General features: G+C 47.3%; 7 protein-coding genes, 5 long non-coding RNA genes, 1 other non-coding gene and 1 pseudogene across 82 annotated transcripts, besides 35 other annotated features; 9 read left to right on the top strand and 5 right to left on the bottom strand.

Moving 5' to 3' along the window:
- On the top strand, positions 19,924–65,888 carry ANAPC5 (anaphase promoting complex subunit 5). Of its 3 annotated transcripts, none has more exons than NM_001137559.1 (17): positions 19,924–20,030; positions 26,252–26,331; positions 27,128–27,237; positions 28,102–28,294; positions 32,064–32,130; positions 36,741–36,842; positions 38,410–38,600; positions 42,705–42,786; positions 43,461–43,550; positions 45,675–45,817; positions 46,902–47,037; positions 53,674–53,748; positions 54,315–54,436; positions 55,525–55,632; positions 55,709–55,856; positions 64,270–64,432; positions 65,442–65,888. In NM_001137559.1, exons 3-17 carry the CDS (start codon positions 27,138–27,140, stop codon positions 65,651–65,653), a joined length of 1,932 nt encoding a protein of 643 aa, NP_001131031.1. In that variant the 5' UTR covers positions 19,924–20,030; positions 26,252–26,331; positions 27,128–27,137; the 3' UTR covers positions 65,654–65,888. The 3 variants fall into 3 exon arrangements, with proteins under 3 accessions (NP_001131031.1, NP_001317418.1, NP_057321.2); NM_001330489.2 differs by lacking the exon at positions 19,924–20,030 and adding an exon at positions 21,722–21,999; NM_016237.5 differs by lacking the exon at positions 19,924–20,030 and adding an exon at positions 21,722–21,999 and having other exon boundaries at positions 45,636–45,817.
- Positions 19,946–20,619: an enhancer, noted in NCBI's record as "H3K4me1 hESC enhancer chr12:121791317-121791990 (GRCh37/hg19 assembly coordinates)". NCBI's record gives its function as "activates a minimal SCP1, AML or CMV promoter by ChIP-STARR-seq in naive and primed H9 embryonic stem cells {active_cell/tissue: H9 hESC(naive and primed)}" and the evidence as "EXISTENCE:reporter gene assay evidence [ECO:0000049][PMID:30033119]".
- Positions 20,620–21,295: an enhancer, noted in NCBI's record as "H3K27ac-H3K4me1 hESC enhancer chr12:121790641-121791316 (GRCh37/hg19 assembly coordinates)". NCBI's record gives its function as "activates a minimal SCP1, AML or CMV promoter by ChIP-STARR-seq in naive and primed H9 embryonic stem cells {active_cell/tissue: H9 hESC(naive and primed)}" and the evidence as "EXISTENCE:reporter gene assay evidence [ECO:0000049][PMID:30033119]".
- Positions 21,720–21,979: an enhancer, noted in NCBI's record as "active region_7162". NCBI's record gives its function as "activates an Ori minimal core promoter by ATAC-STARR-seq in GM12878 lymphoblastoid cells {active_cell/tissue: GM12878}" and the evidence as "EXISTENCE:reporter gene assay evidence [ECO:0000049][PMID:35858748]".
- Positions 21,972–22,647: an enhancer, noted in NCBI's record as "H3K27ac hESC enhancer chr12:121789289-121789964 (GRCh37/hg19 assembly coordinates)". NCBI's record gives its function as "activates a minimal SCP1, AML or CMV promoter by ChIP-STARR-seq in primed H9 embryonic stem cells {active_cell/tissue: H9 hESC(primed)}" and the evidence as "EXISTENCE:reporter gene assay evidence [ECO:0000049][PMID:30033119]".
- Positions 38,537–38,728: a silencer, noted in NCBI's record as "fragment chr12:121773208-121773399 (GRCh37/hg19 assembly coordinates)". NCBI's record gives its function as "represses an EF-1alpha promoter that drives an FKBP-Casp9 reporter gene in an ReSE screen in K562 erythroleukemia cells {active_cell/tissue: K562}" and the evidence as "EXISTENCE:reporter gene assay evidence [ECO:0000049][PMID:32094911]".
- CAMKK2 (calcium/calmodulin dependent protein kinase kinase 2) lies at positions 76,314–136,441 on the top strand. Of its 24 annotated transcripts, none has more exons than XM_047428102.1 (18): positions 77,424–77,495; positions 80,859–80,981; positions 99,548–100,077; positions 103,188–103,235; positions 104,552–104,605; positions 105,444–105,495; positions 110,194–110,327; positions 113,778–113,814; positions 118,329–118,350; positions 118,495–118,583; positions 120,661–120,860; positions 121,419–121,472; positions 124,099–124,172; positions 124,259–124,346; positions 125,399–125,527; positions 128,893–128,993; positions 129,518–129,560; positions 133,591–136,441. In XM_047428102.1, the coding sequence occupies exons 3-18, from the start codon at positions 99,607–99,609 to the stop codon at positions 133,663–133,665; spliced, it is 1,671 nt and encodes a 556-aa protein (XP_047284058.1). In that variant the 5' UTR covers positions 77,424–77,495; positions 80,859–80,981; positions 99,548–99,606; the 3' UTR covers positions 133,666–136,441. The 24 variants fall into 24 exon arrangements, with proteins under 24 accessions (XP_016874191.1, NP_006540.3, NP_757363.1 ...); XM_047428101.1 differs by having other exon boundaries at positions 133,264–136,441; XM_047428104.1 differs by lacking the exon at positions 133,591–136,441 and adding an exon at positions 130,004–130,545.
- Positions 76,739–77,888: a silencer, noted in NCBI's record as "silent region_4972". NCBI's record gives its function as "represses an Ori minimal core promoter by ATAC-STARR-seq in GM12878 lymphoblastoid cells {active_cell/tissue: GM12878}" and the evidence as "EXISTENCE:reporter gene assay evidence [ECO:0000049][PMID:35858748]".
- Positions 90,450–91,057: an enhancer, noted in NCBI's record as "H3K4me1 hESC enhancer chr12:121720879-121721486 (GRCh37/hg19 assembly coordinates)". NCBI's record gives its function as "activates a minimal SCP1, AML or CMV promoter by ChIP-STARR-seq in naive H9 embryonic stem cells {active_cell/tissue: H9 hESC(naive)}" and the evidence as "EXISTENCE:reporter gene assay evidence [ECO:0000049][PMID:30033119]".
- Positions 91,058–91,665: an enhancer, noted in NCBI's record as "H3K4me1 hESC enhancer chr12:121720271-121720878 (GRCh37/hg19 assembly coordinates)". NCBI's record gives its function as "activates a minimal SCP1, AML or CMV promoter by ChIP-STARR-seq in naive H9 embryonic stem cells {active_cell/tissue: H9 hESC(naive)}" and the evidence as "EXISTENCE:reporter gene assay evidence [ECO:0000049][PMID:30033119]".
- Positions 118,040–118,540: an enhancer, noted in NCBI's record as "H3K4me1 hESC enhancer chr12:121693396-121693896 (GRCh37/hg19 assembly coordinates)". NCBI's record gives its function as "activates a minimal SCP1, AML or CMV promoter by ChIP-STARR-seq in naive H9 embryonic stem cells {active_cell/tissue: H9 hESC(naive)}" and the evidence as "EXISTENCE:reporter gene assay evidence [ECO:0000049][PMID:30033119]".
- Positions 125,113–125,192: an enhancer, noted in NCBI's record as "active region_7161". NCBI's record gives its function as "activates an Ori minimal core promoter by ATAC-STARR-seq in GM12878 lymphoblastoid cells {active_cell/tissue: GM12878}" and the evidence as "EXISTENCE:reporter gene assay evidence [ECO:0000049][PMID:35858748]".
- Positions 128,136–128,349: a silencer, noted in NCBI's record as "fragment chr12:121683587-121683800 (GRCh37/hg19 assembly coordinates)". NCBI's record gives its function as "represses an EF-1alpha promoter that drives an FKBP-Casp9 reporter gene in an ReSE screen in K562 erythroleukemia cells {active_cell/tissue: K562}" and the evidence as "EXISTENCE:reporter gene assay evidence [ECO:0000049][PMID:32094911]".
- Positions 133,288–133,367: a silencer, noted in NCBI's record as "silent region_4971". NCBI's record gives its function as "represses an Ori minimal core promoter by ATAC-STARR-seq in GM12878 lymphoblastoid cells {active_cell/tissue: GM12878}" and the evidence as "EXISTENCE:reporter gene assay evidence [ECO:0000049][PMID:35858748]".
- Positions 139,764–140,391: an enhancer, noted in NCBI's record as "H3K4me1 hESC enhancer chr12:121671545-121672172 (GRCh37/hg19 assembly coordinates)". NCBI's record gives its function as "activates a minimal SCP1, AML or CMV promoter by ChIP-STARR-seq in naive H9 embryonic stem cells {active_cell/tissue: H9 hESC(naive)}" and the evidence as "EXISTENCE:reporter gene assay evidence [ECO:0000049][PMID:30033119]".
- On the bottom strand, positions 140,027–164,004 carry P2RX4 (purinergic receptor P2X 4). 9 transcript variants are annotated; one of them, NR_046372.2, is made up of 13 exons: positions 163,835–164,004; positions 156,852–156,999; positions 152,149–152,220; positions 151,967–152,039; positions 151,366–151,403; positions 151,090–151,186; positions 145,520–145,600; positions 145,267–145,408; positions 145,034–145,170; positions 141,626–141,719; positions 141,457–141,522; positions 141,041–141,136; positions 140,027–140,610 (listed from the first exon to the last, which is right to left on the bottom strand). NR_046372.2 is itself a non-coding variant. In NM_001256796.2 (13 exons), exons 1-13 carry the CDS (start codon positions 163,966–163,968, stop codon positions 140,584–140,586), a joined length of 1,215 nt encoding a protein of 404 aa, NP_001243725.1. In that variant the 5' UTR covers positions 163,969–164,004; the 3' UTR covers positions 140,027–140,583. The 9 variants fall into 9 exon arrangements, 7 of the variants coding, with proteins under 7 accessions (NP_001243725.1, NP_002551.2, NP_001248326.1 ...); NM_001256796.2 differs by lacking the exon at positions 151,366–151,403 and adding an exon at positions 157,131–157,178; NM_002560.3 differs by lacking the exon at positions 151,366–151,403.
- Positions 143,573–143,867: a silencer, noted in NCBI's record as "tiled region #10951; HepG2 Repressive DNase matched - State 8:EnhW". NCBI's record gives its function as "represses a minimal TATA promoter and a strong SV40 promoter by Sharpr-MPRA in HepG2 cells {active_cell/tissue: HepG2}" and the evidence as "EXISTENCE:reporter gene assay evidence [ECO:0000049][PMID:27701403]".
- Positions 143,577–143,626: an enhancer, noted in NCBI's record as "active region_7160". NCBI's record gives its function as "activates an Ori minimal core promoter by ATAC-STARR-seq in GM12878 lymphoblastoid cells {active_cell/tissue: GM12878}" and the evidence as "EXISTENCE:reporter gene assay evidence [ECO:0000049][PMID:35858748]".
- Positions 146,765–146,814: an enhancer, noted in NCBI's record as "active region_7159". NCBI's record gives its function as "activates an Ori minimal core promoter by ATAC-STARR-seq in GM12878 lymphoblastoid cells {active_cell/tissue: GM12878}" and the evidence as "EXISTENCE:reporter gene assay evidence [ECO:0000049][PMID:35858748]".
- Positions 150,236–150,736: an enhancer, noted in NCBI's record as "H3K4me1 hESC enhancer chr12:121661200-121661700 (GRCh37/hg19 assembly coordinates)". NCBI's record gives its function as "activates a minimal SCP1, AML or CMV promoter by ChIP-STARR-seq in primed H9 embryonic stem cells {active_cell/tissue: H9 hESC(primed)}" and the evidence as "EXISTENCE:reporter gene assay evidence [ECO:0000049][PMID:30033119]".
- Positions 163,179–163,228: an enhancer, noted in NCBI's record as "active region_7158". NCBI's record gives its function as "activates an Ori minimal core promoter by ATAC-STARR-seq in GM12878 lymphoblastoid cells {active_cell/tissue: GM12878}" and the evidence as "EXISTENCE:reporter gene assay evidence [ECO:0000049][PMID:35858748]".
- Positions 163,559–164,298: a silencer, noted in NCBI's record as "silent region_4970". NCBI's record gives its function as "represses an Ori minimal core promoter by ATAC-STARR-seq in GM12878 lymphoblastoid cells {active_cell/tissue: GM12878}" and the evidence as "EXISTENCE:reporter gene assay evidence [ECO:0000049][PMID:35858748]".
- LOC105370032 (uncharacterized) lies at positions 164,061–248,701 on the top strand. Of its 4 annotated transcripts, XR_001749352.3 has the most exons (4): positions 164,061–164,284; positions 170,533–170,635; positions 247,292–247,373; positions 248,481–248,701. It is a non-coding gene; the product is annotated as an uncharacterized LOC105370032 (long non-coding RNA). The 4 variants fall into 4 exon arrangements; XR_945459.4 differs by lacking the exons at positions 247,292–247,373; positions 248,481–248,701 and adding an exon at positions 211,716–211,930 and having other exon boundaries at positions 164,084–164,284; XR_945460.4 differs by lacking the exons at positions 164,061–164,284; positions 247,292–247,373; positions 248,481–248,701 and adding exons at positions 165,353–165,547; positions 211,716–211,930.
- Positions 183,705–184,205: an enhancer, noted in NCBI's record as "H3K4me1 hESC enhancer chr12:121627731-121628231 (GRCh37/hg19 assembly coordinates)". NCBI's record gives its function as "activates a minimal SCP1, AML or CMV promoter by ChIP-STARR-seq in primed H9 embryonic stem cells {active_cell/tissue: H9 hESC(primed)}" and the evidence as "EXISTENCE:reporter gene assay evidence [ECO:0000049][PMID:30033119]".
- Positions 186,101–241,257, bottom strand: P2RX7 (purinergic receptor P2X 7). 13 transcript variants are annotated; one of them, NR_033949.2, is made up of 14 exons: positions 241,038–241,257; positions 219,180–219,348; positions 218,759–218,897; positions 217,986–218,054; positions 213,159–213,231; positions 211,613–211,709; positions 208,696–208,776; positions 207,946–208,075; positions 206,509–206,645; positions 198,655–198,745; positions 196,921–196,986; positions 196,687–196,836; positions 193,678–193,779; positions 186,101–189,828 (listed from the first exon to the last, which is right to left on the bottom strand). NR_033949.2 is itself a non-coding variant. In NM_002562.6 (13 exons), exons 1-13 carry the CDS (start codon positions 241,160–241,162, stop codon positions 189,331–189,333), a joined length of 1,788 nt encoding a protein of 595 aa, NP_002553.3. In that variant the 5' UTR covers positions 241,163–241,257; the 3' UTR covers positions 186,101–189,330. The 13 variants fall into 13 exon arrangements, 4 of the variants coding, with proteins under 4 accessions (NP_002553.3, XP_011536721.1, XP_047284868.1 ...); NR_033948.2 differs by having other exon boundaries at positions 196,687–196,986; NM_002562.6 differs by lacking the exon at positions 218,759–218,897.
- Positions 217,840–218,341: an enhancer, noted in NCBI's record as "NANOG hESC enhancer chr12:121593595-121594096 (GRCh37/hg19 assembly coordinates)". NCBI's record gives its function as "activates a minimal SCP1, AML or CMV promoter by ChIP-STARR-seq in naive H9 embryonic stem cells {active_cell/tissue: H9 hESC(naive)}" and the evidence as "EXISTENCE:reporter gene assay evidence [ECO:0000049][PMID:30033119]".
- Positions 230,137–230,286: an enhancer, noted in NCBI's record as "active region_7157". NCBI's record gives its function as "activates an Ori minimal core promoter by ATAC-STARR-seq in GM12878 lymphoblastoid cells {active_cell/tissue: GM12878}" and the evidence as "EXISTENCE:reporter gene assay evidence [ECO:0000049][PMID:35858748]".
- Positions 244,853–245,147: an enhancer, noted in NCBI's record as "tiled region #4268; K562 Activating DNase matched - State 5:Enh, and HepG2 Activating non-DNase unmatched - State 8:EnhW". NCBI's record gives its function as "activates a minimal TATA promoter and a strong SV40 promoter by Sharpr-MPRA in K562 cells, with weak activation in HepG2 cells {active_cell/tissue: HepG2 | K562}" and the evidence as "EXISTENCE:reporter gene assay evidence [ECO:0000049][PMID:27701403]".
- Positions 248,702–254,426: 5,725 nt separating the features above from the next.
- Positions 254,427–263,222, bottom strand: LOC105370030 (uncharacterized). 3 transcript variants are annotated; one of them, XR_007063494.1, is made up of 3 exons: positions 262,079–262,178; positions 257,251–257,360; positions 254,427–254,684 (listed from the first exon to the last, which is right to left on the bottom strand). It is a non-coding gene; the product is annotated as an uncharacterized LOC105370030 (long non-coding RNA). The 3 variants fall into 3 exon arrangements; XR_007063493.1 differs by lacking the exons at positions 254,427–254,684; positions 262,079–262,178 and adding exons at positions 256,999–257,060; positions 263,135–263,222 and having other exon boundaries at positions 257,163–257,360; XR_945453.3 differs by lacking the exon at positions 254,427–254,684 and adding an exon at positions 256,999–257,060 and having other exon boundaries at positions 257,163–257,360.
- Positions 263,223–265,210: 1,988 nt separating this feature from the next.
- Positions 265,211–273,443, top strand: LOC105370031 (uncharacterized). 2 transcript variants are annotated; one of them, XR_945458.2, is made up of 4 exons: positions 265,211–266,561; positions 267,367–267,529; positions 269,112–269,219; positions 273,404–273,443. It is a non-coding gene; the product is annotated as an uncharacterized LOC105370031 (long non-coding RNA). The 2 variants fall into 2 exon arrangements; XR_945457.2 differs by having other exon boundaries at positions 265,211–267,529.
- LOC124900320 (small nucleolar RNA SNORA70) lies at positions 266,959–267,090 on the bottom strand. The gene has a single exon (XR_007063624.1). It is a non-coding gene; the product is annotated as a small nucleolar RNA SNORA70 (small nucleolar RNA).
- Positions 280,548–281,049: an enhancer, noted in NCBI's record as "H3K4me1 hESC enhancer chr12:121530887-121531388 (GRCh37/hg19 assembly coordinates)". NCBI's record gives its function as "activates a minimal SCP1, AML or CMV promoter by ChIP-STARR-seq in naive H9 embryonic stem cells {active_cell/tissue: H9 hESC(naive)}" and the evidence as "EXISTENCE:reporter gene assay evidence [ECO:0000049][PMID:30033119]".
- Positions 281,138–314,843, top strand: LOC105378258 (uncharacterized). Of its 2 annotated transcripts, XR_007063492.1 has the most exons (4): positions 281,138–288,129; positions 301,117–301,329; positions 304,642–304,796; positions 314,377–314,843. It is a non-coding gene; the product is annotated as an uncharacterized LOC105378258 (long non-coding RNA). The 2 variants fall into 2 exon arrangements; XR_945451.4 differs by lacking the exon at positions 314,377–314,843 and having other exon boundaries at positions 304,642–305,274.
- Positions 313,552–313,731: an enhancer, noted in NCBI's record as "active region_7156". NCBI's record gives its function as "activates an Ori minimal core promoter by ATAC-STARR-seq in GM12878 lymphoblastoid cells {active_cell/tissue: GM12878}" and the evidence as "EXISTENCE:reporter gene assay evidence [ECO:0000049][PMID:35858748]".
- Positions 313,752–313,921: an enhancer, noted in NCBI's record as "active region_7155". NCBI's record gives its function as "activates an Ori minimal core promoter by ATAC-STARR-seq in GM12878 lymphoblastoid cells {active_cell/tissue: GM12878}" and the evidence as "EXISTENCE:reporter gene assay evidence [ECO:0000049][PMID:35858748]".
- Positions 314,042–314,131: an enhancer, noted in NCBI's record as "active region_7154". NCBI's record gives its function as "activates an Ori minimal core promoter by ATAC-STARR-seq in GM12878 lymphoblastoid cells {active_cell/tissue: GM12878}" and the evidence as "EXISTENCE:reporter gene assay evidence [ECO:0000049][PMID:35858748]".
- Positions 314,463–320,401, top strand: OASL2P (2'-5' oligoadenylate synthetase like 2, pseudogene; annotated as a pseudogene).
- Positions 327,233–327,527: an enhancer, noted in NCBI's record as "tiled region #13012; HepG2 Activating non-DNase unmatched - State 22:ReprW, and K562 Activating DNase matched - State 8:EnhW". NCBI's record gives its function as "activates a minimal TATA promoter and a strong SV40 promoter by Sharpr-MPRA in HepG2 and K562 cells {active_cell/tissue: HepG2 | K562}" and the evidence as "EXISTENCE:reporter gene assay evidence [ECO:0000049][PMID:27701403]".
- Positions 334,722–335,221: an enhancer, noted in NCBI's record as "H3K4me1 hESC enhancer chr12:121476715-121477214 (GRCh37/hg19 assembly coordinates)". NCBI's record gives its function as "activates a minimal SCP1, AML or CMV promoter by ChIP-STARR-seq in primed H9 embryonic stem cells {active_cell/tissue: H9 hESC(primed)}" and the evidence as "EXISTENCE:reporter gene assay evidence [ECO:0000049][PMID:30033119]".
- Positions 334,723–335,142: an enhancer, noted in NCBI's record as "active region_7153". NCBI's record gives its function as "activates an Ori minimal core promoter by ATAC-STARR-seq in GM12878 lymphoblastoid cells {active_cell/tissue: GM12878}" and the evidence as "EXISTENCE:reporter gene assay evidence [ECO:0000049][PMID:35858748]".
- On the top strand, positions 334,887–356,372 carry OASL (2'-5'-oligoadenylate synthetase like). 6 transcript variants are annotated; one of them, NM_001395419.1, is made up of 6 exons: positions 334,887–335,359; positions 340,390–340,672; positions 342,516–342,691; positions 346,316–346,557; positions 349,996–350,143; positions 355,103–356,372. In NM_001395419.1, exons 1-6 carry the CDS (start codon positions 335,162–335,164, stop codon positions 355,154–355,156), a joined length of 1,101 nt encoding a protein of 366 aa, NP_001382348.1. In that variant the 5' UTR covers positions 334,887–335,161; the 3' UTR covers positions 355,157–356,372. The 6 variants fall into 6 exon arrangements, with proteins under 6 accessions (NP_001382348.1, NP_003724.1, NP_001382347.1 ...); NM_003733.4 differs by lacking the exon at positions 355,103–356,372 and adding an exon at positions 353,075–355,022; NM_001395418.1 differs by lacking the exon at positions 346,316–346,557.
- Positions 335,222–335,723: an enhancer, noted in NCBI's record as "H3K4me1 hESC enhancer chr12:121476213-121476714 (GRCh37/hg19 assembly coordinates)". NCBI's record gives its function as "activates a minimal SCP1, AML or CMV promoter by ChIP-STARR-seq in primed H9 embryonic stem cells {active_cell/tissue: H9 hESC(primed)}" and the evidence as "EXISTENCE:reporter gene assay evidence [ECO:0000049][PMID:30033119]".
- Positions 357,471–357,980: an enhancer, noted in NCBI's record as "active region_7152". NCBI's record gives its function as "activates an Ori minimal core promoter by ATAC-STARR-seq in GM12878 lymphoblastoid cells {active_cell/tissue: GM12878}" and the evidence as "EXISTENCE:reporter gene assay evidence [ECO:0000049][PMID:35858748]".
- Positions 357,550–357,743: a silencer, noted in NCBI's record as "fragment chr12:121454193-121454386 (GRCh37/hg19 assembly coordinates)". NCBI's record gives its function as "represses an EF-1alpha promoter that drives an FKBP-Casp9 reporter gene in an ReSE screen in K562 erythroleukemia cells {active_cell/tissue: K562}" and the evidence as "EXISTENCE:reporter gene assay evidence [ECO:0000049][PMID:32094911]".
- Positions 357,646–373,647, top strand: C12orf43 (chromosome 12 open reading frame 43). Of its 10 annotated transcripts, NM_001286198.2 has the most exons (7): positions 357,646–357,803; positions 361,447–361,703; positions 362,987–363,029; positions 363,207–363,305; positions 367,739–367,812; positions 369,040–369,130; positions 369,641–371,711. In NM_001286198.2, exons 2-7 carry the CDS (start codon positions 361,685–361,687, stop codon positions 369,978–369,980), a joined length of 666 nt encoding a protein of 221 aa, NP_001273127.1. In that variant the 5' UTR covers positions 357,646–357,803; positions 361,447–361,684; the 3' UTR covers positions 369,981–371,711. The 10 variants fall into 10 exon arrangements, 9 of the variants coding, with proteins under 9 accessions (NP_001273127.1, NP_001273125.1, NP_075046.1 ...); NR_104409.2 differs by lacking the exon at positions 361,447–361,703 and having other exon boundaries at positions 363,207–363,315; NM_001286196.2 differs by lacking the exon at positions 361,447–361,703 and having other exon boundaries at positions 369,073–369,130; positions 369,644–373,647.
- Positions 357,952–358,467: an enhancer, noted in NCBI's record as "H3K27ac hESC enhancer chr12:121453469-121453984 (GRCh37/hg19 assembly coordinates)". NCBI's record gives its function as "activates a minimal SCP1, AML or CMV promoter by ChIP-STARR-seq in primed H9 embryonic stem cells {active_cell/tissue: H9 hESC(primed)}" and the evidence as "EXISTENCE:reporter gene assay evidence [ECO:0000049][PMID:30033119]".
- Positions 371,621–395,590, bottom strand: HNF1A (HNF1 homeobox A). 4 transcript variants are annotated; one of them, NM_001306179.2, is made up of 10 exons: positions 395,039–395,590; positions 385,101–385,300; positions 380,427–380,613; positions 379,728–379,969; positions 377,720–377,871; positions 377,391–377,592; positions 376,468–376,659; positions 374,744–374,865; positions 374,506–374,671; positions 371,621–373,068 (listed from the first exon to the last, which is right to left on the bottom strand). In NM_001306179.2, exons 1-10 carry the CDS (start codon positions 395,362–395,364, stop codon positions 372,941–372,943), a joined length of 1,917 nt encoding a protein of 638 aa, NP_001293108.2. In that variant the 5' UTR covers positions 395,365–395,590; the 3' UTR covers positions 371,621–372,940. The 4 variants fall into 4 exon arrangements, with proteins under 4 accessions (NP_001293108.2, NP_000536.6, XP_024304936.1 ...); NM_000545.8 differs by having other exon boundaries at positions 374,506–374,650; XM_024449168.2 differs by having other exon boundaries at positions 374,506–374,865.
- Positions 400,721–401,248: an enhancer, noted in NCBI's record as "NANOG-H3K27ac hESC enhancer chr12:121410688-121411215 (GRCh37/hg19 assembly coordinates)". NCBI's record gives its function as "activates a minimal SCP1, AML or CMV promoter by ChIP-STARR-seq in primed H9 embryonic stem cells {active_cell/tissue: H9 hESC(primed)}" and the evidence as "EXISTENCE:reporter gene assay evidence [ECO:0000049][PMID:30033119]".
- Positions 401,841–404,295, top strand: HNF1A-AS1 (HNF1A antisense RNA 1). The gene has a single exon (NR_024345.1). It is a non-coding gene; the product is annotated as an HNF1A antisense RNA 1 (long non-coding RNA).
- Positions 404,296–435,348: the final 31,053 nt, after the last annotated feature.

The following is a 435,348-nucleotide window of genomic DNA, read 5'->3' as shown; positions in this document are numbered from 1 at the left end:
TGGCATGAACCTGGGAGGCAGAGCTTGCAGTGAGAGGAGATGGCGCCACTGCACTCCAGCCTGGGCGACAAAGCACAACTCCATCTCAAAAAAAAAAAAAAAATCGGTGTCAGTTTGAAGGATAAGGTGATAAATTTCTTTAGTTTTACCGGAAATGTGGTTAAGTCTCAAGTGTCGGCAGGACAAGCCATGCCGACAACTGTTAAAGCAGGCTGGAGACACTTGATGGGTCACATTACATCAGCATCTCCTCCAGAGACTGAGATTTACTCTAGTTGAAACCTTCCCTGACCATCATCCCTGATGGATGATTTTTTCCCTCCCATCACATCAGCATTCACTCCTTTCTTTTTTTTTTTTTTTTGAGATGGAGTCTCACTCTGTCGCCCAGGCTGGAGTGCAGTGGCGTGATCTCAGCTCACTGCAACCTCTGTCTCCTAGGCTCAAGCGATCATCCCACCTCAGCCTCCAAAGTAGCTAGGACTACAGGCGTGTGCCACTGCACCCAGCTAATTTTTTTTTTTTTGAAACGGAGTTTCGCTCTTGTCGCCTAGACTGGAGTGCAATGGTGCAATCTTAGCTCACTGCAACCTCCGCCTCCCAGGTTCAAGCGATTCTCCTGCCTCAGCCTCCAGAGTAGCTGGGATTACAGGCGCTCGCCATCACCCCCGTCTAATTTTTTGTATTTTTAATAGAGATGGGGTTTCACCATGTTGGTCAGGCTGGTCTTGAACATCCTGACCTCAGGTGATCCACCTGCCTCGGCCTCCCAAAGTGCTGGGATTACAGGCATGAGACACCGCGCCCGGCCCCGGGCTAGTTTTTGTATCTTTTGTAGAGACAATGTAGCCATGTTGCCCAGGCTGGTCTTGAGCTCCTGGGCTGAAGCGATCCACCTTCCTTGGCCTCCCAAAATGCTAGGATTACAGGCATGAGGTATTGTGCCTGGCCTGTTCCAGAATCTTTGACCTAAGAAGATAATTGCTGTTACTACCACCTCCTTCCTTCCAGATTTTATTTTTCTTTCTCATTCATCAACTGCCTTTCTAGTCTTGGCCCTTGCCCGCTCATGCTTTCCTCTTTTCCCCAAAATACAGTTTTGCTTAACATATTTTCCCTGATTAAATTCGCCCTAGTCTGCCTACTCTTGAGGCTTTTTTTTGTCTGAATTCTTTCAGCATGAGGTTGGAAGAGACTTTAGAAATCTTCTTGCTCAAATGCCTGCAAGTGTATCAATCCACACTTGTATCATTTTTTTTTTTAATAGATAGAGTCTTGCTCTGTCACCCAGGCTAGAGTGCAGTGGTGCAATCTCAGCTCACTGCAACCTCTGCCTCCTGGGTTTAAGCGATTCTCCTGCCTCAGCCTCCCGAGGAGCTGAGACTACAGGCACATGTCACCACACCCAGCTAATTTTTATATTTTTAGTAGTGAGGGGGTTTCACCATATTGGCCAGGCTGGTCTCGAATTCCTGACCTCAAGTGATCCGCCCACCTCAGCCTCCCAAAGTGCTGGGATTACAGGCGTGAGCCACCGTGCCCGGCCTGTATCTTTTGATAAAAAAGTAAATCTCAACAATTTGTGTGGGTTGGGAAAATGTCTGTCTGAATTAGTGAAAAGTCTGAATTATAAAAATTTTGAAAGTGATGTGATTGTAGCACATTTAAGTGTGTGCGATAACTCTGAATAGACCAAATACAATTTAGGAAAATTGAAATTCTTAGAAATTTGCTTTTACACGGCTGGGTGCGGTGGCTCATGCCTGTAATTCCAGCACTTTGGGAGGCCAAGGCGGGCGGATCATGAGGTTGGGAATTCGAGACCAGCCTGGCCAATATGGTGAAACCACGTCTCTACTAAAAATACAAAAATTAGTCGGTCATGGTGGCGTGGGCCTGTGGTCCCAGCTACTCGGGAGGCTGAGGCAGCAGAATCAGTTGAACCCGGGAGGCAGAGGTTGCAGTGAGCTGAGATCGCATCACTGCACTCCAGCCTGGACGACAGAGTGAGACTCTGTCTCAAAAAAGAAAAAAGAAATTTGCTTTTACAAATAGATAATTATGATTTACCCTGCATTCAATAAGAAATTTATGTTTGTACAATGCTTTATAGTTTTCAAACACTTTTTTTATTATTTATTTTGAAGTAGAGAAGGCAAGTGTTATATTTCCAATTTCAGAGGCAATAAGAAAGCTAGTGACATGGCCAGGCATGGTGACTTGCACCTGTAATCCCAGTAGTTTGGGAGGCCAAAGTGGGCAGATGATTCCAGCCTAGGAGTTTTAGACTAGCCTGGGCAACATGGTGAAACCTGGTCTCTACCGGAAAAAAAAAAAAAAAGAAAAGAGAAAAAAAAAATAACTTGATGCAAGAGCAATTGCGGCTTTTGCCATTACTGTCAATGGTAAAAAACCGCAATTGCTTTTGCACCAACCTAAAATACAAAAATTAGCTCGGGATGGTGGTGCACCCCTGTAATCCCAGCTGCTTGAGAGTCTGAGATGGGAGGATCACCTAAGGCCAGGAGGTCAAGGCCACAGTGAGCTGTAACTGTGTCACTGCACTACTGTACTCCAGCCTGGGCAACAGAGAGAGAGAGAGGAAGGAAGGGAGGGAGGGAGGGAGTGGGGAGGTGGGGGGCCCGTCCTGTTGGCTCACACAAGTAATCCCAGCACTTTGGGAGGCCAAGGCGGGCAGATCACGAGGTCAAGAGATCAAGACCATCCTGGCCAACATGTTGAAACCCTGTCTCTAATAAAAATACAAAAATTAGCTGGGCATGCACTCCTGTAGTCCCAGCTACTCGGGAGGGTGAAGCAGGAGAATCGCTTTACCCTGGGAGGCGGAGGTTGCAGCGAGCCGAGATCGCTCTACTGCACTCCAGCCTGGCAAAAGGCAAGACTCCATCTCAAAAAAACCCAAAAAACCAAAAACAAAGAGAGAAAGAAAGAAGGAGAGAGAGAGAAAGGAAGGAAGGAAGGAAGAGAGAGAGAGAAAGAAAGAAAAAACAGAGGCCAGGCACGGTGGCTCATGCCTGTAATCCCAGCACTTTGGGAGGCCGTGGCGGGCGGATCATTTGAGGCCAGGAGTTCGAGACCACCCTGGCCAACATGGTGAAACCCCGTCTCTACTAAAAAATCCAAAAATTAGCTGGGCATGGTGGTGCACATCTGTGATCCCAGCTATTCGGGACGCTGAGGCAGGAGAGTCACTTGAACCTGGGAGGTGGAGGCTGCAGCAGGCTGAGATTGCACCACTGTGCTCCAGCCTGTGTGACAGAGCAAGACTCTGTCTCAAAAAAAAAAAAGAAAAAAAAAGAAATCTGGTTTCTATTCTGCCATGAAAGGGATGGGTGACCCCCAAGGCCTCAGTTTCCTTATCCTAAAGAACTCAAATTATTTTTGAGAAGGTCACCAGCCAAGTAGCTTTTGTTATAAAATGCAGATGTTCATATTTTTTTCTAGTGTGGTAAAATTCCCTTAACATAAAATTCACCATTTTAACCTTTTTTTTTTTTTTTTTTTTTTTTTTGAGACAGTCTCACTCTGTCGCCCAGGCTGGAGTGCAATGGCACGATCTTGGCTCACTGCAGCCTCTGCCTCCTGAATTCAAGTGATTCTCCTGCCTCAGCCTCCCAAGTAGCCTGGATTACAGGCACACACCACCACACCTGGCTAATTTTTGTATTTTTAGTAGAGATGGGGTTTCGCCATGTTGGCCGGGCTGGTCTTGAACTCCTGACCTCGTGATCCACCCCCCTCAGCCTCCCAAAGTGCTGGGATTACAGGCGTGAGCCACCACGCCCGGCCTTAACCATTTTAAATGGTACAATTCAGTGGCATTTAGTACCTTCACATGCAACCATCACCGCTATCTGTTCCAGAACATTATCATCTGCATATGGATTATCCGGAAGAGTTAAATCCATAGAGACAGGAAGATTGGTGGTTGCCAGGGGCTGGGGAGAGGGGAAAGTGGGCAGTGATTGCTTAATGGGTACAGAGTGTCTTTTAGGGGTGATGAAAATGTTTTGGAACTAGATGGAGATGATAGTTGCCCAACATTGTAAATGCACTAAATGGGACTGAATTGCTCACTTTAAAATGGTTAATTTTACCTCAATTTAAAAAGAGAAAGGGGAAAAAGATAGCTTTGTTTATTAATTAATTAAGCACTTCAGCTGTAGAGAGAGAGAATTTAGATTAATGGGCTAACTCAATGAGACCCAGCCTAATGCCCCCATTACATCTACAGAACTGTGCCCTGAGATTTTAATAGTAGAGACCAGTTAGGCTATCATGAGCTTTCACGTCTCAATGTATAGTTAGAGGACTCGTATTCTCAACATCACCTGGGAGCCTGTTAGACATTCACAACCCCAGGCTGCCCCAGACCAACTGAACGAGAATTTGTACTTTTTAATTTTATTTTATTTTTGAGACTGAGGGAGTCTCCCTCTGTCGCCCAGGCTGGAGTGCAGTGGTGCAATCTCAATTCACTGCAACCTCCGCCTCGTGAGCTCAAGCGGTTCTCCTGCCCCAGCCTTCCAAGTAGCTGGGATTACAATGCATGCCACCACACCTGTCTAATGTTTGTATTTTTAGTAGAGACGGCGTTTTGCCATGTTGGCCAGGCTGATCTCAAACTCCTGGCCTCAAGTGATCTGCCCGCCTCAGCCTCTGAAAGTGCTGAGATTACAGGCGTGAGACATCGCGCCCGACACAGAATCTGTATTTATTTAACAAGCTTTCCAGGTGATTCACTTGCACGTTGAAGTGTGGAAAATCACAGTTATAGGAACGCTGAAGTGGTACAAGCTTACCCCACTCTAGGCAACCAAATATATATTAACATAATTTCAGTTTTGTTTTTGTTTTTTTTGAGATGGAGTCTCACTCTGTCACTCAGGTTGGAGTGCAGTGGCACGATCTCAGTTGACTGCAACCTCCGCCTCCTGGGTTCAAGCAATTCTCCTGCCTCAGCTTCCCGAGTAATTGGGATTACAGGTGCATGCCACCACGATCGGCTAATTTTTTTTGTATTTTTTTTTAGTAGAGATGGGGTTTCCCCATGTTGGCCAGGGTGGTCTCAAACTCCTGACCTAAAGTGATCCGCCGGCCTTGGCCTCCCAGAGTGCTAGGATTACAGGCCTGAGCCACTGCGCCCGGACATAATTTCAGTTTTTTACAGAGGATGCATTGCGGTATGACTGCTTGCTTAACAGGCTCCCATTAGTCTTTAATTTCCAATCTCCCTTAAGGCACTGGAAAATTTAACCACCATCAAAAGATTTAGCAGTGATTTTCAAGGAACTCAGCTTCTGAGTAGATGAAAGTCTTTACAATACAAAACACACACCAGCGGCCAGAAAATGTTAATATAAGCTTCCAAGTCAGCCAGGGAAATTGCCTTCTTATGTGAGATGTGGCAGAATTTATTTAAGGAGTGACGTGCCTGTAATTCCAGCACTTTGGGAGGCCGAGGCGAGAGGATAACTTGAGCCCAGGAGTTTGAGAGTAGCCTGGGTAAGATAGGAAGACCCATCGCTACAGAAAATTTTAAAAACATTAGCTGGGTGTGGTGACACGTGGCTGTGGTCCCAGCTACCTGGGAGGCTGAGGCGAGAGGATCACTTGAGCCTGGGAGGTCAAGGCTGCAGTGAGACTGGATCAATTATGCTACTGCACTCCAGCCTGGGTGATAGAGTGAGACTCTGTCTCTGAAAAAATAAGCTAAAGAAAAAAGAGGCCGGGCACGGTGGCTCACGCCTGAAATCCCAGCATTTTGGGAGGCCGAGGCAGGAGGATCACCTGAGGTCAGGAGTTTGAGACTAGCCTGGCCAACTCGGTGAAATCCCATCTCTACTAAAAAGACAAAAATTAGTTGGGCACGGTGGCGCATGCCTGTAATCTCAGCTGCTCAGGAGGCTTGAGGCAAGAGAATTTCTTGAACCCGGGAGGCAGAGGTTGCAGTGAGCTGAGATTCCACCACTGCACTCCACCCTGGGCGACAGAGCGAGACTCTGTCTCAAAAAAAAAAAAAAAAAGAAATTAAATGTTTTAGAGTACACCTCTGAATAGGATTTTTTTTTTTTTTTTTTTTGTGACAAGGTCTCACTCTGTTGCCCCCGCCTCCTGGGTTCTACCCATTCTCCTGCCTCAGCCTCCCAAGTAGCTGGGATTATAGGCGCTCACCACAATACAGGGCTTATTTTTGAATTTTTAGTAGAGATGGAGTTTCACCATGTTGGCCAGGCTGGTCTCGAACTCCTGACCTCAAGTGATCCGCCTGCCTCAGCCTCCCAGTGTGCTGGGATTACAGGTGTGAGCCACCGTGCCAGCAGGATTCTTTTTTTTCTTTCTTTGTTTCTTTTTTTGAGACGGGGTCTTCCTTTGTCACCCAGGCTGGAGTGCAGTGGTGCGATCATGGCTCACTGCAGCCTCAAACTCCTGGGCTCAAGTGATCTTCCTACCTCAGCCTCCTGAATAGGTGGGACTACAGACATGCACCACCATGCCTATCTAATTTTTTTTTTTTTTTAAGTAGAGAAGCAGTATCGCTTTCTTGCCCAGGCTGGTCTTGAACTCTCAGGCTCAGGTGATCCACCCACCTCACCCTCCCAAATTGCTGGGATTACAGATATGAGCCACTGTGCCTGGCAGTGAACAAGATTCTCAATGGGTGATTTTAAAGAGGCTGTTCCCTTCAGCCTAGGGTACCCCACCTTTTCCCTGTGCTTTGTTCCTGTCTTTAGTACTTCCTCAGTATCCCAAACTTGAAAATCAAAAGATACAAAGCTAACACGATGATACCCATATTCTACCTAATTTTATGGTAAAATTTGCTTGGTTTAACTTTCTTTTTTTTTTTTTCTTTTTTAAGATGGAGTTTCACTCTTGTTGCCCAGGCTGGAGTCAATGGCACAGTCTCAACTCACTGCACCCTCCGCCTCCCAGGTTCAAATGAGTCTCCTGTCTCAGCCTCCTGAGTAGCTGGGATTACAGGTGCGTGCCACCACGCCCGGCTAACTTTTTTTTTTGTATTTTTAGTAGAGACGGGGTTTTATCTTATTGGTCAGGCTGGTCTTGAACTTCTGACCTCAGGAGTGATAGGATCATGGTTTGCTGTAGCCTCCACCTCCCAGGTTCAAGTGATCCTCCCACCTCAGCCTCCTGAGTAGCTAGGACTACAGTTGCACACCACCATGCCCAGCTAATTTAGTTTATTTTTTGCAAAGACAGGTCTCCCTATGTCTCCGCCCGCCTTGGCCTCCCAAAGTGCTGGGATTACAGGCGTGAGCCACCACACTGGCAGTTTAACTTCTTTTACCAAAATTTAAAAACAAATACATTTAACAAATATTTATTGCATGCCAATTACATACTAGACGCTGCTGCATGTATGGAGATTTAGCAATGACCAAAGAAAAGGGAAATATATCAAAATGACATAGAAGTTATCACTGGGTTGTGGAATGATAGTTTTCCTATTTCTGATTTATCTTGTTCTCCTTTTCTATATTTTTGATGTTTTCTGCAAACAGTATGTATCACTTTTTATAATACCTGAGAAAATATGGATCGGCTTAGTGGCTCATGCCTATAGTCCCAGCACTTTGGGAGGTAGAGGCTGGAGGATCGCTTGATTCCAGGAGTTCGAGACCAGCCTGGACAACATAGGGAGACCTGTCTCTACAAAAAATAAACAAAATTAGCTGGGCATGGTGGTGTGCAACTGTAGTCCTAGTTACTCAGGAGGCTTTGGATGAAACAAGTGGTCCAGAGACAACAATGAGAATTCCTTTCCCCAGGGAGGGAGGTCAATTCAGTTCGTGAGCCTTGAGAAGCTGAAATGCTACCTTGGATCTGGAAATACTTAGTGATGCTTATCAGGCTAGCGATCGAGTTTCCCCAGCAGCTCAGTTAATTACCCAGAACTTTCTGTATTGAGTGAGTCCTAAGACTCTGCGTGACTTTCTCAAAGTCAGGCCTCATTTTATTCAATAGGAGACATTTTTCCCCCTTTCAGCTGGATTTTCTTGGATTATCAAAAGAGAGTGTTTATGCATGCACACAGGAGAACCGGTTCACACATTACATTTTCCTTGCCCAGAGGAATCAGAGCAATTATCCATTCCCTCTAACATCATGTCTCAGAATTGTAGGGTTAGGGTTTGTCATTTTCAGAAGTTTTAGATCTGAGCAGCAGCAGGTCCAGCATGCGTGCGGTGACACTGCTGGCTTTCCCATCCGGGGTGGATGCTGGGAATGATGTGTCAGCACTTAGCTGCTGGTGAACTTCTGTCTAATGAACAATGGAGAAAATTGGCTCTAGCTGGCACAATTCTACTCGGGGTGTACAGTGTTCAGAGATACATGAAATCAGGAATATAATCATCCATTACTCAGAATAACTTTAAAATCTTTGATAATTATTTAGTTCTTTCAAAATCATCACATTGCTGAACATGATTCATGGTTAAATAGCAAGCTGGGTTTCTCATGCTCATTGAAATGTAGAGTCATTGCTGGTGGATGTAAAATGGTGCAGCCACTTTGGAAAACAGTCTGGCAGTTCCTCAAGAAGTTAAATGTAGAGTTAGCATACAACCCAGAAATTCCACTCCTAGGTATGTAACCCAAAGAACTGAAAACCTATGTTCATCCAAAAACATATATGTGAATGTTCATACCATCACTATTCACAATAGCCAAAAGGTGGGAAACAGCCCAAGTGTCCATGAACTGTTGAGTGGATAAACAAAACGTGGTCTATCCATACAATGGAATATTAGGCATAAAAAGGGATAAAGTCCTGATCCATGCTACGGTGTGGATGAACCTCAGAAACATGAAGCTAAATGAAAAGAAGCCAGACACAAAAGACCACATACTGTATAAATCCATCAGAATGGAATTTCCAGAATAGGTCCATCTACAGAGACAGAAAGTAGGTTCGTGCTTGCCAGGAGTTGGGGGAGGGAGAATAGGGAGTGACTGCTACTGGGTATGGCGTTTCTTTTTAGGGAGATGGAAATGTTCTGGAATTAGATAGTGGTGGTCACAGGCTTCTTTTCCTGGCTCCTGAGTCACCCTGATGGGTTGAACTAATAGGATACCCCACAGGGAGATTGGAGGACAAGGGAAAAGGAGAAGCTTCAGAATTTCTTGCCCTTTCTCTCTGCCTCAGGCAACATCCTCCAACAGTGGCTGTATTTTACTTGGCATCACCAACTCCTTCTCAGTGGCTCTAGCTGCTCACCACTTCCTTTGTCCATTTCGACTTGGGAGTGGCACGATCTTGTTACTCATTCTCTCTCTCTCTTTCTTCTTCTTCGTCTTCATCTTCTTCTTCTTCTTTTTCTTCATCTTCGTCTTCCTCTTCCTCTTTTTCTTCTTCCTCTCTGTCTCTCTCTCTCCCTCTCTGTCTCTCTCACTCTCCCTCTCTCTCTCTCTGAGACAGGGTCTTGCTCTGTTGCCCAGGCTGGAGTGCAGTGGCAAAATTGTGGCTCACTGCAGCCTTGACCTCCTGGGATCCCGAGATTCTCCCTGCTCAGCCTCCCAAGTATTTGGGAATACAAGTGTGTGTCACCACACCCAGCAATTTTTTTTTTTTTTTTGAGACAGAGTCTTGCTCTGTCACCCAGGCTGGAGTACAGTGGCGGGATCTCCAGCTTACTGCAACCTTTGCCTCCTGGGTTCAAGCACTTCTCCTGTCTCAGCCTCCTGAGTAGCTGGGATTACAGGCGTACGGCAGCATGCCTGGCTAATTTTTGTATTTTTAGTAGACAGGGTTTTGCCATGTTGGTCAGGCCAGTCTCGAACTCCTGACCTCATGTGATCCGCCCGCCTTGGCCTCCCAGAGTGCTGGGATTACAGGCATGAGCCACCATGCCCAGCCCACATCCAGCAATTTTTAAACTTTTTTTGTAGAGACAAGGTCTTGCTATGTTGCCCAGGCTGGTCTTGAACTCCTGGGCTCAAGCAATTCTTCCTCCTTGATCTCCCAAAGTGCTGGAGTTATAGGTGTGAGTCACTGCACCCAGCTTTATTGCTAATCTCTGTCCCATTTGGGTTCTTAGATCTTTCATTACTTGTGGAACCAATTCTCTGTATTCATCTTTTTGTTTGTAGCTTCTGTTTCCTGCCTGCTCTCTGATGGATAAACCCTTCTAAGGGCTCTATCAATTCATATTCCTTCCAGTACTGTGTGAAACTGTCAGTTTCCTCCAAACCTTACTGCATTTTATCATTGTGGGAAATTGTGTCCCCCGCTTCTACCTGCCCAAATTTATATGTTAAAGCCCTAACCCTGAATAACTCAGAAGGTAACCTTATTTGGAAATAGGGCCATTGCAGATGTAGATTAGTTAAAATATGGGATCCTATGAATCAGGGTGGGTCTCTAATTCAATATGACTGGTATCCTTATAAAAGGGTGAAATATGGACTGGACGCGGTGGCTCACGCCTGTAATCTCAGCACTTTGGGAGGCCGAGGCGGGTGGATTACCTGAGGTCAGGAGTTCGACACCAGCCTGGCCAACATGGTGAAACCTCGTCTCTGCTAAAAATACAAAAATTAGCCAGGTGTGGTGGCGGGCACCTGTAATCCCAGCTACTTGGGAGGCTGAGGCAGGAGAATCACTTGAACCCGGGAGGCGGAGGTTGCAGTGAGCTGAGATTGCGCCACTACACTCCAGCCTGGGCAACAGAGTGAGACTCCGTCTCAAAAAAAAAAAAAAAAAAAAAAAAGCGGGGGTGGAAATACGAACACAGGTATGTGTACAGGCTATGTGAAAATGACCATCTCCAAGCCAAGGAGAGAGGCCTGGAACACATCCTTCATTCATACCCTTCAGAAAGAATTGATCCTGCACACACCTTGATCTTGGACTTCTAGCCTCCAGAGTTGTGAGGCAACACATTTCTGTTGATTAAGCCACCCAGTGTGTGGTGCTTTGTTATGGCAGCCATAGCAAATAAATACTGTTTTTTCATTAGGCATTTTTAAAAACACTCATGCGCAAAAAAGAATTGATGTTTTAAACCGGGCACAGTAGCACCTGCGTGTAGTCCTAGCTTCTAGGGAGGTCGAGGCAGGAGGATCACTTGAGCCCAGGAGTTCAAATCCAGCCTGGGAAACATAGCAAGACTACATTTGTAAAATAAATAAATAAATAAATAAAATAAAAAATAAAGACAAAAAGGGATGTGTTATGACAGATCAAGGATATAACAGGCAGATACAGGTGCTGGAGTCTATGGGGAAGAAAGCAAGAAAGAGGACTGAAGTGGTGGGGAGTCTTTAACAAAGAGGAGGTTGGGCGCGGTGGCTCATGCCTGTAATCCCAGCACTTTGGGAGGCTGAGACGGGTAGATTACCTGAGGTCAGGAGTTCGAGACCAGCCTGGCCAACATGGTGAAACCTTGTCTCTACTAAAAATACAAAAAATTGCTGGGCATGGTGGCATATGCCTGTAATCCCAGCTACTTGGGAGGGTGAGACATGAGAATTGTGGGAACCCAGGAGGCAGAGGTTGCAGTGAGCCAAGATCGCGCTGCTGCACACTCCAGCCTGGGTGACAGAGCGAGACCGCATCTCAAAAAAAAAAAAAAAAAAAAGGCCGGGCGCGGTGGCTCACGCCTGTAATCCCAGCACTTTGGGAGGCCGAGGCGGGCGGATCACGAGGTCAGGAGATCGAGACCATCCCGGCTAAAACGGTGAAACCCCGTCTCTACTAAAAATACAAAAAATTAGCCAGGCGTAGTGGCGGGCGCCTGTAGTCCCAGCTACTTGGGAGGCTGAGGCAGGAGAATGGCGTGAACCCGGGAGGCGGAGCTTGCAGTGAGCCGAGATCCCGCCACTGCACTCCAGCCTGGGCGACAGAGCGAGACTCCATCTCAAAAAAAAAAAAAAAAACAGGCAAAGATAGAGGTAAGCAAATAAAAGCTAATTAGGTGGCAGCCTGTAATGTCCTTCCATTTAACTAACATGTATTGAAGGCCGGGAGTGGTGGCTCACCCTGGTAAACCCAGGACTTTGGGAGGCCGAGGCAGGAGGGTCGCTTGAGCTCAGGAGTTTGAGACCAGCCTGGGCAACATAGTGAGACCCTGTCTCTACTAAAAATCAAGAAAATTAGCCGGGCATTATGGCATGTGGCTGTAGTTCCAGCTACTTGGGAGACTGAGGTAGGAGGATCACTTGAGCCTGGGAGATGGAGGCTGCAGTGAACTGTGATTGTACCACTACACTGCAGCCTGGATGACAGAGTGAGACCACCATCTCAAAAAACAAAAAAAACCCCAAAACAACCCAAAACCATGGACTGATTGTCATGCCAGAAGCAGGGTGGTCTGAGGGGCACCCAGAGGTCCCTGCCCAAGCTTGCTGAAATTCAGCCACTCAAATGTTATTTTTATTTTTATTTTTTGAGATAGGGTCTGGCTCTGTTGCTGAGCCTGGAGTGCAGTGGCACGATCTCAGCTCACTGCAGCCTCCACCTTTGGAGCTCAAGTGATCCTCTCACCTCAGCCTCCCGAGTAGCTGGGACTAGAGACGCTCACCACCATGCCCAACTTTTTTGTTTGTTTGCTTTTTGTATATTTTGTAAAGATGGGGTTTCGCCATGTTGGCCTAGCTCATCTCGAACCCCTGGCCTTAAGTGATTCATCTGCCTTAGCCTCCCAAAGTGCTGGGATTAAAGGCGTGGGCTACCACGCCCAGTCTCACAAGTTTTTTTTTTGAGGTGGAGTTTCGCTTTTGTTACCCAGGCTGGAGTGCAATGTGCGATCTCAGCTCACCGTAACCTCCGACTCCCGGGTTCAAGCAATTCTCCTGCCTCAGCCTCCTGAGTAGCTGGGATTACAGGCATGCACCACCACGCCCAGCTAATTTTGTATTTTTAGTAGAGATGAGGTTTTCTCCATGTTGGCCAGGCTGGTCTTGAACTCCCGACCTCAGGTGATTCACCCGCTTCGGCCTCCCAAAGTGCTGGGATTACAGGCGTGAGCCATTGCACCCGGCCTAAGTTATTTTTTGTTAAGCACTATTTTATTCTGTGGCCCTGTGAGAAGATTAAATACTCTGAAATTTGTAGACACAGGTTCATTGCAGCATTACTCACAATAGCCAAAATGTGGAAACCACCCAAATGTCCATCCATGGGCAAATGGGTAAACAAAATGTGATCTCTCCATACAATGGAATATGATTCAGTCATTAAAAGGAATGGAGTGGCCGGGTACGGTGGCTCACGCCTGTAATCCCAGCACTTTGGGAGGCTGAGGCGGGCCGATCACAAGGTCAGGAGATTGAGACAATCCTGGCTAACACATGAAACCTTGTCTCTACTAAAAATACAAAAAAAAAAAAAATTAGACGGGCGTTGTGGCGGGCACCTGTAATCCCAGCTACTCTGGAGCCTGAGGCAGGAGAATGGCTTGAACCCCGGAGGCGGAGGGTGCAGTGAGCCGAGATCGCGCCACTGCACTCCAGCCTGGGAAACAGAGCGAGACTCCATCTCAAAAAAAAAAAAAAAAAAAGGAATGGAGTACTGACACGCTGCAACATGCATGAACCTTGAAACAACGTTATGCTAAGTGAAAGAAATCAGATCCCAAAGGCTGCATATTGTATGATTCTATTTATAGTAAATATCCTGAAAAGGCAAATCCATAGAGACAAGAAGCAGCCTAGTGATTTCCGGAGGCTGGGGAGAAGGGATGGGAGAATGGGGAGTCACTGCTAAAGTGCGTGTGTTTTCTTTTTGGGGATGATGAAAAAGTTCTGGTACCGAATAATAGTGAAGGTTGCATATCACAGTGAATGTACTAAATGACACTGAATTGTGTATGTGATTAAAATGGTAGGGTTTTTTTGTTGTTGTTTTGTTTTTTTTTTTGAGATAGAGTCTCCTCTGTCACCCAGTCCGGAGTGGAGTGGTCCGATCTCGGCTCATTGCAACCTCTGCCTCCTGGGTTCAAGCGATTATCGTGCCTCAGCCTCCTGAGTAGCTGGGATTACAGGTGCGTGCCACCACGCCTGGCTAATTTTTGTGTTTTTAGTAGAGATAGGGGTTTTGCTGTGTTGGCCAGGCTGGTCTCGAACTCCTGATCTCAAGTGATTCGCCCGCCTCACCCTCCCAAAGTGCTGGGATTACAGGCATGAGTCACTGCGCCTGGCCTAAAATGGTAATTATTTTTTTTTTGAAAGACATGGTCTCACTGTGTTGCCTAAGTTGCTCTCAAACTCTTGGGTTCAAGCAATCCTCCTACTTTGTCCTCCCAAAGTGCTGAGATTATAGGTGTGAGCCGCTGCTCCTGGCCCTAAAATAGTAATGTTTACGTTTGACCTTTAAATTGTTATTATTACTGTAATTATTAGAGACAGGGTCTCCTTCTGTTATCCAGGCTGGGGTGCAATGGTATGATCATAGCTCACTGCAGCTTCAAATTTCTGGGCTCAAGCCATCCTCCTGCCGCAGCCTTCCATGTAGCTAAGACTACAGGTGTACGCCACCATGCCCAGCTAATTTTTGTACTTATTTTTGTAGAGATGGGGGTCTCACTATGTTGCCCAGGCTGGTCTCGAACTCCTAGCTTAAAGTGATCCTCTTGCCTTGGCCTCCCAAAGTGTTAGGATTACTGGTATGAGCCACTGTGCTTGGCTAACGTTAATTTTATTTTATTTTTTTTTGAGATGAGGTCTCAGTCTGTCACCCAGGCTGTGGAGTGCAGTGGTGCGATCTTGGCTCCCCGCAACTTCCGCCTCCCGGGCTCAAGTAATCCTCCCACCTCAGCCTCCTGAGTAGCTGGGACTACAGGCATGCACCACCATGCCTAACTAATTTTAGTAGAGATGGGGTCTCACCATGTAACCCAGGCTGGTCTCTAACTCCTGAGCTCAAGTGATCTACCTGACTCGGCCTCCCAAATTGTTGGGATTACAGGCGTGAGCCACCGCATCCAGCCGCTGGCTGACTTTTTATTTTTAAAACATTTTTTTGTTTGTTTGTTTGTTTTTGAGATGGAGCCTCTCTCTGTCACCCAGTCCAGAGTGGAGTGGTCCGATCTCGGCTCATTGCAACCTCTGCCTCCCGGGTTCAAGTGGTTCTCATGCCTCAGCCTCCCGAGTAGCTGGGATTACAGGCTACTGGGATTACGCCTGGAATCCCAGCACTTTGGGACGCCGAGGCAGGCGGATCACGAGGTCAGGAGATCGAGACCATCCTGGATAACACAGTGAAACCCCGTCTCTACTAAAAATACAAAAAGAAATTAGCTGGGCATGGTGGCGGGCACCTGTAGTTCCAGCTACTCTGGAGGCTGAGGCAGGAGAATGGCGTGAACCCGGGAAGCGGAGATTGCAGTGAACCGAGATCGCGCCACTGCACTCCAGCCTGGCGACAGAGCGAGACTCCGTCTCAAAACAAACAAACAAACAAAAAATTTTTAAATAAAAATAAAGAGTAACAAGTCAGAATTTTAGCACTGCAGATGACTTAACACATCATCTAGTACAGACCTTTCATTGCGAAGGCGATTAACCCGAGATAAAAAACTGGGTTGTCGCTTGAATTACAGAGCTGGTTTCGAGGCCAACACTAGAACCTGGGGGTTCTGATTCCCAGGGTAGCTCTTTTGTCTCATCGATCACAAATATTCTTGAATCATGGTTTTTCTCATTATGCTTGATTCTATTTCTCTTTGCAGATTGGCCTTCTTCTCTTTCTCTACAGGCAGCAAAGAATATGCCATCTACAGCCTTGCTTAGCAACCTCAGGAGAAAGGGAGCTCTTCTTTCTCTAGAGTCCATAGTGCAATCCCAGAGAAGCGTTGATTAGCTGTGCTAGGGCTCCATGCCCATCCCTGTATCCAGAGGGACATGTTCTACAACTTCGTGCAAATTAAAAACAACACATTTTTGAGGAGGACAGTAGAGTATGCTGGGCAAACTAAATAAATAAAAATAAATAAACCAAAGTCCACTGCAGGTTACAAAGCCGTGCTTCCTTTATTACCTTGGAGTGCTGCTTTGAAATGTTGGTGTAAGGAACAGCATTTATAGCAGCCAATGACCCATCTATAATGGCAGGTCCTCCTTAGTCTCCTGGAGACAGAGACTGGTGCATCAAAGGGACTTCTGGCTAGTTTCTTTCTTTTCTTTCTTCCTTTCCTTCCTTTCATTCTCTCTTTGTTTTCTTTTTCTTTTTCTTTTTTTTTTTTTTGAGATGGAGTCTCACTCTCTTGCCCAGGCTGGAGTGCAGTGGAGTGATTTTGGCTCACTGCAACCTCTGCCTCCTGGGTTCAAGCAGTTCTCCTGCCTCAGCCTCCTGAGTAGCTGGGATTACAGGCATGCGCCACCACACCCAGCTCATTTTTTGTATTTTTAGTAGAGATAGGGTTTCATTGTGTTGGCCAGGCTGGTCTCGAACTCCTAACCTCAGGTGATCCACCCGCCTTGGCATCCCAAAGTGTAGGGATTACAGGCATGAGCCACCGTGCCCAGGCCTCTTTCTTTTCCTCCCTCCCTCCCTCCATTCTTTCTGTCTCTCTCTCTCCTTCCTTCCCTCCCTCCCTCTCTCTTTCTCTTTCTCTCTCTCTTTCTTTCTCTTTCTTCTCTCTCTTTCTTTCCCCTCCCTCCCTCCGTTCTTTCTCTCTCTCTTTCCTTCCTTCCCTCCCTCCCTTTCTTTCTCTTTCTCTTTTTTTCTCTTTCTTCTCTCTTTCTCTCTCTTTCTTTCTTTCTTTCTTTCTTTTCCCTCCTTCCTTCCCTCCCTTCCTTCCCTCCTTCTCTCTCTTTCTCTCTCTCTCTCCCTTTCTTTCATTTTGATACAATGTCTCACTGTCACCCAGGCTGGAGTATAGTGGCATGCTCACAGCTCACTGCAGCCTTGACCTCCTGGACTCAAGTGATTCTCCCACCTCAGCCTCCTAGTAACTGGGAATACAAGCACACACCACCATGCCTGGCTATTTATTTATTTTTTTAATTTCTTGTAGACACAGGGTCTTATCATGTTGTCCAGGCTGGTCTTAAACTCCTGGGCTCAAGCAATCCTCCCACCCTCGGCCTCCCAAGTGCTGGGACTACAGGCATAAGCCACTGTGCCCAGCCTTGGGTAGTTTCTTATGACAATTGTTTTCCTCCACGAGGTCAAACACCTAGTTTGTATATTCACTGCTGTACTCGCATGGACTTAGCACAATGTCTGGCATATAGTACGTACTCAAAAATATTTGTTGAGTGAATGTAAGGATTTGCAGCACAGTTGACTCAAAGGCATATTGACAATAACTGAGCATATACTAAATGTGTCAGAAACTAAGGATGCAAAGATTTTTTTAAAAAAGCAAACCTGCTCCCTGCCTATGACAGCCCACCAGAGGAGGCAGTTACTTAAGTAAGTCATTGATATAAAATCATACACATAATAAATGAAGCTTGAACAAAGTGCTACAAAAATGGTCACATGATCTCTAAGATGATGGAGTAAGTCCAAAAGAGTTCAAATGTTTTCAGGGTTTTGATATTTAGCCATGTTCTTTTTTTTTTTTTTTTTTTGAGAAGGAGTTTCACTCTTGTTGCCTAGGCTGGAGTGCAATGGAATGATCTTGGTTCACTGTATCCTCTGCCTACTGGGTTCAAACGATTCTCCTGCCTCAGCCTCCCAAATAGCTGGGATTACAGGCATGCGCCACCATGGCCGGCTAATTTTTTATTTTTAGTAGAAAAGGTTTCACCATGTTGGTCAGGATGGTCTTGAACTCCTGACCTCAGGTGATCCACCTGACTCAGCCTCCCAAAGTGCTGTGATTACAGGCGTGAACCATGGCGCCTGGCCTAGCAACATTCTTAAAATCAGATATATACATATAGAAAAGTCTAGGCCGGGTGTGATGGCTGACACCTGTAATCCCAGCATCTTGGGAGACTGAGGTGGGAGGATTTTGTGAGCCCAGGACTTACAGACCAGCCTGAGCAACACAGTGAGACTCTATCTCTACAAAAAAATTAAAAATTAGCCACATGTGGTGGTGCATTCCTGTGGTCCCAGCTATTCGGGAGGCTGAGGTGGGAGGATCGCTTGAGCACAGGAGGTGGAGGCTACAGTAAGCTGTGATCATGCCACCGCACTCCAGCCTGGGCCACAGAGTGAGACCCTGGCTCCAAAAAACAAAACAGAACAAAACAAAAAACCCAATAACGATTGATGAGGATTGTAGTGAGTTGGAAACGGCATGCCCTAAATAAAGGTGGCTTATTTATTTATTTATGAGACAGAGTCTCACTCTGTCGTCCAGGCTAGAGTGCAGTGGTAATCATAGGTCACTGCAGCCTTGAACTCCTGGGCTCAAGGTATCCTCCGGCCTCAGCCTCCCAAGTAGCTGGGATTACAGGTGCATCCCAGCACACCTGGCTAATTTTTGTATTTTTAGTAGAGACAGGGTTTCACCATGTTGGCCAGGCATGTGTCAAACTCCTGGCCTCAAAGTGATCCACCCACCTCTGCCTCCCAAGGTGCTGGGATTATAGGCATGAGCCGCCACCTCCAGCCTATTTATTTATTTATTTTTGAGATGGAGTTTTTGCTCTGTTGCCCAGGCTGGAGTGCAGTGGCATGACCTCGGCTCACTACAACCTCTGCCTCCTGGGTTCAACCGATCCTCCTGCCTCAGCCCCCCGAGTAGCTGGGATTACAGGCACCCCCCACCATGCCTGGCTAATTTTTATATTTTTAATAGAGACAGGGTTTCACCATGTTGCCCAGGCTGGTCTCGAGCTCCTGACCTCAAGTGATCTGCCTGCCTTGGCCTCCCAAAATGTTGGGATTACAGGCATGAGCCATTGCACCTGGCCAAAGGCAGCTTATGCTGTGCATATCCAGTCAGTTGTTACCATCTAGGAATAAATCATGTTACCAAATTTTCAAATTTTTCAAGTGAAGCTGGAAATGTAGTTCTTTGTTGGCAGAAATATCCTAATTTTTAAGTGTTGGCAAACACCATGCAAAGCAAATAAAATATATCTAATGAGCCGCATTTAGTTTAGATTGCAACTTCAGTTTGCAACTTCTGGCTTAGAAATTCATCCCTTTTGGTCCCCAGCACCTAGAACAGTGCCTTAAATATAGCAGGAGCTTAGCACAGTGTTACTGAATAAATGAATCAATGGCTTGAAAGTCTTACCAATTTACAGTAAAATTGTTATTTAGGATTTTGTAAAATTACTTTCCTCTTTCCATTCATTAAGTGTTCCTACTCAGGATTTTAAGGTTGAATACTAGTTTATTCCACACAGACCCTTTGTCAAACCTTATTTATGGTATACACATATGCAAAAATATCCTAAAGAGCTGGGAGATTGTAAGTATGCTTTTTCATTAATAGAGTGAGGCATAAAAATAAACCGAGGCAAAGAAAGAGGTTAAGTGAGTATTAAATTCCTGGCAAAAGCCAGCTTCTCCTTTCACAAATAAAAGATAGTTATATAATAATTATGTATGGTAACTAAAACATACAGAGTTCTCAAGATAGGAAAGCTTGTATTACAAGATATCAATGTCTTCTTTTTTGATAGCATCATTTAGCTTATACATATCTGCCTTCTTTTTTGTTTTTGTGAACTAATAATGCATATTCATTCATTATTCATTAAACAAATAGCGATTGAGAAAACAAAAACCAGGCATGAGGCTGCATGCAGTGGCCCATGCCTTTAATCGTAGCAATTTGGGAGGCTGAGGCAGGAGGATCACTTGAGTCCAGGAGTTCGAGACCAGCCTGGACAACATCGCAAGACCTCGTGTCTACAAAAAATAAAAAAATTAGCCATGCATCCAGGCACAGTGGCTCAGGCCTGTAATCCCAGCACTTTTGGAGGCGGAGATGGGCGGGTCACCTGAGGTCAGGAGTTCAACCAGTTCAAGACCAGCCGGGCCAACATGGTGAAACCCCATCTCTACAAACAATACAAAAATTAGCCGGGCGTGGTGGTGCGTGCCTGTAGTTCCAGCTACTCGGGAGGCTGAGGCAGGAGAATTGCTTGAACCCGGGAGGTAGAGATTGTAGTGAGCCGAAATCGAGCGACTGTACTCCAGACTGGGCGACAGAGCAAGACTCCGTATCGGGAAAAAAAAAAAAAAAAAATTAGCCATGCATGGTGGCACAAGCCTGTAGTCTCAACTACTCGTGAGGCTGAGGTGGGAGGATTGCTTGAGCCTGGCATTCCTGAGGGCGAGGGGGTCTCCTGCCCTGCTCATGTCTAATTACCTACTTTAACTGGAGGCTGAGGTTGCAGTGAGCCGTGAGCGTGCCACTGCAGTCCAGCCTCGGTAGCAGAATGAGAGAGAGAGAAAGTATAATTTAAACAAACATAAAAATGGGCACAAGGCAGGCCGGGCGCGGTGGCTCACGCCTGTAATCCCAGCACTTTGGGAGGCCGAGGCGGGAGGATCACGAGGTCAGGAGATTGAGACCATCCTGGCTAACACGGTGACACCCCGTCTCTACTAAAAATACAAAAAATTAGCCGGGCGTGGTGGCCGATGCCTGTAGTCCCAGCTACTCGGTAGGCTGAAGCAGGAGAATGGCGTGAACCAGGGAGGTAGAGCTTGCAGTGAGCAGAGATCGCGCCACTGCACTCCAGCCTGGGCGACAGAGGAGACTCCGTCTCAAAACAAAACAAAACAAAACAAAAGGCACAAGGCACAGTGTGTGCATGTGGATAGCCAAAGTTGAATGGTATGTGGTTTTTCTTTCAAGGGACATAAAGACTAATAGGGATACCAGATCATTAATAATAATTCAGGGTATAGAGAACTAAGTGTCTTGGGAGAGGTACAGATGAACGGAAGGGGAATTGTGAAAAATCAGGTTCAAAATGTTGGCTGGGGATTGCTTTTGGAGGGCTTTGAAATGCAGAGTATAGATTTTGTAGTTTATTAGGTAGGAAACTGACTCAGCACATGGAGGTGATGTTGCTAATGTTCTATTTCACGTAAGGATACACGACCACTGGCAACCTGATCTGGCTGTCTGCAAATGGCATTTGTGAAACGCTGAAGAAAAATCTCATGTTCCTATCTTTAAAAAGACAGAGTTAAACTCCTAAACATTTGAGTTTAAAAGTAACATAATAAATACATACTTTAAGGGTGCAAATTTAATTTCGGTACTTTTAAACACAATCATTTAAACATTCTATTTGAACTATTTTCAAATTACATGAACAAGCCAGGCGCGCTGCCTGTAGTCCCAGCTTCTCGGGAAGGCGGGAGGATCGCTCGAGCCCAGGATTTGGGAGGGTGCAGTGCTCTTTGAGGGCGTCTACGAATAACCACTGCCCTCCAGTCTTGGTAACATAGCGAGATATCGTCTCAAACAACAACAACGACAACCACCACCACCACCACCAACAACAACAACCAACAACAAAAAAACCACTTTGGGAGCTCCTCAGTCCCTTCAGCCCCGACCCCAAGCATCGACTTCCCCTCCCATCCGGTCCCTGTCCACGTAGCCTGGGAACCTGCTCCCACTCGGCAAAAGTTTCTGTAGGGAGTCAGTCTTTTGGTGCACCCCTCCCCGCACTCTTGTACATTCTGACTGGCTGTCGCTCTCCCATGTGCTCTGACAGACTGCTCTGATTGGTTAACAAATGCCGCGAGCACGCGGATGTCTGTTTCCTGGGATATTGTGAGGGCGGGCGGAGATGTAGACCCGGTAGTGTTGTGCCTTGTGGTGACAACTGGCGGCAGCGCGCCGCGGGCCCGAGACTTAGTCTCGGGCCGCCATGGCCAGCGTCCACGAGAGCCTCTACTTCAATCCCATGATGACCAATGGGGTTGTGCACGCCAATGTGTTCGGCATCAAGGACTGGGTGACGCCGTACAAGATCGCGGTGCTGGTGCTGCTGAACGAGATGAGCCGCACAGGCGAGGGCGCCGTCAGCCTCATGGAGCGGCGGAGGCTCAACCAGCTGCTCCTGCCCCTGCTGCAGGTGAGAGGCGCCCGCTGGCTCCTGCTCGTGCAGCAAACTTTTACTGAGCATCTGCTCTGTGCGGAACCCTGGGCTTGGGGACACTCGTGTCCATCAGATACTCTCCCTGCCTGGAGGAACGTGAAGAAATAAAGATAGCTACTACCGGTAGCTAACACGTACTGAGCGTTTACGGTGGGCCAGGCGCTTTACATGCATTTTTTTTTTTTGCAAGTTCATGTCTGGCTCCAGTATTTATTAGCTGAGAGTTAGAGTCTCAGATCCTGTATCTTCTTTAAAATGGGGCTATACAATAGAGCGTTGGAGACACAGGGATAAGTCATACAGGCTCCCTATCCTAGAGGACCGTAATAAACAGTAAAAATGCCATAAAACCGGGCCGGGCGCAGTGGCTCACGCCTATAATCTCCGCACTTTGGGAGGGTAAGGCGGGTGGATCACGAGGTCAGGAGTTCGAGACCAGCCTGACCAACGTAGTGAAACCCCGTCTCTACTAAAAACACAAAAAATTAGCTGGACGTGGTGGCGGGCACCTGTAATTTCAGCTACTCGGGAGGCTGAGGCAGGAGAATCGCTAGAACCTGGGAAGCGGAGGTTGCAGTGAGCCGAGATCGCGCCACTGCACTCCAGCTTGGGCGACAGTGCAAGACTCCGTTTCAAAAAAAAAAAAGGCATAAAGCCAAGGACGAGCACTGATTGAATACTTAACTGTGTGCTAAGCACTTTACTTAAAATTTGTTTTAAATTATTATTATTTTTTTGAGACAGGGTCTCGCTTTGTCGCCCAGGCTGGAGTGCAGTAGTGTGATCGCGGCTCACTGCAGCCTCGACCTCTCAGGCTCAGGTGATCCTCCCACCTCAGCCTCCCAAGTAGCTGGGAGTACAGGCGCGGGTCACTACGCCCAGCTAATTTTTTTGCATTTTTTGTAGAGACGGGATTTTGCCATGTTACCCAGGCTGGCCGGGAACTCCTGGACTCAAGCAATCCTCCCGTCTGGTCTCCCAGAGTATTGGGATTACAGGAGTGAGCCACTGCGCCCGGCCGTCATGTGTTATTTCATTTTGCAGACACAGGTTTAGCTCAGATAATTAAGTTCCTTAATTCATTTGGGTCTCAGTTTTCTCTCTGTAAAATGGGAACAATAGTAGAAACTGTTACTAGCATGTAGTAAATGCTCAATATTACTAGAATTTTCATTTTAGTGTGTTCACATATGGCATATACCTTCCCCTATATCAGTTGTGGTTTTTCCATTTATATTCATGGTTACGTGAGTGATGGCCTTCTCTCCCATTAGACGGTAACCTCCACCAGCTCAGTACTTAGTCCTGTTTTTGTTTACTGGTACATCCCCAAAGCCTCCTAGAATGCCTGAGTAGTTTTTTGTAAAATGAATGAAATGCGATAGAGGTGGATGAGTGCACTCATGGAGAGGATTTTTTTTTTTTTTTTGAGACGGAGTCTCGCTCCGTCGCTCAGGCCAGAGTGCAGTGGCACGATCACGGCTCACTGCAGGCTCCGCCTCCCGGGTTCACGCCATTCTCCTGCCTCAGCCTCCGGAGTAGCTGGGACTATAGGCTCCCGCCACCACGCCCGGCTAATTTTTTGTATTTTTAGTAGAGACGGGGTTTCACCGTGTTAGCCGGGATGGTCTCGATCTCCAGACCTCGTGATCTGTCCGCCTCGGCCTCCCAAAGTGCTGGGATTACAGGCATGAGCCACCGCGCCCGGCCCGAGGATTTCTTACAGAAAGTGTGAAGCTGTGCCTTGATGGATAAGCATTGTCTGTTGAGTAACAGTGATGGCAGAAACAGATCTGGGTCCCTGGGCCTCTATATTATGGGATCTTAAAAGATAAACCTAATAAAATTAGTGTCTAGAGTTGCATTTATATTCCTTAGTATAGTTTATAAAGGCTTTTTTAAAAAATTTATCACTTGTATTTGTGGGTGAGGGGCATGGGAAGAGGGGAGAACTGAGGACACCATGGTCAAGAGACCTACCCAGTTAAATAAAAGGGATGTCTTTATAACTTGTGGCTCCCAGGGCTAGCCACGTCTGCTATTACTATAAATGCATTTCCCTCCATTATTAAAGTTATAATACTAAAATTTTGGTAAATAAAAGGCCGGGTGGGATCACACCTGTAACCCCGGCACTTTGGGAGGCTGAGGTGGGTGGATCACTTGAGGTCAGGAGTTCGAGACCAGCCTGGCCAACACAGTGAAACCCCATCTCTACTAAAAATACAAAAAAAAATTAGCCGGGCATTGTGATGTGCGCCTGTAGTCCCAGCTACTCGGGAGGCTGAGGCAGGAAATCATTTGAACCCAGGAGGTGGAGGTTGCAGTGAGCTGAGATCACATCACTGCACTCCAGCCTGGGCATCCGTCTCCAAAAAAAAAAAAAAAATAGAAACAGTGATTCTGGTCTCTTAACTCTCACCTTCCTGCTCATGTTGTTTTTTGCTGTTTGGAATTCTTTCTGGTTTTTAACCTGGCTAACTACTATATAGTTATTTTATTTAATTTTTTATTTTTAAATTTATTTTTTTTTTAATTTTTTTAGAGTGGTGGGATCTCACTCCCTCAGTCACCTGGGCTGGAGTGCCGTGGTGCGATCCTAGCTTACCATAGCCTCCACCTCCCAGGCTCAAGCTGTCCTCCTACCTCAGTCTTCTAAGTAGCTAGGACTACAGGCACCTGCCACCATGCCTGGCTAATTTTTAAATTTTGGTAGAGATGTAGTCTCCCTATGTTGCTCAGGCTAGTCTTGAACTCCTGGGCTCAAGGGATCCACCTGCCTCAGCTTCCCAAAGTGCTGGCATTACAGGCATGAGCCACCACACCTGGCCCCCTACTGTATAGTTTTAATCAAAATGTATGTAGAGTTCATCTAGTAGCATCCCAGCCAGACCTCAACTCCTTTACTAACTGTTTGATTTCTTAAATTAGTTAATTTTTGGCTTGGTGCCTAGACTTTGGGAGGCCAACGTGGGAGGATCACTTGAGCCTAGGAGTTCAAGAGCAGCCTGGGCATGGGATTTCACCATGTTGTCCAGGCTGGTCTCGAACTCCTGACCTCAAGTAATCTGCCTGCTTCAGCCTCCCAAGGCGCTGGTATTACAGGCGTGAGCCACTGCGCCAGGCCCCAAATGGTCTTTTTAATGGCTGCATTATATTTCACAGTAAGAAAAGCAACATAATTCAACTCTGTATTATAAATTAAGTCTTTATTGGACTTACAGGCTCCTTTCAGTTTTTCTTCATTTCAAACAATGTATGCCAAAATAACTTCCCTAGAAGTGCAATTGCTGGGTTATCCACATCTAAAGTTGGCATATATGCAGTCATCTTATTCTCTGAAAAAGAGTCTAAATTTAGTTTTAAATCTCAACTAGACTGTAATCTTCTTGGTAGCTGAGGTTGCATACTCTTTATTCCTTGTGGTACTCTTTTTTTTTTATTGGAGACGGAGTCTTGCTCTGTCGCCCAGGCTGGAGTGCAATGGCGTGATCTTGGCTCACTGCAACCTCCACCTGCCAGGTTCAAGCCATTCTCCCGCCTCAGCCTCCCAAGTAGCTGGGACTACAGGTGTGTGCCACCATGCCTGGCTAATTTTTGTGTTTTTAGTAGAGACGGGGTTTTGCCATGTTGGCCAGGCTGGTCTTGAACTCCTGGCTTCAGGTGATCTGCCCACCTTGGCCTCCCAAAATGTTGGGATTATAGGCATGAGCCACTGTGCCCGGCCTCTCGTCATACTCTTTATAGACTTCAGCACATAGTATGTCTGCCTACCTTACAAGGTTTGGGAGAAGATCAAATGAGATTGTGTTTGTGAAAAATAGTATTTGTATAGTGTTTTCCAGTTTACAAAGCACTTTGTATTATCTTATTTAATCTTTGCCAAAAACAAGGGAGATATTATTATCTCCATTTTACTGATGAAGGAAACTAGAACTCAGAGGTCACAATTTTGCAATGATTACAAAGCTAAGAAGGAAGGAACAGTGGATCCTCAGACTATAAATCCTATGCTTTTTTTCTATTTTAGACCATTCCACTGACTAGACAAAAATGGTATGCAAATGTGAAGTATTACTTTAGTGTTTTAGGTAGATAGAAAAATCCTTATTTGCATGTTTGGAGTGATTATTAAAGCAGAGGGGTTGATAAATGAATTTATGTTTGCAATTCTTTATCAGTCTCCAGCTCTTTAAAATCCATACCTCCCTATCTCTCCTTTACACAGGGCCCAGATATTACACTGTCAAAACTTTACAAGTTAATTGAAGAGTCTTGTCCACAGCTGGCAAATTCAGTGCAGATCAGGTAAACTTCATTTTCTTCTTTATATATGAAAAGGTGTGAAGGTAGATGAAAATCACAAAAGGGTATGTGGTAGTTAATTCTTTTAAAAAGATACCTTTATTACCCTAGGTTGTTTTCCCAAGAGCCTTTACTTAATTCTGTTTTGTTGAAAAATGGATAGCTTTTTCTTTGGAGACAGGGTCTCATTCTGTTGCCCAGGCTGGAGTACAATGGTGCAATCAGGGCTCAACGCAGCCTGGACTTCCTGAGCTCAGGTGATCTTCCCACCTCAGACTCCCAAGTAGCTGGGACTACAAGCATACACCACCAAACCTGGCTAATTTTTTGTATTTTTAGTAGAGATGGGATTTTGCTTTGTTGCCTAGGCTGGTCTTGAACTCCTGGGCTCAAGCAATCCCTCCGCTTCCACCTCGCAAAGTGCTGGGATTACAAGTGTGAGCAACCGCACCTGGCTGAAAAATGGGTAACATTAAGCATACTGTTTTATAGCTTTTTTCCCCAAATTTTATTATTCCTTATGGATCCATCTTACTCTTTTTAGTCATTGCAGATAATTGAATGTTTATTGGTTGATGTGATAGTTTGACAAATTTTATGATCAAGAAAACAACAATGATACTTTTCAGAAATACGGGAGTAACATTTTGAATTATGAAGTTTGTTTTATGAGCCACCATTTTATACAAATCTCTGAATTGCCTGTAAAATACATTATTTGAGGTAATTGAGGAATATGAAACATGAGAAATTATTCAAAGGGCCTTTCTAAAATATGCACCTCGATTTTCTCATTCAGAATCAAACTGATGGCTGAAGGCGAGTTGAAGGATATGGAACAGTTTTTTGATGACCTTTCAGATTCTTTCTCTGGAACTGAACCAGAGGTTCACAAAACAAGTGTAGTAGGTATGAAACTCTTCTAAGAAGAGCAGAGAGTATTTTCATTGAAGTGAGCAGCTTTCTAAGTCATGTCTATCATTGTTCTGCTATATCTGTGAACAGACACAGTGGGGATGTTGGAGGTGTTGCAGTTTGTATTTATTGCCTTACTGTTTTGATCTATATTTAAATCATTAACTGTGGAAAAGCACCTTCTGTTTTGTCTACAATAGTAAGAGTCAGAGCCTGGTCCTGGGGTTTTTAGGGGTTCCCAGCTCTTTCTCACAGTCCTCTGGATCACTTGCCTGCATGGTCCATCTGTAAGTGAGGGTCACCAGCCCAGACTTATGAAGAGAGGTAAGTAAAAATACATTATTGATATAGTATGCAAAGTGAGGGCATACGTGGTGTTTCTTTGATGCTTTTCTATTAGCTTTATCCCATGCTCTATCCCTCTGGCTTTTTTGCATGGTAATTTTTATGTTATTCAGCGTGAGCTATTTCTCTCTCTCTTCCTATGTGCCAGGCTCTGGACGTGTAAGATAGACATGGAATTTCCTCTTATGGAGATTACCTCTGGTTGGGGGAGCCAGTTGGTAAAAGTAAACACATAAATATCATTTCAGATAGTGTAACAGCCATGAAGAAAGTAAAATGGAAGCCTTCAGGTGGAGGTGGGGTGGGTAGATTGTGCCCTGTATAAGAAGAAACCAGCTTTGTAAAGGACTGGGGAAGAACATTCCAGGAGGAGGGAATGGCAACTGCAAGTGTCTCTTTCTTACTCTTCTGAAGGAAGAATTCCAGCAGACAGTCATTGCCATTGTGGAGTTGCCATTGCGTAGCCTGGATGTCAGTTAATGCTTTCCCCTTGTCTCTCGTCTTATTTTGTAGGTTTGTTTCTGCGTCACATGATCTTGGCCTACAGTAAGCTTTCTTTCAGCCAAGTGTTTAAACTGTACACTGCCCTTCAGCAGTACTTCCAGAATGGTGAGAAAAAGACAGTGGAGGATGCTGATATGGAACTGACCAGTAGAGATGAGGGTGAAAGAAAAATGGAAAAAGAAGAACTTGATGTATCTGTAAGGTAATTTGGCTTTTCTGACAGGGATCCTTTTCCTGTGAAATAGTATAATTTCAAGTGCAATAAGTCCTTGTTCATTTAGAATTCACGTGCTGGCTTATGCCCTTTTTACCCTTCCAGATCTGGGAAGTTAACTGATAAGGGCTGCACCAGTGGGTCCCTTGCCCTCTGACTTGTGATTGGCCAATGGGAGGCACTGGCAGGAAATCCCAAGGGCCAGGGAGAATGACGTGGAGTGTGGATTCATTGGCTCCCTTTCTTGGGGGTCCTGGGGGGCTGGCTGTAGGGTCACAGCTTCTGTCAGGTCGCTCTTTCTGCACTCCTTCAGGGGGTTCGGTGACTAGGAGCAAGTGTTTGCAGGCCCCAGGTGAAAGGTACCCCACTGTTATCAGTCCTGGGGACTGTATTGTGTCTTATGACTTCTCTGTCCTTTCCCCTACTTTTGTCAATTGATCCTTTGTTAAACTCTTCTCAGACTACTCAATTTGAATGTGTTCTTTGTTTTCTGCTGGGTCCCTGACTGGTATTGTTCATCACATCAGAGTGAAGTAACACTTGATTAATTCAGTGAAAATTTATTGAATGCCTTCTAAGGTCTAGCCTCTAAGGAAGCTGTTGTAAGGAAGTTACTCACTTAGTTGGTCAAGCCCAAAATGCAGTAGTATCCTTGATTCCTCCCTGTCCTTCACCCCAGTCCCTCAGCAGATCCAGTCAGTCCTTCCTCCCTGCTATGTTTGGAACTTGTTCACTTATCTCATAGCCACTGCTACCCCTGGAGTCTAAGCACCCAATCTCTACCAAATCTACTCACCAAATCTGCACTAGCATCACTTTTCTCCTTGACTTAACTCCTGTCTCCCTACATCTGTTCTTCAGGCAGCATCTGGGGAAGCCCCTAAGAATATTAATCAGATCCCAGCACTTTTCTGCCTAAACCCTTTGGAACTTAGAGAGGAGTTTGAGCTTACCATGGCCTCAGTGCCTGTATAACCTGGCCCAATGAACTTCCCTGACCTCTTTCTCTTTATTTTCTCCTTCACTCTCAGCATAGTGACTGCTCTGACTTTATCCTTCAGTTTCTTGACTACTCCAATCAGTTTCTACCTCAGGTTGCCTAGAATGCTCTTCCCTGGCTTTTCACCTCATGTGCTCCCTTTCACCTTTCAGATCACAGCTCAACTTTCCTCAGACGGGCCTCCCTGACCACGAGGTAGCGCCTATCCCAAATACTTTCTTTTTCTTTCTTTTTTTTTTTTTTTTGAGATCAAGTCTCACTGTCACCCAGCCTGGAGTGCAATGGCACAATCTTGACTCACTGCAACCTCCACCTCCTGGGTTCAAGTGATTCTCCTGCCTCCACCTCCCAACCAAGTAGCTGGGATTACAGGTGCCCACCAGCACACCCGCTAATATTTTTGTATTTTTAGTAGAGATGGGGTTTCACTGTGTTGGCCAGGCTGGTCTCAAATTCCTGACCTCAGGTGATCCACCCGCCTTGGCCTCCCAAAGTGCTGGGATTACAGGCGTGAGCCACCGCACTCGGCCCCAAATACTTTCTATTTCTTTATTCCTCCATACCTCTCATTACTAAGTAACCTTCTTAATTTACTTGCTTGCTTGCTTATCTGTTTCCCCTGCCTCTTCACCCCTTGAGAACTGAGACCCTTCTCTGTCTTGTTTGATCACATTTCCCCAGTGTTTAGTAGAGTGCCTGACTCATAGAATGTGTTCTGTACCTGAATGTTGGATGAATCAATATATAGTCCATCACCCATACTGGTAACTGGCCCAGTAACACACTTTGTATTAACTGTCCTTCCTTTTGCTGTTTTACTTCTCCTTCCCTAACTACTGTTATCTGAGATTGCTTCCAAATAAACTACTTGTACTTGCAGGCAAAAAGATATGTATGTATTTCATATTCCCTGATGTCAAAGAGCCTGTGATCTGGTGAGGAAGGCTGACAAGTAAACAGATACACTGTCCAGAGCTCTGAGAGAATTAAGCCCCACCTGCCCTAAGGAGGTGGTCAAGGGACCTTATCATTTCCTGGGAGCTTATTATTTACTGCATTGCAGGCTGTTAGGCTACTGTAATCCCCAGGGTGGCAGGGGGTGACATTGTTTATAAATGGGGAATGCTTATCGCACTTTCTATGAGTAGTTTTTGTACTGTTAAATGATTTGTTCAGCACATATTGAGAGCAAGAGGATAATAGTACCATTAACTGCTCCCCAAAACTCATTTCCTTACAAATGCTTCTTGTCTGGTGGAAAGACAACATAGTGTGGAGTTAAGAGTCTGGCTCTGCAGTCAGATCCCCAGGTTGGCCTGCTGCTCCTCTGCCTTTGGTCTCTGAGACCTTGGGCAAGTTATTCACCCTTTCTGTGCTTTGAGCTCTTTATCTGCAAAATGGGGCTCATACCCCTTCCCCAGAGGGTTGTCAGAATTAAATGATAAATTCATATAAAGTATTCAGAACTGTGCCTAGAAATGTTAACTATTATTATTCTCTACTTTCTCTTTTAGTTAGTTGCCCTCAGAAATGCTTCTAGGCTACAGTGTAATCCTTTTTCTAGCTACTTTATATGCTTAAAGTAGCAAAGTGTCACTTCTGCAGAAATGTTAAAATTCAGACTTTTCTTATTTGGGTTGGTTTTCTCTTAACTTGATTTATTTAGGTCTAACTCCATCTTTTTGTTTTTATCTTATTCTAAGAAGTCATTTATGTATAATCCAATATATTTTCTATAAAGGTATATGGTTTCAGAAAATCATGCATATTTAGTAAACTGAATTTCATCGTGAAAATTGAAGAAATGTATTCTTTATATTTAAATCTAACTAATGATTATAATTCTTTGTCTAAAAGAAATTACTTTGTTAGAGAACCTTTTTATTTTATAGGATGTACTTACATGTATTTCTTAGTTCTTTTTTAAAGGAAAATTTCAATTGTTTTCTTTTTGTGATCTTTTCTTTTTGAGATGAAGTCTCGCTCTGCCGCCAGGCTGGAGTGCAGTGGCGTGATCTTGGCTCGCTGCAACCTCCACCTCCCGGGATCAAACAATTTTTCTGCCTCAGCCTCCTGAGTAGCTGGGACTACAGGCACGCACTACCACACTTGGCTAATTTTTTGTATTTTAGTAGAGACAGGTTTTCACCATGTTGGTCAGGATGGTCTTGATCTCTTGACCTTGTGATCCACCTGCCTTGGCCTCCCAAAGTGCTGGGATTACAGGTGTGAGCCACCGCGCTTGGCCTCCTCGATGTTTTCTTCTAAGAGTTTTTAATTTTTTTTATTTAAAAATGTATTATTTATTTTTTATTACTAGCAGGTGGAAGGAAGATCTTCTAAGAGTTTTACGGTTTTTGGCCTCACATTGAGGTCTTTGAGTCCTTGGCCTCACATTGAGGTCTTTGAGTCCTTGTGAGTTAATTTTTGAATATGGTGTTAGATAAGGATCCACCTTCATGCTTTTGCATGTGGATGTGCAGTTTTCCCAGCATCATTGGTTGGAAAGGCTGTCCTTTCCCTATCAAATGGTCTTGGCACTGTTGCCAAAAACCATTTGACCATGCATGCCAGGGCTTCTTTATGGGCTCTGTGCATTGATCTCAACATCACTTTTTATGTTTTTCTTTCCTAGTTCTGAGGAGAGAGTTAAATTTTTTGAACTCTTTCGATACAAGAATCCATCTGATTTTATAAATGTTATCATTTTTACTTTTGTGTAATTCTTTACTATTTTTGTTTTTTTATTTTTTCCAGAGAAGAGGAGGTATCTTGCAGTGGGCCTCTGTCCCAAAAACAAGCAGAATTTTTTCTTTCTCAACAGGTATGTGAATTCTGTAATTTATCATGAACTTCTGTTCTAGTCCTGTGATGTGTCTAGTCCTGTGATGTGTGTTGTGGCATAGGCCCGTTATGTGCATAGGTTTGTTGGTCAGTCTGTGTCAGCCTTTACTCTTGGTCCCCTCTGCCTCACTAACGAAGCACTTGTAGCTCTGTGCCCCTTCCTATTTTGTGTGTGATTTTATTTTTCTATTAAAGTTATAATCCAGGTTTCATTTAGTAATGGTATGTGACTAACAGCCTAAAACCCTGTGATTTAACCCTTCTCTCAACATTTTATTATAGACATTTGCAAACATAAAGAGAGCCTGAAAAGCAGTGTATGGTAATTACCCATACCTATTACCTCGATTCTACAATTAATATTTTTGTTCTATTTATTACTTATCTAACCACTCTCTATTCAGCCACCATTTCATCTTATTTTTTGATATATATTTCCAGTTGCAGATATTAATACACTTTGCTCCAAACACTTCTCTCTTTTTTTGTTGTTTTTGAGACAGAGTCTTACTCTGTTGCCCAGGCTAGAGCATTGCCCAGGCTGGAGTGCAGTGGCATGATCTCGGGTCCCTGCTACCTCTGCCTCCTGGGTTAAAGCTATTCTTATGCATCAGACTCCCAAATAGCTGGGATTACAGGCGTGCACCACCACACTTGGCTAATTTTTGTATCTTTAGTAGAGATGGGGTTTCACCACATTGGCCAGGCTGGTCTTGAACTCTCGATCTAAGGTGATCCACCTGCCTTGGCTTCCCAAAGTGCTGGGATTACAGACATGAACCAGCGTGCCCCAAACATTTCTTTTTTGTTTCTTTTTTTTGAGACGGAGTCTCACTCTGTCACTGAGGCTGGAGTGCAGTGGCATAATCTCAGCTCACCGACACCTCTGCCTCCCGAAGTGCTGGGATTACAGGTGTGAGCCACCACGCCCAGCCCAAACATTTCTTATGGATGCTTTTCAGCCATATTTTTTCATTTTCTTGGAAACATAATCTGAACATTTTTCTGTGTTATTTTCAGCATAGAATTTTTAGTTTTTGCTCTATTTTTCTACTTTTCCCTAATTTTGTTATGAGCTTTCTGCAGAAAGATGTAATGTTTATATCTAGACAAAAGTGATGGAGGCTGGGCATGGTGGCTCACGCCTGTAATCCCAGCACTTTGGGAGGCTGAGGCAGGCGGATCACAAGGTCAGGTGTTTGAGAGCAGCCTGACCAACATGGTGAAACCCTGTTTCTGCTAAAAAAAACACACACACAAAAATTAGCCGGGTGTGGTGATGCCCGTCTGTAATCCCAGCTACTCGGGAGGCTGAGGCAGGAGAATCGCTTGAACCCGGGAGGTGGAGGTTGCGGTGAGCGGAGGTTGCAGTGAGCCAAGATTGCGCTACTGCACTCTGGCCTGGGTGACAAAGTGAGACTCCGTCTCAAAAAAAAAAAAAAAAATTTACGGAATTACCTCTGCAGATGAATTTCAAACAGATTAGAAAAACCTGTCTATGTGATTGGTTAACTGTAAGGAAAAAGTACAGCTGGATCCTTCCTTACCTTACCTTGTACCTCAGTATATTACAGATGGATTACAGGGTTAAATGTAAATATTTACAGCTTTAGTTAGATAATTAGGCTAGAATGAGCTACACATTGTTGGTTTTTTTTTTTTTTTTGAGATGGAGTTTTGCTTTTGTTGCCCAGGCTGGAGTGCGGTGGTGATCTCAGCTCACTGCAACCTCTGCCTCCCGGGTTCAAGCGATTCTCCTGCCTCAGCCTCCTAAGTAGCTGGGATTAGAGGTGCCTGCCACCACAGCTGCCTAATTTTTTGTGTTTTTAGTAGAGACGGGATTTTGCCATGTTGGGCAGGCTGGTCTCAAACACCTGACCTCAGGTGATCTGCCCACCTCGGCGTCCCAAAGTGCTGGGATTACAGGCGTGAGCCACTGCGCCTGGCCAGAGCTTTCTAACATAAAAGCTATGGAATACTTCAGAGGCTGAGGCAGGAGAATCGCTTGAACCTGGGGAGTGGAGGTTACAGTGAGCCGAGATCACACCACTGCACTCCAGCCTGGGCCACAAGAACGACACTCCATCTGGGAAAAAAAAAAAAAAAAAAAAAAACTGGAAGAAAACATGTAGGAGAAGATAATTTGATTTTCAGAATAAAAATTGAAAGCATCTCCATGTCAGGACTTGTTTTAACATAATTAACAGGCAAACAGGATGGGCGTGGCAGCTCATGCCTGTAATCCCAGCAATCTGGAAGGCCAAGGCGGGTGGATCATTTGAGGTCAGGAGTTCGAGACCAGCCTGACCAACATGGTGAAACCCCGTCTCTATTAAAACACAAAAACTAGCTGATGTGGTGGCATGTGCCTGTCGTCCCAGCTACTTGGGAGGCTGAAGCAGAAGAATCGCTTGAACCCATGAGGCGGAGTTTGCAGTGAGCCAAGATTTCGCCACTGTACTTCAGCTTGTGCGACAGAGCGAGACTCCTTCTCAAAAAGAAATAAAATTAAAAAATTAAAAGGCAAATAACAAAGGTGTTCTTGGGCTCCAATACTTTGGGAAAAAGTATTTACAATAAATATGACAGTGAAAGTTTAGATTTTGGTTTTGGTTTAGAAATCACATTTTCAGGCCGGGCACAGTGGCTCATGCCTATAATCCCAGCACTTTGGGAGGCAGAGGCAGGTGGATCACCTGAGGTCAGGAGTTTGAGACCACCCTGGCCAACATGGAGAAGCACTGTCTCTACTGAAAATACAAAAAATTAGCCAGATGTGATGGTGGATGCTTGTAATCCCAGCTACTTGGGATTCAAGAAGAATCACTTGAACCTGAGAGGTGGAGGTTGCAGTGAGCCAAGATTGTGCCACTGCACTCCAGCCTTGGCGACAGAGCAAGACTCTGTCTCAAAAAAAAAAAAAAAAAAGAAAAAAAAGTCATATTTGATGATGAGACAAAGTTTACAATATAAAATGAAAAGAACAGGAAATAAAGTTACATATCATATTCTGATTTTGTTAAAAATATAATGTGTATATACACATTATATAAATTTGGAATACACCCTGTATTATAAACATATATTGTGATTTTGTTAAAAATGTAATGTATACACAATATATGTTTACAATACAGGGTATATTGTAAATTTATATAATATGTATACACATATTTTTAACAAAATCAGAATATGATATGTAACATATATACACACATACAGAACAAAGACTAGGATAATATACACTAAAGTATTAATAGCGTTATTTCTGGGTAGTGAGATTGCAGAAGATTTTTGTTTTCTTCTGTAGGTTTTCTATATTTTTGGAATAATTTTTCCCCATACTACACCTACATAATAATTTGTTTTTTGTTTTGTTTTGTTTTGTTTTTTTGAGACTGAGTCTTGCCCTGTCACCCAGGCTGGAGTGCAGTGGCGTGATTTCGGCTCACTGTAATCTCTGCCTCCCGAGTTCAAGTGATTCTCCTGCCTCAGCCTCCCGAGTAGCTAGGATTACAGGTGTGCGCCACCACACCCGGCTAATGTTTTGTATCTTTAGTAGAGACAGGGTTTCACTATGTTGGCCAGGCTGGTCTCCAACTCCTGACCTCATGATCTGCCCTCCTCGGCCTCCCAAAGTGCTGGGATTACAGGTGTGAGCCACCACGCCTGGCCAATAATTTTCTATAATGACATAAATTAACAATGGAATTAGAAATTATTTTTACTTTAAAAAAATTTTTTTTAAAGAAATTATTATTTTTAAATAGAGATGAGGTCTCAGTATATTGCCCAGGTTGTTCTTGAACTCCTGGGCTCAAGCGATACTCATGCCTCAGCCTCTGCCTCCCAAAGTGCTGGGATTACAGGCATCAACCACCACACCCTGCCCTTAGAAATTATTTTACTTATAGAAAAACTCATCTAGGTAAAATTGGAGTTAAGTGTCTATAACCCAGTTAAATGTAAACATTTAATTTGTAGCTAACTTTCTACATATTTTATATAATTGTTGCTGATATCGTCCATATGAAACAAATAAGTAGAGCTGGGGCAAGCCACCTGGCTCCCATAAGGCCCCATACAGGCACTGGAAATACAAGAAGCAAACACATTACCTGCCTGGAAGGAGCTTACAGTCTGGGGTGGGGTCAGATTGGCAATTTTACTATAGTTTGATAGTGCCACAGGGGGGGTAAGTGCAGAGGGCTTATGGGAGCATGGAGGGGCTTATAGGATCTCACCTTCATCTAGAAGGTGACAGAAGCAGGTGGCCCAGAGGATGAGCTAGGCATGGGCGTCGGTTTGCTCAGCTTTGGGTAGTATATGGCTGGGGAGCGATGGGTGGGAGGCTTGGTGTTTCTGGAAGAGGAAACAGTGTTGTAGATGGTCAAGAGGAGAGCATGTGGCAGGGTCCACCTTCAGTGTTACCTAGAGTGAGGGAAGGCCAGCCAAGGCTGGCGAGATGAGGGGCCAGAGCCTGAAGGGACCCCTGTAGAAAAGAAAATAATCAGGTGATGCTAGTTAGTATATCTTTTCATATGTTTATTGACCCTTTCTTTCTACTGAGTTACCATTTTTAAATTTCAGGCTTCTTTGCTAAAGAATGATGAGACTAAGGCCCTCACTCCAGCTTCCTTGCAGAAGGAATTAAACAATTTGTTGAAATTTAATCCTGATTTTGCTGAAGCGGTAAGTCTTTCCCAGAATTTGTTGCTGTGTTGGAAAGGAATGACAAGGCAACTTTTTTTGTTTGTTTGTTTTTGGAAACAGAGTCTTACTCTGTTGCCAGGCTGGAGTGCAGTGGCACGACCTTGGCTCACTGCAACCTCCGACTCCCTGGTTCAAGTGATTCTCCTGCCTCAGCCTCCCAGGTAGCTGGGATTACAGGCACGTGCCACCACGCCCAGCTAATTTTTGTATTTTTAGTAGAGATGGGGTTTCACCATGTTGGCCAGGATGGTCTTGATCTCCTGACCTCATGATCTGCCCGCGTCGGCCTCCCAAAGTGTTGGGATTACAGGCGTGAGCCACTGCGCCTGGCCAAGGCTACTTTTTATATTGAGTAGCTGTGCAAATGAGAATCAGCCCATTGGCCCAGGTTCTTGAAGGAAATCGTGTTCTTGGTAGGCAAACAACTCGGTATAGGTTGCAAAGCTCCTCCCTCCCTCCTCGGGCCATAGGCGATTTCTTCTTACTCTTGATGTTCTCTTTCAGTCATCATCCTCCTGATGTTGTAAAGTTTGGACTGGAGATAATATACTAGACTGATGCAAAAAACAGTGTTTGTTTGTTTGTTTTGGAGACTGAGTTTCGCTCTTGTTGCCCAGGCTGGCGTGCAGTGGTGCGATCTTGGCTCACTGCAACCTCTGCCTCCCGGGTTCTCAGTGATTCTCCTGCCTCAGCCTCTCGAGTAGCTGGGAGTACAGGCACACGCCACAATGCTCAGCTAATTTTTTGTATTTTTAGTAGAGACGGGGTTTCACCATGTTGGCCAGGCTGGTCTCGAACTCCTGACCTCAGGTGATCCACCCTCCTCGGCCTCCCAAAGTGCTGGGATTACAGGCATGAGCCATCACGCCCAGCCTAAATGACAGTTTTGAGGCTGAAAAACTCTTTTCCTTTCTCTTCTTTTGTCAGTGTTTATTTTTAAAGTTCTAATAATTCCATTCCTTAATGGATTTTTTACTCGGAAAATTTTCTTAAATAGTATTTGGATTTTCCATCTGACTTTGGGTGCAGAAATATATCTATTTTGCTTCCTAGTAACTGAGATCTGCCTGTTAGGGAAGTTTCAGTGATTAAAAAAAAAATGAAAATAATTAACTTAGTAAACTAGTAAGTCTCAGTGTGTTTTAACTTGTACATTAATAAAACTTAATTTTATAATTTGTATATGAATTCAGGTTTTAGGATCTTTAATTCTGAACACTCAGTTTTCCTCAATATTTGAACTAGGTAAGGCCCAGTATTCTCATCTATCACTCATGTAACCAGTGGCATAGTGGAGTATATTTGAGATAAAACTGACACAAATACTAATGGAACTCCCATTTTTAATTTGTGGACTCCCTCTAGGGGGAATGTGTCTTGAAGCTGTTTTATTCTGCCTCTAGGGAGAAGATTAAGCTAAACTATGACCATCTTATTAGAAGGGTATGGGATACACTAGTGTTTGTAGACAGTGGAACTCTCTGCAGTTGTCTTACACCAGAGATATTTACAGCGTTTAAAATACATTGATTATTTCTTGTTTTAGCATTATCTCAGCTACTTAAACAACCTCCGTGTCCAAGATGTTTTCAGTTCAACACACAGTCTCCTCCATTATTTTGATCGTCTGATTCTTACCGGAGCCGAAAGCAAAAGTAATGGGGAAGAGGGCTATGGCCGGAGCTTGAGATACGCCGCTCTGAATCTTGCCGCCCTGCACTGCCGCTTCGGTCACTAGTAAGTTTATAGACCTTTGTCCTTGCGCAAATTGAAGGAACCGATGACAATAAAAAGTCTGCTGTTTGGCCTGGTGCGGTGGCTCACGCCTATAGTCCCAGCACTTTGGGAGGCCAAGGCGGGTGGATCACGTGAGGTCAGGAGTTCAAGACCAGCCTGGCCAAAATGGTGAAACCCCATCTCTACTAAAAATACAAAAATTAGCCAGGTGTGGTGGCAGGCACCTGTAGTCCCAGCTACTCAGGAGACTGAGGCAGGAGAATCGCTTGAACCCGGGAGGTGGAGGTTGCAGTGAGCCGAGAGCACGCCATTGCACTCCAGCCTGGGCAACAAGAGTGAAACTCCGTCTCAAAAAAAAAGAAAAAATAAATAAAGATTTGCTATTTTGGGAGAAAAGAAAAGGGAAAAGAAATGGAAGAAATGAATTCTCAAATGTTAATTGTGATGCATTTTTAAAAAATGTATTTTTTAAAAAGAAGATAGGAAAGCAGCTCATCAACCTGGACTAGTCAGTAACTTCCATAGAGGGAACCTTATTGGCACTGGAACAGTTTATGAAAACCTTCTGCCTAAATAGTCTGCCCCCTAGTGTCACTATGTAACATTGCCGTCTTAGTGCCTAGCCTCTTTCATTACTTCTAAGAACAACAGGCCGTTCAGTGAAAAAGAAATTAGGTCATTAGGCCAGAGAGTCCCTAAAGGATTTTTTGGAGGTAAAAATGGGGATGCAGAAGCTATTTTTAGTATTTCAAAAAGCCAGAAGGCAGTTGTACCTTTACTGGATGAAAGACTACATAGGCTTACTGAAAGTCAGGTTTGCTTTCAGGTAGAATTCAGGCTGCTCAGTCAGGTGACACTGGTTTATACTGTTGCCTCAGTGTGCCTCTGTTTTTAATGAATAGAAATAGGAAAATCGATCAATTATGTTTTAGTAAATAGAATTAAGTAGATAAAACAACTTTCAAAACATGGAGGCTATCTTGGAAATAATGAAATAATGTAAATAATGGTGAAAGGTGGGAAATTACTAATTCAAAGATCCCTTCACCCCCCCACCTGCCCTGTGGCTTTTTACCAGTTGAGAGAAGTGTGGTCTTTGCTACAGGCATCCTTCTATACAGACTATAGCGTGTATTAATGGGAGCATAGTGTTCACAGTTCAATAATGGAGACATCTATCCCTTTCTCTGTGTCAGGCAGCACCTAGGGAATTCTTTTTATCTCTGGTTGTCAGGTTTTTGTTTTTGTTTTTAAGAGACAAGGTCTCACTCAGTCACCCAGGCTGGAGTGCAGTAGTATGATCATAGCTAACTGTAACCTCAAACTCATGGGCTCAAGCAAGCAGTCCATCTCAGCCTCCTAGCTGTGACTACAGGCATGCACCACAATGCCCAGCTAATTTTTTTAAAAATTATTTTTTGTAGAGGTAGGATCTTGCTTTGTTACCCAGGCTGGTTTCAAACTCCTGGCTTCCAGCAATCCTCCCACCTTGGCCTTCCAAAGTGCTGGGATTACAAGCATGAGCCACTGGGCCAACCCAGTTGTGAGGCTTTAAAAGGGATGTAGACAAGCTGAAGCTTGTGTGGGGAGGGAACAGTCTCAGGGTGTTGAGACATTCAAAGCCATATCATATAAGTAATGTGGGAGGGATGTGAGACATGTTTAGCCTGGAAAAAAATGACTTATCCAAGCATGTGTTTGACATCTTCATGTAGTGAAAAGTCATGTGAAAAGAGCTTAGATTGATTGAGGGTATGGCTACGGGAGAAGATTGAGAGCTGGTAAGTAAGTGTAGGTTAAAGGACAAAATATTTCTGCTCATTATAAGGAAACAGTTTCCCCTTATTGAACCCTCTGAGGAAGGTGTCAGTGAGGTGCTGAGGCCTAGACCAAAGATGTTATTAAGGGTATTCAAACATCAGATTGATAGTTGTACCCAAAAATATTTAAGGCTCCTCAAAACTCCATGATTTTTGCAACATTCCATGATATCTTGTAATAACTAACTTCTTTTGGTCTTCCCACATTTAATAACCTCTCGATCAGAGCCTTTCTTTTTTTATGTACTCAAAAATAATAGAAATGCCATTTTTAATATTTACCAATAACCTATTTAACTTAGTAAGGAACTGCTTCCCCTGGGGGTTAGAAATTTGTACACAGCCTTCTGGATACAAATAATCTTTATTTAATTAATTAATTTATTTGTTTTTTGAGATGGAGTCTTGCTCTGTTGCCCAGGCTGGAGTGCAGTGGCTCGATCTCGACTCACTGCCATCTCGCCACCTGGGTTCAGGTAAAAAATTCTCCTGTCTCAGCTTCCCGAGTAGCTGGGACTACAGGTGCATGCCACCATGCCCAACTAATTTTTGTATTTTTAGTAGAGATGGGATTTCACCATATCGGTCAGGATGGTCTCGAACTCCTGACCTCAGGTGATCCACCTGCCTCGGCCTCCCAAAGTGCTGGGATTACAGGCGTGAGCCACTGCGCCCGGCCACAAATAATATTTTGATGAACAGAATTTCTTCTTTTTATTTTTAAAAATATAGAGACAAGGTTTTGCTATGTTGCCCAGGTTGTTCTTGAACGCCTGGTCTCAAGTGATCCTCCCACCTTGGCCTCCCAAAGTGCTGGGATTATAGGCATAAGCTACTGCACCCATCTCAGAATTTGTCTATGTTTACAATATTATCAATGGGTAGACAGCTAATTGCACAGAATATAAATGAGGAGAGGTAGATTTTTATTAATGTGTACATTTTCCTTAATTCCTGATTTACTCAGGCCCAGGCTTCTTTGTTTCTGGTCTTGGATCTATGGGCCTGTGTAAATCTTTGTCACTTAGCTAAAAGGATTTCTTGAAAATCCTTGTAGTTGTTTATTGAGCATTTACTGTGTACTAGGCACTATTGTAGGTACTAGGGATACAGCAGTGAAAAAGAAAAAAAAAAACTTGTTATAGAGCTTATATCAGGGGAAATAGGGAATAAACAACGCTAAGCATAGTTGTAATATCTCAGATAGTGATAGACCAGGATAAGAGGTTAGAAAGTGAAGGTGAAGTGCTCTTGTTTTCCTGAGTAACACTCTTACTCCAGATACATATACAGGTCACTCAACTCCTTCAATTTGTAAATCTCTGGTTAAATAGAAAGGTAGCAGATCAGCCCTCCTTGATCTCTGCCAACTTAATATTTGAACAGAGATTTAAAGGAAAAAATATTACAGAAGTGGGAATCCTCAAAATACTTTCTAAAACTAGCTTTGGGCTGGGCACCATAGCTCATGCCTATAATCCCAGCACTTTGGGAGGCCAAAGAAGGAGGATCGCTTGAGGCCAGGAGTTGGAGACCAGCCTGGGGAACACAGTGAGACTTTATCTCCTTAAAAAAATTAGCTGGGCATGGTGGTATGAGCCTGTAGTCCCAGTTACTTGGGAGGCTGAGGCAGGAGGATCGCCTGAGGCCAGAAGTTTACCAGCCTGGGGAACATAGTGAGACTCTATATCTATTTTTAAAAAAATTAGCCGACCAAGCATGGTGGTGAGTGCCTTAGTCCCAGCTACTCAGGAGGCTGAGGTCCATCGCCTGAGTCCAGGAATTCAAGGCTGCAGTGAGCTAGGATTGTGCCACTGTACTCCAACCTGGGTGACAGAGGGAGACCCTGTCTCTAAAAAACAAACAAACAAACATAAAAGTGATTTTGAAAAAATGATAAAAGTAACAAATGCACATAGTAAGAAAAAAGGTCAAATAATGTAGGAGAGAATGCCATGAAAAGTAAAATATTATATCCTCTCCTTGCCCTTCCCCTCAGCAGTGGACCTTTAAAATAAACATCTTAGAAGCGGAGATAAAAGCCTTTGCTTTATGCCCTTTTCGTAGCAATTCCCCTTAGAAGAGACATGTCCTATATTTCCACTGTCAGTGTTTTCTGCTGCTAGGGTTGGGGCACGCCTCTGAGAGAATAAGCCCAGAAATAGTTACAGCTTCCAACCCAGAGACCTGCATTTGGATGACTGTGTACAGATGACTTCCTGCTATGGTTGCTTATGCATGTTTGTGATTATTAATGGGATATTAATGTTTAGTCTGTCATTAGTCAACAGGCAGAGCTCGCCCTGCAGGAGGCAATTAGGATTGCCCAGGAGTCCAACGATCACGTGTGTCTCCAGCACTGTTTGGTGAGGCCATCCTCTGGTCTTGGGAGTTTTGTTCACGGGTTGAATTGGCCTTCACAAGGCCCCGTTGAATTGGGTTGTTTTGCAGTTGGAGCAGAGATCTTCAGCAGCAAAAGGAAACAAGTTAGGTGGTCATGGGAATTCAGAAAGGGCAACTTATCTTTACTTACCTTTCTTAATTCATGACATCTGTTTTGCTTTTGGCATATATCTGCTCTACAAAGTTTAATGCAACTTGCCATGAAAGAAGAGAAACCTTTATCACATTTAGCACTGGCATTAACAAAAGATGTATACTACACTTAGTAACTGGGTGAGATGTTGTCCTGTAATAGCAAAATCACCAGGGCAGTGGAACACAGAAGCTACTTGACAAGCACCTGAGAATCTTATTTCTCAATTGAAGGCCATATGGGAGCTTCATGCTTTTTTTCTGAAACACCTGCCACTCAGTGGCTGTCAGGTGAAGCAGAACAATGACTCATTTATTTCAGCCTGGTTTTAATGATGTTGATATGTTTGACAGGTCTCATTGAGATTCTTGATATTTCTTGAAAGAGTATTTGAGAGGATTCATTTTGTCCCTTTTAAATTCTTTCTTATGACCACATTGATATTTCACTAGAACATCAGCCATTGCCACTGTTATGATATATTTTGATGATTTCTCTTGCCAGAGCTGGCTTTATGTGCTGGGGCAGAAGAGATCCGATAGCTATGTTCTGCTGGAGCATTCTGTGAAGAAGGCAGTACATTTTGGGTTACCGGTAAGGCTCATCTTTCTGTGAGATTGTTTCCATAAATGGTCGAGCCTTTGTCTCTTTTTCTGCCCACCTCTGTCATTAACCAGCGATAGATTTAGAATGGGTTTCAAAGTGTGGTTTTATTCTTGGCAGTTTCATATGACTTTAATTATTAATCAGACCACTAAATTCTGTGTGGTAGGTTTCTCTCTGTTCCCTGTATCCTAATAACATCTGTGGAAATTCCCTTTACCAATTTGATAAGAGATCATTGTTTAGTTTATTGAGCAACATTAATTTAGCACATAGTCACTTAGAAAAATTTTAGCAAAGGCTTATTTTTAAACCAGGGATTGGTGAACTTTCCCGCCCTTGGGCCAAATCTGGCTTTCTGCCTACTTAGGGGCTTCAGGCTGAGTGGATTTTACATTTTTAAGTGATTGCAGAAAAAAAAAATCAACAACAGAGAAGAAATACGTGACAGAAACCAAGTGTGGCCTGAAAAATCGAAATTATTTACTCTCTGGCCCTTTACACAACAAGTTTGCTGATCCTTGTTTTAAACAATAAACAAAGCCAGGAACCAGTAAACCTGACAGGCAGATTTGTCCTTTCTCGTTTTGAGTGATAGGGAAGGCCGTGAATTATAGTCCTCAATGACATACACAGAGGGGCATTGAAAAGGCTTATCTGGCTGGGCGTGGTGGCTCACACCTGTAATCCCAGCACTTTGGGAGGCCGGGGTGGGTGGATCACCTGAGGTCAGGAGTTCGTGACTAGCCTGGCCAACATGGTGAAACCCTCTCTCTACTAAAAATACAAAATTAGCTGGGTGTGGTGGGACATGCCTGTGATCCCAGCTACTTAGGAGGCTGAGGCAGGAGAGTCGCTTGAACCTGGGAGGTGGAGATTGCAGTGAGCCGAGATTGTGCCATTGCACTCCAGCCTGGGCAACAAGAATGAAATTCCATCTCAAAAAAAAAAAAAAAGGAAGCACAAGCTTGGAGAACCTTATTCTCTCTCAGAAACACCCATTGAAAACTAGACCATAGGCAGTGGGATTGCTTAAGCATTCTGTCTTATGAAGTTTGTGACAGACTTCAGTAAAATGGAAAGTAATTACAGGTAGTAATTTAATGTATACACTTTAAAATCGGCCTGGCGTGGTGGCTCACACCTATAATCCCAGCACTTTGGGAGGCCAAGGCGGGTGGATCGTGAGGTCAGGAGTTTGAGACCAGCCTGACCGTTATGGTAAAAGCTCGTCTCTACTAAAAATACAAACATTAGCCGGGCGTGGTGGTGGGCGCCTGTAGTCCCAGCTACTCTGGAGGCTGAGGCAGAAGAATTGCTTGAACCTGGGAGGCGGAGTTTGCAGTGAGCCGAGATTGCTGCACTGCACTCCAGCCTGGGCGACAGAGCAAGACTCCGTCTCAAAAACAACCCTAAAACCAAAAAACAAATCTGTAGCTTGTCCATTGATTCACACCTGGGAAAGAAACTCATACGTACAGAATTGATTATAATGACAAAAGTGGCTCCTTGAAGTAAGCGCAGGCTTAACTACAATTTTTGCCATGAATTTAAGCTGGCATTTTTTAGTTGAGCTTTCATCCTTGAAGATGACACCAAAAGCTAATGACAAGATAATTTTGTTGCTCATGATAGGCATCCTTTTTTGATCTCCTATTACATATGTGCGCAGCACTGTTTGACATCTATTATTTCATTGTAATCCTTACGATAATTCTTTATGATAGGTTTGATGCCCATTTTACAGATGAGGAAGCTGAGGCTTAGCTAAGAAGCTAAGTGACTGGCCCTAAGTCACACAGTAAGTAGCAGAGGCAGTGTTTAAGTCCAGGTCCATCTAATGCTAAAGCCCTGCTGGCTCTTTCCCGTGTACCCTCTGCCTCTCTCCCAGACCCAGTTTTTCAGGAACACATCTCGTATGGCTCAGGGTTAAGGCCAGGTTATAGGTACTTTCCTTTTAAATAGTGCTGTCACTGTGCATGTGCTGAAATGTGAAATCCACCACATTTCTGAAGAGCAAAACAAATTCTGTCATGTAATCTCTATCTTGGGTCGTGGGTATATCTGTCCCCTTAGTACCTCGCCTCCCTGGGAATACAGTCCCTTGTTCAACAGAGAGCTTTTGCTGGGAAGACGGCAAACAAGCTGATGGATGCCCTAAAGGACTCCGACCTCCTGCACTGGAAACACAGCCTGTCAGAGCTCATCGATATCAGCATCGCACAGAAAACGGCCATCTGGAGGCTGTATGGCCGCAGGTAGGTCTCCCAAGGCCCTGGGGGTGTGAATTCTTTAGAGAGAAGCAGGAGCTAGCAAGCTGGTTCTGTGAAAGGCCATACATACAAGATTTACCTGCCTTGGATAGATGTTGTTCCTGCAGGGGACTATGTTTTAGACTATAAAACATTTTGTATTTTGCACAGACTGAAAACTTTTTTCCCATGCATGTTCCTTCTTACTCCTCCCAACCACTTTGTGAGGTAATGGGTGGGTGATCTCCATGCTGGGAGAGTAAACCAGGGTTCACACATCTGATCTACCCGCGATCGCAAACGCAGTTAACAAGTGACAGAGAAAGGACTCAAACCCACGTCATCTGACTCCAAGCACCGGGCTCCTCTGCTCTGTGACAGGAACCTTCCTGTTTATAGGAGGCATGATCCATGGTTGCTCTAGTTGAGTGTCACCTGAACCCCAAAACTATTGTGTAAAAGAAAGTTGCTTTTCTGTTAACTGAGGTGTTTTCTGTGGAATATTTTCATCTTATTGTGTACTTTCACATTTAGCCACTTTTAGCCTGGAAGTAAACTTTGTTGCCGCATTTTAATCCTGGAGTTCTGTCGCTACCTCACCCCTCACTTAGACAGTCTGTTTCTAGGAATTCAGTAATGAAAGGAAGTGCCTTTTTTACCAGTCTTGTTTTTGTATTTCAGATAATTTTTTGGCACGGTGTGCTCTGAAACAGCTGCAGACACTGGCCACTGCTTACATTGCCAGAGCAGTCTGTGCCAGGATGGCATCGGGTCTGAATTCACCCGTGAAAACTAATTAACATACTATGACTGCAGGGAACATGGGGTGGGGGCGGGGGGATCTGGGAGCGTGTACTCCCAGCTGTGCCCTAACCACTACGTGTCTCCTCGCGCTGCACATCCAGGATGCTTTTCTGCCTTTCTTATCCTGAGGGCAAGGTTGCTGGCACTGGGAGGCATCTGCTCCCAAGAAAGCCAGAGCCTGTGAGGTGTATGACTTTACGCCTCCACTCAAGATAGCTGACGGGCATGGCCAAAGCGCAGCCAGGTCTGCTGCTGAAAGGAAATCCTGTTCCCTCTCCCCACCCAGCACCATGGCACTGCAACAGGCCCAGATGTTGCTGAGCATGAACAGCCTGGAGGCGGTGAATGCGGGCGTGCAGCAGAACAACACAGAGTCCTTTGCTGTCGCACTCTGCCACCTCGCAGAGCTACACGCGGAGCAGGTAGGCAGGTGGCCGGGCCCACGTGCTTCTGGAGCAATGGAGGCTCTACCATTTCTTTCCTCTAATGCTTGAGGAAAGCACTGGACACGTGTTGGACAGTTCTGCTCGACACTGTGGCTGAAAGAGTGAAATCCCACCAGTGGAAGGGGACCAAGGGTGGAGTCTGCAAAGTTGGTTGAATTTGAGGTCTTTTTTTGGCATCAATGAAGGGAATTCTAAGAGGTCAGCCAGTTTCATGTAACTAAGGAAATAAATAGGATTCTTTGACATTTAAGGTAGCAGAGGTTTGTGTGTTTTAGGAGAGAGGAGAGTATAATAGAAGTATATCTGAAATCATAATAACTAATGTTGGTTGTAAATTTGTTCTGTGCCAGTCCCTGTGCCTATTTTATGGGTACTGTCTCATAGAATCCACTTCATGGGCTCAGGTTTGTTGTTATCCCTATTTCACAGAACTAAAGACTGAGGTCCTGGGAGCTAAATCCTGTATCCAACACCTGTAAATGTCAGAGGCAGGTCTCCAACCGAAACCTGGTTGACTCCAAAGAAGAGCAGTGGGAATGGGACATAATCTTGATGACTTACAGCTCAAGTAATTTGACGAGATTCTCTTTATAAGGGATCAATTAAAGTATCTCTTCTGCTACTGTAGGCTTTATCTTCCCTTTATTCAAAATATCTTCTTTCATGGGAAAGAGTCAGGGAAAACTATTTTATCTAAAGCCCTCCATCTCAGTAAACACTGCTGTGGCAATCCAGATGTTTCCTTGATCATATTTTTCTCTTCCTCTTTGTGATACCTGTTACTGTTAGATTGCATCATAACACTCAACATTCCCTAATTGCAGCCTAAAGATTTTTGGGTGGTTTCCACTCCTTTCAGAAGTCTAGACATACTTCCCTATAGCAAACATGTTAGCATTTTACAGTCTCTTACATGGCTGTGTAAACTGAGGGGTGGATGGGCCCTGACTGATGGGTTCCACGGCGCCTTTGCCAGCTGGTTTCTTCCCATGTCTGGGAAGCACTGCCCATGTTTTCTGAGGTCGAAAGGGCTAGCTGGTTGCTTCCCCTGGGAATGTTGCAAGTCTGTCTCTCGCTTGTTTCTTCCCTCTTCGTGGCACTGGCACCTCCTTAACATCACTTCTCTTCCTTTCCTGGTGCCTTGGATAAGAGAAGCATCTGGTAATGAATGAGTCGGTGAACATATTGAAGTATTTAGTTTTTTTGAAACGGAGTGTCGCTCTGTCGCCCAGTCTGGAGTGCAGTGGCACGATCTCAGCTCACTGCAACCTCTGCCTCTGGGGTTCAAGCAATTCTTGTTTCTCAGCCTCCCGAATAGCTGGGACTATAGGTGTCCACCACCATGCCCAGCTAATTTTTGTATTTTTAGTAGAGATGAGGTTTCACCATGTTGGCCAGGATAGTCTTGAACTCCTGGCCTCAGGTGATCCGCCTGCCTCAGCCTCCCAAAGTGCTAGGATTATAGATGTGAGCCACCATGCCTGGCGAAATTATTTTTTTTTACTATTAGAATAGAAAACTACTTTTCAAAAACCTTAGTCTTGGTTCAATTCTTTTTTTTTTTTAATTTTTAATTTTTAATTTATTTTTAATTTAATTTTATTTTTTTGAGAGGGAGTCTCACTCTGTCACCCAGGCTGGAGTGCAATGGTGTGATCTCAGCTCACTGCAACCTCTGCCTCCTGGGTTCAAGCGATTCTCCTACCTCAGCCTCCCAGGTAGCTGGGATTACAGGTGTGTGCCACTACTCCCAGCTAATTTTTATGTTTTTTGTAGAGATGGGGTCTTACCATGTTGGCCAAGCTGGTCTGAAACTCCTGACCTCAAATGATCCACCTGCCTTGGCCTCCCAGAGTGTTGGGATTATAGGCGTTAGCCACCGCGCCCAGCCAGTTTTTAATTTTTTTTGAGACAGGGTCTCGCTGTATCACCAGGGCTGGAATGTAGTGGTGCAATCACAGCAAACTGCAGCCTCAACCTTCTGGGCTCAAGTGATCCTCCCACCTCAGCCTCCTGAGTAGCTGAGACTATAGGAGCGTGCTACCACACAGCTAATTAAAATATCTTTTTGTAGAGATGGAATCTCACTCTGTTGCCCAGGCTAGTCTCAAATTTCTGGGCTCAAGCAGTCCTCCCACTTCAGTGTCACAGTGTTGGGATTACCACACCCAGCGTATTTTTTATTTTTTTAAGAGATGGGGTCTCACTGTTGCCCAGGATGGAGTGCGGTGGCACAATCATAGCTCACTGCAGCCTTGAACTCCACCTCAACCTGCCTAGTAGCTGGGACTACAGGTGCACACCACCTCATCCAGCTAATTATTTTAATTCTTGTTTCTTAGAGATGGAATCTTTCTATGTTGTGTTGCCCAGGCTGATCTTGAACTCCTGGCCTCAAGTGATCTTCCTGCCTTGGCCTCCCAAAGTGTTGGAATTACAGGTGTGAGTCACAGTGCCTTGTGGCTCAATTCTTTAGCCTTGTAACTTTGTTCAAGGCCATTTGTTAGAATTTTGTGTCTTTTTTTTCTGGGAGTAAGACCCTAAAAAGTAACCATGCTCTTTGGGTCTATATTAATAATTCCATCTTCATCTCCCTTTCACCTCTGGGCTTATGTGAAAAACCTGCTGACCCAATCATTGTTTGGCTTCAACAGCCAGGCTGTGTTAGGAAGCCTTTTAGTACACAACTAGAAGGTAGCTGCCTTTTTTTTTTAAGTCAGTCCTTTACCCCTTTCTTCATCTTGCCTTAGATCTTTCTAGTTTTAGAACATCAACCGTGTGGATATATATATACTTACTGGGCTGATGACTGTCACATTTTTAATTAGACAAGTTAGACTCATACTTGTGAAATTAAGTTTGGCCAGCTGCAGAGAAGGCAGCTTTATCATGAGTCTCCAGTTACTCTTTTCTTTCTCTTGTATCTGCTTCTGAAACTTTCCTTCAAGTAAATTGGATGGTGCACGTTGTTTTGTGGTATGAGAGTGATTGGGGTTTCGGTAAGCCCATAAATAAGTTATGGGGCTCAGAACTGCTTTCTGAGCTTCCTCTTGCAACCCAGAGGAGGTAGAGTGAATTCTTTTTCTAATATAACCATTCTCCTTTGCTCTTTCCATGTAATTCTAGCTCATCTTATATCACTCCTCTCTCAGTCTCAGGAATTGCAGGCCACGATGGGAATATTTTTGGGGGATACTGCAGGATCTATATCCCCATGCCCGACTCCCTGTGGCGGTCATGAAAATAATTGGTGAGACTGGCCAGTTAAAATCACAGGAATAATGATCTTTTATTGTAATTCTATGTAATTTCTGCTTATTCACTTCAAATAAAAGTCCACATGTGGCCTGAGCGTCTATGTAGACAAAAAGTGCATTACCTCATGAAAGGATTGAGACAAATTGAAAGTATTTCGGGATCAATAAGATAAACCTCCCAGTTGGGTGCTGTTTATCTTTATACTTGTAATCCCAGCACTTTGGGAGGCTGAAGCAGGCGTATCACTTGAGCTCAGGAGTTTGAGACCAGCCTATGCAACATGGTGAAACCCCGTCTCTACAAAATATACAAAAATTAGCTGGGTGTGGTGTGTGGTGGCACATGCCTGTAGTTCCAGCTACTAGGGAGGCTGAGGTGGGAGGATTGCTTGAACCTAGGAGGTAGAGGTTGCAATGAGCTGAGATTGCACCACTACACTCCAGCCTGGGCAGTAGAGCAAAACCTTGTCTCAAAAAAAAAAGATAAACATCCCGACAATATAAGAGTATAAAAAAGTCATGAATGTACATTCACAGAAAGCATGGCCCAAAAACATGAAAACATTTCAATCTAGTCATTGAAATTAAATTTAAAGCAGTTAAGGTACTACTTTCACCAATTATATAAGCAAAGATACTTCAGTGTTAGAGGAAGAAAAGCACAGAGTTCTGGTATGAAAGTACTTGGTACATTTATATAGGGTAATTTAGTAATATATCTCAAAGAACTTAAAAGTGCCTGTCATTTCCACTTCTAAGGTTTTTTGTTTGTTTGTTTGTTTTTGTTTTTGAGATGGAGTTTTGCTCTGGGGCCAAGGCTGGAGTGCAGTGGTGTGATCTCAGCTCACTGCAACCTCTGCCTCCTGGGTTCAAGCGATTCTCCTGCCTTTGCCTCCTGAGTAGCTGGGATTACAGGCACCTGCCACTGCGCCCGGCTTATTTTTTTGTACTTTTAGTCGAGATGGGGTTTCACCATGTTGGCCAGGCTGGTCTCAAACTTCTAGCCTCAAGTGATCTGCCCTCCTTGGCCTCCCAGAGTGCTGGGATTACAGGCGTGAGCTACCGCACCCAGCCTACTTCTAAGGTTTTATGCTAAGGAAATAATTGGACCAGTATGCAAAGCTCTATGCACCAAGATATTCATTGTAGCATTTTTTAAATGGAAAATATTAGAAATAACCAAAATATCAAAAACCAGATTATTTTCATGTACCATAATTGATTTTCCCGATAAAATACTACGATGATATAAATTTGTATTTATTGACATTGAAAGATTTATTCATTCAACAAATATTCATTGGATGCCTACCATGTGGTAAACAGTGTTATAAGTAATTTATAAAAATATATGTAAGCTGGACACGGTGGCTCATGCCTGTAATCCCAGCAATTTGGGGGGCTGAGGTGGGCAGATCACCTGAGGTCAGGAGTTGGAGACCAGACTGACCAACATGGTGAAACCCTGTCTCTACTAAAAATACAAAAACTAGCTGGGTGTGGTGGTGTCTGCCTGTAATCCCAGCTACTTGGGAGGCTGAGGCAAGAGAATTGCTTGAACCTGGGAGGTGGAGGTTGCAGTGAGCCTAGACCACACCACTGCACTCCAGCCTGGGTGACACAGTGAGACTCCCTCTCAAAAAAAAAAACAGGCCAGGTGCGGTGGCTCACGCCTGTAATCCCAGCACTTTGGGAGACCGAGGCAGGCGGATCACGAGGTCATGAGATCGAGAGCAGCCTGACCAACATGGTGAAACCCTGTCTCTCCTAAAAATACAAATATTAGCTGGGCGTGGTGGCATGCACCTGTAATCCCAGCTACTCAGGAGGCTGAGGCAGGAGAATCGCTTGAACGCGGGAGGCAGAGGTTGCAGTGAGCTGAGATCATGCCACTGCACTCCAGCCTGGTGACAGAGTGAGACTCTGTCTCAGAAAAAAAAAAGCAACAACAACAGCAAAACCCAAAAGTAATTTGTCAGCCGGGCACATTGGCTCATGCCTGTAATCCCAGCACTTGAGGAGGTTGAGGTGGGTGGATTGCTTGAGGCCAGGAGTTTGAGACCAGCCTGGCCAACATGGCAAAACACTGCCTCTACTAAAAATACAAAAATTAGCTGAGCATGGTGGCGCGCACCTGTAATTCCAGCTACTCGGGAGGTGGGGGCTAAGACATCAGAATTGCTAGAACCCAGGAGGAGGAGGTTGCAGTGAGTCAAGATCATGCCACTGCACTCCAGCCTGGGTGACAGAGCAAGACTCTGTCTCAAAAAAAAAAAAAAAAAGGATTTTGTATAGCCAGGTGTGTGGTGGCATGCACCTGTATTCCCTGCTACTCGGGAGGCTGAGATGAGAGGATTGATTGAGCCTAGGAAGTTGAGGCTGCATTGAGCTGAGATCAAACCATTGCTGCATTCCAGCCTGGGAAACAGAGCAAGACCCTGTCTCATAAAAAAAAAAAAAAAAAAAAAAAAGTAATTTGTTTGTTCTTGTTTACATGTATTTTGTAAGTGTTTTTCTAGAATGGATATGTCTTACGTGTGTAATTAAAAAAAAATTTTTTTTTTTGAGACGGAATTTTGTTCTTGTTGCCTAGGCTGGAGTGCAATGGCACGATCTCAGTGCACCACAACCTCTGCCTCCTGGGTTCAAGCGATTCTCCTGCCTCAGCCTCCCAAGTAGCTGGGATTACAGGCATGAGCCACCACGCCCAGCTAATTTTGTATTATTAGCAAAGATGGGGTTTCTCCATGTTGGTCAGGCTGGTCTCGAACTCCCAACCTCAGGTGATCCACCCGTCTTGGCCTCCCAAAGTGCTGGGATTACAGGCGTTAGCCACCATGCCTGGTCTTAAAATATTTTTAAAATAAATTGTATTAGCCTTTAAATAATGGCCCTTAGAAATTTGAGTCTCTGGCCAGGCATGGTGGCTCACGCCTGTAATTCCAGCACTTTGGGAGGCTGAGGCGGGCAGATCACGAGGTCAGGAGATCGAGACCATCCTGGCTAACACAGTGAAACCCCGTCTCTACTAAAAATACAAAAAAATTAGCCGGACATGGTGGCAGGCACCTGTGGTCCCAGCTACTCAGGAGGCTGAGGCAGGAGAATGGCGTGAACCCGGGAAGCGGAGCTTGCAATGAGCCGAGATCGCGCCACTGCACTCCAGCAGGGCTACAGAGCGAGACTCTGTCCCAAAAAAAAAAAAGAAAGAAAAGAAATTTGAGTCTCTGACCAGTATCTCTCAGGTTGCTGCATCAAGAACGGGAACAGGTGAATCTGTCACCATCTGTGCATGGTACAGCAGGTGTGGATTCAACACAGGTTATGCTGATCAAATTGTGTGTTTCTACTTTAGGGCTGTTTTGCTGCAGCTTCTGAAGTGTTAAAGCACTTGAAGGAACGATTTCCGCCTAATAGTCAGCACGCCCAGGTAATCTGCCTTTTGCATGGCAATAGATTTATTTCTGATAAAAATAGCTTTTATTATAATATAAAGTGGGACATAATCTCCCCTCAGAAAAATAATATTGAGCTAAAAAGGAACTTGTCAAAGGATGCTTACAAGTATGATATTATTTATATAAAGTTTAAAAACACAGGCTCATACTCTATGTTGTTTAGAGACAAGGGTATATGTTGTAAAAGTATAAAAAACCTGAATGAGAATGATAAATACCAAATTGAGTGCCTACTTTGAAAAAAGAGAAAGAGACGTAGAATTTGCAAAGGACTTCATTGGTATCTAATAGTATATGAAGCAGATAAAGCAAAATGTGAGTTGACAAAGTTGATGATTGGCACACATGTATCTGCTATTTTATTCTCTGTGCTTTTTCACATACTTGAGATATTTTAAAAAAATTTTAAATCCCCCCAAAAAAGAATATGTGTGAATTATTGTAAGGATATTTGCTAAGCAATCCAAAATACTTTCATATACTCATTAAGATGAACATTCGCCATTTTGTACTTAATTGTGTTTTTTTTTCTTACTAGTTATGGATGCTATGTGATCAAAAAATACAGTTTGACAGAGCAATGAATGATGGCAAATATCATTTGGCTGATTCACTTGTTACAGGAATCACAGCTCTCAATAGCATAGAGGGTGTTTATAGGTAAGAAACCTTGAAAACTCTAACCCCAGAATAAAATAATTGTTAAATGGTTTTGTTTTTGTTTTATATGTGCATTAATTTATTTTAGCTTAGAAAAAAACTTTATTTTCTTAATAAATAAGAAAATACAGGTAAGCAGCTGGGCATGGTGACTTACACCTGTAACTGGGCATGGTGACTTACACCTGTAATCCCAGCACTTTGGGAGGCTGAGGCGGGCGCATCACTTGAAGTCAGGAGTTTGAGACCAGCCTGGCCAACATGGTGAAACCCTCTCTCTACTAAAAGTACAAAAAATTAGCCAGGCATGGTGGTGGGTGCCTGTAATCCCAGCTACTTGGGAGGCTGAGGGAGGAGAATTGCTTGAACCCATGAGGCGGAGGTTGCAGTGAGCCAAGATCGCACCATTGCCTCCAGCCCAGGCAACAGAGTGAGACTCCATCTCCAAAAAAAAAAAAAGAAAATACAGATAAGCAAAATGAAGAAAATAAGTATCTCCCAGAGATAATCATTAACATGCTGTTATCTATAATTCCAGAATTTTTCCTGCATGCGTGTGTGTGTGTGTGTGTGTGTGTGTGTTTGTGTATACACAGCATGCTCACATACATGCTCACACACACATTCATACACACATACAATTTATTCTTTCAACAACAAAAACATTTTTTTTTTTTGAGGCAGAGTCTCACTCTGTCGCCCAGGCTGGAGTGCAGTGGCACGATCTCAGCTCACTGCAATCTCTGCCTCCTGGGTTCAAGCGATTCTCCTGCCTCAGCCTTCTGAGTAGCTGGGATTACAGGTGCCCACCACTACGCCCAGCTAATTTTTTGTATTTTTAGTAGAGGCAGGGTTTCCCCATGTTGGCCAGGCTGGTCTCGAGCTCCTAACCTTGTGATTCGCCCGCCTCGGCCTCCCAAAGTGCTGGGATTACAGGTGTGAGCCACCGCGCTCAGCCTCTTTCAACAAAAATTAAATCAGGCACAGTTTTTTCCCTTGGGAGGTTTATAGCGCAATTGAATAAATTGAGATTCTTACCCTCAAAGTGACTAGTTAAAACACTTGTGTTCATTTTGATTCTGTTTCAGGAAAGCGGTTGTATTACAAGCTCAGAACCAAATGTCAGAGGCACATAAGCTTTTACAAAAATTGTTGGTTCATTGTCAGAAACTGAAGAACACAGAAATGGTGATCAGGTAAGGGGTCTCTTGTACATCTCACGGAGATGTGGTGGTGGATCTTCTCATCCTGTGTTTTCCTCTTTACGGTCAGTGTCCTACTGTCCGTGGCAGAGCTGTACTGGCGATCTTCCTCCCCTACCATCGCGCTGCCCATGCTCCTGCAGGCTCTGGCCCTCTCCAAGGAGTACCGGTTACAGTACTTGGCCTCTGAAACAGTGCTGAACTTGGCTTTTGCGCAGGTAAGCCGATCTCTGTTTTTATAGCACATATTTGTGCTCAAGAGCTGGTGAGTCTGTGACTACGTTTGAGTATTGAAAGGATAATAATGAGTTTTCATTTGTTCATATTGACGTCTGGAAAGGTAGTCTTCCTGTGCAAGCCCTCCAAGGAGGCCTGTGGAGGTGTGAACCTGGTGACAAACTGACACTTTCCAGTGGCACTGGCTTTCCTGAGCTGTGTATTCAGTAAGGAGGACTCGCCTCTTCAGTGAGAACACCTGCATCATATTAATGATTAGCTGACACAGAGTGATGCTTGATTTAGCAACAAGGGGATGTGAATAAAGAAATGAGGAACACAGATGTTCATTGAAAGCTTTTGGAAATCAAATTGTATTTTATGTTTGTTTTCTTTCTCCCCCAGTAAAGGCCATGAAGGAATTGACTCTTCATTTTCATCTATATTCCCTAGTACCTTATAGGCCCTACACATAGAAGGCTTTCAATAAATATTAATCAATGAATGAGTGAAGGTCAAATGCACTGGAAGAATTTATTAATTAAAGTGGAGGTTCTCCAAACTGGCTGTACATTAGAATTATTGCGGAGATTTAAAAAATATCTTCGTACCTGAGGCCTTGCCTCAGACCTACGGAGTCAGAATCTCTAGGGGTGGAGCTAAGGAATCTGTTTCTTACTACCTTCCTCAGTGATTCTTTTTTTTTTTCTTGAGATAAAATGTACATGGCCAGGTGTGGTGGCTCATGCCTATAATCCCAGCACTTTGGGAGGCTGAGGTGGGCAGATCACAAGGTCAGGAGTTCAAGACCAGCCTGGCCAGCATGGTGAAACCCCATCTCTATTAAAAATACAAAAATTAGCCGGGCGTGGTGGCACGTGCCTGTAATCCCAGCCACTCGGGAGGCTGAGGCAGGAGAATCGCTTGACCCTGGGAGGCGGAGGTTGCAGTGAGCCAGGATCGTGACACCGTACTCCCAGCCTGGGCAACAGAGCGAGACTCCATCTCAAAAAAAAAAAAAAAAAGTATGTAACACAAGATTTACCACTTTAACCATTTTAAAGTGTACATTTCAGTGGTTTTGAGAATATTGACAACATTGTGCAACCATTACTGCTATCTAATTTCAGAGTATTTTCATTACATAGAAAAGGAAACTGTACCCATTAAGCAGTCATTCCCCAGTCCTCCCTTCCCCCAGCCTCTGGTAACCTCTCACCGGTTTCTGTCTCTATGAGTTTGCCTATTCTGAACAGTTTGCATAACTGGACTCATATAAATGTGGCCTTTTTTGATTGGCTTCTTTTACTTAGCTTGATGTTTTCAGGTTTTATCCATGTAGCAATAGGTATCAGTGCTTCATTGTTTTTCATGGCTGAAGAATATTTCACTGTATGGTTAGATCACATTTTGCTTATCCATTCATCAGCTGATGGGCATTTGAGTCGTTTCCACCTTTTGGCTGTTATGAATAGCGGCTCTTTACATTTCTGTACAGCTTTTGTTTGAACACCTGTTTTCTTTTTTTTTTTTTTTTTTTTTTTTTGAGACAGAGTCTCGCTCTGTCACCCAGGCTGGAGTGCAGTGGTGCAATCTCGGCTCACTGCAAGCTCCGCCTCCCGGGTTCATGCCATTCTCCTGCCTCAGCCTTCCGAGTAGGTGGGACTACAGGCGCCCGCCACCACGCCCAGCTATTTTTTTGTATTTTTAGTAGAGATGGGGTTTCACTGTGTTAGCCAGGGTGGTCTCGATCTCCTGACCTCGTGATCCGCCCACCTCGGCCTCCCAAAGTGCTGGGATTACAGGCGTGAGCCACCGCGCCCGGGGTTGAATACCTGTTTTCATTTGATGCCTACGAACGGAATTGCTGAGTCATGATAATTTTGTGTTTAACTTCTTAAGGAAATGCCACAGTGGCTGCACCATTTTGTTTCAACCTGCAATGTATGAGGGTTCCAATTTCTCCACAATCTTGCCCACCCTTGTTATTTTCCATTTTTAATTATTACATCCTTCCTAGTGGGTATGAAGGGGTGTCTCATTGTGGTTTTGATATGCACTTCTCTAATGACTAATGATGTTGAGTATCTTTTCATGTGCTTATTGGCCATTTGCATATGTTCTTTGGAGAAACGTCTATTCCGATCCTTTACCTGTTTTTTAACTAAGTTGTTTATCTTTTTGATGTTCACTTGTAAAAATTATTTATATATTGTGGATACTAGACCCTTATCAGATATATAATTTACAAATATTTTCTCCTGTTCTGTGTTTGGTCTTTTCACTTTCTTGTTAGTGTCTTTTGATATACAAAAGTTTAAAATTTTTATGAAGTCCAATTTATTTTTCTTTTGTTGCTTGTGCTTTTAGTATCATGTCTAAGATACTGACAAATCTAATGTCATGAAGATTTTCTTCTATGTTTTCTTCTCACAGTATTATAGTTTTAATGCTTATGTTTAAGTCTGAATAATTTTGAGTTAATTTTTGTATATACTATGAGATAGGGCTCCACTCTTATTCTTCTGCATACGGATATAGGTTATTCTAGCACCATTTGTTGAAGACTCCTCTTTCCCCATTTAATGGTTTTGGTACCCCTGTTAAAAACCAGTTGATCAAAGAAAAAAAAGAAAACAACTGATCGTAGATATATAGGTTTATTTTCGGACTCTCAATTCTATTCCCTTGATCTATATGTTACCCTTATGCCAGTACTACTTTGTTTTGATTACTATAGCTTTGTAGTAAGTTTTGAAATCAGGAAGTGGGAGTCTTTGTTCTTTTTCAGGATTGTTTTGGCTATTCAGCATCCCTTGCAATTATATGTTGATTTTAGAATTAGCTTGTTCATTTCTGCAAAAACAGTAGTTGTAATTTTGATAGGGATTGTATTTGAATCTGTAGGTCAGTTTGGAGAACATTGCCATCTTAATGCTATTCTCTTCCAACCCATGAACACAGGATGTCTTTCCTTTTATTTGGATCTTTAACTTACTTCAACAATGTTTTGTAGCTTTCTGTATATAAATCTTTCACTTCTTTGGTTAAATTTATCCCTAAGTATTTTATTCTTTTTGATGGTAATTTAAATGAAATTTTTTTAAACATTTATTTTTGGGTTGCTAGTTTATATTGATCTTATATCCTGCAACTTTGCCAAACTTATTACCTGTAACAGGTTTTGGGGATTTTTTTTTTATGGTTTTGTATGTATAAGATCATGTCATCTGCAAATAGAGATAGTTTTACCTCTTCCATTCCCACTTAGATGCCCTGTATTTCTTTTTCTTGCTTAAATGCTTTGAGTAAAACTTCCAATACATGTTGAATAAATGTGACAAAAGTGTGTGTCTTGGCTCGGTGTCTCACACCTGTAATCCCAGCACTTTTTGAGGCCAAGGCAGATTACTTAAGGCCAGGAGTTCGAGACCAGCCTGGACAACATGGTGAAACCCCGTCTCTACTAAAAATAGAAAAATTAGCTGAGTGTAGTGGTGGTGGTGCATGCCTGTAATCCCAGCTACTAGGTAGGCTGAGGACTGAGAATCACTTGAACTCAGTCCTCAGGAGCTGGAGGTTGTAGTGAACCGAGATCATGCCACTGCACTACAGGTTGGGCAACAGCAAGACTCCCTCTCAAAAAAAAAAAAAGTGTATGTCCTTATTTTGTTCCTGTAGGGGGAAAGCGTTCAGTCTTTCATCATCAAATATCATGCTAGCTGTGGGTTTTTTATAGAGGTTGAGGAAGTTCCCTCTATTCCTAGTTTATTTAGTGTTTTTTTCATGAAAAGGTATTGGATTTTGTCAAATTTTTTTTTTCTGCATTGATTGATTTGATCATATGGGTTTTTGTTTGTTTGTTTTTGAGATAGAGTGTCACTCTGTTGCCCAGGCTGGAATGCAGTGGTGCAGTCTTGGCTCACTGCAACTTCTGTCTCCCAGGCTGTCTCCCAGGTTCAAGCAGTTCTTGTGCCTCAGCTTCCCAAGTAGCTGGGATCACAGGTGTGCACCACCATGCCCAAGTAATTTTTGTATTTTAGTAGAGACAGGGTTTTGCCATGTTGGTCAGGCTGGTCTCTAACTCCTGGCCTCATGATCCACCCACCTCTGCCTCCCAAGGTACTGGGATTACAGGCGTGAGCCACTGCGCCCAGCCCCGATTTTTTCTTTCATTTTATTTATATATTTGTGTATTGAACTACCTTGCATTCCTGGAGTAAATTTCACATGGTCATAGTGTATGTTCCTTTTAACGTGCTATTGGATTTGGTTTGCAAGTATTTTGTTGAGAATTTTTGCATCTGTATTCATAAAGGATGTTGATCTGTGGTTTTCTTGTGATATCTTTCTTTGGCTTTAGTATTAGGGTAATAGTGGCCCCACAAAATGAGTTAGAAAGTATTCTCTCTTCTCCTTTTTCTGGGAAGAATTTGAGAAGGATTGGTGTTAATTGTTTTAAAGTTTGGTAAAATTCACCAGTGAAGCAGTCTGGCCCTGGGCTTTTCTTTGTTGGAAGTTTTTTTGGTTACTAATTCAGTCTCTTTAGTTGTTATAGGTCTATTCAGATTTCCTGTTTCTTGAGTCAATTTTAGTAGTTTGGTCTTTCTAGGAATTTGTTCATTTTACCTTTTATCTAATTTCTTGCATAGAATTGTTCATGGTATTCTTGTATAATCCATTTTACTTTTGTAAGGTTGTTAGTAAAGTCCCCAGTGTCATCCCTGACTTCGGTTATTTGAGTCTTGTCTCTTTTTTCTTGGTCAGTCTAACAGTTTATCAATTTTGTCGATCTCTTCAAAGAACCAACTTTTGGTTTTATTGATTCTCTCTGTTGTTCTCTTAGTCTCCATTTTGTTTATCTCCACTTTAATCCTTATTTTTTCCTTGGTTCTGTTAGTTAGCTTTAGGTCTAGTTTGCTTTTCGTTTTCTAGTTTCTTTCTTTTTTTTTGAGATGGAGTTTAGCTCTTGTCACCGAGGCTGGAGTGCAATGGTGCAATCTTGGCTCTCTGCAACCTCCGCCTCCCAGGTTCAAGCAATTCTCCTACCTCAGCCTCCCGAGTAGCTGGGATTACAGGCGCATGCTACCACGCCTGGCTAATTTTTGTAATTTTAATAGAGACGGGGTTTCGCCATGTTGGCCAGGCTGGCCTCGAACGCCTGACCTCAGGTGATTCATCCGCCTTGGCCTCCCAAAGTGCTGGGATTACAGGCGTGAACCACCGCGCCCGGCCTCTTTTCTAGTTTCTTAAGGTGGAAGATTCGCTTATTGATTTGAGATCTTCTTTCTTTTGTAATGTAGGCCTTTACAGTTATAAATTTCCTTGAGAACTATATTTCATAAATTTGTAGTTTATCCCACAAATTTCATAAATGAGAGTCTGTGTATTTTTTTTTTGAGACAGAGCCTTGCTCTGTCACCCAGGTTGGAGTGCAGTGGCACAGTCTTGGCTCACTGCAACCTCCGCCTCCTGGGTTCAAACAATTCTCCTGCCTCAGCCTCCCAAGTAGCTGGGATTACAGACGTGCACCACCACACTAGGGTAATTTTTTTTTTTTTTTTTTTTTTTTGTGACAGAGTCTCGCTCTGTCGCCTAGGCTGGAGTGCGGTGGTGCGATCTCAGCTCACTGCATCCTCTGCCTCCCAGGCTCAAGTGATTCTTCTGCCTCAGCCTCCTTAGTAGCTGGAACTACAGGCATGTGCCACCACACCAGGCTAATTTTTTTTTTTGTATTTTTAGTAGAGCTGGGGTTTCATCGTGTTAGGATGGTCTCGATCTCCTGACCTCATGATCTGCCTGCCTCGGCCTCCCAAAGTGCTGGGATTACAGGTGTGAGCCGCTGTGCCTGGCTACCTGGGTAATATTTGTATTTTTAGTAGAGATGGGGTTTCATCATGTTGGCCAGGCTGGTCTCGAACTCCTGCCCTCAGGTGATCCACCCGCCTCAGCCTCACAGAGTGCTGGGATTACAGGCATGAGCCACTGCGCCCAGCCAGAGTCTGTGGTATTTTTATACACCTCATTGCATTTTCTAATTTCCCTTGTGATTTATTCTTTGACACATTGGTTACTTAAGAGTATGTTAATTTCCACATATTTGTGAATTTTCTGGTTTCCTTCTGTTACTGATTTTTGATTTAATGTGATCAGAGGAGATTCTTTGTATGATTTCATTCCTCTTAAATTTATTGAGTGTTATTTTGTGGCCCAAACACAGTCTATCCTGGAAAGTGTTCCATATGCACTTGAGAATAATTTGTATTCTGATGTATCATTGGGTGGCATGCTTTATATATATATGTTAGGGCCAGTTCATTTGTAGTGTCATTCAAGTCTTCTCTTTCCTTGCTGATCTTCTGTCTAATTTTTCTATCTGCGATTGAAAGGTGGGATATTGAGCTCCCCAACTATTATTGTGGTTTTTGTTTTGTTTTATTTTGTCTGAGACAGAGTCTCACTCTGTTGCCCAGGCTAGAATACCATGGCACAATCATGGCTCACTGCACCCTCAACTGCCTGAGCTCAAGTGATCCTCCCACCTCACTTTTCTGAGCATCTGGGATTACTGGTGTGCCTTACCATAACCAGCTAATTTTTTATATTTTTGTAGAGATGGGTTTTTGCCATGTTACCCAGGCTGGTCTCAAACTCCTGGTCTCAAGAGATCCACCTGCCTCAGCTTCCCAAAGTGCAGGGATTACAGGCATGAGATACTGTGCCTGGCCTATTATTGTTGAATTGTCTATTTCTCCCTTCAAATCTGTCAGTTTTTGCTTCATATGCTTTGGAACACTGTTGTTTGGCTTGTTTATAATTGTTATATCTTGATGAATCGACTGTTTCATGAGTATATAATGTCCTCCTTTTTCCTTGTCTCTTGTAACGGTTTTTAACTTAAACTCTATATTGTATGATACTCATATAGGCACTCCAGCTTTCTTTTGGTTATTGTTTGCATGGAATATTTTTCTATCCTTTTACTTTCAGCTGATTTGTGTCTTTATTTTATTTTTTTAGAGACAGGGTCTCACTCAGTCGTCCAGGCTGGAGTGCATTGCTGCAATCGTAGCTCACTGTAACCTTGAACTCCTGGGCTGATGGGATCCTCCCAACTCAGTCTCCCAAGTAGCTAGGACTACAGGAGAGCACCATCATGCCTGACTAATTTTTAAAGTACTATTTGTGTCTTTTAATCTACAGTGAGTCTCTTGTAGACAGCATACAGTGGATACTTTAAAAAAAAAAAGTTTGTTCTCACAATTTCTGCCTTTTAATTAGAGAGTTTAACTCATTTACCTTTAATGTCATTATTTCTAATTTGATTTTTTTTTTTTTTTTTTTTGAGATGGAGTCTCACTCTGTCACCCAGGCTGGAGTGCAGTGGTGTGATCTCTGCTCACTGCATCCATTACCTCCTGGGTTCAAGTGATTCTCCTGTCTCAGCCACCAAAGTAACTGAGATTACAGGTGCGTGCCACTATGCCCAGCTAATTTTTGTATTTTTAGGAAAGACAGGGTTTCACCATGTTGGCCAGGCTGGTCTCGAACCCCTGACCTCAAGTGATCTGCCCGCCTGCACCTCCCAAAGTGCTGGGATTACAGATGTGAGCCACTGCGCCTGCCTTGTTTTCTATATGTCATATCTTTTTTGTCCCTCAGTTCCTCCATTACTGCTTTCTTGTGTGTTAAGTAGATGTTTTCTAGTTTTATTTTGAGACAAAGTCTTGCTCTGTTGCCCAGGCTGGAGTGCAGTGGCACGATTGTGGCTCACTGCAACCTTGACCTCCTGGGCTCAAGTGATTCTCCTGCCTCAGCCTCCTGAGTAACTGGGACTGCAGGCATGTGCAACCATGCTCAGCTAATTGTTTTAAATTTGTTTTTTGAGACAGGGTCTTGCTGTGTTGCCCAGGCTGGTCTTGAACTCATGGCCTCAAGTGATCTTCCTGCCTCATGCTCCCAAAGTGTTGGGATTATAGGCATGAGCCACTGTGCCCAGCTCTAGTGTACCATTTTAATTCTCTCTTTTTTTTTTAAACATACTAACACCAACCGGAATCTCTTGTTTCTTTTGCTTTATTCTTTTGAGTTATTTTCTGGATTGTTACCTTTCTCCCACCTAGTTCAACCCCTCAGAATCACCAAGCTAAAGGATATTAATGCTGGATCTTTTTGTAAAGACAAGAACCTTTTCATAGTGTGAATAACCGCCCCCTGCTATATTTGTCATAGTCTGAAATCAGATTGTCACATGTTGTGTTTTCTAGGAATGTGGTTCCTGTTTTAACGTAGTACATGTCAGGTAAAAGGTAAGCCAGAGATAGCCATTCAGGAGAGAACTGCCAGAAATGAAACGCTTCCTGGTGAAGGGCAGTGGGTTTGGGTATGTACAGTGCCATGATGTTTCTTTTTCAGCTCATTCTTGGAATCCCAGAACAGGCCTTAAGTCTTCTCCACATGGCCATCGAGCCCATCTTGGCTGACGGGGCTATCCTGGACAAAGGTCGTGCCATGTTCTTAGTGGCCAAGTGCCAGGTGGCTTCAGCAGCTTCCTACGATCAGCCGAAGAAAGCAGAAGGTAGGAAGCTGTACGAAGACTGTTAGGCAATGCTATTCCAGAAAGCATTGAAAGTTTAGGACCCAGAAGAAGAAAAGACATTAAATTTGGGACAGCATTTAAGTTCTGAGTGTTCACAAATATATATTAAAATTTCATGCAGCATTTAAAGTGCTTTCACATGCATGCTTGGCAGAAAGATTGAGGACAAGTGAATGGCTATTTTAACCCTATAGAGCCAAGTACCAGGCTAGAAGTCAGGAGTTAAAGACTTTTTTTTTTTTGAGACAAAGTCTCACTCTGTAGCTCAGGCTGGAGTGCAGTGGCGTGATCTCGGCTCACTGCAACCTCCGCCTTCCAGGTTCAAGCAATTCTCCTGCCTCAGCCTCCTGAATATGTAAAGGCGCACACCACCAAGACTGGCTAATTTTTGTATTTTTAGTAGGGCTTTCTCCATGTTGGTCAGGCTGATCTTGAACTCCTGACCTTGTGATCTGCCCACCTCAGCCTCCCAAAGTGCTGGGATTATAGGTGTGAGCCACTGCGCCCGGCCTTTTTTTTTTTTTTTTTTTTTTGAGATGGAGTCACTCTGTCGCCCAGGCTGGAGTGCAGCGGCGTGATCTCAGCTCACTGCAACCTCTGCCTCCCGGGTTCAAGTGACTCTCCTGCCTCAGCCTCCCAAGTAGCTGGGATTACAGGTGCCTGCCACCACACCTGGCTAATTTTTGTATTTTTAGTAGAGACAAGGTTTCACCATGTTGGCCAGGCTGGCGTCGAACTCCTGACCTCAGGTGATCCACCCGCCTCGGCCTCCCAAAGTGCTAGGATTACAGGCATGAGCCACTTCGCCCAGTCTTAAAGACCTTTTTGAAAACCTCACCCTAGTGGTTTGTTTTTTCTCTCTCAAAGAATGGAGAATATAAAAGAATCTTCTGGTAGTTGTTGAACAAATAAAACTAAATACCACGTTTTGAAAACTATACGTGAAGGGTTGAGTTAAATGTGTGTGTTATTTTCCCCTTTCCGTCAGCTCTGGAGGCTGCCATCGAGAACCTCAATGAAGCCAAGAACTATTTTGCAAAGGTTGACTGCAAAGAGCGCATCAGGGACGTCGTTTACTTCCAGGCCAGACTCTACCATACCCTGGGGAAGACCCAGGAGAGGAACCGGTGTGCGATGCTCTTCCGGCAGCTGCATCAGGAGCTGCCCTCTCATGGGGTACCCTTGATAAACCATCTCTAGAGAGGACATCCCTGCTGGGCTGCTGTGCAGAGTATAAGATTTTGGACTTGTTCATGTCCCCTCTCTCCCTATAAATGATGTATTTGTGACACCCTATCTTGTCAATAAACAGCATTCTGATTAGTTTGTCTTATTTTGTTGCTAGTAACTACGTATTTGTTTTATTCCCCTTTTCTTCCCTTTTGGTAGCAAAGGACACCAACTTTTTCTTAATAAATGGGTATTTTGCTAACAAGTTAGTGCAAGCATCTCAGATTATGTTCTCTCTGGGCAAAATTGCCAATATCTTGATTAGAAATTGTACACACTCCATCATTATGTAAATTCATTTAGCACCTATTCTCAGACAAGAGCTCTTCCTGGAATTGGTAGATCTCTCCAGGGTGGTCAGTGCAGGTCTGTATGAGGCTTGGACTTTCTTCTGAGGCCTCCCTGCCTTGTTGGACTGAACCAGCGCTTGTGGTTCCTGTGGCTGCTCACGAGGACTTGTTGGTCCCTGACTGGAGATTAAGAAGGAAAAGATTTTTTCATAATTTTTGGACCAATGACCAGGAGCATTTTTCAGTCCCTTTCTAGATGTTGGCTTTCTTATATATTCTGCATGGGCACTTTTTTTTTCTATATTTAACTCTATAAATGAGGGATGATGATAAATTACGTCCAGGAATTCATCATGAGTAAGGTGATTATAAATTAAGGGGGCCGGCTGCGGTGGCTCACGCCTGTAATCCCAGCAGTTTGGGAGGCTGAGGCGGGTGGATCATGAGGTCAGGAGATGGAGACCAGCCTGGCCAACATGGTGAAACCCCATCTCTACTAAAAAAAAAAATACAAAAATTAGCTGGGCATAGTGGTGCATGCCTGTAATCCCAGCTACTCGGGAGGCTGGGGCAGGAGAATCACTTGAACCCGGGAGGTGGAGGTTGCAGTGAGCCAAGATCGCACTACTGCACTCCAGCCTGGCGACAGAGCAAGACTCTGTCTCAGAAACATAATAATAAAAATAAATAAGAAAGGGTCCAAAGCTCAGAGGTGTGAGATGCTATCACCAAATATATAGTGTATTATAGTTTACATTTCTTAACCCTGCAAGTAAGCAGGAGCCAGTTATTGCTTTTTCTGTTCATGAATTTCTTATCCTTGAGTGTTCACAGAAAAATGCCATTGTTTCAAGTCCAAAGCAGCAGCTATATCCAAATAGTTGTGTTTTTTTGTTTTTGTTTTTTTAGATGGAGCCTTGCTCTGTTGCCCAGGCTGGAGTGCAGTGGCGTGATCTTCGCTCACTGCAACATCCACCTGGGTTCAAGGGAGTCTCCTGTCTCAGCCTCCCAAGTAGCTGGGACTACAGGCATGCACCACCACGCCTGGCTAATTTTTGGATTTTTAGTAGAGATGGGGTTTCACCATGTTGACCAGGTTGGTCTCAAACTCCTGACCTCAGGTGATTCACCTGCCTCAGCCTCCCAAAGTGCTGGAATCACAGGCGTGAGCCACCGTGCCTGCCCCAAATAGTCTTTATAAAGCAACAGGGAACCAACTAAATTGTGCAGCTCCTATTATTGGTTCTTTCTCTGTTAAATTTCCCATCAGAAAGTTTTTCTGATGGGGAGTAATTTCTCTTCAGGGCTCTTTGAAGCAGTGTAAAACAGTTGTATCCATTACGGTACATTTGCTGGCCAAAGACAGCTGCTCTGGAAACAAGAGACTTGGTGGAGAGATAGAGACTAATTGGTATGTTGACTGAAAATCTTAAATTCATTTGAAAGGTTATATATAGAGATGGTAAACATTGAATAATATTAAAGGCTATGTAGTAAAAAGTAATTCTTCAGCCTGTAATCCCAGCACTTTGGGAGGCTGAGATGAGTGGATCACCTGAGATTAGGAGCTTGAGACCAGCCTGTCTAACATGGTGAAACCCCGTCGCTACTAAAAATAAAAAAATTAGCTGGGCGTGGTGGCGGGCGCCTGTAGTCCCAACTACTCGGGAGGCTGAGGCAGGAGAATCGCTTGAACCTAGGAGGCAGAGTTTGCAGTGAGCCGAGATCACGCCATTGCACTGCAGCCTGGGTGACAAGAGCTAAACTCTATCTCAAGAAAAAAAAAAAAGTACTACTTCCTCTTAGGAGGTAACTTATCAGTTCCTTTTTATTCTTTCAAGTATATTTTTTCATCTGATGTCATTTTTGATTAATGTATTTAAAGTAAGAGCCTTTCAATTTAAGAAGTGGCCTTAGCTACTCTGCCTCAGCAGAAGGTTGAATAAATGGGGTCAGGTTGTTCAGGTGACCCCACAGATACCAACATAAAAGCTTGATGTCATCACGCCTGACCAGGACCAGCTATGCAACTCATGGAATCCAGTGCAAACTAAAAATGTGAGGCCTCTATTAAAAAGTAAAAATTTAAAAGGCTGGGTGTGGTGGCTCACACCTGTAATCCCAGCACTTTGGGAGGCTGAGGTGGGCAGATCTCCTGAGGTCAGGGGTTCAAGACCAGCCTTTGCAACATGGTAAAACCCCATCTCTACTAAAAATACAAATATTAGCCAGGCATGGTGGTGGGCGCCTGTAATCCCAGCTACGTGGGAGGCTGAGGCAGGAGAACCGCTTGAACCCAGGAGGCGGAGGTTGCAGTAAGCTGAGATCGCACCACTGCACTCCAGCCTGGGGCGACACAGTGAGACCCTGTCTCAAAAAAAAAAAACATAAAATAATTTCAAACAGCAACGGCAGAGCCTTAAACCAATATAGGGCCCTTCTGAGCCCACAGCCCTGCACAGTTTGCACACCTGAAAAGCCAGCCTGCCCAAAGCGCCTCTCAGCTGATGGCAGCTTCACCCTAGCAGGGAGACAGGGCCTAAATCCAAAGCTAATAGAAGGGGTCTGGGGTCTCCTGCTATCTGTGACTTAGATTTGTTGATTGAGGGGCTTGTCTCCTCCCTGATAGCAGAGTGGGTTGAATGAAAAGTAGAGACATTTGTGACCCCAAAACTCAGAACTGTCGGGGTGACAGCTAACTGGCTTTTCTCCTGATAGAGCATTTGGTGGGGGGAAAAAAAGGAGTCAATAATTTCATAATGATGTGATGATGAGTGGTTTAAGGGTATAAGAATTGATCGTCTGGTTAAATGGGGAAAAGGTTAAATGAGGAGGGAATTGAAACTTTTTCTTTTTTTTTTTTTTTCTTGAGATGGAGTCTCGCTCTATTGCCCAGGCTGGAGTGCAATGGCGCAATCTCGGCTCACCGCAACCTCTGCCTCCCAGGTTCAAGCGATTCTCCTGCCTCAGCCTCCCAAGTAGCTGGGATTACAGGAACCCGCCACCATGCCCAGCTAATTTTTGTATTTTTAGTAGAGATAGGGGTTCACCATATTGGCCAGGCTGGTCTCGAACTCCTGACCTCATGATCCACCCGCCTCGGCCTCCCAAAGTGCTGGGATTACAGGCATGACCCACCGCACCTGGCCGGAATTGAAGCTTTTTAAGCAGCAGGCATTCGGGTCTATACCCGAGATCTTCAGGATGTATCCTCTAAGGGAGAGAAGGAAAAAGGTGTTCTGACCTGGTGGCACAGTGGGAACTCTACCCAGCAGCCGTGTGCCCTGTTTTAAGTTCTTAGCTATATTAACACGTTTAATCTTCACAGTAATTCCAAGAGTTAGCAATAGCATGAATTCCATTGAACAGGATAGGATGGAGGCATAAGGGGGTTAAGTTACTTGCTCAAGGCCACGCTGCTGATAGGTTCCAGGGCTGGGCCTACCCTTAGAATTTTCAAAAGTACTGTCCTGTTTTTGTGAACATTGTTTTTCAGTTTGTTGAACACATAAACGATAATATTAGTTGTTATTTACGTAGTGCCCAATGTGGGCCAGACACTGCTATGTACTTCCACACATACCATCTCTAATGCTTGTGAGCTAAACATCATCCCTGTTTTACAGGCAGGAAAGCGGGCCCTGGAGGTTGGGCCTGACCCAGCCCCGACCTTGGTGAGGACCAGAATCAGGATTCAGCCCCAGAAGTGATGGGCTCCACAGCCTAGGCTCTTTCTCACATCACCAGGCTGCCTTTGTATTCACCTCCATACTCTGAATATTTCTACTTGTTCAAAGTGTTTTAAATTTGGTCCTAATATTTTTGGGTGGTTACACTGGCTTTTTTTTTTCCTGTTTCTTTTTCTTTCTTTCTTTTTTTTTTTTTTGAGACCGAGTTTTGCTCTTGTTGGCCAGGCTGGAGTGCAGTGGCGTGATCTTGGTTCACTGCAACCTCTGCCTCCCGGGTTCAAGCGATTCTCCTGCCTCAGTCTCCCTGCCTCAGCCTAGGATTACAGGCATGCACCACCATGCCTGGCTAATTTTGTAGTTTTAGTAGAGACGGGGTTTTTCCATGTTGGTCAGGCTGGTCTAGAACTCCTGACCTCAGGTGATCTGCCCGCCTTGGCCTCCCAAAGTGCTGGGATTACAGGTGTGAGCCACCGCGCCCGGCCAGTTTTTTTCCTCGAAGATGTATGCTGAGACAAATGAAAAGCCTCCTCATCTGTGCCCCCATCACTTCTTCTATGATGTTGTTTATGTTTGGGACTAGTAATCTCACTGCCTGTTGAAGTGAAACTTCTCAAGATCTTCTTTCTGACAGCATTTTTCTTTTCTTTTTTAGAGATAGTTTCACTATGTTGCCCAGGCTGGCCTTGAAATCTGAGGCTCAAGTGATCCTCTTGCCTCAGCCTCCCAAGTAGCTGGGACTGCATGCGCGTGCCTCTGAGCCTGACTTGACAGCATTTTTTTCCTTTTCTTTCTTTCTTTTTTTTTTTTTCTGAGACGGAGTCTCGCTCTGTTGCCCAGGCTGGAGTGCAGTGACACGATCTCAGCTCACTGCAACCTCCTCCTCCCAGGTCCAAGCGATTCTCGTGCCTCAGCTTCCTGAGTAGCTGGGATAACAGGCACGTGCTAACATACCTGGCTAATTTTTGAATTTTTTAGCAGAGACAGGGTTTCACCATGTTGGCCAGGCTGGTCTCGGACTCCTGACCTCAAGTGATCCCCTGCCTTGGCCTCCCAAAGTGCTGGGATTACAGGCATGAGCCACCGTGCCCAGCCCCACAGCATTTTTCTTTCCTTTTTTTGAGACAGAGTCTGGCTCTGTCCCTCAGGCTAGAGTGCAGCGGCCCGATCTCGGCTCATTGCAACCTATGCCTCCTGGGTTCAAGTGATTCTCCTGACTCAGCCTCCTAAGTAGCTGGGATTACAGGTGCCTGCCACCACGCCTAGCTAGCGACAGCGTTTTTCTACTGTCCTGGTGAATGGGAAAAAAAAAAATTCAACAAGTGCTGTAAATCAAAGAAAATGACCCAGGCAAGTCTCAATCATTTTAGGAGGCTTACTTGCCAAAGTTAAGGAACTACCTGGGAGACAGGTGTATGCCTTTCTCCGAAAATGATTTTGAAGGCTTCAGTATTTAAAGGGGAAAGGGCAGGATATTGAGAAATACACAATTTTCATGTGAGAGTGGGTAGGGGAAAAATAGTCATTCATCCCTTTGCCTGGCTTGGTGAATCTGAAATTTTTTTTTTTTTTTTTTTTTTTTTTTTTTTTTGAGTCTCGCTGTCGCCCAGGCTGCAGTGCAGTGGCGCGATCTCGGGTCACTGCAGGCTCCGCCCCCTGGGGTTCACGCCATTCTCCTGCCTCAGCCTCCGGCGTAGCTGGGACTACAGGCGCCCGCCACCTCGCCCGGCTAATTTTTTGTATTTTTAGTAGAGATGGGGTCTCACTGTGTTAGCCAGGATGGTCTCGATCTCCTGATCTTGTGATCCGCCCACCTCGGCCTCCCAAAGTGCTGGGATTACAGGCGTGAGCCACCGCGCCGGGCCGAATCTGAATTTTTATATAAGATAACATAGAAGATAGGGCCAAGGAAGCAATCAGATACGCATTTGTCTCAGGTGAGTAGAGGGATGACTTTGAGTTCTGTCCTATGTCCCCCGCACCTGTGAAGATAAGCTATCCATTTACATTGCCTTGGAGAACTTCAACAGAACTGCTTTAGGGTAAAGATCTTGGGGGCCGCCAGGAATTTCCTTGTGGGCAAAATGTGAGGGAGGTGTGTCGCTTTTCATCTTTGTAGCCACCTTATTTAGGAACCAAAATGGGAGGCGGGTTTGCATGACCCAATTCCCAGCTTGACTTTTCCCTTTGGCTTAGTGAGTTTGGGGTCCCCAGATTTCTTTTCCTTTCCCAGTACATTGGTGTGATGAATCCTGCTGTCTGCATCTGGATGTTCAAGGTTTGGGAGGTGGAACATTCCAGTGAGCAACATGAGCGGCACACGGTTCAGAAAGGAAGGATGAAACCTCCGCAGGAAATTACAGTGCTGTCCTTGGGGGTGAGGTAATTTTACACTCTTGCTTCCAGCCCCTCCCTTGTACTGTTCAAGTTTTCTGTAAAAATATGATTCAGATGCTTTGTTTACTTATTTTCTTGGCAATCTGTTGTCAGGACAACAAGATCTGTTTGCCTAGAATAGAATTTTCTGGTGTTCTTGGAGGAGAAAAATCCAAAAAACAAAGCAAATTCTTACTTTCATATTTCTAAGAAGAAAACGGTTGCCTTAAGTGGGATTTTTTTTTTTTTGAGACAGAGTTTAGCTCTTGTCGTCCAGGCTGGAGTGCAATGGCGCGATCTCCGCTCACTGCAACCCCTGCCTCCTAGGTTCAAGCGATTCTCCTGCCTCAGCCTCCCAAGTAGCTGGGATTACAGGCATGCGCCACCATGCCTGGCTAATTTTGTATTTTTAGGAGAGACGGGGTTTCTCCATGTTGGTCAGGCTGGTCTCAAACTCCTGACCTCAGGTGATCCGCCCACCTCAGCCTCCCAAAGTGCTGGGATCACAGGCGTGAGCCACCGCGCCCGGCAGTGGGATGATTCTTAGAAGAATTGCAACTGTGAGACCAGGCAGCAAGAGCAAAACTCCGTCTCAAAAAAAAAAAAAAAAGAATTGCAACTGTGAGACCAGGCAGCAAGAGCAAAACTCCGTCTCAAAAAAAAAAAAAAAAAAGAATTGCAACTGTGAGACCAGGCAGCAAGAGCAAAACTCCGTCTCAAAAAAAAAAAAAAAGAATTGCAACTGTGAGACCAGGCAGCAAGAGCAAAACTCCGTCTCAAAAAAAAAAAAAAAAAGAATTGCAACTGTGAGACCAGGCAGCAAGAGCAAAACTCCGTCTCAAAAAAAAAAAAAAAGAATTGCAACTGTGAGACCAGGCAGCAAGAGCAAAACTCCGTCTCAAAAAAAAAAAAAAAAAAAGAATTGCAACTGTGAGACCAGGCAGCAAGAGCAAAACTCCGTCTCAAAAAAAAAAAAAAAAAGGAATTGCAACTGTGAGACCAGGCAGCAAGAGCAAACCTCCGTCTCAAAAAAAAAAAAAAAAAAAGAATTGCAACTGTGAGACCAGGCAGCAAGAGCAAAACTCCGTCTCAAAAAAAAAAAAAAAAAGAATTGCAACTGTGATGTTTCTGTCCTGTTCTAATTAACTTTAATAAGGAAAGCACATATATTGATGGGGGTTTTAGCTTTGTGCTAATTTTAATTAGTTAGCATCATTGAAGACTTATGTACCAAGCACAGAGCTAGTATCTTTACATACATACATCGTTAGATTTAAACCTCATGGGAAACCTGTGAGCTAGATACTATTATTATCCCCATTTGACAGCTGACGAAACCAAATTGGGAGAGATCAAGTCATTTGCCCAAGGCCACAGAGCTGGTAACTAGTGAAACTGGGATGTGAACAAAATCTATCTGACTTCAGGGTCATTGCTGTCACCCACAATGCGGAGAGTATACAAAGGTTTCAGATGTGGTACCTGCCTAGATGCCAGGAAGATATAGGTCTATTGGCAAGTCAAAACACAGAGTGAAAAAGGAAGGAATAAAGAAGGAAGGGAGGTGGCTGAGCATCAAATAAATGGTACAGTCCTTGCTTTAAGACATCAGAGAGAGGAGCGGGCAGGGAGGGCCTGGCTCACAGCATTTCAGGAAACTATCAGGAAAAGCAACTCTTGAGCTAGGGTTTGGATTTGTAGGGGCACTTCCCAACCTTTCTTACTTAATTGGCTTTTAAGTTTACACAGCTGTGTGTATATCTAAGTTTCTGCCTGTGTGAGCTACAGTGTTCTAATAAAACACAGGCAATTTAGTAACATGATGTAAACATACAGAATTGTTTAACAAGTACCAGGAAAAGACATCCAGTAACAGGAAAGGACACCCAAATCTATTTTGGTTACCTTAGTAAAGCAGGGTTGCCAAACTATTTATTGCCCATAAGCTAAATCTGTCATGCCACCTGTTTTTTATGGCCTGCTAAGAATGGTTTTTACGTTTTTCTTTTTTCTTTTTGTCAAGATGGGTCTTGCCATGTTGTCCAGGCTGGTCTCAAACTTCTAGGCTCAAGTGATCCTGCCCCCTCGGCCTCCCAGAGTGCTAAGATTGTAATCACGCGTGTAGGTGTAAGCCACCACACCTGGCCTTTCACATTTTTCAATGGTTAAATAAAAACCAAAACAGTAATATTTTGTGACTTATGAAAATCATATGAAATTCAGTTTTCAGTGTCTGTAAATAAAGTTTTATTGGAACACTGCCGCATGCATTCATTTACTATTTCCTGTGGCTGCTAGGATGGCAGGGTTGAGTAGCTGCATTACAGAGCCTATGGCTTGCAAAGCCTAAAATATTTACTATCTGGCCCTTTACAAAGTTTGCTGACCCTGCCTTAAAGTGCCCCAGATAATCTCCACCAGGCCTGATACATATTTTTTTTGGGGGGGGGGGGGGAAATATGAGAATATAGAAAAATACGGGACTATGCATCCCCCATTCAGAATTGACTATTGCTAACAGTTTGCCATTTGCCTCACAGCCATTTATAAGTACTAAAAGGAATAAAACTTTACAACATTCCTTATGCTCCCTGTCCCGTTCTGTGCTTTTTTCCTTCTTTGTGGCACACTGTCATGAATTTAATGTATATTCTTCTCTTTGACTTTAAAAATCTTGTATGTAAGCATGTGTCCATGAACAGTATCTACTGCATGGGATTTTAAGGTACACACAAATTGTACATCATGTTGTATTCTGCAACTTGCTGTTTTACTCAACATTATGTTTTTGGGATTTCCTTATGTCAGTACAGATCCAGTGCACCCCTTTTATCTATTAGATGGTATTCCATCAAACAACTATAATGAGTTTCATTTATCCATTCCTTTGATGAACATATAGGAAGTTGTTCCCAGGTGGTTTTTTTTTTGTGTTTTTGTTTTGTTTTGTTTTGTTTTTGAGATGGAGTCTTGCTCTGTCACCCAGGCTGGAGTGCAGTGGCATGATCTCGGCTCACTGCAACCTCTGCCTCCCGGGTTTCAAGCGATTCTCCTGCCTCAGCCTCCTGAGTAGTTGGGATTACAGGCGCGCGCCACCATGCCTGGCTAATTTTTGCATTTTTTTTTTAAGTAGAGACGGGGTTTCACCATGCTGGTCAGGCTGGACTTGAACTCCTGACTTCGTGATCTGCCCACCTTGGCCTCCCAAAGTGCTGGGATTACAGGCGTGAGCCACTGTGCCCAGACTTTTTTTTTTTTTTTTGAAACAGTCTTGGTCTGTCGTCCAGGCTGGAGGGTAGTGGTGCGATCTCTCTGCCTCCCGGTTCAAGTGGTTCTCGTGCTTCAGCCTCCTGAGTAGCTGGGATTACGGGCACCGCCACCACACCGGGCTAATTTTTGTATTTTTGATAGAGATGGGGTTTCACCATGCTGGCCAGGCTAGTCTCGAACTTCTGGCCTCAAGTGATCTCTCCGCCCGGGCCTCCCAAAGTGCTGGGATCATAGGCGTGAGCCACCATGCCCGGCCTCAGGTTTTTGCCATTTCCAGCAAATGCATGCACGTTGAGTAACATCAGAAGAGGTGGATGGCCGAGCATGTTGGCTCATGCCTATAATCCCAGCACTTTGGGAGGCAGAGGCAGGAGGATCACTTGAGCCCAGGAGTTTGAGACCAGCCTGGGCAACATAGGGAGAACTCTGTCTCTACAAAAAATAGAAAAAATTAGCCAGGTGTGGTGGTGTGTGCCTGTAGTCCCAGCTACTCAGGAGGCTGAGGCTGGAGGATCACCTGAGCCTGGGGAGGTCGAGGGTGCAGCGAGCCGTGATCGTGCTACTGCACTCCAGCCTGGGCAACACAGAGAGACCCTGTCTCAAAACAAACAAACAAACAAACAAACAAACAAACAAAAAAAACAAAGAAAAAAAAATGGGAGTGGGCCGGGCGCGGTGACTCACACCTGTAATCCCAGCACTTTCGGAGGCCAAGGCGGGTGGATCACGAGGTCAGGAATTCAAGATTAGCCTGGACAACATGGTGAAACCCCATCTCTACGAAAAATACAAAAATTAGCCAAGTATGGTGGCCGGCGCCTGTAATCCCAGCTACTCGGGAGACTGAGGCAGAGAACTGCTTGAACCTGGGAGGCAGAGGTTGCAGTGATCCGAGATCGCGTCACTGCACTCCAGCGTGGGCGACAGAGCGAGACTCCGTTTCAGAAAAGAAAAAAAAAAAAAAAAAAAAGGGAGTCGGGGTGGAGCTCTCATTGGCTCGTTGCATGTGAGTGTCCCTACGGCCTAGAAATACAAGAGAAGCACATCGGAACGGGCTGGAAATCCACCCAGTTAACTAGAGGGCTTTGAACCTTTTATTAACTTGGAGGTTGACTCTCCTGTCAACTCGATTCCCTTTTGGCTGTTTGGCAGGGTCAGTGAGACATCCCCTGGGTCGCTCGACCCCGTAGGACGGTTCAGGGAGCCCTCCAGGTCTTCGTTTCTCCTCTTCCCCGCACAGTGCTGTTATCCAGCTGGGGGATCCAACGCACACTTAAGGCTCCAGCAAAGTAAGTGCCAAAAAGGGGAGAATGGGAAGAATATGCTGTATTTCACAAAAAGCATCTAAGTAGCCATCTGGAAAAGCCAGAATGAACTTCAATGGTGCATCCAGGTGGGCTGGGGATGGGAGAGGAACGCCTTCCCCCAGCCTTTAGGGCCGGCCCTGAGCAAGTGGTCAGTCGGCAGGCAGCTGCGGAAGGGGGCTCCCCCGAGTCGGTGGTGGCCCAAAGTCCAGGCCGCATCCACCGCCCGGCGCCTAGCGCAGGGGCAGCAGCCGGGTCGCCACAGGAGGGGCCCCGGGTGTTCTTGCCGGCTTGGGGGAACTTTCCCAGGGTCAGCCCGGAGGCGCCCTGCAGCCCCGGCATTTGGCTAAACAAAGCAAGCGCTGCCGGCGCGGCCCGCCCGAGGGCGCCGCGGGAAGAACCTGGGCAGGTGCGCGCCGCGGGCGAGCGGGTACAAAGTTGCGGCGCCACCTCCTGCGCTCCGCGCCCCTCCAGGCTCTCCTCCCAGCCGCCTCCGATCCTCCCGGCCGGGCCTCTCTTCCCCCGTTCTTCGCCTCCTCCCTTTCTGCTCCTTGCCCTTCGCCTCTTCGCTACTTTCGTCTTTGCAGGCTCCCGCCTCCCCACCCCTCCCCGGCGCAGGGCCGAGCCGGCGGGGGCGCGCAGGGGGCGGTGCGCGGCGGGCGCGGGCGGTTCCGCTTTCGGGTTTCCCGCCGCCGTGGCCAATCCCCGCGCTGCCCGGGGCGGCGACGCGCCCAAGCCGAGCCGGGCGGCTCCTCCCGCCCCCGCCCCCCGCGCGCCCGCCGCCCGGGCGGAGGAGAGGAGCGCGCGGCCGCGCAGAGCAAGCTGAGCCGAGCCGAGCCGAGCTGGGGGCGCAGAGCGCGGGAGGCGGCGGCGGCGCGGAGCCCAGGTGAGCTGGCGGTAGCCGGGCCCGGGGCAAGGGACGCAGCCGCCGCGGCCCCGGGCGCCCGCTCCGTTTCCCTCTCGAGGCGGGGGACCGCCGCCGGCATGGCACACAAAGCCCGGAGGCTGGCCTGGGGCTCCCAACACGGAGGGACCCCACGTGCGCCTCCCCACGCCCCGCCACGTGGAGGGACACGGTCCCCGACAGCCCTTCCCCCGCGTCCTCTGGGCGCCCTGGGCCTCGGGATGGCCTCCTCGGCTGGGCCGCGCCCTGTCCGGGTGGCAGGGGCGGTCCTGGAGTTTGGAACCGGGGTCACCGGGGGCCGGGTCCGTCAGGGTTCGTGGAGGCGGCCTAGGCCCAGCCCCTCGCGTTTGACAGGTGGGGAAATCTGGAGCGTTCCGGGGAAGAGAGGACCAGCGGACTTGGAGCACCCCCACCCCGCAGCCTGCCTGTCTCGGGGCAAACCCAGGCCCTGGTGGCTTGGACACCAGGTGGCAGGACCCTAGGCCAGCAGTTGTGGGGACCTAGGGGACCTTTGGCTGTCTTCGGTCTGCCCTTTGACCACCCCCACCGCACCTCTTCTCTCAGCCGGAGCCTCACAGGCTTGGTCCTTCTGACCTAAATTCACCTCGGGGTTGCAGTATGCTGTGAATGCGGAGAGGCGTCCGCCTGACTCTCAGGGACACTGGACCCAGCCCCTCTCAGCATTGGGGCTCTGTGCCTGGGGTGCCACCCGACCCAGCCTTGAGCTTTTCCTGGCTTTCCCCCAGCCCCTGCACTGCCTAGCTGGGGAAGTGGGTGCTTTCACAGCTCTGCCAGCCTGCCCTCCTGGCCACTCTCACTTAGTGCTGGACAGGATGCAGCTCAGCCCCTCCGATCTCCCCGAGAAGGCTGAGCTTTGGGGAGGGCGTCTCAGTGCTATCAGCAAGAGAGGGATACCTGGCCTCCGGATGGGACCTGCAGCGTCCATCTCCCTACAGGCTACTTTTACCTTCCCCAGCCTGGTGTTTGGAGTCTCCACGCAGGGGATAGAAACTTCAGGTGCCCTAGAGCTGTGCTGCCATTTACCACTCCCCCTCCCCTAGCTCTGCCCCCAGAGGAGAGAGAAGAGGATGGCTTTATGTCCCCATAAGCTCCTTTGTTCCTTGGAGGAGGCGGGGGCTGCAACAAGGGGAGGGCTTTGGGGGAGTTAGCCACCCTCTTCCCTAATCACCCCACAAAAACATGCAGTTTCAGAATAAATAGTGTGCATGCCATGCAAATGCAGCTTTAGGGCAAGCCCCACATACCCCTTCCAGACTGCTGCTCATACACCCTTCCTATGGAGGAAGCAGGCATTGGTGACACACACCCTTCCTATGGAGGAAGCAGGCATTGGTGATGAGGACGCAAAACATATTTTTGTAATGAAGAGTAATAGCCATCATTTGATGAGCCCCTAACTTGGATAATAATAAGAATACTTATTTATTTATTTTGAGACGGAGTCTCTGTTGCCCAGGGTGGAGTGCAGTGGCACAATCTTGGCTCACTGCAACCTCCGCCTCCCGGGTTCAAGCGATTCTCATGCCTCAGCCTCTCCAGTAGCTGGGATTACAGGCGCCCACCACCATGCCTGGCTAATTTCTGTATTTTTAGTAGAGAAGGGGTTTCACCATGTTGGTCAGGCTGGTCTTGAACTCCTTACCTCAAGTGATCCGCCTACGTCAGTCTCCCAAGTGCTAGGATTACAGGCATGAGCTGCCACCTGGCCCTGGACAATAATAATAATAACAGTATTAAAAACTAACATCTATTGAGTTCTTGCTGCCTGCCAGATTCTGTGCTATGTGTTACATGCATTATCTCATTTAATGCCTACCAAATCCTACAACGTAGGGAATTTTAACCCCATAGTAGAGATTAGGAGACTGAGGTTTACAGAAATCCTGCAGTGTTGCTAGGATTTAGCCCCATTTTATAGAAGGGCTCAGAGAAGTTAAGTAACTTGCTCAGGGTCACACAGCCAGTGCAGGCATGTCAGGCCTTAGAACCTTTGTGCACCTGTTCAAGAGCAGAGACCCTGGCAAGGCTGCCCTGAGCTTCTTGAGGAGCCCAGGAGTTTGTTTTGTTTTGTTTATTCACTACATCAGTGTTTGCCGATGCAGCTCTATGCAGGGTCTGTAGTACTGCCCATCCTTAGATATGGCTAGTGGGCTGGTAGCTAAATATAGTCACTAATAACAATGCACTAGTTCTCATCCGGGGGTGGTCCCACCCTCCTGGCAGGGATTTGGGAAAGTGTGGGGGCGACTTTTGGTTGTCAAAATGATGCTAAGCACTCCTGGCTTTTAGTGGGCGGGAGTCAGGGATGCCTACTAAAGTGTCCTGTAGGCAGGCCAGGGCCACGACATAAAGAATCACCCTCCCCTGGCTGGGCGTGGTGGCTCACGCTTGTAATCCCAGCACTTTGGGAGGCCGAGGCAGGAGGATCACCTGAGGTCAGGAGTTCGAGACCAGCCTGGCCAACATGGTGAAACCCCATCTCTACTAAAAATACAAAAATTAGCTGGGCGTGGTGGCACACACCTGTAATCCCAGCTACTTGGGAGGCTGAGGCAGGAGAATCACTTGAACCTGGAAGGCGGAGGTTGCAGTGTGCTGAGATCGTGCCATTGCACTCCAGCGTGGGGCACAAGAAGGAGACTTCCTCTCAAAAAACAAACAAAAAACAAAAAAAAATCACCCTCCCCCAAATGCCAGCAGTGCCACTGTTGAGAAACACCACAAGGAATGAGTGCTGTTGTGATCGAAGGAGCACAGGGCACTGAGGGTTCTGGAGAAATCTCCTCAGACTGGTGTGAATCTGGGAGGCTCCCTGAAGGAGGTGTCATTTGTGCAGAGCCTTGAAGGATGGGCCAGAAATGGGAGATGGGATGGGAGTAGGAGGGGAAGGGGATAGGGTGGGGTGACCTAGCAGGGAACTTTGTGCAGTAGCCGGGGGTTTCCTCTTTGAGAACCTCATCCTAGATGGAAGATGAGTGGCCAGACACCACTCTCAGGGGAGAGGACCAGGCCAAGTGGGGCAGGCCAAGCCTGTTTTCAAGGCATTTTGGCTCAAATTTTAACATGGGCCACAGAATCACCATTATTCTATCAACTCATTTTATGGAAGCCTCTTTATATGAAGGGCTCAGAGAGGCTGAGTAATTTGCTCAGGGTCACCTGTGATCTTCTTCCCGCCCCAGCATACTTTCTTCTGGTGGTTATGGGAAACATTTCATTTCCTGATCCTGGGGATTTGGGGCAAATGCTATTTCAGATTTTCCTTTAAATCAGAGGGTCTTATATTGCTTATTGCTTTGCTTTGTTTCTTTTCTTTTCTTTGAGATGGAGTTTCCCTCTTGTTGCCCGAGCCAGAGTACAGTGGTGTGATCTCGGTTCACTGCAACCTCTGCCTCCCAGGTTCAAGCGATTCTCCTGCCTCAGCCTCCCGAGTGGCTGGGATTACAGGTACACACCACCAGGCCTGGCTAATTTTTTGTATTTTTAGTAGAAACGGGGTTTCACCATGTTAGCCAGGCTGGTCTCGAACTCCTGACCTCAGATGATCCGCCTGCCTCGGCCTCCCAAAGTGCTGGGATTACAGGCGTGAGCCACGGCGCCCAGCTTTTTTTTTCTTTTTTTTTTTCTTTTGAGATGGGATCCCACTTTGTTGCTCAGGGTGGAGGGCAGTGGTGCTATCATAGCTCACTGTAGTCTCCAACTCCTGGGCTCAAGTGATCCTTCTACCTCAACCACCAGAGCAGATGAGACTACAGGTGCATGCCACCATGCCTGGCTAAAATTTTAATTTCTTTATAGAAACAGGGTCTTACTATTTTGCCCAGGCTGGTCTCGAACTCCTGGACTCAAGTGATCCTCTAGGCTCAGGCTCCCAAAGTGCTGGGATTGGATTATAGCCATTGTGTCTGGCCTACTGCTATTTTTCTTCCATGTTTTGCTTTCCCACTCACTTCTTCTCTTTGGATGGGGTTAGAGAACCTGGATATGGGGTTCAGGCCGGCTGGCTGCATGGTGCTGCTGCAGCCTCAGCCTTGCGTCTGTGTCTCTTTCCTAACAGTTGAGGAAATTGCATTTCCCTTTTGAAACCGATCTTCTTTCAGGCTGTGCTTGTTGCCTTACTGACCTGTTAGTAGAGATTCGTAAGGGCTTCTTTTTAAAAAAATTGAGGAGGGCTGGGCACGGTGGCTCACGCCTGTAATCCCAGCACTTTGGGAGGCCGAGGCGGGTAGATCACTTGAGGTTAGGAGTTCAAGATCAGGCTGGCCAACATAGCGAAACCCCGTCCCCACTAAAAATACAATAAAAATTAGTTGAGCCTGGTAGCTTGTGCCTGTAATCCCAGCCACTCGGGAGACTGAGACAGGAGAATCGCTTGAACCCGGGAGGTGGATGTTGCATTGAGCCAAGATCGTGCCACTGCACTCCTGCCTGGGCGACAAAGCAAGACTCCTTCTCAAAAGAAAAAAAAAATTGAGGTGAAATTCACATAATATAAGCTTAACCATTTTATTTTATTTTGTTTTATTTTATTTATTTATTTTTTTGAGACAGAGTCTCACTCTGTCGCCAGGCTGGAGTGCAGTGGCGTGATCTCGGCTCACTGCAACCTCCAGCTCCTGGGTTCAAGCGATTCTCCTGCCTCAGCCTCCCAAGGAGCTGGGATTACAGGCATGTGACACCATGCCCAGCTAATTTTTGTATTTTTAGTAGAGACGGGGTTTCACCATGTTGGCTAGGATGGTCTTGATCTCTTGACCTCATGATCTGCCCGCCTCGGCCTCCCAAAGTGCTGGGATTACAGGCGTGAGCCACCATGCCCAGCCCAAACTTAACCATTTTAAAGTGAACAATTCAGTGGCATTTAGTACATTTATAATGTTGTACAACCACTACTTCTGTCTAGTTCCAGAGCATTTTCATCACCCCCAGAGGAAACCTTGTACCCATTAAACTGTCACTCTCTCTTCCCAGTGCCCCTCCCTGCAGCCCCTGGCAACCACCAGCCTACTTTCTGTCTCTCTGGATTTGCTTGTTTTGGACATTTCATATAAATAGAATCATGTAATATATGACTTTTGTGTCTGGCTTCTTTCATTCAGCATCATGCTTTCAAGACTGATCCATGCCATAGTGGCTGTCAGTGCTTCATTCGCTTCTGCGGCCCAGTACTATTCCATTGTGTGGATGGACCGCATTTTGTGTATACATTCATCCATTGATAGACATTTGGGTTGTTTCCACCATAAAGGCGTCTTAAGGCTACTTTGTCCATTCCCGTGTCTCTGTAGCCCCTCAGTTAATGAACTTCTTGGCATAAGACATTTTTTTGTCACTCTGTTTGGAGGGAGCAGGTGATGGAAGAAAGGTTTCTTGAAATCACTCAGGAACCAGTTTCCCAACCCAAGGTTTTCGGGATTCCCTTCATGCACCCTTACCTACCCCTTGCAAGAATCGTGGCTCCCCATTTAAACCCATTGCTGGCCAGGCACAGTGGCTTACGCCTGTAATCCCAGCACTTTGGGAGGCCAAGGCGGGTGGATCACTTAAGGTCAGGAGTTCAAGACCAGTCTGGCCAACGTGGTGAAACCCCATCTCTACTAAAAATTCAAAAATTAGCCGGGTGTGTTGACACGCGCCTGTAATCCCAGCTGCTCTGGAGGCTGAGGCAGGAGAATCGCTTGAACCCGGGAGGCAGAGGCTGCAGTGAGCCGAGGTCAGTGTGACTGCACTCCAGCCTGGGTGACAGAGCGAGACTCCGTGTCAAAAAGAAAAAACCACAAAACAATAACAACAAAACAAACCCATTGCCTCCTGGATCAATTCATGGTCATTTCATTACAATTTTCAGGGACAGTCTTGGTTTTATTCAGTTCCATTCTTTTCAGTTACGATGATTTTTTGTGTGTTTTGAGATGGGATCTCACTCACTCGCCCAGGCTGGAGTGCAGTGTTGCCATCATGGCCCACCGTAGCCTCAACCTCCCAGGCTCAAGAGATCCTCCTGCCTCAGCCTCCTGAGTAGCTGGGCCTACAGCCCTGCGCCACCACGCCTGGCTAATATTTTTAATTTTTTTGTAGAGACAGGGTCTTGCTTTGTTGCCCAGGCTAGTCTGAAACTCTTGGGCTCAAGTGATCCTCCTGCCTTGGCCTCCAAAAGTGCTGGGATTACAGTTGTCAGCCATTACAACCAGCCCTGTTTTGTTAAATGAAGGTCCCCATGTGATTTTATTAGTATATATTTTGTGAGACTTTTTTCCAGGTAAGTAAATCCACAAAGTAGAGAAAAGCAGAGAGATAGTGCCACGGCCCTGTGGCCGTGAGTGGAGTCAGCCCATTCTGTCCTGATAGCTTTGCCAGGAATACCCGCCCAGAAAGCAGAAATGGAAAGCTGGCCTGAGAGGAAGGCCAGCAGAGATCAGCTCCTGAACCCTTCCATGTTCCAGACAAGGGAAGCGGAGTACAGAAAGGAAGGGAGGACGTGATCTTTGCGGAACAATTAGCTTGAGCCACGCTGTGTACTAGGGACTGCCATAGAGAAGATCAACTCTATAGCCACCCTCTTAGGTAGGTCTGGCACCATTTCACAGATGAGAAAATCAAGGCTCAAGGTCCTCTGGGATCTGTATCCTTTCCTGATGTACCTTCTCTTCCTGAGGTCTTAGGCCTCCCTTGGCTCCCCGCCCCGCCTTTTTTTTTTTTTTTTTTAAAGACAGGGTCTTGCTCTGTCTCTCAGGCTGGAGTGCAGTAGCATGATCTCAGCTCACCGCAACCTCTGCCTCCTGGGTTCAGGCGATTGTCGTGCCTCAACCTTCCAAGTAGCTGGAATTACAGGCACGTCCCATCACGCCTGGCTAATTTTTGTATTTTTAGTGGAGACGAGGTTTCACCATGTAGGCCAGGCTGGTCTCGAACTCCTGACCTCAGGTGATCCGCCCGCCTCAGTCTCCGAAAGTGCTGGGATTACAGGCATGAGCCATCGCTCCCAACTTTGGCTCCTTGTACTGGCAAATTATGCTCGTTTTCTGATGGAGTGGAGTCCACCTTCCCTGGCAGGTTATGGGATGGAAAGCATTTCCGAATAGTTTTGGGCTCTGAGAAATAAGATTTAGAATTATTATTTGTTTTCTTCCCTGATTGGACCCCTTTCTCAACAAAACCAAGATAATAATAATAAAAAAGACATCTTTAAAATGATGTGAGTTCTGTTAGATTTTGTAGGGAAGACCCCTGGCTGCTGCTTTCCCCGTTGGGGACGTTAGTGATCCAAATGGGAAAGGGATTATTTTAGCTGCCAGTGTTTCGGTTTCAGTCATGTTTGTAGTATTGCCACTGAAGTTTTTTTTTTTCAATTATGAAACATTTTAAGCATAGAGAAAAGCCAAAGTTTTGCTTTGTTTTTTTAAACTGGCTCGCTTTTTGGAAAGCTGGAAGGAGGCCCAGGAGGTGACGGAAACGGGGCAGAGTGGGGCGCCCTGGCTCTGCAGGCTCGACCCTTCACCCAGCCCGCTCTTTTGGTTGGGGTGGGGTGGGGGGATTGGTGCTGGTGACAGGCTATACCCTGGGGAACTGAGAAATACTGGGACTTGGTTCCTGTCCCAGGTGAGTGGTCTCAGAGCCTTTTGGAAAAGATGAACAATTCTGACATCCTTTCCCTTTTGAAAAGGAATGAAAGAAAATGAGAAGATTCTGTAGTGCCCCCACCCCCACCCCACCCCATCCTGAAAGCTGCTGAGCAACTATTTTTATGTTGCCTCTTTTTATCCTGGTGGCTTCTGTAAATAGTTGAGAGATGGCAGTTGCAGAGATAAAAATGCTAATCCCAACCTGGAAAAGAGAGGGATGGTGGTCCTCGGAGGAAAGGGGGGTGGGAGTCAGTGGGGAGGCCAAGGTGTTGCCCCTCTGCCCACGTGGCTTAGGCATGAGGCAGGAACCCAGCGGGTGGGGTAGGAGCATTGTGGGTGGTGCCTGAGAGAAGCTTCTGTTAGAGAAGTTTAAATGGGGAACCAGTGTTTTGCGGGGGCCAGGGTGCAGAAGGGAGAGCACACTCCCTTTTTCATTTTTGAAATGTGCTTTGGGGTATTGCCTTCAAGGCTTCTGGCAGAGAAATATTTTATTCGGTTCATCCTGGACAGTTCTGCCCTCTAGGTCCAGGTGTGGGGACGTTGGGCCCCGCAGAGCTGCAGAGCTGGCTCCCTGCACTCTTCTTGTCCCTCAGCTGAGGAGGCTTGCAGCTAGATTTAGCATGATGTCCAAAAGGTGGGGAGGAGGGAGGGAGAGGGGCCGTGGGTAGCCCAGGCACCGATGCCTGTGGGTTTCGAGCTGGCCCTCTCCATCTCTGATTTGCCAAGAGCATGCTGGGTAGAAGTCTTTTTCTTGTTCATTACAAACTGAAATTCCAGTTGTTTTCCAACCTCTTCCTTTGGTTCAGTGAAAGATTGAGAGGGATGCAGTGGGGGAAGAGGAAGGAAGGAAGATGGTTTCTACACTTTATTTCCAAATACCTCCCTCCTCTAAACACATACCCAAACTCACCCACACATTCGTAAGCTCCTCACACTTCAAGGCTGGGGCCACCCATGCACACCTGGTTTTATTTTTATTTATATTTTTTAAATTTAAAAATTTTCGAGACAGAGCCTTTCTCTGTTGCACAGGCTGGAATGCAATGGTGCAATCATAGCTCAGTACAGCCCCAACCTCCTGGCCTCAAGGGATCCTCTCACCTCAGCCTCTGACGGAGCTGGGACCACAGGTGTGCAGCACCACACTTGGCTAATGTAAACATTTTTTTGTGTGGTGATGGGGTCTTGCTGTGTTGCCCAAGCTGGTCTCGAATCCTGGCCTCAAGCGATCTTCCTGCTTCGGCCTCCCAAAGCACTAGCATTATAGGCGTGAGCCACCACTGTACCTGGCCCACAGCTGGCTTTAGATGTCTGACTGCGTGACTGGGGCCATTCTTTCAGTGATATTTCATTACTGACTAAGTAATAGCTGCCTAAGAATTCTTAAGACAGTTGGCCCTGGCAAGCAGCAAGACAGGGGAACTGCTTACTCTGTGAGTATCCAGGGCCTCAAGGGTCACTGGGCTGCAGGGCAGGCCACCTGGATCTCCTCCTGGCCCAACTGCGAGCCTGCTGGGCTGCCTGGATGAGGTCATCTCAACTTCTCTGAGTCTCGGTGACTCCATCTGCAGCCTCTGTTGCGCTGATTGCAAAAGCCATGTGAGAATGTGCTCTTATGACACATGGAAGCAAGGATGTGAAATGATATGCATACGCTATTTTTAATTTTGTAAAATGTGATGCATATGGACAAGGGCTAGAGGGGAAGATGAAGAGTTAGCACGGCAGGATTAGAGATTTAAGAGATTTCGTTTTAAAATAAATTGAAACCAGCTAGGCACAGTGGCTCATGCCTATAATCCCAGCACTTTGGGAGGCTGAGGCAGGTGGATCACTTGAGCCCAGGAGTTTGAGAACAGCCTGGGCAACATGGCAAAACCCCATCTCTACCAAAAATACAAAAAATTAGCCAAGTGTGGTGGTGTATGCCTGTAGTCCCAGATACTTGGGAGGTAAGGTGGGAGGATCACCTGAGCCCAGGAGTTCGAGGCTGCAGTGAACTATGATTGCACCACTGCATTCCAGCCTGGGCAATAGAGTGAGACCCTGTCCCCAACCGCCCCGCCCCCCAAAAAAAGGAAGCCAACTGAGGGTCGTGAATTCAGTAACTGCCAAAGTTCTTTCTTGGCAATAGCTTCTATATAGTGAGCATTCACACTTGTGCCCTCCTGAAGCACTCAGAAGCTGGATGATTGTGAGCAAGTCAGCCAGGCTCTCTGTGCCTCAGTTTCCCCACTGGTGGAACAGGGATAATAGCAGGACCTATTTAGCCAGGCGTAGTGGTGCGCACCTGTAGTTGCAGCTACTTGGGGGGCTGAGGTGGGAGGAATGCTTGAGCCCGGGAGATCAAGGCTGCAGTGAGCCAAGATTGTGCCACTGTACTCCAGCCTGGGTGACAGAGTGAGACCCTGCCTCAACCAAACCAAATCAAACCAAACCAAACCAAACAAAACAGTATCTATAACTCATAAGGTGGTTGTGACAGTTAAATGAGATGATGCAGGATTAGAAGAGTGCCAAGCACTCAAGAAGGCTAACCATTAGTATCACTGCATCTGCAGCAATGCGATTCTTGTGTTGAAAATGCCAGTTTCTTCTCCTCTCCCTGTTCATCAGCCCTTCCCTGCCCCATCCTTGATGTTTTAAGATTAAAAGAAAGAGAAAAGCAGTGTTGGAAGTCAAGTTGCCTGTCAAGGTGAAGGCTGTCCAGGTTGCCAGAGGCCTTGTAGCTGCCTGGCAGTTTGGCCTGGATGAGAGCCCTGGGGTGTAGGGAGACAGCAGCTTCCCTGTCAGTCAGCTCTGTCATTTGTAAGTCAGGGCCCTTGACTGTAAATGATGGAAAACTAATCACGAAATAGCTTAAGCAAAAATGGAAATATGTTGGCTCATGTAGTTAAAAATTGAGGTACATGAGCTTCAGGCATGGCTGAATCCAGGTGCCTAAACAGTGTCTTCAACCTCAGCTCTTTTCCATCCATTACCTCTCTTCTCTCTTCTTAGACTTCATTCTGAGGCAGGGTTCTCTCCAGCCCCTGGTAGCTTTAGGAATATATCCTCTGAGCTCTAGGTTCAACAGAAAGGACATTCTTTCTTTTCAACACTTCCACAAAATCACAGAATAAGACCCAATAGACTGACTTGGGTCACACATCTACTCTCTTTTTTGAGACAGGGTCTCGCTCTGTCACCCAGGCTAGAGTGCGGTGGCATGATCACGGCTCACTGCTGCATCAACCTCCCCAGCTCAAGCGATCCTCCCACCTCAGCCTCCCTAGTAGCTGGGACTACAGGTGTACGCCACCATGCCCAGCTAGGTTTTTTTTGTATTTTTGTAGCGATGAGGTCTCGCCATGTTGCCCAGGCTGGTCTCAAACTCCTGGGCTCAAGGGATCTGCCCACCTCAGACTTCCACAGTGCTAGGAGCACAGGCGTGAGCCACCATGCCTGGCCCACACATCTACTCTGTTTCTTTTTTAGATAAGGTCCTGCTCTGTTGCCCAGGCTGGAGTGCAGTGGTGCAATCTTGGCTCACTGCAACCTCCCCCTCCCGGGTTCAAGTGATTCTCGTGCCTCAGCCTCCTGAGTAGCTGGGATAACAGGCATGCGCCACCATACCTGGCTAATTTCTGTATTTATAGTAGAGGTGGAGTTTCACCATGTTGGCTAGGCTGGTCTCGAACTCCTGGCCTCAAGTGATCTGTCCGCCTTGGCCTCCCAAAGTGCTGGGATTACAGGCGTGAACCACTGCGCCCGGCCTCATATCTATTCTTGAGTTACCCACTTGACCAGAGCAATTGATAGCCAGCTGGCCAGGCTTGAGTCACATGCAAATCTCTGAAGCTGATGGTGGGGTCAGCCCTGTAGGGCCACCTCTCATATGGAGGGATGGCTTCCCAGACATAAATTGGGCTGCTGTTATCAGACTAAAGAAACTTCAACTCTAGGCCAGCTAAAGAAAGCTTCTGACCTTCTGAGTGGCCTTGGGACAGAAGAAATAAACAACAACTTCTAGTCAGTATTTACTGAGTGCGAGCAGTGTCCTAGAAAGTTCTAGGCCCGGGAATTCAGCTGTAAACAAGGAGGCCAAAGCCACAGCTCTCATGAGTTAGTCATGTCCATGTCCCTGTGCCCAAATCCTGTGCATTTCTCCTCCAAGCACTTTGAGACCCTGTGCTTTCGCTCTCATCTCTCTCAAACACAGGTCGAGGTCCCAGCAAGGCAGAGGAATGGGCTGCCTGCCCAAATCCCTTGTTAGAGATTTTGGTCCAGCCTGGACTTTATTCAGGACGCAATATGTGGACATGGCAGGGCTATGCCTGTAATTGTTGGCCCCTTCCTGAAAAACTCAGCCCGGCCGGGTGCGGTGACTCATGCCTGTAATCCCAGCACTTTGGGAGGCCAAGGCAGGTGGATCACTTGAAGTCAGAAGTTCGAGACCAGCCTGGGCAACATGGTGAAACCCTGTCTCCACCAAAAAACACAAAAATTAGCTGGGCATGGTGGCGTGCCTGTAATCCCCAGCTACTTGGGAAGCTGAAGCAGGAGAATTGCTTAAACCTGGGAGGCAGAGGTTGCGCTGAGCCGAGATCACACCACTGCATTCTAGCCTGGGCAACAGAGCGAGACTCCATCTCAAAAATAAGTAAATAAATAAAAATAAAAATAAACAAGAACAACAAAACTCAGCCCAATTGTCGCCCTGCCTAGAACCACTGCGTGACTTTGGGCAAATCAGTAAATCCTTCTGAACCTTCATTTTCCTCATTGGTGGAATGAAATGGTCAGAGCAGGTGACCACTGATGTGCACCTGTCTTTGCACTGACATTCAGTGACTTGAAAGCAGGGGCTGCAGACTCAGACACCTGTAGCGGAGAGGCAGGGCATGAGATGTGGGCCGAGGGGAGGGCGTGGGCCGTGGCAGGCAGCCTGTCCTCAGCTTTGGAGAGGCACTGGGAAGTGGTGAGGACTGTGGCGTGCTGGTGAGTGTGTCCCCTGCCCAGAGCTGCAGCGAGTGGTTGCCAGGATAGAACACAGGCCCAGTGCTATCAGTGTGCAGTTCTTCAAGAAAATCTGTAAATTTGCACTTTTATCTGAAATCTCCTGGCTCTGAAATGTTGGCATCTCATTCAAATGGTTATTTATTTATTTATTTATTTATTTAGCGAAAGGATCTCATTCTGCCACCCAGGCTGGAGTGCAGTGGTGCAATCATAGTTCACTGCAGCCTCCAACTCCTGGGCTCAAGCCATCCTCCCGCCTCAGCCTCCTGAGTAGCTGGGACTACAGGTGTGAGTACCATGCCCAACTAATTTAAAAAATTTTTTTTGTAGAGATGGGGTCTCACTATGTTGCCCAGGCTGATCTTGAATTCAGCATCAAGTCATCCTCCCACCTCGGTCTCCCAGAGTGCTGGGATTACGGCCATGAGCCACCACTTCTTCAGATAGCTTTGAACCTGGTGTAAGGCCAGTATATCGGTGGCCAGATGTCACACAGGAGTCATCATTTGCAACGTTTTTGTTCTAGGGACTATGATGAGGATGGGGTCTCTGAGGCCTGAGATATCTCTATTGCCATCTGACAAGGGAGGGCCTTTGTTTTTGCGGACTCAGTTGTTTCAGTGGCCCCAAATTAAAGAGCGCTGAAGGAGAGAGCCAGTTGTAACAGTTGGTGTCACTGGATCTGATAACCCTGCTTAGCTGGGCTAGGGCCCTGGGTCTGAAATATTCCAGCACCGCCTCCGTGGATGCAGCCGAGCCTCTCAGGTCTCCCGCTAGAGCTTTGGGAAATGCCTCAGAGTCTGTGGCCTCCAAGGCAGCCGGCTTCTCCGAACCCCACTGGTTGGGTGGGGTGCTGTATTATCTTCCTAGAGAAGCCGTGACCAAGTCTCACACTGGGCGGCTTAAAGAACAGAGATATTAGGCAGGGCGTGGTGGCTCATGCCTGTAATCTCAGCACTTTGGGAGGCTGAGGCGGGTGGATCATCTGAGGTCAGTAGTTTGAGACCAGCCTGACCAACATGGTGAAACCCTGTCTCCACTAAAAATACAAAAATTAGCCGGGCATGGTGGTGGGTGCCTGTAATCCCAACTACTCAGGAGGCTGAGGCAGGAGAAGCACTTGAACTTGGGAGGCGGAGGTTGCAGTAAGCCGAAATTGCGCCATTGCACTCCAGCCCGGGGGACAGAGCAAGACTCTGTCAAAAAGAAAAGAAAAGAAAAGAAAAAAAAGAACAGAGATATATTCTGTCATTTCTGGAGGCCAGAAGTCTGGGATCAAGCCTTGGCAGGGTTCGTCCCTTCTGAAGGCTCCGAGGGGAGTCTGTTCCAGGCCTCTCCTGGCTGCTGGTGGTTGTTGATAATCTCTGATGCTCCTTGGCCTCTAGAAGGAGCATCGTCTCCGCCTCCATCTCCGTGTGGCCTTCCCCCTCCGTGCTGGCTGGCTGTGTGTCTACCTTTCCCATTTATTGGACTAGGCCTGTTGGACTGGGGCCCACCCTAATGACCTCATTTTAACTTCATAATCTCTGTAAAGACCTGTCTCCAAATAAGGCCACATTCTGAGGTCCTGAGGGTTAGAACTGCCACATAACATTTTTGGGGGACACAGTTCAACTCACAGCAGGGTCTGAGCCCAGTCCCTGTAGCATTGCCCTGGGCTGCCCTCTCGTCATCATCATCCACTTCCCACAAAGCTGTAGCCCTTCCAGCCCCTCCTTCCCCACTTTGTTCCTGCTCCCGGGCTCCAGACCCAGGAAACTTGTTTCTGTTGCCTCCACTCTCCCGCCTCTTTTCCACAGAGGGCCTTCTCAGAAGCTGTTTCCTCTGCTGGGAACAAGTTCCTGCTCCTTTAGTATCTACTCACCCTGTAGGTCTCAGCCTAATAGACGTTCACCAAGAGGGGCCTTCTTTCACCCACCGCCTCCCTTCAAATCTAAAGTGGTCCCCTCTGGTATTCTCTTTGATCATATCCTGGTCTTCTGCCCCAGTCTGTGCTTATAGATTCACTTGGGACCTACTTTTTCTTTTTCAAGATGGACTCTCGCTTTGTCACCCAGGCTAGAGTGCAATGGCCCAATCTTGGCTCACCACAACCTCTGCCTCCCAGGCTCAAGCGATTCTCCTGCCTCAGCCTCCCAAGTAGCTGAGATTACAGGCGCCCGCCACCACACCTGGCTATTTTTGTATTTTTAGTAGAGACGGGGTTTCACCATTTGGCCAGGCTAGTCTTGAACTCCTGACCTCAGGTGATCCACCCGTCTCGGCCTCCCAAAGTGCTGGGATTCCAGGCATGAGCCACCGCACCCGGCCTTGTGCACCTACTTTTAAATGTTGGTCCCCCTCATTGGACTGTCAGTCCCCTCGAGGGCAAAAACCACATCTGTTTTGTTTATCCAGCACGTGATCATTGCTTTATAATTACTACATGTAAGAACAAATGAATGAATGAATGAATGAACGCATTTCCTTGAGGACCTCTGTGGGCCTCAGTTTCCCCATGTGAGACAGGGTGTGGCTGAGCCCATTTTCCCAAGGAGGACATTGATGTCCCGGGCAGGACATCATCCGTAGCCTTGGCAGGATCCTCGGAGCTGTTTTGGGCCTTTTTGTTGTGCCCGGGATGAGGCAACCTCAGGGGAGCCTGCACAGGTGTGTCCGGGCTTGGGAGCACCTCTTTGGCACCCACTGGCAGCTTGCTGCGCGGGAGGTAGCGGATGCAGGTTGGAAACAGCCCCTAGGAAATGAGAATGTGTTTCCTGGAGGCCCGCGTCTAGCGGGGGACCTGCCCCGATAATCACATAGGTTCTTTTCTATTTTCCTAAGCGTCGGCTGGCTTGAGAAATAAAGGGACAGAGTACAAAAGAGAGAAATTTTAAAGCTGGGCGTCCGGGGGAGACATCACATGTCGGTAGGTTCCGTGATGCCCCACAAGCCACAAAAACCAGCAAGTTTTTATTAGGGATTTTCAAAAGGGGAGGGAGTGTGCGAATAGGTGTGGGTGACAGACATCAAGTACTTAACAGGGTAATAGAATATCACAAGGCAAGTGGAGGCAGGGTGAGATCACAGGACCACAGGACCCAGGTGAAATTAAAATTGCTAATGAAGTTTCGGGCAACATTGTCATTGATAACATCTTATCAGGAGACAGGGTTTTGAGATCAACCGGTCTGACCAAAATTTATCAGGTGGGAATTTCCCCTTCCTAATAAGCCTGGGAGCGCTATGGGAGATGGGAGCGCTATGGGAGACTGGAGTCTATCTCACCTCTGCAATCTCGACCATAAGAGACAGGTACGCCCCGGGGGGTGCCAGTTCAGAGACCTACCCCTAGGTACGCATTCTCTTTCTCAGGGACGTTCCATGCTGAGAAAAAGAATTCAGCGATATTTCTCCCATTTGCTTTTGAAAGAAGAGAAATATGGCTCTGTTCTGCCCGGCTCACCGGCGATCAGAGTTTAAGGTTATCTCTCTTATTCCCTGAACGATTGCTGTTATCCTGTTCTTTTTTCAAGGTGCTCAGATTTCATATTGCACAAACACACATGCTGTACAATTTGTGCAGTTAATGCAATTATCACAGGGTCCTGAGACGATATACATCCTCCTCAACTGACAGGATTAAGAGATTAAATAAGACAGGCATAAGAAATCACGAGGGTATTGACTGGGGAAGTGATAAGTGTCCATGAAATCTTTACAATTTATGTTTAGAGATTGCAGTAAAGACAGGCATAAGAAATTACAAAAGTATTAATTTGGGGAACTAATAAATGTCCATAAAATCTTCACAATCCATGTTCTTCTGCCATGGCTTTAGCCGGTCCCTCCGTTTGGGGTCCCTGACTTTGGCTGGCTGAGCCCATTTTCCCAAGGAGGACATTGATGTCCCGGGCAGGACATCGTCCGTGGCCTTGGCAGGATCCTCGGAGCTGTTTTGGGCCTTTTTGTTGTGCCCAGGATGAGGCAACCTCGGGGGAGCCTGCACAGGTGTGTCCGGGCTCGGGAGCACCTCTTTGGCACCCACTGGCAGCTTGCTGCGCGGGAGGTAGCGGATGCAGGTTGGAAACAGCCCCTAGGAAATGAGAAGGTGTTTCCTGGAGGCCTGCGCCACTCAGCTTCCTGGCAGAGGAAGGAGCGTTTCCCTCATCCTGGCCCGGGTCCCGGGTCCATCTGCTCCAGGAAGGCTCTGGTGGCTCGTGATGAGCTGCCCTGTGAGAGGGAACAGGGTAGAGGCAAGGCCTTGGGGGATGGCCTCTGCCTGGATTTCATGGGGAAGGATGCAGGGCCAGGGCTGACATTTTGTCAAATCCAAGCAACTTTGCAAAAAAGTCCTCCTCTCACGCTCCGCCCTCTGGAATCGAATGCTTCACTGTCCTTCCCTGGCAGAGGGCCTGGTCCTGTGAGGGTTACATGGCCAGGCGGTTATCTCCGTGCTGGGTGCCTGATGAGAGCTCAGTTGAATGTTAGCCGTTGCTGTTTCCAGGCTAAACTATTGTCTTTTTGCATGATTTCTTCTGCACAGAGTGTTGGTAGCTTTCATCAGATCTTTGTAGGGTCTGTGACCCCCAAACCGTTCAGGACACTGGCCTAGACTCTAGGTGTCTGTGAGGCCAGAAGCCCCTGGATGCATCTCTTCCTGTCAGGGCCTGCGTCCCTGGGGCTCCTCTCTGCTGAGCTCTGGGGTTTCACGCTTGCCCTGCCAGCGCCGACGTCCCTGCCCGGGGTCTGAGCTGTCTCTCCTCTCCATCCTCCAACAGACCGCAGAGGCCGAGACTCCGTCAGAGCTGTGAGGGAGGCCCGGGCCAGATGCCAGCTTGCCAAGGAGGCCGATTAAAAGCAGCCTTGCTGGGGGCGGATGGCTCAGTGCCCTTGGCCTGGTGTAGAGTTCGATAAGCAATTGTTTTCCTGTTGGTGAGAAAAAAACAAATCTCCATTGACTTTCCCAGGCACTGCTCAGCCTCATTTTCTTCTCAGGAACTCTTGCAGCCCTATCAGAGGCAGCTCTAGGATAGGGGAGAGACTGACTGCCTGCCCTGGGGGACGCAGGCCACACAGCCAGGGCTGAGGGACACACTTAAGAGCAGGCCAGCTCGCTTGGACATTGGTCCTCGTGGGAACATTCCAGAGCATAGGCTACCTACCAGAGCAGGCCATGGGCATCTGTATTAGTCCGTTTTCACGCTGCTGATAAAGACATACCCGAGACTGGGCAATTTACAACAGAAAGGTTTAACTGGACTTATAGTTCCACTTGGCTGGGGAAGCCCCATAATCATGGCGGAAGTCAAGGAGGAGCAAGTCCGGTCTTACATGGACGGCAGCAGGCAGCGAGAATGAGGAAGATGCAAAAGCGGAACCCCCTGATAAAACCATCAGATCTCGTGAGGCTTACCACCATGAGAACAGTATGGGGGAACCCGCCCCCGTGATTCAATTATCTCCCACTGGGTCCCTCCCACAACACACGGGAATTATGGGAGTACAATTCAAGGTGAGATTTGGGAGAGGACACAGAGTCAAACCATAGCATCCAACAGGTGTTTGTTGAAGTAATAGTTTTTGAGTACTTAACCACTTGCAGGGCATGATTCTGAGTGCTTGGTTCATCTAATCCTATGACTATCAGATGGGCACCAACTTTACAGGATGTCAATGACCTTAAGCTGTTGAACTTCAGGGTATCTTGAGTTTCCTCTTCTGGGACATAAGGACCATGAGAAGGAGAAGTAAAGTAGCAGCAGCTAGGGCCATAGAGAAATATCAAACTTGAGTTGTATTCTCTCATTGATGGGGAAACTGAGACAGGGACAGAGTTGATGATTTCTTTCTGAGATACAGTAAGGGGGAATGGGGGACAGAGAAATAGGAGATAAGACCAACTGCTCCCCTCTCCTGACCTCCTGCCCCGTCTGATCCCGTAGCATCCTAGGCCTTATCATCATAACTCCGATCATGGTTACAGGTATTTTCTTTCCTTTAAAACACTTTTTATTTATTTATTTATTTTAGATGGAGTCTTGCTCTGTTACCCAGGCTGGAGTGCAGTGGCGCAATCTCGCCTCACTGCAACCTGTGCCTCCCGGGTTCAAGTGATTCTCCTGCTTCAGCCTCCTGAGTAGCTGGGATGACAGGTGCCCAACACCACGCCTGGCTAATTTTTGTATTTTTAGTAGAGATGGGGTTTCACCATATTGGCCGGGCTTATCTGGAACTCCTAACCTCAAGTGATCTGCCTGCCTTGGCCTCCCAAGGTGTTGGGATTACAGGTGCGAACCACTGCATCTGGCCTGAATTTGACTATTCTAGATACTTCATGTAACTGAAATCTTACAACACTTGTCCTTTAGTATCTGGCTTGCTTCACTTAGCGTATGTCTTCACGGTTCGTCTGTGTTGTAGTGTGAGTCAGAGTTTCCTTCTTTTTTGTGGCTGTATAGTATTCTGTTGTATGGCTCTGCCACATTTTGTTTATTCATTCGTCTGTTGATGGACACTTGGTTATACCTTTTGGCTATTGTGAATGATGTTGCTATGAACATTAGTGTACAAGTATCCGTTTGAATCCCTACCTTCAATTCTTTTGGGTCTATACCTAGGAGAGGAATTGCTGGTTATATGGCAACTCTACGTTTAACTTTTTGGGGAGCCACCAGGCTGCCTGATTGTAGTTTGAATTTGCAGTTCTCTTACTGTGAGGTTGAACATCTTGCCGCATGATTGGACTCTTTGGCGTTCTCTTACCACACACTCTGTGTGCATGAGTCAGGCCCGTGTCAGGGCTGGGGCGTTGGGTTTTCCCTTTTGCCTTTCCTGTTGGGCTTTCCCTGCCACGTGCCTGGCGTAGTAGCTATTTCATCAGTTCTTCTGGAAGGACCGTTCCGAGAGCGCTGAGGGCCATTTTCTGCCTCTCAGCCAGATCCTCCAGGGAGCTCTGGCTTTCCGCTGTCTGTACCTTCCTCTCTTTTACCCCACTACCTCCCAATGTCATCGGAGATACCATTTTATTCATTCATAAAATCTCTGCTGAGCCCTCACTGTTTTCCTGGGACATCTAGAGAGACCCCCCCCCCACCCCGCCCTTTTTTTTTGAGATGGAGTCTCCCTCTGTTGGCAGGCTGGTGTGCAGTGGTGCAACCTCAGCTCACTGCAACCTCCGCCTCCCAGGTTCAAGCAATTCTCCTGCCTCAGCCTCTCCAGTAGCTAGGATTATAGGCATGAGCCACTACACCTGGCTTATTGTTGTATTTTTAGTAGAGACGGGGTTTCACCATGTTGGCCAGGATGGTCCAGAGAGACCCTTTGTGATGTGGGTGATTAGCATGGAGTGGCCATCATCCACAGGTGTCTGTCCACAAATGTACTCCCTGAATTCCAGTGGTACCTGTGACATTTGTCCAGCAGAATTTGTCAAACACGTTAAGCAAAGGTTAATGTTCTGTCCCAGAGACGGTAAGAATTGACAGCCTAAGGGGATGTGTTAATCTTTTTTATTTTTATTTTTTGAGATGAGTCTTGTTCAGTCACCCAGGCTGCAGTGCAGTGGTGCGATCTCGGCTCAGTCATTGCAACCTTCACCTCCCGGATTCAAGTGATTCTCCTGCCTCAGCCTCCCGAGTAGCTGGGATTACAGGTGCCCACCACCATGCCCAGGTAATTTTTGTATTTTTAGTAGAGATGGGGTTTCACCAGGTTGGCCAGGCTGGTCTTGAACTCCTGACCTCAGGTGATCCACCTGCCTTGGCCTCCCAAAGTGCTGGGAGGATTACAGGTATGAACCACTGTGTCCGACTTCTCTCTCTTTTTTTTTTTTTTTGAGATGGAGTCTCACTCTGTCATCCAGGCTGAAGTGCAGTGGCGTGATCTCGGCTCATTGCAACCTCCGCCTCCCGGGTTCAAGTGATTCTCCTGCCTCAGCCTCCTGAGTAGCTGGGACTACAGGTGTACATCACCACACTTGGCTAATTTTTGTATTTTTAGTAGAGATGGGGTTTCACCATGTTGGTCAGGCTGGCCTTGAACTCCTGACCTCATGATCCACCCGCCCTGTCCTCCCAAAGTGCTGAGATTACAGGCGTGAGCTGCCGTGCCTGGCCTTTTTTAAAAAATTGAGATATAAGTTCATGTAACATAAGTTGGCCATTTTGAAGTGTATAGTTCAGTGGCATTTAGTACGTTCACAATGCTGTGCAACCATTACCTCTATCTAGTTTCAAAACGTTTTGATCACCCCAAAAGGAAAACCTGTGCCCATTAAGCAGCCATTCCCCACACCCACTAATGTCACCACCCCCATAGTCCTAGGCAACCATTAGTCTACTTTCTGTCTCTGTGGAGTTGCATATTTTAAAAATTTCATATAAATAGAATCATATATATGTGACCTTTTGTGACTGGCTTCCTTCAGTTAGCATAATATTTTAGAGGTTCATCCATATTGTGGCATATACTTGATTCCCCCCGACCTTTTTTTTTTTTTTTTTTTTGAGACAGTCTTGGTCTATTGCTGAGTTGCTGAGGCTGGAGTGCAGTGGCATGATCTCGGCTCACTGCAACCTCCGCCTCCTGGATTCCAGCGATTCTCCTGCCTCAGCCTCCTGAGTAGCTGGGATTACAGGCACACGCCACCATGCCCGGCTAATTTTTGTATTTTTAGTAGAGATGAGGTTTCACCATGTTGGCCAGGCTGATCTGGAATTCCTGGCTTCAAGTAATCTGCCTGCCTTGGCCTCCCAAAATGCTAGGATTACAGGTGTGAGCCACCGTGTCCAGCCCTGACCTGCATTGTTAATGCCCAGCATTTAAAAATAAAAAGTCAGGCAAACTTATTAACCTCCTTAGGGCTTCTCTTGGGAAAAACAAAGGGAAGACCAGCAATAGTAGGCCCAGATTCCTGCCGAGCAACAATTGGCTTGAGCTGGAAGCAGCTGTCAATTCTGTAGGGGATATGTGTGCTCTATTTGGGGGTTTTCTTATACTTGTTCCTATAGGAATTGAGTTAGGAATTATTGTCATGGTATGTGAGAAGTGGTTCCAGCTACTTGGGAGGCTGAGATGGGAGGATCACTTGAGCCTAGGAGTTCAAGGGTACAGTGAGCTATGATCGCACCACTGTACTCCAGCCTGGGCAACAGAGAGAGGGAGAGACCTTGTCTCAAAAAAAAAAAAAAGAAAAAAAAAGAAAAAATAATAAAAGAAAAAATATAAGAAGATGCAGACTCTGCTTTTCTGTATAGACTCAGAGATCAGATCACACCATGTTTTGCAAGATTTTTTTAGGATGTCAACTGGAGGCAGGAATTAGACAGCAGCCTGGGCCAGGAGGAGAGGGGATCCTTTCCTGTCCCTGCCCGTAGGAGCTGGGCCAGCTGACCCTTTCTCTTTCTGCAGGTGGCTCCGCTGCCGGATGGGAGTGCCCCAGTGTGCTGGATGAAGCTGGCGCATGCACCATGTCATCATGTGTCTCTAGCCAGCCCAGCAGCAACCGGGCCGCCCCCCAGGATGAGCTGGGGGGCAGGGGCAGCAGCAGCAGCGAAAGCCAGAAGCCCTGTGAGGCCCTGCGGGGCCTCTCATCCTTGAGCATCCACCTGGGCATGGAGTCCTTCATTGTGGTCACCGAGTGTGAGCCGGGCTGTGCTGTGGACCTCGGCTTGGCGCGGGACCGGCCCCTGGAGGCCGATGGCCAAGAGGTCCCCCTTGACACCTCCGGGTCCCAGGCCCGGCCCCACCTCTCCGGTCGCAAGCTGTCTCTGCAAGAGCGGTCCCAGGGTGGGCTGGCAGCCGGTGGCAGCCTGGACATGAACGGACGCTGCATCTGCCCGTCCCTGCCCTACTCACCCGTCAGCTCCCCGCAGTCCTCGCCTCGGCTGCCCCGGCGGCCGACAGTGGAGTCTCACCACGTCTCCATCACGGGTATGCAGGTGCGTGAGCCGGTGGTGAGCCAGGTCCTAGGGGTCCCTGGTGCCCTTCCCTGCCCCCAGCAGGGCCTCTGTGGAAGGTTGGGCTCCCCCAGAAGGATCTGAGTGCCACGGTTGACCTAGGAGTTGACTCCAGGGAACCTTGGGGGCGGCTGGGGCCAAAAAGGGGCCCTAGGGGGGTCGTGAATCAGCATGGGGAAGGGAAGGCAGTCAGCAAAGGGTGGGTCATGGAGCCGATTACCAGTGTGGAGTGTGGGCCGCTGGGGCTTTTTCCTTCCGTGGGACCCTGGGGAACAGCACAGAGCAGCAGCCTCAGTCATCCCACCAGGGGCAAGGGAGCTGGGGTATTTATACTCATGGGTGAGGGCTGCTGGGGCAGGTGTGTGTGACCCCCTGTGGGTGTGGACAGAGCAGTTGCAGGGCCGGAGGGAGCCTCCAGCAAAGAGACTGAGGTGTGGGCGAAGGTGTGATGGAATGAGGCGGGTCACTGAGAGCCTGGCGACGACCCGCCTGGCCGAGCGTGTGTTGGCACCAGGCACTGGGTTCAGCACTTGCTGTGCATTTCTCACAGGACCCTTACCGTAAACCCTGCGGGGATACAGAGAACTCAGATCCTCACCAGGGTTCACAGGGCCCTGTGTGGTCTGACCCTTTCCCATCCCTCCTGCCATTCTGCTGCCAGCTCCCTAAGCTCCCTCTGTTCCTGCCTTCACATTCCTCGGAATCCAAGCTCTTGCCTTGGGTCTGTACTCTCGCTGTTCCTTCTGCTTGGAACCACCTCCCCCACCACCCCATGCCAACTTTGTAAGGCCTATTCCGATAATGTCCAAGTCTCAACTCCAGTATCACCTCCTCCAAAAGGCTTCCCGGGCCACCATCCCTAAAGCACCCTCCAGCCTCTCTCTGCCCCATGGCCCTATTTGCTTTCCTTCATAACGTTAATCAGCATCTGATTATCTGTGCGTTGGTTTAGTTGTTTATTGCCTGTCTCCACCCAGCCAGAACGTAAGCTCCATAGGATCATTTCATCCACCTCCACACCCTATCCCATCCCCAGAGCCTAGCACAGTACCTGGTGCATAGTAGGAGCGCAAAAATATTTGTTGAAGGAACGAATGAATTTAATTGGAAGAAGACCCAACATCAGGATGCCTTTCTAAAGGGGCTTTTTTTTGTTGTTGTTGTTGAGACAGAGGGTTGCTGTGTTGCCCAGGCTGGAGTGCAGTTGCGTGATTTTGGCTCACTGCAACCTCCACCTCCCAGGTTCAAGCTATTCTCCTCCCTCAGCTCATGAGTAGCTGGGACTACAGGTGTGCACCACCATGCCCAGTTAATTTTTTTTTTTTTTTTTTTTTTTAAGTAGAGATGGGGTAATGCCATGTTGGCCAGGCTGGTCTCGAACTCCTGACCTCAGGTGATCCACCTGCCTCAGCCTCCCAAAGTGCTGGGATTACAGGCATGAGCCACTGTGCACTGCCAAAGGGGCTGATTTTGAAGGGGCTATAGGGACTACATTTTGAAGGCCAGGAAAAACTTTCATAATTGGAGATGAAAATTGGGCCCTGGAGAGTTGAGAGGAGGGAGAATTCACAGCATGAGCCAAAAACAGAGCTAGGACCTATGAGCAATGGCTCCTTTTTAGCTTAGCTTCTTTCACAGCATCATGATTTTGAGATTTATCCATGTTGTGGCGTATATCTGTAGTTCCTTTTTATTGCTGAATAATTTCAATTGTATGGACGTACCACAGTTTGTTTATTCATTTACCTGTTGAAGGACATTTGGATTGCTTCCAATTTTTTATTATTACAACTAAAGCTGTTATTAATATTTATATGCAAGTCTTTGTAAACACATTTTCACTTCTATTGGGTAGAGTGGCCTGTGGTACGGTAGATGTTTGTTAAGAAACTGTCAAGGCCTGGTACAATGGCTTATGCCTGTAATCCCAGCTACTTGGGAGACTGAGGCGGGAGGATCACTTAAGACCAGGAGTTTGAGACCAGCCTGGGCAACATAGGAAGACCCATCTCTACAAAAAACAAAATAGGCTAGGCCCAGTAGCTCACGCCTGTAATCCCAGCATTTTGGGAGGCCAAGGCGGGAGGATAACCTGAGGTCAGGAGTTAGAGACCAGCCTGGCCAACATGGAGAAACCCCATCTCTACTAAAAATACAAAGAATTTAGCTGGGCGTGGTGGTGGGTGCCTGTAATCCCAGCTACTTGGGAGGCTGAGGCAGGAGAATTGCTTGAATCTGGGAGGCGGAGGTTGCGGTGAGCTGAGATTGTGCCATTGCACTCCAGCCTGGGCAACAAGAGCAAAACTCCATCTCAAAAAGAAAAAAAAGCCAAAGTTTTAATTTTGGTGAAGTCCAATTTATCATTTGTTTCTTTTGTCTGTACCTTTTTTGTATTATCTAAGAAACCCTTGTCTACCCCAAGGTTGCACAGACTTGCTTTTCTTGTATCACTTTATGTTTTTACAGGACAATGTAGCCAAGGATTACTTGTTTGATTTAAAATTTACTTTTTAAAAGTAGGAACAACCTTCTTTAAAAAATGGGTTTTACAAGAGTCCACAGTGTGTGGTTACATTTTGACAAAGTACAACAAGCAAAATCAGCGTTGTTAGAAGTCAAGAGAGTGGCCACCTGGGGGAGGGCAGAGGTGCGAGTGGCTTCTGGGAGCTGGGGATGTTCTCTTTCTTGATTTGGGTTCTGGTTACCTGTATGTGTTTAATTTGGAGAAATGTATCTAGTTGCAAACTTTTTTTTTTTTTTTTTTGAGACACAGTTTTACTCTTTTGCCCAGGCTGGAGTGCAATGGTGCAATCTCCGCTCAAGCAACCTCCACCTCCTGGGCTCACGCGATTCTCGTGCCTCAGCCTCCTGAGTAGCTGGGATTACAGGTGCCCACCACCACGCCTGGCTAATTTTTATATTATTAATAGAGATGGGATTTCACCATGTTGGCCAGGCTGGTCTGGAACTCCTGAACTCAAGTGATCCTCCCACCTTGGTCTCCTGAAGGGCTTGTAGGTGTGAGCCACCGTGCCTGGCCTCTAGTTGCAAACTTAAAATTCATTTTGCACGTGTCTCTCCTTACTCTCTAGGACTGTGTGCAGCTGAATCAGTATACCCTGAAGGATGAAATTGGAAAGGTAAATATCCCTGGGGCTAGGCTGGCTTTCTGCATTCACCAGGGGCGTTCAGATACTGTGGAGGGAACGGGGTAAAGCTGGGAGCAGGAGAGGAGTCTTTGAAGGCGAGGTTGGTGGAGAGGGTTTTGTCATTAATGATCTAGGTTTTTGGTTTAGTTTTGTTTTCTTGTATCTTAAAATTAAATATGTTTCTGCAGAAGCTCAGAAAGCTTCCAACGAAATTCCATATCGCCTTGGTGATAGTTACATCCCCAATACATTTGGGGTTTTGTTTCACCCCGAGGTACTCTGACATCTAGTTTTGCTTTTGTTTTAGCTAATGGGGGGTATCATCACCATGGTCAAAACTCCAAATGCCAGTAGAAAACAAGTAAGTAATATAAAGGAGTGAGGCATGCCAGCTGTAAGGTAGTAGGGAGTGGTAAGGACAGTGGCAAACCATTAACATATGGAAATGAGGGCTACATATAGCTAGATCTTTCCATTTTTTCAAAATAAACTAGGAATCTTGATTTTTTTTTTTTTTTTTAGACAGGGTGTTGCTCTATCACCAAGGCTGGAGCGCAGTGGCGCAATCTCGGCTCACTGCAACCTCTGCCTCCTAGGCTCAAGCGATTCTCCTGCCTCAGCCTCCCAAGTAGTTGGGAGTACAGGTGTGCACCACCACACCTGGCTAATTTTTGTAATTTTTGTAGAGACAGGGTTTCACTATGTTGCCCAGGCTGTTCTCAAACCTGACCTCAAGTGATCTGCCCGCCTCGGCCTCCCAAAGTGCTGGGATTACAGGTGTAAGCCACCTTGCCTGGCAAGGAATATAGATTTCTATATCAGACCTTTCTGTTTTTTTTTGAGACTGAATTTCACTGTGTCGCCCAGGCTGGAGTACAGTGCCGAAATCTTGGCTCACTGCAGCCTCTGCTTTCGGGTTTAAGTGATTCTCAAGCCTCAGCCCCCTGAGTAGCTGGGATTACAGGTGCCTGCTACCATGCCCCGGCTAATTTTTGTATTTTTAGTAGAGACGCGGTTTCATCATGTTGGCCAGGCTGGTCTCAAACTCCTTAACTCAAGTGATCCGCCTGCCTCGGCCTCCCAAAGTATTGGGATTACAGGTATGAGCCACTGCGCTCCGCCCAGATCTTTCTGTTTTTAAATCTTGGCAACTAATCCAAACTTTGTAAAAACCTGGGCTCCAACAAAATACAGTTGCGGGACAGATTTGACCAATGGGCTGCCGGTTTGCAACGTCTGTATTAGGGTTCTCATTTTGCAGATCTTAACTTCTGGATAGTATGTCATGGGCATCTCCCTTTATCCAGGGCTCCTATGGTGTCGTCAAGTTGGCCTACAATGAAAATGACAATACCTACTATGTGAGTATCCGCATTCTCCTCCCTGCCCCCATCCTTATCCACAGAAGAGCCTCCTTTCCAGCACTCAGCTTCCTGGAAAGTTTTCCTAGCTGTTGTCTCATTTTATTCTTAGGTCATGTTTATTTTGTGCCTTAGGAAGGAAGTGGTATGCCCATTTTACAGATAGGAAAATGGGGAGGTGAGGGGATTGGCCCAGAAAAAGTTACTCATTCAGCAAAAGGCTTTTATGCCCTTCCTCTGAGCTGTCATCTCTGCATCCTCCATAGTATTGAGAACAAGGCAGCAGTGAGACAGGTGTCTGTGTGGGTGGCTTTGGAGTCAGTCCAGCGTAGTTTTGAACCTGAATCTATCGTGTGCCAACCATGTGACCTTGACAAGTGATATTTCTCCATGTGTAAAACAGCTGAGCCTCAGTTTCCCCATGTGTAAAACAGCTGAGCCTCAGTTTCCCCATGTGTAAAACAGCTGAGCCTCAGTTTCCCCGTGTGTAAAACAACCAGTCCTGCCCCTCCTTTGCCCATTGCTCCAGCTCACTTGTGTTTTGATTCGATGGCAGCAAGTCCTGAGGCTCGTGGTTTCCCAGCTGAGAGAGGCGACCGTGAGCCTCAGGAACACCTCAGAGCTGGAGGCACCCCAGGAGTCCAGCCTCCCTACAACCCCATGGCTGCTTGACCCTCTCTGGTAATGAGGGGCTCACTCTGTTGACCTGAGCCTGCCAGGGGGCCAGGAGCTTGGGCCGGCTTTGGAGTAGAGGAACCCCGACTGCGCCCTCCTTCCCCTTTTCCTCCCTGCTTTAAACAGGACCTGGCTAAAGGTGCTGTCCTTCATTTTCCTGCAGGCAATGAAGGTGCTGTCCAAAAAGAAGCTGATCCGGCAGGCCGGCTTTCCACGTGAGTTTGGCGGGCCTTTGTTGTTAGGTACAGGGGCTGGGACAAGACAGGGCAGAGCCCCCTGAATGGGAACCATTGCACTGGGCATGGTGCCACATGCCTGTAGTTCCAGCTACTTGGGAGGCTGAGGCACAAGAATTGCTTGAACCTGGGAGGAGGAGTTTGCAGTGAGCCAAGATCGCACCACTGCACTCCAGCCTGGGTGACAGAGCAAGACTCTGTCTCAAAAAATAATAAAATAAAAATATTTATTAAAGTTATATAGGTATCAAGTCAAAAAATCCAATAGAGGAAAACACTGGCAATTCCTCAAAAAGTTAAACATGGTGTTACCGTATGACTCAGTAATTTCACTCCTACTTATATACCCAAGAGAACAGGACATCCGTGTTCACCTAGGAGCTTGTATGTGAATGTTCATAGCAGGTTTAGCCACAATAACTAAAAAGTGGAAACAGCACACACGGCTTCAGAGAATGAATAGAGTATATATGCATCCAGTGGAATATTCATCCATTAAAAGTAATATGAATAGAGTATATATATATATATATGCATCCAATGGAATATTATTCAGCCATGAAAAGTAATGAAGTACCAATTCATGCCCCAACACAGAGGGGTCTTGAAGACATTATGCTAAGTGAAAGAAGCCTAACACAAAAGCTCACATATTATGTGATTCTGTTTATGTGAAATACCCAGAATAGGCCAATCCATAGGAACAAAAGTAGATTTGTGATTGCTGGGGGCTCTGGGGAACAGGGGAAATGAGGGGTGAATGCTGATAGATATCAGATATGTATATAGATATTTAGGGAGGCATTGAAAATATTCTGCAGTTGGCCGGGCACGGTGGCTCACACCTGTAATCCCAGCACTCTGGGAGGCCGAGGCGAGTGGATCACTTGAGGTCAGGAGTTCAAGACCAGCCAGGCCCAACATGGTGAAGCCCTATCTTTACTAAAAATAGAAAAACTAGCTGAGCGTAGTGGTGTGTGCCTGTAATCCCAGCTACTCGGGAGGCTGAGGCAGGAGAATTGCATGAACCAAGGAGGTGGAGGTTGCAGTGAGCCGAGATCATGCCACTGCACTCCAGCCTGGGTGACAGAGCAAGACTCCATCTCAAAAAAAGAAAAAAAAATATGCAATAGATAATGGTGATGGTTGCACAACCTTGTCAGCACTAAAAACCATTAAAATACACATTTTAAAATGGTAAATTTAGCAGGGCACGGTGGCTCATGCCTATAATCCTAGCACTTTGGGAGGCCAAGGTGGGTGGATCACGAGGTCAGGAGTTTGAGATCATTCTGGCCAATATGGTGAAACCCTGCATCTACTAAAAAAATACAAAAATTAGCCAGGCATGGTGGCATGCATCTGTAAATCCCTGGCTACTCGAGAGGCTGAGGCAGGAGAATCGCTGGAACCCAGGAGGCGGAGGTTGGAGTGAGCTGAGATTGCGCCACTGCACTCCAGCCTGGACGACAGACTGAGACTCCATCTCTCAAAAAAAAAAAAAAAAAAAAAAGATAAATTAAAAAAATTTAAATACCACGAGGTATTTGAATTATATCTACCAAAAAAAAAAAAAAAAAAAAAAAAAAAAAAAGGCCAGAGCACAGGAGGGCTCATCATGGAGACCAGTTTCTTGCTGACCTCTTTCCTTCTCCTATAGGCAGCCTTGGCTTTTAGCACTTTTAGTTGCTGGTAGCTCCTGTGTGTGGTCAGATGATAGGCTGCAGGTGAGAGTATCAGAGGCTGCTTCAACATAAGCTCCCTGCCAGCATTGCTGGGCAAAATGTCAGCTTGGGCCAAAAAGAGAAATTAGATAAGAACAAACAGCCAGGCATGGTGGCTCATGCCTGTAATCCCAGCACTTTGGGAGGCCGAGGCGGGTGGATCACGAGGTCAGGAGTTCAAGATCAGCCTGGTCAAGATGGTGAAACCCTGTCTCTACTAAATATACAAAAAAGTAGCCAGGCATGGTGGGTGCCTGTAATCCCAGCTACTCGGGAGGCTGAGGCAGAGAATTGCTTGAACCTGGGAAGCAGAGGTTACACTGAGCCGAGATCGCGCCACTGCACTCCAGCCTAGGCGACAGAGCGAGACTCCATCTCAAAAAAAAAAAAAAACCCATCCTAACAGTAGGACCCTGGTTTATCCTGCTTATCCAAACGCTGCACCAGGTCATAATCCTCACGTCACTATTATCAATTTTTGACATCTGCTTCTGGCTTCTTCCAGTGACAATAGAGGATTTCGCTTGCTTAAACACTCCTTCTTACCTCTTGTCTTAACAAAATAACAAATGGTGTCCTGTAACAACGTACGAGAGACTGGGTGGCTTAACCTAACCGATATTTATTTCTCACACTTCTGGAGGCTGGTTCATAGTTAGCACCATCTCAGGCCGGGAGCGGTGGCTCACGCCAGCACTTTGGGAGGCAGTGGTGGGCAAATCACTTGAGCCCAGGAGTTTGAGACCAGTGTGGGCAATGTAGTGAGACCCCTGTCTCTACCAAAAATTTAAAAATTAGCTGGGCATGGTGGTGTGCACCTGTAGTCCTAGCTACTCGGGAGGCTGAGGCGGGAGGATCCCTTGAGCCTGGGAGTTCAAGGCTGCAGTGATTCTTGATTGCGCCACTGCACTCCAGTCTGGTAGACAGACCCTGTCTCAAAACAGACAAACAAACATAGGTAGTGCCTTCTGACCGCATCCTTACATGGCAGAGGGGCTAGACAGCTCTTTGGGGTCTTTTTTTTTTTTGAGACGGAGTCACAGAGTCTCACTCTGTCACCAGGCTGGAGTACAGTGGTGCTATCTTGGTTCACTGCAAACTTCACCTCCTGGGTTCAGGCAATTCTCCTGCCTCAGGCTCCCAAGTAGCTGGGGCTACAGGCGTGCACCACCACACCTGGCTAATTTTTGTATTTTTAGTAGAGACGGGGTTTGGCCAGGATGGTCTCGATCTCCTGACCTCATGATCCACCCACCTCGGCCTCCCAAAGTGCTTGGATTACAGGCCTGAGCCACTGCGCCCAGCCTGAGGTCTCTTTTATAACAGCACTAATCTCATTCATGAGAGCTGTATCCTCGTGACCTACTCTTCTCCCAAATGTCCCATCTCCTAATACCATCACGTTGGGGATTAGGTTTTGACATATGAATTTTGGAGGAGCACAAACATCCTGACCGTAGCACCTCCCTTTCCCCAGCAGGCAGTGGAACGCTCTCCTGATGGTCAGCTCCTCTGTGGACACACACTACCACTTTCCCCTCTCTCCAGCTATATGACGCGTGTCTCCCACCTCCCCACACCCTCCCTTTTCCTTTGGACTCAGCTTTCCTCCTTTCACATCCTCCCTCTGACACCTGTACTTCTGCCTTTGCTTTTCCAAGGCCGATCACATCCCTGTTCTATTCTGTTAGTCACACTCAGAGCCTTACTTACATGGGATGTGTGCCATCGTGAGGGTTTTCACTGTGGGTCTGTACATCCTTGTGACTGCCTATTGTTTACTGCAGGATCAAGCGGTGGCCTGAGTGCCTCTCCTTTCTAGATAGCCTTTTGTTTTTCTCTCCCGATGCTTGCTTCTTTTCTTCTCCCTGGCTTCATTTTACATCAGTGCTATTTAGTTTTTGTTTTTTTTGTTTTTTGTTTTGATAGGGTCTCGCTCTGTCACCCAGGCTGAGTGCAGTGGCATGATCACTTCTCACTGCAGGCTTGATCTTCCTGGGCGCAGGTGATCCTCCCACCCCAGCCTCTTGAGTAACTGGGACCACAGGCACGTGCCACCATACCTGACTAATTTTTTGTGATTATTATTATTATTATTATTATTATTATTATTATTTTTGAGACTGAGTCTTGCTGTGTCACCCAGGCTCGAGTGCAGTGGCGCTATCTTGGCTCACTGCAAGCTCCGCCTCCCAGGTTCACGCCATTCTCCTGCCTCAGCCTCCCCAGTAGCTGGGACTACAGGCGCCCACCACCACGCCCGGCTAATTTTTTGTATTTTTAGTCGAGACAGTGTTTCACTGTGTTAGTCAGGATGGTCTCAATCTCCTGACCTTGTGATCCACCCGTCTCGGCCTCCCAAAGTGCTGGGATTACAGGCATGAGGCACTGTGCCCGGCCCTAATTTTTTGTGATTTTTATAGAGTCAGGGTTTCGCCGTGTTGCCCAGGCTGGTCTTGAACTCCTGGGCTCAAGAAATCCACCCGCCTCAGCCTTCCAAAGTGCTGGGATCACAGGCATGAGCCATAGCGCCCAGCCAGCCATCTGTGCTATGAGTTAAGGAGATAAGAGTTAATGTTTATGTCCATTTTATGGACTGCAAAAACTGAGCCCAGAGAGGGGAAGTGATTGACTCACCCTGGGTGTTGAGATTGCTGAGCTAGACTGCAGTTGCCTCAGCACTCCTGCCTTTCACTGTGGACCAGGGCATGGACTGGGGATGTGACGGGAAGGAGGGAATTCACAGGACGGCCGAGGGCTCCGCCCTCACTCACTTCCAGCAGCAGAGGAGACAGAGGAGTAGAGGGTTAGTTAAAGCCCCTGGTGGCAGCAGCCACTCCAGCCCTGCAGAGTGGCTTTTTGGCATCCCACCTTTTGGCATCCCACCTGCAGCTGCCCTCTGCGGAGGAAAGTCTCTTTGCCCTGACCCTGGGTCTGTTTTTGTTTCCTTCAGGTCGCCCTCCACCCCGAGGCACCCGGCCAGCTCCTGGAGGCTGCATCCAGCCCAGGGGCCCCATTGAGCAGGTGTACCAGGAAATTGCCATCCTCAAGAAGCTGGACCACCCCAATGTGGTGAAGCTGGTGGAGGTAAAAGGGTGGAGGCGCCCAGGAGGGAGGGAGGCCCTGGCTTTGTTAATACCCAAACACCCCGCCACTGGTTTCCAGGGAGAGCCAGGTCACACCAGACCGCTCACTGCAGGGCTGAGTTGTATTTACTGCTCCCTAAGAGTATTTGTTACTCACATTAACTATTTTTTCTCTTCTTTCTTTTGCCTGCTTTGTTTTTCTGTCAGATATTTATTACTCTCATTTTACGGACAAAGGAATTGAGGCTCAGAGGGATCCCTTCACCCATTTCTGTCTCTTTGAAGCTGGTTCTCTTTCTACTTACACATATGGGTAGTCATAGCGCAAAAGCAGCCACACACATGATGTAAACAAATGGCATGGCTGTGTTCTAGTAAAACTTTATTTACAAAAACAAGTCCGGGTGCACTGGCTCGCGCTTATAATGACAGCACTCTGGGAGGCCAAGGTGGACAGATCACTTGAGATCAGGAGTTTGAGACCAGCCTGGCCAACATGGTGAAACCCTGTCTTTACTAAAAATACAAAACAAACAAACAAACAAACAAACCAGACAGAGGGCTGAATTTGGCCCACATGCTGTAGTTTGCCAGCCCCTGCTCTAGATCAGCCGTTCTCATACTTTTTGGTCTCAGGATGCCTTTGTACTCGATTAAAAATACAAAAAAATTAGCTGGGCGTGGTGGCGGGTGCCTGTAATCCCAGCCACTTCAGGAGGCTGAGGCAGGAGAATCGCTTGAACTGGGGAGGCAGAGGTTGCAGTGAGCTGAGATCACGCCATTGCATTCCAGCCTGGGCAACAAGAGTGAAACTCTGTCTCTAAAAAAAAAAACTTTTTTTGAAGACCCAAAAGCACTTTCACTTATATGAGTTATATTTATTAATATCTACCACATTATAATTTAAAACTGAGAAAATTTAAACTATTAATTATTTAAAAACAATAGGCTGGGCACGATGGCTCACGCCTATAATCCCAGCACTTTGGGAGGCTGAGGTGGGAGGATCACCTGAGGACAGCAGTTTGAGACCAGCCTGAGCAACATGGTGAAACCTTGTCTCTACAAAAAATTTAAAAAATTAGCCCGGTATGGTGGTGCACGCCTTTGGTCCCAGCTATTCCGAAGGCCGAGGTGGGAGAATCACTTCAGCCCAGGAGTTCGAGGCTACAGTGAGCCATGATTGTGCCACTGCACTCGAGCCTGGGAGACAGAGTGAGACCCTGTTTCTAAAAAAGAAAAGAAAACAATAAGCTTATTGCGTATTAACATGAGTAATACATTTTTTTTTTTTTGAGACGGAGTCTCACTCTGTTGCCCAGGCTGGAGTGCAGTGGCACAATCTCAGCTCACTGCAACCTCTGCCTGTTGGGTTGAAGTGATTCTCCTGCGTCAGCCTCCCAAGTAGCTGGGACTCCAGGTGCCCGCTACCACGCCTGGCTAATTTTTTGTATTTTTAATGGAGATGGGGTTTCACCGTGTTAGTCAGGATGGTCTTGATCTCCTGAACTCGTGATCCAGCCGCCTTGGCCTCCCAAAGTGCTGGGATTACAGGAGTGAGCCACTGCACCCGGCCGAGTAATACATTTTTATGAAAAATAAAAAGTAGAAGAGTGGCTTCATTTTTCATTTTTGCCTTTTTTTGGGTTACTGTTTGGTTTGATAGGAGACATTTGGATTCTCATCTCTGCTTTTGCATTCAATGTTTTGTGACATCACATATCATCAGGTTTCTGGAAAACCCTGTAGACTAGTGGAGAATGATAGTCAAAAAGGCAAATACTGTCTTCGTTTTAAAGTGAAAATAGTGAACCTTGTAAACTCCATGAAGCATCTTGGGGATCTGCAGACATCTCCAGATTGTGTTTGGAGCACCTCTGGTCTAGACGACAAGGACTTGTCACCGTGCTGGATGTTCAGAGTGCCATGGGAGTACAAAGCGGGGGCAGCCAGCTCACTGGGAGAAGCTGGGAGAGGCCTCTTAGAGGAAGTGATGTTTGAGATGGCCGTGGTGGTTCCTGGATGAGAAGTCACGGAAAGGCATTGCAGGGCAGGGAGCTGCATGTGGAAAGGGCTGGAAGCCTCTGTTTGGGGGAGTACATGGTGCCTTCGGGAGATGTGAGGGCTAGCTACCACTTTGCCTGGGACTCATCTGGTGCAGAACTCTAGGCGGACAAGGCCCTGGGTGTGCCTTCCCCACAGGGCATGGCTCAGGGCTTCAGGCTGCTAGCCCAGGCTCTGCCTAGGGTGCCTCCCTTTCTTGGGGCCTGTTGTCTTATTGATCTTGGGTGACTGGAGAAAGCGGACGTGATGAGGGAAGAATCAGGGGGACTAGTCTAGCCAGGGAGGCTGCATTTGTTTCTTCCCAAAGAAGAGAGATAGCAGTTGCAGGCCATCACCACCGGTCACACTAAGTGACACAATCTCGACTCACTGGTGCTAGAGTTGGCCATTTTCCAGGAAGCCCAAGGGCATTTGGTTAGCGAGGGGCCCTGGGTCCTGGCAGGGTGTCTTTTCTCTCCGCTGCCCTATGGCATTTGGCCTTTTCACCCAACAAGACTCTTTGCCAGCCCATCTGTTTGTTCATTCATCAGATATTCCCTGGGCACCTTCTGTATGCCGTGCCCTGTACAGGACGCCACCGAGGAAATCAAGGTGGATGTAGCCTGATGCCTGCCCTTTGGAGAGAGAGAAAGTGCTGTGGCTGTTCTGGGCAGGGAGACATCATTTCCTGTGGGGTTAGGGGCAATGGGGAGGCTTCGTGGAGTCACTTGAGCCCAGATAGGATTTGAATTTTCACCCTGAACACCGTTGTCTCCTAGGAGCTGGGTTGGATTCTTTTTTTTTTTTTTTTGAGACAGAGTCTTGCTCTGTCATCCAGGCTGAAGTGTAATGGCGTGATCGTGGCTCACTGCAACCTCTGCCTCCCAGGTTCAAGCGATTCTCCTGCCTCAGCCTCCTGAGTAGGTGGATTACTCAGGCATGCACCACCACACCGGACTAATTTTGTATTTTTAGTAGAGATGGGGTTTCTCCATGTTGGTCAGGCTGGTATTGAACTCCCGACCTCAGGTGATCCGCCCGCCTCGGCCTCCCAAAGTGCTGGGATTTCAGGCATGAGCCACTGCGCCCAGCCGGAGATAGGCTGGATTCTTATTCAAGCATGAGATATTTCCAGGGGAGTATTTTGGCCCCTCCCTTTTGCGACCTCCTGAGTGTTCAGATCCTCGAGGATCAGACAGAGAGGCATTTATTTTCCGAATAGCCATTAGGATCTCACACTCTGGGGGTTTTCCCTATCTTCCATCTTAACTGGGAAACACGCTGCCAAATGCAGCCCTCCTGTTGGCAAACGCAGCCACGTGGATGCTGCCTCCTCCCTGCTCATATCTATTCTCTCTTTTTCTCCCCCGCCATCCGTCTCCTGCCTATTCCATGTGGCTGTGCCAAGGTCCTGGATGACCCCAATGAGGACCATCTGTACATGGGTAAGGAAGCCCTTTTCTTCTGCCACCCTCACCCAGGCACCACACCTGCCAATGCCCAGGGGTCCTCTCGAGGCAGCCTGTGCCCTGGCACCTTCCACCAAAGACAGCTTTCCCTTTCCTGGTCCAGCTGGCCCCACCGGAGGCCACACCCCTGGTTGGGATCAGCAGGTGGAAGGGAGTTCTTGCTGGAACTTTATCTGATCCTATTCATTCATTTGCATGTATTTATTTTTTTTGAGTCAGGGTCTTGCTCCGTTGCCCAGGCTTACAGTTCAGTGGTGTGACCACAGCTCACTGCAGCCTTGATCTCCCAGGCTCAAGTGATCCTCCCACCTCAGCCTCCTGAGTAGCTGGATTATAGGCATGGGCCACCATACCCAGCTAATTTTTAAAATTTTTCTAGAGACAAAGTGTCACTATGTTGTCCAGCCTGGCCTCAAATGCCTGGGCCCAAGAGATCCTCCTGCATTGGCCTCCCAAAGCATGTATATATTGACAACCTCCTATATGGTGGGCACTGTTCTAGGTGGTACACAGAAAAAAGGTAGAAAAACAATTTTATATTTAATTTAACATTGTATAGGAAAAACTATAACCAGCACCCCAAACTCATAGTTTCATGGATATTATCATCTAGGACAAGGCTAAAAAATTAAAAACTGAGTCAATTTAAAGAAAAACATTCAATAAATAATTGATGTGGCATATAGGTATGGCCAGATTATAAACATAGTAGGCAAATAAATGAAGTTTGGGGAGATACAGCAGAAATCACAATATGCCAAAAGTCATTTTAGCCCAGAATGGCATTCTTAGCGTAATTCTCTCACTTGGGACCCCAGATCCAGGTCAGAATGGCTTTGAGCTCTTTCTGAGGCGTGCCTTTGTTCATTCAACAAATGTTACAATTTGTCAGACCCTGCTGTAGGTTCATCAGGGACAACATTCAAAAACCCCTGTCCTTGGGGAGCGCACCTGAGTGTGATGCGTGGGTTTTGAAAGCGACAACACCGTAACAAAACAAAAACCCCGAGCAGGACACGAGGGGCTGCTAGTTTTGGGTTGGGGGATGGAGAAATACAGTGGCTCCCCAGGGAATGTCTCACCAAGGTGACATTTGGGCAGAACAGCAGGGACCAGGTGGCAGAAGGTATTTTACAACATTGTAAAGAACTTGGATCGGGCACAGTGGCTCACCCCTGTAATCCCAGCGCTTTGGGAGTCCGAGCGGGTGGATCACCTGAGCTCAGGAGTTTGAGACCAGCCTGGGCAGCATAGCGAAACCCCGTCTCTACTAAAAATACAAAAATTAGCTGGGCATGGGGGTGTGCACCTATAATCTTGGCTACTCGGGAGGCTGAGGCACGAGAATCACTTGAACCTGAGAGGCGGAGGTTGCAGTGAGCCAAGATGGCGCCACTGCATTCCAGCCTGGGCAACAAAGTGAGACTGTCTCAAAAAAAAAAAAAAAAAAAATTGGCTTTGACTCTGAGAGTGATGGAAGCCATTGGGGGGTTTGAGCTGACGGGTGGAATGAGAATAAAGAGAACATGGTCCAAGCCTCAAAGAAGAGTTTCGTGATCTGCTTGAGCTGGGCAGCTGCAGGGATAGTTTTTCACAACTCGAGGTGGCAGTTGCAGAAAGCCATGCTAATTTGGGGTATGTGATTCCAGTGGTTTTGAAAATCCTGACACGGTTATATTTTACTTTCCAGCCACAGCCGTGTGAGACTGAGACAGACAGGGCAGTGCATGAGGCCGGGTAGTAGGTATCAGAAAGGGTCTGCAGCTACAGGCCTGACATGCAAAGGGCAGAAAACTCAGTCCAGGTGCGGTGGCTCATGCCTGTAACCCCAGCACTTGGGAGGCTGAGGTGGGAGGATTGCTTGAGGCCAGGAGTTTGAGGCTGCAGTGAGCTATGATTGTGCCACTGCACTCTAGCCTGGGCGACAGAGTAAGACCCTGTCTCAATAAAACAAAAAAAGGTGGAGGAGGGGGCTGGGTGTGGTGGCTCATGCCTGTAATCTCAGCACTTTGGGAGGCCAAGGCAGGTGGATCCCCTGAGGTCAGGAGTTCGAGACCAACCTAACCAACATGGTGAAACCATGTTTCTGCTAAAAATACAAAATTAGCCAGATGTGGTGGCACATGCCTGTAATCTCAGCTACTTGGGAGGGTGAAGCAGGAGAATCACTTCAACCTGGGAAGCGGAGGTTGCAGTGAACCGAGATCGTGCCATTGCACTCCAGTCTGGGTGACAGAGCTAGACTTTGTCTCAAAAAAAAAAAAAAAAAAAAGTAGAAAACTCGATCTCTATTTCTAGAGGTTAAAAAATTCCCACCCACTGCTCAGCCCCAAAAGTGGTTGAACTGTTAGCGACTGAAAATAGACCTGTTTCAACAGGCCACCCTCCCTCATGCCACCTGATTTATGGTGCTTGGGTGGGTGGGAGGATGGTGCAGAAATTCATGAAGCTTGCAAGTGAAGACTTAAATAACCAAGGCAGGAAAGGCCAGAGCTGAGGGGGCCAGCGCTGGGTTGTCTGTAGAAGCTGTACCTTAGCAGCATTGCCTTTGTTTTTAACTACAGCCTGAAGCAATAGCAAATCTGCCCTAACTCACACTGGTTGATGAAACTGAAGATGGGGAAGGCCTGGGAGAGTTCAGTTCTTTTCCTGATCAGAACCTTTAAGCCTTCTTTTTGTCTGAGTAGCTTCCCTGTTCCCCTTGGCCACCTCAGCCCTTGGAGAGCTTTGAAACAACCCTTTGGTTTCATTTTTAAAAAATTTTTTTGCCTGTAACCCCAGCACTTTGGGAGGCCGAGGTGGGTGGATCACCTGATGTCAGAAGTTCGAGACCAGCCTGACCAATACGGTGAAACCCCATCTTTACTAAAAATACAAAAAATTAGCCGGGTGTGGTGGCAGGTGCCTGTAGTCCCAGCTACTCGGGAGGCTGAGGCAGAAGAATCGCTTGAACCCAGGAGGCAGAGGTTGCAGTGAGCCAAGATCGTGCCACTGCACTCCAGCCTGGGCAACAGAGCAAGACTCCATTTCAAAAAAAAAAAAAAAGTTTTTTTAATTTTTGTGGGTACATGGTAGGTGGATATAGTCATAGGTTACATGAGATGTTTTAATACCGGCATGCAGTGCATAATAATCCCATCATGGAAAATGGGGTATCCCCTCTGGTTTCTATTACATGCTCATCTCATTGTGGGTGTATGATTCCAGAACAACAAGCAACCCCAGAGTCATCCTCCACTGGATTTTGAAATCGACTGTGCTCTTTTTTTTTTTAACTTCCTAAAGTACAGCCTTGTATTCCAATTTATGCTTGTCATAGCAGAATCAAATTAAATAACTATACCACGTGACCCAGAAATTCCACTCCTAGGTATATACCCAAAAGAACCAAAAACAGATATCCACACATGAACATATCCATGTACACGAACGTTCATTGCAGCACTTCCCAACAGCCAAAGAGTAGAAACAGTCCATATGCCCCTCAACAGATGAATGGACAAAGAAAATGTGGTCTATCCATACAATGGAATATTATTCAGCCATTAAAGGGAATGAAGCACTGATCCATGCACCAGTGTGGATGAACCTTAAAAACGTGCTAATGATGCTAAGTGAAAGAAGCCAGACACAAAAGGCCACATAGTGTACAATTCCATTTATATGAAATGTCCAGAACAGGCAAATCTATAGAGACAGGAAACAGATTGGTGGTGGCCAGGGGATTGAGGGAGGGAAGAATAGGGAGTGACTGCTAATGGGTATGAGGTTTTCTTTTGAGGTGATGAGAATGTTCTGGAACTAGATAGTTGTGATGATTGCCCAAAATTGTGAATATACTAAATGCCACTCAATTGCACGCTTTAAAATGGGTAATTTTATGTTACGTAAATTTCATCTCAAAGAAATTTTTTTTTTGGGACATTCTTGCTCTGTTGCCCAGGCTAGAGTGCAGGGGTGCAATCTTGGCTCACTGCAACCTCCGCTGTCCAGGTTCAAGTGATTCTTGTGCCTCAGCCTCCCAAGTAGCTGGGATTACAGGCACCTGCCACCACGCCCGGCTGATTTTTGTATTTTTAGTAGAGATAGGGTTTTGCCACGTTGGCCAGGCTGGTCTCGAGCTCTTGACCTCAGGTGATTCGCCCACCTCGGCCTCCCAGAGTGTTGGGATTACACTGGCGTGAGCCACCGTGCCCAGCCCCCTGCCGTGTTTTCTTTGACCAGTGGATCCTGGGCCAATTTGAGCACTAGAAGTCAAGCCAGACTGTGGGCCTGGGGACGTCAGAAATCCCTGGTTCTTTGCCTTCTGATGGAAATTTAGCAAAGCAGGACCTTGGCCAGCTTGGTTCAGTGGACTGTTCCTCTCCCCAGCTCTAATACTAGTTTCTGTCTTTCTTGGTGTTTCTGGAGGTGGTTGGGAGGTGGGGAGGACAGAGAGAGATGGATGTTCAGTTTCCCATGTAACAGTTTCACCCTTTTCTTCCCTACAGTGTTCGAACTGGTCAACCAAGGGTGAGTGTCCCAGCTCCCAGCAGGGGTGATGCAAGAAGCTTCTGTAGCTGCATAGCTGAGTGAGGTGCCACTGGGCTCTGCTCATGAGAGAGGGCAAGGGCTGGCGGGTCTGCTTTGTGTTTCACATGAGTGTCGACCTTTCAGGCCCGTGATGGAAGTGCCCACCCTCAAACCACTCTCTGAAGACCAGGCCCGTTTCTACTTCCAGGATCTGATCAAAGGCATCGAGTACTGTGAGCAGGGCCTGCGGGAGGGCTCTCACCCAGTGGGTAGTTAGCATTCTGAGCGTGGGTGCAAAGTGGAAAGTGTCTTATTTTCTTCCTGGAGCACAGGGAGGTGGGCGGGTGGATTGGGGTCCTCTAGAGGGACAGAACTAATAGGAGATACATATATATATATAAAATTATATATATAAAATTATATATATAATTATATATATAAAATTATATATAATTATATATATATAAAATTATATATAAAATTATATATATAATTATATATATAATTATATATATATAAAATTATATATATAATTATATATATATAAAATTATATATATATAAAATTATATATATAATTATATATATAAAGGGGAGTTTATTAAGTATTAACTTACACGATCACAAGGTCCCACAATATAGTCTGTCTGCAAGCTTGAGGAGCAAGGAGAGCCCATCTAACTCTCAAAACTAAAGAACGTGGAGTCTGACGTTTGAGGGCAGGAAGCATCCAGATAGGAAAAAAACATAGGCTGGGAGGCTAGGCCAGTCTCACCTTTCACGTTTTTCTGCCTGCTTTATATTCGCTGGCAGCTGATTAGATTGTGGGTCTGCCTTCCCCAGCCCACTGACTCAAATGTTAATCTCCTTTGGCAACACCCACACAGACACATCCAGGATTAATACTTTGTATCCTTCAGTCCAATCAAGTTGACACTCAGTATCAACCATCATAGTGGGAAACAGAATTGTGTGAAATGCAGAATCAGGGCCAGCTGCAGAGAGCCACCCTATGGCCATGGTCCAGGCGAGCCAAAACCCTTCTTCCTGCCACTTGGCAAAATGAAGAGCAGTAGCAATAGTGACTATTTAGCACTTTCTATGTGCACCAGGCACTGTTTGGGGCTCTATTTTTTTTGTCTCTTATTCCTCCCAGTGACCCTGGGATCAGGGTCCTGTTCACCTCCTGGAACCTTAGCTTCCTCATCTGTAAAATGGGGATAACATATCTCTCACCAGGGCTGAGATCAGCCAGTACACATCAGTGGTTTGATTGGCAGGTGTCCTTTCTGCTTCTGCTTGTTAAACATCTTAGCTCTTTTTTTCCTTTGAGATTCTTGCCCTGTTGCCTGGGCTGGAGTGCAGTGGCGCGATCTCAGGTCACTGCAACCTCTGCCTCCTGGGTTCAAGCAATTCTCATGCCTCAGCCTCCCAAGTAGCTGGGACTACAGGTGTACGCCACCATGCCCGGCTAATTTTTGTATTTTTTGTAGAGATGGGGTTTCGCTATGTTGGCCAGGCTGGTCTTGAACTCCTGACCTCAGGTGATCCCCCTGCCTTGCCTCCCAAAGTGCTGGGATGACAGGCGTGAGCCACCGTGCCCGGCCACCACGTTATCTCTTATCCCTGCCTGTCACATAGGATGGTTGTGAGGTTTAATTAAATGTAAAATGTGAATGTGAAACACAACGCAGGGCCGGGCCCCTCACTTGGTGCTCTGCTGCTGCTTTCACTGAAATCGTCTTCATCATCATCATCACCCCAGAAATGGCAGTTGGGTCTTCCAGGCCATAGAACTGTCCTGTACCATGGGCTGATATCCAGCCAGGAGGAGTTAGCCAAGCCCCGAGTTCTGTGTGTGGTTCACATTTCAAATCGGCCTGCTCAGGTCATTGTCGGTTTGGTAAATCAGTTGAGTATTGGCTGTTGGTAAATGAAACTATGTTTCACTGTCAGTTTCACAACTAGCTGTGAGCCAAGCCCAGCAAAAACTTTCCATGCACTGTCACTTGTGACTTAATAAATAACAGGCGATTACGAATTGCTATTGGCAGTGTTTTATGTGTCATTGTTGAGAAGGGGTGGGGTGATGGTGGGCTGGGACTTCCTTGAAGACACTTTTCCCCTCATCTTTTAGAGCATGTCAGTGCCCAGCGGGTTTGGGGAGTGGAAGGTTGGAAAAGGCCTGGGGCTGTGGGAGACAAGGCATCAGAGGGGTGCCATGCCTGTGTCTCCAGGCCATGTGGCCGCATAGAGGTGCTCACGAGGTTTTCCTGCCCCTATCTCCCACCTGCTGTCTACGCCTCCCCAGTACACTACCAGAAGATCATCCACCGTGACATCAAACCTTCCAACCTCCTGGTCGGAGAAGATGGGCACATCAAGATCGCTGACTTTGGTGTGAGCAATGAATTCAAGGGCAGTGACGCGCTCCTCTCCAACACCGTGGGCACGCCCGCCTTCATGGCACCCGAGTCGCTCTCTGAGACCCGCAAGATCTTCTCTGGGAAGGTAAGCTTGGGCCTGCCTCAGCCACAGAGTTCTGCCTGTGTTAGTGTCTTCTGGATTGTAAGCAGCAGAAACCCAACGCACACAGGCTTAAACAGTGAATCCCCTGGATCAAGATACTGAGGGGTAGGCTTCAGGCTTGGCTAGATCCAGGGACTCAAACAGAAACCATCTCCCGCCATCTTTCAGTTGTTTTTCTTATTTGGTTTCCTCCACAGGTGGGTCAGGCACCCAGGGACCAGGTTACTTTCTATCATTTGCCAACCTCAGTGGCAAGAGCATTCCTCATTCTGAATAGTGCCTGTGAAAACCCTGGGGTTGGCTCTGATTGGCCCAACATGGGTCATGTGCCCATGCTTGAACCAATCACTGTGGCTGGGGGTAGTGGTGCTCTCATTGGCCTGGCCTGGATCCTGTGCCTGCCCCAGAGCCTAGGAGACAAGATTGGTCCCGCCCCAACTCCAAGGGCTGAAAGTCAAGAGGTGGTTCCCCAAAGGAAAACTGGAGGATTGGAGGCTGGACCACCCCTTATGCCCTCACACTAAGCTCTTTTTCTTGCAGGCCTTGGATGTTTGGGCCATGGGTGTGACACTATACTGCTTTGTCTTTGGCCAGGTAAGAGGGCGGGGTGTCTGTCCCCTCAGTACTGCTGGGTGGCCCCTGGGTTAATAGTCACCCTTGCGGGGAGACAGTACTTACTTATTTAAGAGTTATTTTAGGCTGGGCATGGTGGCTCACGCCTGTAAACCCAGCACTTTGGGAGGCTGAGGCAGAGGTTAGGAGTTGGAGACCAGCTTGGCCAACATGGTGAAACCCCGTCTTTACTAAAAATACAAAAAATTAGCCAGGCGTGATGGCGCATGCCTATAGTCCCAGCTACTCTGGAGGCTGAAGCAGGAGAATCGCCTGAACCCAGGAGGCGGAGCTTGCAGTGAGCTGAGATTGCACCATTGTATTCCAGCCTGGGCAACAAGAGCGAGACTCCGTCTCAAAAAATAAAATAAGAGAAGAGTTATTTTATTTCTACACCTAGATCTCAATGTGAAAAAGGATGCCTTCCTAAATATACATGTGTATGTATGTCATGATCATATCTATGAAAAAATGATCTGTTAAAACAGAAGGATTGGCAGAGGCTCTAGAGTTTATAAATAGTTGATAAATTTAGGGCAAGGACAGCAGTTCTGCCACCTCTCCCATTTCTGAGCCCAAGGCAGACATCACTAATCAATAACTGTGCTCGTTCCTCCTGAGCCTGATACTGCTCTGATGTTCTTTCCGTCAGGGTATTCCTAGAAGCTTTTGTCAGAGGGGTAGCATTGGAATGGAAGTTAAAAGCTGTTTACCATTATTGATTTAGGGAGTGCTGTTTGGGCTTTTCTGTTGTTGTTATTTTGTTATTATTGATATCTGGGGGCTTCTCTCTCTATTTTTTTTTTTTTTTTTTTTGAGATGGAGTCTTGCTCTGTCACCCAGGCTGGAGTGTAGTGGTGCGATCTCGGCTCACTGCAACCTCCGCCTCCCGGGTTCAAGCCATTCTCCTGCCTCAGCCTCCTGAGTAGCTGGGACTACAGATGCCAGCCACCACACCCGGCTAATTTTTGTATTTTTGTAGAGATAGTGTTTTGCCATGTTGGCCAGACTGGTTTCAAACTCCTGACCTCAAATGATCTGCCAGCCTGGGCCTCCCAGAGTGCTGGGATTTGGGATTACAGGTGTGAGCCACCACGCCTGGCCTTCTCGTTTTAACTCTGAAGTTCAGTTTGATTATGTGAGCAATAAAAACGTAGATTTTTCCCTTTCCTGAGCTTGTGTTCTTATTGAGGAAAGCCTAAGAAACTGGTCCCATGAAGAAGTAAAGGAGTTTATACCGATTGCCTCTCAATATTTGATTAGAAAATTTTTCAATCATGTAGCAAAGCTGGAAGAAGTGTCCAGTGAACACCCACATACCCACCACCTGGATTCTACTATATTAACCTTTTCCTGTGCTTGTCTGTTCATTCCTTACCCATCCCTCAGTCCATCTGGTTTCTTAATGTATTTCAGAGTAAGTTACCACCATCTCCACTCTTCCTTCCAAATGCCTTAGAAGGCAGTGATTAGGTAGAGCTCAAGTCACTGCTCTTAATGAAATCGTTTTCCTTAGACGGGTGGTTCAGGTACCTCTCTGCCACCTTCTCCAACATTTTCAGTGTCCCGTGTAAGGATTCCTTTTCCAGCACACATGACCAAGCTGCTCTTGAGTCAGGCCCTCAGCTGGGTGAAAGCATCGATTTGTCACCCAGAAGGTGGTGCAAAAATAGGCTTCAGAGTCAGCTGAATCTAGGCTTAAATCCCTCTTCGTACTTCCTGGGACACATTATTTCTCTGAACTTCTGTTTTTCTCTTCTGTAAAATGAGAATACTACTTATTATTTCTGATGACTTCTGAGAGGATTGACAGAAATAATTCAAGTATCCATTAATTCAGCAGATATTTATTGAGCCCTTACTTTGTGCAGGAACGCTCCTAGGCACGGAGAGTCCGCAGTGAGCAAGACAGCCAGAAATCCCTGCCTTCTTGGAGCTAACGTTCCCGTGGGAGGGGTTAAACAATAAACAAATCTGTACGATAACGTCAGGGATAAGTGCTACGATGAGGAGTGATGTGGGCGGTGGCGGCATTGGGGGTTGTCTGTTTTAGACAGGGCTTCAGGAAGTCCTCCCTGAGAAGGTGAGCTTTAGTCAGACACCTGCATGGTGGGAGAGACCAAGCCACGTAGATGTTGGTGAGAAGAACATTCCAGGGACGGGGAACAGTGAATGAAAACCTCAGGGCAGGGCGTGGCGCGATCCAGGCTAAGCCCTTGAAAATCACTGCTGCTGCCACAAATAACACAAAGTCTTTTGTGTTATTCTTGTTGTTCCTGTTGTTCACCTGGCAAGTAGGTGACGAGCAGTGTTTGCTTTGGTGTAAGTAGGTAAACTGAGGCCCAGCTACAGAGGGAGCCTGCAGTGTGCTTGGGAAAGGCTCTAGCCCTTCGAGAGGGCCATTCCTGGCTCTGCCCTGCGTCGGCCAGGCCCCACACCCCTGTGTCTTGGCCATTCTCGGGGAGAATGGGAACTGCTTGCCCCCTAGCCTGGGCCGCAATTGTTGATTTCTCTGCTGTATCCTATGTGGAGTGGCACAGCACAGGTGGCCCTCGAAGGGCAGATGTGGCCGCCATTGACTGCCACTCTGTCCCTGGCCTCTTTGCAGTGCCCATTCATGGACGAGCGGATCATGTGTTTACACAGTAAGATCAAGAGTCAGGCCCTGGAATTTCCAGACCAGTGAGTATCTCCCGCCGTCCCGCATCTCTCCTGTCCGAGTTCTTGGCGGTCCCGTGTCTGCCACCCTGACGCCTCTCCATCCCCAGGCCCGACATAGCTGAGGACTTGAAGGACCTGATCACCCGTATGCTGGACAAGAACCCCGAGTCGAGGATCGTGGTGCCGGAAATCAAGGTACCCTTGGCTCAGCCTGTGCCCCGTGCTCGGAATTGTTTGGCTCAGCCATGCCTCAGCCAGACCCCACACCCTTGTGTCCACAGCACCACACCCTCCTTGGCACCGCTGTTCTCCTATGCCCCAGGGCCTCTGAGCTGCTGGGGGCTGTTGAGGGCTGGGTAGGAAGATTTGGGCATTGTGTGCACTGTGACTGTGGGAGTGGGATCTATGACCCGCCAGCCTGCACTTGCTCTGATTGGCGTGGGCTGATGGGATCCACCCTCTGCAGACCGGCATGGGGCCTCCGTGCTCCACACCCTATTCCCAGAGCTCAGGTCCTTTCCAAAGGCCCGTCCCTTTGAGAAACTGCAGTGAGGATGGGAGGAAATTAATGAGCAATTCGACCTCCCCAGCCTGCTGAATCCCACCCTCTTGCAGAAAGCACTTTTAGGAAAGTGTATTCCCCTACACATCTCCACTAATGCCACACACATATATCTGGCCCTCTAGGAAATCTAGAGATTTGCCCTGGGACTTCCTAGGCAGCTAGCTAACTGGCATTTGAAGGTCTTAACAGAAGGCAGCCCAAAAAATCATGGATTGGGGCTTGGACCCAAGGGGGCAGACCCCTGCCTGGGTCCTCTCCTGATCCTGTCCTGCCAGCTGGTCCCACCATGCCTCCAAGCCTCTCCTGCTGTGAGATGGGGAGAATGCTGCCTGCTGTGCACTGAGCCTCCCAGGTGTCAGGGATTGTGGCTGAGGAGTGATGGATGCTCCTTGGGCAGCCAGGCAAGGCAGATGCCAAATTCCCATCACTTCGGCCAAGACCCGGGGCCGGATGGAGAATCGCCCCACTTCCATTTCAGCCTTGTAGCTCCTCCCGTCCTGTCTCTCCGTCTTCATGTTTCCGCCCCTTTGCTCACCCCTGCCCTCTGCTCGCCAGCTGTTTTGCATGCCTGACCACAGGCCCTTGCCTCTCCGTCCTGCATGCCCTTGTGGCTCCGCTCGCTGGCAGGGCCCCCCGGTAGCCAGCCACACCTGCCCCTCACCCCTCCTGTCGTTCGTTGAAGCTGCACCCCTGGGTCACGAGGCATGGGGCGGAGCCGTTGCCGTCGGAGGATGAGAACTGCACGCTGGTCGAAGTGACTGAAGAGGAGGTCGAGAACTCAGTCAAACACATTCCCAGCTTGGCAACCGTGGTAAGGTGGATGGACCCCTGACCCAGAGCAGGGACCCAGGAGCCTGAGGTGGGGCCTGGCCAGGACAGGCCGGACACAGGCGGGTGCCCGGGAGTCAGATGTCCGGGGGCCACCCCTAATCCACAGCTGCTGGCCTCTGGGCCTTGGTCATGTATCAGGCCAGGTGACCCCTGCATCTTCTGAGCCAGGTTCCATGTTACCATAGGAAGGGGAAGATTATCCTTCTGGAATTCCTGCTTTCAGAGCTCATCAGGGGAGAGGAACTAGGAGAAGTTCCAGGCAGGGGCAAGGGTTGGGAGCCGGAGCCCAGGTCTCTAAGCCAGGATTCCCGCCTAGCTGGAATTTTAGGCTCCAGGGTGGATGGCGTAGCATATCTCACGTCTGCTGTGTGGGCAGCCACCAGGGGTAGGGGCAGGGACTTCCACGCACACACTCAGAAAGTTCTGCCCATCTCCTGAGAGTGAGAATTGCTTAGGAGCAAGTAGGTCCCCTTTTATGGCCTTGAATTTGGATCCTGACCCAGGAAGAAGGAGCCAGAATGTAGAGTCCTCAGGCCTAACCTTGGAGGCTCTGGGAATCGCCACTGACCAAGTCCCTGTCCAGGAGGGCAGTTAGCTCCAAGAGAGAGACCAAGAGTCCCAGGGATCCAGGTTCCAGGCAGCAGGCTTGGGGACAGAGACCAGCAGGTTGTCCCACCACAGCCACCTCGAAAGGCCTGGTTGCAGTTGGCCAGCACTAGTCCCAGTGGGCCGGCGGGCCCCTGGGCTCTGGGAGGGACCCTTGAGACTGGCTGGAAAGGCACAGAAGGTCCAGCTGTGAAGGATTGCCCCTGTAGGAGCCCAGATGCTGCTCCTGCTCCTCCAGCTTTGCACCTCTCTTCTCTGCTTCCCCACACACTTCCTCTCTCCTCCTCCCAAAGCTGAGCCCTGGCTGGGGCATCCATCCACATCTTCCTCCACTCTTTCCCCACCTGGGGCTGTGCAGGACCTTCACTGTTGAAGACCCACCCACACCCACTCACCCTTCCTCAACCACCCCTTGTGCCTGTAGACGAGGAGACAGCTGGCGTCGGACTCTGCACCCACCGTGGGTTACTGTGTTCCAGGCTCAGGAGGTTCTCAGTCCTGAATCAGTTGCCCTCCCTTTCCTTCCTGGGTCTCTGGGACGGGTTCTTGGGAGAAAGCGTCTGGCCCTGGAGGTCTGGAGTAGGCATTCATTATACGGGAAACACTTGTTGAACACCGAGTGGTTTCTCAGGCCTGTGCTGGGAGCAGGGGCTGGGTGGAGTGATGAACAAAACCCCCATGGCCTCTGCCATGCTTGAGAGGCAGATGCTGGTCAAACCAACAAATGTATGTACAGTGCAGTAGAGGGACCACAGGACATGCCCCTAATGGAGGCACACTTGGACCCACTGGGAAGAAGTGGATAGACACCGAGAGGATGGTAGGGTGTTAACTCCGCCGAGAGAGGGCGGACGGGCTAACACACTGGGTGGGGCCACTGAAGCAGGGCAAGGAAGGTGGAGGGAGGGTGTGGCGAGGTTTTACATGTTTACTCCAAGAGCATGGGTTTGAATCAGGGTTTGAACCAGGGCAGCTGGAGCAGGGATGGGCGGGTAGATACTGGGAAGTGGTCTGACTTGGGACAAGATGGCAAGGTCCAGGCCCCCTGCATGTGTTCATCATTTAGCAAACACGGAGCAGCCAGTGTGTGCCAGGCATAGGTGTCAAAGATGAGCTTAGCCCAGTGCCTGCTCTCAGGGGTAGGGGGCTGGGGGGCTGGGGGAGGGGCTCCTGGCCTTATAAGAAAGATGGACCTGGGAAGAATCAGCCTCCTGTGTGATCAGAGGCCAGTGCAGAGAGATGCAAGGGCTGGGGGCTTCACAGAGGAGGAGCTCCTGCTCTGGGTTGACAAGGCCACAGGGGAGGCGGCAGGGTGGGCTCACCTGGGGAGTGACATCTGCTCAGACACAGAGGAAAGAGGGGCTGGCATGTCCCAGTGACTGTAAGAACCTCAGTAGGGGAAGAGGCCTTCATTCTCTCTCTCTTTTTTTTTTGAGATGGAGTTTTGCTCTCGTTGCCCAGGCTGGAGTGCAGTGGTGTGGTCTTGGCTCACTGCAACCTCCGCCTCCCAGGTTCAAGCAATTCTTCTGCCTCAGCCTCCCATGTAGCTGGGATGACAGGTGCCTACCACCATGCCCAGCTAATTTTTGTATTTTTAGTGGAGACGCGGTTTCTCCATGCTGGCCAGGCTGGTCTCAAACTCCTGACCTCAGGTGATCCACCTGCCTCAGCCTCCCAAAGTGCTGGTATTACAAGCATGAGCCACCACGCCCGCCTCCCCCCCCCCGCTCCTTCTTTTAAATTGAGGTAGAATTCACATAACATAAAATTAAAGTGAACAATTCAGTGACATTTGGGACATTCACAGTGACATGCAATTATCTCCTCAATAGTTCTGAACATTTTCATTACTTCACACCCCCGCCCATCAGCAATGACTCTCCATTCACCTCCCCCCAGCCCTGGCACCCACTCACCTGCCCTCTGTGTCTATAGATTTGTGTATTCTGGTGGAATCCTACACTCTGAGGCCTTTCGGGCCTGGCTACTTTGACGTAGGAGAAGGTTTTCAGGGTCCGTTTGTGTTGTAGCATGGATCAGTGCTTCACTCCTTATGGCTGAATCATGTTCCATTGCACAGACAGACCGCTTTGAGTTTATCTTCTTCAGTTGATGGGCATTTGGGTGTTTGCATCTTTTGGTAAATCAGTGTTTCTTAAACACTTATTTTTCTTGTTAGCAGCAAATGCTTAAAAAGTCAGAAGCTCTGTGAATTCCCAAAACAGCTTGAAGGGGCACCGTGCCCTGGTTGGGGTGGGGTGAGGGGCCCAGTGACTCTTATGGGGCCCTCAGGCCATTCCCTTCATGGGAAATGGCAGCCAAGAGCATCACCAAGAATGACTGGTTCACGTCCTTGCTCCAGAACTTTCCGGGGCTCTCTGGCTGACCACAGGCCAAGTTCCAGACCCCTCTGGGTGGGGATGCTGAGTCAGGGAGTGAGGGGACCAGATCTGGGTTTTGGAAGGGATGGGAGGGAGGGAGGTGGAAAGCAGGGAGGCCTGGGAGAGACGCTGAGCAGTGGCTGAGGGTGTGGTGCAGGACAGCACCTTTTCCCAGAGGATTCTTTCGGCGGGGGTTGGTTGCGGGGTGGTGCTGCCCAGTTTCTCTCAAAGTCTGCCATCGGTCACCAGCCCTGGGAGCTGGCAGGGGCTGGGGAGAAGGAAGAGGGAGGATGTTGCCCAGAATCGCCCCCACATGGCCAAGCAGTTGCCTGCCACCTCCTCTTTTCTCCCTCTTCAGATCCTGGTGAAGACCATGATACGTAAACGCTCCTTTGGGAACCCATTCGAGGGCAGCCGGCGGGAGGAACGCTCACTGTCAGCGCCTGGAAACTTGCTCACGTGAGTGGCCGCCTGCCTTCTTGGGTGGGGGAGTGGTGGCTGGAGGCTAGGCTTGGGGCAGCCCTGCCCAGACCACTCTGCACAGGTCCTCCCTGAAGTGGTGCCATCTGGAGAGACTCAGATGAAACCCACCTGGTGCACTGGGACAGTCAGCACCCCAACCTGGGCTCAGCCCACCTCCTTTTGCTGACAGCTAATCCACCTGAAGTTTACCTTTCTCGGGAACTTGCACTGTAGCTGGGGGGCTCTTGGTCAGTCAGAAGAAAAGCACTTTTGTGGCCCGGGACCGTGAGTGCCTGATGGGGAGGTTTGAGGCTCTGTGCTGGGCGAGCAGTGTGGTCTCACTCAGGACCCTGTGTGTCCATGCAGAGAGGTGTCCACTCATCTGCTGTCAACGCCACCCTGGCTCCAGCTCTATGAAGCTGGTGTTTGGGGTCTGAGTGTCTCAGGGTGGGGGAACGGGCATCCCGTGGATCCCAAGGGTCCCTTCTCACTTCCCTTTTCCCTCCCTCTGGTGATTCCAGCAAAAAACCAACCAGGGAATGTGAGTCCCTGTCTGAGCTCAAGGTAACGCCCGCCTGCCTGTGCCGTAGCCTCTGCTGGGGCCTGAGGGGGGCGGGTGGGCAGCTGCAGAGCACGGGGGCATCCCCACCCGGGCAGATGCTCCTTCCAGCCTGGGCTGCTGTGGCCCGGCTCACCGCGGGCCTCCAGACCCAGTATTAGAATGAGGGGCCTCGGGGGCTTGGACCCAATGGTGGGTCATGCATGTGGGCTGGGGCTGCGGGTGCATGGCGCTCCAGCTGGAATGCCTGAGAATGCACCCAGGTCTGAAGATCCTGTGTGGCACCCATGTCTTCTCAGTGCACGTCAATGGTGTTGAAGCTCTGTCACAGGGCCCATGGGTGCCCCCCCGAGTCCGCATGGTCAGCACATAGGTCAGGCATGCTGCACTGTGTGGCTCTTCGCTAGGGGCTCTCCAGCCTCCACTTCTCTTTCTTTGATGTGTTTAGACCTAGAAAATAAGTCCCCTTCCTGCCTGTTGCAAAGTAACGTAAGAGTTCCCTCACCCGAGTGGATGCAGACCTTCTTGCTGTCAGCCACCCTTCCTTCATACACATAGCCAGCCCAGGTGACCAGAACCTCCCAGGACAGATGAGGCTTTGTGTCCTTATGAGACTGGGAGAACCTGCTGGGCACCCCTGCTGCAGGTGCTGTGGTGGGTGGGGACCCCACTGCCCTTCCCACTGAGCACATCATGGCTACCTGACTTGGTGGGAGCTCCAGGCAGTCACTTCTGTTTCTTAAACATAGCTTTACTGAGGTACAATTCACATACCATGTAATTCACCCACGGGAAGTGTATGATTCAGTGGTTTCTAATACAGACTTCTGCAGCCATTACCACCGTCAACTTTACGACATTTTCATCAGCCCAAGAAGACACCCTACACTCCTTAGCTGTCCCCATCCAACTCCCCCACCCCAGTAACCACTCAGAATAGGTATGGATTTGCCTATTCTGGACGTTTCGTATAAATGGCGTCATACACTACGTGGCCTTCTGTGTCTGGCTTCTTTCTCTCAGCATCATGTTTTCAAGGTTCATCCATGCTCTACATGTATTAGTGCTTCATTCCTTTTCATGGCCAAATAAGATTCCATTGTTTGGATGCACCTCACTTTGTTCATCCATTCCTCTGTGGATGGACTTGTCTCCACCTTTTGGCTATCGAATGAAGACTGATGCTATGAACATTTGTGTACAAAGTGTTAGGAGTTGGCTTACGAGATGAAATGGATTGACTAGCAGGCTGGATGCAGTGGCTCACGCCTGTAATCCCAGCACTTTGGGAGGCCGAGGCAGGTGGATCATGAGGTCAGGAGTTTGAGACCAGCCTGGCCAATATGGTGAAACCCCGTCTCTACTAAAAATACAAATATTAGCCGGGCATGGTGGCGCACACTTGTAGTCCCAGCTACTCGGGAGGTGAGGCAGGAGAATCACTTGAACCCAGGAGGTGGAGGTTGCGGTGAGCTGAGATCACGTCATTGCACTCCAGCCTGGGCAACAAGAGCAAAAATCTGTCTCAAAAAAAAAGGCTGGGCGCGGTGGCTCACGCCTGTAATCCCAGCGCTTTGGGAGGCCAAGGCAGGCGAATGACGAGGTCAGGAGATCGAGACCATCCTGGCTAACACAGTGAAACCCCGTCTCTACTAAAAATACAAAAAATTAGCCGGGCGCGGTGGCGGGCGCCTGTAGTCCCAGCTACTCGGGAGGCTGAGGCAGGAGAATGGCGTGAACCCGGGAGGCGGAGCTTGCAGTGAGCCGAGATTGCGCCACAGCACTCCAGCCTGGGCGACAGAGCGAGACTCCGTCTCAAAAAAAAAAGAAAAGAAAAAGAAATGGATTGGCCACCCATCCCGTGGGAGTCAGGGCTTATATGGTAATCTAGGAGGAACACCTGTTTGGGAATTATTTATGCTTTTGAGAGAAACCTTGCCCTCCAGCATAGAGCAGGGAAAATGGCAGTCCTTCAGAACCGGTCTTCAGCAGTCTCAGAAGGCAGACACAGTCCCCAGCTTGTGCCCAGACAGACGCCTGGGCAGCCCCGCCTTGGGTGTGAGCCTCACGGATGATGGAGTGGAAACCCAGCGGGCTGGCCTTTCCTCGGCCTTCCTCCTCTCAATCTCCATTTTAGGGTTTGCCAAACCGGGGCTGCCTCCTGTCTCTGAGCAAGTCTGCTGTTGGTTTCTTTCCTATTTTCTTTCTTTCTTTCTTTCTTTCTTTTTTTTTTTTGAGACAGGGTCTTGCACTGTTGCCCAGGTTGGAGTGTTGGAGTGTAGTGGTGTGATCTCGGCTCACTGCAACCTCTGCCTCCTAGGCTCAAGCGATTCTCCTGCCTCAGCTTCCTGAGTAGCTGGGTTTACAGACATGTGCCACCATGCCCAGCTAATTTTTGTATTTTTTTAGTAGAGATGGGGGTTTCACCATGTTGGCCAGGCTGGTCTTGAACTCCTGACCTCGGGTGATCTGCCTGCCTCAGCCTCCCAAAGTACTGGGATTACAGGCATGAGCCACTGTGCCCGGCCTTCGTTTCAATGAGATCAAAATTGCAAGACACCAGCAGATGGAGACTGGCCCCAAAGGGCTATGCTGCCCCTTCCTTTCTTCACCTGGGATCCCCTGCCCTCAGCCCCCAGCAGGTAGGATGCCTTGGTCATGGGAGCTCACAGAGCTGATTCAGGCACTGGGGGTCTTGGACTGGGGGCCTGCCTGCCGTCTGCAGTAAGACCCAACCCCTACCAACAGGCAACTGCGAGGGCAGAGACTGAGGGCCTGACCTAACGTCTAGTTACAGCGCCCCCCTCCCCAGGGACCTTACCCACATTCTCCATCAGAAACATAGCAAGCCAGACATCACGCTTCCTTTCCCTTGTGTAAGGACAGTCTCCCTCCTGGACAGGAGACACGGATTGTTGTGGGGGAAGGACAGACAGTAACCCATGTGGCATGCCCAGTGACCTCCCTAAGAACAGGGGAGCTGTGTGATGGTGGTGAGGGGATAGGCTCGGGGATTCCCCTCGCACCTGTCACGCCATCCACGCTGTCACACCGGCGGCTCCAGCCTGGGCTCTTCAGGGAAACAAGGGCTCTCCTCCTCCCACTTCCAAGAGGGAAGGGGCCTCCTCTTCTGTCTGAGGTGCTCCTCCCTCAGGGCTGGCTGCAGGAGGGCTGAGGCGGGAGGATCCCTGGAGCAGTTGTCATCTGCCCTTTCTTGAGGGCCAGCTGTGTGCCAGGCCAGGCAGGGGAGGCTCTGATCACCCCCACACACAAGGAACTCAACATCTGGTGACTGAGGACAAGCGTCACAGTCCCTTCCCTGTAAGGGCTCATAGCCTAAGTGGGGGATCGAAGTACCTAAAAACCTGGTATGACAGGCGCCGTGGGGTGGGGGGTGCCTTCTACTTGGGATTTGTGCAGTGAATTTTGGTGTTACATAGTTTTGGAACTGTTGTACGGGTCCTTGCTATTTTTGGCAAATGATGCTGGTCTTTCATTTACAGAGGGGCTGCGTGCAAAGTCTCCTTTGAAAAATTTATGTGAGCAAGGAAAAGGGGAGAGGATCTCAAAGACTGGGTTACGTAGATCACGTTCCAGGGGGTGCGCGACGGCCCACTTGGGCAGGGGGCCCAGATGTGGGAGCAGCTGGCTCAGGGCCTCGCTGGCATTTCTCAGAGTCTTAATGTTGGTTTTCTGTTCGGTGAGCAGGAAGCAAGGCAGCGAAGACAACCTCCAGGGCACCGACCCGCCCCCCGTGGGGGAGGAGGAAGTGCTCTTGTGAGAGGCAGTCCCTGCGTGGAAAGTTGCTGGGCCCCCGCCCCCGGCTCCCCCGCACGCATGCATCCACTGCGGCCGGAGGAGGCCATGGAGCCCGAGTAGCTGCCTGGATCGCTCGACCTCGCATGCGCGCCGCGTCGCCTCTGGGGGGCTGCTGCACCGCGTTTCCATAGCAGCATGTCCTACGGAAACCCAGCACGTGTGTAGAGCCTCGATCGTCATCTCTGGTTATTTGTTTTTTCCTTTGTTGTTTTAAAGGGGACAAAAAAAAAAAAAGGACTTGACTCCATGACGTCGACCGTGGCCGCTGGCTGGCTGGACAGGCGGGTGTGAGGAGTTGCAGACCCAAACCCACGTGCATTTTGGGACAATTGCTTTTTAAAACGTTTTTATGCCAAAAATCCTTCATTGTGATTTTCAGAACCACGTCAGATATACCAAGTGACTGTGTGTGGGGTTTGACAACTGTGGAAAGGCGAGCAGAAAACTCCGGCGGTCTGAGGCCATGGAGGTGGTTGCTGCATTTGAGAGGGAGTAGGGGGCTAGATGTGGCTCCTAGTGCAAACCGGAAACCATGGCACCTTCCAGAGCCGTGGTCTCAAGGAGTCAGAGCAGGGCTGGCCCTCAGTAGCTGCAGGGAGCTTTGATGCAACTTATTTGTAAGAAGGATTTTTAAATTTTTTATGGGTAGAATTGTAGTCAGGAAAACAGAAAGGGCTTGAAATTTAATAAGTGCTGCTGGAAGGGGATTTTCCAAGCCTGGAAGGGTATTCAGCAGCTGTGGTGGGGAAACATTTCTCCTGAAAGACTGAACGTGTTTCTTCATGACAGCTGCTCAAAGCAGGTTTCTGAGATAGCTGACCGAGCTCTGGTAAATCTCTTTGTCAAATTACGAAAACTTCAGGGTGAAATCCTATGCTTCCATGTACATTACATGGCTTAAGATTAAACAAAAACATTTTTCAAGTCTCTAACTAGAGTGAACTCTAGAGCACAGTAGTTCAGAAACTATTTAGAGCTTCCAGGATATATTTCACAGCTTCAGGCATGTGATCAGTTAGAGCCGATGAAACCTATGCCCGCCTGTATATATATTAGCAGCTTAGCTAGTTCATAACCTGTATATTCTAAAGACTGCTAAGGTTTTGTTTTCATTTTAAATCCTAGCTGATTGTTGTGGTCAATGAAATACCCAGTTTCTGGAGGGCCAGGTGGGAAATGCTTTCACTGGACCAACACACAAATGATCATCCTGAGGATCTGAGCTTCCCTAGACTCCACACAATAACCTTGGGGCACCCTTTTAGAGAAGACTGTTGAAACCCACAGCACTCGTTGGGGTATGAGGAAACCAGGGCTTGGCACAGGAAGTTCCCCTTTGTAGCTAAAAGTCCAGAAAGAAAGGGTTCATCTTTTTGACTTCCAACTGATATTGGGAAGTTTGGTTGAGGTTCAAGTGTGACTCCTTCCAGAGCCACAGGTAGGGGAGTGTGAAGTTGAGGGGGAGGAAAGCTGGAAGGACTCTGCCTTGGGAGATTCCCAGCTCTGCTTTCCAGCGCTTGGTGGAATCTGGGCTGGGGAAAGACGGCACCGGGAAACTCTGCTTCCCCATTGTTTCCATCTGATCAGCTGTGGTGTGAGGACTTCTCAGACAAAGGCAAGGCCTCGTGCCCCTGCCCAGCCCATTCATGGAGCCCTGGGCCTTCTTGGCTTCCATAGATCCTAAGCTCTTGACTGTAGTTTAGCCAGACTTGTTTTGCTATCTTATAAGCAGTTCAGAATTAGGGAATGCTGGTTTTGAAGAGCAAAGGACAGGTAGTCTAGAGAGGGTCGTCTGGCCTGCTTGCTGGGTCTTTGTAACCCAGCACTTCCTCTTGCCCTCCTGGCTTTATGTTTATGGGGAGAGGACTCAATAGCTCCACCCCTTCTGGCACCAGATGGGGCTTGGTTAGTTTGCAATAAGCACCTTGCAGAGGTTAAAGCCAGCGGGTCCCTAGTCTTAGGCCCAGCCTGCTTGTGTGGGCTCTGGCCTGGCCTGGTGGCTGGCCCAGGGGGCAGCAGTGCTTAGAGCTTCTGCAGGGCTTCTCTTGTTTACACAGCTGCATCAGACAATGCCATTTCTCCCCACCACGGAACCTTCCATCTAAGATTTCTTCCAGGGAATGCCAGCAATCAGGCAGCACCCAGCTGTGGGGGCAGTGGGGTGGGGGAGACCCACATTGATGACTTTTTTTTTTTCTTTTAATGAAGAAACACCAAAGAAAGCTGTGGAAAGGACCTGCCCCACATGAAAAGGATAAGCCAAGATGGCTGTAAACACAGAGCATTTGAGCTGCCACTCTTGGAGCACATTGATTTTTCAAAAGCCAGCTCTGTCAGGAAAGGAGGTGCTGTTATGAGCAGCTCTTCCAGTGGGCAAAGAGGACGCCCATAATTTCTTCCATTGCTAGCTCATCTGTGGGACCAATTTGGTGTAAGCAACCTGTGGCCTGCACTTGTGGCCTCGAAGGAAGCACAAACCCTCCATCCACTTCCCATTTCCTCTGCCCTTTTCCACCTCCCCCTTCCATCCCACCAGCTGCCAGTGGCTCCCAGAAAGCCTTATTGAGCCCCTTGTTGACACTTGGGGCTGCGGAGGCCTCTCCCTACTGGTCTGGCCTTTCCTGAGAGGCAGGTCTTCCGTCCTCAGAGCCTTTCTGGAACAAGGAGAATGCCTGTGCAGGTGGACACACAGGCCTGGCCTGTCGCTCTCACTTGTCTTCCAGCGGGGAGCTTCACGTTGCCGAGTGGAAGAACCATGACCTCCACTTGCTTCCAAGGTGCTAGGGAAGTTTCAGGGTACGCTGGTTCCCCTCTCCAGCTGGAGGCCGAGTTTCTGGGGACTGCAGATTTTTCTACTCTGTGATCGATTCAATGCCCGATGCTTCTGTTTCATTCCCGACCCTTTCTACTATGCATTTTCCTTTTATCAGGTGTATAAAGTTAAATACTGTGTATTTATCACTAAAAAGTACATGAACTTAAGAGACAACTAAGCCTTTCGTGTTTTTCCACAGGTGTTTAAGCTTCTCTGTACAGTTGAAATAAACAGACAGCAAAATGGTGCCAAGCCTGGGCCTCTTGGGGAGGTTTGTATTGGTGATTGTTTATTTAGGCCGCCTGCCCTGATGTCTGTATTCCTTCCTCAGGCTGACAGCGAGGTCAGATGCCCAAGTCAAGGCTAATGTATTCAGCAAATCTCTAATTTAGAGCATGTCCTAGGACCTTGCTACTCAGTGTGGCTCCCAGACCAGTAGCGCCAGTGTCACCTGTGAGTGGGTTAGAAACGCAGGTGCCGGCCGGGCACGGTGGCTCACACCTGCAATCCCAGCACTTTGGGAGGCCAAGGTGGGAGGATTGCTTGAGCCTAGGAGTTTGAGACCAGCCTGGACAACATGGCAAGACCCCATCTCTTAAAAAAAAAAAAAAAAATTAAAAAATTAATTGAGTGTGGTGGTGCATGCCTATGGTCCCACAGCTACTCAGGAGGCTGAGGTGGGGGGATTACGTGAACCCTGGAGGTCAAGGCTGCAGTGAGCTGTGATCATGCCACTGCACACCAGCCTGGGCAACAGGGCGAGACCCTGTTTCAAAAATTAAAAGAAAAAAATAAATGCAGATACCCAGGCTTGGCTTAAACCTGCTCCCCAGGTGACTCGTCCGTGTGCTGAAGTTTGAGCAGCACTGCTTTCGCAGGCAGGTAATTGCAAGATTCTGGTGGAGGCCAGACAGGTGGGCAGCCCCCGAGCAGTCTCAGTCACACTGAACTATGGCCTGGTATGCCACATGACACTTTACCCCACGAGGTAGGGATTAACCTCGTTTTATGGATCATCGTCTGTGAGGTGAGGCTCCAGAAAGTTAAGTCAGTTGTCCAAGGGTTAGAATTTGCCAGCAAAACCCTTCTGGTTTTCTTTTTTGAGACAGGGTCTCGTTCTGTCACCCAGCCTGGAGTGCAGTGGCAGTCTCGGCTCACTGCAATCTCCACCTCTCAGGCTTAAGTGATCCATCCACTTTGGGTTCCAAAGTAGCTGGGACCACAGGGGCCCACCACCACACCAGCCCCCACACCCAGATAATTCTTAAATTTTTTATAGAGACAGAATCTCACTATATTACCCAGGCCTGGTCTCAAACTCCTGGACTCAAGCAGTCCTCCCACCTCAGCCTCCCGAGTTGCTGGGACTACAGATGTGCACCACCATGCCTGGCTAATTTTTAAATTATTTGTAGGGATGAGGTCTCACTACCTGTTGCCCAGGCTGGTCTCAAACTCTTGGACCAAGTAATCCTCCTGCCTCAGCCTCCCAAAGTGCTGGGATGACAGGCGCGCATCACCACACCCAGCCTCCTGCTGGTGTTCATGGCATCTAGAAACACACCCGCCCCTCACCCCAACACTGGCTTGCTTTCACATTTGTTTTAGAAAAGAGGCTAAACAGCATCTCCCCCACTTCGGAAGACAGCCAGTGACCATCACTCCTTGACGAGCAAGATCATAAACACACCCATTGCCCTTAAGTCTGTTTTGTGCTGCTGTTACAGGGACCTAAGACTGGGTAATTTATAAAGAACAATAATTGATTTCTCACATTTCTGGAGGCCAGGAAGTTCAAGATCAAGGTGCTGGCAGGTTTGGTATCTGGTGAGGGCTGCTCTCTGCTTCCAAGAGGGTGCCTTGGTGCCGCATCCTTTGGAGGGAGGAACACTTGTCCTCGCGTGGCAGACAGTGGCAAGGCAGACGGGGGATGAGCTCCCTCTCTAGCCCTCGTATAGGGCACCAACCCCATTCATGAGGGCAGCGCAATCCTGACTCAGTCACCTCCCCAAGGCTTCACCTCCCAATAAGGTTGCCTTGGGGATGAAGTTTCCAAAATGTGAATTTTGGTAGACACATTCAGCCCATATCACCATTCCTAAACATTCCAGCTTCATTTGACCCATGTGCCTAAGCAAGCACTTTTTATTTTTTCAGACAGGGTCTCACTTTGGTGCCCAGGCTGGAGTACAGTGGCACCATCATAGCTCACTGCAGCCTCAACCTCCTGGGCTCAAGTGATCCTCCGGCCTCAGCCACCCAAGTAGCTGGGACTACAGATATATACCGCCACACCCGGCTAATTTAATTTTTTGTAGAGATAGGGTCTCACCATGTTGACTGGGCTGGTCTTGAATGCCTACGCTTAAGTGATCCACCTTGGCCTCCCAAAGTCCTGGGATTACAGGCAACAAGCATTTTTTTTTAAAAGGCAGCATGAACCAGAGCTTCAATAAAGGGAGTTGGTAAACTTTTTTTTTTTTTTCCAAAAGCAAGAAAAGCCCAGGTTGGCCATTTATCCAGCAGAAGCAGAGTATTTGTAAAATAATGGTTCCTCTCAGTACTTGGAAGTGAATTCATGGCAGAGGCGAAGGGCAAACTGCTTCCTCTAGGGGGATTCTGAATACCTGATGCAGAATTCAGCTGGTGTGTGGCTGGGTGCAGTGGCTCACGCCTGTAATCCCAGCACTTTGGGAGGCTGAGGCGGTGGATCATGAGGTCAGGAGTTCCAGACCAGCCTGGCCAACATGGTGAACCTCTGTCTCTACTAAAAATACAAAAATTAGCTGGGTGTGGTGGCAGATGCCTGTAATCCCAGCTACTTGGGAGGCTGAGGCAGGAGAATTGCTTGAACCCAGGAGGCAGAGGTTGCAGTGAGCCGAGATCATGCCACTGCACTCCAGCCTGGGCAATAGGGCAAGACTCTGTCTCAAAAACAAAAAAACACAAACATTTAGTTGGTGTGAAGCTGCAGCTGGAAATAGCTTCATGAACATTTCGAACCTGTGCGGAGCTAGGTATGCGTGCTGCTGCTTTTGGTTGGAGACTTTTGGGAAGCAAACAGGGAAGGGAGAGGAAGCCACTTCCATGTTACCAAAAATTGTGTTACCCACAGCATAGAATTGTAATTTTATGTCAAAATGGAGGCACAGGTAAGATGTCACTAGAGAAAAAGTGTCCTGTGAACTGTGCAGGAAGACAAGCTAATGACAAATTATTAGGCTTTAAAAAGTAGGCAGCTGGGTGCAGTGGCTCATGCTTGTAATCCCAGCACTATGGGAGGCTGAGGTAGGAGGATCGCTTAAGCCCAGGAGGTGGAGACTGCAGTGAGCAGTGATTGCGCCACTGCACTCCAGCCTGGGTAATAAAAAAAATAAATAGGCCAGGTGTGGTGGCGCACACCTGTAATCCAATCACTTTGAGAGGCTAAGGCAGATGGATCATTTGAGGTCAGGAGTTCGAGACCAGCCTGGCTGGCCAATGTGGTGAAACCCTGTCTCTACTAAAAATACAAAAATTAGCCGGGCATGGTGGCATGCACCTGTAATCCCAGCTACTCGGGAGGCTGAGGCAGGAGAATCGCTTGAACCCGGGAGGCAGAGGTTGCAATGAGCCGAGATTGCACCACTGCGCTCCAGCCTGGGCGACAGAGTGAGACTCTGCCTCAAAAATAAAATAAATAAATAAAGAAGTAGGGGAAAATGTGCATAAGTGCCAGAAACAGACCATCCCATGGACCTTTTCTGAGCACAGTGAGCCGGAATAGTGGATTTACTGGTTGTCGTAAAAGGGTAGGAAGGAAAGTTCTAGCACATGCTATGAGACAACAGACAGGGATTAAGAAAATCACGCTTTAATGTCTGGTCCTCGATCACCTTAGCACAGCGCTTCTCTGAGGAGAAATGCCAGCTCTGCCGCATGGCTGCAGGGAATGGTCGGGGGGAAGCCTGCAGCCCAGGCCTGCTACAAGTCTAGTGACTGCAGCCAGGCGGCCTCCCCTGCCGCATAAAGTGCTTGAACAGAGCCGCCGTGCCTCAGAGGACTGGGCCTGTCCTGGAGAGAGCTGGAGACAGGAGGCTTCTGAGCAAAGCCAGCTCCAGCCCTGAAAGCCACAGCAGTGCCACTGCGTCGGGCCAGCGCTCCCCCGACAACCCCAGGTTGCGGGAAAAGCAGAGTTGACCCAGCCAAGAACAGACTGCTGACCTCCTGGGCCGAGTGGGCAAACAGATCCTGCACACAACACACAGGAGCTGCTGGGGAACCCTGAGTGCTTGTGGAGTGGAGACTCAATCAGATTCCAGAAATTTCTCTGGGGTGATGTGGTGGCCATTTCTCCCTCCTCCTCCTCTCTGTTCTTTGATGGGGCTGTGGAGAGCCCAGGTGTGGGGTAGGCCTCACTGGTCCAGCTCACTAGCAAGACCCTGCAAAGAAGGACACAAGCAGATCAAGGTGCCCCTGGGACCCCTTGTGGCAGGCGGGAGGGAGGTGCGCTCCTGGGACTTCACCGCCAGGGGTTCTCAAGTTGGTCCCAGGCCTGGAACCCAACCCTTCCTGTTCCGCAAGGTGCACTGAAGTAGTGTGTGCCCACAGGCATTCTCAGAGCATGCATTATCATCACCAACCTGAGATGTCGCTCATTGAAACGAGGCTGGGTTTAAAGAGTCAATCTAGTACAGGGGCCTAGGGATGGAGCAGCTGCTGAGAGTGGCAGGACTGCCCGGGTTAACGGGGACACCACGCCACACTGGTGCCAGCCTCTGCAGAAGGGCCTCCCCAGACAGGCCCACGCCCAGGGCTCCCACACCCAAGAGATGAGAGGCCTGTGCCTGCTGGGGGCCAGGAGGGGCCTACCTGCTCGTAATCTTCCACATATTTATATTTCTTCTCCCGATAGTAGAGTCTTTTCTTCATGCAGTAGAGGACTATGATGTCACACAGCACGGTCGCCTGAGTTTAGCATAGGGTGAGAGTGAGCCAGGATGCTTGCAACCCATCAACCCATCTTATTCTTTGCGTGCCCCTTCCTGAGAAGCCTGGAATCTTTACCGGAATGGAAAGGCACTCCCATCTCTTGGGAGAAGGCTGGGACCTGAGGGGGGTGGTCTTGGAGAAGGGAAGGTGGGAGGAGGGCTGGGGGCCAAGGGAAAGAAGGTAGGAGGGTCAAGTTTAGAAACACATCTGAGGTCTAGGGCCTAGGGCCAGGACCAGGACCCCAGCCCAGGGTCTCACCTCACCGTGAGGGTGAAGGCAGGGCCTAAACCACTCACCATGCCTAGCAGTGCCAGGCCAGAGCCGATGTTGATCATAGTGGGGATGATGTCAAATTTCCCTGCCTGCCAAGACACCGAAAAAGAAAAAAAGTGTTTCTGCAGGGGCAGGGAGAGGCCCCTTGTCCCTGCAGGGAGTGACGGAGGGGAGCCAGTGGCGGCGAGCTACCTTCCCAAACACAATGATGTCGAAGCGGATGCCATAGGCCTTGATGAGCGTGCGCTGCTCGTTGCCAGCCAGGTCTCTGTAGTACTTGGCAAACCTGAGGGGAAGGAGGATGGATCAGGGGGAGATGGCTGGGGCAGGACCTTGGGCCCTGTGAGAGAACGTTAGAGTGGAGCTGGCACAGGTGAATGGTCCACTCTGCCGGCTGAATGGACGCTGGAGCGGCTCGGGGCCTCTCCTGGCTGAGGCGGGCTGTGCAAGCAGGAGGATGCGGGGCCCACGAGGTACAGGGGCACAGGGAGACCTCCTCCTCCAGCACCAGTGTCCTCTCCTGAACCTGAACAGTTTGCTCTCAACATCCCACCTGGTACATCCTGCCTGCCTCCCTCAAGGGACCCTGACCTCCAACATCTAACAGTAAGAATGTGACCAGCCAGCATTGCAGGAGGGGACTAAGCCAGCCCCAACACAGCATCAGTGCAGGGACTTTTTTTTTTTTTTTTTTTGAGATGGAGTCTCCCTCTGTTGCCAGGCTGGAGTGTAGGGGCACCAATCTTGGCTCACTGCAACCTCCACCTCCCCAGTTCAAGCAATTCTTCTGCCTCAGCCTCCCGAGTAGCTGGGACTACAGGCGCACACCACCATGCCCAGCTAATTTTTGGATTTTTTAGTAGAGACGGGGTTTCACCAAGTTGGCCATGATGGTCTCAATCTCTTGACCTAGGGCTTTTTAAATTTATTTATTTTTTCAAAGAAACATTGATTCTGTGCACACAGTCTTCAACAACAACAACAACAACAAAAAGAACCACTCGTTCGTCACACAGATAAAGAGATGAACAAAACGTCGTCTGTCAACACAGCAGAATATGATTTGGCCATAAAAAGAGACGAGGTACTGACACAGGCTACGACATGGATGAAGCTTGAAAACATCAGGCTAAGGGGAAGGAGCCAGACGCAAAAGGCCACATATTGATTATATGAAATGCTCAGAAGAGGCACATCTGCAGAGACAGAAAGTAGACCACTGTTGCCAGGGGCCGGGGGATGACAGAAGGGTGCAGGGTTTCTTTTTGAGATGACGGAAATGTTCTAAAATCGACTGTGGTGAAGCCTGCACTTATCTGTGAATATAGTGAAAACTATGAATTCTGCACTTCAAATGTGTGAACGGTATGGCATGTGAATTGCATCTCAGTAAGACCATTTAAAAATATATGGCTGGGTGCGGTGGCTCACACCTGTAATTCCGGCACTTTGGGAGGCCGAGGCAGGTGGATCACTTGAGGTGAGGAGCTCGAGACCACCCTGGCCAATGTGGAGAAACCCCGTCTCTAATAAAAATACAAAAAATTAGCTGGGTGTGGTGGCGGGCGCCTGTAATCCCAGCTACTCAGGCGGCTGAGGCAGGAGAATGTCTTGAACCCGGGAGGCAAAGGCTGCAGTGAGCTGAAATCGCACCACTGCACTCCAACCTGGGTGACAGAGCAAGTCACTCCCTTAAAAAAGAAGAAAAAAAAAAAAATATATATATATAATGGCTATATATATAATGGCTATATATATATATACACATATATACATATACATATATGAGAGAGAGAGAGAGCGAGCACGCGAGAGAGCGCACACGCATGAGCAGGGGATGGATGGTTGGTGAAGAACCGTCAAGACATACCATCTGCTGCCCCATGTTCTCCAGGGATCCATCAGGAGCCTCGGCCCGCACCCTAGCTCCATGCTCTATCTGGCCCACAACTTCCACGCCATGGGCCAGGCCTGGGAGACACAGGCAGGGCCTGGTGCTGCCCGAGGTTGGGGGATAGGCGTCCTGAGTTCTTTCCGTTTTAGGGCTCTGACCTAAGCTTGAGGTTTCCACAAGAAGTGTGTGACAGTAGAGATGGAATAACACAAATCTAACTGCTAGAAAAGAAAAATTCAAATATCTGCTTTACTCAGTGAGCCAGAAGGTTCAAAAGGACAGCAGATCCCACAATTACAGAGGTCTTAGGATCCCGTATGGATCGGATTCCACACGTCACCACTAGGGGGAGGCAAGTGCAGCCCAAAGCACCGCTGACCGCGCCCAGGGATGGTCCTTGCAGGGCCTCTTTTTTTTCCCCCTGAGACGGAGACTTGCTTTGTCGCCCAGGCTGGAGTGCAGCAGTGCGATCTCGGCTCACTGCAACCTCTGCCTCCCTGGCTCAAGCGATTCTCCTGCCTCAGCCTCCCAAGTTGCTGGGATTACAGGCATGCGCCACCATGCCCAGCTAATTTTTGTATTTTTTTTAGTAGAGATGGGGTTTCGCCATGCTGGCCTCAGGTGATCTGCCCGCCTTGGCCTCCCAAAGTGCTAGGATTACAGGTGTGAGTCACTGCGCCCGGCCTGGAGCGCTTCCTTTTTAAGGACTGTGAAAAATGCAACAAAGGGTACGTGGAAATTTACCTGGCTATAGATTCTGATCATGAGATCATCAGCTGTAGTGGGTTGAACAGTGTGTCCCCAAAAATTCACATCTACCTGAAGCTTGGGAGTGTGACCTTATTTGGAAATGGGATATTGGCAGACGTAATTTGTTAAGATGAGGTCATACTAGAGTAGGGTGGGCCCTAAATTCAGTGACTGATATCCTTACAAGAAGAAAAGACACAGAGACACATACAAGGCAGAAGGCCTCATGACAGGAGAGGCAGAGACTGGAGTGATGCATCCACAAGCCAAGGAACACCGTGGGCTACCAGAAGCCAGGAGAGACAAGTAAGGACTCTCTCCAGAGCCTTCAGAGCGAGCACAGCCCTGCTGATGCCTGGATTTTAGGTTGTGGCCTCTAGAACTGTGAGAACTGTGAGAGAATCAAGTCCTGTAGTTGCAAGCCACTGTTTGTGGGACTCGCTTACATCTGCCCCAGGACACCGAGATGCCAGCATTTGCAGCAGGGAACCCAGCAAGGCCTTTCAGGGGCCTCAGACCTGTGTCCCCTGCACTCTGGAGATTCTGGCACAGGTTCAACCTTTGAGAAACCAATTCCTGGGCCAGGCCCCAGAGGCCTTTGGACTGGAGGATCACAAGATCATCCGCTCCTTGAGGCAGTGAATGGAGGTCATGGCTGAGGCAGGTGCTGGAAAGCTTAAGCCCCCAGCTTCTCCTGGCTGCTCTAAGAACCATCTCAACATGTTTCTTGCGGCAGGAAAGGGCAAGGAGGGGTCTCGGGGGCCGGGATGGCCCCGGAGCAGGACACCACTAAGGGCATTTTCCCAGCATGGCCTTCCCGCCGCCTTGGACGGGGGACCGGCAGCCTGCCCTTGGGGTGCTGCCTGAGTGCTGGTCTTCAGTGGGCGGCCCACTGGCACGTACGCAGCCACCAGCACCCCCTACAACATGAGCGAGGGGCCCAAGCTCACGCCCACCTGAAATTGTAGCCAGGAGATACGTTGTGCTCAACGTCCCGTGTATCGAGGCGGCGGAAGGAGTACCTGGGCAAGCAGAGGGAGGCGGCTCTGTCCAGGTTGCAGTCCCAGTTGACCTGGATGCCCATGATGCCTCCCTGGGGATGAGCAGCAGAGACACGGCAAGGCTTTCCTCAGCACCTGGCACGAGACGCCTCCAGGGCTGGGTCAGGAGAGCCAGGGCCCGCACCCACCTCCACGGCCATGTCCTGGAAACTGTGTCCTGCGTTCTCCACTATTTTGCCAAGACGGAATATGGGGCAGAAGGGATCTGTTTTAGCATCATAAATGCACGACTTGAGGTAAGTAGTGGTGATGTTGGGAAGGATATTCCTCCTAAAGTCGAGAGGAAGCAGAAAATCAGAGCGACGAAAACCTCAGAGAAGAGAGAAGAGCCAGAAGTTTCTCCAAGACCCTGGTGAACTCACACACCTGGCCACCACTTACTTGCTGAAATTAAATTTGGGATACCAGATGTTGTTCTTAACCAAAAGAGTGAAGTTTTCTGCAGCCTTTAAAAAAGCAGGTCTGAAAAACAATGATAACATTACTGTTAATAAAATACATACAAATACTCACATAACCATGTTATATATATATATATACACACATATATATATGTATTGTGTGTGTGTGTCTGTGTGTGTGTGTGTGTATATATATATATATATATATTTTTTTTTTTTTTTTTTTGAGATGGAGTCACTCTGTCACCTCGAGTGCAGGCTTGAGTGCAATGGCGCGATCTCAGCTCACTGCCACCTCAGCCTCCCGTGTAGCTGGGATTACACAGGTGTGAGCCACTATGCCTGGTTAACTTTTTTTGTATTTTTAGTAGAGACAGGGTTCCACCATGTTGGTCAGGCTGGTCTCCAACTCCTGGCCTCAAGTGATCCGCCTGCTTCAGCCTCCCAAAGTGCTGGGATTACAGGCATAAGCCATCACGCCCAGCCTATATATATTTTTGAGACAGGGTCTTGCTCTGTTGCCCAGGCTGGAGTACAGTTGCATGAACACAGCTTCTTGTAGCCTCGACCTCCCAGGCTCAGGGGGTTCTCCCACCTCAGCCTCTCAAGTAGCTGGAACTATAGGCATGCATCACCATGCCTGGCTAATGAAATTTTTTTTTTTTTTTTTTGTAGACATGAAGTCTTCCTACATTGCCCAGGCTGGTCTTGAACTCCTGACCTCAAGCAATCTTCCTACCTCCGCCTCCCTGTGCTGGACTACAGGAGTGGGCCACCATGTTCAGCCCCTATGTAATATTTTTAAAAACATATACACACATCTTACAATGTCATTTTGTCAAGAAGATGAAACACGTCTAGCATTTTCTACACCCTTCTGCATGCACACTCTTCTCTTCCAAGAGAAGACACTGAGCCGAGCCTTCCAGGTTCTTCCCCTCAAGGAAGGGCAGGCCCTCTCCCCCAAGGCGGTGAAAACTGAATTGCTAACCAGGGAGGGGATTTGTGGCCTCACTGGAAATCAGTAGGCCTGGCTTTGGGGCCGCAGGCGTTCTCCAGGGAGAGAATGAAGGCTGGGCAGATCCGGTTTTACAGGTCAAAGCAAAAGTAAATTTGCCTACAGGCTGGATCCTGACCTGTCTGAAAAGTGCACAAAGCACCCGCCAGCAGGTGCGCCGGCCTCTTCTCAGAAGTGCCACGTCAGCTCCTGGCTGACAATACAAGTTGAATCTGTCCCCAAGGGGACTCCATTTCTTTGGTGAATTTCTCCTGGAGAATCTGGCACTGTATGGCTAACCCTTCTGTGGGGGATGTTCCCCTGATCCAGGTGGGATCTTTGGAATGACAACATCAACAGTCTTCCCAGCCCTGAGACAGGAGCAAGGTCAGTGACAGGGCTGCACTCGGAGGAGAGCTGAGCCTGTCACCACTGCTGTCAGAGAAAGGCTGGGACCAAGGGGCTTCTCTCAGGTTTTTTTTTTTTTTGAGATGGAGTCTTGCTCCTGTTGCTCAGGCTGGAGTGCAATGCCGCGATCTCGGCTCACTGCAACCTCTGGGTTCAAGTGATTCTCCTGCCTCAGCCTCCCGAGTAGCTGGGGTTACAGGCGTGCACCACCACGCCTGGCTAATTTTTTCATATTTTTAGTAGAGATGGGGTTTCACCATGTTGGTCAGGCTGGTCTCAAACTCCTGACCTCAGATGATCCACCCACCTCGGTCTCCCAAAGTGCTGGGATTACAGGCATGGGCCACTGTGCCTGGACTTCTCTCAGGTCTTCAAAGTCCCCACTCCCTCAAGAGGGATGGCTTACAACAGGGGTGTTCAAGTTTTTGTCATTTCCTGTACCGTAACACCCACACACACACCTGTGTACCTCACATGTAATACTTTAAGATCAACTCACCTTTTTAGAGAAATTGAGATGAAATTCACATAACATAAAATTAACCATTTTAAACTGGACAATTCTGTGGCATTTAGTACATTCATAATGTTGTGCAATCATCACCTCTGTCTAGTTCCAAAACGTTTTAGTCTTTGTTCTGTTTTTGAGACAGGGTCTTATTCTGTCACCCGGGCTGGAGCGCAGTGGCATGATCTTGGCTCACTGCAACTTCTATCTCCCGGGTTCAAGCAATTCTCGTGCCTCAGCCTCCTGAGTAGTGGGATTACAGGTGCGCACCACCACGCCTGGCTAATTTTTATATTTTTAGTAGAGAGGGGGTTTCACCATGTTGGCCAGGCTGGTTTTGAACTCCTGGCCTCAAGTGATCCACCCGTCTCTGCCTCCCAAAGTGCTGGGATTATAGGCATGAGCCACTGTGCCTGGCCAATGTTATTTCTTATATCAGTGTGCACTTAAAAATCATTTTACACCGCATTAGATCTGCAACAGTGATGTCCAATAAAAGTATATTGTGAGGCCAGGTGTGGTGGCTCACGCTGTAATCCCAGCACTTTGGGAGGCTAAGGCAGGTGGGTTGCTTGAGCCCAGGAGTTCAAGACCAGCCTGGGCAACATGGTGAGACCCTGTCTCTACAAAAAATAAGTTGGCTGGGCATGGTGGTGCGCCCCTGTGGTCCCAGCTACACAGGAGGATGAGGCGGGAAGATCACTTGAGTCCAGGAGTTCGAAGCTGCAGTGAGCCATGATCGTTATCACTGCACTGGGTGACAGAGCAAGATCCTGTGTCAAAAAAAAAGTATCTTATGAGACACAACTACAAGCCACACTCCAACTTAAAGTTTCCTAATAGCCACACTACAAAGTAAAAGAAACAAGTAAAATTTTATACAGTAACCCAAAATATTACTTCAACATGTAACCAACATACAAAAATCAATGAGATATTATACATTCTTTTTTTCATAATAAATATTCAGGGCCGGGCGTGGTGACTCACGCGTGCAATCCCAGCACTTTGGGAGGCCAAGGCAGGTGGATCACGAGGTCAGGAGATCGAGACCATCCTGGCTAACACAGTGAAACCCCCTCTCTACTAAAAATACAAAAAAATTAGCTGGGTGTGGTGGTGGGCGCCTGTAGTCCCAGCTACTGGGGAGGCTGAGGCAGGAGAATGGCGTGAGCGCAGGAGGCGGAGCTTGCAGTGAACAGAGATGGCGCCACTGCACTCCAGCCTGGGCGACAGAGCGAGACTCCATCTCAAATAAATAAATAAATACAAATAAATAAAAAATAAATAAATAATAAACAGAATCGGGCTGGGTGCAGTGGCTCACACCTATAATCCCAGCACTTTGGGAGGCTGAGGCAGGTGGATAACCTGAGGTCAGGAGTTCGAGACCAGCCTGGCCAACATGGTGAAACCTGCATCTCTACTAAAAATACAAAAATTAGCAAGGTGTGGTGGGGGGTGCCTATAATCCCAGCTACTCAGGAGGCTGAGGCAGGAGAATCACTTGAACCCGGGAGGCAGAGGTTGTGGTGAGCCAAGATCACGCCACTGTACTCCAGCCTGGGCGACAGAGCGAGACTTCGTCTCAAAAAAAAAAAAAAAAAATCCAATTTGATGATAAGTGCACTTCCTATGGACAGCCCATCTCCTTTCGGACCCAGCCATATTTCAATTTTCAATAGCCACGCGTGGCCAGAGTCTCCTGTGTTGGAGAGCACAGCTCTGTGAGATCCTCTCCAGCTCTAAGATGCTAGGATTCCTTTTCTTTTTCTATCTCCTTCCTTTGCCTTAGCAATCTCTAAATCTGCAGTTCTCAGCCTTTCCTTCTGTCTCAACACACCCAGGATGAGGTTCAGTGGCTTCCTGCTCCCCGGGGCTCATGGAGACCTCGGTCTGAGCTCTCGGTGAGAAAGGCCCTAGGCTGCACGCACTTCTCAGAGCGCTGCCCGGACTCCACCCCATGAAGCACAGCCAATTACAACCACGAAGAATGTTATTCTAGAGCAACCTTGAACCTGGCTAGTTTAGTTGATTTTTAAATTTTTATTTATTTATTTTTTTAAATTTTTATTTTTTGAGACAGAGTCTCTCTCTGTCGCCCAAGCTAGAGTGCAGAAGAGCGATCTCAGCTCACTGCAACCTCCACTTCCCGGGTTCAAGCAATTCTCCTACCTCAGCCTCCCAAGTAGCTGGGATTACAGACAAGCGCCACCCTAACCCTAATTTTTGTATTTTTAGTGGAGACGGGGTTTCTCCATGTTGGCCAGGCTGGTCTTGAACTCCTGGCCTCAGATGATCCGACTGCCTCAGCCTCCCAAAGTGTTAGGATTACAGCATGAGCCACCGCGCCAGGATGAACCTGTCTAGTTTAGTTTAAAATACACTGTAGCAAACATCCGTTGTTTTCTTCCCAGCATCTGCTCCCAGCTTTTCTGGTAACAGAACCCCAAATGTCCTTTGGAAGCCATATCTCCCCAATGCTTGCCTATGTCACTTGGGTGGGTCTGACTCTAGCCCCAGCTGCAGAGGTGGGCATGTGACCCAGGCCCAAGCTGATAAGCAAAACCCATTCCCCAGCCACAGAGATGGGTTGAGAGATATGGCCATTGATACGATGATGGACAGGTCTAGAATCTCCAGGGACAGCTGGAAAGGGAGACTCAGACTTGGGGGGCTGTAAGTGCAGCGCTGCCTCCCGGGCTATGCTGTGGGTCCTGCGAGTGAAGCTGGCACGGCGGGATGCAGAGCCAGGAAGGGAGACTAGGGTGTTGTCCTTTGTCTCTCACTCTGTCGCCCAGGCAGGAGTGCAGTGGCCTCTGTCGCCCAGGAGGGAGTGCAGTGGCACCATCTCAGCTCAGCAACCTCCTCCTCCCAGGTTCAAGAGATTCTTCTGCCTCAGCCTGGCACGAGATTCTCCTGGCCACGCTGGATCTTTTTGGTCAGCCGGACAATACACTGCCCCCCCGCTGTGCACGCATGTGTATGTGTGTATGTGTTTGTGCACATGTGCTTAAGGCACTGAGAACTGTTTCCTGTCAGTTATTTGCAACTGACAGAGTCCTAACATACAAGGAAGTCAGTCACCTGCACCCTTCTCGTGAGTGACAGACTACTTGTGGCCCATCTTGCCACTGATGGTCGCTGCCTTGTGGTTGAGAGCAGCCATCCTAGGGCAGCCTGACTTCATACAGACACCAGAAACACACAAAAAGCCACAACACACAGGTGTAACTCCTTGACCACCTCTGTTCAAGGCTGACACGCAGAGTTGAAGGTGCTTCCGGCTGGGTGTGGTGGCTTCTGGCTGGGTGTGGTGGCTCCCGCCTGTAATCCTAGCACTTTGGGAGGCCAAGGCAGGTGGATCACTTGAGGTCAGGAGTTGGAGACCAGCGTGGCCAACATGGCAAAACCCCGTCTCTACTAAAAATACAAAAAATTAGTTGGGCGTGGTGGTGGGTGCCTATAATCTCAGCTACTCGGGAGGCTGAGGCACAGAAAATCACTTGAACACGGGAGGTGGAGGTTGTGGTGAGCCAAGATCGCACCACTGCACTCCAACCTGGGATACAGAGTGAAACTGTGTCTAAAACAAAACAAAACAAAAAGGCACTTCCTTCCCTAGGGCTGGACTCACTGTGGCACGTGTGTGTCATCCTCCACCGGGCACCAGGCCGCCACCTCACACGTCTTGACAGACCCGTTGAAAGCTACGCACCTGCCTGTTGAGACTCCTACAAGCACAAGGGTGGCAGGGGGGTCCCATGTCCACAGGGGTCTCCTATTTTCTACCTTTTTGGAGTAGGGAGTGAGAGCCCCATCCAGCCTCCCATGCAGCCAGTCTTGAGCTGTGCAAATCTGGGATTTAGACAGTGTCACTGTCCAGGAGTTAGAATCGGAGGAAGACAGTTACCTGTGTGCCAGCCACATCTCAGCCAGGGTGATGCCAAGCTAAAGAATGGGACAAGAGGCCAGGCACAGTGGGTCATGCCTGTAATCCTAGCACTTTGGGAGGCTGAGGCGGGTGGATCACCTGAGGTCAGGAGTTCGAGACCAGCCTGGCCAACATGGTAAAACCCATCTCTACCAAAAGTACAAAAATTAGCTGGGCGTGGTGGTGCATGCCTGTAATCCCAGCTACTCGGGAGGCTGAGGCAGGAGAATTGTTTGAAACTGGGAGGTGGAGGTTGCAGTGAGCCGAGATCATGCCATTGCACTCCAGTTTGGGTGACAGAGCGAGACTCTGGCTCAAAAAAACAAAAAAACAAAACAAAAAAAAAAACAAGAAAAAACAACAACAACAACAAAAAAAAAAACAGTAGGGCAAGAGCTGGGATGGCTTGTGGGGCTCCAATGACAGCAGTGAATGTAGAGGGGCTCCAGGACCCCAGCCTCGGCACCTGGCTCACCCAGGGTCATGTGAAGGAATTGGGAAGATTTCTCTATCAGAGACGCTCCACAGTGGGGGCGATCTGCTCAGGGGCCGCCCTCCCCAGGAGGCCACAAGCTCGTACCGTTGCTGTGGGTGCCGGCAGAGCCGGCAGTACAGCTGGCATCTGATTTACACACAGTGGTCGCATCTGGAATCTGGAAAAAGAAGGAGCGAAAAGAAAGTCCACGTGGCCCGGCCCCACACACAGGTGGACAGGCGTGGAGAGGGGTGTGGGGCCTGGGGCTCTTCCCGGGGGCCTCCTACCTCGGGGCACAGGCCCTGTGTCTGGTTCATGGTGAGGATCACGTTGGTCATGACGAAGAGGGAGTTTTCCTCCTGCAGAGGGGAGACAGCACGGGCAAGCCACGCTCAGAGGACTCACGGAGAGCCAAGAAAGGCAGACGCTGACTGAAGAGGACAACTCAAACACTGACCGCGTGCTCTCCCGCTCTCTCCCATCAAAGTTTATAACCCAATGGAAAACAGTGACTCAAACAAGTCCTTGTACATAAATATTCAGAGCAACACTTTTCACAAGAGCCAAAAGGTGGAAACAGGTCGGGCGCGGTGGCTCAAGCCTGTAATCCCAGCACTTTGGGAGGCTGAGGCGGGCGGATCACGAGGTCAGGAGTTCAAGACCAGCCTGGTCAACACAGTGAAACCCCCGTCTCTACTAAAAATACAAAAATTAGCCGGGTGTGATGGCGGGCACCTGTAGTCCCAGCTACTTGGGAGGCTGAGGCAGGAGAATTGCTTGAACCCGGGAGTCGGAGGTTGCAGCGAGCCGACATCGCGCCACTGCACTCCAGCCTGGATGACACGAGACTCTGTCTCAAAAAAAAAAAAAAAATGGTGGAAACAGCCCAAATGTCTGTCCTAGTCTAGTCACATGATGGAATGTGATTCAGCCATGAATAAAAAGGAATGAAGGGTCCAGGCATGGTGGCTCACACCTGTAATTCCAGCACTTTGGGAGGCTGAGGCAGGAGGATCACCTGAGGTCAAGAATTCCAGATTAGCCTGGCCAACATGGTGAAACTTTGTACTAAAAACACACACACACACACACACACACACACACAAACACACACAGACACACGCACACACAAAAGGAGCCGGGTGTGGTGGCGGGCACCTGTAATCCCAGCTACTCAGGGGGCTGAGCCAGGAGAATCACTGGAACCTGGGAGGTGGAGGTTGCAGTGAGCCGAGATCACGCCAGTGCACTCCAGCCTGGGTGACAGAGTGAGATTTCATCTCAAAAAATAAAATAAAGGAATAAAGCACTGATACAGGCTACAACATGGATGAACCCCAAAAACATGATGCTGAGTGAAAGAAGCCAGACACAAAGGCCACACAGGATACCATTACATTGATGTGAAATTTCCAGAACAGTCAAGTCCATAGAGACAAAGCACTTACGGGTTGCCAGGGAGTGAGAGAAGTGGGGAATGGGGAGTGGTTGTGTAACATACGAGGCTTCCCTTTGGGGTGATGGAAATGTTTTGAACTAGATAGAGGTGATGCTTGCATAACACTGTGAATGCACTAAATGTGCTGAATTTTTCATTTTAAAATGGTTAATTTCTTTCTTATTTATTTATTTATTTGAGACAGAGCCTTGCTCTGTCGCCCAGGCTGCAGGGCAGTGGCACGATCTTGGCTTACTGCAATCTCCGCCTCCTGGGTTCAAGCGATTCTCCAGCCTCACCCTCCTGAGTAGCTGGGACTACAGGTGTACATCACCACACCTGGCTAATTTTTGTATCTTTAGTAGAGATAGGATTTCACCATGTTGGCTAGGCTGGTCTCCAACTCCTGGCCTCAAGTGATCTACCTGCCTCAGCCTCCCAAAGTGCTGGGATTACAAGCATGAGCCACTGTGCCCGACTTAAAATGGTTAGTTTCTATAAGTGAATTTGACTGCAGTTAAAAAAAGGGGGGGGTCTGCAAACTGAAACAATGGTTTCTCAATCAAACTTGACTTACTGAGGGAAAGAGCCAACAAGTGCTAAAAACATTCCCTGCCAACCAGATTATCTCAGAGGAATAAAAACATGAGGCCTCATGGGGCTCAAATCTGGCTGGTTTTCTTTCCTAACTGAAATTATAAATCAAACATTCTAGAGAAGACTCGGTCAGGGTCAGCAAGTGACATTTCTCTTTGAAAAGGTTCTGTTTCCTCCTTATATGTATAAAGGTGCCAAATAATTGATTTAGAGTTTCTGGAAAGCAATTTGCTAGGGATGAGACTGAAGAATTGCTGATAATGACCTCCTCATATAAGGAATAAAAGGCAAAGACCCCAAAAGATTCTAGTTGGATCCTCCTCTCATTGGGGGCTGGTGTCCATCCATCTAATCTAATCTATCTATTATCTGTCTATCTATCTATCTATCTATCTATCTATCTATCTAATCTATCCTATATCTATCATCTGTTTTCTATTTATCGATTATCTATCACCTATCTAATCTATCCTATCATCTGTCATCTATCCTATCCCTTTTCTTTCTTTTCTCTTCTCTTTTCTTTCTTTCCCTTTCTTTCTCCTATCCTATCATTTATCTATTCTTTCTTTCTTTCCATCTATCTATCTATCTATCTATCTATCTATCTATCTATCTATCCATCCATCCATCCATCCATCCATCCATCCATCCATCCACCACCCATCCAATCAAGATGGGGTCTCACTATATTGCCCAGGCTGGTCTTGAATCCTGAGCTCAAGTGATCCTCCTGCCTTGGCCTCCAAAAGTGCTGGGACTACAGGCGTAAGCCACTGCGCCTGGCTGGGCCCAGGCATTTTAAAAGGAGATGCCCAAAGCTTTTAGCATTTCACACTCCTGAGGATAACAGTCAGTAGTGGGAGCCATCTTGGGGATCAGGGCAACTCAGAAACCAACCAGTCTGTAGACATCCCCAACCCCACGGTCTGACAAGTGGTGGAAGCTCTAGAAATAGCTGGCGTCCTCCAAAGGCCTAGGGCAAACTATGTTGGGAGACAAGGAGAAGGCCACAGGAGGAGGCGTGAGGATGTGGCATGAGCTGCAGCCTCTCTCCCGCCACCTGTCACGTTCCCAGGTGTTCAATGTACAAACACACTCTGCATTTGGTGTTAGAGAAGGCCGCTCCTACGACTCTCCTGAGTTATACTTGGAACAATCCAGTATGGTCTACTTTTCGTTTCCTATCTCTCCTTCTTTCTCTCTCTTTTAGAGTTGGGGTCTTGCTCTGTTGCCCTAGCTGGAGTGCAGTGGCGTGATCACAGTTCACTTCAGCCTCAAACTCCTGGGCTCAAGTGATCCTTCTGCCTCGGCCTCCAAAAGTGTTGAGATTACAGGCATGAACCACCACATCTGGCCTGTTTCCTATCACTTATCTACTTCAAATTAAGGGTAATTTCAGTCTGGAGATGAGCCAAGGGGCTGCAAATAGATGACTGTGTTCCATCTACAAAGAACACAGACGTCGTGAAAGCTCATGAGGAAAGCCCTGGGGAACTCACACGGCCCCCGCCCAGATCCACCACGGAAGGCTGAGTTGTGGGGTGCTCCTTTCCACCAAGGGACAAAAGCGGGGCTTGTGCCCTTCCTCATCTGCCCAGTAAACACACCGAGCATGACATTCCCAGAGCTCACCGGGACAAGGCTATGCCTGCACAGGAGGCAACCGTCTCTCTGCTGAGACAGGTACATGCTAACAGGACTGCCCCCTCCAGCCAACTGCAAATCCCCTGTTCCACTTGATCTTTTTTTTTGAGACGGAGTCTTGCTCTGTCACCAGGCTGGAGTGCAGTGGCACTATCTCGGCTCACTACAACCTCCGCCTCCCAGGTTCAAGAGATTCTCCTGCCTCAGCCTCCCTAGTAGCTGGGACTACAGGCACCCACCACCACACCCCACTAATTTTTGTATTTTTAGTAGACAGGGTTTCACCATGTTAGCCAGGATGGTCTCAATCTCTTGACCTCATGATACACCGACCTCGGCCTCCCAAAGTGCTGGGATTACAGGCATGAGCCACCGCACCTGGCCCTTCCTCCTGACTTTTATGGCTCATTAGCTCGGTCTCCTCTCTGGGGACCCCACAAGACCCTTCTCTTGAGAAGGCAGGGGGAAGAACACACCTGAAGAAAGAGTTTCTGGAGTTCTTGTTTTCCCTGGCAAGAGCTCTGAGCCAAGAGTTGGCAGCTTATCTCTACTGGTCGCCCTCGGTCCCTTAGCACATAGGCCATCTGGAGGGCTATGTCGGGTTTGACTGTGTGGTGCAGAGCTGTTACCAGGACTAAAGAGTCAATGTTTAACTTGGAGCTTTGCAGATTAACAGCCTGAAGACTAGTATGCAGCAGTAAACAATGTCTTCCCTTCCTTTCGCTCCCGATGGAGTCCTGTGCTGCTGTCTCTGTTTCCTTCTTGTTTGGGTTTTGGTCTCTAATGGTCTCTAATTCTTTTCTTTTTTTTTCTTTTTTTTTTTTTTTATAGAGATGGGGTTTCACCACATTGCCCAGGCTGGTCTCAAACTCCTGGGCTCAAGGTATCTGCCCGCCCCAGCCTCCCAAAGTGCTGGGATTACACACGTGAGCTACTGTGCCCGGCCTAAAGTTTTTACACTGTCTGAAAAGATTTACCTCGTGTATTTGGGACAATAATGCAAACCCAAAATGTGGAAAGGTGATATTTCCACTTGAATTTCTATCAGGATTTAAGACATTTGTTTTCTCATCTTTCAGGGCTTTCAGCCTGCCATGCTTTCAAGCTGAGGAACCACAGCTGCCTGGATACACTCTGTTAGATCCTAAGCTGAAAAGAGATCTGGCTGCACCGTTTTCTTGGACTAAAACAATCATTCTGGGCATTGGTGATGTCAGGACTCAGGCCACGTCAATCATTAATCAAGTGTGCAAAGTCAGTAAAGAGCAAGGTGTCAGTGTTAGACAGAAGACACAGTGGGAGACACACCTGAGCTGGTATCACATAATCCGCCACATCCCAGATCCGGAATCCAAGTTTAGAAGTGTTGGTCACAGCCACGCCCTTGACCTTGGTCGTAACGGAGCTGACCACGGAGTCAGTTTCCTGGTAGCCCTTTTCCCACACAAACACCCACCTATAAAATAAAACAGGCCTCTTAAATTGCCATTAGGATTCAATGGATTTGAATTGATGGGGAAGCTTCTGCTGGCCAGTGGCTGGAAGTACGATGTTGACTAATTACATGACTTTCTACAAGCTACGTACCTTCTAGGGGACTCCATTTCCACTTCTGCCAAATGGGGATGGTAGCACCTAAACCACAGGAGGGTTTGCGGGAAATAAATGAGATGGTGCAGGTAAAGCACTCAGCACACTGATGGCACAGAGAAAACGCTCGATGAATACTGTCTTTATTACATTTGAGCATTTTCTCTTTTTTTTTTTTTGAGACGATGTTTCGCTCTTGTTGCCTAAGCTGGAGTGCAATGGTGTGATCTTGGCTCACTGCAACCTCCGCCTCCCGGGTTCAGGCAATTCTCCTGCCTCAGCTTCCCAAGTAGCTGGGATTACAGGCATGCGCCAACACGCCTGGCTAATTTTGTATTTTTAGTAGAGACGGGGTTTCACCATGTTGGCCAGGCTGGTCTCGAACTCCTGACCTCAGGTGATCCACCCACCTCGACCTCCCAAAGTGCTGGGATTACAGGCGTGAGCCACTGCACCTGGCCCTTTGAGCACTTTCAATGCCTGTGACCTATGGGAATCACCAAGAGATAATACAAATTATAACAGTTACCACTGGAGTGTTTATAGGCACCAGGCACTGATCTAAGCTCTTTATATGTATTAACTCATTTAATCCTGACCACTTTATGAGACAGGTATCATTATTATTATTTCCATTTTACAGAGGAGGAAATGGAAACACAGAGAGGTTAAGTCACTTGCCAAAGGTCACACAGCTAGTGAGTGGCAGAGTCAGGATTTGAACTCAAGCCAGAAGCATCTGAAGCCTCTTCTCTCACCCACTATGCTCTACTCTAAGCTTGTCTAACCCATAGCACACAGGCCGCATGCGGCCCAGGATGGCTTTGAATGAGGCCCAACACAAATTCGTAAACTTTCTTAAAACGTTATGAGATTTTTTTTTGTGTGATCAAAAAAAGTTTGTTTTTTAGCTCATCAGCTATTGTTAGTGTTAGCATATTTAATGTGTGGCCCAAGATAATTTCTCCTTCCAGTGTGGCCCACGAAAGCCAAAAGATTGGACAACCCTAGGCTACTCTTTCTAGAAAAGAGAATTCTACCCTTTAAGGAACTTTTAAGAGTAGTTTCTTACTTTTCCCCCAAGAATTCTGGTCACATATATGGTTCTCTCCTCTGAAGTGGGACTATGACTACCAGTTTGAACAATTAAAAATCCAAAGGGGCTGGGTACAGTGGCTCACGCCTGTAATCCCAGAACTTTGGGAGGTCAAGGGGGGAAGATCATTTGTGCCCAAGAGCTCGAGACAAGCCTGGGCAACATAGGGATCTCTACAAAAAATAAAAAATTAGCCGGGCATGGTCAGTTTTGATTATAGCAAGATGGACAAAAGCAAAGCATTTACTGCTTTAAAGATTCTCGTGACTGAGACAGTGAATACGTCATAAGGAATCCTACAGAGCTGTGCTGTCCAATAAAAATCCCGGCTATTTGGGAGGCTGAGGTGGGAGGATCACTTGAGCCTGGGAGACGGAGGCTGCAGTGAGCTGTGATGCCACCGCACTCCAGCCTGGGCGACAGGGCAAGGCTCTGTCTCAAAAAAAAAAAAAAAAAAAAAACCATCTACAGGCATTAGCTTATAGGGGTTAGGACAGACTGGAGGCAGAGGTCTTGGTTCATGGCTCAGCTCCACCATTCACGAGGCATAACTTTGGCCAAGGTGCTTAACCTCATTGTGCCTCAGTTTTTCCCATCTATAATCTGGGAATGATAGTAGATCTTCACAGGATTCTTGTGAGGGTAAAAGAATTAATGTAGGTCAAATGTTTACAACAATGTTTGTGAGTCATCGTTGGTCACAGAGCAAGTACTGACACCGTGGAAATTGGCCAGTACTACAAATCAGAACCCCTCCCCTTCGAACTGCTGTTAAACATCTACTAGAGACTATCAGTGTTGTTATTTATAGAATCAGGAAATGCTAGGCTTCTCCTTCTTCTAAGTCCTAGATGCTGAGACTTCAGAAATTCACTGGTTTTGTTGAGGTCAGGAGTCCAAGACCAGCCTGGCCAACATTGTGAAACCCCGACTCTACTAAAAATACACAAAATTAGCTGGGTGTGGTGGTGGGTGCCTGTAGTCCCACATACTCGGGAGGCTGAGGCAGGAGAATCACTTGAACCCGGGAGGTGGAGATTGCAGTGGGCTGAGATCATGCCACTGCACTCCAGCCTGGGCAAGAGTGAGACTCTGTCCCTCCACCAAAAAAAAGAAAAGAAATTAATGGTTTTGTTACTTATGAGTGTGTGTGATCGAGCAGTCTCCAAGTTCATTGCCCAGCCTAGAGATGGGCTTTCCCCCCATGGGCTTTTCCCCTGACAAGTCCAGGGCTTCTAGGAATTCAGCTGCAGTGTAAGCTTCCATTTAATTCCAGTCTGACACACAAAAGCTTGGGGCAGGAAGACTGATGTACTCATCAAGTACAGTGAGTTGCTTAATTTAGAGACACAGGGTTTCATGCCACTCATTATCATGTGATTATTTCCTCCTCATATGATTGTTAACAGAGTTAGATAGATGAGAATTGCGTGTTCGGTCTTTTTTTGAGGGAGGGTTGCTGTAGGAGGAGACCACAATTTCACTAAGATGAGTTGCATCAAAAAGTTAAGAGATGAGGTTAAAAAAAAAAAGAGCCTTAATGCAGGTCCTGAGTCAGTTTTGATTATAGCAAGACGGACAAAAGCAAAGCATTTACTGCTTTAAAGATTCTCATGACCGAGATAGTGAATGCGTCATAAGGAATCCTACAGAGCTGCGCTGTCCCATAAAAACATAACGCGAGCCACATATTTTTTTTTTTGAGACAGGCTCTCGCTCTGTCGCCCAGGCTGAAGTGCAGTGGCACAATCTTGGCTCACTGCAACCTCCGCCTCCCAGGCTACAGCAATCCTCCCACCTCAGCCTCCCAAGTAGCTGGGTCCACAGGTGTGCGCCACTATGCCAAGCTAATTTTTCGTATTTTTGGTAGAGATGGGGTTTCACTACGTTGCCCAGGCTGGTCTCAAAATTCCTAAGCTCAAGGGATCCACTTGCCTCAGCCTCCCAAAGTATTGGGATTACAGGCGTGAGCTACCACAGGGCAAGACCCTGTAATTTAAAAGTTTCTAGTAGCCATGTCAAAAAGTAAAAAGAAATAGAAAGGGCTGGGCACGGTGGCTCATGCCTGTAATCCCAGCACTTTGGGAGGCCGAGGCAGACAGATTGCTAGAGCTCAGGAGTTCGAGACCAGCCTGGGCAACATGGAAACCTCATGATTGTAGAGATGAGATTTCTCATCTGTACAAACAAACAAACAAAAACACAATAATTAGCCAGTCATGGTGGTGTGCACCTGTAGTCCCATAATTCCAGAGGCTGAGATGGTAGAATCACTTGAGCCTGGGAGGCAGAGGTTGCAGTGCATTGCACTCCAGTCTGGGTGACAAAGCAAGGCGCCGTTTAAAAAGAAAAAAAGAAAAAAGAGACAGGAAAAATTAATTGTAATGATATATTCTGTGTAACCCAATATATCCAAAATATTTTAACATGTCATCAATAAAAAATGTTTTCATGTGATAGTGGTACTCTTTGTTTTTTTGAGACAGTGTCTTGCTCTGTTGCCCAGGCTGGAGGGTGGTGTGATCACAGCTCTCTGTGGCCTCAACCTCCCAGGTTCAAGCAGTCCTTCTGCCTCAACCTCCCAAATAGGTAGGCCTATAGGCGTGTGCCACCATGCCAGGCTAATTTTTGTATTTTTTTGTAGAGGCAAGGTCTCGCTATGTTGCCCAGGTTTGTCTCAAACTCTTGAGCTCAAGCGATCTTCCCACCTCAGCCTCCCAAAGTACTGTGATTTCAGGCATGAGCCACTGTGCCCAGCCTCTTTTTCTGTACTATGTCTTTGAAATCCAGTGTGTATTTTAAGGTTATAGCACATCTCAGTGTAGAGTAGGAACGGTTAAGTGTTCAACAGGTGCAAGTTACTAGTGGCTACCATACAGTGCAACACCACTATGGATATTTTCCGCAGTTGTAATTTTACAGGTACCCTAAGGTAGATGTGCACTGATCCTCCCACTAGCAGCAAACGCCAAAAGCAAAAAGCTGCAGGGGAGCTCCTGCCCCCAAATGCTTCAGGTCCAACCAGGGATGTGAGTTCAGTTAACTGGCTAGCAGTGAGTCTCCAAAAAAAAAAAAAAAATATATATATATATATATATATATATATATATATTTGAGATGGAGTTTTGCTCTTGTTGCCCAGGCTGGAGTGCAGTGGCGCAATCTGGGCTCACTGCAACCTCCGCCTCCTGGATTCAAACGATTCTCCTGCCTCAGCCTCCCATGTAGCCGGGATTACAGGCATTAGCCACTAGGCCTGGCTAATTTTTTGTACTTTTAGTAGAGACGGGGTTTTACCATGTTGGCCAGGCTGGTCTCGAACTCCTGACCTCAGGTGATCCACCCGCCTCGGCCTCCCAAAGTGCTGAGATTATAGGCATGAGCCACCGTGTTCAGAAAAAAAAAAAAAAAAAATTCTTTTTTTTGCACTGCTCCATCAGTACAATTTACCATTTTAAACTTTATTTTTCTCTTAGAGATGGGGTCTCGCTATGTTGTCCAGGCTGGTCTTGTGTCCAGGCTGGTCTTGAGCTCCTGGCCTCAAGCAATCCTCCCACCTTGGCTTCCCAAAGCACTGGGACTACAGGTGTGAGCCAATGAGTCCAAATCTGGGTGTGGGCCAGGTGGTTCTGATGTTGAGTCTGCACCTGGAAAGCCATCCTCTTGAATACTGTCTGTATCTACTGCTGCTGCTGACAGATATTGGAAGCCAAACCTGCTTGGGCTTCCCTTGGGCAGTGTTAAGATTCCAAACCTCACCCCAAAGACGGGGGGATCTGTTACTTTTAAACAATTCCTCAGATGAGTCTTCCATGATCAGGTAAACTTGGGAAACACAGTTCATTGGTTCCGAAACGTTGCTGAACATGAGAATCACCTGGGCAGCCGATCATACTCTGCAGCAATTAAATCAGAAGGTCTGGGGATGCGTCTGGGCGCGGTGGCTCACGCCTGTAATCCCAGCACTCTGGGAGGCTGCGGCGGGTGGATCACCTGAGGCCAGGAGTTCGAGACCAGCCTGGCCAACATGGCGAAACCCTGTCCCTACTAAAAATACAAAAATTAGCCGGGCATGGTGGTGGGTGCCTGTAATCCCAGCTACTCAGGAGGCTGAGGCAGGAGAATCGCTTGAACCAGGGAGGTGGAGGTTGCAGCGAGCCAAGATTGCACCACTGCACTCCAGCCTGGGCGACAGAGGGAGACTCCATCAAAAAAATAAAAAAGGGTCTGGGGATGGGAGCCAAAGATTTCCAGATGGTTCCAATGTGCAGTTTGGAGACCACTGCACTAGGCAATACGTGTCAGCCCAGCAGCTGTAGACACCAGAACACCCCAGGTAAGCCTTTAAAGTGGCCCCAGGTGGCAAGGTAATTATCATCTTCTCTCTCGCGTTGTATTCAATTGTAACAGGTGCCAGCCCCGCGTGGGGGCTCACGCCTGTAATCCCAGCATTTTGGGAGGCTGAGGTGGGCGGATCACCTGAGGTCAGTTCAGGACCAGCCTGAAACCCCGTCTCTACTAAAAAATACAAAAATTGGCCGGGCGTGGTGGCGGGCACTTGTAATCCCAGCCACTCAGGAGACTGAGACAGGAGAATTGCTTGAACCCGGGAGGCAGAGGTTGCAGTGAGCCGAGATCGTGCCATTGCACTCCAGCCCGGGCGACAAGAGAGAAATTCCGTCTCAAAAAAATAAAAAAATTAAAAAAGTAACAGGTGCCTTCAAGTACAATGGCACATTCAGCGAGGCCTGAGGGCGGTAGGGCATCTCTAGCCTAAGGGGGCAGCATGGGGAATGACTGACTAGGCTAGGGCAGGTACCACAAAAAGCCCCACAAGCCCAGAAAACAAAGGAAGCAAACTTTAAACACTCGCTACAGTCTGACCTCGCTACTACCACATAGTGACACCGCATAGTGATCAAAAGAAATGACCAAAAGCCACCCACCCAGAAGGAACCAAGCGGAAATTCCAAGCTTTGGTTTTGTCAGCAAATCAGCAGGATGGGAAGTGGAGAGCGAAGATTGAGACGTTCAGGGCGAAGCCCCTACAGCCAAGGGGCACTATGGGGGGTCAGGCAGGAGAGGGTAACAGCCTAGCCAGGCTTTGCCTTTATTTATTTTGTAAACAGACGGGTCTCGGACTGTCTCCCAGGCTCGAGTTAAGTGGTGTGATCATAGCTCACTGCAGCCTCAGCCTCTTGGGCTCAAGCGATCCTCCCACCTCAGCCTCCTGAGTAGCTGGGACCCCAGGCGCGCGCCACCAGGCCCGGATGATTTTTAATTTTTTGCAGAGACGGGGTCCCACGATGTTGCCCAAATTGGTTTCGAACTCCTGGGCTCAGGCGATGGTCCCGCCTCGGGCTCCCAAAGTGCTCGGATTACAGGCTTGCGCCACCGCGCCTGGCCCAGGCTGTGGTTTTAAAACAGCAGCAAGCAGCCTCCCGCCCCCGGGGCCCCGGCGCGGCGGCTGGGGCCCAGGGAAGGTGTCACCGCCTCGGCTCGCCGCTCCCGGACTCGCCCAGGTGACCGAGGCCAGGATGAGCCGCCGCACGGCGCGGACGCGAGGGCAGCACCCGCCGCGCCCCCCGCGCGGCCCCACGCTCACCCGATGACGTAGGCCAGGATGAGCAGTTGCACGGCGCGGTTCATGAGCCCCACTTTGCGGCTGCGGATGAGCACGATGCGCGGCGTGTCGTACTCGAACAGGAAGGCCGCCAGCGCGGCGCAGCAGCCCGCCATGGCCGCGCCGCCCGCTCCCAGTCCCCTAGTCGGTCTGGGTCCCAGTCCCCGCTCGGAGCCCCGCCCAGTCCGCCTGGCCTGCTGGCGGCGCCGTCATCGCGGAGGAGGGCCCGGAAGGAGGCAGCACGGGCGGTCGGGGCCCGGGGCCCGGGGGAGGGCGCCACCTCCCCGTCGGGAACGATGACCCTCTAGGGGGCATGGAACTCGCGGGGGGGGAGTGGCCTCGCCCTTGAGGACGAAAGGCTCCTTCAAAAGGCGGGCGAGGGGCCGGGGGCGGTGGCTCACACCTGTCATCCCAGCACTTGCGGAGGCCGAGGTGAGAGGAATCTTGAGTTAGAGACCAGCCTGGACAACATAGCGAGACCTCGTCTCTATCAAAAATACAAAAAAAAAAAAAAAAAAAAAAAAAAAGCGGGCGTAGTGGCGCTCGCCTGTAGTCCCAGGGAGGCTGAGGTGAGAGGATCGCTTGAGCCCAGGAGGTAGAGGCTGCCGTGTGAGCTGTGATCGCGCCACTGCACTCCAGTCTGGGAGATGAAGCGAGACCCTGCCTCAATAAACCAGAAACCAAAAAACAACAAAAAAGGCGAGTTGGGGAGTAATGACCTTCTCAGGAGGGCCAGAGAGAACAAGAGACCCTTTCGGGGAAGATGGGGTCCGCGAAGAGAGAGTGACCTCCCATTTGGGACAGAGTTCAAGTGAGGGGTAACGAGCGACCTCCCTTAGGGGTACTGATAGGTGCCAGGGATTTCCGTAGAGGACCCCGGGGCTGTGCGGAGTAGCCATCGCTCACGAGTGCGGGCTCCTAAACTTGGGCAGCTGTGGTTGGGGGAGCTGGGGCCGCGCTGTCCTTAGCCTCTTGGGGAACAGCCTAAATATCAGGTGTCCTGTGAGCCCTGGGTGAGAGCCACACGCCCTGTAAAATACCCCTCCTGGATTTGAAGCCTGGTCGCATTCTCACTCCAAATACTTCCTTAGTTGCAGCCCAGGGGAGATAATTCTGTGGTCATCCTTTCCACTGAGAAAATGCTATCACAACTTTAGGAGAGAAAATAGTGAAAGGGGGGGAAACAGCCACCGTTCTACCCCATGAATACAATTTTCCGCATGTGTATTTGTTCATTCCCTTCAGATACGTTTTTTCTTTTTCTTTTTCTTTTTTTTTTTGAGACGGAGTTTCACTCTTGTCCAGTCTGGAGTGCAGTGGCGCGATCTCGGCTCACTGTAACCTCCGCCTCCCAGGTTCAAGCAATTCTCCTGCCTCAGCCTCTTGAGTAGCTGGGATTACAAGTGCCCGCCACCACGCCCAGCTAATTTTTGTATTTTTATTAGAGACAGGTTTTCACCATGTTGGCCAGGCTGATCTCCAGCTCCTGACCTCCCATGATCCACCCGCCTCGGGCTCCCAAAGTGTTGGGATTACAGGCGTGAGCCACTGCGCCTGGCCCAGATGTGTTTTCACAGGTGAATGTTATATTTAGTTTCCCAGAAAATATTCATAAGCACATCCTTTATGCCAAGTACTGTCCAGTGAACAGGACAAGCAAAATATCCTGCCTTCATGCAGCATAAATTCCAACAGGTAATTGGTATAAAGTTTTGGTTTGTAATCATAGTCAATGGCTGTGCTTTTCATTTTCTGATTCGCACTACGTGGTTTCTGTGTTACTGCAGACTCATCATAATGACAATTTTTAATCCATGGACCATTTCTTCCGGAAAATATACCACGATGTCTCTAACCGCTCTCATCTGCTTGCTTCTTAGTTTGTGGATCCTATGCATAATCTTTGATACAACATTTTTAGCTCATTTCCTGGATATGAGATTCCTAAGTAAGCCACACCAACTTGTTTTTCCAAATATAGAAAGGTGAATAATAAAATTTGCAGAAAACAGGCAGCATCTGCCTCTAAGAGATGGAATTCTTAAGTTAGAGGGAGGAACAGAGATGCCCATGCCAGCCTTGGTCCAAAATGGTCTCAGGAAAAGGTGGTGGTATTTTATTCATTCATTTGACAGAAATTTACTGAGTGCCTGTTGTGTGCTTGGCACTTTTCTTGATGCTAGGGCTATGGAGTGGACAGGTGAGGTATCTGCCCAAATGGAGTTTGGTGCAATTGGGAAGCCTCAAATTATCTGTAGAAGAAGAAAACTCCATTGCTAAATCCTCATTGGAAGGGGACTTAAAAATCATTTCCTTAAGAATCAAAACATGGCTGGGCACGGTGGCTCACACCTATAACTGCAGCACTTTGGGAGGCCGAGGCAGGCGGATGATCATGTGAGGTCAGGAGCTGGAGACCAGCCTGGCCAACATGGTGAAACCTCATCTCTACTGAAAATATAAAAAACTTAGCTGGGCCTTATGGCAGGTGCCTGTAATCCCAGCTACTCGGGAGGCTGAGGCAGGAAGAATTGCTTGAACCTGGGAGGCGGAGGTTGCAGTGAGCTGAAATTGTGCCACTGCACTCCAGCCTGGGTGACAGACTCCATCTCAAAACAAACAAACAAACCCCAAAAAACACCAGGCACGTGGCTTACACCTTTAATCCCAGCACTTTGGCAGGCCAAGGTGGGTGGATCACCTGACATTGGGAGTTCGAGACCAGCCTGACCAACAATGGAGAAACCCCGTCTCTACTAAAAATACAAAAATTAGCTGGGCGTGGTGGCGCATGCCTGTAATCTCAGCTACTCAGGAGGCTGAGGCAGGAGAATTGCTTGAACCGGGGAGGTGGAGGTTGCCATGAGCTGATCACGCCATTGCACTCCAGCCTGGGCGACAAGAGTGAAACTCCATCTCAGAAAAAATAAAAATAAAAAATAATGGCAGCAATCAAAACACATTTCCAGCCTTCATTCATACTTACCCTATAGTAATGAGTTAGTCCCAACCTCACAAATCTTGAATTTAGATGGTTTGCTTGTGTTTTGGAATGGGGTCAGTTAAGAAAAATGTAGAAATGCAAGTTTTTATAAATTACTAGTTGGTAACATCATTAGGCCTGACCAAAGAAGCTGATCCTAAAAAATGATTTGGAAAAGTTATTTTGTTTACACTGTTGCTCTTGGATTATCTCTTTTTAAAAAATAACTTTATTGACCAGACATGGTGGCCCATTCCTGTAATCCCAGCACTTTGAGAGACTAAGTTGGGAGGATTGCTAGAGCCCAGGAGTTTGAGACCAGCCTGGACAACATAGGGAGACCCCCATCTCTATAAATACTTTAAAAATTAGCCAGCCATGCTGGTGCATGCCTGTGGTCCCAGCTACTTGGGAGGCTGAGGCAGGAGGATCACTTGAGTTTAGGAGGTCAAGGTTGTAGTGAGCTGCAATTGTGCCACTGCACTCCAGCCTGGGTGACAGAGTGAGACCCTGTCTCAAAAATAAATAAGAAGGCGGGATGCGGTGGCTCACACCTGTAATCCCAGCACTTTGGGGGGCCGAGGTGGGTGGCTCACTTGAGCTCAGGAGTTCCAGACCAGCCTGGGCAACATGGTGAAACCCCATCTCTACAAAAAGTACAAAAATTAGCTGGGCATGGTAGCACGCACCTGTAGTTGTAGTCCCAGCTACATAAAATTTTTAAAAAAATAAATTGGCCAGGTGTGGCTCACACCTGTAATCCCAGCACTTTGAGAGGTTGAGGTAGGTGGATCACTTGAGGTCGGGAGTTTGAGACCAGCCTGACCAACATGGTGAAGCCCCATCTCTACTAAAAATACAAAAGTTAGCCGGGTGTGGTAGTGCATGCCTGTAATCCCAGCTACTTGGGAGGTTGAGGTAGGAGAATTGCTTGAGCCCAGCAGGCGGAGGCTGCAGTGAGCTGATATTGTGCCACTGCCCTCCAGCCTGGGTGACACAGTGAGACTCTGTCTTAAAAAAAATAATATAATAAAAATAATAAGGAAAGAGAGAAAATTAAAAATGGATCAAAGACATACATATAAGAGCTAAAATTATAAATCTCTCTGATGAAAACATAGGGGCAAATCTTTGTGACCTCGGATTAGACAGTGGTTTTTTAGATTTAGATTTTGTTGCCTAAAGCAAGGCAACAAAAGAAAAAAATAGATAAATTGGACTACTTTGTCAAAACTGAAAAGTTCGTGCTTCAAAGTTACCATCAAGAAAGGGAAAAACCCACAGAATGATAAAATATTCACATATCCTATATCTGTTAAGGATCTAGTATTTCAGATATCGTAAGAACTCTTAAAACTCACCAATAACATGACAACCCTATTTAAAAATGGGCAAACATATCTGAATAGACATTTCTCCAAAGAAGATATACACATGAGATCAATAAACACAAGAAGATGCTCGATATCATTATCGTTAGGGAAATACAAATCAAAGCCACAGTGAGATACCATTTCCTCCCCACTAGCATGGTTATAATTAAAAAGATGGACAATCAAAAAGCTGGCAAGGATGTGGAGAAACTGGAACCCTCACACATTACTCATGGGAATGTAAAATGGTCCAGCTGCTTTTTACTCGTGGGAATGTAAAATGGGCCAGCTGCTTTGGAAAACAGCAGTTCCTCAAAATGTTAAACATAGAAATTACCGTAGGACCAAGATATTCCTTTTCTAGGATTTCCCCAGAGAATTAAAAAGATATGTTCTGGGCGGGGCTCCGTGGTTCACGCCTGTCATCCCAGCACTTTGGGAGGCCGAGGCAGGTGGATCACTTGAGGCCAGGAGTTCGAAACCAGGCTGGGCAACATGGAGAAACCCCATCTCTACTCAAAATACAAAAATTAGCCAGGCATGGTGGTGCATGCCTGTAATCCCTGTAATCAGCTACTCAGGAGGCTGAGGCAAGAGAATCACTTGAACCTGGGAGGTTGCAGTGAGCCGAGATCGCACCATTGCACTCCAGCCTGGGTGACAGAGCGAGACTCCGTATCAAGAAAAAAAAAAAAGAAAAGAAAAGCTATGTTTGGCATCTGACCTTGTCTCTTTAACCTTCCCATGCCCACTTGGGCCTCTTCCAAGCACAGCTTCCTTTCCCATCCTAAGGCATTTCAAATAAACTTCCACCCCTCCTCTGAAAAAGAAAAATGTTCATGCAAAAACTTGTACATGAGTATTCATAGCAGCATTCATAATGGCCAAAAAGTGGAAACAATCTAAATGTCCATCAACTAATGAACACATAAACACAATGTGGTCCATCCATACAATGGAACATGATTCAGCCACAGGAAGGAAGCACTGACACGCGCCACACCACGGATGACCCTTGAAAACACCACGCTGAGTGAGAGGAGCCAGATGCCACAGGGCACTTATCGTATGATTCTGTGTATAGGAAATGTCTGGAATAGGCAAATCCATAGAAACTGAAAGTAGAGGCCGGGTGTGGTGGCTCACGCCTGTAATCCCAGCACTTTGGGAGGCTGAGGCGTGCATATCACCTGAGGTCAGGAGTTTGAGACCAGCCTGACCAACATAGAGAAACCCCATCTCTACTAAAAATACAAAATTAGCTGGGCATGGTGGTGCACGCCTGTAATCCCAGCTACTCAGGAGGCTGAGGCAGGAAAATCGCTTGAACCTGGGAGGCGGAGGTTGCGGTGAGCTGAGATCGCGCCATTGGACTCCAGCCTGGGCGACAAGGGCAAAACTCCGTCTCAAAACAAAACAAAACAAAACAAAACTGATAGTAGATTAGTGGTTGCCAGGGGCTGGGGGAAAGAAAGGATGGAAAGTGGCTGCTGGTGAGTACAAGGTTTCCATTTAGGGTGATGAAAATGTGCTGGAAAAGAAAGTGGTGATAGTTGCGGAACCTGTGAATATACTAAAAGCCGCTGAATTGTACATTTAAAAAGAGTAAATTTTATGGTATGTGAGTTATGTCTCAGTAATAATTCCAGTAAACAGGGAGTAAACAACCAAGGTCTCAAGAAAAGCAAAGTATATACCACGAATCCATGGGGCCAGACGTCATATTCCTTCTTCACAGGGGAGCATCTCAGGCCCTCACACCAAGCTTACCTTTTTTTTTTCCTTTTTGAGACAGGGTCTCCCTGTGTCACCTGGACTGGAATGCAGTGGCATGATCTCGGCTCAGTGCAACCTCCGCCTCCTGGGTTCGAGCAATCCTCCCACCTCAGCCTCCCAAGTAGCTAAGACTACATGCACACGCCACCATGCCCAGCTAATTTTTTGTATTTTTGGTAGAGATGGGGTTTCACCAGGTTGCCCAGGCTGGTCTTGAACTCCTGAGTTCAAGCGATCCATCTGCCTCGGCCTCCCAAAGCGTGGGGTTACAGTCGTGAGCCACCGCGCCCGGCCTCTTTTTAGTTCAGATGCGATTGGAGCAGTTTCGATTTTCTGGTTCCTTTGTTGCTGGTGAAGCCAGTTCATCAGTACCTGCTTTCTCTAGGCTGTCATTTCTCGCAGAGGTGGTGCAGCAGCTGTTTTTATACTATGTGACCTTATCTTCCTGGCCACAGCTGACTGGACCACAGGTGGGAAACTGACCCAGCCGGGCCAGTCTCTCCTCTGGCTTTGGCATTGGGATAGTGACAACTCTTTCTTCTCTGCAGGTGACTGGAACTGATTTGACATAACCATCGTATGCATGGAGAAGCTGAGAACAGTAATCTGCAGAAGCAAAAGTATGAAACAGCCGGGCAAAGATGCACAGAGGTGAGAGAGACGAAGGGAACGGCCTCTGGTTTCTGTTGAGCTTCCACTTCTTGGTTCTGCCTCCTCCCCCCGTTCACCTTTACCTTTGAGATACCCCCATAATCTCATAATAAGTGTTCATTTTTTACTTAACCTAGTAGCCTTCTGAAACTTGGAATTGAAAAGACTATGTCTATAGCCCTAGGATCTAACAGATAAAAAATGTATTATGTCACCAGTAACGTAGGTGGTAAAACAAACATTTGTTTGAATGCAGCAAATTAGAAGGAGGTGGGACGCGTTGCCCCAGGCCACCAATACTAAGAGCAGCGATACACAAATAGCCCATAAAAAAGAAATGTTTCTATAAAAAGCAGAGCCAAGAACTCCGAAAAGCTCATCAGTCTGGGGCCATTTAGTTTAGAGACCTCAGTGTGCCTTAGGGTGTCATTTGGTTATGGTTATGTAAGACTGACATTTGTTACAATGGCCTTGAGCCGCAAAAGGCCAGTCAGAAGAGACAGTGTCATTTGTTTAGGAGAATCTACAATGAAAAAATGTTTAAATTAAATGTTTAGGCATTTAAAGATGTAAGACTCGCTTATCTGGCACATAGACATTGTGAAATACGTCATTGTATAACAGAATGACAGATACGTGTGGCACACAGTATAATTATATATACTTCCAGAAACAGAACGTCTAAATAAAGAACAAGTTGATAGCAGAAGTGAGGAATAAATTATTTTATAATTTTGCTGTTGCTTTCCCTGGGTAGTGCTTGAGACTGAATCTATTGTGGAACAACAACAACAAAAAAAACAAAAAGCAAAAAAACAGAACAGAAAAACCCTGACTCTTATCTAACAGGCCATATGTTGATCACAGATAATCCTCTCAACCCCATCAGACCCAACGTCCTTTTCGTTTTTTTGACACAGGGTCTCTCTCTGTTGCCCAGGCTGGTGTGCAGTGGCGGGATGTCAGCTCACTGCAACCTCCGCCTCCCAGGTTCAAGCAATTCTCCTGCCTCAGCCTCCCAAGTAGTAGCTGGGATTACAGGCACCCACCACCATGCCCTGCTAATTTTTGTATTTTTAGTAAAGACAGGGTTTCACCCTGTTGATCAGGCTGGTCTCAAACTCCTGACCTCAGATGATCCACCCACCTTGGCCTCCCAAATTGCTGGGATTACAGGCGTGAGCCACCATGCCGGCCACTTGTATTATGGTTTTAAAGTGTAAGACTTCTTTATATATTCTAGATACAAATTCCATATCAGATATATGATCTATAGATGTTTTCTCCCATTCAGTGGGTGGGAGGAATTACAGGTTGTTGAAATGGAGGAGATGGGGAAGGATGATATTCCTGCAGATGAGCTGGACATATTCTAATACCTGGATCTTGACATCTTAGCACATTTGACATTCGGTCTTTAGGCTGTAAAAGACCTCAGAGATCACACCCTTTGATAGGCAGCGTAGAATAAAAGGTGGATGGGGAATAACCTGTGACTGCAAGAGGCAGTGTGGGGGAATTGTCTGATACTGCTGAAAACAAGAGGCAGCCCCAAATTCATCAATCCTGTATGTGATTTTCACAACAAATTTTTGTTTGTTTCTTTTTAAATTTCACAATGAAATTTCATGTCACTGTGCCACGAAGAAAAAATTGTAATATATAGAATGGAAATAATGTAAAATCTATATATTTTATTTCGTTTTACTTGGTTGAAAATGTGTAACATTTATGATTTTTTTTTTAGTTTTTAACTTTTTTTATTTTTATTTTTATTTTTTGAGACGGAATTTCGCTCTTGTTGCCCAGGCTGGAGTGCAATGGTGCGATCTTGGCTCACCGCAACCTCTGCCTCCCAGGTTCAGGCAATCCTCCTGCCTCAGCCTCCCAAGTAGCTGGGATTACAGGCATGCACCACCACGCTTGGCTAATTTTGTATTTTTAGTAGAGATGGGGTTTCTCCATGTTGGTCAGGCTGGTCTCGAACTCCCGACCTCAGGTGATCTGCCCACCTGGGCCTCCCAAAGTGCTAGGATTACAGGCGTGAGCCACTGTGCCCCGCCCGTTTTTTAAAATTCTTAAAAAAAAAAAAAAAAAGAAAGAAATGGGGTCTCACTATGTTGCCCAGGCTGATGTCAAACTCCTGGCCTGAAGCAATTCTCCCAGCTCTGCTTCCCAAAGTGCTGGGATTACAGACATAACCCAGTGAGTCCAGCAAGGCAAAACTATTGAAAAGCTTTTTTATTTTTTATTTATTTATTTTTTTAGAGACAGAGTGTTGCTCTGTCCCCCAGGCTGGAGTGCAATGGCGTGATCTTGGCTCACTGCAACCTCCATCTCCTGGGTTCAAGCAATTCTCCTGCCTCAGCCTCCCAAGTAGCTGGGATTATAGGCGCCCACCACCACACCTGGCTAATTTTTTGTATTTTTAGTAGAGACGGGGTTTCCCCATGTTGGCCAGGCTGGTCTCGAACTCCTGACCTCAGGTGAACCACCCGCCTTGGCCTCCCAAAGTGCTGGGTTTATAGGTGTGAGCCACTGCGCCCGGCTGAATGAGGCTCCATCTCAAGATAAAATAAAATAAAATAATGATAGTATGCTGTGGAAAGATATTTGAGATAATTAAATGGAAAAATATAACAGGGCAATATGTGTACTGGGTCTTCAAATTTTTGTGTTTATAGAAAAAAGTGTGGCAGATCATAAATTAAAATCTTAACTGGTTTTTCTGGGAAGGGTGAAACTATAGATGATTTTTGCTCTGCATACTTATCTGCATTTTTAAAAATGTCTACTCTGAAGTTGATTACTTTTCTTAAGAGAAGGCCGGGCACGGTGGCTCACACCTGTAATCCCAGCACTTTGGGAGGCCAAGGTGGGCCGATCACGAGGTCAAGAGATCGAGACCAGCCTGGCCAACATGGTGAAACCCCGCCTCTACTAAAAATACAAAAATTAGCTGGGTGTGGTGGCGGGTGCCTCTAGTACCAGCTACTTTGGAGGCTGAGGCAGGAGACTCGCTTGAACCCGGGAGGCGGAGGTTGCAGTGAGCCGAGATTGTGCCGCTGCACTCCAGCCTGGGTGATAGAGCGAAACTCCATTTCAGAAAAAAAGAAAAGAAAAGAAAAGAAAAACAATTTTAAAGCTACTCCTAAAAATGTTTATGAAGTATATTTAATTATATGGAGGAAATGCTTATGCTGTAATGTTAAGTGAGGAAAAAGGCAAGGCAAGATACAAAACAGCGTGTGTTAGAATCTAAATTATACACATCAAAAGAAGAGAAGCATCTTGCTTCATCCAGGGAGAATGATCTTTTTTTTTTTTTTGATAGAGATGGAGTCTCACTGTTTTACCCAGCCTGGTCTTGATTCCTGGGCTCAAGCAAACCTCCTGCCTTGGCCTTCCAAAGTGTTGGGATTACAGGTGTGAGCCACCGCGCCTGACCAGAATGATTCTTTGAATCAATCTCTTTTCTTCCCTAGTATTTGTCTTTAAAGTGCTAGATTAGGCCAGGCGCGGTGGCTCACGCCTGTAATCTCAGCACTTTGGGAGGCCAAGGTGGGCAGATCATGAGGTCAGGAGTTCAAGACCAGCCTGGCCAACATAGGGAAACCCTATCTCTACTAAAAATAGAAAAATTAGCCAGGCATGGTGGCATGCACCTGTAGTCCCAGCTACTCAGGAGGCTGAGGCAGGAGAATCGCTTGAACCCGTGAGGCAGAGGTTGCGATGAGCCAAGATCGCACCACTAAACCAACAGAGGGAGACTTCGGCTCCAAAAAAAAAAAAAAAAAAAAAAAAAAAGACTGTAATCTCAGCACTTTGGGAGGCCGAGGTGGGTGGATTATGAGGTCAGGAGATTGAGACCATCCTGGCTATTGAGACCATCCTGGCTAACACAGTGAAACCCCATCTGTACTAAAAATACAAAAAATTAGCCGGGCGTGGTGGCACGTACCTGTAGTTCCAGCTACTTGGGAGACTGAGGCAGGAGAATTGCTTGAACCCGGGAGGCGGAGGTTGCAGTGAGCCGAGATTGCGCCACTGTACTCCAGCCTGGGTGATAGAGCGAGACTCTGTCTCAAAAAAAATAAATACATAAAAATAAAAAGCTTACAGTGATCTGAATCCCACTCAAGCTGTGTATTTGTATCTGTTACAGACGGAAGCAAGGAAGGTAAGTCCTTGGCTGATCAGCCCTCTGATTTACCTGGGACTGAGAGGTTTCCTGGACAAGGGACTTTCTGTGCTAAAACCGGGAAGGTCGAGGCCAAACAGGATGAGTCGGTCACCTTCAGAAGGATTAAGTCAATGGACTTCAGGAAGGCTGATGACAGGCTGTATTAGGCCAGAACTCTATAAGCCATTGACACCCTCTCCTCCTTCCCTTGTCCACACCAGGCTTCACTCTGGAGAGAATGGCTAAACCTGTACTAGTTAAACTCAAACTTTCCTTGAAAGACAGTTTTACAGGGCAGTGGGGCGGCGGGGGTGGGGGGTCGGGGAACCAAGGAAACAAAGAACCCTGAAACAGATCTGTTAGAAAAGAAGGGGCTATTACAAGAAGCAGGGAGGCTTTCCAGGAAATGTGCCTTCCAAAACCCTATTTCTGGCCGGACGCAGTGGCTCATATCTGTAATCCCAGCACTTTGGGAGGCCGAGGCAGGCAGATCCCTTGAGTCCAAGAGTTCAAGACCAGCCTGGGCAACATGGCAAGACCCCATCTCTACAAAAAGTACAAAAAATTAGCCAGGCGTGGTGGCACATGTCTGTAGTTCCAGCTACTCAGGAGTCTGAGGTGGGAGGATCCCTTGAGCCCAGGAGGTGGAGAGCTAAGATCATACAACTGCACTCCAGCCTGGGTGACAGAGCAAGACCCTGTTTCAAAAAAACCCAAACCAGCCGGGCACAGTGGCTCACACCTGTAATCCCAGCATTTTGGGAGGCTAAGGTGGGTGGATCACCTGAGGTCAGGAGTTTGACACCAGCCTGACCAATATGGTGAAACCCCATCTCTACTAAAAATACAAAAATTAGCCAGGCATGGTGGTGGGCACCTGTAATCCCAGCTACGTGGGAGGCTGAGACAGGAGAATTGCTTGAACCCGGGAGACAGAGGTTTCAGTGAGCCGAGATCGCGCTACTGCACTTGCTGTGGGTGACAGAGTGAGACTGTGTCTCAAAAACAAAACAAAACAAAAACCGTGGGGAATTTTTTTTTAAAGTGTGAAAAAAAATAGAAAACTACATTTCTTGTGATCTTGTATCAGACACCTTCAAGCTTACCTGAAAGTTTGAATCAAAACAAAATAACAAAGTGTGCCTTTTATATAACTTGTCTCGTTGTGAAGACCCATCTGCTTTTTTCTCTGGTGAAGACAGGTTTTCTGAAACACACAGTGTTGAGTCTTTCCCATCCCTCAACAATTACTGGATTATTAGCTAAATAAGCATTCTCCAGCAGATCTAAATCTGACACAACAAGAATGCACGTTTCTTTGGCTCTGAACAGCATTTTATCTTTTGAAAACCACCTTCACGTGAGTGATACTCAGAATCCCATTTTACAGTTGAGTAAAAGCTCAAACTCATTTGTTTCTGATAAAACATTCTGGAGGTCTCCTTGCAAATTTTTCTGGTTCATTATGCCTCCCTTTATCCTCCATAAGATAATAGTTCATAGCCTATAGTCCCAGCTACTCAGGAGGCTTGAGCCCAGGAGTTCAAAGCCAGTCTGGGCAACATGGTGAGACTATGTCTCTAAAAAATAATTTAAAAAAAGATAGCCAGGCAGGGTGGCTCATGCCTGTAATCCCAGAACTTTGGGAGGCTGAGGTGGGCAGATCACGAGGTCAGGAGTTCGAGACCAGCCTGACCAACATGGTGAAACCCTGTCTCTACTAAAAATACAAAAATTAGCTGGGAATGGTGGTGGGTGCCTGTAATCCCAGCTACTCAGGAGGCTGAGGCAGGATAATTGCTTGAACCCGGGAGGCGGAGGTTGCAGTGAGCCGAGATTGTGCTGCTGCACTGCAGCCTGGGCAACAGAGCGAGACTCCATCTAAAAAAATAAAATAAAATAAAGAGATAATAATTGGTCGCTAAGAGGGAAGGAAGGAAAGCAGGACTCCTCAGACTCCAAAACTATCAACGTGTTATAACATTTTGCATTTTCAGTTGTTTTAGAGGTGGATAAGAATAACCTTTAAGTCCACATAAGAATCACAAAATGTTCTGTTGAGATTTCCCCAATTATTTATTTATTTATTTATTTTTGAGATGGATTTTCGCTCTTGTTGTCTAAGGCGTTAGGTGTGTGAGCTACACACCGAATCATGAGATACATGGCATGCAGTGATGTCAGCACAGCCAACAGGAAGTGTTTGTGGAGAGTAGCGCCCTATCCCTTTCTTCACTTGCTTCCCTTTTTCTCGTTTTTCTATCTCATGAGTTCCATTCTCTGGGCAATAGGAAATTGAGAGGGAAGTGGGGTGACTCAGTACAGTTAGTTTCTTTTGGCTTTCTTTGAAGCCGCCCTGCTTCTTGCAATAGCCCCTTCTTTTCTAACAGATCTGGGTCAAGTTTAACTAGCACAGGTTTAGCTACTGTCTCCAGAGTGAAGCTTGGGATGGACAAGGGGAGGGGGAATGGGCATCAAAGTAGGAAATTGAGTGGGAAGTGGGGGACAAAGTACAGTCAATTTCTTTGGGTCAGTGGAGGATAAAAGTTGCTTCTTTCCTGCCCTAAGAAATATCCAGAATGCTTATCTCTTGCCTTTAGTCATTTTACCCTAACCCAATTAGGGTTAGCATTAGGGCTAAGGTTAGGGTTAGCCTTAGGGTCAGCCTTAGCCTTCCATTTGGACAAAATCTGCCATTTGGCCGGGCGCAGTGGCTCATGCCGGTAGTCCCAGCACTTTGGGAGGTGAGGAGGGCAGATTTCTTGAGGCCAGGAGTTCGAGAACAGACTGGCCAACATGGCGAAACCCCATCTCTACGAAAATACAAAAATTATCTGCGTGTGGTGGTGCACACCTGTAATCCCAGTTACTTGGGAGGCTGAGGCAGGAGAATCACTTGAACCTGGTAGGCGGAGTTTGCAGTGAGCCAAGATCACGCCACTGTACTCCAGTCTGCACGACAGAGTGAGACTACAGCTCAAATAATAATAATAATGATAATAATAATAATAATAATAATAATAATAAAAATAGTGTGAACCCGGGAGGTGGAGCTTGCAGTCAGCCAAGATCGTGCCACTGCACTCCAGCCTGGGCAACAGAGTGAGACTCCGTCTCAAAAATAAATAAATAAATAAAATAAAAATAAAAATAAAAATAAAAATAATATAAATATGAAAATAAAGTTCTGCTTTAGCTGTGTGCCACCGATTTTGACATATATTACATTCATTATCCAGTTCTATTGAGTCATTTAGCAATATTTCTTACAATATTTCAATCAGCTTCCAAATATTTTAAAAATCTACCTCTTAAAAATTAATTTCTGGCTGGCGTGGTGGCTCACGCTTATAATCCCAACACTTTGGGAAGCTGAGGCAGGCAGATCACCTAAGGTCAAGAGTTCGAGTCCAGCCTGGCCAACATGGCGAAACCCTGTCTCTACTAAAAATACAAAAATTAGCCGGGCATGGTGGCAGGCGTCTGTAATCCCAGCTACTCGGGAGGCTGAGGTAGGGAGAATTGCTTGAACCCAGGAGGTGGAGGTTTCAGCGAGCCGAGATTGCACCACTGCACTCCAGCCCTGGCGACAGAGCGAGACTCTGTCTCAAATGAAAAAAAAAAAAAAAGAAAAAAAAGAAAATGAATTTCTAATTTCCTTGAAATGTGGTTAGAGAACCTGGTCTGTATCATATTGCTGTTGGGAATGTATTGAGGAAAATACATGATCTAATGCATATCTGTTGTTATAACCCTTCCTTGTGCATCCTAAAAAAGAATGTATGGGCCAGGCACGGTGGCTCATGCCTGTAATCCCAGCACTTTGGGAGGCCAAGGCAGGCAGATCACCTGAGGTCAGGAGTTCGAGACCAGCCTGGCCAACATGGTGAAACCCCGTCTCTACTAAAAATACAAAAATTAGCCGGACACAGTGGCGGGCGCCTGTAATCCCAGCTATTTGGGAGGCTGAGGCAGGAGAATTGCTTAAACCCGGGAGGCAGAGGTTGCAGTAAGCCGAGATTGTGCCACTGCACTCCAGCCTGGGCGAAAGAGTGAGACTCCATCTCAAAAAAAAAAAAAAAAAAAAAAAAGAATGTACCTTCTATATCTGATAGCTTGATAGCTTGAGTGAGGCCCTTTCTGAGAAAGTCCATCTGAGCTGAGATCTGGATGTCAGGAAGGAGCTAGCTCTCTGAATACTTTTCCTAGGAGAAAGTATTCTAGGCAAAGGGAATAGCAGGTGCAGAGTCCCTGAGGTAGGAATGAGCTTGATATGTTCCAGGAACAGAAGGAAAGTCAATATGAATGGAGCATAGTGGGCAAGGAGGAGAGTGATGTGAGCTAACCCCTTGAGAGACAGTCAGAGGCCAGATCGAGTAGGGCCTTCGAGGCCAGAGTATGGACTTCAGCCTTAGCTAATGCAGTACATTCACTGACACCTACGGGTGGTTTGCCAAGCACTTGTCAGGTACAAATTGGTCTCATCTTATACAATGGAGAGAGCATTTTGAGATTATTATCATTATCACTTTTTTTTTTTTTTGAGACAGTCTGGCTCTGTCACCTAGGCTGGCGTGATCTTGGTTCACTGCAACCTCAGCCTCCCAGGTTCAGGCAATTCTCCTTGCCTCAGCCTCCAGAGTTGCTGGGATTACAGGCGCCCGCCTCCATGCCCGGCTCATTTTTGTATTTTTAGTAGAAATGGGGTTTCACCATGTTGGTCAGGCTGGTCTTGAACTCCTGACCTCGTGATCCACCCAGCTCGGCCTCCCAAGGTGCTGGGATTACAAGTGTGAGCCACCGTGCCCATCCCATCCTCACATTTTGAGATTAAAAGTACCTTACAGGCTGGGTGTGGTGGCTCACGCCTGTAATCCCAGCACTTTGGGAGGCCAAGTCAGGAGGATTATTTGAGCCTGGGAGTTTGAGACCAGCCTGTGCAACATGGTGAGACCTCGTCTCTACAAAACATAAAAAATTAGCCAGGCATGGTGGCATGTGCCTGTAGTCCCAGCTACTTGGGAGGCTGAGGCAGGAGGATCAGTCGAGCCCAGAAGATTGAGGCTACAGTGAACTGTGTTCATGCCACTGCACTCCAGCCTGGGTGACAGAGTGAGACCTTGTCTCCAAAAAAATCAAATAAATCAAATAAATAAAAAATTTAAAAGTACCTTAGAGAGCATGCTTAGCCTAATCCTTTTCTTTTGCAAATAAGGAAACGAAGAAGAGTTCTAAAGTGTTCTCACAGCCAGGGTCTGCGCATCCCTGTGCCTCTTCCATAGACAAGCTCCTGAAAAGGAGGACTCAGTTCTTACAATTTCATTCAGATGTTCTTGAAGGAATCTTATCTTCTTATGAACTCCTTTGTAAAGAAAAATTACTCTCGCCCCTCCCATTTACTTTTTTTGTAAATGTAGATTTTTATCAATCGGATTTTCCTTCTTTTTTTTTTTGAGATGGAGTCCTGCTGTGTCGCCCAGGCTGGTGTGCAGTGAGTGGCATGATCTCGGCTCACTGCAACCTCTGCCTCCCGACTTCAAGTGATTCTCCTGCCTGAGCCTCCTGAGCAGCTGGGACTACAGGCGCGTACCACCACACCCAGCTGGTTTTTGTATTTTTAGTAGAGACGGGGTTTCACCACATGGCCAGGCTGGTTTCGAATTCCTGACCTCGTGATCCACCCGCCTCGGCCTCCCAAAGTACTGGGATTACAGGTGTGAGCCACCGTGCCTGGCCCATTAACTATCTTGCTATGGCATCATTTAAAATAGCTGCATACCCTCCTGTTATATGACTGTGCCATAATTTACTTAACCAATCTCCTCCTGTTGGACTCAGAGGAATTTTTAAAAATTCATTTAGCCAGGCTGGGGGTGATGGCTCACACCTATAATCCCAGAGCTTTGAGAGGCCCAGGCGGGAGGATTGCTTGAGGCCAGGAGTTTAAGGCCAGCCTGGGCAACATAGGGAGACCGTATCTCTACAAAACAAAAACAAAAACAACAACAACCAAAAAACAACAACAACAACAAAACCCCCCATATATATATATCTCTCTTCCTTTTCTTTCTATCACCACCACCAATTCAGTAGCACAGGTGGCTTACTGAGTCACTCCTATATAATCCCAGCTGACTTCTAAATGATGTCACTTCCCCAGGCTTCCCCTCCCATCCCACGTCCTCATGTCGGTCTGAGGGATTTTTTTTTTTTTTTTAATTTTTGAGAAGGAGTCTCGCTCTGTCACCCAGGCTGGAGTGCAGTGGAGCGATCTTGGCTCACTGCAACCTCTGCCTCCCAGGTTCAAGCGATTCTCCTGCCTCAGCCTCCCGAGAAGCTGGGACTATAGGTGCATGCCACCACCCCTGGCTAATTTTTTGTATTTTTAGTAGAGACGGAGTTTCACCGTGTAAGCCAGGATGGTCTCCACTTGCTGATCTCATGATCCGCCCGCCTTGGCCTCCCAAAGTGCTGAGATTACAGGCGTGAGCCACTGCACCCGGCTGGGATTTCTTAAGTCACTGCTTTTCTCATGTCCTCTGTCAGCCCCAAGAACGGCTCCATCTTAACTTTGCAACTGGTTCAAACATCTCAGCCTTTTTTTCTTTTTGAAGGTTTCCCCAAATCAGTCCCATTTAATCTCCCTCCACTATGATAGTCATTTGTTTCTGGGCCTGGCTTGTGCTGCTGGTCCTGTTGGGAATGCCTCCTCTCATCCCACTGTTTCCAGCCCCTTCCTCCAGTGAGGGCCCGCTTACATCTCACCAGCTTCATAACCCTCCCAAGGCTGTGCTTGCCTGTGAATTTCGCCTTTCTTTGAGCGTCTGTTTCAGTGAGATGGAACCACCCAGTTTAGGAGGCAGTAAGAAAACAAGCAAGACTGTGTCTCTCACCGCATAGTTGCACTGGCCATCTGACAGGTCCTGGAGCACACTCATTTCTTTTCTTTTCTTTTTTTTTCTTTTTGAGATAGATTATTACTATGTTACCCAGGCTGGCCTCAAACTCCTGGGCTTAAGGGATGATCTCTCGTCGCTGGGACTACATGTGTGTGCTCCTGCACCAGGCTCTGGAACACTCTTATTTCTCTCTCACCCCTCAGCTTTATGTTTTCCATCCCTCTTCCTGGAATGCCCTTCTTTCAACTCATTACAGCTGGCTCCTTCTTGATATTCAGATCTAGTGTAAATGTCACTTCCTTGGAGACACTATCCCTGCCCCTTGTCAGAAGTAACTCCCTTGCTCCTATCACAGCATCCTGCTTGTTTCTTTCAAACTCTGTATCCCAAGCTGTCCTCACTGCATTTCTTTTCACCGTGATTGCCTGTCTGCCCCACTGCACCTAACCTCCCAAAGAGCCTCTCTTATTCACCTGTTCATCCCTAGCTCCTGTACAGTGCTGGGGTGCTCAGTAAGTGTTTGCTGAATGAACAGATGAGATTGGACAGAACGGGGAAGGAGAAGGGAGACATCAAGGTATCCTTTGAATTTCTGGCTTGGGAAGTTGAACTGATGGCAGGTGGTGCTACTGGCTGATCTTGGGAGCTCTGGAAGTCACATGTGGGTGGGGTGAACTGAGATCATGATTTGTCTTTTGTAGCTGTTTGAATTGCCTCTAAACCATTTAAGTATAGAATATCTGGAGGTGGTTAAATATATGGGCCTGGAGCTCGAGAGCAATGCTTGGGCACCATCCAAATCATAAGAATAGCTACCATGGCTAGACATGAGAAGCTGCCCAAAGCCATGTATTAGTCTGTTCTCACACTGCTAATAAAGACATACCAAAGACTGGATAATTTATATAGGAAAGGTTTAATTGACTCACAGTTCCAATGTGTCACCTGGGGAGGGCTGGGGAGGCCTCACAATCATGACAAAGGCAAGGAGGAGCAAAGCCACATCTTACATGGTGGCAGGCAAAACAAGAATGAGAGCCAAGCAAGAGGAGAAACCCCTTATAAAACCCTCAGATCTCGTGAGACATATTCACTACCACGAGAACAATATGGGGGAAACCGCCCCCATGATTCAATTCTCTCCCACCAGGTCCCTCCCACAACACATGGGAATTATGGGAGCTAACAATTCAAGATGAGATTTGGGTGGGGACACAGCCAAACCATATCAGGCCACTTGGCCAATAAGTGACCAAGCCAGGATTTGAACCAGGTGGTTTGTTTCCAGTGCCCATCATACCACTGGACTGAGATAGGTGTGTAAGGGACAAAAACCAAGATGAGTTCCTTGCCTCTGAGGGTCTTATTGTTTTTGGGGGGAAATAAAACATAAATACTCATAACTTACCAGACTGGAAGGGCTTGCATAAGAGCCCTGTTAGTTTTATTTGACCCTTATCCAAGCTTAAGTGCAGTGATTGTTTGGTTAAAATGGTAAGTCAGTGTCAGCCACTTCCTCCGATTCCTGAAGCCTTAGGATCATGTGACCATGATAATTCATTAAAATTAGCTAAGGATGTTGGAAATGCAAAATCCTCTCCATAGATCATCATTTATTTTGGAAATATGATTCATAGCCCTCAGGAATGGAAAACAGGAAGCTGAAAAGTCACAGTAAAAGTGAAAGAAGATAGGAATTTCTAATCTATTCAAAAAAGAGAAGTTGAATCAGGGGATCCTCAGGGATTCCTGAATGATGACTGCATGGGATTAGAACATGGGTTGAGAAACATACAAGCAGCAGAGGGTGAAACCCCACTCGGTGCATTCCAGTGGGTAATTTGAATAAATGGGGGTGGTGGTCATGGTTCCTTATTGCCTCTAGTAGGCAGGGCTTTGTGTAGACCATGACTTTTGGTAGAAGCCAAACGAAGATTAATTTTTTAGGGCTGCTGGTTGGCCTGGAATTAGGGTGTTTTTTTTTTTTGAGACAGCGTTTCGCTCTTGTTGCCCAGGCTGGAGTGCAATGGTGTGATCGTGGCTCACTGCAACCTCTGCCTCCCGGGTTCAAGCAATTCTCCTGCTTCAGCCTCCCAAGTAGCTGGGATTACAGGTGCCCGCCACCACGCCTGGCTAATTTTTTGTATTTTTAGTAGAAACAGGGTTTCACCATGTCGGCCAGGCTGGTCTCAAACTCCTGACCTCAGGTGATCACCCACCTCAGCCTCCCAAAGTGCTGGGATTACAGGCGTGAGTCACCGCACCCAGCTGAAGTAGGGATGTTTTAATAACCTCTTTACCTCAGTGGTGAGGGAGGGATTCCCAGTTCCCACCCCAGGGTTATGGCGGTAGCTGAACACATGACACCCAACACTGGGCAAATGAGATTGGCAGCAGTTTTTGGTCACACACACTCACAGCTCGGGGAGGAAGACCCCACTTGCCGTGCAGGGCCACACAGAAACAGAGTGAACAACCAGGGCCAGTGCGGGGCAGGCTTTGTAGCACCAAGAGGGTGAGGAGGCCCTGGTTCCCCGGAGGATGTGACTGGCTCATTTGGACAACTCCGTGGGTTGGCAGGAGACTCACACCTGCCGCTCAGGGATTAGCAGGAACTGCATCTGGTCTTTTTGATAAGGAAGGCTGTTTCACTGGGCGCCCTTTGCCAAGGGAGGACTGGGAGAGAAACTTGGGGTGAGGCACTCCTGATTTCACCTGATGTCAAAGCAGCACCTCATATTAGAGCTTAATTTTAGGCCTTACACTGCACGGTGGGTACCCAGTGGGTCCTGCTGACTGCCCTTCATCTCCTGATTTGGTGCACTCCTTCCTGTGATCTGAAGCTCAACACACAGCCTCATCCCTGCCAGCTTGGGACAGGGGCCATTCCAAAATTCAAGGCCACCAGAGCTTTTCGTCCTTTTCTCTTGCTGCTGATTTGTTTTCTTTTTTTCTTTTTTTTTTTTTTTGGTGACTTCCCAAGAGGAAGAGGAGGGGAGAAAAGAGAAACATTCCATTTGGCCGCATATATAGCGCAAATGTTTCATGGAGTAGGGAAAGACTGAAACAAAAACAAAAACTGTATCCACCACCACTCCCAGCTCATTTTCCACACAGCGATCATAGTGATCTTTAAAAATTAATTTGGTGGCTGGGCGCTGTGGCGTACTCCTGTAATCCCAGCACTTTGGGAGGCCGAGGCTGGTGAATCACTTGAGGTCAGGCATTCGGCACCAGTTTGACCAACATGGAGAAACTCCGTCTCTACTAAAAATACAAAAATTAGCCAGGCGTGATGGTGGCACACATGTAATCCTGGCTACTCAGGAGGCTGAGGCAGGAGAATTGATTGAACCCAGGAGGTGGAGGTTGCAGTGAGCTGAGATAGTGGCATTGCACTCCAGCCTAGGCAACAAGAGTGAAACTCTGTCTCAAAATAAATAAAATAAAATAAAATAAAATAAATTAATATGGCTGGGTGTGGTGGCTTACACTTGTAATCCCAGCACTGTGGGAGGCTGAGGCCGGTGGATCACTTGAGGTCAGGCATTCGAGACCAGCTTAGCCAACATGGAGAAACCCTGTCTCTACTAAAAATACAAAAATTAGCTGGGTGTGGTGGCAGGCGCCTGTAATCCCAGATACTTGGGAGGCTGAGACAGGAGAATCGCTTGAACCCAGGAGGCAGAGGTTGCAGTGAGCTGAGGTTGAGCCACTGCACTCCAGCCTGGGCAACAAAGCAAGACTCCATCTCAAAAATAAAAATAAAAATAAAAAAATTAAAATTAAATGTGATCTTACCAGGTTCCTGCTTAGAACCCTTATGTGGCTTAGGTCTTAGGATACAGACAAACTCTACCATGGCCCACAGGCTCCAGGCAGCCTAGCCCCTGCCTGCTTGTCCAACCGTAACTCATGCCTTACTTCTCTGTACTTTTTATGGCACAGTCATACAGTTCTCCTTTAAGTTCTATAAACCTGCTCTGCTTTTCCTGCCCCAGGACCTTTGCACATACTGTTCTCTGCCTAGAATGCTCTTTCCTCCCGCATTCACTAGTTAAGTAATACTCATCCTTCAGATTTTAGCTAAAACATTCCTTCCTCAGGTAGGCTGATCTCCCCAAATAGGCCAAATTTCCCTACTATAAGCTCTCATGCCATCATTTGCCTTTTCACCATTATACTCAGCACAAGTTGCAAGATGCCATTTGCTTGAATTATTTGATTAATTTCCATCTCCTCATATCTCTATGAGACTGGCTACCTTATTTATCCTTGGTCTCTAGAGAGTGCCTCATTGAATAGTTGTTGAGTGAATGCGTCAATGAATGAGTTAACTGTGATTTGGGGACCTTCTGAAAAGAAAGGAAATGAAGATTTAAATAAATTATATACCTTTTTTTAATTATCAAAACAGTCACATTAAGGACACTTACATTGCCAGGCTAAAATCAGGAAGGGTTTAAAAAGTTACTCCCCTTTAGAAAGAGAAATGCATGTCTATTACCAATGCTATGTGAAATCAGCCAAGAGAAAGCAGATCCCTTCTCTTCTGACACAGAAAGGAAGCCATGAATACTGGCAATTACCGTAGCAGAAGTCTGTCTTTAAGTATAAGAAAACAGATCCTACAAAACGTGACTCTCATCACCTTTGGCGGTGACATTATTTTCTACAGTAAACTAAAAATAATACAAATATGACGCCTGTTATTGTAGGACGTGTCTGACATATTACACACAGTTGAAGTGACACATCACTCTCTCGCCCAGAGCATCAGTGGGGAAGGTGATGGAAAACAGTAGATGGATCCAGTGATTATTTGTAATTTCACATTCTGACTCCATCTGCGGCCTCATTAAGGTGATAGAAACATACTAGGAATAAGGCACCAAAAACAAAGGTACAAAGGCCCAGAAGCCATCAGAATGGAAACTTGTAACAGTGACATAGAATTCGTGAAGTAAAGAAATGTAAGCTCCAAAGAAATCATATGTAGTAATCCACTTTTTAAAATATCTTTGAAAAGGTAGTAAAAATCAAAGTTCAATCTGGCATAATTAACTTGGTTCCTGAGTTTAAAGCCAAATAAAACCCTGTATCAAAAAATGGTTTTATTCATGCTGTCTTACATGAATATAGTAGAAAGCTGCTGGTTTTTAAAAGGTATCAAAATGGTAACTCTTAGAACATATATAAAAAAATTCACAGATCCTTCATCAGTCACAATATTTAATAGTGGTCTCTAAACTATTCGATAAAATAGCTATTGTTTAGAAACAGATAAATAGCCAACTCTAGTGACCAAACCAGGAAAAGGAAATCCTGAAGCAGGATCCTAAAACCTGTCACTGTGCATTTTCATATTCTCAGCAGTTGATGTATGGAAATGGTAAAAGTGTGGTGTGGGTTGCTTTTGAAGCAGCTAGCACCCAGACTGCGTCAGTTCTGATTGGCTGCAAAGTACAGAGTGTTAATGGCATAAAGCCAGCTTTTTAGTCACTTTCAGTCATAGAATTGTTTTGTTGTTGTTGTTGTTGTTTTTTGAGACAGAGTCTTGCTCTGTTATCTAGGCTGGAGTGCAGTGGCACTATCTCGGCTTATTGCAACCTCCACCTTCCAGGTTCAAGAGATTCTCCTGCCTCAGCCTCCCAAGTAGCTGGGATTACAGGCGCCCACCGCCACACCCACCTAATTTTTGTATTCTTAGTAGAGACAGGGTCTCACCATGTTGGCCAGGCTGGTCTCGAACTCCTGACCTCAGGTGATCCACCCGCCTCAGCCTCCCAAAGTGCTGGGATTACAGGCGTGAGCCACCACGCCCGGCCTTCAGTCAAAGAATTGTGATGAGGATCGGAATGCATTGGGTAGCTCAGCAGTTAGATTTGATAGATTCCAAGGCTGGTCTGGTGAGTTACCTGATTTGGTCTATAGCCCTTCTAGAACTGTCCAGTGGAAACCTAAGTTCCTGAGGCTCCCAGGGTTGGTCCGGGCTCCCTGAGAACATTAGAACCAGGGAAGGTATGGGCTGAGTCTGTGTGCCCATTCATCAGGCTTGCCCTCTGTTCCAGTTACCTGTTGCTGTGGAACAAATAAGCCCCAAACTTAGGGACTTAAGATAGCAATGTGGTTTTCTGGATTTATGGGGCAGTTCTCACTTGGGATGTATCATGCGGTATCAGTCATATGTTAGTGGAGTCCAGAATCACCTGAAGGCTTCTTCTCTCTCATGTTTGGTGACTGGGCTTGGATGGCTTGAAAGCTGGGGCTGGTCAGGCACTGTCCACGTGACTGCTTGGGCTTCCTCACAGCAGGGCAGTCTCAGGATAGGCAGACATTTTTTTTTTCTTTTTTTTTTTTTTGAGATGGAGTCTCGCTCTGTCACCCAGCCTGGAGTGCAGTGGCACGATCTCAGCTCAATGCAACCTCCACCTCCCAGGTTCAAGTGTTTCTCCTGTCTCAGCCTCTTGATAGCTAGGACTACAGGTGCCCGCACCATGCCCAGCTAATTTTTGTATTTTTATTAGAGATACGGTTTCACCATGTTGGCGAGTCTGGTCTTGGACTCCTGACTTTAAGTGATCCGCCCGCCTTGGTCTCCCAAAGTGCTGGGATTACAGGTGTGAGCCACCACACCTGGCCAGGATAGGCAGACTTTTAAATGGCGTCTGGCTTCCCCGATAGCAAGAGTTCCAAGGGACAGCAAGTAGAAGCTGTCAGCCTCTTAAGATCAGGATCTGAAACTGACACAATGTCACTTCCACTTTTGGATAAAGCAATCAGAGCCACCCATATTCAAGGGGAGGAGATAAAACCCTTAGGTCTTGGGGGACTTGAGTGTCAAAGAATTTGTGGCCACCTTTAGTTCTCCACATTCTCCAGCCAGGATGAAAAGGGTTTGTTTTTAGTTGGACATTATCCTAGTCTGACCTCATAATGAAATGTTTTGCATTCATGTAGATCTTTACACATTAAAAGACAGTTCATGTGCACTGTCTCAATTTGTCCTCACAATATCTCTGAGATAGTAGTTGGGCAACAAGGAGACAGAGGCACAGAGGTGAGAGGCCTAGGGTCACACAACTTCCTGGGGACAGAGTTGAGACTTACATCTCAATCTCTTTTCTCTGAGTCCATGTAGAGGGATTCTGGTTTGTTTAACCAGGTCACTTTGCTCTCAGACACAGAGAGCAACAGAAGATGAAAGCATATTTCCCTTTGGCTGAAAATGTGGCCACAGAGCTTTGCAGGTGAAGTTCAAGTTGCTGGTAAATGTCATGTTAACATGGCTACTGCAGCCCCTGCTATTGGTAAGGACTCTTTTTTTTTTTTGGGGGACAGTTTGCTGTGCCTCCCAGGCTGGAGAGCAGTGGCACAATCTGGGCTCACTACAACCTCTGCCTCCCGGGTTCAAGTGATTCTTGTGCCTCAGCCTCCCGAGTAGCTGGGATTGCAGGTGCATGCCACCATGTCTGGCTGATTTTTGTATTTTTAGTACAGACAGGATTTCGCCTTGTTAGCCAGGCGGGTCTCCAACTCCCGACCTCAGGTGATCTGCCTGCCTCGGCCTCCCAAAGCGCTGGGATTACAGACGTGAGCCACGGTGCCTGGCTTCAGTAAGGACTCTTGAAGCCACTGTACTGCCCTTCACTCTTCGGAAACTCTTTCCGGATCCTCCAGCGGCAGCAGCTGGGCAGGATGGCAAAGTCAGCCATGTCCTGGGAGCCGAAGCGCCAGGTGGCGTAGCACCTGTAGGCACAGTGCCGCAGCCGGCTGTTGGTGGAATCCACATCCAGCGCCAGCAAGGGCTCCTGGTAGAGCAGGAGGAACTGCAGGACGTGTCTGGACAGGACCAGCTTCCTGAACAGCTCTGAGGTGGTGATGCAGGCCCCCGGCTTTTTCCGGCAGCACAGCTCCTCCAGGCACCTGTGGCTCTCAGGGAGTTGAGATGGGAGGCAGCTTCCACACTGGCACCAGACGGGGCTATCCCTGGATCTAGGAGTCGCCTCCTTTCTAAGCAGCTGTATCTCCTCTGGTTGTCCAGGAATCGGGGGTGTGTCATGGAGGGCCAGGGGCAGCCTGGACAAATCTGTGAAGTCCATCGCAGGTCTCTGAAAAAGCAAGTTTCCAAACCTATTAGCCATGACAAGCCCTCAGGTTCTAGGTTCTTTAATTTTATTAACTTATAAAGTTACGTTTAATATTACATGATTTATAGTAGCCGTCATTTATTAGGTGTAGATATCAGGACCATGCATGTGTTCTGTAAGCATTGCCTCATTCAGGCCTTTGAAGACGCTTGTGAGATAATGTATCCTTGTCTTTATTTTACAGATTTTTTTTTTTTTTTTGAGAGAGGGTCTCACTCTGTCGCACAGGCTGGAGCACAGTGGTGTGATCTTGGCTCACTGCAACTTTCACCTCCCAGGTTCAGACAATTTTCATGCCTTAACCTCCTAAGTAGCTGGTATTACAGGTGCATGCCACCATGCCCAGCTAATTCTTTCGTATTTCTAGTAGAAACAGGATTTCAACATGTTGGCCAGGCTGGTTTGGAACTCCTGACCTCAGGTGATCCACCTGCCTCAGCCTCTCAAAGTGCTGGGATTACAGGCATGAGCCACTGCACCTGGCCTATTTTACAGATTTTGGAAAATGAAATTCAGAAAAGCCAGGCCTCTGTTGAGATGTCACCTCTTGTCCTGACCACCCTATCTAGCAGCTTTTCTCCCACATGATTCCCTTATCACACTGTGGTATTCCACATTCTTCATAGGACTTAGCACTATTGGAAATGGTTTTTGTGTGTGTGTGTGTGTGTGTGTATTTGTTGTTTTTTTTTTTTGAGATGGAGTCTTGCTCTGTCTCCCAGGCTGGAGTGCAGTGGCATGATCTTGGCTTACTGCAACCTCCGCCTCCTGGGTTCAAGCGATTCTTCTGCCTCAGCCTCCTGAGTAGCTGGGACTACAGGCGCGCACCACCACACCCGGCTAATTTTTATATTTTTAGTAGAGACAGAGTTTCACCATATTGGCCAGGCTGGTGTTGAACTCCTGACCTCGAGTGATCCACCCACCTCAGCCTCCCAAAGTACTGAGATTACAAGCGTGAGCCACTGCACCCGGCCATGACTTAGTTTTTAACAAAAATATTTAAAAAGTAAAAATAAAAATAAAAAATGTTAAAAATAGAAAAAAGTATATAGAATAAGGATATAGAGAAAGAATTTTTTTTTTTTTGAGATGGAGTCTTGCTCTGTCGCCCAGGCTGGAGTGCAGTGGTGTGATCTTGGCTCACTGCAAGCTCTGCCTCCTGGGTTCACGCCATTCTCCTGCCTCAGCCTCCCGAGTAGCTGGGACTACAGGCGCCTGCCACCATGCCTGGCTATTTTTTTGTATTTTTAGTAGAGATGGGGTTTCACCATGTTGGCCAGGATGGTCTCAATCTCCTGATCTTGTGATCCGCCTGCCTCGGCCTCCCAAAGTGATGGGATTACAGGCATGAGCCACCACTCCCGGTGAGAAAGAAAATATTTTTATACCACTGTACAGAGTTTAAAAAATTTAAAAATTTATAAAGTAAAACAGTCACAGTAAGCTAAGATTAATTTATTATTGAAGAAAGATAAATATTTTGAAGTAAATTTAGTGTAGCCTAAGTGTACAGTGTTTATGAAGTCTACTGTAGTGCACGGTAACAACCTAGGCTTTCACATTCACTCACTACTCACTGACTCACCCAGAGCAACTTTCAGTCCTACAAGCTCCATTCATGGTAAGTGCCCTATGCAGATGTACCATTTTTAAGCTTTTATATCATATTTTCACTGTACCTTTTCTATATTTAGATATACAAATCTTACCATTCTGTTACAGTTGCTTACCGTATTCAGTACAGTAACATGCTGTACAGGTTTGCAGCCTAGGAGCAATAGACTACACCATATAACCTAAGTATAATAGGCTATTCTATTTAGGTTTGTGTAAATAGAGTCCATGATATTCAGACAACCACAGAATCAGCTACTGATGCGTTTTTCAGAACATATCCCCATCATTAAGTGATGCATGACTGTAGTTCACTTCATACACAAATCCAACAAGAACATTACAAGAATGGAAACACTTTGGTCAGTCTTTCTCAAGAAGAGATGTAAAAATCCTAAATATTAGTGAATGGAATTCAGCAATAAATACAAAGAATAGTACAACACATTCAAATTGAGTTTACTTCAGGAATGCAAGTTTGGCTTAATATTTGAAAATCAATCAGTACAATTCAACTAACAGAAAAAAAGAAGAAAACTCACTGATATTTCAAAAGGAGCAGAAAAGACTTTTTTTTTTTTTTTTTTAGATGGAGCTTGTTCTGTTGCCCAGGCTAGAGTGCAGAGGTGTGATCTCAGCTAACCGCAGCCTCTGCCTCCCAGGTTCAAGCAATTCTCCCACCTCAGCGTCCTGAGTAGCTGGGATTACAGGTGTGCACCACCACGCCTGGCTAATTTTTGTATTTTTAATAGAGACAGGGTTTCGCCATGTTGGCCAGGCTGTTCCTGAACTCCTGACCTCAGGTGATCCGCCCACCTTGGCCTCTCAAAGTGGTGCAATCTTGGCTCACTGCAAGCTCTGCCTCCCAGGTTCATGCCATTCTCCTGCCTCAGCCTCCTGAGTGGCTGGGACTACAGTCGCCCGCCACCATGCCTGGCTATTTTTTTGTATTTTTAGTAGAGATGGGGTTTCTCCATGTTGGTCAGGCTGGTCTCAAACTCCTGACCTCAGGTGATCTGCCTGCCTCAGCCTCCCAAAGTGCTGAGATTACAGGCATGAGCCACCATGCCTGGCCATTTCTGTTGTTTTAAGCCACTTAGTTTGTGGTAATTCAGCCCTAGGAAATTGAAGATGCCCAGCAACCAGAACTGCTGGGGAGAGTGCAAATGTGAACAACCATTTTTCAGCACCGTTTGTTAGTATCTCCTAAAACCGAACATATGTCTGCCTTATGACTCAGCAATTCCACTCTTAGGTAACTGTCCAGTAGAGTGCCATATGTTGAGCATAGCAGCGTTATTGGCATTAGCCCCAAACTGGACACTACCCAAATGTCCATCAACAGTAGGATGGCTGAATAAGTTGGATATTTATAAAACAGAATTATACAATGAGAATGAACTATACATGGCATCATGAACAACTCTCACAAAAATAATGTTGAGTAAAGGAAGCCAGACACTCAACCGCGTATATACCGCTTACATACTACGTGATTCAGTTTTTAGAAAATTCTAGCCAAAGTAAAATTAATCTTTGGAAACAGGATAATGACTACTTTTAAGAGAGGGCAGTTGGTGGGCTTGGTACAGCTGAGGTGGGAGGACTGCTTGAGACCAGCCTGGACAACATAGTGAGACCTCGTTTGTAATTTAAGAATATACATTTTTTTCTTTTTTTTTTTTGAGATGGAGTCTTGCTCTGTCACCCAGGCTGGAGTGCAATGGCACAATCTCGGCTCACTGCAACCTCCACCTCCTGGGTTCAAGCAGTTCTCCTGCCTCAGCCTTCTGAGTAGCTGGGATTACATGTGTGCCACCACACCACCCGGCTAATTTTTGTATTTTTAGTAGAGACGAGGTTTCACCATGTTGGCTAGGTTGGTCTCGAACTCCTGACCTCAAGTGATCCACCCACCTTGGCCTCCCAAAGTGCTGGGATTGCAGGTGTGAGCCACCGTGCCCAGCCAAATTTTAAAAATTAAAAAAGGAGAAAGAGAGGGTAGTGATTGGAGGGGGGCATAAAAGGGACTCCTGCTAGTAATTTTCAATTGTTTAATCTGAGTGCCGGTTATATGAGTATGTTTACTTTGTTAAAATCCATCAGTTTTGATTTGTACAAGTTTCTAGATGTGTTTATATTTAACAGTAAATTTTCTTAAAAAAAAAAAAAAGACAAAATGATTTAACTTACTGGGACTTCTTGGCCCTTGACATCTTGCAGACTTCTCCCTAGTAGCTGCTGGTTCACCATCCTAATGTGGGATTCATCCACAAAGGACACATACTTTAATGTCTAGGAAAAGATGGTTTGAAAGTTTACCCATTTTTGTACAGAATTATCAAGAATTGCCTATCTAAAGGCAACTGTAATTCCTATTTGCCAAATGATAGACTATTGAACAAGCTGGCTCAAAACTCTCATTAACCAAGAATTAATGATTTCTGAGTCTAAAGATAAATCAGAAATGGAACCCCATGCTTTTTTTTTTTTTTTTTTTTGAGTTGGAGTTCACTCTTGTTGCCAGGCTGGAGTGCAATGGCATGATCTTGGCTCACTGCAACCTCCGCCTCCCAGGTTCAAATGATTCTCCTGCCTCAGCCTCCTGAGTAGCTGGGATTACAGGCATGCACCATCATGCCCAGCTAATTTTGTATTTTTAGTAGAGACGGGGTTTCTCCATGTTGGTCAGGCTGGTCTTGAACTCCTGACCTCAGTTGATCCGCCCGCCTTGGCCTACCAAAGTGCTGGGATTACAGGAGTGAGCCACCACGCCAGGCGGAACCCCATGCATCTTAACTTGTAAATTCAACACAGCCACAGCTTACTGCTTAATGTTTTTACATTGGACCCCCCAGTTGCTGCATAAAATTTCTTTGTTGTATTCTGTCAATTTCAGTAACTCTAGATTCAGTATCTCCAGAAATTTGTACTATTGCAACTTAAATTATTTACATGTTTGTTAAATTTCATCTCATCTTGGGCCATGAAGTGGTGATTAGTTTTAGCTGCAAAGATGAACTTTTATTTCAAATTGTGAATGCATATACAATGGACAGTGAATTATGCATCAGCTGCTGGAACAGGACAATCATGTTCTTGGATGAGGGAAAGACAAAGAAATCGTCTTTGTTTTTTTTTTTTTTTTGAGACGGAGTTTCGCTCTTGTTGCCCAGGCTGGAGTGCAATGGCGCAATCCTGGCTCACCACAACCTCCACCTCCTGGGTTCAAGCGATTCTCCTGCCTCAGCCTCTAGAGAAGCTGGGATTACAGGCATGCGCCACCATGCCTGGCTAATTTTTTGTATTTTTAGTAGAGACGGGGTTTCTCCATGTTGGCCAGGCTGGTTTTGAACTCCTGACCTCAGGTGATCCACCCTCCTTGGCCTCCCAAAGTACTGGGACTACAGGCGTGAGCCACCACGTCTAGCCAATCGTCTTTGTTTTTAGGTACCAGAGATTTATCTTTGGGGAAAATCATGGAGTTGAACGCAGAGGACCTGCTTGATAAAGTCTGAATTAATCAAATCAAAACAATACAGATGACGCTAAAATCTCTTTGACTACTCCTACTCCCCCACCCTAAGCTCCTTTCCAGAAGCAGCCACTGGTACAATTTTGTGTACATATATACACCCACACATATGTATATGTATGTGTGTGTGTGTGTACACTTGTGTATATATAGAATATACATGCAGAAAATATACAGATTAGCTTCTGTGTCTAGTGATTTTTTTTTAACCTATATATCATATAACATATATTGTTCTACAGTTTGCTTTTTTTCTTTTAACAAAATGTCTTGGAGATCTGCTCTTGTCAAGTCCTATAATTTTTTTTTTTTTTTTTTTTTTGAGACAGAGTTTCCCTCTGTCACTCAGGCTGGAGTGCAATGGCATGATCTCAGCTCACTGCAACCTCTGCCTACCAGGTTCAAGCAATTCTCCTGCCTCAGCCTCCCAAGTAGCTGGGACTTCAGGCATGCACCACCACGCCTGGCTAATTTTTGTATTTTTAGTAGAGATGGGGTTTCACCATGTTGGCCAGGCTGGTCTCGAACTCTTGACCTCAAGTGATCTGCCTGCCTCGGCCTCCCAAAGTGTTGGGATTATAGGCGTGAGCCACTGTGCCCAGCCTTGGGCCAATTATTTAACCTTTCTGTGGCTCAATTTCCTCATATATAGAAAGAGATAATAGTAGCATCTGTCTACATCAGGTTGTTGTGAAGATTGAGTTAATAGATAAAGCATTTAGAAGTGCTGTGTAAATGTTTGCCATTATTATTATCTATCTCATTTTTTTAAGCTGGTGCCTGGTATTCCTTTCTATGGATTTACCATAGTTTCACCATTCACCTGTTGGATATTTGGTTAGATGCTATTTCTTCACTGTTAATAATCATATATTATTGATAATTTAATAAACAATCCTGCTTTGAACATCTTGTACTCATGTACTGCGGGTACTCATGTGAGTGTTTCTCTAGGGCAGGTATGGAGAACTGAAAATGCCAGGCTGTAAAGTATGTCCCATTTAAACATTAGTCACTGCCAAATTGTTCTCCAAAGTTGTTATTTTTCTTTTCTTTTTTCTTTTTTGGCTATACCAATTTAATAAATGACAAAACAGGCTGGGCTCAGTGGCTCACACTTATAATCCCAGCACTGTGGGAGGCCGAGTGGGTGGATCATTTGAAGTCAGGAGTTTGAGACCAGCCTGGCCAACATAGCTAAACACCATCTCTACTAAAAATACAAAAATTAGCCAGGTGTGGTGGTGTGCCCCTGTAGTCCCAGCTACTTGGGAGGTTGAGGCAGGAGAATCACTTAAACCTGGGAGGCAGAGGCTGCAGTGAGCCGAGATCATGCCTCTGCACTCCAGCCTGGGTGATAGAGCAAGACTCCATCTGAAAATAAATAAATAAATAAATAAATAAATAAATAAATAAATAAATAAATGACAAAATTGGCAAGTCCTAGACATAAAAATTTGCCTTCCCTCTATCTTGCCCCTCCATTTTTGTTTCCATTCTTCTCTAAGACCAAAAAATTTATCTGAGAGTTGGTTGATCGGGGTAGAACCCAGCGACGTATCCACTACAGGATGAAGCCTGTGATTTGGGCCTAATTTTCGTGCATTTCTGAGTGATTTCATGGAATCTCTCCATGTCTTGGTGTCCTGTGAACACAGCGGCCTCACCGGCTTTGGCTCCACAATGGACTCGCACTTCTTCCTGTAGTAGTATTCGTTGACCACACAGGGCTGACAGCACTTGCACCAGGGATAAATATGGGAGCGACAGCAGTTACTGGAGTAAGTGTCGATGAGGAAGTCGATGAACACAGCGGCCTGGGGAGAATGCAGACAAGCGCTGCGTTAGTCACTTCCTTCTCCAAACCATTTTCCTAAAGCATGGAAAAGAGAATCTCTTACCAGACCGAAGTAGGAGAGGGTTGAGCCGATGTACACAACCAGCTGGATAATGTCAAATTTTCCTCCCTAAAAACAGAGTGGGAGAGTTTACTCAGGTGAAATTCAGAGCAACGCTCTTTTGCTTCAACGTGCAATTGTTGGTTCTATCAGGGAGCGGAGCCTCATGCTGTGACTTGGATAGATGCGTTCAAGTGCTGGCTGAGGCAGAGACTACGCAGACTGAAACTGACTCTCAGGCATCCTGCTTCAGCCGTGCAGGGTGTGCTTGGACCCATAAAGGTTTTACATGAGCAAGCACTGGGGCCCACACATTAAGGGGAGACCCACTGAAGGGCTATCATTTCTCCATACAAGGTGAGGGTTTCAGACAAGCTTCTCCTCCAAAAGGTTTGACATTACTTCAGAAGCAGAGGGAAGGAATGTCTGGGTGGCCTCGTGGGTTTTTTTTTTTTTTTTTTTTTGAGACAGAGTCTCGCACTCTTGCCCAGGCTGGAGTGCAGTGGCGCAATCTCGGCTCACTGCAAGCTCCGCCTCCTGGGTTCAAGAGATACTCCTGCCTCAGCCTCCCAAGTAGCTGGGATTACAAGTACCCACCGCCACGCCCAGCTAATTTTTTGCATTTTTAGTAGAGACAGGGTTTCACCATGTTGGCCAGGCTGGTCTTGAGCTCCTGACCTCATGATCCACCTGCCTCAGCCTCCCAAAGAGCTGGGATTACAGGCATGAGCCACCGTGCCCGGCCCAGCCTTGTGGTTTTTATTCCCAGCGGTCTTTGCATTCTCTCAGCTATATCTTATTGCTTCTAGTCCTGCTTATCACTGTCTTACATAGATAACATGCTCTTGGACAGGATGTCGTGGGATATGTTGATTTTTGCATAGCTGGCATCTTTTCCTTCCATCTTCAGAAGGCAACACTCCAATTTTCTTTTCAGTCCATGTAGTGTGTGTGTGTGTGTGTGTGTGTGTGTGTGTGTGTGTGTGTTGAAGGGGCTGGGGTGTTGGCCTCTCTGCTGGCCCCTGGGCTAGGTTAGGGCTGGTTCGACACTAACCACTGGGAGTATGGCATGACCCTGGTCACAGTGATTAGTTCAGCAGTGGGCATGTCATCCATAGTGGGCCAATCAGAGCCAATGACATTTGTCTGAGACCTTTGCTGAACCTTCTGGCAAAGAGGTGTTTTCTTTTCACTGAGGTTGCTAAACTGGTCAGATCGAAGGTGCTGCCTGATACCTTCATAGAGAGATGGCTGCCAAGACCAAGGAGGACGTATATAAGACACGGAAGGTGGCAAGTTCTTGATGATGATGTTGTTGTTTGAACACCTGGATCCAACCATGCTTGTAGCTTAAAAATAACCCCTGGATTTTTTCAGTTACGTGAACCCAAAAAAGCCCACTCAAAACTTTTTTTTTCCCCTTAAGCCAATTTGAATTGGATTCTGTTACTTACAAACTATTTTACAGAGAGATTTCTTTCTCTCTCTTGTTAAGTATCAGAGTATTTTTAAAGCCGAATGTTAGAATTGCTTTCCAGGCCCACTCCTGTACTCGTCAGATGACTCATTCAGGGACAGCAGCCCGAGAACATCTTCTTCCTCTTTTATCCCATGTGCGAAATGCCCAGTGCTAGCTGAAGGCTGAGACCAAAACCCTTCCCTCCATGGAGGCCCCACAGCAGTAATTAGGACACAGTCATAGGATGCCGGTGCCCGGAGCTGGGAAACGAGACTTACGGTGCCAAAAACCAGGATGTCAAAACGGATCCCGAAGACTTTTATCAGAGTCCGTTTCTCAACATTGTTTTCCTTGTAGTACTTGGCGTATCTGTAGGAAGAAAAGGATCTGTATTTGTAAGATCCCTTTGAAAGTGCTGGGTTTTGGGTTTTTTTTTTTTTTTTTTTGAGACAGGGTCTCACGCTGTCACCCAGGCTGGAGTGCAGTAGCAGGATTACCACTCACTGCAGCCTTGACTTGCTAGGCTCAGATGATTCTCCCACCTCAGTCTCCCAGGTAGCTGGGACTACAGGCATGCACCACCGTGCTCGGCTAATTTTTTGTATTTTTTGTAGAGACGGGCTTTTGCCATGTTGCCCAGGCTGGTCTCGAACTCCTGAGCTCAAGTGATTTGCCTGCCTCAGGCTCCCAAAGTTCTGGGGTTACAGGCATGAGCCACTGCATCTGGCAAAAAATGCTGGTATTTTATGGAAGGAAAAGCCAAAACAGTGGCCTGTCTAGTCCTCCTGGTCTGTCCCCTGGCTCTGTGACAGGTGGCAGGGGAAGGAACACAATCCAAAGCCCTGGGTCTCTCTCCAACCACCTGGAACCAAAGAGCAGTCCCCCCTCCCCATGTCACCACCTGTACCTGCATCATCTCAGAGTGACGGAAAATCAGCTTGTCGCTTAAGATTAAAATGCACATTTTAAACCAACACAGGATTAACAACAAGCAGAGAAATTAAAAAAAAAAAACTTCAAGCAATATGACTATTCCTTAAGGGGGAAGAAGAGGTTTGGCATCTAGAACAAAGTGGGAGTGGGCGGTGGTAAATCTTGCATACTAATTACTGGACTGGAGACAGGCACACCTCAGCAAACTGTATTTTCTTAGATTCTGTGTATGCCTATTTGGCAATCATTAATCACAGGGCCAAACTAAAGGCTGAAGTTGTGTTTTTTGTTTTGTTTTGTTTTGAGGTGGGGTCTTGTTCTGTCACCCAGGTTGGAGAGCACTGGCATGATCAGAGCTCACTGCAGCCTCCACCTCCTGGGCCCAAGTGATACTCCCACCTCAGCCTCCCAAGTAGCTGGGTGGGACTACAAGCGTGCACCACTACAGGTGGCTAATTTTTATTTTTAAATTTTTTGGTCGGGCACCGTGGCTCACACCTGTAATCCCAGCACTTTGGGAGGCCGAGGCGGGTGGATCACTTGAGGTCAGGAGTTCAAGACCAGCCCGGACAACATGGTGAAACCCCATCTCTACTAAAAATACAAAAATTAGCCGTGCATGGTGGCAGGCACCTGTAATCCCAGCTACTCAGGACGCTGAGGCACGAGAATCACTTGAACCCAGGAGATGGAGGTCACAGTGAGCCGAGATCGTATCACTGCGCTCTAGCCTGGGTGACAGAGCAAGACTGTCTCAAAAAAAAAAAAAAAAAAAGAAAAGAAAAGAAAAAATAAAAAAGTTTTTTTCAAAAATGTTTTGTAGAATCAGGATCTCATTCCTTCAACCAGGCTGGAGTGCAGTGGTGTAATCATAGCTTGTTGCAGCCTTGAACTCCTGGCTTCAAGCCATCCTTTCATCTTGGCCTCCCAAGGCTGAAGTTGTTTACATCTCCTCTGCAATCCAGCTTTTGTGAGGGTGTGAAAATCATATTACAAACCCTCCAACCAATCCCTCAACCACCTCCTTTTCTAACTCTCCAGTATTTCTCCTTAGGGACAGGTAGGGTGAGGGCCAGACATTTAGAGACCATTCCTGTAACTCAGAACCTACTGGCATTATTCAAAGTAGTTAACCCTAAGCTGTTTCCCTAGTCCTGCCTTGCCCTTCCACTGAGTAACACAATAAAGCTCTGGACCATTCTTTACCCTTTATTCTGCCTCTTGAGCGGATCTGGTACTTCCTCCTGTGGCCCTGTCTAGCATGGCATGGCCTGGTATGGCCTGGTATGGTGTGGTGTGGCCCCATCTCTTGGGAAAAGTATGTAATAAATTCTTCTTGGCCAGGTGCAATGGCTCACGCCTGTAATCCCAGCACTTTGGGAGGCCAAGGTAGGCAGATCACCTCAGGTCAGGAGTTTGAGACCAACCTGGCCAACATGATGAAACCCCATCTCTACTAAAAATACAAAAATTAGCTGGATGTGGTGGCAGACGCCTGTAATCCCAGCTACTCAGGAAGCTGAGGCAGGAGAATCACTTGAACCCAGGAGGCAGAGGTTGCAGTGAGCCGATATCACACCACTGCACTCCGGCCTGAGTGAGAGAGTAAGACTGCCTCTCAAACAAACAAACAAACAAACAAACAAAATATTCTTTGAGTGGCATTGACCTCTCTCTGTCATCACTCAGTACTAACTTTAAAAATTAAGCGCCAGGCACAAATCATCACAGTCACCCGTGATATGCAACCCTCACCAGTGCTGCAGTCAGGAAAAGTGGTGTGTTTTGTTTTTCAAGAATAATTAAGGAGGCTTAAAATGAACGCTTCATAAAACTTTTAAATCTGCCCCTTCTTCTCACCACACTTTGATGATTCTTTTTAGATAAAGTTACATATACATGTTTATTTTTTCTGAGTTATTAATTCACCGTCTAGTTACAAGATGTAGGGAGAGAAGAAAGCAGATGGCAGATGTTCTGCCAAAAAATAGTAAGAAACATCTGAAACTGTTTTTAAAAAACCTCTCAAAACCTGACATTGAAATCGATCAGATATTCTCAGGCACTTTAGTGGCTCTTTCTGACTGGAGGGAATTCAATTTCTTTGCATGTGACTATTTCAAGAGAGCTTTTTCTCTTGCTGATGTATTGAGTGATTTATCTTTGTTGTTGTTGTTTGTTTTTGTTTTTTTTGAGACAGGATCTGGCTCTGTCATCCAGGCTGGAGTGCAGTGGCTTGAACACAGCTCACTGTGGCCTCCGCCTCCCGGGCTCAAGTCATCCTCCCACTTCAGCCTCCCGGCAGCTGGGACTACAGGTGCAAACCATTACACCCGACTAATTTTTAAAATTTTTTTATAGAGATGATGGTCTCACTGTGTTGCCCAGGCTGGCTTGAACTCCTGAGCTCAAGTGATGCACCCACCTCAGCCTCCCAAATTGTTGGGATTATAGGCATGAGCCAACGTGCCCAGGCAGTGATTTGTTTTTTAATTCGCAAGCAAGCATGCATTGCCACTGCCTGCCCTGGGATTGGCATTATCTCCCTATGTGAGTTGGTTTGCCTGGGAAGGTTAACATTGTGTAGTAAGCACGTGAATTTCTGCTTCCAGAGTCTTGTTACAGTGGCTCTTAAACTGAAGGCAAGAATCACTTGGGGTGATGGCTGGGCGCAGTGGCTCACGCCTGTAATCCCAGCACTTTGGGAGGCCGAGGCAGGCAGATCACGAGGTCAGGAGATCGAGACCATCCTGGCTAACATGGTGAAACCCCGTCTGTACTAAAAATGCAAAAAATTAGCCGGGTGTGGTGGCGGGCACCTGTAGTCCCAGCTACTCGGGAGGCTGAGGCAAGAGAATCGTGTGAACCCGGGAGGCGGAGCTTGCAGTGAGCCGAGATCACGCCACTGCACTCCAGCCTGGGGGACAGAGCAAGACTCCATCTCAAAAAAAAAAAAAAAAAGAAAGAAAGAATCACTTGGGGTGAGTGTGTTCAGAGGCAGACTCCTGAGCCCCTCACTCAAAGAGTGGTTGCAGAAGCTCTGAGATGTTTCTAGGAGTCTGTATTTCCAGTACAGGTACCAAGTGATTATTCTGATGCAGGTAGTCAGTGGGCTATGCCCTGAGAAACATCGGGCCTTGAACAAGAGTGTTTTTCGTACACTGGAATGGGTTGAGCCCCCAAATAAGATATGTTCAAGTATCTAATCCCTAGTGGCTGTGATATGACCTTATTTGGAAATACAGTGTTTGCAGATATAATTAAGTTAAACATCTCAAGATGAGATTATCCTGGATTTAGGGTAAGCCCCAAATCCAATGACTAGTATCTTTATAAGATAAAGGAGAGATCAAATCGCTTGAGCCCGGGAGGCAGAGGTTGCAGTGACCCGAAATTACGCCATTGCACTTCAGTCTAGGAGACTGGAGTGAAACCCTGCCTCAAAAAAAAAAAAAAAAAAAAAAGAGATTGAAGACATAGAGACACAGTGGAGAAGGCCATGTGAGGATGGAGGCAGAGATTTGTGGGACGCTGCTATAAAGTTATGGAATGCCTGGAGCCACCAGACGCTGGAAGAGGCAAGAGAGGACCCTCCCGTAGAGCATCAGAGCGAGTGTGGCCCTGCTGACATCTTGATTCCAAACTTCTGGCTTCCAGAACTATAAGAAGATTAATTTCTGTTGTTTTAAGCCACCACATTTGTGGCAATTAGTCATAACAGCCACAGGAAATTAACACAGACACATACTCCTGCTGGGCCTGAGAAGCGCGTCGTGCATTCTGGGTGGCCTGATCCACTTCACACAGGTCGTGCATAAGCGGAATCACCTATTCACTGAATAAGGACATTTCGCCACAGGTCATTTTCTAAACAACAGAATTCTGTAATGTGATCAACTTCTTCAACTTCCTATGTTTTAGAAAGTTATATTTTCTGAAATACCTCGTATAACCTGTAATTTCCTTCTCTTTTGTGTGTCTGCTGGAAAATAACTTGTCCACTTACTCATCAGACCTCAACAATTTATTTATTTATTTAAGTTGTTTTTAAAGACAGAGCTTTGCTCTGTCGCCCAGGCTGGAGTGAAGTGGCATGACCCCGGCTCACTGCAACCTCCACCTTCCGGGTTCAAGCAGTTCTCCCTGCCTCAGCCTCCCAGTAGCTGTATTACAGGCACCTGTCACCACGTCCAGCTAATTTTTGTATTTTTAGGAGAGACAGGGTTTCACCATGTTGGCCAGGCTGGTCTCGAACTCCTGACCTCAGGTGATCCTCCTGCTTCGGCCTCCCAAAGTGTTGGGATTACAGGCATAAGCCACTGCTCCCGGCCCTCAACAATTTATTTTTGGCCAGAGATTTCTTCTGGTGCTCATTCCAGACAACAAATGCTCTACCACTTTGTTCTAAAAGAACATTAACATCATAACTGGCTGAGGCCTTCAGAGGGCTCAGGTCTCTCCAGGAGCAGATGTTTTTGTGCTCAACTCAGTCGCTGGAAGGACACTTGCTGACACCTGATTGGTACACTGCCCCGCATGCTTCTGCTGACAGCTAAAAAAACACCCTGGAAGGGCAGTCAGTCAGGGGACCATTCATCCTGTCCTCTCTTCTTAATGGCCATAAGCCTATTCAGCACAGCGGCAGGGGATGATCAAAAAGTTATCACAATTAGGAGCTGGTTCCATTGCCTTGGATGAAATTCCATTGATCCAGAGGAAGCAAAAAGCATCAGCCCGCCTTTGAGTCAAGGGTTTCAAACTCAAACGTCTACACAGGGGCCAGGCAGATGACAGAAATGAGTGATGTGGGCCAGGTATAAGCACTAAGGAGTGGCGGGGACAGTGATGAACCAGAAAGCCCAGCCCCTTTCTAAATAGGACCACTGATACTCAGCTCCAGCCAGTGGCCACCATGTAAGGGTCTCACTCTGTCACCCAGGCTGGAGTGCAGTGGCACAACCACGGTTCACTGCAGCCTCCACCTCCCAGGTTCAAGCAATCCTCCTGCCTCAGCCTCCTGAGTAGCTGGGACCAGAGGTGCATGCCCCCACACCTGGCTGATGTTTTAAAAATTATTATTTGTAGAGATGGGGTCTCCCTATGTTGCCCAGGCTAGCCTCAAACCCCCGGGTTCAAGTGATCCTCCCACCTTGGCCTCCCAAAGTGCTGGGATTACAGGCATAAGCCACCGCACCTGGCCTGTCTCAAGTTTTAAAACATCATGCAGACCAAAAAACAAAAAAACAGAAACAGAAACACATTTAAGGGGCTGCCTGCCAGTTTATGGAGCTGCTTTGAGTAATATATAAGGAATACTCCATAACACACAGCACATGCAGAACTTTGCATAAGATCTTTTCTACTGAAGACAGTATTTCAAAGCCCACGAGGAGAACTCCCACCCAAGTTACTTCAGATAATAGGTCGGTATGAAAGGAATGATACAGTAGAATGGACAGAAGGAGTAGGATCCTTAAGGTAAGAATGGGACTCACTGGAACAATAATAGATGACTTTGAAAAAGCACCAAATAAAAATCCTAGAAATGAAAATTATAGGCCAGGTGCAGTGGCTTACACCTGCAATCCCAACGCTTTAGGAGGCCAAGGCAGGCGGATTGCTTGAGCCAGGAGTTTGAGACCAGCCTGGGCAATATAGTGAGACCCCGACTCTACAAAAAAATTTTAAAAATTAGCTGGGCATGGTGGCGTGCACCTGTAGTCCTAGCTACTCAGGAGGCTGAGGTGGGAGGATCACTTGGGCCTGGGAGGCAGAGGTTGCAGTGAGCTATAATTGCACCCGGTCCACTCCAACCTGGGTGACAGAGTGAGACTCTGTCTCAGAAAAAAAAATGAAACATTATAACTATAGATATTTTTAAAAATAAAAAGCATATGATAAAATGTTCACAACCTTTGATTCAATAAGTCTAGAAATTTATCCTAAGGAAGTAACCTGGAATTCAAAGAGAAGTTTATGTGCAAAGATGCACACTGTGGTTACTTGTAATAGAAAAACTGGAAGCAACTCAAATATTCAATCATGGAGGCGTAGGTGAGAAAATCATGAGATGGGAAGGAAGGGATGGAGTGTGAGTGTGGGGTCAGAGTGACGTGGGTTAGAATTATGCAACATGTACTATCAGCTGTGGGTCTTGGGCAAATCATCTTCCAGAAACAATATCTTCCTTCCAGGGTTGTTGGGAGATTTAGGGATGGCGACGGGGAGTGCTTGGTATATGGAAAACCCTCCTTGGGCCAGGCACAGTGGCTCATGCCTGTAATCCTAGCACTTTGGGAAGCCAAGGCGGGAAGATCACTTGAGGTCAAGAGTTCGAGACCAGACTGGCCAACACAGTGAAACCCCATCTCTACTGAATATACAAAAATTAGCTGGGTGTGGTGGCACATGCCTGTGGTCCCAGAAACTTGGGAGGTGGGAGGATCGCTTGGACCTAGGAGGCAGAGGTTGCAGTGAGCTGAGATCATGCCACTGCACTCCAGCCTGGGCAAGCAGAGTGTGACTCCATCTAAAAAAAAAAAAGAAAAGAAAAGAAAAGAAAACACTGCCTGAATTGTAGCAGTTGTTATTTGTTCACCTACAAAATGGAATGTTATGATCATTAATGTGATGGTTACAAAGAATTTTGAGTGGCTGTGGTATGAAAAACCCCGCAGAATACCACAAGATATATATATATATGCTATTATCTCATAGGAGCTGTATGAAATAATTGGTACAGATGAGGAAAATTCCCCCGAGGGTTGTTATTGATTATTTCAGGGTAGGGGAATTATGGGTGATTTTGATCCCCCTCTATGCTTTTCTGTTTCCCAATAGTTTTGTTTTATAAACAGTGTGCATCCGCCTATAATCTCAGCTACTTGGGAGGCTGAGGCAGGAGAGTCGCTTGAACCTGGGAGGCGGAAGTTTGCAGTGACTGAGATGGCGCCACTGCACTTCAGCCTGGGTGACAGAGTGAGACTCCATTTCAAAAAAAAAAAAATAAGTAAAAAATAAAGAGTGTGCATCTCTTTTGAGAATTTTAAAAAATTATGGAAAAAATTCAGTTATCACCTAGTTCTTAGAGAAAGTCTTTTTTCATTCATCTTGTTGCCTTGGAAACCAAAATTAGTCTCACCAGTTCCTGGGAATGCGATTCAGCCACTGGGTGAGTTTGACCTGGGCCTTGGAGTTACCTGAAGTTGTAGCCAGGGTACAAGGACACGTTGGTGGTCTTGTCGTCAAGGCGACGGAAACTGTATTTGGGACGGCAGTGATGGAACCAACGGTCTAGGTTGCAGTCCCAGTAGATCTCAATGCCCATTATTCCGCCCTGAAGGATCAACAAGGGACAGTCTCTATGGCTGCTGGGTGTGAGTTACGCAACCGCCAGACATCTCCCTGCATAGCCAGGATTGCTTAAGGTTTTTAGAGGAAAAATGCTGATTGAAGAACCATATGTACAGCCCCACCTAACTCGCACAAGTGTTATTGTGGCAGCCACAATCGCATCTCCTCACTCTCCCTACCCCCGTCTGGGACACATCACCGTTAAACTCATTGTCCTAAAATACAACTTTCAACAGACCACTCCTGTACCCAAACACCTTTAATGCCCCCCACGCCCCCATTAAAGATCAAGTCCAAACTTATTAGACTGGAATTCAGGGCACTCTATCAAATATCTTTTCTGCTTTACCTCCTAGTACTCCCCTAGGGAAAGCTCTTTGCAGATGCGAATACATGAAGGATTTTTTTTTTTTTTTTTGAGATGGAGTTTCGCTCTTGTCACCTAGGCTGGAGTGCAGTGGTGCGATCTCGGCTCACTGCAACCTCTGCCTCCCAGGTTCAAGCGATTCTCCTGTCTCAGCCTCCCGAGTAGCTGGGATTACAGGAGCCTGCAATCATGCCCGGCTATTTTTTTTTTTTTTTTGTATTTTTAGTAAAGATGGGCTTTCACCATGTTGGCCAGGCTGGTGTTGAACTCCTGACCTCAGGTGATCCACCCACCTCAGCCTCCCAAAGTGCTGGGATTACAGGCATGAGCCACCGTGCCCAGCCTAAATGAAGGATCTTGAGATGGGAGATTATCCTGGATTATCCAGTTGGTCCTTAAATGCCCCCTCTTGTAAATGCTCTCTCTCTTTGTAAGACAGAGGCAAAGGGAGATTGGACACAGGATAGGGAGTGAAAGTGGCCACTGAGGCAAGATGTTATGCTGCTGGCTTTGAAGAAATGCAAGGAATGCAGCTCCAGAAGGTGGAAAAGCTGAGGAACTGGATTCTCCCTTAAAGTCCCGGAGGGAGCACTGCCCTGGCTCAGGGAAAATCATCTCCAACTTCTGATCTCTGGCAACATAAGCAAATATGTGTTCTTTGAAGCCACTAAGCTTTGATAACTTGCTACAGCAGCCACAGGAAAGGAATACACCAAGTAGCTCTCACTCATAAGGATTGTTTTGGGATTTGACGAGGTATGGTAGGTAAAGTCCTTAGCGTAGCGGGTGGATTTACTAAATGCTCAGTAAATGTGAGCCACATTATGAAGACCCAGTGGCCCGGCCTCTTGGCTGTTTGACATCCTCCATCCCTAGACACACAGCCCCACATCCCAGTGTACAAAGCACCACCAACCTGAATTGCCACATCTGAAAAATTATCGCCTGTTTCTCGGAAGATGTCTCCTAGTCGGAAAATGGGACACTGTGGATTCTGAGTCTTGTGGAAGGTACAAGTGATGTTTAAACCTGGCAGGATGTTTCTCCTGTGCATAATTAAAAGCAAACAAACAAACAAACATCTCGATTGAAAACAGATCTGTCTCTTTCCCAGGAGTGAGCCAGTGTGGTGGAGAGGTTCCATGAAAGCCCCAAATGATCACTGCCTCCTGGGACCCCTGGGCAGTGGCCTCTCACACTGGACCAGGGTTGATCTGTGTGACCAATGGCATATGGCAGAAGTGTTGGGGTCTCCCCCCAAAGACTGTGGCTTCCATCTTGGTTATACTCTTGGTTGCTTGCTCTGTCTCTCTTGGGTCACTTGCTCTGGGAGAAGCCAGCCACCATATACCAAGGATACTCAAGTGGTCTAGGGCGAGGTTCACGTGGTGAGGAACTGAGCTCTCCCACGAGCAACTGTGTGAGAGCTTGGAAAAGTGTTCTCCAGCCCCAGTCAAGCCTAGAAATGACTGCAGCCCTGGTTGACAGCTTGGCTACAACCTGACAGACCTTGAGCCAGAACCACGCAGCAAAGTCATTCCCAGATTCCTGACCCACAGAAACCGTGGGAGACAATAGGCGTTTGTTGTTTCAGGCTTCTGAGGTTTGGGATAATTTATTACTCAGCAGTAGATAACTAAGACAGCCAGGCAGCCTGGGCACTTACGTGGTGTAGTTGTGGCCGGGGAAGTCGATATTGTTCTTGATGAGCACAGTGAAGTTTTCGGCACTGTTCAAGAGAGCAGGCCTGGGAGAGAGACATGCAAAATGGCCATTAGTGACGGGGGGAACCGAGGGAGCCCATGGGCCAGTGGGACCAGAGGCTTCTGGTTTCTTGGCTTGGTCTTTGGGATACATGAAGAGAAATGGATACAGCAAACCTAGTGGGCAAAGCATTCTGAAACTCTCCACAAAGCCCCTCCAGCTCCTCCAAGAAGAATTTCTCCCTTCTTGAGATCTGATATGGTTTGGCTCTGTGTCCCCACCCAAATCTCATCTTGAATTGTAATCCCCATGTGCCAGAGGAGGGGCCTGGTGGGAGGTGACTGAATCATGGGGGCGGACTTCCTCCTTGCTGTTCTTGTGATAGTGAGTGAGTTCTCACGAGATCTGATCATTTAAAAGTGTGCGGCACATCCCCCGAAACCCGCCTCCTGCTCCATCATGGTAAGATGTGTTTGCTTCCCCTTCGCCTTCTGCCATGATTGTAAGTCTCCTGAGGCTTCCTGTTAAGCCTGTGGAGCTGTGAGTCAATTAAACCTCTTTTTTTTCGTAAAGTATTTGGTCTCAGGTAGTTCTTTATTTTTATTTTTATTTTTTTCTGAGATGGAGTCTCACTCTGTCACCCAGGCTGGAGTGCAGTGGCGCGATCTTGGGTCACTGCAACCTCCACCTCCCGGGTTCAAGCGACTCTCCTGCCTCAGCCTCCCGAGTAGCCGGGATTACAGGCGTGTGCCACCACACCTGGCTAATTTATGCATTTTTTAGTAGAGATGGGGTTTCACCATGTTTGCCAGGCTGGTATCGAACTCCTGACCTCAAGTGATCCGCCTGCCTCAGCCTGCCAAAGTGTTGGGATTACAGGCGTGAGCCACCGCACCTGGCTAGGTAGTTCTTTGTGTGAGAATGGACTAACACAAGACCCAGTGGCATTTACTGTGGCACCTCTCACAGTGATGTAATTACACATTCAGGTATGTACAGTGGTTGAGACTTGCTCCGTATCTGGGACTTGTATTTTACCTAAAACTTAGCAAAGTCTCTTATGCGTAGTTACGTATGAAATAAATATCTAACACCTACTACGTGGTGATGGATGTGTTGAATGAATGATTAAACGAACCATCTTAGCTAATTCATATAATATATGAGAAACTGAAGTTCAGGGAGTTGCTTGCCCAGGTCACGTCAAAATCCAGCCCAGAGGCAGGCACACTGGAGATGCAGTTTATTTAATGAGTGAGTTGATAGCAGAGCTGGAACTGAAACTGCAGTCAGTCAAGGGCCGCTTGTCTTGAACAAGGACTACCTGAGTGGAGGCTGCTGTATCTCCCAGAGCTGGGTGATTCCTTCTGTGACAAAGAAATGCCCCTGACCGAGAAATGAACCTGAGTGGAGCTATTAGCGATTGAGAATCATAAGGGGTGATGCTGCTGAGCGCACCCCCCATCCCGGCATTGGGAAACCTTCGCCTGAGCCTTCTACAGGCCAGCTTGGGGCAGTTTTCTCTTTGCCCCACGATGCTGAGGGAATGATCCTGAATCACATCGGTCTAGAACTGCGCTGTCCAATATGGTAGCCACTAGACATGTGTGGCTATTTAAATTTAAATTTAATTAAAAATTCAGGCTGGGAGCAATGGCTCAAACCTGTAACCCCAGCACTTTGGGAGGCCAAGGCAGGAGGATCGCTTGAGCCCAGGAGTTCAAAACCAGCCTGGGCAACATAGCAAAACTCTATCTATCTATCTATCTATCTATCTATCTATCTATCTATCTATCTATCTACCTGTCTATCTATCTATTATCTATTTATCTATCTATCTATCTTTCTATCTATCATCTATCATCTCTTTCAAAAATTCAGTAGTCGCATTTCATGTACTCAATAGCCACATGTACCTAGTAGCTGCCCTATTGGACAGCACAGATACAGAAATTTCCATCACTGCATCAAGTTCAATTGGACAGTGCTGGTCTAGAACCACCACACTTCTAGGGGTAGATTGTGTGTGTGTGTGTGTGTGCGTGTGTGTGTGTGTGTGTGTGTGTGTGTGTAAGCCAGGCATGCATGGGGCTTACCTTACAATAACTGTACAAGTATCATCTCATTTAATCCTTACAACAGCCCTATGAAGTTGGTGAAATTATTATTCTGCTTTTACAGGTGAGGACACTGAAACTCAGAGAGGTTAAGCCATTTTCCCAAGGACACACAGCAAAATGGTGTTAGAGCTAGGAATTGAATCCAGGTCTTTCTAACTATTCTCTGCTGAAATACATCAGCCCTTGTGGCTTCTGAGATTTAACATTGTGACTTTGTGTATTGAAGCGAAGCATCAATACAAGGGACCACCAAATCTGTATGTCATTGTAAGCATTTAATCTGAGAAAACTTCCTTCCCCCCCTCTTTTACCCTCACCCCTTTTGCTTTTTCCTCCCCTTCCCCTTCTCTTTCCTCGCTTCGTCCTTCCCTTCCATCTCCCTCCTTCCTTCCTATCCTTGATCACTCAGTATGGACACTGACAAGTCAGAAGGGATCCTGCTGTGGCACTACAGGAGGGGGTCTGGGGGTACCCTGGAAGATCTGGGGGAAGGAAGGGGCCAGGGACACCCAAGGATGCTCAGGGTAGTAGCTATTTACCAGTTGGTACAGGAGTGTTACAACAGTTTACCAACCACCATGGCCCTCCCAGAGATACTAGTTTGTGCCAAGCAGTGCATCCAGAGCGCAGGGGTCCCCAAGCCGGTAGGACCCAGGACTTTGCAGGGCTGTGCTGAGAGGGGAAGGCCCAAGCAGCCTCGGCAAGGCCTCATCTGGTCGCCGCTGAGGGCCACTGTGTCTGTCTCCCCATGCGACTCACCGGGGGGCCTCTTCCACTGCCTCGATGGGGCACCAGGCAGAGACTTCACAGGTCTTCTGGTTCCCTTCATACACTACACACCTTCCGGTCTGAATTCCTATAGGGGTCAAAGCATCGTAGAACCACAGATGTGAAAGAACTGCGGAGAGGACGTTCTCCAGGAGGGACATCATTAACTCAACCCGGGCGAGAGACTAGGCTTTGACCAGGCTTTCCAACCCACGCAGCTTCAGCTTCCATCAAGCCCATCCTAACCACAACGAACACAAGGCAAGGCAAACAAGCAAAACATAATAAAGATCAGAGAGAACACAGAAAGACTGTGGATTCTGCTGGCTCTTTTGTTTCTTTATAAGAAAAGGTGCCCATGAGGGGAGCGGAACAGGTGTATGCTCTCACTTAGTATAAATGGACTAGAACATGGCCTCTCAAAGGGGCACAAGTCCCTCAAGGGGTACACAGCCTGCCCAGGATGTGCAAAGCCATGAAATCAGCATGGCACATCTTCCTGGAGTGCCAGGATGATTAATCAGTTTCCAAGGGAGAATTAATTAAATAGTGAGCAATGTTAAAATAACTTTTATACTAACTCAAATACACATACAGTATGGAGTAGAATGCAGTAATGGGCATATGCCTTTTTGTGTGTGTTTGCATTATAACCACTGATTTTTTTTTTTTTACTATTTGCAGTATTTTTAAAATTGCCCTGTGCCTTTTTTTTTTTTTTTAAAGGGGTCTCGCTCTGTCACCCATGCTGGAGTGCAGTGGCATGATCTTGGCTCACTGCAACCTCTGCCTTCCAGGTTCAAGTGATTCTCACGTCTCAGCCTCCCAAGTAGCTGGGATTATAAGCGTGTGCCACCATGTCTGGCTGATTTTTGTATTTTTAGTAGAGACGGGGTTTCACCATGTTTTCCAGGCTGTTCTCGAACCCCTGACCTCAAGCATCCATCTGCCTCACCCTCCCAAAGTGCTGGGATTACAGGCACCAGCCTCTGCGCTCGCTGCCCTGTGCCTTTTTAAGTTAAAATGTGAGATAAAGAAATTCTGCAGGTATCGCAATAGCACTGCACTTAGATATAAATAAAATCAAAATCAAAATCAAAATAAAACAGTGCAAAAAATGTTTAAAAAATAAAATAAAATAAAAAACAAAAAAAATTCTGCAGGTTAATATGGGTATTGCTGCCAGGTTCCCTGGGGGTAAAAGTTCATGGTCCTCAACCTTTGAGGAAATTCAGGGGGAAAGTTTAGAATACTCAGATGATGCTATAGGCCATGTGAATTTTCTACCGATTAGAATCCTGAACCTGCTAGGTTTTTAGGAGCTTCTTCTCTCACTGGAAAACTGGAGTCATGTTTACAGTCAGCAGCTGGTCTGCTGGGGACAGAGCCGAAGCATGGGCAGACTCGCCTATGGCTTGGTGATGGTGGAAGAGGGCAGCTGAGAGCAGAGGCTGAAGACCTGACCTGGGCATCACAAATGTCACCAAGATGCCAGACCATCCACCCCTAGGGTCTCGGGAAAAGAAACAGAAGGTACCTTTGCTCTGCGGGTCCATCCATCCCTTTTTACAACCTCGGTCAGAGGAACAGAGCGTCCTGCGGGTGGGATACTGCAGATAGAAGGATGACAGAGTGGGGAGTAAGTGACGTGTGTTACTAAGACGTGGAGAAGTGATTCGATATCCACCAGAATGTGCACACGAATGCTTATAGCAGCACTACTCAGAATCGCCAAAAAAGTGGAAACCACGCAAGTGGCCACTGACGGATGAATGGACAAATAAAATGTGGTACATTCATACACAGAATCTTATTTAGCCATAAGAAGGATGAAGCAATGACACAGGCTACAACATGGATGGACCTGGAGAACATGATGCTGAGTGAAAGAAGACAGACACAAAAGGCCACACCATATACAATTCTATTTATAGGAAATGTCCAGAATAGGCATCTATAGAGACAGAAAGTAGACTGTGGCCAGGGACAGGGGAAGGGGAGAATGGGGAGTGACTGCTACTGGATTTGGGGTTTCCTTTGTAGGTGATGAAAATGTTCTGGGGGCTGGGCGCCGTGGCTTATCACGCCTGTAATCCCAGCACTTTGGGAGGCCAAGGCGGGCAGATCACCTGAGGTCAGGAGTCTGAGACCAGCCTGCTCAACATGGTGAAACCCCGTCTCTACTAAAAATACAAAAATTATCAGATGTGGTGGTGTGCGCCTGTAATCCCAGCTACTAGGGGGGCTGAGGCAGGAGAATCACTTGAACCTGGGAGGTGGAGGTTGCAGTGAGCTGAGATTGCGTCACTGCACTCCAGCCTGGGTGACAAGAGCAAAACTCCACCTAAAAAAAGAAAGAAAGGAAGGAAGGAAGAAAGAAAGAAAAAGAAAGAAAGAAAGGAAAAAAAAAGAAAGAAAGAAGGAAGAAAATATTCTGGAATTAGACGGTGGTGATGGTTGCACAACTCTGTGATTATACTAAAAACCACTGAACCGTATGTACACTTTAAAATGGTGGGGTTTATGGTATGTGAATTATATCCCAATACAAATAAATAAAAATGGGAAAAGCAGAGGTCTGGGAAGCTAGGGATCACTTTCAGGGATGCTGGCTGGGATGGGGGACAGGTGGCTTGGTCCAAGTGGCCCTGTGGCTGAAAGGACTGAGCAGGGCAAACAGGTGCGGAGACTCAGCAGGACACATGGAACTGAGAGACATTGGCCAGGACACTCGCCTGGCCCAAGAAAATGAGACCAGCTGGGTCTCAGGGCTGAAGGACAGAACACGGAAGAGAGAAATGAGCTGCCCTGGTTTATGCATATTTCTCTTCCTGTTTTCTAGGGAGCAGGCTTCATGGCCAGTCTTGGGGAAGCCAGAACATGACATAGGTGTGAAAATGGCCTCTGCTCTTTGTCATCTGTGCAATTTGTGGCTTCTACAGTGATTCAGGTCAAGGACCTAGGTCTTGGACCCAGGTATATCTGGTTCAGCAGTAGCTGCACCATTTTCTAGCTGAGAGACCTTGGCCAGCTCACTGTTCATCTGTAAAAGCAGGGTGAACAGATTTGTCTTTTTTTTTTTTTTTTTTTTTTTGGAGACAGAGTCTTGCTCTGTCGACCAGGCTAGAGTGCAATGGTGTGATCTTGGCTCACTGTAACCTCCACCTCCTGAGTTCAGGCAATTCTCCTGCCTCAGCCTCCTGAGTAGCTGGGATTACAGGCACGCACCACCATGCCTGGCTAATTTTTGTATTTTTAGTAGAGACGGTGTTTCCCCATCTTGGCCAGGCTGGTCTTGAACTCCTGACCTCATGATCTGCCTGCCTCGACCTCCCAAAGTGCTGGGATTATAGGCGTGAGCCATCATGCCCAGCCAACAAATTGTCTTGCCTGGTTGTTGTGAAGATTAAGTGAGTTATGAAAAGAAAGGGTTTAGCACATAGTACATGCTCAATGAATGTTTCTTGTAGTTTTCAAACTCTCTCATGATCTCTTTATTTCCCAGGCTGCCTTGTCACATGGCATGCCGTTGGTCTCCTCCCCTTGTGACTCCCCAGATTAGATTATGAACCCTTTGAATACAGAGCCAAGGTCATATCTTTGCAGCCCAAGTGCCTGGCAAATAGTAGGTCTTGATAGTCATGGAAGGAATGAATGTGTGATCATTCATTGTGGCTCATGGAAAGTTACATTTTCATTATCAACTGGAGATGAATCTCAGGAAAGAAGAGAAATCAGTTTTATTTTGCTCTCCAAAAGGAATTCTAATTTTTTTTTTAAAAAACAGCACATTAGTTTTGTTTTAATCTTCTCTTTTGTGATTGTTGCATGGATTAAAGATGGCCACAAATTCTTGGTCACTTTCTCCATTGAGAGGTGGAGTGTTTCCCCTACTTTCTGAAGCTGAGCCTGTGCTGTGACTGCAAAGCCAATAGAAGCAGCAGAAGGAATGCTGTTGCCAGTTCCAGGCCTAAGCCTTAAGAAGGCCTGGAAGCTTCTATTTTTTTGTTTTGTTTTGAGGAACCTGAGCCACTATTAGAAAGTTTGACTACCCTGCTGGAGAGACAATGCGGACAGACCTTGAAGAGAGGGTAACTCTTAGGGGTTCCCAGAGAGGAAGAGATGTCTAGCTATCCCTGGGTGCCAATTGAGGCTCCAAGGGATGCCAACCCCAGCTGCCATCTGACTGCAGCTCCTTGAGAGATCCCTAGTGAGACCAGCAGAAGAACCAACCAGCTGAACTCAGTCAACCACTGAACTGTGAGAGTTAATAAAATGCTTGTGTTAAGCCCACCATGATCAGGGTAGTTTGTTTTGCAGCCACAGATAAATGGAGCAAATATCTATTCATGTTGGTGTGTAACTGGAACTTGGTCATATTTACCGAGACAACCCGAGATAGAGGGGTGTTGATGGGCAGAGAGGAGGCAAATGCCCAATTAGACCAGCCCAAACCAGCCTGGAGCATAAGTTAAAATCCCAAAGAGTCACATGTGCTCTCTGGGCTGGAAGTGCTTCGATGGAACCTGTTGGGTTCCAGTCACTCTGAGTGACATCCTATCTGAGGAGTAACATGTCATTTGAATCATAACAACTGACATTCATTGAGTGCTTATAATGTACCATGCCTTGTTTTAAGCGTGTCACAGGTATTCACTCATTTGTTTCAATAATCCGAACAGCTAGGTTTTGTTCTCAGCCCCATTTTACAGATGCACACAACTTGGCACAGAGAGGTGAAGAGTCACCTGCCTGAGGTCACAGAGTTAAGAAGTTTAAGTTTTGAACCTTTAGCGGTCTAGCTTCTGAGCCCAGGCTCTTAATCTCTGGGCTATCCTAACTCTTTTTCTTCCAAGTCTCAATAAGTCCAAAAGTGTCTTTATGTGTACATGGAGGTAGAGTGTGGTGTAGAGATGACCAAAGGATGGGACAAAAGGGAAACAGGCCCCCAAACTGGATTGGAGACGGAACACTGCTGGGAAGGGAGACAGAAGGGAGGGCTTGGCTGGCCTGGCTGTCAGAGATTTCATCTGAGCAGCAGGGACAGTTAAGGGGTGATGAGGACAAAACAAATGTAGAAAGCTCTCCTTTTAGACGGAGTGTTATCAAGATAGACACCAAGGGAATGTTATCTTGGTTCTGAATTTGGGTACAAATGATGGCAAAGACTGTACTCAAAGACAGCACTTTTGCCCAGAGGTCCTGGACACTCAGGAAGCTAGACCTTGTTGCCAGAGTGGGCCCGTGAGCAAAACTCCACCGGCAGGGCTGGTCCTGCTCATCAGTGGAGGATCTGGCTGGGTATCACCAGCGCTGCTGCAACGGTCAGTGTTGGAAATGGTCCCTGGTACAGCACAGTTACGTTACCTGAGAGGGGAGGCTGGGAGGTTGGGAGTTACAGGTAATGCCTAGCAGTAACACGCTGGTATAGATAAACTTAGAAGAAAAGCTGGTTTAAGAGGAGAGAGCAGGATGGTGAGGTAAAGAATAGGACAAATACAGTTTTTGTTTTGTTTTGTTTTTAGAGACAAGGTCTCACTATGTTGCCCAGGCTGGTCTTGAACTCCTGGGCTCCAGTGATCCTCCTGCCTTGGCCTCCCAAAGTGCTGAGATTATAGGTGTGAGCCACCATGCCTAGCCCAGAATAAAACAAATATGATTTGATAGGGAAGAAGCTCTTCCAGAAAGAGGCGGCTCTTTGGAGAGAGCAAAGCCAAGTTGGGAAAGATTGTCTGGGGTGGTGGCAGGGAGTCATGGGGGCACATGCACGTGATGGAGAGGCTGAGACTCTAAGAAGTGGATGAATGAGCAAGAGAGCTGTGTGCCAGGGTTTTCCAAGACCAGCCCTGCAGACAGTTCACTGTGAACCATGGTAGGAGAAGCTGTGAGTGAGGACACTCAGGTCCTAACCCTGGCTCTGCCTGCAGCAAGCTGTGTGACCCTGGGGGAAGTCACAACATCTCTGAATCTGTGTTCTGGTTTGTAAAATGCCATTTTTCTCCTAAAGTCATTGTGAGCCTCAAGTAAAATGTGAAATGTTGTGCAAATGCCAAGAATCACCATTGTCATAAGCTGCGAAGAGAGCCAGAGATAGAAAGAGCAGGGTTGCCGTCTGCACGGGTCCCTAGTGCTAGAACCAGAGACCGAGGCAGGCAGACAAAGATCTGGTGGCCATGGAGAGACACTGCCATGTGTTCTCTCCCTTCCTCCACTCAGCCCAGCCCTACCCCACAAAAGAGGCAGGTGCTCAGTAGATATCTGTGGGCTCAAATACACCCCAGGGTCCGCATTTCTGCTTCTTCCGACTTGCACCTCCCCCAGGAACTCTTAAGACCTGACCCACCACTCCAGGTCCCCTCCTTACCTCGGGACACAACCGCTGCTCTTGGCCTTCTGTTTTGAGAAAGTTTGTCATCACGAAGAAAGAGTTCCCCTGTGGAGAAGGAGAGGCTAAGAAAATGCAAGGCCTTTGAAAAGAGAACTACTTAATTATAATAATCCAGCTTGCTGGGCGAACCTCTCCACTTTTCTAAGCTTCTAGAAATCAGGATCTGTGGGCAACTTGGAATATGCCAAGGGCTTAATATCAAAGCTGGACGAGCAGCCCTGCTGAGCTGAGGGAGAGTGAAGGAGCGTTTGAATGGGTTGAAGAGTCATTTACCAATGCAGTCTCAAAAGCAGCCTTTTCATGTTTTTGTTTTTGTTTTTGTTTTTTTTTTACGCAGTAAAAATCTCATTAAATTGAAACTCAGGAGACCTGGGGAGGCGAGGGTAGGGGAGCAGCCTTCATCACAACACTGTTCAGATTTTCCCAGACTTTAATGAAAGGGCACTAGGGCATCCCACCACCTGAGCAATCACAGGATTTTAATGACCCACTGTTAGAAACAAACAGCAGCTTGGGCTTCATGGGTCTTTGCAAAGCATTTTAGCTCCCCAAGCCGCAAACGTGCCCCTTTGTCCCTCTCGCCCCCTTATCTGTTTTTTGGACTCCTCAACCCTACTTTAATTTCTCTTTTTTGGCAATTCTGCTTTCATTTTCCCTGCTTGCAAATCTAGAAGTCACACGCCTTCTCTCAGTGACCGATGCCTTTCTTCTTTTTGTCATTTACATCCTTTCTTTGTGGAAAAATGTACCCAAGAATGGTCTCCTGGAGTCATTTTTGTTGATGAAATGCTACACAATCTAGAAGGGCTGGTGCTCTTTGGTAGAAAGTTCTCTGTCCTTCTGAATCTCGGCAGACCTTGCTGGCTTGGTGGCTGTGCGTCTAAAAAGCTGCGGGTAAATCAAGCGCGAGTGAATCAAATCCTGTTTTCAATGCACCAGGACATGAGGCTATTTTGAGAAACCCTGTAGGACTTGATAAAGCAAAGAATCATCTCCTGGATCTCACCCAGTTTTGCAATTTTTAGGTTTTCTCAGTTGGGATGTTCACAGAGCTTTTAAAATAGGACCAGCGTTTTTTCTGGAGTGAGGCTGTAGATCCTAGGGGAAGGGAGCTAGGCCCTGGCGACGGTGACCAGCGACGAGCCTGGGAGAATGCTACGAGGTGCTCACCTGCAAAGGGAAGGTGTAGTCTGCGGTGTCAAAGACACTGTGCACCAACTTCTTCACTCCATTCTCCACGATCTCCTCTTTCACCTCTGCTATCCCCTTCACCTTGGTGTGCACAGAACTGATGACAGGCTCTTTCCGCTGGTACAGCTTGTCACTCACCAGAGCAAAGCTAAATGGCAGACATGGGAAAGCATCAACGGGAGGCATAGCACAGCGGGTTGGGATGCAGGCGTTGGAGGATGCAGGCACTTCTGTTCCAATCCTAGCTCTGCTGCGTGACTTGCTTCCGTGTGACTTGTTTTCCCTCTCTGGATAATGGGAAGAATAGTCATACCTGCCTCATGGATTGTGAGGATGAAATGAGAGACGTCTGCAGACTCCTTTGCCCAGTATCTGGCACATAGCTAGCACTTGCTACAGGAAAGCTACTGCCCCCAATCCTATTCTTTAATATTCCCTAACATGGACCCTCATAGATAGGACAGCTTCTCAAGTCATAAAGTCTCGCCCCGGTGGGTTCGCCAGCTTTGTCTGGAGGCTCAGTAACACATCAGCACCTTCCAGTCTAAGGCTGCATCTGGTGCATTTTCAGAAACACCCACCTGCTTTATCAATAACATTGAAAATGGCAGCTACTCTCTCTCTCTCTCTTTTTTTTTTTTTGAAACAGAGTTTTGCTCTTGTTGCCCAGACTGGAGTGCAATGGTGCGATCTTGGCTCACTGCAACTTCCACCTCCCAGGTTCAAGTGATTCTCCTGCCTCAGCCTCCCAAGTAGCTGGGATTACAGGTGTGAGCCACTGCGCCCAGCCTCTCTTTTTTTTTTATTCCAGAGAAAGGGCCTTGCTCTGTTGCCCAGGCTGGAGGGCAGTGGCGTGATCGTAGCTCACTGCAGCCTCCAACTCCCGAGCTCAAGTTGATCCTCCCACCTCAGCCTCCTGAGTAGCTGGAACTACAGGCATGTATCACCATGCTCAGCTAGTTTTTATTATTTTTTATAGAGACGGGGGTCTCTTTATGTTGCCCAGGCTGGTCTCAAACCCTTGGCCTCAAGCAATCCTCCTGCCAACATGTTGAGCCTCCCAACATGTTGTGGTTACAGGTGTGGGCCACCACACCAGGCTGCAGGAGTTACTCTTTATTGAGCACTTCATATGTGCCAAGTACTCTGCATGCACCATCTCCTTTAATCGTCACAACAGTAGGAGATAGTTACCAGGATTACCGGCATGCGCCACCGCACCCAGCCTAAAGGGTTTGTTTTATTATGTTTTTTTGAGATGGAGTCTTGCTCTGTAGCCCGGGCTGGAGTGCAGTGACTCCATCTCAGCTCACTGCAACTTCTGCCTGCCGGGTTCAAGTGATTCTCCTGCCTCAGCCTTCCGAGTAGCTGGGATTACAGGCGCGTACCACCACACTTTGCTAATTTTTGTATTTTTAGTAGAGACAAGGTTTCGCCATGTTGGTCAGGCTGGTCTTGAATGCCCAACCTCAAGGGATCCACCCACCTTGGCCTCCCAAAGTGCTGGGATTACAGGTGTGAGCCACCACACCCAGCCCTAAAGGGTTTGTTTTAAATGCTTTATTTACTCATTCAGACTTTATTTATTTAGTCCCTTCTATCTGCTCAGCTGCTGAGTGATATTAGCAAGTCTAAGATGATGGCTGCCCTCTATGAGCTGACCTTGGGAAGCTGAGACAGAGTGGGCCAAGACTCAGTCCCAGCTGTTCTCCACCTTGGCTGTGTAATCACCCAGGGAGCTTTCAAGTCCCCAGTCCCATCCCTGGAGACTAGGATTCCACGGGTCGGGGGAGTTATCCAGATACCCACATATTTTTTTAAAGTTCCCAAGTGATTCTAATGCATAGCCAGGGCTGAGAACCAGTAGTAGGCTCCTGAAAAGATAGCTCAGATTTGACAATAGCAAGTACATTTGAAGAAGAGCATTCCCCATGGCCCAGCAATAAAACTCTTACATTTGTGCCCTAGAGAAGCTCTTGTACATGTGCCGGAGGAGCTATGGACAAGAATGTTTCTGCAGCATTGCTTGTAAGAGGGAAAGCAGGAAATAACCTACATGTACTCAAACAACGAATGGATAAATAAATTGTTGGATTCATACAATGAGATGCTTTGAGCCAGGCACAGTGGCTCACGCCTGTAATCCCAGAACTTTGGGATGCCAAGGCGGATGGATCACCTGAGGTCAGGAGTTTGAGGCCATCCTGGCCAATATGGTGAAACCTCATCTCTACTAAAAATAAAAATTAACTGGGTACGGTGGCGTGAGCCTGTAATCCCACCTATTCGGGAGGCTGAGGCAGGAGAATCGCTTGAACCTGGGAGATGGAGGTTGTGGTGAGCTGAGATCGCGCCACTGCACTCCAGCCTGGGCAACAAGAACAAAGCTCCATCTCAAAAAACAAAACAAAACAAAACAAAAAACAAAGAACAAAAATTAGCTGTGTGTGGTGGCACATGCCTGTAGTCCCAGCTACTCTGGAGGCCACAGTGGGAGGATTGCTTGGGCCCGGGAGGTCAAGGCTATAGTAAGCTGTGATTGCACCCCTGTACTCCAGCCTGGGCAACAGAGTGAGACCCTGTCTCAAAAAAATAATAATAAAATAATTTTTTAAAATGAGATGCTTTGCAGCAGTGAAAATGAATTGACTAGGCCTGACATAGTGTCTCACACCTGTAATCTCAGCATTTTGGGAGGCCAAGGTGGGTGGATCACTTGAGATTAGGAGTTCAGGACCAGCATGACCAACATGGTGAAACCCTCTCTCTACTAAAAATACAAAAAATTAGCCGGGTGTGGTGGTGTGCGCCTGTAATCCCAACTACTCGGGAGGGTGAGGCAGGAGAATCCTTTGAACCGGGGAGGTGGAGGTTGCAGGGGGCCAAGGTCACATTACTGCACTCCAGCCTGGGCGAGTAATATTGATGAACCTTGAAAACAATATAATTTATGGCTGGAGTTCAAGCGATTCTCCTGCCTCAGCCTCCCAAGTAGGTGGGTAGCTCGTGCCACCACACCCAGCTAAGTCAAAGAGACCAGTCACAAAAGGCCACATATTGTATGATTCCATTTATATGAAATATCCAGAATAGGTGAATCCACAGAGACAGAGAGTAGATTGGTCGTTGCAGGGGACAGAGTGGGAAGAAATGGGGAGTGACTCCTGGGGGGCATGGAGTGTCCTTTTGGGGTGATGAAAATGTTCTGGAGCTAGATAGAGGTGGTGGTTGCACAGTACTATGAATGTCCTAAATGCCACTGAATTGTTCATGTTTACAGTGGTTAATTTTACGTTATGTGAATTTCACCCCAATAAAAAATTATATTTTTTATATATGTAGACATATATGTGCTGTAGAAATATTAAAACAAACAAGGGAATTAAAAATGTCAAATTCAGGATTTCTTTTAGGCTGGGCATGGTGGCTCATGCCTGTAATCTTTGGGAGGCCGAGGCAGGTGGATCATCTGAGGTCCTGGGTTCGAAACCAACCTGGCCAAACCCCGTCTCTACTAAAAATACAAAAATTAGCCAGTTGTGGTGGCATGTGCCTGTAGTCCCAGCTACTCCGGAGGCTGAGGCAGGAACCCTGGAGACGGAGGTTGCAGTGAGCCGAGATGGCGCCACTGCACTCCAGCCTGGGTGATAGAGTGAGACTCTGTCTCAAAAAGAAAAAAAAAAAAAAGGATTTCATTTAGAGATGGAGTCTTGCTATGTTGCCCATGCTGGAACACAGTGGCTATTTCACAGGTGCAATCAGCACACGACAGCCACAAACTCCTGGGCTCAAGTGATCCTCCCATCTCAGCCTCCCAAGTAGCTCAGGCTGCAGGTGCAGCCACTGTGCCTGGCTGCAGGATGTTTATAAAGCAAAAGGAAAGAGAATGGGATGAAGGATGAGTTTGCAGGGAGCAAAACTGGATTAGTAATGCTTTATTTCTTAAGTTGGATGGTGGTACGTGGGTGTTATATTATGCACAATACACTTTAGTATTTCTATAACATTTATTTATTACTTATTTGAGACGGAGTCTCACTCTGTTGCCAAGGCTGGAGTGCAATGGCGCGATCTCAGCTTACTGCAACCTCCGCCTCCCAGGTTCAAGTGATTCTCCTGCCTCAGCCTCCCAAGTAGCTGGGATTACAGGCATCCACCATCGTGCCCAGCTAATTTTTGTATTTTTAGTAAAGATGGGGTTTCTCCATGTTGGTCAGGCTGGTCTTGAACTCCTGACCTCAGGTGATCCACCCGCCTTGGCCTCCCAAAGTGTTGGGATTACAGGCATAAGCCAGTGCACACGGCCAACATTTATTTAAAAAGAAGGATTTTCAAGAAAGATGTTGGGGTAAGATACCCAGATTTGAGACCCAATCAGCACATACGAGACATAGCTATTAAATAGAATTCCATAGACAAATATGATAACACTTGCTCATTAATACATTTCAGCCCAGCATCCCAACACATACATGGTGCATGCAGCGCTTTCTCATGCTGGATGTTGCAACGTTCTCCTGGAACAACACTGGGTCATGTGACCCACCATTTGGGAAGCTCAATTCTGATCTCTCATATTTATCCCAGAATGTGCAACATATGATCGATCAGCCTTAATGGAATCAGGCCCTCTCCTAAACAGAAAACCTGTCTCTGTGTCATCATGAACATGTAAATTTTAAGAATTAAAATGCTTCAGAGCTGCGTCAAAGACAAAAAGGGAATGAAAGCGAGTTTGCACACTTTACCTGTCGGGGGGGATACTGTGATCATGAAAGTGAGTTTGTAGTATCCTCCCTTTGGAAAGAAAGTGCTAATGACCATCCCAGAAATACTCTCCCGACCTTGCTTGGTGACTAAGGTGAGCCATGTCACCCCTCCAGGTGGTAGGTTTAATCCCTGAATGAAGAGAGAACTCCCAGCCTTCCCCATCCCCATGACCTTTTTGCTCTAAGAGGCTATAATGTTATGCATTCTGTAGAAGGCAAAGCCGCTGGTACCTGGAGCTAACGGGAGTGTGAAGGACCTAGGGATTTCACTGAGCCGGGGAGGATGGGTAAGTTGTGGGGGTGTGGTGGTGTGCACCTATATTCGCAGCTACTTGTTAGACCGAGGTAGGAGGATCCCTTGAGCCCAGGAGTTCAAGACAAGCCTGGGCAACACAGTGAGACTCCAGTCTCTAAAAAAGAACAAAGCTGGAAAGATTTTGGGAAGTAGAACAGAGCTAATGGGAGAGAAGCCAGGGCCACTGATATGGTTTGGCTGTGTCCCCATCCAAATTTCATCTTGAATTATAGCTCCCATAATTTCCATGTGTTGTGGGAGGGACCTGGTGGGAGATAATTGAATCATGGGGGCAGTTTCCCCCATACTGTTCTCGTGATAGTGAGTAAGTCTCATGGGATCTGATGGTTTTATAAGAGGTTTCTTCTTTTGCTTGGTTGTCATTCACTTTTTGCCTGCCACCATGTAAGACATGCCTTTCGCCCTCTGCCATGATTGTGAGGCCTTCCCAGCCATGTGGAACTGTGGGCCCATTAAACCTCTTTCCTTTATAAATTACCTGGTCTTGGGTATGTCTTTATTAGCAGCGTGAGAACAGACTAATACAGCCATCAAGGGGCACTCACAGGCAAGTCTGGCTGAGGAGGAGCCCTGGAGTGGCAGGGAAATAAGGATGGAGGGTGAGGTTGGGCCCATGGGACCCTGAGGCTGCTTGCTCTGGACCCACCAGATGGAGATGAAGGTGCCCACCATAAAGTCGTTCTTCAGAGTCTCAATCCACATGCTCTGAATATGAGTGACTGTCACAGACTTACACTGGCATCACAGGTGGGATGGGCCCCATGCCAGCATGGTTAGATTGCTCTTCAAGCTCTGCAGGGAGGACCTCCCTTTCAGCAAAGTTCCTCTCCGTCTTACAGCCCCTGGGCTTCCAGCGCAAAGGTAACATCAAAGGGCTGAGCCTCCAAAGTGTATCCCTTGTATCTCTTAGCTCACACCTAAGCCAGGCCAACAAACATCTTCATGGACCCCTAAAGAACAGTAGCGCCAGGACTGTGCCTGCAGTGCGGCACAGAGAAGCTTGGCGTGCAGCCTCTGCATCTCTTATTTAAAATCCCAAGAGGAGAATCCGATCAGGTCCATCGCTGGTCCACCCGGCCATGGTGGGGGCTCAGCAAGGGGCGAGGACCCAAGAGATGCTCTGAGAAGAAAGTGGGGGAGAGCCAGCACCCCCAGGGCAAGTTTAATCCCGATTGTATTAGTTTCTGGTTGTTGCTCTAACAAATTACCACAAACTTAGTGGCTTTCAACAACACTAATTTATTCTTTTGCAGTTTTGGGGGTCAGACTCCTAAAGTCAGTCAAACAGGGTAAAAATCAAGGGTTAAAAAGAAAAAATATAAATTAAGATCACAGCTGGGTGCGGTGACTCACGCCTGTAATTCCAGCACTTTGGGAGGCTGAGGCAGGTGGATAATTTGAGATCAAGAGTTTGAGACCAGCCTGGGCAACATGGCGAAACCCCATTTCTACTAAAAAGGCAAAAATTAGCTAGGTGCGGTGATGGGTGCCTATAATTCCAGCTACTTGGGAGGCTGAGGTGGGAGAATCGTTTGAACCTGGGAGGCGGAGGTTGCAGTGAGCCAAGATCATGCCATTGCACTCCAGCCTGGGTGACAGAGTGAGACTCTGTCTCAAAATAAATAAATAAATAAATAAATAAATAAATAAATAAATAAAAAAGATCCCAGCCCAAGTCATTCCCATAGGCAATGGGAGTGTCTTCTAGATATCTCTTTATGTCCACACCTAGACACACAAATAGATATACTGATGTTACAAACGTGGCTGCAAGCTGTTTTGTAACTTGTTATTTTTGTTCAATAATATGTTATTAGTTCTTTCTATGACAGTAAAGATAGATCTGTGATAAAGATAGATCTATGATACACAGTCATTTTCAGTGGCTAAAGAGTATCTTAGTGTTTAAATTGAACATATGAAACGGCCCATTTTGGCTGGGCTCGGTGGCTCACTCATGTAATCCCAGAACTCTGGGAGGCCGAGGCAGGCAGATTAATTGAGGCCAGGAGTTCAAGACCCGCCTGGCCAACATGGTGGAAACCCCATCTCTACTAAAAATACAAAAATTAGCTGGGCGTGGTGGTGCACACCTGTAATCCCAGCTACTTGGGAGGCTGAGGCAGGAGAATCGCTTGAACCTGGGAGGCAGAGGTTGCAGTGAGCCAAGATCGTGCCACTGCACTTCAGCCTGGTGACAGACTGAGACTGTCTCAAGACAAACAAACAAACAAACAAACAACAACAAAAAAAACTGCCCATTTTGCATTTTGTAGGCCATAGCTATAGAATATAGGCAGTTCCATATGGTTCAAGCTAAAAGGTACATTGTGATAATTTGTCAACCAGCCTCTGGGATGGATATTTACTGGAACCTTTGTTCAATTTTCCCAATTATAAACATTTTTTGGTAACCCTAATATAGTCCTTACCATGTGCCAACCACTCTTCTAAGTCCATTTTGCTAACATATATTAACTCTTGCAATCCTTACTCTCCCCCACCAAAAACAAAAACAAAAACAAAAAACCAACTCTATAAGGAAGGTACTATTATTACCCCCACTTAATAGCTGAATAAACGGTGTCATGAATGAAGTGAGAAGCTTGTCCAAGGTCACATGGTAAATAGCAGCACCAGCTCCAAACACAGCCATGTAGCTTCACAGCCTCAGCTTTCTTAAATGCTACAGTGAATGGAATACTTTTTCGAATTTCCTTTTCAAATGTTCATTGCTGGTGTAAAAAAAACCCACACAATTAATTTTTGTGGTTGATCTTGTTCCTTGCAACTTGACTGAATTAGTTTATTTGCTCTAACAGTTTTCTTGTGAATTCTTTGGGATTCTCCCTATATGGGATTGTGCCACCTGTGACTAAAGATAGTTTTACTTCATCCTTTACAATCTGGATGCCTTTTATTGCTTTTTCTTGCCTAATTGCTCTGGCTAGAACTTCCAGTACAATGTCGAACAGCAGCGGTGAAAGCGGGCATCCTTGTCCTGTTCCTGATCTCAGGGAGATGCACTCAGGCTGTGCTCCTCAACACTGTGCTCACTGTCTGTCCATCCCGCATTCATGTTGCCAGGAATCCCTGCACAAGCTTCTTCTCACCCCTAAGACATTAAGTCCATAGGACAACTTCTGGGTGTGCACATTTTATAGCTGAGTTCATTTTCCCAAATCACAAAAACTTGAACCATTTCATGCTTCTATCAGCAAAGCAAGAGTGTGCACACTGCCTCTTCAGAGGGGCTTGGCCCGGCTCAGTGGCTCACGCTGTAATCCCAGCACTTTGGGAAGCTGAGGCAGGGGGATCACTGGAGGTCAGGAGTTCAAGACCAGCCTGGCCAACATGGTGAAACCCCGTCTCTACTAAAAATACAAAAATTAACCAGGCATGGCGATGTATGCCTGTAATCCCAGCATTCAGGAGGCTGAGGCAGGAGAATCACTTGAAACCAGGAGGCAGAGGTTGCAGTGAGCTGAGATTGTGCCATGCCCTCCAGCCTGGGACAGAGTAAGACTCCTCAAAAAAAAAAAAAAAAAAAAAAAAAAAAAGAGAGGCTTGACAAATAAGAGGATGGTCATGTGAACTTGGCTGGGACAGTAGAGGGTCGGGTCACCAGGCTGGGAGCACAGGGCCCGTAGGATGGGGGCTGTGAGTTTGAAGAAGAGGACAGACATAGTAGCAGCGTGCAGCCATTTGAAGAGTAGAAGAGGGACACAAGGCAGAACTCTAACCAAAGGCGAAAGTTACAGGGAGATAGATTGTGGCTCAGTATAAGGAAGAAATGTCTAACAGGGCAGTCCCAGAGCAGAACGAGCTTTCCTTGTGGTTGCTGCTGGTGATGGTGAGGAAGATGATGATGATAATTTTCATTTATCCCATCAACTTCCGTTTCTCTCCTGTCCCATTTCCATCTGCATTTAAACATCATTTCTCATCTTAAAAATGCCTCCCCTCCCCAGCTTAATCCATCCTACCACCACTCCATGCCTCTCTTCTTTATAGCTGAGTCCCTTGAAAGAGTGAGTCACCAGGCCGGGTACGGTGGCTCACGCCTGTAATCCCAGCACTTTGGGAGGCTGAGGCAGGTGGATCAAGAGGTCAGGAGTTTGAGACCAGCCTGGCCAACATGGTGAAACCCCGTCTCTACTAAAAATACAAAAAATTAGGCGGGTGTGGTGGCACATGCCTGTAATCCCAGCTACTTGGAAGGCTGAGGCAGGAGAATCACTTGAACCCAGGAGGCAGAGGTTGTGGTGAGTGGAGATCACACCATCGCACTCCAGCCTGGGCGACAGAGGAAGACTGCATCTCAAAAAAAAAAAAAAGAAAGAAAGAAGAAAGAAAGGGCGAGTCATCACATCCACTTCCGCATCTTGATTCACTCACTCCTCTACCCACTCTAGTCTGGCTCCCACCCCCATCCCTTCTCTAAAGCCTCTCTTGCCAAGTAAACAACAATGTCGTTGTCACTAAATCCAATAGATACACCATGGACCTGACCTTCCTGGAACTCTCAGCAGCAGTTGACACTGACTGTGACCATGCCCCACTTCCCTCGCCTCCTTCCCTTAGCTTGCAGGAGTCCACTTGTGCCTGACTTTCACTGGATCGCCGTGGCTACTCCTCAGAATCTTTTGGGGACTTCTGCGCTCCCACGCCTTAAAGGTTAGCACTCCTTTGGGGCGTGTTCTAGGCCCTTTTGCTTTCTCATCTACATCTTCTCTTGCTGGTCGGTTGCACCTTCTTCCAGGGTTCTGGTTGCCGTCTATATGCTGGTGATATAGAAACCTACATCTCAGCTGCAGATTCGTATATCCAACCATCCATTCAACATCTCCATTTGTACATTCCATAGACACCTCAAACTCAATGCCTTTAGTCCTGACCTCATCTTCCACCCCAAATTGGCTGTTTCTCCTGCATTTCCTATCCCAGCAAGTTATTCCAGTACCCATCAGTTGCCCAAGCCAGAAGCATGGTGCACTCTTTGACTCATCCTCTCCTTCTTGTCCACTCACCCGTTCAGTTGCCAAATCCTACTGTTTCACTTCCTAATATGCTCAAATTCATCTACTTCTCTCCTCTGCCTCTATCACCTCCCCAGTCCAGGTCGCCAACAGCTCTCAGATCTGGACATCCCAATAGTCTCCTAAATGCCCTCCCTTCCTCCAGTCTCACCCTGTCCCCTCTACTCTCTACACTGCAATACTTTAGTGAGAGCATAGACTTTGGAGTGAGGTTCAGTCTCAGCTCTATTGCTTACTGACTACATGACCTTGGGTAAGTGACTTAATCTTTCTGAGTCATTGTTTCTTCTTTTGTAATAAGAGGATATTAGGGCTGGGTGCAGTGGCTCATGCCTGTAATCCCAGAACTTTGGGAGGCCAAGGCGGGTGGCCCATTTGAAGTCAGGAGTTCAAGACCAGCTTGGCCAACATGGTGAGACCCCATCTCTACTAAAAGTACAAAAATTAGCCAGGTGTGTTGGTGCACGTCTGTAATCCCAGCTACTCAGGAAGCTGAGGTAGGAGAATCGCTTGAATCCGGAAGGTAGAGGTCGAAGTGAGGCGAGATCATACCACTGCACTCCAGCCTGGGCGACAGAGCGAGACTCTAACTCCCTTGCAAAACAAGAGGATATTAGTATTCTATTGGGCAGGGTTTCTAGTTCTAAACAACAGAACTCACTCTGCTGAGTTTAAGAAGAAAGATTGTCCAGAAAAGACAAATCTCCAGAGGCAGAGAATAGATTCATGGTTACCTGGGTTGAGCAACCACCAGGAGGAAGTGGGAGTGGGGAGTGACTGTTAATGGGTGTGAGGGCTCTTACTGGGCTGATGAAATGTTCTGAAACTGGATTGTGATGATGGTTGCACAACTTGGGAAATTTACTAAAAGTCATTGAAATGTATATTTAAAACCGGTGATTTTCTGATATGTAAGTTATACCTCAAAAAAGTTGTAAAAAGAGACTTTCTTTTTTTTGAGACGGAGTCTCACTCTGCCACCAGGCTGGAGTGCAATGCCATGACCTCGGCTCACTGCAACCTCTGCCTCCTGAGTTCAAGCGATTCTCCTGCCTCAGCCTCCCGAGTAGCTGGGATTATATAGGTGCCTGCCACCATGCCCAGCTAATTTTTGTATTTTTAGTAGAGACGGGGTTTCACCCTGTTGGTCAGGCTGGTCTCGAACTCCTGACCTCAGGTGATCCACCCACCTCAGTCTCCCAGAGTTCTGGGATTACAGACGTGAGCCACCGCGCCTGGCCGATTTTTTTTTTTTCAGATAGGGTCTCACTCTGTCGCCCAGGCTGGAGTGCAGTGGCACAAACACAGCTCACTGCAGCCTCAACCTCCCAGGATCAAGCAATCCTCCCACCTCAGCCTTCCCAGTAGCTGGGACTACAGGCACGCAGCACCATGCCTGGTTAATTTGTTTTTCTGAGATGGAGTTTCGCTCTGTCGTCCAGGCTGGAGTGCAGCAGAGTGATCTCAGCTCACTGCACCCTCTGCCTCCCAGGTTTAAGTGATTCTCCTGCCTCGGCCTGCCAAGTAGCTGGGATTACAGGCACCTGCCACCACATCTGGGTAATTTTTGTATTTTTTTTTTTTTTTAGTAGAGAGAGACTTTCACCATGTTGGCCAGGCTGGTCTCGAATGAACTCCTGAACCCAGGTGATCTGCCCACCTGGGCCTCCCAAATGCTGGGATTACAGATGTGAGCCACCGTGCCCAGTCATCTTTTTTTTTTTTTTGAGATGAAGTCTCACTCTGTCCCCCAGGCTGGAAGTGCAGTGGCATAATCTTGGCTCACTGCAGTCTCTGCCTCCCAGGTTCTAGAGATTCTTTTGCCTCAGTCTCCTGAGTAGCTGGGACTACAGGTGCGCGCCCAGCTAACTTTTGTATTTTTAGTAGAGACAGGGTTTCACCATGCTGGCCAGGCTGGTCTTGAACTCCTGACCTCAAGTGATCCACCTGTCTCAGCCTCCCAAAGTGCTGAGATTACAGGCATGAGCCACTGCACCTGGCCAAAGTTAACGATTTTGAGATGGCGAGATGACCCTGTGTCATCCAGGTGGGCCCTGAGTGCTATTACACGCGTCCTTATAAGAGAGGCAGAAGGAGATTTGACACACACACAAAGAGGAGAAGACCATGTGAAAACAGGGCAGAGAAGTCTGAAGATGCTGGCCTTGGCTGGGCACAGCAGTTCCCGCCTGTAATCCCAGCACTTTGGGAGGCCAACGCAGGAGGATCACTTGAGCCCAGGTGTTCAAGACCCACCTGGGCAAGACGGTGAGACTCCATGATATGATAGAGTTGACCTGACCCAATCACATGAGCCCCTTAAAAGAAGAGAGTATTCTTCTTCTGGTCCCGGGAGAGAAGTCAGAGATTTGAAGCATGAGAACAATGCGTTGTGTCATAGCAGGCTTGGAGATGGAGAGGACCATGTGGCAGGGAATGTGGGAGGACTTCAGAATCTGAGAGTGGCCCCAGGCTGACAGCCAGTGAGGAGCAGAGCCCAGTCCTGCAGCCTCAAGGGATTGAATTTTGCCAACAACAAAAATGAGTTTGGAAGTGAATTTTCCCCAGAGTCTCCAGGCAGGAACTCAGCCTGCTGACGCCTTGATTTAGGCCTGTGGGACTGTATTAGTTTCCACTGCTGTGTAACAAATAGAAACTAATACAGCCTCAGACACCCCTCATTCCATAGGGCAGCTCACAGTCTGCAGAGGGACAGAGTGGGGCCCTCTAAGCCATGGGGTCCAAGGAAGGGGATCCCCTATTGTATGGGTCAAAGGGCAGTACTTCCCTCCATTCCTGAATTTGAATTCTGTGCACACCCAGCATCCAGTGTTATTCCTTGTGTATCAAAGTGTTGCCTGGGGCATATGTTTGGAAAGCTTGGGTCTCCTGTTGTGTCCTAGCTGCAAGGGAAACTGGGACATTCAGCTGTGACATGGATTGTGTGGTGGAACGCATAACACAGAGTGTTCCCTAAACATGGTTAGGCTGTTCAGGTCATGATCACCCACTCCCACAACCAATCTTCCAGGATTATGTAGGAGAATCAAATAGGCCAATACATGTCACATGCTAAGAACAGAACCCGGCACATGCTAAGTCCTCAGCAGTACTCAGTAGGTGTTATATTTCAAGCAGAATGATCTCTCTAAAATGAAAATATGAACATAAAACCCTTCATGTTTTCTGTTATGTTTCAATATTTTCTAATAAGATGCTGGGGGCTGGGGGACAGCTCTCCATGCTTTCTCAGTACCTGTGGGATGCAGCTCAAGGCGCTCCATGATCAGGCCCCTGCTGGCTTCCCCAGCCCCACCTCAGCCTCGCCTTCTCTGCCACTGTACCGGCCAGCTGTGGGCCTGTGAAAAAGCCAGACAAACTGCTCCTTCCTCTTCCCAACACTGTGCTACCCATGCAGCGGGGCTGGGAGGCTCCAGCCCAGGGTGGGAGGCTGCACTGGGGCAGCATCCCCGGAGGCCTGCAGGTGCAGGAGAGAAACCTCCATCATTACCCCTTGAAACAAGAAAATCAGATGCGGAGGCAGCTTTTCATAAGTCCACAGCCATTCATTTGAAAGAATCATGCTTATCTTTTGACATGATATGTTTCCAGCTATTTTGGTGTTTTGGTGTTAGACATGAAAAAAAGGATGCGGATAGATGGTAGTAGGCAGGTGTTTTAATTGCTTGCCTGATATCCTTTATTTATGTATTTATTTATTTATTTATGGGGTCTCACTCTGTTGCCCAGGCTGGAGTGCAGTGGTGTGATTTAGGCTCACTGCAACCTCTGCCTCCCAGGTTCAAGTGATTCTCCTGCCTCAGCCTCCCAAGTAGCTGGGATTACAGGCATGTGCCACCATGTCTGGCTAATTTTTGTATTTTTAGTAGAGATGGGATTTCGCCATGTTGACCAGGCTGGTCTTGAACTTCTGACCTCAGGTGATCCACCTGCTTCAGCCTCCCAGTGTTGGGATTACAGGCGTTGAGCCACCACGCCTGGCCCTTTATTTATTATTTTTTATTACATATATATTTTAAGACAGGTTCTCAGTCTGTCACCCAGGCGAGGGTGCAGTGGCGTGATCACAGCTCACGGCAGTCTCCACCTTTGCCTGGCCTCCTTCACAGTTCCGTGTTAGTCCTCAAGCCTCTCCTTGGTCTTCTTCAGGTTGGTAAAAGGCATCATCGTTCCTCAGGAATCTAGAGCCATCTTTCACCTCCTAGCAAATCTATCATTTCTGCCTCCAAAACACATCTCAGCTTTGTCCACCTCTCTCCAGCTCCGCCAGCCCATTCTAGCCCAAGCCTCTATCTCCTCGCATCTGGTGACTCCAGGAACCTTCTCACTGGTTCCTCACCGTCATTCTTGTCCCACCACACTCTATGCTCTGCACAGTGGCCCATAAGGCTTCTAGAAACATGAGTGAGATGGTTTTACTTCTCTGCATAAAACTTTTCAGTGGCTTCCCATGCACTGAAAATCAAATAGCAACTCTTCCCCTGAGCTGCCCTCAGCTCCGGCTGCTCCCTCCTCTCTCCCCAGGTTCTGGGACATGCTGTCCTTGCTGTTCCTCTTGTTTCCAGGTCTTTGCATTTACTGTTCTCTTCGTACTGTGTGTCACATGGCTGGATTCTTCTCCTCCTACGGGGTCACTTCCCGAACTGGGTTACCTCTGACCTTCCCCTCAAGCTCTAGCACATCACCCAGGTGTCAAGGGTGGGATGAGAATGTGGCAGACCTCCTGCTTCTACTTTTCTGAAGACAGTCAGGGGCAGGCTGGGCGCAGTGGCTCACACCTGTAATCTCAGCATTTTGGGAAGCCAAGACGGACGGATCGCTTGAGGCCAGGAGTTCGAGACCAGCCTAGCCAACATAGCAGAACCCCATCTCTACTAAAAATACAGACATTATCTGGGTGTAGTGGTGCATGCCTGTAGTCCCTACTAGGGAGGCTGAGGCAGGAGAATCGCATGAACCCAGGAGGTGGGGGTTGCAATGAGCCAAGATCGTGCCACTGCACTCCAGTCTGGGTGACAGAGGGAGACTCTGTCTCAAAAAAAAAAAAAAAAAAAGATGGTCAGGGTCAGAGGGGCCATGCTTGGGTTGGATTTGGATTTGCTCCTCCTGGCGTCTGGGGCCTCCCCGGCCTCTGTGCTGGGCTCACTTCTACTCAGCTGGAGGAGGCCCAGACTCACAGGTTTGTGGCCACCCACTGGGAAACAGGTGTCCAGCCAGGAGCTCCATTTTAACAGCCACAAACTAGCACAGCAGCACCATCTCCACAGCGACAGCCAGCCTGGGCCCAGGAATGACAGCATAGGCTCATGTTGGCGCCAGTGGAGGCTGACTGGGCAGTGGCGAAGCAGCAGCTCTGAGTGGAATTGTTTCCTGTGCCTCTCTCAATCTTCCTTAGTCTTCTGTGGCCATTGGAAAAGCTTCTGTGAGGACTGGTCTCCAGGGAAGAGGGAAATCCTCCAAAGAGAATGCAACCAACTTTTATTCCTTTGCTTACAATCTTCCCATGGCTTCTCAACCCACTTGGAATAAAATCTAAAGAATTATCCAGCCGGGTGCGGTGGCTCACGCCTGTAATTTCAGCACTTTGACAGGCCGAGGCGGGCAGATCACCTGAGGTCAGGAGTTCAAGACCAGCCCGGCCAACATGGCAAAACCCCGTCTCTACTAAAAATACAAAAATGAGCCGGGTGTAGTGGCATGCACCAATAGTCCCAGCTACTGGGGAGGCTGAGGTGGGAAAATCACCTGAACCCGGGAGGTCGAGGCTGCAGTGAGCCAAGATCATACCACTGCACTCCAGTCTCGGTAACCAGAGTGAGAACCTGTCTCAAAAAATAAAAAAGAATTCTCCAAAGTGGTGCCACCATAGGCGGCTTGGTTTAAGCAACAGCTTGGTGGTCACAGAAACCAAATAGTAGTAAAGTACCAAGGTGAGCTGGCAACCTCCATGGGCCAAGAAGCATGTCCCAGATGAGGAGCAGGGCTCCTGGTGGGACTCAGGAAGGGGCCGAGGTAAGAATAGGGGGTCAGCAATTGCTGATGGAGTCTCCACAGCCCAGCTGCAGGGCTGAGACAAGCCAGGACTAGAGAGGTACACTTAGAAATCCCTAATTTCTGGCTTTTGGAAAGACCTTGTAATAGATCACCGATTTTTGTCTGCCTACCCTCCCCACTTCCTTTTCCATTTGGTCTGGTCACAGAATCTTCCTTCCTAAGGAAAATCCACTGGATGTGGTTCACGTAGGGCTCACACGGCTCCCTCGTCTTCTCCCTACTTCCTGCTACGGGAGCCAGCACATGACCCAGGCTGGCCAATGGGATGACACCTTGGCCCTGGCCACAGTGATTGGTTCAGGGATGGATCTGTAACTCACATCTGATCAATCAGAGTCTTTCCTGGGACTTTCTTAGCAGAGCTATCAGGAAAGACTTGTTTGCTCCTCTGAGGTTGTTAAAAGAAGAGAATGTGAGGATATCTTGTACATACAGAGTTGTTCAAGAAGGAAGCCAAATAGAAGCAAATGGAGCCAGGATGTAGGGAGACGGATCCGTCCTGATGACACAGTTTGAACTCTTATCTTCATCCACGTCCGAGGACAGCACCATCTCTTCAACTGGCCAGTTACATGATCCAATAAATTCCCCTTTGAGGCTTTGTGGTTAACGCAAGTTGGGTTTCTGTCACTTACTGCCCAAACGATCCTGGCTGACACAGACCTGCTTAGCATCCTATCTACACAGACCTCCAACACAAACTCCTCTTGTAGCTGCATCCCTGCCTTTGAATCCAGATCTGAATTGGTTGTGAGAATAGAAGAAGCTGAACAGCCTCTTGGTTAATTTCCGCCATAACCAGTCCCTGCTTTGTATCCCATTTTCAATAACCGAGGCCCTGTCTCCTTATCCTGGCTCTTAGTCCTTGCAGCCCCAGTAGGGACAGCTGGCCAGAACCTGTCACTTGCTGCTGTATCCTGAACATTGCTCGAGCCTGTCTGGATTTCCACCTGTGGTCCACACCAGTCCTACTTGATGCAAAATACATTCCCCAATTCCTATGCCCCATGGGTCTACCCATTTCACAGATGGCTAAGTCATGGTTACACGAACTTAAGGCTTCACAGAGCAACTTAAGGCAGCATTTCCCAAACTGTGTACTGTGAGACTCCATTTGGCCATTTAGTGAGACGTTAATAGATAGTCCATTAACCAAGAGGAAAAAAGCAAAGCTGGTGATAGTTTTTTCTTCCATTTTATATTTTAAAATACAAACTGTAGAGAAACTTTTATATGAAGGTTATCTTCTAAAGTTGGCACTTAAGATGAAAATCATGGCTCATCAAAATTGCCTTTTAAACACTTAAATTGTCCACAAAGCATAGCAAACACCTCCCACTTCCCAGTGGGTCTGCTGGAACCAATTTTGCCTCCAGATCTAGAACAAGTTGCTGTTTTTACAGTTTTGCTCCAGGTGAAGGTGAAGGAGTTGACTTATTTTAGGGGTCATGTGGCTGAAAAATATGTACCTAGATTAATAAGTAGAGCAGCAAGATGCTCGCTAAAAAGCACGTGGGAACAGAGATTGACGGAGGGAACACCAGATGCCAGTATCCCATCTCACACCTACTCCAGCGAACCCGGTTGCTGAATCATTGCATTATTTATATTGTTCTCTCTCTCTCCATGTCCCCATGGAACATGTATAACTGAATTTGAGGGAGTTAAATACATGTAAGTTATGATTTCACCATGTGAAAGAAAAATATTTATCATTACAAGGTGTTCTCATAGTAATCTGTTTTTAGAAATTTTATTATTATACAATAATCTGAAGAAATTGAAGGCTGGGCATGGTGACCCACACCTGTAATCCCAGCACTTTGGGAGGCCAAGGCGGGTGGATTGCTTGAGCTCAGGAGTTCAAGACCAGCCTGGACAACTATGGTGAAACCCTGTCTCTACCAAAAATACAAAAAATTAGCTGGGCGTGGTGGTGTACACCTGTGGTCCCAGCTACTCGGGAGGTTGAGGTGGGAGGATTGCTTGGGCCTGGGAGGTATAGGTTGCAGTGAGCTGAGATCACACCACTGCACTACAGCCTAGGTGACAGAGTGAGACTCAACTCAAAAAAAAAAAAAAAAAAGAAAGAAAGAAAGAAAAGGAATTGTAGGCCAGACAAAGTGGCTCATGCCTATAATCCCAGCACTTTGGGAGGCCAAAGCAGGAGGATCACTTGAGTCCAGGAGTTTGAGACTAGCCTGAGCAACATAGGGAGACCCCCATCTCCACAAAAAAAAATAAAAAATTAGTCAGACATCATGGCGTGTGCCTATGGTCCCAGCTACTTGGGAGGATGAGGCGGGAGGATCACTTGAGCCTGAGAAGTTGAGGCTGTGGCGAGCTGTGATAATGACACTGCACTCCAGCCTAGGGCAACACAATGAGACCCTGTCTCTAAAAAAGAAATAAAAAGATTGTATGCTGGGCCCAAGAATGTCAGGAAGTCCCATCACCTGCTACATGAAATTGTGACATACAATCTACGTATTAATGCAGAAGGGGGCATTTACTAATTATGCTCTTTACCATTGGTCCTATGATAGCTGGTTTAAGTGATATGTCTTATTTTAGATTTCAGCACATATATATAAATATATAAAATACATATAAATATATATAAATATATAAAAAATATAAATATATAAAAATATATAAGAGATGGCAAAACCCCATCTCTACTAAAAATACTATATATATATATATATATTTTTTTTTTTTTTTTTTTTTGAGACAGAGTCTTGCTCTGTGGCTCAGGCTGGAGTGCAGTGGTGCAATCTTGGCTCACTGCAACCTCCACCTCCTGGGTTCAAGTGATTCTCCTGTCTCAGCCTCCCGAGTAGCTGGGATTACAGGCACCCACCACCATGCCCGGCTAATTTTTGTATTTTTAGCACAGATGGAGTTTCCACCACGTTGGCCAGGCTGGTCTCAAACTCTTGACCTCAAGTGACCTGCCCGCCTTGGCCTCCCAAAGTGCTGGAATTACAGGCATGGGCCACCATGCCGGACCCAGCATATATGTTTATCATTCAATATTTGTTGAACAGTAAACATATGAATCGAATAATAATAATCCTAATAATAGCATTATTAATAATAAGAACTAACACTTAATCAGGGATTACTATATGCCATATATTTCTCAAACAGCTTTGCATTTATTAGTTCATTTAATATTCCTATCAACAATTCTCCCCATTTTACAGATGATGAAACCAAGGCTCAAAGAGGTGAAGGATTTTTGAATCCACGTTTCCAGATTTCAAATCCTGAACTTGGACGTGGTTACTTTGAGGGTCAGAGCAGAGGATATAGATAAAAATACATACATGTATTTTATATACATATATACTATTATATAATCAAAAAAATTATTACTATTATTATTATTTTGAGATGGAGTCTTGCTCTGTCACCCAGGCTGGAGTGCAGTGGCTTGATCTTGGCTCACTGCAACCTCCGCCTCCGGGTTCAAGCGATTCTCCTGCCTCAGCCTCCCTAGTAGCTGGGATTACAGGTGTGCACCACCACTCCCCACTAATTTTTGTATTTTTAGTAGAGATGGGGTTTCACCATATTGGCCAGGCTGGTCTCAAACTCCTGACTTCGTGATCCACCCGCCTTGGCCTCCCAAAGTGTTGGGATTACAGGTGTGAGCCACCACTCCCAGACTTAAAAAGATTATTTTTAAAAATAGATACTAGTTATGGAGCTCTTATCCTATGTCAGTCATCATGATAAGGGCTGTTCATGCCTTTTTTTTTTGGTTAATTGCCACAACCCTATGAACAGATGCAGAAACTGAGGCTCAGAGAAGTTAATGACTTGGCCCAGAAGACATAGCCAGTACTATGAAATAAGTTACCCTAACTCTTAGTAAACTACACTGCCACTCTATAGATACAAATTGCCTTCATCATCATTATCAATCAGCACAGAGAATAAGAGGCACTCACCATCAGGGAAATTCAAATCACAACCACAATGAACTACCACTTCACACCCACTAGCATGGCTATAATAAAAAAGACAGACAATCAGCCGGGCGTGGCGGCTCATGCCTGTAATCCCAGCACTTTGGGAGGCCAAGGTGGGCGGATCACTTGAGGTCAGGAGTTTGAGACCAGCCTGGCCTACATGGCGAAACCTCATCTCTACTAAAAATACAAAAATTAGTGAGGAGTGGTGACGCACACCTGTAATCCCAGCTACTCATGAGGCTGAGGCAGGAGAATCGCTTGAACCGGGGAGGTGGAGGTTGCAGTGAGCCAAGATTGCGCCACTGCACTCCAGCCTGGGCAACAGAGCAAGACTTCATCTCAAAGACAAAAACAAAATGACAACAACAAAACCCAAAAAGACAGACGATAACAAGCGTTGGTGAGGATGTGGAGAAATTGGATCCCTCATACTCTGCTGATAGGAATGTAAAAAACTGCAGCTGCTGTGAAATTCAGCTCCACATTCCCCCCAAAGGTGAAACATAGTTAACATATGACCTAGCAATTTTTACTCTTAGGTACATATTCGAGAGAAAGGAGAATATATATCCACATAAAACCTTGTACACAAATGTTCATGTGGCATTATTCATGATAGCCAAAAAAGAGAAACAACCCCAATGTCCATCAATGGATGAATGGATAGAAAAAAGTGGTCTATCCATGCAATGGAGTACTACTCAGCCGTAAAAAGGAATGAAGTATCAGCCGGGTGCAATGGCTCACGCCTGTAATCCTGACACTTTGGGAGGCCGAGGCAGGCAGATCACTTGAGTCCAGGAGTTTGAGACCAGCCTGGACAAAATAGTGAGACCCCGTCTCTTTAAAAAAAAAAATTGAATGAAGTATCAACACATGCTACAACATGGATGAGCATTGAAAACACGCTAAGTGCCACAAAGGACCACATATTATGTGATTCCATTTATATGAAATGTCCAGAATCGGCAAATCCATAGAGGCAGAAAGGAAATTGATGGGTGGGAAGGAGGAGGAACAGTGTTGGAAATGATGGTGAAGGAGTGTGGGATTCCTTTTGAGTCGATTAAAATATTCTAAAATTGATTGTGGGGATGGTTGCACAACTCTGGGAATAATCTGAAAATCATTAAATGGTACCCTTTAAATGGGTCAATTGTATGGTGTATAAATTATATCTCAGTAAGTTTCTTTTAGAAGAAACAAAAACCAAAAAGCAGGGCCTTCCTGACGTTGGTGAGGACCTAAAGTTATAACACATTTTCAAGCCTGGTCCTATTCCTCCCAAGCATGGTGACTCAGATGCCAGCATGATCACCAGGCGTGCCCTGAGATCCTCGCCTCCTCCCTGGGGATCCAGGGTGTTGCCCTGCGCTTTCCTACCTTCCCCAGGCACGCCCTGCCCTGCGCGCCCTGGCGGGCCTGAAGTAGAGCAGAAAGGAATCCCGCTTGTCCTGTGGCTTCTCTCTGCTGCAGCCTGGCACCGTTTCCTCTTGCCTGCTGCTGCTTCCTCCCTCCCGCCCAGCTGGCTGTGAGAGCACGTCTCAGATTCGAAAACCATGTGAGATTCAGAATGTGCACCTGAAGCTGCCCGCTGGGGCTTTCTGTGCTGTCGGCCACTGCAGAGATCTGGGTCCTCCCCAGATCCCACTTACCAAACGTAGGAAAAGATGATCACGTGGAAGAACCACTTAATGGTGCCATAATTCATGCTCTGGATCCGAGTGACTTTGTTCGTCTCATACTGGAAAACATCACTGCAGCTGCAGCAGGCCGGCATGGTGACAGCCTCCCTCCCTGCGCGGAGCTGGACCAGAGCTCTACTCTTCCTGACAGGGCCACAGCAAGCCCCCTCCCAGTAACTGCAAAATGAAACGTACTGGTTTTTAGCAGGAGTCTTTAACTTCAAGCTCCTCCAATGACTGCAGAGTTGGGGCGGGCCCTGGCAGTGGCCCCACATGTGGCTGTGATAAACAAGAAGCGCCAAGTCCTACGGGCCTGGCTGGCAGATGACCTCACCCCAGCTGGCCTCCCCCAGATGCCTACACAAAGATGGTGTTCAGAGGATGGGCATTTTTAGAATTCTCCCTTTTCCCCCCTTTCCTTTCACTTTTTTGGTCTCATGTCTCTTGGGAGAAAGGGGCAGCCTTGCAAATGTCACAAGACTGGGAGCTTCCATTATGCCTCAGAAAAGGACTGAGATCTTTCCATTGCCTGAAGCCCCACTCAGAGATTGATTCATTCATTTCTACAACCCTTTATTCAGCCCCTGATGTATAGGAGCTCTGGGTAAATGAAGATCTCCCCCTCTTCTTCCACCGCCCCTTATAATACTCTGGTCTGCAGTTGGTGGGGGAAATCAGATTTGCAGGGGTAGGGGTGGTGGGGGTGGAGGGGCTTTATTTTTCTGCCAGATCTTTCATGCTTGACCCTCTGAGTTACTCTCCACCCTCCTCTGCACCCCGGCAGGTCGATCTATGACCTAGACCAATCAGCCAAAGATCACCAGGGACACAGTGGCAGTCCAACAAAGTTAGGTTTGTTGACCTATTCAGTGAGGGACACCACCCACCAGAAGAGCTACGCACATCACCAAACAAAGGAAAACAGCAATTTATTATAGGATTCCGAGGAAAGTGGAGTTGAGATAAAATCTAAATGAAGTCATGTTTTGATGGACTCAAAGCAAAACAGGTTTGTACAAAGCAGTCAACTTCAGTCTGGATTGCAAAGAGGACCCAGGGCCCTGTTTCCTAGGAAGCAACATAGCTAAGATACATGTCAAATGTGTCCAGAAAATCTTTATCTGAAGCTCTGCTCCTGAGTTGTAAATTGAGGCTGCTTCTCTGTGTCAAGATGACTTAAATCTTCCAGGCAAAATTGGAATATTTCAGTCTTAGTCATGTAATTTCAAACAGCAAAGTTTCTGAAGGTCTCTGATTTTAAAGGACAATGTTTCAGCAGTCACTCAAAGATGCAGGGTTGTATTATCACTTTACAGCTACAGAGAATTATTGTTCCCTGTTATCTTTACAGCTGGCTTGATCCCTTTCTGTTATTCCAGCCTGCTAAGTGGCCGGGTAGATTTTCAGTTTTTCAGTCTAAACTAATTGTACTTTCTCACACATACAAACTGCATCAGGGTTCCCCTCACCTTCTGGCTTCCAGTTCAGGAGACTGGAGAGCAGTGAGGATGGACGTGACTCCCTGGCCCTGCCCTTCTCAGTTGCATATAGGCAGGGCTTCTGGGCACCACTCCCTCCTTTAGTCCTGGGAGTGGTAAGGGCTCCCCACTCTTACCAGCCCCAGGAAGCTCACTATCTCCTATTGCTTTTTCTTAACTCTGTCCACACCTTTGTAAATGGTTCCATCATTAGTTACCCCACTTGAGTATGCCATTGCTTTCCTGCCGGGAATCTGAGTGATACGGTCATCTTCATCTGTAAAAAGAGGAGATTCACAGGTAAAGCCTGATGCTTAGAACATAGGCTCTAGGGGACTAATGGCCTGGCTTCCGATCCTGGCTTCACATCTTACCAGCTCTGTGACCCTGGACAGCTCTGTTTATGCTATTCATTCACTCATTCCCAAGAGCACCAGGAATAGTAGATATGGCAGTGAACAGGCAGACAAGTCAAATGTCCATCAGCTGATGGATGGATACACAAAAGCACGAAAGCCCATACAAGGGAATATTATTCAGCCATAAAAAGGAATGAAACACTGACCCATGCTCCAACATGGATGAACCTTGAAAACACTACGCTTAAGTGAAAGAGGCCAGACACAAAAGGATACATCTTTTACGACTCCATTTATAGGAAATGTCCAGAATAGGCAAATCACTTCAGTGTTGCTCTTGCTACCACTCAAAGACATCTATTTTCTTGTCTTTCTTTCTTTCTCTTTTCTTTCTTTCTTTTTTTTTTTTTTTTTTTTTTTTTGTTTTTTTGAGATGGAGTCTCCCCCTGTTGCCCAGGCTGTAGTGCAGTGGCAAGACTTTGGGTCACTGCAACCCCTGCCTCCTGGGTTCAAGCGATTCTTGTGCCTCAGCCTCATGAGTATCTGCAATTACAGCCATGCGCACGCTCAGCTGATTTTTGTGTTTTTAGTAGAGATGGGGTTTCACCATGTTGGCTAGGTTGGTCTCGAACTCCTGGTCACAAGCGATCTGCCCGCCTTAGCCTACCAAAGTGTTGGGATTACAGGCGTGAGCCACTACACCCGGCCTGTTTGTTGTCTTTCTGCTGCACTCTTGCACTGGTCCCTCATGCTCTCCCCTCTCCACTCCTTCAGCCCTTGTCCGCTATTTCATCACTGCTACCTCCTCCACTCCATGGATTCTGTTCTCAAAGAGGTTACCAAAGACTTCTCAGTTGCCAGACTGGGTGGATATATTTTATTCCTTATGTTACTTGATCTCTTGGATGCATTCAACATCACTGGCTACTTTCTGCATCTTGGACCAGTATTTTCCCTTGGTTTCCATGACTTTCCTGGGTCCCATGTTCTCCTGGTTTCTCATTTGTACTTCTATGACTCTTTATCTTATCTTTCTTTTTAAAAAATTAATTTAATTAATTTATTTTAGAGACTGGGTCTTGCTCTGTCGTCCAGGCTGGAGTGCAGTGGCGCAATCATGGCTCACTGCAGCTTCAAACTTCTGGGCTCCAGTGATCCCCCTACCACAGCCTCCTGAGTAGCTGGGACCACAGGCACATGCCACCAAGCCTCGTTAATTTTTTTTTTAATTTTGTAGAGATAGGGTCTTGCTATGCTGCCCAGGCTGGTCTCGAACTCCTGGCTTCAAGTGATCCTCCTGACTCAGCCTTCCAAAGTGCTGGGGTTACAGGCATAAGCCACTGCATCCAATCTTTGTCTTATCTTTCTCTGGCTCTCTTCTCCCTGTAAATATCAGTTCCAGCAAATTGTCTCTCAGCACTTCTTATGATTCTATCAGGATAGGACAGGTTATGCTGCAATAACAAAGCACTCTCAGTGTCTCATGGCTTATAGCAGTGATGAATTAATTCTCACTCACACTATATGTCCATCATGGGTCTCCCAGATGGCTCAGCTCTCTGTAATCACTCAGAGATCGAGGCTAACGGAACAGCCATTGTCTTGAACTCTTTAATGAGAACTCTGGAGAGTCTCACAGCAGCAATGAAATGTTCTGACCTCGTGATGGAAGGAATATAAAGTTACCAAAAAAAAAAAAATTGGGGATTGAACGGTGGATTTCTTAGTCTTGTGAGTGTGTGGGTGTGTTTACAATTTACAGAAAATCAAGTGACATTCTTCAGCAGAAAAGGGAGTTTTTTTTTTTGAGGAAACACTTATCTCACAGACTGCAAGTGCAGGAAATGTGCCCAACCTCATGAGAACCTATTAATAGAATCAGAAACCAAACTGTCCTGTGCTGAGGTTGCTCTTTCAGTTTGTCTGAAGCCCGCCTCTGTTTGTCTCTGTGTGCCCATTGCGAGTCTCTCTAAACACTGGCTTCCTCTGTTTCTCCCAGGGCACGTGGTTCAGCAATGCTCTCCAAGTTAGGTTCCACAGTTCAAATGCAAGCCCAGATCCCCTGCCCAGTTCCAGAACTCAAGGGGAATGAATCTGATTGGCCTAATTCTTTATCCCTGGTCCAATCAGCTATGGCTGTGGGCGGGGCCATAATCACACAGGGCGTCAAGGGCCAACCTCCGTTGGGGGAGAAGGGAGGGAGGAAAGAAAGGAAGATGGCGGGAGAGAGAGAGAGAGAGAAGGGGGGTGGGAAGAGAGAGAGAGAGAGGGAGAGAGAGAATGAGAATGTGACTCTCAGAGAATAGAGGCTCCAAGGCTGAGGGACTGCTGGTTAAATACCCGTTCCTCCCCCAGGTGGGACAACTCTGAGACAAGTCTAGGCAGTCTCCAGAGGGCCTGAGGGGGTCTGAGCCCAGATGCCCACAGCCGTGACCTGCTCTTTAATTAATTAATTAGTTTTATTTATTTCCAGTGTCTTGCTCTGTCGCCCAGGCTGGAGTGCAGTGGCACGATCTCGGCTCACTGCAACCTCCGCCTCCCGGGTTCAAGCGATTCTCCTGCCTCAGCCTCGCTAGTAGCTAAGACTACAGGCGCGTGCCACCACTCCCGGCTAATTTTTGTATTTTTAGTAGAGTTGGAGTTTCACTATGTTGCCCTAGCTGGTCTAGAACTGCCGACCTCAGGTGATCCGCCCGCCTCAGCCTCCCAAAGGGCTGGGATTAGAGGTGTGAGCCACTGCGTCCGGCCTCCTGACCTACTCTTTAATGCTTCCTGTGTTGACTGCCTTCCCTTTCCTGTCTCACTTCCCCACTCCTCTTCCTGGGTCGCCTCCCAAACAAACTACTTGGACCTGAATCTCGTCCAGCCTTATGTTCTGGTGTTAAAGAGTCTGTCTGGAATTTACCCTGAGAACAATAGGTGGGTTTATAAACGGGTGTGCATGGTCTCATTTGCAGCTCAGTCAGAGCACTCTAGCTGCACCATGGAAAATGGGCGGAAGGGGCAAGAGTGGAGCCAGGGGTCTGCCCAGGGAGAGGGTAGAGTGACATGGAGGGGGACCGAAGACAGATCCCTGAAGGACACCAACACCAAGGAGACTAAGCTGAGGCAGAGTAGGGAGGAGAGGAAAGCCGAAAGACAGTGAGTCCCCAGAGGCCATGGGGTGAACACTTCACAAATAAACCGGTGACCACGGAGATATTAAGAGCGATGGTAAATCTGTGTAATTAAAGCAGCTCTAGTAAGGGAACTGACAGACACATTATTGGAACAGGGTGGAGTCACGTATTAAACACAAAGATAGGTGCAGACCGGGTGCGGTGGCTCATACCTGTAGTCTCAGCACTTTGAGAGGCCAAAGCAGGAGGATTGCTTGAGCCCAGAAGTTTGGGACCAGCCTGGGCAACATGGCAAAACCCTGTCTCTACAAAAAATAAAAAAATTAGCCAGTTGCGGGAGTGCACACCTGTAGTTCCAGCTTCTCGAAAGGCTGAAATGGGAGGATCCCTTGACCCTGGAAGGTCAAGGCTGCAGTGAGCCAAGATTATGTCACTGTACTCCAGCCTGGGCCACAGAGTGAGACTCTGTATGCAATAATGAAAAAAAAAAAAAAAAGAGTAGGAACTTAGTGTGCAATAAAAGCATTTAAATCAGGGGAGAAAGAAATTTCTCCAAATAGGATCTTTAAACAATTGGCTGCTCGTTCAGGGGAGGTCAGAGGAGACAGGAAAATGTACTCAAACTTTACAGATTTGCAAAGGTGTGTAACTATTTAAAATGTGATAGAACTGCCATGGGTAAACTGAGTCCTTTCCCTACTTTGTGTCAGTTGCAAAGAAAGAACACAAATTGGAGGGTTGCGGGGAGGAAGGCAAGCAGGATTTATTCTTTGGCCAGAGAAGGAGAAGGAATGACCTCTTGCTCCAGAGACGCCTCCTCCTCCCCAAGATGTGGGTAGCTGGGGAATTTTAAGGAGTTAGATATGGGGCGGGGAGGTTTGTATGTTTGTGCAGGGAGGAACTTTAGATGTGCAGGTGCAAATCATAAACATGTCTCTTCACAGGATGCATGTTTAGAAAATGGCAATTTTCTACAAAGATTAGCCAGGTGTGGCAGCGCACTCCTGTAATCCCAGCTACTCGGGAGGCTGAGACAGGAGAATGACTTGAACCCAGGAGGTGGAGGTTGCAGTGAGCCAAGATTGCACCACTGCACTCCAGCCTGGGCGACAGAGCGAGACTCTGTCTCAAAAAAAGAAAAACGAAAAAAAGAAAAAAGAAAATAGCAATTTTCTTCTCTGGGTGGGAATTTTAGTATTATAATGATATATTAATGGTCTAAAGATAGCAAGGAGTCCCTGATTCTGCGTTGCTCTGGTTTCCAGCAGGCTTTACCTTCCTCTGATAATTGGCAAAAGGTTCTGAAGCTCCCAGGCCATCTGGAGTCCTTGTAAACTAGCATACCTACAGGTAAAGAGACTGAAAGAAACTGTTTAAGAAACGAAATGGAGCTTTTGCAGCTATCTACTGCTTAAGAAAATAATGAGTGTTCAGCTGGTTTGCTCTCTCGGCTGTTTCTCCAGGACTGCCCCAGGAGCAGAGTCTCCAAAAGTGAGCAAAATCAGCTACACAAAATGGGACGTGCAAGTTACCCATATGTTTGTGTTGCACACATTTTGCATGAAAGGTAGAAAGTGCAAACAAAGAAAACTGGACACTCTTTGAAGTTACTCAACTGATGACGACACCTCACTCTCTTCTCTACGTGGCTGGTGTTCCATCTTTCCTCCCACAGACGCTGTGAGCATGTCAGTACCAGTGGGGCTTTGCAGCCATGATACAAGGCTTTTCTTCTCTGTCATGTGTACAGAGCCATGTACCACCATGGAACCAATGTTCCAGCCATGGTTCACTGTGTGGTTTCCTTCTTCATAACTGCCACGACTAAAACAACACGTCAAAGCAATATTTTTTTCCTCTTTATTTCTCCGGGGCAATTTCTCAGTGAATGTGCCTTTTTTATTTCTTTTTCCTTTTTTTTTGAGACGGAATCTCACTCTGTCGCCCGGACTGGACTGTAATGGTGTGATCTCTGCTCACTGCAACCTCCGCCTCCCGGGTTCAAGCGATTCTCCTTCCTCAGCCTCCCGAGTAGCTGGGACTACAGGTGCGCGCCACCACACCCAGCTAATTTTTTTGTATTTTTAGTACGGATAAGGTTTCACCATGTTGGCCAGGCTGATCTTGAACTCCTGACTTCATGATTTGCCCGCCTCGGCCTCCCAAAGTGCTGGGATTACAGACGTGAGCCACTGCACCCTGCCGAATGTACTTTTTTTTTTTTTAAACTCTATCTTACTTCCTTCTCATCACCTAATTCAGAATTCCTATAATCGTTGGTCGAGAGTCTATTGCCTAGTGATGTCAGAGGGTTCGCAGAAACCCCAGTGCCTTGGTATCCACAAATGTTTTTCTTTTAGTTATGCTGAACTGGTGCTGCCTAATAGGGCAGCCACTCACACATACTTCAATTTAAATTAATTAAAATGACGTAAAATTTAAAATTCTTGTTTTCAGCTGTACAAGCCATATTTTGATAGCCCCCTGTAGCTAATGGCTACCATATTGAACAGCAAAGATATACGGTACTTACCCAGCAGTATAGAAAGCTCAACCGGACAGTGCTACAACAGTTGCAGGTAAGCAAGCAAGGTAAGGATAGTCCCAATCAGATAGATGGCATCTATTTTGTGTGAAGCCTTGTGAGGTGGCTCACACCTGTAGTCCCAGCTACTTGGGAAGCTGAGGTGGGAGGATCACTTGAGGTCAGGAGTTTGAGACCAGCCTGGGCAACATAATGAAACGAAAATAAAAAAATTTTTTTTTTCTGTGTGAAATAGGAGGCACAGTAGTCCCAGCTACTTGGGAGGCTAAGGAGGGAGGATCACCTGAGCCCAGGAGGTCAAGGCTGCAGTGAGCCATGATTGCACCACTGCACCTCAGTCTGGGCAACAGAGCAAGACTCTGAAAAAAAAAAAAGAAAGAAATAGAGAAAGAGAGAAAGGAAAGAAAGAGAGAGAGAAAGAAATAGGAAGCAGAGTTGCTTAAGAGTGAGAGGGAAGGCAGGTGGGTGGGATGGTGGGATGAGTATAGAGAAGATTCGAAGGAAGGAAGGAGGGAGGGAGGGAGGAAGGAAAGAAAGAGAGAGAGAAAGGAGAAAGAAAGAAAGAAAAAGAAAGAAAAGAAAGAAAGAAAGAGAACGAAAGAAAGAAAGAGAAAGAGAGAAGGAGGGAGGGAGGGAGGAAGGAAGGAAGGAAGCAAGGAAGGAAGGGGAGGCAGAGGTGCCTGAGAGTGAGAGGGAAGGCAGGCAGGTGGGAGGTGGGATGAGTGTAGAGAAGATTCAAAATAGTTGCTATGGTGAATGGGAGGAGAGAGCCAACAGGGAAAACAGGAATTCCAGAGTAGTGGTAAGAATTAGAGACCATGAATTTGTTATTGCCAACAGTCTAGGTGACTGAGATTATGGTAGAGGCCTGGGCCTTCCCACCAATAGGAACCGCCTCCTACCTCCACACTCAGTAACCACCAGGACTTGCCAACTGGTTCACATAGTTTTAAGATGTGTCATCATTGGTATCTACTATGTTTGTTATGGTGTTGACATGTGTTACTGGGACAGTAGCTAGTCAGGTCCAAGATACAGGAGCAAAAGGCTGATTCAGTTGCTCTGCCCATAGGTCACCCTCCCCTGGGGCTTGCACCCCTGCCAGGCAGGAAGCTTCTCTTTGTCCCCTAACTCAACTCAGCCACTGGGAATGACTTCGTTCATTCAACTTAATCTGAGTATAACTACCCTACCTCCTTATGAATGCTGGATTTCTTTTAACCTCAAGATCTCCCCTCTGTTCCCCTCTACCCAAGCCAAATACCCATGCTATCCTTGGGAACTTTAAAAAATATCTATTTCCTAGTCAAGACAGCTGGCCACTTCACATAACAACGCAGGTCTTCTGCAACCCTAAACAAAGGCTGGAGATGGATGGGGAAACGCTCTCCTAATGGTGGATGGGTAGAGAGACGTCTGAGGTTTCTGGAAGACTGAGGACCTATTGTTTTCTCCACCAGTCTAAGCAGAACAGGTATAAAAACAGAATGGAAGGAAATTTACATTGATCCAGGACTGGGCTTTTGCTGCAAGTTGCAAATTAAGTTATTTAGGGTGCTTTTGTCTGAAAGTAGCAGAATGCCTGACTCAAGCTGGCTTAAATATGAAATAAATTATTATTTCATGTATTGGGATATCCTGGGGGAAGATACTTCAGATGGGGTTGATTTAGTGGTTTGACAACATCATCAAAGATCTGGGTTCTTCCTGTCTCTATGCACTGCCACCCTTGTTGCTGGGTTCATCCTCAGGAGGAAAGATCATCAGTTCTTTTGTCTCTTTCATGGGAAAATCTTTCCCAGAGTCCTCTTTACCCCACCTCACTCTACCCTCTAGAACTAGAAGTGAGTCACATGACTGTTTCTCTCCTGATAAGAGACAGGGAATGACCATGACCAACTTGGACCAACCGTCTGGGTTGGAATGGATGTTGGGGAGTCATTCACAACATCCATGACTGGGTATAGCAAAGATCATGGAATCTAGGCTGGATGGGAAAGGAATTGGAGGAAGGAGGGTCCTGAGAGGGAGAAAGTGGAAGGGCCAAGGGATCCTGGAGTTCGAAGAACTGCTAAGCTGGAATGATCAAAAGAACAGAAGGTACAAGTCTGTGATCAGAGAAATGTGAGACTTTAGAGGAAGATTCGTTCCAGGAGAAACTGAGGGCCAGTACATGGTCCAGGGAGATGGTGGCTAAAGTAGAGTGGAGGTGAAGGTCATTGGAATAAGAAGGGACAGGAGCTGAAGGGCCAGGAGTTCGGCCAGGTCCTGGGTCATTAAAGTCACCAATATGGCGGTAGGAACTGGGGCGAGAAGGGTAAGCCAGTTGCCAAAGCCCTCTGAGAATAACAGTTGATTGATTGATTGATGAGTAGGCATCATCAATGAGAAGGCACAGAAGGTGGTACAGCTAGATGTCAGGAGCCTCAGTGCTTACTCAAGATGGAGGACTATGGATCTGGAAATAGAGGTGTGGAGCATAGAGGACACCATGGGGGTGGGAGACGGACTACCATCCCCTGGGAAGGGCTTCGAGGACTGTCAGGGAAGAGCCAGGTCTTACTCAGGTCAGGAAGTAGAGGGAACTTTGTATGCAGAGGTCAGGACCTTAAAAATAAAGAGCACACCCCACTCTTCCCTTTCACCATCTCACAGGCTGGAATGAGAATCTGTAGGTGAGCCACCATTTACCCAGAGTGTGGGCCATATCCCTACCCGGTAATTGGTAATAGAAGCGTGCTTGAAACAGTCCTTCCCACGTGTCCGTTAATCCTTAGAGCTCGTCCGTATCAGGGGTGTAGCAGACACTCCTAGTTGCCCATTCAAAATCCATTTTAGGTAGGGCACAGTGGCTAATGCCTGTAATCCCAGCACTTTGGGAGGCTGAGGCAGGAGGATCCCTTGGGCCCAGGAGTTCGAGACCAGCCTGGGCAACATAGCGAGACCCCTTTTCTCTACAAAAAAATAGAAAAAATAACCAGGTGTGGTGGGCATGCGCCTATAGTCCCAGCTACTCTGGAAGCTGGGTGGCAATTGTGGGGGATCATTTGAGCCCAGGAGGTCGAGGTGAGCCGTGATCATGCCACTGCACTCCAGCCTTGAGTGCTCAGTGAGACCCTGTCTCAATAAATAAATAAATAAATAAATAAATAAATAAATAAATAAAGCATTCTATTTTCCTTATTAACAGAATCCCCAATTTTGTTCGGGTTTGAAACCCTTGAGAAAGACAGCTTCATCCCCAATTCAGGAGTATCACGTTAGTCTCATTCTGCTTGTGGTTGACTCGTGTAGGAATGGATATGAAAATGAGTATATGGCTATGAAACGTGAGAGGAAACTTGTTGGGGGGCTTCTAAAGAAAGATGTAGGGGCTGGGCACAGTGGCTCACACCTGTAATCTCAGCACTTTGGGAGGCTGAGATGGGAGGATTGCTTCAGATCAGGAGTTCAAGACCAGCCTGGGCAACATAGTGAAGCCCGTCTACAGAAATGTTAAAAATTAGCCAGGCGTGGGTGGTGCACACGTACAGTCCCAGCTACTTGGGAGGCTGAGGTGGGAGGGTCACTTGAGCTCAGGAGTCAAGGTTGCACATCGCTGCACTCCAGCCTGGGTGACAGAGTGAGAGCCCATCAAGGAAGGAAGGAGGGAGGGACAGAGGAAACCAAGGAAAGTAGGAAAGAAGCCAGGAAGGAAGGAGGGAAGGAAAGAAGGAAGGAGTCATTCCTAAGAAAGAGACACAAGAAGAGATGGCCTTTCTGAAATGACACGCTCTGGGTGGTAGAGCAGAATGATGGAAAGAACTTGGTTTGAACCGCTGAGTTAACTAACCCAGGAGCCACCCTACCTTGGGACTTCTCTCTCTCTCTCTCTCTCTCTGAAATATTGTTTAAGTCGTTTTAACTGGGCTTTCATTTACTCTTAGCCAAAGAATTCTGTGATGATCAGAAGACTGACCACAGCATCCCTGCAGAACAGAGCCAGACAAACATCCAGGCAAACATCCGCCTGCTGGAGGCAGCCTGCCTGGGTGCTGGGATCAGTCTCAAATCTAGCACACAATGGGCCACCCACGCTGGCATCTTTCCTATGGTGTCCTTGCCCTGGCATCTCCTGGTCATTGATAGGTCCTGGAATAAGGTACTGGAATGTGGCTCAGGTGTCTACTACCTTATAGAACCAAAGCCTCAATTCCCTTCCATTTTCTCATTCCCCTTGAGAGTTCTGGCAGCTTCTCCTTTAGTCCAACTAACACAGAAGAGATGCTCTCATTCAAATAATGGATGGGTTGACTGCCTCTAACTAGTCCGCCCTTCCTTCCTTCCTTCCTTCCTTCCTTCCTTCCTTCCTTCCTTCCTTCCTTCCTTCCATCTCTCGCTCTCTTTCTTTTTTGAGACAAGATCTTGCTTTGTCATCCAGGTTAGAGTGCAGTGGCACCATCATAGCTCACTGCAGCCTCGACCTCCAGGGCTCAAGCAATCCTCCCACCACAGCCTCCCAGTAGCTGGAACTACAGGCATGCATCACCACACTGGGCTAATTTTTGTATTTTTTGGAGAGATGGGGTTTCGTCATGTTGCTGGGCTCAAGAAATCTGCCGCTTCGACCTCCCAAAGTGCTGGGATTATAGGTGTGAGCCACTGCGCCTGGCCCAGAATTTCATTTCTTTTAAAGGCTGAATAATAAGTCTGTTGTACAGATATTCCACATTTTGTTTGTCTGTTAATCCGTAGATGAACATTTAGTTTCTTTCCACTTTTTGGCTACTGTGGATAATGCTGGTATAAACATGGTTCTACAAATTCCTATTCATGTTCCTGCCTTCAATTCTTTGGGGGGATATAGCCAGTAGTAGAATTGCTGGGTCATGTGGTAATTCTGTATTTAAGTTTTTGAGGAAACACGTTTTGTTTTTTCTTTTTTATTCTTTTAACACAAAGAACATTTCTTCTGTATTTTTATGTAATCTGCCAGGATAGCCACGCGTGCCTGATAGCATCTCCTTTTAAACCCAAAAGCTGAATACATCACCCTTGGAAGGGGAAATATCTTCCTTGTATCAGTGAGTCACCGCCTCTCTCGCTAAAGCAGAAATAAAAATTATTAATTTAATTCCAGCTGGGCACATTGGCTCATGCCTGTAATCCCAGCATTTTGGGAGGCCAAGGCAGACAGATCATCTGAGGTCAGGGGTTCGAGACCACCTTGGCCAACATGGTGAAATCCCATCTCTACTAAAAATATAAAAATTAACTGGGCATGGTGTTAGGCATCTGTAGTTCCAGCTACTCAGGAGGCTGAGGCAAGGGGATCACTTGAACCTTGGAGGTGGAGGTTGCAGTGAGCCGAGATCACACCGCTGCATTCCAGCCTAGGCAATGAGTGAGACTCCGTCTTAAAAAAATAAAAATAAAAATAAAAATAAAAATGTAATTCCAACAGTGCATTTTGCTACAGAGGATAGAGAGGGGAAGCAGAATAAAGTTATGCTGAATAGTTGGACATTTAGGACATGAGACAAAAAACAGAAGCAGAGAGACTGAGAGAAGGAAGAGAGGAGCTGAGTTATGGGGCTGTGGCGTGAAGACCACCAGCCCCAAGACTCCCTCGAGTGATCCTCAATAAAGAGTTCCTCCCTAGTCCTGGACTCCAGGAGGCCTGACTCATTTACAACATGTCTTCTTGTTTTCTACGAGATCTCGTCTTCCATATTTCTCTCTGAGCATCCGCATAAGAAGCCCTAAGTGTGTAACTGTTCAAACGAACGCAGCTAAAACACAGTCTCATTCCCTTGGTTCCCACCAAACTGACAGCACCTTCATGTCAATGACATTGACTCACTTGGGCCCATTTTGTTGAGCCAGTGACATGGCACTCATCAGAGTAGTCGTCTCAATCCAGCTAAAGAGCTCCAAGCCAAATGGAGAAGCCAGTGGAATGGGTAGGAACTGGGATTGTCACTATGCTGAGGAATGGAGATGGTGATATGGGATAAAGCAGGTACAGCAAGCAGGACGTGAGGGCCAGAGCTGAGGGGTCTGCAGGTCAGGAGGCTGAGCTCAGGATCGCTGGAGGCCCCAGGAAGGTGTAGGGAGGGCACCTTGGTTCTGCCCACCTGCAGGAAGAGAAGAGGGGATGGCGATAGAGTCCATGATTGAAGATCTCTGTACTTCTCCCTGCCCATGGCATAGCTCTTACCAAAACTCCCTCTTTTCACTGGCCTTTTTATCCAGTCAAACCAAATTTCCCTTGTCTCTCTCTCTCTCTCTCTCTTTCTCTTGCTTTTTTTCATACCCACCCCCATTTCTCTTATGCCTAGAACAGTCGCCCACTTAGCATCTGCCTGCCCAGTACTTTGCCTTCCTTTACAACTCCACCTACCACTTAATTTCTCTAAGTGGCTAATTAACTGAAAGTTGAATAATTATACCTCTTTCCCCAAAACACATCTCTGAAATCCCACATGCCCCTGGGGTTGCGATCCATGAAGAAAGGTCTCTGACTACCTAATTTTCATTAAGGGAATTCAATGAGATGACTAATTACAAGCACCATGCCTGGTATCTAATACTGTTCAGTGAACTGCAGCTATTAATTAATAATGATATGTTATTAATAATAATAAAATAATAATATGATATAAGCTCTTAGAAGACAAGGACAGTGGCTGCTCTATGCCAAGTTTCAATAATCCAATATTCAATTTTTTTTTTTTTTGAGACAGAATCTCGCTCTGTCGCTCAGGCTGGAGTGCAATGGCACGATTTCGGCTCACTGCAACCTCCATCTCCTGGGTTCAAGCAATTCTCTGCCTCAGCCTCCCGAGTAGCTGGGATTACAGGTGCCTGCCACCATGCCCAGCTAATTTTTGTATTTTTAGTAGAGACAGGGTTTCACCATCTTGTTCAGGCTGGTCTTGAACTCCTGACCTCGTGATCCACCCACCTCAGCCTCCCAAAGTGCTAGGTTTCTAGGCGTGAACCACCATGTCTGACCTCAGATATTTAATTGTAGCAGAGATTGATAGATTTTTCTGCCATGCCCATCTTCCCCCTCTAGCTCAATTTGAGATCACAGACCTTCATATCCATAGCTGTGGCTTATTGGACCAGGGTGAACATCTGCCCAGGAGAGCAAGACTATTGGCTGGTCAGTGGCCAATTGGGACTGCTCTATTGAGAATATGAGCCATGTGTAGCGGCTCATGCCTGTAATCCCAGCAATTTGGGAGGCCAAGGCAGGAGGATCACTTGAGGCCAAGAGTTCAAGACCAGCCTGGGCAACATAGCGAGACCCTGTCTCTACAAAAAAAAATTTTTTTTAATTAGGCATGGTGGTGTGTGCTTGTAGCCTAGCTACTTGGGAGCCTGAGGTGGGAGGATTGCTTTAGCCAAGAGTTTATTTGTAGAGATGAGGTTTCACTATGTTGCCCAGGCTGGTCTCAAACTCCTGGGCTCAAGCAATCCTCCCACCTCGGCCTCCCAGAGTGGTAAGATTACAAGCGTGAGTCACCAGACCCAACCCCAGCTCTGCCATCTCTATGGTGTTACCTTCATCAGCATGATCCAAAATGGTTCCCACCAGAACTGAATTCTAAAAAGGCTGGAAGCACTTTAGGAGGCTGAGGCAGGTGGATCACCTGAGGTCAGGAGTTCGAGACCAGCCTGGCCAACATGGTGAAACCTCATCTTTACTAAAAATACAAAAAATTAGCTGGGCGTGGTGGCACGTGCCTATAATCCCAGCTATTTGGGAAGCTGAAGCAGGAGAATTGCTTGAACCCAGGAGGTGGAGGTTGCAATGAGCGGAGATTGCACTACTACACTCCAGCCTGGGTGACAGAGCAAGACTCCATTTTTCAAAATCAATAAATCAATAAAAAATTAAAAGCCTGGAAGAAAGAGGAAAGGAGAAAGAGAAGGCATGTTCCTCCCTTGAAGGATGGGATCTGTCACTGCCACTTGCAGGTCATTGGCCAGAGCGTAGTCACATGGTCACACCTACCTGCAGTAGAAGGTAGGAAATGCCATCCTCATTCTGCTGACCATGTTCCCTACCGAAAATCAGGGAGCCAGACATTGAAGACAACCAAGAATTCCTGCCACCAGTACCCATGAAACAGTCCTCTGAGCTGGGGCTGAATGAGTCCTACACATGGAAGGAAATCTTTGGGTTTCCAGGGGATCTGGGCAGCTCTGAGGCATATAACATAGCCCAGCCAGGAAAAAGCTCCCAAAAGAGAATTTATTTGTCCAGGAATGTACAGGCAAAAAATCACCATTCTGTGTTTTTCCATGGGGTAGAGGCCTGACCAACCTCATGTGGTTTGTTCCGTCCAGCTTGGCACTGACAGAGGCTGGTGGGGCCTGGGGGAGGGTCTGAAAATCCAGGGTCTCAGGTATGAACTACTGCTCTGATCAACTGCTAGGCTGTGTCCTGTGGGAATGTGCTGGGTTTCTACATGACCCAGAGGTCACTGATTTCACAAGATCTGCAAACAATCCAATATTCAAATATTTAACTATAGCAGAGATTGATAGATTTTTCTGCCATGCCCAGTATCCCCCTATAGCTCAATCTGAAATCAACAGACCTTCATATCCACAGCTGTGGCTTATTGGACCATTCCCTGATCCACCAGCTGAACGAGAGTCATGCTGTCCTCTGAGGCTCCACCATACCTGGAATAGACATCTCTTGGTAGGACCATGCTTCCTGTGTTCTCAGTTGATATGGCTCAGATTGAGCTGTCCCCTTCCGCAAGTCCCAGGGGCAGGTCCAGGATCCAGTCCTAGATAATCAAAGCACAATTTTTCCCTGGCTACTGTGCTTTGTTCAAGAGCAGGCACATGATTCAGGTTGGTCTGAGACAAGTCTTGGAATTTTGGCTAAAATCATTGAAAAAGTGGTGCTCTTTGAGTTGGAGTTGCTAAGCTGGCAGGACATAAGCCTAAAGCTCTTGGTGGCCGTCATGCCAGCAGGGAATTAAGTTGACTCAGAGAAAACCAGAGGCAGAGGGTAATGATGGAGGGATTTCTGATGACATCATTTGAACACACTGATCAAGCCATACCTGAAACCTCACTAGATTTAGGAGCCAATAACCTCCCTTTATTGCTTAAGCCAATTGGAGCAGGCATACATATCACTTTTGACCAAGAGTCTTGGCTAATCTAGCATCTTTGTGTCCCTTCATAACGTGGCTTCTCACTTTGTATCTGATGTGGCAATTATTCCTGAGCACAATTAATGCGTCCTCCTTGGCTACGAGAATTTTTTTTTCTTTTTTTTTTCTTTTTAGATGGAGTCTCTCTCTGTTGTCCAGGCTGGAATGCAGCGGTGCGATCTCAGCTCACTGCAACCTCCACCTGCTGGATGCAAGTGATTCTCCTGCCTCAGCCTCCCGAGTAGCTGGGACTAAAGGTGCATGCCACCACGCCCGGCTAATTTTTATATTTTTAGTAGAGACAGGGTTTCACCATGTTGGTCAGGCAGGTCTCGAACTCCTGACCTCAAGTGATTTGCCCTCCTCAGCCTCCCAAAGTGCTGGGATTACAGGCATGAGCCACCGTGCCCAGCCAGCTATGAGATCTTGAAACCAGAATTCCTCCTAGGTGCCAGACACAACTCAGGTGTTTGGGGAATGCTTGGTGAATGAGTGGCTGGATCGATGAATGGATGGACTGATGGATGGAAATAATTAAGATAATACACGTCCCTCCAGAACATCAAGCCTCCAATTGCAGCCTATGCTTCTCCAGGCCTTTCTCAGAATCCTTGCCCCATTCTTGTGTTCATTCACTGAGGTAATAAATGTTTATTGCTCACTACAATGTGTGAGGCTGTGTGCCAGGGAGTGTGGCACAGTGGATTCCTCAGCCTAGACACTGTGGACACTTTTGTTTTTTGTTTTTGTTGTTATTGTTTTTGAGACAGGGCTTCACGCTATGGCCCAGCTGGAGTGCAGTGGCACAATCACAGCTCACTGCAGCCTCAACCTCCTGGGCTGAAGCAATCCTCCCGCCTCAGCCTCTCAGTTAGCTGCGACTACGGGTGCATGCCACCATGCCTGGCTAATTTTTTTTGTATTTTTTTGTAGAGATAGGGTCTTCCTATATTGCTTAACCTGGTCTCTTAATCTTAATCTTAATCTGGTGGCACCCGGGCTCTGGAGTCATATGGACCTGGATTTGAACCCCAGCTCTGCCCCTTCATCTTGGTGTGACCCTGGACAACTTGCTTAGCATCTCTGGGCCTTGATTTCTTCATCTGTAAAGTGAACATTGGTGGCATTTTGCCCATATAGTTGTTGCGAGAATAACCAAGATAAAATGACCCCTTACTATGTGCTATTTACAAATGTTAGCTGTAATTATGCTTTTGCTTTCCAATTTAACTAGCCAGGTAGGTAGGTAAGTAGGGGGAGAGAGAGAGGGAGAGAAGGAGGAAACAGCAAAAATAAAAGCATTTTTTTCTCTGATAATTTGAGGAAAATATACTTGTCTAGACCAGTGGTTCTCAACTAGGGATGACTGTGTGCCCCAGGGACGTTTGGCAATGTCTGGAGACATCTTAGTTGTCACGACTGAGGGAGTGCTACTGGCATCTGCAGCCAGGGGTGCTGCTAATCTATAGGACAACCCCTGTGACAAAGAAATACCTGGTTCCAATGTGCACAGTAGCCAGGCATGGTGGCTCACACCTGTAATCCCAGCACTTTAGGAGGCTGAGACAGGAGGATAGCTTGAGCTCAGGAGTTCAAGACAAGCTTAAGCAATACAGGGAGACCCTATCTCTACAAAAAATACAAAAAAATTAGCCAGGCATGGTGGCGTGTGCCTGTAATCGCAGCTACTTAAGAGGCTGAGGTGGGAGGATTGCTTCAGCCCAGGAGGTTGAGGCTGCAGTGAGCTGTGATTGTGCCACTGTACTCCAGCCTGGGCCACAGAGTGAAACCCTGTCTCAAAAACAGCAACAACAACAACAAAAAACAAAAGTGTCCCCAGTGCCTAGGCTGAGGAATCCTGGTCTATCATACATTGACATCTCTGATATTAAGGGCCACAGTGCAAGGTACAGTGTCTGGCACATAGTAGGTGCTCAATGAATGTTTGACAACCACATGAATGAATGAATCAATCAATCACAGAATGGATGAATCATCGAATGAATGAATGATTATATAGTTCATTTGTCATTTGGCTGAGTGCCTGGGACAGGGCTGCATCCGAGCAGCTGTTCATTAAATAGGTATGGACAGGTTCCTGTAAATGTTCCCTTCTGAAGCAGCTGGGGAGTGAGGTCCTGGCGGGGGAACACCCGGCCTCACAGCTGTGGTTCCAGGTCATGATAAATTGCTGTGGGAAGCCACAGAGCAGACAGCTCATCACACATTGTAATGGATTCATTGTCTTCTCTCGTGGCCCCCTTTATCTCAAACTCTCAGCAGACAAGGGTTAAAAGGGAGTGAGCTGAGTGAGGGCCTGTGGATGCTGCTCTTCAGGAAAAGGAGGGAAAATGAGCCCAGACAGGATCATCGTTAACCGGCTCCAAGGTCAAGAGCCGGGTTAGAACGTTAGAATTAGAGATGGGGGCAGGGATGGCGGCGGGACTCTCTCCATCACCACACCCTATCTAATTCATTTATTCAACAAATATTTATTGAGTACCAGAGACTCTTTGGGCATATGTGAGTTAACAAAACAGATGAAATCCTTACCCTGTTGGAATTTATATTTTAAAGAAGCAGGATGAACAATGGACACATAGGCCGGACATACCATGTGTGAGGGGCCCTGTGCATTAGGAGAAAAATCAGGTAGGGAGGGAAGATAAGGCATGTTTGGGGCTGAGTTTTTCCATTGAGGTGAAATTCAAATAACATGAAATTAATCATTTAAAAGTGAACAATTGGCCAGCGCGGTGGCTCAGGCCTGTGATCCCAGCACTTTGGGAGGCTGAGGCGGGAGGATTGCTTGATCCCAGGAGTTAGAGACCAACCTAGGCAACACGACAAGACTCCATCTCTGTTTTTTTTTAAGTGAACAATTGAGTGGCATTTAGTTCATTCACAGTGTTATGTAACCACTATTTCTGTCTAGTTCCAGAACATTCTCATCACCCCAAAAGGAAACCCCGTACCCATTTGGCCATTCCTCCTCCTCCAGCCCCTGGTAACCGTTGCTTTTCTTTCTCTGTGTGGGTTTGTCTGTTTTTGGATATTTCACATAAATGGCATCATACACTATGTGGCCTTTTGTGACTAGCTCCTTTCACAAGAATCTCACCTTGTTTTCAAGGTTCATTCATGTGGTAGCATGTGCCTTTCATTCTTTTTTATGGCTGAGTAAAATTGAATCACATGGATAGACCACATTTTGTTAATCCATTCGTCTGTTTAGGGACATCTGGGTTGTCTCCATCTTTGGCTACTGTGAATAGTGCTGTTGTGAACATTTAGGTTACAAGTATCTGTTTGAGGCCAGGCATGGTGGCTCACGCCAGCAGTCCTAGCACTTTGGGAGGCCGAGGCGGGTGGATCACTCGAGATCAGGAGTTCGAGACCAGCCTGGCCAACACGGTGAAACCCCATCTCTACTAAAAATAAAAAATAAAAATAAAAATGGTATCTGCTTGAGTCCCCATTTTCAATTCTTTGGGGTAAAAACCTAAAAGTGGAACTGCTGGGTATATGGTAATTCTATGTTTAACTTTTTTAGGAATGGCCAGTTTCCCACAGCAGCAGCACCATTTTACACTCCTATCAGTAATATACAAAGCTTCCAATTTCTTCATCTCCTCACCAATACTTGTTATTTTCCATTTTTAAAATAACAGTCATCCTAGTGATAGGAAGTCGTGTGTCCTGTGGTTTTGATCTGTGTTTCCCTAATACATATCATTACGTGGTGAGCATCTTTTCATGTGCCCATTGGCCGTGTATATATATCTTCTTAGATAGTCCTTTGCTCACTTTTGACGTTGGTCATTTGTCTTTTTGTTACTGAGTTAAAAGCATGGAGCTAACTTATTTTTATTTATTTTTATTTTTTTATGTTTTTTGAGACAGAGTCTCATTCTGTCGCCCAGGCTGGAGTGCAGTGGCGCAATCTCGGCTCACTGCAACCTCCGCCTCCCAGGTTCAAGTGATTCTCCTGCCTCAGCCTCTCAAAGTGCTAGGATTACAGGTGTGAGCCATGACGCCCAGCCTGAACTTTTAAATAGGGTGATCAGAAAAGACCTCCCTAAGATGATGACTTTTTTTTTTTTTTTTTTTTTAAGATGGAGTCTCACACTGTTGCCCAGGCTGGAGTGCAGTGGCGCGATCTCGGCTCACTGCAAGCTCCGCCTTCCGGGTTCACGCCATTCTCCTGCCTCAGCTTCCTGAGTAGCTGGGACTACAGGTGCCTGCCACCATGCCCAGCTAATTTTTTGTATTTTTAGTAGAAACTGGGTTTCACCATGTTAGCCAGGATGGTCTACGATCTCCCGACCTCGTGATCCACCCACCTTGGCCTACCCAAAGTGCTGAGATTACAGGGTGAGCCACCGCGCCCGGCCAGATGATGACTTTTAAGTGAAGACCTTAAGAAGGTGATGGGGGATGCCAAGGTGATATCTGAGAAGAGCATTCCAGGCAGAGAGGATGTCACATGCAAAGGCCCTGAGGTAAGTCACTTTCATTTGTCTGCAACTCGGTTTTCCTGTCTGCAAATGGGGAGGAATAAAACCATGAAGCATCACGTCAAATGCTGGCAAATTATCAACACCTGGGTTCCCCACAACTCTTGCTCTTAAGCAAGATACTTAATGTCTCAGAGCTTCCATTTGCTCACCTGTAAAATGGTGATAATAATAATTGTACCGACCTCACAGTGTTATCAGATTAAAAGAAATATGATTTGCCAGGGCTTGGCACACAGTAGTGTTCAGAAATGCAGGGTTTGAACCCAGACCAGGAGGACTTCCAGTCCTGAGGGGCGATCACAGCTCACTGCAGCCTTGACCTCCCAGGCTCAGGTGATCCTCCCACCTCAGCCTCTCAAGTAGCTGGGACTACAGGCATGTGCCACCATGCCCAGCTAATTTTTGTATGTTTTGTAGAGATGGGTTTCACCATGTTGCCTAGGCTGGTCTCAAACTCTTAGGCTCAAGTGATGTGCCTGCCTTGGCCTCCCAAAGTGCTAGGATTACAGGTGTGAGCCACTGTGCCTGGCTCCCCTCCCTCCCTCCCTCCCTTCCTTCCTTCCCTTCTTTTTTTTGAGTTAGAGTCTCACTCTGTCCCCCAGGCTGGAGTGCAGTGGCACAATCATGGCTTACTACAGCCTTGAACTCCTGGGTTCAAGCCATCCTCCTGCCTCAGTCTCCCAAGTTGGGATTACGGGCACGAGCCACTGCACCTGGCTCAGTTCCCCTCATTTCTATGGGAGAGTCTGAAGGGTTTCATAGTGTGGGGGCCTGTGGTCCATCCTGACTGCTACCCTGTACACACACATGTGTCTGCCCAACAAATACCATTCGGGGAAATAACAAAACACAAGATCTATCTTTTTCAACACAAGTTACCATGGTGTTTTGCTTTGTCTTGTTTTTTGGTGGCAAATAGATTGTGGGCCTTGGGGTCTCAAGTGAGTGTTCAGATCCCAGCTTCCGTGCTTTACTGGTTGTTGGACCTCCGGCAGCACCCAAGAGGACTTTGGGCCTTATGGGGCCACACAGATGGTTATCCTGGTATGAAGAAAAGGACAAGAAACCCGAGCAGTTTGGGTGGCAAGGGAAGAACAGGAGAGAGAAATTCCAATCAGCCTATTTAAAATGCCGTGCAGAGCCTAGTGAGAGTGAAACGACAATCCACTAGTTTCCAGCCCTTATTTTTCTCCCTCTAGAAAGAACTAGGAATTAGGAATCTCAGATTCGAGCCATCACTTTGTCCAAAGCTAACTCTGTGCCCTTGAGCAAATCCCTTCCACTCTCTGCCTCAGTTTCCCAGGAATCCCTTTGTAAAGACCTTTTCCTCTCTGTAACCATGGTGGTGCTGCTACTGACCAGCAGAGGGCAGTGTTGCACCAACATTCTCTATGGCTCTGCATTGCTTTTGCCTGACCTTGGACGGGAACATTGAAATCATTAATTAGTGGTCAGTGTCATCATCTTTTTCAAAAGGCCTTATTTTATCCTCAGTGCATAGTCAGAACAAGGTCTTGCCACAGTGTACAGATGAGGAAGCAGAGCCTCAGAAACATAAGAAACTTAATTACTGGTAATTTTGGTCACACCACGTCCTAAATTTAGACTCTCAGAATGGTATGAACCCATTGCTGTGTGTCTGAGCAGCAAAGCATTGATAATCCATTACCTGCTTTATGCATCATGAAGCACTTTCTGATCCTCAATATCAGACAATTCTCATCTTATTCTCCTCCAGTTTGTAAATGAGCAAACTGTGGCTTCTAGAGGCTATATCATTTGACTTACAGCTTTTTTTTTTTTAGAGAGGCCCAGGCTGGCCTCGAACTCCTGGCTTCAGGTGATCCTCCCACCTCAGCCTCCCAAGTAGCTGGGATTACAGGTGTGAGCCATTGCACCTGGCACCAGCATATTCACAATCAGTTCCATCTTAGAGACTGTTTGGTGGACTCCCAAAAATATTAGTTTAAAAATGACAGAGCCTGGCGTTTTGCAATTTTTATGTGATGAAATGTACTGAGTTCTCATATAAATATTGCTCCTTGTTTTGCAAAAGGAATTAGGCCCCTTTCCCTGTCTCAGCAGCTGCACCGGTTATTAGCAATCCCCTAGGGAACTGGAATAGCTTTAGATCAACAGTGGTTCTCAAAAGGGACTATCAAATGACACACCTGTCCCCAGCTCCAGATTCCGATATCCACACCCCAAACATCCAATCACTGTTTCTCATAGTCTTTTGATGTTTTTTGTTTTTGTTGTTTTTGGTTTTTGGTATTTTTTTGAGACAAAGTCTCGCTCCGTCGCCTGGGCTGGAGTACAGTGGTGCCATCTCGGCTCACTGCAACCTCCACCTCCCAGGTTCAAGCTATCCTCCTGCCTCAACTTCCCACCATGCCTAGATAACTTTTGTAATTTTAATAGAGATAGGGTTTCACCATGTAGGCCAGTCTGGTCTCAAAGTCTTTTTTTTTTTTTTTTTTTTTTTTTTTTTTGTCAGAGTCTCGCTTTGTTTACCGAGCCAGAGTGCAGTGGTATGATCTCGGCTCACTGCAACCTCCACCTACCAGGTTCAAGCAATTCTCTGGCCTCAGCCTCCTGAGTAGCTGGGATAACAGGTGCACACCACCTTGCCTGGCTAATTTTCGTATTTTTAATATAGTTGGGGTTTTACCATGTTGGCTAGGCTGGTCTCGAACTCCTGACCTCAAGTGATCCACCCACCTCACCCTCCCAAAGTGCTGGGATTACAGGCGTGAGCCACCAGGCCCAGCCTAATTTTTTGTATTTTTAGTAGAGACAGGGTTTTGCCATGTTGGCCAGGCTGGTCTCAGACTCTTATCCTCAAGTGATCCAGCTGCCTCAGCCTCCCAAAGTGTGGGGATTACAGGTGTGAGCCACCGCACCCGGCCTTCTGCTTGATCAATTCTGCTATTAAGACTCTGATGCATTCTTCAGTATGTCAATTTCATTTTCAACTCTAGAATTTCCTCTTGATTCTTTTTAATTATTTCTATTTCCTTGTTACATTCATCTGATAGGAAATCTGAATTCCTTCTCTGTGTCATCTTGAATTGCTTTGAGTTTCCTCAATACAGCTCTTTCAAATTGTCTGCCTGAAAGGTTGCCTATTTTTGTTTCTCCGTGATTGGTCCCTGGTGCCTTATTCAGTTTGGTGAGGTCATGTTTTCCTGCGTGGTGTTGATGCTTATGGATATTCATCAGTGTCTGAGCAGTGAAGAGTTAGGCATTTATTGTAGTCTTCACAGTCTGGGCTTATTTGTGCCTGTGATTCTTGGGAAGGCTTTTCAGGTATTCAAAGGGACTTGAACCCCGAACCCAATAAAACTGTAGTTCTGCGGACTCGTAAAGGTACCACCTTAGTGGTCTTGGAGAAGATCCAGAAGAATTCTCTGCATTACCAGGCAGAGATTCTTGTTCTTTTCCCTTGCTTTCTTCCAAACAAATGGAGTCTCTCTCTCTCTCTCTCCAAGCTAGGCCTCTTGGAACTGGGGGTGGAAGGACACAAGAACCCCTGTGGCCATCACCACTGGGACTGCACTGGTTCAGACCTGAAGCAGCCCAGCACTGGGTCTCACCTAAGGTCTGCTAGAACTGCTACCTGGCCATCACCTGAATTCACTCAAGGGCCTGGGACTCTACAATCAGCAGGTGGCAAAACCAGCCAGGGTGTTGTCCCTCCCTTCAGGGCAGTGAGTTCCCTGGGAAGGTCCAGAGATGCTGTCTGGGAGCCAGGGATTGATAAACCTTAGAATTCTATTCTAAGATAGAATAGAATTCTATAGATGTATCATTCCACTGCAGGTAAGCTGGCACTCAAACCACAAGACAAAGTCCTTCCCACTCTTCACTCCCCTTTCCTCAGTCAGAGGAACCTCTCCTTGTGGCCACCACTTCCACCAGCCTGCAAGGAGTTCTCCCAGGCCACTGCTGATGTTCACAAAAACCCCGAGGGCTCTTCAGGCAGCCTGCGATGAATGCTATCAGGCCTGTGACTCATCCTTCAGGCAGTGGGCTCCCCTTGGCCCAGGGCAGGTCCGCAAATGCTGACCAACAGCCTAGGCCTGTACTCAGGGACCCCAAGAGCCTGCTTGGTGCTCTACCCCACTGTGGCTGAGCTGGTACCTAAGGGGCAAGACAAAGTCCCCTTTACTCTTCCTCCTGCTTTTCTCAAACAGAAGGCATCTTTCACTGTAGCCACCACAGCCGGAAATGTGCTGGATCACACCTGAAGCCAGCATGTCTCAGAGCCCAGTGCCCACAGGTGGATGGGAAGTAGGATTTAGTGGTGAGTATTAAGAAGGGGCAGCACAGCAGAAGCCCTCACGAGTGCAGGGCCCACTACTTGTCCAGAGGGCCACAATGAGGATGTACTTGACCCCACACCCATCTCAGATGAGCCACTTCTCAGCCACCGTGTCTTCAAATTCATCTTCACTGAACTTGGTGAAGACCCACTTCTGTGAGATGTGGATCTTCTGGCAGCCAGGAAACTTGAACTTGGCCCTGAGCAGGGCCTTAATCACATGCTCCTTGTTCTCTGGGTTCAAGGCGGATGGACATGATAATTGGCCAATGTGAACCCCAGCCACGGTGCCCCGGGGCTTTCCAAAAGCACCTCACATACCTTTTTGGAGCCTACACTGGGGTAGTGCAAGGTCAGAGACATGAACATCCATCTGAGGGCCTGTCTCCAAGGTCCCTTAGAGCAGCCATACAAGAAACAGGCTGCATACACCACCAAGGAAGCTGCTGTTTGCAGCCATTGCACACGTCCCCCATGAGGCGAGGAACTCAGCCAGCTGAGTTGGCTGTAGATGCCCGCAGCATATTACCTGGCTATGGCTGTTGGTTATACAGGGCCCAGGGGCTCCTTAGTCAGCAGATGATGAATGCTGCCAGGTCTCTGCTGTGATGGGACAGCACTGAGTTCAATGTAAAGTCCCCAAGTTGCTAGCTCTCCCTCTCCCAAATGCACAGATCTGTCTGTGCCACATGGCCACTGCCAGGGGTGGGAGTAGGGGGTGGCCCAAAGAACTCCCTTAGCTGCCCCAGCTAATGTCTCAGGAGGTTGTGTGCCCCTGACTCCACAGTCCACTGGTTGTGAGCCCAGCTCGGCACTCGGGTTTGCCTGTGAATTGCAGTCCTGATGGCCTAAACTGCCCCTCAAGTCTGCTAAGGGCCCCAGAGCACTCCAGCTCGCAGTGGCAAGGCTTGCCAGAACTCAAGCTCCAACTGCTAAGATGGGCAATTCCGGTGAGTGCCAGTCCAAGCGCTCCTTGTGTGAGCCAGTGTCAGCGAAGTACACCTCGGTTCTGCTTTCTGCTGTGACAATGCAGCACCGAGTTCAATGCGAAGTCTCACAATTGCTATGCTCTCCCTCTCCAAAGCACACTGATTCTCCGTGCCACGGGGCTGCTGCTGGGGGGTGGGGGATGGGTGGCATCAGCAACTCAAGACTGTCTTTCCTGCCCTCTTCAGCATCTCTTTCAGCGATATAAGGTTAAAACCGGGTACTGTGATTGTTCACCTGATTTTTGGTTCTTGCGATGGTGCTTTTTGTGTGTAGTTAGCTGTTAAAATTTGGTGGTCCTGTGAGGGGTCAAATGATGTAGGTTTCTTTTTTTTTTTTTTGGGAAAGATCTCGCTCTGTCGCCCAGGCTGGAGTACAGTGGCACGATCTCGGCTCACTGCAAGCTCTGCCTCCCGGGTTCACACCATTCTCCTGCCTCAGCCTCCCAAGTAGCTGGGACTACAGGTGCCTGCCACCATACCCAGCTAATTTTTGTATTTTTAGTAGAGATGGGGTTTCACCATGTTAGCCAGGATGGCCTTGATCTCCTGACCTCATGATCCGCCCGCCTCGGCCTCCCAAAGTGCTGGGATTACAGGCATGAGCCACCGCGCCTGGCCAAATGGTGTTGGTTTCTATTCAGCCATCCTGCTCCACCCTCTGTGATTTTTTTTTTTTTTAATTGAAAAGCACAGGCAAAGTTTGGTTGTGGTGGTGGTAGAGACAATAGTGATTATTAGCAGAAAAAGAAAAGAGCTCCAGGATGCTGTCCATATTTAATGTGCAGGCCTCCTGGCTGGATCATATTGATGGTTCAAGTAGAGGGACAGGGTCGCCACTATCCCCCGACTACTCCATGTCATCAGACCTCTGGCTCCTCACAGGGCCCAGGTACATGGGACTCTGTTTTTTCTTTTCTTTCTTTCTTTCTTTCTTTTTATTTTTTTTTTTTTGAGACAGAGTCTCACTCTGTCACCCAGGCTGGAGTGCAGTGGTGCCATCTTGGCTCACTGCAATCTGCACCTCTGGGTTCAAGTGATTCTCCTGCCTCAGCCTCCCAGGTAGCTGGGATTATAGGCGTCTGCCATCATGCCTGGCTAATTTTTGTATTTTTGTAGAGGTGGGGTTTCACCATGTTGGCCAGGCTGTTCTCGAACTCCTGACCTCAGGTGATCCACCTGCCTCAGTCTATCAAAATGCTGGGATTATAGACGTGAGCCACCATGCCCAGCCAGGACTCTGTCTTTTCATTGTGCAGTCCTACAGACCTTCTCTTTCATCTGTACCTGTTTCACTAGCCAGGGCACCAGTCTCCTGAGGACTGCCTAGGTAAATGCCCGGATTAATTTGCTCCTGTAGGATATTTATAGACACTCTCTGTGGACAGATCATACACTCAGCAAAGAGCAGCAAACAGGTCTTAGCACCCTGTGAACCTGATCTTGGGAGGGGCCCCACACCCTCTCATATCACCCTCATTTAGTCTTATTTATACAAGTAGCAAATTTAGGACTCAAGATCTGCCCTGTGTCAATGTCTTTCTAGGCATTTTGTTGTCTGAAGTTTGTTATTTCTCTGGAAGAGATCATGGGAATAATAGCACCTGAGGTCTTCTGTCACAGCATGGCACGTCAGGGTCTTCTCTACCCAAATGTGAGTTTTGCTGGATATAACATTCACGGTTTACAGTTTCTTTTCTTAAATATGTACTCCATTTTCCTCAGGTACAAAGTATTGCTCTCAAAAAGGTAGATTCTAATTTCTTTCCCTTATTATGTCACTTGCGCTTTTTTGTCTAGAAGCCCAGAAATTTTTATTTTTTAAAGCCCGGTATTGTACTAGAATATTACTAATAACCTGCATTAGTCATTCTGAATCAAAATTCCATGCACTCTCTTTTTTTTAAATTTATTTTTGAGACAGAGTCTCATTCTGTCACCCAGGCTGCAGTGCAGTGGCATGATCTTTGCTCATTGCAGCCTCCGCCTCCTGGGTTCAAGTGATTTTCCTGCCTCAGCCTCCCGAGTAGCTGGGATTAAAGGTGCTCACCACCACACATGGGTAATTTTTGTATTTTTAGTAGAGATGGGGTTTCACCATGTTGGCCAGGCTGGTCTCGAACTCCTGACCTCAATTGATCCACATGCCTTGGCCTCCCAAAGTGATGGGATTACAGGCGTGAGCCACCATGCCTGGCCCATGCACTCTTTCAATAAGCAGAATCTTCCAGTAAGGGTATACTGAATTCATGGATAACATACTCTGATGTACCCAATAATCACTGGGCCAAGAATTGGCTTTTATTTTATTTTAGTTGCCAATTCTCTTCCATGTGACTGTCAGCAGATTCTTCTCTTTGCCGGATCTAAACAGACCTCATTGGTAAAACTCTCCATTGAAAACACTTTATAGATGGATGGAAGTGAAGCCAGGGCTCTGTCAAGCCTTTGCTTTTTATATTGTAGGAAGAGGGACTTGATTTCCCAGAGAAAGCCAAATCAGGGTCAGAATGACAAATTCTTGGCTTTTTCTGTGTGTGGAGAAAGAGAAAATATAAGCAAATAGATCTGAACAAGGTATTATATAAATGAGCCCAAAATGGGTCTGTATTGAATATCCAGTGCAATGAAACTGGAGATGAATAGCAGAAGGAAAACGGGAAAATTCAAAAATGTGGAAATTAGCAACACTCTTTTTATTGAGGTAAAATATACACATATAATTTGTCATCTTTACTTTTATTTATTTTTCTTCTTTTATTTTTTATTTTTGAGACGGAGTCTTGGTCTGTCACACAGGTTGGAGTGCAGTGGCGCGATCTTGGCTCATGCAACCTCCACCTCCCGGGTTCAAGTGATTCTCCTGCCTCAGCCTCCTGAGTAGCTGGGATTACAGGTGCCTGACATCACACCTGGCTAACTTTTGTATTTTTAGTAGAGATGGGATTTCACCATGTTGGCCAGGCTGGTCTCAAACTCCTGACCTCAGGTGATCTGCCCACCTCGGCCTCCCAAAGTGCTAGGATTACAGGCATGAGCCACTGTGCCTGGCTTTACTTTTTTTTTTTTTTTGAGACAGTATCTCGCTCTGTCACCCAGGCTGGGGTGCAGTGGCTTGATCATAGGCCACTGTAACCTTGCACTCCTGGGCTCTAGCAATCCTCCCACCTTGGCCTCCCAGAATGCTGAGATCATAGGTGTGAGCCACTGTGCCTGGCCATCTTTACCATTTTTAAGTGAAAATTGGTGGTAATAAATAAAGTTATATATGTATTTTTTTCCCCCTTGTATCTCCCTTTCCCTCTTCTCTTTGCTGCTTCTGTTAACAATCAATCTGCTCTCCATCTTCATGAGATCTGCTTATTTAGCTTCCACAGATGAGTAAGGACATGTGATATTTGTCTTTCTGTGCTTGGCTTGTTTCTCTTAACATAATAGTCTCCAGGTCCATCCATGTTGCTGCAAATGACAAGATGTCATTCTTTTGTACGGCTGAATGTTTATATGCCACATCTTCTTTATCCTGGGATAAAGCAAGTCTCCTGCTTCACCCTCCTGAGTAGCTGGGACTACAGGCACATGCCACCATGCCCAGATAATTTTTTATTTTTTGTAGAAACAGAATTACATCGTGTTGCCCAAGCTTGTCGTAACTACTGGCCTCAAGTAATTCTTCCACCTTGGCCTCCCAATGTGCTGGGATTACAGGCATGAGCCACCGACACCCAGCCACGTTGGCCATTTTAATGTCTGCTTTTGAGAAATATCTGTTCAGATCATTTGCCCATTTTAAAATTGGATTATTTGTTTTTTTACTATTGAGTTGTTTGAGCTCCTTACATATTCTGGTTATTAATCCCTTGTGAGATGGTTTGCAAATATTTTCTCCTATCTGATGGGTTGTCTTGAAGTAGGAGGTGGGACTTGATGCCAGTGGCAGGGCTCAGACATCAGACCAGATTGAGGACTAGCTAAAACAGGGAAGAGGCAAAAGCATCTCTCCATAAGACTTGGCCACCATTGTGCCATGTTAGTTTACCATTGCCATGGCAACATTTGGAAGTTACTGCCCCCTTCCATGGCAACAACTCAACGACCTGAAAGTTACTACCCTTTTTCTAGAAATTTCTGCATAATTCACCTCTTAATTTGCATATAATTAAAAGTAGGTATAAATAGGACTGCAGAACTGCCCCTGAGCTGCTGCTCTGGGCACACTGCCTATGGGGTGACCCTGCTCAACAGGGAGCAGTACCTCTGTTACTGCTGTACACGGCTGCTTCAATAAAAGTTGCTGCCTAACACCACCAGCTCGCCCTTGAATTATTTCCTGGGCAAAGCCAAGAACCCTCCCGGGCTAATTTTGGGGTTCACCTGCCCTGCATCAATCTCTTCACTTCATTGTTTCCCTTATTTTTTAGCTTGATGTAATTCCAACTGTCTATTTTTGCTTTGGTTGCCTGTGCTTTCGAGGTCCTACACAAAAAGTCTTTGCCTAGAGCAATGTCCTGGAACATTTTCCCAATGTTTTCTTCTAGTAGTTTCATAGTTTCAGATCTTAGATTTAAGTCTTGCTGGGCATGGTGGCACAGGTCTGTAATCCCAGAACTTTGGGAGGCCAAAGCAGAGGATTGCTTGAGTTCAGGAGTTTGAGACTAGCCTAGGCAACATGGCAAAACCCTATCTCTACAAAAAATACAAAAATTAGCTGGGCATGGTGGCGTGTGTCCGTATAGTCCCAGCCACTTGGGAGGCTGAGGCAGGAAGGTCACTGGAGCCCGGGAAGGTCAAGGTTTCAATGAGCCAGGATAATGCCCCTGTACTCCAGCCTGAGTGACAGAGCAAGATCCTGCCTCCAAAAAGTTTTAAGCCTTTATTCCATTTTGATTTGATTGTTGTGTGTGGTAAGAGACAAAAATAGTTTAGTTTCATTCTGTGTATACTTATCCAGTTTCCCCAGCACCATTTATTGAAAAGACTGACCTTTTCCCCATGTATGTTCTTGGCACCTTTGTCAAAGATGAGTTAGTTGTAAGGCCGGGTGCAGTGGCTCATGCCTGTAATCCCAGCGCTTTGGGAGGCTGAGGTGGGTGTATCACCTGAGGTCAGGAGTTCGAGACCAGCCTGGCCAACATGGCAAAACTCTGTCTCTACTAAAAATATAAAAATTAGCCAGGCACGATGGTGCACGCCTGTAGTCCCAGCTACTTGGGAGGCTGAGGCAGGAGAATTGCCTGAACTTGGGAGGTGGAGGTTTCAGTGAGCTGAGATCGTGCCACTACACTCCAGCCTGGGTGACAGAGCAAGAAGACTCCGTCTCCAAAAAAAAAAAAAAAAAAATTTGTTGTAAATTCATATGCATGGATTTATATCAGGATTACCTATTCTGTACTATTTGTCTGTGTGGTCTGTTTTTATGCCAGTACCGTGCTGTTTTGGTTACTATAGCTGTGTAGTATATTTTGAAGTCTGATAGTGTGATGCCGCCAGCTTTGTTCTTTTTGCTCAGAATTGCTTTGGCTAGTTGAGGTCTTCTGTGGTTCCACATAAATTTTATATATTTTTTCTTTTTCTGTGAAGAATGTCATTGGTTTTGATAGGGATTGCATTGAATCTGTAAATTGCTTTGGGTAGTGTTATAATTTTAACAATAAAATCCTTGCCATCCATGAACATGTAATATCTTTCCATTTTTTGTGTCCTCATTAATTTTTTTCATTAGTGTTTTATAGTTTTCCTTGTAGAGCTATTTCACTTCTTGGTAAATTTATTCCTGTGTGTTTTATTTTTATTTTGGTGCTATTGTAAATGAGCTTCCTTTCTTGATTTCTTTTTCAGAATGTTCTTTGTTGGTGTATAGAACTGCTACTAGCCTGGGCAACATGGTGAGACCCCATCTTATCTCTACAACATTTAAAAAAAATCTAGCCAGGTATGCACCTGTGGTCCCAGCTACTTGGGAGGCTGAAGTGAGAGGATCGCTTAGGTCCAAGAGATCAAGGCTGCAGTGAGCCATGTTCGTGCCACTGCACTCCAGCCTGGGCAACCCAGTGAGACTGTCTAAAAAAAAATTAGAAATGCCACTGATTTTTGTATGTTGATTTTGTATTCTGCAACTTTACTAATTTGTTTATCAGTTCTAACAGTTTTTTCGTAGAGTTTTTAGATTTTTCCAGGTATAAGACGTGTCATCTGTGAACAAGGCTTATTTGACTTCTTCCTTTCAAATTTGGATGCCCTTTATTTCTTGTTCTTGCCTAATTGCTCTGTCCAGGACTTCCAGTATTATGTTGAATAAAGTGGTGAAAGTGAGCATCCTTGTCTTATTCCAGTTCTTAGAGGAAAGACCTTCCATTTATCCTCATTCAGTACAATGTTAGCTATGGGTTTGTCATACATGGCTTTCATTTTTTTTGAGCTATGTTATTTCTATAACCATTTTGATGAGGGTTTTTAATATGCTAAACTTTACAAAATTATTTTCCAGCATTTATTGAAATAATCATATGGTTTTTGTTTTTGCTTCTGTTTAGGTTATGTATCATGTTTATTGATCTGCATGTGTTGAACCATCCTTGCATTCCTGGGATGAATCCCACTTGATCATGAAGCAGGATAGGTAGTCAAAGAAGTAACCATGTTCTCAGGATGCAGTAACTGTGGTGACTATACAGTCAACACAATAAGCCTCAGTATTTGCATTGTAATTGAGCTCATTCAAGCAAAGCTATCTTCAGTAGGGACTTTCCCCTCTGGAGAGCATGAACAGTTTGATTTTACCTGTCCTCAAACTGACCCTTTGCTCATTATAATAGTAAAAAAAACCACCCCTGGGTGGAGATTTAAGATGCGAATGAGACATGCAATGTATGAACAATCATGTACAGCTACTGTGCATGGGCAAGAGGACCACCCAGAAGATGCTTACTACCAACACCTCTTCCAACCCTTTATGAATAATCGTGTAAGACTTCCATAAAGAGAGTCTTCCTAGTGCCAGTTTTTGCTGTCTCGCCCTTATGAGCAACAAAATTCTCTCTCCCAGGGTATATTATCTATTTTGCACCAAACTTTCAAAATATTATTATTATTTGAGATGTAGTTTCGCTCTTGTTGCCCAGGCTGGAGTGCAATGGCACGATCTTGGCTCACCGCAACCTCTGCCTCCTGGGTTCAAGTGATTCTCCTGCCTCAGCCTCCTGAGTGCCACCATGCCCAGCTAATTTTGTATTTTTAGTAGAGATGGGGTTTCTCCATGTTGGTCAGGCTGGTCTCAAACTCCCAACCTCAGGTGATCTGCCTACCTCGGCCTCCCAAAGTGCTGGGATTACAGGTGTGAGCCACTGCACCTAGCCCAAAATAGTCTTTTTCTTTTGCAATAAATTACTCTATGTTGCATCTCCTTTGCTGTGAGTCTGTTTAAATTTTCTTAAACTAAGAAGACAAGAACTGAGGTCTTGCATCAGCCATCAACAATCATGGTGAATGGTCTTTTTGATGTGCTGTTAGATTCAGTTTGCTAGTATCTTGTTGAGGATTTTGGCTCTATGTTCATCGGGAATATTGGCCTGTAGTTTTCTTTTTTTTGTTGTTGTGTTCTTGTCTGGTTTGGGTATCAGGGTAATGGTGGCCTTGTAAAGTGAGTTTGGAAGTGTTCCCTCCTCTTTAGTTTTTTGGAAGAGTTTGAGTAGGATTGGTAATGGTTCTTCTTTAAATGTGTAGTAGAGTTCAGTAGTAAGCAAAACAGCATGTGCCTTCGGCTCCTGGAGCAGAGGATCCCTGTCTCTCAGTGCACGCACCATGCCTGGCATGGAACTGGCCTCGGACTCCACTTGCAGCCTTAATAACTCCATTCTTTGGATTTTGCTGTCTTATATTTGCCTTTCGTAGAAGGCTGAGAAGTAAAAAAGAAAAATACCACTGGACTCACCTTCATGAACTAGTTTCAAAAACTTTCTGCTCACAGAGTAAAAACACTTCATATTTAGATCAAGGAAATGAATTAAACCTAATCAGTTTAAAATCACCCTCACTAGACCACACTTTTTTCTTTTGAGATGGAGTCTCTGTCGCCCAAGCTGGAGTGCAGTGGCGCGATCACTGCAACCTTCACCTCCCAGGCTCAAGCTATTCTCCCGCCTCAGCCTCCAGAGTAGTTGGGACTACAGGCGTACACCACCACAATCTATTTTTGTATTTTTAATAGAGATGGAGTTTCACCATGTTGGCCATGCCGGTCTCAAACTCCTGACCTCAGGTGATCCACCCACCTCAGCCTCCCAAAGTGTTGGGATTACAGGCCTGAGCCACTGCACCCGGCCTACAACAACTGCTTTGAAAGGGCTTTTTCTCTATGATTAGGAAGATCCATGTTTAGAAGCTTGGTAAATAAATCCAAAACCTCTTCCCAGACAATGAATTGACCCTTCGATGTCCTATGTTTTTTTTTTTTTTTTACCTTTGCTAGTCACTGTATCAAAAGTAAAAAATATTTTTATAATCTTACTATTTTTCTTACATCACAACTTACATAAAATGAGATGCACTTCTTTTTAAAAAGTTTTCAAAAGCATTTTGTTGTGGTTTTAGATGATTAATAGGTGATCAGTTTGAAGAGTGAGAATGAAAAAACCAGCACATGTGGGGGAAGGCTGGGGAAGGGATTTGATTATATATTTAAGTGACTGAATTCAGTTCTCTCTCATTTCCTGGACAATAGTTCTGTTTTTTTCAGATTATTCTGATCATTTCAAATTAAAGCGAAGACACATGATCAGTTCTCAAGTCCTATGTTCTCATTAGGAAAAATAGAAAAACATGCAACTCTAGCTGAATATGGTGGAAAATATTTTGTTAGAGGTCCTTTCATAGGGCCTTTGTCCAGATGTTTGGACCGAGGCCCCCGAGGGCATGGAGAGCCAGCCTGAAGGACAGCGTAGGGTGTGCCTGCAGGGAAGGTCGTAGCTCACCAGTGACAGAAGAGGCAGACTCCCCTTCTTCCAGGCCTTGGTCTTCTACATCCTAGCTCAGTGGTCATTTATTTGTCAGGCCCTTCATTTTACTGATTTAATAACGTGTTTAAGGCAGGGTGCGGTGGCTCACGCCTGTAATCCCAGCACTTTGGGAGGCCGAGGTGGGTGGATCATCTGAGGTCAGGAGTTCGAGACCAGCCTGACCAACATGGAGAAACCCATCTCTACTAAAAAAAAAAAAAAAAAAAAAAAATACCCCGACGTGGTGGCGCATGCCTGTAATCCCAGCTACTTGGGAGGCTGAGGCAAGAGAATAACTTGAACCCATGAGGTGGAGGTTGCAGTGAGCTGAGATCATGCCATTGCACTCGAGCCTGGGCAACAAGAGTGAAATTCCGACTCAATAATAATAATAATAATAATAATAATAATAACAACAATAATAATAATGTGTTTAAATAATTTATCTCATATCTCTGCACCTTCACTCCATTTCTTTTCAAAGAAACAGAGAAAAACAAAAACAAAATGTCATAGTTCTGGGCCGGGCACGGTGGCTCACACCTGTAATCCCAGCACTTCGGAAGGCTGAGGTGGGTGGGTCATTTGAGGTCAGGAGTTTGAGACCAGCCTGGCCAACACGGTGAAACTCCACCTCTACTAAAAATGCAAAAATTAGCCGTGCGTGGTGGTGGGCATCTGTAGTTCCAGCTGCTTGGGAGGCTGAGGCAGGAGAATCGCTGAGGGAGCCCGGGAGGTGGAGGTTGCAGTGAGCTGAGATTGTGCCACTGCACTCCAGCCTGGGCAACAGAGCAAGACTCTGTCTAAAAAAAAAAAAATAAAAGTCACAGTTCTACTTGACCCAGCAGCAGGCTTTAAAACCAGAGGCTTTAATTCTCCCAATTTCCTCATTTGTCAAAATGCAGAAGCCAATCTAAGTAAATCACCTAGAACGGCAGCAAGCTACGTAAGTTCGGGGCTGAAATGTGATATTTCTTCTGAATCTCTCTTTTCTTACAACATCAGAGAAATGGGTAATAAATAGCACCAAACCCAGGGGCTCCACATTTATTCCTCTTTCCGGAGGAAATAAATTCTAGCCACCATATTTCTCAATAGGAACCGATATGTAAGGAGAATGAATTTATTCATTCATGAGTCATGTATTCAATCCTGATAAAAATACTTTATTCTGGTCTTCAATAGCAAATATGACCGGAGAGCCAGAGGGTCAGTGGTCCTGCTCTGAGCTGTGCAGGTGGGGCTGTCTCTGGGTAGTGGGAGGGTCGGGTGGGTGTTTCTGACCTGGGCGTCTTTGCCCAGAGGAGCAGAAGTGAACACACGCCCTCCCACTGGGCTCTTCTGCTGACGTGGGTTGGTAGGACGGTTATGGCTCAGCTTAGGGTCCGCAGCTGGGCAATGAGGAGACTGGAGGGGCCTTTCTCAGGTAGTGGCGTCTGGTAATCAGCAGATGGCGCCCGAGGTCGCTGGGCCCGCCCCGCGTGCGGGTCTTTCTGGTTGACTCCCCAGGCTCTTGCGTGGGAACTCACCACTGAGCACTGAACGCAGTTCCTCAGTCCGAGACCTCCTCACTCTCGCAGGACGCACAGTTGCACACACAAGTCCCTCACCTGTCACGACCCACGCTCTTACATACTCTCCCACTCCCACCCACACCCCCTCTCTCAGATGTGTGATCCAGGATTTCCTCTCCACCCACAGCCGCAGACGCCCCCACGGTTCGTGCAAATGTGCACACTCGGTGCAGCAGATCCCCGCCTCCTGCACACGTGCGCGTTTTTCCAGCCTCGCACTTTATCTCACACGTTTTCTCACCCAGAGACCCCATTTCAGACACACACACCCTCTCAGCCTTTTCTCTTGCCTCCCAACCCCTTAAAACGGAAATCCTTTATTTCCTCCGGAATTTGCTCACTTCGTGAAATGCCGGTCTGTCTTCTGGCGGATCCTATAGGGCAGCCCTTTCCTGCCCCTTGGTTCCAACAGCCCCTTTCATGCCAGTTTTTGTCACGTGCCTCTTACCATGCTGAAGTGAAATTGACCCAGCCATCACACAATGCCCTAACTCAGGGGTCTGCAAACAATGGCCCCAGAAAGCTGTTTGTTTTCCCCCAGCTTTATCTGAATATGCTTGAAAAGTAAACATTGTATATATTTAAAGTGGGCAACCGGATATTTAATACACATTGTGAAATGATCACCGCAAACTAAAACACCCACCATCTTACATTGTTACCACTTTCTTTCTTTTTTGGAGGTGGGGTGGTTAAGGATCTTAAGATCTACTCTCTTAAGAAATTTCAGGTATACAACAGAGTGTTGTTACACGCTGTACGTTACATCTCCAGAACTTACTCATCTTGTATAACTGACACTTTATACCCATTAAACAACACCCCGTTTTCTCCAACCCTCAGTCCCTGGCAACGACTATTCTACTCTACTCTCTGCTTCTATGAGTTTGGTTAGTTTAGATTCCACATATAAGTGAGATCATGCAGTATTTATTTATTTATTTATTTATTTATTTTTCTTGATGTGGAGTCTCGCTCTGTCGCCCAGGCTGGAGTGCAGTGGTGCCATCTTGGCTCACTGCGACCTCTGCCTCCTGGGTTCAAGCGATTCTGCCTCAGCCTCCCGAGTAGCTGGGACTACAGGCGTGCACCACCACAATCTATTTTTGTATCTTTAATAGAGATGGAGTTTCACCATGTTGGCCATGCTGGTCTCAAACTCCTGACCTCAGGTGATCCACCTGCCTCAGCCTCCTGAAGTGTTGGGATTACAGGCGTGAGCCACTGTACCAGGCTGAGATCATGCAGTATTAGTCTTTCTGTGCTTACTTATCTCACTTAGCATAGCAGGTTCATCCAGGCTGTTGGAAATGGCAGGATTTCCTTCTTTTTTGGAGCTGAATAATATTCCATTGCGTAGACACGTTTCCCTCACCCATTCATCTGTGGATGGATGTTATTTTCCATAATGGCTGTACAAGTTTACATTTTTACTAACAGTGTACAGTGATCCCTTTCCCCCACATCCTCAATAACAGTTGTTATCTTTCCTCTTTTGGATAATAGCCATTCTAACAGGTGTGAGGTGATGTCTCATTGAGGTTTTGATTTGCATTTCCCTGATGATTAGTGCTGTTGAGCACTTTTTCATACACCCGTTGGGCATTTATATGTCTTCTTTTGATAAATATCTGTTCAGGTTCTTTGCCCATTTTCAATCAGGTGATTTGTTTTTTGCTACTGTGTTCCATGAGTTCCGTATATATTCTTGATATTGCCTCCTTATGAGATGTACGGTTTGCAACGTCAGGAAGCTTTTCCCCTGTGTTTTCTTCTCGTAGTTTTATGATTTCAGGTCTTACATTGAAGTCTCTAATCCATTTTGAGTTGATTTAGAATATGCAAAGGAAGCACTTGAAAAAGCCAGCACTAGGTTGGGCAGATCCCTCCTGTGGGAAACTGACTTGGGATAAGAGCAGGACTGCCTGGCCCCCCAGTGAGAGGTGACAGCGTGCTAGCAGCCCTCGCTCGCTCTCAGCGCCTCCTCTGCCTGGGCTCCCACTTTGGCGGCACTTGAGGAGCCCTTCAGCCCGCCGCTGCACTGTGGGAGCCCCTTTCTGGTCTGGCCAAGACTGGAGCCGGCTCCCTCGGCTTGTGGAGAGGTGTGGAGGGAGAGGCGCGAGCAGGAACCAGGGCTGCGCGCAGCGCTTGCGGGCCAGTGCGAGTTCCAGGTGGGCGTGGGCTCGGCAGGCCCTGCACTCGGAGCGGCCGGCCGGCACCGCCGCCCCGGGCAGTGAGGGGCTTAGCACCTGGGCCAGCAGCTGCTGTGCTAGACTTCTCGCCGGGCCTTAGCTGCATCCCCGTGGGGCAGGGCTCGGGACCTGCAGCCCCCCATGCCTGAGCCTGAGTCTCCCCAACCTCCACCCCGCCCCCGTGGGCTCCTGCACTGCCTGAGTCTCCCCGACAAGTGCTGCCCCCTGCCCCACGGCGCCCAGTCCCATCGACTGCCCAAGGGCTGAGGAGCACGGGCGCACCTTGCGGGACTGGCAGGCAGCTCCACCTGCGGCCCTCGTGCGGAATCCACTGGCTGAAGCCAGCTGGGCTCCTGAGTCTGATGGGGACTTGGAGAACCTTTATGTCTAGCTAAGGGATTGTAAATACACCAATCGGCACTCTATATAGAGCTCAAGGTTTGTAAACACACCAATCAGCACCCTGTGTCTAGCTCAGGGTTTGTGAATGCACCAATGGACACTCTGTATCTAGCTACTCTGGTGGGGACTTGGAGAACTTTTGTGTCTAGCTCAGGGATTGTAAATGCACCAATCAGCACCCTGTCAAAACGGACCAATCAGCTCTCTGTAAAATGGACCAATTGGCTCTCTGTAAAATGGACCAATCAGCAGGATGTGGGTGGGGCCAGATAAGAATAAAAGCAGGCTGCCAGAGGTAGTAGTGGCAACCCGCTCCGACCCGTTTTCATAGTGTGGAAGCTTTATTCTTTTGCTGTTTGCAATAAATCTTGCTACTGCTCATTCTTTGGGTCCACGCTGCTTTTATGAGCTGTAACACTCACTGTAAAAGTCTGCAGCTTCACTCTGGAACCAGCGAGACCACAAACCCACCGGAAGGAAGAAACTGCAAACACATCCGAGCATCAGAAGTAACAAACTCCAGACAGGGGGCCTTTAAGAACTGTAACACTGGCCACGAGAGTCCGCGGCTTCATTTTTGAAGTCAGTGAGACCAAGAACCCACCAATTCCGGACACAGTACTTGCTGCCTCTCTATATCATCTCCTCTGAAGGCAGGTATTTGCCTACACAGTCTGCTGAGTACTAAGTGCAACACACACTGCAGGGGCTTCCCAGAGCCCTACTCGGATTCAGGTGGATTCTTATGCAGATGGTGAAAAAGGTCAAAAGTTTGAACTGGGAATCAATTGCTGTAAGTTTCTCTATGATATTCTCCCAGCAAGATGTCTTCCTTGTAATAACTTGGGAGAACGTTGACTCCAGGGTAGGAGAGTGTTCCTGAGGAGTCGGCACACTTTATGGCTGGCCCCAGGCCGTGGGTCAGAAAAATCCACAGCTGGCCACACCATTCTGTGCAGCGGGAAAAACCATCAGTTGAAGGTACTGTGGAAAATCAGTTAAGCTCATTCAATCATCCTGGTTCCTGGTGGGTTCAGTGTCCCATATTTAAGACAAAACTCTTAACACTGTTATGCTGTGGTCTTCTTTGAGTTCATCTGTGAAAAATCTAAATTGTTAAGTCAATCACTAGTCTTACAACTAGAAAAGAAACATACTATGTAAAGTTGCGACACTTTTCATAGAAAGCAACATCTCAATCTAATGTTACATATTCAGGTGAGTGTTAAACATCATCTGAGATGAGCTCTTCTCTGGGCTCAGCCACATCTCTCAAGATCCCAAGAGAATCAAAAGGTTGAAGTGTGAATCAATTTGTATGAATTTCTCATAAATCCTGTCAACAAGATGTCAACAGCTGTCTTTATCGTCATACATTTGGGAGGCTGTTGCCTCCAGGATCTGACAGTGGTTACCAAGGAGTCAGCACCGTCTATTGCTGGCCCCACGCAGTGGGTCAGAAAAACCCACAACTGGGCAGACAATTGAGTTCATCCCAGAAAACCATCCATTGAAGGTGCTGTGGAAAGTCAGTGAAGTTCATTCAATCATCAAGATTCTAGGGGGTTCTGTGTCCCGTACTGAAGTCAGAACTCTCACACTGTTACGCCTTAGTCTTCTTGCAGTTCATCTACACACATCTAAAATGAAGTCATTGCTGTTTCTGCAACTGTAGAAGTAAAGATGTATTTACAATTTAAAGGATGGTACCATTTTACTGGAAAGCAACGTCTCAATCTTATGTTGACACATTCACCTGAGTGTTAAACATCCACTCAAAAGAGTGTTGCCAACCTTGACTAAAATAGTCATTGTGTAGAACAGTTTGAAATTAACATGAAAATGGAACAGACAGAACAGAAAGGTCTCAGATCCTTTGTCCACCCTTTTCTTTTCTTAACCCCATTTTCAGTGGTGTGGTCCATGTGTGTAACAATGACTAAACCAATATGGATACATTTTTACGATCTGAAGTCAGGAGTTTGCATGGAGGTTCACCGTGTTGTGCCCTCTATGGGTTGTGACAAACTCCGAATGCCATTCACCACCCATACGAAGTAGCTGCATGCCTTAAACACTTCCTGTGTTTCCCCTGTGCATCCCTCTCCCCTTTGCCAGAAGCCCTGGCAACAAGAATCCTTTTCACTGTGTCTAGAGTTTTCTCTCCCAGAATTGTATAGGCTTGGAATCATGGAGTAGGCAGCTTTTTCAGACGGCCTTATCCTCCTCAGCAATATTCATTCACTGCCAGCATCTGTCTTTGAGGTCACCCCATGGTCGCCACTCCCCCTTCCCAGCTTTTCCTTGCAAGGTCTCTTGTTGGCTCCAGTGGGAGCTTCTTCCCATCTGCCCAGGCCCTTCCAACGCCCCCCAGTGTCAGCAAGGCCTGGACCAGGGACACCAGCAGCCCCCTGCACTGGAGTCCTGTGGCTCCACCCCAAGTTTGAAATTTCCCAGTAACCCTGCAGCCACTGCCCAGCCAGTTCTGGTAGAAATCAGGGAAAGAAGGATCTTCCATGCACTCAGCGACCTTCTCAACTGAAGTCTAAAGTTTCACTACAGATAATGTTGCCAAGAATGTGGAAAATCTGCCTCCCATCATCACCTCTGCCAGCCACGGCTTCTGTGTGGTTGGGCCACATGCACTGTGTAAAATGACAAAGGGGCTTCATCAATGGCTGAGCATCAGGGCAGGCACATGGCTCTGTTCCTAGGAGGAGGACATGTTAGGTTGTGCATTGCAGGGTGGGGAAAGATCAAGTCAGTGTAATGACAAAGAAATCCCCACCCGATTCCCTGCCGAACCTCCTGGGTGAAATAGGTGTCTGCTGGCTTCTGAGGGCCTTTGCAAGAAAACAGGATTCTTGCTTAAGCAAAAGTAGGTGTAAAATGAGGCATACTATGGCTTGAGGAACCATTTGGATCATGAACACCACGTGAAATGCTTTGTATCATCATAGAAATCCATTAGCCTGCAATTGACCTCTTGATATTTATCCCCACAAAGCAAAAAGATGAGACTGCTCCATTTGAAAAGGGTCACTTTTGCCTACAGAAACATGCTTCTCATAACAAGGCTGTCCTAGACATTTCTTACTCTCTAGAACACAGTTTCCCAGTGGTGCTTGAGAAAAAACCCAAGGTGAGGACCTCAATGCTAAAAGCAGTGACGACAAGATCAAGGACTCCAGGAATCCAGAGATGGCCGCTCAGTGGACTCTGTGGGAGAAGGCAGGGCTCCGGCCCCAGGCTGGGCCTGCAGAGGGAGAAGATATAGAGGGATAGAAGGAAGTCACAAGGGTCCCCGGGCCCGGTGAGTTGGGGTTGGGGAGGATAGATTCCAGGGTTTTAATGTCAGGAGACTCATGACATCATCATCCCCTGAGTCCTATGATTTTCCTGCTCCTTCTAAGTGGGAAAGAGCAGGGGGGACGGTCCTGGCTGGAGTGACCCTGCATGGACATCGCTGACATTTCTTAAGAGAGGGTAGTTCCTTCCTGTTGAAGCTGTGACAGGAGCTGGGGACGGGCGTCTTCATCATGCTGTGTGACAAAGCAGGCCTTTCCATCCTGGAAGCTGGCGAGAGGCAGAGAGTAGGAATCAGGTTTCCGGTCCTCTGAGCCAGACTGGGGGACATAGTTCAGCAGGGATGGTGTCAAGGTCAGGCCAGACACACAGAAGTTCCCAGACTGACCTTCCTGGGGCTCATAGTTCAGCAGGGATGGTTGTCAAGGTCAGGCCAGACACACAGAAGTTCCCAGACTGACCTTTCTGGGGCTGGACAGAAACCAGTTTCCATCTTCCACCTGCTTCTGGAAGTTGCCTGTCAAGCGCCCTCTGTAGACAGCACTAGCCAAAGATTGCCTGGCCCAGAAGTGCATTGAAACTGAAGGCAGTGTGGCCCCACCTGGCCAGGGCAGCTGCTCACACTGTAGCTCCCTGGAAGGAGCGAGGGCACCGGCTCCCGTTCAGGGCAAGCTCAGCAAAGTGATGGAGGCTGATCCCAGAGCCCAGATCATCCTTGATCCTCTGTTTCACAGCCCAGAGGACGTGGGTTTGAGATTTTCTCTGAAATGGTCTTAGAGTTCTCAGGCCCAAACTCTTGAGTCCTCGCACTCATGGGGATCCGCAATGCGGCTGCAGCTGTTCAGTGCAGGGGCAGGAATGTGCCCTCCGCATTTCCTCTCATCACAGCGCTCAGCCCTGGGCAGCCTGTCTTAGGCCACATGAAGGTCTCATGAAAACACCCCTGGGCTGGGCTCTAGCTCGAGTGGGCAAAGGTTCCCTCCTCACACTGTTCAGCCTGTTGGACCTTCTCACTGAACGAGGCGTCTTCCCAGGATCTGACCCAAGTCAGAGGGTGGTGAGGGTGGGCTCCTGCAGACCCTGGGATGTCCATTTTCCTGGGGTCTCTCTGCTCTGATGCTGTTTAGACAAGGTTGGTTTCACTTCTCTGTGTGCAAGTGTAACCCCCTCCCCACGGCTTCCCTCTAGGCCAAGGCACTGTCCTCATGGTTGTATCCCCATATCTCACACAGTGCCTGGCCCTTGTGCAGGTGCTAAAAAAAATCCTGTTTCCTTGCAGAGGCCCTCAGAAGCCACACATGAATGATGGGATCAGAGCACCCAACCCCACTGCAAGGAAACACCCAGGGAGGGAGTCATGTCCTTTTCATGTTTGTATCTCTAGAGCTGCAGCATCTAGCGTGGGAATCCCAGCCTGGAGGTGCTGTGTATAACTCATTCATTCATTAGTGCAGTTAATCACAATAAAATGAGAAATTCCAATCTTCATTCACACTGGCCACATTTCCAGTGCCCCACAGAGTTTGTGCCAGCGGCCACCTTATGCAACAGCACAGAGAACATTTCCATCCACACAGAACACACTCTTGGGAACCTGCTCTGAGCCTGGCATGGGGTCTGTTCATGGAACTCATCTAACTAAGAAACCTGTGCATCAAAGTTGGAATTTCAGGTGAATGGGACTGGAGGAACGAGCTCTAACGATCCAGCGGAAATGCGGAAGTGGGAAGATGATGGGGGTGCTCTCTCCTGAGGGTTTGCACCCGTGAGCTGTGTCTTGTTAGAGACTCTGGACTCCACAGAGTTAAAGGAGGGTTGAACAGACCAAGAGAGAGAGCAGGGTGGTCTTGTGTGATCCAGCTTGACCTCAGCTGGAGGAGGAGGGATGGATGAACCTTCCTCTGGAATAATTGTCTTCCCACTTTTGTCTCTAGAGACTCCATTGTCAACAGAAGACATGATTCAAGCAGTGATGAAGAAGACACTCCAGGTTTAAAACAACCCAGGAGGGACCCAACGAAGGAGGGTGCCTGTAGCAGTTGGGGTTGGCCTGCTGCCTTAGAGACTGAGGAAGTGGGGGATGAAATTAGAAAGTGAAAGGAAACGTGTATGGAAGGCTGCTTTGTCCTTGTCATCCTTACTGACTCAATAGGGAGAGGTTTGGTGCCTCTGGGCTTTGAGTGTGCAGTGTTTGTCATCATCTTTTCTTGCTGTGATTTTTTAAAAATGATCTTTCCCGGAAAACCGTGTCTTTCCTGCCTTTGCGTCAGTAAAACTCCAAAGTCTTTGGTGATGTTTGGCAGCACCTCCTGCGTCTTGGTGAGGAAGAATGTGAGCAAGGAGGTGCCCATGATGTGCTGGAGCATTCACTGCCTCTTCCCAGCCAGGCCTGAGTCGGGGATGCTCAGACAGCTGCTCAGATCTTTAGTCCATAAAGGGAAAGGGAAGCAGGGGGCTGACGGGCTTCACTGATTGAGATAGCAGAGCACCAGTCCAGCAGGCCTCCTCCCCAGTTAACTCGCCTTCCCTGCTCGTAAGAGTTTGTCAGTTACAGTGAAGCGAATTCTTTGGGAGGCTCTGTCCTATGGGTGTGGCTGGCATGGGAGTCCTGAGCTCTGAGCCAGTGGGGAGTCAAGAAGGACACTAGTCATTCAGGGTGGTCGCTGGCACATCCAGAAGCCTCACCTTGAGGTGGCTCATGGTGTGAAGGTGCTGGGGCAGGAGTGGCGCAGATTGGACACCCTGATCCTTCAAAGGGTCTTCATTTGGGGTCAGCTGCATCATATTTTGGGTCAAGGATTACAACATAGATGCAGGAGGCTGTGTCAGCCACCTCCTGCAGGACATCACCTCTCTCCAAAGTAATCCTGGAACAAGAGGATTTGGGAAATGGGGTGAGGGAAGCCCTGGGTCAGGCACCCAGGGCATGATCTAGAGGAAACTGGGCTTCAGGGATCTCCGTCTCCAGGAAACCAACTACGTTCCCGGCTCAGCCTCGTCCCTCCTTAGTGTTGTGACTCTGGGTATGTCACTTAGGCCCTGTCAATTTTAGTGTCCTCAACTGTAAAATGTGGGTCACAGCCCTGCTCCGCCCACTTCACGGGGCTCCTGTGAGGGTCATGAGGGATGACAACAGATCCTCTTCAGGAGCTAGAAGTTCCTGCCCATGGAAAGGCTGGAAAGTGACTCGTGACTTGTAGCCACTCTGAGGCAACCACTACTACAGATCTCCTTCATTCCCTCAGACATTATGTATTTGAGCAGTTTTCTAGCACTTATGAAGTGTCAGTCATTTTTCTGTTGGCTTCGTTTGGGTCTGCTTCTAGGTAGGATCTGAGCCCAGGACATCAGGCACCTGCCACTTGCTCTAAGTCACTGAGCTCAGCTGCCCTCCTGAATTGTCTCATTAGAGTAACGTCCCCACGCAATCATCCGGGTGTTATGTGAAGTGCTCACAGCACCTCAGGACGCCTCCCGCTAAGCCAGCTTTGACTCGGTTGCTCCCCGAGGCAGCTGTTGGAGACAAGTGTGACTTGGGAAAGGTGAACACCTGCCCACCGTCTCCTGCCTGCACCGTATCAACAGGGGGCTCTATTTTCAATGCATTTTTCCAAAGCTCATGGCTCAGAGATACAACAAGAACAGATCATGGAAGATTCAAATCCAGACTATGCCAGAAAAGTGATCTGGGCTGAAGAAAACCTCCTGGCCATTCCCAGAAGCATCCCGTCGGCATCTGGGCAAAGGCAGGAGGAGCCTCAGACATCACCACCTGCCAGCTCCTCCACTGAAGGCGTCCTGGACCTGAAGCTATCAGGAGATTGGAATCATTGCTGTGGTTTGTACAGCAGGGCCTGAGTCTTGGTGAGGAAGGACAGGAGCAGGGAGGCGCCCACTCAGAGCTGGGGCAGCCACTGCCTCTTCTCAGCCAGGCCTGAGTCCAGACTGCTGGGGCAGCTGCTGTGATCAAGAGGAGGCACTGAGACCCTGGCAGCTTGCCGGCTTCACTCCCTACGCTGCCCAAGCCCCAGCCCAGCAGGCCGCTTTTTCATTGAAAGAATCTGCACTGCCCAGCAGCCCGGTTTGGTCAGTTGAAGGTGAATCTGATTCAAAGTCCAACGGTCACGTGGGCAGTTGGTGGGGGACCTCCTGCATTCCGAGTCGGTTGGGAGTCAAGGAGGCTACTGGTCATTCAGGGCAGTCACCAGACCACAGGGAAGTCTCTTCACAAGGCAACCACAGAGTCAAGTGTGGTGGGAGACAGACACAAATTTGGACCCCACGCATTCAGCAGGGCTTCATTTGGGGGAAAGTCATCACATCTTGGGTCAGGGGTTGAAATGTAAAGCTGGGAGTTGAGTCAGGGTTTGGGCCCTTCTCTTGGGCCAAGCACCTCCTCCAGGCAACAGTGTCTCCCTGCAGCAGCCGTGGGGGTGGGAGGATTTGGGAAAGGAGTAAGGAGGTTCCTCGGTTCAGCGTCCAGGGCATGATCTAATGGTCTTGATGCAGGCGAACTCCAAAATTGGACCTTAGGCCATGACGGTCCTTGGATTTGCTCAGGAAACAAGAGCCAGCCAATGGTGAAAGCCGGCAAGTTTGTGTGAACAACAGTGTCTGCCAAAATGGCTGTTCCACAGACAGAGCAGGGCTGTCCCAGAGGCGTGTAGCACCAGTGGCATGATGGCTAGCTTTATTTATACCTACTCTTAATTATATGCCAATTAAGGGGTGGGCTATTCACGATTTTCTGGAAAAGAACCAGGAGTCCCGGAACCATATGGTAACTTCCGGGTCATTGCCATGGCATTTGTAAACTGTCATGGCCCTGGTGGGGGTGACTCAAGAGTATACAATAGAATTCCTAGTCCTAGCTGGTTTGGGCTGGTTTCTTTGCTACATCTTGTTTTCATCAGCAGGGCTGTGATAGTTGCTCAGAAAGTGAGTCCTGTTGATCTCCTGCCTCAGTCTCAGGTGTTCAGGGATCTCCATCCCTTGGGAGCCAACTAAATTCCCTGCCTGAGCTTCATTATTCATCAGTGTTGCTATTCTGAGCACGTCACTGAATCTCTGTCAATTTCAGTGCCCTGAACCATAAAGTAAATGTTACAGCCCCTGCTCTGCCCATCCAGGAGGTGTAAAGTGTCGTGCACATGCCCATGTGGAATAGTAGGGCCCTGTCCTTCCCCCGTCTGTCACCCTCCATGTTGCCTCTCTGGGGGTCACCAATGCTGCTTGTCTTTTTTATTTTTCCAGATGTGTAATCATTGAACACTTAGGTAGGCAGTGCTTATGAAGTACCCGTCATTTTTCTCTAGGCTGTGTCTGTGTTTACCTTTAGCCCTTATAACATGGTAGTACTACGCAAGCCCTAGTAACATGTTCTCACCCCAGAACAGAGAGCTGAGGACAAAGGGACTGAGTGACAGTCCCAGGCACACGTGGCTTTGATCTCAAGCCATCAGGCACCAGCACCCATGCTCTGGTCACTGTGTTGTGCTGACTTTCTACACTGTTATCTAAAGAAAGCCACTGTTCCCACACAATCCCTCTGTGGGGTATTTTAGGCACACCACACTGCAGGATCCCTCTTCCTAACTCCACTTTCATTCAAATGCCCCACTGGACAGTTAGTGATAAGAAGATAATGGATTCCAATAAAGGATGTACATGGGGATGGATTCTTGGGGAAGAAAATGTACCCCCTGGCCCCACAGCTGTTCAGCAGCATCAAAACCGGATCTGGCTAAAGAACGAGGTTAAGCCTCAAATATCATCCTGTACCACCCCCTCCACTGAAGTGCCTGCGGGAATTTAATCATTGAATTTATTCACTAGCAATTGTTGCAGTTTAGTGCATCATATTTAGAAACAAAATAAATTGTTGTCATATTCTTTTGTATTGATATATAATGAAATATAATTCACATTCCATAAATGCACCTTTTTGAAGGATACAATTCAGTGGTTTTTAGTATATTCTGGTTTTGCCATCGTCCCCACTACCTAATTCTAGTACTTCACCACTCCAAAGAGAAACCCCTTGCCCATGTCAGCCAACCCCATTCTCTCCACACACCCTGCCCTGCCAGCCTCTAATCTGCTTTCTGTCTGCGAATTTTTGTATTCTGTGTATTTCATATACATAGAATCATACAATGGGCTGTCTTCTATGTCCTGGCTTCTTCAGTAGGCAGAAAGTATTCACGTTCACCTGTGTTGTGGCCATACCTGGACCTTACCTGTTTATGGTGGAATACCATCCATTGTGTGAGCATAACTCGTTTCGTTTTTCCATTTATCAGTGATGGACAGATGCGTTATTTTCATTTTTTGGCTACTATCAATAGTGCTGCTATGAACACCCATCTTCGAGTTGTTGTATAAACGTATGATTTTTTTTTTTTTTTGAGATGGAGTTTCACTCTTGTTGCCCAGGCTGGAGTGCAATGATGCGATCTCGGCTCACCACAACCTCCACCTCCCAGGTTCAAGCAATTCTCCTGCCTCAGCCTCCTGGGTAGCTGGGATTACAGGCATGCACCACCACACCCAGCTAATTTTGTATTTTTAGTAGAGACGGAGTTTCTCCATGTTGAGGCTGGTCTCGAACTCCTGACCTCAGGTGATGCGCCCGCCTCGGCCTCCCAAAGTGCTGGGATTACAGGTGTGAGCCACCGCGCCTGGTGAACATATGATTTTTATTTCTCCTGGATATATATCTAGCATTGGAACTGCTAGGCCATATTCGTAGCTCTGTGAGTAACTGTCTGAGGAATCACCAAAGTCTTTTTTCCTTTTTATATTTGCACAGGCAATGTGGGAAGGTCCCAATTTCTGTAATCATTGCTAACACTTGTGTTTGCTTTTTAAATTATAGCCATGCTAGTGGATGTGAAGTGATATTTCAGGGGTTTTGATTGGCATTTCCCTATTAACTAATGATTTTAAACATGTTTTCATTTATTTATTGCCAATTTGTGTATCTTCTTTAGGGCAGTATCTATGCAAATCCTATTTTAATTTTGAAAATTTGTTAGACATTTTATTTTTGATTTGCTAGTGTTCTTTATCTCTTCTGGATAATAGACCTTATCAGATACATGAATTGCAGATAATTTATTCAACTCTGTGTTTTTGTATCCCTTTCATGATGGTGTTCTTTGAAACACAAAAGATTTTAAGTTTGGTGAAGTCCTATTTATTTTACCTCTGGTTGCTTGTACTTGCGGTGACACATGTAAGAATTCATTGCCAAATGTTAGAAAATGAAGATCTATGCCCTTTTTTTCTGAGATTCATATAGTTTAGCTCTTTAATGTTTTTTGTTTTATGTTTTATCAAAGTCTTAAGCCTTTAATCCATTTTTAATTATTATTATTATTATTATTATTATTTTGAGACAGAGTTTCGCCGTGTCTCCCAGGCTGGAGTGCAATGGCGTGATCTTGGTTCATCCCAACCTCCGCATCCCGGGTTCAAGCGATTCTCCTGCCTCAGCCTCCCGAGTAGCTGGGATTACAGGCATGTGCCACCATGCCTGGCTAATTTTTGTATTTTCAGTGGAGTTGGAGTTTCACCATGTTGGTCAGGTTAATCTCAAAACTCCTGAACTCAGGTGATCTACCCGCCTTCGCCTCCCAAAGTGTTGGGATTACAGGCATAAATTAACTTTCGTGTATGGTGTGAGTTAGCTGTCCAACCTCATTCTTTGCATGTGGATGCTCATTGTCCTGGCACCATTTGTTGTAAAGAATATTCTGTCTTTGGCCTTGCCACACTTTTTAAAAATTGACAGTAAATGTGAGGGTTTACTTCCAGACTCTCAATTCTATTTCATGGATGTATACATCCATCTTTTCACCAGTTCTGCACAGATTGATTATACTACCTTTATATTAAGTTTTTAAGTTGGGAAGTCTGAGTCCTTGTTCTTTTTTAAGATTATTTTCTCTACATTGGTTTCTATTCCTTTATGAGTTTTGGGATCACCTTGTCAGTTTCAAGGCAGCTGGAATCCTTACAGGAATTTGCTGAATCTGTCAATGAATTAGGGGAATATAACATCTTAAGTATAAGTACTCCAGTCTGTGAACATATGTCTTTTCATTTATTAGATCTTTTAAAATTTATTTAAATGATGTTTCATAGTTCTCAATGTACAAGTTTTGTACTTCTTTTGATGAATTCATTTCTATGTATTTATTTGTTTGTTTATTTATTTATTTGAGATGGAGTCTTGCTCTGTTGCCCAGGCTGGAGTGCCTTGTCATGATCTCAGCTCACTGCAACTTCTGCCTCCCCGGTTCAAGAGATTCTCTTACCTCAGCCTCCCAAGTAGCTGGGACTTCAGGCATGTGCCACCACTCCTGGCTAATGTTTGTGTTTTTAGTAGAGACAGAGTTTTACCATGTTGGCCAGGCTGGTCTCAAACTCCTGACCTCAAATTTTCCGCCCACCTCAACCTCCCAAAGTACTGGGATTACAGGCATGAACCACAGTGCCTGGCCTCTAAGTATTTATTTCTGATGCTATTGCAAAAGGAATTTTTTCTTAATTTCAAGTTCAGATTGTTTATTGCAAGTTCATAGAAATACAATTGATTGGTTTATCAAGCCTCCAAGCCTTGTCAAAGGTTTATTATTTCTCAATATAGGATTATGTTCAAAGAACCTCGAAATCTTCTCTTATGGACAAGTGGAAGAATAAACTCATATAAACTTTCTGGAAAGCAAGTTGGCTAGTTATCAAGATCCTTAAAATGCACCATATCCTTTGACACAGTAATTCTTGCCCAAGAAATTTTTTTTATTTCATTGTAAGTTGACAATTTATAATTGTATATATTTATGAGGTGCAAAGTGATATTGTGATTTACAAATATAATGTGGGATAATTAAATCAAGCTAATTGATATATACACAACCTCAATTACTTATCATTTTTGTGGTGAGAAAAATTATTACCTGTTGATTTTGTATCCTGTAATATTGCTGAACTTGCTTATTAGTCCAAATAGTTTTTCATTTATTTCTTATGGTTTTCTATACAGTGTCATGTCATCTGCAAATTGGGACAGTTTTATTTCTTCCCTGCCTATTTGTATGCTTTTTATTTCTTTTTCTTGCCTAGTAGTTGTAGCTGGAATTTCCATTACAGTGTTGGGTCAAAAGTGATGAGAGTTGGCCAGGCGCGGTGGTTCACGCCTGTAATCTCAGCACTTTGGGAGGCCGAGGCAGGCAGATCACCCGAGGTTAGGAGTTCGAGACCTGTCTGACCAACATGGAGAAACCCCATCTCTGCTAAAAATACAAAATTAGCCAGGTGTGGTGGCGCGTGCCTATAATCCCAGCTACTCAGGAGGCTGAGGCAGGAGAATCGCTTGAACTCGGGAGGCGGAGGTTGCAGTGAGCCGAGATCATGCCATTGCACTCCAGCCTGGGCGACAAGAGCAAGACTCTGTCTTAGAAAAAAAAAAAAAGGCGGGGGGCGGGGGGTAGGGTGAGAGTGGACATCCTTATCTTCTTTTAATATCGGGGGAAATTTTTCAGTCTTTTACCATTAAGTATAAAGTAGTGGTGGGTTTTTCATAGGTGCCCTTTATAAGGTTGAGGAAGTTAGCTTCTATTCCTAGTTTTTCAACTATTTTTATTATGATAGGGCGTTGCATTTTGCCAAATCATTTTTTAGTCTATTGAGATGATTATGCTTTTTTTGTTTGTTTTTCTGGTTGCTTGGAGTTTATTTTCCACTTGGTGCCAGGTGCACATTTTCAGGTATCAAGAGAGCTCACAAGTACTGGGGCAGTAGGGAGCAGGGCTTTCTCACTCCTTTTCAGTGTCTGCTGTGTTGATGTGAAAGTCAACTTGCTGCAGCTGCCTAGTCCTACAGGGTGAGGAGCTGGGAGGGAGACAGACAGGGCCTCTGGTGGCCTAGTCCCTCCATAGGCCTGGGGCTGGTGGTGGCCACTCAGGTCAGGACAGGGGTCCAGGATGGGGCTGTGCTGGACCGGCCACCGGGCTGCTTCCTCGGGGTTTCCCGAGCCAGGCCCCAGGTGGTCATGCTGCTGCAGGCCTGGGGGGTTCCGGGTGCTCTACCAACTCCAACACCGTGGCCATGAACAGGAGGGTGGACTTCCCGAAAAATAAGCTGGCCCACCAGTGACCTGGGTCAGCCTTGGGGAAAGCCGGTGGGTGGGGGATGGCTTCCCCAGGGCACTTGGTATTGCCACAGGAGCTGCTGCTGGAAGTGGAACCCAGGCGGCCTGGGCGGCGACCCCTCTCTGGCCTTGGCACACGATCACAGGTGGTGGGGTCAGGGGCACTGGGCCACGGAGCCCATTTGCAGAGGAGACCTGGGGAGGCTGCTCCATGATCAAGACACAGGCGCACAAGAGATGATTATGCATTTTTAACCTTGTTTTATTAATATGGTATATTAACATTGATTGATACAAATTTTTGGAACCAACCTTGCGTTCCTAAAATTAATCCCATTTGGTCATCATGCATCATTCTCTCTTTTTTCTTTTTCTTTTCTTTTCTTTTCTTTTTTTTTTTTTGAGACAGGGTCTCACTCTGTCGCCCAGGCTGGAGTGCAGTGGCTCTCCATAGCTCACTGCAGCCTTGACCTCCCCAGATTCAGGTGACCTTCCCACCTCAGCCTCCCAAGTAGCTGGGACTACAGTAGTATGCCACTACGCCCAGCTAATTTTTTTTTGTATTTTTTGTAGAGATGAGGTTCCACCATGTTACCCGGGCTGGTCTTAAACTCCTGGGCTCAAGCGATATGCCTGCCTTGGCCTCCCGAAGTGCTGGGATTACAGGCGTGAGCCACCCTGCCCGGCCCGTGTATCATCTTTTTTGTTGTTGTTGTTGCATTCGGTTTGCAAGTATTTTGTTGAGGATTTTTTGCATCTGTATTCATTAAAGATATTGGTCTGTTGTTTCCTGTTCTTGCAATGTCTTTGTCTGGTTTTGATATCAAGGTATTAACCTTATAGAATGGGTTGTTGGGAAATGACCCCTCCTCTTACATGTTTTAGAAGTTTGTGAAAGATTTAATTCTGTTATAAACTTTTGGTAGAATTCACCAGTGAATCAATCGTGCCCTGAGCTTTTCTTTTCTTTATGGGGATTTTGACTTTTTTTTAAAAAAAATTAATAACTCAATCTATACCTTGCTATAGGTATATTCAGATTTCCTTTTTTTTTTTTTTTTTCAGTTTTGTTGGTTTGTTCCTTTTTTTTTTTTTTTTTTTTTTTTGAGACGGAGTCTTGCTCTGTCGCCCAGGCTGGAGTGCAGTGGCGTGATCTTGGCTCACTGCAAGCTGCGCCTACCGGGTTCATGCCATTCTCCTGCCTTAGCCTCCCGAGTAGCTGGGACTACAGGCGCCTGCCATCATGCCTGGCTAATTTTTTGTATTTTTAGTAGAGACGGGGTTTCACCATATTAGCCAGGATGGTCTCGATCTCCTGACCTCATGATCCACCCACTGCGGCCTCCCAAAGTGCTGGGATTACAGGCGTGAGCCACCGTGCCCGGCCAAGGTTTGTTCCTTTCTAGATATTTCTTCATTTCATCTAGGTTATATCATTTGTTGCCATACAATTGTTCATGGTATTATAATCTTTTTATGTTTTCGTAGGGTTGGTATTAATTTGAGTCTTCTTTTTTTCTAGGTCAGTCTAGCTAAAAGTTTGTTAATTTTTTTGATATTTTCAAAGAAATTTTGGTCATTGATTTTCTCTATTATGTTTATTTTCTCCATTTTATTTATTTTCATTATAATCTCTATTTATTCCTTCGTTCTGCTTTCTTTGGTTTAGCTTGTGCTTCTTTTTTCAGTTTCTTAGGTGGAAGATTAAGTTACCGATTTGAGTTATTTCAAGTTTTCTAATATAGGCATTTCCTATATTAAATGCATTTAATATAGACATTTAATATAGGATATAAATTTCTCTCAATGCACAGCTTTTGTCGTATTCCTTAAGTTTTGATATTTTGCGTTATTGTATCCATCCATCTAAAGTATTTTATGAATTCCTATTATGGTGCCTTTGACCCATAAGCTATATAGAAGTGGTATTGTTTGATTAACCTATATTTGTGAATTTCCTAAATTTCTGCCTATTATTGATTTTATTACACTGTGGCCCAAAAGCATAACTTGTATGATTTTAATCACTTTAAATTTATTGAGATTTGTTTTCTTGCCTATCATATGGTCTATTTTGGGGAGTGTTTGATGTGTGCTTGAGAAAAATGTGTGTCTTGCTATTGCCAGATGGAGCAATCTATAGATGCCCATTAGGTTCCTTAGCTAGTATTGTTCAAGTCTTCTACTTCCTTGTTGAACTTTTCTGCCTAATTTTTTATCTACTATTTAAAGTTAGGTATTGAATTCTCCAAATATTATTATTTTTTCATTATTCTTCAATCTTTTTTCTTTTTTTAAATTTATTTATTTATTTATTTATTTATTTATTTTTATTGATCATTCTTGGGTGTTTCTCGCAGAGGGGGATTTGGCAGGGTCATAGGACAATAGTGGAGGGAAGGTCAGCAGATAAACAAGTGAACAAAGGTCTCTGGTTTTCCTAGGCAGAGGGCCCTGCGGCCTTCCGCAGTGTTTGTGTCCCTGGGTACTTGAGATTAGGGAGTGGTGATGACTCTCAACGAGCATGCTGCCTTCAAGCATCTGTTTAACAAAGCACATCTTGCCCCGCCCTTAATCCATTTAACCCTGAGTGGACACAGCACATGTTTCAGAGAGCACAGGGTTGGGGGAAAGGTCACAGATCAACAGGATAAGAATTTTTCTTAGTACAGAGCAAAACGAAAAGTCTCCCATGTCTACCCCTTTCTACACAGACACAGCAACCATCCAATTTCTCAATCCTCTCCCCACCTTTCCCCGCTTTCTATTCCACAAAACTGCCATTGTCATCATGGCCCGTTCTCAATGAGTTGTTGGGTACACCTCCCAGACGGGGTGGTGGCCGGGCAGAGGGGCTACTCACTTCCCAGTAGGGGCGGCCGGGCAGAGGTGCCCCTCACCTCCCGGACGGGGCGGCTGGCCGGGCGGGAGGCTGACCCCCCCCACCTCCCTCCCAGACGGGGCGGCTGGCCGGGCGGGGGGCTGACCCCCCCACCTCCCTCCCAGACGGGGCGGCTGGCCGGGCGGGGGGCTGACCCCCCCACCTCCTTCCCGGACGGGGCAGCTGGCTGGGCAGAGGGGCTCCTCACTTCCCAGTAGGGGCGGCCGGGCAGAGGCGCCCCTCACCTCCCGGATGGGGTGGCTGGCCGGGCGGGGGGCTGACCCCCCACCTCCCTCCCGGACGGGGTGGCTGGCCGGGTGGGGGGCTGACCCCCCACCTCCCTCACGGATGGGGTGGCTGGCCGGGCAGAGGGGCTCCTCACTTCCCAGTAGGGGCGGCCGGGCAGAGGTGCCCCTCACCTCCCGGACGGGGCGGCTGGCCGGGCGGGGGGCTGACCCCCCCCACTTCCCTCCCGGACGGGGCGGCTGGCCGGGCGGGGGGCTGACCCCCCCCCACCTCCTTCCCGGACGGGGCGGCTGGCTGGGCAGAGGGGCTCCTCACTTCCCAGTAGGGGCGGCCGGGCAGAGGCGCCCCTCACCTCCCGGATGGGGTGGCTGGCCAGGCGGGGGGCTGACCCCCCCCACCTCCCTCCCGGACGGGGTGGCTGGCCGGGCGGGGGGCTGACCCCCCACCTCCCTCCCGGATGGGGTGGCTGGCCGGGCAGAGGGGCTCCTCACTTCCCAGTAGGGGCGGCCGGGCAGAGGCGCCCCTCACCTCCCAGACGGGGTGGCTGGCCGGGTGGGGGGCTGACCCCCCCACCTCCCTCCCGGACGGGGTGGCTGCTGGGCGGAGACCCTTCTCACTTCCCAGACGGGGTGGCTGCCAGGCGGAGGGGCTCCTCACTTCTCAGACGGGGTGGCTGCTGGGCGGAGGGGCTCCTCACTTCTCAGGCGGGCGGTTGCCAGGCGGAGGGTCTCCTCACTTCTCAGACGGGGCGGCCGGGCAGAGACGCTCCTCACCTCCCGGATGGGGTCGCGGCCGGGTAGAGGCGCTCCTCACATCCCAGATGGGGCGGCGGGGCAGAGGCGCTCCCCACATCTCAGACGATGGGCGGCCGGGCAGAGACGCTCCTCACATCCCAGACGGGGCGGCGGGGCAGAGGCGCTCCCCACATCTCAGACGATGGGCGCCCGGGCAGAGACGCTCCTCACTTCCTAGATGGGATGGCGGCCGGGAAGAGGCGCTCCTCACTTCCTAGATGGGATGGCGGCCGGGCAGAGACGCTCCTCACTTTCCAGACGGGGTGGCGGCCGGGCAGAGGCTGCAATCTCGGCACTTTGGGAGGCCAAGGCAGGCGGCTGGGAGGTGGAGGTTGTAGCCAGCCGAGATCACGCCACTGCACTCCAGCCTGGGCACCATTGAGCACTGAGTGAACCAGACTCCGTCTGCAAATCCCGGCACCTCGGGAGGCCGAGGCTGGCGGATCACTCGCGGTTAGGAGCTGGAGACCAGCCCGGCCAACACAGCGAAACCCCGTCTCCACCAAAAAAATACGAAAACCAGTCAGTCGTGGCAGCGCGCGCCTGCAATCGCAGGCACTCGGCAGGCTGAGGCAGGAGAATCAGGCAGGGAGGTTTCAGTGAGCCGAGATGGCGGCAGTACAGTCCAGCTTTGGCTCGGCATCAGGGGGAGACCGTGGAAAGAGAGGGAGAGGGAGGCCGTGGAAAGAGAGGGAGAGGGAGAGGGAGAGGGCAATCTTTTTTCTTTCTGTTCCTCCAAATATTATTGTTGAAGTGTCTACTTCAACTTTCTATTCTGTCAGTTTTCCTTCATGTATTTTGAAGCTCTGTTGTTAAGTGCCAAATGCAATTTTATAATTTATACATTTATAATTTTATAACAATTTTGTAATTATTATACCCTCAAATAATGGACCGTTTGATCCTTATAAAATGTTCTTCTTCATCTCTAGGAATAATTTTGTCCTAAGTCTATTTGATCTAATATTAATAAGGCCATTCTGGCTCTCTTTTGGTTAATACTTGCTTGCTGCATTTCTTCCTATTCTATTACTTTGATCATCTTTGTGTCTTGAATTTAAAGTTTGACTGTTGTAGACAGCATATAGGTAGATCACATTTTTTATCTGTTCTACCACTCTCTGCCAGTTAACTGAAGTGTATAATGAAACTCCATTTGATTTAATTACCAATGGGGATTTAGTAAAATACTAACATGATTGAAATATTCTATTTTGCTATTTTTCTATATGTGGGATGTCTTTTGCTTTTGATATTCCTCCATTACCATCTTATTTTGTGTTAGGTATTTCCTATTGTGCTGATTTAATCCCTATGCCATTTCTTTTGTCATATATATTTTTGGAATTTTTTTAGTAGTTTTAGTAGTTGCCCTGGAGACTACAATTAACATCTTAACTTATAACATTTAAGTATGATTAATTAATTTCAATAGCATATAAACTTTTTTCTCCTATACATGTTCCATGCCCCATTCTGTATGTTGGTATTGTCATACAAAACACGTCTTTATTCATTGTGTGCTCAAGAACATAGATTTATATTTGCTTTACATAGTTGTCCTTCAGAACAGATACAGGAAAAATACATTATTTATACATGTTTACTACATACATTTTATTTATTTATTTATTGAGACAGAGTCTCACTATGTTGCCCAGGATGGAGTGCAGTGTTGCGATCTCGGTTCACTGCAACCTCTGCCTCCCAGGCTCAAGCCATCCTTCCACCTCAGCCTCTCAACATGGTAAAACCATGTTGCCAAGGCTGGTTACGAACCCCTGAGCTCAAGCAATCCACCCACCTTGGCCTCCCAAAGTGCTGGGATTACAGGCATGAGCCACCGTGTCCACCCCATACATTTTATTTATTTAGACATACTGTCTCATTTTTACTTACATAACTTTACCTGTGCTCTTTATTTCTTCATGTGGATTTGAATTACTCTCTTGTCTTCATTTCAGCTGGAAGGACTCTGTTTAGTGTTCTGATGGGGCTAGTCTGACAGCAATGAATTCTCTCAAATGTTGTCTATCTGGGAATGCTTTAATGTCTCCATTTTTTGAAGGACACCACTGCTAGATATAAAATTCTTGGCTGACATTTATTTTTCCTTTCAGAACTTTGAATATGTCATCCCACTGCCTTTTGGCCTCCATGGATTCTTCCTTTCAGCTTTATTGTGGTATAACTAACAAACAGCATTGTTTATATTTTAAATATACAGTTTGTTGATTTGATACACATATGCATTGTGAAATGATTACCACAATCAAGTCCATTAAGACATTCATCACATTATGGTTACTTTTTTGAAATGAGAATTCTTAAGATCTGCTCTCTTAGCAAATTTCAAGTATACAATACAGTATAATTAACTACAGTCACCATGCTATACATTAGATGCTTAGAACTTAAACTGAAAGTTTGTAGTTGTTAATCTTACCAATGATCCTTTATACATGATGATTTATTTCTTGCTTATCGCTCTCATGATTTTTCTTTGCCTTTGGCTTTTGATTAATTTATTAAGATGTGCGTTTATGCTACTTGGAGTTTATTGAACTTCTTGCATATTTTGATTAGTGTTTTTCATAAAATTGGAGAAGTTTTTGGCTATTATAACTTCACATATTCTTGTATCTCCTTTCTCTCACTCATCTCCTTCTGGGACTCTCTTTATGCATACATTGGTATTGCTTGATAGGGTTCCATAGTTCTCTGAGGCTCTTTCCTTTTGTTTTTTTTTAACTTACTATTCATCAGGCTAGATAATCTCAGTTGACCAATCTACAAATTCACTGAATTTTTTGTCTGCTGAAATCTGCTGTTCAGCCCTGTTGTGGGTTGAATCATGTTCTCCAAAATGATATGTTCAAGGCTCTCTTACTTAGTCCCTATAAATGTGGCTTTATTTGGAAATACGGTATTTGCAGATGTAATCAATTAAGATGAGGTCATCTTGTATTAGGGTGGGCCCTAATCCAGTTACTGTTTCTCTTATAAGAGCAGGGAAATTTGAACACAGGCACAGAGGAAAGAAGGTCATGTGATGACACAGGCAGAGATTGGAGTGGTGCAGCTGCAAGCCAAGGAAAGCCAAGGATTTCCAGCAACCACCTGAAGCTAGAAAGAAGCAAAGAAAGATAATTCCCTAGAGCCTTCAAATAGAGCACAGCCCAACTGACACTTTAACTTTGGACTTCTATCCTCCAGCAATGTAAGCAAATAACTTTATGCTGTTTTAAGCCACTGAGATGATTTGTTTTGGCAACCCTAGGAAACAAATACAAACCCCTCCAATAAATTTTTAGTTGTAGTTTTAGTTTTCAATTCCAGAAATTCTATTTAGTTCTCTTTTATGATTTATAACTTTATTACTATTTTCTATTTGATGAAACACAATCGTCATACTATATTTTAATTCTTTATATATAGTTTTATTTAATTCTTTGAATACATTTAAAACAGCTAATATAATCTTTGTCTAGTAAATCCAATGCCTGGACTTCCTCATGGACTTCCTCATGGATGGTATCTATTAGTTGCTTTTTTTCTCTAGTGTATCAATCAGCCTGTGTTGGAGAGGCCCTAGAGCACTGCAGGTTCAGTGATTCTCTAGGATAAACCACTGGACTCAGTATATAGTCATACACCTGGCTGTGATTTCTTATGGTGAAAGCACACCTAGCAAAATAAACAAGAAAAAAGGTGCATGGGGCAAAATCCAGAGGAAACTAGGCACAAGCTTCTAAGAATCCTGTCCAAACAAATCACACAGGCACAGAAAATTTCTCCAACGAGTTGCGACAACATGTATGAAACATTGTCCACCAGGGAGGCTCACTAGGGACTAAGTGCCCACAGTTTTTAACGGGAACTGGTTATTTGGTGTCCTCTTCCTAGCCCATACCTAAATTCCAGTATCCCAGATAGAAAAATATCTTTGGCAAGAACCATAGTGTTTGTGAAAGCATTTTAGGCACAGTGAGCTCCTCTTATCGGAGAATGGGACCCCTGCGCATTTTCTAGATACCCAGGAATGTGTCAGAACTTTTCACAAGCCATATGGTCATCTAACTTCCCAGCTTTTCTTTTAAGCTTTTTAGTTAGTCTATTGTTTGCCCCAACTGTAATCCACCACTTCAAGCAGCCACAAAGTTAAACAATTGCCTCTCATTGTTTTTGATAGTTGTGCCACAGAAAAGGCTTTTTTTTGCCTTGGACAAATTTCAAGTCAGGTCAAATACAGTCTAACAAGGTGGAGTCTTATACAGACTTCAAATATGACTTCAAATAGTGATAATTCTCTGGGAATGAGGCTTTGAGGGAGCTCCAGTCCTATTCTGCTCCCTGCAGTGGCTGGCAGGTTGCTGGTCACGGCAAATGTGGGCCTTAATTTTCTGGGTTACCATGGAACTACAGAGTAGGAAATAGGACTAGAGAAAATTAAACTGCCACAAAACTCACTGCTCTTATTGAGATTCTGCTTGGTTTTTAATCAACACCCTCTGGATTACTGCAAGCTTTTGGCTAATTTCTAGAGGTCTAAAAATATTAGTGGTGATAATTTTTGCCAGTTTTCTCATTGATTTTTTTGGAGGAGAGAATTCTTGGAGGTCTTTCATTTGCTGTTTTCTCTAAAGTTATCTACTGAATCACATTTTTAAAAAGATCCTAGGACCATAATGTATGACTAGTTATCCTTGGAAGTTTGTAATCATCACAATTCAGTGTAAATTGTACCTCAAAACTCCTCTTGTCTGGGCGTGGTGGCTCACACCTGTAATCCCAGCACTTTGGGAGGCCGAGGCAGGTGGATCACCTGAGGTCAGGAGTTCAAAACCAGCCTGACCAAAATGGAGAAATCCCGTTTCTGCTAAAAATGCAAAATTAGCCAGGTGTGGTAGTGCATACCCATAATTCCAGCTACTCTGGAGGCTGAGGCAGGAGAATCGCTTGAACCCAGGAGGTGGAGGATGCGGTGAGCCAAGATTGCTCCATTGCACTCCAGCCTGGGCAACAAGAGCAAAATTCCATCTCAAAAAAACAAAAAACAAAAAAAACTCCTCTTGCAGTGGTGTTCACATGATTGAGTCAAATATATGAAATTAAACCTAAAAATAGAAGAAGTTCTCAATTTAGGGATAATTTCCCTAAAATATTATATTGAATAACATGATCTGGTTAGTCTGGTTCCTCTAGGCAACATCCCACATTCAGTTGAGGTTGTTAGGGGGCCTTTTGCTTAGTTGTGTTCTCCCTCTTTTTTTTTTTTTTTTTTTTAGATGGAGTCTCGCTCTGTTGCCCAGGCTGGAGTGCAGTGGCGCGATCTCAGCTCACTGCAAGCTCCACCTCCCAGGTTCATGCTATTCTCCTGCCTCAGCCTCCCAAGTAGCTGGGACTACAGGTGCGTGCCACCACGCCAGGCTAATTTTTTGTATTTGTAGTAGAGACGGGGTTTCACCATGTTAGCCAGGATGGTCCCGATCTCCTGATGTCATGATCCGCCCACCTCGGCCTCCCAAAGTGCTGGAATTACAGGCGTGAGCCACCACACCCGGCCTTTTCTTTTTCTTTTTGAGACAGGATCACGTTCTGTTGCCCATGCTGGAGTGCAGTGGTGCACTCATGGCTCACTGCAGCCTCAAACTCCTAGGCTCAAGTAATCCTACCCCCTCAGCCTCCTGAGTAGCTGGGACTACAGGTGTGCACTACCAGGCCCAGCTACTCTTTGTATTTTTTGTAGAGATGAGGTTTCACCCTATTGCCCAAGCTGGTCTCGAAACCCTGGGCTCAAGCAATCCACCTGCCTTGGCCTCCCAAAGTGCTGGGATTACAAGTGTGAGCCACCACTCCTGGCACTTGCCTAGTACATCCCAGCTACATGAGAGGCTGAGGTGGGAGGATCACCTGAGCCTGGGAGGTCAAGGCTGCAGTGAGCCGTGATCACACAACCGCACTCAAGCCTGGGTGACAGAGCAAGACCCTGTCTCAAAAAAAGAAAAATATATGTATTCCCCCAAACTGTTCACCCCCTCAGGAGATGCACTGGTGAAAACATAGTGACTTTTTTCCCCTAAAGACTCAGTGAATAGCCAGCCGTTTACATACACAATGATAGATAAATTCGTCTATGAATTCACAAAGATTGGGAGATAACTAAATGCATAGTAATATATAGAGATAAGTGGAAAAATTAACTTTGATAATTATATTGTTAGAGAAATATGATTTTTATTTAATTAAAATATTAAATACTATTTTTTATTTTTAATAAAAAATATATTTTAAAAAGTAAAAAAAATACGATTTTTATTTAATATCAACTAATGCTATCTTTTATCTAATTCCAAACAGTTTGTTTATAGGTTCTAGAAATATTAGATCTCTCAGGAATGGTAGAAATATGACTTTTTAGGGAAATATGACTTTTAGAAATATAACTTTTAGAGAAATATGATTTTTATAACTGAATATCTATTTATGCTGTCTTTTATCTAATTCTGAACAGTTTGCTTATTGCTTCTAGAAATATTAGATCACTTAGGAATGATAGAAATATCTGGTGATGGAATTTCAAGAATGGAACCTCTGGCCGGGCGTGGTGGAGACAGAGTCTCACTCTGCACCGTGCCGGCCAGATTTTGGTATTTCTTATGGGAAACCTGAGTTCCTGCATTAGAGGTATGTTCACACTGGCCTGTTGAATGCTGTCCTCTTAAATGTATTTAAAAATTATCCTCTGTATTTTTCGTATGCGGTTATAAATGTGTTTTGGGGATCTATTTTATTCCTTAATTTATATATTTGATTCTAGCGTCAAGCAGGTTCCCTTTGAATTTTTCCTTTAAAGAACATGTGCTATTTCCTATTACATCCTGTACCCCTCAAACTGCCCAATTAGGTATACTCCTGGGGAAAATATGGCAAAGTTTGTTGTAATGCAGTTTTTTTACCTAATTAAGTAGCTACTAAAATAATTAATTTCAAAAATTTGGAGCAAACCTAGAAAGATGCAGATGTCTTTGTGGCTTTTCACGCAATCAAGTTTACCTATCTTTGCTTTTAATATGTATTTCCTCTTGATGAAATGTTTATTTAGTTTAGTAAACTTGGGATATGTCATTTATATCCATAAATCAACTTTTTAAAAAAGAGATAATAAGAATGTGTATTGTCTATGTGTTCGTGTGTAAAACAAGATCCACTTTTATTTTTTATTATTTATTTTATGATTTGAGTTTATTTTATAAATGAGTTTATGCAGAATCATAGAGGTATCAACTACAGTCAATCACCCAACCTACTTACCTTTCCAAAGGTAAATATACTCAAGTACAATCATTTTTTTCTCATCCAAAGAGTAGCCCATATTGAATAAAGATAGGGACATGAAATGAATCGGTAGACACTATTAACCAAGAATATACAGATTTATTCACACCAAGAAACAAGTAAGTCATATGGATATATATATAAAGATAAATTTAAAAATAATAAGGTGATAATTGTACAAGTTTGCATATAGAGCTGCAGCTCTGAAAAACTGTTTATATTGTTTTGATATATTGTGTGACTTGTTCCCCTAACCCATCACCCGGAGTTGATGCTAAGATACTGTTGGTTCCATGACTCGGAAGCAATCTAAGGTTAGAGGCACTTACATTTGCTAGGAATAAATAAGGCAAGATGATATTTTTCACCACTTTTAGCACAGCAGACTTGTCAGTAGATAAGCGGCTCCACCCAGGACACTGGTATTCATCTCATTCGCACAGCTCATCTGTTGACCATGACTCAAGCAACTGGACCACTCTGGAGGACCATAGTGCCCTTTAAAAAATTTTTTTTTGTATTTTTAGTAGTGACAGGGTTTCCCCATATTAACCAGGCTGGTCTCGAACTCTTGACCTCAGGTGATCCACCTGCCTTGGCATCCCAAAGTGCTGGGATTACAGGCATAAGCCACCGTGCCAGGCCTCCTAATGTGCCCTTTTATGTGGAGTGGCCATTGAGTGTGCACTCAGCCAGACACAGACAGCATTTTTGAAAGCTTTATCTGAGTATTTCAAAATTGAGTATGAATTTGGATAAAGTGGTTGGTTGTAGACCAAGCAGGAAGATGTCATAGAAAGAACAATGGCTTGGGAGTTCGGAATCCCGGGCTTGCATGAATCTTTGAGCTTGTTAAGTCGTGCAATCTAAAGCAAGGCATTTCACTGATAATTAAGCTTCATGAGCATTTGCACTGATAACATTATACACATTGAACAATTCAGAAGTCACCACATACGTATGGCGTGGCTTACTCTCACCTTTCACCGGTTGGAGAAAAAGAGACAGAGATGAATGTGATCAAGTTTATGAGCTCCTAAGTAAAAGAGCCAAGATGGGAACCCAAGCATGTGGCTCCAGCGCCGAGGCTCTGAGCAACGGATGCACCATCATCACTCAGCTGTGGGACCACCAGTCACTGTGCAAAAGAGTTCCATCATCTGTATGTATTGACACGTCTGGAATTATCTGAGCCTATAGAGTTCCTACACACTATCCACAATATATGCTGGTGTCAGTGGGCACATAGCCCAGCACAGGTATTAGTGCATAAATACCACAGGTTTATCATAGTCATTATGTGAAACCCACTTAGAAAGCCCAAATGCTTTCGGACAGCTCGTAGATTTTGAGAGCTCGGGGACACCACTTGGGACAGCCAGTAAAATTCTTTCAGTGCTTGGCCGCTCCTCAGCACCTGTCCCAAACTGATAAATAACGAGAAGACTCTTTTTTCCAAACGGAGTTTGGCTCTTGTTGCCCAGGCTGGAGTGCAATGGCACCACTTCGGCTCACTGCAACCTCCATCTCCCGGGTTCAAGCCATTCTCCTGCCTCAGCCTCCTAAGTAGCTCAGATTACAGGTGCATGCCACCACGCCCAGCTAATTTTTTGTATATTTAGTAGAGAAGGGGTTTCACTGTGTCGGCCAGGCTGGTCTCAAACTCCTGACCTCAGGTGATCCACCTACCTCGGCCTCCCAAAGTGCTGGGATTATAGGCGTCAGCCACCGCGCCCAACCAGTACCTATTTTCTTTGAAACATAACAACTCTCTCATCTTCATCCTAAAATGTTCAAAGCATATTAAAGGGCAAAAACCACAGTATGAAGAGACAGAGCATGCATCAGAGCCAGACTGCAATATACAGAGATTTGATGATTATCAGACTGATAACTATGATTAATATGCTAAAGGCTCTAATGGAAAAAGTGGATGAGATTCAAGAACCAATGGGATGTAAGTAGAGAAGTGAAAACTCTAAGAATCAAAAGGGAATGCTAGAAATAAAAAATGCCGTAACAGAAACGGAGAAGGCCTTTGATGGACCCGTCAGTGGACTGCACGTGGTTGATGAAGAAATCCGTGAACCTGAGAAAATGTCAATAGAACTTCCCAAACTGAAAAGCAAGAGAAAAAAAGACTGAGGAAAACAGAAAAAAATATCAAAAAATGGCGGGACAATTACAAAAGGTATAACATCTTCGTAAAGGGAATTCTAAAAGGAGAAAAATGAAAGAAGCAGAAGAAATATTTTAACTAATAATGGCTGATAACTCACCAAAATTATTGACAGACACCAAGCCATAGATCCAGGAATCTCAGAACACCAAACAGGATAAATACAAAGAAGTCAATATCTCATCATATCATATTCAAATTTTGTAAAATCAAAGATAAAAACTTTGAAAGAAGCCGGGCACAGTGGCTCAGGCCTGTAATCTCAGCGCTTTGGGAGGCCAAGGTGGGCTGATCACTTGAAGTCAGGAGTTCGAGACCAGCCTGGCCAACATGGTGAAACAGTCTCTACTAAAAATACAAAAATTAGCTGGGCGAGGTGATGGGTGCCTGTAGTCCCAGCTACTCAGGAGGCTGAAGCAGGAGAATTGCTTAAACCCAGGAGACAGAGCTTGCAGTGAGCCAAGATCACGCCACTGCACTCCAGCCTGGGCAACAGAGCAAGACTCCATCTCGAAAAAAAAAAGAAAAAGAAAAAAAAAAAACTTTGAAAGAAGCCAAAGGAAAATATACATACTACTCATAGAGGCACTAGTATAAGAATTACACTGGGCAGGGTGCAGTGGTTCACACTTATAATCCCAGCACTTTGGAGGCCAAGGCAGTAGGACTGCTTGAGCTCAGGAGTTTGAGACCAGCCTGGGCAACATAGAGAAACCCCATCTCTACAAAAAATATGAAATATTAGCAAGGCTTGCCAGTGTTTGCCTGTGGTTCCAGCTACTCGGGAGGCTGAGGCAGAAGGCTCACTTGAGCCTGGGAGGTTGAGGCTACAGTAAGTCAAGATTAAGGCACTGTGCTCCAGCTTGGGCACCAGAGTGAAACCCTGTCTCAGGGGAAAAAAAAAAAAAAAGAATTACGTTGAACTTCTTGTCAGGAACCACATAAGAAGGAAGAGAGTGGAGTAAAATACCTAGTGTTGAAAGAAAAAGCCCCCACACCTAGAATTCTGTACCTATCAAAATTATCCTTCAAAAGTGAAAGAGAAATAAAGAACTTTCAGGTAAGCAAAAAATGGTGGGGCATTTTGGAAGAATATAGATTTCCATTTCATAAATGCAGAAAGAATGAGGGAAATGGAGAATTGCATTGAGGCAAAATTCATCAGTAATTTATAGCCAGTAGATCTATCTTGTAAGAAATGTTATTTAAAAAAAAAAACCAAAAAAAAAAAAACTTGTTCAGAGACAAGGAAAATAGGTCAGAAACAACATCACTTTTGAGCTGAAATTTTTATTCACTATTTTATGTCATTTTTCTTTAAAGGGATCTAGAAAATTTTAGAAGCTCCACAAACCCTGGATAGGCTTTTGCAGCCAGCCATGAGCTTATCCCGCCCCTCTCACTCCACCTTATCCACCCACATTTCCAAAAACCCAGTCTTATTTTGTGACCCAGAGTCACAAGCTCCCCAAACGTGCTCAATACGTATGCTCCCAACAAATGGCAAAATCTTATTTTTACCATTAACGAAAAGAAGAAGAAAATCATTCTGGCGTTTTGTTGATGATGGTTGAGATGAGGGCAACTTCGAACTTAGAACCCTGAGTGGAACCGCTTTTTGTTCTTCCTGGGAATACCTGTTGGAAACAAGAATTAAAGAATGTGGTTACAGCCGGACGCGGTGGCTCACACCTGCAATCCCAGTACTTTGGGAGTCCGAGGCAGGCGGATCACCTGAGGTCAGGAGTTCAAGACCAGCCTGGTCAACATGGCGAAACCCTGTCTCTACAAAAAATACAAAAATTAGCCAGGGGCGGTGGCTTGTGCCTGTAATCCCAGCTGCTCAGGAGTCTGGGGCAGGAGAATCATTTGAACCCAGGAGGCAGAGGTTGCAGTGAGCTAAGATCCCACCACCGCACTCCAGCCTGGGCAACGAGAGCGAGACTCTGTCTCAAAAAAAAAAAAAAAAAAAAAAATTAAAAAAAAAAAGAATGTGGTTATTAGAGGCAATTCAGGATTATCCAGGCTTCCCTTGAAGAAACATATGCAAGGCTCTAAAATGGGAGCCAGATGGAAGAAAAAGTTGCAGGCTTACTGGGGAGGTGGGAAACACCCGGATCCCAGTCCCACATGTGACTTGAGAGCTGAGAGGCTGATGACTAGATGCCCTGCTGCCCCAGGGCTCCCTTCTGACTGATATGAAGGCTGGAGATTTTCCCTACACTATCCCTTAGCACCCAGCATGATGCACAAAAAACAGGAATTCAATAAAAAGGTTTGAGATGTGACTCTTGTTTAGGATGTCTTTTGGTCCTCAAGAATCTTCCACAGGAGAAGCCAAGCATGGTGGCATGCACTGTAATCCCAGCTATTCAGGAGGCTGAATGAAGCAGGAAGATCCTTTGAGCCCAGGAATTTGACTCCAGCCTGGGCAACATAGCGAGACGCCCCTCCATCTCTAATAAAAATTTTGAAAAATAAAAAAAAGCATCTTCCACAGCAGAGATTCTTTTTTTTTTTTTTTTTTTTTGAGACGGAGTCTCGCTCTGTCGCCCAGGCCGGACTGCGGACTGCAGTGGCGCAATCTCGGCTCACTGCAAGCTCCGCTTCCCGGGTTCACGCCATTCTCCTGCCTCAGCCTCCCGAGTAGCTGGGACTACAGGCGCCCGCCACCGCGCCCGGCTAATTTTTTGTATTTTTAGTAGAGACGGGGTTTCACCTTGTTAACCAGGATGGTCTCGATCTCCTGACCTCATGATCCACCCGCCTCGGCCTCCCAAAGTGCTGGGATTACAGGCGTGAGCCACCGCGCCCGGCCCAGAGATTCTTTTTTTATTTTTTTGAGACAGAGTCTGACGCCCAGGCTGAAGTGCAGTGGCACGATCTTGGCTCACCGCAACCTCTGCCTCCCCAGTTCAAGCGATTCTCCTGCCTCAGCCTCCCGAGCAGCTTGGATTACAGGCGCCCACCACCACGCCTGACTAATTCTTTTGTATTTTTAGTAGAGATGGGGTTTCACCATATTGGCCAGGCTGGTCTCAAACTCCTGACCTCAAGTGATCCACCCGCCTCAACCTCCCAAAGTGCTGGGATTACAGACATGAGCCATCGTGTCCGGCCCCATAGCAGAGATTCTTAACTTGGGGTCCAGGAAGCCCCTGAAATTGCATGCAAAATATTAGCATTAACATGTTTTTTAGAGGGAGGGCCCCTTGCATTCATCATTTTCTCTGGTGCTCACAAGACTTCAAAATGTTAAGAAACACTGGGGTAAATGAAGAAGCAAGCACCTCCAGGAAGGAGGTCCCGCACCACCATGCACAGAGTGTCTGCAATGCAGAACCAGAGAGGACCTTTGGGATGGTCCACTGTGGTTGAGCCACCATACTCAAAGATGGGGACCCTTGATAGATGCCTTGACGAAGCAAGCAGAAGGTCACCAGGAAGTTCTCTGTCCTCCACCATCTATCCGTTTTATGGACTAAAAAATAGTCACAAGATTGAAGTGCTTTTGCTTCCTAGGAAACATGGTGTCATTCATTCATTTATTCAGCCAACATTAACTGAGGCCCCATTGTGTGCCAAGAAATGTGCTAGACCCTGGGACCACGTGCTTCTCACGCTGAAGATTCCCAGTAGAGAAGACACATAACAAACTGCCCGTAGAATGGGGCTGCCTTATTCATTTATGTATTCTCCAAGCCTCGCCCAGTGCCCAGCACGTAGTAGGAGCTCAATAAATAATAAGTGCCTTGGGCAGTAAGATAATGTCGTGGGTAAACCTCTGGCATTTAGAATCAGAGAACCTGGGTTTGAATCACAGCTTGTCCACTTCTTTGGTGTGTGACTCTGGGCAGGCCACATCATCTTGCTGAGACTCGATTTCTTCATAATGTAACATGGTGTGAACCTGCATCACAGAGTCTTGTGGGGATTATGGGAACTAAACTGTGAAAAGAGGCTGGGTGTGGAGGCTCGCGACTCTAATCCCAGCACTTTGGGAGGTCAAGGCAGGCGGATCACTGGAGCCCAGGAGTTTGAGACCAGCCTGGGCAGCATAGCAAAACCCCATCTCTACAAAAAAAAAAAGTACAAAAATTAGCCAGGCTCAGTGATGCATACTTGTAGTCTCAGCTACTCAGGAGGCTGAGGTGGGAGAATCACTTGAGCCTGGGAGGTGAGGTTGCAGTGAGCCCAGATCATGCCACGCACTCCAGCCTGGGTGACAGAGCCAGATCCCATCTCAAAAAAAATAAAGAATAAAATAAACTGTGTAGAGAGCCTGGTATACACGAAGTGCTTGATAAGTATAGCTATTGGAGTTAATATCAATACCATAATGTCAAAGAGCCCTGGTAAACACTCTGGGCTCCTGTCTGCCTTCTGAAAAACAAGGATTAAGCAGATCCCCTCTGTCTCTTCTGTACTAGGATCCTAGGAACTACAAATGGTGATTGTTTTAGGTGGGTGTGGAGCATCATCTTGTGGAAGAGAGGAAAATTGACAAAAATGTCGCAGTTTCCTATTAAGAATATATATTGGAATTCACAGTTTTTAAAATATGAGTACATATACCAAAAATGCCCTAATGCAAGGTGATCCCCAAATCCAATCAATTTTTCCAATGGACTAATAACAAATATTTGCCAGGGAGAAAATAAAAATGTGTTTGAGAATCACATGGATCAATGGGGAAAAACATAAAAATAAATGAAAAATAAAAATATGTTGGCATAGCCCTAATTACATAAGCTTAAGGGAAATCAAATATGCACTTCCAATATTTCGTTAATTTATTTAGATACAGCTATACATTTGTATATGTTATGGGGTAATATACAAATATTACTCTTTTCCACTTTCAGTTTTCAAAAAGATTTTGTAACTCAAGCTCTTCACAGGCATCTCCCACTTAGTGGTTTTCCCTCTCCAAGGCAATTTTTGAATCTTCTAAGCCTGTGTTTCAGGGCTCAGTATTTTTTACTCTGTTAAGCAGAGTGAGAGACAGGCTGTCATGAATCTGGACATTTTTATTTTTAATTTTTTTTAGACAGGGTCTCATTCTGTTGCCCAGGCTGGAGTGCAGTGGTTTGATCACAGCTCACTGCAGCCTCGACTTCCCAGGCTCAGGTGATCCTCCCACTTCAGCCTCCCTAGTAGCTACGGGCACATGCCACATGCCCGGCTAATTTTTTTGTATATTTTGTAGAGATGGAGTTTTACTATGCTGCCCAGGCTGGAAATCTGGACATTCTTAACAAACCTCAGTGACATATTTATGCGTTGTTAGGGCATTTTTAAAATGCATCCTATAGGTGCATACTTATGGCCTCCACAGTATCAATGTGGGATTTACTTTCTTTCCTTTTTTTTTTTTTTTTTTTTTTTTTTTTTTTTTTTTGAGACAGTCTGGCTGGAGTGCAGTGATGCCATCTCGGCTCACTGCAACCTCCGCCTCTGGGGTCAAGTGATTTTCCTGCCTCAGCCTCCCAAGTAGCTGGGATTACAGGCGCCTGCCACCACGCCTGGCTAATTTTTTTGTATTTTTAGTAGAGACGAGGTTTCATCATGTTAGCCAGGCTGGTCTCAAACTCCTGGCCTCAAGCGATCCTCCCGCCTCGGCCTCCCAAAGTGCTGGATTACAGGCGAGAGCCACCGCGCCTGGTCGCTAGTTGAGATCTTTAAAAGCCAATGTGTCTACCACAAACTGTCAGTTTGCTCTTCAAAATGAAGTTCTTGAGAGAACAGCGCCCCCTAAAGACAATTTTTTAAAAGATTACCTCCTTCCTGTGGATTATTGGTGAGGGGATAGGGGAGACCTAAATATACGCAACAAAACAAGTAGTAAAGGGGTGAGTATGTCTTTGCTTTTAGAAAATAAAGAGTCAATCCCAGGCCCCAGGACTCCCGGGGCTCAGCCCAAGCCCCCATCCCCTCACCCCAAGGAGCCAGCACCTTCTGATTCCGGGGCAGACACTACTGAGTTCCCGTAGGGAGACAAGGTCTGCTCCTGCAGCAGGAAATAGGGGATGGAGAGGTGGGGGCAGCCCAGCTCCAGGACACCCTGGGAAACTCCCAGCCTGAGAACCTTCCTCTCAAGGAAGCCCAAGGGGCACTTGGCTCCATCTCCAGCCTTTTTTCCTGGCAACCTCAAATGGAAAGAGAAAATTCCTCTTTCAAAGCTCAGCAAATTTTCTGTTTCCAATTAAAACAAAACAAAACAAAACAAAAAAACCCAAACAAACAAAACAAAGTTCAGTTTCAGTTTCCATTCTCAGCCGGCAGGAGAGATGGCTGCTGAACTAAGGCAGCCCAGCAGAGGGAGGCTCAGCTGATGCCTGGAGGGCCCCCTAGCCCTCTCTGCACCCTAAAAAGAGGAAAGTAAGCTTAGTGATTCTTCCGTCGGTGGCTCACGCCTGTAATCCCAGCACTTTGGGAGCCCAAGGCGGGCAGATCACCTGAGGTCAGGAGTTTGAGACCAGCCTGGCCAACATGGTGAAACCCCGTTTCTACTAAAAATACCAAAAATACCAAAAATTAGCCGGGCGTGGTGTCAGGTGCCTGTAATCCCAGCTACACAGGAGGCTGAGGTGGGAGAATCCCTTGAACCCGGGAGGCAGAGGTTGCGGTGAGCTGAGATCACGCCATGGGTGACAGAGCAAGACTCTGTATCAAAAAAAAAAAAAAAAAGAAAGAAAAAGGGCAGCTAACTCTCTCTCTAACCCACACCATCTCCCTGCCCTTCTGCAGTTCTGTGGCCTACTGGACAAAGGCTGGGAGTTGCCCCTTACAGGGCTGGGCAGAAGCAGAGACGATTCATTCCTGGTCCCACAGAGATGGCAGGCTTCCAGGACCTGTATGACACCCCTGGGGACAGGCTGGATGTCTTCATAAAACATCCTTCCAGTCTGCCTTCGTAAAACAGCCTCCAGCCCCAGGGAGACTGGAAGGATGAAGTGAAGGATGCCGGGCATTGAACTGAGCAGTTCTTGAGGGATCAGTTCTTCTATAATGAGCTGATTCTGGACCAGGAAGTCAGGGTGCTGAAGATGGCAAAGGTGAGCACTCAGGAACCCCCGGGGTTCAAATCCCAGCTCTGCCCTGTGGGACTGTGGGGCTGTGGGATAGGTAAGGGATGAGTTATTTTGTCTCTCTGAGCATCGGTCTCTTCCTCTCTAAAACCGGTTTCTAATGAACAATAAATGGGATAAAGCATAGAAAAGTGCTCTTAAGCAGTAAACTATTCTACAAATCTGGATGATGATGATGATGATGATGATGATGATGATGATGATTTGGGATCCAGCTCTCTAAGTGCCAGGGAATCAAGTGGACTATGGGTAGCAGGTTTGTATAAAATTTATGCCTTTTGGCCAGGCACAGTGGCTCACACCTGTAATCCCAGCACTTTGGGACGCTGAGTGGGGAGGATCACTTGAACCCAGGAGTTCAAGGCCAGCCTGGGCAACATTGCAAGACCTCATCTCAATTATTTAAAATTTTAAACTTTTTTATATATTATTTAAAAAAAATTTTTAAAGAAATTAAAATAAAATTTATGCCTTTTGTTTCCTCTTTAACCAGCCCCACTTAACCCCTAAAGTCATCAAGATCATCTATATTTTCCTTCTAAAATGGCACTGACTGGCCGGGCGCGGTGGCTCACGCCTGTAATCTCGGTACTTTGGGAGGCCAAGGCAGGCGGAACACGAGGTCAGGAGATCGAGACCATCCTGGCTAACATGGTGAAACCCCGTCTCTACTATAAAAATACAAAAAAAAACTTAGTCAGGTGTGGTGGCAGGCGCCTGTAATCCCAGCTACTCGGGAGGCTGAGGCAGGAGAATGGTGTGAACCCGGGAGGCAGAGCTTGCAGTGAGCTGAGATCACGCCACTCCAGCCTGGGTGACAGAGTGAGACTCGATCTCAAAAAAAAAAAAAAAAAGTAAAAAAATAAAATGGCGCTGACTGATTTTGTTAGAAACTACCTAGCAATTAGGTAATATCAGAGGGTACTCTCTGGGTTCAGAGGGTTTGTTAGAGGCTGACCATGGAATCAAATACGTATTTATAGCATGGTTTCCCCTGGGAAAGTACTAAACTATAGTTCAACTTTTAACATATCACCCTAAATCAAAAATGCCTTAACCATAAATCTAGATTTGGTTTATTTTGCTAGAATGAAAGACATCTAACATTATCTTAAGCAAATCAGACTTCACCTGGGAGTGGCAATGGCTGCCGAGAATACGACTGAAAAGGAAGGAAATGCAGCTTTAATGAATCTTCAGGCCAGGCACAGTGGTTCTCGCCTGTAATCCCGGCACTTTGAGAAGCCAATGTAGGCAGATTGCTTGAGCCCAGGAGCTCAAGACCAGCCTGGGCAACATCACGAAAACTTGTCTCTACAAAAAGCACAAAAAAATTAGCCAGGTATGGTAGCATCCACCTGTGGTCCCAGCTACTCGGGAGGCTGAGGTGGGAGGATCACTTGAGGCCAGGAGGTCGAGGCTGCAGTGAGCTGTGGTCATGCCGCTGCACTGTAGCCTGGGTGACAGTGTCTCAAAAAAAGAATCTTTAAATACGGAGTCGAAGGCAAATAATCAGGAGTGTTACTAGCAAACCCTGAGCTTCAAAACAGAAATTCGAGCTTCCATGGTTGCTTAAAAAGATACAACTTTGCCCTTCTGGCTTCTGGCTCGTCCACACATCTGCATGTGCCCTAAGGTCCCTCTGCTGCAGAGCTCTGGCAGCATCTTTGCTTTCCAGATCCAAAACAAAAACACAAAGAAAAGGGGAATCCCGATCAGAACCAGAAATAGAATGCGTATTCTCTTAAGAATGGGTTCGAGGGTGTTCAAGTACTTTAACATATGTTATAATAAAGTTCTTCTACTGATTGAAAGGCACTGTCTTGATGGGAGGCGCACCATTCATATGATCTCAAACACTCACAACGTGAAGTTCCTATTCCCGCCTCTACGGGGATGTGTTTCAAATGGAGACTATTTGTCTGTATAAGAAAAAAATGCATTTTACCTTTCCTCTTGCTCTCTCAACCATCTCTATTTCCAGAGGTGGAAACGCCCCTAGAATACCTATTTCCACCAGTTTTGACCAGCACAGAAAATGCCTACAACAAAGTTATCTATAGAGCTAGAGATCCTGTCTGAATAAACATCGGTAAACAAGCAACAAGAAGGACTTTGTTTCTGTATTGGGAAGAAGGGAGTACATTGCATATAATTCAACATTTGCTTGAGCTTTTCAAGCACTAAGTTTTCTTCCTTTCTGGTTTTTTTTTTCTTTTTTCTTTTTTTTTTTTTTGAGACAGTATTGCTCTGTTGCCCAGGCTGGAGTTCAGTGGTGGCACAATTTCGGCTTACTGCAACTTCCACCTCCCAGGTTCAAGCAATTCTCGTGCCTCAGCCTCAGCCTCCCAAGTAGCTGGGATTACAAGCACGCAACACCACGCCTAGCTAATTTTTTTTTTCTTTTTTTGTGTTTGTAGAGATGGGGTTTCACCATGTTGCCCAGGCTGATCTTGAACTCCTGAGCTCAGGCAATCCACTCGCCTCGGCCTCCCAAAGGGCTGGGATTACAGGTGTGAGCCACCATACTCGGCCTTTAAGTTTTCTTTTCTTTCTTTTTTTTTTTTCTTGAGAGAGAGTCTCACTCTGTCACCCAGGCTGGAGCGCACTGGCATGATCTCGGCTCACTGCAACCTCCTTCTCCCATGTTCAAGCAGTTCTCCTACCTCAGCCTCCCGAGTAGCTGGGATTACAGGCATGCACCACCACACCTGGGTAATTTTTTATATTTTTAGTAGAGACGGGCTTTCACCATGTTGGCCAGGCTGGTCTCAAACTCCTGACCTCAGGTGATCCTCCTGCCTCGGCCTCCCAAAGTGCTGGGATTACAGGCGTGAGCCACCACACCCAGCCCTAAGTTTTCTTAGTTGCATTTTAGTCTTCTAGCTTTCATTCATCCTTATTAAGACAAGAGTGCTGTATTTTTCTAGAGTCGAATATACTGGTTCCATTTGATTTCCTGCCATGAATATCTTGGAGAGTCTTCTGGGACCAGGGACAACATTTGCAAGGACATCTCTTGCAGTACTTAGTCACTAACTCCACCTGACACCAATATTCTTCCTTTTCTACTATTCTGTGTCCTCTGGTCAAGGAATCCAATGTCTAAATTAAGGTTACAGAGGAATCTGAAGTCAAAATTGCTTCATAATGTTTTTAATTACAAAAATCATACATTGAGTCACAAAAATATAGGAAAATACCAAAAAAAACCCTCAAATGAATGCCCTTACTATTCATAGATAAGCACCATTTATATTTTAGTGCACTATGATCACATTTTCAATGTTTATAAAGAACTAGAAAATATTTTATTTCATGTGTAACTATAAATATACTTATTTCAAAAGTGATTATAAACTTCCGGTGCCAGCCAAGATGTAGTAAACATCTCACAAATTACAACTAAAACTCTGGACAGACATTAGAAAGCAAGTACTTGAGGACTCCAAAAACTAAATAGCAGGCAGGCAGATTAGGGACTGGAGTCAAATCTTGAATAATCTGTAACAAGAGTGATGGCTGGCGCGGTGCTCGCGCCTGTAATCCCAGTACTTTGGGAGGCCGAACCAGGTAAATCACATGAGGACAGGAGTTGGAGACCAGCCTGGCCAACACAGTGAAACCCCATCTCCACCAAAAATTACAAAAATTAGCCAGGTGTGGTGGCCCATGCCTATAGTCCCAGCTACTCGGGAGGCTGAGGCATGGGAATTGCTTGAACCCAGGAGATGGAGGTTGCAGTGAGCCAAGATCGTGCCACTGCACTCCAGCCTGGGCAGCAGAGTGAGACCCTGCCTCAAAAAAATAAATAAACAAAAGAAAACACACACACAAAAGACATGCAACACCAGTGGATATCAAAAGCATTTTGCTTAGTGGAGGGGAAAAGCCAATTTCAAAAGGTCACATACCATATAGTTCCATGTATATAATATTCTCAAAATGATAAGACAACAGAGATGGAAAAGAGGTTAATGGTTTCCCTGATTTCAGGATGGAGGAGGGGAGGGAGGTGGGTGTGACATGAAGAAGCTGCATGAGGCCCATCTTGGCAGTAATGGAATAGTTCTCCATCTTGATTGCAGTGGTGGTTACAGGAATCCCTGCATGTGATGATACGTCACACAACGAATACAAACATTGTGTTGATGTCAATTTGCTGGGTTTGACATTCCACTATAGCTGTGTAAGATGTGAGCATTGAGGGGGACTGAGTAAAGGACACACCAGACGCCTCTGTCCTATCTTTACAACTTCCTGTGAATCTGTAATTACTTCCAAATTAAAAGTCTCAAAAATGGTTATACATACACACATGCCTCTACGCATACGAAATAGATGTATACAAAATATATGCACAACAATATGTTTCAGTCAGAACTGTTCATAGAATTTTCTATGATGATAGGAAGGTTCTTTTTTGTAGACAGGGTCTTGCCCTGTTGCCCAGGCTGGAGTACCATGGCACGGTCTCCGCTCACTGCGGCCTCAACCTCCCTGACTCAAGCGATCGTCCCACCTGAGCTTCCCGAGAAGCTGGGACTACAGGCATGCAGCGCTACCCCCGGCTGATTTTTTTGTTGACACAGGGTTTTGCCCTGTTGCCCAGGCTGATCTCGAACTCCTTGGCTCAAAGCAACCTTCCCGCTTTGGCCTCCCGAAGTGCTGGGATTACAGGTGTGAGCCACCGCACCCTGTGGGAAGGTTCTATACATTCACCGTCCAATACAATAGCCACTATTTCTGGGCAGCCCTTGAGCACGTCAAATGAGGTCAGTAGGACCAAAGTACTGAATGTTTTATTTCATTTCATTTTAATTCATTTAAATTTATTTATTTATCTATTGGAGACAGTGTCTCTGTCACCCAGGCTGCAGTACCAGTGGGGTGATCATGGCTCACTGCAGCCTCAAACTCCTGGCCTCAAGCAATCCTCCCACCTCAGCCTCCCAAAGTGCTGGCAATACAGGCGTGAGCCACTGCTCCCAGCATAATTAATTTAAATTTAAATAGCCACATGTGGTTCTTGGATACCATGTTGGGTGATACAGGTCTTGCTGTACATTTATGGAGCGATATGCAAGAAGCTTGTAACTGTGGTTGTCTCTGGAAAAGGAGTTTCGGGCTTTAAGAGGAGTGGAGTTTTACATTTTACTTACATCCTTTGAAGTGTTTACCGGGTATTTAATTTTTTTGAATCAATGAAAAAAGTAATAATACTCAGCAAAGACCATGATGTATGATGGAGACCAAGGGCTCCTTTGGGACCTGGGTGAACAGCCTAACCTGGGTGCCTCTGGCTTCATTCCTAACCCCAAAGCATCAGATCTCAGCAGAGGTGACACTCACCCATGTCATCCTCCACAGAGCGTCTCCACAGGGAAGGGGACGATGCTGAACTACAGCTCTGACCTGGACCTGATTCTCTTCCTGAGCTGCTTCTCCAGCGTCCAAGACCAGGCACAGCTGCGAGACAGTATCATCAGCTTCATTGAAGAGAATTGGTTCACTGTAGCAAGAGCCTGGCCTACAATATCACTGTGGTCCGGCACAGGGAGGGTACAAGGGCCCCTGACTCCCTGTCCCTCCAGGTCCAGTCCAGGAAGAGCAGCGGAGTCATTTGGATGGATAAGCTCCCGGCTTTCGATGCTCTGGGTAAAGACAGCGACAGGTCGGGTCCAGAGAAACTAGTCAGGGCCGCTTTGCCAACCTGGCCTCGGGAGGCTTGAGAAAGTGGAATCCAGTGGGAGAGTGGAGGTTGCCCTTTTTCAGGGAGACAGGACTGGAGCGATACCTTGGAGATTAAGTCCTCCCATAAATGCATGTGTTACCATATTCCATCATGGCCTGGGGAAATAAATGGGACTTCCAAATGATGGATTCCCACCCAACCCAAGGAGGTGATTTCTCTCTAATCCTTTGGGATTAGAAAGGTTGCTTGCAGGGTGTTGGGCCCTGTTTATTTTTTATTTTTATTTATTTTTTATTTTTTGAGGCAAGGTCTCGCTCTGTTGCCCAGGCTGGAGTGCAGTGGCACAGTCTCTGCTCATTGCAACCTTCATCTCCCAGGTTCAAGTGATTCTTCTGCCTCAGCCTCCCGAGTAGCTGGGACTACAGGCATGCGCCACCACGCCCGGCTAATTTTTGTATTTTTAGTAGAGACGAAGTTTCACCACGTTGGTCAGGTTGGTCTCAAACTCCTGACATCAGGTGATCTGCCCACCTCGGCCTCCCAGAGTGCTGGGATTACAAGTGTGAGCCACCGCGCCCGGCCTCCAGCATTTTTTAAGAGAAAAAAATGGAAATAACCTTCATTGTCTAAGGATACCGTACAATGTTAGGGATAGCCATTTTGTTTGTTTGTTGTTGCCATACTGTGCTATACTATTCTCTTTTTTGTTTTTTGAGACAGGATCTCCCTCTGTCCCCCAGGCTGGAGTGGTGCAGTGGTGCCATCACAGCTCATTGCAGCCTTGACCTGGGCTCAGATAAGCCTCCTGCCTCACCTTTCTGTGTGGCTGGAACCACAGGCATGTGCCACCACATCAAGCTAATTTTTTTATGGTTTGTAGAGATGGGATGCAGGGGGTATCACTCTGTTGCTCAAGCAGTCCTACCAACTCGGTCTCCCAAAGTGCTGGGATTACAGGTGCGAGCCACCACGCCTAGCCTCTCCTGCCTCTCTTGAAATCTATGTGCGTACGGTGCACACAGAGCTTACATAAGTGGAGTCATATCATGCATACTGGTTTTGTAGTCTACCTTTCAAAAAAATGCATTTGTTTGGGACTTCTCAACTAGAACTTTTGGGAGCTATGTATTAATGTAATTTGCACATTTTCCCATTGAGCTGTCTGTCTTCCTTATCAGTTTTAAGAACTCTTTGTAACTTGTAGATATTTACCATTATTTTTCTTTTTTCTTTTTTTTTTTTTTGAGACGGAGTCTCACTTTGTCGCCCAGGCTAGAGTGCAGTGGCTGGAGTGCAGTGGCACAATCTCAGATCACTGCAACCCCTGTCTCCCGGGTTCAAGCAACCCTCCCTCCTTGGCCTCCCAAAGTGCTGGGATAACAGGCACACCTGGTCTGAGGATATGATCTTGAGTGAAGCAACCTCCCATTGTCTGAGGGCAATGCTCTGGCAGGGACTCAACTAGGAGCTGTTAGCAGCAACACTCCCAACAGCTGGGAAATGAGTGCCCCAGTCCTGAAGGGGCATCTGGTGGCAAGTGCCATCATCCTCATCCACTGCACTTCAAACCTGTGTGCTCTATTGTTTGTGAGTTATATCTCAACTGAATAATCTGGGAAAAAGAATGACTCAGCCAGGCACGGTGGCTCACACCTGTAATCCCAGCACTTTGGGAGGCCGAGGCGGGTGGATCACCTGAGGTCAGGAGTTTGAGACCAGCCCAGCCAATGTGGCAAAAACCCATACCTACTAAAAGTACAAAAAAAAAACAACAAAAAAAGGCCGTGGTGGCATGCACCTCTAGTCCTAGCTACTAGGGAAACTGAGGCAGGAGAATCACTTGAACCCGGGAGGCAGAGGTTGCAGTGAGCTGAGATTGTACCACTGCACTCCAGCCTGGGCAACAGAGCAAGACTCCATCTCAAAAAAAAAAAAAATAAAGAATGGCTCCCAGATTTCTAGCCACTGCTAACAGTGAACCCTGCTCTTCTTTCTGTTCACACTCATCTCATTAAAATTCCAATTCGAGATTTGTCTTCTCATTAGAATAATAGCTCACATTCATTGAGCACCAACTATGTGTCAGGTGCTGGGCTGAGTACTTTCCATCTATTCCTTCTTCGGAGCACCACAGTAGGCTTAGGATGTAGGTCCTATTATCATCCTCATTTTCCAGGTGGGGAAACTGAGACACAAATAGTTTAGATGACTTCCACATTCACACAATGAATACACTTGGATTTGAATCCAGACACTCTGGCTCCAAAGCTCATGCTGCGACTACTTTGCTTTGCTGTAAACTCACCAGGAATGGAGGACCGTCTTATTCAGCGCTGTCTCCCAGTGCCTGGCACAGTGGCTAACACATAATAGGAGCTCCGTAAATACATGTTGAATGAATGGATGAATTCAAGGAGGACTGAATGAGGTATTGGATGAGGTCTGGAACAACACGACACAGGTGAAATTCTGCACCCACTGCCTAACACACAGTGCTCACTAAATGCAACAGCTACCAGCTGTTATTAGCTCCTTCCACTGCCCCCTCCAAATTCTCCCTGCATATCCTCGTGTTGGAGTAGAGGGAATTCTAAAGAGTTGTATTCTTTCCAGTCCTGGAAGTTCCCTCACTCTTAGTTCTATACCACGGCCAACATGGCAAAAACAGAATGCATGCTGTGGCAGAAATTGCTATTTTCCCTCAATATCCTTTCTCCCTTTCTTCCATAGCAATAGAATTTTTAGTTAGGCACATTGCCAAAGGCTAAAGACTACATTTCCCAGCCTCCCTTGCAGCTGGGTGTGACCATGTGATTAAGTTCTGACCATTGGCGTTTTTCATATTTTATGCATAAATTTGCATGTTTATCCCTGACAACATTTGCCATTTGCCTGTTGGTTTCAGAATCCCCAGGAGCTATCTCCCTCCTGCTTTAGAGTCAGGAAGGAGGATGGAGAAAATGTTGTGATATTAGGCATTGAGACAATTTTTGTGCAAGTTTCTGTCCTTTGGGTAGGTTGAAAACTGGATGCAGCTTTATTCCGTGGTGCTCCAGATATCACAAGGAGAAAGTCCCTAAGACCCAGAAGTCCAACTGAGCTGTTTTGCCAGAATGCAAGGAGATGAATTATGGTAATGATCAGGGACGGGCCTCCACAGTTTTCCTACTTTTAAACAGGGAGGCGGTCACAATTCTGTGGAATTCTAGGGGCCTATAGAAAACAGGCTGATATGAGTTAGCAAGAGCCCAGTATCACTGGGGAGACCAGGAGGCTACCAGTGAATTTCATTCAGCTCCAAGAAGAGATTCAGAGAAGGAAGTCTTAAGGTTTCAAGGAGGAAGGACCTTGGGCTACTGACCCATTTCTTCTACACCCTGGTTTACTTGCCTTTCTATCCAGCCCAGACCCCATGGTCAAGCCTGCCAGTCACTCCCTAGTGGATGCCTTCAATTTTCTGCCCATTTATCCTTCCAGTCCATTCACTCCTGGAACATAAGGACATTTTGGGTTGCAAGTGACAGACACCCCATTCAAAATAGTTTATGCAAAAATAAGTAGAATGGGCTGGCTGCGGTGGCTCATACCTACAATCCCAGCACTTTGGGAGGCCAAGGCAGGAAAATCACTTGAGGCCAGGAGTTTGAGACCAGCCTGGGCAACACAGAGATCTCATATCTACAAAAAATATAAAAGTTAGGTAGGTGTGGTAAGCGCACATCTATAGTCCTAGCCACTCGGGAGGCTGAGGTAGGAGGATCACATAAGCCCAGGTATTGGAGGTTACAGTGAGCTATGATTGTGCCACTACACCCCAGCCTGGGTGAAAGAGTGAGACCCTGACTCTAAAAATACAAATACAAATTCAAAATAAATAGCATATAATGGCCCGTAAGAGTCCAGGGGAAGCTAACATTAGGTACAACTGGACCGTGTTAGTCAGGGTTCTCCATGGAAACAGAACCAGTAGGGTATATGTGTAGATAAAGAAGAGGGGATTTATTAGGGGAATTGACTGCATTAGTCTGGTCTCACACTGCTATAAAGAAACACCTGAGACTGGGTAATTTACGAAGAAAAGAGGTTTAATTGGCTCACACTTCTGCAGCCTGTACAGGAAGCATTGCAACTTCCGCTTCTGGGGAAGCCTCAGGAAACTTACAATCATGGCTGGAGCAGGAGCAAGAGAGAGAAGGGGGAGGTCCTTCATAATTTTTTTTTTTTTTTTTGATACAGAGTCTTGCTCTGTCACCCAGGCTGGAGTGCAGTGTCATGATCTTTGCTCACTGCAACCTCCACCACCTGGGTTCAAGCAATTCTCCTGCCTCAGCCTCTCTAGTAGCTGGGATTACAGGTGCCCACCACCAAGCCCAGCTCACTTTTGTATTTTAGTGGAGACAAGGTTTCACCATGTTGGCCAGGCTGGTCTTGAACTTCTGACCTCAAGCAATTCACCTGCCAGCCTCCTGCACACTTTTTAAACAACCAGATCTCACAAGAACTCACTCTGCAGTATCAAGGGGAGATGGTGCTAAACCATTCATGAGAACTCCACCCCCATAATCCAGTCACCTCCCACCAGCTCCCACCTCCAACACTGGGGATTACAGTTTAACATCAGATTTGGGCAGAGACACAGGTCCAAACCAAATCATTGGCTCATATGATTACGGAGGCTTAGAAGTTCCAAAATATGGCGTCAACAAGCTGGAGACCCAGAGGAGCCAGTGGTGTAAGGCTCAGAGTCCGAAGATCTGAGAACCTGGAGCTCTGATGTCTGATGGCAGGAGAAGATGAATGTCCCAGCTCCCAAGGAGGATGGCAAATTCATCACCCTTCCTTCACATTTTGTTCTGTCCAGGCTCTCAGTGGATTGGACGGTGCCCACCTACATTAGTGAGGGCAGATCTTCATCCCTCAGTGTACTCATTCAAATGCTAATCTCCTCTGGAAATAGCCTTACAGGCACACCCAGCGATAATGTTTTACTCTCTGGGCATCCTGATACCTAAAATTAACTGTCATGTGGATCCAGGAGTCCAGATGATGCCAGAGGGGGTGCCAGCTGGTTTATGTGCCAGGCCAACTCTCCCTGACAATCACACACACAGACCTGCATAGCACTTCCGTTACACCGACCCATTTCCGCAGAGCAGCACAAAGACTACAGGGAAGCTAGAAGCAGACGTGGCGGGGATGCCTGCAGCTGCAAGAAGATGCCTGGGAACAGACACAGAAACTCTCGCTCCCAGATAAGCAAAACACAGCAGCACAAAGGCAGCTGTTTGAATAAATTCATTGGAGAGTCTAAGGCAGCAATCCGGACCAAGCTGTAAAGGAGATAAGACAGAAATAATCACACAACAGACAGGCCTTAAAGGTACTGGGGTTCTCCGCCGGGCCCGGTGGCTCACACCTGTAATCCCAGCACTTTGGGAGCCTGAGGTGGGTGGATCACCTGAGGTCAGGAGTTCAAGACCAGCCTGACCAATATGGTGAGACCCTATCTCTACTAAAAATACAAAAATTAGCCAGGCATGGTGGTGTGCACCTGTGGTCCCGGCAACTCAAGAGGCTGAGACAAGAGAATTTCTTGAACCTGGGAGGCAGAGGTTGCAGTGAAGTGAAATCATGCCACTGTACTCCAGCCTGGGCAAGAGAGCAAGACTCCATCTCAAAAAACAAAAGGTACCGGGGTTCTCACAGCTTAATGGAACTTAGCAAGTCTTTTTTTTTTTTTTTTTTGGCCTCTGACCTTCTAGTTGAAACAAAATTAGTTACCAATAGACTTAGGCGAATGCCATACGGCACATAGGCACATAACCTCAACCTATATAAGCACTAAGAAAATGGTAACACTTTGATTTGGTCTGGTGGAATTATCTCCCTGTATCTTGTTACAGCAATAAATTCCCTTCTTTTCTAGTTTCTCTGCTTCTCGTTATTGGGCCTCGAGAAAATGCAGCCGGACCCGGCTTGGTTCTGGGCATAGTGAATCACTCCACAACATCCATTTTTCTGTTCAATGATTCTGTGACTTGGCTGAGCAGTTTTCCTGGTCTGATCTGGCTCACCTGCCACAGGAGATCTACACCAGCTCCACCCACGTGTCTGGCAGTTGGTTCAATATCAGCTGGGAAGGCTGGGCGTGGTGGCTCATGCTTGTAATCTCAGCACTTTGGGAGGCCGAGGTGGGTGGATCACCTGAGGTCAGGAGTTTGAGACCAGCCTGGCCAACATGGTGGAACCCCGTCTCTACTAAAAACACAAAAAATTAGCCGGATGTGGTGGCGGGCGCCTGTACTCCCAGCTACTCGGGAGGCTGAGGCAGGAGAATCACTTGAACCAAGGAGCTGGAGGTTGCTATGAGCTGAGATCATGCCACTACACTCCAGCCTGGGCAATAAGAGTGAAACTCCGTCTAAAGAAAAAACAAACAAACTATATATGTATTTTATATATATATATATTATATATATAGTGATATATATATTATATATAGTGATATATATATTATATATAGTGATATATATATTATATATAGTGATATATATAATATATAGTGATATATATAATATATAGTGATAATATAAATATATAGTGATATATATAATATATAGTGATATATATTATATATAGTGATATATATAATATATATAATATATAGTGATATATATAGTGTGTGTGTATATGTATATATATGTATATGTGTATATGTATATATATGTGTATGTGTATATATATATATATATGTGTGTGTGTGTGTGTGTGTATATATATATCAGCTGAGAAAATAGGGCTGCCTTCACCGTAGGTTTCTCCTTACCCAATAGGCCAACCTGAGCTTGTGCATGTGGTCACTGGGCTCTGACAGGAGCAAGAGAAAGAGCAAGTCCCCCTAGGCCGGCACTTTTTAAGCATCTGCTTGCATCGCGTTTGCTAATGTCTCACTGGCCAAAACAAGTCACATGGCCAAGCCTTGATTTGAAGGAAATAGAGAAATAAACTCCACCTCTTGCTGGGAGGAGCTGCAAAGCCAGCCTTGTAGAGGAGTGTGTATACAGGGAGGAGAGGAAATTGGCAGCATTATTCTATGCATTGTTAGCCTTTTTTTTTTTTTTTTTTTTTCTTTGAGACGGAGTCTCGCTCTGTTGCCCATGCTGGAGTGCAGTGGTGCGATCTCGGTTCACTGCAAACTCCGCCTCCCGGTTCAAGCAATTCTCCCATCTCAGCCTCCCTAGTTGCTGGGATTACAGGCACCCGCCACTGCGCTCTGTTAATTTTTTGTATTTTTAGTAGAGACAGGGTTTCACCATTTGGCCAGGCTGAACTCGAACTCCTGACCTCTCAGGTGATCTGCCCATCTCAGCCTCCCAAAGTGCTGGGATTACAGGCATGAGCCACCACACCCAGCCTGTGAGCCATTTTCTTCTATAATCTCTCTCCATGAATAGGAAACTTGGCCCTGCTTTCTATCAAGGCATTCTCCGCCACCTCATAAGACACATCTGTGGGTGCCTACTCACCCATTAGGATGCATGAGCAAACCTGCAAGTTCAAGGGAGTTAACACCCAATGGAGCAACCCATAACCAAGGGGAAGGCCAGAACCAGTGGCCCCTCTTCTACCTCTCAGATGGACAATTTTTTCTTTTTTTAAACAGGGTCTCACTCCCTTGCCCAGGCTGGAGTACAGTGGAGTGATCAGGGCTCACTGCAGCCTTGACTTCCCACATTCAGGAGATCCTCCTATCTCAGCCCTGTCTGAGGTAGCAAGACCCCATCTCTACAAACAATTTTCTGAAAATTAACCAGGCATGGTGCCTGTAGCTCTACCTACTCAGGAGGCTGAGGTGGGAGGATCACTTGAGCCTAGGAGTTCGACACCAGCTTGGGCAACATAGTGAGACCCTGTCTCAACAACAACAACAAAAAACAATTTAAAATTAGCCAGGTGTGGTGGCTTGTGCCTGTAGTCCCAGCTACTCAGGAGGCTGAGGTGGGAGGATCACTTAAGCCCAAGAGGTCGAGGTTATAGTGAGTTGTGATCATGCCACTGCACTCCAGCCTGGGCGAATGAGCAAGACAACATCAAAAAAAAAAGGAAGAGAAAAGAGAGAGAGAGAGATGACAGAAAGAAAGAGAAAGAAAGGAAGGAAGGAAGGAAGAAAGAAAGAAAGAAAGAAAGAAAGAAAGAAAGAGAAAGAAAGAAAGAAGAAAGAAAGAAAGAAAGAAAAAGAGAAAGAGTTCCTCAGATTGGCTTTCTCTGCTTCCTAATCCCCCACACTTACCCCTTGAGATCATTTCCCAGAACAAACCACCTTCATGCAACCCCTTGTCTCATGCTCTGCATTGAGGGGAATCCAAGCTAAGACAACACTCATCTTTGTGTCTCTTTCTCCTGCTCAAAACCTAGCTCAGCCCCTTCCTATCCACTGGCTCTTCTCCCTCCCTGCAGATGCCTGCTCAACTGGGTGGTATTTTAACAAACCATAAAACCAACACATTACTGATTTCATGTTCCCTTTTGAAATCCTCAAATGTCATCCAACATATTAATGATCAAATAATTGAAAGCTATGTAACCCTCAGAGATTTCACGAAGTCGAATAAAAAACCAATAGGTTAAGGTCTGAATGTTTATTGTTTGAATAACTTCTATATTGCCTTGAAGTTCATTGTCAGTCATCGTAACCATATGGCAAATGTTTGGAGTCTTAACCGGTTGTTGACTTAGCTTTGTGAAATTGTCACTGCTCTTTAAATCCTCATAATATGGTATTGCTGAAGGATCAGGTACTACCAAACACTGGAAATATAAGAACTTTTATAATTTATGTAATTAAAATATGTGATGCTTTCCACTTGGGGTTAGCCAGTTTGAAAAGTTAAATTGGAATGTGTCATGATGGACAAACTCCTTGAAAGAATCATCTGCACTTCTGGTCTCCATGCCCCCGACCCCACCCAGCCTAATCTGGCTTCAGCTCCCTCCTCTCGCCTAAAACTGTGCCCACCTTGATCACCAGTCGTTTTCTTGAGTACTTTTCAGGTCTGTATTTCTTAACTTTTCAGAAGCATTCAGCAATGTGGGTGACTTTTTTTTAACTCTGGTTATGCCCACCTCTTTGGCCACCCCAGCAGGTACCGCCTAAATTTCTCTTCCTCTGCTCATCACTTAAATTTGGGGCTTGGCCAGGCATAGCAGTTCATGCCTGCAATCTCAGCACTTTGGGATGCTGAGGTGGGAGGATTGCTTGAGCCGGGGTTCGAGGCTGCAGTGAGCTATGATTGCACCACTGCTCTCCAGCCTGGGAGATGGAACGAGACTCTGTCTCTACATTAGTTCATTTTGGTGTGATTCATTCTTCCCCAAGGTACCAGTGACCACGTGTATACTGAGGGAAATCAAATATGTCTTTACATGGAGCAGGTCACTCGCTTCTCATCCTTGGGTACTACCAAATCATTATCCAAAATGCACCCCTCGAACTCCCCACAGCCATACCCACTCCTCCTTCTCTCCTTGGGAATGGTGGCTCCAACAGTTACTCAAGGACACAAGCCAGAGAGCTGGGAGTCATCCCTGTCTTCTCCTTGCCCCTCACCTATAGTCAACAAGAAGCCCTGCCCACCCTTCTTCCAAAATAGACCTAGAATCCAACCCCTCTTCTCCACCTGCACTGCTTCCAGCCTTGTCTTGGGCCTCACTGCTTATCACCTGCACCCCTGCGAAGTGTCCTAATGCATTTCCCTGCATCTGCCCTTGCCCTCTGCGGTTCGTCCTCACCATGGAAGCAGCCAGACCAATCTTAACTCCACTACATGCCACTCCCCTAAATTTGCCACTGCCCTCAGGACAAAAAGCAGATTCACCTGGCACTCTTTTAACCCAGTGGATCATTTCCATTTCTTCTTCTTCTTCTTCTCCTTTTTTTTTTTTTTTTTTTTTTGAGACAGGGTCTCACTCTGTCACCCAGGCTGGAGTGCAGTAGCATGATCATGGCTCACTGCAGCCGCGACCTCCCTGGACTGAGGTGATCCTCCTACCTCAGCCTCCTGAGTAGCTGGGACTATGGGCACTCACCATCATACCTGGCTAATTTTTGTATTTTTTTGTAGAGATGGGGTTTTGCCATGTTGCCCAGGCTGATCTTGAATTCCTGGGCTCAAGCGATCCTCCCATCTTGACTTTCAAAGTGCTGGGATTTCAGGTGTGAGCCACCATGCCCATCCCATTTCCTCTTTCTTAAAACAATATCTTCACTTGGCCTTCAAACCATCACTCCTGATTTCTCTTCCACCTCACTAGCTACTTCTTTTCCTTCTTCTTTGCTGGACTCGTGCAACTCCCTAAACTCCGAATAATATTAAGTGCTCTGGGGCTCAGTCCTGGGTCTTTTTCTCTTCCTGCTGTGTCATCACTCCCTTGGTGATCTCATTCAGTGTCATGGCTTTAAACATCCCTATGCCGGTGACCCCCACATTTTATCTCAAGTCCAGACCTCCTCCCTGTAATACAGACTCGCATATCCAACTCCCCACCACATATCTCCACCTGGGTCTCTGACAGACACCCCAAACTTCAGTTCCAAAACTGAGTTCCTTCCTCATCTCCATGCCCAGCCTATCCCACCTCAGTTAAGGGCAGTTCAACCTTTCTGTTGCTAAGGCCAAAAGCCCCGGACTTAGACCTTGACTCTGATCTTTCTCTCTCATCATACTCTACCCATTAGCAAGACCTGTCAGCCTTGGAGTCAAAATATATCCAGCGGAATGACATGATGTCCAGATTCACTTCCAAATAACACAGTAGGGAATCTAGGGATGGGGGTAGAATTGAAACCAGACTGTCTATAAGTTGATCATTGTTGAAACTGGTGATGGTACATGGAGGTTCATTGTATTATTCCACTTTGTTTGAAATGTTCCAAAATCAGAAAAATTAAAACATACTATTTCACTGCTACCACTCTGATCCAAGTCAACTGACCTCTTGCCTGGACTGTTGCAGTAGCCTCCTAACCATACTTCTGCCTCCACTTTCACCTCCACTCCACCCTCTGCTTCTAATTTAATTTCCTCCCAGCAGCCAATGTGATTAATTCCATTAAAATGAAAGACCGTGTCACTCCTCCACTCAAAACTCTCCAATGTATGGTGTCAGACTCCTACAGAACAACAAAAAATGCTCCCCAGTGGTTCCCCATTTCATTCAGAGTAAAGCCAACTCCTAACAGTCGTCTTCAAGATCCTATCCACTCCTGCTCCTTGTTTATGGAATAAATCTTTTTAAAAAGATCTTATATCCTGGCTGGGTGCGGTGGCTCACGCCTGTAATCCCAGCACTTTGGGAGGCCGAGGCGGGTGGATCGCCTGAGGTCAGGAGTTAGAGACCAGCCTGGCCAACATGGTGAAACACCGTCTCTACTAAAAGTACAAAAATCAGCTAGGTGTGGCGGTGGGCACCTTGAATCCCAGCTGCTCAGGAGGCTGAGGCAGGAGAATCGCTTGAACCTGGGAGGTGGAGGTTGCAGTGAGCCGAGATTGTGCCATTGCACTCTAGCCTGGGCAACAATTGTGAAACTCCATCTCAAAAAAAAAAAAAAAAAGGATCCTGTATCTATTTGCCTTGCCACCCTTTACTACTTAAACCGCATTCCCTTCCACTCTCTGCTCTTGATCACTCCGTTCCAGGCACACTGATGTTCCTTATACTTGCCACCGGGCAGTACCACCACAGGGTCCTCGTACTTTCCACTCCTTCTGCCATGAAGAATCTTCTTCCTTCTGTTACACACGTGGCTCACTCTACCTTCTTTTTTTTTTTTTTTTTTGAGACGGAGTCTCGCTGGAGTTCAGTGGTGCAATCTTGGCTCACTGCAAGCTTTGCCTCCTGGGTTCACGCCATTCTCCTGCCTCAGCGTCCCGAATAGCTGGGACTACAGGTGCCTGCCACCACGCCCGGCTAATTTTTTGTACTTTTAGTAGAGATGGGGTTTCACCGTATTAACCAGGATGGTCTCGATCTCCTGACCTTGTGATCCACCCGTCTTGGCCTCCCAAACTCTTCACCTTCTTATGTCTTTGCTCAGATGTCTCCTTTTCAGGGAGGCCTTCCCTAATCACCTTATGTAAGACTGAAACCTAAATACATGCCCCCAACACACACACACACACACACACACACACACACACACACACACACAACCTCTTAATCCCTTCTCTTGCTTTGTTTTTCTGCTTAGCACTTATCACCGTCTTCTTTACTATAATTTTACCTATTTATCCTATTTGTTGTTTGTCTCCACTACCAGAAAGAAAACTATCTGCAGGTAGGGATTTTTCACTACTGTTTGTTCACTGTTGTATCCACAGCACCTGCCTGGCACAGAGTAGGTGCCCAGTAAGTATCTGTTGAATGAGTGAACGAATGAGTGAATAGCACTCCAAGATTCAATCCTGCCCACCTGTCCAGGTACATTTCTAACCTCTCCCCTGCTCACCCTTTCATCCCAAGGCACACAGCACACTTGAGTCCCTGGCATATCCTAGCATTATTTATACTTCTCAGCCTCTATGCTGTACCCTCATCCTCCTGGCTGGAGTGCCAGTCTTTTTTATTTTTTATTTGGAGACAGAGTCTCATGCTGTCACCCAGGCTGGAGTGCAGTGGCACCATGATAGTTCACTGCAGCCTGAAACTCCTAGACTCAAGTGGTCCTCCCACCTCAGCCTCCCAAGTAGCTGGGGCTACAGGTGGACACCACCACACCTAGCTATTTTTTAAAAAACTTTTTGTTTTTAAAACAAAAACTGGAGTTTTAAACTCCAGGCCACCACTGCCTCTCACCTGCACCACTGTGCAGTGTCCTGACCATCTCCCTACATCTGTTCTTGCCCTTGCAATCATCCTCACCACAGAAGCAGAGAAGTTACAAGTGTGGCAAAGGGCAGACCGGAATTCAAAGCCAATGTGGAGTGGGGAGTTGGATACATGAGTCTGGATTTCAGGGAAGAGGTATGGATTTAAGATACAAATGTGGGAGTCACTGGGTATGGTGGCTCACGCCTGTAATCCCAGCACTTTGGGAGGCCGAGGAGGGCAGATCAGGAGTTCAAGACCAGCCTGGGCAACATGGTGAAACACTGTCCCTACTAAAAATACAAAAAGTTAGCCAGGCGCGGTGGCGGGCTCCTGTAATCCCAGCTCCTTGGGAGGCTGAGGCACAAGAATCGCCTGAACCTGGGAGGCAGAGGTTGCAGTGAGCCGAGATTGTGTCACTGAACTCCAGCCTGGGCGAGACAGTGAGACTCCATCTCAAAAATAAACAAATAAATAAAAATAAAATTAAAATGTGGAAGTTGCCAGAGTAAAAACATTTAAACGCTGGCTGAAATCACCAAGGGAGTAAGTCTAGAACAAGAAGAGAAAAGGACCCAGGACTAAGCCCTGGAGCACTTAATATTATTCAGAGTTTGGGAAGTTGCAGGTGTCCAGCTATGTTGCCCAGGCTGGTCTTGAACTCCTGGCCTCAAGTGATCCTCTCACCTTGGCCTCCCAAAGTGCTGGGACTACAAGCATGAGCCACCATGCCCAGCCCGGATCCCCAGTCTTTAAGATTCCTCTCAAGCAGGTGTCTGCTAACACCAAATGAAACTCATCTGCCGGCTTCATGTTTTCATGCTTTTTTCCTACTTAACTCATCGCACTGGACTTTTGCAGTCTCTTTTTTCTGTGTCTCCTCCACCGTTCTGGGAGTCCCCTTGGAACAGGAACCTCATCTTATTTTGTCTTCTTGGCTCAATGCATGAACTTCTTGGTTCAGTGCGTGAATCATAATACCTGTTAAACCCACTCTATGGGCCGGGCGCGGTGGCTCACGCTGTAATCCTAGCACTGTGGGAGGCCGAGGTGGGCGGATCATTTGAGGTCAGGAGTTTGAGACCAGCCTGACCAAAATGGTGAGACCCCCGTCTCTACTAAAAATACAAAAAAAAAATTAGCCGGGCGTGGTGGCACATGTCTGTAGTCCCAGCTACTAGGGAGGCTGAGGCAGGAGAATCGCTTGAACCCGTGAGGCAGAGGTTGTAGTGAGCTGAGATTGCACCACTGCACTCCAGCCTGGGCAACAGAGCAAGACCCGGCCAAAAAAAAAAAAAAACAAAAAAACAAAAAAACCCACTCTATGAATAGTGAGGGTCAAAGAGGTTAGAGTCTGGCACAGGTAGACTAGAATTCCCAGTCTGTTCTCTTGGGCTCCAGATTCTCACTCCACCACCTGAACACTAGTGAGTCCCTTCCGTTCCCAAGCCTCAATTTCCTTAGACAGATGTAAGCAGTTGAATTGACTAACAACTATCCAACCCCAACCTACTGGGCAAGTTGCCTCCTTTGGGGTCAAACACTATCCAACTTCAGTTTCCCAACGTCATAAAGGAGAACTCTAAAAGTTGAGAATCGAAACTGATGACAGATTGACTAGACGGCCAGCCTGTTAAGGTGGCCCCAGATATTCCAGCCTCAGCCCAGAGTCCTCCTGTGCCCCTACTGCAGCAAGGGTGTCTCCAAGAAGGGGGACCTGGAGTCAGCCCGTCACACCTGGTTTCCTCTCTGCTAGGGTCCCTCCTCCCACAGAGCACTGGAGGGCAGCTGAGGAGGAGCTACCTTAAAAAAGGAGGTGTGTGCCAGGGAGCTGGGTAGGAGCCTGGCTATATATCTGCCCAGCAGCGGTACTCTCGGGACAGAGATGGCACTGATGCAGGAACTGTATAGCACACCAGCCTCCAGGCTGGACTCCTTCGTGGCTCAGTGGCTGCAGCCCCACCGGGAGTGGAAGGAAGAGGTGCTAGACGCTGTGCGGACCGTGGAGGAGTTTCTGAGGCAGGAGCATTTCCAGGGGAAGCGTGGGCTGGACCAGGATGTGCGGGTGCTGAAGGTAGTCAAGGTAAGACTGGGCTCCTCCAGCCCCCACGCAAGACAAAACCCAGTATCAGAGTCCACGTCCCTGGGGATGCTGGGGACCCCTGTCCTCCTTATCCCTAGCCCATGCTGATGACATCTCAGAATACCCCATCCCACCTAGCTGTCTACACCCCACTGCACCACTGCCTTGAGTAGAATGAGTCTAGTAATAATAGCTCACATTTGGGGGCTCACTGGACTAACCTCTTAACATACACTATCTCTAATTCTTGCACTCTGTGAGATAGGTACTATTCTTTGCCCAGTTTACAGATTAGCAAATGGAGGCTCAGAACCAATACAATGCGAGGTCCTTGGTTGGATCCTAGTGTGAATGAACCATCTGTAAAATATAGTTTGGGGACAACTGGCCTAGATATCAGATAGTACATATATCTGATATGGGAAATCATTGTTGATTTTGTTAGGTGTAACAGTAGTTTTGTGGTTATCAGAAGGTTGTCTTTTGTTTGGACACGAACACTGAAGTATTTTAGGGACAAAGTTCCTTGGTGCCTATAATTTACTTTAACGTGGCTTAGATTAAGCACATGTAGCCAGGAATTTAGACTTGTTGAATCAACTAGTTGGGTATATGAGTGTTAGTTGTATCATCTATTTTTCTATGTGTTTTAACTTTTTGATAATAAAATGACTTTTTTTTTTTTTAGAGACAGGGTCTCGCTCTGTCACCCAGGCTGGAGTGCAGTGGCACAATCACCACTCACTGTAGCCTCAATCTCCCTGAGCTCAGGTGATCCTCAGCCTCCTAAATAGCTTGGGATTACAGGCATGCACCACCATGCTCAGCTAATTTTTGTATTTTTTGTAGAGATAGGGTTTCACCAATGTTGCCCATGCTGGTCTCGAACTCCTGGGATCAAGAATATGCCCACCTTGGCCTCCCAAAGTGCTGGGATTACAGGTGTGAGCCACCATGTCTGGCCGGCCAATAAAATGATTTTTGTTTTTGTTTTTTTTTTTTTGAGACAGAGTCTTGCTCTGTCACCAGGCTGGAGTGCAGTGGCACGATCTCAGCTCACTGCAACCTCTGCCTCCCAGGTTCAAGCAATTCCCCTGCCTCAGCCTCCCAAGTAGCTGGGACGACAGCGCCCACCACCACGCCCGGCTAATTTTTTGTATTTTAGTAGAGACAGGGTTTCACCGTGTTGGCTAGGATGGTCTCGATCTCCTGACCTCATGATCTGCCCTCCTCGGCCTCCCAAAGTGCTGGGATTACAGTGAGCCACTGCACTCGGCCTAAAATGATTTTTTAATGGAGGCTCAGAGAGGTGAGGTGACTTGCCCAAGGTCACACAGTGTTGAAGCTGGGATTTGAACTTGACTCAAGGGACCCAAGCCCCCCTCACTGAGATTTTCCCCCAAGCCCTTCCTCCAGCTGTTTCATGCCACCGCCTGTGCTAGCTAAGATCAAAATTCAAGAGGGTCGGAGCTAGAAAGACTTTGGAGAATCAGACAGTCTCACCAATGACTCACTTAAAAAATTAAGTAAACCGAGGCACAGAGAGGGTGAGAGATACCCCAAGGTCACACAGCGAGTTGGTGGCAAAGGCAAGACTAGAATTAGGACCCCTGACTCCCAGCCCAGTGCTCAAGTTCTCTCTCTAGGGGCAACCAACTCACAGAGGGATCTAGAAGCCCTGGGCCCCTATCCGTTCTTTGCACCTATCCCCAGCATATGAAGCCTGAGGCCATACAATTTATAAGTGAGAAACCACAAATTTTGATATTAGACAGACTCTTCGCTTCTTCCTTTACCAGCTGTGTGGTTTTGACCTTCCCACTCTTCTTTCTCAAACCCACATTCTTTTCATCTGTGATTGGGGCATCATCATCATCTCTCCCTCACCAAGCCAGTGGTGCAATGCAGGCTGAATGATTCATGCACGATAAATGCTCAGAAACAGAAGCATCATTATAATTCTTGCCAAGCTTTCTTCTGGGCCTGGGACTCAAGTCTGACTCTGGCAGACCCTCCTAGACCACCCCCTCCCCAACAAACTTGAGAATAAAGTGGAGGGAATAAGGAATGTCTGGTAAGAGGAGGATGCTACAAGAATAAGTTTATTGTGTGTGTGTGTGTTCCACCACGCCTGGCTAATCTTTGCATTTTTAGTAGAGACGGGGTTCCATCATGTTGGCCAGGCTGGTCTCGAACTCCTGACCTCAAGTGATCCACCCACCTCGGCCTCCCCAAATGCTGGGATTACAGGTGTGAACCACCACGCCCGGCCAAGAATGAGTTTTTACGGCAGGAAATGCTATTTACCTAAGCCTCAAATACTTCCTGCACATCATAGCCACTTTTCCTCTTGAAACCACTAAATGGTAGCAATCCCCAGTGAGCCATGACTAATGAGGAATAATATATCTTATTTAGAGTCTAAACCCTCCCGTTCCCCACCCTCTGAAAATCTAGTGAGCGGAGCTGGTCCACATAAGGGAATGCTCGTCTTCAAATGAATTGTGCTTAAATAGGTTTAAAACTGAAGCAAATCAGGAAGCCTGTTCTGGATGTGTTCTTTTCTCTCTGCCTGGATCTTACCAGTGGGAAAGGCAGAAAGGGAAGTCTACGCCAGGCACAGTGGCTCACGCCTGTAATCCCAGCACTTTGGGAGGCCAAGGTGGGAGGATTGCTTGAGCCCAGGAATTCGAGACCAGCCTGGGCAAAATGGTGAGACCCCCGACTCTACAAAAATATATATAAAAAATTAGCTGGGCATGGCGGTGCATGCCTGTAGTTCCAGCTACTCCGGAGGCTGAGGTGGGAGGATTGCTTAAGCCCAGGAGGTCGAGGCTTCAGTGAGTGAAGATCGTGCCATTGCACTCCAGCCTGGGCAACAGAGCAAGACCCTGTCTCAAAAAGAAAGGGAAGTCTAGACTGGCCTTCGGGGGGAATGTGTCCTTCATTCACACACAGGGTGCCATCTCCAACCCTCTCCCAGGGGGTGGAGGTGCTGGGTCTGAATGCCCATGGTCCCTTGGAAGCAGGGCCTGGCTCACAGCCTTGGGTCACGAGGAAGAAAGAGGCGGAAGAACCATCCCCTACTTGAGTTCTGGCTCTTTCTCTGACTCTGCTGCCTTCTGGCTGGGAGACCATGGCAAGCTCCTCACTGCCTCAGTCTTCTCATCTGTACATTGGAGATAATTCTCCTAGTACCCACCTCAATACAGGAAGTGAAGGCGTTTTTTTTTGTTGTTTTGTTTTGTTTAGATGGAGTCTCGCTGTGTCGCCCAGGCTGGAGTGTAGTGGCGAGATCTCAGCTCACCACAACCTCTGCCTCCTGGGTTCAAGCGATTCTCCTGCCTTAGCTTCCCCAGTAGCTCGGATTACAGGTGCACACAACCACACCTGGCTAATTTTTGTATTTTTAGTAGAGATGTGCTTTCACCATGTTGGCCAGGCTGATCTCGAACTCCTGACCTCATGATCCGCCCACCTTGGCCTCCCAAAGTGCTGAGATTACAGGCATGAGCCATCATGCCTGGCTGGGAAGTAAAGATTAAAAGGAATAATATGTATACAGGGCTCTTATGGGTGCCAGACACAGGGCGTGCTCATGTCATCCAGCATCCGTGCTCATGTCACACAGGGCATGTTATATCATCCGGCAACAGCTGGAATCTGATTCTTGTGCAGTGACTCCAACCACCAAGAAAAGTAGCCTTCTGGGGGTCTGATGCCTCCCTAGCAATTCCACCTCCCAACACAGAATGAGAAGGAGAGGAGGCCAGAGAGTTGTGGCGCTTTGCATACCAGAGGCACCAGGGCCTGGAGAGCTCATCTAGAATCTCAAAACATCGAAAAATCCCTTCTCGACCTCCTTCCATTACTAACAGGAAAACTGACCCCCCGGCAGCAGAAGAGATTGTCTAAGTCAGCTGGATAATGAGAAGAAAGAGAAATGTATTGCTGACTTCCTGTGTGCCAGGCACCCCACCAAACGCTTGGCATACATTATTTCATCTGATCCTCCCAGTAGCCCAGTGACTCTTGTTCCAACATTACTTTCATTTTACAGATGAGGGTCTCAGGAGTCAGAATGTTTACCCAGCTAAGAAACAGGGAAGAGTCAAGATCTTTTTCAGGCTGCTCCATTTCACAGCCTATGGCTCTTAAATCCACCAGGCAAACTTGCTCCTTGCTTTATAATGTCATGAAATTATTCAGCCCCACCACCACCCCCAGAATCCTCAAACAACCCTATGGAGTAGATGCTACCATTCCTCTGGAGTAGGCCTTACTCTGTGGGTAAGAAGACTGGGTCTCAGAAGCAATGCAGTGTAGTAGATAAGAAGCTGGGCATTTGGGGAGGCCAAGGGGGCAAATCGCTTGAGTCCAGGAGTTCGAGACCAGCCTGGGCGACATGCCAAAACCCAGTCACTACAAAAAATACAAAAATTAGCCAGGCATGGTGGCGCAGGCCTGTAGTCCTAGCTACTTGGGAGACTGAGGTGGGAGGATTGCTTGAGCCAAGATCATGCCACTGCAGCCCAGCCTGGGCAACGGGAGTGAAACCCTGTGTAAAAAAAAAAAAAGAGTCTGGGCTCTGAGGGCTGCAAACTGCGAGACCTGAGACAAATGACTAATGAGGAGAAAGACAAATGTGTTGCTGACTTCCTGTGTGCCAGGCACCCCACCAAACCCTTGGCATACATTATTTCATCTGATCCTCCCAGTAGCCCAGTGACTCATATTCTGCCATTGCTTTCATTTTAGAGATGAAGGTCTTAGGAGTCAGAACATTTACCTAGCTAAGAAACAGGGAAGTGTCAAGATCTTTTTCAGGCTGCCCCATTTCTCCATCCCATGTCTCGAGATCCTCCAGACATCTCAGTTTTCTCACCTGTAAAGTGTGGGTATTAGTACTACCCACAACCCATCCCTCAGCGGGTGGTGAGCATTCAGTGAGACAGTGCATGTGAAGTGCCGCAGGGGTTGCCTGGCTCATGGCAGTGGGCCTCAGGGTGACGGGGCTCTGTGTTCTGCAGGTGGGCTCCTTCGGGAATGGCACGGTTCTCAGGAGCACCAGAGAGGTGGAGCTGGTGGCGTTTCTGAGCTGTTTCCACAGCTTCCAGGAGGCAGCCAAGCATCACAAAGATGTTCTGAGGCTGATATGGAAAACCATGTGGCAAAGCCAGGACCTGCTGGACCTCGGGCTCGAGGACCTGAGGATGGAGCAGAGAGTCCCCGATGCTCTCGTCTTCACCATCCAGACCAGGGGGACTGCGGAGCCCATCACGGTCACCATTGTGCCTGCCTACAGAGCCCTGGGTAAGGGGAGGGGAAGCTCACCCGACTCACACACTTGCCCACCCCAGGAGACTTCCCAGTGTCTCACCTTTACTCATGGCCACGTGCACACACCCACATTTATTCATTTCATCTGTGTCCTATGCTTGGGGCTGGGTTATTGCAGTGCACAGGATTAACTCAACTCTGGCTATCATATTGCTCAACTTGGAATACAGAAATTGACCAAAGAATTGCAGAGATAAATACATGATTGCAGCCTGGGCGCGGTGGCTCACGCCTGTAATCCCAGCACTTTGGGAGGCCAAGGCAGGTGGATCATGAGGTCAGGAGTTGAAGACCAGCCTGGCCAAGATGGTGAAATACCATCTCTACTAAAAATACAAAAAATTAGCTGGGTGTGGTGGTGGGCGCCTGTAATCCCAGCTACTCAGGAGGGTGAGGCAGAGAATCACTTGAACCCAGGAGGCGGAGGTTGCAGTGAGTCAAGATCGCGCCATTGCACTCCAGCCTGGGCAACAGAGCAAGACTCCGTCTCAAAAAAACAAAAAACAAAAAAACAAACAAAAAAACATGATTGCAAATGGTGTAAATGCTCAGAGAAAAAGAATGGGGTGGCCTGGGTAACCACAGAAAGGGTGCTCAGGAAGTGACTTTCTGGGGAAACAACATTCAGGAGGCTCTGACACCCAGTGAGGGGAAGGAGCTAAAAGTGGGAGTGGGGGTCTGTCACTGCATTTTATAGAAGCAGATCCTAAGACATGGATGTGAGGATACGCAGTTTATTTGGGTATTCCTCCCAGGAAACACCGGTAGGGAAGTATGGAACTGAGATGGGAAAGGCAAGAATTCAATACAACGTGCGTCCATGGGCAAGTCACCACCCTGAGCTTCATGTCCTGGGAGAACTCACAGTCCCATTATGGAGCGAACCTCTTCGGGATCCCAAGTGGGACGCTGGCGTGCTTACTCACCAGCTTCCCAGCCGTCACTGGTTGGGGGCTGCTTTGGGAGCACTAACTCACTGGCCCCTGTTGTTTGTCCTCGGGCAGAGTCCTAGGTGTTTGAAGTAAAACCTACATGCTGCAAGCCCAGATCCTAGAGGTTTCATCTCATGTGCTAACTCCTATCAGCTGTAGTGGCTGGCTGCGTGGAGTTGCTCTTTGGAGAAGGTATAAGAGACAGGATCTGATTTTAGCAAGGAAGAGAGTGCTGGGATGTCTCAGTGATGTGTACCATGGAACTGGTTCCTGGTTCTCCCTATGAGTTTATATATATATATATTTTTTGAGACGGAGTCTCGCTCTGTCGCCCAGGCTGGAGTGCAGTGCCGTGATCTCGGCTCACTGCAACCTCCACCTCCAGGGTTCAAGTGATTCTCCAGCCTCAGCCTCCCGAGTAGCTGGGATTACAGCCCGCCACCATGCCATGCCTGGCTAATTTTTCTATTTTTAGTAGAGATAGGATTTCACCATGTTGGCCAGGCTGATTTCAAACTCCTAACCTCAGGTGATCCGCCCACCTCGGCCTCCCAAAGTGCTGGGATTACAGGCTTAAGCCACCACACCCGGCCTCCCTATGAGTATTGAAAGAGATACAAAACAGATATTAAAGAAAATGAGGGACATTGAGGACATCCAGGGAGGGGTCTGATGCATGGAAAGCCCAATGTTGGTTCTCCAGAGTAAGAATTTCACAAAAAGGACAATTAGACAAGGCAAACCTTTGGTTTCTGAAGATATGAGGTCTCAAGTGTCCCTGGAGGGATACTTCCAATGTAAAGGCAGGCTCTCCCCAAAATACTACTTACCACCCTCTGGCTTCCTCAATCCCCAATCTCTTCCTTTGCTCCTTCACTCCTCAGGGCCTTCTCTTCCCAACTCCCAGCCACCCCCTGAGGTCTATGTGAGCCTGATCAAGGCCTGCGGTGGTCCTGGAAATTTCTGCCCATCCTTCAGCGAGCTGCAGAGAAATTTCGTGAAACATCGGCCAACTAAGCTGAAGAGCCTCCTGCGCCTGGTGAAACACTGGTACCAGCAGGTGAGGGGGCTGCCAGGATGGCAGGGGCAAGGAGAGGGAAGAGGGTGAGGAGGAAAGGCAGGGCCTGATTTTCATCTCAGGAAGCTGCAGCCAGGGGAAATGGAAGCAGGTAGAGAGGGAGAGAATGCTAGTCTTTTGAAATGTAAAGTGAAACCGTCAGTGAAGAAGGTGGAAAAGGAGGAGAGGAGGAGGAAGAGGAGAAAGAAACAGAGAAGGAAGGAGAAAAATAGGTGCTCTACAGTATTTCAGTAAACTAGTTATTTTTATTTTATTTTATTATTTTTTTTTGAGACAGGATCTTGCTTTGTTGCCCAGGCTGTAGTGCGGTGGTGCAATCACCACTCACTGTAGCCTCCACCTCCCTGGATCAAGACCTCCCTGGCTCAAGTGATCCTCCCACCTTAGCCTCCTAAGTAACTGGGACTACAGGCATGCACAACCATGCCCAGCTAATTTTTTTTATTTTTCTTTTGTAGAGACAGGGTCTCACTATGTTGACCAGCCTGGTTTCGAAGTGGTCTCAAGCGATCCTCCCACCTTGGCCTCCCAAAGTGCTGGGATTACAGGCACGAGCCACCACACCCACCCCACATGTTCTTGTTACCCTTCAATTACAGTCTAGGCCTGGCAGATGTCAGCTTCGCCGGGTACTGTGGCCATTCGTCACAGCAGGTTAAGGACTAACAAGGGGAAGGATTTCTTTAATTCCACCCCAGGAGTCGAAAAGAGGGCATGTGTGAGTGTAAACAGCCCTCAGGGACATTTCTCAGGCAGCAGCTCAGTCAGTTTTGGAAACAAAATCTTCCTCCGAGATAACGGAAACTCCAACTGCAAAACAGAACTCAGAGACAAAAATCATTTATTATATAGAACTTGCAGAGAAGTTACAAGGGAATCAGACAGCAGAAGGAAAGATTTGATCCAATAAAAATAAAATAGGCTGGGCATGATGGCTCACGCCTGTAATCCCAGCATTTTGGGAGGCCGAGGTGGGCAGATCATGAGATCAGGAGATCGAGACCATCCTGGCTAACACAGTGAAACCCCATCTCTACTAAAAATACAAAAAAATAGCCAGGCGTGGTGGCGGGCGCCTGTAGTCCCAGCTACTCGGGAGGCTGAGGCAGGAGAATGGTGTGAACCCAGGAGGCGGAGCTTGCAGTGAGCCGAGATCGCGCCACTGTACTCCAGCCTGGGCAAGAGAGCAAGACTCTGTCTCAAAAAATAAAATAAAATATAACAGGGATTTAAAGAAAAAACAATTACCGGCCAAATGTGGTAGCTCACGCCTGTAATTTCAGCACTTTAGGAGGCTGAGGTAGGAGGATCACTTGAGCCCAAGGGTTCAAGACCAGCCTGAGCAACATAGTGAAACCCCGTCTCTACAAAAAATACAAAAATACAAAAATTAGCTGGGGGTGGTGATGGGTTCCTGTAGTCTCAGCTGCTCAGGAGGCTGAGGAGGAAGGATCACTTGAGCCCCGGAGGTGAAGTAAGTTGAGCTGGGTATTTTTTTTATCTATTCACTAAGGCTTACATCTTACAGATTACAGGCATCCTACATTTTATATATCATCTAAGTTTTAAGAATGTAACATTTCACTAATATTGAAGAAAATAAGTTATATTACCATGAGTTTAAATTTCTAACAAAATTATAATGTTATTAGTTATGGTTTACAAAATTGAGTGTTAAGGATGAATTTGCAAAAAGTTACAAAACAAATTAATTAACTTATAATTTTTTTTTTTTTGAGACAGAGTCTTGCTCTGTCGCCCAGGCTGGAATGCAGTGGCGCAATCTCAGCTCACTGCAAGCTCCGCCTCCCGGGTTCATGCCATTCTCCTGCCTCAACCTCCCGAGTAGCTGGGACTACAGGTGCCCGCCACCATGCACAGCTAATTTTTTATATTTTTAGTAGAGACGGGGTTTCACCGTGTTAGCCAGGATGGTCTCGATCTCCTGACCTTGTGATCCACCTGCCTTGGCCTCCCAAAGTGCTGGGATTACAGGCGTGAGCCACTGAGCCCAGCCTTATAAATACATTTTAATTCAAAATTGAATTTCTAAGGTCAAGGATAAAGTTTTTTTGTTAGTAAGTCAGTGACCTATAGGAAAGGCCCAAGGTTTCATTTATTTGGGAGATGAGAATTATACAAGATGATTCTGTGTTTGTTTCAAGGCCAAAGTGTTATAGCTTTTTTTTTTCTCCTCTGACTTTGGGATGGGAGCTAATATTCATATATGATGGCCATAGGAAAATATGTCAGTTTTACTTCCACAAATCAAACTACTGAATATTTGACCAAAATTTTTCACTTTCTGGCTAAATATCAATGTATCAGTGAAATTCTTTTTTTTTTTTTTTTTTTTTTTCTGAGACAAGTTCTCACTCTTGCCCAGGCTGGAGTGCAGTGGCATGATCTTGGTTCACTGCAACCTCCTCCTCCTGGGTTCAAGCGATTCTCCCGCCTCAGCCTCCCAAGTAGCTGGGATTACAGGCACCTGCCACCACACCTGGCTAATTTTTGTATTTTTAGTAGAGACGGGGTTTCACCATGTTGGCCAAGCTGGTCTCGAACTCCTGGCCTCAAGTGATCCACCCGCCTCGGCCTCCCAAGGTGCTGGGATTACGGGCGGGAGGCACTGCGCCCGGCCTCAGTGAGATTCTTAACACAGGAAGTGACCACTGTCAGTTAAGATGCTTCCTTTTGCAAGTAAGAGAAAAACACAAAAACCAACTCAAACTGGCTTAAACAATAAAGGGAATTATCAGCTTATGTAGGAAAACCCCTAAACAGTAGGGGGGGCGGGCGGGGGGGGCGGGTTTCAGGCACTGGTGAGGGCACTGGCTCTGTTTCTCTGGAATTCTCTCAGCTTCTCATTCCTCTATATGTCAGCTTGGTCCTTTGGCTTGTTTCCCTCTTGGTGGCAAAATGGCCACAACTATTCCTGCCCTCATATTCACACATGGGAGGACTTCTCTTCTTTCAACCACTGAACAAAAGAACTAGGCTTTACTCTAGTTGAGCCAACTTAGATCGCATGCCTTCTCTTGAAGCAATCACTTGCAAGGGGGAAAGGTTTATGCTGATAGGACTGTGCCAGTCAGGGCCCATCCTGGAGCTGCGGGTGGGGGTCAACCCCTTCCAAACATCATGGCTACTATGCAATGGGGAAGGAAAGAATGTCTGCTAGAGAGGCAACCCCAATCTTCACTACAGAATCTCACCTATTACCATTTTTTCCCTCTATCTAAGGAAACCTTTCCTTTCTTTTAAGAAACATTTCTCAGCAGCTCAATACATTAAAATAGATTTAAATGGGACTGCTTAGGCTAGAATGTTTGTGACCGAGCGCAATCTGCTCATACCTGTTCATAAGTTCATTCCAGGAGTTACATCTGTTGAGCATATATTGAAGCCCAATGGACTAACTCAGCCCTTTAATTCTAAAATGGTGAAACCTATGTCTAGAGATGGAATGTGACATGGCCAAGGTCACACAGCCAGTAGGCAGCAGAGCCAGGACTAGAACTTGGATTTCTCAGCTTCTGGTCCAACGCCATCCTTACACAGAATCTTAGGGTCTCTCTCTCTCTGTCTTCCCATCTCTTTCAACAGTATGTGAAAGCCAGGTCCCCCAGAGCCAATCTGCCCCCTCTCTATGCTCTTGAACTTCTAACCATCTATGCCTGGGAAATGGGTACTGAAGAAGACGAGAATTTCATGTTGGACGAAGGCTTCACCACTGTGATGGACCTGCTCCTGGAGTATGAAGTCATCTGTATCTACTGGACCAAGTACTACACACTCCACAATGCAATCATTGAGGATTGTGTCAGAAAACAGCTCAAAAAAGAGAGGTACTGGACCACTGTTTGCCCACCAAATCTTACAGAAAAAAAGAGAGACGGGCTAGTGTAACGTGGCATAGAGTTTTATGGATTGGCTGTATTAAGCAGTAAGGCTGCCACCATAGTTGAGCATCGACCTCCCACACCAACACAGCTGGCATCTCAAGTTGGTGGCTTATCAAAGTCACTGGGGGGCCATGGGGCGGGTAGAAGCCTGTTCCTTGTTTCCTAAGCCACCCTCCACCTTAGCTTGGCCTTCTTGCTCTCTGAAGACCATTTCAGTGCTTTGTAGGAGCTAGCATGGGAAAATGGAAAGAATCTTGGAGACTCAAGTTTAAATCCCAGCTCAGCCATTTTCCTACTGCTATGAGCCTCAATCCCTTATCCATAAGACAGGAGTAAACTGGAACCTACGACATAGGATTGATGTAAGGGTTGGAGAAAATCTGTGTTAAGGATCCACAATATCTAGCATCTGGCAGATGCTGAGTAAATGCTTATATTGGAGCATGTGCTGTCAGCGTCCCATTCATATCCTCTCGGCCTTTACCGTTCTAGGGAAGGTTGGTTCCACTTCCAGCTGTCAGCACCTGCATCCCTTTGCCAGCAGACCCACTCTGAGAAGAGCCCTCCACCAGATCTGGTGGGAGTTGGTGGATAAATACCACAGCTCCCTCACCCAAAAGATGGAAGGAATCTGGGTCTCATTGCGTAACTTTTTTTTTTTTTTTTTAAGACAGAGTTTTGCTCTGTCACCCAGGGTGGAGTGCAGTGGCGCAATCTCCACTCATTGCAACCTCTGCCTCCTGGGTTCGAGTGATTCCCCTCCCTCAGGCTTCTGAGTAGCTGAGATTACAGGCGCCTACAACCCACACCCAGCTGATTTTTGTATTTTTGTAGAGACAGTGCTTTGCCATGTTGGCCAGGCTGGTCTCAAACTCCTGACCTCAGGTGATGCGCCTGCCTTGGCCTCCCAAAGTACTGGGCTTACAGGCGTGAGCCACCGCACTGGGCCCCATTCCATACTCTTTCCTAAAGATCGCCTCCAGTGGACCACAGTAGTAATTACTTCAATACCCACTCTTTGTTGTCTGCCTTCCCTTATCTGTCTCACTGTCTCACTCCCTTATTTGTGCTTCCTGGGATCACTTTCCAAATAAGCCAAATCCTTATCTGGGGATCTGCTTCAGGGGAAGCCCAACCCAGACAACTCTCTGTGTTAGAAGCTCTGGGCCTGTGTAAGCAACATCACAGTATTTAGTGTTCTGTTATGTAGTATTGGGTCTCTTTTGTAAGGAAGAAAAGCCAGGTCTGCTCATGAAAAGAGGATTTATTATAACCATGGCCAGAAAAATCGAGAAAGCATCAGGACCTGAGACTCCCTCTCTCTCTCTGTCACTCTCTCTCATGAACTACAGCACTTTTCCCCTCAGCCTCTGCTTCTCTCTCCACACCTGTCCGGCTCCCCTCTGCCTCCCAGGTATAAGGGATCTCCATCATCCCCATGTCCAAACCCCAGAGAGAACCAGTCTGATTCCTGGTCACGGGACACAGACCCCATGTGTTGGGTCACCTGCCAGCCAACAGAATGAGCCACTTTAGATCAGTGACCCCACCCCATAGGACAGCCTGGCACTTTCAGGCAGGACTGTTTTAGGGAGCAGTCAGGGTTGGGAGGAGCCAGCCTGGAGCCCAAAGTCCAGTTCATTCCAGTAGCCTGTGTCACATTCGATTACACAGATGAAGTCGCAGCTCCCTCCCAAGCCCTGGAGTACAAAGGGCTGGGTTTTTTTTGTTTGTTTTTGGGTTTTGTTTTTTTTTTTTTAATGGAGTCTTGCTCTGTCACCTAGGCTGGAGTTCAGTGGCACGATCTTGGCTCACTGCAACCACCACCTCCTGGGTTCAAGCTATCCTCCCACCTCAGCCACCCAAGTAACTGGGACTACAGGCGCCTGCCGCCATGCCCTAATTTTTGTATTTTTAGTAGAGACACGGTTTCACCATGTTGGCCAGCCTGGTCTTGAACTCCTGACCTCAAGTGATCTGCCCACCTCGGCCCCACAAAATGCTGGGATTATAGGCGTGAGCCACTGCGCCCCACTCAAAGAGCTGGTGTTAATCATGGACTTGCAGTCACCCCAAGTTAATAAGCAAGCCCAAGATCCCCTTCAAGCCAATATTCTTTAAAATATTTATTCAATATTTATAGAAAGGAGAGACTTTTGGGGGCAGCCCAACCTCTGCTCTGTTGAGGAGGTAGATGGGTAAGAGCCCCCATCTACTGGCTGTAAGAACTTAGGGCAATCTAGGCCGGGCACCGGTGGCTCATGCCTGTAATCCCAGCACTTTGGGAGGCCAAGGCAGGTGGATCACGAGGTCAGGAGTTCAAGACCAGCCTGGCCAAGATGGTGAAACCCCATCTCTACTAAAAATACAAAAATTAGCTGGGCGTGGTGGCGGGTACCTGTAATCCCAGCTACTCAGGAGGCCGAGGCAGAGAATTGGCTGAACCCGGGAGGTGGAAGTTGCAGTGAGCCGAGATTGCACCACTGCCCTTCAGCCTGGGCGACAGAGCGAGACTCTGTCTCAAAAAAAAAAAAAAAAAAAAAAAAAGGAACTTAGGGAGGTCTGTAAAAAGGGGACAACCACAACAATAAACAATAAAAATAACAGTCCCTACCTTATAGAATTGCTGTAAGATTAAAATAGGTTAATCTGCATAGGATTTGGCCTTGTGCTTCAATAAATGTCAGTAGTTGGTGGCAGTGGTGTTTCTACTATCCAAAGTAATTCAGCAGCTCTAACCTTAAACTTAAACTTGCAAAACCTGCTCCGAAGGTACAGGGCCCCCCCTGCCTGAAAGGGCATCTGTTATTACTCCAGCATGCCTCTTGGGGCCTCATTCTCCCCCTAAATTCCTTGCAAACACTTAAGGCACTATCCCAAAGAAGAAGAATTTTTTTTTTTTTGAGACAGTCTCACTCGGTCACCCAGGCTGGAGGGTGGTGGCATGATCTTGGCTCACTGCAACCTCCACCTCCTGGGTTCAAGCAATGCTCCTGCCTCAGCCTTCTGAGTAACTGGGATGACAGGTGCGTACCACCACACCTGGCTAATTTTTTGTATTTTTAGTAGAGACAGGGTTTCACCACGTTGGCCAGGCTGGTCTTGAACTCCTGACCTCAAGTGATCCTCCCGCCTCAGCCTCCCAAAGTGCTGGGATTACAGGCGTGAGCCACTGTGCCTGGCCCAGATAGGAATTCTTGGAAATAGCATTGTCTCCATCCTGTTACTCTCCTGCGGTGTTTTGGGGCCCTCTTGAACATCCCCGGGATGTGGATATCACAATTCTCAGTGGCTGGACGAAATAATTGCCGAGAAGGTTTTTTTCTGGCTTGAAGGCCTTCAAACCATTATGAGCCTGGGCACCCTTTTCCTGTGTTACAGGCCCATCATCCTGGATCCGGCCGACCCCACCCTCAACGTGGCAGAAGGGTACAGATGGGACATCGTTGCTCAGAGGGCCTCCCAGTGCCTGAAACAGGACTGTTGCTATGACAACAGGGAGAACCCCATCTCCAGCTGGAACGTGAAGGTAATGGCTCCTCTCTGGGCTGTCAAGGGCTTGAAGGTCAGAACGACAGATAAACTACTCAGTATTTACTCATTCAGTTCTGTGTTGATGGAGAACAGAACTTTAGAGTCACCGTTTAAGGGCCAGCTGCACCACCCATGGGCTCCGTGAACTTGGACAAATTCTTTGGCTCTCAGAGCCTTGGGTTTCTTACCTTCAAATTCTTGTTCTCCTTTCCTTTCTTTTTCCCATAATTTACTGGAGAATCAGTTCTGTGTTCCTGATCATTCTTTGCGTGAGTTGGGTCCAGCCAAGTCAGCTCAATCAGCCATTCTGTGCCAGTGCTGTTCTCAGGGATGGGGTAGGGGATGTGGGCTGGGGGACAACACAGGCACAGAAATAAGACATGACCACGACGCTCGGCCAGGTGCGGTGGTTCACGCCTGTAATCCCAGCACTTTGGGAGGCCAAGACAGGTGGATCACTTGAGGTCAGGAGTTCAAGACCAGCCCGGCCAACATGGAAAAAACCCATCTCTACTAAAAAAATACAAAATTAGGCGGGCGTGGTGGCAGGTGCCTATAATCCCTGCTACTCCGGAGGCAGAGGCAGGTGAATCGCTTGAACCCGGGAGCTGGGGGCTGCAGTGAGCTGAGATCGTGCCATTGCACTCCAGCCTGGACAGCAAGAGGGAAACTCTGCCTCAAAAAAAAAAGAAAAAAAGAAAAAAAAAAGACACCACCCTCACTCTCAGAGAACTCACCCTATGTTGTCAGGAAGCAAATCCATGAAACAAACTTACACAAAACTGCTAGAATTACCAGAGAAGACAAGATACTCTGAAAACAAACAAACAAACAAAAAATACTAAGTCATATTATTATATGATGCCAAACCTATAGTATAGGCAGAGATCACAAAAATCTATTTTATTAACATCACACTTTCTAGTGTGCAAAGCTCTTGTCCAAGGTCTGTCTCAGTTGATCCTCATAAGCAATTCTGTAAAGTAAGAAGGTCGAGTGTTATCACTATCTTTATTATTATTATCATCATTACTATTATTGCCATTTTACAGAAGAGAAAACTGAGGCTCAGAGAGGTTAATTAACTAAGGGCACTCTGCTAAGAGGCAGCAGAACCAGGGGCTCTGGGGGTCTGGAAGCAGAATAAATGTTAACTGAAGTCACCAGAGAAGATTCCTTTAAAAAGTTAGGAGTTGAAATGAGCCCTAAAGGCCGGGGGGAGATATAGACACTCAGAACAGAGGACAAAGGATGATGAGGGGTAAAGGATGGGAGGCTGGGATGAGCAAGATGTGTACAGGACAGGAGACTGAACTGCTTGGAGCAGAAGGCAGAAGCAGAATCAGAGGCTCCAGTAAGGTACATAGAGTATAAACGGGGGGACCCGCTGGCCAAATGAGGAGGCCCACCCATGGGCTGGAAAATATACGCCTCTGGATTTTTCCTGAATATAAAAGCCATTGTAGGCTGGGGGCAGTGGCGCACGCCTGTAATCACAGCACTTTGAGGGGCTGAGGCGGGTGGATCCCTTGAGCCCAACAGTTCAAGACCAGCCTAGGCAACATGGTGAAACCCCGTCTCTACTAAAAATACAAAACTTGGCCAGGTGCGGTGGCTCACATCTGTAATCCCAGCACTTTGGGAGGCCGAGGTGGGCAGATCACGAGGTCAAGAGATCGAAACCATCCTGGCCAACATGGTAAAACCTCATCTCTACTAAAAATACAAAAATTAGCTGGGTGTGGTGGCATGTGCCTGTAGTCCCAGCTACTAGGGAGGCTGAGGCAGGAGAATCGCTTGAACCTGGGAGGCGGAGGTTGCAGTGAGCCAAGATCGTGCCACTGCACTCTAGCCTGGCAACAGAGTGAGATTCCATCTGAAAAAAAAAAAAAAAAAAAAGAACAAAACTTAGCCAGATGTGGTGGCACGCACCTGTGGTCCCAGCTACTCAGGAAACTGAGGCGGGAGGATCGCTTCAGCTTGGGAGGTCAAGGCGCAGTGAGTTAAGATTGCACCACTGCACTGCAGCCTGAGGTGACAGGGCAAGGCCCTGTCTCAAAAAACAAAACAAACACACACAACATTGTGCAAATATTTTTTATCTTGGCTAGTCAGAAAACTTGGCAATGCCAGGCTTATATTTCTTTTTCTTTTTCTTTTTTTGTTTTCCTTTTGAGACAGAGTCTCCCTTTGTTGCCCAGGCTGGAGTGCAGTGGTGCGATCTCAGCTCACTGCAACCTCCACCTCCTGTGTTCAAGAGATTCTCCCACTTCAGCCTTCCGAGTAGCTGGGACTACAGGCATACGCCACCACACCCGGCTAATTTTTGCATTTTTTGGTAGAGATAGGTTTTGCCATGTTGGCCAGGCTGGTCTCAAACTCCTGACCTCAAGTGATCTGCCCGCCTTGGCCTCCCAAAGTGCTGGGAATACAGGCGTGAGCCACTGCACCCAGCCAAGGCTTATATTTCTTCTGGAAAGAATCAGCTAGAGGCCTGACCCTCGCCAGCATTTTCCAGGTGCTCTCCAGCCACCTGGGGCTCTCAGGCCCTGGAGTGTAGCCTCTGGAGGTGGTGAGAACACAGACTCTGGAGTCTGACCAACCTCACTTCACATATCTGCCCTGCTCCTTACTACCTATGTGATTGGTGTTCAGTAAATTACCTAACCCTGCTCAGTTTCCTCATCAATAACATGGGGGTAACAGTAGAACCAACCAACTAATAGAGATGCTCTGAGAATAAAATGCATTAAGGGTATGGAAGGTGCTCAGCATACAGCCTGGAAAGTGCTTACCACTCCCTAAACATTTGCTGCTGCCGCTGCTGCTGCTACTATTGTAAAGATAAGGACAGATGAAGGGAACATTTGCACATCAGACAAAGAAGTGTGGACTTAACACCTCTCCTTCTCCCTCTCCCTTCCAGAGGGCACGAGACATCCACTTGACAGTGGAGCAGAGGGGTTACCCAGATTTCAACCTCATCGTGAACCCTTATGAGCCCATAAGGAAGGTTAAAGAGAAAATCCGGAGGACCAGGGGCTACTCTGGCCTGCAGCGTCTGTCCTTCCAGGTTCCTGGCAGTGAGAGGCAGCTTCTCAGCAGCAGGTGCTCCTTAGCCAAATATGGGATCTTCTCCCACACTCACATCTATCTGCTGGAGACCATCCCCTCCGAGATCCAGGTCTTCGTGAAGAATCCTGATGGTGGGAGCTACGCCTATGCCATCAACCCCAACAGCTTCATCCTGGGTCTGAAGCAGCAGATTGAAGACCAGCAGGGGCTTCCTAAAAAGCAGCAGCAGCTGGAATTCCAAGGCCAAGTCCTGCAGGACTGGTTGGGTCTGGGGATCTATGGCATCCAAGACAGTGACACTCTCATCCTCTCGAAGAAGAAAGGAGAGGCTCTGTTTCCAGCCAGTTAGTTTTCTCTGGGAGACTTCTCTGTACATTTCTGCCATGTACTCCAGAACTCATCCTGTCAATCACTCTGTCCCATTGTCTACTGGGAAGGTCCCAGGTCTTCACCAGTTTTACAATGAGTTATCCCAGGCCAGACGTGGTAGCTCACACCTGTAATCCCAGAACTTTGGGAGGCCGAGGTGGGAGGAGCGCTTGAGCCGAGGAGTTCAAGACCAGCCTGGGTATCACAGGGAGACCCCGTCTCTACAAAATAAAAAAATAATTCACTGGGTGTGGTTGTGCACATTTGTAGTCTCAGGCACTCAAGAAGCTGAGGCAGAAGAATCACTTGAGCCCAGGAGGCTGAAGCTGCAGTGAGCTGTGATCACACCGCTACACTCCTGCCCAGGCCACAGAGCAAGACCCTGTGTCTAAAAACTAAAACATAAAAATAAGTAAATCCGTTTAAAAAAAGGATTATCCCAGCCCTGCCAGGGGGAGGATGAGGAGGGGTGTGAGGACTAAATATACAAATAAATAGTGTGGTCACATGACGCACAGCAACAGAATTCGGACCCACAGCCTTCTGCAGCAATCAACCCCAAACCATCAGGACTTGGGCGATAACTGGCAGCATCTCTAACTCCCCACCCTACTCCCATCCTGCTTCCTATTTATGACCAACCCAAGAAACCCAAATAAGCTCCCCAGACCAATCACATGGTTAGCCCCACTTCTGGTGAGTGCACTTCCAGCTTCCCCATACCAACAGCCTCAATCACGGCATCCCTGAAGCCTTCCCATTTTCCTGCCTGTCTTTAAATCTCTGTCAAAAGCGAGAGATGGGTGGCTGGTTCCTTTGCTATAGCAAGTTGGGAATAAATCGCCTTTGTTAGTTCTCATTTGGGGGCTGTTTATTTCCACAGGGCCTAATGCTGTCCTAATGGTTATTGCTTGATCATTTGAGCTTCTCAACTCTAAGAAATGAGGACTGGGGAAACTGAGGCAAAAAGAGACAAAGAATGGGAGATTGAGGATGATGCAGTGTAAAAAAAAATCACCTCAACTCCTAAAACCCATACACAAACAGTACATAATAGTCAGGAAACTGTAGGAAAGTAATAGCATCTTTATTATCAAAGGACGTCATGTGATCAGGTTTACTCCAAGCAATAAAAAGTTTCCTTTTGCCCCCCTGTTTTGCCTAGTTTTCTGGTGGGCTACTCTCCTACCATAGCATAGAAAATGCACACTGCAATTGGTTATCAACAGCCTCTGGTCAATTTAGCAATCATAATCTGTGTATCTCCCACCTCTGTTTGCCTTCAGGGACAGAAAAAGTGCCTCCTTTCCAGGAGGTAGACAGGCTGTTCCAGTCCCCATCTTTGTGTCCTTCATAATGCCCAGCACAGCCCACATTGTAGGTGGTGGGAAAATTCTTGTTTAAAATAAAAAAAAGAATGAAAAATGCAATGTCTTAGTCCATCTGGGCTGCTAAAACAAAATACCATACACTGGATGGCTCATGAACAATAACCATTTATTTCTTACAGCTCTGGAGGCTGGGAAGTCCAAGTCAAGACACTGGCAGATTTGGTGTCTGGTGAGGACCTCTTCCTGATTCACAGATGGCAGCTTCTCACTAAGTCTTCACATGGTAGAAGAGGCAAAGGTGTCTCTAGGATCGCTTCTTTTTTTTTTTTTTTTTTTTTTTGAGATGGAGTCTCGCTCTGTCACCCAGGCTAGAGTGCATTGGCATGATCTCAGCTCCCTGCAACCTCTGCCTCCGAGGTTCAAGCGATTCTCCTGCCTCAGCCTCCCGAGTAGCTGGGACTACAGGCACCTACCACTGTGCCCAGCTAATTTTTTTTTTATTTTTAGTAGAGACGGGGTTTCACCATCTTGGCCAGGCTAGTCTCGAACTCCTGACCTTGTGATCCACCTGTCTTGGCCTCCCACAGTGCTGGGATTACAGTTGTGAGCCACCATGCCTGGCCTCTGGGGTCTCTTTTATGAAGGCATTGATCCAGTTCATGAGGGCTCAGGACCCATTATGTAATTGAAAGATTCTCCGTGGGGCCTGAAAGCTTAAGAGAATGAATGACCCCTCCCTCCCCTCCCTCCTTGGGCCCGGTCCCAAGGCGCAAGGCCACTCGCGCCAGCAGCATGTGTCAGCAAGATAGCAGAAGCGGGAAGAGAGCGGGCCAGAAGACACCTACCCCCTGAAGACCGAGAGAGACGTCATCCGGGTACAATGTAGCGGTTACAACAGACTGAGAAACTTCCTGTTTACAGGAGACTACAAAACCCCTGCCCCGTCCTCATTTGGTGCTGACGCCATTTTAAGCCTCAGCCCACCTGCACACACACTGCCTCATGTTGTCTGTTGGCCACGCTCTTGGGGTTCGAACCAACACAAGACCCTTTCACTAATTACTTCCCAGAGGTCCCACCTCCTAATACCATCACCTTGGGAGTAAGGACTTTTTGGAAATTATCAGTATCAAAATGGAGTCACTTATGTCAAACCCTAACAAATGCCTGTCACAAAAATTATCTCAAGAAGTTCCTAAAATCCGCAGTATTATAGATAAACCACTTGCATAAGAATATTTGCCTAACAGTGGGTGTCTCCACAATAAGCTAAAGCCAACTCCTGCAACAGGCTCCTGTGATCAACGGTACTTGTTTTAAAGAAGCTTATGTGGACTTTGTCTTTTCTCGTTGCCACAACCTCTTTTAATGTGCCTATAGTCCACTATAGCATGCATATCTCAAATTGCAATTCCTTGCAATTCTGGAATAAACGCTTTATTTTGGAGAGTCAGTCTCTCTGTTATTTATTTTATGGTGTCAATTTTAACATATGAATTTTGGAGGAACACATTCAGACCATATCAGTCACCTTCCTCTTCTTTGAAATAGAAAAAGCTCAAGGCCAGAGAGTTTATTTTAGTAAAGTTTTGACATACCTGTCTTCAAAGATAAAACATGAAACAGCATTCCACACACAAAAGTAAAGTGATTTTGTTCATCCTTCACTGTGAGGTATTTTAACCACAGAGATTCTAATTTTTTGGTCTTGGATGGGTCCTGGGAGTCAGTATTGCCTGGCTAATTTTTGTATTTTTAGTAGAGATGGGGTTTCACCATGTTGGTCAGGCTAGTCTCGAACTCCTGACCTCATGATCTGCCCGCCTCGGCCTCACAAAGTGTTGGGATTACAGATGTGAGCCACCGTGCCCGGACAGGATTCTGCATTTCTCTTTTTTTTTTTTCGAGACAGAGTCTCAGTCTGTTGCCCAGGCTGGAGTGCAGTGGCACGATCTTGGCTCACCTCAACCTCCACCTCCCAGGTTCAAGTGATTTTCCTGCCTCAGCCTCCTGAGTAGCTGGGACTACAGGTGCGTGCCACCATGCCCAGCTAATTTTTGTATTTTTAGTAGAGATGGGGTTTCACTATGTTGGCCAGGCTGGTCTCGAACTCCTGACCTTGTGATCTGCCTGCCTCAGCCCCCCAAAGTGTTGGGATTACAGGCGTGAGCCACCGTGCCCAGCCTGGATTCTGCATTTCTAACGAGCTCCCAGGTGTTACCAATGCTGCTGGCTCATGGACTACACTCTTAAGTAGTAAGGCCCTAGGCTATTAAAGGAAATACAGATTCCTGGATTCCACCTATCAGAGATTCTGATTCTGTTAGTATTTTCTGTGAGACCCAAAAGTCTGCAGTTTAACCAGCTCTCTAAGGTGTTTCTTAGGCCCAGCTGGACTGGGAAATTACTAGAATAAATGACATGGAATCAAAACCTGGGAACTAATCCTGGGTCTGTCATTAACTCCTTAGGAGATTCCCATCCCCTCTGGAGATCTGTCATCAAGAAATGATTGGAGAAGTTAATCTCTTAGGCCCTTCTAGCTCTTGCCTTTGAGAACCGCCCACCTCCCCATTCCCACCTGGTATCCCCAACCCAGTACAGTTCATGGCCAATGGCGGTCCAAGTCTTGGAACTACAATCCCCACAATGCCTCGCGCCTCTCCTCTCACGTGACGTCATGAAGGAGGCTTGATAACGGCGGTGTTCTCCACAATCCTTTGCGGTGGTTCAAGATGGCGGCGCCCAGTGGCACAGTGAGCGATTCGGAAAGTAGTAACAGCAGTAGCGATGCGGAGGAGCTGGAGCGGTGCCGCGAGGCGGCAATGCCGGCTTGGGGCTTGGAGCAACGCCCGCACGTGGCAGGGAAGCCAAGAGCCGGTAGGGTACTATGTTTGGGGAGACTGGCTGAGGGGCGTGGGATCTTCCCCTGGAGCCTGAGAGGATGGATGGTGAGGAGAGAGTCACTGGGACTCGGCTTCCTTCCCCGAGAGACCTCCAGGGACTGGGTGTAGTGCAGATTGAAAGCATGGGCAGGTGCAGTAGGGAGGGTATTTCATTATTCCAGTCGGGGAAGCTGAGGTACCCAAATGTCTTTTGATTCTGCCTCCTTGGGTCTATCCTCACTGCCCCACACTGGGAAGGCTGCCGTCTCTTCGAGATAACTGCAACAGCCCCCTCCCGGTATTCTCGCACCCAGCCTTTCCCCACCTCCAACACATTCTCCCACCCTGGAGGTTGTTGCCAAGAGCAGTGCCCAGCACATCACTCTGACCGTGACTCCCTAGTGCCCTGGGAATAAATACAGAGCCCCGCAACATCAAGGGGCCTAATCATGGATAGAACCCAAGGGTTCTTGAATTTGGAATGAAAACATGTTGCATCTTTGCTTTCTATTCATCTCTGACTGAATTTTAGCATCTCTTTCCGTCTTGCAAGCACTAAGCCACAGTAGTTCTGGCAATGCCGTTACTTTATCCCAACAGAAGTCACAGATTTTCATATCTCATTACAATCTTTGCAGATACAGATATCAATATATCATTTTATTGATAAAAAGATATTGGGGAAAAAAGTCATTTACACTCATCCCTGATTTAAAATGTGCCACTCTAATTTTTAGACCCATCTCTATATCTAAGATGTAAGAAGCACATACATCACAAGTTTGGTTGTTTACTATCATGATAATTAAATTTCGGTATCATTGGTTTTCTTTGTAATCCTGTATGTTGCATTTCATGCATTTAAAACATTGCTCTGAGAAGAGAACCGGGCTTCACCAGGCTGTTAGAGAAGGCTATGGCAAAGCAAGGTTAAGAACCGCTGGATTTGTTTAAAAGGACTTACAAGCCCTTTGGTGATCCATTGCCTTCCTCTCCCTTCCTTCCCTCCTGCCATACTGCACTTCCTGTAGGTAGCTTCCAGACCATAGTCTGCCCCTCTCACCCCCTAGTACCATAACCACAGTTTTCTCTGCAAGTTCTATTTACAGATCTGCCTTTCCATCTCATTAGCGGTGGGAACTTGAGCAAAGTACTTAAATCTCACTGTACCTAAATTTCCTCATCTGTACAGTGCGGGTAGTGATAGTACCCACCCCATAAGGTTGAGAAGTAACTGAGATAATGCAATCTACAGTGCTTGGCACATCTTAAAGGCCCAATACATGGTGGCAAATATGTGGTTGGTCTTTCCACATGGACTGCTTTCCTCCTCCTGCCTAATTCTCGCTCTTTTTTTTTTCAAAACTAGGACTCAGTCTGTTACCGAGGCTGACACAATCATGGCTCACTGCAACCTCGACCTCCCCCTACTCAGATGATCCTCCCACCTCAGCCTCCCAAGTAGCTGAGACTACAGATGTATAGTCCCAGCTACTTTTTGTATTTTTTGTAGAGATGGGGTTTTGCCATGTTGCCCAGGCTGGTCTCGAACTCCTGGGCTCAAGTGATCCTCCCTTCTCAACCTTCAAAGTGCTGAGATTACAGGTGTGAGCCACTGTGCTCGGCTTCTAGTTTTTTTTGTTTGTTTGTTTGTTTTTTGGGGTTTTTTTTTTTTTTTTGCATTTTTTTTTTTTGAGATGGAGTTTCACTCTTGTTGCCCAGGCTGCAGTGCAATGGCACGATCTCAGCTCACTGCAACCTCTGCCTCCTGGGTTCAAGTGATTCTCCTGCCTCAGCCTCCCTAGTAGCTGGGATTACAGGCGCCTGCCACCACGCCCAGCTAATTTTTTGTATTTTTAGTACAGACAGGGTTTCACCGTGTTGGCCAGGCTGGTCTCAAACTCCAGACCTCAGGCAATCCACCTGCCTCGGCCTTCCAAAGTGCTGGGATTACAGGTGTGAGCCACCGCGCCTGGTCTCTTTTTTTCTTTTTGAGACGCAGTCTCGCTCTGTTACCAAGGCTGGAGTGCAATGGCGCGATCTTGGCTCCCTGCAACCTCCGCCTCCCAAGCTCAAGCAATTCTCCTGCCTCAGCCTCCTAAGTAGCTGGGATTACAGGTGCCCACCACCAGGCCCAGCTAATTTTTTTTTATATTTTTATTAGAGACAGGGTTTCACCGTGTTGGCCAGGCTGGTCTCGAACTTATGACCTCAGGTGATCCGCCCACCTTGGCCTCCCAAAGTGCTGAGATTACAGGCATGAGCCACCACACCCAGCCTAGATTACATTCTTGAGTGCGTCTAGTAATAGCCACCAGGAGTTGAGAATTTTCTTTTTGCCCCTGTTCTAAACACTTTGTATTTGTTGTCTGTTTTCATCTTCCCAGCAATGCCACAAGAGGGTGTATTAGCCCCATTTTACAGAAAACTGATTCTCATAATGGTAAAATAACTTGGCCAAGGTTGTCCAATTTGTGAGTGGCAGAACCAGGCGTAAACCCAGGCCTACCTGACTCCCAAGTCCATGCTCTTCATTGCTGCTGTGCCACTCTGCCATGGACAAGTGTCTATTGTGGTCAAAACTCCCACCCTTTGGTCCATGACTGTGGAAATATAGGTCACTATTTTATTTATGTAACCTCTAGAGACAGCTCTTAAATCCAGTGATGAACTCGTCACTCAAACCACTTTAATTTTAGGGTAGCATCTACTTTGACTTATTTTTCTGACAATTAATTCAAACCAAGACACTATGGCAGGATCTGGGGATACAGAGGTAAAAAGAGGCAGACCACGTATTCAAGTAGCTTACAAATCCAGGAAGGGGATGGGTATGGAAACAGCGTCCACAACACTGACTCCAGAAGGTTGGTAATCGTATTCCCATTTTATAGATGAGAAAAACAAAGGCTCAGGGAGAGAAAGTGACTTGCCCGGCATCACACAGCTTGGTGGCAGAGCCAGGACTCAACTGAACTGTCTCCCTCTGTAATACTGTTTCTGTTCCCTGACGGTACCTCACCTTCATCACACTGTAGTCATGATGGAAGAGATGCTCTTCTTCCAAGTGATTATGTGCTGAAGACGAAAGACCAGGTCTTTAAAGACTGTCCATCCAGGCCCCCACATTACCCACCTCCAGGAGCATGGGGCGTGTTTAGCATTCTGTGTTGTGCTCTGGAGTACAGTGACACAGACCACAAGGTACTAGGACACAGATGCAATGTGTATGGGTGATGACATAAACACAGCAGTGCCCCCATGGAGCTGTTTCTTACACCATGGCCCTCCACTGGGCCCGGAGCTACCAAGTGTCCACTTTGTTCAGTTGGCCCCTTAAATATACAAGCACGTTTTGTCTTGTTAGTTAAGTCAGAAACCTCAGAGCTAACTTTCACTCATTTCTCACGCCCTGTAGTCAGTCCATCAGTGAATCCTATTGACTCCATCTTTTTTTTTTTTTTTTTTTTTTTTTAGACGGAGTCTTGCTCTGTCACCAGGCTGGAGTGCAGTGGCGTGATCTTGGCTCACTGCAACCTCCGCCTCCTGGGTTCGAGCGATTCTCCTGCCTCAGCTTCTCAAGTAGCTGGGACTACAGGTGTGCACCACCACACCCAGCTAATTTTTGTATTTTTTAGTAGAGATGGGGTTTCACCATGTTGACCAGGATGGTCTCGATCTCTTGACCTCGTGATCCGCCTGCCTCAGCCTCCCAAAGTGCTGGGATTACAGGCGTGAGCCACCGCGCCCGGCCTTGACTCCATCTTAAAAGTGCATCTATCTGGAGTTCACCCACTTCTCACCACATCAATTACTGCAGCAGACTCCGTGTTCCTGCCTTTGCCCCAACAGTCTCACGCTGCACAGCAGCCAAAGATGTTCTGTCAAAACCCAGGTCAGTTTATGTCCCTTCTCTGCTCATTTCCAGAGCTCCTCCTCCTCAAAGTCCAGGTCCTCCCATTGGCCCACGTCAGGGCCCTTCATGATCTGGCCCCTCTGAGTTCTCCATCTCTGCTGCTCCCGGTTTACTGGGCAGGCTCTGGTCACACTGACCTCCTTGCTGGTTCTAAACACACAAAGCAGGCTCCAGTCTCAGGGCCTTTGCAGATGCTTTCCCTCTGCCTGGAAGGCTGTGTCCCACATGTCCACTTGGTTCACTCCCTCTCCTCTCTCAAATCTCTGTTCAAATGTTGCCTTATCAGTGAAGCCCTCTCTGCCCACCTTTATGTTAACAATCCCCAGCCCAACACTCCCCACCTCTCTCGCCTACTTTGTTTCCGTTTTTTTCCATACACTTAGCATTATCCAACTTGACATTTTGTTTACGTATGTGTGTTTATCATCTCTCTCCACCAACTAGAATGTAAGCTCCTGCAGACAGTGATAGTCGAGTAAGTTGCTCAGCAATGACAACACCTGGTTAATAAAAGGCATTCAGTATCTGGTTTGAGGGAATGACCAAAAGGCCGGGCATCCCCACCGTTTTGGCTTGAAAAATGTGATCCACAAAAGAGCCATCTTCTCTCTCTTCCACGGCACTTAGCACACAGCCAGGCAGGCATTAAACTGTGCAGTCAAATCACACTTAGACCTGCCTGTTCAGCACAGCGTGGTGGTTAAGAGGGGGCTCAGGAGTCAGATGGCCTGGGCCCCCAGCCCAACCCTGTCACTTATTAGGTATTTGACTCTGGCCAAGTTATTTTACATATCTTTGACGTTTCTTCTGCAAAATGGGATAATTGTAATCCCTCCAATCGGGTTGTTGGGAAGATTCACTGAGTTATATGTGTTATATATATTTTAAGTTACATATATAACTATTTTAAGTTTTATGTATATATAACTAAGTTATATATATAACTATTTTAAGTTTTATATATATAACTAAGTTATATATATATTTTAAGTTATATAACTAAGATATATATATATATAATGTACTTACATAAAATATGTAACTATATTATATACATATATAACTAAATTATATGTAACTATTTGAAGTTATGGGTATATAACTATTTTAAGTTATATATAAATATAATATATATGAGTTACATGTGTATGTATATATATGAGTTATATGTATTTTAAGCTGCTGAAAATAGTGCCTGGCACGCATTTGTTGTTGCTGTCATTGTTTCCTCTATAAATGCCCTAATTTTCATTTTTCCACAGGTGCTGCAAATAGCCAGTTGTCAACCTCCCAACCGAGCCTCAGGTACTATGCACTTTGGGTTCAAGTTTCACTTATTCAACAAATACTGATCCCCTGCGTGTGCCAGATGCTAGGCTTCACGCCTGGCATTTCCAGGTGAACAAGACACACATGGTCCCTGTGCTCATGGGGACAGCTTCTGAGCGGGCAGGAAGTGAGGTCTCTTTGTGTGTGTCGTAGGCATAAGGTGAATGAGCATGAACAAGATGGCAACGAGCTTCAGACCACCCCTGAATTCCGAGCCCACGTAGCCAAGAAGCTGGGAGCCCTGCTGGACAGGTAAACAAAGGTGGAGTTTCTCCTCTCTTGCCCTTGTTAATATGAACAGCAATGGCTCACATTGGCTGGGAGCTCACGGTGTCCAGGCTGGCACGGTGGCAGGCACCTGGCATATGTCATCTCCCTGCATTTATAAAGAACATTATCATGTGGGTCCTGTTGTTACCTTTATCCTCCAGGTGAGGAAACAGGCTGTCAGCAAGGAGACAGGTGTGCCTGAAGTCACATCATCATCGCAGCTACCATTTACTGAGCAACTGTTTGTGGCCAGGCTCTGTGCTAAGTGCTTGATGTCCATTTTCTCATTTAATCCTTCTGATGACCCTGAGAGGTAGGGACTGTTATCATTCCCACTGTACAGATGGGTAACTGAGGCTCAGAGAGGCAAAGTCATTTGCCCAGGGGACACCGCTATTAAGTGACAAAGCCAGGATTCAGAACCCAGGAGGGAACAGAATTGGGCCTCAAACCCAAGTGCGTCTGACTCCAAGCCCACATTTTTTTGTTTTGTTTTGTTTTTTGAGACAGAGTCTCACTCTGTCGCCCATGCTGGCGTGCAGTGGCACGCACAATCTTGGCTCACTGCAGCCTCCACCTCCTGGATTCAAGCGATTCTCATGCCTCAGCCTCCCAAGTAGCTGGACTTAACGGGCACCTGCCACCATACCAGGCTAATTTTTGTATTTTTAGTAGAGACGGGGTTTCACCGTGTTGACCAGGCTGATCTCGAACTCCTGACCTCGAGTGATCCACCTGCCTTGGCCTCCCAAAGTGCTGGGATTACAAGCGTGAGCCACTGTGCCGGGCCAAGCCCATGTTCTTAACCCCTGCATTATCCTGCAACCATGAGAGTAAGAGAGGAACATCGAGAAGCTCATTCCCGCCACAAGAGGGCAAGGAAGGACCGTGTTCCTATTTCTTGGGTGCCTTCTGTATGCTAGACACTGTGCCAGGTCTCTATCTTACATTCTCAGCACAGGTTGATAACCCAGTCGGTAAGGATTCAGGTTGGCATTCCTAAAGTAGGTGTCAAGGATACAACCTGTTTGAGTCCATATGGGCTGCTATAACAAAATAACATAAACTGGGTAGCTTATAAACAAAATAAATGTATTTCTCACATTTTGGAGGCTGAGAAGTCCAAGATCAAGGCACCAGCAGATTCAGTGTCTGGGGAGAGCCCTCTTCCCAGTACAGATGGCGCCTTCCTACTGTGTCCTCACATAGTGGCATGGGCGAGGGGTCTCTCTCAGACCTTTTTTATAGGAGCAGCAATTTCATTCATCAAGGCTCCACCCTCCCGACCTAATCACCTCTCAAAGGCCCCCATCTCCTAATCCTAATACCTTGGGTTGAGGATTTCTCTTTTTCTTTTCTCTTTTTGGAGACAGAGTCTCCCTCTGGAGCACAGTGGCGTGATCTCGGCTCACAACAACCTCCAGTTCCTGGGTTCAAGCGATTTTCATGCCTCAGCCTCCTGAGTAGCTGGGGTTACAGGTGCGCACCCACCACGCTTGGCTAATTTTTTGTATTTTTTGTATTTTCAGTAGAAATGGGTTTTCATTATGTTGGCCAGGCTGGTCTCGAACTCCTGACTTCAAGTGATCCACCGGCTCGGCCTCCCAGAGTGCTGGGATTGCAGGTGTAAGGCACCATGCCCAGCTGGGGTGAGGATTTCACCATAAGAATTTGGGGAGGACACAAACATTTGGATTCTAGCACTAGCCCAAAGCGTGGCTTTAGAAAAAAGGAGGTCCAACAGCAAAGAAGCGTGAGAAACACTGCAATCTACATACCTCCACGTGTCCTTGCAGACTGCAAGCCAGAGTAGTATATTCAAGGCTCTGAGAATTCCTGTAGTGAAGAGACCTGTGTAACTGTTTAGCCCAGCATTTTCCAAACTTGTTTGGCCACAGTGCCTTTGTTTCATGGAAAACCAGTCAACAACCTGCGGAACAGGTCTGGGGATACACTGGTCTAGATCTGTTCCTGACTGGCAGAGCCCTGGCAGGGTTTTGAAAGGGAGATGAGGCAGGATTTGGGGCCATTGTCATTCCATTCAAAGTAGATATCAAAAAGGACAAATGAGCCTTCCCAAAGTGTGAACCAGCTATTCTTCTGAGACAGAATGATGGGCCAGAGCCCCGCAGCCTGAATCCCACAGGGTTCCCCTCAATTGGAGAAAGTAGAGGAGGTGTTTAGGAAGGCAGCTGCATTTCAGCCTGTGGGAGCAGTTTTCCTTTGTGACTCTCTGGCTTCAGGCTGAACAGGGCCTGCTTGGCATTGCACTGAGTCACAGAGATGTTTCTGCAGTAGAAATGCCAGTCAGCCATGGTTAGAATATTCCCTGCAGCATTTTCATGTTTCTCCAAAGAAATCTAAATGATACCTTAGGCCAGGCGTGGCAGCTCATGCCTCTGATCCCAGCACTTTGGGAGGCTGAAGCGGGTGGATCATTTGAGGACAGGAGTTCGAGACCAGCCTGGCCAACATGGTGAGACCCCATCTCTACTAAAAATGCAAAAATTAGCTGGGCATGGTGGCGTGCACCTGTTATCCCAGCTACTTGGGAGGCTGAGGTAGGAGAATCGTTTGAACCCAGGATGCAGAGGTTGCAGTGAGCTGAGATCGTGCCACTGCACTCCAGCCTGGGTGACAGAGTGAGATCCCATCTCAAAAAAAAAAAAGGAAATGTAAATGATACTGCATTTGGTCCCTAGTGTTAGGTCAGTGTCTCTCAACCTTGGCGCTACTGACATCTTTGACTAGCATTTGTCGTGGGGGTCTATCCTTCTTCTTCCCATTATAGGATGTTTACCAACATCCCTGGCCTCTACCTACTAGATGATAGTAGCACTCACCCCACCAGTTGTGACATCCAAAAATGTCTCCAGACATTGCCAAATGCCCCTGATGGCCACCATTGAACCACTGTGTGGGGTCAAGAACAGGTGCCTGGGTGGCATCATCTCTACTCCCTCTCCCCGGGTTGCTTTTCCTGAACAGGGCTTGGGGGGCACCTTTGGCATACAGGAAGGGAGGTTAGGGAAAGCACCCAGGGCATTGCTGCGTCTGCCTCGAGGGCATTGCTGAGAGCCTTGTTCTCTGCTGTGCACAGTGGCATCTCCATCTGCACTCACCAGACACATGCTTCCTGGCCTTGTGCCTCTAGAGAAATGTGGTTTATTTTTATGTTAGAGAGCCTGTGAAGGCTGAAGCTTTTCTTGATGACAGTCATCATCTGCATCGTCATCATAGCTACCATTTGCTGAGCAGCTACTTGTGGCTAGGCCGTGTGCCACAAGTGCTTGATATCCATTTTCCCCTTCAATCCTTGTGACAACCTTAAGAGGTAGGGACCTTCATCGTTCCCACTGCACAGGTGGATAACAGAGACTCAGAGAGATAAAGTCATTTGCTTAAGGGACATAGCTAATAAGTGACAAAACCGGGATTCAAAACCCAGGTCTCTGAAGTCTGAATGAGGTCCATGAATTGGATCAATTTGCATTTCCTAGTTGTGATGTTGTACTATAGCGAGGCACAATGTTACCATTGCGAGAAAATGGATGGAGGGTCTATGGAACATCTGCATTATTTGTTGCTACTGCATGTCTACAATTATCTCCAATTTCTTTTAATTAAAAAAAAAAATTTAAAAACAGGTCTGCCCTGCTCCAGAAGCTGTCCTCTGAACCAGTTTTCTAGATTGGTCATATTTCCCTTTTCATGCTTGCTGCTAGGAAGCTCAGAGCAAAATGTATGCCCTCTCTCTAACAAGTGTATAGGACTTCCTGACTACACTTCTAGGTCTTTCTGTTCCTCTTGCCCTTATATCTCTTTGTCCTATTTGAAATTGCATTCATTTTGTTAAATTCTTTTCTTTTTTTGGAGATGGAGTCTTGCTCTGTCACCCAGGCTGGAGTGCAGTGGCGCAGTCTCAGTTCACTGCAAGCTCCGCCTCCCAGGTTCACGCCATTCTCCTGCCTCAGCCTCCCGAGTAGCTGGGACTACAGGCGCCCGCCACCATGCCCGGCTAATTTTTTGTATTTTTAGTAGAGATGGGGTTTCACCGTGTTAGCCAGAATGGTCTCGATCTCCTGGCCTCATGATCTGCCTGCCTTGGCCTCCCAAAGTGCTAGGATTACAGGCGTGAGCCACCATGCCTGGCCTCATCTTGTTTTACTATGTCTTTAAAACTTCTTCAACACTTACTGGAATAAAGTGGGCTTTAAAGAAATGAAGCACTGCAGTTCGCGTGGCAGAGGCTGGTCAGCATGTTATAACCAGACCATCAGCCCTCTTACTAGGCCAGCACGCTTTCGCTTTTGCATTTACAATCACATACCCCATCCCCTCCACTTGAAAAAGAATTTTGTTTTTGTCGTTATCCAAAAATCTCATCTTAAATCAACCGTCTCGTCTCCCTGTAGCTTCATTACCATCTCAGAAGCAGCAAAGGAGCCAGCAAAAGCTAAGGTACAGAAAGTCGCTTTGGAGGATGATGGTGAGTGGTTATACTTAATAGAAGCTATCATTTATTAAGCACCTAATGTGTGTCTGGAGGTGGGCGAAACAGTTTTGGTATATTCTTTTTTTTTTTTCTTTTTTTGAGATAGGAACTCTCTCTGCCACCTAGGCTGGAGTGCAGTGGAGCAATTATAGCTCAATGCAGCCTCAACCTCCCGGACCCAAGCAGTCCTCCCACCTCAGCTTCCTGAGTAGCTGGGACCACAGACACACACCACCACCCCTGGCTAATTATTTATGTTTTTTAGAGACAGGATCTCGCTATGTTGCCCAGGCTGGTCTTGAACTCCTGGCCTCAAGCCATCTGCCCACCTTAGCCTTCCAAAGTTCTGGGACTACAGGCGTGCACCACCACACCTGGCTAATTTTTGTATTTTTTTTTAGAGACAGGGTTCTGTCATGTTGCCCAGGCTGGTCTTAAACTCCTGGCCTCAAGCTATCCTCCCGCCTCAGACTACCAAAGTACTGGGGTTACAGGCATGGGCCACCTCACCATTCTTTCATCTGCTCAGCCCCTGTGGTGAGGCAGGTATTATGATTGAACCCCATGTACAGACAAGGAGACTGAGGCCCTGAGAAACGAAGTCATTTGCCTGAGGCGGCCTCGTCTGTGTCACCCTGAGCAGGAGCACTTTACTGCTGCCCTCCACAGCCTCGCCCATCTGCGTCTGTCCTGTACCAACACATTTGCCACTTTGAAGGCTGCCTTAGGTCAGGAGCTCAAGTGCTGACTTCCAGAAGCCTCTGAGGGCTTGCTGAGCTGATGTGGCTGCTGGCTCCTGCTCCAGCGCGCCCTCCACTGGCTCCATCAGGCATCAGCATGACCCTTGGCAGATGCAGAATCACTTTGTAGTTAGACGACTGATTCCTGGGTCTTTGCCTCTGGACCAGGAGCTCCTGAGGGCAGAGGCGGGGCAGCTTCAGCACCTGGCACCTGGGAGGAGGGGCTGGCATCTGGGGGTGCTGACTCTGCTCCTTTGTTTTTTTTGTTTGTTTGCTTGGTTGGGTTTTTTTGTTATTGTTTCTTTTTTAAATTTTTTTATTTTGTGTCTTCTTAAAATTTTTTTTTTGTTTCTCTTTATCTTTTCTTTCTTTCGTTTTCCTTTTTAAAATTTTTTTCTTTTTTGTTTCTTTATTTTTTATTTTTTTATGTTTCTTTTTGTTTTGTTTTGTTTTTGTTTGACTCTGCCCCATTGAATCTTAGGTTTCCGCCTTTTCTTCACATCTGTCCCTGGAGGCCGTGAGAAGGAAGAGTCTCCCCAACCCCGCCGAAAGCGACAGCCCTCCAGCTCCAGGTGAGAACTCACACCTCTCCTCACGTCCCCTCCTTTTTTCTCCTCTTCTGTCTTGGTGGGTTCCCTGGAATAGCCAAGCAGACTCCAGTCAGGACCAGGCCAAGGCAGTGGCCCTGTCAGGCAGCTGGAGAAATCATGAGCTCAGCGGGAGGGAAAGCCCTCTTGGCGGCAGCTTTGGATGTTTACTGCTTTTGAGCACCTGTCTTGGGCCAGACACCTCACTTGATCATAGTTGCCTCCTGGGACATCCCTGGGAGGCCTGGACTCTGTTAAGATCCCCGTTTTAGAGATGATACAGTCAGAGAGGTTAAGTCACTTAAGGAGGTCACAAGGCTGCTACGCCCAGAAGCCAGTATTGGAAGCCAGGTTGGCCTCACTCCCAAGCCTGAACTCACTACCTGCCTCTCTCTGCGGCCACCTTCTGGTGACCTGGACCAAGGGAGGACAGCGAGAGGCAGCTCTGGGGCTGTGTCCTGACTCCAGCTAACCCAGGGTACCCTCTCGTTGCAGCAGTGAGGACAGTGACGAGGAGTGGCGGCGGTGCCGGGAGGCAGCTGTGTCGGCGTCCGACATCCTACAGGAGTCAGCCATCCACAGCCCTGGAACAGTGGAGAAGGAGGCAAAGAAGAAAAGGAAGTTGAAAAAGAAAGCCAAGAAGGTGGCCAGTGTCGACTCGGCTGTCGCTGCCACCACCCCCACCAGCATGGCCACAGTCCAGAAGCAGAAGTCAGGTGAGCTCAACGGGGACCAGGTGTCGCTTGGGACCAAAAAGAAGAAAAAGGCAAAGAAGGCCAGCGAGACCTCTCCATTCCCACCAGCAAAGAGTGCTACAGCTATACCTGCAAACTGAACCCAGCCATGGGCACAGGGCTCAGCCAGCTCCAAGGACAAGGTGTCCCCCCCACCCTGGGGACAAGGCATTTCCAAGCCCCACCTCCCTCTCCAAGTTCAAGGACTGGGCTGGCAAACCCAGACTGCCCATGAGACCCTGATGGTGATGAAGGCTTGCTCGAGAGTTGGGCCAAAAAAGTGGCTGTAGGGTGAGAAGACCAATCAAGGCCTGCCCCTCTGTGCTCCCACGGAGGGCTGGCGGGGGCGCTGTGGTTCCAGAACATTTCATGACCTCAGGAAAAAAGGAACCTTCCAGTTATTTGAGACTAGTGGCCAAGTGGTGAAACCTCCATCTCCCTAGAACTGTCTGAGGTGGGCAGGGGAAGGGAGACCTTCCCCACCACCTCCTTAGCCTGGTGTGAGAAACAGTTTTTAGAAAATGAGAGAAGGGATCCCCAAGAGGCCAAGGCCCAGAGAAACTTTTGTTCTTCTCTCCTTAGCCCACATAGACTTCACAGAATCGTCTGAGAAAGGAGAGCTTTTTCACCCCTGGCTTTCTAGAATTTTCTTTGTCTGCATTTGTGAATATACCACACATGATGGTGTCTCTGAGCCGACCAGATTATGGAAACTCAATTGTCAGAGGACCCAAAACAAAACTTAGAGTGATTTGGATATTGCCTCTCTGTCAATGCTGAACCTTAAGACATTTTAAGTAAACATCCTCCTCCTCTCTACACCCCCAGGATTTGTGCGTTCACCCCACCCAAGACTTCAGGAAGTGTCATAGCACTCGTGGACTAGGTTTCATGGGACAAAGGCATTCTGCAAGAAGTAGAAGCTTGTGGCCGGGTGCAGTGGCTCATGCCTGTAATCCAAGCATTTTGAGAGGCCAAGGAGGTGGATCAATTGAGGCCAGGAGTTTGAGACCAGCCTGGCCAACATGGCGAGACCCCATCTCTACTAAAAATACAAAAATTAGCTGAGCATGTTGACACACGCCCGTAATCCCAGCTACTCAGGAGGCTGAGGTGGGAGAATCGCTTGAACCCAGGAGGTGCAGGTTGCAGTGAGCCGAGATTGCGCCACTGCACTCTAGCCTAAGCAATGGAGCAAGACCCTATCTCAAAAAAAAAAAAAGAAAAAGAAAAAGAAAAGAAGTAGAAGCTCATGGCCAGGGATGGTGGCTCACACCTGTAATCCCAGCACTTTGGGAGGCCGAGGCAGGTGGATCACTTGAGCCGAGTTCCAGACCAGCCTAGGCAACATGGTGAAACCTCGTCTCTATAAAAAAAAGAATACAAAAATTAGTTGGGCATGGTAGTGAGCGCCTGTGAGGCTGCTTGTGAGGCTGAGGTGGGAGGATCCCTTTAGTCCAGGAGTTCAAGGCTGCAGTGAGCTGTATAATGCCACTGCAGTCCAGCCTGGGTGACAGTGAGACCCTGTCTCCAAAACAAAATTTTTTTAAAAAGTAGAAGCTTGAGGTTAAGATGAAATCTGGCTTTGTCATTAGAGTCTCAGCAGAGCAAGAAAAGCAGAGATGTGGGGTGTGAGAGCGTGGGTGCTGGAGCCTGTCTCCTCTTCGCAGGCCTCTGGCCTGCCCCAGCCTCCCGCTACCTGCCCAAACCCCATCTGAATGATTTGTGGACAAGCAAGAAGTTTCCACCGCATTTCTCCTTGACTTTACTAAAAGTTAAATAAACGTGCCACTCGCCCCGGCTGGCTACAAGCTGCAGGGGGTGCCGGGTCACCCCAGGCCTTTTCCTGAATCCCAGGGTAGACGCGGTACACTGAAGGCCAGGTTCTCAGCAGCAGGCCCAGGGATGTGGGACCATGCTTGTCCTGGGTTCACAGGCTCCTTTGTCCCTCCTGGCAGTGCTCAGGACCTCAGACTCCTCAGGGTGGCTGCGAACTGCCCTCAGCCAGCCAGGCCCCCAGGCTTCTGAGTGTTAGTCCTGTCCACACAGGTAGCTCCTGTGCCCTGGGGTCACCTCTTTCTTCTCCTGGGCACCTCAGCTTGGCCAGTTCCCCGGCCCTGCTCAGCTGCTCGGGCCTTGCTGCCTTGTGAGCTCAGCTACTCCTGCCCCAAACAAGGGCAGGGTCTGCAGGGCGCTCGAGACAGAGGAGCTGCCCCACCAGGACCTGGACTTGGCACGGGTTGCGAGGCTCCCACAGGAGTAAGGACGACTTCCCAGCCCCGAAGTAGCCTTCCCAGTAGAGGCAGGAGGCCAGGCTGGCCTCAGAGGCATGATGCTCTTGGGAACAAATACAGGAAAGCTGGAGGTCATGGGGCCTGGGAGAGGGAATCGCTGGGGATGGGAAGCCAGGAGAGCCCTGCCTGCCTTCCCTGTTAGCTTCGGCCTCCCTGGGCTCAGGCGTTAGAGCCCCAGGCTCTGGCACAGAGTAGCCACCCAGGAAATGCCTGTGTGAGTAGGTGATGGGGTCAGTACAAATGGCATGTGGGTCACTAGCTGGAAGGAGTTGGGGCAGGAAGGAGTGGCCCGGTGGGTACATTGGTGACAGAACAAGGCCACGCTGATCCAGGGCCTCTCAGAGCTCAGCAGGTCACAGCTACACAGGCCTGTGTCCTGAGAAGTGTGGCTGCCAGAGTGGTGTAGCGGTCCCAGGGCTCTCCATAGGCCCAGGCTGGGGGTGCCCAAGTCATAGGCCGCCCCCTTCAGTTCCAAGTAAGAAGACTGTATCCCACGAAGCAGCGACAGTCCCTCCTACATCTGCCATGAACAGGCTTTGCTCCTAGCTCTCCACGACCCCCTCCTGTGCACCCCGAGCAGCCTCCACGGGTTGGGGCGCCTCAGAGCCCTCCCTTTCTGATGCATCAGAGCAGAGTGGGGAGCGAGGCACAGCTGTCCAGGAAGGGCCACGGTTGCTCGGCAGGCTCAGGTCCTCCAGGCAGGGCTGGCTGCTGCCCTCATCACCCCCCAAGCAGGCAGTACAGGCCCCAGGGCCCAGGTGCCGTGGTTACTGGGAGGAAGAGGCCATCTGGGTGGAGATGAAGGTCTCGATGACGCTGTGGTTGGATGGCAGCAGGTGGCTCTGGCCATTGCTGGAGTCTGAGCTCTGGTACAGCACCAGGCTGCTGGAGGACACTGCAGAGGCAAACAAGGCTGCTAGCCACCCACCAGGCACCCACACCCACCCCACCTGCCTGTCCCTAGGGGTACTCAGGATGGGGAGGCAGGGCCACACCTCCTGGATCACAGCAGATAACAGGAACCCCAAAGTCACACCTCTACCCTCGGTTCTTCAAAGGGAGCCTCCCAGCCAGGGTCCACGGCCGCCCATGGAGTGGCCTGAGTACATCTTAGTGTGAACACTGGAGAAGCCCCGGTGAGATGCCGAGGTAGGTAGTTGTACGTGTTGGCTTGGCTAGGCTGAGTCAAACACTAATCTAGGCGCTGCTGTGAATGCAGGTGCTTTGTAGATGTGGTTAATGCCACAATCAGTTGGCTTTGAGTGAAGGAGATTACCCTGAAAATATGGGTGGGCCTCCTACATCAGTGGAAGGCCGTAAGAGCAAAAACCGGTTTCCCAGAGAAGGAATTCTGCCTCAAGGCTGCAGAATTCACTCCCCAGAGCTGCCAGCAACAGATTTCAGGCCTGCCAGCCCCCCGCAGACACGGGCCAAGTCCTTCAAATAAATCTGTTGGTTCTGTGTTCCTGGAGAACCCTGACTGATGGCAATGGTTAAGAGAATGGGCTTTGAGGTGGGACCTGGGTTCGAGTCCTGGCCCTGCCATCTGGTAGCTGTGGGAGATGAGGCAAGTCCCTCCCCTCCTTGAGTGTCCACTTTCTCATCTGTAAAATGGGGGTGGTCATGGACACGCCTCATGGGGTGAATGCCAGGACACAGAATGGCCTCAGTGGCTGTCATGACAGCTGCCAGGGCCGGGTCCAGGAACCTTATAGAAAGGGGGCAGCTTGCAAAAAGGCAGGCTGCAAAGCCCACCCACCTGACTCCAAAGTGCCCACTCCTGACAATGGCATCATAGATTACAAACTCAGGTGACCGCCCCACCGCCAGGGGTCATTGGAGCCGATGTGAGTGGATGCAGTGAGGCCTGGTGCACTGTTATATGGGAATATGAATTTTTCCAATTTTCCAAAAGATGCCAGAAATCTGGATTTCTATGTGAAAATTCCTGATTTTGAAATGTTGGCAACAAATTCAAAGAATGTTCAACCCTGAGCCAAGCCAAACCAAACACATGCAAGAGTCGCTTCTGGCTCACAGACCTGGTCCTTATCGTTACTCTCCACTGCCTCTAACAATTACTTCATCATTTTCCTCAGTCCAGTCCCTGAGATGTTCTTGTAAGGTGGGCCCCATCTTCCTGGGGTCGCCTGTGCCTCTTGGGCTTCATGGAAGCCCACCCCACCCCTCCACGCCTGCCAGTGCTTCCTCACAGCAGCCCTAGGCCTGCTGCATGCACAGCCCCACAGTGACGGACAGCAACAGAAGGGGTGGGACCAACATGGAAGGGGGCAGGGACAGTAAGGGAGGGGGTGGAGCCAGGGCCTCTCACCTGTGGGGCTGGCGCTGAGCCGGTGGGCCGGCTGCAGGTGCTGGATGCTGGCAGGGTCCTGGCTGGGGACGTGGAGGGTGGTGGCCTGAGATGCCGGCGTGTGAAGCCCGGACTCACTGGAGGCCTCAGTGTCTGAGGTGAAGACCTGGGGGAGCAGAGCAGCCTCCTGAGCCCGGGGGATGTGGGGGTGAGGGGCTCTGTCACAGGCCAAGGGAGGGCCAGCAGGCCTGGACCTTACCTGCTTGGTGGGCGTGAGGCTGGCCAGGGCGCTCAGGTTGGTGGTGTCGGTGATGAGCATAGTCTGCGGGAGCAGGCCCGTGTGGGTGTACTGGGCCACCTCGGGCTTGTGGCTGTAGAGGGCTGGCCGCAGGGGAGAGAGGGGCAGACGTGGCAGACGTGCCTGACAGCCCTAGTCCCAGGCCTCAAGACTGGGGAAAGGGGGGCATGGGGCCTGCTGAACAGCCAGACTGGGCAGCAGTTGGAGATCCAGGGCTGATTTTCAAAACTGGAGGCTCCAGATAAAGGGACAGACCCTCTCCCCATTACAGGGAACTGCTCAGCTGCGCTTGATGCAGGGGAGCCTGGAGGAGGCCAGAAACCAACTCCAGCTCCTCTTGTCACCTGGAGACAGCAGGTATGAAAGGGAACGGGAGGTGCAGGTGCAGGGCTACTGTACTAAGCACGGGTGCTACGTACTAAGCGCAGGTGCTACTGTACTAAATGCAGGCGCTATGTACTAAGCACAGGTGCTACTATACTAAACACAGGTGCTATGTACTAAGCACAGGTGCTACTGTACTAAACTCAGGTGCTGTGTAGTAAGTTCAGGTGGCCCCTGTCAAAGAGCAAGGCAGAGGACAGCAGTACTTCCATCTCCAGGCCACCTTTCCAAATATAACCCCATGTTTTGCCTACAGCACCTCCACCCACCCCTCAGGAGACACATAGACCCTACAAGAGACACACAGACACTAGGAAAACGCACATAAACCACATATTCTCACAGTGACTCAGATAAAAATGTAACACACACACACGCATACACTCTCAACCATGTACACACAGACATACACAGGCCCCAAATCTCTTAACCCAGTCCCAAATTCCAAAAAGGTCTGAAACCAAAAGATTTCCTTAAGATTGGCACTAGAGCTCATTTGGTGGCGAAACCCAGCCTGAACCTGGTATGAGGTTATGAGTGTTTAAACTGCCTTGTGGAAATCCTATCTTTGGCTGCAGAAATAGCAGTGCTTTGATCACAGGGGGCTGTCTCAAACCCTGCTGGGAGTGTTATGTGATAGCTGGCATATCCACCAAATTACTTTTCTTTTTCTTTTTTTTTTTTTTGGCAGAGTACTCACTCTGTTGCCCAGGCTGGAGTGCAGTGCAGTGGCACAATCTCAGCTCACTGCAACCTCCGCCTCCCAGGTTCAAGCGATTCTGCCTCAGCCTCCCAAGTAGCTGGGACTACAGGCACGTGCCTCCACGCCTGGCTAATTTTTGTACTTTTAGTAGAGACGGGGTTTCACCGTGTTGGCCAGGCTGGTCTTGAACTCCTGACCTCAAGTGATCTGCCCACCTCGGCCTTCCAAAGTGCTGGGATTACAGGCATGAGCCACCACGCCTGGCCCCAGATTACCTTTCTAAAATCTGAATAGATTTTAGAAATTCATATGGCCCTAAGAGTTTCAGAGAAACACAGGCATGCACACAAATGCATGCACAACCGATACACACCCAGACACGCACTAGGGATCTGCTCACACAAGCAGTCGTGCACACACACAGATACGTGCATTCACATGGGAACACACTGGCCTGCAGACACCCTCAATCACGGAAACACACTTGTCCCAGAGACACATGCAGACTGCAATGCCTGCCAGGCACCCCTTTCCCCTGCATCCATTGACAGCCAACCTCTATCATCATCTCCTGCTGTGTGGGGCACAGGGCGCTCACCGTGGGGGCTCTGCAGCTGAGCCATGGTGGCCATGAAGGGGCTCTGGGTCACATGGCTCTGCACAGGTGGCATGAGCGGCTGCTGGTAGGAGGGGTGCAGCGGCTGGGAGAACTGGACGGGCTGCAGGGTGGTCAGGCTGCTGCCCATGCTGTTGATGACCGGCACACTCTGTGCCTGCGTGGAGGCCAGGCCTGGAGTGGAAGGGGAGGGAATCAGCTGGGCCCCCCAGTTATATCCCACCCCTGCCCAAGACCTCCCAAGGGCACCACCTCTCCTTCCCAGAGCCCGTGGTTTGGAGGAGGGGGCAGGGTGGTCAGGAAACAGCCCTCCACTGGGACCTGCCACTAATTTAAGTGGCTCTGGCAAGTCATTCCCCCTCTCTGAGCCTTTAGCTCTTTGTCTAGGCTAGTGGGAGAGGCAGGCGGTGACTTGTTCAAAAGTTGTCAAACTGCGGTTCCCTGGAGCCCTGGGGTTCCACAGCAGTGCAAAGGCCATGGGGTCAGTTCTCTGCTCCCCTCTCCTAGCAGCTCCTTATCTATCTTATGTACTGGGCTTCTGCATAATTGTACCTGCAAATAAGGGCTTTCTGGGCTTAATTTTTCTTCATAAAACAAAAACTTAGAAAACATCAGTCCCCCTTACCCTGCTGTAATTTGCCCATAGACCCTTCACCTTCTGAGGTACCACAGAATTGATGTATTATGCTTAGTGCCTGCCTCCCTGCTTGAGTTGCTGAGATTTTGGTCTGTTTGGTTCACCCAGGTATCACTGATGTAGCACAGTGACTGGTCCAGAGTAGGCACTGGATAAATACATGTTGTATGAATGAATGAATGAGTCCCAGTGGCTCTTCCAGCTCCTGGATTCTGCGGTTGCCCCATGAGCCTCCCACCCAGGTGCCCACCCATCCCCACCAGCTTACCGATGACCAGGGTGGAGGCACCTGTGTTGGTGAACGTAGGACCCAGGGAGGCAGGCTCACCAGGCCCGATGGTCATGACCCCAGGAAGTGAGGCCATGATGAGGTTCTGGGGCTGCTGGTTGAGGCCTGGGGATGTCTGCTCCAAGCTGTGCAGTGCTGTCAGGGTGCTGACAGGGGGGAGGGGGCCCCCAGCTGCTGAGACCTACGAGGGGAAGCCAAGCTGTGTCCGGGGGGCCGGGGTCCCCACAGGGCCTCCCTAGGGACTGCTCCAGAATCTCCCTGCCAAGGAAAGATGAGGTTGGGTTTTCCTTACAAGCAAGGACACTCACCAGCTTGGCTTCTGTACTCAGCAGGCTGTGGCTGGGCTCCAGGCCCGTGGGGGACACTTGGTGGAGGGGTGTAGACACTGTCACTAAGGGACCGCCGCTGCTTGAGGGTACTTCTGCAGTCTCACTGGTCGCAGGCTGTCCATAGCGCACACCTGGAGAGGGAAGCAGTGTCCTGCCTCAGCACCCCACTTCCCTGCCCTCCCCTGCCTCCACAGCCCTCAGCACTTCAAACTCCATTGGTTTGCTTAGGCCAGCTGCCTGTCTGCCTTTATGCAGCCAGCAAATCTGCCTTTGTTTCTACCTTTTGCCAAGCCCTGGGTCAGCTGCTCCCAGTTCCTTGAAGGCTGGGACTGCATTTATTAGCTCCATTCCTCCCACTGCCTAGTGCTATACCTGACATGCAGTAGGTGCTCAGTAGAAGACAACTGAACTGAATTTAACTGAATTTAGTTGAATTGAAATGAATTGAATTGATACAATCTGAAATGAATGAATTGAATTGAATTAACCCAAATCAACTTAGGTTGAGTTGAGTGGAATGATATGAAGTGGAGTGGATGGTGTGGAGTAGAGTAGATGGAATTGAGTGGAATGAGTGGGATCAAGTGGAATGGGTACAGTCGAGTGGAGTGGTAAAGGGTGGAGAGGACGGGTGGGGAGGAATAGAGTGGAGTGGAATGGTATAGGGTGGAGTGGATGGAATGGTGAGGAATAGTGTGGCGTGGAGTGGAATGAATGGAGTGGCTAGAGTGGAATGGATGGAGTTGTGTGAACACAGTGGAGTGGAATGGTATGGAGTGGAGTGAGTGGGTTGGAGTGGAGTGAATGGAGTAGACTGGAATGGTGGAGTATGTGAATAGAGTGGAGTGGAATGGTATAGAGTGGAGTGAGTGGATGAAGTAGAGTGGAATGGATGAAATGTGGAGTCATGTGGAGTGAATGGAGTTGAGTGGATGGGACAGATAGAATAAAATGGTATGTAGTGGAGAGGAGTGGAGAGAAGAGTGGGTAGAGTGGATGGAGTGGAGTCTAATGGAGCTGGTTGGAGTGCAGTGGATGGAATGGGTGGAGTGGAGTGGATGGAGCAGAGTTGAATGAAGTAGAGGGAGTGGAGTAGATGGAGTTGAGTGAGTGGAGTGGATGGAGTGGAGCTGAATGGAGTGGATGGAGTAAGTGGATGGAATAGAGTATGGAGTGGATGGAGTAGAGTTGAATGTAGTAGATGGAGTGGAGTGGATGGAGCCAGGTATGGAGTGGATGGAGTGGAGTTGAATGTAGTGGATGGGATGAAGTTGGATGGAATGGATGGAGTGGAATGAATGGAGTGGAGTTGAATGTAGTAGATGGGATGAAGTTGGATGGAATGGATGGAGGGGAGTGGATGGAGTAGAGTTGAATGTAGTAGATGGAGTACAGTGGATGGAGTGGAGTTGAATGTACTGGATGGGATGAAGTTGGAGGGAATGGATGGAGTGGAGTGGATGGAGTGGAGTTGAATGTAGTAGATGGGATGAAGTTGGATGCAATGGATGGAGTGGAGTGGATGGAGTAGAGTTGAATGTAGTAGATGGGATGAAGTTGGATGGAATGGATGGAGTGGAGTGGATGGATGGGGTAGAGTTGAAGGTAGTAGATGGAGTAGAGTGGATGGAGTGGAGTTGAATGTAGTGGATGGGATGAAGTTGGACGGAGTGGAGTGGATGGAGTGGAGTTGAGTGGAGTGAATGGAGTAGAGTGGATGGAGTGGAGTCGAAGGTAGTGGATGGAGTGGATGGAATGGGGTTAATTGTGGTGGATGGAGTGAATAGAGTGGAAAGGAGTAGAGTGAATGGAATGAGATAGAGTGGAATGGATGAATGAACAGAGTGAAGTAGAGTGATAAGGAGTGGCATGAATGGAATGGAACCAAACTGAAGTGCAAAGAGGTTTAGGTGACTGCTGTCACTGGGACAGTCCTCCCCAACCCTCCCACCTTCCCACGTGTCCCTTGTCCCCACATACCACTTACCGTGGACCTTACTGGGGGAGAGGGCAGGTGGAGGCAGGCCAGGGGAGCTGTGAGCGGGCAGCGCAGGTCCCGGGCCTGGCCCTGGGGGGGGCCCGCTGTACGTGTCCATGGCCAGCTTGTGCCGGAAGGCTTCTTCTTTGCGCCGGTTGGCAAACCAGTTGTAGACACGCACCTCCGTGACGAGGTTGGAGCCCAGCCCCTGTGCCTGTGATGGGGACACCCCTCTCTGGATGCATTCCGCCCTGCAGAAATAGCCACCCATGAGCCTCCAGGCCAGGCTCAGAGGAACCCTGTCCTGGGCATGAAGGGGAGGGTTCTGAGAAGCTGAGCTCTGCCGGAGGGTTTGAGGCTGGCAGATCTGGGTTCCAATGCCAGGTCTGCTGTGTGACCTTGGGCAATTGACAGTCTGTCTGACCTCAGTCTCTCCATTCATAAAGTGAGCAAAAGAGCCATAGGATTGTAGAGAGAATCGAATTGGGTGAGCATCCATGGAAGGGGTTGCTTGGTGTCCAGGGTGCAGGGGGGCTGCGAGGAATGGGCTTAGGTTCAAGTATTCTCAATTTTCTGGGCCAGGCTAAGCCAATATCAGGAGTTCTCGGCAACTGGACAGCCTTTTACAGGACCTAGAGTCACCTTCCCCTTCCCTGGCCTTGCCGCAGCCCAGACCAAACCAGCACTGTTTCCCGCCCGCCGTTGTACCTATTGCACTCCTCCACTAGCGTCTCTCGCTCCTCCTTGCTAGGGTTCTTCTGCCTCTCATAGGCCTGGAACAGGATCTGCTGGGATGCTGGGCCCCACTTGAAACGGTTCCTCCGCCCCTTCTTGGTTGGTAGCTCATCACCTGTGGGCTCTTCAATCAGCCCTCCCTGCCCTGCATGGGTGAACTCTGCAGGCACAGAAAGCCGTGAGTGGGGTACTGGCCACTCTCACCTTCCCACGTCCATTCCCCTGACCTTGCCCTTGATTCTTTCTCATTGCCATGGCGCTGAACCAGAGGAGCTTACAGCTAGAACTTAGAAATCATCTAATCTACTGATGACAAACACACAGCACACATGCCATCACTTTCTTAACCTGTGTTCAAGGCAAACATCACTAATCAATCCCTGAATGCTTTCCTACCAACCCAAGATATGATCTCACCATCCTTCTCAGTACAAGACTGCAGGTAAGCATTAGCATTTGTTCTGATTTGGCACATTTACTATCCCCATTGTACAGATGAGGAAGCTGAGGCTCAGAGAGCTTACATATTTTTCCAGAGTCACGCAGTAGAGCAAAAATTTGAGCCATATGTCCTCAGTGTATTCAGAATTATATTCAGCTTTCCAGACTTGAAAATCAGGCTTAAAATGCAAATGTTAGCTAGAGGAAGAGACCCAGCCAGCCTTCATCAGCTGGTACCACTTTACTGGAAACTGGTCTACCAGCTTATCCCTGAGCAGGCCACCAAAGGACTGGGACACACAAGTGCTAGGACAGCACTTTATGAGAAGAGAGGAAGGTAGATTCTGAATCAGGGGCGCAGCAGCAGCAGCAGGGCCCTCACCATCTCAGTGCCAAGAAACAGCAGCGGGCATAAGTGGCTAGGACTACACACCTGCTGCACCACACCTGGCTCATTTATTCGTATTTTTTGGAGAGATGGGGTCTCCTTCTGTTGCCCAGGCTGGTCTTGAACTCTTAGGCTCAAGTGATCCTCCCACTTTTGCCTCCCAAATGTGCTGGGATTACAGGTGGGTACAACCACACCAGGCTGGGAGCTGGTAATATTCTATTTTTTATCTGTATTGGTGTGTTCACTTTGTGAAAATTCATTGAACTGTATGCTTTGGATTTGGGCACTTTTTATGTTAGACTTCATTTAAAAGTTTCTGTTATAGCAGACACAGTGATGTGTGCCTGCCATTCCAGCTACTTAAGAGGCTGAGGCAGGGATCACTTGAGCCCGGAAGTTCAAAACTAGCCTGGGCAACATGGCAAGACCTCATCTCAAAAAATAAAATAAATAAAAGTTTACATTATCAAGTATAAAAAGAGTCATTCAACTGAAAGTAGCTGAAAAGAAGAGCTCTTTTCCTTCCAAGGTTGCTAAGCTGGTAGGATGGCAGCCCAGGGCTTCCAGAACCCATCTTTGCCTATATGAGGAGAGCCTGTCTGAGAATGAAGCCAACAAAAAAGAAAAGAGTCAAGAAATGCTGTGTGAACCTCATTTGAGCCCCTTGATCTAGCCATGCCTGAAGCAGCCCTGGACTCCTCACATTGCTTCAGTCAATTCATTCCCTTTTCTGTTTAAATCCATTTGAGTTGGGGTTCTGTCCCCTGTTACTGAAAGAGTCCTAATACTACAGTCATATATTGACTCTGCATCTCAAATTCTCCAATTTCTCCTTAAAAGTTAAAAATCCCCCAGGGAAAGCTATTTGGGCCACAGTTTGCATCTCTATTCTCAGCTCTAGGCTGAAGTCCTTGATGACATTTCTAACTGTTAGAAATTTTTTAATGCATTTTATCGAATATTGTAAAATTTCGTCTAGTGATGGTTTTAGGAGAACACTATTTCTCTCAGAAACTAAATCTAGTTCTAACAGATTTTCAGAATAAATCTTTGTTTCTTCTCATACAAATTAAAATAGTATTAAAATGTACTGTTTTTCCAAGTGTGTATTACAGCACAGTAGAGTGTGAACACCCCAATAATTGGGATGAGGGGTAGCTATAGAGTAAGGACTAGAGTTGTCTATTGCATGCATGCATGCATGCATACATACATACATCATACATACATACATACATACATACATACATTTATTTGACAGAGTCTCCCTCTGTCACCCAGGCTGGAGTGCAGTGGCGTGATCTTGGCTCACTGCAACCTCTGCCTCCTGGGTTCAAGCGATTCCCTTGCCTTGGCCTCCCAAGTAGCTGGGATTACAGGCATGCGCCACTATGTCCAGCTAATTTTTGTATTTTTAGTTAAGATGGGGTTTCACCATGTTGACCAGGCTGGTCTCAGACTCCTGCCCTCAAGTGAGCCACCTGCCTTGGCCTCCCAAAGTGCTGGGATTACAGGCATGAGCCACTGCGCCCGGCCTGCATACATTTTTTTTTTCAACAGTGATTTTTACTGCTGGTGGAAGTGTACATTGATATAACTTCTTTGGAAGGAACTATGCCAATATGTACCCAAGATTTTAAAGCAGCTACTCTGTGTTCCAGCAGTCCACTTCTAGGAATTTATCCTACAGACACAGTCACATGTGAACATGCACTTATATAAAGAAGGATGTTTTTTGCTGCAGTTGGTTGTATTCGCAGATTGCAAAATCCCTAAAAGTCCTTCAGTAGGTGGCCAGTTAAACAAATAACAGCCAGCAGCCCTTATAAAGAATGAGATCCATCAATCTCTCAGTGCCAATATGAAAAGATATACAGGATTTATTGCCAAGAGACAAAACACAACATGTAAAATAGTGTGTCTAGTATGTTCCCATTAATCAGAAAAAGAGCAAGAAAATAACATATCTATTGCTACTATATGCAGAAAATCTCTCTGGAAGGATACACAAGAGTCTGGGAATTCCAGTGGCTGCTTTAGGGTAAAGGCATCTAATTTTTCTTATAAACTCTGTTTTTCTTCTTTTTTTTTAACCAAATGTGTATTGCCTTTCTTTCTTTCTCTCGTTCTTTTTCTTTCTTTTCTTTTCCTTCCTTCCTTCCTTCCTCCCTTTCCTACCTTTCCTCCCTTTCCTACCTTTCCTCCCTTTCCTATCTTTCCTCCCTTTCCTATCTTTCCTCCCTTTCCTATCATCTTTCCTTTCTTTCTTTTTTAGAGGAGGAACCTTGCCATGTTGTCCAGGTTGGAGCCGAACCCCTGGGGGCTCAAACAGTCCTCCCACCTCAGCCTCCTCAGTAGCTGAGATTATGGCACACCACCATGCCTGGCTATTTCCTTTTTTAAAAACCTGGATAATTAAGGCCAGGCGCGGTGGCTCACGCCTATAATCCCAGCGCTTTGGGAGGCCAAGGCGGGCGGATCACGAGGTCAGGAGATCGAGACCATGGTGAAACCCCGACTCTACTAAAAATACAAAAAATTAGCTGGGCGTGGTGGCGGGCACCTGTAGTCCCAGCTACTCGGGAGGCTGAGGCAGGAGAATGGCATGAACCCGGAAGGCGGAGCTTGCAGTGAGCCGAGATCACGCCACTGCACTCCAGCCTGGGCAACAGAGTGAGACTCTGTCTCAAAAAAATAAAAAAATAATAAAAAAAAATTAACCTGGATAATTAATAAAAGAAATGTCAAAAAATGTCACACATAGATGGAGGTTGGAAGGTGACAGTGCCCTTGGGATTTGGTGGGGTATGAGGCCTGGAGAAGAAAACCCACCATTCCCTGAGTAATAGGGCTCCCAGAGCTTCCTGAGTTTGCAGTGGAGGATTTCCTGACCGTAGACCTTGCCTCTGAGCCTTTACTGATGCTGTTCCTTCTGCCTGAAACACCCTTCCCTGCGTCTCCATGGGTCAAAATTCAACTCCCACTTTAAGACCTAGTCTAAAGGTCATATTCTAAAGGTCATATTTGCAATGTGAGGCTTCCTGATACCTCTGCCTTCCTGAGGAAGAACAGGTTACTCCCCAGTCGACAGTCAGCTCAGCACCCTGAAATGCTTTGTGTAATACTCTGCACTGGACCAGGCACCCCAAAAATGCATGATAAATAGTGGCCATTATTGTTGTTGTTGTGGCTGCTGTTGTCCCATTCTAATACATGACTCGCTGGATCATAATGAGCTTTTCTCCCACTTTCCCACTTAACCATGGGCTCTGAGAAAGCAGGGACCCAGGCCGGGTATGGTGGCTCACGCCTGTAATCCCAGCACTTTGGGAGGCTGAGGTGGGTGGATCACCTGAGGTCAGGAGTTCGAGACCAGCCTGGCCAACATGGTGAAACCCCCGTCTCTACTAAAACTACAAAAAATTAGCCAGGCATGGTGGTGGGCACCTGTGATCCCAGCTATTCCGGAGGCTGAGGCAGGAGAATTGCTTGAACCTGGGAGGAGGAGGTCACAGTGAGCTGAGGTCGCACCACTGAACTCCAGCCTGGGCAATAAGAGCAAAACTCTATCTAAAAAAAGAAAAAGAAAGCAGGGACCCATTTCATTCATCTTTGGATGTTCAGGACCAAGTCTACTCCCGTCCCACAGAGTGCCTGGCGCAGAATAGGTAATAAATGCAGGTTGAATCCCACTGACTTCCTTTCCATCTACCTGTCTGTGTAATGGGGATGGTGAAGCTTCCAGCCCCCACCTATGAGTTAGGGGAGAGTCCTGGGCCCTCCCAGGGAAGATGCGGGGTAGGGTCATTACTTACGCTGCGCCACCTCTCGCTGCTTGCGGACGTACCAGGTGTACAGGGCGGCCCGCTTCTGCGTCTTCATGGGAGTGCCCTTGTTGAGGTGTTGGGACAGGTGGGACTGGTTGAGGCCAGTGGTATCGACCACCTCCCGCTGTGGGATGTTGTGCTGCTGCAGGTAGGACTTGACCATCTTCGCCACACGCCACGGGTCCTCCCTGGGAGAGGGCAAGGACGGGATCTGCTCAGCAAGGGCTGTCTCTCCCCATAGGTGGGGCTGCGGTCCTGGGTGCTGGAACCTTGTCAACCCTGAGGGTGGGGACTGTGCATGAAAGCAGTTATGGAGCCCAGGGGCCTACACATAGACTCAGGGACGGTGAGGTATGGTCATTTATGCCAGGACACAGGGACACAGACACATGGTCATGAGGACAGAGACTTGTAGACGCACACACATGACAAACGTGGACACAGGCCTATGGATACAGACACTGGAACAGATAAAGGTTTAGAAACATGGATACACAGACACACAACACAGATGAAGATATGTGGATGGATGGATGGGTGAATGGATGAATGGATGAATGGGTGGATGGACGGATGGATGGATGGGTGGGTGGATGGATGGATGGGCGAATGGGTGGATGGATGGATGAATTGGTGGATAGATGGATGGACTGGTGGATGGATGGTAGGGTAGAGTGGATGGACAGATAGATGGGTGGATGGATGATGGATGGATGGATGGTTGGATGAATGGATGGATGGATTGGTGGGTGGGTGGGTGGATGGATGATGGATGGATGGATGGTTGGATGAATGGATGGATGGATTGGTGGGTGGGTGGGTAGATGGATGATGGATGGATGGATGGTTGGATGAATGGATGGATGGATTGGTGGGTGGGTGGGTGGATGGATGATGGATGGATGGATGGTTGGATGAATGGATGGATGGATTGGTGGGTGGGTGGGTGGATGGATGATGGATGGATGGATGGTTGGATGAATGGATGGATGGATTGGTGGGTGGGTGGGTAGATGGATGATGGATGGATGGACGAAGGAGACCTGCTGGAAAAAGGAAAGCATTAAATCTGAAAACAAGGAAAGAAATATGGATTCTCCAATTTTACACCTACTCCAGCCTGGGTGACAGAACAAGACCCTGTCTCAAAAAAAAGAAAAGAAAAGAAAAAAAGTGCATTTACTGCCAGTGATTAGGGTGCAAACACGTAGATAGATAGATAGATAGATAGATAGATAGATAGATAGATAGATAGATCAACTTTGTGACTTTTTGCCCTAAAGGCTGTCTTAGAACTGAATCCTTTCAGGTGGGTGGGACTCTGCTTGTCCTGTGACCTTGGACAAGGAATAAAATGATGCAAATTCTGTGGGCCTCAGTGGCTTCTCTCTCTCTGTATATATATATATGTGTATATATATATATATATATTTTTAAAAATGCTTCCTGAAAATCTGCACCCTTGGCTGTGGCCAGGCCTGTTTCCCTGCAGCACCAGAACAGGAGGCTGGTTTTTCTTTTCTTTTTCTTTTTTTTTTTTTTTTTTGAGATGGAGTCTCACTCTGTCACCCAGGCTCGAGTGCAGTGGCGCGATCTCGGCTCACTGCAAGTTCCACCTCCTGGGTTCATGCCGTTCTCCTGCCTCAGCCTCCCAAGTAGCTGGGCCTACAGGCACCCGCCACCACGCCCGGCTAATTTTTTTGTATTTTTAGTAGAGACGGGGTTTCACCGTGTTAGCCAGGATGGTCTCGATCTCCTGATCTTGTGATCTGCCTGCCTCGGCCTCCCAAAGTGCTGGGATTACTGGCGTGAGCCACCGCGCCCGGCCGCGGCTGGTTTTTCAACAGAGTCTCAGGTGACAGGGTTGACATTCAGAGGCCTCATAGTACCAAAAATGCATGTGAACACTGGAATCCTACTCTGTGGGTTGAGATTCTCCCACCAGAGAGACTCAAAGGGACCTGATGCCACCTGTGAGTCATGTCTCTGCTGTGGGTCTCCCTGTGGGGGAACAGAAGGGATCAGACTGCCTGAGCCATATAAATTTTCTCTCCTCCTCTCCTGCTCTGTCTCAATCCCTGCCTCTTTCTCTCTCCCTCTCCTGAACTTATATTACCAATATGTCACAGATAGGCTGGGTGCAGTGACTCACACCTGTAATCCCAGCACTTTGGGAGGCCAAGGTGGGCGGGTCTTTTGAGGTTAGGAGTTCAAGACCAGCCTGGCCAACATGGAGAAAACCATCTCTACGAAAAAAATAATAAAAATAAAAAATAAGTCAGATATTGTGGCAGGTGCCTGTAATCCCGGCTACTCGGGAGGCTGAGGCAGGAGGATTGCTTGAACCCGGGAGGCAGAGGTTGCAGTGAGCCGAGATCGCGCCACTGCATTCCAGCCTGGGCAACAGAGTGAGACTCCGTCTCAAAAAACAAACAAACAAACAAAAAGTTACAGATAAATACAGCTCAATACAGCAGCACTGAAACAGGCAGACTGGGATTTGAACTTGGGTCTGCGTGATTCCAAAGCCTGTGCTTTCCCCTGCCTCGCTGAGCAATTCGCTTCTAGAATTTGTGGCTTTTAATATTGGCACAGGTGACAAATGGCACAAGTAGAAGGCAATTCCTTGCCACGTTGCTTGCCATAGCAAAAGATTGGAAGCCACCAAGGAGCCCAGCAAAAGGATACTGATTAACTAAATGGAGGTGCATCTGTTCAATGCAACCACTGAAAAAACCCCGCTGAGGAAGCTCTGTGTGCCCAGGTGGAGCAGAGTTTATCTGGTGTGTCTGCTGTGCTGCTACTTATGAATAATTTGAAGTGAGGTAAAAGAGGATTTCTACATATTTGTGCACGTGTAAAATACCGGAGGGCACGCAAGGAACTGGGGACTCTGGTTCCTTCCAGAGGAGAACGGGGTGCTGGGGATGGGAGTGAGAAGGACAGTTTTCTCTGTTGTCCTTGTGTACTTTGTAAATTACATAATATATACTATATATGCATACATGATATTTATTTTTATTTAGTTTTTTTTTTTGAGACAAAGCCTTGCTCTGTGGCCAGGCTGGAGTGCAGTGGCGCGAGCTCAGCTCACTGCAACCTCTGATTCCCAGGTTCAAGCGATTCTCCTGCCTCAGCCTCCCGAGTAGCTGGGATTACAGGTGTGCGCTACCACACCCAGCTAATTTTTATATTTTTAGTAGAGACAGGGTTTCACCATGTTGGCCAGGCTGGTCTCAAACTCCCGACTTCAGGTGATCCATCTGCCTTGGCCTCCCAAAGTGCTGGGATTACAGGTGTGAGCCACCGTGCCCAGCCAATATTTATTTTTATTTATTTATTTTTCTTTTTAGAGGCTACTTGCTCTGTCTCCCAGGCTGGAGCACAGTGGCGTGATCATAGCTCACTGTAGCCTCAAACTCCTGGGCTCAATTGGTTCTCCCACCTCGGACTCCCAAGTACTTGGGACCACAGGCACATGCCAACATGCCCAGCTAATTTTTGTACTTTTTCTTCTTTTTTCTATTTTTTTTTTTTCATAGAGACAGGGTCTTGCTATGTTGGCCAGGCTGGTCTCAAACTCCTGGGCTCAAGCGATCCTCCCACCTTGGCATATATAATATTTAAAACTGAATTGTAAACTGGGTATGGTGGCTCATGGTGGTAATCCCAGCTCTTTGAAAGGCCGAGGTGGGAGGATCACTTGAGCCCTGCAGTTCAAGACCAGCCTGGACAACATAGTGAGACTCTGTCTCTATAAAAAAAAAAATAAATTAGCCAGGCATGGTGGTGCACACCTGTAGTCCCAGCTCCTCAGGAGGCTAAGGTGGGAGGATTCCTTGGGCCCAGGAGTTTGAGACCAGCCTGGACAACATAGTGGGACCCTGTTTCTACAAAAAATAGAAAAATTAGCTAAGTGTGGTGGCACAAGCCTGTAGTCCCAGCTACTTAGAAGGCTGAGACAAGAGGATCTCTTGAGCCCGAGAGGTCGGGGCTGCAATGAGCTGTGATCGCGCCACTGCACTCCAGCCTTGGCGACAGAGTGAAATCCTGTCTCAAAAAAAAAAAAAAAAAAGTCTGAGAACTCATGTTTCTTGAGGATTTACTGTGAGCCAGGCACCGTGCTGAGGACTGGCCACTTACATCTTATAACCCTAGGAAGTAGACGGTGTGCCCATTTTGCAGAGGAGAAAACTGAGGCTCAGAAAGGTGCAGTCACTTGTGCAAGGTGATCTAGTTGGGACTCAAAAATATTTCATGTTGCCAGGACCACCCCACCCCCGCAGGCCTCTCCCCAGCTTCTCTCTCTCCCTTCTTTCCGGGGCTCCTAGGATCCTCTCTCCTTCATCTCCCTGCTTTGCTGAGTGCCAGTCAGAGCTCAGAAGGAAGGGCAGTACAAAGTCCAGCCTGGTGCTCTGTGGCAAACATGTTTATCTGATCCTAGAGCCAGGCTGCCTGATGCCTCCCCTCCCCCATCTGCAGCCATCACCCTCCTGTGCCATGTCCTCCTGTGTCCTCCCTTCCTCCCTCCTTCCCTTCTCTCTCCCACAAAGAGAATAGGGTCAGTCTTCCTCTCACCTCTTGAGAGCCTCTCCTGGGCTCAAACCAAAGATTTTCTATGTGCCCCTGTCCATCTGATTCCATGTCTGTCTGTTTCTTTCTCTCTCTCTCTCTCTCATTCTCATTCTCTCATGCCAGGTCAAATTTAAGCTGAACTTGAAAATAAAACAAAGGCCAGCCACCCTGCACAAATACATGTGCAACCCTTAGAAACCGAAGACAGGCTTTTGAATGTGAAAATGGAAAGCAAACTGTTAAAGTGAGCTGATACGAACGTTCCACTTTTAAACAATTCCTAGTAGAGTTGGGCAAAAAATCCACAACAAAAAAGTGAATTTTAAATGCCAGTTAGGAGTCAGAGAACCAAGAGGGCATGTCTTTCCCTTTTCTGGGAGAAGCCACCTGTGCCACTTTTTTCTAGAACCTACTGAATCGATGTCTCTCTCTCCCTACCCCCCACTCCCTTGCTATCACTCTCTCTCTTCTGTCTCTCTGTGTGTCTCTTACACAAACACACACACACACACACACACACACACACACAGAGTCTTCAAGGGCCTGACTATTTTTGAGGGCAGATTCTCCAACTGTCCTAGCTCAGAACTAAGAGGCCAAGGCTGGGCGTGGTGGCTCATGCCTGTAATCCCCACACTTTGGGAGGCCGAGGCGGGTGGATCACATGAGGTCAGGAGTTAGAGACCACCCTGGCCAACACAGTGAAACCCTGTCTCTACTAAAAATACAAAAATTAGCTGGGTGTGGTGTCGTATGCCTGTGGTCCCAGCTACTCAGGAGGCTGAGGCAGGAGGATCACTTGAACCCGGGAGGCGGAGGTTGCAATGAGCCAAGACTGCGCCACTGCACTCCACCCCCAGCAACAGAGTGAGACTCCATCTCAAAAAAAAAAAAAGAAAGAAAGAAAAAGGAAAGAACTAAGAGGACAAGTCTCCAGGCATCTCCTGCTTTGACTCTAATGGGTTTGAGAGTCAAACCAATGTGGGTTCAAATCCCACCACTGTGACCTAGCCACGCGTGCTCTTGCATGACCCACATCTGCCCTGTAACGTGGGGTAAATCCACCCCTACCTCACACTGCTACTGGGAAAATTAAATGAGCTTCAAATAGGGAGGATGAACTTAGGGCAATGCCTGGTGCACAGTAAGTGCTGAATTTGTGGAATAATATTGTCATCATCATCATCTTAACAATGCAGCCCTGGAGACCCTTGGCCCCACACAGCAGAGCCCAGGAGAAGTGAAGACCCGCCCACATCTTCCTCCTCTCTCTCCTACCCTTTCCAGGGTCAATCGGATGTCCAAGGCTTTGAGCCTCTTGCCCTCTGGCCCCTGGGGTTTCAGGGCATGCAAGGTTGTGGTATTCATCTCCACATCTGGAGGGGAGCTGACTTCTCAGTGTGGGGGCTTTAGACCTGGCCTTGATTCTTTGCTTAACCTCCGTGTGCCTCAGTTTCCGCATCTGTGAAATGGGGCTAATGATATTTCAGACTTCAGAGATGGGGAGGAGGAAAAAATGAGCTTAGCGCATTTTGTAAGCCCTTTGTGAACTCCAAAGCACTGTATGGAAGTGAGTTGATGGTCAACTTAAACAGCAGGAATGACTGGGGAGGGGAAAGTGTGACCTCGAGGTTGCTGTATGGAGCGTGAGGTAGGAGGACCCAGGTCCAAGTCCTGGCTTGCCTTCAGTCATTTGGAAGAGTTTCGTTCGGTAAGGCACTGCCTCTCTCAGCCTTAATTTGCTCATCTGTAAAATGGGATCACTAATAATAACTGCTGTATATTGCAGTTACTACATGTTTACTCTACAAGTGCCATGCCATTTAACCCTGTGGACAAGGGCTATTGTCATCTCTACCCTGCAGACGAAACTGAGGCTCAGAAGTATAAAATCACCTGCTCAAGCTAGAAAGGGGCAGAGCTAGGATTAGGATGCAGGCAGTCTGGCTTTTGTTGGGGACGTCAGATCCTCTGTCCCCCCCCCCTCCTGCCGTGGCTACTGTTTTCCTGAGTCTCAGTGCCCTGATGCTGCCTGATGGGCAGGATCAGAATACTTCAAGATTGGGGTTTGAAGGCTGAGGGCAGTGGCTCTGAGTGCCTGTAATCCCAGCACTTTGGGAGGCCGAGGCGGGCGGATCACCTGAGGTCAGGAGTTTGAGACCAGCCTGGCCAACATAGTGAAACCCCATCTCTACTAAAATACAAAAAATCAGCCAGGCGTGGTGGTGCATGCCTGTAATCCCAGCTACTCGGGAGGCTGAGGCAGGAGAATGGCGTGAACCCAGGAGGCAGAGCTTGCAGTGAGCCGAGATCGCGCCATGCACTCCAGCCGGGCCGACAGAGTGAGACTCCGTCTCAAAAATAACAACAACAACAACAAAAAAGAAACACGCTGGGGTTTGAGCTGATCAGGGACAGAAAGGACCCGGGAGGACACCCAGGAAGGAACTCTGGGTCCCAGTTTCTCCCTTGGCCACGTCTCAGGCTGCTGGGCCCTGACCAACAGGGCAGCAGATATCTTCAGGGCCTCAGACAATCCCAGTCACTCACTCATTCCTGCTGTGCATCAGCCACTGGGCAGGATGTGGGTACAAGTGGTAAATAAGGCAACACGGGCCTTGTCCTTGAAGAGCTTCTATTTTCATGGCAGGAGATAGAAAACAAACAAATCAGATGATCACAAGTCTTGACAGGGAACCAGAGAAAGTGAACAACAGTAGTGGAAGAGAGTGACGGGGGTGGGGCCCCCTTTTGGATGGAGCAATCAGGGAGCTGAAGGAGAAGGAATCGGCCATGGGAAGATCTGGAAAGAGGTTCTGAGCAGCAGGAAGAGCACGTGCAAAGGCCCTGGGGTGGGAATTGGCTTGGGGTACTGAGGAACAGCAAAGCCAAAATGACTGCAGCAAAGGCCGAGAGGAAGAGAAAGACCTGGGAAGAGATCCAGGAATTTGGTGGGGTGGAGGGAGGGGAACGAAACCAAGGCAGGGAGTTTGGACTTTATTCCTTGGCCAGGGAGGGAAACTGAGGCAGAAGGAGAGGAACAGACTTTCCCAAGGTCACTCAGGGAGCTAAGGGGGAGATCTGAAGAAAGAGCTCAGGTTCCTGCTGTGGCCACCAACATGGGGCACCCCAGGGAGGCCTGGGACCCAGGACCCACCCCGGCTTCTTCCCAGACACTGACTTCTCCCGGGAAACAGCTTCTACTAGACATTCTGCCTCTGTACCGTCTTCCCAGCCTCAACCTCCCCAATGGCCCAGGCCTTCAATAGGGGTCCCCCGCCCCTCTCTCCCTGGCTCCTTTCCTGACCCTGACGCTGGAGGCCCCACTTTTTTCACTCAGGGCGTTTTCCGATCCCTTTTGTTACCTGAACAATAAGTAACCCAGGTAGTTAGTTATAAACTCTGCAGGAACAAGGAGCTGGTTGATAATTTATAGCAACATCTCAAATTTAAATGGAAAGTAAATAGCATGCTGTTAGCATTAAAGAAAACCCAATCGGGGCAGGCGGGAAGCACTCCAGCCTCCTTGCAAGCTTGGGGCGCCTCATTCTCTCCCGTGCCCCTTCTCCCAGCTGGGTCTGAGCCCCCGCCCCCCTGGCTCCTCCGTTCTGCTTCTCCCAGCTTCTCTGTCCATCTCCCCCAATGGCCTCTCTCTACACTCTCTGCCTCAGCTTCCAGGTCTCTGCTGGTCCCTAGGAAGCACTTTGACCTCTGCTTCCCCTTCAAATGCTGTGGATCAAGCCTCCCCAACCCCACCATCCCACCAAAGGGGGCTGCTGACCGAGAGAGCTCACTCAGCCAGGTAAGAAAGCATCCCCTGCCCCCACCCTCACCCCAAAGCCCCCAGTCCCATCTGGGGCCCTGGGCAGGTCAGGCCCAGCCCCACCCCGTCAGGTTGCCTTCGCCCTGGGTCTGGGATGCCTGACTCTTTGCCCCTCCCCTGCAGCTCTGGAGTCCTTTGCCCTCCTCTTCCTGCCAAGTCAGGGGGCCCTGACTGCTCCCCTGCCCCCTGTCCAGGCCCTCGGGAGGCTCCCTGAGGCCTCTGGGAAAGCAGGAATCCACCAGCCCTCCCCCACCCCAGCTGGGATCAGGACCTTGGACAGAAAAGAGATGGGCCCCTTTGGAGCATCTTTGGGGCTCGGTCTCTCTCTGACTCCCTGGCCACCCCCTGCAGGCCTCTGGTCCCCGGTCATAGCAATTGAGAGCACCGAACAGAGTAGGTTTGGGGCCTCAGTTTGGTGAACTTAGTCTAGCTCCTTCCCGGCTCTAAGCCCCAGTTTCCCCATTTGTGAAGCAGAGTCACCAATAGCTTCTGCCCAGGACTCCTCACCATGAAGGGAAATTATTCCTGTGAAACCTCAGCACAGCGCCCAGGAAGTAGTGAACCTCCTCAAGCAGGCGCTGTAGGGTGGAGGTCAGGGAGCCGCTGGGGAGGGGTGGCCCCTGTAGCCCCCAGGCCATCCTTCCTTCTCCCCCACACCCCCATCCCCCACCCCCACTAGGTGGGAGGTGGGTTGGCCCAGATCTTTCCAGGCCACCATTCCTACAAGTTAATGATCACAGACCTTATCAGAGCCTTTTGCCATTTATAAATTTATAAAACAAAAGAGAAATAATAAAGCACATGGGTAATTAGTAACTAGGTCAGCTCTGCTGAGGAGAGGGGAGGCATCGAGCTCAGGACCCACCCAGTTCTCCAGGAGACGGGGAGTCCGCCAGCGGATGGGGATGTAGAACGGGCAGCCTCTAATGGCGCCTGCTGGTGAGGTGGGGTGCCTGTGGCCATACAGGAAAGGGGAGCAGCTCCCACCTCGAGGCTCTGTCTGCCTCAGGTAAGAAAGACCTGGGCTTCCCTGGCTAAACGCATGAGTCCCTAGGAGGCCAGGAAAGCCCCCAAACCCCAGCTTCGGGCCCTCCTCCCTGGCAGTGCTTCCTGGGCCCCGGAGCCTACCCACTGAGGACTCAGTGCAGGAGTTAGGGTCTGGAGAGTATAAATGATCAGAGTGGCTAAAAATTTCCACCACCTCCCAGTTCTCCAGGCATTTGAGTTGTGAACTCACCTGCTTTTTCTCCCATCTTGGACCCCCCTGGGAAATGTCCCCCTTGCCCAAGGACTGGGCTAAAGGCCTGGGCTCATGGGATTTGGGACTCTGCAGAGGAGCAGTTCAGGGGCTGGAGGCTCAAACCTCCAAGCAAGGACCCCTGGGCTCTCATGGGCCCTGTCCCCCTTCCCAGCAACTAGGCTAAAGGCTGAAGGTCATGGGGACTCAACTCAGAAGGGGGGCTCGTTAGGAGCTGAGGGGGGCCCCTCTAGGCTCTCCTGGGAGCGGGGACGGGGCAGGGCTCCTTACTGCAGAAGGGTCTCCACCACGGCTTTCTGGTGGGCCGCCTCCTCAGGGCTGAGGTTCTCCAGCTCTTTGAGGATGGGTGGCGTGAAGTCTTCCCCATCGTCGTCCGTCTCGTCCTCGGAGCCCCGAGTCTCCCCCAGCCCATTGGGCAGCTCAGCCAGCTCCCCTCGACCGCCGCCGCAGGACTCCCCCTTGTCCAGGGGGCCTTCTCCAGCCAGGAGGTAGGGCCCCGGCTCACCCAGTGCCTGGATCAGTGCCTCTTTGCTCAGCCCTGACTCGAGCAGGGCCGCCAGGAGCTCCGTCTGCAGCTGGCTCAGTTTAGAAACCATGGCTCGGCTGCCACAGGGCCACGCGGCCCGGGTCCACCACGCTAGCCGCCTCCCCCACCGCGTGGGTTGCGTTTGCCTGCCGGCCGGCAGACACAAACCAAACTCCTTGCACCCACTGCCCCCCCAAAACCCCACTAGCCAAGCCCTGTGGGCACCCCCAACCCCCAACCCTGGCCCCAGCGGCCCGTGAATCAGGGCCCCTGCCTGTTCTGTTTACATTGGAGCTGGGGAAATTCTCCAAGGTTCATATTTATCCGTGTGCTTAGCGAAGGGACTGAACTTTGGACTTCAGCCCTGCAAAGTGCAGGCCTCATGGCAGCGGAGAGGGACAGGGAGCTATGGCCTGCGATGGGAGTGGGCAGAGGGGAGGGTGGGGGAGGCGCAGGTGAGGGGCCCTGAGCAGCTGGGATGGAAGGTGCTGGGAGCCAGGGAGGCCATCAGGAGAGCAGCGTTGGGTCCCACCCCCGAAAGAACCTTGTAGGGGCATCATGCTGAGACAGGAGAGCCAAAAATGCTTGCTGCTTACGAGAGCGGCAGCAGCAGGGAGCTCTAGACAGCTGGGCTAGCTCTTCTCAAGGGCAGAGGATGCTCACGGCCATTTTGGGGCCCTTCCATCCATTTTGGGACCCTTCCACCCCACTCCCGGCCTGACACCAGGCCTCCCTGTAGGAAAAAATATGTTAAGATTACCATGTGCCAAGAACAGTGCTGGCTCTGTGAGGGCGAATTCACTTCATTGCATTCTGCTACCAACTGTGAGCAGTTACAGAGATTATCCCCATTTTATAGAGGAGGAAATCGAGGCTCTGAGCGGTTAAGTAACTTGTCCAGGGTCATACAGCCAGCAAGGCAGAAAACATGCAAGGTGAGACTGAGTTGGGATGAGTGTGACACTTGCCTCAGGTGCAAATTTATTTTTTTATTTTTTGAGCTATGTTCTCACTTTGTCACCCAGGCTGGAGTGCTGTGGCGCGATCATGGCTTACTGCAGCCTTGACTTCCTGGGTTCAGGTGATCCTCCCGCCTCAGCCACCCAAGTACCCAAGTAGCTGGCACTACAGGCACGCACCACGACACCCAGCTGATTTTGTGTGTGTGTGTTGTGTGTGTTTGGGTTGTGTGTGTGTGTGTTTTTGAGACAGAGTCTCACTCTGTCACCCAGGCTTGGAGTGCAGTGGAGCAATCTTGGCTCACTGCAACCTCCGCCTCCCAGGTTCAAGCGATTCCCCTGCCTCAGCCTCCGGAGTAGCTGGGATTACAGGCACATACCACTACACCCGGCTAATTTTTTTGTATTCTTTATTGAGTTGGGGTTTCACCATGTTGGCCAGGCTGGTCTTGAACTCTTGACCTCAAGTGATTCGTCCGCCTCGGCCTCCCAAAGTGCTGGGATTACAGGTGTGAGCCACTGTGCCCGGCCTTGTGTGTGTATTTTTTGTGGAGACAGGGTCTTGCCATGCTGCCCAGGTTGGTCTCAAACTCCTGGACTCAAGCCATCCGCCCACCTCAGCCTCCCAAAGTGTTAGGATTACAGGCGTGCGCCACCATGCCTGGCAGCCCAGGTGCAAATTTTAAGGGAATGCCAAAAAACCCAGTCATCAAGGTAAATAACATTTTTATGCAATATGTTTTTAAAATTAAAATGAATGCAAAACCCCAAAGAATTAAAAACAGATGTCTATACAAAAACTTGTGCGTGAATGCTCATAGCAGCATTATTCACAAGAGCCAAAAAGTGGAAAAAACATAAATATTCATCACCTGATGAATATATAAACAAAATATGGCTTGACCATGCAATGGTATAGACATATATATTTTTTTCTTTCTTTTTTTTTTTTTTTGAGATGGGGGTCTCGCTCTGTTGCCCAGGCTGGAGTGCAGTGGTGCAATCTTGGCTCACTGCAACCTCCGCCTCCCGGGTTCAAGCAATTCTCCTGCCTGAGCCTCCCGAGTATCTGGAACTACAGGTATGTACCACCACGCCCAGCTAATTTTTGTATTTTTGGTAGAGATGGGGTTTTACCATGTTGGCCAGACTAGTCTCGAACTCCTGACCTTAGGTGATGCCCTCGCCTTGGCCCCCCAAAGTGCTGGGATTACAGGCATGAGCCACCGCATCCAGCCAATGCAATGGTATATTATTTGGTCATATAAAGGAATGGAGTTCCAGTACATGCCACAACATGCATGAGCCTTGAAAACATGATGCTAAGTGAAAAAGTGGTCACTAAAGACTACATAGTGTGTGAGTCCATTTATCTGAAATGTCCAGAACAGGCAAATCCATAGAGACAGGAAGTGGATTTGTGGTTGTCAGGGCCTGGGTGGGAGAAGGGAATGGGGAGTGGCCACTCCATGGTGCTGGGTTTCTTTAGGATGATAAAAATGTTCTACAATTGATTGTGGTGATATCGGACAACTCTGTGACTTTATTAAAACCCAATGAATTGCACATTTTAAAAGGGCGAGTTTGATGGTATGTAAATCAATAAAAATATTGTTGTAGCTTTATTGAGATATACTTACCATACAATTCACCCATTTCATGTGTGCAATTCTGATTTTTTTTTTCATTTTTATTTATTTTTATTTTTTGAGACAGGGTTTGGCTCTGTTGCCCAAGCTAGAGTGCAATGGCATGATCTGGGCTCACTGCAACCTCCGCCTCCTGGGCTCAAATCATCCTTCTACCTCAGCCTCCCGAGTAGCTGGGACTACAGGTGTGCACCACTGCACCCAGCTAATTTTTTTTTTTTTTTTTTTTGTATTTTTGGTAGAGACGGAGTTTCACCATGTTGCCCAGGCTGGTCTCAAACTCCTGGACTCAAGAGATCCTCCCATCTCAGCCCCACAAAGTGCTGGGATTACAGGTGTGAGCCACCATGCCCGGCCTCAAAAAATATTTTTTAACTAATGTAAAATAATCTGTGCTGAACAAAATAGCAAACATCTAAATACAGGCCCTGTGGCCAGGCACAGTGGCTCATGCCTGTAATCCCAGTACTTTGGGAGGCCGAGGTGGGTGGATCACCTGAGGTCAGGAATTTGAGACCAGCCTGGCTAACATGATGAAACCCCATTTCTACTAAAAATTTAAAAAGCTGGGCATGGTGATGCACGCAGGAGGCTGAGACAGGAGAATCACTTGAACCCAGGAGGCGGAGGTTGCAGTGAGCCGAGATCACGCCATTGCACTCCAGTTTGGGCAACAAGAGCAAAACTCTGTCTCAAAAAAAAAAAAAAAAAAAAAAACAGGCCCTGCCCTCACCCACCAGCCACATGTGGCTACCAAGCACTTGAAAGATGGCTAATGTCACTTCTTGAAATGATAATTTTTAAAAAATATATTGAGTTAAATTTTTAAATTAAGAAAATTTTGGCCGGGCGTGGTGGCTAACGCCTGTAATCCCAGCACTTTTGGGAGGCCAAGGTGGGTAGATCACCTGAGGTCAGGAGTTCGAGACCACCCTGACCAATATGGTGAAACCCCATCTGTAATAAAAATACAAAAATTAACCTCAGGAGGCTGAGGCAGGAAAATCACTTGAACCTGGGAGGCGGAGGTGGCAGTGAACCAAGATCATGCCACTGCACTCTGGCCTGGGTGATACAGCAAGACACTGTCTCAAAAAAAAAAAAAAAAAAAAAAAAGACAATTTAAAAGTTAACATTTAGGCCGGGCGCGGTGGCTCACGCCTGTAATCTCAGCACTTTGGGAGGCCGAGGTGGGCGGATCACAAGGTCAGGAGATTGAGACCATCCTGCCTAACATGGTGAAACCCCGTCTCTACTAAAAATACAAGAAATTAGCCTGGCGTGGTGGCGGGCGCCTGTAGTCCCAGCTACTTAGGAGGCTGAGGCAGGAGAATGGCGTGAACCCAGGATGCGGAGCTTGCAGTGAGCCGAGATCGCGCCACTGTACTCCAGCCTGGGCGACAGAGCGAGACTCCCTCTCAAAAAAAAAAAAAAAAAAAAAAAGTTAACATTTAGAATAATTTTAAATTAGATTTAATTAAAATATTATTTATATATTATACAAATATAATGTTATATTTAGTTTAAAATAATTTGGTTTAAATTAAAATTTTATTTATAAAAATAACTTTTTATTTTAAAAATTAAAGAAAATAACTTCACCTGTTCCATTTTACTTTTTATTTTTTTAAGAGCCAGATTCTTACTCTGTCACCCAGGCTGGCATGATCATAGCTCACTTCAGCCTAGAACTCCTGGCTTCAAGCAATCCTCCCACCTCAGCATCCCAAGTAGCTGGAACTACAGGTACGCACCATCATGCCCAGCTTCATTTATATATTTATCTTTTTTGTTTGTTTTTTGAGACAGGGTCTCCTTCTGTCGCCCGAGCTGGAGTGCAGTGGCACAATCTTGGCAAACTGCAACCTATGCTTCTGGGGCTCCCGTGATCCTCCCACCTCAGCCTCTCCAATAGCTGGGACTACAAGCGTGTGCCACCATGCCTCGCTAATTTTTGTATTTTTTAGTAGAGACAAGAGTTTGCCACATTGCCCAGGCTGGTCTCAAACTCCTGAGCCCAAGCCATCTGCCCACCTCGTCCTCCCAAGGTGCTGGGATTACAGGGGTGAGCCACTGCACCCTGCCTATTTATTTACTTTTCTTAGAGATGGGGGTCTTGCTTTGTTGCCCAGGCTGGTCTCGAACTCCTGGGCTCAAGCAATCCTCTCACCTCAGCCTCCCAAAGTGTTGGGATTACAGGCATGAGCCATCTCACCTGGCCAGTAATGTATTTCACTCCAAGAACAACTCATGAATTAGGAACTGTTATAATCCCCCTTCTGCAGGGGAGGAAAGAGAGGCTCAGAGAGGTTAAATGACTGCTCAGAGTCCCTCAGAGCTGGGCTTTAAGTCCACCTGAGGCAGGCGGACGGGCTGTGCAGGACAAGTTGGCAGCCCCCGCCTTAAGGAGAGTGGTACCCTCTTTCCTCCAGTGCATTTATGTTTTATTTTTATTTTTGAGACAGAGCCTCACTTTGTCACCCAGGCTGGAGTACAGTGGTGCGATCTCAGCTCACTGTAACCTCTGCCTCCTGGGTTCGAGCAATCCTCCTACCTTAGCCTCCTGAGTAGCTGGGACTACAGGCACACACCACCATGCCTGGCTAATTTTTGTATTTTTGGTAGAGACAGGGTTTCACCATGTTTGCCAGGCTGGTCTCAAACTCCTGGCCTCAAAAGATCCACCCACCTCGGCCTCCCAAACTGTTGGGATTATAGGCGTGAGCCACCGTGCCCGGCCAAGTGCATTTTTTTGTAAACCCCCGTGCAAGTTGCTTTGAGGTTGAGCAGCTTACTGCTGGGGACAGCATTCTCAAGTCCAGGCTAAACAGGGAAGATGCTGTGTGCTGTCCCTTTGTGGCTTTGAGGTTCTCCTGCTTATTCTCTTTGCTGCCTGCAGCTGCCTCTTGGTGACTTTCCCTTTCCAGGGAGCCAGAGGAACCAAGGAGTGTTGGCCCTGACTCCTGCCCCCAGCATGTAAACTCATTAACTGCTGGGTCCTCAGGCAGTTAGGTGGCTGAGCATTTGAGTCTGGGACGGCAGGTGGATTTGGTTGGAGAGGGAATGACAGAGATTGGGGAGGAGCCTCCAGAGTCTAAAGAGATAGGTACACAAGCAGAAAGTTCCAGCCCCCAGCCTGCCTTTCCCCCATGCTCAGGGGACAAAGCTGAATTAACTCGAGGTCAGGAATGGCATTTGCATTTGCATTCTTGAGAGTCACTGCAAATAAGAGCTGTAGTCATGGTGAGTGGTTAAGGCAATGGACTAGAGAACCACTGAGAAAAAAAGCGAACAGTGGCTGGGCGCAGTGGCTCATGCCTGTCATCCCAGCACTTTGGGAGACCGAAGTGGGTGGATCACTTGAGGTCAGGAGTTCGAGACCAGCCTGGCCAACATGGTGAAAACCCGTCTCTACTAAAAATACAAAAATTAGCCAGGCTTGTCAGTGGGCACCTATAATCCCAGCTAGTCGGAAGGCTGAGGCAGGAGAATCACTTGAACCCAGAAGGCAGAGGTTGCAGTGAGCTGAGATCATGACACTGCACTCCAGCCTGGGTGACAGAGAGAAACTCCGTCTCAAAAAAAAAAGAAAAAGAAAAAAAAAAAAAGGAACAGCCGGACATGGTAGCTCATACCTGTAATCCCAGCGCTTTGGGAGACCGAGGCAGGTGGATCACCTGAGGTCAGGAGTTCCAGATCAGCCTGGCCAACATGGTAAAACCCCATCTCTACTAAAAATACAAAAATTAGCTGGATGTGGTGGCGCACACCTGTAGTCCCAGATACTCAGGAGGCTGAGGCAGGAGAATAGCTTGAACCCGGGAGGCGGAGGTTGCAGTGAGCAGAGATCACGCCACTGCACTCCAGCCTGGGCGATAGAGTAACAATCCGTCTCAAAAAAATCTGAAAATTAAAAATTAAAAAGTGAACAGTTGTTTAGTAAGTGCAGTAGGTAGGCCAAGATAACTATTAAGTATGTCCTAACAAGGTAGCTGCTTGAAAAAAATAATGCACATAAATTAAAAAAAAAAAAACTATTTTCACTCATTCTTAACTTCTCGTATGGATGTACTAACGGGAGGCCTGTGCCTGTTGGGCTGTCCACAGCTACTCAAACCTTGAGATTAGATTGGACGCTATCTAATCTCATTTCCTGTTACACAATAACTTCTGCATGGCACTTGCTTTTAATCATGACAACTGCCATACACTCAGCTTTACAAAATCATGTCATTGTGGAAAGGAAGTTCCCTCCATCTAACATTCAAATTTAACTATCCTGAGCTGGTAGTTTGCAAGGTGTCCAACAGATGTCACTGTGTTTCCTTCGCAAATTCTCTAAAATAGTCTGCTGTGTCCCGGGGCATAGTAGATATTCAAGAAATGGTGGCTATGAGTTTTATCACAATTCTCTCCTACTGGGTGAGCAGCTGTTTGCAAGACTAAAATTCGGGCGAGGCACAGGCTTCCCCTTGGTCTTAGCAGCTAGCACAAGACGAGTGTCCCTTCAGCCAGTCTCAGAGCTCTTTGGCAATTCAACTGACCCTTGTCCTTCAGTCCAGACAATGCCCCAGGGCCCACCTGCATTCAAACTCGGACTGTTCTCCTTCCCACCCCTATTATCTTTTCAACTTTATGGACAGTACATGCAATTTTCTCATTCATTTTCTCATTTAACATCTAACAGCTTCATGATATCCCCATTTTACAGATAAGGAAACCAAGGCTTTAAGAGGATAGGGACCCTAATCGGCTAAGGCAGAATTAGGATTTGAACCCAGATCCCCATGACGCCAGAATCTAAGCCTTGACCAAATATGTGTTACTATTACTTTTGTTGTTGTTGTTGTTCTGGGTAACTCCAACCCTCTGCTCGTTGGCCTTGTCACCTCAGTGCTGATTTTGCAGATGAAGAGACTAAGGTTCCGAGGTGCTAGAGCACAGTGGTTAGGAACACACACTCTAGAGCCAGAGTGCCTGGGTTTGAGCCTCGTTCTGCCGTTTACTAGCCGTATGGCCTTGGGCAACTTGCTTAACTTCTCTTTGCCTCAGTTCCTCTTCTCTTGGGTTGTTAGGAGAATGAATGAGGTGATATCCACAGTGTCCAACACCCTGCAAGCGGCCAGGTGTGGTGGATCACACCTGCAATCCCAGCACTTTGGGAGGCCGAGGCAGGTGGATCATTTGAGGTCAGGAGTTCGAGACCAGTCTGGCCAACATGGCGAAACCTCATTTCTACTAAAAATACAAAAATTAGCCGGGCGTGGTGGCAAACAACTGTAATCCGAGCTACTAGGGAGGCTGAGGCAGAAGAATCGCTTGAACCCAGGAGACAGAGGTTGCAGTGAGCCAAGATTGCACCACTGCACTCCAGCCTGGGCGACAGAGTGAGACCCTGCCTCAAAAACTAAAAATAAAAAATGAACAGTGTCCAACACCTTGAAAGCATTCCGCATGACTGAACGATCACTGTTACGTGATTACCAACATGACGACCCCACTTCTCTTGGCCAAACTGAGTTCTCTTCTCTTGTAAAAACTTCTGCATATGAAGTCACCCATTCCATTTGACTCTTTAGCCCTCATCCTGGCATTCAAGGGCATGGACGACTCAACCCCACTCTCTAGCCAGCCTGACCTCTCCATTCCCTTCTCTGGCGTAGAGGCCACTCCCACCACCTGCCCTTACCCCCTGCCCACTTTTGTCAGCCTGTACTGTGTTGAAGCTCCCAGGAGAGACAACTGCAGTCATCACTTTCCACTGTGTTCAGTGATGTCAGTTCGGCCCAGCTGGAGGTACTCACATCATGGAAACAGACCATCAGATTTGGTGTGTGTGTGTTTTATTTTGCTTTTTCAGAGAGCCAGCTGTTAAACACTAGCCAACACCCCATTGATGCTGTTCCTTCTACCTGAAACACCTCGCATTGCCGGTGAGCTCTAAAGACAAAAGGACCTGGGTCTGCATTTCCCAAAGGCAAGACTCTGGTATCACCTGCATATTATTTTCCCATATTTGAGCACCACTGCCTTTTGCATTATTTACTTAGCAGTTTTGCTCCTGTCAACTCACTTTTTTAAAACTAAACTTATTTTAAAAAGAAAAGTTTTGGCCGGGAGCGGTGGCTCATGCCTGTAATCCCAGCACTTTGGGAGGCCGAGGTGGGCAGATCACCTGAGGTCGGGAGTTCGAGACCAGCCTGACCAACATGGAGAAACTCCGTCTCTACTAAAAATACAAAATTAGCTGGGCGTGGTGGCGCATGCCTGTAATCCTAGCTACTCGGGAGGCTGTGGCAGGAGAATTGCTTGAACCCAGGAGGCGGGGGTTGCAGTGAGTCGAGATCGCCCCATTGTACTCCAGCCTGGGGAACAAGAACGAAACTCCGTCTCAAAAAAAAAAAAAAAAAAGAAAAAGAAAAGAAAAGCTTTATATAATTTTAATACTCAAAAAAACAGTATCCCGGCCAGGCACAGTGGCTCACACCTGTAATCCCAGCAATTTGGGAGGCCAGGCAGGAGGATCACTTGAGGCTAGGGGTTCAAGACCACTTGAGGCTAGGGCCAACATGGTGAGACCCCGTCTCTACTAAAAATACAAAAATTAGCCAGGCATAGTGGCACGTGCCTGTAATCCCAACTACTCGGGTGGCTGAGGAACAAAAATCACCTGAATCCAGGAGGCGGAGGTTGCTGCGAGCCGAGATCGTGCCACTGCACTTCAGCCTGGGTGACGGAGTGAGACTCTGTCTCAAAAAAAGAAAAAGAAAAAGAGTATCCCTTGCCATAAATAGCAAGCAGTCATTCAGACATGGAAATGAGGCATTCACACTTGTTCTTGTTTCACACTAAGGCCCTAAGCCTAAGGAGGGTTTCTCTATGTTGAAAGGAAATTAGGCAGTGTTCAGAGGGGTGTTAAAGATAGACTAGCAACTAATTGAAACTTTCTCCTCAATGTAAGCACTTTAGAAGGGACTGAAAAGAGAATGTTCTCCCTACATGTACCATATCACCTACAATTACCTCGTGTACCACTATTTTGCAAATAAATGCCAGAGGCAAGAGTACATTTTGATGCTTTAGCCTAGCACTCAAAGCCCTCCTCGATTTGAATCTTTCCAGCCTCATCTTGCACAGCCCCTCCATACCCAGACCTCACCCACTCTATTTGCCATCTCCAGAACATACCCCTAACTTTCTCACCTCTGTGCCTTTGTGCAAGCTGCTCCCTCTACCTGGAAACCTCCATTTGTCAAGCTGCTGCTGTCTTCAAGATCTACCTGGTCAGAATCTCCTGCTGTCCTCTTCTGCCACCCACAGCAATGTGAGCCTTCACTGGCTGGCCTTCCCTACTCACTGGAGCAGAGCTACGGCATCAGAATGCCCTGGAGCAGGGGTTAGAAACACAGATTTCTGAGTCTACACTCGAAGATTTTTTTTTCTTTCTTTCTTTTTTTTTGTTTTCCAATTTTTCTAATTTTAGAGATGGGGTCTCACCACGTTGCCCAGGCTGGTCTCAAGCTCCTGGACTCAGGTCATCCTACCACCTAGGCCTTCTAAAGTGTTAGGATGAGCCCTGAACCTTGTAACATGAACATTTATTAGTTATATCTGGAAAAAAATATAAAGTTATTTTTATTTGGGTGATACTGCCTTCAAAAAACAAAAACAAAAAAAAACAGGAGGCCGAGCACAGTGGCTCATGCCTGTAATCCCAGTGCTTTGGGAGGCTGAGGCAGGCGGATCACTTGAGACCAGGAGTTCAAGACCAGCCTGGCCAACATAGTGAAACCCCGCTTCTATTAAAAATACAAAAATGGGCCAGGCACGGTGGCTCATACCTGTAATCCCAGCACTTTGGGAGGCCGAGGCGAGTGAATCACGAGGTCAAGAGATCAAGACCATCCTGGTAAACATGGAGAAACCCTGTCTCTACTAAAAATACAAAAATTAGCTGGGCACGGTGTCACGTGCCTGTAGTCCCAGCTACTAGAGAAGCTGAGTCAGCGGAATCGCTTGAACCCAGGAGGTAGAGGTTGCAGTGAGCTGAGATTGCACCACTGCACTCCAGCCTGGGCGACAGAGTGAGACTCTGTCTCAAAAAAAAAAAAAAAAAAATTAGCCAAGTGTGGTGGCACATGCCTGTAATCCCAATTACTCGGGAGGCTGAGGCAGAAGAATTGCTTGAACCTGGGAGGTGGAGGTTTCAGTGAGCCAAGATCGCACCACTGCCCTCCAGCCTGGGCAATAGAGCAAGACTCCATCTCACAAAATAAAAAGCCAAAAAAAGCTCTCGACAGTTCTGTTCCCCGCCTGAGGTGTTTGTCTCAGGATCCCGGCCTGGCTGTGGGCCACAGATGGCAAAAACCAAGGTCCGTCTATTACTGGGCATCCAGGGTTTCATAATCTCTACGACCTCCATGCCTGGAACTCCACACATTGCGCATGCCCCAGAAACGCTTGCCCAACGGACCCCAATCCACCATTTCTGAATGCATTTTTCATGACTTGCTGAATGTGTCTTGTTAATCCAATTAGATTGTAAACTCCGGGAGTGCAGGGACAACGTTGACCTTCCTATTACTCCCCTCACCCCCGCCCAGCTCTGGGCTGGGCACACAGTGACCCTCAAGGGTAGCACAAAGACTTGAGGCAAGAAAAACACCTGTAGAAGGAAAAGGCTGGATACTGGGAGCGCCTCTGTCTGCTTTGCTGCCATCCTCTTCTTCAACAACAAAGGACACGCTAATTCTATGCAGCAAAAGTTTCCAAACACGTTAGCCTAAGAATTTCGAGTCATGCAAAAAATAAATTCCCAGAGTCACAGGGTTAAAAAAAATCAGATTCCAGGGCCCCATCCTTGTTGTTCCTGAGTCAGACTCCCCAGTCAAACTGCCAGAGAACCTCGTCTTTGAACAAACACTTCAGGCAACTTTCCCAGGATAAAGCAAGTTTCAGAAACTCTCACACAGCTTCTTAGGTATCTCAGATATGGCTCTTGCCCTCCAGATGTTTACAAATGAAAACAAGAAATCTGGTTCCAACAAGCAAAAGCCCAGAGAGACCTCAAACACAAAGATGCAAATCAAAATTAGTAGAGAAATAAATGAGCCGGGACGTTGTACTTCGGTCGCGGGGCTGGCTGAGGTCACTACCTGCACAGCCGACTGTTGGAAGTTCTGCGGTATACCAGCTGAATGGCCTTGAACAAGTCCCATCTCCACTCGGAGCCTCCGTTTCCGCATCTGTAGAATGGGGATATGTGGGCCTAACTCACAGCGTTGTGAGAATTCAACAAGAACACATCAAGCAGCTGTGAATGTAGCAAGCCGGCATTTGATTAAATGTTAGTTTTCGTCCTAAGAAAAATAGCTAATATTTCTGAGCACTTACGGCCGAGCCCTGAGCTAACATTTACTTCCTCCTTTAACTCCCACAACAACCCAATGAGGTAGGATCTATTATTATCCCCATTTCACAGATGCGGAAATTAAGACACAGAAAGGTTAAAAAAAAAACACGCACAGGCCAGGCGTGGTGGATCACCCCCTGTAATCTCAGCACTTTGGGAGGTGGAGCCTGGAGGATCGCTTGAGGCCAGGAGTTTGAGACTAGCCTGGGCAACATAGCAAGACCCTGTCTCTATAAAAAAAAATTTAAAGCTGAGTGCAGTGGCTCACGCCTGTAACCCCAACACTTTGAGAGGCTGAGGCAGGTGAACTCTTGAGCCCAGGAATTCAAGACCAAACTGGGCAGCATAGTGAGACCCTGTCTCTTAAAAAAAAAAAAATCAGCTGGGCGTGGTGGTGCATGCCTGTGATCCCAACTACTCGGGAGGCTGAGGTGGGAGGATCGCTTGAGCCCAGGAGTTTGAGGTCTCAGTGAGCTATGATTGTGCCATTGCGCTCCAGCCTGCACAACAGAGAAAGGTCTGTCTTAAAAAAAAAAAAAAAAAGAAAAGAAAGAAAAGAAAAAAGAACCCAACGTCTCCCAACCAGGAAATGGCAGAGCTGGGATTAGAGCCTAGAAAACCTATCCTGTAGCCCCAGGAGGAAATAGCCTCACGGGAGCAAAACCACCAGGTGTTTAGGACTCATGAAAATTATACATTGGCTTCTTTGGGAAAAGTGGCCCATTCAGCTGAGCAGGACCCAAAATAGCAAAAGGGCCAAGGACAGCCCGCCTGCCCTAGGTGTGGCCCCAGCCAGGATTCCTAGCCCTGCGAGTTTTCCCAGATTGGCCAACACACGTCTGAACCCCTGGGATCAGGAAGTGCCAATGCCTGGGTCTTGCTAAAGCCATTTACCGTCGACAGATATCCCACCGATGGCCAAGTGCCAGTTAGTCACGGCCTCAGTGCAGCACCTCATCCCTCCCAGAAAGCCATGGCTCTGGACTCCACCCACTGAAAACAGGGCTTTTGTGGGAATACAATGGGACAAGAAGAAAAACATGCTGAACCTGATCTCCATGGGACCTGATGTGGAGTCACGTTCATTCACATCACTGGCTTGCAGCCTCTCCACTCACAAGTTATTGATAATCGAAAAAATAAAACACCATGCGATCGTATTTCTGGGCAGATAGAATGCAAGAGCCTGGGGCACTGGTTGTTTCTGGGGAGGGGAAGGGAACCGAGAGACCCAAGAAGAGGGTGGACAAGCTAGGCACGGTGGCTCACCCCTGTAATCCCAGCATTTTGGGAGGCCAAGGCAGGCAGACACTTGAGGTCAGGAGTTCGAGATCACCCTGGCCAACATGGTGAAACCCTGTCTCTACTAAAAACATAAAAATTAGCCAGGCGTGGTGGCAGGTGCCTATAATCGCAGCCACTCAGGAGTCTGAGGCAGGGGAATCACTTGAACCTGGAGGCAGAGATTGCAGTAACCGGAGATCGTGCCATTGCATTCCATCCTGGGCGACAGAGCGAAACTCCGTCTCAAAGAAAAAAATAAAAGGACTATGAGTGGGAGCAGATGTAGGGAGATGCAAGGGACGGAGTATCAGGAGAACAGTACCTGTTCTGGGCTCTCCGCTAATCAAACCCAACCACCAGGCAGAGGCATGGGAGACCCCCACACACAGAGCAGGGTGGAGACAGGAGAAGCGATCGCAGAAGAGGCCAGACCACCACCCAATAGATGTGGGTAACTATTCAAAACTCAGATCATCTGAACAGAAAAAGGTAAATGCTATGAGCTAAAAACTTCAAGGTTCTTTGCATCAGTGCCCTTTTTTTTTTTTCCTGAAGTTATTTCAAGTTGGATTTCTACCACTTGCAAACCAAAGAGTCTTGCCGAACAGAGACGGAAACATGGAAGATTTCATTGAAGTGGAAACCTGGCATTGTAATTGCCCACTGCTTGTAAAATTCAGGCCAGTGTGGTGGCTCACGCCTGTAATCCCAACACTTCGGGAGGCTGAGGTGGGCAGATCGCCTGAGCCCAGAAGTTCAAGACCAGCCTGGGCAACATGGCAAGACCCTGTCTCTATAAAAAATTTTGGTTTAAAGCTAAGTGCAGTGGCTCACACCTGTAATGCCAACTCTTTGGGAGGCTGAAGCAGGTTAATTGCTTGAGCCCAGGAGGTCGAGACCAAACTGGGCAACATAGTGAGACCCCATCTCTAAAAAAAGAGAAGAAAAGAAAATCAGCAGGGAGTGTTGGCACATGCCAGTGGTCCCAGCTATTCAGGAGGCCGAGGTGGAAGAATCACCTGAACCCAGGAAGGTCAAGGCTGCAGCAAGCTGTGATAGTGCCACTGCACTCCAGCCTGGACAACAGAGCAAGACCCTGTCTCAAAATAAGTACATAGGCTGGGCGAGGTGGCTCATGCCTGTAATCCTAGCACTTTGGGAGGTCGAGGCGGGCAGATCATTTGGGGTAAGGAGTTCGAGACCAGTTTGGCCAACACGGTGAAACCCCGTCTCTACTAAAAATACAAAAAAAATTAGCTGGGTGTGGTGGCACATGCCTGTAATCCCAGCTACTTGGGGAGGCTGAGGCAGAAGAATTACTTGAACCTGGGAGACAGAGATCGCGTCACTGCACTCCAGCCTGGTTGACAGTGCGAGACTCTCAAAAAAAATTGGCCAGGCATAGTGGCTCACGCCTGTAATCCTAGCACTTTGGGAGGCCGAGGTGGGTGGATCACCTGAGGTCAGGAGTTCGAGACCAGCCTGGCCAACGTGGCGAAACCCCGTCTCTACTAAAAAATACAAAAATTAGCTGGGCATGGTGGCACATGCCTGTAATCCCAGCTACTTGCGAGGCTGAGGCTGGAGAATCACTTGAACCTGGGAGGCAGAGGTTGCAGTGAGCTGAGATCGCGCCACTGCACTACAGCCTGGGTGACAGAGTGAGACTCTGTCTCAAAAAAAAAAAAAATCAATTAATTTAGCTTAATTCAGCTGCTTCACCTTGGCCTACAAGGGGCTGGGCCACCCTGTCCAATCCATGATCACCTTTTTCCACTGTCCACCTGCAGTGCACAGCAAGTCGCCTACAGCTCCTCCCATACCCACAGCCCCTTCCTGCCTGGGACCTTCGCCCATGCTGTTCCTCCTGCCTGAACCCCTCTCCTAGCTCTTCCTCCCATCAGCACCTCATTGTCATCCCTTCCCTATCCTGTGGTCTGAATGTTTGTGTCCTCCCAAAGTTCATATGTGGAATCCTAGCCCCCCAGGTGGTGGTATTAAGAGGTGGGGACTTTGGGGGCAGGATTAGTTCCCTTATCAAAGAGGCCCAAGGGAGCTTGTTTGTCCCTTGCACCAGGTGAGGGCCCCGCAAGAAGGTGCCCTTGCTGGAGATCCCAGACTCTATGAGAAATATTGTTTATAAGTAACCCAGTTTATGTTTTTTTGGTTTTTTGGTTTTTTTTTTTCAAGGTGGAGTCTCGCTCTGTGGCCCAGGCAATCTCGGCTCACTACAACCTCCGCCTCCCAGGTTCAGGCGATTCTCCTTCCTCAGCCTTCTGAGTAGCTGGAATTACAGGCACCCGCCACCATACCCATCTAATTTTTGTATTTTTAGTAGAGACGAGGTTTCACCATGTTGGCCAGGCTGGTCTCGAACTCCTGGCCTCAAGCAATCCTCCCGCCTCGGCCTCCCAAAGTGTTGGGATTACAAGCATGAGTCACCATGCCTGGCCTATGGTATTTTTTTATAGCAGCAGGAACAGACTAAGACATCCTACTTCTCAGCTTAAACGTCACCTCTGCACAGAGCCCTTCGTGATACATCTGAACAGATTCTTTTCTGTGACTCTCCATCCCTGCACTGTATTTGCTCTTTCAGGGTGCTTTTTCACATTTGTGAGGGTGTATGCATCTCCTCTTCCAGGCTGTAAGCTTCATAAAGTCTCTGTTTTGTTCATAACTAGAACAAGCCCTAGCACCTAGCAGTGAGTGTTCATTAAACATATGAAGAATGAATCAGCGAGTGATTTCATGTCTCATCATCTCTAAAAAGCCTGTTTGATCACTTCCAGGACCAGGAAACTCCTGACATTATCAAGGATGCCACTGCAAAGTGAAATGTCATAAACATGTAGGAGTTGATTCTTTCCAGAAGCTGGCAGTCCAGGACTAGTGTGGGGGCTCCACAGTGTCACCAGAGCTTTGACCTTCCTGCCCTACCATCTTCAGTGGGTGGCTTCTGTACTCAGGGTTACCTCATGGTCCAAGATGGCTGCTGGACTCTAGCCATTATATCCAAATACCAGGTAGAATAGAGGACAAAAGCAGTGAACCTCAAGGCTGAGGCTCCTGGAAGCCTCATACACTTTTACCTACTACAGTCCATGGAACATAGTGTAGTCACGGGGCCACACCAAAATGCAAGAGAGACTGGGAAATGTCTTCATTCCAGGCAGCACGATCTGAATCTGTTATTAAGGAAAAAAATAGGAAGAATGGATATTGGGTATGTAACTAGCTACAAATGATCATGGCATCTCCGTTTATTGAGCACTTATTATGTGCTAGACACAGTCCTAAGTACTTAATAAATGTGGCCCGGTCAAACAAGATTGCCCTCTGCCCCCAAGATTGCCCTCTGCCCCTTCTGTAGCCAGGGACACACACACACACGCACGCACGCATGTACAGGAGCCAGTTGGGCCTGGCCCCCTTCACTGCGGGTACTGACATGCGAAGTCTTTGTCATATGACTCTGAGCAGGGAGGGAGCAGTGTCCTCTTAGCATAATAAGATCAGGATTCATAACATTAAATCAAAGTGCTGTAACTCACAGGAATATCAGTTTCCTATTCAGAAGATAGAGGAGAATGTTTTCAGAAGGAAATTGAACTTTATGGTTTGAAACACGTTTAATTTTAAATATGTTGAGAGAAAACCAGCTACAGCCTGGCATGGAAACTCCTGTTGTTCCAGCCAATGCCTTGGAGAACCAGAGACCACGCCCCCTTCCTCCCTGCTGAGGAGTCAACGAACGAGACCAAAGTCCCCTGTTCTTCTCTGCAGTCAGCAGAAATCAGAGAAGAACATCTTTAGACAGTCAGCAGACTCAGGAACTGTGTACTCTAGGACTTTTTAAAAATTTTTTTACTTTTATTTTTTTGAGACGGAGTCTCGCTCTGTCGCCCTGGCTGGAGTGCAGTGGCGTGATCTCAGCTCACTGCAACGTCCACCTCCCAGGTTCAAGCTATTCTCCTGCCTCAGCCTCCCGAGTAGTTAGGATTACAGGCGCCTGCCACCACACCCGGCTAATTTTTGTATTTTTAATAAAGACAAGGTTTTGCCATGTTGGCTAAGCTGTTCTCCAACTCCTGACCTCAGGTGATCCACCTGTCCCAGCCTCCCAAAGTGCTGGGATTACAGGCATGAGCCACCGCACCCAGCCTGGGACTTTTTTATTTTTACAGAGATGGGTGATGATTCATGGGACGTTGGAGATGCCCCAAGACTGGAGATATGATTTGGGGGATCCTGAGGATTGGTGACCTAGGCAAAACTTGGGGAGGCTGGATCCTGGGTATGGAGTAGCCAATCTGAATAAAGACCCCTGCGCCAAAGGTTGGCACAGAAATAGTGGTCTTGCCAGCCTTCAGGGGAGGCCCACACCAGTCCTAGACTGCCTGCTTCTGGAAGGAATCAACTCTTACATGTTTATGCCATTTCACTTTGGGTTTTCTGTTCTATACAGCTAAACCTAATACTGGACTGATACATTATTATTATTTTCAGAACCAACCAAAGCTGGAATAACACTCTTGATAATGCCAGTTTCCTGGTCCTAGAAGTGAGCTAACAGGCTTTTCAGAGATGACGAGATGTGAAATCCCTCACTGATTCATGCTTCATGTGTTTAATGAGCACCCACTAGGTGCTAAGCCTTGTTCTAGTCAGGAATAAAACCGATACTTCACGAGGTTTACAGCCTGGTGGAGGAGACGTGTATCAGGCTAGTGCGTGTAGACCAAAGGCCAGAGGCGCCCACTCAAGCATTTCCACCTACATGAGAATCCCATAGTCTTTTTAGAAGAATAGAAATAGTAAGCCCTGAGTCACGACTGCATTTGAATGCCACCTTACCTGAAGTCTGAATCAGGGATAATTTGATTTCAGAAGAATAAAATGAGGCTCCTAACACCTGTCCCAAATTGCAAGGAAATGAGGGTATTCTCTTTTTTTTTTTTTTTTCTGAGATGGAGTCTCGCTCTATCGCCCAGGCTGGAGTGCAGTGGCGCGATCTCGGCTCACTGCAAGCTCCACCTCCCGGGTTCACGCCATTCTCCTGCCTCAGCCTCCTGAGTAGCTGGGACTACAGGCGCCCGCCACCACGCCCAGCTAATTTTTTGCATTTTTAGTAGAGACGGGGTTTCACCGTGTTAGCCAGGATGGTCTCGATCTCCTGACCTCGTGATCCGCCCGCCTCGGCCTCCCAAAGTGCTGGGATTACAGGCGTGAGCCACCGCGCCCAGTTGAAATGAGGGTATTCTCTAAGAGGCAGATGACAGAACCTACTGCAATGAATTTGTCAAGCTCAAGGCTAAGGACACAGTCCCTCCACAAGGCAGCCTTCACTTCAAATGCCAGGTGCAACTGGGGATTCCTGGGCCACCCTCACTTCTGACCGCTTGGCTGCATTGAGGGTTCCCACTACCCCCTGTGGTTCAATAATTCACTAGAATGACTCATGGAACTCAGGAAAGTGCCCCGCCTCATAACGACAGTTTTTATGATAGCAAACAGACACAGATCAGAACCAGCCACAAGAAAGGACATAGAGGGTGAGGTGCGGAAGGGGTTCAAGTGCAAAGCTCCTAGTTACCTTCTCTCCAGACAGTCACCTCCCCCCAGCTATGATGCGTGATGACACTCAGAGAATACTGCTAACCAGAGAAGCTCCTGAGGCTTTGGTGTCCAGCGTTTTTGGGGGTTTTGTTTTTGTTGTTGTTGTTTCTGAGATGGAGTCTCGCTCTCGTCGCCCAGGCTGGAGTGCTGTTGCGTGATCTCAGTTCACTGCAACCTCCACCTCCTGGGTTCAAGCGATTCTCCCGCCTCAGCCTCCAGAGTACGAGTAGCTGGGATTACAGGCATGCACCATGCCCAGCTGATTTTGTATTTTTAGTAGAGACAGGGTTTCACCATGTTGGCCAGGCTGATCTCAAACTCCTGACATCTGGTGACCCGCCCCCCTCAGCCTCCTGAAGTGCTGGGATTACAGGCATGAGCCACTGCCAGCCAGTGTCCAGCGTTTTTTAGTGGGGCTTGATCCCTTACTGCCAGTGTGGCTGACCTTTCATCTCCAGTCTCTCCTGAGCTAACTCTTGTGTATCCAGCTCATCTGGAGGTTGGAACTGATACAGGATGTTCCAAAGCCTTCATTACAGATCACATTGTTAGACTATCTGGTGGCCAAAGGCCCCAGGCAAACACAGACACTTCCATCAGACAGGACGTTAAGGGGCCTAGAGATCACCTCCCAGCAACTGAAGGCAAAGATAATCCTCCTACTGTACATCCTTTTTTTTTCTTTTTTTTTTTTTAAGAGACAGGGTTTCATTCTGTCGCCCAGGCTGGAGTACAGTGACACACTCATGGCTTGCTGCAGCCTCGACCTCCTGGGCTCAAGCAATCCTCCTGTAGCTGGGACTACAGGTGTGCACCACCACACCCCGCCAACTATACATCCACCACCACCCTGTCCTCTCAGCCCCCAAAGTCATGAGGCTTTGACTAGGTATCAGGATGTCTTCAAATGAAAATTAATGAAAACAGCGGGCCCGGTGGCTCACACCTGTAAGCCCAGCACTTTGGGAGGCCGAGACAGGTGGATCACCTGAGATCGGGAGTTCAAGAACAGCCTGATCAACATGGAGAAACCCTGTCTCTGCTAAAAATACAAAAAAAGTAGCTGGGCATGATGGCACATGCCTGTAATCCCAGCTACTTGGGAGGCTGAGGCAGGAGAATTGCTTGAACCCGGGAGGTGGAGGTTGTGGTGAGCCGAGATCATGCCATTGTACTCCAGCCTGGGCAACAAGAGTGAAACTTCGTCAAAAAAAAAAAAAAGAAAAAAAGAAAAGAAAATTAATAAAAACAAAAATCCAAAGTTGGACACACACACAGAGAACACCTTAGGACAATAGAGGTACACCGTGGAGTGCTGCAGCAGCAAGCCAAAGATTGCCAAGGATTACCAGAGACGTGAGACGTTGGAAAGGGCAAGAGTGGAATCTCCCCTCTCCCCCAAGTTTGAGAGGGGGCCAAGCCTTACCGACACCTTAATTTGAGGCCTCTAGTCTCTAGAAATGCAATGTGCAAGGCGGGGCGCGGTGGCTCACGCCTGTAATCCCAGCACTTTGGGAGGCTGAGGCGGGCCTTAAGGTCAGGAGTTCAAGACCAGCCTGGCCAACATGGTGAAACCCTGCCTCAAAATGCAAAAAGTAGCCAGGCGTGGTGGCATGTGCCTGTAATCCTAGCTACTCAGGAGGCTGAGGCAGGAGAATCACTTGAACCCAGGAGGCAGAGGTTGCAGTGAGCCGAGATCACACCAGTGCACTCCAGCCTGGGCAACAGCGTGAGACTCCATCTCAAAAAAAAAAAAAAGGGCCGGGTGCAGTGCTCACGCCTGTAATCCCAGCACGTTGGGAGGCTGAGGTGGGAGGATCACCTGAGGCCAGGAGTTCAAGACCAGCCTGGCCAATATGGTGAAACTCTGTCTCTACTAAAAATTCCAAAAAAATTTAGCAGGGTGTGGTGGCGCATGCCTGTAATCCCAGCTACTCGGGAGACTGAGACAGGAGAATTGCTTGAACCCGGGAGGTGGAGGTTGCAATGAGCTGAGATGGCGCCACTGCACTCCAGCCTGGGAGACAGAGTGAGACTCCGTCTCAAAACAAAACAAAACAAAAATGCGACGTGCAGTGATGTGCTCCAGCTGGTGTGATCCCCTTGGGGATGTGGCAATGGATGGGCATCCCCAGACTTGATGATCATCCCTTTGTCTCTTACCAGCAATCCCCAAACCAATTCACAAGTTCTGTTTTGTTTTGGTTTGGTTTTTTGTTTGTTTTTTGAGACAGAGTCTCACTCTGTCGCCCGGGCAGGAGTGCAGTGACATGATCATATCTCACTGCAGCCTCAAACTCCCAGGCTCAAGTGATCCTCCCACCTCAGCCTCCCTAGTAGCTGGGACTACAGGTGTGCACCACCATGCCTGGCTAACTTTTTTCATTTTTTGTAGAGATGGGGGTCTCCCTATGTTGCCCAGGCTGGTTTCGAACTCCTGGGCTCAAGTGATCCTCCCATCTCAGCCTCCCAAAGTGCTGGCATTACAGGCGTGAGCCACCGTGCCCGGCCACAAGATATTTTTTAAGCATGGAGGTTTCTGTGCATTGGATTCCCCTCTTTGAGCTTCACCATATATATTTGTCCAAGGGCAGGGAGATCCGGTGTAATCTGCTTACACAATATTCCTGGAGAAGTTCTTCTTTCAGTAAATACTTGTACATCTCTGCAGAGTGACAGCAGGTTCTCCAGCAAACACCTTGGGGAGCCCAACCCTTTCCTGGGAATGCCCCTGTGTTAATGGGAATCAAAGCTGAGAGCAGGTGGGGAGAGTACATTCTTGGCTTATCAGCTTCCAACAGAAAGGGGAAATAAAAACAGATGCAATCTTTTATTGCAAAGGGATGGGTGCCTCTAAGATCAGATAAAGCCCATATAGGATTATGCAGAAACTGGTGTAAATTTGCAGGTCATCAAGACTCAATGTCCCCTCCCTCCCCACACTGTCCACCTCTGGACCATTTTGCACTTTATATTTTCTGAGAAAGGAGGCAGAGGGGAAGAAGGGGTTCAAAGGTGTCAGCCTGGCTCCTGGTGACCAGCTCTGTTTAGCAGGAAGTTAGCTGGAACAACTGATTGAGCCCTGGGATAATCTATGCTGTCACTGTGGACACAGCGGAGCAGAGGGCACACACAGTGGAGGGCACACACAGCGGAGGACAGACACAGTGGAGGGCACACACAGTGGAGGGCACACACAGCGGAGGGCACACACAGTGGAGGGCACACACAGCGGAAGGCACACACAGTGGAGTTACCTCTGATCCCCATGCCCTACGGGGCTGCCACCTTCCTGCCAGGGTTTGGATCATCACAGTCATTTGCATCTTCACTCCACAGCGTGAGTGCACATACACATCTGTTTTATTGCATTTGGCCCTTATAGGAATGAGTGGGATATGGGGAAATGAAAAGGCTGAGACTGCGATAAAAAATGTAGCTCTTAGGCCAGGTGCGGTGGCACATGCCTGTAATCCTAGCACTTTGGGAGGCCGAGGTGGACAGATCACCTGAGTTCAGGAGTTTGAGACCAGCCTGGCGAACATGGTGAAACCCCATCTCTACTAAAAATACAAAAATTAGCCAGGCGTGGTGGTGGGTGCCTGTAGTCCCAGCTACTCAGGAGGCTGAGGCAGGAGAATCCCTTGAACTCGGGGGTCAGAGGTTGCAGTGGGATTGCACCGCTGCACTCCAGCCTGGGCGACAGAGTGAGACTCCATCTCAAAACAAAACGAATCGAATCAAATGTAGCTCTTGAAACAACCAAAACAAAGTTAAAGTTGTAAAGAGTGGAAAGTCCTTAGCATTGATCAGAATTAATCTTTGGCCAGGTGCAGTGGCTCACGCCTATAATCCCAGCACTTTGGGAGGCTAAGGTGGGAGGATCATTTGAGCCCAATTTGAGACTAGCCCAGGCAACATAGTGAGATCTCATTTCTACTGGAAATGAAAAAATTAGCCAGGCATGGTGGCATCTGCCTATAATCCTGGCTACTCAGGAGGCTGAAGTGGGAGGATTGTTTGAGTTTGGGAGGTCGAGGCTGCAGTGAGCTAGGATGGCACCACTGCACTCCAGCCTGGGCAACAGAGTGAGACCCTGTCTCAAAAAAAAAAAAGAATTCTCAATCTTCTCCCCGACCACAGCCTTCCTCAAGTAAGCTAAAAACAAACATCCTCTACATTGTTTGAGTCAAATATTGGCTTTATCCTTGACACCTCACTTTCTTTCCTATCCCATAGTCAATTGGTCTAGAAATAAAAATAAAAGTTTCCCCAGAATTAAAAAAAAAAAAAAATCCCAAAGTTGGGTGGGCTTGATGGTATATGTTATTAGGAGTCTAGGTTTTCTCAGTCTACAGCATCAGCTTCTGTGAAGGCTGATTCCCCTCATGGTCACAAAGTGGCTGCCACCACTCACTCAGGCACCTTTGTCTCCTCTGGGGAGAAGGAGGAGCTGCTCACCCTCATCAGCCCAGAGTAAGCCCCGCCTTGCATCTCGTTGGTCCACTGGCTTAGGCCCAGTCAATCACTGGCAAATGGGGATGGAATTAGCAGCACTGACTAAGCTCATTGGATCTCAAAGTGTGGTCCCAGGGCCAGCAGCATTGGCCTCACCTGGGAACTTGTTAGAACGGCACATCCTCAAGCCTCACCTCAAACCTGCTGAATCAGAAACTCGGGGTGGGGCCCAGTGAGCTGGATTTGTTTCCCAAGCCCTCTAGGGAATTCTAGTTTGTGCTCCCACTGAAGAACTTCTGCCTTGATTAAAAGCTTTGTTAACCATCCTCAAGGTCCAGGCCTGATAGTGACTTTGGAGGAAGGTGGGTGAGATGCTGTGAGTGTGGGAGGGGAAGAGTGGCCTCTTCAGTGGGTACCGCAGGTCACTCTGTGGGCGACGACATCGCAGGGACAACGTGGACCCAGGAGTCCCCATCTACAGTCCCTGGTCTGGCTGGAGACAGTGAGGGAAACCTCCTCTACGATCCCCCAAAGGAAAGGCAGAAACCCACTGGGCAGAAAAGGAGAGCATCTTCACACACCTTATCCCATTTTTGTCTCATAGCTGTCCTTTAAAAGAGATGTTATTAAATTCCCATTTTAGGCTGGGGCAGTGGCTGACGCCTGTAACCCCAGTACTTTGGGAGGCTGAGGTGGGCGGATCACTGAGGTCAGGAGTTCGAGACCAGCCTGGACAACATGGTGAAACCCCATCTCTACTCAAAAAATACAAAATTCCTATCAGCCGGGCGTGATGGTGCATGCCTGTAATCCCAGCTACTCGGGAGGCTGAGGCAGAAGAATTGCTTGAACCTGGGAGGCGGCACCTGCAGTGAGCCGAGATCGCGACACTGCACTCCAGCCTGGGCAACATAGTGAGGTTCTGTCTCAAAAATAAATAAAAATAAATTCCCATTTTAGCAATGAGGAAACTGGGATTCAGAGAAGTTGAGGGCCGAGTGTGGTGGCTGACGCCTGTAACCCCAGCACTTTGGGAGGCCGAGGTGGGCGGATCACCTGAGGTCAGGAGTTCAAGACCAGCCTGGCCAACATGGTGAAACCCAGTCTCTACTAGTAATAAAAATTAGCCGGGTGGGGTGGTGCGTGCCTGTACTCCCAGCTACTCGGGAGGCTGAGGCAGGAGAATTGCTTGAACCCGAAAGGCGGAGGTTGCAGTGAGCCGAGATTGTACCATTGCACTCCAGCCTGGGAGACAGAGTGAGACTCCATCTCAAAAAAAAAAAAAAAAAAAAAAAAAAGAGAGAAGTCAAGGCTACATGGTTATCCACCGACATGGGGTCCTAATGTCTATGTCATATATGTCAGATGAGATGTCCAGTCTCTCTGCCAGTGACGTGCCAAGGGCGGGGCAGTGGGGCACTTTGCATCAGAGCGGGGCATTTAGTGTACACAATGTGAAAGCCAGAATGAAACCAACTAGGCGGGGTGAGGTGGCTCATAGCTGTAATCCCAATACTTTGGGAGGGGTGGGAAGATCGCTTGAGTCCAGGAGTTCAAAACCAGCCCAGGCACCACAGCAAGACCTCATCGCTACAAAAAAAAAAAAAAAAAAAAAAAAAAAAAAAAAGCTAGTTGCAGCGGCATGAGCCTGTAGTCCCAGCTACTTGGGAGGCTGAGGCAGGAGAATCTCTTGAGCCCAGGAGTTTGAGGATACAGTGAGCTATGATCACACCACTGCACTCTAGCCTGGGCAACAGCAAGCCTCCATCCAAAAAAGAAAAAAAAAAAAAGAAGAAGAAAATCAGCTAAAAGTCAGTGTGCTTTTTATTCTCACTATGCTATTGCAATTCTAAACTATATCAGTGATAAAATACTCTTCCTCAAGTTGATATAACTTCTAAATATTTACCATAATTACTGCTGAGTTTTAGTAATATAAATAACATAATCCTATAACTACAATATAAATAAAATACAAAATATAACACAAATAATATAAATTTAAAAATAGCTTTTTTTTTTCTTTGAGGTGGAGTCTTGCTCTGTCACCCAGGCTGCAGTGCAGTGGCGCAATCTCGGCTGTCTGCAACCTCCACCTCCCAGGTTCAAGTGATTCTCCTGCCTCGGCCTCCCGAGTAGCTGGGATTACAGGCACCTGCCACCACACCCAGCTGATTTTTGTATTTTTAGCAGTGATGGGGTTTCACCATATTGGCCAGGCTGGTCTTGAACTCCTGACCTCAGGTGATTCACCCGCCTCCGCCTCCCAAAGTGCTGGGATTACAGGCATGAGCCACCGCACCCGGCCAAAATAGCTTTTTTTTTTTTTTTTTTTTTGAGACGGAGTCTCACTCTGTCACCCAGGCTGGAGTGCAGTGGCACAATCTCGGCTCACTGCAACCTCCATCTCCCAGATTCAAGCGATTCTCCTGCCTCAGCCTCCTGAGTAGCCGGGACTACAGGCATGTGCCAGTGCGCCAGGGTAATTTTTTTATTTTTACTAAAGACGGCATTTCGCCATGGTCGTCAGGCTGGTCTCGAACTCCTGACCTCAAGTGATCCACCCGTCTCAGCCTCCCAAAGTGTTGGGATTACAGGCGTGAGCCACCGGACTCGGCTAATAACTTATGTTTTAATAAACATTGTCATACACATGAAAGTTAATTCAGAGAATTCCCACTTCTGCAGCTCGTCCCTGGCACATTGTGGATTCAGTTATAGCCATGATGGTTTGAAGGAAGTTTATAATAATGCATAATCACTGGGCATAGTTTATAACTACAACCCCAAAGGTGCTACGTATTCCTGCATTTAAACCATAGATTTTTAAAAAATTATAGTGCAATGATTGTAAAGACAAAAAAAACAGAACTTGGTCTATTTCAATTTGTCACTCTAGGGGTACATTTGGAGTTTTTATTTGTGTTTAAAATATAAAACAGTGAGAGTATGAACAGCAGGGTGTAATTTTTTTTTTTTTTTTTTTTTTTTTGAGACAGAGTTTTGCTCTTGTTGCCCAGGCTGGAGTGCAATGGCACGATCTCAGCTCACTGCAACCTCCACCTCCCAAGTTCAAGCGATTCTCCTGCTTCAGCCTCCCGAGTAGCTAGGATTACAGGCATGCACCACCATGTCCAGCTAATTTTTGTAGTTTTAGTTGAGACAGGGTTTCTCCATGTTGGTCAGGCTGGTCTCGAACTCCTGACCTCGGGTGATCTGCCCGCCTTGGCCTCCCAAAGTGCTGGGATTATAGGCGTGAGCCACTGCGCCCGGCCAGCAGGGTGTAATACTTTTGTTTAGTAAAGTTCACGTGTGAAATAGTTTACTGAATTTAAATAATACCTTTAAAATTGAAATGTATTCTTCTTTCCTAATTGTTAATTGTTTTGAAATGAAGGAATGAATTAAGAAAATGATGATCATTGATGATTACATGATTGATACTGAAAATATTTTTGTCATTTATAGGAAGGGAGGGTTTAAAAATGATGTGCTCGGGGTCAAATACAGTCCTTGAAATAAATATCTGAGGACAGGCATGGCGCAGTGGCTCATGCCTGTAATCCCAGCACTTTGGGAGGCCGAGGCGGGTGGATCACGAGGTCAGGAGATTGAGGCCATCCTGGTTAACACGGTGAAACCCCGTCTCTACTAAAAATACAAAAAAAAATTAGCCGGACGTGGTGGCGGGCGCCTGTAGTCCCAGCTACTCGGGAGGCTGAGGCAGGAGAATGGCGTGAACCCAGGAGGCGGAGCTTGCGGTGAGCTGAGATTGCGCCACTGCACTCCAGCCTGGGCGACAGAGCGAGACTCTGTCTCAATAAATAAATAAATAAATAACTGAGGACGATTTTCACACCCTGCTGGGAGTTCTGTCTTCCTAACTACAGGGCCCTAATTCCTCTACCCATTCCTCAGCTGACACATTTCAGACAACCTGCATACCTGCCCTGGTTACCTCTAGAGCCTGGTGGGGATCTTCTAAGAAGTGAGCACAAGTTTTAGAACCAGAGGGCCTGTATTCAAATGTTGGATTTGGCCGCGTGACCTTGGGCAACTCATTTTCCCTCTGAGCCTGTTTCCTCATGACTACAATTTGGTGAAGGATCTTTATAATCTCAGGGTTAATATGAGGATTAGATTGGCTAATTTTTTTTTATCGTCTAGGTGTGATTATTTATGCTCTTTCCTTCCACACCTTCTAAGGGAAGACAATTCTTGCCTAGTCAGCTCCATATCTCCCCTTTATCAGGCAGAATCCCAGCAATAGGCTGTGTCTTGAGACAAAAGTTGTCAGATAATTTGAGACCTGGGCATACCACTTCCTCTCTGCATACTATTGTGAGAGAAGAAGAAATGTTTTAAAGAAGTCTTACTCTGCACTGAAAATGTACATGCTACAAAACCACACCTATTAGAATGGCTAAAATTAAAAGGACTGACAATAACAAGTGCTGACAAGGATGTGTGGCAGCTGGAACACCTATACATTGCTGTTTGAAGTATAAAGTGGAGGGCCAGGCACGGTGGCTCAAGCCTGTAATCCCAATGAGAGGTGACAGCGTGCTGGCAGCCCTCACAGCCCTCCCTCGCTCTCGGCGCCTCCTCTGCCTGGGCTCCCACTTTGGCCACACTTGAGGAGCCCTTCAGCCCGCCGCTGCACTGTGGGAGCCCCTTTCTGGGCTGGCCAAGGCTGGAGCCAGCTCCCTCAGCTTGCAGGGAGGTGTGGAGGGAGAGGCGGGAGCGGCAACTGGGGCTGTGCGGGTTGGCACTTGTGGGCCAGCTGGAGTTCCGGGTGGGCGTGGGCTTGGCGGGCCCCACACTCGGAGCAGCCGGCCGGCCCTGCCACCCCGGGCAATGAGGGGCTTAGCACCCGGGCCAGCAGCTGCGGAGGGTGTACTGGGTCCCCCAGCAGTGCCGGGCCACGGGCGCTGTGCTCTATTTCTCGCCGGGCCTTAGCTGCCTTCCTGCGGGGTAGAGCTTGGGACCTGCAGCCCGCCATGCCTGAGCCCCCACCCGCACCCCCCTCCACCGCCTCCGTGGGCTCCTGTGCAGTCGGAGCCTCCCCGATGACCACCGCCCCCTGCTCCACGGCGCCCAGTCCCATCGACCACCCAAGGGCTGAGGAGTGTGGGCGCACGGCGGGGGACTGGCAGGTGGCTCCACCTGCAGCCCCAGTGGGAGATCCACTGGGTGAAGCCACCTGGGCTCCTGACTCTGGTGGGGACTTGGAGAACCTTTATGTCTAGCTAAGGGATTGTAAATACACCAATAGGCACTCTGTATCTAGCTCAAGGTTTGTAAACACACCAATCAGCACCCTGTGTCTAGCTCAGGGTTTGTAAATACACCAATCGGCACTCTGTATCTAGCTACTCTGGTGGGGACTTGGAGAACCTTTGTGTCCACACTCTGTATCTAGCTAATCTAGTGGGGAAGTGGAGAACCTTTGTGTCTAGCTCAGGGATTGTAAACGCACCAATCAGCACCCTGTCAAAACAGACCACTCGGTTCTCTGTAAAATGGACCAATCAGCAGGATGTGGGTGGGGCCAGATAAGAGAATAAAAGCAGGCTGACCAAGCCAGCAGTGGCAGCCCGCTCGGGTCCCCTTCCACACTGTGGAAGGCTTGTTCTTTTGTTCTTTCGCCCTTTGCAATAAATCTTGCTACTGCTCACTCTTTGGGTCCACACTGCCTTTATGAGGTATAACACTCACTGCGAAGGTCTGCAGCTTCACTCCTGAAGCCAGCGAGACCATAAACCCACCAGGAGGAACAAACAACTCCAGACACGCCGCCTTAAGAGCTGTAACAGTCACCCCAAAGGTCCGCAGCTTCACTCTTGAGCCAGTGAGACCACGAACCCACCAGAAGGAAGAAACTCCGAACACATCCAAACATCAGAAGGAACAAACTCCAGATACGCCACCTTTAAGAACTGTAACACTCACTGGGAGGGTCCATGGCTTCATTCTTGAAGTCAGTGAGACCAAGAACCCACCAATTCCGGACACACCAATACTTTGAGAGGCTGAGGCGGGTGTTCACTTGAGCCAAGTTCAAGACCAGCTCGGGCAACATGGCAAAACCCCGTCTCTACAAAAAAAATACAAAAATCAGCTGGGCGTGGTGGGGCCTGCCTGTAGTTCCAGCTACTCAAGAGGCTGAGGTTCGAGGATCACTTAAGTCCTGGAGGTGCTGCTGTGATCTTGCCACTGCACACCAGCCTGGACGATAAAGTGATACCCTGTCTCAAGGAAAAAAAAAAAAGAGAGATCAATTGCTGGGCGTGGTGGCTTATGCCTGTAATCCCAGCGCTTTGGGAAGCCAAGGCAGGCAATTGCTTGAGCTGAGTTCGAGACCAGCCTGGGCAACATGGTGAAACCCCATCTCCACTAAAAATACAAAAATTAGCTGGGCATGGTGGTGCGCTCCTATAATCCCAGGTACTCAGGAGGCTGAGGCAGGTGGCGGAGGTTGCAGTGAGCTGAGATTGCACCATTGCACTCCAGCCTGGGCGACAGAGCAAGTGGTACTCCATCTCAAAAAAAAAATAAATAAATAAAATAAAAATAAAAATAAATATGCAACTATCATAGATCCAGCCATTTGGTTCCTTATCTGAGAGAAATGAAAGTGTACGTCTACACAAAGACTTGTACACACATGTTCATAGTAGCTTTATTTGTCACAGCCAAAGACTGGAAACAACCCAAATGACCATCAATCAGTGAATGGACAAATAGAATATGGTCTGTCCATATAACTGAATGCTACTCAGCAACAAAAAAGAATGAACTACTGATACACACAACATGGACAAATCTCAGAATAATACGCTGGGTGAAAGAAGCCAGACAAAAATGAGTATATACTATACAATTTTATATACATAAAATTCTAGAAAATGCAAACTTATCTGCATGAAAGAAAGCAGATTAGTCTGGGCACAGTGGCTCACGCCTGTAATCCTAGCACTATGGGAGGCTGAGGCGGGCAGATCACTTGAGGCCAGGAATTTGAGACGAGCCCAGCAAAAATGGTGAAACCCCGTCTCCACCAAAAACACAAAAATTAGCTGGGCATGGTGGTGTGTAGTCCCAGCTACTCGGGAGGCTGAGGCATGAGAATTTCTTTCTTTTTTTTTTTTTTTGTGAGACGGAGTCACACTCTGTCGCCCAGGCTGGAGTGCAGTGGGACTATCTCGGCTCACTGCAACCTCCACCTCCCGGGTTCAAGCGATTCTCCTGCCTTAGCCCCCCGAGTAGCTGGGACTACAGGTGTGCACCACCAAGCGTGGCTAATTTTTTGTATTTTTAGTAGAAACAGGGTTTCACCATATTGGCCAGGCTGGTCTTGAACTCCTGATCTCGTGATCCGCCCGCCTCGGCCTCCCAAAGTGCTGGGATTACAGGTGTGAGCCACCACGCCCAGCCAAGAATTTATTGAACCCAGGAGGCGGAGGTTGCAGTGAGCCAAGATCACACCACTGCACTCCAGCCTGGGTGACAGAGCAAAGCACAGAAAAGGGGAGGGGAGAGGAGGGGAGGTTAGTGATTACTTGGGAAGCAAGGGAGGGTAGAATAGGCCACGCAACTCTGCCCTGGTCTTATCAAGAAGCATGCGCTTTCTCTCCTGGAATTTTTTTTTTTTTTAGATGGAGTCTCGTTCTGTCACCAGGCTGGAGTGCAGTGGTACAATCTCAGCTCACTGCAACCTCCACTTCCCGGGTTCACGCCATTTTCCTGCCTCAGCCTCTCGAGTAGCTGGGACTACAGGCGCCCACCACCACGCCCGGCTAATTGTTTGTATTTTTAGTGGAGACAGGGTTTCACCATGTTGGCCAGGATGGTCTCAATCTTTTGACCTCATGATCCACCCACCTCGGCCTCCCAAAGTGCTGGGATTAGAGGCGTGAGCCACCGCGACTAGCCCTCTCCTGGATTTAAATAGTAGCAGCTGCAGTGAGCATTTGTGGGCTTGGGATATTCAGTGGTCAGCAGCACTTCATTCCCTATGGAGACCTACCCTCCTTTGTGAGCAGTCACAGGAGAGTGGGTGACACACCTGCCCCCTACACAGATGTACAAACGTCCAGTTCTCCCCGTCTCTGCTCCAGCTGCAATCAAATGGTGGGCACATAATCCAGGCTAGGGCAGCCACATGTTCCCTCTAGGACTCGGCCGTTGAGTGAGCAATTTGGGGCTGAGAGGAGTGATGGAGGCTGTCCGGGCCAGGCGATCACAAAAACACATGAGGAGGGCCAGCTCACGCCTGTAATCCGAGCACTTTGGGAGGCCAAGGTGGGCAAATCACTTGAGGTCGGGAGTTCGAGACCAGCCTGGCCAACATGGTGAAACCCCGTCTCTACCAAAAATACAAAAATTAGCCAGGCATGGTGGCATGTGCCTGTAATCCCAGCTACTCGAGAGGCTGAGGCAGGAGAATCACTTCAACCTGGGAGGCGGAGGTTGCAGTGAGCAGAGATAGTGCCATTGCACTCCAGCCTGGGTGACAGAATGAGACTCTGTCTCAAAAACAAAAAAGGACATGAGGAAACTTCTAGGAGTTGTAACGATATTAATTATTTTGTTCTTCTTCCCCCCCCCCCCTTTTTTTTTTTTTGAGACAGAGTCTTGCTCTGTTCCCCAGGCTGGAGTGCAGTGGCATGATCTCAGCTCACTGCAACATCCACCTCCCAGGCTCAAGCGATTCTCCTGCCTCAATATCTTGAGTAGCTGGGATTACAGGCGTGCACCACCACACCCGCCTAATTTTTGTATTTTTAGTAGAGACGGGGTTTCACCATGTTAGCCAGGATGGCCTCGATCTCCTGACCTCGTGATCTGCCCGCCTCGGCCTCCCAAAGTGCTGGGATTACAGGCATGAGCCACCATGCCTGGCCAATTATTTTGATCATGGTGATGGTTTCACAGGTGTAGGCTTATATCAGAATTCATAAAATTGCGTGCTTTAAATGTGTACAGTTTATTGTATATCAACTATACCTCCAAAACACTCTTTTTTAAAAATATACTCACTCTGGCATTTTTTTGAGACTGAGAAAAGATTTTAATTACTTCCAATTATATTTTTCTGCCAAATAAGTCACCATGCAGAGACGAGGCAATGAGAAGCCTTAGTTATATTTGGCTTACATATATTACGCATAGAGCTTGGTGCCTGCCTCAATAAATAGCAGCGCTCCAGATATCATCTGACTGACACAGAGGAAAACTCTCTATTTAGACCAGAAGTTGCAAACTCAGAACCCTTTAGGGTCCAAGCAGGTGAAGCAAAGCAAGACAAGCGTATACAACATGTAATGGCAGAGACTATGGCAAAAAGAATTTATGTCCAATCTAAGTGCATTTAATTGCTGAGTGCTAAACAACAGACATTGGTGGCCTGAATTGGGCAAGTCCTGGGGTGTGGTCTTGAGGGACCTTCACTCTCCCTATAACTAGATACTCCATGTAAAATGGGTCCATGTAACTTAGTGATGTGATAGTGTATTAGTTCATTTTCACAATGCTGATAAAGACATACTGGAGACTGGGTAATTTAGAAAGAAAAAGGGTGGACTCACAGTTCCACGCGGCTGGGGAGGCCTCACAATCATGGCAGAAAGCAAAAAGCACGTCTTACATGGCAGCAGGCAAGAGAGAATGAGAGCCAAGTGAAAAGGGAAACCCCTTATAAAACCATCAGATCTTGTGAGGTTTATTCACTGCCCTGAGAGCAGTATGGGGGAAACCGCCCTCATGATTCAATTACCTCCCACCAGGTCCCTCCCACAACACATGGGAATTATGGGAACTACAATTCAAGATGAGATCTGGGTGGGGACACAGCCAAACTATATCAGATAGCAACAGCTGATCTTTTAGAAAATGCTTTTATTGGCGGGGCGCAGTGGCTCATGCCTGTAATCCCAGCACTTTGGGAGGCCGAGGCGGTTGGATCACCTGAGGTCAGGAGTTCGAGACCAGCCTGATCAACATGGAGAAATCCTGTCTCTACTAAAAATACCAAATTAGTTGGGCGTGGTGGTGCATGCCTGTAATCCCAGCTACTTGGGAGGCTGAGGCAGGAGAATTGCTTGAACCCAGGAGGCGGAGGTTTCGGTGAGCCAAGATCACACCATTGCCTCCAGCCTGGGCAACAGAGTGAGACTCCGTCTCAAAAAAAAAAAATTAAAAAAATTAGCTGGGCATAGTGGTGGGCACCTGTAATCCCAGCTACTCGGGTGGCTGAGGCAGGAGAGTCACTTGAACCTGGGAGGCGGAGTTTGCAGTGACCCTAGATTGCATCACTGCATTCCAGCCTGGGCGACAGAGTGGGACTCCGTCTCAAAAAAAAAAAAAAAAGAAAGAAAGAAAAAGAAAAAAAAAGAAAATGCTTTTATTTGGTGCTCCCAAGAACTCTGTGCACTAGATAGGATTATTTCCATTTTTCCAGATGAGAAAACCGAGGCTCAGAGATATCACCTAGGCTCCTCCCCAGGGCCAATGAAACAAAGACCCAGACTTACTTCTTCTTACCCTGGCCTGAGTTTTGTTTTGTTTTTTTTCCCCACCCAGCCACACCGAGATTGTATTGGCTTTGTTTATTTCCATGGGGTAAACCCATGGAAAAACCCAACTTTCTCTTCCTTTCTGAAATGACTGCTTCCAGGGGTCAGTGAAGTTTTGGAAGAAGGAGAAGGCGCACGGCCCCCTGGTGGATGCTCTCGGAACTCTAAGGGTTGGAGATACATACTTCTACCCACCTGCCCATTTCAAGTTGATATTTTTGTTTTTTATAAGTTCTCTTCTTAAGAAGTTCATCTGGCCGGGCACAGTGGCTCATGCCTGTAATCCCAACACTTTGGGAGGCCAAGGTGGGTGGAGCACCTGAGGTCAGGAGTTCAAGACCAATCTGGCCAACATGGTGAAACCCTGTTTCTACTAAAAATACAAAAATTAGCTGGTCATGGTGGTGTGCTCCTGTAATCCCAGCTACTTGGGAGGCTGAGGCAGGAGAATCACTTGAACCTGGGAGGCGGAGGTGGCAGTGAGCTGAGATCACGCCACTGCACTCCAGCCTGGGTGATAACAGTAAGACTCTGTCTCAAAAAAAAAAAAAAAAAAAAAAAGAAGAAGAAGAAGTTCATCTGTGTCCAAGAATTCTGAGATAATAATACAGGTAAATCCACTTTAAGAGATCCACTATTTAAGAACTTATTTTGCAAAATAGATTTGTTTATTCATTCCATAAATACATATAGCTGGTGTGTGACAATCTTAACAGTGAGTGGGGGCTGGGCGCGATGGCTCATGTCTGTAATCCCAGCACTTTGGGAGGCCGAGGCAGGAAGATCACTTGAGGCCAGGAGTTTGAGACCAGCCTGGCCAACATGGTGAAACCTTGTCGCTACTAAAAATACAAAAATTAGCCAGGCATTGTGGCGCACACCTGTAATCCCAGCTACTTGGGAGGCTGAGGTGGGAGAATCCCTTGAACTCAAAAGGTGGAGGTTGCGGTGAGCTGAGATGGCACCACTGCACTCCAGCTTGGGCAACAGAGCAAGACTCCATCTCAAAAAACAAACAAACAAAACAAAACAAAAAAACAGTGAGTAGGACTAACTCCATGCCAGACACAGCTTCAAGTGCTTTCTAGATATTCAAATATCTGTCAAAGATATGTCAAAAAAAGCAATAATTTAAGGTGGGTTCTGTTATGTCTTATCTGCTTGGTCAGCCACAGCAAAGTACTGTAGATTGAGAAATTTCTTCCTTTTTTTTTTTTCTTTTTGAGACGGAGTCTTGCTCTGTCACTCAGGCTGGAGTGCAATGATGCGATCTGGGCTCACAGCAACCTCCACCTCTGAGGTTCAAGCAATTCTCCTGCCTCAGTCTCCCAAGTAGCTGGGATTACAGGTGTGTGCCACTATGACTGGCTAATTTTTTTTGTATTTTTGGTAGAGACGGGGTTTCACCATGTTGGCCAGGCTCATCTTGAACTCGTGACCTCAAACGATTTGCCCACCTCAGCCTCCCAAAGTGCTGGGATTACAGACATGAGCCACTGTGCCTGGCTAAGAAATTTATTTCTTATAGTTCTGGAGGCTGGGAAGTCCAAGATCAAGGTGTTGGCAAGGTAGATTTTATTCTGAGGCCTCTTCTCTGGCTTGTAGACAGCTACCTTCTTACTGTGTGCTCACGTGACCTCTTCTACCTCTCTTTTCTTTTCTTTTCTTTCTTTCTTTTTTTTTTATTTTTTATTTTTTTTGAGACAAAAATCTCGCTCTTGTCCCCCAGGCTGCAGTGCAATGGCACGATCTCTGCTCACTGCAACTTCTGCCTCCAGGGTTCAAGTGATTCTCCTGCCTCAGCCTCCCGAGTAGCTGGTATTACAGGTGCTCACCACCACGCCCAGCTAATTTTGTATTTTGAGTAGAGACAGGGTTTCACCGTGTTGGCCAGGCTGATCTCAAACTCCTGACCTCAAGTGATCCGTCCACTTCAGCTTCCCAAAGTGCTGGGTTTACAGGTGTGAGCCACCCTGCCTGGCCCTCTTTCTTCTTTCTTTTCTTTTCTTTCCTTCTTTTTGAGACAGAATCTCACTCTGTCACCCGGGTTGGAGTGCAGTGGCGCAATCTTGGCTCACTGCAACCTCTACCTCCTGGGTTCAGGTGATTCTCCCATCTGGGCCTCCCACGGGACTACAGACGCGCACCACCACACCTGGCTAATATTTTTTTTTCTGAGACGGAGTTTCACTATAATTTCCCAGCCTCAGGTATTCCTTTGGCAACATCTATGGCCTAAGAGAGGTAGGGTGAGGGTGGAATGGTGGAATGGGTGGTCTCTTCTCCAGGCCTCCTTTAAATGGACACCTTGCCCTCTAGTGTACCTCACCCTCTTTCCCCACCAGCATAAACATCTTTTTTTTAATTTAAGAGATGACGTATTGCTATGCTGTTTGGGCTGGTCTTTGAACTCCTGGCCTCAAGCAATCCTCCTACCTCAGCCTCCCAATGTGCTGGGATTACAGGTATGAGACACCAAGCCCAGCCCATCTACAATGCCCAGCTCACATAAACATCTTGATTCAACATACAGAAAACTTCAGGAGGGCATCAATTTTTGAAGAGTCAAGGTGGTCCTATCTAGAATCAACCATAAAGGGAAGGGAGGGAGGAAAAGATGCCTGACACATTTAAGCACTTGCCCTGTGCCACTGTGTTTAAATTATTTCATTCATTCATTCATTCATTCATTCATTCATTCATTCGGAGGAGGAGGAGGAGGAGGAGGAGGAGCCCCATGAGACAAAAAAAAAGGGCTCACCAAACCTATTTCCTCTTTCTGAGCACTGACTGGGTTACAGTTCCTAGCCCCCTTGCAGCTAGAAAGGGACATGTACTTTGCACTGTCAGTGGGCAGAAGGGATGTACCCGCCCACCAGGGCTGGTCATAAAACATCCAGTCTGATCTTTCATGCTCTGTCTGTCTCCTGTCCATAAGGATGAGGGCAAAAGAGTTTAAGATGGTGGAGCCTTATTATGCAAAGGAACCCAATCCCAGCGTCCACTGGAAGAAGACTGCCCAGGACTTCTACCTTCCCGGGAACATCTGCCCAGAGTCCACCAGCTGGAAGAAGACTGCCCAGGACTTCTACCTTCCTGGGAACATCTGCATCAGACTCTGTGGGGTAGGGAAATAAACCTTCATTGTGTTCAGCCAGCGAGATATTTGTCATTGTTACAGTAGTGAGCCAATCCTGATAAATACATGGTATTTGATAGACCCATTTCACAGAACGGGAAAACAGAGGCTCAGTAGATGGAGCTCACACTACTCATAAGTAGTACAACAGGGATTTGAACCAAGCTCTGTCTGACACTAGATATCCCTTTCATTGGTTCTTTTTCTGTTTTTGTTTTTGTTTTTAAGAGATGAGGTCTCGGCCGGGCATGTAATCCCAGCACTTTGGGAGGCCAAAGGGGATGGACCACTTGAGGTCAGGAGTTTGAGACCACCCTGGCCAATATGGCAAAACTCCTTCTCTACTAAAAATACAAAAATTAGCTGAGCATGGTGGATCATCCCTCCAGCTACTTGGGAAGCTGAGGCAGGAAAATCGCTTGAACCCGGAAGGCAGAGGTTGCAGTGATCACACCACTGCACTCCAGCCTGGGCGACAGAGCAAGACTCCATCTCAAAAAAACAAAACAAAAGAGATGGGGTCTTACTCTGTCCCCCGGCCTGAAATGCAGTGGTGCAACCATATCTCATTGTAACCTTGAACTCCTGGACTAGAAGCCATCCTCCCGCCTTGGTCTCCCAAAGTGCTAGGATTACAGGCATGGGCCATCACATCTGGCCTCATTTGCCCTTTTCTTTCTTTAAACAACTTTTTTTTTTTTGAGACAGTCTCACTCTGTTGCCCAGGCTGGAGTGCAGTGACGCAATCTCCCCTCACTACAACCTCCCCCTCCTGGGTTCCAGTGATACTCATGCCTCAGCCTCTCAAGTAGCTGGGACCACAGGCACAGAGCACCACGCCTGGGTAATTTTTGCATTTTTAGTAAGAGATGTCATCTACTCCACTAGAGCCACCGTGCCTGGCCTAAACAACTTTTTTTTTTTTTTTTTTTTTTTGAGACGGAGTCTTGCTCTGTCGCCCAGGCTGGAGTGAAGTGGCACGATCTCGGCTCACTGCAAGCTCCGCCTCCTGGGTTCACGCCATTCTCCTGCCTCAGCCTCCCTAGCAGCTGGGACTACAGGCGCCCGCCACCATGCCCGGCTAATTTTTTGTATTTTTAGTAGAGACGGGGTTTCACTGTGTAAGCCAGGACTAAACAACTTTTTAAAAACTGCATAAGAAGCTGGCACAGTGGCCGGGCGCGGTGGCTCACGCCTGTAATCCCAGCACTTTGGGAGGCCGAGGCGGGTGGATCCCGAGGTCAGGAGATCAAGACCATCCTGGCTAACACAGTGAAACCCCGTCTCTACTAAAAATACAAATAAATTAGCCGGGCGTGGTGTCGGGCGCCTGTAGTCCCAGCTACTCGGGAGGCTGAGGCAGGAAAATGGTGTGAACCCCGGGAGGCAAAGCTTGCAATGAGCCAAGATTGCACCACTGCACTCCAGCCTGGGTGACAGAGCAAGACTCTGTCCCAAAGAAAAAAAAAAGAAGAGAAAAGAAAAAGAAAAAGAAAAAAAGGAAGCTGGCACAGTGGCATGCACTTATAGTCCCAGCTACTCAGGAGGCTGAGGCAGGAAGATTGCTCAAGCCTAAGAGTTCAAAGTTGTAGGATGCTATGATCGCACCTGTGAATAGCAACTGCACTCCAGCCTGGGAAACATACCGAAACCCTATCTCTTAAAAAAAATACCATAAGCTGCATAAGGAATATGTACAGTGTTTCACGTGAATGCAGCCTAATTCATTTAGTCAGTTTCCTATTCCTGCAGGTTGTTTCTGTTTTTTTCCCCACTGTCATAAGCAATCATTCCATGAATATCCTTGTAGCTAAAGATTTATGCATAATCCTTCATTGTTTCTTTGGGATAAATTCTTAGCAATGGAATCTCTGGGTCAAAGTGCTTGCACATTTTTTTTCTTAGGCTTCAGAAATACATATAGCAAATAAATCCCACGTCCTTTCTATTGCCCTATGCTGGTTCCCAAGCGGTTGGCTGATGACTGGGAGGTGCCTTGAGGTTTCTTTGACGTCTCTGGCCTCAGCTGTAGGACAATGGGGAAGTGGACCCAGAGCTGCTGGCTGCATGTGGGTCTATGAAATCAAGGAAGGAAGAAGTCTGCTGGGGAAGCAAGCCCAGCTGACCAGAGGGTCTTTTTTTTTTTTCTTTTTTTCTTTTTTTAAGAGACAGAATCTCACTCTGTTGCCCAGGCTGGAGTGCAGTGGCATGATCATAGCTCACTGCAGCTTCCATCTCTTGGGCTCAAGTGATCCTCCAGCTTCAGCCTCCTAGTAGCTGGGACTACACCCCCACACCTGGCTAGTTTTTTTATTTTGTATTTTGCAGAGAAGGGTCTCACTGTATTGCCCAAGCTGGACGGGACTTAGCCATTTTTGTATAGAGAGCATGAAAAGGGCTTCTTTTTCCAGCTCCATTCATTCATTCAAAAACTTATTAAAGATTATGTATTATTTGAATAGCTAAGCTGTGAACATAGTAAACATTCAGAAGACAGAAGGTATAGAGTGAAAAGTTCCCTTTCCACCTCATGTAGACATGCAGGTTCCCACTGTAGAGATAGCTAATCTCCTATGGATAAGCAAGCCAAAATGTACATATACTTTTTTTTTTTGACTGGTTGTGGAACTGTGAGTTTTACCTTGCTGAGTATTTTTGTAATCCTATGTATATTCTGGAGCTTTTGTCTTTGAAAATGCCTACTTTTTTAAACACAAAGAATAGCATACTATACATACCATTCCATTCCACACCTAGCTTTTTTTCACTTAGCTGTACACTTTGGAGATTGTTCTATATCAGTGCACATCCATCTACTTTGTTCATTTTTTAAATCTTCCTCCTGCCTCAGCCTCCTGGGTAGCTGGGGACTATAGGCATGCACCACCATGCCTGGCTAATTTTTTCTATTTTTTGTAGAGATAAGGTCTCATTGTGTTGCCCAGGCTGGTTTCAAA

This window comes from Homo sapiens, chromosome 12 (genome assembly GCF_000001405.40).
Source record: "Homo sapiens chromosome 12, GRCh38.p14 Primary Assembly".
NCBI classification, from domain to species: domain Eukaryota; kingdom Metazoa; phylum Chordata; class Mammalia; order Primates; family Hominidae; genus Homo; species Homo sapiens.
The sequence above is the reverse complement of the archived record's forward strand: the minus strand, read 5'-3'. Positions and strand labels throughout refer to the sequence as shown.

What these genes read in the sequence shown, in the direction of transcription:
- ANAPC5 (NM_016237.5), top strand. Translation starts at nt 21,793, where the DNA reads ATGGCCAGCGTCCACGAGAGCCTCTACTTCAATCCCATGATGACCAAT. An exon ending in AGCATAGAGGGTGTTTATAG is followed by an intron (nt 54,437 to 55,524) that starts GTAAGAAACCTT and finishes ATTCTGTTTCAG; the next exon opens with GAAAGCGGTTGTATTACAAG. An exon ending in TCAGCCGAAGAAAGCAGAAG is followed by an intron (nt 64,433 to 65,441) that starts GTAGGAAGCTGT and finishes CCTTTCCGTCAG; the next exon opens with CTCTGGAGGCTGCCATCGAG.
- CAMKK2 (NM_006549.4), top strand. Translation starts at nt 99,607, where the DNA reads ATGTCATCATGTGTCTCTAGCCAGCCCAGCAGCAACCGGGCCGCCCCC. An exon ending in ACTGCTTTGTCTTTGGCCAG is followed by an intron (nt 121,473 to 124,098) that starts GTAAGAGGGCGG and finishes GCCTCTTTGCAG; the next exon opens with TGCCCATTCATGGACGAGCG. An exon ending in AGTCCCTGTCTGAGCTCAAG is followed by an intron (nt 129,561 to 133,263) that starts GTAACGCCCGCC and finishes TTCGGTGAGCAG; the next exon opens with GAAGCAAGGCAGCGAAGACA.
- P2RX4 (NM_001256796.2), bottom strand. Translation starts at nt 163,968, where the DNA reads ATGGCGGGCTGCTGCGCCGCGCTGGCGGCCTTCCTGTTCGAGTACGAC. An exon ending in ACATCATTGTGTTTGGGAAG is followed by an intron (nt 141,523 to 141,625) that starts GTAGCTCGCCGC and finishes GTGTCTTGGCAG; the next exon opens with GCAGGGAAATTTGACATCAT. An exon ending in GCCTGGCACTGCTAGGCATG is followed by an intron (nt 141,137 to 141,456) that starts GTGAGTGGTTTA and finishes TGCTAAACTCAG; the next exon opens with GCGACCGTGCTGTGTGACAT.
- P2RX7 (NM_002562.6), bottom strand. Translation starts at nt 241,162, where the DNA reads ATGCCGGCCTGCTGCAGCTGCAGTGATGTTTTCCAGTATGAGACGAAC. An exon ending in TACCCTGGCTACAACTTCAG is followed by an intron (nt 198,746 to 206,508) that starts GTAACTCCAAGG and finishes TTCTTCCTACAG; the next exon opens with ATACGCCAAGTACTACAAGG. An exon ending in CCCTCTCCTACTTCGGTCTG is followed by an intron (nt 196,837 to 196,920) that starts GTAAGAGATTCT and finishes CATTCTCCCCAG; the next exon opens with GCCGCTGTGTTCATCGACTT.
- OASL (NM_003733.4), top strand. Translation starts at nt 335,162, where the DNA reads ATGGCACTGATGCAGGAACTGTATAGCACACCAGCCTCCAGGCTGGAC. An exon ending in GGGTGCTGAAGGTAGTCAAG is followed by an intron (nt 335,360 to 340,389) that starts GTAAGACTGGGC and finishes TGTGTTCTGCAG; the next exon opens with GTGGGCTCCTTCGGGAATGG. An exon ending in TCTCCAGCTGGAACGTGAAG is followed by an intron (nt 350,144 to 353,074) that starts GTAATGGCTCCT and finishes TCTCCCTTCCAG; the next exon opens with AGGGCACGAGACATCCACTT.
- C12orf43 (NM_001286191.2), top strand. Translation starts at nt 357,659, where the DNA reads ATGGCGGCGCCCAGTGGCACAGTGAGCGATTCGGAAAGTAGTAACAGC. An exon ending in GGCAGGGAAGCCAAGAGCCG is followed by an intron (nt 357,804 to 362,986) that starts GTAGGGTACTAT and finishes ATTTTTCCACAG; the next exon opens with GTGCTGCAAATAGCCAGTTG. An exon ending in AGTCGCTTTGGAGGATGATG is followed by an intron (nt 367,813 to 369,039) that starts GTGAGTGGTTAT and finishes ATTGAATCTTAG; the next exon opens with GTTTCCGCCTTTTCTTCACA.
- HNF1A (XM_024449168.2), bottom strand. Translation starts at nt 395,364, where the DNA reads ATGGTTTCTAAACTGAGCCAGCTGCAGACGGAGCTCCTGGCGGCCCTG. An exon ending in GTGGTGGAGACCCTTCTGCA is followed by an intron (nt 385,301 to 395,038) that starts GTAAGGAGCCCT and finishes GCCCTCTCCCAG; the next exon opens with GGAGGACCCGTGGCGTGTGG. An exon ending in TGCCTCCACCCTGGTCATCG is followed by an intron (nt 376,660 to 377,390) that starts GTAAGCTGGTGG and finishes CTTCCACTCCAG; the next exon opens with GCCTGGCCTCCACGCAGGCA.